This window comes from Pleurodeles waltl, chromosome 4_1, assembly GCF_031143425.1.
Source record: "Pleurodeles waltl isolate 20211129_DDA chromosome 4_1, aPleWal1.hap1.20221129, whole genome shotgun sequence".
In the NCBI taxonomy this organism is placed as follows: Eukaryota; Metazoa; Chordata; class Amphibia; order Caudata; family Salamandridae; genus Pleurodeles; species Pleurodeles waltl.
This window is the reverse complement of record NC_090442.1, coordinates 807,347,522-807,861,391: the sequence shown is the minus strand read 5'-3', so window position 1 is coordinate 807,861,391 and position 513,870 is coordinate 807,347,522. Positions and strand designations below refer to the sequence as shown.

The window sequence follows — 513,870 nt, the reverse complement described above, 5'->3', positions numbered from 1 at the left end:
CTTTTTGTGTTGTCTTCTCTCTCTTTATCTTCCCCATTTTGTTCTCCCTTCTCTCTTCCTCTTCTCTCTAAGCCTGTTTCCTCTCCCTTTAATCTGCACCCTACCCTTCTCCCCCACCCAATCACCATATAATCTCCCGATCCTCTGTCTCATTCCACCCTTTCTCCATCAACTTTATTTGAATATGCTTCTCTCTCACTCTAATTTTTCTCCTTGTCTCCGACCTCCTTGCTTGTTACCTCTCTGTCTTCCTATTCCCTTTTGTTTGTTTGTATCAGCACTGTTGTTACCGCCTTGGCCATCGACCCTGTTACATGGATAATTGCACGTTTGCTGATACGTTTGACTGTGAGCAAACTTCTTTTTCCTTTTGTGTCTCTCCTTAGCGCTCATGCTCATGGCAGCCATGGCACTTTGAATTGGCTTGCTTATCTCAACTGTTTTACTTTTAATTTTTAATTTATGTAGCAAGAAAAGTCTGATTAGGAATTTACAAAGTTATTAGCTTTAACTCGAGCAAGTGCAAGACCCATTTCATTGCAAATGCTTGTTCTCCTTTCCTATTAGTTTAGTTTTCGTTTTATGGATTTATAAAGCGCGTAGCTACCCTAGGGCATCCCAGCGCTAGATCCTGTACCTCTTCTTTGTTTGCATTCCCTGTTCCCTTGTTTTTTCTTCACTCTATTCTTCCATCTTTCTTTCCTTCCTGACATTCCTATCTCCTTTTCATGGTGGGTTGTTTGTATGCCAGTTTTGCTCCAGAACTTAATAACAGGAAGGAGTGATTATGCATGAGGCAGCATGTCACAAGGAAAATTATGGTGGTATTGCTGCAACATATTTTACTTCAGTTTGGCCTCCCTGAGCTTCAGATTTGGCAGAATGCAAGAACATTCGCTGTTTGGTCTGATATTTAATGAGTCAGGAAGTGCAGGGGTGCCATCTGCTATTCTGAATCCTTCATTCCGACAGCTCCGTTGCATATGTCCTGCAGTGTTGGTGTTGCACCTGTAAATCCTTGTGGGATACAAAGATAAGTCGGGCTCTTGTTCTGAGACTGTGGTTCCAGTCGGTGGTTGGGAGCAGACAGCAGGCCCTTGCAAGCATTGCCGGTTCCATAACTGCTCCCATTGTTTTGTATAGCCTGTCGGGTTTTTGCAGTTTGGTACCGCTTGTATACATTGCCCTCTTGAGACCGCTCAGTCCCGTAACGAGTATCCAAAGGGGATATTGGGTGCTCATGTATGCAGGTTTTTTGGATTCCAACATATTGTTTACTGTATGTGAGAACTTGTGAAGAGTTCCCTGGCAAATTTTACACTGTGTCCTTATTCGCAGAATTGAAGTTTCATGAAACTTGTTTACAAGCGGGACATGATCCTGATTCACTCTGTTAAAATTATACTTGTATGTTTAAAACATTCCTTGTGGAAACACATTCCATTATTTGTTTATTTTATGGGATGGGAAGACTGATAATAATTCCTATTGTTGCCTTATGTGATGTTGTTTGAGCTGTGAAACATAGCAAACAAATTTGGTCCAGACGTTATTGGGTAACCTTTCATTTGATGTATCTGGCATCAATGAAGATAGTTGAAGAAAGTTATGTAAGAATAGTTTATGCTAGGTTAAAAACTGAAATATACAGTTTTTGATGACACTGTGAATTGCACATGCACTGCACTGTTTACTTAAGGCACATGAGTACAGAGAGCATTAACCATTGAACATTATCTACATATGCAAATTACATTCTACACAGTGATTATTTGAGTTAGCATTTTCTTTTTGCAGAACTCCCTCCCTCCCTAGTCTACCTACCCTATATTACTCCCCTCCCCCCCCCCCATTTTGCCACTCTGCTCCTCTGGATGCTTATACACAGAGGTGGAGCTGCTGGAAGGTGGGACTCTGGGTGGTACTGTTCCTAAGGATCAGTAGTCCTGACACTCCTTTGTACATTTTCTCAAGCTGCCTCCTCTTTTTTAAATCTCTCTACTTCATATTCAATTCTCACTCACCTGTCCATATCCTTCCTTCTCCTTTCTTTTCCTCCTCCATGTCTGCACTCCTGAAGCCTGGCTCTGCTCGAGGTCCTGTTGGAACCTTAAGCTCATAATGAGTCAAGCTGGCATGGGGCTTCTACCTGGCATTCTCTCTCTAACCAGGATGTGGTGTTATGGCCAGAACCGCCAACTTTGAAACTGAGGAACCAGGTTTGAGTCTTGGCATCAGCCCAATATCCTGGGATTCTGGGCACATAACTTAAACTCCCTCTGCCTAAAAAATTAATGTGACTTTGTGTAATGTAACTGGTCCTCATTCATATAAAACACTCCAATATCTTTGAGTTCATGCTATACAAAAAATGCCCAAAGAGGTAAAAGCTAAATATTAATATAAAAAAGGAACAGCAAATCACTACCTACTTAGTGAATGTTTGCACAAAGTGGAACTAGAAAACCTTGATAAATTGTTGCTTCCCTGCTTTAATTGTGTGATCATAGCCAAATATTTTATTTTAGTAAACTACTTTTTCTTCATTATGGCGTATGAAAGTACTTTCAAATATGTGAGTTTAGAGTATTAGTAAAAAAAAAAAAACTATTGTGTTTGATTTAATAGACTATCATGTTGCTCTAATTATCTTGGTCACTACAGGGTTTACATGACAACTGTCCTGCCTCCTAGTCCACTAATCGTTCATGTTTAAAAACAATTACTCTTTGCTGAATTCAAGCTAGCCTGGCTGATAAGGGGTGATACCTGAAAACCAGTCCGAGGATGTTTGTTTCTGGTTCAGCGAGGACCTGGTTGGCAGTTCAGGCTGGACTATTCTCATGGGGAGCAGGGTCAAGACTGATTTCCATATGGCTCGGTCCAAACTTGGGTGATGTGGCGAGCAAAATAACAATGGATTAAGCCCAGATCTGTGACTGGGGGGGGGGGTGTTTGAAAAGGTTCAACATTCCGTGCGTTGTTTTATTTTGGTTTTGCTATGTGCACCCAGACGTGGGTCCCTTGCTTGCTGGCCACTAGATTCAAGCTAGCCTGACTGATGAGAGGTGATACCCCAAAACCGGTCCCAGGATGCTTATTTCTGGTCCAGGGAGGACCTGGCTTGGCACTTCGGGCTGAAGTATTCCCATGGGAGCAGGGTCCAGACTAATTTGCATATGGCTGGGTCCAAACTGGGGTGACATGGCAAGCAAAATAACAATGGATTAAACCCAGATCTGTGACTGGGGGTGAGTGTTTGAAAAGTTTCAACACTCCATCCATCATTTTATTTTGGTATTGCTATGTGCGCCCTAAGTGGCAAGGGTATGCCCAACCATGGGTCCCTTGCTTGCTGCGCCACAAAATTCAAGCTATTCTGGCTGAAGAGGGGTGATACTCTGAAACCAGTCCTAGGATGCTTGTTTGCAGGCTAGGGAGGACCTGGCCTGTCAGTTTGGGCTGGACTCTTCCCATGGAGAGCAGGGTCAAGACTGATTTGCATATGTCTGGGTCCAAACTGGGATAACATGCAAGCAAAATAATGATGGATTAAACCTAGATCTGTGATTGGGCATGAGTGTTTGAAAAGTTTCAACACTCAGTCCATCATTTTATTTTGGTTTTATTTTGTGTTCCCTAAGTGGCAAGGGTATGCCCAGATCTGGGTCCCTTGCTCTTGGCACCACTGGGATTCAAGCTTGCATAGCTGAAGCATCCTGGAGCAAGTCCCAGAATGTTTGTTACCGGTCCAGGGAGGAACTGGCTTGGCAGTTTGGGCTGGACTGCTCCATGGGGAGCAGGGTCAAGACTGATCTGCATATGATTGGGTCCAAACTGGGGTGACTTGGTGAGCAAAATAACAATGGATTCAACCCAGATCTGTGACCTCTGTTTAGTGTTTGAAAAGTTTCAACACTCCGTCCATCATTTTATTTTGGTTTTGCTATATTCAGTAGCAACCACCACTTGTGTTCAGCCCCACACGGATTCACATAACTCCAGTGACAGGACAGCATAATTCACCCAGAGGATGAGACTAACATATATTCCCACAACAAACAAACAACAATCATCCCAACTCCCATTCCCCAGGTCAAGTAGGCAAAGACCCGCCACCATCTAAACTCACAGGCAAGCTGCAAACACTCGCTGGAGACCCTACGCAAACTTGAAACAGTGTGGTGTTCTAGGGCATCCGACGAGGTCCCTACCACCCATTAAAAGATCACTAATAAGGTTATAGGTACTGGAGGTCATTATGATCTCCTCAGTATCCCCTCAGTCCCCCACATTACCATCTTCTCAATCAGTAGGTTAAATTCTCTCTGTATTACATTGGCTTTATATTATTCTGTCCAAAGTTCTAGGTGATACTTTAGGCAATTCTACAGCAGAGACCCCGGAAGAGCTGGATCCGTGATCGGAGTCTGAGTCTCGGGCATCGATAGTGACCATTGAGGATGTGTGGCTCACTCCACTGCTGTTCATCACTGCCACTACGCTCTTGTTGGACCTCTTCCCTGGAAAGGCCTATCCTGAGACAGCTGGTGGCTCCTGTTCCTCTTCATTTTTCTGCATGGGAGCCTTGCTTCCGAGTCTAAATGTGGGTGCAGGTTGATCCATTCCCATACCTCCTGTGGAGTTCTGAAAAACTGCATACCATTTGGGGTCCCCACATGGTGCCAAGCAGTAAACATTATGGCATATGACAGACCCATTTGGCAGAGAAGCTTCTTTGCCCCTAGGAATGTGGACCGCTGTCTTTGCACATCACTGGTAAAATCTGGGAAGATAATCACTTCATTGTTCCCCATTCTAAGTTCTCTTTGTTGCCAGGTCTGGTCCAAGACGTGGTCCTGACAGTCTGGCGACCACGGGTTGCTAGGGCGCTTCCAGCATTGGGGGTTTTGCCAGTACTCTGTGTGCCCTCTCCAGGCCATAAAATGGGGAAAAACCCTTTGGTGCCACTTCCTCTCTCAACTACCACTCAACGTATTCCACTATACTGTTTCTTTCAACACGCTCTGATAGGAAAATTACTCAGACGTTGTTACACCTTGATCTGTTTTGTGCATCCTCAGCTCTGATTTCCAACATGCACACTTTTCCCTCTAATTCAGCCAGTCGCTTTTTTGTGGACACCAGGTTGGAGGGGAGCTTTGCCAGTTCTCTTTCCGCCACTGTGACAAGTTCTACCTGGCAACAGTGGCCATCTTTCATGATTCCCATATCTGCCACTAAGATGGCTACCTTCGCTTCCAGGACCTCCCTGGTGTGGTTATGGCCTGTAAAATGTCTTGGAGGGTAGGGCCTTTAAGAAGACCCAACTTGAGATCAATGGTGCTTTCCTCAGGCACACAGTCACTACCTTCTGTCACGCGTGTGTCCCCCATGTCAGGGTCTTTTTTAAGGGAAACCTTCCTCATAGCTGCTTTTCTGTGGTCCAACTTGACAAGCACATATGGTTTTTGAAAGAGCAGAAAAGTTATACAGAGTCTGATGTTCAGCCACCTAGAGCCCTCGGCAAGCAACCCCCTGTACACTAGATGGAACTGTTCGTGATAGGCTTGCAGTGCTGCTTGACAGAAAGAGTACCCTCCAGAAAACTTCACTACTGCAAGGTTGGTGCTTGTAGGATAGAACTAAGGGCAGGAGGCCCCTCAAGGTTCGTAGTCATCTCCCAGCAAGGAAGCACAGGGTGGCATTTAATTTCAGGTGGAGTACTTCTAGTAGTTTTGAAGTTCTTGCGGAGCTCCCAAAAACATTCAGGGGTAAAAATTATGCAGCCACACAAATTTCCTGTGCTCAGGTAATCATGCCCAGTTATCTAGGGACCAACAGTGATCAGCACCCCATAAACCCATAGTATATGCCCCACAGGGGGTCCTTGGTTATGTGAGACTTATCTGAGGAGTATCTCCCAAATATGTGTGATGTTCACTGTCTAGTTGCTGTGGCAGAAGTAGGTGGTGGAGAGGCCTCTGCCTATCAGGTCTCTTTCTGTGATGCAGTCTGAGTACTGTGCTGGGAGCCATAGCAGCTCATTCTCCCGCCTGCATTGTCACAGGGATCAAAACCAGGGCAGAAGGCAAGCTGGTTCGTCAAGCAGTTGGACACTAATTCTGGAGGCAGGTCTGCCCCCTGTTAAGTACTTGAGCCTCAAGAGGTCCAGTGACTGAAAGAGGAGCTGCCTGGGCCCATTCAGCAATATTGCCTTGCAGGGCACATCTTCCACCTCCGTCGGCAGCCCCTGGGGTCTATTCCCAGTGCCAATGGGAAGGGGAGCTACTCACTAATGTTTCTGCCTGCGTGCGAACCTAGGTCGACATGGCCACTATGACAGGCCTGGCTGTTAAAGAAGGGGAGACCGGGCCGCATTGATGTTTGCACTAACTTCTGTCTGACGTCTCTGTGTTCTCTCTGGTGTGCCCCCACAGCTCATCAGCAATCAGGGCAGGTTAGTTCACAAAGCAGGGGCAGCCTGCCACTTCCTCCCCAATGCGCTGATTTCACACTGCCTAGCTGACACGCCACTGCATCACTCCATGACCCAGGGCCAGCCACATGCATCCACCAGCCCAGGGCTCCACACAATGCCTTACCAGTCTGGCAGGGGTCTCCGCTGTAAGGCATCAGCCTCTCAGTGCCTTACTGTGCCAGAGGTTCAGGGCTTATGTGGTCCGCTCTGCACCACAGAGAAGCACTGCCCTAATCCGCCATCTTAATAGCCACACATGCTTCAGAAGCAGTCAGCTACTCAGTACCTCAGCAGAGCTCAGATCAAATCAGTCTTGAATCTTGAGAAATTGTTCGTAGTATTGCTTTCATGTTGGTATTGCTGCTGATTCTAATTTTCTCTGCACAAGAGCTCTGTGAATATGAAATCAGGATACTACAGTTCACTATTGAGAAGCATAAGTTGCACCATATGTAGCAAATTCCACAGCACCCATTAAAGGAACCACACATATACTGAGTGACACACTTAAGTTATTACTACAGTCTGTGCATATATTTTTACAGGTGTTATTTATTTGGGGAGTATATCCTACTGTACATCCAGAATACATATTGTTTTTTAAGAAACAGGGATTCTCTTCAAATGATAGGCAAAGCATGTAATATGAAAGTTTAATAGACATTATTTCCAAAGACAGCCTACTCACAGTGGAAGATCCAATAACAGTAGGCTGGTCCAACCACTTCCTCATCCCTTTCTCACTTCACCTTTCTCGTGTTATAATTTTTGGCCAACCAAAAAGGGCAAATACCTGGTTTCACAAAACAAAGAACATTGAACTCTACATTCTCAGCAACACTGCTAAGAATATACTACCATACATCAGCCCCATTGATTACCTACTCACTGTGCCACCAGTCTATCTGACTTGTTAGACAATGTAGCTCCACTACAAAACAAAATGAAAAGGCCATGACCCTCTTCCTCATGGATCATTAAGTTCCTCTATGATGAAATAAAAGATCTGAGAATCAATGGAGACAATCCCTTTCTGTCAATCACTCATATCTCCGATATGCAAGATTGTGTTACCACAAACCTATCATTAGCAAAAAAATCTAATCACTTTAGAACCCTCTTTGACTCTGCCATACACAGACCAAAGAAACTCTTTGAGCTAATCAAAGCCACAAGAACCTCCCCATCTTCAACCATCGAATTTGAAAACCCACCCAAGAAAGCAGAAGAATTTGCACTATTCTTTGATGCAAAAGTTAAATCGCTCCTTGATCGTGAAACACATTCAACCCCACATGAGGTATGCAAATCCAAAGGCTCCTGGAACAGTTTTGATGTCATCACTAAGGATGCCCTTCTGAACTATATTGTGAAAACCAATCCTACACCCCATTCTCTAGACCCTATCCCAAGCGACAGCGCAATAGACATCTACATCTGCATGCTCCTCTACTGGATTAACCTGGTTAACCTCTTTATTTTAGCCAGGCATCCTTTACTGATGTCCTCAAAACTCGTCAGGTGAACCCAAAACAAAAAAAAACAAACTCAACTAATGTGAATGACCATAACAGCTTCTGCCCTATTACCAACCTTCCTTACCTTGCCAAACAATCTTCTAAATTAATTTCAATCCAGCTTCATTTAAGGCTGCAGCACTGAAACAGCATTGCTACAGGGTGTCGACAATGCCCTTCTAGTCCTAGATAGCTCCTGCCTCCTGATCCTTCTTAATTTTTCTTCAGCTTTTGATACTGTAAACCATCAAACACTTCTTAACACACTAAAACAAAGAATGACAATTGAAGCCGTAGTACGTAAGTGGTTTGAATCTTACCTCACAGGGAGATTGCAGATGATTAAAATTGAAAACTCTCAACTCCAAAAGCTGTGGTCCAAGGTGTCCCTCAAGGTCTATCCTTGCTCCAAACCTATTTAATATTTACATTGAGCTGTGAGAAGCCCTATTAAAAGGGGCTGGGATCCTTTATCACCTCTGTGCTGACGACACCCAAATATACCTCAAGGTGTTCTCCACACACGACATCACACTGCTTGCCACCATTCTCAACTCCATCCAAACATTAATGACATCTCATCACCTAAAACTGTATACCTCTAAAACCGAATTCCTTCTTATCTCTGTAGGAGGCTGGACTGGCTTATAGTGGGTACCTTGTGGTACTTACACCTTGTGCCAGGTCCAATTATCCCTTATTAGTAGATTAGAGGTGTTTTAGCAGATTAGGCTGATAGAGGTAGCTATAGCAGAGCAGCTTAGGCTGAACTAGGAGACATGCAAAGCTCCTACTATACCACTTATATCACTTAGCACTATATCATAAGAAAACACAATACTCAGAGTTACTAAAAATAAAGGTACTTTATTTTAGTGACAATATGCCAAAAGTATCTCAGAGGATATACTCCCTTTGGAGGTAAGTAAACTACACACACACAAACCAAATCAGGTAAGTAAACAGTTAGAAAAGTATTGCCAACACTGTAGAACACAATATAATGCAATAGGGAAGAATAGGCCTAGAGGCAACACAAACCAGATACTCCAAAAGTAGAATGCGAACCACAAATGGACCCCAGGCCTAGTGTAGTGTGTAGAGGGTCACTGGGAGTGTAAGAAAACACTAATGGTGTCCAAGATACCCCACTCCAAGACCCTGAAAAGTAGGAGTGAATTTACCCTACTACCCCAGGAAGACAGTAAAGTTGAGATAGGGGATTCTGCAAGGACAACAACTGACTGCAAAGCACTGAAGATGGATTCCTGGACCTGAGGACCTGTAAAGGAAGGGGACCAAGTCCAAGAGTCACGCAAGTGTCCGGGGGGGGCAGGAGCCCACTAAACCCCGGATGAAGGTGCAAAAGGGCTGCCTCTGAGTGGAAGAAGCCAAAGATTCTGCAACAACGGAAGATGCCAGGAACTTCTCCTTTAGTCAGAAGATGTCCCACGGCATGCTGGATGATGCAGAGTTAATCCCATGTAGAAAGACCACAAACAAGCCTTGCTAGCTGGAAGAGTTGTGGTTGAGGTTTTTTGGTGCTGTCACCCCTTGGAGGAGGAGACAGAGGGGGCACTCAGCAATACAGAGAGCCCACGCAGAAGCAGGCAGCACCCGCAGAAGCACCTGAACAGGCACTCAGAAGATCTGAGGATGACAGTCAACTCAGAACAACAAAGGAGGGTCCCACAACGTCGGAGTCCAACTCAGTGAGTTGGGCAATGCAGGACAGAGTGCTGGGGACCTGGGCTATGCTGTGCACAAAGGAAGTCTTGCAAAAGTGCACAGAAGTCTGAGCAGCTGCAGTTCACGCAGTACATAGGATTACTGTCTGGCGTGGGAAGGCAAGGACTTACCTCCCCCAAATTTGGACAGAAGGGCCACTGGACTGTCAGAGACACTTCGACCCAGCTCCTGTGTTCCAAGGACCACCCTCGTCAGGATGAGAGGGGACCCAGAGGACCAGTGATGCAGAAGTTTGGTGCCTGCGTTGGCAGGGGGAAGATTATGTCGACCCACAGGAGATTTCTTCTTGGCTTCCAGTGCAGGGTGAAGGCAGACAGCCCTCACAGCATGCACCACCAGGAAACAGTTGAGAAAGCCGGCAGGATGAGGCGCTACAATGTTGCTGGTAGTCTTCTTGCTACTTTGTTGCGGTTTTGCAGGCGCCCTGGAGCAGTCAGCAGTCGATCCTTGGCAGAAGTCGAAGAGGGAAGTGCAGAGGAACTCTGATGAGCTCTTGCATTCATTATCTGGTGAGATACCCACAGGAGAGACCCTAAATAGCCCACAGAGGAGGATTGGCTACAGAGAAAGGTAAGCACCTATCAGGGGATGTCTCTGACGTCACCTGCTGGCATTGGCCACTCAGAGCTGTCCATTGTTCCCTCACACCTCTGCAACCAAGATGGCAGAGGTCTGGGACACACTGGAGGAGCTCTGGCACCTCCCCTCGGAGGTGCAGGTAAGAGGAGTGGTCACTCCCCTTTCCTTTGTCCAGTTTCGCGCCAGAGCAGGGCTGGGGGGATTCCTGAACCGGTGTAGACTGGCTTATGCAAGGAGGGCACCATCTGTGCCCTTCAAAGCATTTCCAGAGGCAGGAGAGGCTACTCCTCCCAGGCCCTTCACACCTATTTCCAAAGGGAGAGGGTGTAACACACTCTCTCAGAGGAAATCCTTAGTTCTACCTTCCTGGGACCAGGCTGCCCAGGCCCCAGGGGGGCAGAAACCTGTCTGAGGGTTGGCAGCAGCGGTAGCTGCAGAGAAAACCCCAGGAAGTTAGTTTGGCAGTACCTGGGCTCTATGCTGGAGACCTGGGGATGCATGGAATTGTCCCCCCAATACCAGAATGGTATTGGGGGGACAATTCCATGATCCTAGACATGTTACATGGCCATGTTCGGAGTTACCATTGCGACGCTACATATAGGTATTGACCTATATGTAGTACATGTGTGTAATGGTGTCCCCGCACTCACAAAGTCTGGGGAATTTGCCCTGAACAATGTGGGGGCACCTTGGCTAGTGCCAGGGTGCACACACACTAAGTAACTTTGCACCTAACCTTCACCAAGTGAGGGTTAGACATATAGGTGACCTATAAGTTACTTAAGTACAGTGTAAAATGGCTGTGAAATAACGTGGACGTTATTTCACTCAGGCTGCAGTGGCAGTCCTGTTTTAGAATTGTCTGAGCTCCCTATGGGTGGCAAAAGAAATGTTGCAGCCCATAGGGATCTCCTGGAACCCCAATACCATAGGTACCTAGGTACCATATACTAGGGAATTATAAGGGTGTTCCAGCGTCCCAATGAGAATTGGTAAAACTAGTCACTAGCCTGCAGGGACAATTTTAAAAGCAGAGAGAGCATAAACACTGAGGTTCTGATTAGCAGAGCCTCAGTGATACAGTTAGGCACCACAGAGGGAACACATACAGGGCATACTTTATGAGCACTGGGGTCCTGGCTAGCAGGATCCCAGAGACACAGGCAAACACAAACATACATACATACAGTAAAAATGGGGGTAACATGCCAGGCAAGATGGTACTTTCCCACAATCTCTACTGCAAACTCTCCACTTCCTGTTCAATCATGGATGGGTAATCTGAACGTTCTTGACAGTAAATCTACCATTGTTGACAGTGTCAAATCCCTAGCTGTCCTTCTGGACAAAAGACTTAGGTGGTCATTACAACCCTGGCGGTACAGGACCGCCAGGGCTGAAATGACGGAAGCACCGACAACAGGCTGGCGGTGCTTCCCATGGTATTTCGACCGCAGCGGAAGCGCTGCAGTCGCACCGCCGGGGCCGGCGGTTTCCCTCCACAATGGCCCTGGCCTAGGGGATTACGAGTCCCCCTACCACCAGCCTTTTCCTGGTGGTTTGAACCGCCAGGAAAAGGCTGGTGGTACGGGGAGTCGCGGGGCCCCTGGGGGCTCCTGCACTGCCCATGCCAATGGCATGGGTAGTGCAGGGGCCCCCTGACAGGGCCCCATGCGGCTTTTCACTGTCTGCTATGCAGACAGTGAAAAGCGCGACGGGTGCAACTGCACCTGTCGCACGGCGGCAACACCGCCGGCTCCATTTGGAGCCGGCTCCCATGTTGCAGCCCACATCCCCGCCGGCCCAGCGGGGATGTCAAAATGGGCACCGCGGGAGTACGGCCGCATTGACGGACGCACAGCAGTTACAACTTGGCAGCCGGCGGTTGCCGCCCGCCAATGTTGTAATGAGGGCCTAAACCTCCAATCCCAAATCTACACCATGGCCGAGAATGCAAGCTTCCAACTGCTTCTTCTTTGGGGGGATCCACCGCTCCTTTTCTGAGCAAGAACTGAAAACTCTTGTACAATCTTTATTACCCTACAGACTGGACTACTGTAATTCTCTCTTTGCAGGTACCCCCAAGACCCACCTATCTCCTTTAAAATCCATCCTCCACTTGGCTGTGCCTTTCATCTATGGAGCCAAAAGAAATGACCATATGACACCTATGCTGATAACTTTTCATTGGTTTCTTATTGAAGATAGGACCATATAAAAGACTCCTTGCATCACCCATAAAGACATTCACATGTCCATCCCTTGCTACCTAGCTAACAAACTTAAGACATCAGGTGGCTCTAGACCTTAGGGAAATGATGAAAATCTGTTGCTCGAACCTCCAACTTTCAAAAGGGAAAGAATCATGGCGCAGCACAATCTTTCTCAGGTAATGTGACTAGAATTTGGAACTCGTTATCTCAAAACCTTTGCACCACCACCTCTTTCCGGAGCTTAAAACGCTTCTCTTCAAAAAACCTTTTTCTCAATAAAAACTCCTTGTCAAGATCCTCACCAGGCATATGCCCTCATACTCAATGTTGGGACCCCGACTGTTACACGTCACTCTCAATAGCTGTAATAAACTTTCTGCTTTAATTCTGTAAATATGGATTATGTATTGCTATAGCCTTAATTGAGTTAACTTTTCTTACATGTAATATGCAATTTGTGTATATGCAACTCTCACCATGAATAACCGTAACAGCTACAGATATTGTCACCTACCACCCTGTTACTCTGAATTTCTTCTGTAATGTTCTTCGTTCTTTTGTAAAGCGCTCTGACATTTCGGAGTAATGTCCATTCTATATAAAACACATAATAAATAATTAATCAATGTAACGTTTATGGATAGCAAATAATGTGTGCCCGGGTATAGGTGTCTGTTCTGAAATATGTTATGTTACATACATTAGGAAAGCTCATTTAAACCATCCGTATAGCGCAGAAGCACTTGTGGAATCCTTATTAGTGCCGAGGTGCTCGTGAGGAGGTAGTGTTCTGTGGACTTAGAACTTACATATTCTTTCTGTTGTTTCAAGGAAACATGTTGGATAGGTGAGCCAGGTAAGGATGAAGTAATAAATGCATTGTTTAACGAAGGATTGTTTTTCAGAGCGCTGGCTAGATCCTGTTATGTATTTCTGTAGGGTACTATGTGCATGGGGGGGGGGAATGAGGACCCTGCAGGTTATTTTATTGTGCAGGGGTGCGCGCATATGAAGTGTTGGTCATCGCTGCTGGCACCTGGTGTGAGCTGCAGAGCACAAGTTCGTAACGCACCTAAATTAAATATGGCTTTCATCTATCACAGGTCAGTGTGTTGAGTGTCATTTTATTGGGTAAGAGTAACACTTGCTAATTACATCATTTTGAAAACGAGGCGTCATAAGCAGTACTGTTAGAAACATATTGTAGAACAGATGTCCTGTTTCAAATAATTATTTCCAAACAGCCCCTTCTCATCCAAAGTTCTGAAGCACTCATTCTCAATAAACTTAGTATGTTTTCAGATAATGACTGTTTGTGTGACCACAACACATAGGCTAAGGATTATATTTGCCCCTGTGCTCCTTCGTTCGTCACTGCCCTTTCATCTTTTACCATCACATGTCCTTTAACTTTTTACTTTAACAGAGCAAATGTACAAACGCACCATACTTGAGCGAAAATAGGGATTTTCTGTTTCCGGTTCATTCATATTTCAAGGTATAGTACATATGAATGCAAAATCGGATCTACACAATATGATTTACTAATGATGTACTTATATTACGTGATGAGGATGGCGCTGGAAATACAATAAATTCTCTATGAGTCCTAACAGTGTGGCGGTGGCAGTAAGTGGCGACGTTCAGAGGGCCAGAGTCAGTGACAGCACGTCTGGTTATTTTTTTTTTTAACAAATTCTCCTCTGCAAATACACTGACAACAAGGACAAAACCCACAGTAAAACTGTTCTGGCTTTCTTTATGGTTTAAAACCAGAACACATTTTCAATCTGTGCTACGTACTCTTAGCCCCATCCCATCACCTCAACCTGCCCTCATGTCCGTTTTTACTCCCACATCCGATCGTCCCCTGTCCTTGTTCTCCCAAGATATTAACGATACGGGCAACAGCTGGAGTGAAAGCGTATGCCAGCCGGAGTGCGAAATGTAATTACTTTTTTCGCTGCCTCAGGAGATCTTTATTGTTCTCCTGAGGTTCGAAGTCATCTCCCGTGGTGTTAGTTCAGTGAGTAAAGTTTCCGTAAATTTGTGTACTGGACAGTCTCCTTTTATTCTTCTTTAAAGCGGCATTGATAAAGGTGTATTACTTTCTCCATATGCTGTTTTTTGTTTGACACCTCTTGTTTCTTGTTAGTCACATCTTGCTGACGTGCGAGGGCCATATGGATAGGCCCTTTCATGCTGTGGTTCAATGGCCTGTGCTTTATTTTCGACTGCAAAGGGACACACGCAGAGTGCGGTGCGACGGCCTGCTGTGTTTTTCATATGAGAGAGTACGAGGATGCAGTGCTTGTCCTGCAGGCATGGTCCATTTTTTTTTATTATTCTTTCTAAATTGCTTACTTGTTGTCAGCATATGTGTTTGCCCTCTATTTCTTCAGCTCTGAGGCCTTTCCCGGGGAATAGAGGAGGAATAGGAATCATCTTCATTATTTCTTTAGGTGGTCTCCTCATTGCCTTAAATGTTATATTTGTACTGGGATTGGTTCTTGTGAGGTGCATATTAGAATTTACTGTTTTATAGATTGGTCTTCATCTTACTTATTATTTTCATCCTTTTTAAGTCTCACAGACATTGGCAAAAGCAAATAGCTCTCGCATAGGCCAGACTTATTGGCTTTACCAATGCTTTTTTAGTTCTGGGTGCGCTCCTAGAGTGAATCTGGGCACTAGAAGCAGCAAAGCTACCTGCGCAGCCTAGAGGGAACATAGGTGCAGGGGGGAACAAAGCAATATCCCAACAATGTACTATTAAATAAAGTACAATGGCCATTCTAAGTTAAAATAAAAGTTAAAACTGTAATAAGAAAAATATAATAACAAAATGGCGAAGTGTTCAAAAAGTACGGATAACAAAAAAGGCTAATTATAATCGGTGAGAAAGGCCGTTACTTTTAAAATCAATGGAAAATAAACATAAATAGAGCTGCCTTGCACAAACATCAATGAAAACACGAAAACAGTGAAAAAGAAAAACTAGACTTCTGTCAAGCTGACTGCGAGGTACTTTCCAGTATCAGCTCGGGCAGGTTAAATAGCACGCATGCGTTACATGAGCCATAAAAAAAAAAATCCATAATGCTTTTTGTGCAACCTTCGATCAATAGAAGATTTCTGGTTCAACAAAACTTCTAAATGGGACGGACAAGTCCGATTTCAATTGGTTTATTTTCAGCAGGCTGGATATAATTTGAATGACAGGCAGACATTGTGTATCACCGTTTAATTCTATATCGTTCTTTCTGGACCACTACGAACAAAGTATATGAAGAGGGCAGAAGAGATTGGCCACTTTTCGTTTAAACATTCATCAACCAAAAGACATCAGTTCTAAAAGCTTTAAAGGCGCTAGATTTGAGCATTCTGAAGGGCAATAACTGGATGGATGTTTGCAGCCTTGATCTGAGAAACATCCTAATTTAAATTACGGCTCCCTGATTCAAAAAGAGAAATAATGCACACACAGTTGTCCATGTGTCCAATCTTTATAGCATATTGGTCTTTGCCATCCTGATGTGTGTTTCAAACCAACACGTGAATATGATCTTTGAAGGAAAACCTTGCAACTTTAGATTTCTTCCCTTTTGATTTTCCCTTTACATATTTTGGCTGGCAAGAGTGAGTAGAACGTGTGGGGGTGGGGGAAGGTGCATAAAATGTGGGAATAACCTGTGGAAACTGGTGGGCAAACTCTGATTTCTTAGCTAACTCAACATTCTTGAGGCAAAAACGTAATAGATACTAATGCAATGTAATTGTGGCTCTGTATGACTGCATTGATTTTCCCTCATACCTTGAGGGCCTGTGTTGAAAAGAAGAGAAATGTGTGAAGTGGATCAGAAATCCCCACTACCTTTTTTTTTGGCACATGGTGATATTTTAGTTTAGTATGTGGAAACGGTCTCTCACTATTACAAAGATATGAAAAGGAGTCCAAAATGGATGCCTTTTGTCAGTAGTTGGAAACTTAGGTTTTGCTCATGCCCTTTGCAGATAAATAGATTGAAATCTGGGAGAGAGAGGCCTCATTGCTGATTCGGGATGTGGCTAAAGTTGTACAAATTAGTGTAATTCACTTTCATGTCATTCTGCAAAAATTTGGAAAAATTATGCATAATTGTGTTTAAGTACATTAAATGCAAATTCTTCATGTAGTGCTATATTTTTTAACAAAATGCGTCCTTGTGTCAATTTCTGATGCAAGGAAAATTTTGCGCTAAAATAGCAATGATGCATTAACATATATTCATCTTCATCCCCTTGCTCTTGATAGGATGCCTTTCTTGTTTATCTAGCTCATTTCCAAGCTTCTTTTTTAGTAACTTTCCTCCCTGTCCTTTCTTTGCCCCAAGTGAGGAACTGGGCTATTGGTTGAAGAGGGTGTGAGTCTTTCGCAAGCAACAGCCACAATACTTGTCAGGGTGAACCACAAAAGCAGTCAGGCTCAACTTAGGGGCAAAGTGTAAAGTATGTATGCAGCAAACAGTGAAAAAACCCACAAAAATACACCACACAGGTTTAGGAAAATAGATAATATTCATCTGAATAAAATAAGGTTAAAACAACAAAAATCCAATAAGCACAAGTTGAAATATCACTTTTAAAAGGTGGGATGCGTCAAAAATAACAACACACAGACCGCAGAGGTAGTGATGTGTGAAAAAATAAGGTGTTGCGTCAGGTTTTCCGGGGCGGCACAGACGATGCGTCATTTCTTTTCACATTGCAAGGGTTTGTGTCATTTTTCAGCACGCACTCTTGGTTCCTCACGTCGATGCGAGGATATTTTGACATCCATGGATGATGCGTTGAAAATCCTCGATGTGCTGGAAGAAGGAGCAGGCACGTCGCTGATCTGGTAGGCTTTGCATAAAATTTTCTGTTACAAGGCAGGCGTTGTGTCAAATTTCCAGTCGGTGCTGCGTCGTTCTGTTCGGCTTTGGGGAGATTTCTCAACCCTGATGCAGGCTTTGCGTCGATTTCTGCAGGTGTTGTGTTGGTTTTCGACGAACAAGGAGTTTCTTGAAGAGGTGACGTCTTTGTTGGCCGTGAGACTTCAGAAACGGGAGGCAAGCTCAATCTAAGCCCTTTGAGAGCTCTTCAGGAGGAAGGCAGAGTTCTTCCAGCAGAGTCAAAGGCAAGCAGGGCAGCAGTCCTTCTCAGCAAAGCAGTCCAGATGAGTTATTTGGGCCGCCAGGCAGCTCCTCTGACAAAGTGCAAGCGTAGGTCCAGAAGTGTCTGATTTGGGGGAGTCAGAGACCCAGTTTATGTACCCCAAAATGCCTTTGAAATGGGGGGGAAACTTCAAAGAGTGGTTTTGAAGTGCACAAGTTCCCCTTTCAGCCCAGTTCTGTCTGCCAGGGTCCCTGTGTGGGGTTATCAGTCCTTTGTGTGAGGGCAGGCCACCGGTATATGAAATGTAAGTGTGAGCCCCTCCACCCTCCCTGCCCATGAAGACCCATTCAGTATTCAGATGTGACTGAGTGTCCTGTGTTTGAGTTTCTGGGTGGAATGCACAAGGAGAGCTGTCAACCAGCAGAGACCAGAGGTGGATTGGAGACAGGCTGTAAGGCACAGATGGCAGTAAGTGCAGAGAAATGCCTACTTTCTTAAAGTGGCTTATCTAAAACAGTAATATTAAATCCAACTTCACAGTGAGCAGGACGTTCTATTACCATTCTGCCAATACCAAACATCACAGGGCCACTTTTTCCAGATCAGAATCTACCACTCAAAAGTGCATGAGGGTATGGCTAATGCTAGTTTGTGAGAGGAGCAGGCCTCACAGTAGTGAAAAACAAATTTGATTTTTTCACTATCAGAACATGTAAAACACGTAAGTACATGTCCTGCCTTTAACCTACATAGCACCTTGCCCTATGGGCTACCTAGGACCTACCTTAGGGGTGACCTATATGTAGAAAAAGGGGAGTTTCAGGCTTGGCAAGTAGTTTTAAATGCCAAGTCGATGTGGCAGATGAAACCACCCATACAGGCCATGCAGTGTCAGGCCTGAGACATGGTTAAGGAGCTACTTATGGGGGTGGCACACTCAGTGCTGCAGGCCCACTAGTAGCATTCAATTTACAGGCCCTGGTAACATATAGTGCACTCTTACTAGGGACTTACAGGTAAATTAAATATGCCAATTGGGTAGGAACCAATGTTACCATGTTTAGGGGAGAGAGTATATGCACTCTAGCACTGGACAGCAGTGGTAAAGTGCGCAGATTCCTAAAACCAGCAAAACAGGGTCAGAAAAACAGAGAGAGGCAAGCAAAAAGTTGGGGGATGACCACCCTAAGGCTGTAAGGTCTAATAGGCACCTGTTGTAGATTCCTTCTCACTCTAGCAGAGGCCAGCATCAGGGCCAGTAGAGTCTGACCACTGGGCAGATACAGAACACGTCTGAGGAGCTTCTTCTGCTTAGGTAGCTCAGAACAGGAGGCCAGTCAGGTAGCCCTTAAAATCACTCTGGTGGTTCTGGGTTCAAGGACCAGGTCCAGTCTTCCTTCCATAAGCAGCAGAGCAATCCTTACAGCAGCTGAGCAACAGAGTAGCTCTGAGACTTCCCAGGGCCACAAATGATCTTAAGAGTGGGTATGATGGTCCTACTTTTACATTTGATTCTAGCTTTGGAATGGGAGAGGCGAATAGAGTCCTCCCCCACCCCCCACAGAGGTGTTTGGTATATTCTGCCTACCTCCCCTGATACCAGTCTGTCTGCAGCCACAATAGGCCAGTGTGAAGTTCTCTGTGTGAGAGCTGGGGCATTGTCTTTGAAGTGCAGATGTGAAAGGTGATAGCTCCGCCCCCTCATCAAGTTAGAATGACCTCTCCTGCCAGCACCCAGACCCTTTATTGTGATACTGCCTGGGAGGAACGTACAAGGTCCTAATCTCCAACTACACCTAGTCATTTGACACAGAAAAAGGCTGCAGGCTCCACATGGTTAGGACAAGAACATGACAACTTCACAATTGTGGCATTTTTAGAATTGTAACTTAATATCTGACTTTACTGTCAAAGATGATTTTATATTACAATTCTCCAGAAAACAAACATGGCATTCCTACTTACCTGCACACAAAAGATATCACCTATTAAATGTAATAAGGTAGCCTAATATTATCATGTGGGAGAGGTAGACTTGCAATAGTGAAAACAAATTTGAGAGCTGTTCACCAACAGGACATGTAAAACCTAAAAGTACATGCTCAATTTTTTAAATACAACACACTCTGCTTAATTAACTGTTTAGGGTCTACCGTACAGGTGACTTATATGTATTAAAGGTTTATGCCTGCCAAAAGGTTCATTTCGGCAGGTCAAAATGGGCATATAAAACTGCACAAACAGGCTCCAATGGCAGGCCAGAGACTTGTTAAGGAGCTACATAAGTGGGGTGCAGATCCACTAGCAGTATTTCATTTACAGACCCTGAGTATGTGTAGTACCACTGTAGTAGGGTTTTACAAGTTAATTAAACGTGCCAGTTGGGTGTCAGTCTATTTACACAAAGTTCAAAGGAAAGTGAACAAGCACTTTAGCACTGATTAGCAGTGGTAAAGTACACAGAGTCCTAGAAGCCAACACAAATGGGTTCAGAAAACAGGAGGGCTGAAGGCAAAATGTATGGAGGACTACACCTATCGGTGTCAGATTGAACATTTCTCCTCCCAGGTCGTCGTTCCACCATAAAGTCTATTCCCTGTAGTGGGACGGAGCACCTCAACAGTTTGGGAATCTTGTCCCTCATTTGCATGAGCCACCTAAGGGGCCTGTGGTCTGTCAGAACCCGGAAGTGAGTGCCAAACAGGTATGGTCTCAACTTCTTCAGGGCCTGGACCGCTGTAAAAGATTCCCTTTCTATGGCTTGCCACCTCTGTTTCCTGGGCAATACCCTTCTGCTGATAAAGACTACTTGTTGATCTGGGCCCTCCTCAGTGAGCTGTGAGAGTACGACCCCTATGCCATGCTCTGGGGCATATTTTTGGACTATAAATTTCTTAGAGAAGTTGGGCATCTTGAGCTTCCTGGGCTGCTTTTTAGAAGTAATCTCAGATAAGGATGTAACAATGGTGCCACAGCTCTTGACAAATTTCCTGTAAAAGCCAGTAAACCCAGGAAGACCCTCACCTCTGTCTGGGTCTTGGGGGGTTCCCAAGCCAGAATGATTTGACTTTTGGGTTGGAGCAGCTGCACCTTGCTCCCAGGAACTTAGTGACCAGGTAGACCACTGAACTCTGCCCTATCTGGCACTTACTGGCCTTGATAGTCAGACCTGCCTACCTTCTGCAGGGCCTGAAGCACTGCCCACAGGTGGTTCTCCCAGCTAAAACTTAAGAGTGCAATGTCGTTCAAGTAGGCGGCACTGAACTCCTTCAACCTAGCCAGGACTCGGTTGATCAACCTCTGGAAAGGGCATTCTTTAGTTCAAAGGGTATCACCCTGAACTGGAAGTGGCCCTCTGGGGTTGATAATTCAGACCTCTCCTTGACCCCTCAGTTAAGCCAATCTGTCAGTACCTCAATAACAAATCAAAGATATTCAAGAACTTGTTAGCTCTCAACTGATCAGAGAATGCATCAGCTCGGGGTGACTGCATCAGTCTTGGTGACTGAATTGAATCCTCTATAATCCACATAGAACAGGAGTTCTGGGGTGGTGCCAAGCGGGGCCGCTTTGCGTACTAGTATTATTGGGCTGCACCAACGGTTGTTGGAGTGCTCAATCACCCCTAGCTTCAGCATCTTGGACACTTCTTCCTTGATGCTGGCCATCACTTTCTCAGAGAATCTGTAGATTGTATTCTTCATAGGCATCCTATCCCTTGTATAAATGTCATGGGTACACCAATGGGTGAGCTCAGGGGTAAGTGAGAGCAGGAAAGAGATTGGCCCATATAGCTGTCAGCAGTCTCTCTCCTGTTGGGGTGTCAGAGAGAAGAAGAGGTTCTGTCCCTCTACTGATCCATGATGATCTTTTGAGGAGAGGAGATTCGGGAGAGGTTCATCCTCTTCCTCCTCGCCTCCATCTGTCACCAAGAGCATAATGACCTCGGACCTCTCAAAATGTGGCTTGAAGTGGTTAACATGCAGGACTCTGAAAAGGTTCCTGTGGGTCTGGAGGTCCACCAGGTAAGTTACCTCCCGCTTGTGTTCCTTTACCTCATATGGAACAGTCCACCGGTCCTGCATGGCCCGGGGCTCCACTAGCCCCATCAACCACACTTTCTAACTAGGTTGAAACTAAACCAGAAGGGCCTTCTGGTCATATCAGAGTTTCATGACTTTTTGGTGGTGGCTAAGTTCTCAGTGGTGGTCTTCCAGAAACGCTTCATCTGGGTTCTTATGGTTCAAATTTATTTTATTGCTTGTGGTCAAACAATGTTACGTATGGCAGGGTGCGCACAAGGCACTTCCCTCCCATGTAGCACCATATGGCAAGAATACAATACAAAGATTCCCAACTCCTCTCCCTGCGCTGTTGGTACTCACTCTGCTGTAACATGCCTAATCAGTGGGATGTATCAATTGCTTACCCCTGCGTCACTACTCCCTTATTTTGTGTTGCATCATCATTTTCTGTTAAAAGCCGTATGCAGAGGTATCTAGGCCACGTTAAATCATATTTTAATTGAAAGACATGGCCATAAGCCAGTATGTTTGGCAGGTGGGCCCCATCCGCTCTCTTGAGGCCGACCATAGGAAACCTGTCCAATTGCAACCCTGTGTCATCTTGTGTACCCAGTATCTGTGAGAAGAGGGCCTTCTGATAGGTCGCTATAATTTCCTGCTGCAGTTGCTCAATCTCCTCATCTCAGCCAGACACATGTACCTCAAGAGTAAATACCCTGTCGCACACATCCACTAGATCATGGTTGACTTCTTTGAGATTCTGGCCCAGATCCTTTACTGCTTGGATGTCCTGCGTAGAGATGCAAAGATTGCTTCCAGGAAGGATCTCAATAATGGGGCCACCTCCTCTACCCCTTCTGCCACTGTGGCTGGCATCTCAGTACCCTCCAGGGCCAGGGCTCCAGTCAACAGTGTGAGCATCTCCTCAAGCAAGTATTCCTTTTGCCTTCTGGTTGTTGACATGGTGGCTTCCAGCTATGAACATCCGCATGTAGCTCCCTGTCATCTTATTTCACCCACCAGGGCCCTCAGAATCTAGCACTGTGCAACTTTTGCCCTCTGCAGTCCCCCAGTATGCCCCCTGCTCCATCACAGGGTACATCCCTCATGCCTAGACTCATGGCTGGAGGACTGGACCCAAAATGCCAGTGTGGGCAAGGAGGTGCCACCACTGGAGAACAAGCTCTTGTGTCTGCCAGTGTCGTGGGAGGGGGGTCTTTGTAGCATTCAAAGGGCCCTCAAGTTGCATGCGGCATGCAGTGGAGATTACTGGCGTTCCAGATCTTAGTAGCGTGGTGTCCCCAAGAGCTCGGTTATAGGCTGCAGTTGCCCCCAGTCTGCCAACTAGTGGATAGACTAGATAGGTTCCTTCAGATTGCGACAAGGCAGTACTGCTGTTCCTCCTGCTGTCACCCCCCTTCACCAAACACACCATCCATACCATTTTTGTGGGGGAGTAGTGTAGTTCACTCTGGCCTTTTCCTCACAGATGGCATCTCACACCTGCCTTACTCCTCCCCTCATTTTTCTAGGGCAACTCTTCAGTGAATATGGGCCACAGCACTCCTTCCCTGTACAGTCTCTGGCCATTCTCTGGAACATTGATCCCTACAGTCACCAAGTGGATTCTTTCACACAGCCTCCATCATTCTACTGGGGTTTGCTGGAGGGCCTGGCTTCCAGTTTGCTCCCTGCATTACCGCTAGACCCCAATTGCATGCAGCAGCATGTCTCGCATTGGCCCCAGCCACCGCCATTCCTTCTGTGGCTCCCCACTGCTGCAGGCATAGCAGGTGCTGTGCCGCTCCAGAGACCTAGAGTGCTGTTCATACCATAGCTAAGACCGGATCCCTACCTCACTGCATGTGGCAATCATCATCTTGCCTCTAATCGATGCCTGTTCTCCATCAGCCAGGCCACCATGTGCCTCTCTGAGCCCTCAGCTGTCTCCCCCACACGGCCTCTGCATTTCAGCCCACTCTCCATGACCGGTGCGTCACTGTGTATGCTTTGTTCAGCAGCAGTCTGTCAAAGGAGTAGGACAATGCATCCTACCAATCCACCATCTTGGCCATGCTCCCTCATCTGGGTTCTTTGTGCCATCATGTGGCTGACTACATCCTCAAGGGGGTTATTTGGAGCTTGCTCCTACCCCTCCTTTACAAGGCTGAGAGTCCCTCTTACAAGATTGCCAAGCAGAATCTCAAAGGGGCTGAACCCAACAGCCTTCTGAAGGACCTCCCTGTAAGCAAATAACAGGCATGCAGGAGGACATCCCTCTTGCACCTCAAGGGCACTGATAGTCCTATTATCATGCCTAGAACAGTCCTGTTGAACCTCTCAATAAGCTCAGTGGTTTTAGGGTTATAGGGTGTGGAGAACATGTAGGTCACTCCACACTCATCCCACCTGGACTTTATGCAGGCAGACATGACGTTAGTGCCTTGGTCAGACACCACCTTCTTGTGGAAACATAGTTGGATAAATGTCCCCATCATTGCCCTGACCACAGTGGGTGCAGTCAATGTTCTCAGAGATTTGGCTTCCGGGAGCCAGGTGGTGTGGTCCACCAAGACCAGGATGAACTGGTTTCCCACAATGGTCTTGCAGTCCGAAAGCTCCATAATATCAATGCCCACCCTTTCAAAGGGGATGCCAACCATAGGGAGGGGAACCAAGGGAGTTGTTAGACCTGGCATCCTTGGCGTGGTCTCCCCTAATGTTTTACCTCTGCTTCCTAGGTTGTTGCTGTGTGCTGGACTCTGTTTTTGCTGTTTTTGTCACTGTGGGCACTTTACCACTGCTGACCAATGCTAAAGTGCAAATGCTCCTTATGTGAAACTAGATGTGTAATTGGCTTTCCAATAACTGGCATATTTGATTTACTAGTAAGTCCCTAGTAAAGTGCACTAGAGGTGCATGGGGCCTGTAAATCAAATGCTACTAGTGGGCCTGCAGCACTGATTCTGCCACCCGCATGAGTAGCCTTTTAAACATGGCTCAGACCTGCCACTGCGGTGTCTGTGTGTGCAGTTTTAAACTGCCAGTTCGACTTGGCCAGTGTACCCACTTGCCAAGCCTAAAACTTCCCTTTTTATGCACGGAAGGCACCCCTAGGATAGGCCCTAGGTATCCCCATGGGCAAGGTGAAGTGTATGTTGAAGGTGGGACATGTACTGGTGTGTTTTACATGTGCTAACAGGGAAATAATGCCAAATTCGGTTTTCACTGTTCCAAGGTCTATCTCTCTCATAGGTTAACATGGGGGCTGCCTTTAAATATCCTTGAAGTGCAGTTTCCCTTTGCAGCCAATGGAAATATGGAGTTTGAGGTCTCTGAACTCACAATTTAAAAATACATCTTTTAGTGAAGTTGGTTTTTAGATTGTTAGTTTGAAAATGCCAATTTTAGAAAGTAGGCATTTGTTTGCTTTAGCCATTCTGTGTCTCTGCTTGTTTGTGGATTCCCTGTCTGGGTCAGACTGACAGTTGGGCTGCTTGTGAATCTCCTGTAGACAGTGACACAAAGGGAGCTGGAGTGTAGCCTGCATATCCTGATGAGCCATCAGGGCTACAGTGGAGGGAGGAGTGGTCACTTACTCCTGAATGGCCTGTGCCTACCCTCATGCAATGCAGTCTCTAACCCCCTCGTGTGTGTCTGGGGCCTGGCCTGGGCAAGGCAGGATCTTGTAAACCACTGAAACGTTTTTGTTTAAGTTGGGCAATTTCAAAGGCAGAAAGGGGTATAAGTAGAGGACCCAAAACCCCAGACTTTAGATTTCTTCAAGATTTGCTTCTGGAACCAAGAGGAACCTCTGCCAAGGAGAAGAGCTGAGGAGAACTACTGCCCCTACCTCTAACTGTGTTTGTTGGGCTATCCTGCAGTTGCTGCTTCTGCCTGTGAAAGGGGACAAAGACTGGACTTTGTGGTATATTTCTGCTTGAGAATAATCTCCAAGGGCTTGGACTGAGCTTGCCCACGTTCTGAAGTCTCAGGGTCATCAAAGACTTCGTCTGCTACCACCTGCACTCTCTGCTGAGACTCCTACCCTGCCAAGTGGTGCCTAATTCAGTAACTGGACCCTTGAATGTAGAAGTTGGTGGAAAAACCAAGTGAACCAACTTCGGACGACTGCGGACTGACAAATCCCATGACGCCACCTGCAACCAAAGTGGTGGTCCTCGCTAGAGTGCGATGACCCTGATGGTTGATGGTGCTGCAGCCTCGCTGAAGTCTACAACACCGTGGAAGTCACTGCACCATGTCGTAAGTGCTAGCTATTGACCCTGCTGGAAGTGTGTGGATCCAACATTTCGCACCGACCCTGCCTCACTTTCACCACTCAGCAGCAAGGACCTGACGCCTCAGCTCCTTTGCTCTCCAGCACCAGAACAGATGCCGCCTCAGATCCAGCGACGCCATGATCCCCGACTCTGTGAACTGGCTTGTTTCCACATTTTGCTAAGGTACTCTACCAGGGGGTCTGTGTGACTCCGTAAATGGTGCCAGTGGCGTCGCATTGTGGGAAACGACTCCATCATGAAGCTGCTTAACATCAAATTGCAGCATTGGTGCTTCTAGGCACTATTTTTTTGTTTAATTTTTGAAAATTCATAACTTTGCTTGTGTATGCTGGATTTTTTTCATTTTTGGTCTTGCTTTGTTTAGATAAATATTGGCTATTTTTTTCTAATCTGGTGTTGAGTCATTTTGTAGTGTTTTCTCTATATCACTGTGTGTGTTGGTACAAATACTTTATACATTGTCTCTGGGTTAAGCCTTTTTGCTCGTGCCAAGCTACCAAGGGGGTGGGCAGGGGTTAACCAGGTGTGGTTTTCCTTTTCCCTAACTAAAGTGAGGGTCCTTGCTTGGACAGGTAGCAAACTGACTGCCAACCAAAGATCCCATTTCTAACAGGAGTCTTCTGCTTTTGTCTGTTCTTTGCACTGGCCTAGCAGGTAGGCAGGGCCTACAGAATGTACCTAAAGTAATTTCCATCGAGGTTGGTTAAAGTGGATGAGCAGCCTTTCAAAGGCCTTAGTCTGCCTCAGATGTCTTGCCAGGGGTACATCATGAACCAGTCCCAGTAGGAAGGCCCTGTAGCACTGGGGTATCACCAGCACCTGGGTTGCCCCAGGCTCAGGAACCTTAGATTCGCTGTACAGGAGATTATCCTTCCAGGTGACGAGGTGATTATAAGAGGTGTCTCCATTTGCCTGGGCTTTGGCCTGGCACCAAAAGCCATTGAACATGGGCATTCTTCTGCACTTGGCAGAATTCTGCCCATGAGGGGTCTTTTTCAGCTTGCCAGCCAGCCAGTTCAGATGGGTATCCCAGGGGACCAATGTATTCCCTTGTAGTTTCTTTTGGCATCTCCCTCAGGTTCTGCTTCCTCCAGGACCATGGGGATCTCTGGGGTGGGTTTCCTGCACCCTTTGACCCTCCTTTTCTTGGAAGGTGGCTGGGCCATTGTTCCAGGCTCCAGGACCTTGGGATTTTCCCCCCGGGAGGCCATGGTCCTGTCATCAGACGCACCCACTCAGGCAACCCCTGCATTTCCAAGTGTGACCAGAGCGCCACCTCCTTCCAGATGGTGTGCTCCACATCATTACCCAATAGACAATAGACTGATATGGCTGGACTCACAGCTACCTTCAAGGAACCGGAAACCCCTCATTCAAAGGGAACCAGAGTCATTGGGTAGTGACTCTTGTGGTTGTCAGAAGTAGCCACCTTGCAGACAAGATTGGGACGTACCTGCTCTGAGGAAACCAGATGGCACCTGACAGTAGTCCTACCAGCTCCTGTGTCTCTTAAAGCCTCCAACCTCTGCCTATTGAGAGTGATCCCCATGACCAATTCCTAGCTCATGTCCCAAGCAACAGGAGGAAGGTGGAAGGAGGTGAAATTCACCCCATTGTGTAACTTTCTGTACAGCCCTGGAACAAGAATGAATACAAATGAAGGTGAGAATGCCGGGTAATAGGTTACACCAAGCCAGAAGCCTCAACTCCATTCCCCAGTCCAGTGCAGCACAGGTGAGACCTGTTAGCAAGTACCATTCCTCCCATTTCCCCTTCACCTGGGTTAACTATTTACTCTGTAATTTGTTGTTGTGTCCTGGGGAAAATACAATTTAATATGTTTGTTTTTTTAATTTGGAAATCTGTGATTATTGCAGCAGGCTGGGTAAAAAGATCAGTTACTGCACAGGCAGTGCTCACTATTGGAGCACATGCACCACCATATACTGTCCACTATCAGATGCACTAGAAAGCTATTGCACGCACAGCAGCCTCATCTGTGGCAAAGCATGTGTAGGAAGAGAGCTGCAGCGTGTAATTGAATAGTAAACAAGCTAGATGCCATCCTGCAGCAGACCACCAGTGACAGACACTAATGGTTCATGGGTATGGGATGTACTCCTTTGCAAGTTAGTACTTGCTGCTTCCAGATATAGGGACATGTCACTGCCTGTGCTGACTCATAAGCTGCTCTACCAATGAGAGTTCTGGTGCAGTGTCTCTAAACTCTGCAAATCATTTAATGATATTCCAAATACTGGTTTACTTCAGGTTGAAAAATCTGGGAGGACACTTCCAAGCAAGCGATAACTAACACTCTGATCCAAAGCCCTGCTCTACATATTGTGTACTATGTTATTTTCTTTTATTCATTATATGAGTGTGGAGAAACTAAAAGCATCAAGAGGTGGTGTGGGGGTAAGGATAATCAAAAATAGAGAAAACAGTATGAAAGAGATGAGGTGGGATCAAGCAGCTGGATCAGCACTAGACAATAATGTAAAAGGTTTTTCACACCTACATCAGTGTGCATTGCAGGTTTAGATAATAACTCAATCTGAAGCAGGTGTGGAATACCCCAGGAATTGTAAGGACTGTTATAATGATGTTTTGTAATAATGGGTTGCAAGTATCTATTCTCTTTTGCTTCTTTGGTAGTTAGGTTGCATAGTATGAGATGACCAGGGGCAGAGGGCTATAAATTTCAGGGTTCAGCACCCTATCACAGTTCCATGCCTTTAGAAAGAGAGGCTGCAAACTGTGTTGGTGGGGCAGCCCACACACCCTTCCACAAACAGCTTATGGCACTGTGTGGAGTTATTTGATCTGCCATAGTTGTCATGTGCAAAATCTCTACAACATAACAGAATAACACATACAAACATAAAGGTATCCATAACTCAAAGAATTTAAAGATAACAATCAGCCCTTATGAGACCTTTTCTTAGGGTCATGGGCCAGTCAGGGGTAACACTGAATAGCCACGATCTTTAGTTAATGCCTTATTTCATAAAAGACAAAACTCTTCAATCAAGAAACTAAATAACAATGAAAATTGAGATGGGCAAAGAAACCATAGAGTGCTAGCACCTTCTCGAAAAAGATACAATCTATTTGCCCTGTAGGATGCGCACCTGTTTGCATGCACAGTCTATAGTTCCTCAGCACCCAGGGGCTACCTGTGACCACACAAGTCTTTTTTCTTACCAGGACAAAGATTTTAACAGGTGCTCATTTAAAAAAGTATTGAAGCAGCACAAAACTAGTCTCTTGATTAGTGTGTAGTAGTGTAGGGAAACATGTTTTAAAAAGGTGGGAGAGTGAAGGCTTTCTTCTCTGCTTTGTAATGCAGTGGCTTCTTCGCTTATTTGTAAAAAAAAAAAAAAAAAAAGTGGAGTCTTTGAGGTAGGTGGGGATTGGAATGGGGCAAGCTTTGATTCTGGGCCTCTGGAAGGGCATACTATGCTGGGAGCAGGCCCTACATTACCTGCTCCCATGGAGCTGCTTGTCACTTTGTGCTCCATGCCACCTTCTAAGAACTCAAGCCCCAGGAGAAAGCAAGCTGTGACATCTCCAGAAATATACGGTCTAAAATGTTGGTTCAAAGGGTTCTAGATTCAGGACAACTTCTCCCACCAGTAGAACCAGAGCTCACATTGGGGATCTGAAGCCCAACTATCTCCAGGACATTTTGTGGCACCCTTCAAGCAGATGATGGGTCATGGATGATGCAAGCTCTCTCTTCCAAATCTATAAAGGCAACAAAGCACATCAGATACTCTTTTTACTTCTTCTGATCAAATTAAAAAACAAGGACTGAAAATCTTGGCAAAGATGTAGCTTATAATGTGGGTCACGTGTAAAGATTATGCCTGGGAGTGGGTGTTTTCCATGTTGAGAGCAGCCAACAAATTGCCAGCATTTTCCTTCATTGGATCTATTAGTGACCTTGTTAGAGGTACACCTCTTTGGAGGCAACAATCCTGGACAGAAGCCAAGCTGCATTCAGCCGTTGTGCCAGACAAGGTTCCACAGCTCTATTAGGTCATGATCACAAGGCAGGGTTCCATACTCCTCAGCAAGGCACAGAAGTTAAGAATGTCACAAGAAACTAGAACTGGGAAAACAATCCAAGAAGGAGGGCATCACTCAAAACTACTTCTTTGCCCCGTGACTCCAGTAGGCACCTCTCGTCCTACTCGAGTTCACTTCTGATGAGATGAGAGGTCCCACTTGACATCCTACAAGAGTTTATGGTTGCCAGCCATCTTCGGCAGGTTCATGATGAAAAAGGCAGCAGAACAACTTGTCAAACTCTCTATTAGTGGCCTCCAGAAACTAAAGAAGTTTCACTTTGCCTCCAGTTGTCAGGGGTTCCTCTCTGCAGCAGAAGGCAGTATGGATGCAAACAATGATGAATCTGGTAACCTAGACAGTGAGGAGCCAAACAGCTTTGTGATCCAAGCATGAGGACACAAAGGTCTGGGATATCCCAGCAGCAGCACCTTAGAGTATAATTTTAGCAGATGCTGACCATTCCTTTGTCAATGTGATCAAATGCAAAGTGCTTTGCAAAGTGAGTTGTTTAACTGCACTGCGTCAGTCACGGGAAAGTGCAAAACTTTGCATAGTGAGGTGGCAGTGTGAAATGCATGAACCCAGAGAAACTGCATGAGCCCCAGAATGAATGGCACGAGCCCCCTGGGAGAGAAGAGTGTTAAAATATCCTTCTACTACCTGTACAGCACCCACAGTTATAGTGTGAACCATTATGTGCAATCAGCCAGTATTCAGCACTGGGAGTAAGAGACACTAAAACAATAGGTAAGAAAGAGATTGGTGTAGCAAGAGAGTATTTGAACATTGCGAGATATAGTATTGCATCACTATGTTCTCAATGTTTCTCTTTTAGATTTATGCTTCTTTGGAGGTAAATTATTCAATATTCATAGAAAGAAAACTAGGAAGAAGAGGGGTAAGTAGGAGTAACAAGAAGGACAATAAAGGCAGACAATTTAACTATGTATATACTATATTTATAATATATTTGCCCTGCCTGCTTTCTTAGCACCAACAGCAACTAGAACATTACCCATACAGCTGTAAGAATCCCTGTTGGCTGGCTCCCTACTGATTTGACTACAACTTGTTTCGCTCATGCCATTTTTCTTGTACTCACATGCTAGGAACTTGTGCATCCAGGGGGCAGGTGTGAAGGATTTTGGGACGATGTCTATAAATAATGTGCTGTTCATGTAGCCCCTGCAGTGGTAACAGTTATTCTGACTAGAGGCTCCAGCAACAAATGTTTGTTCTTATACTTGAGGCAATGGCATTTAAATTCTAGCTATACCATTTCTAGGACACACTATACACCAGATGTCCACACAAAGAGAAGGGTTACCTAGTTTCTCATCCAGGATGTTTATTTTAAAACGTCCATGAATTTAAGAAGCTGAAGTCCCAGTTCTATTGACATTAAACACCGGGCCTCATTATTAAAGCTATTTGAGTAGCTGAGTCAGATACACATCTTATGTTATGCTAGGTGGATTTGTAAAGCAGGCATATCACACGAAGGGTATTCAGGCACTGGAGTAGATGAAGAGGTCGATTGGGCTCCTAGTTGAACTGCTAGGTCTTTAGTTTCTTGTGGAACTCCAGTAAGGATAGAGAGGGCTTGATGTGATATGGAAGGTCATTCCAGTTACAGTGTTGTCCTGTTTCGCTTCTGTGGATGCTGGGTATCTGTGCAAGACAGTGTGACTGAGGGCAGTTGCCTGGTGGGTTGGTGGAAGATAAGACAGTGGTTGAGGTATGCAGGTTTGGCATTGTGGAGGGCTTTATATGCATGGGTGAGCAGTTTGAATTGGCAATGTTTCTGAATTGGTAGCCAGTGTAGGCCTGTGAGAAGGGGCGTGATGTGTACTCTGTGAGGGATACTGAGGATGAGTCTGGCGGTGGCTGTCTAGGTGATCTGGAGTCTTTGTATGAGTTGATTTATGATGCTGGTGTAAAGTATGTTGCTGTAGTCTAGTCTGCTGGTGATGAGGCCCTGGGTGACCATGCTTATTGTGTCAGTAGGGAGTCATTTCAATGTCTTGTGGAGAATACATAGGAGGAAGGAACTGACTGAGCAACATCATTCACCTTTTTGACCATTGTGAGTCTGTTGTTCAAGATGATGCTGAGGTTCTTAGCATGGTCAGTGGGGGTAGGCTGGGCCCGAGGTCAGATGGCCACCAGGATGAGTCCCATGGAGATCTCTTGTTCCAGAAGATCAGATTTGATCAGTGTTGAGTTCTAGGCAGTTCTGTTTCATCCAGTTTGTTATGTTTGTCCTGAGGGTGCTAAAATTGGTCCTGGAGGTGTGGTTGTTGTCTGTGAAGGAAAGGATGAGCTGAGCACCTGCGTGGGAGACAATGTTTATTCTGTGGCATCCTATGATGTGAGTGAGAGGTGCCATGTAGATGTTGAAGAGGGTGCGGCTCATCTATAATCCTTGAGAGACTCTGCACATGAGGGTCTTGGGTTTGGAAGTGTAGGGCGGGAGCCTGGCTCACTTGGTCCTTTTGGAGAGAAATGAGCAAACACTTTAATTTTCAAGTGCAAATGCAATTTATTCTAAAATCCCAAAAAGGTGGTGAGTCACTTGCAAATTTGTGGATTAATTATCAGTAATCGAAATTACTCAGAGTCCTGAGAGTGCATTTTACTACATTTTCAGACAGTGGAGAACAGCAGCCAAAAATGATGTGCTGTGATGTATGAGCGATATTCCACTCTCCTCCTTTCTCCGTAGTTCTGGCGTACAATTAGGCTGCCGAGCACCACCGAAAAAAGCTTTGCACCATAGTCTATAGGTATCTCCATGAATCTAGGATAGGTTTGTGTAGGAAGGGTACACTTCCAGAAAAAAATACTATGCTCACAGGAACACTCACATTGTCCCTACATTGTATGTGTGCTGTACAGTGCAGCATGCATGCAAAGTTGGAAACAAAATGAGAAATAAAAACATTTTTCCTTGTTATCACATATTTCAAATGGGTGTTATTTTTTATAGAAAACCCTGTCTACTTTTTTGGTAGATAGGATTTTGTGTCAACCATGGGTGGTTGCATGAGAACGCCAATGCTCCACCCTTTCAACACCCGCTTAGTGCTAAGTGGTGTAAAGCAGTGCTAGACGATACCTCCAAGTGAATTTCCAGTCCAAAACAAGTTTTGGACTGGAAAGTAAATTGGAAAAACGTTTTTGCTTCTACTTGCATAACTTTTGTGATGCAAACATGGCACAGAATCTTAGTTAATATACCCCCTATTCTTCCTCCTCCCATTCCTACCTAAGTGAGATCTGCCATGTCCCTTCAAAAAAATATACTTCTCCTAACCCAAAAAGTTACTTAAAACATACATTGATTCATAGGTACCTTGCTTCACCTTCAGTTATGACATAAGAAGGAACCAGGGAGAGTGCACATGCTGTACTATCAAGCAAACCCAATTGCCCCTCTAGCTGACACAAAAAAAAGGGCATGGAAGGAGACTGGACATCCACGACTGTGACGAGAAAGACTAGTAGTTACAGCTTTATTTTCTAAATCTAAGTCATTATAACTATACCAAAGCAGGAACACCATTCACCCACAGGTGCACAGAAGAAAACTCAGAGGGCAAGAGCTGCAGCAACCATGACTTTTAATGACAAAGGAAAAAGAATCAGTTGAACACAGATATGGAATCCAAAATACTTTGAAAAAGTCCCACTTACAGACAGACTCTAATGTTACACGAAGGTGTGGATACACCCAGGGGGCCTCAAAGCAAATATCACAGATGAATGCCATGAAAAACCCTACCAAGAGCCAGAAGTGCCTGGGTGGATCCACTCTGTCCTGGGCCATGGAGGGCCTGTCCAGCTGCCTAGTTGCCAAGAGAAGAAGATACCCATGGACCAAGGATGAATGTTTTACTTTTTTTTAGTTAAGATAGGTACCCTTGTATTCGGACAAACCTCATTTAATTAGAGAAAGGATGAGGAAGACTGACGAGGAGGTAATGTGTGAATGACATGGTTACTTCTGGGATAATAGATATCATGTGGGTGTGGAGTGGGTGTTCCATGGTCAAAACTCCATCAATGTATGTGCACACCCAATATCTTACATGATTGTGGGTTTTAGTTAATATTTGTCAAGCCAATCCCACCCTGGAAAAGATCAGAAATGTACTCATGTTAATGCCAGAAGAAAAGCTCCATTTCCAAAGGGATGAAAAATAAGCACCCACCAAAATTGTTAGGGATGCATGGGAATGGTGGTTGCCAGTAGGCAGTTATAGTTAGGACCATTTTCCATAGAAAGGGGGTGTCCCAAAATGTGTTTCCTACATTCATTTCCCCATAGGGATTTTGAACAGGACTACAGCCCAAACCACTGAATGGAATTGCACCAAATTTGGCAGAAAAATAGCTTTCATCCAGAAAACACACTTTTAGTGAATTGGTGTACATCTGTTCAGTGATTTAGGAGCTATTGAAGGGCAAAAAATACAGATATCTAGGGACAAGGATCCTCTGCAGGTCCAACTGTCCCTGTGCTGATATCTGATTGGCTGACAACACTTCAACAAGGAAGTATTTGCAGCAATGTTGGGACTTGGCTTCAGCTGAGTCCCAGGAAAAAAAGTTTAAAAAAACAAAAAAAAGGGGCTAGGGTAAGGACACCCTGAGCCCTTAGCTCTGGTGTGTGGGTCCAAAGGGACCCTGCCAGGGCTGAAAAGCATTTTTTTTTAACAAAAACCAGAAACAAAAATAAGCCCCAGGGACTACCACCTCTATAGGGCAAAACAGTGTTTTAATGCCTCCCCAGAGCCCCAGTGACCATCACCTCCCCTGGGGCTAACTAGTTTCCCGTATGGGGGGTGGAAGGAAGCCACCACCCCCCCCCCAACAGCCCCAGGGACCGCCACCTGCCCAAGGCTACATATATTAAGAATGCAGGGTGGCCAAGCCAGGGCTTAATTTAAATAATGAAGGGGGTCTTTCATGGACCCCTGGCCCTGGAGACCACCACCTTCCTTGGCTTTATACTTGGAGGGGGGCAGCGCTGCCTCCCTTGAGAAGCCATAGATGCCCCTGGGGATCACCATCCCCCAGGGCCAGCTCCTGCTATGTCCCAGAGTGCCCACCCCCGGGACATAGCTGTTTGCTCTGACTTGGCAGGAGCTGTGATAGCTCCCACCAAGTCAGAGCAAACACTCCAGTGGCCAAACGCTGTGTGCAGTATGGGGTTGGGTGGTTATGGGGGTTGGCCACAAGGACTGGCTTCAGGCCAGGCCCTGAGAACAACCCCACTGTGCATGGCAAAAGGCTCTGCATGGCACAGGGTTGGGTGGTTTTAGGGGGTTGCCATGCGTGTCAGTGGTTGAACTAACATATAGTAATGAAAATTACTTTACATTAAAAAAATACCCATAGAAATTCACTGAAAAAAAACCAAAGGTTAAAGGACATTGTAGTTCGGAAATAGAATTAAAAAAACATACAAATTCACTTAAAAAAACAAAGGTTACAGGGACATTACAATTAAGCTCACATTTTAAATGTACAAAACCATAGACATTTACCTCTTATAGTTAGTTATCTGAAGTAGGTAACTATAACTCATGTCCCTTGCCATGCACTGCTAATTATCCCACAAATTATGGCACTAATGACATCTCTGATAACATCATTGATAATATCGATGTAATATCTGCAGTAAAGTTTTTGATGAAAAAACTGTGCATGGAGGGGCGTGAGTTATAGTTACCTTAGTTACCTTAGGGCACGAGTTATAGTTATTTGAGATAACTCTGACCTGTGAATTCCTGTGGTTTTGTACTCATGTCCTAAGGTAACTCTATCTCGTGCTATGCACAGTTTTTTCTTCATTAATGTGACTGCTAATGCTTCATTTATATTTTTGATAATGTTATAGAAGTTGTCATGAGTGCTGTAATATCTGGGGTAATTAGCAGTGCATGGTGAAAGTGCAATTAAAAGTTACCCTAGGGTGCGAGTTATAGTTACTTGAAATAACTCTAACTATAACTGCTGAATTTCGGTGGTTTTGTGCGAGTAAATTCAGTACCTAACTATAACGTATTGTTTTTTTTTCAGTTAATTTCTATGGTTTTTTTTTAACATAATGTAACTGTAATTACTATACGTTAATCCAACCACAGCCACACATGGAGCTGAGGCCAAACTTCTATAACCACTCAACCCTGTGCCATGCACAGCCTTTGGCCCTGCGCAGCAGGGGGTGGCCACAGGGCTTGACCCGTGGATAGGCTCTGCAGCCAACCCATATAACCACCCAACCATGTGCAGCGGGGGTTGTCTGCAGTGCGTGGCCAGTGGTGAAGCCCCTTTAACCACCCAACCCTGCGTCACACCTGATCTTTGGCCGTGCATGGCAGGGGTTGTCTACAGGGCCTAACCTGCCGTCAGACCTCGTGACCAACCCCTATACCCACGCAACCCTAAGCTGCACCCACTGGGCAGCGGGGGTTACCTGCAGGGCATGCCCTGCTACCAGGCCCTATGGCCAAGCCCCTATAACCACCCCACCCCGTGCCATGAATGGCCTTCGGCCATGTGCAGCGGGCTTGACTGCAGAGGGTGAGAGAGAGGAAGAGAGAGGTTTTTTTAGGGTTTGATTAATGATGTATTTAGAATGAGATATTTTAGGACAAATGGAATGGAAGAAAAATGGATTTGACTATTAAAAAGAGTGAGATCATCTTTCAGTAAGTACCTTAAACATTTCAAGTTGAAAAGATATTAAATTAGGAAATCGACCAGAAGCACACTTAGACTAGAACCTTCAACATTCATTGTGAAGCTCAGAGACCTAACCACTAGTCTACAGGTGCCTTATTAGTGTGCACCATCCAGACAGAACCTTTTATGGTTTAAATTTAGATTACCATGGGGGGAGCCTAAGGGCCCCTGCGGTCCTGGCCGGCTCCCAACCACTGCAGGAGCCAGCATTGCTCCCGCAAGCAGGGAGCTGCTTGAAAAAGCAGCTGCCTGCTTATGGGAGCAATGTTTTCATTTGTTTCCCTGCACACATATGAAAACTCTGCTTTCTGCAAGCATGAGCTGATTGACAGCGTCCGCTTGCAAAAAGCGGATTTTGTTTGCTTTTGCTTGGTGGGAACTGTAAGCTCCCACCAAGCAAATGCAAACAGCTATGTCCCAGGGGTGGGCATCATTGGGACATAGTAGGAGTGGCACTGGGGGGTGGTGGTCACCAGAGCCATCATTGTCTCCTTGAGGGAGGCTCCCTCCAACCTGAAGCAACCCTGGGGAGGTGGTGGTCCCTGGGGCTGGGGGTCCAGAACAGACCCCCTCCCTTCTTTTAATTCAGCCGCAGGGAGGTGGTGATTCCTGGGGCTCTGCGGGTGGGTGAGCGCCCTTCCCCCCTTTAATTATGATTAAAGCCTCAGGGAGATGGTGGTACCTGGGGCTGTGGGGGTTGGCGGTTGCACTCCCTACTTGCATTCATTTTAATTAAAGCCTCTGGAAGGTGGCTGTCCCTGGTTTTGTGAGGGCATGCACACCCTGCACATATTTTGTTTAAAGCCCTAGGGAGGGGGTGGTGCCTGGGGCTTATATAAGCCCCAGTAGGGGGCCCCGTGTACTCTCCTCCTTTCTAAAGCCCCCAATGCCCCTAGGACCTGTCCAACCCGAGGGCATATTAAAAGAAAAGGGCAGAAGATCGCCACTTTTTTTAAATCTTGGTAAAATCCACAGATTTTTTTATTTTTCCAATGTTTGAAAATAAAAATGCTTTTTAGCCCTGGCGGGGTCCCTCTGGGACCCCAGCGGCAGAGCTAATGGGTCAGGGTGTCCCTACCCCATCCCCTTTTTACTGGTTTTTCTGGGACTCTGAAACTGAGTCCCAAGATGGCTGCCACTGCCAACACTTACATGTTGAAGTGTTGGCCGCCAATCAGATATCAGCACGGGGACAGTTGGCTCTGCAGAGGATTCGAGTTCCTTGATATCTATATTTTTTGTACTATAATATCTCCTAAACCACAGAACTGATTTACACCAAATCACAAAAAGTGTGCTTTCTGGACCAAGAGCTAGTTTTCTGCCAAATTTGGTGTAATTCCATCCAGCGGTCTAGGCTGTAGTTGTGTTCAAAATCCCTATGGGAAAATTAATGGAGGAAACCCTTTTTGGGACACCCCCTTTTTCTCAGCCCCCACTTGACAGATCACCCCGAAACTTTCAAGACAGCAGCTGAACTGATCAAAGTATAAGTTTAGAAAATTTGTGAAGATTCGTCAAGTGGCGCCAACGTTATTAGCAAAACAAAACACACTCTTCCTGTGGAAACTAGGTCGTAACTATTATTACCTACTGGCAGTCGCTGTTAAGTAAAATATTTGTATTCTCACATGTCAAACTACAGTTCCCAAAACTCTTCCAGAGTTGTGCCTGGAAAGCTGTAGCTGGTGGTTGTTTACAGGTGTAACCAGGAAGAGTTTTGTAATTCCTATGAAAAGTGAAACATAGATAAGTCTTAAACATCCAGATGCATGTGTACTCATTTCTTTTAGAATATTTTAGGATAATCGGTGAAAAAGCCTCATCCTTCGAAAACTAGTGCCCCACTGAAATTGTATTCATGAAGCAGTCCTAAGTGCACGCCGGTGTTGCACCTGTCAATAAAACGGACCACTCTTTTGTGATTTATTGATGGGAGAGGTAGAATAGTCCAGAATCCCGCTGCTGTTCCACAGGTATGGTTTAGGCGGCAGACGGTACTTAACTACATTTGGATACCCAGCTGTGCTGCTGAGGTGAGAGCCCTGCTGCGCATGCTCAAACTCAGTCAGGTTGACTGCATAAAAAAACTAATGAGGAGATAAGTGTGAGAAAGTTGATATACTTGTTAATCAATAAGAGCGTGTTCCTCGTTTAGAGGGAGTCGATGTGGTTGTTTCAGCTGCAAAACACCTCCATAATGGAGTTACAGATACATAACGCAGTCACTGACTGGCAACGTACAGGTGTGTCTTAAAGCAGCGTTCGGAAACGCATGTCTTTCATTTTGTTTCAGCTGCTTTCCTCTGGACCTCTCAAATTTCCCAGGGTCCTGCCTAAGTAACACATGCAGGCCAGGATCGCACGTTGCATTCTAGCCTTGTAATCAAGTAAGTACCCTTGTGAAATAAAGACTACAAATCCCAGCATACAAAGTAGCAACCTGAATTGGATGAGTGCCCTCGTGTGCAGACCCAGTCCCCTGCAGAGCTCATGCGTTCAGATGTAGTAAACAATATACGACCTGCAGCAGATGCTGGTTTAATGTATGGGCCAAGAGCAAGAACGAACTCGGGATGTGCAGGTGGTCCTAAAATGTCTATCCTCAATAAGCAAATCTCGTTACGTCCGCTCCACCACGAGAACTACCCTGGTCCTTCTGACGCCTACATTTGAATTTTTTACATCTCTCCTCCCACTTCTCTGGGCAGGCAGTAATAGCAACATCTAGTGTTGGAACGTTTGGAGGCAGACTGAAGCGCTGTGTTAAAGAGTTTTTGAGTTCTTTTTTCGACAAATGGTTTAATTCCTCATGGAAAACGATTCGTGAAGTGGGGCAAATCGAACAAAACGAATAAGCGGTTTACTGTGAGGTATGGTTTTGAAGCTGTTGTTTTGCAGTTCTTCCTTCGAAAGATTTGAATAAATGTCGTTTTAAAGGCTTTTGACCTAAAACAACTGCTAGGATAGGTGTCTTACGTATGGGTAGCAGCACTCCAAAGTGTGTAGAATTATTTTAAACCCTTTGCATTTTCTTTCCTCTTAACGCTTCTTTAAATATGGTTTAGAGAAAGCAGTTATTCTGTAGCGCAGGCTGGTAAAGCAAGAAGTATGCCATGCAGGGCAAATATGCATCCATTAAATTGGAGGACAGAATTTCTAGTCCTGGGCTTTCATGTTTAACTAACCCAATCAGTGGCGTAACAAAGGCTCCCTCAGCCCCCACGGTGCGGAGGTACCTCGGCCTGAGAGCTCCTGAGTGAGCTCAGAGTGGGACCCTCAGTGTACTTTGCAGCCCCATCCCCTCAAGTTTCGGTACACCACTGAAACCCCTCCTTTGTTCTTTTAATGTGTTAAGTGCGCTATTACCAAGAGTGGTATCCTGACGCCGAGCAGTCTCGCCTGGGATAGGTGGAGGACTATTCCAAGAGACCGGTCTTCGTTTTCCTGCAGCGTTCAATAAGTGATGAGAGGGCTCTGATGTGTAGTGACATGTAGTTCAATGCTTGAGGGTCAACCTAAGAGGAAACTCTACCTCCTAATTTGGTTTTCTATATTCGTGGAATGTGTGCCAGTTGACATTTGCCCGAGTGGATATATCTGGAGGGTTTGTGGAAGTAGATGCACTTGTTGACGTATGTGGGGCCTGAGTTATGTAGTGCTTTAAAGGTGTGAGTCAGGAATTTGAAGTATGCTTATTTGTTTGTGTAGCCAGTGTAGCTCATTTAGGTGAGGTGACATGCATGTGTGGCGTGGGATGTTGAGACTGATTTTGCCCACCATGTTCTGAATGGTAGGTAGTCTCCTGATGAGTTGCTTGTTGATCCCTATGCAGATTGTTGCAGAGTGAAGCTCAGGGTCTGTTAAGGGTTCAAAAGGGATTTTATACAGCTTATATGGACATCTTAATGTGTATGATTTTTCTACAGAAAAGTGAAGAAGTATGTAGTAGTGAATCGTATGTATTCTGGTGCGTGAGACTAACCACTGGTGCCAGCATATTTGTTAAAACCCATGAGGATTATATCAGCAGTAAAGGGCAAGCTGAGACTTGCAGTGCTCACCTTTTGCTGCAGAATGGAGTTTTTCACTGATGGTTACTTGAAGGTATGCATCAATTACATTTCTTGATGACAGTCGATATCAAATGCTCCTATTTGGAAGTGCTTTGTGTGACCCATCTGTTAATCGAAGCAGGTCCTAGATTACTCAGAACCTTTCAGTTACTTTATGTGCTATGAAGTTTATGGACTAAACTCCCCACCTACCCACTATTTCTGTGGGAAAGGTGTGATTACTCTCTTTCGTACAGCTGAAGCCGTTGTAGCACAGTCACTCTAACCTCCCTCCTTTGGGGTTGGAGTGATAGATTTTCCTATTGCAATAGATTAAAACGAAATACAACAAATTGCTTAAAACAACGTGGTCACTGATGTAGATATCGTTCAGTTCTCATTAAAGTATCACTGCACTCCTCCCACTTGCTATAACTTGACATCTCGTCATATTTAGGAGCACTGATTTTTCTGATACACTGGGCAGAGTGTTTTTTTTATTTTTTATTCCTCTGCTGGCATCTGGTGTGTTGCCTGTCTGGCTGTCCCACATTGCAGTTTTTAAACCCCTAGAAAGCTTACTGCTATCCTTAATCATACAGCGAATCAGAGAGATGCAAGAGAAAAAGTCGCCTTTGCTTGTGCCTACCTTAGTTTTCATCTTTGGGTGAACTGCTAATAAGTGATCTGAAGTATGTGCATGGTTGCTAATAGGTGAGATTGTATTTTGGTCCAAATGGAGAGTGTTTAATGTGTGAATGTGATGCTACAGATCTGTCTTGTGTCCACCCAGTAGCGGTGGAAGAGCAACCGAATGGAAAGCTTGGTTTCTCTTCATAAACAAGAGTGGATCATAAAGAAATATTAGAGAGGGGGGGCACGAAAGGGCATAGCTTCACAACCAGTAAGTGAGACAAGGGACTGTGCGGTTTGTGCAGGAATGGCATGGATGTGACTGCATAGAAGACTTAGCTTTCAAACCTTCAAAAGTTTTAGGAAATCCACCCCGGAATGACTGAAGGCAGCCTGATGTAGTGTTAGCTTCCAAAATATTATTACATATATTGATGGGAGTCTGTAGGGTCCACCCAGGAGAAGTGGAATATGTAACTTCCTCAGAAAGATGAACTTGCAAGTCACCAAGTAAGAGAAGGGTCTGAACGGTTCACTGTGGAGCAGTGGAGCTACTTTCAAGCCAGTAAGTGTAAATTGATTCTGAGGTTCAGGCAGTGGTGATGGAAGCATAACCCAATATGTGGTGAAGCTTCACAGCCTGAACAGAAACAATAACAGCACACTCAAGAGAAGAAAAGCTGCAAGATTTTGGGAGGTCAAATTAGGGCTTCTGTGAGAAATCGGATTGTTGGTTGAGTTTGGTGGAAACCCTGCTCAAGCAACAGTCACAATCCCTGTCAGGGTGAACCATGAAAGTCACTAAATTAACCTATGCTTAGTGCTCTGGCAGCTTGGCACAAAAGCAGCCAGGCTTCACTTACAGGTAATGTTTAGAGTATCTATGCAGCACCTAAATATAAATGTTTATTTATTGTTTCAATTGATTAAAACCATAACAATTTTGCCAAATTACATGGTATAACATTCTGAAGAAAAGAAGGAAAATTAACATTGTAACGCAAAGAGATTAAATATAGATTAAATAATTGTTTCAGTTGATTAAGACCATAACAATTTTGCCAAATTACATGGTAAAAACATTCTGAAGAAAAGAAAGAAATTAAGATTGTAATACAGAGAAATTAAATGAAGATTGAGGAGTTAAGAGTTAAAATAAATATATTGTTAAAAAATGACTTGGTTATAGTGGGGGATAAAAGATGTGCAGGCCAGGGATTCAAGATGTCATTAGATGGGAGAGATACGTTTGGAGCTAAACGCCCAAACATTTTTGTTACATAGCGTATTTAAAGAACTTGATAAACTTAGTTAGCTGGGGGTCGTGTGGGTTGAAGCAGGCTACTAGGACTCCCTGCAGGTCCTAATGGCTCCGTCGGTGAACAACCTCTTAAGAAATCTCTTTAGGAGATCTAACAGGCCCGGACAGATGCAGGTTATGTGCATTAGGTCTTCCTTTTGGCATGCACAGTGCCTGCACTGCTGCAAGGTAATGTCCTTCCAGGATGGAGCGTTGGGCAGGGTTGGCAGGTTGCCTAGTCGCATTGTCATTAGATTGTTTCATGTGCGGTGCAAACGTTGTGGAGAGATAGGCAGCTGGTTCAAGTTTGGCATAGTGTTTTATGGTCATCCATGTGTGTGCCCGAACACTGAATTTGGCTATACATTCTATGAACGAAAGGATTTTAGTGGCCTTGGTAGCCCCTCTAGAAAAATAATTGTATGTCGAGGCTGCCTCCCACAGATCCTTAAGTCGTAACTCGGCAATTGATGATCGAAGGTACTTATGGTAGGTTGAGTGCTGGTCATGCGCTAGGGCCTGTCAAAGAGCCTTGTTCAATTTGTCTGCAGAGTGACTGATTTTATACCAGGTTTTAACCTCCTCTGCTCTTGCGGCCAAGTCTTGCTGAACAAGTCCAAATTCAAGGCAGAGCTGCCCTGGAGAAGCAGAGTTTGGTAATTTGAGGACTCATCTAAATACTTTGAGCTGTGCTTTGTCTATCAGGGGCTCGTTTTGACCGTACATTGCCACTCTTACATAGGTTAGTGTGGGAAGCAGTTTGGATGAAATGACTGTTAGCAGAGGACAAAGTGATGGTCCGTGTAGCCGTTTGGCCAGTAGGGAGAAAGCGTAAATTAGTGCTGGGACTCTTTGTACAATGTATTTCATTCTGTTGACGGCAGGAACCCTAACCGTCTAAAATGACTCCAAGATATTTGTAATATGGCACCATCTCTATTGAAACATTGCTAAAGGCCATCCTTGATTTGAGGGTGTGCTTGCAGCCTACACCCATTATTTTTTATTTTTACACATTGATTTCCTGATTTCCTGCTGGTTGGATTGAACGTAGTCTGCAAGAATGTTTAGGGATCTTTGTAGGCCAACTTTAGTGCAGCTGAACAATACCATATTGTCCGCATAAAGTAGATGTGTCAGTGAGAGCCCTCCCAGGCGGGGAGGGAGGTGAACGTTTCCGGCATCCAAAGCTTAGGATTAGGTCTGCCATGAATACAGGGAGTGCAGAATTATTAGGCAAGTTGTATTTTTGAGGATTAATTTTATTATTGAACAACAACCATGTTCTCAATGAACCCAAAAAACTCATTAATATCAAAACTGAATATTTTTGGAAGTAGTTTTTAGTTTGTTTTTAGTTTTAGCTATGTTAGGGGGATATCTGTGTGTGCAGGTGACTATCACTGTGCATAATTATTAGGGAACTTAACAAAAAAAAATATATACCCATTTCAATTATTTATCATTACCAGTGAAACCAATATAACATCTCAACATTCACAAATATACATTTCTGACATTCAAAAACAAAACAAAAACAAATCAGTGACCAATATAGCCACCTTTCTTTGCAAGGACACTCAAAAGCCTGCCATCCATGGATTCTGTCAGTGTTTTGATCTGTTCACCATCAACAGTGCGTGCAGCAGCAACCACAGCCTCCCATACACTGTTCAGAGAGGTGTACTGTTTTCCCTCCTTGTAAATCTCACATTTGATGATGGACAACAGGTTCTCAATGGGGTTCAGATCAGGTGAACAAGGAGGCCATGTCATTAGATTTCCTTCTTTTATACCCTTTCTTGCCAGCCACGCTGTGGAGTACTTGGACGCGTGTGATGGAGCATTGTCCTGCATGAAAATCATGTTTTTCTTGAAGGATGCAGACTTCTTCCTGTACCACTGCTTGAAGAAGGTGTCTTCCAGGAACTGGCAGTAGGACTGGGAGTTGAGCTTGACTCCATCCTCAACCCGAAAAGGCCCCACAAGCTCATCTTTGATGATACCAGCCCAAACCAGTACTCCACCTCCACCTTGCTGGCGTCTGAGTCGGACTGGAGCTCTCTGCCCTTTACCAATCCAGCCACGGGCCCATCCATCTGGCCCATCAAGACTCACTCTCATTTCATCAGTCCATAAAACCTTAGAAAAATCAGTCTTGAGATATTTCTTGGCCCAGTCTTGACGTTTCAGCTTGTGTGTCTTGTTCAGTGGTGGTCGTCTTTTAGCCTTTCTTACCTTGGCCATGTCTCTGAGTATTGCACACCTTGTGCTTTTGGGCACTCCAGTGATGTTGCAGCTCTGAAATATGGCCAAACTGGTGGCAAGTGGCATCGTGGCAGCTGCACGCTTGACTTTTCTCAGTTCATGGGCAGTTATTTTGCGCCTTGGTTTTTCCACACGCTTCTTGCGACCCTGTTGACTATTTTGAATGAAACGCTTGATTGGTCGATGATCACGCTTCAGAAGCTTTGCAATTTTAAGAGTGCTGCATCCCTCTGCAAGATATCTCACTATTTTTGACTTTTCTGAGCCTGTCAAGTCCTTCTTTTGACCCATTTTGCCAAAGGAAAGGAAGTTGCCTAATAATTATGCACACCTGATATAGGGTGTTGATGTCATTAGACCACACCCCTTCTCATTACAGAGATGCACATCACATAATATGCTTAATTGGTAGTAGGCTTTCGAGCCTATACAGCTTGGAGTAAGACAACATGCATAAAGAGGATGATGTGGTCAAAATACTCATTTGCCTAATAATTCTGAACTCCCTGTAGGTTGAACAGATGCGGGGTGAGTACGCAGCTTTGTTTCAGGCCGAGGGTTGTGGAGATTTTCCTTGAGTCATCTCTGATCTTTGTGTACCCATGTGTCTGAGTATGAAGCAATTATTGCATTGAGGAGGGGTGCCGGAAGGCCCCCATTGTTTCAGCTTACTCCAGAGCAGGTGTCTATTCACTCGGTCAAAGGTGGCCTTGAAATCGATGAAGCCAAGATGTAGTTTCTTCTGCCACCGTTTACTGTGCTCTATCAGGAGAGAAGTTATTAAGATATTGGTTGTAGTACCCACTCCTTTTCTGAAGCCTGTTTGGTTGATTGGGACGATTTTATGTTTTTCAGACCATGTTCTTAGTTCAGCAAGGAGCAGGGAGGCGTAGTTCTTTGCCTCAACGTCAATAAGGGTAATTAACCTATAGTCGCCCGGATTGTCTCTATTGCCATCCTTGAAGATTGGATTGATTATAGAGTCCCGCCAGCTCTCAGGGATGCCTCCTGCTAAACTTGCTTCCTGGTATATGGAGATTAGCACTTCTGACCAGAAAACTGCTTCTTCTGTAAAAATAGCTTGTGGAAGGCCATTTGGCCTGGGTGCTCATTCCCGGTGAGCCTTTAGGAGTGCTCGTTATGTCCTATCGGTCAACTGGGTGAGTTTGGTCGTTTCCCCGTTGTCCAGCAAGATGTTTCCCATGATGGGTGTCCAGGCTGGCAGTTGTGGGGTGTTTCCAAGGGGTTGAACTTTGCTGTGAAGATTGTCTTGAGGTGACTCACCCAAGTCTTTTCCGGGATGTTTGAGTTGTTGATCGGGTTCCCTCACATATTTAGATCATTGATAATACCCCAGAATTCCCTGGATTTTTTTCCTTTTGCGGCATGTATTTTTTTTTTTTTTTTTTTTTAGCCAAAAGGAGCTAGGTTTTTTTGGCCTTCTCTTTACTTATTTGTCTTTTGCCTTCTTTCTTTGAATTTTTCAGTTCGTCCCAGAGTAGCAGATTGCCTGGGCAGGCCTTCAGAAGTCTTGCAAGCTTCCTTTGAGCTTTTTCTAGGCGTTGGACTTGTTTTGAAAGGTGGGCCGAAGGGACTCAACGAATTGGCCGTGATGGGTTGTGATGAGAATGTTGGTCCAGTATTTTCACTCGGAAGTCCTCCCAGACATCCATTATGTGTTCTTGGTTTTTAAGGCTCTCGAACGTCTGCAATTTTACAGATAAAGATAAGGCTCCTATTGTGGCAGATGACCAGCGTAGTGTCTTCAAGCTCGTTGCCTCGATTTGCTCCATTTGTGCCTGGGTAGGTTCATGGACAGGTAAGGAGGAACTTATGGTCAGTATTTGATACGAATGGTCACTGGAGGTGGTGTATTTTCTTTGAAATTGCTGTACCAAAGGGATGAAAGGTAATGTGACTAGGTGTTTTGCTTTCACTAATGACCAAGCTGAAAACAATCTATGGAATGCACTTCTTAGTTTAAAGAAGACATTTATTATTACTTCACCACAAGGTTCCTGAGAGAGGAGATTAGTAGGTTGGAGGCACACGTTTAAAAATTGTCACAGCAATGAAAGGAAAATATATCAAAGTTATTCTCAATTGCAATGTACACAGCAAATATATGTGATTATATTATAGCATAACTTCAAAGCAAAGAATAAAAGTCAAAATTCATCACCATAGGGCCTATCACTGCTCTTCATCTTTCTCATGCCTGCAAGTTGATGACTCCTGTTCAACTGCGAGAAAGAGATTTTCCACCCGTACGGGACAGGTCAGGCAGCTGACATCCACTCCTGACTGAAGTCTCGTAAAATTCCCCTCGCTGCTGCCCAGGGACACCTTTTATCCCTTCCCCCTAATATTCAAAACATGCTGGCTATTGTAGGTCAGAGTTTGAAGAAACAAGCGTTGAAGGTTGGCCAAGTCTTCATGGCCTGTTCCTCCCAAGGCTGACTAGAAAAAAACACAAAATATGCGCTTCCTTATCATGATTAGTGTTCGGTGAGAGAATCTACAAAAAACACAGCTTGTTTTACCATGTGTAAAAACACAGCTTATCTGCAATGTCTAACGCCACGATAAAGCCAATAGGCAGCTAAACTGAATACAAAATGTCTAATGCCATGTTAAAGCCAATAGGCAGCTAAACTGAATACAAAATGTAATGTGCTACTGGTGAACATTGAACAACTAATATGCACAGTGGTGAAACCCAGTCAGTGATCAAACATACTTATTTTCACTACACTAGGGTGTAGTCTAGAATGGACCATGAATTGGGCCGTAGAAGGTGTGGCTTGGGGGGTGGGAGAGGAGTCACCAGTGAATCTCCCGTTTAGTACCCATAGTTTGAGGTATTCCAGTGATGTCACCAACTGTGCTCCCTGCTGATCACGACGAGTAAAGGTCGATAACACCCGAGTCAGGACGTTCCAGTAGGAGTTGTCAGCACTTAGTATTTCGTCTGCCTCTTGAGCCTTAAATATATTCGATTTAAAGTCTCCTGTCAAAATGATGTCCCAATCAGGGTGGGTCTGGTGGTAGTACGTAATGATGATTGTTAGGCTTTTTATTGCAGCTCGTTTGCGAATGGAGCCGGGGTGTACGTAGGCGTTGACCAATAACACCAGAAGTCTATTGTAGGAGTTCCAGTTGCAGAGTTTGAGCACTTGGCAGTCTTTGTCTTCATGTGGCAGCTCTCCTATATACATTTTCAGGGTTAGTGAGAGGTAAACTGCTAGACCCCCACTTGGTCTTCCGTGCAGCTTGTGCTTAACAGTGTTTTTTTGAAACAACGTGAAACCCGATAGTGGGAAGACCTATTGTGACCAGGTTTCCTGAAGTGCGATTATATCCATGTTATGCTAGGCTTTTGGTGGAGAGCCTGTTTCCAACAATGATTGGGTACCTGCTATATTCCAGGTTAGCAGTCTTAGGTGCTTCTGGTCTGGACTTGCCCGTGATGGGTGTAATTCTCATGCAAGGCGAGGGGCACTGAGGGCTATGGGCAGCCGCTCCCAACTGGCTTCGGTGAGTGGATTTTGGGTTTGAGTCGGATGGTTTCTTTGATTACCGAAAGGCGTGGGAGAGACTCTTAGGGTCCCCCTCAAGACCGTTGTTGGTAGTTCGTCTGCTACCATGGGAGCGCTAGTGCTCAGAAGCGGATACAGGTATCTGACCGGTTCCGGCCTTAATACGGAAATCCCCCAGGTCTCAAAGCGCAAAGCAAACATCAGGATGTGATCTGCTGTTTCCCAAGTTGTTAGTATGGCTTCTGATCACTTGTTGTCTTTAGATGGTTGGAATTCTACAGTTGTTAGTTCTGCAGAGGAAAATATGTTGAGCTCTGGGATTACTTCTAGGGGCCTCATAATGTTCCCTCTATTCAGGATGTCGTGGTTCTCCTGAGAGGTTTAAAGTGGTTGTAACAGCAGCTTGAGGGGGAGTTCGTCTTGCATTGATGGCTGTGATTGTCTTGATGATGCATTATGTGCAAGTACCGTGCTTGATATTCTGTAGCACGCCTGATAGGACAGACTGCTGCAGTCCGGTGTGCTTGTGTCTTTGTCTGCCTTCTTTGAGACTACATTGATGGGTTGTTTAGCAAAAATGGGGTAATCTTTTTTACATGTCCGGTCGTTATGGTCAGATTGCTTCTTCCTGGCTTTCCTTAAGCTTTTTCTTTGTCTTTTCGTTAATTTTGGGTGGTCAGTTTCATTGCTGGTCCAAATTAGCCTTTCCGGTACTGTGTTGTTAAGGGATGGCTCAGAGGCGGGGTTGGTCTAAGCTGTGGGTAATTAAGAGTCTCAGATCAGCTCGTGTTGGCTGAGGTTCACATCCAGTTTTTGGGTGGGGCTTGCAGTAGGCAGTGTGAGTGTTATTTCCTGATTTCTGGCGGGCTGGTGCGATATTAATTTACTTGACGGAATGTCTGGAAGTACAATTAGTTTATTGATGACTGGGCCGCAGGCACATTACTCTCAGTTCTGTGTGGGGCCTGCTTGTGATTTCACTATTAGAGATGTGAGGGTTTCCATTTTTTGGTTTATTCCCGCAATTTGCTCAGCAATTAAGTTCATAATGTCGATCTGTGTGTTCAGTTCGTCCAACTGGAAATTTTAGACTTCGATAGATGATTACAGGGCTGTGAGTAGACAGTCCCACCACAACGGGATGGTTGGCTCTTGATTGACTACGTAATCAAGTGCTCGTGTTGGGTCTTTTCCTGTTGTTTGGATGTACTTCTGCAGAGGGGAAGAGGTTTGCTGAAGGACTGGTAGGCCCACGTCGTTACCATCCTGCCTAGCTGTGCCCTACTTTGGGTGGTAGACTGTGGGGGTCCTTATGTCGGGGGATGACGGTGTGGCCCTGGGCAGAGGCGTTTCCAGCATGTTATCCCTTTTGGTTGCGCCCAAGGATGACTGGATCATCTTAATTTTGCATGCGCTGTGAGATTGGAGCACCGGTTTATGGGTAATGTCAGATGGTGCCAGACTTCCTTGGTGGTTTGGGGAATGAACTTCCTCAATATGAACAGTTTTGACTTCTAATGCCTGTAGTAATTCATCGTTGTTTGAAAGGGAGAGAGAGCGGGCCCAAAGTTCGTCTGTGTGCAGGCTGTGCACAGGCTGCTTTGCTGGGTTCGCCACTGGAGGCCTGATTAATACGGAGGCCTGTGCCGGACCACGGATTGAGGAGAGTACATAAAGATTGTCATTTGTCATTGTGAAGGACTGGTGGATTTGAGCTACAGTTTGAGTTTTTGCAAAGACAGAGGTGCTGTGATTGGGTGGTGTGAAGTTTTGATCTTGCTTGGTGCTAGTAGGTTTGTAGGTTTCAACGGAGACATTAACGTTTGATGTGAGGCACATACACAACTTGTTTCTAGTGCAGTGCTCCTCTTGATTTGAATAATCGGACTGGGAAGGGCAGAGGCATCATCTGAGATTGTGACAAGGTTGTAGGTGTTGTCCAAGGAGGAGTCATTGTCATCTGAGAGCTGCTGGACAAAGTTCCGGTGAAGATTTCTACAGTCTTCTTTTTTTTTATTTATTTTTTTTTTTTTTTTTATAGAAGTCAAAAATCTGCAGCGGGAGGAAACTGCAAGCTGTAGCCAATGATGGCTTTATGATGCCTTAAACCCCTTCTGTGAAGGGCTGCTGAACAGGATTTGCTGCTGAGAAGAAGAACGTAGCAGAATCTTTAGTGAAGTCAGGCCAACCGGTGATGCACCTTGGGTGGATAGACAAACAGGTAGGTCTCAGTCTCCTCTGGGTTCTCACAGCACTTTTTTAGCCAGATATTTTCTAAGTCCACCGTTTTGGAATTTGACTAGCAGGGCACCTTCAGCACCACTTTCAATGATCCAGACAGGGGTGTTGCTCCAGGGGGGGTGTGGGGGGTGGGTATTTGGGGCAATATACCCCCTAAAAATGTATTCTGTAGTGCATAGTTGAGTACAAGTGTTTTCAGTCTGTTAATGCAAAGTGTCTTTCATCTGAGATTTTTACATGCTCACACTGTCAAAAACACACACCACACACACACACAGGCTCTCTCTTGTCTGTGTTTTTAAGGTCTTAAAAATTTTGATTATCACAAAAAATATTGTGTTTTAAGTACCCCTACTGTTAGAAATTGGCTCTAGTTGCCAGAGGTATGCACCCTGTCCAAGGAGGGACCAAGGTCCTAGTCAGGGTAAGTCACAACCCAATCAAAATTATCGTGTGCTCACCTTCTGGTAGCTTGGCACAGAGTAGGCAGGCTTAACTCAGAAGGCAATGTGTAAAGTATTTGTTGCAATAAATCATGCAGTAACACAGTGAAAACACTACAAAATGTGCTCCATGCCAGTTTAGAAAAATCTGCATTTATCTGATTAAAATAAAAATGACAACAATCTAATATGCACAAGTCGAGATATAACTTTTTAAAGGTTTAAATGATTCTCGATACTTAAGAATAAGTGGCTATATCCTTATAACACATAGTACCAGGGATGCGTCAAAAATAACGATGCCCGGGGACCGGAGAGGAGGAGATGCATTGGAAAAATAAGGTGCCTCATCCGGTTGTCCTGGCACAGCACAGATGATGAGTCATTTCTTTCCATGCTGCAAGGTGATGCATCAATTCACAGGAGTGCAGCCTTGGTTCCTCACTAGGATGCGAGGATACTTTGACGCCCAGGGATGATGCGTTGAAAATCCTTGACGGACTGCGTTATCCAGCCCATTTTGCCTTTTCTCAACCTTCTGAAAGACTACTGGTGTGCAAGCAACCATCTTGACCTACCTTTCTTTGTAAGAGCAGTGTGCACAACATGCTTTACTGCTCTGACTTCTAAAAAGGAGGAGCATTCCAAATCCTCTACTATTTGTTTTTTTGTTTTTTTTGCTACCAAAAATTGTAATCTGCTGCTGTACCAAAGAAAAACATGACCACATCCTGGACAATAGCTGCGTCTTGGCAATCAGGGGATTTGCCTTCCTTCTCTTCACGTGGGAGTGACCTCGTAACACAAAAGGCCTTGTTATGAGTAATTTTTGTAAGTGTATTCGAATTGTTAATGTACATACTGTAGCACATAATAAATGTATGGTCTATATTGTGCTGGTGGATTAGCCACTGTGTATGTATGAAATGTATTTGAGTTGACATCGAATGCAGGAAAATTGACCCACAAATAAAATAATAAGCAATAAGCTACAATATTGTGTATCGTGATCCATAGCCTTGGTAGAAAGTACTGATCATATTTGTCAAGCAAAGGCTAAACTGAACAAGAAGCATGTTCCCTGCTTTTCTAGAATAAAAGCAAACTGATAAAAATGTGTAAAAACCGTTTGCTAATAGCACTCACGCTAAAATGATTTGAGTGTGAATAAAAACATAAACTGTAAAACTAAGCTAAAACAGGGGTGACCAACCCAGGTCCTAAGGGTCCTCACAACAATGTAGTAATGCTGAATCAGACACTATCATGATACATATTAAATAGTATGTCATTATGCCAGTTAGCTAATTAGCTATCTTTTGTCTATTTTGTTGTACAACCTGGGAAGAGAGAACCTGCTGAACTGAATGTAACCCAGTCCAGTTCATGTGAAACCAACTGCTTCTCAGGTCAATAATCTATATTCCTTGGAAGTGTATGAGAATTGTTTGGTCAAATACCTTCAGACCATTCCTTACTGCCTTCCATTAGGTTATTTTTCTCCATGTTTCTGGTGTTTTACGTTTCTGTCAGGTTCATGAGAAAAGGACTGGAAATTAGTAAAGCCTGTGTAAGGAGAAGTAGTCTTTGATATGCTCCTGTTCAGGTGTTGCTCTTCAATGCGCCATATTCAGAGTTGGGCATTCTCTAGCTTGTCCTCATGGCTTGGGAGTGTTTCCCTCAGGCAGTGGGAAGCATAGAGTGCAAGCAGTGGTGGGCTTCTGGACTACCCAATGCACACATACTGTCAATATTGGACTTCTGATTCTTAGGATCATGAACTCCACAAATCTCTTGTGGAAGATGGAGCTTCGTATATAAAGTGTCTGATATAAGATGGTGTTATCTCGGCTTGAAATCATGTTAACATTACAATCCAAGATGAGGCAGAAGTTTCCTCTGAACTTGATTCCTGTTTTTAGCACATAAAATGCAGCACTTGAAAATGGTGGATGCAATACAAAGTATTTCATTCACGGATTTTTAATTCTCAGCAGCCCATCGCTATACATATTTCTCTGTTTTTTGTCAACAGATTGCGACCATTCCTTATGAAATTTCCCTTTTCAGTTGCCTAGTGTATCTTTGGCTATTTTTGTTGTTACTTTTCCTCTAAGCAGTTTTTTATCACGTTTCATCCTGATTAGCTGACTCTGTACCTTATACCCTGCTTTGCTCTTTTCTCCCAGCTGATGTCAGGGAGAGGTTGCTACCTCGCTGATTATCACAAACACAATCTATATCTTCAATCAGTATCTACACAAACTGTCCTAAGAGTTTTTTGTTCCCATGTGGGTTTTTATTCCTACCTTTAAACCTATAAAAGTGCCACCTCTCACATATATTATTCTGTGCCTTTGGCATCCTGGCTACTTGGAGGAGTTGCAAAGGAAACCGATACAGAAGCAATTCCCCTTTTTTTTTTTTTTTTTTTTTTTTTTTTGATGAAAGGACTCGCACCCACATTTTGTGGCATACTTCATCTGATCTTATCTCATCCTTGTAATATCGCTCCAGGATGGGCTCAACCTATTAAATGGTGATCGGGAAATCACAATTAGGGAGTTCAACAGATAGCAAGATCAAAAATGATCTAGAAATATCACCCTTCAATTACCAGGAAAAGGCCTGAATTTAGATTTACAAACATCATGGATCCTAAAAAGATATACCAACTGCAATTCTACAAATATAATATACTTGACAACAGGGATTAAATGATTAAATCCCCTGGACTATTTAAATAAAGCAGGGTAGAAAAGATTATCTCTCAATAAATATTCTTTTTCTAATCTATTTTTTTTTTAAAGCCTGTTTTTGTTATACATACCCCATTTGGTAAATTGACAAAGGGCAGAAACAAATAATATAATAAATTATACCCTTTCAATAGTTTAATAAGAAATGATATAAGATTGCTAACTCATTAGTTGTATAATGAGTGATTAATTGAGTACACCAAAATAATAGAGAAATATTGTTATGCCCTAATGTGATACATGGATAACTCAAGTAGAAGTAACACTATTTGAAGGCCGATGAGTGAGCCTACAAAAGAACTATGCGAAGATATTAAAGTTTTGAGTGGAAATTTATATCACACCCATCATGACATGTTTACTTCACTCGTATGCCGCCTGATACCAGGAAGGAAGGCTTGGCTCCTTAATAAAATCTGTGTTTCTGTCTTTCCCATCTATCTTAAGTGAGAAAGGAGGCACAAAGAGTGAAGCACCGGTCATTCTTTTATGAACTGAGCATGAAGAATAACCTTGCAGGGCGATTCCTCTAGAAAACTTTGGATCTTGCTATCTGCTCAATTCTCTACTTGTGATTTCAAGAGCTACATTTTAAAAAATTAGAAAGCCCATCCTGGACAGACATTAGGAGGATGACATAAGGCTCTATGATGAAACATGCCACAAAATGAGATTTATGGCCTCTATATCTAAGGAATGGGGTCCCCTCTGTAACTGAAATTCTGAGAATGTCTCTTTAGAAGGTTTGCAATACTATTTGTGTTGCAATAAATTCATGAGGAAGTTTACTTCTCTTTCCCTTTTTAATGTGTGAAATACTTGGAAGAGTCAACCTTTTTTTCAGACAGTGTTTTGCTCTGCTTCAGACTGAGAGGAACCAAAATACAAGGAATGCAAAGAATGCAGTACTCTGTCTGAGTAAAGCATTTATTAAGGCACTTCCCAAGTTCCATAAAGGAAAAGAATTACGTGAGCTTTTATTTCAAATGCAGCAACAGAAGTGCATCAGAGGCCACTATAGAGAGGTAGAAGCAAAAATCATATGGTGCAAATGCAAGCCTATAAATTCAGTGCAAATTCACGATGTGCAAGGGAGACCGTTCTACCAGTGGTTAGGGCATATCAAAGCATCAGACCCAAGACACAAAGATGAACATGAGTGGGGAGCTCAGGCCTAAGCACAGGATGGCTGTTGTGTTGAATGCATGGGGTCAATGCACATTCTCTATGGGCAAAGTGACTGTATCATGATCTTTCAGTAACTGAGTGTATCTTACATGATCAACTTCTGAGCTGATGGTTTGTACCATGGCTCCTACTCCGAGTTGGCTTGCTAAGGTGGTCCTGATATCTATTAATTTGTGCCATTTAATTGCTTGATTGTGGAGGTCATGCTTTGCCCTTTGGGCACTAGTTTATAGTTTTCTGGCAAGTTCTTATTTATAAGTTCATGAAAACTGGATGGCACAAGCATTTCTGGAGACTGGGGAGATTTTTCAGTTGTACATGATTGGCCAATGATTCAGGAGTGGATCTGAGTAGCCAGCACGTTGAATTTAGATTGCTATGTAGCCTTCCATTCCAATGTGCCTTTAGGGGAATGAGGCCAAATTTTAGATGCATTAGTTTTTGGTTTTGCTTCAACATGAGCGGGAGTCTAAAGTAATTTGGAGGATTTAGAGGATAGTACATTGTTCACACAATGTACTTGTGGGCTTTGTTAGTGAGATTGGCCGTGTCTTACACACTGGAAAGAACTTTAGCTTGCTTTTTATTAATTATACTAAATGCTTAGTTGGCAATCCCATTTTCCATATCTCTTTTTCTTTAAGCTTTATGAGAGTTGATTCAAAATAACTTCACCATGGCTATCATCTGCCATAGAAAACCTTTCAGCATTTTCACGTCTGTTTTTAGCTTTGTGCAATGCACTAAAATTCTAACACTCAGTGCTAAGTATTGTTTTAGTAAACTGAACTCCAGATATACCTAGGATTGTGTGATACATTCTCGTGGATGATTGTTAGAAATTTGGGTTTCTGGTTAGCAGAGTTATGCATCCTGTCCAAGCAGGAACCGCAATTCTAGTCAGGGTTAGTCAGATACACACCATAGTTTTAACCTGTTCTCACCCCATGGTAGCTTGGCTTAGAGCAGACAGGCTTAACTTGAGGGGCAATTTGTAAAGTATTTGTGCAACACACACATGAACACAGTTCAAACACCACAAAAAAATCCACACCAGTTTATAGTCGAGAATAAATGTAGTTGTAGTGCTTAGAAGCATAAAGCTCCAAATGGGGCCATCTGGTCATGCTAGATTGGGTCAAATCTGAAAAGTCAGGCTGCCTGTGATGTAGCACGGGTCAGATAAAGGGACTAGCCTTGGCTTGCTAAAACAGTGCCTTGGTTTGAAGCTGTGTCAACAACAAGATGCGAGGAACTTAGTAGGTGATGCGTTGGTATTGAAGCCCTTTGTGTGGGGTCAGGACGCAGCCTATTCAAGTTTGTGTCCGCTTCTATAACTGATCAGTCACACCTATGCTCCTTTTGTGTGTGGCTGCTAAGGGGAAATGCACAAAGTCCATATGCCATCCATCCCAGATGTGTATTGGAGACAGGCTACAGTCACACAGGGCTAAGAGCATGAAAATGCCAACTTTCTAAAACTGGGATTTTAAAAATCGTGACAATAAATTTAACTTTACCATTAAAAAGGATTTGTCCCTAAAGTTAAGCTACGAGTGGGGTAGGCCTCACAGTAGTGAAAAACAAATTTGTTCGTTTTTCACTGGCAGGACATGAAAAACGTAAAAGTATATGTCCTGCTCTTTTAGTTAAAGAGCACCCTGCCCTTATGGGCTACCTAGAGCCTACCTCAGGGGTGACTTATATGTAAAAAAAAAAAAAAAAAAAAAAAAAAAAGGTGGGGGGAGTTTTACACTTGGCAAGAGGTTTTAAATGCCAAGTCAAATGGCAAGCCTGAGGCATGTTTAAGGGCTACTTGAATGGATGGCACAAGCAATACTGCAGGCCCACTAGTAGCCTTTAACTTACAGACCAAGGGCACATGAAGTACACTGTATTAGGGAAGTAGAAATAAATTAAGTATGCCAATTGTGGATGTACTGATCAAACTATGTTATAGGGGAGAGAGTAGATGCACTTTAGCACTAGTCAGCAGTGGTGAAGTGCTTAGAGTCCTAAGGCCAATAAAAAGAAATCGGCAAACTATGAAGCAAGCAGGCAAAAGGTTTGGGAGAAGACCACCCTAAGGCTGACAGGTCTAACAATGATAAAGATAATGATGAATGCTACATTGAGTTCTATCAAGCCACTTAACAAGTTTCTTTTGGAATATTATTGTTCAGTAGGTAAGCTTTGGAATTAAATTGCAGCCTATGACTTTGAGTAAACAGTTGGTGTCAGGGCCAGGAAGGGTGTTCCAAAAGGTGGAAGAGGATGCTACTGAAAGCAGGAGCCTGTTTGAGTGCCTTGAGGTAGGGTGTTGTTCAATCTGCCTGACTCCTAGATATCTATAGGTTGATATCCATTCGATTTGTATCTTGCCTATTTGCCAGGCTCTGTTTTTGATAGTTTATTTGGAAAAGACAGTTATTTTGGACTACTCGTCATTTATTCTGGTGCTATTGATGATTTGGTATGAAATAATGCATCTAATAATCTTTGTAGGCCTAGGGACGTCTGTTTCAATACAGTTGTGTCCTCGGCATATTGTAGGGTGCTGATTATCTGCCCAGCAAGTTTCGGGGGATATCCGGATGTTGTTGTCTGTACTTTGTTGATGTCTGTTAGATATAAGTGATACACAATTTGGACTCGTACACATCTTGTTTTAAACCCTCATTTATGTAAATTTTGTCAGACATTACCCAGATATTCAAAAAACGTAATAGTGACTGTATATTTAGGGATAACATTGCTAGTTCATTGGAAAAGCATTCTTATTGCTAATAACTTTCACCCTGTTTGACAAATCTGCAAAATACTTTCCCAAAAAATGCATGTAAGATTTATGCTAAAAATATTTGTGCAAATTGGTTTAGTAGCAGGAAAGTAATTGGTGCAAAAAACAAATGGTTGCATTTACCCAAAATGTTGACCAAAAGGTAGCACTTAAGGTTAAAATCCTTTTCCGGTTCTGTAACAATCAGGGCATTCATACATTTACTGGTAACTTTATTTTGTATTTTATTTCAAATAGATGTGTAAGTTTGATCTGCAAGTCACAGTTTGAATGTTAATCTGACAAAAACGCTGGTTTTATAGCCCTAAGCAAATAGATCTGATTTAAAAGTTAGGCATGTAACCAGACTATGAAATGTAATTGACTGCAGATCTGAGTACACACAGAATTGGAGCATGACTCTCCTATTAATGGATGGGGCAGCCCTCATAGGGGTGTAAAATATTAATTTTGCTGCAAGAAATGTAAATCCAACTTTTGTGTTACAAACCATATCCACAAACTTACTGAAAAAGGATGGGATCAAGATGATGAGTAGGCCTAGGCAAAAATGTTAATTACGCCGGCATAATCTACTGTAATTTAAATAATTTTGCATTAGTCTTGTCATATGAGATTCTAAAAATTATGCCATGTCATGTAATTACACGCCACTTACAGTAACAATTTAGTACAAACACAGGGAAACCATGTAAAAGGAGAAGGGAAGGCCAGTGGCTTTTGTTTGAGGTACTTTTGTACATTTTTATTTTTTTATTTTTTGTGTGCGAAATTCATCCTGTTGTCCCTGGTGGCATTTCACGCTAAAATGCAGCAACAATGTCAGGTTTTCACTATGCATAAGTTTTAGGAAATTTCATATAACTGCAATTTTGTTCACCCCTAGTGAGAGACTGGTGAGTAATGGCTACTATGAGATAGTGGTTTAATAGTTTAGGTGCATTGGTGGTTTTAGAGCGAGTCTTGAAATAAATAATTTATAACCTACTCTTACTACTGGATCCTGGGCAGTAAACATTGGAGGTGTGTGAGTGGGGAGAAGCTGCAAATCAAAACATCAAATCTCTTCAGTTTCTCAATGACATCTTTTTGTATGAGTCCATGATGAGAGTTGGAAGAAGCTTTAATATTTTATTATCAATTTCTAGTATCTCATCTTTATTGACAGGAAAAGTATTTTATAATAAAGCAATAGAATCAAGGATAAACAGGACATTGCATAAAATGCGTTCCATGCATTTAAGTTCTCTAGTCTAATTTAAAGGATAGTTGTGTAAAGAAATTAATCAATTAATTAGGAAAACCCATAAAGTGTTCATAAATCAAAGATAACAGCATCTTTTTTTGTCTTGTAAATTGCTAATGTAGATAGAAAACAAAATACTACTATTAGTACTGGAACTCATGAAAGATTTGAGGATTTCTCCTCCTGCTGCTTTTATCCAGATCCAGCTGCCTATTGAGGAAATTCCCTAAGTAAAGCTTTGTACTGTGCTGATAGTTTCTAAACATTCTTGATCAAGTTTCTAAGTCAGAAATATTCTTTGCATAGTCTATAATTGTCTTACTCTTGTCTGGGATATAATTTTCAATCTTAAACATCTTGCAGACTCCACCTTTTTCTGAGAGTAAAATGTCTAAAGCATAGCAATTTTGAAGTGCCATTTGATCTAATCGCTACTAATTCTGTATTTTCAACTAATAAAGTTCCACATGTGCTAGTTGACAATTTGTTTACTACTGTTGAAAGATTCTAATCTTTTCTTCATTTAATACTACTCCTACTGCTGGTATAATAGCCCTAAATATGTCTCCAACTAATGGAGTACCCTCATTCACACTGCCTGAGTATCTGTGTACAGGTGTCATTGTTAGTGCGTCTAGACTCTGTACATTATATATCGTAGAAAAGGGTAAAACTAAATAGCAAATTCTTTCACAATCAACTGGCAGTGTAAAATAAACATTTTCTCCACAATTAAACTATATTCTAGGTATAGTTGGATCATCCTCATGTACAAATTGCCCTGTTCGTCCTGATAGCTCAAAAACATATTCACAATTACCATTCCCTATTGGTGTCCATTTCCTATGATATCTTCTTTTGAACACATCATTTCCCGGTGTCCCTTGTCTAGTTTCAATTTTAGAATAGGCATTTTCTTTCTAAAATCATCTTCTGTTTTACCCTCAATCTCTAAGACATCTTCCTTTCTATATGCATTTCGTGAAAACTGTGTGTTTCCTTTAACATTAACTTGAAGGTTTTTTCTAGTGGTTTCAATAAGCAAGTTAGGTGATTTTCTTGAGCTTTAAGAGTGTTTACAGGTAGAAATGGTCTAATGTAATACCAAACTGTTTAACCCCAGGCCAAAGTAGGGCCCAAATAGCATAGGCGCCTATGGAGAACAGGGGTGCTCCGGTCCAAGTCTGCTAGCAGGTAACTACCTGCGTCCTTGGGGAGCAGACCAGGAGGGTTTTGTAGAGCAGTGGGGGGCTCCCAAACAGGCACACAAAATACACCCTCAGCTGCACAGCAGCCGCCCGGTGCAGTGTGCAAAGTAGGTGTTGGTTGTAGATAGGAATCAATGGAGAGACCCCGTGGTCAATCTGGCAATGCAGGCAGGGCACAGGGGGGCTTCTCGGGCCAACCACCGACTGGACTAGGATTAGGGCTGCCTGCTGGTCACTCCTGCACCAGTAGCAGGTTCCTCTCAGCCCTGGGGGCTGCGGGTGCAGTGCTTCTTCCAGGTGTCGGGCTCCGTTGTTACCTGGTAGTCGCGGTCAGGGGGAGCCTCTTGATCCTCTCTGCAGGCGTCGCTGTGGGGGTGCATGGAGGTTGTCTCAGGGTATCCACATTGTTGGAGTCGCCTGGGGGTCCTCTCTGCGGTGTTGGTTTTTCTGGACACGAGCCGGGGGCATCTGGTGCAGAGTGTGGAGACTCCAGCTTTCGGAGTGAGGCTGGAGTCTCTTTAGAGATGGTTTCTTTGTTGCAGTTTTGGACAGAGCCCCTGTCCACGGGAGTTTCTTGGGCCTTTGGATGCAGGTCAGTCCTCTGAGTCCTCAGAGGTCATTGGTCCCGCTGGATACGTCGCTGTGCAGGTTCTCTGAGTCTGGAGACAGGCCGGTAGGGCTGGTACCAAGTCAGTTGTCGTCTCTGCGGGGCTTTCAGGTCAGCAGTCCTTCTTCTTGTTTCAGGTTGCAGGAATCTGGTTTCCTGGGTTCAGGGTCGCCCTTAAATACTCAATTTGGCTACTGTCCTTGAGGGGGGCTACACCCTCCTTTGTGCCTCCTCCCTGTGGGGAGGGGAGCACATCCCTAATCCTATTGGGGGGGGAAATCCTCCAAAACAAGATGGAGGATTTCCTAAGACAGGGGTCACCTCAGCTCGGCACACCTTTGTGGCTGTCCTGACTGGTGGGTGACTCCTCCTTGTTTTTCTCATTATCTCCTCCGGACTTGCCGCCAAAAGTGGGGGTTGTGTCTGGAGGGGCGGGCATCCCCAATAGATGGAGTGCCCGGCATCTCCTCCAGATGGAGTGCCCTGGGGCGCTTTAACACCAGGCCTGAGCCTTTGAGGCTCACCGCCAGGTGTTAGAGTTCCTGCAGGGAGAGGTGTGAAGCACCTCCACCCAGTTCAGGCTTTATTCCTGGCCACAGAGTGACAAAGGCACTCACCCCATGTGGCCAGAAACCCATCTGGATGTGGCAGACTGGCAGAAACTGGTCAGCCTAACACTAGTAGTTGGACTGGTATACAGGGGACATCTCTAAGATGCCCTCTGTGTGCATTTTTCAATAAGTACCACACTGGCATCAGTGTGGATTTATTGTCCGGAGACGTTTGATACCAAACTTCCCAGAATTCAGTGTAGCCATTAGGGAGCTGTGGAGTTCATGTTTGACAAACTCCCAGATCATATACTCTTTATGGTTACCCTGCACTTACAATGTCTACGATTTGGCTTAGACACTGTTGGGGCATAGTGCTCATGCAATTATGCCCTCACCTGTGGTATAGTGCACCCTGCCTTAGGGCTGTAAGGACTGCTAGAGGGGTGATTAATCTATGCCACATGCATTTGGTTGTGGGAATGGCACTCTGAGGGGAGTGCAATGTTGACTTAGTCATTTTCTCCCCACCAGCACACACAAGCTCTGAGGCAGTGTGCATGTGCTGAGTGAGGGGTCCCTAGGGTGGCATAATACATGCTGCAGCCCTTAGTGACCTTCTCTGGCCACTGGGCCCTGGGTACCAGGGGTACCACTTATAAGGGACTTATCTGTCAGCCAGGGCTGTGCCAATTGTGGAGACCAAGGTACAGTTTAGGGAAAGAACACTGGTGCTGGGGCCTAGTTAGCAGGGTCTGAGCCCACTTTCAATCATAACTAGCATCAACAAAAGGCAAAAAGTTAGGCGGTAACTGTAGGAAAGTAACATCTTGCCTAGCATGTTACCCCCATTTTTACTTGCATGTCAGTTTGTTTTTGCCTGTCTCACTGGGATCCTGCTAGCCAGGACCCCAGTGCTCATAGTCTGTGGCCTGAATGTATTCCCTGTGTGGTGCCCAACTGTGTCACTGAGGCTCTGCTAACCATAACCTCGGTGCTTATGCTCTCTGTCTTTAAAATTGTCACTGCAAGCTAGTGACCATTTTTACCAATTCTGATTGGCACAATGGAACACCCTTATAATTCCCTAGTATATGGTACCCAGGGTATTGGGGTTCCAGGAGATCCCTATGGGCTGCAGCATTTCTTTTGCCACCCATAGGGAGCTCAGACCTTTCTTACACAGGACTGCCACTGCAGCTTGAGTGAAATAACGTCCATGTTATTTCACAGCCATTTTACACAGCACTTAAGTAACTTATAAGTCACCTATATGTCTAACCCTCACTTGGTGAAGGTTAGGTGCAAAGTTACTAAGTGTGAGGGCACCCTGGCACTAGCCAAGGTGCCCCCACATAGTTCAGGGCAATTTCCCCGGACTTTGTGAGTGCTGGGACACCATTACACGCGTGCACTACATATAGGTCAATACCTATATGTAGCTTCACAATGGTAACTCCGAATATGGCCATGTAACATGTCTAAGATCATGGAATTGTCCCCCCAAACCAAATCTGGTATTGGGGTGCCAATCCCATGCATCCCCGGGGCTCCAGCATGGACCCCGGGTACTGCCAAACCAGCTGTCTGGGGTTTTCACGGCAGCTGCCGCTGCTGCCAACCCGCAGACCGGCTTCTGCCCTCCTGGGGTCTGGGCAGCCCAGTCCCGGGAAGGCAGAACACAGGATTTCCTCTGAGAGAGGGTGTTACACCCTCTCCCTTTGGAAATAGGTGTTAAGGGCTGGGGAGGAGTAGCCTCCCCCAGCCTCTGGAAATGCTTTGAAGGGCACGGTTGGTGCCCTCCTTGCATAAGCCAGTCTACACCGGTTCAGGGATCCCCCAGCCCCTGCTCTGGCGCGACACTGGACAAAAAAAGGGGAGTGACCACTCTCCTGTCCATCACCACCCCAGGGGTGGTGCCCAGAGCTCCTCCAGTGTGTCTCTGACCCCTGCCATCTTGAATGCAGAGGTGTGAGGGCACAATGGAGGCCTCTGAGTGGCCAGTGCCAGCAGGTGACATCAGAGACCCCTCCTGATAGGTGCTTACCTAACTAGGTGGCCAATCCTCCTCTGAGGGCTATTTAGGGTCTCTCCGGTGGGCTTCTCTTCAGATAACGAATGCAAGAGCTCACCGGAGTTCCTCTGCATCTCCCTCTTCAACTTCTGCCAAGGATCGACCGCTGACTGCTCCAGGACGCCTGCAAAACTGCAAATAAGTAGCAAGAAGACTACCAGCGACATTGTAGCGCCTAATCCTGCCAGATTTCTCGACTGTTTCCTGGTGGTGCCTGCTCTGGGGGCTGTCTGCTGTCACCCTGAACTGGAAGCCAAGAAGAAATCTCATGTGGGTCGATGGAATCTTCCCCCTGCTAGCGCAGGCACCAAACGTCTGCTTCACCGGTCCTCTGGATCCCCTCTTATCATGACGAGCGTGGTCCCTAGAACACAGGAGCTGGATCCAAGTAACCCCGACAGTCCAATGGTCCATCTGTCCAAATTTGGTGGAGGTAAGTCCTTGCCTCCCCACGCCAGACAGTAATCCTGTGTACTGCATGAACTGCAGCTGCTAGGGCTTCTGTGCACTTTTGCAAGGAATCCTTCATGCACAGCATAGCCCAGGTCCCCAGCTCTCTGTCCTGCATTGCTCAAATCACTGAGTTGACCACCGGCTTCGTGGGACCTTCCTTTGTAGTGAGACAACCACTGTGCTCAGTTCTCTTGAACCCGTGTTCAAGTGCTTCTGCAGGTGCTGCCTGCTTCTGCATGGGCTCTTTCTGTTGCTGAGTGCCCCCTCTGTCTCCTCCTCCAAGGGCGAGCTCCTGGTCCTTTCTAGGCCCGGGCAGAACCCATTTTCTTCACCCCCAACCTTTGCAGCTAGCAAGGCTTGTTTGTGGTCTTTCTGTGTGGAAACAACTCTGCATCCTCCAGCATGCCCTGGGACATCTTCTGTGCATAGGAGAAGTTCCTGGCACCTTCAGTTGTTGCAGAATCTTCAGCTTCTTCCACCCAGAGGCAGCCATTTTGCACCTTTATCTGGGGTTTAGTGGGCTCCTGCTCCCCCGGACACTTTCGTGACTCTTGGACTTGGTCCCCTTCCTTTACAGGTCCTCAGGGCCAGGAATCCATATTCAGTGCTTTGCAGTCAGTTGTTGTCTTTGCAGAATCTTCTGTCACAACTTTAGTGTGTTTCTGGGGAAGTATGGTAACTTTACTCCTACTTTTTCAGGGTCTTTGGGTGGGGTATCTTGGACACCCTTAGTGTTTTCTTACACTTCCAGCGACCCTCTACATACTACACTAGGTCTGGGGTCCCTAAGTGATTCGCATTCCACTTTCTTAGTACATGGTTTGTGTTGCCCCTAGGCCTATTGCATCCTATTGTATTCTACAGTGTTTGCACTACTTTTCTAACTGTTAACTTACTTGATTTTGGTTTGAGTGTATATTTTGTGTATTTTACTTGCCTCCTAAGGGAGTATATCCTCTGAGATATTTTTGGCACATTGTCACTAAAATAAAGTACCTTTATTTTTAGTAACTCTGAGTCTTGTGATTCTTATGATATAGTGCTATATGATAAAAGTGGTATAGTAGGAGCTTTGCATGCCTCCTAGTTCAGCCTAAGCTGCTCTGCTATAGCTACCTCTATCAGTCTAAGCTGCTAGAACACTACTAATCTACTAATAAGGGATAACTGGACCTGGCACACGGTGTAAGTACCATCAGGTACCCACTATAAGCCAGGCCAGCCTCTTACATTGGGGGCAGCGGTGGGATAAGTACTTTTAACTGCTTTACCACTTTGTCATTGGTGCTTTTCATAAGAAAAACATATACCAAATACTTGACAATATACACAGTTAACCTAAACAGTTTAACTTTCTTTTTATAAACTTTCTGGAAAAAATGTCAAACATTTTTTGAAAATTTTGAAACGTTTTTCTCTCTTCTTTAAAAGTTTCTAAAAAAAATTTTCTCTCTGTCCGAAACCCTTTCTAAACATGTCTGCAGTAGAACTTACTCCCAGAGTTGTCCAGGCAACCTATGGTAGTTTAAACTTTAAAAGTTTGAGGGGTCTTTGCATAGAAAGAGGTTTAAGCTTTGGTAAGAACCCTACCACAAATCTTCTCCTTAGCCTTCTCCTAGAAAGTGACCAGAACCAGTCTGGCCCATCCCAGGATCAGGAGGTAGAGGAGGGGGGCTCATAGCAAGAATCAGGGGAGAGCCCTGAGGACTCTGGGGAGGGTTCATCCAATGACCTGTCAGCTAACAGGCCTCCTAGTGACACTGGTAGTGGGAGGGGGGGGGGGTTATACACTAATAGGGCATCTTTCACTCCAAAGGGCCAGGTTACAAGAGTCCAGCCAGTTAGAGACAGGTACCATTTTGCCAATTCCCACATTTCCTCTATGTCTCAGAATTCCCAAGCCTCCCACCCTGAGGATAACACCATGGATAGGGAACTCGGAAAGCTAAGGTTGGAAGAGGCCAGACTGAAGATAAGACAGCAACAGTTGGCCTTAGACAGGGAATCTCTAGATGTAGAGAGGGAAAGGCAGAGGTTGGGGTTAGTTCCCCATGGTGGCAGCAGCAGTGCTTTTGATAGTAATCCTGTAAGAGAACAAGAGTCTAGAAACCTGCATAAGATAGTTCCCCCCCCCCCCCCTTACAAGGAGGGGGATGACATTAACAAGTGGTTTGCTGCACTTGAGAGGGCTTGTATGGTACAGTTGGTCCCTCAAAGGCAGTGGGCTGCTATCTTGTGGCTATCTTTCACTGGTAAGGGTATGGATAGGCTCCTTACTGTCAGAGAAAGTGATGCTAATAATTACAAAATTTTGAAGGATGCACTCTTAGATGGATTTGGCTTAACCACTGAACAATACAGGATAAAGTTCAGAGATACCAGAAAAGAGTCCTCTCAAGACTGGACAGACTTTGTAGACTGTTCAGTGAAGGCCTTGGAGGGTTGGTTACATGGCAGTAAGGTGACTGACTATGAAAGCCTGTATAATCTAATCCTGCGGAGCATATTTTGAATAATTGTGTGTCTGACTTGTTGCATCAGTACTTGGTAGACTCAGATCTGACCTCTCCCAAAGAATTGGGAAAGAAGGCAGACAAATGGGTCAGAACAAGAGTGAACAGAAAAGTTCATACAGGTGGTGACAAGGATGGCAAGAAGAAGGATGGTAAGTCTTCTGACAAGGGTGGGGACAAAGATAAAAATCATTCTGAGTCTTAATCAGGCCCACAAAAATCCTCAGGGGGTGGTGGGTCCACATCCTCTTCTCACAATCAGAAAAAGCCATGGTGTTATTTATGTAAAGTAAAAGGCCATTGGGCAAGTGATGCCACTTGTCCAAAGAAAAACACCAAGGCTCCCACTACCACAACCCCAACTGCGTCCTTTAGTGCCCCTAGTAATAGCAGTGGTGGTGGGAAGTCTACTACAAATAGCCAATCAAAGGGTGTAGCTGGACTCCCCATTAGTAGTGTAGTTGGGGTTGATCTTGTTAGGGAGACCACTGAGGCTGTTTTAGTCTCTGATGGTGGTATTGATTTGCCACCTTGGTTGCTTGTCCCCTTAATATGGGTAAGTGCAAGCAACTACCCCTAATAAATGGTGTTGAGGTTGAGGCCTACAGGTATACAGGAGCCAGTGTCACTATGGTGATTGAGAAACTGGTTCACCCTGATCAACACCTACTTGGTCAGCAGTACCAAGTGACTGATGCTCATAACTACATTCTTAGCCACCCCATGGCTGTTGTGAATCTCAACTGAGGGGGGGGGGGGAGCGGGGGGTACTGGTCTAAAGAAAGTTGTGGTAGCCACTGATTTACCTGTAGACTGCTTACTAAGCAATGATTTGGAGACATCGCTTATGCTGAAGTGGAGTTGGAGGCTCATGCAGCAATGCAGGGCATTCCTGGGCATATCTTTCTTTTGACAAGGGCTCAGGCCAAAAAGCAAAGACGACAGGGAAGCTTGGATCCTGGAACAATGGACCAAGTGATCCCAAAAGCTAGGGGTAGAAATGGTAAATCCTTGCCTACTATCCTTCCCTCTCAGAAGATTCCCCTTTTGAGGAAGAAGAATCCTCTCCCTGTGCAGAACCTAGACCAGATGAGCTGGCAGCAGACACTGCTGAGCTTTTTGGTGCAGGGGGCCTGCTAGGGAAGAGCTGAGTGTGGCACAGCAGACCTGTCCCACACTAGATGGTTTAAGACAGCAAGCTGTCAAACAGCAAAATGGGGATGTCACTGATAGCCATAAGGTCTATTGGGAAGACAACCTCCTTTATACTGAGTCAAGGGACCCTAAACCTGGAGCTGCCAGGAGATTGGTTATCCCTTTGCAGTATAGGAAGTTTCTTCTGACCTTGGCACGTGGCATTCCTTTGGCTGGGCATTTGGGCCAGAGCAAAACTTGGGACAGACTTGTTCCATTGTTTCACTGGCCCCACATGTCAGAGGACACTAAGGAGTTTTGTCGCTCCTGTGTGACCTGCCAAGCTAGTGGCAAGACTGGTGGCACACCTTAATTCCATTCCCAGTGGTTGGGGTGCCCTTTGAAAGGGTATTGGTTGACATAGTTGGCCCTCTTGACCCTCCAACAGCTTCAGGCAATAGGTTTATCCTTGTGGTAGTGGACCATGCCGCTAGGTATCCTGAAGCAATTCCCTTAAGGACCACTACAGTTCCTCCAGTGGCAAAGGCCCTCCTGGGAATCTTTTCCAGGGTGGGCTTCCCTAAGGAAGTGGTGTCAGACAGAGGCAGTAACTTCATGTCTGCGTACCTCAAAGCTATGTGGAAGGAGTGTGGTGTGACTTATAAATTCACTACTCCTTACCATCCACAGACAAATGATCTGGTTGAGAGGTTTAATAAAACTCTCAAAGGTATGATTATGGGACTCCCTGGAAAAACTCAGAAGGAGATGGGATGTCCTGTTGCCGTGCCTCCTTTTTGCTTACAAGGAGGTACCCCAAAAAGGAGTGGGGTTTAGCCCCATTGAACTCCTCTTTGGGCACCCTGTAAGAGGTCCCCTTGCACTTGTGAAGGAGGGTTGGGAACAACCTTTAAAAGCTCCTAAGCAAGACATTGTTGACTATGTACTTAGCCTTAGATCCAGAATGGCTGAGTACATGAAAAAGGCCATTAAAAACCTTCAGGCCAGCCAAGAGCTCCAAAAGCAATGGCATGACCAGAAGGCTGTCCTGACCCAGTACCACCCGGGACAGAAGGTGTGGGTATTGGAACCTGTGGCCCCAAGAGCAGTCCAGGACAAAGTTGGAGTGGACCCCATCTCATTGTTGAAAAGAAGGGTGAGGTTACCTATTTGGATTTGGTAGACCTGGGCACTGCCAGGAGTCCCCTTAGGGTGCTCCATGTCAACCGCCTAAAACCCTACTATGACAGGGCTGACTTAATCTTGCTCATGGCAACTGATGAGGGGCAGGAAGAAGAGTGACCCTCTCCCTGACCTCTTCTCCACCACTGAATCAGATGGCTTAGTGGAGGGAGTGGTGCTTGCAGATTGCCTTACTGCTGAGCAGAAGGACAACTGTATAAATCTCCTAGGCCAATTTTCTGACTTCTTCTCACTGATACCAGGTACCACTACCTGGTGTGAGCACACAAACCATACTGAAGACAGCTTACCTGTCAAAAGTAAGATTTATAGGCAGCCTGACCATGTCAGGGATTGCATGAAACAAGAGGTACAGAAAATGCTGGATTTAGGAGTGATTGAGCCTTCAGAAAGCTCGTGGGCTAGCCCAGTGGTGCTTGTCCCAAACGCTCACAGTAAGGATGGTAAAAAAGAAATGAGGTTTTGTGTTGACTACAGAGGACTCAATCAAGTAACCAAAACTGATGCTCACCCTATACCCAGGGCAGATTAGCTAATTGATAAACTGGCTTCTGCCAAGTATCTAAGCACTTTTGATTTAACTGCAGGGTATTGTCAGATTAAATTATCAGAAGATGCTAAACCTAAAACTGCATTTTCCACAATTGGAGGGCACTATCAGTTCACTGTGATGCCCTTTGGTTGGAAGAATGCACCTGCCACTTTTCAGAGGTTGGTGAACATAGTCCCGCAAGGTTTGGAAGCTTTTAGTGCAGCATATCTAGATGATATAGCTGTCCTAAGCTCCACGTGGGATAAGCACCTGGTCCACCTTTGGAACGTTTTGGGGGCCCGCAGAAGGCAGGCCTCACTATCAAGGCTTGAAAGTGCCAGTCGGGGCAAGGGAAAGTGGTTTATCTGGGCCACCTGGTAGGTGGTGAACAGATTGCACCACTGAAGGGGAAGATCCAGACCATTATGGAATGGGCTCCCCCTACAACTCAAACCCCGGTGATAGCCTTCTTATGCCTCACAGGGTATTATAGGAGGTTCATTAAGAACTATGGCTCCATTGCAGCTCCTCCTAATGACCTCACTAGTAAAAAGATGCCTAAAAAGGTATTGTGGACAGCTAGCTGTCAAAAGGCTTTTGATGAGCTAAAACAGGCCATGTGCTCTGCACCTGTCCTAAAAAGCCTTTGTTACTCCAACAAGTTCAGAGTCCAGACTGATGCTTCTGAATTAGGGGTGGGGGCAATGCTATCACAGTTTAACACTGAGGGCCAGGATCAACCTGTTGCTTTTATCAGCAGGAGGTTGACCCCCAGAGAAAAGCATTAGTCTGCCACAGAGAGGGAGGCCTTTGCTGTGGTCTGGGCACTGAATAAATTGAGGGCATACCTGTTTGGTACTCACTTTATTGTTAAGACAGACCACAAACCTCTATTATGCCTTAAACAAATGAAAGGTGAAAACCCTAAATTGTTGAGGTGGTCCATCTCCCTACAGGGAATGGACTATACAGTGGAACACAGACCTGGGAGTACCCACTCCAATGCTGATGGACTCTCCAGATATTTCCATTTAGACAATGAACACACATTTGGGCAAGGTTAGCCTTATTGTCCCTCGTTTGGGGGGGGGAGGGGGTGTAGAAAAGTACCATCTTGCCTGGCATGTTACCCTCATTTTTTCTTGTGTCTGTTTGTTTTTGCCTGTCTCACTGGGATCCTGCTAGCCAGGACCCCAGTGCTCATAGTTTGTGGCCTGAATGTGTTCCCTGTGTGGTGCCTAACTGTGTCACTGAGGCTCTGCTAACCAGAACCTCAGTTCTTATCCTCTCTCTGTCTTTAAAATTGTCACTGCAGGCTAGTGACCATTTTTACCAATTCTGATTGGCACACTGGAACACCCTTATAATTCCCTAGTATATGGTACCTAGGCACCCAGGGTATTGGGGTTCCAGGAGATCCCTATGGGCTGCAGCATTTCTTTTGCCACCCTTAGGGAGCTCAGACCATTCTTACACAGGACTGCCACTGCAGCCTGAGTGAAATAACGTCCACGTTATTTCACAGCCATTTTACACTGCACTTAAGTAACTTATAAGTCACCTATATGTCTAACCCTCACTTGGTGAAGGTTAGGTGCAAAGTTACTAAGTGTGAGGGCACCCTGGCACTAGCCAAGGTGCCCCCACATAGTTCAGGGCAATTTCCCCGGACTTTGTGAGTGCGGGGACACCATTACATGCGTGCACTACATATAGGGCAATACCTATATGCAGCTTTACAATGGTAACTCCGAATACGGCCATGTAACATGTCTATGACCATGGAATTGTCCCCCCATGCCAAATAAGGTACTGGGGTGCCAATCCCATGCATCCCCGGGGCTCCAGCATGGACCCTGGGTACTGCCAAACCAGCTCTCTGTGGTTTTCACAGCAGCTACCACTGCTGCCAACCCACAGACCGGCTTCTGCCCTCCTGGGGACTGGGCAGCCCAGTCCCAGGAAGGCAGAACAAAGGATTTCCTCTGAGAGAGGGTGTTACACCCTCTCCCTTTGGAAATAGCTGTTAAGGGCTGGGGAGGAGTAGCCTCCCCCAGCCTCTGGAAATGCTTTGAAGGGCACAGATGGTGCCCTCCTTGCATAAGCCAGTCTACACCAGTTCAGGGATCCCCCAAGCCCCTGCTCTGGCGTGAAACTGGACAAAGGAAAGGGGTGTGACCACTCCCCTGTCCATTACCACCCCAGGGGCTGTGCCCAGAGCTCCTCCAGTGTGTCCCAGACCCCTGCCATCTTGAATGCAGAGATGTGAGGGCACAATGGAGGCCTCTGAGTGGCCAGTGCCAGCAGGTGACGTCAGAGACCCCTCCTGATAGGTGCTTACCTGACTAGGTGGCCAATCCTCCTCTGAGGGCTATTTAGGGTCTCTCCTGTGGGCTTCTCTTCAGATAACGAATGCAAGAGCTCACCAGAGTTCCTCTGCATTTCCCTCTTCGACTTCTGCCAAGGATCGACTGCTAACTGCTCCAGGATGCCTGCAAACTGCAACAAAGTAGCAAGAAGACTATCAGCGACATTGTAGCGCCTAATCCTGCCGACTTTCTCGACTGTTTCCTGGTGGTGCATTCTCTGGGGGCTGTCTGCCTTCACCCTGCCCTGGAAGCCAAGAAGAAATCTCCTGTGGGTCAACAGAATCTTCCCCCTGCTAACGCAGGCACCAAACTTCTGCTTCACCTGTCCTCTGGGTCCCCTCTCATCGTAACAAGCGTGGTCCCTGGAACACAGGAGCTGGATCTAAGTGACCCCGACAGTCCAGTGGTCCTTCTGTCCAAATTTGGTGGAGGTAAGTCCTTGCTTCCCCACGCCAGACAGTAATCCTGTGTACTGTGTGAACTGTAGCTGCTAGGGCTTCTGTGCACTTTTGCAAGGAATCCTTCATGTACAGCATAGCCCAGGTCCCCAGCACTCCGTCCTGCATTGCCCAACTCACTGAGTTGACCACCGGCTTCGTGGGACCCTCCTTTGTAGTGTTGAGATGACAGCTGTGCTCAGTTCTCTTGAACCTGTGTTCAAGTGCATCTGCGGGTGCTGCCTGCTTCTGCGTGGGTTCTCTTTCTTGCTGAGTGCCCCCTCTGTCACCTCCTCCAAGGGGTGACCTCCTGCTCCTTCCTGAGCCCGGGCAACACCCATTTTCTTAAACCGCAGCCTTTGCAGCTAGCAAGGCTTGTTTGCGGTCTTTCTGCGTGGAAACAACTCTGCATCCTCCAGCACGCCCTGTGACATCTTCTGTGCAAAGGAGATGTTCCTGGCACCTTCAGTTGTTGAAGAATCTTCATCTTCTTCTATCCGGAGGCAGACATTTTGCACCTTTATCTGGGGTTTAGTGGGCTCCTGATTTCCTCCCCCCCCCCGCCCGGACAGTTTTGTGACTCTTGGACTTGGTCCCCTTCCTTTACAGGTCCTCAGGTCCAGGAATCTGTCTTCAGTGCTTTGCAGTCAGTTGTTGTCTTTGCAGAATCTCCTATCACGACTTTAGTGTGTGTTCTGGGGAAGTAGGGTAACTTTACTACTACTTTTAAGGGTCTTTGGGTGGGGTATCTTGGGCATCCTTAGTGTTTTCTTACACTCCCAGCGACCCTCTACACACTGCACTAGGCCTGGGGTCCCCAAGTGGTTTGCATTCCACTTTCTTAGTACATGGTTTGTGTTGCCCCTAGGCCTATTGCATCCTATTGTATTCTACGGTGTTTGCACTACTTTTTTAACTGTTTACTTACCTGATTAGGGTTTGTGTGTACATTTTGTGTATTTTACTTACCTCCTAAGGGAGTATATCCTCTGAGATATTTTTGGCACATTGTCACTTAAATAAAATTAGTAACTCTGAGGTATTGTGGTTCTTATGATATAGTGCTATATGATATAAGTGCTATAGTAGGAGCTTTGCATGTCTCCTGGTTCAGCCTAAGCTCCTCTACTATAGCTACCTCTATCAGCCTAAGCTGCTAGAACACTACTAATCTACTTTTAATTGATAACTGGACCTGGCACAAGGTGTAAGTACCATCAGGTACCCACTATAAGCCAGGCCAGCCTCCTACAGTAACCATGCCATTAGAGACATTTTCCTACACCCTTCATTAGTGGAATTATTGAAAGAACCATGTCAAAGCTAGAGAAATAGTATTCAAAGTCTTTGTCTAAACGAAGCAATATACTGCATGATATGGCATAAGAAAGAGACTATGATGATAAGATACTTGTTAGTCAGCTGAAGAAGGAATGTGTGCACATATATAACAGTACTCTATGTTAATGGCTTTCATATATTCTTGCACTAATCTAGACTAAACATTTGTTGAGTAATATTCCTTCATGTGATCTACAAAAGAAGTCTCCAGCTCATCATCATTGATATCTCGTCTAGATGTTGTGTTGTGAATATATCTGCAGATTTCTCTGTCTCTGTTGTAAAATGTATTAATAATATGACAACTGCCAACAAATCTATTAGTGTAAATACAATGCCTATAATAATCTTACATGTATTTCTGGTTCAGGGCATGTTTACCTAAAGTCAGATCTTATAAAGCGATATGAGTGTAACAGCAAAGTTGGTGACTTTATCTCAATCTGCAGATTTCTTGATTATGTTCTTTGTTAGTTTCCTGCAGCTTTATTTACAGCATTCTTTGTATAGTCATCCTTAAACCTACTCTGTGTTCTTTTAAAATGTTATACCTATTCTTCTGTTTCCTCAGGCCTAGGTACTCTTCTTTAAACAACTTTATTAAAGTTTCAATTTAAAAATTGTTTATTTAACGCACAATTCAATTGGTTCAGACAACTCCTTTTTCTAGACAAGCCTGACATTAGAGTTTTTACTATTTGGGTCACATAAAATGTCCATTGAGTTGCTGAATATCTTCAACAGGGTACTCTAGCTCTTTTGGATCTTATGTGTACTTGTTGACCTCCTTCAGTGTCACGTATACACCACTTGATTTCTGTTTTTTCATCAAGTGTGAGTGGTATGAATTAGATTGATATACTTGATTACAACTTCTTTTGATTGTAAGTCTATGGCCCCTGGCATTGTGGGCTTCTTTTATTGTCCTCGGTCTAGAACTTGTTTCTTCTCCTGGATCTTCTGTTGATCTTGTAGGTATTTCAACTATCACTTCAGCTTGAGTTTCTGTTTCTCCACTTGCCACACTGTGAGATATCCAACAATTGGATTTCTTCACCTGTCTGCAGATCTTGACACTTTCTTCTTGCTGGCTCTGATCAAACATTCTTCTTTTCACTATGCAAATCTGTACAACTTGAGGTGGTACATGTACCAGTGTTCTTGGTCTGGCTTATAGAAGACTATTTCTTCATAAGGAGTATGAAAAAATGTACCCAGTTTTGGTACTCCAGCACACTTGCAGCTGAATTCGCGAGCAGGATGACTTGAAAGGGGCCTTTCCACCTTGGCTACAGACAGGACTTTCTCATGTGCTTCTTGATATGGACCCAGTTGCCTGGACTAGGCCATGGCATTGCTCTTGATGTGGATTTACAGTGACATCTTCAACCTGTCGAGAGACCAAACACATCACATCAGCTAAGCCTTGGCAATAATCAAGTACCATGCAATCTGTTATGTTCACAAGTGCATTTGCAGGACCAGGACATAATCTTATTGCTCTCCCCATAGGTATCTCATGTGGGTATAAACTAGTCTTTGTACCAAGTGTACTTTGCATGCTCATCAATACTAGTGGTAAAACATGCATCATGCCATTTCAGTGAATTTGAAGCTCAGATTTTTGGCATTCTGGATTTAATGGTTAAATTGATCTGCTCAAAGATTCTGTATCATTCAGATCGAGACCAGCAATGTAACTTTTGTTCAATTTGCAGAGCAGCACACAACAGCTTGATGTTCTCACTGTTGAAGTGAGTTCTTCAATTTGATGACAAAGAAACAGTCATACCAACCTCAGTATTAATTCTCTCAACAGCAATTTGGTTACAGTCATTTCTCCTTGTTGGGTAGGCTTTCTCCCCTTTGCAAACCAGCATATCAATAAAGTCCATCTGCATTCTGTTGGAAGACCTCCTAACCTTCCGCCATGGTTCATTGTAACTGGTGTTCATTTTCCAACATTCATCTGTTGACATGTTACACATTGGTGACCTAGTTCTTCTGGATGGACTCTAAATCTGGGATGAAACCAATTATGTTTAAATGACCTAACCATAGATGGTGTAGGTCCATGTGTAGGAAAGTACTCTTTCTTGGCATGGTTACCCCCATTTTCTGCCTGTCAGTGTGGTTGACTATGTTCACTGGGATCCTGCTAACCAGGACCCCAGTGAATATGCTCTGTCTCCCAAAACTCTGTATTTCACCCACAATTTGCATACTGGTGCAACCTATAAGTCCCTAGTATATGGTACCTAGATACCCAGGGCATTGGGATTCCAGGGGATCTCTATGAGCTGCAGCATATATTTTGCCACCCATAGGGAGACTATGCAAAGGCATCTGCAGGACTGCCATTGCAGCCTGTGTGAAAATGTGCAATCACCCTTTCACTGCCATGTTCACTGCACCAGGTCACTTACAAGTCACCTCTATAGCAGGCCCTCCAGCCCTGAGGGCAGGGTGCAAAGTACCGGTGTGTGAGGGCACCCCTGCACTAGCAGAGGTGCACCCACAACCTCCAGGACCATTTTCCCGGACATCATGAGTGCGGAGAGCCATTTTATGCGTGTACTGGACATAGGTCTCTACCTATGTCCAGCTACATAATGGTAACTCAGATCATAGGCATGTTTGGTATCAAACATGTTGAAATCATATCCCAAGGCTTTTGCAAGCATTGGTTGTATGATTCCATGCACTCTGGGGACTCCTTAAAGGACCCCGAGAATTGCCATTTCCGCCTTCTGAGGTTTTCCAGACAGCCCCAGCTGCGGCCACCTCACAGACAGGTTTCGGCCCTCATGTTGCTTGAAAAGCTTGAGCCCAGGAAGGCAGAACAAAGGATTTCCTTTGGGAGAGTGGTGTTGCACACTTTCCCTTTGAAAATAGGTTTTACAGGCTTGGAGGGGTAGCCTCCCCAAGCCACTTGAAATGATTTGAAGGGCACATTTGGTGTCCTCCTTGTATAAACCAGTCTACAGCAGTTCAGGGACCCCCAGTCCCTGCTCTGGCATGAAACTGGACAAAGGAAAGGGGTATGACCACTCCCCTGTCCATCACCACCTCAGTGGTGGTGGTCAGAGCTCCTCCAGACGGTCCCTTGGTTTTTCCATCTTTGATTCAAGGTTGGTAGGTGCCAGCAGGTGACGTCGGACCCCTCCCCTGATAGATGCTTACCTGGTTAGGTGACCAATCCCCCTTTCAGGGCTATTTAGGGTCTTTCCTTTGGGTGGTTCTTCAGATTCGGATTGCAAGACTCCTGCAGGAATCCTCTGCATCCTCCACTCTGACCTCTCACTAAAGAAACTGTATCTGGACCCTCCAGGAACTCTACAAGCTGCAACAAAGAAGCGAGACTCCTTCTGCAACATTGTATCTCCAGCTCCTGCCAGCAACTGCACGAGTTTCCCAGTCGTGCATCCTCTGAGGACAGCGTATCTTCAGACTGCATCAGAAGAGTAAAGGAATCTCCCTTGGGGTGAAGGAGTCACTCCCCTTCTTCTGCAGGCACCAACTGCAATGACAACCGGCTGCGTGGATCCCATCTGCTGCTGAGCTGTATGGATCCTGCATCACGAGTGGTGGACTGAAGTGGTCCCAACGTCCCTCTCTTCCAGCTTTCCCACTTTGATGGAGGAAAGACCTTGCCTCCCCATGCAAGACAGGACTCCTGAGCAGAGCGTCTTTTGCAACTGCCAAGGCTTTTTGGCATTCTTCCTCTTTCATACATCATGTAGCTCCAGCACTCTATCCTGCGATGCACAGCTTCCGGAGTGGTTCTTCAGCAGCGTGGGAGCCTCTGTTGTAGTGCTGCATGGGCCTCTTCTGCAACTTACTTGTCCCTGTGCTGTGGAACTACTGTGCACACTGCATGGTATTCTGTGGGCTTTCTGAGTTACTGAAAGCCCCTTCTGACTCTTTCCCCCCCCCCCTCCCCTGGGTAGAGTCCACCTGGTCCTTCCAGATCCCGGGCAGCACCATTTTCAGCTAACCTCGAGCTTTGCGTGTACCAAGGCTTGTTGGCGACTCTGTCCGGCTTCAGACATCACTCGCATCCTCCAGGAACCCAACTTAGTCTTCTTGGGTGCAGTACTGACTTTTCTCCTCCACCGGTCATTCCCTTTGGCACCTTCATCCAGGTTAGCAGGGGCTCCTGTTCTTCCTGGACTCTTCTGTGCTTCTTGGACTTGGTCCCCTTCTTCCATAGGTCTTCTTGTCCAGGAATCCACTGTTGGTGTCTTGCAGTCTCTTCTGGGTTTTGCATAATTCTTCTTCTCGTTTCTGTGTGTGTTCAGGAAAGTTACTGTGATTTACTCCTGCTTTCCTGGTGTAATGATATTTGTGTTTTGACCACTGACTCCACGTTGCACTGAGGCTAAAAGCACACCGTCACATTAGTGATCACCAACTTCATTTTGCCTAATGACTTTATTTTAGCACTATCCACCGCCACGTTGAAAGCTGCAAGTAATTTTCCATGCTCACGTTATACAATGTGTTCATGTTTTTATTCTGCTTGTTTTCGTGTTCTTTCCCACCAAGGGCTTAGGCTGATAAGAATGTGCTAGGACGGCAGGGAAAGGTTTGGTTTTGAAGAGGCACCTTGGGATTTTGGCCAAGTCTCGACGTGTTCTTTTCAAAGCTGGCCTAAAGTAATCAGCATTTTTTGAATAATAAACTTCTGCAGTGAGAGGGAGTTTCTAGAATTTTCCTCTTGTTTGTTCAGAGTATAAGAGGCCAAAACCAGATGGACCGGGGTGTGAGTGATTCAGATCTCGTACATGCTCAGGACGCTAAGGAGAAATTCCTTTAAACCGTGAAGCTTGTATTATTTCTTGTATTGTACAGACAGCATAAGCTGCTCGCAGGGAAACTTCATTTGTTCTTAAACATGAGGCGTCAACAAATAATACATAATCAGGCCTAATTAAATGCTCATCTTTTATGTCTGGTCTTGGCTAGGTGCATAAATCTGTGCCATCAAGACGGTTATGTTCTAATTCATCAGATACATCACTTTCAGGTAGAGGGAGGAATGTACTAGGATTCACAACTTGACATTGTTTGAATGTTATATTGTTGGAAGCAAGGATCTACTACTCATATTTTGAAAATCTGGAATTGGTCATGCATTGGGTGGTGGTTCTGTGGAGCAACTCTTCTACTGAGTGATGGACCATAACATTGAAAGGATGACACATCACTATGCTTTCACATCTCTCGAGGCAAGCACTGACTGCTGCTAACGTTTTAAGACAAGGCAATGCAACTGCTGCAGGATCAAGTGTGACCACAAATTAAGCCACGGGTTTCTTTGTATCACCATGCATCTGTGCAAGCCCTGAGAGCACAGCCCTCTCTCACTGCAATATAATATGCAATTCTGTGAATAATCAGGAGTTCTTGGTGCCGGGGCATGACAGATTTTCTCTTGGCTCCAGGAAAGCTTTCATGCATTTGTTGTCTCAAGGAATCGGATCAGGTACATCTCTGTGCGTCAGCCTCAGTAAAGGCTTTGCCACTATGGAAAAGTTGAGTATCCACTGTCTATGGTAGCCAACCATTCCCAAAAACATTCTCTTTGCATTTTTGGAGGACCCACGTGCAAAATGGCTTCAAATCTCTCTTTTGAGACTTTGCTTGTTCCTTTCTCAATGATATGTCCCAAATATTGGACTTCTTTTTTACAGTATTGCAGCATGCTTGTGGACCCTTTCTGTCCATTCTCAGCCAAGTGATTCAATAAAGCAAAAGTGTCTTGTTTGCAGGAGTCTTGTCTCTGATGTCACTAATAGGTCATCCATGTAGTGGACTTAAACTGAGTTACAGGGCATGGTCAATGTTTTTGAGTTTTTCTTAAAATCCACTTGAAAATAGATGGACTTTCACCACATCCTTGTTGGACTCGACACCATGCTAATACCTTCTCTCAAAACATGAAGGATAATAAGTATTGGCTATCCTCATGTAACAAAATTGAGAAGAAAGCTTGGCAAAGCTCTACAACAATAAATCATTCTGCTGTACACCAAATCTAGTAAAGAATGATGACTGAATTTGGTACCACAGGACAACATGGGATTACAATATCATTAACCTTTCTCAGGTGTTTCACAATCCTAAACCTGCCATTTGGCTTTTGTAATCCCGTAATCAGTGACCAGCATGAACTCCTGACTATTTTCCTTTCTCGATCATGTCTTCTATTATTGATGCTATTCCTGCTATTACTTCTGGAGTCATTTGATAAAGTGGTTTTCTTGGAAAAATGATGTTCTGCCTGGCATTTATTTAGACTGGTTCTACACCTTTTATTAGTCCGATATCTATCTTTCCCTGTGAAATCCCATACTTCTGGATTCATTTTCTCTTTTAAATCTGTTGATAAATCTTCTACAGTCAATATTGGATAGAGCCCTACTGTTTCTTGTTTAGCCAATTTAAACTCGACATCCTCATCCTCAGTCTGAAACTCAACCCCATTTGGTGTGCAATAATATATGCAGTTTATTTTGCACAGTAGGTCCTTTCCCAATAGGTTTACAGACCTTGAGTCACAAACAGGGAATTGTTCTAACAGTGGATTGGATAGCTCCAGTGTCAATTAGTAATGACACTTGGTTGTCGTTTACTTCATCATCTACAAATGGTCCACTCCGGTCTACCTCTAAGACTGCACTAAGTACACAATCTGCCTCCCCTTCCAGGCACTGTCATTGTGACATGCTTGAATCCAAGCTCTCATCACTAAACATAGGAAACTGTTGAATCACATGTATTTGCATTATATGTCATTTCACTGTGGGTAATTGATTTTTATTTAATCTTGTGTTACCCACAATTTGCTGAAACATAAGGGCTTGTGGGACTGGCATCAACTGAACTTGATTTTGAATTTGGCATTTGCGCTTGCTGTGCAGGCACATTTTTCGTTTGATTTCTGCCCCATATTGATTAATGCTTATTTTATCAGGATTAAGCCTACATTTGTGCTTCCCATGGCACTCCTTGTTAAAAAGGTGACAAGATGTCATTTTGTTTAGTGTCGTCACATCCACATCTGTACTGGGATCAATCGGAGTTCCTTGACCGCTACCCTATGAAATAACCATACCTCCTTGAACATCTTGCATTCCTGCTTGAAATCCAACCCCTTGCACACCACCCTGCACTGGGCCACTGTTCTCTTGAAGCAACAGATTCTGAGAGCCTCTCTGCCAGCTTCACCTTAGTTAACATGAACATTTCTTTAATTTTCCTGCGTTTCAAGCCTGATTTAGAGTTGAGTGGAAGGGTTACTCCATCACAAATGTGACGGATATCCCATCCGCTGTATTACAAGTCCCAGAGGCTAAAATGTAATTTTAGTATGGCGAACAGGATATCCATCAAGCTTGTAATAGAGTAACCCCTCCACCAAACTCTAAATCAGGCCCTTAATTTTCCAACAAATCACATATCCCAGGTCTCAAACCAAGCACAAACTGTGAAATAAAGAATCCCTGTAGGGTCAATGTGGGTTTGACCTGTATGCTGCTGAAATGCTTGAAACAACATCTGATATTACTCATGCACTGACACCTTGACTTCCTGCTGAATTCAATTCAACCTCATGTAATTCAGACCCTTTGGGGGAACTCTGCCTTCTTTTAAGAATGTCATCTCCTCATTCTACTTAGTTATTACAAGAGGTGAGGGTACATTCATATGAGGATCTCTAATTGGCTCTGCATCTGGTCGCTGAACAGCAATCTTACATTCAGCCCTTAAATTATTTGTAACAACAATGTCAAAGAACATCTTCAGATATGTCCACAACACCTTTTGAAATCTTAACAAACCTTTCAATTTGTGTGTGCCACTTCATAGAATTCCCTCTCAATTTCGGAAAAGTGTTCTTAAATGATACCAGGTCACCTCTATTACAAGGTATCTGCACATACCTGGTACTTCTCTCAAAGAATAAGCTGTAGCTCCCTTATCATTTGGGGGATATGATGGTGCTTATTCGTTCTGTTGCCATTGCTGTTTATTCTTTCTTTTTGTCGTGGTTCCTTCCCCATTTATTTTCAAATTTATCAAATTCACTCCATCTGCAGACCCATTTCAATAATATGATAATGTTCATTTGCATTCCTGAAAAATACATGTTTTCAATTGACTCCTCATCTAAATGTATCCTGAAACTTTTCAGCAATGGAATGCTCTTTGACATATCAACATGTTTATTAGCCAATTCAGTTAATTTGTCATGTACTGTTGCTACTCTCCTTGTAATTTCTTTACACTTATAAATCAAATCTTTATCTTGATAAAGATTTACATAATGAGTTAAGGCATCCTCTAATTACTTCTTCTAATTCTGTTTTTAGCCTCTGGACATTTAATGGTCTTTCTGTTTATGAACTCGGGCTAATAGTTAAACCTGAACTAGTATTAGATCTTTCTAGATCTCCAACTTTTACACAATTACCAGCAGCTTCTTCATACCATGGGGGAAATCCCATCTTCTAAAAGATTAATTTTGCCTGGTGCTGTTTGTGATGTGAAGACAATTCGTCCTCCTTCTCCTAATGTTTGTGGTGTTGTCCACACTACAATCTGGGAATTTTGTGAAGTCAGAATCTATGCATTCACTGGATGTTTTGCTTTCACTAATGACCAAGCTGACAAAAATCTGTGGAATGCACTTCTCAGTTCAAAGAAGACATTTATTATTTCACCACAAGGTTCCTAAAAGGAGATTAGCATGTTGAAAGCATACGTTTAAAAATGGTCAGAGCAATGAAGGGAAAATATGGCAAAATGATTCTCCACTGCAATGTACACAGCAAATACATCTATTTATATTATACTATAATGCAAAGCAAATAATGAAGTAAAAATTCATCAATATAGGGTCTGCCAAGCTCTTCATCTTTCTCATGCCAGCAAGACGATGACCCCGTTCCACTGCGCGAAAGATCTCCACCCTCGCGGGACAGATATCAGGCATCCGACATCAAGAATCCTGATTGAGGCCACTCACTCACTCTCACTGTCACACTGGGTCTTTTTATATCTTAGAGAACCAAAAGGAGCTTTCTGGAAAACCCCCCTCATTTTGTAATTCAAACATGCTGGCTAGTTTAGATCAGGGTTGAAAGAAACTGGTTGGAACTGGCCAGTTTCCCAAGGCATCTCTTCCAAGACTAAGCCGTTCACTGCTGTACCATTCTTATCATGCTAACTGACTAACTCCTCCATATTACGTCCTAGCTCTTCGGTGAGAAAGAGCATGAAAACAAGCACAATTTAGGATGTGGAAAAATACAAACAGCTTTTAACATGGCAGTGTTTAATGCTACGATAAAGGCAATAGACAGCTAAACTGAATACAAAATGTAGTCTGCAACTGGTGAACACCAGACAGCTAATCCAGGTGCAAAGTGGTGCAACACAAAGTCAGTGGTCAAAAACACATATTTCAACCCATATTTCACTACACTGGAGCACCTCCAAATGCACCTTGAGCCATTTTATGTGGGGCACAAGCAGTCTGGGCAGGTATTGGCTGAGTTGTCGTCCTTCTGGTTATTTGTGCTCATGTCGTTATTACAGGAACAGTAACCCCATTAGGTATCACAGTTTGAGCAGTTCTTACTTGAGCTTGTGAATTATTGGGAATCACTTGTTGAACAACAGCCTGTGTTGTAACAGGCTGTTCCACAATTGGCTGGTTTATAACTGGCTATGCTATTGGTGTTGCTATCAACACAGGTTCTGTAACAACACGTTGTATTGCTAGGAATGGTCCAGTAATATCATATGCATTTAGATCAGCAGGAGCTGTAGCTATTGTTACATTATTATTTATTGTTATATCAGAAAGTACTTCACATCCCACATATGGTGTTTTTGGTTCAGTCTTTATTTCTGATTCCCCTTTAATATTTTTCCTTTCTTGTGTTTCTCCGACTGCTCATTTTTTTCCTTTTTCCAATGGCATGATGTAATCTATTTTCCTCTATGTTTTTTCTCTATCTCTGCTTATGTTCATCCCAAACTGCATCTTCATAATTTTGCATAGCTCTTCTTGGTCGTCTTTGACACTTATCTCAATCTCTTGCCATTTTCTCCCAAGCACTTAAGAATTCAAATTTTATGGGTCTGGGAGGTGGCTTCATTTCACAAAGAATTTCTCTTTGTCTATAATCCTCACATTAAATGACTTGCATTTAGGAAAACTCAATGGACCCTCTTTTTCAGTGATCTTGCACTATTGATGAAGCCTTGCACATGTGTATATCCCTTCCTCAAGCATCATATAACATGTCTCTTTGCCCTCCCAAACAGCAATAGTCAAATCATCTCTTATAAAATTTCCAATAGCTTTGAAAAATGTCATGATTTTGAATTACATTCAATAAATGACAAATAGAATACAAAGTCTCAATGTTTTGATTCTTTTACGTATATGTCAGATTCAGGAAAACTCTTCTTCCAATCTAAGTACTATTCAGTAATCTAATGATTTCCTGACTTCCTAAACATCCCAACCAATCTCAGCGCGGCCTTTACACCGACCGACCAATACCAGTGCACACAATATGATGCAACAACTCGCTCCTTGCAGCGGTTCACCTTCCTTTGCAATTTCTTAGGACACACACACACAGCTTCAATTCTACAGCTCTATGCAACATAAAATAACATTATTTATATGTTTCTTTAAGAGAAAACAAAATAACCAGAATTTTGCGGTTTTTACACCTTCCAACTTATCAATCCAAAAGAATTTTACACCCACAATGATGAAATCACGACTAACGGGAAATCAGCTAATCAATGTAGTGTCATCTTTGGGCATTAGGCTTCCCAAACACTGATCAATATTGGTATACCCATAAATTCTGTTGCTGTCAAATCATTAGCAGACAGGAATACCATTAATCAACTCTTATTTATCTTGTTATCTATCCCTGGATCTTGGACTAATTTGTAGCCTGAAAACCTCTTTATCTTCTTTAGCAAAAGTGCATTAGCTTCAGCAATGCAAATAACAGTATCAGCAAACAAGCAATTTTCAGGTCATGTCATAAATCACATTAATTATTAAAAGTATGACGCATAAACCTATTGATACTTGCGCCTGAAACTGGAATTCACCTTTCTGCAACCAGTACAGGGACCACATTGTCAATCTTCAAACTCAGGCTTTGGCCATTTGAGCATTTATCAACCCAAGCCTCTTTCCTGCTAGAGTAGAAGCTGCAAATCAAAACATCAAATCTCTCTTCAGTTTCACAATTACATTTTGTATGAGTCAAAGATGAGAGTTGAAAGAAGGTTATCAATTTTTAGTAACTCATCTTTATTAACAAGGAAAGTATATTATAATCAAAGATCAATAGAATCAACGATAAACAGAACAATGCATAAAGGTCATTCCATACAATTAGGTTCCCTAGTCTAATCTAAAGAGTGGTTTTATAAAGAGATTAATGAAATAATTTGGAAAAACACATAAAGAATTTGTAAATCGGAGATGTGAAAGCGTTAAGAGTCTCTGAAGCACAATAGGTTTCAGGCAAAAGAGTTTAAAATTAATCTGTGTCGAGCTTAAAGCAGCTCAATGCAAATCTGAGAAATATCTGAGTGTTTCTGTACAAGTGTCTAGGTGTCATATCTCCTACTCTAGGAACATTCATTACATAATAATTCAATATCCTAACTTGAAACTTCTTTCTTTGTGTCTGCCACCAATTCAGCCAATCACTTTTCGATGTCTTCACGGAAACAGGACAGCTTCCGCCAACTATTCTAACAAAGCCTCAATGAAACATTTTATTCATCATGTATTAACATTGCAACCAAACCTTCTACTGGATGCTAGTTCTCACAGTTGTAGATGATGGAAGAGAAAAAGTTAATGGTCAATAATATATTTGCATATCACATTTCCTTTTCCATATGCCTTTTCTAGCCAATTTACTTACGTAGAAACAGATTTTGTGATACCAAACTAAGCATTTTATTGATGCAATGAGCTTGTGAACGTGTGAAGGTAAAAAAGAATATACTGTCCTACATGGGCCTTTGTCAAATGTTTCAAGCAAATTTAACAGTTATTCATAATACATTTCTGACCTAGGTCTCTAGTGAATACCAAGTAAAATATGTGTTCATTAATGCATTCTTCAACTAAAATCTACAAATATTGTTGTTTTGACAGCATTTCTCTCTCATTTTCGGGCCTAAGCACTAGTTCTACAAGTTTGATTCTGCACCCAATATTATGTTAATTAAAAACGCCCTCCCAGTGTTAACCATAAGGAACTCTATTACTACTGTACTATGCCCAGCCAAAGGTTTAAGAAATTTAAACCTGAGCTCAGTCCTTGCTATCTACGGCACAGAGCAGACAGGCTTAATGTAAAGAAAATGCGTGAATAATTTAGAAGTACTAGACCAGTAAAAAAGTAAATGAAACAAAGCACAACAATAGAAAATCGGGCTCTATTTTATAAATAAAAAAAAGAGTGAAAAGGTGACTCCAAAATGACAAAATCCAATTCAGGCAACTGGGACTATGAGGTTTTTTATAATGTAAGTGAGAATAGCACCAAAACACCAATTGTGGTCAATATTTATGGTAGACCAGGACCTACGCATTTGAGGTTGATTGGGCTAGATCATGCCTCAGACACACCTAGTAGATTGGCTCTGCTAGGGCCTGGAAGTAGGTGTGTTTGAAAAAGTCCTGATCTAAAATGAGACTGTCATTTTTCTTAGGGAAAACTCTTCTCTACACAGGACAAACATTACTTTCAATTCATTCCAGCTTGTTTAATTCCCAAGATACTGCATGAGAATTTTATTCTGTACTAAGATTTTCTCCAGAGGGCAGCAAGGCCAATTTCTACATTTTGGAAGTGAAAGCGCATACACAGGGAACAGGGCAGCCCTCCACCCCGCGTTCAGAGTCTAAACAATAGTAATGAAAGCCATCAAAAAAATGGGGGTGATCACTCAAAAAGCACATTTTCTTACAATTATGAAGTTGCCTGCTGCTACCATGGCTCTAAGGCAACATACATGACTGGCAATGTTTAAATTTGATACGCTATTGGAGCAGATCATGAAATATACCTCTGATCCCCAAGCAGGAATGATCATCCTGGAAGCTCAATTTAAAATGTCATGCAATATGGTGTTGGTGGCAAGTGGTGGTTTAAAATGTGGTGTTTAGAGGACATAGACACCATAAATAACTAAATGATTGTTAACAGAGAGTTCCTTAAACTGACAAGGAGGACCAAGAGTAGTTTTGCTTTAAGGGGGGGTTTGCATTATTCCTTGCAGTATTCCTTGCATAAACAATCTGTTCTGGTGCTAGAAATCTTGGTTTGTAATGCCAAGTAGCTGGAAAATCCATCTTTTGTAGATTGTTTTAGCCCAATTATTTTTAGTATTTTTACAGGCGACCTGCCTGACTGATAGCCCTGGTAACTATGCTTTCCATTGTTGACTTCGGAGCCATCCAGAAAAAATGTTGCCTCACAGAAATGAGTTATTCCTACTAAAACTTGATCATGGCTTGTACATCGGACTTAGCAGTATTGCTACATTTGCATCATGGGTGAAAATATTTCATACAGTTGGTTTTGATTAGCCTGCTGATTTATTGGTAATGGGAGGTGACTTCAACTTGAGGGACTTCAACAAAATATGAGAACCTCTCCTGTAAAACTCTTCCATTCCTATGAATCATTTCCCCTTTTGTGAAATAATTAAAAAGAAAGGGTTGTGTGAGAATTTATGGGAAAACCAGTTTGTTGAGCTTAATGGTAGGTTGCTAGCTGACTATCAAGCAGAAGTTACATAAATGTATTCAACTGGGTAACTCCTATTTCCTACCTGAATGTCTCTCTGGATTTCTTTGCTCCTCATGAACTATGTTTAGGAGTCAAAAGGGAAAAAACAGACAATTTTGCTCTTATGGTATATGTTACTTTTTATCTCAATGTACCCTTTACTTATGTTCCAGAGTGTGCGATTGACTACCTTTAAAGGAATAGAAATTCACTATTGTCAAATAACATTAGCAACGTTTAACTAGTTTCCAATACCTTAAAAGAATAGGAATTCGCAATTATCAAATAACCAGGGGCGCTCCTCCGTTAGGGCAGAGGAGCGTCACCCACAACCCCCCCCCACCCGCCAGCAGGAGCTGCAACCTTTAGAAACCGACAATAAAAGCTGTTTATTGTTGTTTTGTTTCTAAAGGGGTGGGGCCATGGGGGTGACAAGCATGAGAGGAGTGCATTGAGCACAATCCTAAGTGCGCATGTATGTTTGGCCAGCTGTCTCTGATTTACACAGGGCAGGCTGGGAGCCTGTGTCTGGAGTGCGATGGCAGCAACACGGCGACGAGGTAGGTAAATTTATATATACATACATACGTGTATGTATACACACACACACATTTGTTTAAAAGCCACCATGCTGAGTCTCCAGCCGTGACTGCAAATTACATTAGCATAGTTGAAGCAGTTTTAATTGAAGGCTGGCTCTTCACCAAAATTGAGTGACTCCTGTATTTTTATTTGGTACAGATTCTTGGAATTGTTTTCCATTGCTGCCTCTCCAATCGGATAGTGAGCCCTTTTCCAGTGAGAACAAATTAGGTTATAAGTGATGGTAGATGGTTTGATACTGAATGCCTCAAAGATAGAAATGAACACAGCAACGTTTATATAAATTAATATGAAATAAGCAAACTGGAAAATTAAAAGAATGAAGGTAAAGTACAGATGGATGCTGCAAGAAATAAGATTGAAAGTAGCTTGTAAAACTTGTACGCAGTGCATAAGCTTAATATGAGAAAGTAAGAGGGTCTATCTTGGTTGATGGTAAATAAATAATACTTGCACTGTGTTGTGGCCTCTTTGTATCTTATGCATTCTCCCCACTACCTTAATGTTCCCTGCTGCTCATACAGTGAGTGAGGTCATTGTATGGTTGGAATGTTGACAGTGTTTGTGCTTGGATGAGTGGACAGTTGGAGTGAGAAGGGCTGAGCGGCAGGATGCTGCTTCTGGTGGGGCTTTATCCGTAACCTACAACTAAGTTAATAAACCTACTTCTTTTATAACTTATAAGCATCAATCATTGATCACAACACACTATCTTCTAACTAGCTAAAAATGTACCTTGCCCAATTCTGTCTAGTTATTTGTTATAAGCAGGCCCATATTTGCTAAATTTGACCAATGTTATCCGATCGACAAGCAACTCTAGATGTTTTAGTTACAAATGTGAAAAAAATGTCCATTTTATGAATCTGAGCCATGAAGAAAGAACAGATAATATCCGGGTTTCACTAACTGGGGAAACATGGTTCGATTTTGCAGCTTTGTCCTTTTTTGAAAGGTTATTGAAGCTGGTAGTGTTGTAGATACCTGGCTTAAAGTAATCACAAAACTTTTATTTTTTTATTTTTTTTAAAGGCTCAAGTGCATGTTCAATATGTCTTTCAATTTATCTTTGCAAAGGTGCAAACGTTTGGTTTTCTGCTCTCGGGATAGTATGCACTAAACAAGCAGGTTTCCAACCTAATTTTCTATTAAGTGCTCCTGGCTGACCCTTTCACTTTCAGGAACATAAGCTGGTGTTCAAGAGGTTTGTCTTCCTGGACTTCAGAGCTGCATTCGACTAAGCGGATAGAATGGTCACATGGAGAAATTGTGGAGTTGGCAGGTACCTCCCAGTTTACTATCAGTAATACAGTTAGTGCACATGGATAACTGGTCACAAGTGAAAATATAAAGAAATGGGATGTTAATGTAAAAGGTACATGTATGAAATGGGCGCAGGCAGTATTGTATGTTGGCATGAGCTCTCTTCTGCCACCTCCTTATCCAATTTTCCCTGGCTAATGAATTCTACTTGTTCTTTTCCATAAAGATGTGAATCAGCATTTTCTGGTTTATCTGCTGAATATCTTGTTTTGCTGGATCACACCAGTTTCTGGTTGCAGATAAAAGAAAACTGAGGCCCTCCATGATTGTTACATTAACAAAAACTAACAACTGAAGGCAAAAAAGAAAATGTTAGTCTTTGTTAAACTTATGGTGGCTTTTTGGTAACAAGCTGAAAGTAGTGGATCGGTATAGGCTATTAGGGGAGCCACTCAATGGTGGTGTATCATGGTCTGCCCAGTGAGTTGTTGTAAAATCAATGATTTTAAGTGGATTTTAACTTTTTGTGGAACTTACTCTTTGATATTGTTAATTTTCAGCGCATCATTTTATTAATGTGATCCATGGAAAGACTGAGTCGCTAACTCTGTATGGAAGCAAGCTTACATACTTGGTTTAGAACTAAATGTCTTAAAACGAGTATTACCTCACCCATCTTTGTTGGTAGCCACCGTGCAAAGCCTTAGGTTTGGTTTATATTACTGGTATTTTTAGGTTAAAAATGAATGGTATTAACCTATTGAGAGGACTCCATGAAAATATCTCTGATAAACTTTTCACAGTTTTCATAGAATTTGATTTCAACAGTAAATGATGCTTTGTGTGAAGTTAATATCAACACAAGACCTTCCAAAAGAGAAGAGTTGAGCCTTACTAAAAAAAAAAATGATTTCAGTAGCATCATTTCTCACAATTATTCAGATACTCTCATGATATGGTTGTGTTTCCTTATTGTTGTGGATAGCAAGCCAGACCTTCACCAAGAGATTTGGGGGTTTACCCTTCATACCCTCCACAATATTAGTTTGGAAACCTCTGGGACACTATACATTTTCAGTACAATTTCACTATGAATTGGCTAAAGATCAGTGAGTACTAAAGCATCTTGATGTTCAAGGACATGGTCTTTTATTTTTTAAATTGTGTATGATTTTCATTCACTTCTATATTTCAGTCTGGGAAAAATAAGGAATTAAACAGAACTCATCAGCTTCTAGAAATATATACATCAGAAACTATATATTTTTGGGTATAAATAAAACTAAATTATTCCATGCACAAGCATGTCTTTCGTGGAAAACAAATGTAACCACTGCTAATCCGTGCTAAAGTGATTGTGCTCTCTCTATAACACATGGTAAAACTGGCCTATATGTAACTGGCACATTTATTTACTAATACGTCCCTAGCACATGGTACTACTGTACCCAGGGCCTGTAAATTAAATGCCACTATTGAGTCTGCAGTATTCATTGCCCACTAAAGTAGCCTTCTAAAAGTAGTGATTGCATTGCAGTTTTAAACTGCTTATTCAACCTGACAAAATAAACTTTTCCCTGTCCTAAACCTTCCATTTCATTACATATAAGTGACTCCCAAGGTAGATCTTTGGTTAGGGTGCATTACGTTTAAGAAGTAGAAAATGTGCACTTACGTTTTACATGTCTTGGCAGTGAAAAACACCTAAAGTTGCTTTTTATGGGCTTTCCATTGACTACCTCTGAGTTGCTTTATTACATTTAATAACTGACAACTCTGGATTGGGAGCAAATAGAGGTATGTTGCTTACTGTCAAATGAATTGGAATTTAAAATCCTCTTTAATGGCAAGGTGGGATTTTATGACATAGTTCTGAAAATGCCACTTTTAGAAAGTTAGTGTTTTTTTGTTTTGTTCTAACCATTTGTCACTTCTGCCAGTGTCCAGGATCACATGACTGTGAATGTCTGTAATGTTGGGCTTTGTGTATTCCCCTTAGACAAGACAGTGAGACCAAAGGGGGCTGCCAGGATGGCTGGGGGTGTGGCTGGTCCCTGCCCAACTTACCCTTCAAAGGACTGCCTCCAGCACACATAAAAAAGTAACATGACAATAGCCTTTTGTCACCTCGGAGTTCTTGAAACCTTGGCAGGGGAAGAAACCAGATGTGAGGGTAGATTAGAAAATTACCCTACTTCAAAGGCTGGCAGAAGGTATAAGTATTGTACCCTCAGAACGTATCTTTAGTACACTACTGGAATTTTTGAGGACTTTGAAGGACTGTCCCGGAACCCCAGAAGCCTGCTCTGCTGTTTGAGGCTTGCCTTGCTCCTCAGAAGACCACTCTGCTGCTTAAGGCCTTGCTTGCTGCTTGAACCAATGACTATAGCAAAGTGACTCCAAGGGCTAGTTGCCTGGCCTCCTCATTGAGGGACATAACAAGCTCTAGAGACCTTGAACCCTACACCTGGCCTCTGCTGAGTCCTGACCACCCAAGTGGTACTCCTCTAGTCCTGGACACTTAAAAGTAGTGTTAGAGGTACTGCTCCTGCCTAACCCTAAAAGTTGTGACATAAAGATTTTAATAAAAATGTGGCAGAAGAAGTGACAGAAGACCGGGACATACCAGCTGATCACCCAAGCTGGTCAATATTTTCCTTTCCACAACAGCAAATCCTGTTCAGCTGGACCTCTCAGCAATGAGATATAGCCTCCTGGAGCCCTCTGCAGCTATAGCTTTGTTTCATCCTGCTGGAGGTTTTAAACGTACAAAAAGTTGTCAAAGTCAGAGGGTAAAAATCTTCAAAGGCAATAGGCTCCCTATCTATGAGGACAACCTCCTTGGCCTGGACATCCAGGTCATTCAGCTCAGATGTTTTTCCCACCATCATCGATGGCTTTGACGAGAACTCATCCAGCACTCCCTGGTGATGTTGACTCCTCCACAGCCTCCTGCCTTGTTCCAATTAACTCTATCATCTCCTGAAATGATCTTCAAAATTTCTTCTAAGTCCGGAGGTAAGCCAAGGCCAGGCCCACCCACCTCGAGTATCTGAACCATGCTTTATCACAGTTGGCATTAATTTTTGACTTTGCCCCAGTGTTACGTGACCATATGCAAACGGTTGGTGTTTTATTTAACTTTGGAGTTAATTCATTTAATAATATCTATCCTAATTTTCTAAATTGGTTTGGGACTTTCCTTCTGTTGTGTTGTCACCTCATTATTATTTGCGTGCCGAATAAATACTTTGCACAGTGCCTCTAACTTAAGCCTGACTGCTTTTGTGCAAAGCTTCCAGAGAGATCAACACAGGTTAATTTACTGACATTTGTGGTTCACCCCACACGGACTGTGGCTGTTGCTCGAGTAGGGATTCACCCTTCCTCAATCAATAGCCCAACTTTTTACACATACATACTGGAAGAAAGCAGTTGGTGTGGTTGTGCAACCTCATCAGGAACAAACTCACAAATCTGTCTTGGGTCCAGTCAGGCCGGTTTGCAAAACTGTAGCTCAACTCTGTGTTGCTCTGGCTCTGAACAGTCAAGCTTTCACAAATGCAAAGCATTTAGAAGTACCAAAACAGTTGAATAAGAAACAAAACATGAAATGAAGAAAATCCAACACAAATTTATGAAGATAGACCTTATTTGTATGAATTTGTAGACACCAAAATCTACTGGGAGGTAGGTTTTCCAGAGGTATTCATTATTTATCAGATAGTAAATATCTTCCTTTCATTCGCATCACAAACATGCTTTGGCAACTACCATGGTTAGCAGTTACTTTGAAAACTTTTATAAGGTTGTGTTTGGCTACTTCGGCCCACTTTGGGTGATCAACTCTGGCAGGGACTGAGTTACAGAGACCGACCAGGTGTGGTAGAACATTTACTCTGTAGTCAAATCAGTCTCCATCTCACTTCCAGATTCTGTGGGTAAACTGCCATAGACATCAATGAGGTGGTCCTCAGCAGAGGGATACAGGATGCTGATCTGGTAATGGGGTCTTCCTAGGGCTGCTTTTCGGTCCACGGTCAATGTGGACCAATTTTGGCCATAGTGGTTTATGTCCTTGAACGTCTGATCAAAGTTCAGCCAAAAAACAGTTACCAGTGGTCTCACTGGTCTCCGGTTACAGTGAAACCAGTGGTTCCCTTTAAATGAAGCTAGAAGCTAGTGCCCATCTTGTGTGACCAAACTGCACTGCAATGACTCTCTCAAGTCCAGCAGACACGGGTGCAACTTTAGAAGGGTTGGGGACTCTGTCTTCCAGGCTATACTTTGGCAGTTAGTGGCGGTCAAATGTTTGTGGCTTCCAATTTGCCAAGGCAGGCTTCTTTAGTTTTTTGTTCCGTAATTGTAACAGGAAGTCAGCAAACTGACTCTTCGAGTCACTCCTTCTATCTGGGTCTTGGTCTCAATGCTTCCTTGAGAAGAGCAACAAAGGCACAGTCCTCTATTTGCTAGCCCAGGAGCAGCAGGTGCAGTCTAGTCTTTGGTGGAGCGTCACTTTGCCAGTCCCAGGGAACAGCAGGGCACTCATTTTTCAATCCTCTCTCCAGTGGGTTTGGAGGTCTGGGTGCCAGAGGTGCCACTTTTATGCACAGAAATAGCCCTTGGGGAGTGCGGTGACTATTAACCAATTGGCTAACAGGTCCCCTCCTGCCTGATGACGATCCCAGAATGCAATATTCTTCCCACTTTCAAGATGGCATACACACAGTGTGTGGAGCTTGGTAGTCCTCCTTCAATGTGCAGCTACCTGATAGCTACATGCCCACAGAAAAACTGGTTTGGCAACAGGTTTCCTCTCTCTGTACCAAAAGAGCTGCCCCTCTTGTTCTGTCCATCATTTGCCCTTCAACGGTGTCTTCCCCTTTGAATCTCACCTTTTTGGCTCACATCTTGTTTGGCCTTCCTGACAGGGAGAGTTAACACCTCTTCCAGTGGCAGTCCATTTGTGTTACTTCCTGAGAGTTGTTCACACCTCCTCACCAGGAGGGCAGAAGGCTGTCTTTTGGTCAGCAACTGCAAATGGTAACTGGAAAACTTTCTAAAGTTGCCATTATCTTAAAAGTTATATTAAGCTCGATTTGGGCATCAAGTCAGATTTAATGCAATTCTAACCAAGACCGACCTAATGTCTTTGTCAAAGAGTCAGAACACCAATATATAAAAGTTTGGCTTATTGACTTTAGGAAGAAATCAGCCCCCAAACCTTATAAAGCACACCTGTTGGCTTTGTCAAAAGATCAGCCCAATAATTTATTCATATCCATATTGCAAAGTAACCCTTATAAATTCACTCATGGCAATGCATTATAATTATCACAAACATATTTAAATACAGAATTTCTATTCAAAATACCTATGAGTGTGTGTTTGATTCTTTCTTAAGCACTTTTCAGGCTGCAGAATGCAGCCATAGAACCAACCAAAAGGTATCTCCACACTACAGGCAAAGAAGATGCATCTCCAGTTCGGAGTGCTTAAAAAATAATGGTAAGCTGTCCTGGGGTCATGGATTTAATGACCCAGGACACTTAGGCCCTCATTACAACCCTGGCCGTAAATCCCGCTTACCGCCGGCTGCCAAGATACCGTGCCCGTGGTGGTAATCCACCACGGGTATTATGACCCTCACAGAGAATACCGCCACAATACAGACACCCACACAAGTCCACCACACCAAAGGTCAGTGATAAACTGGCGATAGCAAAACCCACACTGTCACGCCAACAGGAATACGCCCACAGTATCACGACCCATGAATCAGCGTGGCGGTCTTTCAACCGCGGTAAACCATTGGCGGTACACACAACTGCGCTCAAAATACACACACACACACACACACACACACACACACACAAAACTACACCACATTGGACAATTCAAAATACACACGCCTGACACACATACACACACCACACCCACACACCACAGCCACACACCACACCCACACCCACACACTCACACCACTATAAAACACACACCCACACTACCCACAACCCCTTACAACAACATAAATGATACCAAGCACAGAGATACAAGCAAAGGGCACACACTCAATCTGAGGCACAGAACACCACTCATACACCATCCACGCACATCACAGTATACACCCCAACACATCACTCCACACATCCTCCCTCATATCGCTCACACCACATCCATGGCACCCCAAAGACACCCTAGGTTTTCAGAGGAGGAGCTAAGGGTCATGGTGGAGGAAATCATCCGGGTAGAGCCACAGCTATTTGGATGACAGGTGCAGCAGACGTCCATTGCAAGGAAGATGGAGCTATGGCAGAGAATCATCGACCGGGTCAACACCGTGGGACAGCATCCAGGGATGACATCAGGAAGAGGTGGAACGACCTATGGGGGGGAAGGTGTGTTCCATGGTATCAAGACACCAGATTGCTGTACAGAGGACTGGTGGTGGACCCCCACCTCCTCCCCCACAACTAACATGGGAGGAGCAAGTCTTGGCAATCTTGCATCCTGAGGGCCTCGCAGGAGGACTGGACTCTGGTAAGTCGAATCTTTACCATTATATCCCCCACCTACCTGCATGCCATCACATACCCTCACCCCTACCCTCACTCCTATCACTCCATCACCCCACATATACCCCACCATCACAACCCACACATCCCATTACCAAGCCCTGCATTAAACAACAATGCATGGACATCCATCACAGCCCTGCATGGACACCCATCACCACAGCATGCCCAGTAGTGAGACTCACCCAGCCCACACAATCAGCAATCACACAAGGCCAAGGCGACTGGGAAAGCACAAGTATACAGGGAAACACACTCAGTGCACAAGATGGCACACACAGATACAATAACAATGCATTTGCATCCCAACAGGACCCTTACCCAACGTCACCGGAGAGGAGGTGCCACCAACATCCAGTCCCCCCAGAGAAGAGGCCCACAGTGATGACAGCAGCTGTGCACGGCTGGATCACGATGACCAACCTGGCCCATCAGGGACCTCTGAAAAGTCGGTTCCCCTGCCACAGTCCCAACCCACCACAGAGCCTCCTCCCTCAAGAAACACCAGCACAGCACCCATCCAGCGGGCCCATACCTCTGTCCCCAGGACACGTCAATCAGCAGTGTCCCCACCACTACAGGAACCCCAGGCAACCCCACTAACACAGGACAATCAGGGACCTGGGGGTCAGTGGCAGTGGGCATACGGTTCAGGGGACAGAGGCACAAGACAACAGGGAAGCTGGGAGGACTGTTGTGCGATAGGGGGAGGACAAGCCCAGGGAACCGACCCTCCATGAGGCACTCTCCAACATCATGGGAGCATACCACTATTCCCAGGAGACCATGGGCACGGTACTGGGCAAGTTACAGGAGACCCAGCGGCCTCAGGAGGGACAGTACCTGGGGATGAATCTACACCATCCTGGTCACCATAGCAGGGGTGCTGGCTGACATGGGCAAGACCATGAGAGAGGCAGTGGCACAACAAAGGGCCCCTGACATTAGCCAAACCGAGGAACAGCCTTCCACCTCCGCTGGCGCTAGTGGACAGAAGGCCCCGCCACAGGATCAACAGGCCACCGGCACCCCACCCCCTGCAGAAGGATAACCACCCGCAAACGGTCCCTGCGATCCAGGCAGAAGACAGAGAACATTGCTAAGACGCCCACCAGGAAATAAGACTCTCCTGATTGTCACCCTTCTGTCCCACTATGCCACCCTGTCCACCTTGAACTGCCATTACTCCCCTTCTTATGCCCCACTGGACAATGCACCTGTGATACCAAGAGACTGGACTCTACCATGGACCTTCTTCACCATCACCCCAGGCCCTTGCACGTACCCCCATACTATTTAGCACAAAAAATAAACTCCATTGAAATATAAACCATACTGGAGTAAGTGTAATGATTAGAAAGATGTATTCTTACATTCTCAAAACATTGCAACGTATATGTTCATTGAATTATACCAATGTATGACAGTTGGTGGGCAGCAGTACACATAGCAGGAGCCAGAATGGGGTACACAGACCTCAAAAAAGGGAATCCAAAGGGAACAGTCAGTGGACATAGACAGAGGGTAAGAGGCTGCCGTGTACAATGTTCAAAAGTATACTGAAATGTGAAGAGGAGTTACAGTCTCCTGCCTGTGTGTCACTGGAAGTACTGCTGTATAATGTTTGTTTGGTTGTCCACATCTTCTTCATCTGCCTCCTCTTCCTCACTGTCCACAGGCTCCACCGCTGCCACAAGACCATCACCAGGCTCATCCTCCAGCAGAAAAGGCACCTGGCATCTCAAGGCCAGGTTGTGCAACATACAGCAGGCTATGATGATCTGGCACACCTTCTTGGGTGAGTAGTACATGGATCCACCTGCCAGATGGAGGCACCGGAACCTGGCCTTCAGGAGGCCGAAGGTCCTCTCAATAATCCTCCTTGTTCACCCATGTGCCTCATTGTAACGTTCCTCTGCCCTTGTCCTGGGATTCCTCACAGGGGTCAGTAGCCATGAGAGGTTGGGGTGACCAGAGTCACCTGCAAATATCGAGGGACAACTGTTAGACACACACTAACCCTTAGGGACAACCCAATACCCAGACACCTACTTATACTGTGTGGGGACCTTGGGCTCACCTATTAGCCACACCCGGTGCCTCTGGAGTTGGCCCATCACATAAGAGATGCTGCTGTTCCTCAAGATATAGGCGTCATGCACTGAGCCTGGATATTTGGCATTCACATGGGAGATGTACTGGTCCGGCAAACACACCATTTGCACACTCATCGAATGATAGCGATTTCTATTCCTGTACACCTGTTCATTTCTGCAGGGGGTGGGGGGGACAAATGTCACTTGTGTACCATTAGTGGCACCAATGATGTTGGGGATATGTCCCAGGGCATAGAAGTCAGCTTTCACTGTGGCCAAATCCTCCACCTGGGGGAATACGATGTAGCTGCGCATGTGTTTCAGCAGGGCAGACAACACTCTGGTCAACACATTGGAGAACATTGGCTGAGACATCTCTGATGCCATGGCCACTGTTGTTTAAAAGGAGCCACTTGCCAGGAAATGGAGCACTGACAGGACCTGCACTAGAGGGGGTTTTCCTGTGGGCTGGCGGATAGTTGACATCAGGTCTAGCTCCAATTGGGCACACAGTTCTTGAATGGTGGCACGATCAAGTCTGTATGTGATGATAATGTGTCTGTCTTCCATTGTCGACTGGTCCACCAGGGGTCTGTACACCAGAGGATGCCGCCATCTCATCATCTGCCTCAGCGGTTGTAGCCTATGGAGGAGAACGGTGAGCAGAAGGTCATTTACCACATAGATAACACAACTGTGTTTGAATTAATGTCACGAAAGCAGTGTGTGAATTCGAGAGTCGGTATATGTGCCAATATGTGCTCTGATGCAGTTAGGTGCCATGCCATATGCCCCCCTGAAATGGCGGCTGCCTGACCTGTGAAGAGGGACAAGGGGAAGTGAGGTAACTGCGCTGGCATTGTGCTGTGTTGTGGTAGGCGGTCGATGACCGCCCTGGAACTCTGCATTGGTTATCATTGGGTCCTATGGGTCCCAGGAGCCAATGGCGATGTACGCTGGCGGTGACGGTACGCACCGCCGCGGACTTCACCGCCATTTTCTACCTATGCACTCACTTCCTACCTGACCATCAACAGGAGAGGACCGACACTGCAAAGTGCTGCTGTGACCGGAGTCTGGAAGCGACAATGGCTAGAGTGTCTGGGGAAAGAGCCCCCGCCTTCACTGCTGAGGAGTTTGAGAAACTGGCGGATGGGGTCCTCCCCCAGTACACGTTACTCTACGGTCCTCCAGACAAACAGATGAGTACACTGTGAGCATGATGCGTGGGCAATGCCTGTTTTGAGTGTTGTGGTGTAAGCCACATGTTGTGGGGTGGTACGGCATCATGGCCAGAATGCTGCATGAGATGTGGTCACTGTATGTGTGTCAGGCAATGGGTGGGAACTGGTGGGCAATGAATATGACTGTCCAGACGGGTGAGTAATTACATTTTCCGCTGTCTTTTCCCTCTAGGTCAGCGCCCACCAGAAAAAGGGTATTTGGCAACCCATCGCCAAGGAGGTGCGGACCCTGGGGATCTATCACAGGCAGAGCACCCACTGCCACAAGAGATGGGAGGACCTGCGCCGCTGGACCAAGAAGACCGCGGAGGCCCAACTAGGGCTGGCCTCCCAATGTGGAAGGGGTGCCCGTCGCACCATGACCCCCCTGATGTTCTGCATCCTGGCGGTGGCCTATCCGGAGTTGGATGGGTGCTTGAGGGCATCACAGAAGCCACAAGGGGGTGAGTACAGTTTCAGAAAGCTGACTTTGCGTGCTTTAGGAACTAGCTGTGTGGGGTATGTCGGCTGTGGGTGTCCCTAGGCCAGGGCGATCATGGCAGGTAGGTCCCTTGTTTGTAAGCTCTGAAGCACCCCTACCCCAATGGTACAAGTGGGCAACACCTACTGGACAGGGTCCTGTGGGTGTCAGGTGTGCAGATGCTGGCATTAGGCATTGTACCCCTTGGGCTGGTGACTACCTTAGTGAGTGGTTGGGCATGGCCTAGTGCATAGGGCAGCTCAGTGTGTGTTGTGTACGCCAACGGTAGTGTTGTTGCTGGCAGTGACCATGTGTATCTTCTGCCTATCCCCCCTTCTTGTTTTGTCACCCTGTCCTTGGGTGCATTAGCATCATCTGGCGGAGGAGCAGAGGCACCAGCGTCGGAGGGAGCTGCATCCCACATGGTCCATCAGGGCGAATCCACTGAGGGTGAAGGCACCAGTGGGACTTGTTGCGAGGGGAGCTCCATGACTGGGACAGGAGGGGACGACAGTGACTCCTCCTCTGATGCAAGCTCCCTGGCGGTGGCAGACACCTCTGTGCCCATCCCAACAACAGGTACAGCTGCCACCCCCCCACCAGCACCGCCCTCCCAGCAGTCCCTCAGCGTGTTTGCCATGCCCGCTCACCCAGGAGGGTGGGCATCTCCTTTGCCCCAGGCACCTCAGGCCCTGCCCCAGTCAGCCCTGCTGCCCTCAGTGAGGAGGCTATTGACCTCCTGAGATCCCTCACTGTTGGGCAGTCAACCATTCTGAATGCCATCCAGGGTGTCGAGAGGCATCTGCAACAAACAAATGCATACCTGGAGGGCATTCATTCTGGTGTGGCGGCCCAACAGAGAGCATTTCAGTCTCTGGCCTCAGCACTGATGGCAGCCATTGTTTCTGTGTCCAGCCTCCCCCCTCCAACTTCCACTACCCAGACCCAATCCCCTCTACCTGACCCTATCCCAAGCACACCTTCAGACCAGCATGCACACACATCAACACACAAGTGGCTCAGGAAAACATAAGCACCACACATCATCACACAGGCACTCACACAAGCACCATACCCAGGCACACATACCAACACCCACTTCCTCCACTGTGTCCCCTCCTCCTCTTCGTCCACCTCCCTCCCAGTAGCGTCTCCACTCACATCTGCATGCACTACATCATCAGCCACTGCCTCCAGCACGCCCATCACAGCACACCCCTCACAGCACACCCCTCACAAGCAATCACCACCCCACAACCATGCACACGTCCCCTCTGTCCCCAGTGTGTCTGTGAGCCCTCCTCCCAAAGTACACAAACGCAGGCACACACTCACTCAAAAGCCATCCACCTCACAACAGCCTCCAGACCCTGCACCTTCACCCAAACTCAGCAGACGTACACCTCCTACAACCACTACCTCTTCCTCCACTCCCACACCCCCTCCCTCTTCCCATCCCATTGTGTCAAAAAAACTTTTCCTGGCTAATGTTGACCTCTTGCCTACGCCTCCCCCCCCCCGTTCTTCCCCTAGGGCCAGGATGTATAGATCCCAGGCCAGCACCTCAGCCACCAAGTCGGCGTCCGCTGTGGTCCCTGGAAGTCCGAGAGGACCGAAGGGAGCACCCGTCAGGCTGGCAGTGTGCCACCTACCGATACTAAAGATCACCCAATTCTGCCACCTGCCAAGGTTAAGAAGGGGCCGGCATCCAGCACGGACAAGATGCACCACCCACCCAGCAAGGCCTCATCCAAAACAAAAGAGGACAGTGGCAAGGTCCCAGAAGCGTCTACCAAGGTGGGGAAGGGACACAAAAGCAAGGGCAAGTCACTTCAGGGCTCGGAGCCTCCTGGTGAGGGACTGGTGACCACCATTTGTCCTGACAGGCCAGCAACTTGTACCACATTAAGCACCACCTCAACGACCGCCACCTGCACCCCCCCCACCCACTGCCCCGCCGCTGCCACAATGACAGTCACCAGCATCATCCCAGTGGGCAGCCGTCCGAGGATGCTGGAGACGGCCTGGTGTCTCTCTCCACTACTACAGGCACCTGCACCATGGGCAGCACCGGCAGCATCTCCGCCGCAGGCCCCTGCCACCTGCACCACCATATGCACCGCCACATGCCCAGCCGGTTCTACTACATCGGACATCAGCAGCATCCCCAGTGGGCAGCCGTCCGAGGCTGCAGGTGACCTCCTGGACCCTGCACACACCACTTGAGGCACCAGCACTGGCACTGCCAGCAGTTTGCAGCCTAAGTCGCCGCAGGATGGAGTGTGGCTCTGCCTCCATGGAGTATCATGCTACCTGTTCCGTGCACATCTCGTGCCTCAGACACCCAGGTGAGGGAATGGGAACTGCCACACCCCAGGTGCAGCATCACTGGGCACAAGGCCCCCTCCAGAACCAGTGGAGAGATGGATCCACTTACCCAATCCTTAGCAGGATAAAGCAGACTGGGCACAAGGCCCCCTCCAGAAGCAGTGGAGAGATGCATCCACTCACCCAATCCTTGGCAGGATGAAGCACACTGGGCACTAAGCCCCCTCCAGAACCAGTGGAACATGTCATCTACTTTAGAGACTGTGGCTTTGCACTCCCCAGGACCAAGCAGTGGGCAAACCACCCACTTGAGAGACTGTGGCTTTGCACTCCCCAGGACATCGCTGTGGGCATGGAGCCCCCTCGAGGAGCAGTGGGGTAGTACCATCTTCTGGCTGAGGTGCCCCCCTCCCCTTCCCCCTGAGGTGCCTGTGTTTTTTCGACCTGATGCCCCTGCAGTGTTCTCTCCGTTTTGAGGCAAGCGTCAAGTGTGGGCCTCGCCCATGATTTTTGGGCCACTGGTCCACAGACATTTACAAAGGACAGTGTACGGCCTTCTGTACATTTTGTAAATATCTGTATATACTGTTTTTTTATATTTGTTAGCTATATCTGCATGTTCCAAAATATCACTGATTGAACTCAATTCCTTTTGTTCTTGTGTTCTTCCAGGGGGTAACTGGGTGTATCTGTAATGTTGTTGGATGTGTTTGTGTGTATGGTGTTGTGGGTGAGGGTGGGGGTGTTGCGTGTTGCGCGTGTGTGTCACTCTCTTTTTCCTCCCCCCCTCCCCTTTGTGCTAGGTGCAGTCTTCTTTCAAATTCTTGGTGTATTAGCAGTTACACCAGCATGTGGAGGACCTGCAGTTCGAGCTCCATGGTGTCCTAGTTCTTCGTTGAGTGTCGAAAGGTGAGTGGTTCTCCTTCGGTGTACTGTTTCTGCCGTGCTTTTGATGTCGTTGGTACCGCCCCGGAAAAGCTGGCGGAGTGGCATCATGTAATAGCGTGGGCGGTACATTGTCTTCCGCCTGTCTGTTGGCGGTGACCGCCAAGGTGTTTGTTGCTAACGCCCTGGCGGTCGGAGTGTTAAAGTGGCTGTCTGTGTTGGCGATTTCTGTTTCCATTTCTTTTTTTACCGCTGGCCTGTTGGCAGTATTACTGCCGCTTTAACACTGACCGCCAGGGTTGTAATGAGGGCCTTAGTGTTTTATTTTAGTGTTGCTGGGTGGCTGCTGTACTGCACCATGTTGAACGTCATTAACAATTTGCCATCACTTTAATAAACTTTGCAATATGTGAATTAATGAAATACATCTACGTATAATTATTGGTGATTTTCTTGACAAAAACAATAGGTCTGATTTATATATGTTGATAAGGTGTTCTAACCCTTGGAGAAAGTGAGTGAGTCTGCCTTACTTAAAATAACCCTTTATATTGTAACATTTCATAGTCTGCCTGGGGGGAGTTGATTGCAGGACTTGGCTGCTGATTAGGCCCTGCGCCCAACACTATGCTGTGTGTCCCCAAAGGCGCAGCCCGGCTGGGGGTTGGATGCCAGCAAGGGGTTGAGTGCAAGGCCTAGCCACAAACCAGGCCCTCCACCCAATCCTCTACCCCCCACAGTGATCGACATCTAACTTTTCATTAAAAACAAAAAAGAAAAGGAATCCACCGAAAAAACACAAAGCTTAAAGTGATGTTATAATTAGGAATTGCTATAGTGTGTTACTTCATATTTAAAAAAAAAAAAAAAAAAAAAAAAAACTTTAGCGATTCACTGAAAAAACAGAGGTTAAAGGGCTATTATAGTTAGGGAAAAATGTGAGTTTAAACATACCATTTTAAATGAACAAAGCCACTGAAATTCACCATTTAGATATAGCAAATAACTATAACTCATGCTCTAAAGTAACTATAATTTGCTCCCTCCCCATGCATTGCGAATTACCTCCCATCACTGATGTCCTCGATGTCATTTCAGATGTTGCAGTGATGTTAACACTATGCATGATCACGCGAGTGTTCTACTTACTTGAGATAGTTGTAAGCGGTGAAATTCAGTGGTGGTGTTAGGGTAAAATGGTATGTTTCAACTGACATTTTCATCTAATTATAATGCTCCCTTATTTTTTTTTTCTTCTTCAATGAATGTGTGTGTGTGTGTATGTGTGTGTGTCTATCTATATGTATGTATTTATTTATTTATTTATTACCCAGCAGCTGTCACCCACTGAGTAGTTATAGCTACGTCATTGTTTCCCTAGGAAATGCGTTTCTGTGTAGCTAATACCTTTGGCCCAATTTCCCAAATCTCAAAAAAGCTTTCTAAGACAGTGCTACTTTTGCACTAGTTTGTGCATGGAAAGATTCATGGTGATCTGGCAAGTGGGGGCCAAGAAAAAAGAGGGGTCTCAAACTTTAAAATCCCCATTCATTTTCCATAGACTTTTTTTAAGAAGCACTACTGCAAAAATTGGTTAACGGAAAATTTGCTGAACTAAATTTGTCAAGAAGTTAGATATTGGTATGGTATTTTGCTTCTTGTGATTTGATGTAAATCGGTTCTATAGTTTTTGAGAAATTAAGGTTCAAATATATTTGTATATCTGGAAAACCCTTGTATATTTGGATGTTTGAGTACGAGGGACTCTCGTGGGAGTCCCTCAAACCCAATTTTAAAAAATAGGGCATTGTGATTGTGCTAAGGAGCCTTTTTCCCCTTAGGCCATCTTGCTTCTGCTGGAGTCAGGAATGAGTGCTCTTAATGGCTGCCAGAAAAATGAGAAAAACGTTGTTGGAAGCCGTTACAAAACTTGGGGACTTCAAAAAAAAAAAAATATATATATCTCAGGATAGAGATGCCCTCCCCTTCTTTGCCTACGGGAGGGACACAGTCCCCCTCCCTGAGCCTTTAAAGGCCCTGGGATCCCCATTCCCCCAGACAGTCGTTTTTTAAAAAAGGGAGGGGGACCATGCAGCCCCCTTCCTGCGCCCAGGGGCTGGCTCACTTGCTGTGTCCTGGGGAGTCCACCATCCGAATTCATCAGTTTTCCTGCCCTCACCAATGCCGACATGGAAACATGTTTGCTCTCGTCTGTTAGGAGTATTTTTAATCTTCCACAAAATGGGAGCAAACACAAAGTCTACTCTCAGCAGGCGAGAGCTTTAGAAATGCTCCTGCCAGCTGGGAGAAGACTTGAGATCTGTTTAAAACAGATCAACAGATAGTTCCCACTCAAGGGGAGTGGCATAAATAGCTGCTCACTCGGGTGGGAGCAATGCTGACTCCTGCAGCACTTACATTTTTTTTTAAAAGTTTAAAACGTTATACTTTAAGTGACATTGTCACCTAACTATAATGTGATTTTTAACCTCTGTTTCTTTCCGTGAGGAAAATACAATGATATACACGGATGTGTGTATGTATTCTATTCATATGTGTGTGTGTGTGTGTGTGTATATATATATATATAATATATATATATATACTCACCCTGCCTTACATTATAAGGATATTGCAAGTCACCGAGGAGTTCCATATTCATATAGAGAAACAAGGACGTAGCTTGGAACTTTTAGAAACATGCAGAAAGATTCTAGCTTTTCTCAAGGTGTGCCTGGGATATAAAGTGTGTGGTTGCAATCAGAGTAGACACCATGATTAAAACCTTCACATGTCGAAATGGTTCTCTTGATATCATCAGTCTATGGCAATTGTTGAAGAAAGGTGTAACACAAATGCACAGTAAATACAACTTTTTTTCTTCATGGTTTCATGTGAAGGAGCCTTAATTGTTTGTACACTGCCTTAGCACAATCCCCTCTCTTCCGTGGTATACAAAACAGAAAACATGATTTTTTTTTGTGGGCTTGACCCCTATTTAGGCGCTTTGAGCCAAGCTGGACCCCTGTTTTGCTCTGCTCTTCCTGTGAAGTCTCAGGCTTGCCCACCTTTATACACAAATGTGTGCTTGTGATGCATGTGAATGTGCATGTAGTACTGGAGTCGTAAGCATGCATACTTTTCCAAATGCTTTATTAATATATTAGTATGTGGGGAGTTTAGTGGGATGTGTATTGTATTCAGTTAATGGTGTACATGTGTTCTGAATTTTTTGAATGTAAGGTAATTCGTTTAGATGAATTGTGAAAAGGATTTTTATTTGACGGGTAATAAAGGTAATTACCATGCTTATACATGGTCGCTTTTCCCGTTTTTCCCCCAAATATTTATTTGTTTAGACAGTACATGTTCTGGTCCATGAATATTTCCCAGAATATGACTGACCACCCTATGCATCTCTGAGCTATTGTAAAACTATATAAATCTTTACCTCCCGTCCTTTGGAAAATGTGGATATTTTTCCCCATTTTTGAAGGACATCCATCATTCCAGTGGGTTCTAAGTGCACATTAAATTTGATGCAGACAATTTTCAGTCATCTGTAGTGTATGTGTGAGGAGAATGCATAGCTAAGGTTCCAAAAAATTGTCTTAGACATGTTTGCAAACTATGAAATCCTACGTTGATGTTTTTAAAATTTCATATGTCGAGTAAAACTGATGTATGAAGTCCAAAATCTAGCCCTAATTTGGGTTGGCTTTGTATATCTATACACAGGTATTTATATAATGTAGACTCATTTGGGAAGTAACGGAGTGTTATGTTTAAAGAGATGCGTCTTAAAGTTCTATCTGAATTCCAGGCGGTCATTGTTCCAGGTCTTGTCTCTTTTTGACTAAGAAGCTCTACCTCCTGGTTTATTCCTTCCTGCATTTCTTTGTTTCTAGTCTGGTGATGTCATTTTCAGTATGAGTTGACTAGTTTATTGCCCTTGATATGTGAAAAATTGGAAAACATATGACTAAAACATGAACTTGAAATTTCCAATCCAAAGTGAAATATCAATAATGATTCTGACCTGATCACTGTAAAATGACAGTTGTTAAATGTTTAATTTTAGTATGGAAGACAATCTTTGGAGACTGTAATTGTAATCAGACCTGTGTGGTGGAACGATTTTAGTGCTAGCTGACGATACCAGTGAGGTATTGTGGTCCATGTTGAATGTATGATGAACTGAACCATCATAATAAAACTGGTAATTTTTTTTCTAAATAGAGGTCATTTAATAAACAATCTGATCAATTATTGACATTTGAATAACAGAATAACCACTGGATCTAGGCTGTTTACTAAATAGGTATACATTCTTTACTAGATCCAGTTATGCAGGATTTCCTCGGATTTGCGTCTGCTGGTGAAGATATTAAAATATGGGATTATGCTTCGATGGAGGTGGTAGAGTACTTTAATCCACATATTTCACCTAGTGGAATTGCTTCGCTGAGTTGGAGCACTGACAGTATCCTTTGCAACGACAGTTTTGAAATTGCTAAGTTTTTGAATGTCACAATAATGGAGGTATTCGTGTGTTCTTCACAGATTATGCTTGTCACATTATTCCTGTTTCATCATTTCATTTGGTTGCATGACAAAAGTAAATGTTTTTATTTAATTATTTCTACTGATGGCCCTTCTTCTCAAGTTACTTCTTTCAGAACTTAGCTTAGATTTGACTAAATGATTTAAATCCCTCAGTTTCATGTGAAAGGTTTTGTTTCCCATTTCTGTCTTCCTATGAATTAATTAGGATTTCTATGCCCATGGAGGACATGTTTGTGGGAATTTCAGAAACGATTTTTGGTGGGGTATTTTAGCTTAATTTGTTTCAATGTGTCCATTTTAGATGGGAGGACACATTACACAATAATAAAAACAAATCACAAAAACGCAAGTGCCACCATCAGTTCAGTTCTCATTGTGGTTGTTTGCGTTGCTCCTTTGCAGTCACCCTAAATGTTTGCAACGAGCAACACAAAATTATGCTGTGTGGCCTCATAGGTGATTTTGGGAATCTCGTATAACAAATTTAGCACAAAATTATGTGAGATGACTCTAACATAATGGAAATTTCCCCTGAGCCAATTTAGCATCACTTTAAAATGCTTCAGTGATTCTTAATTGGATACCTTACCTTCACACCTAAATATCCAGATCCGAAACCTCTTTAAATAGGGTTCTTGTCATACTGTTGCGAATACTGTTGCGTTTGAAGGGTAGGCTATTGGCATGAAAATCCCCTATTAATAGTGTATTGTCGATCTTGCACAGTCTGTGTGTTTACAGCATAGTGAAGTACCTTTTTATGACGAGTGGGAGATTTATTATGTGTACTCATGTTGGCTCCCCTGCAGAGTTCTAGGATCTGCTGGTCAGGGTTACGCTCAGTGTATCCCCCAACTATCATGTAGGGTTGTTGTTGCCCCCCCCTTAAAAGTCTTTTAGGAGACTGGTGTTAACAGATTCTTTTTTTTTTTTTTCAGAGATGAAGCCCTTTTATTTGTTCAAATGCATTGGTATTTACTGACCCTTGTAGTACATTTCAATAGTCTTCCTTAGCTGGTATCCTTCCATTGGATAGAAGTGTGTGCTGTGTGGCTGAATTATTACATTTGGTGTGCATGGGAACCACATGCTTGTGGACACATTGCATGTCACATAACTTTCTGTTTCATTTCACCAGGTCCAAAGGACATTTTAACATCCCCTACTATTGGAGAACCCTGCATTCTGATGATCTGGTAGCTTTTTCACCTTTGTTGATGAACATGAACATCTGCTAACATGCTTACTTGAATTAGGGGCACGTTTATTAGAAAGAAAAAACAAAGTCTATGGATCACAGAGTTGAATGATATAGGATCCCCCTACACCCACTGAGGATACAATACTGAAGCATATATGCTCATTAACAATTTTATAGGTTTTTATACACAGTTTTCCAATGGTGACCAAGTGGCTGAAACGGAAACAAAGATGGAGGACTTTGAGACTTTTATTAGGACGTTAGGCAACAAAAGTACATGAAAGATAGCTAGTATTATTTTTATAATTTTCATCCCAAAAACTCCAAATGTATTTTTCAACCAGAACCAAATATGTTACCTAATAATTTGAAATGTATGACTAATTGTCTGCAGTTCATTAACAGATTATAGATGGAATGTATACTTTTTGAAAGACTTGGACCCTAAAGGGCACTAAGTCCACATTCAGAAGCCCAGACAAATTCTAGAGCTGTTCTGTTTTGGAGGAGAATTGTTTTCTGGTCTTCTAGGTGATCAGATTTCACCTTAACAACATTGGCTATAGTATGATCTTTATGAATAGTTGGTCCATTCCTATACATAGGGAATAGGATGTGAAGAAACTAAAAGTCTTACCTTATCGCTTTCAATAGGGGATCTGTATAGGGGTGTGACATATGGCTGGAATGATGTAACCATCCGGCCACAAGACATAGGCTTCCTTGCCACAGACACCAGAACCAGGTTTTGTCCTGAAGCCACAATAGTAGTGAAGGAATCCAGAAGGAATACTAACTGAGGCTCATTAAGTTCAGAGTCATCATTTGCTTGAACAAACATGCCACAATCACTATAGCCCACATAAATACTACCATTTCACAATTAAATAATTTGTCAGTAGGCAATATCAGCAAGGTACGTAGCGAGGTGCTGGATTTTCTGATTTGGGAGATGGCATGGGAATAGTAGTGTTGGTATGGGAATAGTAGTGTTTTCAAAGAGTTCAGGGAATTTCCCTTGCAGGTGTCATTCAGTGCACAACTCTTCTTGATTCTAGAGAATGGGGACCAATGACAATTTCCCCTGAGCATCTATAGGCAGTTGGGTGCAAATCTAACAAGAGGAAAAGTTAGGTTTCTGTGGGTATTGCAGTGAAAGGTTCAAGAAGGTGTTCTCACTGAACAAAGAAATAAGATTCAGAGGGTGGGTCATAGGCAAGGTGCACCTGCTATCCAGCCTCCTCCAAATAGAACACTAGGGGGGAAGGCTTATAGCATAGAGGACTAGCTAGACTCAATGAGGTACCAAGTAGCTTGGGAGGGTTCGAACAACCTCGGCTGGAGTTGGTGTTCGTGGGAAGGAGAGGCTGCATTCCAGTGTGAGCAAGGATGAGTAGATTTGGCAGCCAGAATCGCTTCTCAGTTGGTGAGAATTTAGCATTTATTCTTGGAGAAGAATGCAAAGGGAGCAAGCAGGGTTGGTCGATTTTCTAGCCTTGTGCGGTTCCTTACAAGGACCCAGTATTCTGTGGCATTTTATGGCACTGATTGTGGTAAAGATGAAGAGACCAGGCCTAACATGGCTGGAGGCTAGATTTCTGTTGATGGACTTGCACATAGACCCAGTTGCCCCCTTCTGATTATGATGTCTCTGTTGGACAAAGAGGGAACTCGGCTCTGACCTGTGAATGGAAACCATCGAAACAGAAAATAAGTTGTTTACAATTTTGAAGTACTACATCATCATTTAGGTGCAAGTCAAGTCACGTTAGACTTGGGACAATGGAGGTTGTGAAAGAGGTAGCATGGTTCAACCCATAATGATTTCACAGAGACTGAGCTAAGTTTCCTGGGCTGGTGTAGCTCGAGTTGATCAAAATGTCAAGGTTAAGCTATTAGGTCACTTGACGGCAGTTTCAGAACATATTTTTGTTAGTTTGTTTTTCAATGTACAGTTGAAAGACTAAACTTTCCCTGAGGCCCAAGGTTGATCTGCAGAATGGAAGTCTTGTTGTAGCTCACAAAACATTACACAGCGCCTGAACTACTCAGGAAACAAAACTTAAACCTCTGTCACTGGATAGTCAAAGAGGGATCCCAAACTCTGATATAAAATAAATCACTGTGTTAGCATCTGCACAGGAGCAAGGATATACCTTAATCCATACTGAAAGAATGAAGGCCGTCACTAAAACATAAGAAATTGAATAGCATTTATACCTTTCAATTAAATCCATTTTTAAGTGAATGAAGAACTCCACATGGGGGTGGTTGGGCAGTGGGGATTATTGTGATCTTTTATCAGACATTATGGACCTGGCAAGTTGCACAGGAATAGCAAGACAAATGGGCAACCTAAGGGAAAAATGAAACAAACAAAGAGTACTTGCAGAATGCATCATGTTATATTTGCTGATGTGGTGCTGTCCCGCTATACTCCATCAGGTTTTGTTTTTTTGTTTTTTCATAATTCTGTTTCATCCATGCCTGTTTCCAGCTGACGGTTCACAACCCCACAATTCAGATGTTTTTAAGATTGGTACACGAGAGTCGGTAGTCTGAGACAACATTGCTTCAGAAGTTGGGTACAGAGCAACGTCCTTAGCCATCTCGATAGCTAAGTCATTAACCCTAGACACTTCATCTTGGGAAGGTTGTTGTGCAGCACATTCAAGTACAGTAATTTTAAGAGGCAACATAAGTACATCAAATAAGCCTTTAATTTACGTATCCATTTTACTGGGATTTGCTTCTGAGGGGAAAACACCCTATTGCATCCAGAGAAGGCCTAAATGCTGAGCTACTTCAAATGTTTATTTTGAGTCAGTCAATATGGTAAAGATCTTTTTGCAGCAATTATACAAGTTTGGGTAGAGTGTCAGATTTCAACAACTTGAAATATTGTACATGTGGCTTAACTGGCTACTAAGAAACAATCATTCTGAAGCATGAACCACCAACCTAATATACTAGATCATAGATAAGTAGTGGTGCTTCAGTAAGACTGATTACATGCCTTAGGTGGGCAATAACAACTAAGCATGGGGCTGCTCATCCTGGGGCTTGGGTAGTACATGTGTTGTGTTCACAACTGGGCAATGGACCACGGTAATGTGGGTGGTGGCGATTAGAGAATTTTTTACTGTAATACCCTCGCCACGGATACATTTTGGGTTCTAGTTGTAAGTAGGAGGGCATCTATGGCATGGAGCACAGCCATTATGAGGGTAGAACCAAGGGCAATAATTTCAGAATCCTGTATGTGAGTGGTAGCAGCTGCCACCCGTCTCAAACATAGTTCAAGCCATATGCGACTGCATCAAGAGTAGGAAAATTTTAGGCAACAGTTTTCATTTGACCTCTGTGATTCTTCACCAATATCCCAGAAACAAAACAACCAGATTCTTGTTGTGGCAGTACAAAGAAAATGATTTTGAGTAATCTGAGAATCCTAATGTAAGGACTGCTGAAAGAGCTTATTTGGATTGACAAAAGTTTGTTCTTCCTCCCTAGTCCAATGCAAAGGTTCTGGAGTGTCTTTGTTTGCGTGGTGAGGCATACATCATGATCCATTGCCCACAATAGTTCACAATTCCCAATAAAGGTAGTACCTGAGAATCTGTTACAGATTTTGGTAATTTAAAGATGGTTTCCATACTGTCTGTGGTCAAATATCTCTATCCTGCTCAGATGTCATTACTTAACTAATGAACACAGAATTATAATTTCTCCTTTGAAGCCTTATAACCCCTGTTAGCTAATTCAGTAAGGAGATACAGTGGGTCTTCCTTTTGGTGGTCTATTGAGTCAGATGTTCTTAACAAATCATCTACATATTAAACCAACTTATATCTTTGGGGAAGATGGAGAGGTTGTTAAGGTCCATCTTTCAAGTTTGAAAGAAGATAGATGGTGATTCATAAACCCTTTTGGAAGTTGCTAACACTTCTGTAGGCATCCAGAAAATGTTAAAACAAATGATCCTGGCTAGCCTTATGTATGGGGCTAGGGAAAACGGCAGAAGAAAGATCTACAAAAGTACACCTTTTGGCAGGACATGGCGATATGGTTGTGGGGTACTGCACAACAAAATGACTGGCAAATGCAACAGCATCAGTAGCTCTAAGATCATATACAAATCTATAGGTGTCCTTGTCAGGCTTTTTTACATGTGAAATGGGAGTATTAAACATAGTCACAGCAGTCTTTTTAAGGCCTATTTCTTTTTTTTTTTTAAGGTAGAGATAACAGGTCAAATTACCACTTTCCGGTACTGGTGAATGCCAGGCAATTTCTTCACGGGACTTATTTTAATCTTTACTTGCTTTTCCAACATGACATAGCCAACATCATTTGCATGTTTTGACCATAAAGTAGAAGGTACTAGATCAAGTATGTCTGAAATAGATTTAGGCACATCATCATTACGTTTCAAGTCCTCAATACAGATTATTTTCATGTAAAATAACTAAGACTTAATTTTCATTGACTTTCAGTACATTCAAGTACACACCATCTTTAGTGCAGTACACAGTGTAATTTAACTTAAATAGCAATTCCCTCCCCAACAATTTCATGGGGGAGATGAGGCTCAGCAAAAAGCCATGCTGGTTTGTGACGGAACATACTGTATAATAATTGAGAAGGGATTGGTAGTGTTGTGTGAGACTCTTGGTTGAAATGCCAACTGCCTTGACAGACAAGTCGGAGAGGAAGTTAAAGCAACTCTGAGGTTTTCAGGGCTGATCGGCTATCACTGGTATCAATAAGTATGTTTTCTTTTGTCTATGGCAGAGGTTCCCAGCCTGTGGTCCTGGGACCCTTGGGAGTCCACGAAGCCTCCTCAGGGGGTCTGCGACTGTTTGTAAAATTAAATATTAATAACATATTAGGTCCCCAGCTTTCAGTAGTGACTCAGTGGGGGGCCCCAGAATCCAATAATGGTTCAGTGGGAGTCCCAGGGTTCAAGTAATGATAAAGTGGGAGTCCACAGAAGTAGAGAAGTAGGGAAACACTGGTCTACGGGAATGGTGGTATTTATGGAGCAGTTGGCACCTCAGAGGCTGTCTTAAAAGGTGAAAGCTGGATGTCTGCCATCCAATTCAACTGGTCCAGAGCTGCTCCTCAAACCTGACAAACAGACCCTGAATAAAGGCAGCACCCACAGCTTCCTGCACTTTTGGCAGGCTGCCCAATGCCTCAGTTTTGTTCAACCACACCATTTAACAGATTAAAATAATCAACAGGTAATTCACCTTTTTTGTTTACAATTAGATATTTTAGTCTAATCAGTCTTGAGTGGACATACCTTAGTGAAATAATTTAGTAAAAAATAATTTGCAGCTGCATCATCACGGACTTGTCGAGCCAATTTAACTTTCTCCAGCAATCAATCCCTGATTCACTCAGCACAAGTTGCACCAGTTGATTGACAGTTCAGTTAGTTTCAACAGATCTGACTTTGACCTCCACGCAATAAAGGATGAAACACGCCTCAGTAGGTATATTAGGAATGTTCACTGATGAATACAACTCCTGATATCCCACAGCAGGGGTATCAAGCGAGTGCTCAAGAGAGAGGCAGTCGGCTACAATGTCCCTATTCAGTGCTGCTTCAGGCTTCTTCCAGATTGAGAGCCATAGCAGGGTAGCTGCTGTCTTTATGATCTCAATTAAAGACAGGCCTAGTTCGCTGTGGCAGATGGAGGCAGAAGTAGATTGAGGGGTCAAAAGCATATGCCTCAAAATATCATTCTCCATTGTTTTCCACTTTATCCACCCTTGAATGCCCCCAAATGCTTGCCCCATAGGTTGCAGCTGACACAGCTTTGTCACTATAAAAAGTGCAACTTTCTTTCAAGGGGCGTGAGCCTAGCCTAGCAGCAAACCTAGAGACTGCTCCAGAATTTGCAAGCAAGTGCTACAATTTAATGTTAATCTGGGGTGTCCAGCTACCCTTATCATCAAACAAAACACCAAGGTTGCCAAAAGTTGAGACTTGAATACTGACCTTGTAGATACATGCAATTTAAAATTTGAAACTTTTTTTTCTCAGTAGTTATAATAAAAGTTTTGTGGATATTTGTTATGTGATCTAGGTTTCCCATAAATTGAGTGAATATATTTAGGAGAGACTGCAATGCGTTTGGCATGCGGGCCATAAGAACAGCATCATCCCCAAACATCAGCACAGGAACTAACCTCTTGCTTATCTTTGGTATATCCGGTGAAAGGGGAGGGGTGAAGCAAAGCCTTTCCCAGGTTGCTTATATACAGTGAGAAGAGAAAAGGGGCCAAGGTGCAACCTTGTGTGACCCCCCCTAGCCCTACCCCCCCAACCGCACCGCAAAACGTTTGGTACATTCTCCACCTGGGCCGTTACAGACCCTAGAAAATGCGTTCGAATAGCTGTTGGACAGTAGATGTATAACTAAATGGTCAACACCCATTTAAACAAATATAGCCCAAAGTTTACTATTGTGAATGCAATCCAGTGCACTGCTAAGTTCCATGAACCCCAGGCAGAGAGCCCCTTGTTTGGCCCTGGTGTATTTTCCTATTATCAATTTCAGGTTAAAGCACTGTTCAAGAGTACCAATACCCTTACGAAAGTAATATTTTAAATCGGAAAGGATTGGATTGTCTATGGCCCATGTCTCAAGTCTTTGTAAAAGCATCCTAGCTAAGATTTTAATAGAGGACTCAAGCAATGGTTGTTGGCCGGTAACATGCAGGACTGGCCTTATTGCCCTTCCTAAATATTGGGACTTTGACAGCCTTGTCCAGTGACCTAGGGACAACTCCACTACAAGCCACTATTAAAAATATATTCACACTTGATTCATGAATCATATGGGAATTTGTTAAATTATATGATCATAACATTGAATCCAACATTTGCTGCCAAAAAGTTGCATTGCTCCTACCTTTACTGGCAGGGGTTGTTCGTCCACCATTGATTATATTGTGGTGTCTACGTCCCTTCTTTCTTGTATAACTTACTATGCTGTCATTCCTTCCAGCCATAGTGATCTTGATCTTGTGCCTATAGAGGTGTTGATAAGAGGCCAGTTAACTTCTACGGCTCTGTCCTTTAAAATATTCAGGCTCCCTGGCTGAAGGGAGTACTCCTAAAATGGTTAGGGATTGATCCAACTATATTGCTTCCATCATTGTTTAATCCTAACTTTGCGCTTTTCCAAATTCGTTTAACATAGGATGCTGCACCAAATACTGTTATTGCATCATTTGAAACAATCTGTGCACATGCCGACGCTTTAATAACAATCCCAGACCTGTGAAATCAAGACTTCCTAAAATATGGTTTTATGGGGCCTGTACTAACACTCACCTACCTTTAGATTTGACCTTCCATTCGGTTCCTAGGAGCCCAACTGCTATTTCCAGTTGTCGTACTATCTGTAAACAGATTTGGAAACAAAGTCAAGATACCATGAGAGAATAGGTATGGGAATATTTGCTCCAAGCTAGTGAGAGTAAAATCATTCGCCTATTTTGGGCCACTATTAATTTCTATTGTTGAGTCAGGCTGATCTGCCACTGTTACTGTCAAAGAGGAGTATTGGGTTGCCCACTATGGGATAATTTTTGCTTCAGCTCTGCTTCCTCTAATACTGAACTAGGATGGACAGGTATTTCTTGTTTGAAATTTCCTGCAGATTGGCCATCATGGATATCCAATCTGGTAGAGCTCCAGGTCAAGACAGAGTTCCAGCTGACCTTTTTTGTGCTGAGCCGTCTGTCTGGGGTCTGTTACTTGCTAATGCAATGAATCTTTTTGGCAGCAAACATTGAATTCATTGTTATGATCATATAATTTTATAAATTCCCATATGATTCATGAATCGAATGTGAATATGGTTCTCCCTTAAAATCTTTCAGACCACAAACATCTTTCCCAGACATGGGACACATAGCCATATTAAAATTAGAAGCCTTAATTAAGCCTGAATTCACTTTGAGGACAAGGGAAAGATTGTTCAAATAATTGTTCAAAACATACATTCAAAAGATCCACTAATAAAGCATTACTACCAGCTCCAAAGCAACTATTAATAAAATTAATTAATATGAACGACTGTCTATTCCTAAAATCAAGGCAATGAATTTGGTACAAAGTCGCAGTGGTTACAGAAGGATAAATCTTTGCTGTGACCATAGCAGATACAAGGACTGCAAGCCCTCCCTTACCTCTACCTGCTGGAGATGGAATTGTGAGCAGCACATCGAATTGGTACCCGTTCACAGCTAATGGCTCAATAATCCAGGTATCCTGGAGGCATAAGCCTGGCATTTGATTATAAAAGAATACCAGTCCGGGTCACCAAGTTTAGCCTTGATCCCCATCACATCCCAAGTTGCTCATATTAGCCTGTTTAATTGACTTTCTTGGGGTAGAAGAGAATGATTAAACCCAGTGGTGTGAGGTAGGCCCATTTCTTTGTGTGGGTGACCAAACAACTACCCTAGCTACTTAAAAAGTAGGACACTGGGTGACTGAAGTGGCAGAAACCAGCTTTTTTGCAGCCAATAAGTTACTACGTTATCAGTAATTGTAATGGATGAGGCCACTAAGCTGGTTCAACCAAAATCTAAGGCATAAGAGAGGATGCACATTCTACCAATTCAAAACACTATAATATACATTTATGTGAATTGTTACTTGAGTCTAATAAATTTTGCTTTAATGTGCCCTCTATGTTAAAAAAAAAAAAAAAAGAAATGCAAGATTAATTTGACTAGATATATGCGTACTATGTGCTTTGAAAATGTGCTACCTCTGCCTATTGCTCTGTACTTTCTTCTCTGGTTTGTGTTTATATGTTTGAGATTTCCTATTTCTTAAATCTGTAATTGCCATGAGTAAAATTATGTTCATTGAAACTTTGACCGCTTTAACTAAAACATTGAACAATGTGTCTCCACCCCCACTTTGCTGAACAGAAGCCCAATTAAAAACAACTTTACGTACATAGTAATAAGCATCTTTTACCCAGTGGTTTCCGGGTGTTTATCTTTAAGGTGACAGAACTACCACTGCATCCTTAGAGTTTGTGGAAGCTTCTTTAGCAACTTCCCTTTCTTCCTGAAGGCAGAAGGTGGTTAGCTAAATTTATAACTGCTGGAGTCGTCTTTGTGTATCCTACCGTTCCTGAGCTATTGTAGCTCAGTGGTAAGGCTGTACTCCATTCCTAAGCTAGGAAGCTGTTTTGTTTCTTGGGTGTGCCAATCATTCCAGTGGGTGCTTACAGATTGGGAGTCACTAACAATGGGGAAATTGAGAATGCAACCAGCCATTTGTAGATAAAGGAACTTGAATCCAAAGATACCAATGGGATCTAACCACAGGGTCCAGTGCAATTGTTAAGGGTTTCCTTGGTGGATAAATAGACTTCTGAACTGTGTCTGAGGAAACCTCTGTGCAGCACCTGGGCCCAAAATCCCGCTTCACTAAAAAATCTAATGACTGGAGACACTGTTTTCTCAATTTACCAGAATCGTCTGTCTAGTTTCGTTTTGAATACCCTGTTCCCTCTTGGTTGGTGGCTTGTTGAGTTTAGCATAGGTAGTGCAGTATTGTTTTAGGCCCACTCATCAGCATCCTTAAAATATATGTTGTTGCATTCTGTATTACACCTGTAGTCCATTGAATGAGGCAGTTGTATTCATAGTATTGTAAACTCGACCTTGAATGAGAACATTGACGCACTGTTGATTGTTCAACCACTCTCCCATTTAGACTGAATTATAATTATTTGACATCCAACTATCAGTGGAATAGTAGCAGTGCACCTCGGTCACCAGTGTAAAATGACAGTTCACTGCCAAAGAATTGCCTGGGAACCACTCTCGGTATCATAACAGGATGAGAATGCCCAAAATAGGACAATGGATTTCTCATTTCGATTTGAGGGCGTGGGTGGGATGAAGGGGATGACGGGAATCACTGTACTTCCAAAGACCCTACCCCAACTTCTTGGGCTAATCTGTGATTCAGATTACCTCCTTTCTTTAAGTTTCACTTTATAGCGGAATGGCTTTAAAAATGGAGCAATAGGGACATTAAAGCTAAAAATAAAAATAAAAAAAACACATCTTTTGAGTGTACTTAAAAGGATAGCACGTCTGGTACAATCTAATACTACCAGTGTTCTCAACCAATGTGTCTGTGGCAGGGCTGTGATTGTTAATGAGGTTTGGATATGAGGCATTCTAAGCCATTTTTATTTTGGGATTTTTGTAAAGCACTGCTAAACATTCAGCTGTATCCTCAATGCTCTTTGGTGGAATGGTCATATGAGTAGAAGTAGCAATTACATGCAGTGAAGAAGGGTGTCGGAGAAAGTATAGCAACCCAAGGAGGATCCCAATGGGTTGTCCAAGCATTGAAGTACAAGAGTCCAAAGACACAGGTGGGACAAACAAGCCAGTTTTAGGCCCTGGTAGGACTTACAGCACAGCTGACATGTATCAGGTTTGCTGATGGTCTACCTAAAGCCATAGTGAAAAGGTGAGTTTCCATGGACTTTCTGAGTTTATGGTAGTCATTTTCCACTTGCAGTGGAACATGCAGCATGTTCTTAGGGAAAAGCCTAGAAAGTGAAAGTATCAAAGACCAAGCCTTTCATATGTGAATGGCCAGACCAACAGTTATCCCCTTATTGAGAATCTAAGGGAAGGGGATTGTTTATAGGGAAGAATAGTTTATCAAGATAGCGTGGCATGGCGTATGCCATGTCGTGCTTTATAGACTTAACAGAGTTTTGAAGGACACTCATTCCATTACGAGGAGTCAGTCATTGGAGGAATTTGTGAGCAGGAGAGATTTCATCCTGCTGTTCCAAGCTGAACATTAGACTAACTGTATTGCTTTGAACTGTCTGGAGATTCATGAGTAAAGTGAGGAGGAGGCCAGAACTGAGGCTATTGCAATAGTCAACATGGGAGACCACCATACCGAGGATACCTGTGATTCCCTTGGAGAAACTTGTCAAGCACAGGACCTTTTTCACCAGTTGCAGATGGTGGAATACTGGTTTGGAGATTGGATTGATCTAGGGTATGACTGATAAATGAATATGAAAAATCATGCTAGGTTATGGGCCTTTTACTGCCAGGGTGGTGGGGTGCTAATGTCACTTGCCTATGGCAGGCAGAAGGGTACAGGATTCACCAAGCCTTTGGGGAGGATCTAATTCTTGTCACTGTTAGGGCAAAGCCAATTGTCCTGCATCCACCTTTAGAAAAGGGATAAGCAATGAGGAACAGTGGGACTGTTTCTCTGGTCATCTTCCAGCATTTTTGAGAACAGTGTCATCAGCATCTGTATGATATCCAAATTTGTAGGCATCCCCGGATAGCTGGGATGGATTTATAAGCATCAAATTGCATAGAAAACAATGCAGAGCATAGGGGAACACTACAGGTGATGTTGGTGGATCTCTAGAGAATGGGCTCTATTTCATTTAATGCATATTTTGTACAGGAAGAAATAGAGAATCATGCCAATGCTGATAAAGTCAATGTATCGACTGACACCTCGGGTTACTAGTGTCACAGTTAGCTCAGTGATCTAGTTGCAGTTCCTGACTGCAGAGAACGTGCAACCATTGGAGATGCCCACATGCCCTGGAGACTGCATTTTATTAATGTAGAGGTAAATAAATTAATAAATGCTTGTTAGAATTACAGAGCTGTTTGTTGCTTTTTTTTATTTTTAGGAGCAGACCTTTTGTAAAACGTATCGTAGAAGAGTGTTTTAATCAACAAATCCAATTAAAATTGCAGTATGAATAAGTTATTAGAGAGACTGCCACATAAGTATCATTGAAAGCTTCTTAGAAAGTTGAATTTCTACAGAAGACAACTGATGTCCTTGAAAGTCAGTTGTGCCAGATGAACCTCTGCTTCTCAGGTTTGCAGAAAAACTCAGAATTTGGAGGGTAATTGGTTGTTTACAAACTGAAGAAGGACTTTGAAGGAGATCTAAATGTAAAAAGGTTTTCACTCGTATTGAAGACAATCCTAAAACTAAAGAGAGACTTACCTCCACTGTGTGCTCAGGAGAATCAAAACTGAAGAGGGACTCCCTCCTTTCTTCAATGTTTGTTTGCAATGGCAACTGCCCTCATTCTTTAACTATCCTCAATGAATAGATACAAACCTTGTTTGCCCAGGCTAAATCCAAACATTAAATTCTGACTCCTCTCTGTCCCAATGCCGCATGCCCTAAATCCTGAACTCAGTTTCGGTTTTCATCCTACTGCCTAAATCCCTAAACATAGTTAAGATTGATGCCATCTTTTCAGCCATAACATCATGATTTCAAATCTGGGGGGGGGGGGAGGGGGGGTTTCATCTAGTGAACAGTGGCGGTTGGTGATACTTAAAGGGGGAGCACTATAAATAATGTGGATGGGTTCTACTTAGCGAGTGAGCCCGACTGACAAAAAGGGTGACGTGGGCAATTTACCCCAAATAAATCTTTGAAAACAGAGTGGTGAATTGTAGAGTGGCCGCTTCAGGCGCATTAAAATGTGTGCTTTCTCAGTGTCTTGCATTTGGCACAGCATAGACTGTGGGGAAAAAAGTGCTTTAGCCAGGCTCAAGGAAGCCCCCACAGCTGCTGGTTTCTAAGCAGTTATGTAGTTATATGTGTAGATAAGACTTCAAGTGCTGGGGGGATCTCTAACAAAGGCGTGGCATAAACATAAACATGTAAGCTACATTTCCGTAATTCCCATAGTGTGTGCCTTGACCAGAATTTCGGTTTCTCTCTGAACTTTGTTATTGCATTCACATGTATAACACAACAACCAACCTACACCTAATGCCAACAAGCACTATTGGTTTTTAGCTGTTGAGGATAAATGAGTAACAACAATGGATTTGTGGTAAACAATTAATATTGAAAATGTTTCAGTTTTGAAATTGAGACCGTAAATTTAGTATTACTGTGGCCTATGAAAAGAACATCGGTATTCAGAGAGACTTAATCACACCCGTTATGTGAACTCTGTTTGACATGTACATCCTTTTTTATCTAGTCCATCTGCATCCCTTATACCTCATTTCTTTCCTCTTTAAAACTCTCTTTTCATACTCTACTGAATCAACTCCCTTTCACCTTCTTCACTTCATCAACTCCCAAACACACAACACACACTTTGCCTCAACAATATTTTGACAAATTCTTTCATGCACACTTGCACTGAATCACAATTACAAATGGAACATGTGACCATTGCTCTGTGTGCTCTGCAGAGAGGCCAAGTATTTAATGCCATGTATTCTGAACACTTTTTTGACCCATTGACAGGCATTGTGAGTCTTTCAACGTCAACTTCAGAGCTCTCAATTGTGGCCCATCATAAACACCTGGAGGTGACTCATTTCAAAGTATGCATTGTACAAGAGTAATCTGCCACACCAAAAAATATAGAACCACAACATCTTGGAAACAACAAACACTCTTAGGGAATGCAAGATTAAGTGAACATGAAATATAAATAGGAACTAAATAGCTAAGGATTACCTTAATGTTTTTAAAATTCATTGTTCTGAAATCGTGCAGTATTATTGACCAGAAGATCTTCACTTGCAAAAACACTGCGTGATTTCTGAACAATAAGTGTTAAAAGCAACAAGGTTAAGGACGTGAAAGTAGGGCCAAATAGGAACCTACTTCAATGTCTGTTTTTAATTAAGTAAAATAAAAGGCACTACGCAGCCTAGCATCCAGGCAGGCAAAAGCATTAAAGCTTACCTTGATCGCTACAAGTAAAGGGTGGGGACAGGGAAGTCTTGTACTCAGTCCCAGACCTGGGCAGTCCAGTCCCAGCAGTTGGTGGTGCTGCCAGACGGGCGTACTGCACACAAGTCCAAATCCACATTTGAAAGCGCTCTAGCTGAAATGTGCTAAACAGATGCACAAGGCACAACAGAAGCATGTGTAATGTATCTGTTTACAGCATTCAGCAACTGACGTGATATCAGTCATGAATTGAATCCCATGACTCTGTTATGTCAGGTCACTCACGGACTGGCAAGCCATTTTGCAAAGGCAGCCTCCAGTAACCTCTCCCTTCCTAACTCATCACAAGGTTGGGTGGTGTCAGTTATGCTTGCTGATTAACTCCCACCCTGTAAAGGGTTGGGAATGGGTTTGGTGGAGAGGTAGCTTCAGTAAGATTGGTAAACAAACCCTGGAAGTACAGGGCTAATGCTGTACACTAGACACAGGTTATAAAAGAAATGCTGATGGTGATTTTTTCTGCAATTACCTTCCACATGGCTTCTAAAATTGGAAGGACAGAGTCCTTCCGCCCAGCATCAGGAGCCGCCCTTGGTGAAATATGCTTTGATATAAATATCAGAAGCACCCCTTAGTACTAGCATACATCCGATTCTTGGCAATAGCAATTTAATAGTCTTATTACCCTGCTCGTGCCCATACATTGAGCACCAGAAGACCATGTGAGGCACACTATCAAAATCTTGTATTGCCTCAAACTTAACTTATTGACGTCCTTCAGATTCAAAGTTGAAGTATCCAATAGCAACATTATGATGCAAGCCAGGGACACCAGCCTGTGAATGTTTGACATCCAATTCTCCAACCTGATTAACCTCAGAAACACCTAACAACCCCATAGCCCCTCCTCTGACGCTTTGCCTTTCCAACTCCAATCCAGGGTGTGACTCACTACTGCCTCTACCCACTTCCATGCCATCTGGCACCTGTCTTTCAATCCACTGCCACACCATTGTACCACATTGTCCCTACTACCATCCTTCATCCTAGTCCAACTACCCAGATGACTGATTTTTGCTAAATCCCTCCTTCACCTTTTAAGTCAAACCTCTTTTGCCCTCTTTACAACGTATGACATATAAGCGCACGTTTTGCTTTACACAAGAAAAGTGTATAAGCATCTCGCAACCTTACCATGCGGAACAGAAAATGATTAATTTCGACAACCACATGTCAATACCAGATTTATTACCCACTTCCATCTTTTATCAGACCCCAGACTTAGGTCTAATGTATACGTTTTCACACAAAAAAGAAATGTGTTCCTATGAAGACAGTGTCGAACCAATGTCTAGCAACCAAGTTGGTATGAGTGGCTTTCCTCTCTTCCCAAAGTTTTCTCTGTATAGGAGACTAACTCTGCCCTTCCAAATCACCAGAGTACTATCACCCTCCTTAATCCACAGATTCCGACAGCTGACTCATTTCTAGATCTGTCTGGGACTTTCTTGGACAATTTTCCTTCCTCTCTCAAGACTTACAGCAGTGAACACAGTGTTGGTCACCCCCTACCTTCCACACGTTCATTTCTGAATAAGTGTGGCAAAAGGTTAACCCTTGACAATCGTACCACCAGAACAGAAAGAGAGGGCTACGTCCAGCCTACAACACTCATCCACTCCACTGACTGGTAAACTGCTTCCCTCCTACTTCATGATCTAATGACTAAATCGTGAGAGGTGTTCCTGTGAAGGGCTGCTGTCATACAGAAACTCAATCCAATTTAGTTGTTTGAGTTAATAATCATTCCATGTTTGGATGTCTAGGAGTGAAACTCATCTCTGAAGACTGAAATCCAGTCAAGATTCATATTCTTTACCACCCGCCGGGAAGCAGCCAAGTCTTAATTAATTAATGGATCTCTTCCATGAACAACCTCTTGCCAACCAAGAATTCTTTAAGGAAACTTCAACTTCCATTGTGGGGGGATACTAGAGATTTGCATGTAGCAAAACTGAGTGTCTTTCTAAGTAACATTGATGTAACACTAATCTGTAGGAGTCCTACCCATATGAAAGGCTCAACTCTTGACTTTCTCATGTGACAACTACATCATCCTTTCCTACCTCACCTCTAAAAGCTTGTGAATCAAAGGCCAAGACTACAGACCAAAATGATGGATCTGAGGCAAAAAAATATATATATTTGCGAGAAACTTAGCGCACAAATCATGTTAAATCTTCAACCCACAGACTTGGAAAAATCAAAAGGGGCTTACTTGACCTTTCACTACATTGAAACCTCAGGTACTATACATATTACACATAAAAGTTATAATGGACCCAAAAAAACTACTTTTCTCCATGATAGAATAAGGATCTAAATGAAGTGAGAAAATAGCTTAGATCAGTGGAAAGAAGGAGGGGAAAAAAATCCCTCAACTCTGCACCTAAAAACTCTCCTAATGAAAAGAGAAGGTACAAAAGTAACATCTTTTAGTTGTAAGCCTCCTCAGTGCCAGGGAATTCCTTCTCTGGCACTGATAGGGTTCTTCCCCACCCATATTCCCCTCCCCAGAGTCCTCCTCCACCCTCCCGCCCCCCTCCCATATACACACACACACGCACATACATACACACCCATACAAACACGCATACACACATTCACCAATGCATGCATACATTCATACACACTCACAGCAACACTCACGAACATACATCCAGGCACACGCAATCAAACGACGCAACCTGCACGTACACACCCACTCATGCACACACGCATTACACCCACATGCACGCATTCAAACAGTCGCACACACCCACACACACACACACACACACACAACACCTACCCACCCTCCCACCCCTCCCATATCCGCACACACACACACACACACACACACACACATACACACGTTCACCCATGCATGCATACATTCATACACACTCACAGCAACACTCACGAACATACATCCAGGCACACATGCAATCACACGATACAACATGCACGTACACACCCACTCATGCACACATGCATTACACCCACATGCACGCATTCAAACACAGTCGCACACACCCCCACACGGAACACCCACCCACCCCCATCTCCTGTCGGAGAACCCAACTTACTTACTTGCAGGGGGTCCTCCTGCAGGAGACGGGAAGTGGCGCCAGCAAAACACCACCAGGCCGTATCATGGAAAATGATACGGTAGGCGGTGTTTTACTGGCGTGGCGCTGCTGCCGGCAGAAGCGCCACCTTACCGCCATCCTCCGCCATGACCATAGCCAGAATTCCGCCAGCCTCCATGGACGGTCGGTAGCTACGGCGACGGTATGTTGGCGGCATTTGCCGTCAATGTCATAATGAGGCCCATAATCTAGTCTTCCCCTAATTTTTCATCACACTCCCACAGTGCAACATTGCCAGTTTTTTTTTCTCAGCGTATAGGATCTTTCCCTGTGAATTATTCTCTTTGGACACCGATTATGAGCTGAACAAAACAGAATTTTGGTATGGATCACAAGTGGATTGGATTTAGTGAGTGCAAGATCACCAGACCCTATTTTACTGGCCAGAGATTCCATCCAGAAATATCACTGTGGCCTGGTCCCTTTTCCACCTCTGCCGAACCAACAGCCCTGCCAGGTGTCAGTCTCTCCTTCCCTTCACGACCTTTGTCAACACACTCATCCTTGCCCTCATTCCACACCAGACCGAGAGCTCACATTTACCCCTGCTTTGAACAAGGCTAAATGTGAGCATTAATCCCCATGAAACACGGATTACTGTTTTGAATTCTGCCCAGTAAAACCAGGTTAGCAAAGGTATTACACATTACTTGTGATCAACTCTTAATTGCAGTAGTTTCATGAGGACATTCCCGATGTTGACACTTCCAGCAGCCTGGAATTTTCTCATGGAAGTCTTCCAGTCAGGCTTCTTATCCTTTGCCTTGTTCAGCTTACTATTGTTCTTTTTACCTCAAGTAGCTTTTGATACACATGCTTGTGGATCCTCTGATTCTGGATATGTTATCCTGCTTGGTGTTTTTGACATCCACCAGTGTCAGAGGAAGTTTGAAGTCTTGCTGAGCACACCAATACAATTATAACTTCGATCAGGGTCTACATTGATTGCCAAAGGAGCTTTTTCATTTTTGTGTTTCTTTTAATCCTAGCTGTGACCCTCTAAGTGAGACACTGGTCACCTTTTAAATCTGATACTCTGTGTGGAGTGGCACCATGTCTACTGGAAAGTGTCACATTTTCCTCTGGCAATCTCAAAGGGCACACAACAGACCTACATTATTCATGGTCCTTGACAAGAACATTGGTTTTCAGCAGTTTGTGTCCTTGTATAGAGCTATAAGAAATGGATACCCCATCATATTAGCGGGCCTGTTAGTCTAGAGGTGAGCATGAAGAAGCTACCTCTTTGGGTGTGGAGATAGAAGTAAGTGCTGCTGTGTATCTTAGATTTCTGGTGAAAGTAATGGCTCATAATCACAGCCTTAAATTTTATTTTTCTCCTTCCTCTCAACTAAGATCCAGGATGGCAACTCCACATTTGAAAAAAATAGGCAACTTAAGAATTTTTGATTCCTCATCCTCCGACCTAGAAGAGCTTGCAAAGCAGCTTTCTACCCTCTGTTCCTGGATGAATGAGCAAGGAGAATGGCAGGGTATACATGAAGGTGCTATTGCACCGAAGGTTGGTTGGAAGAAAAGACTTTGAAGTTGTTCACAGACTTTGACTAAGGAAGAGCAGAGAGACTACTTAACTTGAAGGATTTGTTACGTTATGCAGATTTGTAGAGTGCACTATCGCCCCGGTGAGTATCCTGGCACTGAGCAGTCTACGCATACCTAGGACCTAGTGGGACTACTTGAAAAGCCAGGTGCTAAATTTCTTTTGAAATTCAAGGAGTAATAAGGAGTTCTTATGTATAGCAAAAGGTTGTTTCATGCTTAAGGAGCAAAGTAGGAATAGACTCAACCACTGGATTTGGTTTTCTGTATGCTTGGGATTTGTGCAACTAGGAACCTCGACAAGCGAAGGTGTCTGGAAGGTTTTTGAAAGCAGATGCGATTGTTGAGGTCTGCTGGGCCAGTGTTATGAGGTGCCTTGAAAGTAAAATGTGGGTTAGGAGTTCGAATTGTGTTTGTGTGCGAATGAGAGTGATTCTGACTGCTGAGTTCTGGATGGTCTGCAGCCTTCTGGTGAGTTTTTTGTTCATCCTGTCATATATGGTTTTTACTGTAGTCCAGCTTGCTTGTGGGGCATGAGTGACGGTTTTCAAGGTGCTAATTGGGAGCCATTAGAAAATCCTCCTAGCACCTTCAGGGAATGGAAGCATGAGACCATGAGGGCATGGACATTGGTGGTCATGTTGAGTTTGCTATCGATGATCATGAGGTTTTTTTTATGTTGTTGATCCTAGCAGTCTTGGCCACCAGGTGGAGTACCAGGAAGATGTGGTCTTCTTGAACATCACAATTTTGGTCATTTTACTGTTCAGCTTTAGACAGTTCATCTTCATCCTTTGGGCGATTTCAGTTATGCAGGCATTGAACTTCATCTGGGTACTGGGTGCCTTGTCTGTGAGGGAGAGAATGAGTTGCATGCTGTCTGCATAGGACAGGAGATTGATATTGTGAGAGTGTATGATGTTGGCTAGAGTTATCATGTATGCGCTGAAGAGAGTTGTACTCAGAGGGCATCATTGCAGAACTCCACAGATACTTCATGGGCATCTAAGGTGTATGGTGCCAGGTTGACTGACTGGGTTCTTCCAGTCAGGAAGGAGCAGATCCAACAGTCTGTGTGCTCCAATTCCAGTGTATTGTATGTGTTGGATGAGGATGGGGTGGAGGAATGTGTCAAATGCTGCAGAGAGGTTCAAGAGCTTGACTGCCATAGTTTCTCCTCTCTATCTGCGGCTTGTGTAGCAACAATGCAAAAACGTGAGGCACTTTGCATCCATTTATATTGTGAAACATCAGCGCCCACAACCATGAGCTTCTGGTGTCTGCAAGGCGAGTGCAAAAACTGAAAGATATTGCCAAGCTCAACAGAACCATTCTGCTTCCAAACTTGAAACATTTACAAATGAAAACAAGTTGGTCACCCTGAATAAGCTCACATGAACATTTCATTATAGCATGGTGCAACAAAGTCTTTGATGGTGTCAGTGAAGCTGATGAGAGTGCTATTTCGAGTGAAGTTGGCTGTGACATGGAGCTTGAATGACAGGCCTTTCATTTTGCAGGATGACCTATGCATGGATATGGTGTAGCTGATGGTCTTCTTGTGGATAATTGCAATTTCACCTCTGCTTGTGAAGCCTATCTTGCATTGCAATCTTGTAGCCAGGGGGGATGGCTGAGGTGATGTCAGGAGCCAATGCAGGATCCAGCCAGGTTTCCATGAGAAAATGTATGTCGGGGGCATTGTCGTGCAACAGGTTCCAGATGTCTCTGGTGTATTAGCTGGTGTTAAGGTGCATGCATGCAAGTGGGGAGTGTTGTGTGGGTGGTTGCTGGACTGTGTGAGTGTCAGACAATGGGTGTTGGGTAATGTGGATGTGAGGAGTGTTGTGTATGTGTAAGTGCATGAAAACGTGTAACAAGCACAGGAGAAAGCTCCCTTGGTGTTCTGTGGTGAAGCAGCAGTGTCTGGAGCAGCAGGCAGGGTTAAGGGCGGAGAGGATCGCAGCATGGCAACAGCAGCAAGACCACACTTTTCACTGGGATTAGTCCAGCCAACACTCAATTTGAATAATTGTGACCAAAATGCAACTATATGATATAAGCATCTATGAAGTTTCCAATTGGACAAAATACTCTGCATGTCTGTAAAGAAAATATGAAGCCACCTTTGTTGTTCTAGGTCATTTTGATATGGAATTTTATTGCAGAGTCTGATCTTGGGCTACCCAACAGCAAACCAACTTGAAAAACAAAAATTGAATGGAGAAGGAAATACTATGCCTTTTTCACATTTTTGTAAGCTATGCCTAATGTTTCTCCCTGGTGTGTATTTCCTCAGCTTCCAGCTCTCCACATGTAGGTAAAAAGTTGAGTGGTTCTACGAAACAACTTTGTTTTGCAGCTGATTTCATTGGATTTAAATATTTTGGGATTATATTTGTTTGATTTTTCAGAAATGTTCCATAGAAAAATCACTACTGCTATAAAACAAATCTGTTCATAGAACATTGTTTAAAGATTGACAATAGGAAACATTTCCTTGATAAGCAGACTGATAATTTTCCTTGCAGCCAGAAACATAGCTTTAAATTGATGATTTTTACCTATTGCTTTGTTGGTCTCAGAAATTAAATTTACAAACAAATATGAGAAGGGAGCTGCACTTTTTCCATCGATACCTAATTTAAGTATGGTAGGGGAATATGCCATCATGATGGACAGGACTAGGGACATTCAAGTGAGATACTCCTTGATAATTTCTGGTTCCACAGAGTTCTTAGGGTGCTGCCCGAGTAAAGAACTCAGTCTTTTTGAAGGAAAGTTTTTTTGTGATTCACTTGCAAAATGACTATCTTTTCTGTTCTCTAAAAAGGAAGAGGAACGAGTCCTATTGCAACCTCACAAACTTGAGAGCTCTACCAATCAAGGAGGCACACAAGAGGGAAGGTGAACAAGGAAAAGGTCCATGATTCCAACTGTACACTATAAAATCCAGGCCATCAGTAAGGTCAAACTCCAAGAGGTACCTTGGCCGAATTAAGGATGTTGATTTAGTTGAGGTGCATTTATCATGGGTGTGCAGGTTAATGTGGAGAAGGCTCAATCTCTTACTGTGGTTGTATTAGTGTAATGTAGTTTCTGGGACCTTGTAACTTCTTTTGTGGGGCTGGTTAATCTTCCCATCTTATTCTTTGCAGATCCTTCACTTACATTTTTACTTAATGTGTTTAGGATGTCTGAGTGAGCTTTGGGTTCCAGTATATACTAAGGAAAGCAAGTTACCCTAGATTCTTAGCCGATGTCCTTAGTGGGGAAACAACTGTTAAATGGGTCCCATCTTTTGAATCTTGTGTGTTAATCTCTTTGTCTCTGAGAGGTATTAACACACAAGCCTCAACAGATCCCATCTCTGGGAATTCTTCCACTTTCTGCTTCCATCTACGCTGTGTAAGGGAATGAGTAATGTAATGCATCTATTGGCTGCTGCTACTAATTTGCATAAAAGTAACCTTTTATCCATCCCATGAACTAAATAAGTAGGGGAATTATTAGCTCGGACTTTCATTTTGCCTAAAATAATGTTTACTTGTTGAGCACACATTGACTTATATTTATTTTTTTAATGTATGATTGGTAAAATAAAGGTGTTTTTGATAGGAAAAATTTCCTGACTCAGTTTAAGAATTAATTCATTAATGAAAATCCAGGATAGCAGGATCAAACTAATTTACTACATACTAGCACAATGTTGAAATGGATAAGAAAGTTAGTTCTCACACTTTCATTGAAAAGCTTGGTTGAGAAGCTCGACATTACTGTACTTTGCAGAATGGGCTATTGTTTAACAGATTGTAAAAAGGCTAAAAACTGTTCATCTTGAGAGATCCATCCGGGCAGATATATAGTCTTCCTCCACAGGGCCTGCAAATCTGTCATTCACTAGTATCAGTCGTACAGGTTCTCATGTTAGTGCAGAGAGTACTTGGATCAACAGGTACACACTGGCTATAATTTTCTTAACTAATTTGAGCCATTTTATTGACATTTCACATGCTAGGCCATGAAAGTCTTGTTTTTAAAAAATGTTGGGCAATCAAGGTGATATCATGATGCTCATTGATTGTAGACATCCTTGGAATAGCATGGACCACAAACTTTCATCAAGGCGAGTATGTCCTTTATTATCTTATGTTACGAATGAACCCATTAAACCTGGTTGGTTTATGTTTGACCAACAAAGCTATACCATCTAAGCCAGGACTAGTGGCAGTGGTAAAACTTGTGATGATAGTAAAATTACCAAACTAAATTACCTGAAACAATTTGGATTTCCAGAACTTTCACTGTGCATTGAAGTAATGCTGTGCACAAAGCTGTTTACTCAGTTCCCAATTATTGGCTGTAGCCGATATATGGGGGGCTCAGCAGATGAGGATTTCAAATATGTATATATAATCCAAGATAAAACTCAGTCAGACTCAGTGTATGTTTAGGGAGCACCTTGAATACTTGGGTGTGTCTGACAGAATGTATACATTTAGTTTATTGCACCTGCCCTGATGACCAGTCGTGGCTCCTCCATTGGAGCGGAGGATTGTCACCACACTTAAATGCCCTCCATAGCCCCAGAGATGAAAAATAAAAGGGTAATTTATTACCCTTTTATTTTTCATCATGCTATACTGAAACGAGTGTAATGATGGGGCATGGTCTTCTGAGTGGCAGCAGAGAGAAGTGGTGGGCAGAGGTCTCCCTGTGCATTGTTTAAAGTGTGCATGTCTCTTTGACTGGCCGTCTTGTGACGGTCGGCCTGACATGCACATTTAAACCTCTCAACCCAGCTATCATAAGACCGCTAGATTGAAAGCAAGTGCAAGCCTCCAGTGTGCTGTGGAGCGCTGAGAGAAGCTGCTCCCTCCAATCGGGGTGCCACTCACATGCTGGTTTACAGCATGTGAGTAGTGCAAGGACTGGTCATGGAAGTTTGCTTTGGCCCGCACACTGTGCTTCAGTCTCAGCAGAAGAAGTCCAGTGGGAGGAAGACATGATTCGTTAAGTGTTCTATAACTTATTTTTTATTATTTGCACAAGTGCACCCACATCCACCCATTTGTCCGCCCCCCACCTCATAGATGCCAGCTGCAACTGCTGACATCTCTCAGCAAGACACTCACAGGGATGGATGGACTGTTGGAATACTTAAATAAGATGTTTACAGTTATAATAAAGTAAAGAACCTTAGCTGTGAAAGATTGCTTTAAAATGTGGTTAAGACACACAAAGCATTATTGCAATACATATCCTGCTTGTGTTTTTTTATGTCTCAATGATAATTTGAAAAGATTGCAATGTTAAAGACCTAGAGTTCACTCCAGCTGGGGGATCATAGGGGTGGATGTGTTGTTATCCTCAACGGGTACGTCCGGGTGTTGGGAAGACAAACTTGCCATTCGCCATCTTCTACCTCACTGTTTGGATGGCTCCACCTAATATACACATGACCCCCCCAATATACTTCTATGATTTAGAATGTGAGGAGTATGGTCACTCTAGCTAAGCACTACAGTGTTTACACTTACCTCAAATAACACATACAGGCGGTGTAGCTCCAAGAAACTCACCTGCCCTATGGTGTGTCAATCTTAACTGTGTCTTGAATGTGTACCTAATCTGTTCAGTTTCTCCCCAAGCCCCCATCCACACACCCCCCCCACCAGCAGGAATGGCCTGCCATAGGACGTCTGCCCATATGTGGGGAACTGGCTATCCCACCATGGGATATGCAATGCTTGGCACCTTCAGCACTCAGAGGAGCACAAGTACTCTTTTTCCTTGCCAGATCATGGCATACATACCTGAATATACTTGTTTATTTGCAACAATCCCCTTGTCTCTGTGAGCCCTCGCACAGAATACCTTGCAAGCATGATCTCAGACCACTGCCCGCTCCTGCTCTCCCTGTGATGGAGCTGTGCCTGCCCCAGGATCCCGAACTAGTGGCTACAAACTCACTCCCTCCTTGATCCTCCATTTTGTGAGAACCTAGCAGAGCACTGGCAGAGTACTTAGAGCTTAAACCTGCGTCTGCTTCTGATCGAGCAACTGAATGGGATGCTCACAAGGCCGTGATAGGGGGGCATTGTATTGATATTATATGGGGCATCATGCACACGTTGCTTCTGGCTAAAGAGTGTGATGTGCATTGCTTAGAATTGGATCAATTGTGGTCCCCTTCTCAGCTTGCCTCTGTACTACTACTGCGTAGGGAACCATAGGGACTTGGAGCGATGACTGGGGAAGCTTGATTATAGTCAATACCTTGTCAGGTTAAATGGGGAGGACTACAGTGTGGATAGGATGTTAAAGTGGCTGACATGATGAGACCCCCCCCCACCAACAAGTGTTTTGCAAGCAGACAATGACATGATCCTTAACAGACAGGACAACCTTAATGCGTCATTTGTGAGTTTCTAAAGTTCACTTTATTCAGCTGTGCTAGGTCCTTCTGGATCAACCCCCCTGCAAGTATCTTCAAGGAATTCCACTCTCTTGGCTCAATGCTGCCCAGGTGGCCGATCACAACACTCCCTTTCATCTGGACGATCTGTGTCTGACTATCTCACAAATTGTGTCACACACCGGGTGCCGATGGTCTCCCGTTAGAATGTTATTTCACTTATGGAGCTATCCTGACACCCAAGCTTCTGGAAGTTTATACCTCAGCATATGACATGGGGCACTTCCTTCATACATTCCATGAAACTCTCATCATAGTTCTTCCTAAGCCAGACTGTGATCCCTTGGACGTACAGCCTTACAGGCTACTCTGTGTTGAATCAGGACTGTAAAATTCTGGGGAAGATTCTGGCCAATAGATTACCGCTACTCAGCACCTTAGTGCATGAGGCTCCGTCAGATTTTATACCGGAGAGATGAACCTTTCTCAACATCCGTCGATTGATACTGCTTATTTGGATGGATCTGGCCACCACTGGTGTTCTGGTGGCAAAGTCGCTTGATATTGAAAAAGTCTTAGACACCTTAGGGTGGGATTACCTACTTATACATCTCAGAACCCTGTATGGATACCCCCTACCTAGAGTCAAGACAGGCCAGAACATCTCTGATGCATTTAGTATTTGCAGGATCATCCCACAGGACTACTCACTGTCCCCTGTATTTTTCACCCTGACCATGGAGCAGATGACTTGCTGGCTGTTTATGCAGGTGGAGGAATGGGTAGTCAGAGCCCAAAGGAGAAGCCATATGATATTGCTGTACACAGATGATGCACTGTGGGACCTGGAGACCTGTGCTGCCAGGAGTTGTTAAATGTCTCATTTATTATAACCAGTGCTTGTTGATTATGCACATTGTATCCCACCTGCTAAACTCATGCCAACTGTAACTGCCAAAACATGTGCTCTTCACAATGTGATCTGTATTGAACATGTGCCACGATCAGGAGGATAATTGCTCATTTCCTTACCAAGCAATCAACTGCCAAAAAGCACATGTGCACATTTGATTATTTAAGGATGCTTACAAGTCTGAGGGCTTGCTTGGCTTCGTACCTTATGGTCCGCTCACCTGACTCCAGTGCAAGTCAGGTTCCTTGTCCTCCCACCTGCCTCCAGTCGAATTCCAGTGTTCATCATTCTCTGAACAGTTTCCAGTCGAGTTCCAGCATTTCTTGTCCTCTGGACAGCCTCCAGTTGAGTTCTGGTGATCTTCGTCCTCCAGTTGGCTTCCTGCGGAGTCCCAGCTCTCCTATTCCATCTTCTGCTAATAAACCCATATTTCCTGTAAAAGAGAGAAAACAAGAAAGGTGAAAATCTCCAGTTTGGGTTCTTCTCAAGTTTTCAAACAAATAACTTCACTTCAAGGTAAAGGAAGATTAAGCGCTCAATGCGAGCTGCACTAAAATGAATGAAACAAAGCAGAGCTCTGTCTTTTAAATATTTTAGCGTGATTTATCGTGTGAGTGGGAATCCAAGATACCGCTACACAGACATTAAGGAAAGAAGTATTTCATGTAACAAGCGCTCCCCTGAGAATTAGGCAATCAGAAATAGAGCAGGTTTATCAAAGATATTATTAGCAAGAGATTACGCTAGAACACAAAGAAGCCCTTTAGTCGAGTTGATTGTTTTTGAGTTTGAGACTGTGAAAGTATTGTAAAAAGAGGAAGAGACTTGTTCAGCCTCATAGAAACGTATGTAAAGAATGCACTATGTCAACAATAACTGACACTGTGCAATGTATAATTCTGCAATAGTTTATGCAAGTTCAATGTATTAATAAAGTAATTCTTTTGCAGCCCACAATCCTAAAAACCAAGGACCCAGTATTTTAAGAAGCCAGACGTTCCGATAACCAACACGACACACAGTCCAGGGTCCAGCAGTCTGATTCTGCAGTACACAGAGCAAAAGCTGGTATTTTCTCTTTTTCTCTTCCCAAACCCCCTTCCACTTGAGGACTAGCGAGAGGGCAATGTACTCTTCATCACAGTCACGTTAGTCACTCATTGGGATTGGGGAGTTGTCATCACCCCATCAGAACTCCTGAAATTAAATTGAGTGGCTTGCACAGAACTGGATGTTTCATGGAACTCTCATTTTCGTTTTCCTCAATTTAACTTATTACACCAAACATACCTCACACTCCACTGCTTATCGTGCACATTTCCTGCATTAAATTCAGTTTGCCCTTGGTGCTTGGTTATAGATGCAGGATTTTTTCAAATGGTTTTGGACTTCCCAGGGGTGAAGGGCATTTTGGAAGAGGTGGCAAGGAGTATCTCTGTCAAGTTGATACTACCGTCTTGCCCTCTCTAGATTCTTGCCTGCTGGTTATTCCTCCCAGAGCCAAAGGGGATAAATATCTCCACAGATTAATTGTCTTGGAATTTGTGCTGTGCAAGCACCAGATTGCAATGGCATGAAAATCACTGGCTATGCCAGATATATCCATTTGGCTTCGCACCTTGCTGTGCTGGGCGAAGGATGAGGCGGTGGTATTCTCTGATACCTGGATGGGTGTTGAACTGGGGATCATGACATGGAACATCTATTTACAAAAGCTGGTGGTGAAGTTGGAGGAGGCGAAGGACGACGCCAGGTCGCCATAGGTTGGGTGTGTTGTTGACAATTACTTAAGGATAATACATGCATTATGCAGGGATGTCATCCAAGAATTAATTGTGGAAGGTCTCATGACTGTTTTGAGTTACATTTGCTACTGTCATGTTTATTTTTATCTACGTATGTCCTGAAATTATCTATCTTGCACATCTGTCAGTGATAGGGCCTGAGTTGAGGTTAACTGTGTATGTGCAGCATTATGATGGGACATTTATGAAACACATGTTGCGGAAGCTCTTACACAAAGGCAGGTCTGTACTATGTTTACAAAATGCAAAAAAAAGACATAGAGATCACCACTCCTTTCAAAACATTAAATCCTCTGTTATTAAAGATGTACACAATTCTCAGTAAGGTTTACTTTTTCTCTCTAATCTAATGGTGTGTGACTGAGGAGGCTTTTAGCTTTCTTATCTGGATATTGGTTCCCAAATCATCCTTTGTGTTTTTCAGATACTACACTGCTCCACAACTGCTGGCCCATTCATCTGAGATTAACCTCTAAACTTTTATACTCCACTTAATAACTTCTCCCAAACCCTAAACTGACCAACTCTCTGCCCACCCTATATGAGTCCATCCCCCTCACCTTCCTCTCTCTGCTCCTTGTTCTATATGGAACGATATTTGCAGATTTTAGGGTCCACCTGCAGTGTGTTGAATGGTGTGAATTATTTGTGAGAATATACAGTGCACTTTATTTGCTGGTTGTTTGTGTTAGAGTTTCAATTTTTTTTAGAGAACTGTGGTAAGTCTTCCATCTTTTCTCTTTAATTTTTAGGAATCCAGATTTTAGGATGCCAGGAGATGATTGTGTTTTTATGAATGTGGGTAGGTAAGCTTGGAGCTTGTGTTAAACTAGTGGTTGCATTTGAAGAGGTCTGTCCTAATGTCTTGCAACTTAACGTCTGAGTTCTAAGAATAATTCGTATTAGGTGTTTGTATAAATGAGAAAAAAGATCATGGTTGGAATACTTGAATATGTTCTGGCAGTAATTCTGGGACCTGCAATCCACATCATCATTGTTTAATGTGTCACTACAGACAGAGATCACCTGTATGCCACTCTGTTTTGATCCTACCCCAATAAAGATAGCCCAGCTCGAACTCCTAGAACTGGAGATTTGTGACATGGAATTGAGTAATGTGCCTGCCATTATACATTGGAACATTTACATTAATGAAGCAGTCAACTGAAGAGAATGTATGTTCAATTTTTTTTCACTAAATTGGGACACAATGAATTTATGTGTATATTGATTCACCGCGCTGCTGAACTACCATCCAAAGCATTTACCCTGATTAAATCAGGGCTGCAGATCCTTAACTTTAAAATAGGACCACACCAACAAGTGTTTTTATACTTGGCTCATTTTCATGGAACGATCTAAGACCTTCCTGAAGCCATTAGATGACAAAGTAAAAAAGTGGTATTATTAACAACACACCAGGGCTACATGAGATGGAAGGCGAATTGGTATAGTTTTATTGTTAACACGACTAGGATGTGTCTGAGTACAATCAAACAGGGGTGCTTCCTATTTCAATATTCTGTCCTGATGATGATCCGCCTGAATTAATTACTTTGATTGGGGTCGAAACATCGACATTGTATTAGAAATTGAGGATTGACTTTTGAAAAAATTCCGCAGGCTCACAGTACCTATGGTTACATGTGCTTATTTGAGACCTCATGCTTTTTAACCACAGTTTGGTTTTAGTTTTCATGTAAATAGTTATACAGGAGCGCCTCAATTACTTTACTTTAAATTGTTGAATTTAAGTTTCTAATAAAAGTGATATATTACTCACAAACCTCATCGGTACAGAAAGTTCTTTATGGTACAACCACTGTCGGGGAGGTTAATTCATATCCTTCCCCCAGAGGGACCGAAACCTTTTTTGTTATATTAGTTACTTACCCAGGTCCCAGGGTACTGGGTTTCCCCATTTTTTCAAAATATATTGAATACCAGTCAGTGCTTTGGTTGATTCTGGGAATGGTGTGGTGAAGTTGATGGGAGTGGGCTGTCTTCAAATTCATGTTGGTACACACCCTTGCTGGGTATGAAAAATACATCCTTCTCGTTTGGGTACAGTTCTCGCTTTTGTGTCTGTCTGTCATTTTTGCGTTTGTCTTCACTTATTGGAGTTTTCTCTTCACTCATTGGAGTTTTCTCTCGGTCAAGGATTTGGTGCCTCATGGTAGCTGCTCCCACTGTACCGTACTGTACTGAGTGGTGGCTACTGCTTATCTGGACTGTCAGTTGTTCTTGTTCTTCCATTCATTGGAGAGATTTTGCTCTTTGTTCAATGTTGACCCTGTGTATTTCTGGAGCCCCGTATAATTTGATTATGTGCTGCTGTGTTTCATTAGTTTTTGATCAAGTGCAAACTTTTTAGTTGGCTTATTGTACAATTTCATGCCTCTCAATCCTGGTGGCAAAGAGAATTGTAGTAAAGTGGACACAAGTAGAATTTCCATATATATTTTATTGTCCAAGTAAGGCCTTGAGAACAATGCAGAGAAACATAGAAGAGCTTCATACAACTGGCTCCTTCACCTCAGTCTAACCTCTTCCCATCCCAACATTCTACCATTACATCATAATGTCATGTTCACTAAAGAATGATGTAATATCTACAGGGTGACCAGAAGGACAATTCTTTGTGACAATTAACACTGTGATATGTAAATATAACAGTACATTTCAACACATCCCTCTCTCTATAAAGGAACAAAAATAAAATTGTACTCTTGTACTGAGGGTGTAGAAACCACAAACAGAGGTAAGTGGAAATGTGGTTTATTAGGTACAAGCCCTACAACTAGAGCGTGGCTATCCCTCAGCCAGTAAGCTTCCAGCTGGCATCCCTGGAATGCAAGCTCCATACCTGAAGCACAGGGTACAACAGTGTTCTAAGTTCCAGGTACTAAATACAATTCACATCCCGTAGGCTTATAACATATCTCTCCCTCTTACAAATAATAAATGAAATAAACAATACTTAGAACAACATGACAAAAGTTTATCAATAAAGAAAACTTTAATGAGATAATATTATCCTCAATCCCACTCCGTAATATATTAACATTGATCGCGAACGTGAACAAATATCAGCAAGTGTAAATTATTAACTTGTGTAATCACCCAAGTATTAAGGTGGTTGGCTATTTCTTCTACTCCTTATAACCTACCCCAAACTCACATCTCCTCTGTTCCCTTCACACTCATGAAAGTTCCCATACCCCTGCAGGGGACAACACAAGTCCTTATCTGACATCAACATGTAAGTATTGCTTTCCAGCTTGTCTCTGTCCATGTTACACTGACCACCTCTTTGAGACAGGGATACCCTTCCATTATTCCGCTTCTCCCCATTGTCTAACACCACAGAGAAGTTATGGGTACTCATATGTTTGCATGGACCTTTAAACTTCATAAGACCTCTTCCCTTCTGGCCACACCAAATTTCCACCCAATTGCCTATTCTTATGCGTCCTTGAATCTCAGCTTTTCTTACAGAACTCTTCCTGTGATTCTCCCTTTGTAATTGCTCGAACACTTCTTTCATCCATGCTGGAACTAATTTGGTTCCTGGCAACCTTCCTCGCATCATCTCAAATAGGGTTTTACCAGTTGCTCCATGATCACTTGTTCTATATGCCAATTTAATTTCTGTGACCATCCTTTATACATCTTGTCAATCCAGCTATTGTTGCTCTGGTGGTGATTTCTCTCATATACCTAACTATCAAGCACGTAGTATAAATATCAATTACAACCATTGCATACCCCAACTCAGTTTTTACTTTCTTCGTGGGTCCAATGAAGTCCAAAGATAGAGTATTCCATGCTTTCCCAGGATCAGAAATGTGTCCCTTGTCTGCTTGATTTCCTACTCTTAGCCGTTCTCACCTTCCTTGCACAAACTACATTTCTCTACCCACTCATCCACCTGATTATCCATTCCAAGCTACCACCAATCTGCCCTCAACCTTTTCTTAGTCTTTGTTTGCCCAAAATTACCCTCATGCACTGTTCTTTTCAATGTAGTCCTCAAACCAGTGGGAGGAACAAATTTTGTTCCCCTCATAATCAACACATCATTACAAATCGAACATTTGTGTATCATCTTGACATAGGGCCTAACGGATAAAGCTACAGAGCTTTCTCTCCTGGCGCCCAACAAGATTAAATGTTTTATTTCTTATAAAGTGGAATCTGATTCCATTTCCTTTATCCGCTCTTGTTCAGTGATGGCACATGTTCCCTCAACACCTATTACATCCTGTACTGAAGCCACTGCCCCTTCTGTCTCTCTGGCTATAACAGCGGAATGATCCATCTCACCCCAATCTGAAGATAACCTAGATAAACCATTGGCCTGAAAGTTTCTTCAGCCTGGAGTGTGTTCCAATGTCCAGCAATATTCTTGTAGATGGGCTGGGCTGCAAGTCTGGCTAATCTTGCAGATCCTTTCCCAGACCCACCTGGAAGCAGAACCTTGACTAAAGGCCAGTAATCTGTTGGTAATATAAATTTGGTCCCCCATGTATAGGTTTGAAAATATTCCGCTCACCAGCCTGCCGCTAGCTCCTTCCTCTCAATGACTGAATAATTTCTTTTAGAGGTGGTTAATGTCCTGGAGGCAAATGCCACCATTTTTCCTGCTTACCTTGAATCTGTGAGAGAACTGCACCTACCTCTGTTGTACTGGCATCTACCGTAAGAATTATTTCAACGTAGTATTAAATGATTATAAGATACCTGCATTGCAGATCTTTCTTGCTATTTTCAAAACACTCCTGCTTTTCTTTTCTTCAAATAAAATGTGTTCCTTTCTTTAACAACATTCTCATACATTTTGTCAGAAAATCTTTGAACAAACTTTGAATATTATTCGATAAAACCTAAAAAAGATCTCAGATTATCCTTGTCTTTAGGTGCTGAGGCTAATCTTATTGCATCCAATATGTTTGCTTTCGGTTTCACACCACTCGCTGTAATGGTATAGCCTAAATACTCCACTTGATCTACCATAAACTTGCATTTATCATGCTGTAGGGACAATCCAGCCTCACTTAATCTATGAAGAGCTTGCTTCAGAACCAAGTAGTGCTGTTGTATGGAATCACCAAAAATCTAAATAACCTTTTGAAAGTACAGTATGTTGCTCATTTCTTTAAAGACCTCACTCATCATTCTTTGAAATACGCTTGCTGCTGAACACAAACTAAAGGGCATGTGAGTAAACTGAAACATACCCTCCATCATGATAAAAGCTGTTAGGGGTTTGGACTCTTCATGCAGACAGATTTGATGGTATGCATTTTTAGGTCATGTTTAGAAAAGTAATTCCCGCCCCACAAAGTTAGTATTAGATTGTTTATGTTTGGCAGCAGATATGTGTCTACGACCACACTCTGGTTCAATGACCTGAGGTCAAAACAAAACCTGTACTTTCTATCAGACTTTTCAGTAGTTACTACTGGTTATATCCACTTCGACATTTCCAATGGCTCAATCACTTCAGTAGAAATAATTTCCTCCAACATTTCCTTCAAAGTAGCACAAGCCACTAAACGAATCCTTCATAATTTGCTGAATGAGGTATGGCGCTGAGTTTCAACACTATATTATGTACATAACCTTTTAAGTATCCTAAATTCTCTCATCCTGTGCTTTTTTCTAAGATATCAGACAATGTAATTTCCTCCACTACCCTTGCATGATTCAGCGCCCTTGAATTTACCACAATGTTGAGGTCATACTCATACTGATGCATCCAACCCAATATAGGTAGACCATCTTCAGCTACGTATACGTTCCCACGTATTTTTCTCCCACCAAATTCTAATGTTGCTTCCATATATTCTACCAATTCAATTCTTTCTCCTTGATAGCCTCCTGGGTTAAGTTCCTTAGGCGATGACATAACATTTGACCAATATTTAACAAATATTTCTTTAGGAATGGTGGTTAATAGAACCTGAGTCTATCGTAAGTTCTACCATTTTGCCATTTATCACAAAGCTTGCCATTGGTCTTTTCTTTCATCCTTGCTCTATTCCTTTACTTTCCACACAAAGAATTATATCTGTTTGCTCCATTCCTGCAATTTCCTCATCTATTGTGGCTACTCTTTGCTCTGTTCTCTTGTTTACAAACAACCGCAAAATACCCCTTCCGTCCACACTTCCTGCAAATCTTATTAATAACTATACATTTTTGATATTCTGCTGTTTGAAAGTTGCTATCACATCGATAACACAACATCTGCAGTTTATATTTTCACGTTGTCTATGACCATCACTGCAACTTCTGAACTTGTCTTTCCTTCAATAGTAATTACCCCACTATTATTATTTTCCTTTTCCATCGCTCTCATACAGAGTTCAGATTGTACCACAAATTTAGCTATTTCAATGGCATCCTTAAGTGAGGGATATTTGGCTGCTAAGAGACGTTCCTGAATATTCTTGCTCTTACAATATGCAATCAGTTGGTCTCGAACCAATTCGTCAGTCATTGCTCCAAATTTACATTTTAAGGATAGTTCTCTCCATTTGGAGACAGTCATCAATGGTCTCACCCTCACTTTGCGAGTGAGTATAAAACTTATACTTGTTCATTACTATATTTATATCTTTAGCAGATCTAAGCTCTAGACATTTCTTGGCTTCCATATAAACATCTTCAATGAGATCACCATTAGGTGCGGTTGCCAATAGTAAGTATTTCAAAATATGTTGCCCTTCTTTACCTAATGCATTTAGGAGTAGAGCTTTCTTTCTTGATGCACTAAACTCTTGACCTCCTAAAGCTTCTATATAAGTTTTGAACATGCACACTCATTCTTCCCATTCTATGGAAAGCGATCCCAGTTGGATGAGAAATACCAGAGAAGCATTAATTCTTTTGAAGGATTGCATGTTAGCAATAGATACTATACAGGAAGACAAAACAGCAGATGATAGATGTATGTTACAGTGGTAGCAAGTGAGAATGTGTTTTACTGCCTTATATACTAATAAATAGCAGTAAGTTACCACATTAATTATTGCTTACAGCACTGTTTTGCTAGGTTTTACTGTGCTGTTCATTATTAAGTTATTGAGTTTGTGCGCATCGCCATTACCATTACATCAGCATTATGTTGCACAATAACGGTAGTGTGCATGTCACTGCTGTAGAGATGAAACACCAGATTAATTATTAAAATGATGCGCATCACTGTTCTTGCTAGGATGCGATGGTAACGTGATAGACCAAAACGGTTTAATAATCTGGTGTGCGCATCACCATTTTTCTGAAAATGCAGCAGTAACTTGATAAGCAAAATTTTGTTTATTAATTTGGTGTGCACATCACTGTTTTTCCTGTAGTGCAGTGGCAGCGTGATTAGTAAGTAATGAGGTGTGCGCTTCACCATCCAATGAGTTGATATGCCGGTGTGCATATCACGATGTGAGCCCAAAGCAATAAGGCACTCACGCATGGCGTAGTGACGTCTTCCCTGTCAATCACGGCTGGAGGCAGGTTTTCCTTGAGCCAGATCTGTCATCCGTCGTCTCCCTCTTCTCATGGAAATGGCTGTGCACTTCGTGGCCTATAATTAATTGCAGTTTAAAATAAATAAATAAATAAAACAGTACCAGTATAATGTCGGATGCTGCAACGTATAGAGTGCACACCAATGCTAACGTCCACGTCCTCATCGGCCTGACATTAGCTGGACTCTTCCTTGATACTGACAACGCTTCCTGGGTTCAGAGCCACTTCAAATGGTTGCAGGTACTGACTGGCCTTCCTTGTCGCTAAATGTTGCACCAAGGGTGTAGTAACTACAAGCAGAGGTAAGTGGAAATGCAGTTTATTTAGGTACGAGCCCTGCAACCAGAACGTAGCTATCCCTCAGCCAGTCAGATGCCAACTGGCATCCCTGGAATGCCAGCTCCGTACCTGGAACTCGGGGCACAACAATGTTTTAAGTTCCAGGTACCAAATACAATTCACAGCCTATAGGCTTACAACACTTAACTAATGTGGTATAAGAAACAAGTCACAAGGATATTGTTATCTTGTAAAGATCAAATACTTTTCACAAATATCCACCAAAAGTGATAATTAACAATTTGGTCATACAGAATATCATTCAGTATCATATCAAATGTGTAAATAGATCTTATAATTTAATTACCACATAAAGCAATTATTTACACACACAAGGCCTGATTTCAATTTTGGCGGAGGGGATTACTCTGTCACAAACATGACGGTTATTCCGCCCGCTGTATTACAAGTTCCATTATATCCTATGGAGCTTGTAATACAGTGGACAGTATATCAGTCAAGTTTGTGATGAAGTAATCCCCTCTGCAAAGGTCGTAATCATGACCATGGTCTGCGTTTCATGAGTTTAGAAATGTTCCTTCCCAATCTTACTCCATCCTTCTCATTTGAGGTAGAGGGTTGGTATCTCCACTTTGGTTCATTCTTTCTTCCCCGTTACCTCCAACTACCACACCTCTACTGCTACCACACTTTCTGATATCAGAAACTCATTATCTTGTTACAACTACTCAGACATTTTTTACTTTAATGTCCTCACTACCTAATTCAAACACTTTGCCGTCCCTTTTCTTCCATTTATATAATGATATGTGAATTGGATGCCATATTTTTCCAGCGCTTAATTGGACTGAATTGCCAGACACTCTTTCTGCTTTTAGAGGTTGTAAAAATCTTCCTTCACTTTTCTACATTCTCCAGGCCTTTTAACTCTCACACAATCATTTGCTTTAACACTAGTCTACTTAAAGTTATTTTTCTTATCAAGGTACCCTTTGTATTTCATTTGTGTTTTATGTAACTCTTTCTTCAGCTCTGAAGATTTCCACTCACTTTTCTGTGACTTAGACATCCACCCTACATTGTCTTTTATGAAAGGTGTCCTACCTTTCCTAATCTCAAATGGACTGAACCCAATGGCACTATTGGGTGTGACTATATAAACCCACACTGTTCACCAAAATCTCCTTGATCCAAACTAAATTTGCTTCTTTGGCCAATTGTAAGGTGTTTTTAAGCACTCAATTAAAGCACTCAACTGCCCCATTCCCTGCAGTGTGGTACAGAGTTTGTTTTGTGTAGTATGCTATTCCTTTTTAAATACGATTTAAATAATTCAGAAGTGAATTAGGGTCCATTTTCTGTTAGAATCACTTTGGGCTAACCTTCTCTTAAAAATATTTTATCAAAGAAATGTACTAGTGTTTGAGCATCCACTTTGGATACCACGTCAATTTCAGGCCATTTAGCAAAATGATCAACTAATACAATTAAGTACTTGGACTCACCATTACTTTGAATGGGATCCATAATAGCTAATCCCACTCTCTCCCAGGGCATTTCCAGACTTTTGATAGGACACAAAGGAGGTTTCAGTGTTACTAGAGTCTGCTCAGAGTTGTTGCACAAAACACTATTCCTTACCTTCCTTTCAAGCACCAAATCTAGACATGGCCACCAGTATAAATATTTGACTCTTTCCTTTTTTTCGTTATACCTAAATGCCCTTTGTAACATAGCTCTATCAATCTCTTTTCAACTTTCTGGGGGAATCATTCTACCCCTGCACAATACCTTCCCATTTTCAATTGAGAGTTCATTCCTTAGTTCCCAATGTACACACAATTTCTCTTCATTTCTTTTGCTAAGCCAACCTTCTTTAAACTTTGATTTTTTTTTTTAACACGTCATCTTTTCTCATAGCTTCTTTCCATTACTGCTCCTGTATACCTTCATCAGTCTTTGCCACACATCATCTTTCAGTTTCATCTTCTGGTCTAACCTTCATTGAAAGTGGCATTCTGCTTAAAAAATCAGCAATCCTATTCTTGACTCCTGGTACATAGGACACATCATTATTATAATTTATCAGTTTAATGGACATACAAGCTAAGTACGTGGATGCATTTGATAAACCCTTGTAGTTAGTACTTTGGTTAATAGTTTGTGAGCACTGCGAAGAATAACATGTGAGTCCCAAATATATGCTGTGTAATGCTCCCATCCCCACACACATTTTTTGATGACAGAATATTTCTTTTCCATGGGGGTGATTGAGCGTGATGCACATGCAATAATAAATAATTTCCATTTTCATCTATTTGTGTAAGTACTGAACCCAAACTTTTGCTGCTTGCATCTGTGGTAACCGCACATTTTAATTTGGAGTCAAGCCCTTGTAAGGCTGGTGCACCCCAAATATCATTTTTTTTCTATTCTGGAACACCTCCTGACACTCTTCTGATCAGATAAATTCTCATTTATTTTTTAAAAGCTGCCTGATAGGGAAAGTCTTACTTGCAATATTCATCACATATTTAGAATAACATTCTGCCATCCCTAAGAATGGTCTGACTTCATCCTTGTCGGATGGTGCAGGGGCATTCTTTATTGTCTCTACTAGGGATGCTTTAGATTCTACCCCTTTACCACTTATTTCATGCCATAAAGAAAGTTAGTGTACTTTTTGCAAACTTAGGTGGTCATTATGAACATGGCGGTCTAGACCACCACGCCAGGGATGGAGGTCATTACCGCCAACAGCATGGCGGTCCAGGCCGCCATATTCTGAACACAGTAGTGAATGTAAAGCAGCCAGTTCACTACCACCCACCGCCAGGCCAGTCTTCGACCGCCGGGCCGACTGTGAACACATTCGACCCGGCGGTGGAGGCTGGACAGGTGGTGGGATTATGATCCCATTTCCACCAGGGATTCCCTGGCGAGTTAGCCCGCCAGGTAATCCCTGGCAGAAAGCATACAGGGGTCAGGAATAATCATTCCTGTCACCTGTATGTGACACACCAGGTCCTTTTCCCCCCTTTCCACTATCCCTACCCACCCCCCCAAGCCCCTAGAACAGCCCCATCCCCCGAACCCTGAAAAACGACCCCCAACCCTTCACCCCCAAAACCCTATTTAGGTCCCCCCCAACCCGACCCTCACCATCCCCTACTCCTACATACAGGTCCCACCAAACCCCCACACCCACTCATTCACGTACATGCACACACGCATGCATGCACTCAGACACACATCCCCCCTTGCACTCACACACCCCTCCCCACTTCCCTCTCAGACAGCACTTACCTCTTCTGTCGCGCTGCTCTGGGAGGGAACGGGCTCCCTGGATTCTGCTCTGCCGCCATCTCTGCCTCTCCATACACTGCTGCGCTTATAACTGCTTCATAATAGGCATGGCGGTGCATGTAGTGACGTGGGGGTGAGGGTGGAGACGCATCCACTCCTGCCACCACCCGCCCGCATGTCAGCTCTCACCGCCATCAATGGCAGTAGGGCACCATGCATCATTATTTGGCTGGATGCCGGTCGCCAACACTGACGGTCTTTCATTGACCACCGTCACGGTTGGCGGCGGGGCATCCCGCCAAAAATATAATTACCCCCTTAGTTTTTAATCATGCTCTGCCTTTGTTCTTCCCATGACTAGAATGCCTTCCTGAAAAAATATTATATGTTTAACATCTTCAAACAACATGAACATCAATCTTTAAAACATTGCAGCAGCTGACGCCAAACTGAATGGTACCTGAACAAATTGGAAGCATCCAAATGGTGTAGTAAATACTGTCAGTCTGTGAATCCTTTTGGGTGCAAGGGTATTTGGTGGAATGCAGAAGTTAAATCTATGGTAGTAAACTACTTATCTCCCTTTGTAGCTGCTAACATTTAATTGATACTCAGGAGAGGAAATTGATTGACCAATATGGTTTTGTTCTAGTCTCTTAGGTCAACACATAATCTGAGTTTGCCATTTGCATGTCATACCACCACTTACTGAGAAACCCAGGCTATTTTGAAACTTCCTTCCTAATTGTCATGGGAATATTCCTTGCTTTGTTAGTACATGGCCCAGCTTCCTCTTTCAAAATGATTTTATGTTGTAACCCCTTAAGTTCTCCTACGCTATCAGAAAATACCTCTGGATAATCTTGTATCTTTTCCTGCAAAACTTCTTGAACTACTAGCATCGGATCAGTACTGTTGGGGTTCAAAATGATGCTAAGATCGTCCTGATCCCTCCATTCCAATACCGATGGACCTGCCTTAGTCATACAACGTACACTCAGCATGACGGTTCTTGAACTCAAATAACAATTTCCTGTAACCTAAAAAAACAATAGCCTCCCATCTAAAGCTTTTAGGAGAAATGTCAGGAGATTGTAAATTTTCTCCTTATTTTGGCTCAAATTTCTCCTTCCACACACTTTCATTAACTGTTGTATATTGTGATGCTGAATCAGTGGTAACCGTAATTGTTACTCCTCCATGGTTATTTGACACTTTGGTTTCTTTCTGTCACAGTGAACTTCCAACACCTTGGGAAAAGAATCTATACTTAACACCGACATTTTAGTGTCATAAGTTGTTGTGTTTGGTGAAATGGAATCGGAATCATGATCTAAATGTTTATTGCCTATTTTTTTCTTCCTTTACATCTGCAGACTTCTTGGAACTGCTCTATCATACCACAACTTGAACACTACTGATTGCGGGCTGGACATTTTTTATCATTTGCTAAATGCCCCACAAATCCACATCTGTAACACTTCCAATTATTACTATATTCAGATTTCTTTTAATTGAAATTAGCTTTCTGTTGACTATTCTTTTCTTGTGTGGAACTAGCCTTCTTACTTGATTTAGTTTTATTAACCATCCTTTCCTTTTTGTTTGTTGTCACTTTCTGATAATTTCTTGTTATCTGCTAATACTGTCATAACACATCTTCTTGACAATTCAGCTTGTTTTGCAATTTCAATAACTTCTTGAGGAGATGCCTCACAGTTAGCCTAAAGATTCTCTTGTATTGAAGGATTAAATGCATGCTTGACAATCTGGTCTCTAATTAATTTGTAATGTAATGAAGTAAAACGACATGTCAAAGTCAGGTTCTTTAAAGCAGAGACCTACTCCTCAACAGTTTCTTCCTTCAATGGCTTCCTATGGTAGAATTTATACCTGTATATGCCTACACATACCTTGGGAGCTTAATAAACATGCAAATCCTCCATTGCATTAACAAAAACATCTCCAACTCTAGGTTGTCTTGTTTTTTTTTTTTTTTCAATTCGATTATATACTCTTAACCCCATGGGCCCCAAAGAGTGTAAGATAATTTTTTTCTTTTGTTCTGGCATAAAATGACCATCTTCATCTAAAAAAAAATATTATTTCCACTCTTGCCACTTAAGGAGATGGCACAAAAGGTTGTGGTGGTATTAACTTAAATGTACTAGTTGAAGCCATGTTTATCTCATATTTATTCTGTTAATAACCTTCAGTAGTTGTTAATATGTAAACTGTTTTTAGTATAATATACAATATAATACACACACTCAGTGATAACTTGTACCATTGATGTGTGAAACCTAATGAGTTCTAGACCCAGACTCTGGTGTACAAGGTGGATTTTAAACTTTAAATACATGATGTGCACATCATCTGAATAATTCTGTATACCAGTACCATAGTAAAGACAGTTACTTCAGATGTTAATTTGGTGTGCGCATTGGACACAAACGTTTATTCCTTTCTACCAAAGCACAAAATCACTTTCCTCCAAGTCCCTTAAGTTTAACCCCTTCTGTGCCCAGGATGTAATGGTTACGTCCTGAGGCACAATGCTCGGGAAGCCCTTCCCCTTCCACCCCAATCCCCCCATGACATCAGCGTGTGATTCTATTTTAATTAGGCCGATCTGCCCCCAAGGGGGGCAGAAACAACTAGGCACCGAGGATTTTATTTTTGCGACAATGTCACGCAAAGGGAGCGACCCCGTAGGCAAGGGTCACTCCCCAGGGGGGGGGGGTTGGGGGAGCACATTTATTTTAGGCCATTTCTGTCCCCCCTGGGGGTAGATCGGCCTATTGTTATTAGGCCGATCTGCCCTCAGGGGGGACAGAAACCTCTAGGCACCAGGGCTAATTTTTTTGTTTGTGTTTTTTTTTGTTGTTTTTTTTTTTAGAGATTGGGAGCGACCCATTAGGCAAGGGTCGCTCCCCTGGGGGGCAAATTGTATTTAGACCATTTCTGCCCCCCTTGGGGCCAAATCGGCCGATTTTAGGTCAATCTGCCCCCAAGGGGGGCAGAAACAACTAGGCACCGGGGGATCTTTTTTTTTTTTTTTTGTGCCAATGTCACGCAGGGGGAGTGACCCCGTAGGCAAGGGTCGCTCCCCGGGGGGGACAAATTTATTTTAGGCCATTTCTGCACCCCCTGGGTCCGGCTGAGCTAGAGGCCAAAATCCACAGGTAGGCACTTTGTAAAAAAAACACCTCTGTTTCCTGTGAAAAAATGTGATGTGTCCACGTTGTGTTTTGGGCCATTTCCTTTCGTGGGCGGTAGGCCTACCCACACAAGTGAGGTACCATTTTTATCAGGAGACTTGGGGAAACACAGAATAGCAAAACAAGTGTTATTGCCCCTTGTCTTTCTCTACATTTTTTCCTTCCAAATGTAAGGCAGTGTGTAAAAAAGACATCTATTTGAGAAATGCCCTGTAATTCACATGCTAGTATGGGGCACCCCGGAATTCAGAGATGTGCAAACAACCACTGCTTCTCAACACCTTATCTTGTGGCCATTTTGGAAATACAAAGGTTTTCTTGATACCTATTTTTAACTTTTTATACTTCAGCAAAATAATTGCTGTATACTCGGTATAGAACAAAAAACCATTGCAAGGTGCAGCTCATTTATTGGCTCTGGGTACCAAGAGTTCTTGATGAACCTACAAGCCCTATATATCCCCGCAACCAGAAGAGTCCAGCTGACGTAACGGTATATTGCTTTCAAAAATCTGACATCGCAAGAAAAAGTGAGAGAGTAAAACGTGGAAAAAAATTGCTGTTTTTTCACCTCAATTTCAATATTTTTTTATTTCAGCTGTTATTTTCTGTAGGAAACACTTGTAGGATGTACACAAATGATCCCTTGCTGAATTCAGAAGTTTGTCTACTTTTCAGAAATGTTTAGCTTTCTGGGATCCAGCATTGGTTTCTCACCCATTTTGGTCACTAACTGGAAGGAGGCTGAAAGCACAATTTTTTTTAAAAATGGGGTATGTCCCAGTAAAATGTCAAATTGTATTGAAAAATTGGGTTTTCCAATTCAAGACTGCCTGTTCCTGAAAGCTGGGAAGATGGTGATCTTGGCACCGCAAACCCTTTGTTGATGCCATTTTCAGGGAAAAAAACACGAGCTGCCTTCTGCAGCCCTTTTTTCCCATTTTTTTGAAAAAAACAAAAATGTCACTGTATTTTAACTAATTTCTTGGTCTCCTTCAGGGGAACCCACAAAGTCTGGGTACCTCTAGAATCCCTAGGATGTTGGAAAAAAAGGACGCAAATTTGGCGTGGGTAAGCTTATGTGAACAAAAAGTTATGAGGGCCTAAGCGCAAACTGCCCCAAATAGCCAAAAAAAGGCTCAGCACAGGAGGGGGAAAAGGTCTGGCAGCGAAGGGGATAATAGCAAAAGATAATTACTTCAGTTGGTGTTCGGTGTGTACATCATCATATGCACAATGTGCACAAAAATGGGTGCTCCGTACGCGTGACATGAAGACTAGACAATAACTAGTTTTCCTTTCATGAGCCGGCGTTACTTCAAATATGGCTGCGATATGTTGTACATAACATGTTAGACTATCTTGGCACATGTCATATGTCAGCCTGACTATGCGCATGCTGTAGGAAAAGTGCCCCTTTTGGCATGGTTGCCCCCCACCCCCACCCCCACTTGTTGGCTGATATCTGATGCTAACTTGACTGACTGTGTGCTGGGATCCTGCTAGCCAGTCCTCAGCACCAGTGTTCTTCCCTAAAACTGTACCATTGCTTCCACAATTGGCACACCCTGGCACACAGCTAAGGGCTTTGCAAAATGTACCAGTGGTACTAAGGGTCCTGTGGTCAGGGAGGGTCTCTACGGGCTGCAGCATGTAATGTGCTACCCTAAGGGACCCCATACCAAACACATGCACACTGACACTACAGATTGTGTGTGTTGGTGGGGTAAAAAAAAGGTAAAGGTGACATGGAATCCCTCTATGGGTGCCATGCCCACAAACCACTGCCTGTGGCATAGGTACGTCATTCCTCTAGCAGGCCTTACAGCCCCAAGGACGGGTGCACTATACCACAAGGTGAGAGCATAGCTGCATGAGCAATATGCCCTTACAGTGTCTAAGTCCATTCTTAGACATTGCAAGTGCAGTGTAGCCATTTTGAGGATATGGGCTGGGAGTTTGTCATTACGAACTCCACAGCTCCTTGATTGCTTCACCCGAAGACTGGGAAGTTTAGTATCAAACTTCTCAGCTCAAAAAACCCACACTAATGTCAGTGTTGGATTTATTGAAAAATCTTAGAGATATCCCCTGTATTTCACCCAATCCTCTAGTGCAAGGCTGACAGGTCTTTGCCAGCCTGCCACTAACTGTCAAGTTTCTGACTCCATGGGGTGAAAGCCTTTGTGCTGTCTGGGGGTTAGGGACAAAGCCTGCTCTGGGTCGAGGTGCTTCACACCTCCCCCTCTGCAGGAACTGCAACACTTGGCGGAGAGCATGAAAGGCTCCTGCCTTTTGTTGCGCTACCCCAGGGCACTCCAGCTAGTAGAGATGCTCGTTCCCTCCCGGAGCAGGCCCACTTTTGACAGCAGATCCTGTGGGAAAATTAGTAAACACCAGGAGAAGTGTTCACCCCACTGGGGACCATAGTGGAGGTGAACCCCTCCTGGCAGAATCCTCCATCTTGCTTTGGAGGGTGTTAGCCAATAGGGTTAGGAGTGTGCCCCCCATCCTCCATGGGAGTGGGCAAAGGAAGAGTGTAGCCACCATCAGGGACAGTAGCCATTGACTACTGCCCACTGACTGCTGTAACACCCCTAAATCTAGTATTTAGAGGCACACCTGAATCTTGCTCTTTAGATTCCTGGAGACCTGAAAAGGAGGAGGACTGAAGAGCTGCACCAGCAGAGAAGGCTCCAGACGACAACTGCTTTGGCGCCAGCGCTACCACCCGCCTGCAGCATCAAGAGTCCAGCTACAAGAAGATGACTCATCCTGCAGGACAAGCGATCTCTACAAACCCCCAGAGGACTCCCTGCCTATTTAAGGACAAACAACTCCCAAGGACAGCAGCCCTTTTCACAAAGAAACCTCCAAGAAAGAATCCAGAACTGCCCCAAATCCGCTAGTCCTGCCCACTCTGCATCTGATGCCCATAGCCGGTGTTCAGGTGACCCACTGGTCCAGAGAAGGTCCCCAGGCGATTCTGACCTCAAGTCCACCCTAGGTTGACCCTTCCTGACCAACACAATGCCTGCAGCATAAATCTAGAGGACCCCCCCGACCCTGACTGAATCCGGTGAAGATTTCCTGATGCCTAAAGGTACCCCTGCACCCGCAGCCCCCTAGTCTTGGGGAGCCCAACCGAGGGTCCAGCAACATCCAGTGGAGACTCTACTTAACTGTCCAGCCGTTGGTTTTCTTCAGCCGACTCCCCGGACCAAGCATGCAGCATCGTTGTGACCCCCGGGGTTCCTCCATTGAAAAGCATTGGGCGCCCAATGTTGTGTTTGCACCCTGCACCCGGCCCCCCTGTGCCACTGAGGGTGTGTGTTTGGTGCTGACTTGTGGACCCCTGATGCTGACGTAAACCACCCAGATTTGTGCCCTGAAGTTGCGGGTATTTATCTCCAAGCTGTTTCTTTTAAAATGCCCCCAGTGTCCATAGGATTCCATTGGATGCCTGACACCAACTTTGACCTTTCTGGCCGGCCGGCCGGCCTGTGTTGCTGGTGGTGCACCCTCTGAGTCTTCCTAAATTTTTCCCTGTGGACACCTTAACCCCCAAAGACTGGGATCATAACTCCAGTACTTACCTGCAAATTGTTTTGTTACTTTGCTTTCTGTGAGACTTTGCACTGTCTACTTTTGAAATTGAAAAGTATTACTTAATTGTAAACTGTTTTACCTGTGGATTTGATACTTGAAAGTGATACATTCTTGAAACTGTACTTGCCTGCTCCAAAGATCTTTTTGGTTCTACAATAAAAGTAACAAAGCATATTGTTTGATACATAAAACATTGGCCTGTGGTTAGTCATAAAGTGTGTGCCTCATTTTTTGACTGATTTTGTACAGCAAATGCTTAGCACTACCCTCTGATAGTCTAACTGCTCGACCACACTACCAGAAAAGATAGTATTAGTATTATCTACTTTATCCTCTTTAAAGCCTCTGGGGATCCACTGGATCCTTGCACACTACCTTAGTTTGGTATAGCATACAGGGAGTGCAGAATTATTAGGCAAATGAGTATTTTGACCACATCATCCTCTTTATGCATGTTGTCTGACTCCAAGCTGTATAGGCTCGAAAGCCTACTACCAATTAAGCATATTAGGTGATGTGCATCTCTGTAATGAGAAGGGGTGTGGTCTAATGACATCAACACCCTATATCAGGTGTGCATAATTATTAGGCAACTTCCTTTCCTTTGGCAAAATGGGTCAAAAGAAGGACTTGACAGGCTCAGAAAAGTCAAAAATAGTGAGATATCTTGCAGAGGGATGCAGCACTCTTAAAATTGCAAAGCTTCTGAAGCGTGATCATCGAACAATCAAGCGTTTCATTCAAAATAGTCAACCGGGTCGCAAGAAGCGTGTGGAAAAACCAAGGCGCAAAATAACTGCCCATGAACTGAGAAAAGTCAAGCGTGCAGCTGCCACGATGCCACTTGCCACCAGTTTGGCCATATTTCAGAGCTGCAACATCACTGGAGTGCCCAAAAGCACAAGGTGTGCAATACTCAGAGACATGGCCAAGGTAAGAAAGGCTGAAAGACGACCACCACTGAACAAGACACACAAGCTGAAACGTCAAGACTGGGCCAAGAAATATCTCAAGACTGATTTTTCTAAGGTTTTATGGACTGATGAAATGAGAGTGAGTCTTGATGGGCCAGATGGATGGGCCCGTGGCTGGATTGGTAAAGGGCAGAGAGCTCCAGTCCGACTCAGACGCCAGCAAGGTGGAGGTGGAGTACTGGTTTGGGCTGGTATCATCAAAGATGAGCTTTTCGGGTTGAGGATGGAGTCAAGCTCAACTCCCAGTCCTACTGCCAGTTTCTGGAAGACACCTTCTTCAAGCAGTGGTACAGGAAGAAGTCTGCATCCTTCAAGAAAAACATGATTTTCATGCAGGACAATGCTCCATCACACGCGTCCAAGTACTCCACAGCGTGGCTGGCAAGAAAGGGTATAAAAGAAGGAAATCTAATGACATGGCCTCCTTGTTCACGTGATCTGAACCCCATTGAGAACCTGTGGTCCATCATCAAATGTGAGATTTACAAGGAGGGAAAACAGTACACCTCTCTGAACAGTGTCTGGGAGGCTGTGGTTGCTGCTGCACGCAATGTTGATGGTGAACAGATCAAAACACTGACAGAATCCATGGATGGCAGGCTTTTGAGTGTCCTTGCAAAGACAGGTGGCTATATTGGTCACTGATTTGTTTTTGTTTTGTTTTTGAATGTCAGAAATGTATATTTGTGAATGTTGAGATGTTATATTGGTTTCACTGGTAATAATAAATAATTGAAATGGGTATATATTTTTTTTTGTTAAGTTGCCTAATAATTATGCACAGTAATAGTCACCTGCACACACAGATATCCCCCTAACATAGCTAAAACTAAAAACAAACTAAAAACTACTTCCAAAAATATTCAGCTTTGATATTAATGAGTTTTTTGGGTTCATTGAGAACATGGTTGTTGTTCAATAATAAAATTAATCCTCAAAAATACAACTTGCCTAATAATTCTGCACTCCCTGTATACAGAGCCAGCTTCCTACACACGTGAGCTGGAGATGCACACAGGAATAATGCCTCTGGAAGTGCACATGTTGTTGCCTCAATGTTTGTGAGTTCAAATAGGACAATGGCAGTTAAGATTACTTGATGGAGCTGTAACATTAATTTAAAAATGTACAATCTTGAACTCGCTGTCATGTGGCATGTTATTATGTTCTGTGACATAGCGCAATATTTCTTTTGCTCTTTACTATTTATTTTCCTGTACTATTTACATTTGTATCTGGTAGACAGTTAGTATTCTGTGACTTCACTATGGAACCTTCCATGGGGGTTCTAGAGTTCTTGACCAACAGTGATTCTGACTCTGCTTGAGTGAGGACGCTTGTGCCTGCCGTGGACATGAAATAAAAGATTTGCCATTTTTAAACCCCAGAGTGTGAAGAGTACTTTATTGGATTGCGATCTCCTGAACCTACGATTTCTCTTACTACACTCGCCCACCCGCTCAAAGTAGCTATCTGATAATGTTCTCCACTCACTGGGCTACAATTAGTAGTGCGGCACTGTCTGTGATGTACAGTAGTGTAAAACAGTTCTTCAAATTTCTCTCGTCAATGTAGGTCCTTGCACTAGGGCCATTCATCGTCAAATTTGTAGTAAAGTAGACACAAGTAGAATTTCCAAGTATATTTTATTGTCCAAGTAAGGCCCCAGCACATGGCTGAGAAACACAGAAGAGCTGCATACAACTGGCTCCTTCATCTCAGTCTCACTGCTTTCCATCCCAACATTCTACCATCACATCACAATGCCATGGTCACTTGGGAATGATCTAATAACTAAAGGGTGAGAAGAGGGACAATTCTTTAGGACAATTAATACTGTGATATGTAAATATTATAATTAATCACAACAAGAATAGCTGCTAATCGCAGAATATATTGGCGACATGGCCCCCTTAGGCTACCTCATATTTTTCCATTTTCCCACTTGTTTTAATAATTCTTCTACATTTATGGAAATCCAATAAATGTATATTTTATACAATCTGTTAATTTTTAAAATTCCAAAAATGTGCTTCTTTAGAGGTAAAGTTTATTGTAGCTTCATTGTGTTTTAACTTTAATTCTTGCATGACAATTCACTACACTACTATTAATCAGCAGGTCTTGCCATACATGGAGGTAGTTTTTACTGATGCCTTGATGCACATTTGCATACGAACCCTTGTTTCCATCGTACTTCATCCTAAACCCTGCATCCTTTCCTTCTTGTTTTGGATTAGTTCCACAGACAGTGCTTTTGCTTCTTTCACCTAGTACTGTGAACAGTCTGGTTTAACTCCCATTTTCAATGCATTAGGACGGGCAAAAATGTACACTTACCTGCTTCGCAGAACAGCTCTATTTTTTTATAGCAAGTCCTAAATTCCTGATGATTTTTGTTCAGTTGCGAATGGTTCCACGAAGATACTTTCATGTTTTGCTTTTAGAACAGAATATTTTCAGTAGTGCAGGTTGGTGAAGAATATATTTTTCTTCTCATATATATTTTTATTTAAGAGAGGTAAAAAAATGCAAACGTTATACATACTGGAGAAATCAGCTTTAATTACAAAGCTATAAAAAATATGTCATTTCAATATTGTCTATAACTGGAAGGGTGGAAAAATTACTTTTCCAGTATAGGTAGTGTACAGCATACTTAGGGGCAACAGAAAAAAGCAAATGAAATAGATCAAAGGAGGAAAGGATAGTTATACAGAAAGGAGGGTGACCAGGTTATGTAAACATATAAAGCAGCATGCTAAAGGAGGGGTATAGAGGCATTTTATTTTGGCTATACGTAGTCTAAGTGTCTGGCTAATAAGAACAGGATTTGATGGTGAATACCGTAAGGTCACCTGGGGGGGGGGGGGGGGAGATGGTGAGGGCAATTAAGTCTTTCAGGGAGGAGGTATAAATGATAAACTGTGCAGTATTTCCAAAAATCTCACTCTTCCTATTGCTCAGTGTCTTAATTATCAGTTGATGTGACATTTGTTAACTTAATGAGACCAGCCAAAGCTACCTCAGAACGTCATTCTTCTGAGTAGGATGAAATGACTGCCATTAGGTTCAGTGATAGAAGCATCTGTTACCAATTAGCTGCACATATCTGATATAAAATTATTAGGATGCAAATGTTATTATTTCAATTACTGTCATAGTCTATGGAGAATGTCTTGTGTTGTCTTCAATAACTTGCAATCCAGATGACTTTCTAGCCAGTGCAGCTTGCAGTGGTGATAAAATAGTAATTTCAGCCTGGCACTCAAGTGCTGTTCCCCTTTTTGAGCTTGCAGAAGGAGTAAGTATAATTGTTTGGGATTTTGTGGGTTGATAAATGTATATATTACAAGTTTGGGTGCTTTTCTAGAGCAAAATGTAGCATTATAAAATCTCCTAATTCAGAAGGACCTACAAATAATTTCCATATTTTGCAGAAGGGGTATCATGATGACAGTCACTGCAGGTTTACACCATTGCAAAAATTGTTTAGTTAGTAAAATAAGCTTAAAAAATCTCTGGGCTTCAGCAGGGGTGTAGGTTTGCGGTGGGGATGCTCCACCCTCCTTTTAAATGAATTTTCTGATAAATAGTTGGGTACAGATGCTTTCAGTTGGGTATGATGAGATGTCTGCTGGATTTCACCAGGCATTTTTAAATACGTTCAGACAAAAACGCACACACTCGCCCTCTCAGTTTTTAAAGCTGTGAAAAATATTAGTAATTTTACAAAATATTGTGTTTTCCCTCACTTAGCACTGTACTAATCCCCAATCCTTCACCTTTCCACTGCCCCTTTCTGGTGAATCCAATTTCGTTTTTATTTGCACTCAGGAGATTAGCTGAGCCCTGTGGCTTGTAGGCCTGTGCCCCGTCACTTAGTGACTTTTAGCCTACTTAGCTTGTCTGTTTTAGCCCATTTATTTTATTATTTATTTTAAAATGGCTGTAACTGTTTATAGTTATTGAAATGTTTTAATTTGCATTATCAATGCCACTCTGTGAAAGCGCCATTGTCAGCGTCATGATCAGGGATGTACATAGGTATTAACATAATTTCCCTTTCTCACTTATGTGTGATAGGAACATAATGTACACTTGTTGGGGATTTTTTATGTAATTGCCGCAACAAGGCTGCCTCCTTATCAGTTGTTTAGGAACATACCTGAGTCGGGAATACTACATGATCTGTATAAATACATCTCACACAAAGTCAATAGAGGGGTTCTTTTCACATGCCATCTGTGCTGCACGTCAACTTGCTGCAAAATTAGCTCTCATTAGGTTAGAGATTAGGTTCTCTTGGCTAGGAATTTTATATCTCATGTTCATTGTAAGATAGTGGGTTTTTTTTTATTCACAACTCTCATCATCACAATGCTGCTTCTTTTACTGTTCATTATCTTAATCCTTGCAGCTCATGCATTTTATCTTAGATTTCAGTATTTCCAATAAATTTATTGAAAACTCTCCTTCATTGCCTGTGTGTGACTGAGCCTTGTTGCTAACGAGAAAGAAGGGTAACTTTTGTTCCATTACGACTTCCCAGAGAGGTCTTATCTAGAGTCCATGCATAGGCTGCCAGAAATCACATTGGCTTTCTGAGTTTTGGTGAGGTGCTGCTTGTGACCTGGGAGGGTTGGGCCAACAATTGTGACTTGTTGTAGGGGTGGCTTAGTCACCTACAAACAAAAGTGCTGTCTTCCATAAACCCGCAGTCTCATATAGGAGTGAGAGTCCAACTATGTCATATTGCAGCGTACACCCAAAGGGAGATCATTTATGAATCCAGGGGATCCAGGACTAGGAGTATCAAGAACTGGAATGCAATAGAGCATCTGGAACAAGGAATGGTTGCAGTGCATCTAGAGCTTTGTAGTATCTGGGGCTGGAGAAATTAAGCACAGAGGGACATCCATTGGTGTTTGGCATCCAGGGCAGCAAATATTTTGAGGCTATGTGGCATCTAAGATTCTATCTGGGTCTATAAAACACTGAAGTTCTGAAAGACCAACAGGACAGTGCCACTTCTGTGGCTGGGGGTATAGAGGTTAAAGAGGAATATGGTAGGGGTTGTGGGTATTTGTAGGGGACTCTGGGGGATGGGATATGAGGGACTTGGAAGATGTGCAAAGAAATAGGAGTTTGCACAGTAGGTGATCTCTGTCTTGCCTGGGAGACAGTAGACCATCCAGAGATTGCGGCATTCACCATTCGGGGTGGGTTTACATGGTTATGGAATAATTCAGAACATGAGGTTTTCAGCCCTGGGGCAGCAGGACAGAGAAGTATCCTGGATTTAGGGGGGATTATGACTGGTCTTCAATATTTCTATGAAGAATTATGGCAGAGGAAAATGGTGGCAATGGGAATGAGTGACTCATTTTTTAATTATTCCGTTTATCCAGTGTTTACAATCTACAGCTTTCAAAGTGTCCATATGTTTATACTCTGTATGCAGACAGTAAAAAAAAAGAGGTTGACCACCTGTTAACTCTACAAAAATGTAATGAATTACTACTATAAAGTAGCTATCAAAATTTGCCCTGCCCACCTTGGAAAACTCAGAAGAAGGAAATTATTTGGTAAAGTGCTTGTTGTTAAAGAAAGTGGTTCCAATAAGGTTGAAGATTTCTTGTGAAAGCTCTACAAAACAGCATGGGCTTAGTTTGGATTTCTGAAGCCTAAGAGAACATACAACACTCCAAAACTCTTCTAATTAAATGTCACAATACCTTTGACCTAAAAGAGTTTTGTAGCTAATTTAATTTTTAATTTTGATGGGTGCCAAACATCAATTATATTAACAAAATAATGAAATTAAAACAAGGCTTTTAGCTATAGGGGCAGCTTGCACATAGATGACTTTGACAGGAAGCCCCATCGACACAGACAGAGATTGAGGAGAAGGAAACTACCAAGCTAGTCTGCTGATCACCCACTGTGATTCTGGTAGAAGAAGTGCAACATAGCACCATGAGCTATTATGAGCGTTAAGTTCAGTCCGAGGATTCACCTTCTTTTCTCAAGTCAGACTACAGAGATTCACCCAGTGAGAGGAAGCAGAAGTTATTGTTGTTGCAGAAATACCTGACCTCACCTCTCATGCTACCTTTTATGCCCTACAGTCCACAACTCACTCTTTGTAGGTGCAGGACATCCTCACTGCTCAAGAGGCAGAGTACTGTAGGTTTAAATTGTCTGTCTCCAGAGTCTGAGACCTAGGAAGGCCTAGCACCGGGTTGTTTGGCACTGCAGGCCCCAAGCGCCTTCTTCCCAGCAACCACCTGGACTGAAACAGGGACTGTAGTGTAGCGAAAACCATCAAAGCAACCAGAGCCAGAAGCCAGGATCCCCATCACTGCTGGGTAGGTAACTGAAGAGGGGGCAACAGGGCCTGAGGGATGCATATATATCTGTGTGAATGTGAGTTATTGTCTGTGTGTGAGTACCCTGGCAAGAGAGTGTATGTGTATCTATGTATGTGTAAAACTTTTGGAGATGATATGGAGGGGCAGCTGACATGTCCTTGGCATGTTGTTGGCCAGGCATATTGCACCAGTTTGGCTATCCCTGAATTATTGGTCCATTCTTAATATCCCTTTATGGCATTCTTGAAAACACTTTGGCTATGACTAGCTTACTAGTGGCTCATCCTTAATTTAAGAATATTATTGGCATGACGTTGGCTATTCTTGGCATAACAGTGGACCATCCTTAATCTTAAATATCCTTGACAAATGCCTGGTTATTTCTGGAAAAATAGTGGTTAATAGCTTTTGAGGAACTGAGCTTCTTTGTCTAAAACTTACTTTGCTCACTGGGTGCAACTCGGGGAAGGTGTTTTTGCGCCACTACATCTAAAGTTCACCTGCTGCCACAAACTTTTTGATGGTTAGATATCATTGTGTTGGCATAAGCATGGCATTGAATAAATACGTTGGGCTAGTTCCAGGTAAATACGTTATTAATACTGTGGCCCACACAGCTCTTTTGAGGGTTGATGCCTTGATTACTTACAAGTAAACTACTATTCCCACCTTCTTGACAGGTGTGTCTTGAAGGAGGTTTGCTTAGTGTGTGGATGACACATAAAGATTGTTCTCATAGTGTACTGTCTGAAAGTAGGATTCACCTTTATAAGTAATGATTTTGGTGAAGAAGAGGAAGGTGCAGGTAACAACATACACATCCTGTTGCACCAATAAAAATGCATACTAACCTTAAAAAAAATAGCATCTTTGATGCCTGTGGGACAGAACCAACTCCGTTATTGAAGGAGTCTTTAGAGAGTCTGTTCGTTATCTTTAATCTGAGGCACCACTTTAGTGTATTTGGAGTTTTGTATAGTATGTGACAACCCAGGTGAAGGTGTCCTGGTGCTAAGACAACGTGGACCCACCACACATTCCAGTCGGACAGTGTGTGGTAAGGGATCATCCTTTAATTTATTCTTAAATACTACATAATGTCTATTGTTCCTTTCCTAAAGCTGCTTATTCCAAAGAACAGGCTTCATTAGAGAAAGAGCAACCTCTGCCTCTAACCCTAGAAATCTTATGGATGGTCAGAAGATTATCAGCCAAAGAACGCAGAGTACGGACTGAAACATAAGCCTTGAAGCTTAGTTACGACAGGAGGGGTCAGTGCCATGTTGGAAAACATAGGGGAGAAAGAATACATTTTCAGATAAACCAATGACGTGAACATGACAAACTGCAGTTTTTTTCTTTAAATAGATGTGAGGGGTGACCTTAGCACCCTTGTACTCCTGTATTATATAAGTGACTAGTGGAACGAAGAGCACTTTCGTGAGTGGTTTCTGGGCTCCCAAATCCTCAAGAGAATGAAGAAACCATATCCTTCACAACAAGTTCGGGCCGATGATGGTATTAAAGTATAGTGAATGTAACCCAAGTAATCTATAATGTTTTTGTTCTTTAGGAAAACCAGACCATTTTACATTTCGATAAAAAATCTCAATATCTTGTGAGTGGAGGAGTTCAAAATATTGTCAATATCTGGGAGCTAACAACTAGAACACTTTATCGTTCCCATCAGGTAAGGAATTAAACTTCCTGTTTAAGGCTATGATGAGGTAGTTGCATCCTGCATGTAGTGAAACGTGATGTGCCTCTTTTAAGAGCCCATCTTACCTTTCATCTCACCGTGGACTTCTTGCTTGCAGAAGCACAAGGGTGCCGTCACCTGTGTAAAGTTTAATGGCAGCGGTCGCTGCATCGCATCTGGATCAACAAGTGGTGAAATTATTATACACGAAGTCGCTACAAACTTATTCAGCACACCATTTGGCAATGGTTGGAAACAGGTACAGTATTATGTTTGAAACAGAGGTGTCTTTGACACAATCACAATGTAATTTGTTTACAACATTTTAGAGGTATGTCCTTATGATTCAACCATTCACATTTGTTTACGTGTTTTTCTTTTAGTGACCTATAAGTCTTGTTATCCATTTAAAGGATGCTTTGAATATTACAATATCGATCTACATGTGTGAACTTCATGTTGCAAAAAGTATAGTTTTTTTGCTGCACAAAGAGCATGCAAACGATGTTCACCAGCAAACGATGTTAAACAGCTACATACATAATCGTTGGTTTTCTAGACGGCATGAGAGAGAAAGCTTCCCTTGGCAAAAGCGTGTTAGTACTTTTTAGGTCGAACGTTAGCATTTGACGTGTTGTATACATTTAAGTATACTTATACTGTGGGTTCAAGTGATTTCATTTGTTGGTTCCATCGTCCTTTAAAAATCCTTGCTTGCTAGTGGTTAGTTCTGCCTATTTGCCCTGCCTTTTTCCCTTTGAGAGCAGCACCAGGTACGGTATAATTAAGCTATGTCCTGTTTATCTCTTCTGTAAGGGACTTTTTTTCAGTATTTGCATGCTTGTCTTACACTGTGGGTGCTTGTTCAGTCCCTCCTCCCCAGCAGCTCCCTCTGCAAACATAAAACCAAAATTAGAGAGTGGCCTTTCCAGGGCCAGCTCGCCCTCGTTTTAACTTTGTTTCCTGCTCATGTCCAGGAAAGCTTCCCTTTTCATTTGGAGAGGATTGTTGCTCTGAGTTTAGCTTTGCTGTAAACAAGGTGTCAGAGTTGCCAGATCCTCTGGGTCTGCGCACGTTCCCAACACGTCCACCACTGAACAGCTCCAAGACTCTGATAGATAAAGCACAGAGGCTAAGAGAGTTCAAGAGGGGAAGAGGGGATTAGGAAGGGAAACAGCTGGGAAGGAGACCTGTAGTAAGAAAAAGGTTAGAACACACAATATGAAAATTATATCTCCTGAAATCAATACTAGATTATGATTCTAAGCATAGTCATTCTGAAAACATGAACAATCTAAGAATTAAGTTTAAATTGACTAAGTTTCAAGATGACCGGATACCTGTAAGGGAATCAAGATGGATTAAATGAAAACTTTCTTATTCAAGTACTTTCCTTTACATGAGAATCAGAAAAACATTCTGACTAAATTTTAAACCAGTCATATAAATCCTTTTTTGAGAATGCATACTAGGACCATACAATATTGCATCTAGAAACTCTGATCTTCTGTGTACTCTTAAAATGTTTCAATACAAATTGCGCATATTGTAGATTTATATATATATATTTATAGTGAACACCATAAAAGGATTGTGCACCATGAATAACACAATATGGATTCAGAAAAACAAATCACATAACTTGTCAACTCGAATATTACATGATAAATATATTAGAATAGTGGCATACAATAAACAACATGAATTAAACTCGAGGAGAGAATCGCGCGTCTTGCCGATTTGTAAACCACAATGTAAATGCCAAGAAATAACAGCTCACAATGAATAACAAGATCAAAGTACAATGAAACGAATCACGCGTCTTTTGCGGATTCTTAAGCCACCATGTAAATGTCAAGAAATGGTAGCGCGCAATGAACAAAAAAGTTAAAACACCATAAAACGAATTGCGCGTCTTGCCGATTCTTAAGCCACCATGTAAATGTCAAGAAATGGTAGCATGCAATGAATAACAAGATTAAATTATCATGAAACGAATCGCGCGTCTTGCCGATTCGCAAGTCACCCTGCAAATGTCACAAACACTCAAGCCCATATTTCACAAGCGCAAAGTACTCTGTCAAATCATAAAAGAATTAGGCCCAAGAACATGAGAGTTCTCGATAACTGCATCGGGAGGCCAGTCCAACCACCGTCTTACCGCCCAGAGCAAGGATCTCCAAATGAAGAATGAAAGTCAGATGTCTGGAAGATCAAATAGGCCACCGGGACAGGAGCTCAGGAAGTAGCTGCTGGTCTGCACCGGGACCTCTGAATAGTGAGCACTTGGAGCTGGGCTGGCTCTTTTTTTATAGAGTCTTGGCCCAGCCCACAACCACACCCAGGCATGTTGCAGGGAAAGTCTCTAGAAGGCCCTGGATAGGGACCACACCCTAACACACTCTGAAAGCCTGCAGCAATACATTGCAAATGAACAGCATTTGCAAGCACATTAAAATTAAGTCTTCAGGATTGAACTCTGCAATGCAAAAGGTTAAACAACAACATATCAGCACAATGCATAAATTACGTTGTTTTGAGAGTGCTTGGATTTTGCACTCTAGTCGCCAATAGAGCGCGCACTGCCCTGGTGTTGACACAAGGTTATAAATCAGGTTATCTTACTCACTTTTGCTCTTCGAGCCCCCTGTGCCTGACTGCAGTCCCTGGTGGTAGGAACGAGGGCGAAGGCCTGCTTGTTTGTGGTGGGGAGCAGCTAAAATCTGGTTTATTGACATTTCACTTACAGTCCGTGTTGTCACCAGCATTGGAAGCTGCATGTCTGCAGAGCAGTCTGCGGCTTGTGTCCACTCAAGAAGCCAGGCCGGAAAGCCCACAGCTGCCTTTGTTTGGAGATTGAAACATCCACCCCTGACTTGACTTTTATTCATTTCGGTGAGATGAATCTTTGTGTGGAAAGATCGTGATTTTACTGCCACTGAAAAGCCCAAATATCCGATGTCACAAACAGTGCTTCTGTTCACTTGACTCATGTAAAATGTTTACAAACCAGCACACGTTGCCTATGTCCTGCTTTGGGTGGTTACATCATGCTTACATATCTCCTTTTTTACTTATCTCCAGTACACAATAGTCGACAGGTAGGATTAAGGATTTGTTAAAACGTCTCAATATTCCGATCCACTTGTAAACAATGGTTGAATGCATAAACGCATCGCACTGTTGAAAGCATTTTTTAAAAGAAAGTTTACTTTTGCTCAGGGAGAGCTTTGACATGTGATGTGCAATTACTATGGAATGCTTGAAAATTGAGTTGAAATTCGAGCTTTAATGCAAGTTTTTTTTGTTTTTGTTTTTTGTTTCTTGTACATCAGCCTTCTTGTATGAAATTTGTAATGTCCTGATTGTGTTACAGTAGATTTTGCGATTATAGAGTTTTTGGGGCAACAGTTATATTTTGCAGTTTTTGTTTTTTGTGTGTTTTAACAACAAACCCTGTTATAGGCTCAGTCAGTGGCTAGGACATGCACCAGATAGCTCGCTTTCCAGGGCAAAAAAAAATGAAACGCCCGTTGTTCAAGGTAAGTGTTGAACGTTTTTGCTTATGCAGGGTCATCCCCAATCTTTTTGCCTCCTGCCTCCTAATTTTTTCTGACCTGTTGCTGTTGGTTTTTGAACTCTGAGCACTTTACCACTGCTAACCAGTGCTAAAGTGCATATGCTCTCTGTGTAAATTGTACTGTTGATCGGTTCATCCATGATTGGCATATTTGATTTACTAGTAAGTCCCTAGTAAAGTGCACTGGAGGTGCCAGGGCGTGTAAATCAAATGCTACTAGTGGGCCTGCAGCACTGGTTGTGCCACCCACATGAGTAGCTCTGTAATCATGTCTCAGACCTGCCACTGCAGTGTCTGTGTGTGCAGTTTTAACTGTAAATTCGACTTGGCAAGTGTATTCACTTGCCAGGCCCAAACCTTCCCTTTTCTTACATGGAGGGCACCCCTAAGGTAGGCCCTAGGTAGCCCCAAGGGTAGGGTGCGGTGTATGGTTAAGGTAGGACATATAGTAATGTGCTTTATATGTCCTGACAGTGAAATATTGCTAAATTCGTTTTTCACTGTTGCAAGGCCTGTCCCTCTCATAGGTTAACATGGGGGCTACCTTTAAATCTGATTAAAGTGTAGATTCCCTTTGGGAGCGGATGGACATGTGGCGTTTGGGGTATCTGAGCTCACAATTTAAAAATACATCTTTTAGTAAAGTTGATTTTAAGATTGTGCGTTTGAAAATGCCACTTTTATAAAGTGAGCATTTTCCTGCTTATACCATGTTAAAAATGGGGTTTCTGGTTGGCTAGAGTATGCACCTCAGCCAGGCAGAACTTACCCACTCTAGTCAGGGCAAGGGAGTTACACGTCGAAGATAACCCCTGCTCACCCCCTTGGTAGCTTGGCACGAGCAGTTAGGCTTAACCCAGAGGCAATGTGTAAAGCGTTTGCACAACACACACAACACACGTGACGCAATATCCCCACCACAAAGGAAACACAACACCAGATTATATGAAAATATACTATATAGTACACAAGGCAATTATCAGACCAAACATCACATATCAGTACTATCCTGCTACCTTAGCAGTTGTCAGAACGTTACACATTAGTTACTCTGCAACCTAGCAGTAGTCACACATAATACACAGGTTACTCAGTATTCTGCAACATAAGCAGTAGTCAGGAAAACACGTTATTACATCACAGCACTTGTCATAAGAATATCATAAAATGCCCATAGTAGGAACATTAGAAAACATATGGCAAGTTAGAAAAACATATTAGCAAGCATGTCCATAAAAGGAACATTTGCATACACATATGTAAAAACATCAAACGCAGGTAGGTAATATATGAATCAAACAAAAGTCTGTAAAAAGAACTTTGGATTACAACTATATTGGTCCTTTAAACAGTACCTGGTTGGATGAAGGCACCTCCAGTGCCTAGAAGGCGAACAATGGGGCCCCCGGCGCTCCTATGCGCAAAACGGGGGCCTCCCTTATACTCTGGGTTCAGAGGAGGGCGACATGCACCTCCTCTCTTTTATAGACAGGCCCCTCTGGGGACCGTGATTACTGGGGGGCCCCCAGGGCCTCAACCGGCCCTCACGCGGGGGGCCAAAGCCAGCAAAAACAACTTAGGGCAGGAGGGGGGCACCACGCACCCCCTCCGGTTTAATGACAGGCCCCTCCTGGGACCTGCGATCTCTGGGGGGCCCCCCCGGGCCTCCACTGGCCCTTCCACCAAGTGGGGGGGGCCCACAATAATGCCCATTTTACCTAACAGCAGAAAAGGAGCGTCCTGCACCTAACGCAGAGGCCAGGGGGAAGGGGTCACTCCCCGCGCCTTCCCCTGGTCCTGCCGTGAAGCCACAAGAAGATCGGACCCCTCCTGGGGCCCGAGCAGACACTCGTCTGCACCCGATGCGGTGCGCGAGTGTTCTTCCAGCTTCCCGGGCCGCTGCGGTGATCTTATTTAAAGGGGCACAATGCAGCCAGGAGCCTACGAGCTCCCAAGGCTCCATAAGCACGCTGCAATCAGCGCTATGGCAGCCGCAATCACTGAGAAGCACCCCTCGTGAAGAAATGGATGCAGGGGTCAGGGGCCACAGCACCCTGCCCCTGGGGAGCAGAATCTTAAGACAAGGTCTTCAGGTGGAGGGCCCAGCTACAGGCCAGCACAAGGGAAAGGCAGCAAGTGGCAAGTCCATCACAGTGAACAAACAGGTCACAGGTCAGCACAGCAGCAGCAGTCCATGGCGGTTCCTGGTGAGTCCTTTCAGCCTTTGGTGTCCAGTTCCAAGATGATTCCAAGAGTCTCAAAATTGTGGGGAAAGTTCCCCTGTACTTATAGTCAGTTCTTACAGTGTTTTACAATGGTAGGGAGAGGAGGTTCCAGCCAGTTACAACTGGTTCTGGGAGTGCCCTCTCTCCTTTCAGCACAGGCTCCAAACATCAGTGTGAGGCCAGGGCACAGCCTTTACAAATGCAGGTGTGCCCGCCTCTCCCTTCTCTCAGCCCAGGAAGACTATTCAGTATGCAGATGCACCTCTGTGACACCTCCACCCTCCCTGTGTACAGGCTGTCTGAAAAGTATGCACAAAGCCCCAACTGTCACTCTGCCCAGACGTGGATTGGAGTCAAGCTGCAAAACACCAAAGTCATAAGCACAGATAAATGCGCACTTTCTAGAAGTGGCATTTCTGTGATAGTAATAAAAAATACACCCACACCAGTAAGCAGCATTTATTATCACCATCACAACCATACCAAACACGCCTACGCTACCCCTCATAAATCCGACAATACCCCTTACACATAAGGCAGGGCATTTCTAATGCAATCCTATGAGAAGGCAGCACTCACAGCAGTGAGACACCAAGTTAGGCTGTTTGTCACTACTAGGACAGGCCATGCAATATGGCACATGTCCTGCCTTTCTACATACATGGCACCCTGCCCATAGGGCCAGCTAGGGCGTACCTTAGGGGTGACTTACATTTAGTAAAAGGGGAGTTCTGGGCCTGGCAAGTAAGTTTAGATGCCAGGTCCCTGTGGCAGAAACTGTGCACACAGGCCCTGCGCTAGCAGGCCTGAGGCAGGTTTGAAAGTCTACTTCAGTGGGTGGCGCAAGCAGCGCTGCAGGCCCACTAGTTGTATTTAATTTACAGGCCCTGGGTGTAGAGATACCACTGTACAAGGGACTTCTAGGTAAATTAAATATGCCAATTAGGTATTAGCCAATCATACCAACTTTAGATGGGAGAGCACCTGCACTTTAGCACTGGTCAGCAGTGATAAAGTGCTCAGAGTCCTAGAGCCAACAGCGAGAGGTCAGAAAAACCAGGAGGAAGGAGGCAAAAAGACTGGGGATGACCCTGCGTAAGGCCAAAAGTCCAACATACCATTTCTGTGACTCTGCCTGTTTGTGGATTCCCTGTCTGGGTCAGTTTGACAGTTGGGCTGATTGCACCTCACACTAGACAGTGACACAAAAGGAGCTGGGGTGTAGTCTGCATTGCCTGATGAGCCATCTGTGTTAGGAGGGAGGGGAGGAGTGGTCACTTACACTTGAAAGGGCTGTGCCTGTCCTCACACAATGCAGTCTCCGACCCCCTGGTGAGTGTCTGGGGCCTGGCCTGGGCAAGGCAGGATTTCACATTCAAAAGAGACTTTACTTTGAAGTAGGCCTACTTCAAAGGAGAAATTGGGTATTAAGAAGGGCACCCAGGACCACAGACTTTAGCTCACTTCTGGACATCAAGAGGAACCTCTGCCTGGAGAAGAGCTGAAGAGTTGAGGAGAAGTGCTACCCTGCCTGTGACTGTACTTTGTGGAGCTATCCCGCAGTTGCTGCTTCTGCCAGAGTAATAGGGCAAAGACTGGACTTTGTGTGCCTTCCATCTTGTGAAGAAATCTCCAAGGGCTTGATTTAGAGCTTGCCTCCTGTTGTTTGAAGTCTCAGGGACAGCAAAGACTTCTCTATGCCAGCACCTGGAGTTTTTGGAGAGACTCCAGCTCTGACAAGTGGTGCCCTATCCAGTCCCTGGGCCCTTGAAAGGAAAGCTGGTGGAAATCCAGGGAAATCGACTTCGGACGACTTCGGACCGACGCCGCTGCTGAATCCGGTGACGCCTCCTGCAACCGACTCCATGATCTTCGCTGGAACGCGACGACCTTCGCAGGCCCGAAGCCGCTGCAGCCCCGCTAAAGTCCGCGACTCCGTGGAAGTCGCCGCACCACGTCATGACCGACACCGCTCGAAGTGCGCGGACTCAACATTTCGCACAGACGCCGCGATCCCCAACTTCGCACATCGACTTGTTTTCACTCTTCACCAAAGGTACTGTACATGGTGGTCTACGCGACTCCGTGTCCGGCGCCGCTGGTGTCAGCTTGTTGGGAACGACTCAGTCATGACGCCGTGTTAACACCTCATCAAAGCATTTTGTGTTTTTAAGTGCTATTTTTGAGTTAAATCTTTAAAAATTCTAAACTTGACTTGTGTATGTCCGATTTTTGCTTTGGTCTTGTTTTGTTTAGATAAATATTTCCTATTTTTCTAAACTGGTGTTGTCATTTCGTAGTGTTTTCATTAAGTTACTGTGTGTGTTGGTACAAATACTTTACACCTAGCACTCTGAAGTTAAGCCTACTGCTCTGCCAAGCTACCAAGGGGGTAAGCAGGGGTTAGCTGAGGGTGATTCTCTTTTACTCTGACTAGAGTGAGGGTCCTTGCTTGAACAGGGGTTAACCTGACTGTCAACCAAAGACCCCATTTCTAACAGTAAGCTGGACCTTGCTTCCAATTTAGATACTCTCCACATTTGGAAGACTGACTGGGCAGATGGCGTTTGATGTTGCGCCTGCCTGTTTATTATTTGCAGTACTATAACCATTCAGAATGTCGGGATACTGTGTAGTGTTAGCAAAATACTCTTTCAACGATGGACGTTGACTAGCAAAAACCAAATGCCAGCACCGGATCCCTATCATACATTGTCTCATTTTAAAATCAGGTGTCATTTGTGATAGATGTTATTCAGTCACAAATGGAAGCCACAGAATGTGTTGGTGTTTCAAGGATCAGAATTTTGAATCGCGTATTGGTAGTGTGAGCTTCTGATAGGAGAATTCTCTGTGAAGCACAGTTCAAAGTTACACTTGCTGAGAAGAACATGCCATACCTCTGACTTTCCACACAGTATGCAGCTGAGTTTGCAGTTAATGAGCACATGGATGGATGTCTGTGTATAAAGTGCATGATATTTAATGTATAAGAGTGGAAGGATTAAGGCTGATGGATGGATGAGTGACGGATAGCTGGATGGGTGGATGGATGAATGGATGGATGGATTGATTGATTTGTGGGATCAAGTTGAAGGACAGGCTAGATGGTTGCATAGATGAATGGATAAACAGATGCGTGAGCATGTTGGTATATGAGTTGGTAAGTAGGTTTACTGCCTGGGCAGACAGAGAGAACCAGTGAGTGAAAGGTACCTGTAACATTTACACTCACACAGGTGGAGTGGTGTCTCCCTCACACCATCGCTTCTCAAGTAGGTATATATTTGAATGAACAATGTGCAGAGCTTCATTTGAATCAGTTTCTCTTCCACCTTTCTGCTCTTTTGGTTGGACGTGTGACAGTTGCTTCCAAAGAGTGGGAGGCTCGGTTGGGTACCGGCTATGTTATAAACAGTGGCATGTAGCAGCAGGGTAGATATTTTATGTAAGGGAGATTCCTTTACATTACAGTGGGACGCTAAGCATGCAGGTTTGTCTGTCCTCACAAGGTTGAACCACTGAAGGGTCTCTTGAACGCATGGCTTTTCTCTTTAGTTTATTAATTTCTAGTGTGTACCAGGAGAGTTCAGGATCTGTTGTCCCCACTGTCAGATTATTTTTGTAAATCCAAACACAGCTTCAGTGTTTTCACAAGTCTCAAGCAGATACAAGCCTCGAGCGCAGGACGCAGACTGAGCTCGTGGCATAGGTTCTGAAAAGTGCTGCTTTGAACGTAGCTATGCAGGCTATGAACAGTGGTGGTCTGTGCTCAAGGTTTCACACCTTGGGCAGCGGTGGACTAGACCCAAAGTTTCACATCACCTTGAACTGTGGTGGTATGGGCTGAAACTTTCACACCCTTTGCAGCGGTGTTCTAGGCTCAAAGTTTCACACCTTAAACACTGGTGCTTCTTAGCCAGGGTGCTTTGTGCACAGTGACAGGTTCTGCACAGTGGTGTTCTGTTCCTAGTGCTGTAGGTCCTGAAAGTGGTGCTCCGAGCACAATAGTGTTCTGCATGGTTATGCATTTAACCCAGAGGTGTAGGTCCTGGACAGTAGTGCTGTGATCCAAGTAGTGAAGGTCTGTGCTGAGCTCAGTGGTACAGGACCAAAGCAGTGGTGCTCTGAACTCAGAGGCCCAGGTGCAGTGCAGTGGAGCAATGAGCCCAGCAGTGTAGGGCTTAAATAGTTGTGCACCGAATTTAGTAGTACAGGTCTTAAACAGTGGTGCCCTGAGCTCAGCGGCTCAGGTCCTGTGCAGCGGTGCTCTGAGCTGAGTGGCACGGATCCTGAGCAGTGGTGTACTGAGCTCAGTAGAGCAGGTCTTAAATAGTGTTGCACTGAGCTCATCGGTGCAGTTTCTAAACAGTGGTGCTTAAAACTCAGGGGTGCAGTGGTTTTGAGATGGTAAACTGAGTTTAATGGTGCACGTCCTTTGCCAGGTGCACATACAATGCTGTGGTGCACTGAGCTTGGTAGGTACAGTAAGCCCTGAACAGTGGTGCTCTCAACATCTGCACTTTGGAGTTTTGTATTCGGTACTGCAGGTCTTGTACACTCTGCTGTTCCAGTACTGGGACCTTGCGTGCAGCTCCATCAATGCATATCGGCTCACACACACTCCAAGCCCCTCAGCTATGCCAGAACCCCACACACGCTATCTGCCAGAGCAAGTTGCTTGTCGGGACCCGAAGCGCCAATGAGGTTTTCTCATTCTGTGTCTGTGGGAACTGTCAGTACATACATGCCCTAGTTCTTTCACTGCTTGTGTCTCTCACCATTTCTCTTTTTTTCCCTAATATTAATTTTTCTTTCTTTTCACACTCTTTCATTATTGTTTCCTCTTTATCTTTAATTCGCTAGCCTCCTTTCCTTTTTTTCTTTTGTCTCACACGTTTGCTCTATATCTTCTCTTAGTTGTGTTTTTATTATCTTGCGCTTTCTTGCCCTTGGTTCTTTTATTTGTTTGCAACACCTTCTCTTTCTTCCTTTTGCCTATAGTATTCCTTTTGCTTCTCTTTTCTACTCCATCCGCTTTCTCGCCTGAGGCCTAGTTATCAATGGGGCAACAGGCGCAGCGGCACCGGGGCACACAGACCTTTGGTCCTCACTCATCTCTAATTACTTCTGTATTTTCCTACCGAAATTACAGTCAACCATTTTCCTTTCTCACTCCAGGGCCCTTGACACCATTACTACGTCACTTGTCCTCTCCATCTTTACTCATGACTCCCTCTTTCCTTTCACCCTCCAATCCGTCCCAAATTATATTTTTGTTTTGTTTTGAGCATTACACCCTTATGCCAAAAGTTTATTTCTGATAAAGGTTTACATGATAACTGTACATGTTTTAAGCTAGAGGAAGAAGGTAAATGGAAGTGCTTTAGGTAAATGCTGTGCCACTTGAATTCTATGGCAGGAAAAGATGCAATTATGAGGCAGGGTTGACCAATTTATGTGGCAAGAAAAGTCCAATTATGAATTTACAATGCCTATAGCTCTAACTCAAGGAAGGCGAGACCTATTGCATTACAAATGTTTGTTTATACTTAGGGCACTTCATGCATAAGCCACCATATTTATTTCCACAAAAGGTATACAGGCCGAACTTTTGCATTTTTCCCCACGTGTTTGGGGTTTATTGTTTTTGTAGATTTCCGTGGAGGAGACAAAGAAATTATGCAAACTATTGTAATGTGATTTTTCTTATTTTGGGAAAAATAGCTGTGCGAGGACGTGTAGAGTTTTTTTTTTCTTCTTCTAAAAATAACACCAACAAAAGGTTTGCTTTGCTAGGATACCTCCGCTTCCCAGCTTTCATGAAAAGTAGTTGTTTGCATTTGTCCAAGTGGGAGCCGATTTATTTTATTTTTTTCTATTTTTTGTGTTTTCTATCAACTTGTAGTTTGTAGTGGAAATAGCTGTGAAATCAATTTTTTAACTTAGAGAGCTATACATATCTGAAAAGTTAATAAACTTTGGAATTCAGCCAGGGGTAATTTAAATCAAAAACTAAATATTAGACTTGACATCCTTTGTGTGGGCTTCTTCTAAGCTTTTTGCCTTCACCACTCCTGTTTTCTGAATTTGTTGGCATTCTGACTCTGGCACTTCACCACTGCTAACCAGTGCTAAAGTCCTTGTGCTCACTCCCTAAAACATGATAAAATTGTCATATGCTTGATTGGCACATTTATTTACTTATGAGTCCCTACTGTATCGTACCACATGGTACCCAGGGCCTGTAAATTTAATGCTACTAGCAGCACTCATTGTGCCACCCACTAAAGCAGCACTTTAAAACTTATCACAGGCCTACCACTGCAGCCTGTAATGCAGTTTTAGTCATTTTGATGTGGCAAAATAAACTTTTTGCCAGGCCTTCTCCTACCTCTTTTATACATATGTCAGCCCTAGGGTAAGCTCTAAAGGCTGTAGGACAGGGTGCATTGCATTGCATTTAAGAAGTAGGACATGTGGGTTTAAGCTCCTTGTAGTGAACACCCCCTAAATTCGATTTTCACAGCTGTATGCCTATCACTTCCATTGGATTACTTGGGGTTACCTTACTACATTAATAGGTTCTAACATTTGAATGTGTATATACATGCAACAAGGACAATCCTAATTGCCCACAAGGACTAGGATAAATGTATTATTAAGCAACAAATGTCCTGTGGGATTCATTTCACAGGGGAACCTCATATGTATATGTGGTAACCTATTCAATTGTCCAATTCAGTCCTGATTTCATAATGAAAACAATTGGTTACAAGACCCTATTTTTTTCCGTCTTGTCAATTTACTACTGCGCCTTATCCAGAGCAAGGGGAAAAATGTTCAATGTGATCACAGTGCAGACTACACAGTGCTCAATTTGTGTGAGCATATTTACAAAACACATATAATGAGGGAAAACAGCCTTAGCCATGCAGCACGAACCACGCTGTGCATTTACACTGAGGCTCAAACCACAAATGTGTCTTTACAACTCATTCCTTAACCACACAAGTCATTACAAGGACTTGTATTGGGGAAAACATTGTTGGACTGATGTTGGACTTTAAGTCCAGCACTTTGCCTACTGTGGTCAGACTGGAGTTGGAATAGCAAATTATACTGTTCCAAAGTCGGGCACTTTCCCCAAGGCAAGTCGTAATAACTTACGTGGTAAAGGAAATGCATTCGTGGTTCAGGACTCATTGTTAAGGTGGGGTGATAAATGCTTACGTTGTTCCGACTTACAAGTATGACAATACACTGTACAAGCCCCAATGGTTGAACAATAAACTAACATTTAAAACTGAGATAGTGATATTATGTCACTATCTCATGACAATAAATAGTTGTTAAGCAACCAAAAGTGTGAGTTTGTGTTCTTTTCAACTCAGAATGACTATTAGTTTATCCTCAAGACATTGTCACCTGTTAAGTTCACATACATAGACAAAAGAGAAAAAATCCTTAGTCCTTGTACTTAAAAGGTACCGAATCTGCCAAATAATTCCTGCTGAATCATTCTACTTTCCATCTAGTTTGTGAGTGTTGGGATACTTTCTGACGTCACCACCTGAAAGTCCCAACAGCTGTGATAAGACCAAAATGATCAATTACCAGACAGTACACCAGTAGTATTATGAGCCACCTTCATGATTAGGCGTGCACCCCAAAATGAGCTCATACAATCTGCTTTGGTCAATTAAGAACCACCAAGGTTTCAAGTGTATGGGGAATGCCACAAACACTTGTGTCTCTTCAACCTCATGCAAAATACAGGACTTGGGTGTACCTCATTCTTCAAGTGCCTCACTTAACAAAGTACCTCACTCGGATACCGCAGATAACTAAACAGCGCAGATTGTATCCAGAAACTCAATAATTTGGTCAAAAAAGAAAGTATGAACTCGTGCTTAAGCAATGTACTTTTGAATTCTTGTTCTAAAGATGCCTCCTATGGTCAGCCAGAACAGCACGTTCAGCAGCTCAGATCTAAAAAAACACAAAAATAGCATATATCAAACTCGGGTGACCAAAGCTGCGCGTAGCCCTTTGTCATTTGGTCAACTAGGCCACCCATATTAACCCGACACGTACTGTCTCTGTATTTAAAACAACGTATCCTCTCTCCATTGCCACCATCGCTCTGTAAGTCAAGAGAGGCATGGCAGATACTCCCAGTTTATCATCCTAGGTATCATAAAAGACAAGAATGCAAACTTGGTAGGCAATAATGGTGGTAGGTATAATCAATGCAGAGGACTTTGGATAACAAAATCATCTAAATCACCCAAATCACTGTCAATAAAAAGCAACCATAGAAGGGCTAGCAATCTTGAGCACTTAATGGATCTTCATATTTGACTGGATGTGCTCATTAATCCAAGTGAAGTGGGTAAGCTTTAAGTTCTTGTCTAACAGCTTGCCCTGTTGCACCACAGTCAAAACGAAAAACTCTCTACTCCAAGGTAATCAAATCAACAAGCCTACGAACCTAACACTATGCCATGTGGTAAGCATAAATCAGATAAGCGATGACCATCAAGTGTAATGCGCCCAAGATGCAACCTAATTAGAAGACCTATTCAATACAGGGAGTGCAGAATTATTAGGCAAGTTGTATTTTTGAGGATTAATTTTATTATTGAACAACAACCATGTTCTCAATGAACCCCAAAAACTCATTAATATCAAAACTGAATATTTTTGGAAGTAGTTTTTAGTTTGTTTTTAGTTTTAGCTATGTTAGGGGGATATCTGTGTGTGCAGGTGACTATCACTGTGCATAATTATTAGGCAACTTAACAAAAAAAAATATATACCCATTTCAATTATTTATCATTACCAGTGAAACCAATATAACATCTCAACATTCACAAATATACATTTCTGACATTCAAAAACAAAACAAAAACAAATCAGTGACCAATATAGCCACCTTTCTTTGCAAGGACACTCAAAAGCCTGCCATCCATGGATTCTGTCAGTGTTTTGATCTGTTCACCATCAACATTGCGTGCAGCAGCAACCACAGCCTCCCAGACACTGTTCAGAGAGGTGTACTGTTTTCCCTCCTTGTAAATCTCACATTTGATGATGGACCACAGGTTCTCAATGGGGTTCAGATCAGGTGAACAAGGAGGCCATGTCATTAGATTTCCTTCTTTTATACCCTTTCTTGCCAGCCACACTGTGGAGTACTTGGACGCGTGTGATGGAGCATTGTCCTGCATGAAAATCATGTTTTTCTTGAAGGATGCAGACTTCTTCCTGTACCACTGCTTGAAGAAGGTGTCTTCCAGGAACTGGCAGTAGGACTGGGAGTTGAGCTTGACTCCATCCTCAACCCGAAAAGGCCCCACAAGCTCATCTTTGATGATACCAGCCCAAACCAGTACTCCACCTCAACCTTGCTGGCGTCTGAGTCGGACTGGTGCTCTCTGCCCTTTACCAATCCAGCCACGGGCCCATCCATCTGGCCCATCAAGACTCACTCTCATTTCATCAGTCCATAAAACCTTAGAAAAATCAGTCTTGAGATATTTCTTGACCCAGTCTTGACGTTTCAGCTTGTGTGTCTTGTTCAGTGGTGGTCGTCTTTCAGCCTTTCTTACCTTGGCCATGTCTCTGAGTATTGCACACCTTGTGCTTTTGGGCACTCCAGTGATGTTGCAGCTCTGAAATATGGCCAAACTGGTGGCAAGTGGCATTGTGGCAGCTGCACGCTTGACTTTTCTCAGTTCATGGGCAGTTATTTTGCGCCTTGGTTTTTCCACACGCTTCTTGCGACCCTGTTGACTATTTTGAATGAAACGCTTGATTGTTCGATGATCACGCTTCAGAAGCTTTGCAATTTTAAGAGTGCTGCATCCCTCTGCAAGATATCTCACTATTTTTGACTTTTCTGAGCCTGTCAAGTCCTTCTTTTTACCCATTTTGCCAAAGGAAAGGAAGTTGCCTAATAATTATGCACACCTGATATAGGGTGTTGATGTCATTAGACCACACCCCTTCTCATTACAGAGATGCACATCACCTAATATGCTTAATTGGTAGTAGGCTTTCGAGCCTATACAGCTTGGAGTAAGACAACATGCATAAAGAGGATGATGTGGTCAAAATACTCATTTGCCTAATAATTCTGCACTCCCTGTAGTTCGCCCTTGCCATATATAATTCCTACAAAAGTAATAACACCTACTTAATATGATTACCTAAAAATGGTCAGTGTACTTTATTTCTACATATTTTTCATTTCCATAGAGACCCAATTCACGACCAGTGCACTGAAAACAGGGAACCTATATGGATGTACAGTATTCTCTGTGTAAACAGAACAGAGTCAGTTAAACCGATCATGTCCCCATATGTCACATTGTTCCATGAATCTACTGGACTCAAAACATTTTTCTCAGTGATGCAGAACTGACAACCTATGCAGATCATTCAGTTCACTTGCATTCCAGAAAGTCCATCCATTTGTGCTCTCTCATCTCTAGTAGGGTGGAGATATCACCACAACTGTCGTTCAAGGTCATAACCTCCAAACCTTACGGAAGATGTTGTTCTCTGTGTGTCCAGGTTTCACTAAGTGCCAGATCATCCGGGTACCTTCAACCTTGCACTTGATCTGGCTCCTACTTTGGCCAATGAGCTGTTTAAACATCTGTGTTGTCTCACCTACATTTAGTCTATCAGACAGATGGCTAATCACACAAACCACATTCCAAGCATTAGAGTTCAAGAATGATCTCACACTAAAAGTTCTGATTGTAGTGGTTACTGTTTTGGTATCCATGGTAAATTACAGACAATACAGCCCCCAAACTTGTAATGTCCCTGTTCATCAGGTAGGCTCAACATAGCCCTGATGTCACTGCTATACTTTGTTTTTTTATGAGCTACTGCCACAAAATCTTTCACATTCTCATTTCTCTTGAACAAAAACAGTGGTGCTTCCACGAGTGTATGTCGTAATAGTGGCCATTGCTTTTTAATAATTTACTTTGTCATTGCTAGCTGTTAAGAGTATAATTGCCATACCCATTCTTTCTAGTGATTTAGCGCTCGTTCTAGAGTCAGTAAACTCTTCCTGGAGCAAAACCATGCTCTTTTGAGTGCATTGAAAATATTCTTTTAGGATATACCCCTTCCCTAAATGCTTGAGTAACTCCACTTCCCTGATGTAATCCTCCTTCATGTAACAACCCCTGCGTAATTGCTGTAAGTGTCCGAACTGTGAACTTCAAGTCCAAACTCTAGTTATTGAAACGTGTGATAATTTCTTCATCTTCGCCCCAAGCAATAAAAGGAATATGTTATCAATGTATTGTTTCCAACTGATCATTTCCCGAAAGGGGGTTGGTTGTATCATATATTTTGCTCATCTCAAATTCACTCAATACATTTTCGAGCGAAACAAGCCCCCAACCCCACTAATTTTATTTTATTTGTTCAAAAAACCTTTCTTAATCGTAAAGTAATTTCATTTGAGGGAGATGTTGGTTAATCTGACAATCTGACAATAAATGTACGGAGTACAGTATCTCCTCCCTCCATTCTCATACAACTCTCAATCACCTCTTCTGCTTCATCTTCAGGGATATTGGTGTATAATGATTCTAGGTAATTTGTGACAACAATGTTAGATACCTCATCAGGGCTCACTCCTCTGGCATTAATACATTGCATAGTGCCCCTGATATAGGATTGGATCTACAGTACCTCATCCTTAATGTAATGAACTATAAATATACGTATTGGCTCCAATACAGAACCCCCAACCTAATACAATGTGTTGTCCGAATGGATTTTCAGAATTGTTGTGTTTTAGGGAATGTATAAATGACTGGTATCCTGTGGTGGTTTTTATTGAGGAAGTCATATTCCTTAACAGTGCCTTCCACTAATGCCCTAAAAGTGATGATGTTAATATCTTCCTGCATTGTTTTTCATTGGGTCTGCCTCTAGTCTTTCGTAATGTCTCTCATCTCTCAATTATCTATATATTTATTTTTCATGTTCCTTTGTGTTCTAAATGATAACAGCACCCCCTTTTTCTGCTGGCTTAATAGTTAGATCATTGTTGGAAGACAGTGTGACTGTTTATTTTTAAATTTCTGGAAATATTGTAGAAAATGATTCTTTCAATTTTCCAGTTCCTTAACATGCTTGAAAACAATGTTCTTAAATGCAATAATTTCCCCACCCATCTGATATGTAGGAAGATCAAATAGAGAAGGCATTCATAACCCTGAGCCCACGTTAGACTGGTAGTAAGTAGAGTCCCTAAAAACGTTTTGGAATCGTATCGATCAGAAAAAACACTATAATTCACCTGGAATTTTTAAAAGTTCTTGTTTATCCATGATTACAAATCCTATTCCTTTACTCAAAACGCTATGTTTGTCACGTTTAAGAACATATTTGAATATGGTGATAATGGGTGACTTTTGTGTATTGGGGGCAGTTACCAGCTGTAACACAGGTTCCGTGTTTGTCTCACCTCAGGTTGGTAGTTGTTACCTTGATTATAATGTTTGGCCTCAAATGAATTGTAATTTAAAAGCCCCTTTCATGGTAAAGTCAGATTTTAGGTCACAATTCAGAAAATGGCACTTTTAGAAAGTGTGCATTTTCATGTCCTTAACCATTTGGTGCCTGCTACCAGTGTCCTTTTTTTTAAATGAGTGTGAATGGGTCTGTTGTTGGGTTTTGTGCTTTCCTGACATATAGTGAGACAAAAGACACTAGGTGCAGGCAAGATGTGCCCTTATGCCAGTATCGCTGGGAGCGGAGCTGTTCCCTGCTAAACTTATATTTCAAAGGGCCTTACATCCAGCAAACACAAAGGAACCTGACACCAGTCTTTTATCACTCCCGACTTCTTGGAGCCTAGATAGTGGAAGGGTAGAACTTTGCAGAACCAGATATGAGGGTAGTTAGAGGGAAGGCCCCCCCTCCACTTCAAAGGCTGGCTATTGGAGTCTCAGAACACCTCTTCAGTACACTCCTGGACCTGTGGAAGAATTCAGGAAAACTGCCAGTGCCCCAGAGGAATGCTGTGCTGCAATCAAAGAACTGCCCTGCTGCTTGAAGGCCTGCCTTATTGCTTGAAGAAGAACTGGGACTTCTCCTTTTACCCAGGATCACAATAAGTGACTCCAAGGGCTATTTGGCTGGTTACCTGTGTGAGCTACAGGGACATAATAAGCTTCTGGGGCCTTGAACCCTGCACTTGGCAGCCGCTGGAGTGAGTCCTAACCCCGCAATTGGTAAACCCCCCTCCCACCCCACCTCCCCAGTTCTTGGGCCCTTTGTTGAGGTGTTAGTGGTGCTTCTCCAAAAACCTGGGACTTAGAAATAGTTTTCACCAAAATGCCGCCTGAGGTTGGCCTTGTGATCTTTTAGGTTCTATATTACACGAAATTGTTTTTAAATTCATAACTCCAGTTCTACTCATTACATTTTTTGTCATTTTCTTCATTAACATTTGCTCTATTTTTCTATTCTATATTTCTTGAAATGTGTTCCACTTTATTAGTGTTTGTGCGCTGCATAAATACTTTACACATTGCTTCTAAGTTAAGTTTTATATCTTTTGTGCCAAGCTACTAGATGGTTAAGTACAGGTTAATTTTCCTGCTTTTGTGGTTGTGATCATGCCTGAGTGGGGCTTCCATCCCTCTCAAAAAATAACCCAAGTTCTCGCACTAATGAAAGTAAACACAAAAATATAGAAATAAATGACAATGGTTTCATCTGTACTTTTTTGCCACAAAGGCCCATTTGAATTTATACAAGTAATGTAAAATTACGTTAACCAGAATCCTTCTGCTTGCACACACAAATGGTGTTATTAGTTGTCTGAAAGCACAGGTTACCCAGAACCAACAACTAGTCAGCAGCTCATGATTCTTCATTATGTAATGACCCTGCATCAGTTCAAAAAGGTAGAATCTAAAGAATGAAAAATTGGTATGAAGGAAATCTATACTTATTTTTAATGTGCTCAAGAAACTCAGTTTAGGAATAGTGGTTATTTGTACAACTCTGAATTTAGCTTTACATATACTTAGTTGTAATTCCAAGGGCATTTTGCAGAATGTGCTTTTCTTTCACACTGGCTTTGGAAGCAAAAATGGAGTGAAATTCAGTGGATAGTAACAAATGTACAACTGTTTTTGTTACCACAATTTTCTCAATATGAATGACTCATCTCGTGTGGGTTGGCCTATTACTTGTGACAGAAAGGTCTGTAAAATGCAACATGGAGAGGTGAAGATTTTGTCTTAATAATTGACCAATTTGGGCAATGAGGTAGCTGCAGTATTTAGGACCAGCCTTGGCTGACACCCAAGGACCCTTTCCTACAGGGACATTTCTGAAAACTAGATGTCTGGGTGAATCCGAGGTCATGTGAATAGTATGTTCCCCATTATATTTTCTCAAATACAGTGCCTTGCAAATTCAAACGTTGGTGAAATTCAAGTATTTTCCCCACATTTCTGTGAGGAAAAGTCCACTTGAGTTGCCGGGCCTATCACCAGTGTCGGCAACCAGTCAAAATGTTGACCTTGTGACATCTGTTTCAAGAACGTGCTTTAGGGCCACCCGTAAGTTGGAGAGGCAAAAGTATAGGAATGCAAGGCTGTAAGACTTTGGCCATTGGACTGTAGTGCTCTGTCACATTAATATGGGGCAAATATCAGTTTTGTCACCCATACCTTGTGATCGCCGGACACTCAGTATAACAATACCTGCAGGGATCCACACAAGTTACATCTCCCTGGATTCTCCAAGGTCTCTAGGTTTTCAGAAATGCAAGGGTTGATAGGGGTTCCCTGCTTTCCAGTTGACCAAGAGCCTGAATAGTGCTTCCATTCACTGTAGCAAGGTAAATTGAGATTTACCCCCTCCATGCAAGCCCATATGCTCAAAAGAATCCAAATTTCCTCTGGACGTGCCTTAGGATGGGGAAGAAAGACTGTTGGGGACATATACAGGTCAGGGTAAGGCATGATGCCTGGGTGAGTCCCCCACACTGCATTTGTTTGGTAAAAATAAATACATACATAAACAATCCCTGATGTCTCCTGGGCTTTCTGCCCCCAAAGGTGTGGGGTGCACAAAAATACTATTATGCGATTTAAGGGTGGCGATCAAACCAGATGCCTGGTTATGAACTCTTTTTTTTCCTTGTTGTAAATAGACTGTACAAAGGAATTTATGCTAGTTAGGTCACTTTACCGAACCTGGTTGCCCATTGGAGAGGCCACAGTGATCTTGGTGTTCCGTGATCCTCCCCCTCCCACCTACTTACCAACCTCTCTCCTTCCACTACTCCATGTTATCTGAGTCCATGCTCACCTTTACCTGGAGACTTGTTTTGCAAACGGTCAGGTTTTTGTTTGATTCTTTCAATAGTGTTGGATGTGGGCTATATACTAAAGGCATGCCTGTATGTTTGTGTTTATGCTTGCTGTAATTATATTGTTGCAGGAGTTTGATGCTGTTTATTTTCTCACTCCATTCCCTCCTACACACTGCAGTGCTCCTTGTGATCTTGGTTTTCCTTTCTCCTAGCCCTCTAATCAACCCCTCAACCTCTCTCATGTTACTAGGTCATGCTTTGTAGCTCTTTCACTTTCTCCTTGAGCCTTTATAACTCTCTTACCCTGGGCATTAAGGCTAGACATGTTGGTAAAATGCAGGGAGTCTAAGGGTGTCTTCCTGTGGTGTCTTTGTGTTTTGGCCTCTTTGGTTCAGTGCTGTTAGCCAGCATCCCTGCCCATTTTCTCCCATTGTTATTTAATATCCTGTCCCCACCCTTGACTAAATACTGTTAACAAGCTACTTTCCACAGTTCACTCATAAGTACTCACACGTACAGGGTGTACTACTACTATCCAGGGTTAATCTCGCTTCCACTCTTTCCTGGATGAAGAAGACCCCTGTGGTGGTTTAATAATGCCATCAAAATATTACTCCTTTGACACTTCCAGACTGACTCCATAGAATATCGGGTGATGTTCTAGGTCCTGTACCAATAGCTGGATTTCTGGTGTTCCCTGCATTAACAACCTATAGTGTTTCAGCAGTACCACTAATGCCCAATGTATGTGTAGACTCAGATGGACCTTTCATGACAGCTTGCATGGTCACTTCATATAATTATGTGATCAAGACACAAGTGCATGTACAGCCACCTCAATGACCACTTGAGTGACAGATTGTGCAACCTCATTAGAACCTATTGCAGATGATGTCATGATTAACCTTCATATACCAGCTTGCATGACACTTTGCATGACAATAGTCTTACATATGGTAGGACAACTGAGTGATAAATAGCATCTCAAACTTAAATTCAGTATGCCAGATATAGGAAATTGAGTCACTGGATGAAGGGGGTGTGAAATCATGCTGATATAACAACCACAGTTCTTGGCAGGGTGAAACACAAGAAACCTCCAAATTAACATGTGCCTAAATCTCTTTTAGCGTCCCCAAAGCAGTCATGCTTAACTTGAAGGCAATGTGCAGAATATTTATGCAGCACTTCAAACACTAATAAATTGAAAACACAAGGCAAATCCCACATCAATTTTAAAAAAAATAGAGTAAATTTAACAAATTATTTTATGCAAAAGGTTGAACCAGAGATATGTGATTTTAAAGGTTTTGTAGCAAACAATTGCTAAGAAGCAAAAATTGCCGTTTGGTCATGGTAGACTGGGTCCAAGTCACAACTTCAGGTCAACCATGATGGAATGCAGCCCGGGTACAGTTCACTGAAAACTACCTTTCCACAAGCTGCATGGGTGGGAGTTGAGGTGTCAGCGAGGAGCTGTGATGAGAAGTTGGCATTGAGATGTGCTGGACCTAGCCATTTTTTTGCAGGGTCATCCCCAAACTTTTTGCTTCATTCCTCCTATTCGTTCTGACCAGTTTTTGTTGGCTTTTAGACTCTGGGCACTTTACCACTGCTAACCGGTGCTAAACCGCATATGCTCTTGGTGTAAATTGTATTGGTGATTGGCTTTTCCATGATTGGCATATTTGGCTTACTAGTAACTCCCTAGTAAAGTGCACTAGAGGTGCACAGGGCCTGTAATTCAAATGCTACAAGTGGGCTTGCAGCACTGATTGTCCCACCCACATAAGTAGCCCTGTAAGTATGGTTCAGACCTGCCACTGCAGTGTCTGTGTGTGGGGTTTTAACTTGCCAATTCGAACTGGCAGATGAACCCACTTGCCAGGCCCAATCCTTCCCTTCTTATACATGTAAGGCACCCCTAAGGTAGGCCCTGTGTAGCCCCATGGGTAGGGTGCAGTGTATGTTAAAGATAGAACATGTAAAACACATCAGGACATGTCTTAACACTGAAATACTGCCAAATCCATTTTTCACTGTTGCAAGGCCTATCTCTCTCATAGGTTAATATGGGGGGCTGCTTTTAAATATCTTTTCAGTGCAGTTTCTCTTTAAGAGCAGATAGAGAGTTGATGTTTGGGGTCTCTGAACTCACATTTTAAAAATAGATCTTTTGGTAAAGTTGGTTTTTAAATTGTTTGAAAATGCCACCTTTAGAAAGTGGGCTTGCTTAAACCATTATGTGACTCTGCCTGCTTGTGTATTCCCTGTCTGGGTCATACTGACAGTTGGGCTGTTTGTGAATCACCACTAGACAGTGAGAGAAAGGGAGAGAAAGGGAGCTGGGGTATAGCCTACATATCCGTATGGGCCATTTGCAGTGGAGGAAAGAGCTGACACTTGCACCTAAATGGGCTGTGCCTGCTCTCACACAATGCAGTCTCCAACCCCCTGGTGTGAGTCTGGAGCCAGGCCTGGGCAAGGCAGGATCTTGTGAACAACAGAGACTTTCTTTCGAAGTTTGCCTACTTCAAAGGCAGAAAGGTGGGTAAAAGTAGTGGACCCAAAACCCCAGATTTTTAGATTTACTTCTGGAACCAAGAGGAACCTCTGCCAAGGAGAAAAGCTGAGACAAAACGATGCCCCTGCCTGTGACTGTGCTTTGTTGGGCTATCTTGCAGTTGCTGCTTCTGCCTGAGGAAGGGGACAAAGACTGGACTTTGTGGTATATTCCTGCTTGTGAATTGTCTCCAAGGGCTTGGATTAAGTTTGACTCCTGTTTTAAGTCTCAGGACCATCAAAGATTTCCTCTGCCACCACTTGGACTCTCCGCTGAGACTCCTGCCCTGCCAAGTGGTGCCCTTTTCAGTCCCTGGGTACTTGAAAGGTGAAGCTGGTAGAACAAAGACTGAAATCTGTGCACAGGGAGCTGTGTGGGGAAAATCGACACATCACCTGCATCACGGCTGGAGAAACAACGCAACACCCGCTTATGGCTGCTGAAAACAATGCAAACCCCACGCAGAACAGTTTTCCATCACGTGCAGCCGGATTTTTCACGCAACATCGTTGGGCGCCATACATCATGAACTTGTGCTGATCTGAGGTGTCCATAAATCGATGCATCGTTTACTTGTGGGAGAGAAAAAACACACATGCCTACCCGACCGGAGAAGAAATGATGCACAGCGTCACCTGCGAGTAAGGAATCAACGCATTGCTGAGTTTTCCAGTGCACGCCAGCCTGTGCGGCTTTATTTTGATGTAAACCAGATACTTTGTTTAAAAACGACGTTTCCATTGTTTTCTATGGAGTAACTTTTTACTTTAAAGATTCATATCTTGACTTGTGTATGTTGGATTTTTCTTGTTTTGGTTTTGTTTGATTTAGATAACCATTGCCTATTTTTCTAAACTGGTGTGGTGTCTATTTTGTAGTGTTTTCACTGTATCACTGCGTGTTGGTATAAATACTTTACAGATTGTCTTAGAGATAAGCCTGACTGCATGTGCCAAGATAGTGATTAGGAGTTACCTAAGTGTGTATCTCCATTACCCTGACTAGAGTGAGGGTCCCTGCTTCGACAGAGTGCAAACTGACTGCCAACCAGAGACCCCATTTCTAACAAGATGTGTCACATACCAGCAGAGTTGACGACCATTGAACAGCTGCAATGTGAAGTCCATGACCAAGATGCATCGCACAGTGGCAAATTTGGGGAGCCAGCAAAAGTAGCTTGCAATGCAATGTCCTGTGTTATCACTATGGAAGCCGAGGGCTTGCAGAGATTTGTGGTGTATCGTGCAGGGAGTGAGAAGTGTCACTCTAAGCCGGTGTCGGCATTGGGCTCCATTGGCATTGAAGAAGATTTTGGGGCTCACAAGGACTTGTGCTGAAATGCGTCGGCATCGAGGATGAGCATTGTTGCGCTTGGCCAGAGTCTATGGCCGTCTGCATCGCTCTGTGTTGAGATGTGTGGAGATGCAACGGTGTCAAGGAAGCCACTCATGTCTCTGTGGCTTTAATAGAGGGCTAGCAGACTGACCCTTGAAGATTCCTAGGAGTCTAGGGTCCACACAGGAAGGCTGAATTCAGCAGGGTGCTCATAGTAGTAGAAGAGTTCTGGTGCAGCAATGGAAGGCCTTGAGCAGCAAAGCAGTCCTTGGTCAATAAGCAGGTCAGCATGGCAGACTTCACAACTGGGCAGTCTTTCTCCCTGGCAAAGTTCACAGCTCCAGAAGTGATATGAGAGTCCAATATTTATATCTGGTGCCTAATTTGAAGTGTGAAAAGCTGATGTCTGGAGTTTCCTTCCTCCTTGCCCTGGGTGCACAAGAGACTAGAGTAAAACCCTTTGGGAGTGTGCGGCGGCTGAGTATTTGGGATGTTCAAGTGTAGTCGATGACTGCTCCTCATCCAGACAGAGAAGGCCCTTCTTGGCAACACCTATTCCCTCCTTTCTCTTACTATCTGGGAGTAATAAACAAAGACCAACTACCAGCAACACCAAGTCATGTGACCCAGGATACAGACACCAAATGGTCCTGACTAGAAAATGCCAACTTTCTACAAGTATGCAAAAAGTACACAAAAAAGTGATGTATGGAATGCTTGAATTAATCTCAGCCACTGGTGATGACTCTGGCCACATCACACTCCATTGTTATGTCACACACCATGTCACCTCAGTTTAGACCCAGCTATATGTAAATCAGTCTTGACCCTGCTGCTATCGGAACAGCCCAGTCAGACTGCCAAGCCAGGTCCTCTCTGGCCCAGAACACAAACAACCCAGGACCAGTTTTGCCCTAGTTATGGGCTCATCAGTGACACAGTGTGCACAGACCCATGTCTGGGCATCCACTTCCCACTTACGGCGATGCACTAAAGTATACAAAAAAGTGATGGATTGAATTCTTGAAATAATCTCAGCCACTGGTAACTACTCAGGAGTGTTAGAAATTGGGTTTCTGTGCGAGTATGCACTCTGTACAGGCAGGAACCATAGTCCTAGTCCGTGTAAGTAAGATACGCACTGACAAATAACCTGTGCTCACCCTCTGGTAACTTGGCACATAGTAGTTGGGCTTCTCTAAACAGGCAATGTGTAAAGTTTTTGTGCAACACACACTCACAGTAACATAATGAAAACACCACAAAAGAAAAATAGACCATAATTTAATAAATAAATCAAGACCAAAACAACAAAAATCCAATAAGTAGAGGTTGAGATGTGAATTTTAGAAGAATAAAAGAGTTCTAGCTTTTAGAAGCAAATAGTTCTTTAGGGGTTACTTAAGGTCATGTTAGACAATGACAAAGTCAAAAGTTCAGGCTGCTCACAATAGAGTGCAGGCCAGCTACAGGACCCACGCAGGCCCACTAAGCAAAGTACGTTAGTCCTGGTCACAGTTACAAGATGTGCCTATTCTGCTCACGCAGTGCTACTGATGCGTCTGTTCCAAAGCTGATGTTATGGGTTTCTCCACACTGAAGGGATGCATTGACCTTCCTTCAGGAGTTGTGGCTATGCAGTGGTTCCTATGCGATGATGATGCGTTTGTTCCAAAGCTAATGAGCAGGGTTTCTCCACACAGTAAAGGGTGTGCTGATCTTCCTTCAGCAGTAGCAGTGATGTGGTGGTTCTGATGTGCCAATGATGCGCTGGTGAAGCATTGATTCTGAATGCGATGTGCCAGTTCTGCACCCACAACAGCTTTGATTATACCTCTTGCAGTAGGCGATGCATCGGTTCTTGCTGGAGCAGGTGCCTGCATCCACATCCAGTAAAGCAGGCATAGGGGTACATGCTTTGATATCTTTAGTCTCTAGCAACAGGATGCAAGCCAGCAAACCCTTGGAGATTACTTTGGGGTGCAAGATCAGAGAGCAGCAGGACAGCACAGCATAAAAGCAGTCCTTCCAGGTCAGCAGTCGAGCAGAGTAACAGTCCTTAGTGCAACAAATCAGTTCTTCTGACATACTCCAGTTATAGGTCCAGAAGTGTCTGATTTGGTGGGGTCAGAAACCCAGTACTTACACCCAAAAGTGCCTTTGAATTGGGGGTGACTGAAGTGCACAAGTCTCCTTTCTTCCTCAGCCATGGCTCCAGACTATCAAAAGGGGGTAATCAGCCCGTTGTGTGGTGACAGACGCTGCCTATTCAGGTGTAAGTGTTATCCCTTCCCATCCAGGAAGCAGATGAGCACTCGAACACACCTAACATTACTGTGTTTGTGCCTGTCTTGAGGGAATGCACAACGTGTAGCTGTTACCCACCCCAGGTGTGTATTGGAGACAGCCTGCAGGCACACAGAGCTGTAAGAGCAGAGAAATGCCCACTTTCTAAAAGTGGCATTTCTAAAATAGGAATGTTAAATCCAACTTTGCTCGTAAAGAGGATTTATCACTACCATTCCAATGATATCAAACATTAATTACACCTTAGAAGTACATTAAGGATTTTCCAGTGTTAACCTATGAGAGGAGTAGGCCTCACAGTAGTGAACAACAGCGTTGGGGCTATTTTTACTACCAGGACATGTAAAACCTAAACATACTTGTCCTAACTTTTGTTACATAGCACCCTGCCCTGTGGGCTACCTAGGGCCTACTTAGGGGTGGCTTCTATGCAATAAAAGGGAAGCTGAAGGCTTGGCAAGGGATTTTAAATGCCAAGTTGAAGTGGCAGTCAAACGTCACACACAGGCACTGCAGTGATAGGCCTGAGATGTTTATAGAGCTACTTAAGTGGGTGATAAAATCAGTGATGCAGGCATTTAATTTACAGGCCCTGGGTATACGGCATACCACTTTACAAGGCAGTTACAAGTAAATTAAATATGCCAATTGTGTATATATCACTGTTACAATGTTTAGGGGAGAAGCACCTGCACTTTAGCACTGCTCAGAGTCCTAAGGCCCACACAAGGAATCCGCAAACCTCTGAGGCATGCAGGCAAACGTTTTGGGGGAAGACCACACTAAGGCTGACAGGTCTAACTGGGACACATCCCAATCTATTGTTTAGTTTGCATGCCATGTCACCTCAGTTTGGACCCAGCTGTATGCAAGTCAGTCTTGACCCTGCCTCAGTCTGAACAGTCCAGCCTGAACTGCAGAGACAGTTCCTCCGTGAACCAGAAAACAAGCAACCCAGGACTGGTTTTGCTCTAGTTATTGGCAGATCAGCTGGGTAGAACGTGACACAGTGAGCACAGAACCCATGTCTGGGCACACACGTCCCACTTACAGAGACACACTAACCTGGCAGGGTCAAGATAGATTTGCATATTGCTGGGCCCAAATCGAGGTGGCATGGTGTGCAAAATAACAATGGATTGGGATGCAGCCTGGGTAATTACCAGTGGCTGAGATTAATTCAAGCATTCTACCCATCACTTTTTTGTATACTTTGTGTCGCCGTAAATGGGATGGATATGCCTAGACCTGGATCCTATGGACACAGTGTCACAGGAACCAAGCTGTACCCATCTGATGAGCCCATAAGTAGGGAGAAACTGTTTTTGTGTTGCTTGAGTTCTGGTTCAGGGAGGACCTGATTTTAGCTCTACTTTTTGAGGAATGTCCATCATTTCCATACTCGACCTCTCCAACTGAGCCAATATAGTAGTATGACCAGATTCTGCATTGCACTGTACCTTTTTAAAACCAGGATTTGTTAGCTGCTAAATTTAAAGACTAGGGTCAGATGTTAATGAAACAACCCTTACTAACTGCTCTATACTATGATTAGTTTTTAGTATGTTTTCTATTTTAGACTAGCTATACATCTTACTTTGGGTGAGGAATTTCTGATTTGCAACCAGGTCCCTAAAAGCAAAGCTTACCACCGCTTTTTAATATGTGAAAGCGATTTGTGAATTTTAACCTAACTTTTTACGAGATGATTAGTATATTGTAAATAATTTTGTAATGATTTTTTATTAATCAACAAATAAAGGTTTTATTCCTTCCTTTATTTCCATAATTGGCTTCACTCTTAAGCCAGGCATGAACGTAAATTCACCAAAATGCCAGGGGTAGCAGAAGTGATGTCACACCCATTTTAACCTTCAATTCCACTCTCACACACATGCTTACACACACACACCTTCACACTAACACACACTCACTCGTCTAAACACACATACCCTCAAGCATGTACACAGCATACATTTAAAATCAATTATTTGCTTACATCAGCTGTGAGAAAGGGTCAAATCCAGCTAAGTGTACCCCTTTTATTATTGCACTAATAGTGAATATTTAAACATTATTCACTAGTAGTGTAATAAAAATATGAGCGAAAGCAAAGAGAAAGGATCCCCAACCAACGTCCATAACTGCGTTCTGTCACTGTGTTTATGGCACTGCTTTTGTCACCTCTGAAGCTAGGGGTCTCAAAGACAGTGCCAGAGATCACAAGGGGCAAACCAGGGGTCACAGCTGCGACCCCTGGGGACCCCTAAATTACGTCCATAATGCAAAGTGCTCTCCCGAACTGAGGGGTGCTTCTGGCCAACAGGGCCTAGTGGCAGTTCTTGGGACTTTGCATCTGCTGTACACTGTTCTCCCAAATGAGAACTGCCATGGCAACAATGCCCGGCCTCCATCCATAGAAATAGAGGTTCTATCTGAGTACTGGTTCTTGTAATAATTTTGACCGCAGCTTTCCTACAAATAGGTCAGGAAGTTTGCTGTGGGGAGTATGAGTGTGGTCAGGCAACACTCACCCACCAGATGTAAAAAAAAATTAGAACAACAATTTACTTTACCCCTCGGGTGCCCTGGACGTAATGGTTACGTCCTTGTTTGCAGTGCTCGGGTGCCGAGGATGCAACCGTTACGTCCAGCTACCAGCCCTCGGGGAAGTGCTAGCGATCCCCCTGAGTGCATGGCACCCTCTTCCCCTGGGCAGGGATGGAAGGGGAATTGCTTCCCCTTCCACCCTCACCCCTGACCCCATGTGGCATCTGTTGACAAATGCAAAAGCATTTCTCCTCCGATCATGAGGAGAGGGCAAGAGAGGCATGAAAAGAAAGGAAAGGCATTTCCTTTCTTTTCATGTCTCACTCTACGCCCACTAGACACTAGGGCAAGGGCCGCTCCCCGGGAGGGGGGGAAATTATTTTTAGGCCTTTTCTGCTCCTCCCGGGGGGAGGTTGGCCTATTATAATTAGGCCGATCTGCCCCTCGGGTGGGGCAGAGACCACTAGACACCAGGGATATTTTTTTTATGGCAGTTTCATGTGAGGGGAGCAACCCCTTAGGCAAGGGTCACTCCCCAAGGGGTGCAAATTTGTTTTAGACCATTTCTGCCCCTCTTGGGGGCAGAAACCACTAGGCCCGGGGATTATTTTTTTGCACCAATTTCACACAAGGGGAGCAACCCCTCAGATAAGGGTTGCTCCCCTGGGGGGGCAAATTTATTTTAGGCCATTTCTGCCCCCCTTGGGGGCAGATCAGTCTATTTCTATTAGGCCTATCTGCCCCTAGGGGGGAGAGCAAAAACCACTGAGGCACCAGGGATTGGTGTGTGTGTGTTTTGTTTGGGGGGGGCAAGGGTCGCTCCCCATGGGGCACATTGCTGTTGGCCATATCTGCCCCCTTGGGTGCAGATCAGTCCATTTTTGGAAGGACCATGGGTAGAAAGCCCACCAGAAACCAGGGAAGATTTTTTTTCTTCAAAATAAGAGGGTGGGGGTATGGTCATACCCCCACCCCAAATAAATGGGGCCAAAGTTGTTCTGCCCACCGGTGGACAGATGGGGCAATCACCTCCGATCCACACCCTGGGGGGCAGAAAGCCTACTAGATGCCAGGGAAATAAAAAAAAAAAAATATATATATATATAGTGAGGTGATGGCTACCAACCAGTATGGGCATGGTTATACCCCCACCCCTACTGAAGGGGGTAACAGTCTTTCAGCTCTCCCCGCACACTAAAATATCTTATCCCACTGCAAGCAAGAGGACATTTGGTTATTTTGGGTTTTGATTTTACATTTGGGCCATGAGAGCTTGGCTAACTCTCAAAATCGTCCCACTTGGAATGGTGAGTGGTGCACTTTTTGGACTTTGGGACGCTGCCATGTAGAAAAATCCACAAGACCTAGACACATCTGAAAACTAAACATCTGGGTGAGTCCAGGGTGGTGTGCTTCACATGCACCCTGCACCATTTTCTTTCCCACAATGCCCTGCAAACCTCCAACTTTGCTGGAAATCACCCATTTTTCCCACATTTTTGTGATGGAACCTTCTGGAATCTGCAGGAATCCACAAAATTCCTACCACCCAGCACTGTCTCATCTATACTGATAAAGATTCTGCCCCACTTGTCAGCCTAAAAAATGTTTTTTTTCAACTTCCCTTTTGGACCCACTTTGGTTCTCCTCAATTTCGACATGTGTTTGGCTCTTCCCTGTTACAGGCACTTGGCCCACCTACACAAGTGAGGTATCATTTTTACCGGGAGACTGAGGGGAACGTTGAGTGGTAGGAAATTTGTCCTGAAATATGAGGAAAAAGTGTTTTTTTTAAAAAGTTTTGTTTTTTTGGGGCCAAATTTTGAGGTTTGCAGATGATTCGGGGTAACAGAACTTGGCGAGAGCCCCACAAGTCACCCCATCTTGGATTCCCCTGGGTGTCTAGTTTTCATAAATACACAGGTTTTGTAGGTTTTCCTAAGTGCTGGCCGAGCTAGAGATCAAAAGCCACAGCTAGGCACTTTGCAAAAAACACATTTGTTTTCAATGTACAAATTTGATGTGTCCATGTTGCATTTCCTGTCGCGGGCATTAGGTCTACCCACGCAAGTGAGTTACCATTTTTATTGGGAGACTTAAGGGAACACAGAATAGTAAAACAAGTGTTATTTCCCCTTCTCTTTCTCTATATTTTTTCCTTCCAAATGTAAGCCAGTGTATGAAAAAGTCGTCTATTTGAGAAATGCCCTGTAATTCACATGCCAGTATGGGGATCCCAGAATTCAGAGATGTGAAAATAACCACTTCTTCTCAACACCTTATCTTGTGCCCATTTTAGAAATACAATGGTTTTCGTGATATCTATTTTTCACTCTTTATATTTCACCAAATGAATTGCTGTATACCCGGTTTAGAATGAAAACCCATTGCAAGGTGCAGCTCATTTATTGGCTCTGGGTACCTAGGGTTCTTGATGAACCTACAAGCCCTATATATCCCCACAACCAAAAGAGTCCACCAGATGTAACAGTATATTGTTTTAAAAAATCTGACATAGCAGGAAAAAGTTACGGAGTAAAACGTCAAGAAAAATGGCTGTCTTTTTCACCTCAACTTCAATATTTTTTTTTATTTCAGCTGTTATTTTCTGTAGGAAAACCTTGTAGGATCTACCAAATGACCCCTTGCTAAATTTAGAATTTTGTCTATTTTTTGGCTATGTTTAGCTTTCCGGGATCCAGCATTGGTTTCATACACATTTCTGTCACTAACTGGAAGGAGGCTAAAAGCACAAAAAATAGTAAAAACGGGGTATGTCCCAGGAAAATGCCAAATTGTGTTGAAAATGTGGTTTTCTGATTCAAGTCTGCCTGTTACTGAAAGCTGGGAAGATTATGATTTTAGCACCGCAAACCCTTTGTTGATGCTATTTTGAGGGAAAAAACACAAGCCTTCTCCTGCAGCCCTTATTTTTTTTTATAAACATTTTTGCTGTATTTTGGCTAATGTCTTGGTCTCCTCCAGGGGAACTCACAAACTCTGGGTACCTCTAGAATCCCTAGGATGTTGGAAAAAAGGATGCAAATTTGACTTGGGTAGCTTATGTGGACAAAACTTATGAGAGCCTAAGCGCGAACTGCCACAAATAGCCAAAAAACGGCCTGCCATCTGAAGGGGGGAAAGGCCTGGCTGCGAAGGGGTAAAAAAATGGCTGTAGTGTAGGCCATTCAGGTGGATCTCGGTTTTCTTTCTCCTTCCTGGACCTGAACGTTTTACAGAATGGTTTTCCTAAGTGCTGACCCTGCACAGCATTTGAATTGAAAGTTTCCAGTTATCCCCACAAACTGAACATGGGGCTTGCAGATTTACTTACAGCAGCTAGCTAATAGAACCTGAGCATGCCTTAGCTCTCATTTGTTCTTCTTCATTCTCCCTATTTTCAATCTCCGGTGTTCCGACCTTACTTTTAATCCCGCAGTGGCAGCAACTGTCTGACAGGTCCAAGGCCTTACGTGCATTTGTGCCAATACATGATTATTCGTGCATAACACAAAAGCCGAGCTTGTTGTTAATGCTGTTTTTTCACGACTGTCTTGATCTATGTGTGAACAGTTATTTATTTAATTAACACAAAAGTATATGTGCACTAAATATAAAAGTTGTCTCCTTTCAGCCCATTCGACGTCTAAACTTCTCTTTGAGAAAGAAAGAGTTGCTTGCCTGTATATCTGATATTGCAACTGTAAATTTGTGGGACGTGTGTAAACAGAAGTGTTATCACATGTTCAATGCGGAGCACACATCACCAGCCACAGAAATATGTGCTTGTCCACTGAATGACTGGTTACTTGTCAGCGTTGGCTTGGATCAAAAACTAATTCTATATGACGCTGCAGAAAAAAAGTAAGTATTTTTTCATGTTCTTTCTCGGCAGTTAACTAATTCTGAACACAAAGCGATTTGGCACATCAGAGCAAGATCCCCAAGTACCAACGTTCATTTTAATCAATTGATTTAAATTGTGTTTCATGACTTATACTTAGTGTGTGTATGTTTGTGTGTATATATATATATATATATAAAGCGCTAAATCCTTATGTAGATCAAAAGAAAGAAACTTCGTTATGAATTTTCAGTTCATCTGGTAAAGTCCTAGTTCTTTCTTATAACTGTATTTATCACAACTTTTGAACAACTTATTTTTTTTTTACAAATTTACACATTTTATCTAATGTTTTAGGTATAGGGTGAGAAAGTACTTTAGTGCGTGAGTTTTATATTTTGGGACTAGGTCGTGGTGGAATTTACTATTGCAAGGATCTTAACGCAGTTTTTTTCTTTTGCCTGTTTTATGATGAATTTCTGGTACTATGTATGTATATGCTGTGCTTTTATGGCACTTGTTGCCGAAATAAAGCTAATTGAAATGAAGTGACCAATTCTGAACATGTACTTTCAAGCTGTGACTGCTCTTTACCGGAGGAACACAATTAACCTACCAATAAAACTCCTGTATGTTAATTTTAGACATTTTTGTTCTCAGATTCCCCTTGTGACCCAAATTTACAATCATTTAGTTAATTTGGAGAAATCATATGTGCACCTCTGAATAGATATCCATCTATCAGAATCCGTTCCTCTTTCACATTCCTGTAACCTCTAACAGCTTCAAGAACATCTTTGATGCTTGGCCACCCACTTACTACATACTTAGACATTGTACTTAACTCCTCATCACAGTTTGGCACATACCATATCTCCCCTAGCAATTACCTTTTTCCTTCACTAATGCCGCAGGTGTAACAAGATCACTCACTTCCCAACAGTATTCAATGGCCAAGCTAGACAGGCAGTTACACACATAATTTTGCCTCCCAGGGAAATATTCCATTTAAAGTTGTAGTCCATTAAACCTTCAATACATCTCCTGATTCTTGGTGTTAAATGGCATCCCATCTACACGCAAACATCTGTATAGGAGGACAATAGTCTGATCTTACCACAAGCAGTAAACCCCACAGATTAATTTTGAAATATTGTATTGCTCAAGCCATGGCTAATGCTTTCAGCTCTCACGGAATACTGGTCCTCTGCTTCCCTCGGAGAACACTAAGCAAATTTTATCACATTCCTCTCCCCATCACAATTTCATATAAAAGTGATACCAAACCCTTAAGCCAGTCATCAGTAGTTAGAATAGTTGATTTGCAGGTGTGAAAGAGGCCCAAGGTTGGAAATTTATCAATGGACAATTTGCATCATATTTTTGTCCACTTGAAAATTGACCCCTTCTTAAGGAGGTTTCATAATGATTGGACAAAACTGGCAAAAGTGGCAATGAAATTTAAACAAAACTCTGCCAATCCTAAAAATGGCCTTGCACTTGATCACAATCACTAAGCATTTGAACATCGGTAATGCTTTTGGCTTGTTACAATTTTGTGCTTATGCCTTCACAAGAAATAGTGTGTCCAAAGTATGTGACAGTAGTAACACCAAAATTGCATTTGTTACTCTTCAAAGTGAAGCAAGTAGATTGTAATTTTGTAATTTATTTTTTAAGTACACTCCAGAATTCTGTCATCATCATCTTTGTTCTTTTCATACACCGATATGTCGTCTTAGAAGAAGAGAACCTGAATATCCCTTCCAAGATCCTTTTCATCACCTTTTGAAAACACATGATCACTGAAGCTGGAATTCTTAAAAACTGTAGGAACTCAAAGGTGTTAAAAACAAAGTGCGATGCCTAGATTCAGCATGAAGTTGTATGTTGAAGCCAAGTCCATGATACTACACAACTTAGCTCCTTTAAGTGCTGTTAGGGTTTCACTAATATTGAGAAGTTTTGGTGATCCACCATATTTTTTATTGAGACCTCTAAGGTCCACATACATTTTAAGCTTGGGCTACAATCCTTGGGCACAGCAATCACCTGAGTCAACCACTGTGAGGACTTGATCTTTTCAATGATCCTCAAACCTAATAGCCACTGGATTTCAGCCTTAACAGCCTCAATAATCATCATTCTGTACTTTCTTTACCTTAAACATACACAACACTGCATTCCTCAAGAACGCAATCTTATCTTCAAATTCATGCATCAATTGTAATTCTTTCTCATGCTGTTATGGAAACTTGTGAACACTCACATTGTTGGAAACCAATAAAATGGGTACTGGAGAGTTTGAGAGCTATGCACATATTCCTTTGGTGTCGCCAACCCAGTAAATTGTCCCCATGCTTGGCAACAAAGACCTTGTCAACATTTTCTCTATCTTTATATTGAATCTTCATTATTGTGTAACCCAAAATATTAATCCTAGTTCCACCATACCTCTCTGGAATAATTTGATGTTGTCCCTGCCAAAACACCTGTTCCAGTGTTGATCTCCAACCACGGTGTATGGCAGACCTGAACCCATCAAAACTGTAACCATTATTATTTTATTTTGAGGCATTGTCAAAGGAGGACTGTCAATTCCTTCATTCTCTTCCACAGTCACATGCTTCTTCCTTAAATTGTCAGTTGAGCTGCCCTACACATCATCTATTGCATGTACTTTTCTATTTCATACTCTGACATAATGGATCCTGTAGGGAAATGCCTCCTTGGCATGGTTACCCCCTGACTTTTTGCCTTTGCTGATGCCAAGTTATGATTTGAAAGTGTGCTGAGGCCTGCTAACCAGGCCCCAGCGCTCTTTCCCTAACCTGTACCTTTGTTTCCACAATTGGCATACCCTGGCATCCAGGTACATCCCTTATAACTGGTACCCCTGGTACCAAGGGCCCTGATGCCAGGGAAGGTCTTTAAGGGCTGCAGCATGTCTTATGCCACCCTGGGGACCTCTCACTCAGCACAGACACACTGCTTGCCAGCTTGTGTGCGCTGGTGGGGAGAAAATGACTAAGTCAACATGGCACTCCCCTCAGGGTGCCATGCCAACCTCACACTGCCTATGGCATAGGTAAGTCACCCCTCTAGCAGGCCTTACGGCCCTAAGGCAGGGTGCACTATACCATAGGTGAGGGCATAGGTGCATGAGCCCTATGCCCCTACAGTGTCTAAGCAAAACGTTAGACATTGTAAGTGCAGGGCAGCCATAAGAGTATATGGTCTGGGAGTCTGTCAAACACGAACTCCACAGCACCATAATGGCTACACTGAAAACTGTGAAGTTTGGTATCAAACTTCTCAGCACAATAAATGCACACTGATGCCAGTGTACATTTTATTGTGAAATACATCCCAGAGAGCATCTTAGAGAGGCCCCCTGAAAACATACCCGACTTCCAGTGTGGGCTGACTAGTTTTGCCAGCCTGCCACACACCAGACATGTTGCTGGCCACATGGGGAGAGTGCCTTTGTCACTCTGTGGCTAGTAACAAAGCCTGTACTGGGTGGAGGTGCTTCTCACCGCCCCCTGCAGGAACTGTAACACCTGGCGGTGAGCCTCAAAGGCTCACCCCCTTTGTTACAGCGCCCCAGGGCACTCCAGCTAGTGGAGATGCCCGCCCCCTCCGGCCACGGCCCCCACTTTTGGCAGCAAGGCCGGAGGAGATAATGAGAAAAACAAGGAGTCACTGGCCAGTCAGGACAGCCCCTAAGGTGTCCTGCGCTGAGGTGACTCTGACTTTTAGAAATCCTCCATCTTGCAGATGGAGGATTCCCCCAATAGGATTAGGGATGTGCCCCCCTCCCCTCAGGTAGGAGGCACAAAGAGGGTGTAGCCACCCTCAGGGCTAGTAGCCATTGGCTACTAACCACCCAGACCTAAACACCCCTAAATTGAGTATTTAGGGGCTCCCAGAACCTAGCAAGATAGATTCCTGCAACCTGAAGATGAAGAAGGACTGCTGACCTGAAAGACCTGCAGAGAAGACGGAGACACCAACTGCTTTGGCCCCAGCCCTACCGGCCTGTCTCCCCACTTCAAGAAAAACTGCAACAGCGACGCGTTCCACAGGGTCCAGCGACTTCTGAAGCCTCAGAGAACTACCCTGCATCTAAAAGGACCAAAAACTCCAGAGGACAGCGGCTCTGTTCCAAAGAAGAAACATCTTTGCAACAAAAAAGCAACTTTTAAAGACAACACGTTTCCCGCCAGAAGCGTGAGACTTTCCACTCTGCACCAGACGCCCCAGGCTCGACCTGCAGAGAAACAACACTACAGGGAGGACTACCCGGCGACTGCGATCCTGTTAGTAACCAGAGTTGACCCCCCTGAGCCCCCCCAACGACGCCTGCAGAGGGAATCCAGAGGCTCTCCCTGACTGCCTGTTTCTAAGAACCCGACGCCTGGTGAAGACACTGCACCCGCAGCCCCCAGGACCTGAAGGATCCAACCTCCAGTGCAGAAGCGATCCCCAGGTGGCCCTCTCCCTTGCCCAGGTGGTAGCTACCCCGAGGAGCCTCCCCCCTTGCCTGCCTGCTTCGCTGAAGAGACCCCTGGGTCTCCCATTGAACTCCATTGCAAACCAGACGCCTGTTTGCACTCTGCACCCGGCCGCCCCCGTGCCGCTGAGGGTGTACTTCTTGTGCTAACTTGTGTGTCCCCCGGTGCCCTACAAAACCCTCTCGTCTGCCCTCCGAAGACGCGGGTACTTACCTGCTGGCAGACTGGAACCGGGGCACCCCCTTCTCCATTGAAGCCTATGCGTTTTGGGCACCACTTTGACGTCTGCACCTGACCGGCACTGAGCTGATGGTGTGGTAACTTTGGGGTTGCCCTGAACCCCCAATGGTGGGCTACCTTGGACCCCACTTTGAACCCTGTAGGTGGTTTACTTACCTGCAAAACTAACAAACACTTCCCTCCCCCAGGAACTGTTGAAAATTGCACTGTCTAGCTTATTGCCATTTTTGTGAAAACTGTATATGCTATTTTGCTAATTCAAAGTTCCTAAAGTACCTAAGTGAAATACCTTTCATTTGAAGTATTACTTGTAAATCCTGAACCTGTGGTTCTTAAAATAAACTAAGAAAATATATTTTTCTATACAAAAACCTATTGGCCTGGAATTTGTCCTTGAGTGTGTGTTCCTCATTTATTGCCTGTGTGTGTAGAACAAATGCTTAACACTACCCTCTGATGAGCCTACTGCTCGACCACACTACCACAAAATAGAGCATTAGAATGATCTCTTTTTGCCACTATCTTACCTGTAAGGGGAACCCTTGGACTCTGTGCATGCTATTTCTCACTTTGAAATAGTACATACAGAGCCAGCTTCCTACAGATCCTTTTTCCGCATTTCTTACAAATGGCATTTCTGGCATAGCACCCCCGGTTATTTGAGAGATGCCCATTGCTAAGACATCTGCCTATTGCTTAGGCAATTTAATTTTCCATTTTGACTATCACCATTCCCCAGTGCAAACTGTCACGTTCTTTAACTTCCTAACCGTCTGTCAGATTCATCCTTCATCCCATCAATTTAGTTAACAGTGTCCGCAGTTTGACTGTCATAAAAATTCTGAACTCACATGGGCATGTTATCCATAGATTCTGTTATGCCAATTACCTCCTTCAGACTATGGGCCTGATTTAGAGTTTGAAGGACGGGTTACTCCATCACAAACGTGACCAATATCCCTTCCGTCATATTATAATCCCCATAGAATATAATGTAATCGTAAAATGGCAGATGGGATATCGGTCACGTTTGTGATAGAGGAACCCCATCTGCCAAACTCTAAATCAGGCCCTATGTCTTTGCTAAGAGTTTTTCCTGCACTTTTTGATTGTTGGTATTTCTCAGTAATTGGTCTCTGATGAGAGAAACAATGAGTGCACCAACATCAAATATGATATGTGAGCTAGAGCAAAATAGTTACTACTTTCTCAGTTTTACTTTGCATTGCAGAGAAAAACGTGTGCCATTCAAGAGCAACATTTATCTTGTACCAAAATGTTTTTCCAGTATCATCACCGACATTCCATTAACCTCTCTACGTTCCCATCCAGTGCCTATGGTCAGTTCCTCCAAACCATCATATATATTTCTTCCTTCCAATCCTAACTTATGTAACAAAACTGCTTGTTTTCTAGTTGCCAGCCATTTATCACCATCTATAGCTACTAAATATGAATCACGTAATTTTTCCATTGATCCCATGAGAGCAGAGGATCACCTTTTCCAGACAAGAAAAAATGTGGCTGAGACATGTTTGCCACTGCCATGATGGACTGACAACATAGGTAAATATTAACAATGCAGCGGAAATAGATGAACTGAAGAACAAGTATTAAAGCAAAGTTGCAGCTAAAGTTCAGTTGATTTGAACAATGACAATGAAGATCATAACAAGTAGGACAGAACTGGAACGGAAAAAGACCAAGAATTATATTAATATCAATGTTAATAATAGTTTCTAGAAAAATAAAACTGTTCCTTTAAAAAATATATTTTAATTGAAATTGTTATAGAGTTGAAAAATGATCACCAGACAGCATGCAACACAAATAACATTGCCAAAGTAGCATCCAACAGCAAAGAAAACAGAGATATCTGGTGAAAAATACATAGAGAATCGTACCTGGGATGAAAACGAGTAAAGAAAAATTAAATGGCAAAAGAAGTCTCAGAAGTCAGATAAATCTGCAAATCTGAAATAATAGCCCAAATATGTTTGATGCGCTCAAGGCCCTTTGCCCTCATTGCCCTAGAGGAAGCCAATTCCAGTACAAAGATCTAGCAAAATAAAATCCAATGCTCAGAGAACATAAGTGCTATGGGGAAATCCAAGATCTTGCAATGCATAGTCAAGCAGTAGTAATGACCATTGATAAGACAGTGGTATATCTGGGGCCACAGTTCGGTTTATATGCCAGCATACTCTCTTTGACAGACCGTTGAAAATCAAGCCCCATACAGGAAAAAAAGACGCTGGCTCACACTGGACCAAAATTCCTGAAGCGTGGGACAACTAGCAAACATGTGGACGATGTCGGCTGAATATACACTACATTTGGGGCAAAAGGTCTGATCATAAGAGTGATTTCTAACCCACTTGAAGAGTCTCTCCTCTCTGGAGTATAATATAACATGCACAATGTTTTAAACTGTTGCAGCTTAAAACTGACTGTGAGAACTGAATGATTAATTATGTCAAAAGAAATAGTAATCTCTTCAGGAGAGATATCCAACTGAAACCCATCACTCCACTTAGAGACCAGTGTGGACAAATCATCTCCTCTATGGGCAGAAAGAATCTAATACTGTGCCCGATTGATAATTTACCAACACTGGTAAAATTATATGACAAGAAATCTGGATCAGCGCCCACCGTGAAAAATATGACTCGTTATACAAGAAAAAATTGCAGATCTGCAAGAATTAAAAAAAAAAAAAAAGACTTCTGAGTAAGATTATGCAACAATCTTAGAGTATAAAAAGAACAAAGACCATTATAATAAAAATCTGCCCAACAGTGTTAAGGTCCTTGTTATGTCAAAGATTGGCTCCCAGAATTTGGAATATAAACAGAAGATTTGGATAGAGGTGTATGGCAGGAAGAGAATATCTGGAACATATCTCGTCTCAAATTGGGACAATGTCCTTAATAATCTTGAACCCAACCCACTAAACGTAGATGGCATCTGAGTGCCTGTTTAAGAAAAATCAGGGCCCAGAGCCATTTTTCTTATGGGTACAGAAAAGGATCCTGATCGATCAGTAGTTTCCTTATATGTTCTCCGAAAGCTGCCCAGAAATAAAGCTTGAAGTCTGTCAGCTGGAGATCCTTTATTATACAGGCGCTGAAAAAAAAAACAGCCCGTCTGGCACACTTATAACCCCAGATGAATAGCACCCTCATGACATTTGAGAAATGAATCCAGAACATGAAAAGATATGAGCAAAAAAGATATAAAAACTTTGGAAGAATATTTCAAGTTACATCAGCCAATGATACTTACCGGGAGTCGATTCCAAGACCAGATATTGTCTGAGTGATTGCAACAAAGGCTCATAATTAAGTTGGACAATTAGATGCACACTAGTAGACACCCCGATCCTGAGATAGGTGGCCACTGGCACAGTCCCTGGAAGTGGGCTCTCGGCCTGAAAGTTTAGCAGAACAAGAGTTTTAGTGAGTTTGAGCTTGTAATCAGAGACCGCCTCGAACCTCATTCAATCAATCAGTTCATTTGCAGAGCACACACTGTCACCCCTAATGGTCTCTGGGCACTTAGGTGTCTTTTCTCTTGTCAAAAAGCCAGGTCTTGAGTTTTTTCTGGAACTCTGTCAGGGAGGGTGCTGTTTGGAGATGTATCAATAGGGTGTTCCAGGTCTTGGTGGCGGTGTAGGAAAATGAGAGGCCTCTGGGGCAGTTATGACAGATGCGGGTGGCGTGTGCGAGTGAGACAGAGCACAGGTGTCTTCTGGGCTGTTAGAAGTTCAGATGGGGGTTGATGTAAGATGGTCCTAGATTGTGGCCTCATTGGACATATATTATGGCTGACATGTAGTCCGAGGTATAGACAACACCATCATTTGCATAGGCACTTACTTTCAGCTTTATTCCATTAAAAGTGACTGGGTGGATCCATGAGTTGGCGAGAAGCAACCTAAGGTAGGGCTCGAAATATAAGGTGAACAACAATGGGGACAATGGACAGCCCTGATGAGTACCCCTACTTATATTAAAAAATGAAGTACAATGTCCATCCAAAACCACCCTAGCATTGGGATTTCTGTAAAGGCTCTAGACACAAGGAATGTCTGTCCAACATCAAAAGCGACCATTGTCGCTCACATAAAGTCCATCACGATCCGTTCAAAAGCCTTCTCTTCATCTAATTGTACCATACCGTCCTTTTCGCCTATACGTTTTGCAACATCCAAAACAGCAGCTGCTGTGTTAGTGTGACTGGTGGTATCCCTGACTAGTATGAAACCATGTTGTTGGGGTGAGACCAACTGCTGTGAAAAAAGGGGCAAGCAGTGAGGTTAATATTTTGGCATAGATTTTGACATCTGCATTAATCAGAGATGGGGCAATATGACCCTCTCTCTTCTGGAGGTTTCCTCTTACTTCAAGAAGATCGCTATATTAGTACAGCTCCAGGAGGTGGGAATCTCACCCTCTTCACACAATATGCCTTACCAGTTTCATGAATTCTGGGTGAAGTATATCACTAAACTGACAGATTCTGAGATCATACAGCGGGAGGAAAATCTGTTTTTGTAGATGGGTACTGGCTGCACACAGGCGACTCACTAAAGTCAGCAGCGTCAATCTGCAGTTTAACAAGTGCAGGGGGTTGTTTTGGCCTTGGAGCAACAATGCAGGAGTTTACTAGCCCCCACCTCAGTAGACAGCAGTTTAACTATCAGTCAGACGATATGGGTCAGAGATCACCTCCCTGCCTTGGTTAGCAAACAGTACCTTGAAACTGCTCCCTCTCCAGAGGAGACAGAAGCTGCAGGGCGTGCACTCTACCCCCTGCGGGGCGTGCTTGGCTCTGTGGGAGCTTGACAGGAGAAATATCCAGGAATGAAGGCAGAATCCAAAGACTGGTCCGCCAAGGACTGGCAAGACCGCCTAAAAGAATCCAGGGACAGGGCTGCCTCATTAGCGAAGCAGCTAGGCCACCGAAGGAAAAGGCAAATGCTCAACTGAGATCCAAGAGCGGTTAGAGGGTAACCGGACAGAACACTGGGGGAGGGCAAGGTCAGCCCACTGCAGTCCTTCTCCAAAACTGCATTCCTTCTGCACCCAAAAAAATAAACATTGTCACAGTAACAAGAATCTTTAATGGTAAAGATCAGTGTTCCTATACTTATAGACCACTGAAAACCGAAAGGAGCCCACTGGGAACTGAAGTAAGCCACAGCACTGATGGGAAAAGGTCATCAATAGTATTTACTATGAGTTAACCTGATCTAATACGGTGCCCAACATATCCCGTGATACCATGATAATGTTGACGCTTGATGACACAGGATACAATGACGTGTCCGGATTGGAGCTCCTCCTTGAACAAGACGGAACAGGAGGTCACCAAACTGCACTCACGGCTGATCCATTGGAGAATACAGTGTTCGAAAGAATAAAATCTAATTTTTCATGCCGCTGGTAAGCAAGTGCAATCTACATATTCATCATAGATGAAACAGAGTCTGGAGCGAAGTCCAGTTTCCAAAAGTAAACTATGCATACTCCAACCATAGCTCCTCCAATACATATTTCCAAAAGGGCAAGCAGTGTACACTCTAAACGTTATTACTCATGATGCTGGTAACTAAAATAACATTATGTTGATGCTAAAACAAAGTTTGTAATACTGGTAATTTATAAATTCAGTTGCAACATAAAGTGTGGATCCAATCCGATAATTTTGACCATGTAATTACTCGGAGAGGTGAACTGCTGCAAAATACATAGCAGCCTTCTTGTGACTTCTGAGGTGATTGTCAGCACCTAAATGGCAGGTTGCGATCATTGCCACTGTTAAGTCCCATGAATCCAATAAACTCCAGTATATCGTGTAGGTTTCTTCAAGCTTTTTATTTTATGGAGAAGCAGAGTACAAGAGTATCAACCAGACACCAGGGCAGCCATGTCTCAACTGATCTAGTTTACAAAACATCATAGCGACATCTCAGTGGATTCTACTTCCAATATGTAGCCTCAAACAGTGTAAGCAGTTCTGTAAGCAACAACATAATCTTAAGTCGTCATATGTTATGAACCAATGAAACATTCTTGTTTACTCAGTAGCACGTGCGTAGATGGTGGTGTGGTGTCTGTGGTGCGTGCGTGCGTGCGTGCGTGCATGTATTTCTAGCCTATAACAACGTGTGTGTTCGTGGTATTAAAAAGAAGATACTCAATGGAAACGATTGTAAGCTACATCTTTGTTCATCCGTCAGCTCTGTCCTTGCACAAGTGTGTGTATTTGTGCTTGTTTGTATCCATGCATATTTGGAGTTCGGGGGTAAAGAATACTGAGCATCTCAATTTGTTTTGCAGATTTCTGCACACTTAAACTCTTAGATTCTGGTTGGTACCTATACTACTTGGGTAAAACGTGCTGGAAGTCACCTTTTGCCACCACCCTACTTAAAGGGATTGCAAGATAACAGTTCACTGCTTACATTTAGTGGAGTCTGCAGATTATGATATTGAACTGGACCCTTTCACCTTCTAAGAATGATGCATACCAGTTCTGATTTTTAGATAATGCAATATTTATGCAAAGAACATAACCCCACGGTTTTTGATCCATTGACAATGCTGCAGCGCCTCGGAATCCTAGCTATTCTTTACCATAAATAGTGGATCTTTGTGCTTAAGGACGATGGATCAAAGTGACCTAGATTTGAGGGGATGTCATCAATGAGTGGGGTGATCATCAACAATAAACAATTAATAACAACTATACTCAATGACCACACCATTTTATTAAGTAGTATTCTGAATTTATTTCCCTATATTAACAATGCTAATGTCAAGAATATGACTCTTAAACACAAATGGTAAACATATAGGATCAATAAGGGCTGGTTATATCTTCTCTCGAATCTCAATCTGATTAAGACAATCAAGCAAATTATTTCCAAAAGGATCACACTTATTAATCGTGTAAAGATTGGTAATAATGGCAATGTATACATTAGTTCAGCATTCAAATGATCTCAAACATGTCATAAGCATTTCAAATTAGTCTCTCACTAGCCACAGATTAGCATTAACATGTTGGACTTCATGTGAAAAGAATTTAGTAACACAAAATTTTGGAAAGACTCTTATTCTAGGTTGACGTAAAAATCAATATTATATTGTGCAGCAGTTAATATCACATATTGCAGCTGGTACCTGAAAACAAAATAAGACACATAACATAACAATATTATACTTTACACAATTATTAAAAACATTCAACATGCAGTCTACTTCAGCCAGTGGACACCATCAGTTACAGCTAAACCCTCCTCAGATGCTGGAACACTTGTTCTTCTGACTATTGTCATCGATTGCTCTCTGCAAACTTCTAATCTCCTGCTCTCCTAACTTAAACATCAGCAACTCTGCAACTCTCTCTTCTACTCCCCGACTTGTTATACTAAATTCTAAAAAACTTCTGATTGGTCAATCCTTGGGGTGTTTATTCTCTAGCCCAGGGTTCTGCAAGGTCTGTCCTGGAGAGCCGGGTCCATGCCAGATTTTTTGCATATCCACATTTAGAAACAAGATGTTTCAGAAATCTACATTTTTCTAAATGTGGATATGCAAAAAATCTGGCATGGACCCGGCTCTCCAGGACCGACTTTGCAGAACCCTGCTCTAGCCAATCAACAACTAAATTGATGACCTAAAATACAACAATTCAACATTAGCTGAAATATTTTCCTCATCTCAAATCTCTTCCTTTTGCGAGTCGTCTGAGGCTCCATTGTCTCATCTCCGTTAAGTCACCGCTTCTCAGGAAGAAACTTTTTCTGTTATCATCCTACTTCCATCCTCGAGGAAAGACCAGATATTAGTAACATTCTCAAACAATAGGACATTTCAACTTATGCAATGCTCGGTTAAAGCATGACCTTGTAAGACATAATGCAGCAACCCACTAGGGGTAGCTGTGGCCACATCTACAGAAGTTTCAAAAACACTCTTATAGAAGGTATGAGTTATGGAAAATAACCACATCATTAATTGAGATTTTGCTTCCTTAACATTATACGTTCTTTCATGTAATACATCACAAGTGTTAGTATAAAATTATTAATAAACATATTAGAAAAGTTTACACACTCACAACAAATATTTGCGAGCATTACATTTTTAATTTAGTTTCAGAGCCACACCTTTTGCTGAAATAACTTTCTGCAATTATTTGTACTTTACTAAGCAAATGCTGTGTGGTGTTTGACACATGATAAATGTGGCAACAGAAAATTGCTGACACACATTCCCTAGATTTTCAAGTTAGTGAAATGTTTCTGATATGAATGAAATTAAGCCTCCGGTACATTTATGATGTCAGGAACGTTATGTAGAGCTCATGCATTTTAGTTCATAATGCAGAACTCAACGTGTAAAGCTGAAGCGCCATGAGAAAAATGGAAGCGTGACTTTCATCCTTCCAATATAGGCAAAAGCAGCACCATTCAGTTTGGTTGAAATTAGAAGTTTACTTCATTATTAAAGTTATGACTCGGACGTTTGGGTGTGGTCTGCACTTAAATATCTACAGGGGCAGATGAGTCTTTCATCCGTTGATGATAGTTGCACCAGCTGATCACAGTTTGTAGAAACAAGAAAACTAATTTTATGAGGCTCATTAGAAATGCTTCTTATTTGGGTTAATACCAGGTGTTACCGATGTATTTTGAGGTAATTTGTTACATGAGCTGACCAAGTAGTTATATTCTAATAAATGCAAGAGCTTTGACTCTGTGTACCTCTTCCCTGTGTCCAGTTTGTCCCTGTTTGCTGTTTTTTTTTAAATTAAGGCGTTCGCCTTTTTCATTCACACCACAGTCCCTTAATTTTGTAGAGAACACGTGTGACCTTCTTTCAGACACCCACTTTGACTACATCCTCCTAAACATTGGGCAGGTATAACTGTTAGATTCTGATGAGAAACCGCACCACCTACTCTTCCCTTTAGTGAAATATACAATAGCAAAAGAGGAGCAGGAGAAAGTAGGTTCAGCTCAAATGTCTATTTCATCTCAGCCAGGACAGTGGAAATTCAAATAACTGGCTGCACTTAGAAACTAATATTAGCACGGGTAAATGCCATTCCCGCATAAGTAGTTTTTTTTTGTTATATACAAGTTCAGTCTAACTGCCTCTTGAGATGAGCTATCACAATCTCCAGAATGGAGACTATTGGGATATTATCCTGGGTGACACTTTACAAATATTCTGAAGCGACCCCAGTAGGGTTTGTCTCCTTTTAACATTGCCTGTATTGACATCATGCTATATGCCTCGATCTTCATTTGTTATCAAATAACAGCCCCAACATTCCAGGTCTGAACTGCTGTCGGCTTCACAGCTGTCTTTACCATGAATCTATTTACATTTATGGGCCATCACATGGCTGTAAGTGAACCAATGGTAACTTATGCTAGCAGGTTGGACTTCTTCGAATTCATGAATACATTAAGGCACCAAAGAGGTAGGCCTACATTGGGATCTTGTACACAGAAAGTGGAGTCCGACACTGAGTGTGCAGATTAACAGATCAACTTTCAGCAGGGATAACAAGTGGGCTTGGATTTCAGCTACTATATGTGCTTCGAATCACCTAATATTGTAATGTCAGTCTGTAGTTTTTGGAATTACCCATCTTAAAAACAATCCTGTATTGCAGGACAAGCGGTGGAGTGCACCTGCGTTGTGCTCATTGCATCCTGTGCAGGGCCATCCATAGGGGAGATACTCTTGTACTCATTTAATCAATACAAACTTTATTTCGGCAAAACATGCCACAAAAAGTCAAACAATACAATAAGCTCAAACAAAAAGAAGAAAATCTGAATCCAGCATACAATCATTAAACATAATTAAAATCAATAAATTGTTTAAAGTTTTCCAAATTCATATAATAAAAAGCAGGTTAAAAACGACGTGCAACACAACAAATTTATAGATCATTTCCCAACCTTTTTCTTGGCTTTCACAGCCGACCAGATAAAACGATACACAGAAGCACACCCCCACATCAGTTTGCAATAGCTGTAAATATAATATTGCTTCCTTGTAGGTGTTACTATTTAATAACCTAAGTAATGGAATTAAAATAGCCCTTCTCTGATCTCTATATAAATCACAAAATAGGACCATATGCAATTGTGTTTGTGAAGCCTGTGAATCACATGGGCAAGGAATTAAATCCCTGGCAGTGTATGCCTTCGAAGGGTAAGTCACCAAAAAGTGAGCTATAACCAACAGAAAGCTCATCAAATAAAATCTGTAATGTCATGGAACATTTAAAAGATATGGCTCAGTTTTCAGGGTAGTACATAAAGGAAGATATGCTGCCACCATACTTTTACTTAAATTACTACTCCACCTATCCTCAGAGATTTTTGCAAGTAGCTCACTCTTGATCGATTGGACAGTCTGCTTAGTTATAGACCCTGGATTAATGTACAGGGCAGATCTCTTACTGCTGCCCAATATTTCCTGAATACACACAAATCACTTGCACTTATGGACCCCTTTCAATTTCAAGCAGTCCAAAATAAATGACTTGGTAAGGGCTGCTTCTGGTCTGCTACATAGGGACAGCCACAAGAGTACTGGGGCTATCTTAACCACGTCGTCTATAAAGGGAAGACCAAGTTCTTCATGCACAATAATAGCAGGTATGCTAGTAGGAAGTGAAAAGAGACTCCTCAAAAATGTATTTTTACTTATTTGTGAAGGTAGTGCACCCATATACCCCCAAACACCTGTATCATATGTAGCAATAGGTTTAGGCCTCGCTTTATAGACTGTAATAATAAGTTTGAGTGGTGCACAATCCAGTTTAGAAATAAATTTACGCAAGATGTCACTGTCTGATTGTATTGCATGACTTTAACTTCTTTAAGGTGATTCCATTTACATTCACTATCACATGGAATTCCCAGCTAAGGAAATGTAGTTACACATTGCAGACTTGTATCTTCAATATAAAAAGGGGTGCCCTACTTCTGGGACGTCCACACACCATAGTATATGATTTAGCTTTATTTGTTGACAGGCCCAACAATGTCATGAAATAAACAAATTTATCTAATAGCTTTTTAAGCCCCCTCCCTGGTCTCATCATAATGAGGCAATCATCAGCGTACTTTAGGACTGGTTGGGGCTGAGCACCAATCTCTTGGGAGTCCGCCTTTATCTCTACTAAGGCTTCTCAAGATCATTAATGTAAAAAGAGAAACCGAAGGGAGCCAGAACACACCCTTGTCTGACCCCCTTCCTAACCTTGAAGAAACTAGAATATTCCCCATTCAGCACATACCTAACCCTTGCAATCTTGGGATTAGCCACCTGTTTGACCAACATTGCCCATAACTTACCTGCAACAACATTATAAAATGCTACACTTAAGTCGATTAAAAAAGCCAGGTGTAGACAACCCTGCCTGGCACCTACATACTTTTCTCATTACATATGAAGGTTCAGACATTGATCAGCTGTCCCCAGTGCCCTCCTAAAACCATAAAGGCGATAGAATATTGTTGTCAGATGCCCAAGGTTCCAGATGATCTAAAAGACTCCTGCCAATTTTTTTATTAATGTAGCAGTGATCAATGTTATAGGTCAATAGCATATCGGTTCATTGCAATCACCTTTGTTAAATATTGGAATGATGGTAGCTTTTGACCATGCTAAGGGAGGAATAGTACTTGCACAGATCTAAAAACTTTAGCCATGATTGGTGCCCAGAGTTCCACATAGTCCTTAAAACGGTCAACTGGGACACCGTCTGGGCATGGGGCCTCATTTGGAAGTGATCTATTAATTGCCAATACTACGTTGCTAGGATGTATAACCAGTTCCCCACTATTTGAAATCTCTAGTCCCTCTGCCACATATTTCACACAGTCATGTAATGGTGAATCCAGCTTTGTTCCTGAATGAAAACCTCTATCCACTTATTCGAATTTGGAGCACAAAAAGGGGTATTAACTACTTTCCAAAACTGTGCTCCATCATTCACAGCTTTGGCATTCACTAACTTCTCCCATGCCTCCTCCCTAATCACCTTTTTTTCTTAGTGCAGTTGGCTCTTTGTAATATGCTCTGCATTTCCTGACTTCAGACTGGCTCTTTGGAATAGACTTAAGAGCCCGTATAAGTTCAGCATGGGTTCAAGATTTATCATACCATTTTACTGGCTTATTTGGAACAGGCCGATGTGATGAAGTTAAGTAGGCGTTGCCAGATACACAGATATGTGCAAAAGCTCCCAGCAGCTGCTTTGGTGAGGATTTGATATATAAGTACTGTTCAAGATTTGCCATATTACTACCAACCACATGGAACAGGAAAGACTTAGGATCAACATTTTGCCAAGTACATTGTGCCCCTTTATTCCTGATATACAGAATGGAACGCCCAACTCCTGCTCACACAATCTCATTCATGATTTATGGAAAATGAAAGCCAGCGAATTATGATCACTTAGTCCACTAGCAATAGCCGGAAAAATTGCCACTTTGCTGAATCAGGGCTTATATATAATTATGTGGTCAATCACTGAGCCTCGCCCATGTCCAGTAAAAGTTATGCAAGGGGCATTATACCTTGGTGAAAAATTATTTGCCAGCACTACGTCATAAACCCTCATAAGATTATTTAATTTGTCCCCACATGGATTCTGCGTGAAGTGGGAATAATTTATGGAATCACTACAAGATCCTCCCCACACACCTTATCACCCTCAATGGAGCAAAGGCTAGCATTGAAATCCCCACCCCACTCAGTAATTTTCCAAGAATGAAACCATTACCTCAATACTGTTAGCAAGGGAATGTATGATTTGAGAATTGGTTTTAGAGAAGTTATTATGGTAAAAAAAGAACAAGTAACAGCGTGGGTCTCCCTTTCATAGACAACTTTACTAGTTGATAATAAGGGGAATCAGTCAGGGTATTGAGCACTGTAGCCCCCAAAGAGATATTAATCAGGGTCATCAGACCCCTACTGCTGCGTCCCGCAGGGGCCTGCTTCACCAAGGATGAAATAGATTGAACATCATTAATGTGGATATGCAAACTGGCCCATGTTTCCTGAAGGCAAACTACCTGCTGGCTTTTTATCATGGAGAACCAGTTATATTTTGTGACTTTATCCCAAATTCCCACCACATTGCAAAAGAGTATACTCAAGTCACAGACAAATCTCCCTCCATCCCCCACATCATTTATAATGCCTTCTGTCCTAAGAGTATTAAGGCTACCATCCATTCTTCCAATAACTGCGGCATAAACCATTCCTCTCCGCCTTCTTGCCCTCTACAGTACTAGTAAGCTGGATGCTAGTTAAAATACTACTCTTACATGCATCCTGTTTGGCATTATGGGTGTAACTCAAAATTCTAGAGCTAGTTGAGGCGAGGGGCTCATCTCTCCCCAACAAGTCAGTCTACCTCTTCCAGGGGGGCATATTGGTTCTGGGTTGTCACAGCAAAACAGAAATCTTGTGGCAATCGGGGCCTAGCAACACATTTAAGCTGATAAAAAAATACTCCAAAGTTACAGCTTGTATAGTTTGGCAAGCTCCTGCTGGGCTCCAAGCTGATTCAAAATTCATCCTGCCTGATGAGAGCTTCTAAGATTTACTACCACACAATCACTACATAGCTGCTTCTTCAAATAGCCTAACCACTAGACCCGGCTCACACCAATTATACCTCTTCAAAGAGGCTCTGTCGTTGTGCTTATCAGTGAGCTAGAAAACCATTGGGCCACCTTATTTTTCAATTGCTAATTGTTAGAAATGGGGTATCTAGTTGGCAGAGGAGTACACCCGTGTCCAAGTAGAGGCCACAATCCTAGTCAGGGTAAGTCACACACAATACAAATTATCCTGTGCCCACCCTCTGGTAGCTTGGCACTGAGCAGTCAGGCCTAACTTAGAAAGCAATGTCTGTGCAATAAATCATTCAATAACACAGAGAATAAATTAAGGCCAAAAAATCAAGATTTGATAAGTACAAGTTGAAATATCACTTTTGTAATAAAAAGAGTCTTAAGTCTTTAAAAAGTGTCTCTTGCAAGAACAAAGTAGCTGGTATGTGTCAAAATTACACACACGGAGACTGCAGAGGAGGAGATGGGTGGAAAATGAAGGGTGTGCGTCGGGTTTCTGGGTGCACACAGACAATGCGTTGATTATTTTCCACGCAGCAAGGGCTTGCCGTCGAATTCCGGCACACAGGCTTGGTTCCTCTTTGCGATGCAGGGTCTTTTGATGCCCAGGGATGATGCAGGGAAATCCTGGGCATGCAGACAAAGTCACAGGTGCTATGTTGATCCGGTGGGCGATGCGTCGGAGTTTGTCACACAGCAGGTGTTGCATCGTTTCCTCCCGCAGGAAGTCGGGCTGCGTTGTTCCAGCTCAGCAATGCGGCAATCCGGGGGCTGTGCATCGAAGTTCCAGTCACAATGCTGGCGCTGCATCGATCTCCACTCGGGGAGCTGGGCTGCATCATTTGGGTTCAGCGATGCAGTGATTCTTTCACTGCTAAGCAGGCTGTGCATCGATTCTTGCAGGCTGTGCTTCGATTTTCGCGGCCAAAGGAGTTCCTTTTGCAGAGATGAAGTCTTTTTGGTCCTGAGACTTCAGGAAATGGGATGCAAGCTCAATCCAAGCCCTTTGAGAGCACTTCTCAGCAGAGCCAGAGCCCAGCAAGGCAGCAGGGCAACAGCAAGGCAGCAGTCCTTTTCAGCAAAGCAGTCCGGATGAGTCCTTTGGGCAGCCAGGCAGCTCCCCTTGGTAGGTTGCAGGATCTGGTTCACAGTATCGGTCCCAGGAAGTATCTAAGTTGGTAGGGTCAGGGACCCAGTTTATATACTCAAAAGTGCCTTTGAACTGTGGGAGACTTCAAAGAGTGGTTTTGAAGTGCACATGGTCCCCTTTTAGTACAACTCTGTCTGCCAGGGACCCGGTAGGGGGTTTGGCAGTCCATTGTGTGAGGGCAGGCCACTGTCCTTTGAAATGTAAGTGTCAGGCCCTCCACCTTTCCAGCCCAGGAAGGACCCATTTAGTATAGTATGCAGATGTGTGCAGGTGTGACTGAGCATCCTGTGTTTGTGGTTTCTTGGGTGAAATGCACAAGGGAGCCTGGATTGGAGACAGGCTGTAAGGCACAGAAGGATTTTAAGTGCAGAGAAATGCTCACTTTCTAAATGTGTCATTTCTAAAATAGTAATCTAAAATCCAACCTCACCTGTCGTGGTTGGACTCTTACTGCAGGCAGGACTGCTGGTTTAAGAATGACAGTATTTGTTTGTAGGCGACTATACCAATCCTACAACAAAATGCAACTGTCGTCCCAACGCTTCCGGCTCACAAGCAGTACCTCACCAAATACCACAAACAGTCAAAGGTGATTTGTGGCAGCCTTTACGCATGGACTCAAAAGCGTGACATCTCAGGGAGCGTTGTGGTTAAACGGAGATTACCCCTTTCTCACATTAACAACATGTCTCAATCACACACAGGCAATGAAGAAGATGCAATAACGTTTCAACAAGGTTTATTTTAGTAAAACTGCAATCTGCAATAGGTTGCATGGGTTGCAATGATTAAGATAATGGACAATGCAAGAAACAGAATAGTAAAGACGAGTAATTAATACAAAGACCCCCACCATCTTGCAATATCGCAAAATAACGTGGAGTGTGCGATATGTAATATTCTAGCATGTAGGCCTAACCCCTTTACCTAGAAGAGAGCTAGGTATGCTAAACCTCAATCTGCCAATGCCAACCCTTGTTACCTTGGAATGAGGTCTCTAGCTCAGACTCTGCAGGAACTCGAAGACTGGGTCAGTGTCAAGGTGATGTGCTGCATCGATAGCAGCGGTGGCATCTCGTCGAAATCCCTCCGACTATCTGATAAAGTGAGGAGTATATATACAGATGTGCTTGAACCCCTGACATGGGTTTGTTCCCAAACAATAGATAACAAGGTTTGCTTGGGACGGTAATTAGTATAAACAATTCCCTTTAAAGCGGGAAGAGGGAAATTACCTAACGCGAACACCTCTAGTTTGTATTTGATGCCTGTTCTTGATGCCTTAGCGCGGTGGCACTGATAAGGAAAATCGAAACATGGGCCTAAGTCAAAACAAGGCAGTCATCTTAAAAGAATTAATTACATAAATGCACCAAAACAGAGCAAGCTAAGTAGGGTAAAAGTCAATGGGTGATGGGGGCATGAGTCTGCAAGCCACAGGCTAAGCTAACTCCTGTATCCCAATAAAACAAACTAGGATTCACTACACACCAGTCAGCAGGATTTTGTATTACCATTCTCGCCATACTAAATAATATGACCTGTCTACCCCTTTCTGATCAGAACCTACCACTCAAACAGTATTTGAGGGTAACCCTAATGTTAGCCCATGAAAGGAGCAGGTCTCACAGTAGTGGAAAACGAATTTAGGAGTTTTCCACTACCAGGACATATAAAACACACAGGCATATGTCCTGCCTTTTACCTACATAGCACCCTGCACTGGAGGTTATCCAGGGCCTACCTTAGGGGTGGCTAATATGTGGAAAAAGGAGTGTTTCCGGCTTGGCAAGTACTTTTAAATGCCAAGTCGAAGTGGCAGTGAAACTTCACACACAGGCCCAGTAATGGCAGGCCTGAGACATGGTTAATAGGCTACTTATGTGGGTGGCACAATCAGTGCCTCAGGCCTACTAGTAACATTTAATTTAAAGACCCTGGCCAGATGCAGTGCATGTTACTAGGGACATGCAAGTAAATTACATATGCCAATTGGGTGTGAGCCAATTTTACCATGTTTTAAGTGAGAGAGCATATGCACTTTAGCACTGGTTAGCAGTGGTAAAGTGTGCAGAGTCCTAAAACCAGCAAAAACAGTGGCAAAAAGTGGAGGGAGGCAGGCAAACATTTTTGGGTGACCACTCTATGGCTCTCAGGTCTAACAGTAATCCTGCTTCCTAGCCATGGTAAAACAGGAATATATTTCAACACAACAACATATGGGTTGCATTGAGGTGTAAGCTGCAAAACATGCAAATTACTGTCAGAGTTTAAGCCAGAATCAGATATATTGGCCGCTGGGATGTCCAGACCCTCAGACTCCCCAGTGGTTCATCCGGTGTCTTCCCATGGACCACAGTGTCACTAGCTGGCTGAACCATAATAGTATCCCTCACCTGGGTTGACACTCCGGGTTGATCGTTCCTGTTTAATAAATCACTGACAATCTCCCTTAACAAGCAGTGAGGAGTATTCTCTTGTACCCCTTCTGCACCTTGGATGGGTGAGGTATTAGATTTCACAAATACAAGCAGTTTCTATAGAGCAGAGTCAGTACTTTTTAAAACGTCAACCAAAGGTCTGAGCGATTTCTCCACTACAGCCTCCACCACTCCCCTATCCAAAAACTTGCAATCCGAGAGCAGAGATCCCAATAGGCCCAATGAATGAGACTGTTACTTAATCTGCAAATGGCCAACCTAGGAAATAAACTTAACAGGCCTTTCAGGCTTATTACCATTCATCTTAATAGTACCCAACCACCGACGGTCCAGTTTCTTTCGCTTATTAGGTGGAGAGGCACTTTCGTCTGAGTGCGCATTATTTTCAATAATGATCACAAGATCACAACCAGTTGATTTTCGTAGCTTCTCCCAAAGGACGCAACAGTTTTGGGCACCCTGAGTTTTGGTTTCACACCTATCCTCCATTCCCTCCTGAGCACTACCACCTGTGCCCCCTTTTGGAACCCCTTGACAAAGGGACTTCACGGCCATTTGGGGAGCAGAGGAAAGTGACTTCCTGGCAACCCCCAGTCTCTCCTCAACTGACTCGATTTCAGTATTTAGTGCAGACATTGCAGTGGTAAGAAACGATGCAATGGAGACTGTAGATTTTGTCTCCTTCGTGTTGGCAGTGCTAACCGTTATCTTTCTTTTGCCCATAGCGTTGATATAATTCTCACTACAGCAGCCACCAGGTAACTCCTTTGCCACAGAAACCCGAGCCAAGAGGGGGGGTCCCAGCCCAGCCTCGTCCAGGTGTGGACAGTTGCAGACAGGCCTGCTCTTGGCATGGTCTTTACTTGGGCATGCACCTGGGAGCACCCTACGAAGCGGGGAGAGGGACATGAGTTTATGGGCCTCCAGGCATAAGAACAGTATTGAGGCGGCCCCCCTGCCGCTATGTGGACTGGGAAATGGAGTTTCAGGCTCTCCCCAGTCCACTGATCCTGGCATTCTGCACAGTGGGCGAGGGAGATGAGATTATGCTCCTACAGGTGCAAGAACAGTAGCGAGGTGACTCTTCTGCCACTATGAGGACTATGAAATGGAGTTTCAGGCTCCCCCCAGCCCCACTGATCCAGGTCCTGGCATACTCATTTATGTATAAAACATGCAATTTTTTTGATTTTGTTAATATTGCAAAAACTCATGCTTTCTGCGTGTGTGTAGGGGGTTATGCTCAAATTGTCTGCGTAATGTCGCATTGCATCCAATGCAGATGCAGAACATGGGTAATATGAATCTAGCTATTCTAGCTGCTTCTACATTAGGTCAGGGAGACCACTATAATCTTTTTACCTAGAATGGGACTGGTATGTTCTTTAAAATGCCAGTTTTCACTGCCATGAGCCTTTAACTGTCAGTGAACAGCTACTCAAAAAACAACAAAGTGAAATATGGAATTTGAGCCACTGGTGATCACTCGGGTGGGATCGCAATCCATCATTTATTTGCCCGCTATGGCACCTCAGTTTGGACCCAGACATATGCAAATCAGTCTTTACCCTGCTCCTCATGCGAATAGTCCAACCCAAACTGCCACGCCCAGTCCTCCCTGAACTTGAACACAAGCAACTTAGGACCAGTTTTGCCCTAGTTAGGGCTTTTCAGCTGGGTATAGCAGCTAAAAATAATTAAATTTATAAACTATTGTGGCAGTCCATCCCTTTTTGTAGATCACGTGTGACCTGAAGCGCTACGAACAACTCTAATGACTAGGTTTTATTTATTGTCCCTTTTATAAATTTTGTTTTCAACATGTCTGTCTGTAAACAGGGCTAAATGATTATAGGTATATCAGTCCAGTTTTTCTCTGAAAACCTGGGTGTAACTAGATCATATAACTGCTGTACCCTCACATCATAATGCAAACTATATGCCCTTTCAAAGTTCAAAAGCCTTTTGATGACTTACAATGAAACAGTATGGTGGTGAAATTCTGTACAAACTTTTCAGCCAATCTCTTGGCCCCACTATGTAACTTAAGTCTCAGAAAGATTACAATCAGGAAAGAAATATGTGACTTTGGAAAGCTTTTTTGGCAGGAATGGTTGTGATTCAATCTGCCCTTTATAAATATTCATGAATGTTTGTCATTGAAGTGTCAATTAGGTATGAAAGTGTCTTGGAATCCTTTTCTGGGAGTTTCTTTATTTTGGATGAAAAAAGATCAGAACTGTTTTTATAGCCTTCCGGCAACCATGTGCAAGACCATTGTATACCATCAAATATTGTGCTTAAGGTGCTATATTTTGTCTAAAAACCATTAAACTATGTCTAGAATCACATATTACCGTTTACGTAAGAAACACATCATGTACTGTTTCTATCTTCGCTGAATGTGAAAATATGTGTATGACCAAACACCTGTAGTAGTAGACTATATGAATTGTTCAGTCTGAGCACTGGGAAAAGAGGGTAATTCATTGGCATCTTACAATTTACTGTCACTCACTGTTGTACCTTTACATTACACTTGGTTTATGTTCTCGTATTAATTGGTATTGCCCTTTTGCAGTTCAGACCAAAGAGGAATCAAATTGATTTGAGCCTCCCCTCCAGTTTGATTCTTACATATTACAGAGGCTTCTTCTAGACCCACTCAGGTGCATATTTGTGCATATTTGTTCGTGATGTCCTCAGGCACTACAGTAGAGAATTCTTTAACTTTTATGTTCTCCCCATAGGCTGCATCCCTTACAAACAACAGAGGCCAATCATCCTTTCCTGGTGTGATTTCGTAGCTCTTAAATAAATGTGACTGCAAAACCCCTTTGTGGTTGTAATATATAACTTTTCTATTGAATATCTGCTTTGTAAACTTAGTTGAGGGGTGTTCCATGTCCATACTGTTTTTATCTGAATGAATTCATTGGTCAGAGTTTTAGCCAGATGCTTCTGGAGAGTCTGGTATACAACTGTGGTCTTGGCTAAACTAGCATTTCCTGTACCACAAAAAGACTTCCATGTTATGGGGCATGCCGTTTTTCTTTAGTGATCAATACTCTTATTTAATTCTTCTTCGAGTGAGCTTTACAGTCTGAAACATTTTACTCTCTATTACCCCTTTGATCAGAGTCCTGTTGTTGGGGCTGCCATTTATCAGCTTTCTCCCAGAGTACACCACAATTCCTATTCACCCTTCTTGTTCTTAAAGTCTTACTGTTTATCTTGCAGTGATCCTTCTCACCTTTACTAGAGTTTGTGGAGCCTATAATTTCATGCCAGAGATAGAAGGCTGCAAACTGAGAGTACGGGTACAAGGGAGTAGGACACCAACCTACGACCACCACCACTGTTCATGCACTGTGAGCAGTTACCAAATTGTTCTCAGCAGTGCAAACCTTCCTTACCACAGAACAGGTCCCAAATGAATATATATATGTGTTTATGTATGTGTGTGTGTGTGTGTGTGTGTGTGTGTATATATATATATATATATATATATGTTTATTTGTGTGCTAGTAATACCTTAAGGTCAGGTGGTGCTTTAAAGATCCTTTTTTTATCTCTAGGGAGTTGCTGGAGCCTCAAGGTCCTCTTGCAACATTTGTCCAATCGTCATTCATGGTCTGCTTTGAAGTTTGATTTGTTACCAGTTCTACTTTATCTGGCCTTCTGCTGATGATGTATTCTGGAGGGTTTCCAGTCTGCTAACAATAGCACAAAGTCTACAGCATCTCCAGCCAGTGACATTCAGGAACAATTGACTTTTCCTGGACCTATCACAGTAGGACAACTGAAGTCATCTAAAGCCCTCGGAAAGAACTATCCATTCACCTGCATGCTTGGATGCTGCATGTAGGATATAAGAGCATCTGTCAGTGCAATGTATCCTCTCTCAGACATGTCATTGATCACTGATCCTGGCTGTGGACAGTATGATGGATTGGAATGCGATGCAGAGTATTTCCCATTGGCCTAAATTAGGTTAGCAATGCCACCCATCACTTTGTAGCTATTTGCTTGCATTCTGATGCATGGCATGTTTGAGTGACAGCCCAGAGCATGGCTTACGGCATATGTAGCATGGTAATTGTTTTGCAAACATACCTACATGTTACAGGTGACAGGGAAAGTTTGTTGCAGTGGCTGATAACACTTTTGGACACATCAAAGCACTGGAGGGAAGGTAAACCTGCTTCATATAAGGGCAAAGAACACTGTTAACCATGCTCGTTGTTGAAAAACAGGGTTGCGTGCCTTTGAATGTCCTAAGGGGGCCTCTAACTCAACCCTGAAAATGTCTGCTGTACAATGTGCCTTCATTTCAGATTCCCCAACATACCTGTATTTTTTGTATATCCAGATGCTACCTTATCAGAAAAAGGAGGCACCTAAAAAAAATAAGATCTTAGAACCATGAGAACGTCCCAGGGAATTGGTGGCATCCCTAAGTCTGAGAACATTAGTGTTAGTTTTGAAACTATATGCTCCAATGTTCAGTGTTAAGGAAATTGGTCATTGCAAATTATAACAACGGACTCAACAGTAAATACTTCTACATTTGTTTGTTTTGAAACACACGGCTGCTACCTAATCAGAACATCTTAGCATGGCACAATTCTTCTTCTTCCGCCACTTCATTTCAATAAACATGTACATGTAATTAAATGTTCAGAGAGGATGGAGGTGCCACACTGTTGTAAGTAATCTGAAGGAGAAGAGGAGAGAACTCACTTCAGATAACGATTACATTCCCAGTCATGATGAACCACAACAATGGTAGCTTGGCACAAAAGCAGCCACACTTAACTTGTAGACAATGTGCAAAGCATCTGTGCAGTACTCAAGCAGCAATAAAGTGAAAATCCAACATAAAAAAAAGTCTCAAACTAATTTGGAAAATAGAATAAGTTTCAATAACTCAAGTGACATGATAACAACAAAAATCCAACAAATAAAACTACAGTTTTCTGGAGCTTGGATTCTTCCAGCAGGGCAAAGCTTCAGGCTGTAGCCGAAGAGAGCTCCACAAGACCGGAATCATTCTCTGAAGTCCACCTGAATCTTGTTCGCTCCTGAGGAGAAGAAAATTGTGGGAGCAACCTGAATCTTTTGCACAGTCACAATGCAACTTCGTTGGATTTAAATCATGGGTTGGTCCCTTCTCCCTTTGGTTCTCAGAGCAAAAAGTTGGCAAAAAAGTCCAAGGTTTTAGGAAATTTTAGTAGTAGTATACTTTGACACCACCTGAGGGTCTAGCACCTTGGGTATCGCAGTTGGAGGTCAGGACTCACTTAAGCAGAGACTAGCAGCCAAGTCCAGGCAAAGTCCAGTTGGACCCAGTCAGCTAGGCAATTTGAGGGAAGGCCACTAGAAGCTTGTTGTGCCCCTATAGCTCAAATAGGATGTCAGCCAACTGACCCTTGGAGTCACTTCTGGGGTCCTGGGTTCAAGGAAAGTAGGTTTAGTCTTCCTTCAATTTCTTCAGAGAGTGGGATAGTCCTTTTGATTCTTCACAGGTCCAGGAGGGTTCTGAAGAAGGTACTGGGGGAGCCACATTTATGCATACTGCCAGCCTGTGAGTGGGGGAAATTCATGGCCGCTCCCTAGGCAATGGGGTAGAAGTTCACAGGGGTGACCCTCCCCACTTTTGCTGCGCTTCCTGCATTTTCTCTGTTAAGCTATCCTACAGTACCCCTCTCTACCTATAACCAAAATGGCAGAGCCTTTCTTCCCCTGGTCAGAGTTCCCTTTGTCCAGACAGAGGTGTGGCTAGAATAATGGAAAAACCCTCATTTGGGGTCAGTCAAGACCAGTTCTGGGGCAGCTCCCAACTCCCACTAGGTTTGGAGCCAAGCTACCTATGATAACAGAGTGCAGGCCTGCCTGTAACAGGTTAGGAACCTTGAAAGCTAAGTAAGGGGGTGGGCATAACCCACTGTTGGAAAATGGATTATTGGTAAGGGCAGGTAAGTACCTACACTTAGAAATAGGCCACTAACCTCCACTTAGATCCAGTTAGGTCTCAATAAATTAAACCCAGCTCAACTCTTGGTAGCTTGGCAAGAGCGATAAGCTTAAGTTAGGAGACAAATGTGTAAAGCATTTAAAAATCGCAAAACAGTAAGTAAGCAAAACACAATAAAAATCCAACACCAATTTATAAAAATAGATTAAATTTTTCTTTAAAATGACACCAAAATGATTAAAATCGGATAAGCGGAACCCGGAGACATGAATTTAAAAGTATCAATGCTTTCTAGCGCATAGAAGCAACTATCACTCAAAGGGTTAAAGAAAAAAAGTCACACTGGAAAGGAACAAAGTCCAGAGTTCAGGCATCCCACTAGGTAACACTATCACACTTAATTTCAGAAGTGTTTCTAGATTCAGGAAAGTGGTCCACAGCACCAGCCAAGGGTTCAAAGGCTCTGGTCTGCCTCTTGGGATCTGGGACTACAACTACCACAATGCACCTCTTCAACTTATGGAGTTGCTCCAAACTTCTGGATCTTCTTCCAGTGGTCCTTTTTGGGTCGGTGAAGGGTCCACAACTTGATCCAAGGTACTAGGAGCTCTGAGTTTTTCCTTAGGAGTTTGGTCTACAATTCCCATAATGCACCTGGTAAGAATCCTCAAATGGCCACTGGACGTTGGTCAGCTGGGCTCTGCTTGCAGGACTTAATGCAGGGACTCTGGGCAGCTCCTTTGCACCTGTAACAAACATGGAGTCCCTTCTTGAAGCAGTAGAAGACAGAGAAAGTCCTTTTAATGGTGAAGCCCACGTTTGCAGGTGGTGCAGTCCTTCAAAGTGCAGTGTCCAGGTGCAGGTCAGGGGTCCAGCAGGGCAGTCCTTCTGGCGTTCTTCCTTCTTGGGACCCGGTAGGAAACTGCAGTGTGGGTGCAGGTCTGCCAGTTTTATCCTTGCTCTTGGGTGAAAAACAGGGGGGTCCTGGTTCTTCAATCAGGTGCAGGGTCCTTCCCCCTTTGATGACCACTTCCTAGGAAGTGTGGCAAAAATCAATCCCAGGGAGCAACATTCCTCAAAAATCCATCATGGCTGAAAATGATTTCTGTAGGTTATATCTGGCTGAGCCCACCCACTAGTGTGGCTAAAAATCCTAAACACACCCCTCTCCTGCCCTCTCCTAATCTAATCAAGGACCTAATTGCCTGGGTTTGCAGGATGTACTGGAGGTGCTGGGTTTCTCCAAATGTCCTCCCCTGCTTTGAAGACCAGTTTGGCAGCCCTCCCCTTTCTACCTGTCCATCTGCTGAGGGAAGTTCTCCTCCCCCAGGCACATCTTTGTGTTCAGCCAGGTCACTTCACACCTCATCAAGGCAGCCTGGCCAGGCTGCCAGAGGCTGGCCTATCAGAGCAAAGCACTACAGGGCTGAAGGTGGCAACTTTTTAGGTAAAGTTTAAAACTGTTTACCTGAACAAGTTATATTAAATATAACAATTGTAAGTTGTGGGATTTATTATAACAATTAATTTGATACCAAACTTGATGTATCTGACAGTTAAGGGGACTTTATAAATTAAAATAAAGGCTCCCCTTTCTTGCCTATGGAGGCCATTCACTACAATGAGGGAAAAAATAAATTAGGCTGTTTTACCTCACCAGGGCTTATAAAACTATTTGTATAAGGTCCCTGCTTATAATTACATGGCACCAAGCCCTAGGGGTACGTAGGGCACCTCTTAGGGGTGACTTATATGTAAAAAATAAGGTAGTTTAAGACATTGGAAGTACTTTTAATCCCAAAGTCGAATTTGCATGTAACTTTTATTTAAAAGCAGCCAGCAAGGCAGGCCTGCCTTTAACCCCTTCAATGCGGGCTTCGGCCACTGGCCGACGGGCGCACTACCTCCCTGGTGCGGGTCACGACCAGTGGCCGACACTAGGGAAGGGGGTCTGACGTAACAAAGTTGATTTCCCCATCGGAGCAGGAAGCAGCCTTGTGGCCGCTTCCTGCTCCAATGGGGAAAACGGCCTTCCCCACGTTCGAGAAGGCCTCGTAAGAAAGGGGAGAGTCTCCCCTTTCTTACGAGGCCTTCCTGAAAGTGGTTCCTGGCCCCCGATCGCAGCCCTGCTGTTCATGAATGCCTAGTTTCAGCAGTTTCAGGAAGGCCTCGTAAGAAAGGGGAGAGTCTCCCCTTTCTTACGAGGCCTTCTTAAAGTGTTTCCTGGCCCTGCGATCAGGGGCCAGGAAACACCACTATACGCCAGGGATTTCACTTGGGGGGGTCGGCCCCCTCGGAACCCTCCATCCCCCCCCCCCCCCCCCAGGCAACATTGTTTTTTTTTTTTTTCAAATAAAAAAATATATATAATATGTACATGGATATCTATAGCTAAATATAGATAGATAGATATATATATATACATATATCACTTTTGTCAATATGTGTGTGGTTTCCCTGGGGGCTGCGATCGGCCCCCAGGAAAACCAGACCCACATATAAAAGTGATATACATATATATATATAGATTTGCCACCAGTTGTCTTGCAGTTGCAGCTTGCGTCTTCAAAGCAATGCACATACTTCAACTGACGCTTTTCAACTGTAGCTTCTTTTAGGCAGCAAGAAAAAAGTCAAGTATTGTGACTATGTTTCTGCTACAAAAGGGTCAGACTTGTCTAGTGGCAGTTTTAGTGCCATAAAGAAGCGCAGAAGGTTTATATGCCTACTGCAAAGAGCAAATCTGTATTTTATGTAAATAGCTGAGTACATTAGTAAAGTCAGCCATTACCTGCGCTATAATACAAATGAAATGTATGTGCGGGGTGGAGGGCGGCTATGGAGAGATGAAGGGCACTTTTGCTGGGTGGTAATGAGGGAATCCGAGGAGGAGGGAGTGGGAGCACCAATAATGATTGCTGGACTGGGCGCAGGAGGTGCTAAAGACTGTGACAAATGGTATGTGACAAGGTGTTTTTTGAGTGTCTTGAAAGAACGTGCTGATTGAGGGAAGAAGCGCAGGTAAGGTGGTCTCTACTGTTGCACGCATCTCACACACACCATCGATTTTGTGACTGTCTACGTAGGCTAGTGTTTTAGAGCAACAGTTTAGCCAATAGCAGAGATGGCATCTTGATGGATGACTGCTGCTGGCACTCGGGTTATAGAGGACAGCTCTGACATAGGATCAGAGACTGAGACATCAGATACTGAGACAGCATCTGAGGGATAGGACAATGGCGCAGACTCTGGGAGTGATTTTTCAGTCGTCGGAGTCCCATTCGATAACTCCTCTTCCAGTACATTATGAGGGAGGTGATGAGGACAGTCCTGCTGTCCCTTCGCAAGCAGTCTGTGCAACTGGGTAATAGTGGGTTAGCCCAACCCAGAGAGCAGGTGAATGCGGCAGAAAGCAGAGAGAGAGAGTGCTCTCTTGGGAGCTCCCCAATTTAGTTCAGCCCCAAATTCCACCGCCCAAATAGTATTGTGGAGACATCAAAATTATCTATCGCAAAACAAACTGGTTTTGTAAGGCAGGCACCTGTGTTTTTGGTCATGGGTTCGGCGGCCATATAGAGAAACACACTAAACCCAAACATTTCTGGAAACTAGACATTCGGGGGAGTCCACAGAGGTGTGACTTGTGTGGATTCCCCAAAGTTTTCTTACCCAGAATGCCCTGCAAAGCTGAAATGTTGAATAAAAACTCAATTTTTCTCGCATTTCTGTCACACAAACTACAGGAATATGCTGGGATCCACAAAATTCCTACCACCCAGGGATTTCTCACCTGTCCTGATAAAAACACTACCCCACTTGAGTGCCTACACCTAGTGCCTGCGTCCGGAATGGATCACCCCAGAGTCAACAGCTGCCTCATGTAAGGACCAACATTGACCGTTGTGTGATCTATTCCTGTTGCGGGCACCAGGCCTACCAACACAAGTGAGGTACCATTTTTATCGGGAGACTTTGGGGAATGGTGGGTGGAAGGAAATTTGTGGCTGCTCTCAGATTCCAGAACTTTCTGTCACCGAAATGAGAGGAAAAAGTGTTTTTTTGGCAAAATTTTGATGTTTGCAAAGGATTCTGGGTAACAGAACCTGGTCAGAGCCTAACAAGTCACCCCATCTTGGATTCCCCTGGGTTTCTAGTTTTCAAAAATGCACTGGTTTGCTAGGTTTCCCCAGGTGCCGACTGAGCTAGAGGCCAAAATCCACAGATAGGGACTGTTTTCTATGAAAAAATGTGATGTGTCCACGTTGTGTTATGGGGCATTTCCTGTCGCGGGCGCTAAGCCTACCCACACAAGTGAGGTATAATTTTTATCAGGAGACTTGGGAGAACATAGAATAGCTAAACAAGTGTTATTGCCCCTTATCTTTCTCTAAATTTTTTCCTTCCAAATATAAGATAGTGTGTAAAAAAGACGTCTATTTGAGAAATGCCCTGCAATTCACATGCTAGTATGGGCACCCCGGAATTCAGAGATGTGCAAATAACCACTGCTCCTCAAAACCTTATCTTGAGCCCATTTTGGAAATGCAAAGGTTTTCTTGATACCTATTTTTCACTCTTCATATTTCAGCAAATGAATTGCTGTATACCCTGTATAGAATGAAAACCAACTGCAGGGTGCAGCTCATTTATTGGCTCTGGGTACCTAGGGTTCTTGATGAACCTACAAGCCCTTTATATCCCTGCAACCAGAAGAGTCCAGCAGACATAACGGTATATTGCTTTAAAAAATCTGTCATCGCAGGAAAAAGTTACAGAGTAAAACATCAAGAAAAATGGCTGTTGTTTTCAGCTCAATTTCAATATTCTTTTTATTTCAGCTGTTATTTTCTGTAGGAAAACCTTGAAGGATCTACACAAATGACCCCTTTGCTGAATTCAGAATTTTGTCTAGTTTTCAGAAATGTTTAGCTTTCCGGGATCCAGCATTGGTTTCACACCCATTCCTGTCAGTAACTGGAAGGAGGCTGAAAGCACAAAAATTCGTAAAAATGGGGTTTGTCCCAGTAAAATGCCAAATTTGTGTTGAAAATTGTGGTTTTCTGATTCAAGTCTGCCTGTTCCTGAAAGGTGGGAAGATGGTGAATTTAGCACCTGAAACCCTTTGTTGATGGCATTTTCAAGGAAAAAACCACAAGCCTTCTTCAGCAGCCCTTTTTTCCCATTTTTTTGGAAAAAACGAAATTTTCACTATATTTTGGCTAATTTCTTCGTCTCCTGCAGGGTAAACCACAAACTCTGGGTACCATTAGAATCCCTAGGATGTTGGGAAAAAAGGACGCAAATTTGGCGTGGATAGCTTATGTGGACAAAAAGTTATGGAGGCCTAAGCGCGAACCACCCCAAATAGCCAAAAAAGAGCTCAGCTCTGGGGGGGGAGGGGAAAGGCCCAGCAGCTAAGAGGTTAAAATGACACTGGGTACCTCAGCAGTGCACCTATGGGCGCACTACCTATGCTGGGGTCCCTAAACCTACCTGCCCTACCATATACCAGGGACTTATAGGTAGGTTGACATCGCCATTTATAATTAGCCTAATTTGCATACTGATTTTGCACAGAGCACAGGCCCTGGGACTCGTTAGCAATACCCAGGGCACCATCAGAGTAAGGAAAACACCAGCAAAAAGGGAAAAATGGGGGCAAAAAGTCAGGGGGCCTCTGCAATCAGCCTGGTTTTCTCACACCCATCATACGATCCTCAAAAAGAAAAAATACCTCTCCACACCCAAACCTTTTGCCCACTGTCTGGACGTAATGCACATGTCACCACAAGGGAGCCATTGACCAGTCAGGTGACAATGGGCACAGGCAGAATGGCACCTTTGGCTTATCTAGGAAAATCATTTTCTAAAAGTATAATTTTCAAAATAGTAATATAAAATCTGACTTTACCATTAAGTGCCATTTTAAATTACTATTGAGTCCTTGAATACCCTTTCTAGCTGCTTGCAAAGAGGAATTCATCTATTGAGAGCCAGTCTTGCGAACGTGAAAACGACTTTGGAGGTTTTTCACAGCTAGGACATTTAATACTTTTATATTTAAAGTCTTAAGTTGTTTTAAATACTGTGCACCCTGCCATATGGGGCTTAAGGTCCTACCTTAACGGTGATATTTAGGATTTTTTTTTTTTTTTTTTTTAAAGTATGGTGTAGACATGGCAGAGTTTTTTTTTTTCCCCTGGTAGAAATGGCAGTTGAACCTGCCCACCCAGGCGGCAATGACAGACCTTTAGACATGGTTTACAGTGCGACTTTAGTGGGTGGCTGTTGGACCTGGCTTTTTGACAGGGACATCCCCAAACTTTTTGCCTCCTTCCTCCTATTTTTTCTGACCTGTTGTTGTTGGCTTTTGACCTCTGGGCACTTTACCACTGCTAACCAGTGCTAAAGTGCATATGCTCCCTGGGTAAATTGTACTACTGATTGGTTTATCCATGATTGACTATTTAATTTACTTGTAAGTCCCTGGTAGAGTGCACTACATGTGCCTAGGGCAGGTAGATTAAATGCTACTAGTGGGCCTGCAGCACTGGATGTGCCACTCACCTCAGTAGCCCCTTAACCCTGTCTCAGGCCTGCCATTGCAAGGCCTGTGTGTGCAGTTTCACTGCCACTTCGACTTGGCATTTAAAAGTACTTGCCAAGCCTAGAACTCCCCTTTTACTACATATAAGTCATCCCTAATGTGTGCCCTAGGTAACCCCTAGAGCAGGGTGCTGTGTAGGTAAAAGGCAGGACATGTACCTGTGTAGTTATATGTCCTGGTAGTGTAAAACTCCTAAATTCGTTTTTACACTACTGTGAGGCCTGCTCCTTTCATAGGCTAACATTGGGGCTGCCCTCATACACTGTTGAAGTGGCAGCTGCTGATCTGAAAGGAGCAGGAAGGTCATATTTAGTATGGCCAGAATGGTAATACAAAATCCTGCTGACTGGTGAAGTCGGATTTAATATTACTATTCTAGAAATGCCACTTTTAGAAAGTGAGCATTTCTTTGCACTAAAATCTTGTTGTGCCCTTCAATCCACGTCTGGCTAGGTTTAGTTGACAGCTCCTTGTGCTTTCACTCAGACACACCCCAAACACAGGGTACTCAGCCTCACTTGCATACATCTGCATTTTGAATGGGTCTTCCTGGGCTGGGGGGGTGGAGGGCCTGCCCTCACACAAAGGACTGCCACACCCCCTACTGGGACTCTGGCAGACAGGATTGAACTGAAAAGGGGCTTGGTGCATTTCTTAGAGACTCTTTGAAGTCACCCCCACTTCAAAGGCACAACTTAGTATAAAACAGGGCCTCTGCCCTACCTCATCAGACACTTGCTGGAGAAGAAACCTGAACCAGAAACTACTGCCTGGCTGCTCAAAGGACTCACCTGTCTGCTTTTCTACAAAGGACTGCTGCCTTGCTGTTGGCCTGCTGCCTTGCTGAACTCTTGCCTGGCTGTAAAAATGCTCTCCAAGGGCTTGGATAGAGCTTGCCTTCTGTTCCCTGAAGTCTCAGGACCAAAAAGACTTCACTCTTCCTCTTGGACGCTCCGTGTGCCGAACTTTTCGACACACAGCTTGTTCTGCGGCAAGAAAAACTCCGCACACCGACGCTGATCAACGCGACGTCTTCGGGACGACCGAAACTTTGACGCATGGCCTCGCAAGGACAACGCCGCCCGACTCCGCAGGAGAAATCGACGCAACGCCTGCCGTGAGATCAAAACTTTGACGCTCGGCCTCGCAAGGACAACGCCGCCCGACTTTCCAGGAGAAATCGACGCGACGCCTGCCGTGAGATCGAAACTTTGACGCACGGCCTCGCAAAGACAACGCCGCCCGACTCCGCTGGAGAAATCAACGCGACGCCTGCCGTGAGATCGAAAATTCAACGCGCAGCCCCGCAGAACGACGCGCAGCCGGAAAACAAGCAGGAAAATCCACGCACAGACCCGGGACATCTGGTACTCCACGCAAACCACAGTAAGAGACTGTCCGCGCGCCGGAAGACGACGCCCGACTCCCCGCGTGGAAAATAACGACGCAAGTCCGTGTGTGCTGAGGAGAAATCGACGCACACACCAGTTTTCCACGCACCTCTTCTCCTGTGGCCCTCTGAGGAGATTTTCCACTAGAAACCAGGTATTTTGTGTTTGAAAGAGACTGTTTACTTTCTAAAGACTTAAGACACTTTATATCACTTTTCAGTGATATCTTTACAAATTCATATTGCAACTTTGATCGTTTTGACCTGAAGATACCCAGATAAATATTATATATTTTTCTAAACTCTGTGTGGTGTATTTTTGTGGTGTTATGCTATGGTGTTGTATGCTTTATTGCACAAATGCTTTACACATTGCCTTCTAAGTTAAGCCTGACTGCTCGTGCCAAGCTACCGGAGGGGGAGCACAGGCTGATTTTGGATTGTGTGTGACTTACCCTGACTAGAGTGAGGGTTCTTGCTTGGACAGAGGGCAACCTGACTGCCAACCAAAAACCCCATTTCTAACATTGATGATCAGCGGTGAGGATAGGACTGGTGTTTGTGCAGTGACATACAGTAGCTAAGTATTTCACTACCTACCCACAGTTGAAGGTCAACTTGATTTTTCATCTTTTTTGGCTTTTGGTTCTCTGATGTCCTCCTGGATATACTATTGATATTTTGGACTTTGGATTTTGGTTTTTGCTGATAAGATCTTATCAGAATGGGATTGCTTACCTACTCATTCTTTGTTCGTACTGACCACCTCACTAAGGCTGACCTAAGGGAGCTTTGCAGAAAATGGGGCCTTCCTGTCGCAAGGAGATCTACTAAGGCGGAGATGTTCCATCACTACATAGTCTGGGGGGAGGAAAGATGGGCAGAGAGAGAGGCAGCAAGAAACCAAATGACTAAGTACCCCTCAGATGAGGAGGAGGACTACGCACATGAGGAGGAAGACTGCTCACATGAGGAGGAAGACTACTCAGAGTTGGACAGTGACCCAGAAATAGATGAATGGCTCCGAGGTCAAAGGCGACAGGAGCAACAATTAGAGGAGTATCTTGCAGAGGTTGAGGCAAAAAGACTCTTAGCCCTGGAAGAAGAAAAGATTGCAGCTCAAGAGCTGAGCTGTAAAGAGCTGAAACTGGAGGCCGGAAGGGCTGAGTCCAGTTCAGATGGTGGCAGCAAAAATCTTGCATCTAGTACTGCTGAAGAAGGGCACAAGCCCAGAGATGTGGTGCCCAACTTGAAGAAGGGAGTTGACACACCCCAGGCGGTTCAAGGGTATGAGGTAGTTCCCGTTATGCACAGGGTCCCTGAGAAGGATTGGGGAACTGGCACAGGGAGTCATATTCCTACTGGGGGGAGGGACACTTTAATGACTCTAGCAGAGAGTGACAGAGAAAAGGGTTCCCCCCTGGTGGACGTCCTGGATATAGAGTTTAGAGACATCCCAGAAGAGTATGGGTTGAGTGTCAGGGACAGACAGATACTGTCTCACCAGTCTCAGGAGGGTGAAGTAGAGTGCTTTTCCAAGGTTGAGTTACTGGGTGGTTGGGGGAAGGGTACTGTGGTTAATACATGTGAAGGGCAGAGTGATGTAATTGCTGGAGAGCATATGTCTGGTCCTTATTTTCCAGAGCTACGCCAACACCAGGTGGAGTGTAAGTTCTCTGACCCCAGGGAACTTACAATGGAGGCAGACTTCTGGGTGAGTACCAGAGAGTCTGAAGAGGCATTTGGGGGTGCTCCTGAAGGGAGTGGTCTAGGTGGTTCCCAACCGAGTGTGGTGGGAAAGGATTGTAGTGTCCCAGGTAGGTCCCAGGTCCTAGAGGGTTCCATGAGGGAACACCAGGAGGGAAGCCTAGCCTGTACCGTAGGACCACCTTTTGAGGGAAGCCCCGCAGTGTCAGAAGAACTTGGGGGGGTGACTGTAGCCAGCATCCCAATAGTTCTGGTGTCTGGCAGTACCCCTCCTAGTGAGGGGGTGCAGAAGTCCATACATAGGGTTGAGAGGGAGTTGCAGACCCCAGTGGAGGACCTTGAGAGTCAGGGGACAGCTCTGAGAGCAGAGCCCCCCAGGAATGACCCAGGTGAAACAGTTTCTGGTTTGGGGGAAACCCAGACTCTGCCGGATGGGCAGTAGTAGGGAGACCTGCGCCAACCAGACTCTTGTGTGGCCCTTGGGGACGGTGTGTCCCTTGTGGGGGGTGAGAGTGCCCCCCAGGAAGTCCTGGCATGCCAGGCAAAGATTCAACCTCAGGGTGGTGACTCTGGATTGGATACCCAGGTTCAGAGGTTAAACTCTGACCTGGTGGGGGGTAGATGTGCCACCCAAGAAGTCCTGCTGTGCCAGGCAATTGTCCAACCTCAGGGTGTTGACTCTGGGTTGGATGACCAGGTTCAGAGGTTAAACTCTGACCTGGTGGGGGGTAGGTGTGCCCCCCAGAAAGTCCTGGCGTGCCAGGCAATTGCCCAACCTCAGGGTGGTGACCCTGGGTTGGGGAACCAAGCTCAGAGGTTAAACTCTGACCTGGTGGGAGGTAGATGTGCCTCCCAAGAAGTCCTGCTGTGCCAGGCAATTGTCCAACCTCAGGGTGTTGACTCTGGGTTGGATGACCAGGTTCAGAGGTTAAACTCTGACCTGGTGGGGGGTAGGTGTGCCCCCCAGCAAGTCCTGGCGTGCCAGGCAATTGCCCAACCTCAGGGTGGTGACTCTGGGTTGGGGAACCAGGCTCAGAGGTTAAACTCTGACCTGGTGGGAGGTAGGTGTGCCTCCCTGGAAGTCCTGGCCTGCCAGGCAATGGTTCAACCTCAGGGTGGTGACTCTGGGTTGGCTAACCAGGTTCAGGGGATAAACTCTGACCTGTTGGGGGGTAGGTGTGCCCCCCAGAAAGTCCTGGTGTACCAGGCAGTGGTCCAACCTCAGAGTGCTGACTCTGGGTTGGATAACCGGGTTCAGAGGTTAAACTCTGACCTGGTGGGGGGTATGTGTGCCCCCCAGAAAGTCCTGGCGTGCCAGGCAATTGTTCAACCTCAGGGTGTTGACTCTGGGTTGGATGACCAGGTTCAGAGGTTAAACTCTGACCTGGTGGGGGGTAGGTGTACCCCCCAGAAAGTCCTGGCGTGCCAGGCAATTGCCCAACCTCAGGGTGGTGACCCTGGGTTGGGGAACCGGGCTCAGAGGTTAAACTCTGACCTGGTGGGAGGTAGGTGTGCCTCCAAGAAAGTCCTGGTGCGCCAGGCAATTGTTCAACTTCAGGGTGGTGACTCTGAGTTGAATGGCCAAGTTCAGAGGTTAAACTCTGACCTGGTGGAGGGTCAGTGTGCCCTCCAGGAAGTCCTGGCGTGCCAGGCAATTGTTCAACTTCAGGGTGGTGACTCTGAGTTGAATGGCCAAGTTCAGAGGTTAAACTCTGACCTGGTGGAGGGTCAGTGTGCCCTCCAGGAAGTCCTGGCGTGCCAGGCAATTGTTCAACTTCAGGGTGGTGACTCTGAGTTGAATGGTCAGGTGCAGAGGTTAAACTCTGACCTGGTGGGGGGTAGGTGTGCCTCCCAGGAAGTCCTGGTTTGCCAGGCAGTGATCCAGTCTGAGGGTACAGACCCTGGGCTGGAAGACCAGGTTCAGGGTGTCCCCCCCGGACCTGGAAGGAGGGGCTACTGACAACAGTGCCCCTACCATGTTGTCTTCTGAGGAGGCCACTCCTAGTTGGAGGGTGCTGGACCCCAGAAGGGAGGGCAGGGGGAGGGAAGCCTCACCCCGGGCCCTAGTCCAACCTGAAGGTACAGGCCCCAGGTTGGAGGGACAGTTGCAGGTTAACAGCCCTGCACTGGTGGAGGAATGGTACAGGGCGACTTCTGTAAGCACCCTGACCATGTTGGACTCTGGGGGTACCGCTCCAGGAGGGAGGGTACAGAGCCCCAGAGGGGAGGACCAGGTTCAGGCTGTCATCCCTGACCTGGTGGAAGGGAGAGTGGTTAAAGGGTGCCCAGCACCTGGGGCTACCGCCCCCAACTCTCCACAGCCACAGTGGTTGGAGAGCTTTGAGAGGCCTGGGGCCTGGCTCTCATCCCTGGCAGCTGTCCGTAATCACTGTGGCTTGCTGTCCGGGTGGACAGAGTTATCCCTGGGGAGGGGACAAGTGTCACACCCCGGGGGTAGAGTGGGCAACACCACTGTGTTGGTCATGGTGGTACTATCCTGCTCCTGGGATACATCTGTGAGCAAAGTAAGGTTAGGTGCTGCACAGATGGGATCCGCAGGTAAGGAGAAAGGTTCCCCATGGGTTGGCTTAGTGGGCCCTGAGAGTATGGACAGAGTGATCCAATTGGAGTCAGGAAGGCGAAGAACTGGAGCATGCCCCTGCTGTTGTGGGCCTGGGTCCTTCTTCTGTCGCCTCAAACAGGGAAGTACATCAGGATAGTGATTGTTCTCCCCTGGCTTTAGGCTGGTAGGGGGTCATGTTGGACCTGGCTTTTTGACAGGGACATCCCCAAACTTTTTGCCTCCTTCCTCCTATTTTTTCTGACCTGTTGTTGGCTTTTGACCTCTGGGCACTTTACCACTGCTAACCAGTGCTAAAGTGCATATGCTCTCTGGGTAAATTGTACTACTGATTGGTTTATCCATGATTGACTATTTAATTTACTTGTAAGTCCCTGGTAGAGTGCACTACATGTGCCTAGGGCAGGTAGATTAAATGCTACTAGTGGGCCTGCAGCACTGGTTGTGCCACCCACCTCAGTAGCCCCTTAACCCTGTCTCAGGCCTGCCATTGCAAGGCCTGTGTGTGTAGTTTCACTGCCACTTCGACTTGGCATTTAAAAGTACTTGCCAAGCCTAGAACTCCCCTTTTACTACATATAAGTCATCCCTAATGTGTGCCCTAGGTAACCCCTAGAGCAGGGTGCTGTGTAGGTAAAAGGCAGGACAACTACACAGGTACATATATGTCCTGGTAGTGTAAAACTCCTAAATTCGTTTTTACACTACTGTGAGGCCTGCTCCTTTCATAGGCTAACATTGGGGCTGCCCTCATACACTGTTGAAGTGGCAGCTGCTGATCTGAAAGGAGCAGGAAGGTCATATTTAGTATGGCCAGAATGGTAATACAAAATCCTGCTGACTGGTGAAGTCGGATTGAATATTACTATTCTAGAAATGCCACTTTTAGAAAGTGAGCATTTCTTTGCACTAAAATCTTGTTGTGCCCTTCAATCCACGTCTGGCTAGGTTTAGTTGACAGCTCCTTGTGCATTCACTCAGACACACCCCAAACACAGGGTACTCAGCCTCACTTGCATACATCTGCATTTTGAATGGGTCTTCCTGGGCTGGGAGGGTGGAGGGCCTGCCCTCACACAAAGGACTGCCACACCCCCTACTGGGACTCTGGCAGACAGGATTGAACTGAAAGGGGGCTTGGTGCATTTCTTAGAGACTCTTTGAAGTCACCCCCACTTCAAAGGCACAACTTAGTATAAAACAGGGCCTCTGCCCTACCTCATCAGACACTTGCTGGAGAAGAAACCTGAACCAGAAACTACATCCTGCCAAGAAGAACTGCCTGGCTGCTCAAAGGACTCACCTGTCTGCTTTTCTACAAAGGACTGCTGCCTTGCTGTTGGCCTGCTGCCTTGCTGAACTCTTGCCTGGCTGTAAAAGTGCTCTCCAAGGGCTTGAAAAGAGCTTGCCTCCTGTTCCCTGAAGTCTCAGGACCAAAAAGACTTCACTCTTCCTCTTGGACGCTCCGTGCGCCGAACTTTTCGACGCACAGCTTGTTCCGCGGCAAGAAAAACGCCGCACACCGATGCTGATCAACGCGACGTCTTCGGGACGACCGAAACTTTGACGCACGGCCTCGCAAGGACAACGCCGCCCGACTCCGCCGGAGAAATCGACGCGACGCCTGCCGTGAGATCGAAACTTCGACGCGCAGCCGGAAAACAAGCAGGAAAATCCACGCACAGACCCGGGACATCTGGTACTCCCCGCAAACCACAGTAAGAGACTGTCCGCGCGCCGGAAGACGATGCCCGACTCCCCGCGTGGAAAATAACGACGCAAGTCCGTGTGTGCTGAGGAGAAATCGACGCACAGACCAGTTTTCCACGCACCTCTTCTCCTGTGGCCCTCTGAGGAGATTTTCCACCAGAAACCAGGTACTTTGTGTTTGAAAGAGACTCTGTTTACTTTCTAAAGACTTAAGACACTTTATATCACTTTTCAGTGATATCTTTACAAATTCATATTGCAACTTTGATCGTTTTGACCTGAAGATACCCAGATAAATATTATATATTTTTCTAAACACTGTGTGGTGTATTTTTGTGGTGTTATGCTATGGTGTTGTATGCTTTATTGCACAAATGCTTTACACATTGCCTTCTAAGTTAAGCCTGACTGCTCGTGCCAAGCTACCGGAGGGTGAGCACAGGCTGATTTTGGATTGTGTGTGACTTACCCTGACTAGAGTGAGGGTTCTTGCTTGGACAGAGGGCAACCTGACTGCCAACCAAAAACCCCATTTCTAACAGTGGCACAATGAGTGATGCAGTCCACTAGTAGCATTTCATTACAGTTCCTGGGGAATTAAAGTAAATTCATTGTACCAATAGGGTATATGCCAGTTTTATGTTTAAAAAGGACACCACATGCACTTCACCACTGGTTAGCAGGATAAAATTATATAGAGTTTTGTGGCCAACAAAAATGGATTTTGCTAGATAGGGCAAACATCTGGTGGAATACCACTCAAAAGATGGTATTTTCCAACACAAATGCTGAATTTATTTTTGGAACATTGTATCCTTGGAGGGTTTGCCATGAGTTCTGCTATGCAGGTTGAAAGACAATGAGCCCTGATTGCTTTAGGGACTACAGAAGTAGGTGAAATAGATGGGACCCTAGAACCACTACATCTAGTCTAGTGCAAGGAATAATCATCAGTGTCATTTAGTGGCACCACCTACTACTAGTTAGTAAAATAAGAAGCACCAAAACCTATTTTTGAGCGTAACATCACTTACAATGCGGCAAATGCAATGCAGTGCATTTACCACAATGTCTTTACCACACGTGTTTACCACGCACTTCTTTAACACACATGGCTTTACCACAAATATACCTTTACCACGCATGCCTTTAACACTTGCCTTTCCAATGAAATTTGTTGCAAAGGTGTATGCCTGGTAAAGATTATAAAGGTAAATACAGCTAAGGATTAAGTGGGTTGAGTGATATATATATATATATATATATATACACACACACACACACACACACACACACACACACACACACACATATACATATATAGCTATGTGTGTGTCTGCTTGGTGTTTAGGGTGGGTAATGGTTATTGGTGGTAAAGGCATTTTATAGGTTTTAAGGTGGGTATGGAATTTGGGGTGGGAAGGACTTTTAGGTTTTAGGGTGTGTATGGGTTTTAGGGTAGTAAGGGCATATTTAGGTTTTAGGGTGGGTATGGGTTTTGGGTTGCTAAGGGCATTTTTAGATATTAGGGTGGATATGGGGTTTTGGGGTGATAAGGGCATTTTTAGGTTTGGTATGGGTTTTGGGGTAGTAAGGGCATTTTTAGGGCCGGTATGGGTTTTGGGGTGTTAAGGGCATTTTTAGGATTTAAGATGGGTATGGGATTTAGGGTGTTAAGGGCATTTTTAGGTTTTAGGGTGGGTATGGGTTTTTTGGGTGGAATAGGCATTGTTAGGTTTTAGGGTGGGTATGGGATTTGGGGCGGTAAGGGCATTTTTAGGTTTTAGGGTGGGTATGGGTTTTGGGGTGGTAAGGGCCTTTTTAGGTTTTTGAGTGGGAATGGGTTTTGGGGTTGTAAGGGTTTTTTAAGTTTTAGGGTGGGTATGAGATTTTGGGTGGTAAGGGTATTTTTAGGGTTTAGGGTGAGCATGTGTTTTGATATGGTAAGGGGTATCTAGGTTTTAGTGTGGGTTGGTAAGGTAATTTGTGGTGTTTAGGGGAGGTAGGGTTTTTGGGTGGAAAGGTGTGTGTGTTTATATATGTGTATATATGTGTGTGTGTGTGTATATATATATGTGTATGTATTTATATCTATGTTTATATGTGGATATATATGTATGTGTATATGTGTGTGTGTGTATATATCTGTACATGTATGTGTGTGTATATATATATATGTGTATATGTGTGGATATATATAATTGTGTGCGTGTGTGTATATATGTATGTATATGTATTTATATGTATGTGTCTATATGTGTATATATGTATGTGTTAGTGTGTGTGTGTATGTATATATATATATATATATATATATATATATACATACATGTATATTATGTTATACTTACCTCTACTTTTCACCATGCATATGCCTTTACCAACCATGCCTTTGCTATGAAATTTCGTGGTAAAGACATGCATGGTAAAAGCATATTTGTGGTAAAACATTTTGTGGTAAGTGCATGTTTGGTAATGACCATGCACTTACCACAATGTAAAGGCATGCATGGAAAGTGAACGCGTTGTTCTGTCATACATCCTTTTTTGCTTTTGTATGGTGTGTTGCTGAAACACCGCTATTGATGGCTTTCTCTTTTTCTCCCATTGAATACCATATTCTGTTCCACTTTGACTGTCCACAGTGTGCAGCACACTCCACACTTAGGCCCTCATTATGACAGTGGTGGTAAGTCCCGCTTACTGCCATGCCGCCAACATACCACCGCCGCAGCGGTTTACCTCTACCCATATTATGACACACACATAGCAATCATCACTATACAGACACACACATAAGTCCACCAGCCCAAAGGTCAGTGATAAACTGGTGGTAGCAAAACCCACACCGTTATGCCAACAGAACTACGACCACAGCATTAAGACCCACAAATCACTGCAGCGGACATTCAACCGTGGTAAACCATTGGCAGTACATACTGCTGCGCTAATAATACACACACATACAAAACTACACCACATTGGACAATTCAAACTGCACACACCTGACACTCTTACACCACACACACACACACAACTATAAAACACACACCCACACTACCCACAACCCTTTACGACTAACAAAAATTGCCACTAGAGAGAGATACAGCAAGAGCACCCACACAACCAGAGCCACAGAACACCATCACCCATCCAGGCACCTCACCGCACACACACCACCCACTCTACACCCATGGCACCACAAAGACACCCCCGGTTTTCAAAGGAGGAGCTAAGAGTCATGGTGGAGGAAATCATCCGGGTTAAGCCACAGCTATTTGGATCACAGGTGTAGCAGACATCCATTGCTAGGAAGATGGAGCAATGGCAGAGAATCGTAGACAGGGTCAACGCCGTGGAACAGCACCCCTGAACAAGGGATGACATCAGGAAGAGGTGGAATGACCTACGGGGGAAGGTGCGTTCCGTGGCAGCAAGACACCAAATAGCTGTACAGAGGACTGGCAGTGGACTCCCATCTCCTCCCCCACAACTAACAACATGGGAGGAGCAAGTCTTGGCAATCATGCATCCTGAGGACCTGGCAGGAGTAGCAGGAGGACTGGACTCTGGTAAGTCAAATATCTATTACTATCACCCCCTCACATACACCCCAGCAACACAACCCACCCCTCCCAAGCCCTGCATGCAACACCAATGCATGGACACAACTCACAGACCTGCATGGACACCCATTACCAAAGCATGCATTCTTGAGACAATCACCTATCCAACCAAATCACCACTCACACAAGCCTAAGCTGCCAGGGCAATCACAACAATACAGTGAAACACACCCATGCACAAGATTTCACATGCAGAAACAATAACACTGCATTTACATCCCCACAGGTCCCCCACACAACTTCACTGGAGAGGAGGTGCCAGCAACATCCAGTCCCCCCACAGAAGAGGGCCCACAGTGATGAGAGCTGCTTTGGACGCCTGGATATGGATGACCAACCTGGCCCATCAGGGACCTCCGGACAGTTGGTTACCCAGGCACAGTCCCATACCACCACAGAGCCTACCCTCTCAGGAAACAGCACCCACCCACCCAGAGGGCCCATACCTCTATCCCCAGGACACATCAATCAGCAGTGTTCCCACCACTACAGGGACCCAGGCAGCCCCACAAACACAGGACGATCAGGGACCTGGGGTCAGTGGCAGTGGGCAAACGGTTCAGCGGACAGAGGGACAAGACAAAAGGGAAGATGGGAGGACTGCTGTGTGATAGGGGAAGGACAGGCCCCGGGAACCGACTCTTCAAGAGGCACTCACCAACATCCTGGGAGCATACCACCATTCCCAGGAGACGATGGGCCAGATACTGGCTAAGTTGCAGGAGACCCAGTGGCTGCAGGAGGGACAGTACCTGGGGATCAGGGAGGACCTGAGGGACATCCACACCACCCTGGTCACCATTGCAGGGGTGCTGCGAGAATGGCCAACACCATGAGGGAGGTAGTGGCACCCAACGGGCCCCTGACACTTGGCAGACACCAATGAACACCCCTCCACCTCTGCTGACGCTAGTGGGCAGGAACAACAGGCAACCAGCACCCCACCCCTTGCAGAAGGAGAACCACCCCACAAACAGTCCCGGCGATACAGGCAGAAGCCAGAGAACATTGCAAAGACCCCCACCAGGAAAAAAAGACTCATGATTGTCACCCTGGTGTCCCACTCTGTCACCCTGTCCACCTTGAACTGCCATTGCTCCACTTCCTATGCCCCCTTGGACAATGCACCTGTGATACAAATAGACTGGAACTCTTACCTGGACTCTCCTCCACCACCCCCCCCCCATCCCCCCAGCCTATAGCAATACCCCATCCACTTACTAGCACATAAATAAACATCCTTGTAAAAAAATAAGAGTATTGAGTCTGTCAAGTGATTGAACTATGTATTCATTTAACAATCTGTAGACATTGCAATTCAACTGTACAGTAATGTATACATAGGTATGACCTGTAGTTTGCTTCAGTCAATACACCAAGAGCCAGAGTGGGGCACATATATCTGTAAATAGACATGTCAAAGGGTACAGTAAGAGGCCATAGTAGTTGGAATATCAGCCTGCCAGTGACACTTGCCAATACAAAACTGCAATGGAAGGTAAAGTTACAGTGTCTTACCTGTTTGTCACTGAAAGTACTGTCGTATGATTGATGTTCTATTGTCCTCATCCTCTGCCTCCTCTTCGTCACAGTCAACAGGCTCCACTGTTGCCACACGCTCCAGCCTCATCGTCCTGCAGAAACTGCACCTGGCGACGTAAGGCAAGGTTGTGCAACATGCAACATGCCACCATGATCTGGCAGACCTTCTTGGGTGAGTAGCATAGGGAACAACGTGTTAGATGGAGGCACCGAAACCCAGCCTCCAGGAGGCTGAAGGTTCGCTCTATAGTTCTTCTTGTTCGCCCATGTGCCTCATTGTAATGTTCCTCTGCCCTTGTCCTGGGATTCCTCAGCAATGACAGGCTGGGGTAACCAGAGTCACTTGCACATATCAAGGGATACCTGTTTGCCAGACACTAACCCTTAGGGCCAACCCCAAACCCATACACTGTCCCATATACAGAGTGGGGACCATTGGCTCACCTATTAGCCACACCCGGTGCCTCTGGAGTTGTACCATCACATATGGAATGCTGCTATTCCTCAGGATAAAGGCATCATGCACAGACCCAGGATACTTTGCATTGACATGGGAGATTTACTGGTCCGCCAGGCACACTATCTGCACATTCATGGAGTAAAAGCTCTTTCAATTTCTGAACACCTGTTCATTTCTCCGGGGGGGGGCAATAAACGCAATATGTCTACCATCAATTGCCCCAATGATGTTGGGGGTATGTCCGCTTTCACTGTGGCCAAATCCTCCACCTGGGGGAAAACAATGTAGCTGCGCATGTGTTTCAACAGGGCAGAGAACACTCTTGTTAGCACTATTGAGAACATTGGCTGCGACATTCCTGCTGCCAAGCCCACTGTCACTTGGAAAGAATGAGTTGCCAAGAAATGGAGCACAGATAGGACTTGCACATGAGGGGGGATCCCAGTGGGGAGACGGATAGCAGAGATCAGGTCTGGCTCCAATTGGGCACACAGGTCTTGGATTGTGGCCCTGTCAAATCTGTAGATGAGGATAATGTGCCTGTCCTCCATTGTTGCCAAGTCCACCAGGGGCCTGTACACTGGGGGATGTCTCCATCTCCTATTCATCCTCAGCGGTTGTAATCCAGGGGGCAAAACGATGAGCATCTGGTCAGTATTCAACATTTCCAAAATGTACAGTGCACTGCATGTTGTGACTGAAACAGTATTTTGTTGCATAGGCCCAAATGGTGCCTATGTGTGCTGTGATGCAGTTAGGTGCCATGGCCTGCCACCCCTGAAATGGCATCCACCTGTCATGTGTGAATGGACATGAGGAAATGAAGTAATGCCGCTGACGTTGTGCGCCGTTGCGGGAGGCGGTCGAGTACCGCCATGCAACTCCTCATTGGTTGTCAGTGGGCCCTATGGGTTATAGTAGCTTATGGTGATGTACGATGGCAGTGACGGTACACACGGTCATGGACGTGACCACCATTTTCTATCTGTTCACTCACTTGCTACTTGACCATCAACAGGAGAGGACCCACACTGTATGTGCTGCTGTGACCTGTGTCTGGATTCGACCATGGCTCATGTCACTGGGGAAAGGACCCCTGCCTTCACCGCTGCGGAATAGGAGAGACTGGCAGATGGGGTCCTACCCCAGTACCGAATGCTGTATGAGCCTCCAGACCAACAGGTGAGTACACTGTGAGCACGATGCATTGAGTGCTGTATGTGAGGGCCTTGTGTAAGGGGGGGTGGTTAAGGGGTCCTGGGCAGTGTGCTGCATGTATGGTGGGCAATGTATGTGCGTAAGGGGATGGGAGGGATATGGTGGGCAATTAGTGTAACAAGGGTATGACTGATACCTTTTTTCTATGTGTAGTTCTCTGCAGGTCAGCGCCCATCAGAAAAAGGGTATATGGCGTGCCATCGCCAAGGATGTGCGACCCTGGAGGTCTACTGCAGGAAGAGCACCCACTGTCGCAAACGGTGGGAGGACCTGAGACACTGGGCAAGGAAGACTGCAGAGGTCCTGCTGGGGATGGCCTCCCAACGAGGAAGGGGTGCCTGTTGAACCCTGACCCCCCGATGTTCCGCGTACTGGTGGTGGCCTATCCGGAGCTGGATGGGCGCTTGCAGGCATCACTAAATCCACAAGGGGGGTGAGTACAGTTTCATATTATACCACTCGTGCGTGGTGGAGTGGCCTTCGGGTGGGGGATGTGGGCCTGTTGATGCTCCTAGTCCAGGCTGGACATTGCAGGGTAGGTTCCCTGTTGGGCAGAGGCTGATGAACTCCACCTCCAACAAGCAAGTGGGCATCCACTACTGGGCAGGGCTCTGTGGGTCTCAGGTATGCTGCAATTGGTGTTAGGTATTACTGTCCATAGCATGGTGACTAGCATTGTGACTGGTAGTACATTGCCTACTGCGTAGGGAGGTTACCTGTGTGTGTGTGTTGTGTACGCCAACGGTGGTGTTGTTGCTGTCATTAACCAAGTGTATCCTTTGTCTCATCCCCCCATTTTTGTTTTGTCATCCTGTCCTTATGTGTATTAGCATCATCTGGCAGAGGAGCAGAGGCACCAGTGACGGAGGGAGCTGCATCCCACAGGGCCCATGAGGCCGAATCCACCGATGGTGAGGGCACCAGTGGGACGGAGGGTGAGGGGAGCACCACAGCGGAGACAGGCGGGGATAGTTCGGAAAGTGAAACCTTCTCCGATGGAAGCTCCCTAGTGGTGGCGGACAGGCCTGTGCCCACCCCAACTACAGGTACAGCCACCAACCCTGTACCAGCACTGCCCTCCCAGCAGCCCCTCACTGAGTTTCCTGTGCCCGCTCACCCAGGAGGGTGGGCATCTCCTTCGCCCCAGGCACCTCAGGCCCTGCCCCAGTTAACCCTGCTTCCCTGAGTGAGGAGGCTGTTGACCTCCTGCCATCCATCTCTGTTGGGCAGTCAACCATAGTGAATGCTATCCTGGGGCTGGCAGGGTATTTGCAACAAACGCATTACTGGAGGGCATCACTCTGGCATGGCGGCCCAACAGAGATCAATACAGGCTCTGGCCTCCTCTCTGATGGCAGCCATTGTATCTGTCTCTAGCCTCCCCCCTCCAACTTCCTCTAGCCAGTCCCATTCCCCTCAACCCTGACCTATTCCAAGCACACATTCAGACCAGCATGCACCCAAGACAACACACAGGAGTGGCTCAGGCAAACACATGCACCACACATCATCCCACAGGCACTCACACAAATACCATCCAGATGCAGACACACCAACATCCACTGCCTCCACTGTGTCTCCCTCCCCCTCCTCCTCGTCCACCTCTCTCCCAGTAGTGTCTCCACTCACACGTGCATGCACTACATCCACATCCACTGCCTCCATCACCATCACGCCTATCACTACACGCCCCTCACTGGCAGTCACCACGCCCACATCCATGCACAAGTCCCCTGTGTCCTCTCCCACTGTGTCTGTGCCCCCTCCTCCCAAAGTACACAAATGCAAGCACCCACCCACCCAACAGCCATCCACCTCACAACAGCATCCAGCCCATGCACCTGCACCCAAACACAGCAGACACCTCCAACAACCACTCCCTCTTCCTCCACTCCCAAACCTTCACCCTCTTCCCACCCTAGTGTCCCTAAGAAGCTTTTCCTCGCCGCCGTTGACCTCTTCCTTACCCCTCCCCCCCCGTTCTTCACATTGGGCCAGGGTGGTCAGAACCCAGGCTAGCACCTCAGCCACCCAGCCCACGGGCACATTAGTTTCGGTAGCTACTGCAGGTGAGAGAGGCTCCAAGGAAACACCCATTAGCACTGGCAGTGTGCCTGCACCAGCTGCAAAGGGGAAAGGCAAGGAGGCACCACCAGCTGGCAAGGGCAAGGAGGCACCACCAGCTGGCAAGGGCAAGGAGGCACCACCAGCTTACAAGGGGAAGGGCAAGGAGGCACCACCAGCTTACAAGGGGAAGGGCAAGGAGGCACCACCAGATGGCAAGGGTAAGGAGGCACCAAGGGCAAGGGCAAAGGGACTGATTCTGTGCCCCCAACACCAACCATGGTGCTTCAGCCATCCGAGGCTGCAGGGGGAGGGCTGGAGCTCCCCCCCACCACTTGCAGACCTGACACCTGCACCACCACCGGCACTGCCGCCAGCAGCAGCAGCCCCAGTGGGCAGTCGTCCAAAGCTGCAGGGGAAGGGCTGGAGCCTCTCCCCACCACTGGCAGCACCACCAGCAGCACCGCCACCTGCACCAGCACTGCCGCCAGCAACAGCAGCCCCAGTGGGCAGCCATCCGTGGCTGCAGGGGAAGGCTGGAGCCTCCCCCCACTACTGGCAGCACCAACACCGGCACTCCCACCACTGAGCACCCGTTGCCGCCGGCGGGCAGTGTGTAGTCCTGCCTCCATACACTGTAATGCATCCTGACCACTGCAAATCGTGTGGGTCTGACACCCAGGTGAGTGACTGTGACCTTGCACTCCCCAAGATCTGCATCACAGGGCACAAAGCCCCCCCCCCCCAGAACCAGTGGAAGAAGGCATCCACTCACCCCCTCTTTACCAGGATGAAGTACACTGGGCACAAAGCCCCCTCCAGAACCAGTGGAAGAAGCAATCCACTCGCCCCCTCCTTGCCAGGATGAAGCACACTGGGCACAAATCTTCCTCCAGAACCAGTGGAAGAAGGCATCCACTTAACCCCTCCTTGCCAGGATGAAGCACACTGGGCACAAAGCAAAAATGGAGAAGTCACCCACTAGAGAGACTGTGGCTTTGCACTCCCCAGGACCAAGCAGTGGGCAAACCACCCACTAGAGAGACTGTGGCTTTGCACTCCCCAGGCCCAAGCAGTGGGCAAACCACCCACTTGACAGACTGTGGCTTTGCACTCCCCAGGACCAAGCACAGGGCATGTTGCCGCCTCCAGGACAAGTGGTGTTGTACCATCTTCAGGCTGAGGTGCCCCCCCCCCCGTTCCCCATCCCCTTGAGGTGCCTGTGTAGTTTTTCACCTGATGCCCCTGCAGTGCTCGCTCTGTGTTGATGCAGGAGTCAAGTGGAGCCTTGGCCTACAAACATTATGGACTGGGCAGTGTCCCTCTTTTTGTATATATGTAAATACTGTTTTGATTTTTGAGGACGTATCTCTAATATTCTATCTTATTACACTCACTTCAATCACTTCCTTTTGTCCTTGCATCATTCCTGAGGGGTTCAGGGTGGATGTTTAATGTTGTTGCATCTGTTTGTGTTATGGTGTTGGGGTGGGGGTGTTGCGTGTGTGTCACTCTCTTTTTCCTCCCCCCCTGTGCTTGGCAGAAGTAGTCACAGTGGTTGTCTTCACCGGCGTTGGTATTCCTGGTGTAGGAGGAGGTAGACCACCATGGGGAACACCTGCAGTTCAGGTTTCATTGCGGCGTGGTTCTTCCCTGAGTGCCCAGAGGTGAGTCCTTTCACTTCTGTGTTCTGTTTCCACCGTGCTTTTGATGTCGGTTTTATCGCCCTGGAAAAGGTGGCGGATAGGCCTCTTGTAATACTGTGGGCGCTACATTGTCTTCCGCCTGGCTGTTGGCGGTTACCGCCGCAGTGCTTGTTGCTACTGCCGTGGCGGTCAGTGTGTTAAAGTGACTGTCTGTGTGGGCAGTTTCCGCCGTGGTCATAATTCCATTTTTTTTACCGCTGGCTTGGTGGTGGTATTACCGCCGCTTTATCACCCACCGCCAGGGTTGTAATTGTGTCAGGTATTTTTTTTTTTTTTATGAAGCTGGACAGTAGGGCTACCAGCAGGTCTGTTAGCTACTACAGGAAATAGTTTTTCCATTTTGGGTACTTCAGTGAAAAGAAGCAGAAGGAATATGTGGTGTGAGCTACTGCAGGATTTAAAACACTCAATACGTTTTACAATCGGTTTTGCAATTTTCTGCAGCTGGTGACAGGAGGCCTATGAAGACCCAGACTTGAAGGGACCTGAAATCCTTTTTGTAAAAAAAAAAAAAAAAAAAATTAAACAACAAAAAAAAGAAAGGTTTGTGTGTTTGTTTCTTATGGTCTTAGCTTCACTGGGTGCTAGGCCTTAGTTCCTTGTATCTGCTGAATCCTCTCCATCGTTCAGTGGGATATGATATACTTGTTCAATTTATTGTGCTTCCTTTTGTGCGTGTTCACTTAAATCTCCTTGGACTGGATTTATTCACAATGCAGGAGTAACCAAAGAACTATGTTATGAGCATCTTACTGGTCTCTTTAGCTTTGCCCCTCTCTCTGTTTTTTTGGAAAGCTGTACCTAAAGTTTTTCTGCTTCTTCTTTTGCCTTTTAACTGTCTGCCTTCTTATGCAATTTATGTTTTTTGCCCTTTGTTCACTTTTTAGGTTGAACCTAGGCAGCGTGCATGCGCTGTCTGCAAGACCTGCTGTATTCAGTAAAAGAACTTTGATCCCAACTGCTGCAACCATAGGTTGACTTCAGTGTTGCTGTTCTTTGCTTCCTCCTAAATGGTTCATGCAGCCTATACATCACTTCTGTTCCTAGCTGAGGAGCATTGACCAAGTACAGATTTATTCCTCTTGATTAGTGCCTGGGGGCTGTGTGGCAGGTACTATTTCTTCTACCCCCTCCTATTCCCCCTTCTTTTGCCAAGATGTGTATTTTTAATAGAGTGTTTACGCTCAGCTTGCACAGCCAACTGGAGAATGTAGTATCTTGCTTTGAGCAAACACTCGTCCCCTGCTTATGTATCCTCCATTGTGTTTCATATACTCCTTTAAGTGTGTATTTTCATTTATAAATGCATCTGGCATTTAATATTAATGGCAGCAGCTTGTGAGGTGGCAGCAGCTGGGGCTTCAGTGAAAACCTCAGAAGACTGGTATGACATTACTGGGTTTCCATTGTGAAGCCCCTGGGGTGCGTGGAATTGTCCCCCAAATACCAGAATCAGATTGGGGGTATAATTTCTCAATCCTAGGCACCTCATGTGGCCATATTCGGAGTTTCCATTGTGAAGCTCCTTATGTGTTGACCTATATGTAGTGCACACTTATAATGATGTCCCCGCACTCACGAGGTCTGGGAAAATGGGCCTGGACGATGTAGGGGCACCTCTGCTAGTGCAGGGGTGCTCTCACACACAGGTACTATACACCTATCCTTCAGGGTCTGAAGGTTAGATATATAGGTGACTTTTAAGTGACCTGGTGCAGTGAAAATGGCTGTGAAATAGTGCTTACACTATTTCACTCAGGCTGCAATGGCAGTCCTGAGAAAGTGTTTTTGTGGTCTCCCTATGGGTGGCAAAATAAATGCTGCAGCCCATAAGGATCTCCTGGAACCCCAATGCCCTGGGTACCTAGGTACCATATACTCAGGACTTATAAGGTGGGTCCAGTATGCCAATTTAGAATACTGGGCTACCAGTATGCATGTACAAATTTGGAATCAGAGGGAGCATAACCACAGGAGTTCTGGTTAGCAGGACTCCAGTGAGACAGTCAAGCATACTGACATGTAGACCACAAGCTATGAGCACGGGGGTCCTGACTAGCAGGAACCCAGGGAGAAAGTAAAAACACACTGACAAACAGGCCAAAAATGGGGTAACTATGCTAGAAAGAGGTTACTTTCTTACAGAGGGTCTTTCACAAAATCTTCCCCCTAGCAAACCATCTAGTGTAGCTGACAGTGGGAGGGGTTCACATACAGGTAGATCTCCCTTCATATCTAGAGGTCAGGTCACTAGGGTTACCAAAGCTAAGGAAAATCTGCCCCTGCACATTCCCATGTCACCTCAGTCTCTGAGGGGTCCCACACATCCAGTCCAGGGGATAACACCCTAGACAGGGAACTCAGAAAGCTGAGACTGGAGGAGGCTAGACTGAGGCTGCAACAGCAACAGTTGACCCTAGATAGGGAAGCCTTAGCTGTGGAAAGGGAAATGCGGGGTTGAGGTTAGTTCCCCATGGTGGCAGCAGCAACAGCAGTTTTAGGAGTTATGGTGTTAGGGAGAATACCTTTAATTCAAGGAACTTGCACACAATTGTTCCCCCTTACAAGGAAGAGGATGATATCTACAAGTGGTTTGCTGTACTTGAGGGGGCTGTAAAGTAGAGAGGGTTCCTCAGATGCAGTGGGCTGCTATTCTGTGGTTGTCCTTTTCTCGCAGAGGGAGAGATAGACTTTTCACTGTCAGGGAGGAAGATTCAGATAACTACAATGTTTTGAAGACAGCACTCTTGGATGGATTTGGCTTAACCACTGAACAATACAGAATTAGGTTCAGAGAACCCAGAAAAGAGTCTTCACAAGATTGGATAGTCTTTGTGGAATGTTCAGTGAAGGCTTTACAAGGTTGGTTACATGGCAGCAAAGTGTCTGACTATGAGGGTCTATATAATCCGATTTTGAGAGAGCATATTCTTAACAACTGTGTCTCTGACTTGTTGCACCACTACTGGGAAGACTCGGATCTGACCTCTCCCCAAGAACTGGGAAAGAAGGCAGGCAAATGGGTCAGAACAAGGGTGACAAGGACAAGAACAAGGATGGTAAGTCACATGATAAGGGTGGGGACAAAGATAAAAAGTCAGTCTTTATCAGGCCCACAAAAATCCTCTGGGGGTGGACACAAGTCCTCTTCCAACCAATAGAAAAATCCTTGGTGTAACATGTGTAAAAGCAAAGGTCATTGGGCAAGTGACCCCACTTCTCCCAAGAGGAACACCAAACCTCCCACCACCACCCCCCCACTGCTTCCACTAGTGCCCCTAGTAATAGCAGTGGTAGTAGGAAAAACACTACAAATAACCAGTCAAAGGGAGTTGCTGGGCTCACTTTGGGTATTTTAGTGGGGGTTGGTTTAGTTAGGGAGACCACTGAGGCTGTTTTAGTCTCAGATGGTGGCATTGACCTTGCCACCTTTGTTCCCTGTCCCCTTAAAATGGATAAGTACAAGCAACAACCCATACTCAATGGTGTTTGGTACCTGTGTCCCTGTAGGCCAGAACCTAATGTCACAATAATGATGGAGAAACTGGTACCCCCTGAACAACACCTACTTGGTCATTAGTACCAAGTGACTGATGCCCATAATAACACGGTTAGCCACCCCATTGCTATTGTGAATTTCAACTTGGGGGGTGGGGGGAGGGGAGGGTTACTGGTCCTAAGAAAGTTGTTGTATCCACTGACCTATCTGTACATTGTATACTGGGCAATGATTTTGAAACTTCAGCTTGGGCTGAGGTGGAATTGGAGGTTCATGCAGCAATGCTGGGCAGTCCAGGGCACATCTTTGCTCTTACCAGGGCTCAAGCCAAGAAGCTAAGAGGACAGGGACCAATGAACCAAGTGCTCCCAAAAACTAGGGGTAGAAAGGGCAAACCCTTGTCAACTATCCCTCTCTCTCCTGAAGATTCCCCTTTTGAGGATGAGTCTACTCCCTGTGCAGAACCTACACCAGAGGAGCTCCGAGCTGTCACAGCTGAGCTTTTGGGTGCAGGGGGTCCGGCCAGGGAGGAATTGAGTGTGGCACAGCAGACCTGTCCCACACTAGAGGGTTTGAGACAGCAAGCTGTCAAAACAAGAAGCAGGGGATGTCAGTGACTCTCACAGGGTTTACTGGGAGAACAATCTCCTTTGTACAGAGGCAAGGACCCAAAACCTGGTGCTGCCAGGAGACTGGTCATTCCCATTCAATATAGGGAATTCCTCCTAACACTGGCACATGACAGTCCCCTTGCTGGAGATTTGGGGCAAAGCAAAACGTGAGACAGACTGGTCCTTCACTTTCACTGGCCTCATATGTCAGAGGACACAAGAGTTGTGTTGCTCTTGTGTCTCTTGCCAGGCCAGTGGCAAGACTGGTGGCACTCCAAAGGCCCCCTTGATCTCACTGCCTGTGGTTGGGGTGCCCTTTGAGAGGGTTCGGGTTGACATAGTTGCCCCCCTTGACCCTCCTACTGCTTCTGGCAATAGATCATCTTGGTGGTAGTGGACCATGCCACTAGATATCCAGAAGCCATACCTCTAAGGGCCACGACAGCTCCTGCAGTGGCAAAGACCCTCCTGGGAAGATTTTCCAGGGTGGGCCTCCCTAAAGAGGTAGTATCAGACAGGGGTAGTAACATCATGTCTACACACTTGAAGGCAATGTGGAAGGAATGTGGTGTAACATACAAATTCACCACACCTAACCACCCTCAAACAAATTATTTGTTTGAGAGGTTTAACAAAACTCTCAAAGGTATGACCATGGGACTATCTGAAAGGCTCAGAAGGAGATTGGATGTCCTATTGCCATGTCTCCTTTTTGCATACTGGGAAGTACCCCAGAAAGGAGTGGGCTACAGCCCATTTGAACTCATTTTTGATCATCCTGTTAGCAGTCCACTTGCACTTGTAAAGGAGGGGTGGGAGCAGCCCTTGAAGCCCCCCAAAGAAGACATTGTGGATTATGTACTTGGCCTAAGATCAAGAGTGGCTGAGTACATGAAAAAGGCCACTAAAAACCTTCACGCAAGCCAAGAGTTACAGAAACAATGGCATGAACAGAAGGCTGTCCTGACAGATTACCACCTAGGACAGAAGGTGAGGGTATTGGAGCCTGTAGCACCAAAAGCACTTCTGGGCAAATGGAGTGGTCCACATCTGATAGTGGACAAGAAGGGTGAGGTCACTTATTTAGGGGACCTAGGCACTCCCAAAAGTCATCTAAGAGTACTTTATGTGAACCGCCTGAAAACCTTACTATGATAGGGCAGACTTAACCCTACTCATGGCAATTGATGAGGGGCAGAAGGAAGAGTGACCCTATCCCTGACCTCTTCTCCACCATTGCAGCTGATGGCTCAGTGGAAGAAGTTGGCCCCTCCTATGTCAATTTTCTGAGCTGTGTTCTCTGACATCTGGTCAGACCACTTGGTGTGAACACACCATAGATACCGGAGACAGTTTTCCTGTCAAAAGTAAGATTTACAGACAGCCTGACCATGTCAAGGACTGCATTAAATCAGAAGTTCAGAAGATGTTGGACTTAGGAGTGATTGAGCACTCAGCCCCCGGGCCAGCCCAGTAGTGGTAGTACAAAAGCCTCATTCTCAAAATGTGAAAAGGGAGATGAGGTTTTGTGTTGATTATCAAGGGCTCAATACAGTCACCAAGACTGATACCCTATACCCAGGGCAGATGAGCTGATAGATACACTGACATCTGCCAAGTATCTGCATTATGGACAGCCAGCTGTCAAAAAGCTTTTGTGGAGCTTAAGCAGGATAGGGATACTGCACCTATCCTGAAAAGCCCAAACTATTCTAAGAAGTTTATTATCCAGAAAGATGGGTCCGAGGCAGGGGTTGAGGCAGTGGTATCACAACAAAAGTCAGAGGGTCAGGATCAACCTGTTGCTTTTATTAGTAGAAGGTTGACCCCTAGGGAAAGGTGTTGGTCAGCCATAGAGAGGGATGCCTTTGCTGTGGTCTGGGCCCTGAAGAAGCTAAGACCCTACTTAGTTGGGACTCACTTCATAGTTTAGACAGACCACAAACCTCTCTTATGATTAAAACAAATGAAAGGTGAAAAACCTAAATTGTTGAGGTGGTCCATTTCCCTAGAGAAGATGGACTATACAGTGGACCATAGACCTGGGAATAACCACTCCAATGCAGATGGACTCTACAGATATTTCCACTTAGACGATGATTAGCCTTATTGTCCCTCGTTTGGGGGGGGGGGGGTTGTGTAGGAAAGTACCCTCTTTTTAGCATGTTACCCCTAATTTCTGCCTGATGTCAGTGTGTTGTGACTGTCAATGGCAACTTGGTAGCCAGGACCCCAGAACTTATGGTTTTTGGCTGTTTGTCAGTATGTTTCACTGTTTTTGAAAGTATGCTTGATTGTGTCACTGGAATTCTGCTAACCAGAACCCCAGTGTGTATGCTCTCTCTGTTTCTAAATTGATCACTACATACTGGTAACCCAGTATTTCATCCCAAATTGGCATACTGGTCACCCTTTATAAGTCCCTAGTGTATGGCACTGTGACAGGGTTGCGGTATCCCTGTCTCCAAAGGACATGACAGGGCCATTGTTGTCATACCCTGGGGGTCCCACAGAAAGAATGATCGACCAGCCCAAAAAAACAGATATCCGGATTAAGGTGTCTCAAGAACAAGCTGGAAGACGCAACATGGACGAGGGGGAACAGGGGAAAACAAAAAAACAATGACGAAAGACACGAGGAGAGAGGAGACAGAAGAACAGGAAACAACCCTGAAGGGGTTGGACACTGCAACTCAAGGAAACGAAGCAGGAGACGTACCACCACTGGCCTGTCGAGACGTCGGGGAGAAGAGAGAATCGGAGCCGCACATCCAACCAAAACCATCCGGAGAACCCAGCCACATCCTTGGAGTGACGTGGCTTATGCAGGTGCATGCTCGCATCCCCAGTACCGGGGGGCTTTGGTGGAACTGGGGAGGCAGGAGAAGGGACGAGGAACAACAGGATGGGGGCTCACGAGAGACAACGGGGAGTAGCGAGGAAAAGGGGAAGATCAAAAACACAGGGGGGAGGAAGGGTGAACTATAAAGGATCGGTTTGCACCGATGTCGGGAACGATCGTATATCCAGTCTTCTCCCTACAAACACAGGACATAACTTTCAGTTTCAACACCTTCCTATTCCCCTCTGATGCCCTCCTCCGACCAACCCTTCCTTCTCCCTGCAGTATAACTAAAATATCCCCAATATGAAACAAACCACTTACCTTTCTTTCCCACGATTTTTCTTTCTCCCACCAAGCGACAACGAATCATCTGGGACGAGACCTCAAAGACAGGATACCTAAAACAAGAAAAAAAGAAAGTATAATTAAAGAGAAGGCACACTCAGGAGAACATAACGGACAGAAGAAGATAATAGAGAATACAATCAGACTTAATAAGAATACCAGAGAGGAACAAAAGAAAACGGGGAAAAAAAGAAAGAGAAAAAGGAGGAGATAAAGAGAAGTTGAGAAAAACAGAAAGGAAGAACGAAGGACATAAATATGTTTTTGTTTTCTCCTGTTTACTAAAATTTTAGAAATTAAGGAAATAAAGAGATTTGAAAAGAGTTGTTAACCCACTCTGTCTTCAATTTAAACAAACATCCCCTCTGTTCCCCAGGGAACCCTCCACAGGTACTTGGGTATCCAGGGCATTGGGGTTCCAGGGGATCCCTATGGGCTGCAGCATTACTTTTTCCACCCATAGGGAGCCCAAGTAAAGGCTTCTGCAGGACTGCCATTGCAGCCTGTGTGAAATGGTGCATGCACACCTTCACAGCCATTTTCACTGCACCAGGTCACCTATGAGTCAGGCCTTCCAACCCTGAAGGCTGGGTGCAAAGTACCTGTGTGTGAGGGCGTCCCTGCACTAGCAGAGGTGCCCCCACATCGTCCAGGACCATTTTCCGAGACTTCGTAAGTGTGGGGATGACATTTTATGTGTGCACTGGACATAGGTCAATACCTAGGTCCAGCTTTACAATGGTAACCCCGAATATGGCCATGTAAGGTGTCTAACAACTGGGAATTGTACCCCAAAACTGATTCCAGTATTGGTTGCACAATCCCATGCACTTTAGTGGCTCAGTGGACCCCCAGTTCTACCATACCAGCCTTCTGAGGTTTTCCAGGCAGCCCCAGCTGCTGCCACCTTACAGGCAGGTTTCTGTCCTCCTTTTGCTTGAGCAGCTCAAGCCCAGGAAGGCAGAACAAAGGATTTCCTTTAAGAGAGGGGAGGTACACCCTCTCCCTTTGGAAATAGGTGTTACAGGCTTGGGAGGGGTAGCCCTCCTTGCATAATCCAGTCTACACTGGTTCAGGGACCCTCAGTCCCTGCTCTGGCATGAAACTGGACAAAGGGGGGTGACCACTTCCCTGTCCACCACCCCAGGGGTTGTGCCTAGAGCTCCTCCAGAGTGTCTCTGGGTTTTGCCATCTTTGATTCCAAGGTGGTAGGGCACTCTGGGAGCATCTGAGTGGCCACTGCCAGCTGGTGACGTCTGAGCCCTCCCCTGATAGGTGCTTAGCTGGTTAGGTGACCAATCTCCCTTTCAGAGCTATTTAGGGTCTCTCCTCTGGGTATTTCTTCAGATTCGGATTGCAAGACTCCAGCAAGAATCCTCTGCATCCTTTACTTCTTCTACCAATGGAACCGCAGCTGAACCCTCCAGGAACTCTACAAACTGCAACAAAGAAGCAAAGATGACTTCTGCAACATTGTATCTTCAACTCCTGCCTGCAACTGTTTTCAGGTCGTGCATCCTCCGACGACTGCCTCTCTTCAGCCTGCACCAGAAGAACCGAAGGAATCTCAAGTGGAGTGGTAGAGTCACTTTCCTGCTTCAGTAGGCACCTCTCTACAATGATGACCGGTGGCGTGGGTCCCCTCTTCAGGAGACAAGCATGGATCCAGCAACACAGATGGTGGACTAAAGTGACCCAGACCGTCCTAAGGTCCAGCTGTCCAACTTTGGTGGAAGTAAGAGCTTGCCTCCCCAAGCAAGACAGTACTCTGTGCTCCGTGTGGCTTGCAGTTGCCAAGGCTTATATGCGACCTTCCAATAAGTTCTTCATGCACAGCACAACTTATGACCCCAGCACTCCATCCTGAGATGTACAGCTTCCTTAGTGGTTCTCTGGCGGTTTGGAATCCCTTTGTGTCATGCTGCGTGGACCTCCATTTGTACCTTCTTTGTCCCCATGCTGTGGGACCCCTGTGCATGCTGCCTGGTCCTCTGAGGGATCTCTGAGTTGCTGAGAGTCCCCTCTGTCTCCCCCTCTTGGGTAGAGGCCACCAGGTCCCACCTGGTCCCAGGCAGCTCAATCTTCTGGTAACCATGAGTTTTGCATGTGTCAAGTATTGTTGGCAGAATCCAGGGACGCAAACCAGAATGCAATCATCCATCTGACGTGGGACATCTTCTGCACCAACCAGGAATCCGCATCTGTTTTCTTGGGTGCATAACTGACTTTGTCTTCTCACTGGTAGTGGTTCTTTTGCACCTTCACCCGGGTTAGCAGGGGCCCCTGTTCTCCCTGTACTCTTCAGTGCTTATTGGACTTGGTCCCCTTCTTCCACAGGTCTTCAAATCCAGGTATCTATTGTTAATGTCTTGCAGTCTCTTCTGGTTCTTGCATAATCATCTATCGCAACTTCTTGTGTGTTTCAGGAAACTTACTGTGATTTACTCCTGTTTCCTGTGCCCTGAGGTGGGTTCTATTACCTACCTTTGGTGTTTTCACTCCCAACACCCCTCTACACAATACACTTGCCTAGGTTGGAAACCAACTTTCGCATTCCACTATTTTAGAATATGGATTGTGTTCCCCTAGGCCCATTGCAACCTATTGTGATTTTCAGTATTTGCACTCTTTTCTGACAGTTTACTTACCTGTTTTTGGATACTAGTGTATATTACTTACCTCCTAATATGCTAATTCTTGCATTTTGTTTATATACAGTGAGTCCTGCCCTGTTAATCACAAAGCGTATTTAAACTTGGTATACACATGTATTTGGCAGCGAGGATCATATCAGCTCACTTGGAAATGGCACAAGCGAGATAGAGAGATTGAGAATGGCTTTCTTAAAGTACAGTACCCAAGGGGCTGTTGTTCTGCTGAGGTATGCGGGCTACAGGCCACCTCAAAGAAGTTATATGGACACTTTTGGTGCTAAGAGAGCTTAGCTAAGGCTAGAAGGGAGGGGTTGATCAACAAAAGGCTAGTTCCATAATTGAATACAATGAACTTCAGAAACCCCATCACAGCGTTGTGATTCTCTTTAATATTTTGTTCATTAATTGATTTCATTACCACTATATTGTTCAAATTCATAGTTAGATTTATACATGTTAGCTACACTAGACTAGGCTGATGATTTTAGTTGAGTCTTGAAATATACCTATAGTGTGTTGTCGTGGGTGTGTCTATTCATGGTGAAAGTAGTTCAGAACTCAATAACAAACAAATAATCCTGCAAGTCTTAGAGGACTGATAGTTGCCTAGTATACTCCATCTTTATGTAATGTGCCGGTGGTTTGTGGGTTACAGTTCACCAGGTTTCCTGTCTCATGTTTGTAAGTTGACAATGAGTCTGTACTTACCCCAAGGTTCTAGAAGATCTAAAATGGGGCAGTAGTTTGCTGAAGAATGCATATCCAAAATCAATCAATAGAAAGTTTTATTCGATTTCATATTAAAATCACGAAAGCCACGAATCACACAGTCCAAAACAAGTTAAAAACATGCATCAAAATTGTTATATACTTCAGTGAAAATAAGAATAAAAACATAGTAAGCAATCGAGAATACATTCTTGCGTTTAGACACTGCCTACAAGTGCTTCACCCAAACAATAGCAGATATGTATATTTGATAGAAAATGTAAAAATAAATAGGGGGGTCAACGCTGTCGAAAACCATAAATAGGTCAAATCCAAAGCTTCCTTAGGTCCTCATAACATTTACAAAATAAAACACAGTAAATAGTACTCTGTTCTGAGATGTGATCACACGGGCATTTAATGAAATTCCTGGACCATTCTTTAGTCAGCTGACTAGATGATGAAATATATCAATCTTAAAGAGGATTAGAAAAAATCTGTGTTGGACATTGGGTATATATTATAAATAGGGTTGCAATTCATAGATGGCCAAGGTTGTTACGTGCCTGCGGACAGTAGGCTTCATCACCTGACAAGTCAACCTTTGGTCTTCACATAAGGCCAAACAATCTGTTCTGAGCTGCTTCCTGCTCGTGAAGATTAAGTGTTTGGTTGGTCAAAATATTCCTGGAACCCTAGGCCACTCGAGAAAATGTTTGACCTACTTTAGCCAAGAAAGCTGAAAGGCTGCTTCTGACTTTAGGCAGTCCGAGATAATGTCTCGGTTTAGGGCTGTTTGCTCAGTAGTACAAATCTTGTGCCATAATAAGATGGGAACCACATGTATCTGATGACAGAGTGTCCCCATACGCCAGCCCCATAACGTACTGTAGACACACTGCGTTATAAATAGCTAATAGCTCCTTCACAGGTTTTCTCCCCAGTTTTCAACTAAGATTACATAATGCAGTGATGGATTTACTATAATGAAGCTTCTTGGTGTTAACAGACTGCTTCCTACTACCCTTCTGATCAGATTATACCCAAGTACATGACGGTTTTTGTAAACTCGATACGGGTGCTTTCAATAAACGGGTTACTATATTTTACTGGCCTTCTGCCACACCTCATGACAAAAGTTTTATCCAAAATCAAAAAATGAATAGTGCTTCATCTCATGACTGTTCCTTCCTAAAACTGATGTGCTCCTCATGCGTTCCCAACTCTTTCCCATGCCTTCTCCATGCTTCATAAAAAGTAAGTTAAAAGTACAGCATGTGAGTTTAGGGCCAACATACCCACTCGCACATGTTCGCTTACTCTCTCTCTCTGTCTAACTATATTTAGGTCTCACCTTCAGGTGCTAGACAAACTAGATTGAATACCTTAATATGCAGTTAAAGTGGGTTTTGATTCAGTCTTCTTTAAATCACTGGCTTTTTACCCTTTTAATCTAACAGTGATTAGCTTGGGCCATTGTCAATAATTTCTTAGGTCAGCCCTCAGAAAATTGGCTCTTTGATCTCAATCTCTCTTGGGTTTCTGTGTCCTTGCATTCTATTGCAGTAGAGGCAATTTTTTCTTCTCTGCTTAATGCTGATCCCACTGCCTCGCCTGTGCTCTTGCTCCCTGGTTGAAATGCTCTTCCCTCTCACTGCTACCCTGCACAATCTCTCCTCAGTTTACCTGCCACAAACTTTCCCGGTGCTCTCCCAACTATCCTCTTGCCTTCTCCTCACTTCCCATGAATCCCTCTCTACCGATGAATCCGTCTCTACCTCACCAGTCCCCTCATGCCAATACTGGCTTTGCCTTTGATTGTATAATTGCATCGGCGAAGCCAGTATTGTCAGGCTGCAATCTTTGAATAGTACTTTAAAAAAAAAAAAAATGTTTTAAAGCAACTCCGATATTTCTGTGCCATGGAAAACACAGGCAACCATTTTTTAACGCTTTATGACAAAAACTATGTTTTCTATGGGAATGCATATTTTTTATTTCATATTGCTTTTCTTCCTTTAAACTCCAGTCAGTCATCTTCTCAGCAGCTCTTTTTTTTTTTACTTAATATAATTCATAATTTATACCAAATTGTTATGCAAAAACATTCAATACGGTTTACGTTGCCATAGATGTGTTGAAGAATTCACTACTTGTGCACTTCACACAAGAGAGTAACTCTTCTGAGATTGTAAGGTTATGGCGCAACTGAACAAGCATATTGCTTCAATGTAATGTGTTGTCATTTAATGTTAATGGCTAGTCAATGGGTCACAGGTTTAAAATAATGAATTTGTGAATAATGTATTTTGGTGTGTCTCTTAAAGCTAATTTTACTTCTAAGTGAGACAAACAATGTTCCAAGAACGTATTTTATCTAGATTAATGCTTGTTTTGTGAATTAGTTATTAATTAATATTTTTTTAATTTAAAGTTCAATCAAAGTTGTGACTACTGAGTCCCCTCTGACAACTGCAGATTTTATGCCTGATGGACACACACTGATGGTTGGATCTTCATGTGGAAGGATTTACCAATTTGATTTGAGAACGCTTCCGTCCACCGTCCCAGTAAAAACAGTTCAGGCTCACAAATCCTCAATACAGAGCATTCAGTTCCAAAACCACAGCTTCTTTGCAAAGGTGAGTATCTGATCTCTCCTCTGATGAGACTTGTGAAATATTGTATACAATTGAAGTCCTTAAGTACAATGTGAAAAGATGGAATACAAAATACTCAAAAATATAAAATCCCCAAAAACTTAACATTACATAACTATCTCAATACCAAGATTTTGACCAGTTGTCATCTGTGGAGCATTAGCTTACAAATCTTCGAGGACTGGAGTATGAATAATAAATTAACTCGGTCATAAACTAAGTGATTAATGACCGTGACTGGATTTAGGAATTAAATGAAGATCACAATTCATGATGAGGTATGGCTATCCAAGGTAGAGATTTTGGCACTTTGTTTTGGAGTCGTGTATGACTTTATAAATTATGCTTCTGCTGCACATCCTAATTGTAACCCTGGTTTCTGCTTGTTTGTGTCTGTGGCATTATCAATAGTTTTTCAAGTTTCTGATTTGCTATTTTTTTAAAATCTTGAATTTGTTTTCCCATTAAATGGATTGTTTATTGTGCATGTTTTTTTTTTTATTGAATAATGCAACCCCTTCAGTTCCAATAGGCCCTTTGATCCCCTTTTTCTCTGTAAACTTAGTCCTTTGGTTGCTCTATAAAAGCGTACTTGCCCTGGATTTAGAAAAGGGGAGGTTTCTTTGTTTTTACCAAACAATATTTGAGTTTTTCTGTCTATTATCCCGCTGTCCCAGAGATGAGTACAGACATCGTGGGATTGTGAGTCGGAAGGCTATATGGAAGATATACATCGGATGAAAACAGCCATTTAAATATCGATTAAAGATGAAGGTGACCTCCCACAGATGTCTCTTTATGTAATCCTCCGAGAGAGACATTTGTCTCAGGTCAGGTGATATTGTTAATCAGAACGTGACTGTGCCAGGGAATTGCACTGCTCTAGCCTGTACTTTCATATGGGGGTGCATCCACCTCAAATCATTTCCCTCTTGTTGCTAATGATTCACCAGATGAATAAGGAGCTAAAGGAGAGTAAACGTATTTTATCACAGGTACCTTGCCCTGGAGATCTGATGTGGCATATTGCATATTGAGAACACTATACCCAACAATGATCAAAAAGCTGTTTTTGCTCTGTAGTTAAAGCTGGATTTTCCTGTAACAAGCCTAGATAGGAACAAAATCACTTTCCCGTATGTAAGCATGGGAAAATGCATGAGAGATGTTTAATCAGTATTTTACACTTAGTGTCAGATTGTGACTGCAGGTTTTAGATAACTTTGGTGGAGAAGTAACTTTAAGAAAGTGTACTTTGTGCTGAAGAAGAGTAAACCAGTTTTGAACTGTTTTACCTCTCAGCCCTTCTGTAGAGTCCCAGTGTACCTCCTTGACTGACTTATTAGTGCCCCTGCTTCTGGAATTCAATGGTTTGGCCTTTGAGCAAGGGAAAGAAGGGGTTTTGTGAGCAAGGAGTCAAAAAGGATTAGTGATCAGGAAGAGGGGAAAATGAGCTAGCAGAACAAAGGCCATCTTGCGCAGATCTTTGCCTTGGAAATGCCAAACGTGGCTGCTACAGTTGAGTCCCAGAGGAAGCCTAGATTTTTTCACTCCATCCACAGCCAGAAGGAAAATCAGTTTTAGCCAAGACAGAGGGTATGATGCCTCATCCCTATATGGAAGTGGCTAAAGGAAGGACTAGAGATCTTCTAGGTAAAGGATAGCCAGATACACCTTGATTCAGGGATACTGAGAAGGTTTGAAATAAACCAAGAGAGTAATGGTGAAAAATAAGATGGAGATATTAAAAGAAAATATTCAAGATTGGATACAGGAAATTCTCCAATCAATAGTTAGTTCACAAGATAAGACAGGCCCCAAACAACCACCACCTCAGACCATCCCTGGATGTAGGAAGGTAAAATCTTGCAAGAAGACTGTGCCTGAAAACTGGAAAAAAGAAGAACCAAAATCTCTAGACTTCTGCTGGCACTTAGGGACTGGAACTGCTCTCCAAGTGACAACTGGCTGCCCTTCTCTTACCTTCTTCAGGTACATAAAAACTTAAGGACTCCTGACTCTCAAAAGGCTCAGATAAAAAGGAGGACTGGACACTGCAAGTGTCCTAGCTAGGGAGTAAGAGGCGAGACGTTTGGTGATTGAAGTCTGCCATAAGGACTTGAAAGTTGTAGGAGTGACCCAGAGAACTTCACTAGCAGCAGTTGCAGAAAAGTATAACACAGCATTTTTTTTCACTTCCAGAGAAACAAGACATGGTGCTAAGGCTTCCAAAACAAGGATGCACTGTTGGTCTACAAGGAAACCTGGTTTGTCCCTTTCAGATATTTTTACCCCTATCAATGTGACCTTGTAATAAATGTATCTAGCCTCCTGGAGACATGCTCAGCTACAGCTTCTTGCCTTTTTTCTGCTGGTGGATTTCAGGAAGCAAACAAATTGACTCAGTCTGACAGTAAGAGCTTGGACTACAGTGAGGTTGCAAATCTATCACAGTGGCAAAGATATGGAATTCAATATTTTCAGCCTAGTGCTGTTTGCACCATCATGCTTTAGCTGATTTTAACCAACAGCAACAAATTGAAAACACAACACAAGAAAAATACCACACTAATTTACAAACATGGAGTACATTTCAATTCATTTGACTTCAAAATTTCAAAACACCAGTCAGTAGAACCAGAGATATGTAATTTTAAAGATTTAAAGTTATTATAGCGCCTAAAGCACAAAGCACCACTCATGCTTATTTAGTCATGCAAGACCAGGTAAAAGTCACATGTTACGGATACCTGTGATGGAGTGCAGGCTAGATTACAGGGACCAAGCTAGTCATGCCGAAATAAGAACCTTTTAAAGTCTAGCCAGAAGAGTCCAGTTTGTGGTAGAGAAGGCCACGATGAGTGTGGAGAGTGTTGTGGATGGTATCTTAGTAGCAAGAAGAGTAGGCTGGGCATTGCAGACGGTTGTCAAGGTAGCTCAAAAATCCTGGGGGGGCGTCACGGACAGTAATTCCTGGAGGTTTGCACTGGCGGTTCCTGCAGGTAATTGATGCTGTATCCCAAAATGCAGATCTCGTGTTGCTGGTCATCACAGGAGGTCAATGTATCACGTAGAGTCAAGTTCACTGGAGCTTTACACTGGCGATAAATGCAGGAGGCAAGATATTGGTGTGAATTGGCCTGTCTGTGGTTGCAAAGAGAACAAGACGTCAGGATTGCTCCTTGTCTTCTAGGAGGAGCCCAGCTGATGCCACACCAAGGGTCTACAACCATAAAGTCACCACTTGGTGATCAGGAACTCACTCCAGCAGAAGTCCAGCCAGGCCCAGTGCAGCAGGTCATTTGCAGGGAGTTGTCTGAAGCTTATTCTGACCCTATAGCTCAGACAGGAGGTCAGCCAGCTGACCCATCAAGTAATTCATGTAGCCTGGGATGAAGAGAGAATGTCTAGTCTTCCTTTTCAGAGAGCAGGGCAGACCTCAAGCAGCAGGGCAGCCCTCTGAGGGAGCCAGGCAGGCTCCAAGTTGCCAGGCAGTCCTCAGGGGAGCAAGGCATTCCTTCTTATGTAGTGTCCAGTGGTTCAGGAGTGTACTGAAGAGTGGCACTGGATGCCCAATATTTATACCTGGTAGGCTAGTTTCATGTCTGGTTCTAGAAAGTTCTTCCATTCCCTTGATAAGATTCCTCGATACCTGGGGTGGCAAAAAGTTGGTGTTCTGTTCCTCTGTGCTGGAGGCAAGCCATTTAAAGTGTAAGTAGGGCAGGAAAGAGCTTCATCCCCAGCCATTTAGGCAGGATGGCATATCCTGCCTACACCCAGTCACCTTTGTCTCACTGTCTGTCAGGAATACACAAACCCCAGCAGTAGAAACATGCACAGTCATGTAACCGAGGACACAGGCAGAAGGCACCAAATGGTTAGGGCAAGAAAAATAGCAACTTTCTAAAAGTGCCATTTTCAAAATAGTGACTTAAAATCTGACTTTACTATTTAAGAAGATTTGAAATTACAATTAATTTGAGCCCAACATTATATTTCAAGCTGCTCCTAAACAAACATTAGCACTTATTAAATATAATAAGGCAACCCAATGCTATCCAATGAGAGAGGTAGGCTGTACAATAGTGAAAAACAACTTTAGAAGGTTTATACTACAAGGAACACGTAAAAGTTAAACCCACATGTCCTACTTTTACAAAGCTCTGTAATATTTAGGGCCTCATCTAGAGGTGACATATGTAAAAAATAAAAAATAAAATAAAAAGGCTTAGGCCTGGCAAATTGGCAGTTTAAAACTGCACTACAGACTGCAGTGGCAGGCCTGATAAATGATTTTAAAAGTTACTTTAACAGGTGGCAAAAGGAGGGCTGCGGGCCTAATAGTACCATTTATTCTACAGGTCATGAGTACATTCGGTACAGTGTTACTAGGGACTTACAGGTACATTAAATGTGCCAATTAGGTGTAGCCCAATTTTACTATGTGTTAAGAAGAGAGCACAAGCATGTTAGCACTGGTTAGCAGTGGAAAAAGTGCACAAAGTCCTAATGCCAACAAAAATGGGTTCAGCATCAGAAGGCAAACATCTGGGAGAGAGCCTGAAAAATGGACAGGTTCAACAAGGCTGAAGCAGTTTTTTATTAAATATTAAAAATACATTTTGAATTAACTGTAACATTTTCTTATCCTGGTGTGTGAAAGATGGAACCGTTAAATGCTGTGTGCACTTTAGAGTATAAATGAAATGGCAAACATGATTTAATCCCTTCATGATCATAATTGCTACTTTGCCTGAAATTGACACAAGATCTCTTATTCAGCTGGGTAGATATAACTACTCTGATTACCGATGAAGTCATCAGCGATTGTAATCCAGGGGTGGTGACTAAAGAATTGTTGGTATTTATCTGAAGGACCCCAGTCCAACAACGTCTCACTTGTGCAAATGCACAGGTGTGATTTTTGATGTATCCATTAGACTATTCTCATGCAGACAATACAGCCAGTGGTCAAAGTATGAGATCAAAAATACATCATTTGGTTGGATGATCACTTCTCCTAAGGCACAAAATCAGTAGAAAGAAAGCCAATTGTTCTATGCTCTTTCAATTTGTGAACATTATTGAACCCACCATAGCTGTAGAATTGTTGAGCACATCTTCCTTGGGTGATATTGCTAAGCAGAGTTTGACTGCCCCAGGTAAGTGCATTGTTCTAGCCTACACCTTCGTCCTGGGATGCAGCCACCTCAGATAATTTCCCTCTTGTTCCTAATGCTGTACCTGGGATTCTGGTGGTGTCGGTTTTTAAAATCTGTTTTGCAACATTCTTTGGCTCTGCAGTTCACATTGAGCACAGGTCAAGCTCTGGCCAGGCATAGTGAGACACTGTTTTAGGGAACGGAGATGGCACAGCACTATATCATGAGCTCTGAAATATATAAATACTCACCTTCCTTACTTCAAGCATTTCATCTTCTCATTTTCCATACTGGGAAGGGGCAAAGCAATATAGTAACTTGCAAATAAATTAGCTATGAGTATATCCCAAACTAACATGGTTGCTGCAAATCTGATGTTTACTCTTTCCAGTGTCATGCCATTTAAGTAGGCTTAATGCCAAGGAATCTGTGCTGCAATGCATCTGGCTCAATTTTTCACTGGGAACATTGCCTGCTTGACTGTTTCTTTTAGTACTCGCCCACTGTTATCCTTGATTTATTTTTTTATGCAGAATTTTTTTAAGTGCTTTGTTTGAGCATTGTCCTATGCTGCCATGCTTGCCATCTGGAGTAGTACCTGGAATATTCTATATCCTTGCTTCAGTTATTCATGTCAGACTACTCTATATTGTGCTGCATTTATATGTTTCTGTGTAAAGGGTTATGGGACATAGAGGGATAATATTTATTAAGTGCTGTATGACTGATCAGTGATCGCCACAGTAACCCATTTGCAAGGGGATCTTTACTCCAACGAGGGATTCCCCTTTGTCCACGTAGCACCTCAGAATTCTCTCTTACTCCTAAAAGTAGAACTGCATTCCTTTTATCTCAGGAGAAGGCTGTCAGTTGTGGTGGTGTGTTAGTGGGTGCATTGCCAAAGAGACTTATTTCTCTTGACTCTCATCTTCCCATAGGAAATTATCATCTCCTGTAGGGGTCGACTCTAAGCATAATCCAAGGAAAATGTGCTGCAATTCATGCCACAAAACGTAATGTCCCCAAATCAAGGCAAAATAAAAGAACCCTTGAACAGCCCAATGGATGATTGTTTTCTTTCAGAAAAGAAGACTGAGACAACTGTTTTCCATCTTTCTTCAACTTGGTCGGGAAGAGAGAAAGATCAGGAAACAAAAAGAGCCATAACTCTGAAGGAGAAGGGGGAGTATACCTAGAGACCCAGTGCTCCATATTTTGGAACTCCTTTAATCTCTCACCCATCTTGAAGAAAAACAGCCAAGGTCTTTGTCAGACCCTGCTCAGGGCGGGGGGAGGGGTCATCACACAGAAGTGTCTTCTTGACCACAACTGTTGTGGTTGTGGTTGAGGTTGTGTGCCAATGGTATGGGTTCACTAAGCAATTACCTAAATGGCAATTGATAGTTTAGCTCAAAGAGTTCTAGGGCCAAATAATCTATACTGACAATAGATAAATGTTTTAGTGGCAGGATTATCCTTGTGCATTCAAGGCTCAGTCTCACAAACTTTCCAGATCAGTCTTTGTCTTACCTGCCCAGCGCAGACTTGTCTGTTGTGCTGCTGGATGGTGCACCCATCAGGATTGAACTGACGATGTCTTCTCTAATGTCAAGCCACTACTGATGGTAGCCTCACTCGGACCAATGATCTCATCAGCATGACAGACCTGATCGGTGAGTGCTCCTCTTCAGCAGTTGCAACCTTTTGGTAATAGAGCGGGGTCTTCTGCTTCAATGGAAAGGGTGGCTCTTTGCAGGGTATGCTATATGTTGGGCAGCAGCAGCACCAGTCCTTTAGGCATGCTGCAGTGGGGCAGGATGACAAGCTGTTATTATGGTTTCAGTTCTGTCTGTTGGACGCATGAGCTCTGTTTTCTAAAAACTAATGAATGACCACTCTTAACAAGGGTCAGTACCTGGGTGTTCCACATGCCTGGAACATGGCTGGGTTTTTACTCCTAAGCAGTCTCTCTTTCTGCAGGCCAGGTATTTTCCCTTCCCTCTATGAGCAGTCCCATAGGCTTGTAGGTGCTAGGCAGATGAACAGCCTCTCAAGCAAGTTGTGCAGAGCTCCACATGTCTTTCTAACTTGCTGTTGTGCAGACTCTAACCACAGACTCACAACAGCTCTTCAAGTAAGCTTCAGAGCACTCTCTTCATTGGTCAAGAAGCTAGGCTTGGAACAATGTGGGGTGGTTTTGTTTACATTTGTATGATCTCTCTCTCTGTACCGGGAATGTGTATCTTATGTGAAAGGACTTGGAAACTGTTATGGGTGGTGTCCTTCCAACTATTATTTTCTGGCTTTAGTGCAGACACAAACCGTGCAATGTGATGGCTCTCAGAGCAGGCAGAGGTGATTCTGGATGCAGCTTGAGTATCCAAATCATGAGTACAATGAAGTGGAAAAACACTGCACCTGTGTCTTGGCAGCCTTTCTTCAGTAGCAGTCCGGGGCAGAGAAAAGGGATGGTCATGCCTAAAAACCTTCTGAACCTTATCAACAGACTCTGCTGACACTCTCTTTTACTAATGTCCACCAAATAGCAGTTCTCGGCAAAATCTAAACAATCCCTTGCTAAAATAAACCCATGCAGACTACATAATGAAGAAAATAAATTTAATTTGTAACAGTCCATTGATAAAGTTCCTTGTGCAGGTTGACAGACATGCAAGGCAAATTGGAATGCCTTGTGGTATAAGTAGAAGGATCAAAAAAATCTGAAATTTCGTTTTGTTTACTTCACTGAAACACAATATGTCTTGGATTGTAACTTTTAGTGAATGTTCTATCTGAACAGTACTTATTGGCAATACATGTTTCAGTGGCTATTTTCAGTTGTAGAATGCCAGTCTTTCATGGGTGGAACATCCTGTGACTGGAGAATAGCATATCTCTGTGGACTTCTAAAGGTCAAACTATCTCTTCAGATGCCCCTATTCCAAGCATTTAACAGCAGAACAGTCCATCACGTTACAAAGAAGCTGCTACAAACTGAAGCTTCATGCTGTAAAGTTATCCTAACCGTTGAAAGGGATCTACACCCATGTAAAACAGTGCAGCCCTTGCATCACATCATTAGATTAGTAGGATCCTCACCCACTAGTACCACCACTGGCATGCTTTATCATTGGATCTTCACCCACTGCACCCTTTGTGAGCGGGTGGACTCAACGCAGTTTGGAAGTGGAGTTCTCACTAAAATCTAAGTGCAAGTTTAAAGCCTTCAGGATCCTAGTTCTTGTTTATTATTAAAGTCCCTTAGCTGGGATACAAACAGTGTGATGTATAAAGGGTGCAATGACCCCTAACATCTATAATTCAATGAGGTTGACATGTTTCAGCCTACCTCAAGTGCCACTCAGGGTCAGCAGGCTTTCTTCAGGACAGACTACATCCATAGAAATTCTACAGATTATAATAAGTACCAGTTCCTAATGCTGGTCTACACAGTGTGCTAAACAGGAAGCATGCAATCATACAGACCATATAGGACCTTTTTAGCTGTTAATGGTCTCTGAAATGGAGAAACACAAAATTGTATTGTTAAGGGGTAATTACTGCCCATGTTCATGTAGTTGTCTCGTGCTTATGCACACTGTAATTATTGTTTGCAAAACAAAGTTTGCAGTCATGTGAGTTTCCCCACAAGATGGATTCAACATATATATGCTCATAAACACACATGAAAAAGTAACACATATGAAAAAAAATCAATAGCCAATATTGTTAAGCATGCACATGTTAGTGTAAATCAAAACATTAGTCTAATCTATAACACCTACATAACTCTTAAGAATTCAGGCCCCATGAGGTAGTGGCTGTGGATCAATCCCTGTAGTCACACTCTATAGAGGTAGAAAATATAATAATTAACTAATTATTCCAAGAGGGAGGAACTTAAATGTCATGGTACCCCTGCACTTACTGCACCAATAAATATCATCATCCTAATCACTTCTTCACTCCCCATACTCCTCCGGCACTGACCTGCCCAGAGTCGGCTGTCTTTTAAGCAGCATGCTCAAGTCACCTGATTGAGGTCACATGATCCTAGTAAGAAGATTGCATTTCCCACTGGCTACTGGGGGTCACATGGGAAAGGAAAACTGGGAAATGAGGTCTTAGCTGGGAAATGTAGTACCCTATCCAAGTACAAGGGAATTACTATATGTGGGGCAAAAACCAATAGAACCAAAAAGAGCCCCATTTTAGAGGGTTTTTTTATATGAATAAATACTATGAAAAAATAAAATATAAAAAAAAGTATTCGAAAAATTAAAATAAAAAAGAGACTATTTCTAGATGCAGTGAAATGTGTGATATTGTGAAGCTATGCATGTGTTGCCCACACTTAGTGGTAAACAGCAGTCCATATTCAATAATGTAAGCTCTAGGGCAGTGAGCTAATGGTCTTATTGTCTGTTTTTTGTTACTGTAGCACATTCCACCACGGGATATCATCATTCAGTCCCTTCTTCTGCGTGGATAATTATAAATCTATAGCTGCTCCTTCTGAAATACAATTTTCTCCAGATTACGTGTCTCTGCTGTGACATGTTCCCGGATCACCCATTTAAGGTCTACAACAGTGTGTCCACTGGTGATGTAGCGTTCTGCCATTTTGGTGGTGGTGTGTCTACATCTAATGTTTCTCCTGTGTTTGCAGATTCTTGTGCTGGCTTTTTGGGTCGCCAATGCTACATACCTAAGGTTGCAAGGACAAGTTATTGGATATATTACTTGTTAGGTGTTGCAATTAGTGTGGCGTCGTCATTGCCATGGAGTATATAAACCTAGGTCAATTTCATTTGTAGGTGTGGTCAAATGGCAGACGCTGCAATAACCACACAAGTAGTGACCTGTTACTTCTGGGTGGCCTAGTGTCCTGTTAAGACCAGTGATTTAGAAACTCTTATAAAATCTAGAGTTTGCTAGCTTGGACGGTTCCCTCTCTTCTGTAAAGGATGGTAATACTAAAGGAAAGCGGAGGGTGGTCCCTTATTCATTTCTTCTTTCTCCCTCCTGTGTTCTTGTATCCTATAGTGTGTACAGACTTGTAAAACCATTCTTTATTTTATAGACTCTGGCCTCAAATAAGTGCCATATGTTGCATTGATTACTCAGGGTCAGGTAGGAAAGGTATTCCATATTGCACAGATTTCACAGGTTAAGAAGTCAAACAGTAGAGGTATATCTTTGGATATTCTCATATTGCATGGTTCGGCTCCTGTCAAATGCCCAGGTCACACTGATCTCAGGCACTCAAAGCTTGTGACACAACAACTATCTCTCAGGTAACACAGATCTTAAGGAGTCAGGCATTTATCTAGATCCATTATATACAATGGAGGAATTGAGAGTTAAACTGTGCTGATGACACATACAGTTGTACTTTGAAACTAAGCGGGTCATTACAACATTTCCGCCGGCCTGTTGGCGGTTTTACTGCCGCTTTAACACCTACCCCAGGGTTGTAATGACCACCTAAGTCTCCCCAGGCCTTCCACTCCCTCATTATCTGCGAATCCCGTGTAATTTCATAGATCCACAATTGTCTCCTTACTGGGTACCAAGTACCCCTTTTGTAGCACTTGACCCCCTCAGTAGCAAAGTTGAGCAGTCCGAGGCCATCTCTGGGGTGGTCATGTAGGCTACTAATCTCCATTGACTGTCATGTATCACTAACAGGTTATTGTCCAGTCAGGGCTGCAGTTACATTCAAATCAGATTTGACCCCTAGTTTCTCATGAGTCCCATAATCACAGTACCACCCAACACCCACCTATACTAGATGCTGCATCACAATATAAATGATTGGCATTTTATAAATGCAGGCCTATTGGGTTTGTCAAGGAGTCACCTTTTCAATATATAATGCAAGCCTATACGCTTTGTTGAATGTTAATCATATCAATATATCAACCTAGAAAGCCAGCATTTTGGCTTTGTCAACGGATCACCAGAATAATAAGCACATGTTAGTTCAACCATTAAAACCAATGGAAACAAATGCATTCATTATTAATAAAGATATTACAATTTTTTTTTCAATAACCATTGCCAATAAAGCGCTGTCAATACAACATTTTGAAAAAAACATTGCAAATCAAAGTAACATGTGTCAAAGTCTTTTCTTACAGTTATTAGGCCACATAATGCAACCACAGGATCCACCACTAAGGGTCACTGTGCTGCCCAGCTGAAGAGTAAAGGTACCTGCTCTCTGAATGCTTAAATAGACATAAAACTTTCTTGGGGGTCATAAACTTTGGATCACAGTAGACATGGGACAAGTTAGAAAATCCCTTGGTGGGTGGGAGGGCTGCTGTACTCTGTTCAACCCCCACAAGAATGAATAATTACATTGTGGTGCCCCTACTTTTTCATATTTAAAAGGGAAGATTGTCTGTCAAAATGCCTAATTTTGACATGTCGAATTTCAAGTTTAAAATTGGCACATACATGGTACCTGTTTGCTTCTACCAAGCTATGCACACCAATAGTCTTGTAAGTTCTGCCTGCATATATGCACATACGTATGTTCACACTATTTCACACTGATGCATGTATAACTAGCCCAACGTCCCCTACTCTAGCTGCACCACACTTAGCTTAAAAGGCAGTATACACATGCAATTACCATGAAATTGCTGTGAGCGAGAGTTGGTTAGTGAAACTCACCCACAGTAAATGTCCAAAAATAAGGTGATCAAAATAAAAAAAAACTGGAGGACTAAAGGGGCAGAACCCATTTGCCTCAACTTTACCTAACCATCCCATTTTAGCCCTCTTTAGAGTCTCCCATCACCTGCTGTACTTCTCTTGCCTTTTCTTCCTTGACCTGGTGGTCCCCCAATTTTCCCCTACATCTCCCACCGCTTCACACCCCTTTTTCTCTCTCTCTCTCCCAGAGCCTCTACCTGCACCCGTTCCTCATCCCCTTTTTCATCACCCCTGCTTCCTGAAAATTATCTACCTAGCTGCCCAACTGGCCCCTCTCCTCCTTCTTGTATCTTCCACCTCTCTCTACACCTCGCCTCCTCCACCTAGTTCACCTCTGCTGATCATTACCACTTTCCCCTGCCTTTTTCAGCATCCATCCCCTCCTCCCCACCTTTCTCACTCTCTCATGAGCCTCAGCTCCTGCCCCTCTCTCCTTCTTGCCATCTCTCCTTCACCCAATTTCTTTTCTTCCCTTACACTGTTGCCCCCTTTCTCCCATCCCCTGTGAGCCCCTCCCCCATCTAGTCCACCCCACTGGTTTCCCTGTCTCTCACTTACTACTTCTCCTCCCCTTTACTTTACCCTTGTCTCCCTCTCTCCTCCCTGATCACCTGCTCATCTCTTTACCTGCTTCTCTGTTTCCTCTTTCTTATCCTAAGTTATATTGGTTCTTTTGTGTTAGTATCTTCTTGTCAGTTTCTGTCCTTACTCACATAACTTAAAACTTGCTCTCACTGGTTTTGTTCCTATCTATGGTGCATTGTAATCACAGGGTAGAGTAGCTCTATAAAAAAAAAAAAAATTAAAAAAAAATATTACACACATCTTACAGACTCAGGACTGCAGCAGCAGAGATATAAAGTTATACAGATCCTAGATGGTCAAGCCAATTACCACAGAGCAAAGAAATCTCACAGGGTGGCTAACTAGCGGAAGCTATCCCACAGGGTAAACTGAACTTACAGGCTCCTGCTTCCGGCAATAGAACTAACCCTGCTGAGATCTTACATCCTCCAGCTTCAGAGCAAAGATTTCTTCCAGGTTACATAGGGCCTTTAGGTGTTGATGGTAATAGTCCCACCATTGGTTTTCTGACTAAAAACCCTTCCGCTGCCATGGCAGCCCACCTGCCAGATTTAGATGTTGGTTTAACCCACTCTAGTTCGGCCACCTCTGCCCAGGATTCCCATCCCCGCAACAGCACCATAGGAAAGAGTGACTGTCCGCGGGACTCCAGCCACACTTAATGCCATGCAGATTTGGATGTGCCTGACCACCAAGTAAAAAGTGGCGATCCAACCTCCACTTCTGATTTGGCGAATGGGGAAGGAGTGGTGAAAACTCATCTTTTCACACGATTTCACTTCTACTCCTGGCTGGACACAACTTGACATACTGTTTGTCGCTGTTGCCACTGGACCACAGGGAAAACATGACCCTCCCATCACTGGACACGAAGGTAGGTAACCACCATTGGCTGTTATGTTGGGGGGGGGGGTCACTGCATGTGGGCTCAGGGCCACTGCAGAGATGTACATGCCACCATAATTTTTAAAAATTACTTTGACATGCGAATGTCGGGAACACGAGTGAGTCAGGTTCAGATGAGGACACACTAGTACAAAACACATATTGCACACATACATAACTGTCATTTTGGCCTCCGTATTCATTGGCAAATCAATGACAGTACAATCATACTTGTCAACTGTGTCCATGTGTACAAATTGCAAGGGGATCTGTACCTGTCGTCATGTGCATCGAGTTGTGTGTGTGAGTCAGTATGCGTATGTGCGATGCGATTGGCTGGTTGAGGTGGAGCGAGGTTTAGTGGGTGATGTGGTTTTGTCAGTATCTGTGCCACTTTCATATGGCGTGGCTATTGTTGTGTTTTGTTGCTTCGTGCATCAGTCAGGTGAGTGTTGTGTGGTTGTTGTGATGTGCTTGTGTGTTTGTGTTGGAGTGTGTAGTTGTGTGTGGGTGCAGAGTCAATAGTGTGTGTATGTTGTCATGGATGGATGTCAAAATGTGTTTGCGGCATGTTCCTGTTGAGGTGGGATGGCAGTGGATAATGGTGTGTTGTCATGTGTGATGCAGGGGGACACACATACAGTCTGTGTGTTTGATTTACCTGTATTCCACAGCCACTGCCATAGTTACCTGTCCATTGGATCCAACAATGTCCCTCTCTGTCAGCAAACCGCCAGCAGAACACCCCCTCCGGGTCTGCAACATCTAAATACTCTGGTGTAACACCGTCCACTTGAAGGTCTTCTCGAGTCATCCGCCACACAGGTTAGGCGGTAACATCAGCAACATCAAAATCAGGCCCATAATCCTCAAGGCTTGGGTCTCATTTTGCACAGATATTGCAAACTGTAATATTGAATAGCAAACCTCTCTTTCAAGTCAGAGTTTATCAGATAAAATCTCAGCGCAATTATTCTGAAAGTTACACAATACCCAGTCTCGAATTTACACCACTAAAGCTAAAACTTAGTTCACCGTATGTTAAAAGCAATTTAAATGTTTTTAGTTCAGCTGGAGGCATTCCTCAAGTAATACCAGTAATCCAGACTCTAGCTATATGCTGAAATAGTGTAAGGTGTTAAACTCACACCGAAATACTGTACAAACCAAGTTACGCTGACTGCGACTTTGGACTGCAACTTAATACTAATTCGTCCAGGCTCAGGCTTTGGAATTAAAGCTATTTCTTGGATAAAAAATATCTTATTGCCTCTGGAATCTAACTTTCCAGTTAGAAAAAACTTATATGTTCAGACTTCAGACAGCAAACACAATGCTTAAAATATTTGGTCCAGATCTGACGGCATAATAGAAGAAAATCAGTTGTCAAAATGTTTCTAAAACGTACAGCTACCCTTTTGAAAAAGGAAAAGCTGAGGTTATTTCAACTGCCTATATGTCACCGTGCAATATTTCAAACATTTTTCATGTACATTGAATAGACAGAGCACAGGGAACAGTAGTAAAAGCATAGCTCAACAAACCGCCATGGTATGGTCAGTATCAGTGCATCCTTTGCTGAGACTTACAACAAAGACATTGAAATATGAAGTAGCTAAATAGTAGTAGATATAGCCCATGCACATGTGCTTGCCACTAAATTGTCCTTTAGCTTTACCTATAATATTTCCAATACATGAAGCAGTGGGCCATATAATAACGTTTCCTATTTTAGTGATAAAGTCAAGCTTCAGTTTTGTTGGTGTCAGGTATACGCCAAGTAGCCCCTCCAATTACTCAGAAGTAAGATTATATGTTTTATTAAACTGCCCATTATTGGAGGTATTCTTTGTTTTTAAATTAGATTCTGTATACATTGCACTGCCTTGGTATTCTTGGAGGCCCAACCCTTCACAATTAAAGGACTTGGAGAACTGCTGTGAGGAGGATGGAGTATTACAAGAAAGTGATTTAAGTAGTTGAAGGGAGATTTTGCAGCAGAAAGGAGGATGGGGTTCATTTCTCTGGTCCACTTCCAAAATGAAATGGGCGTGCCACTGAGGGAAAAATGAAATGGTCTTGCTTCTGAGGACAGTTTGGGGAATGCTTGTTCTTTGGTGTCTTAATGCACACAAACTGCTATATCATGTTTTTTATATATATATATTTCAGTCTTGTGGTAGGCGTTCTTCACGTAGATCATCTTTGTTTTCTGGGAACAAGAGAGAATCTCTTAAAAAGAGCATCACATCAGGAGGAAGCCGGACTTCAAATATGGGTAAGGTTTGCAATGTATTTTACGTGTCTGAAACCAATGGATTTTTACTTGCTGTTTACATTTAACAAAGGACATGCTATTTTTGATCTTTCTTTAGCTCAATGTAACCCTTTTACTGGTGTTAATGTGTTCTCTGGCCAGTGTTTTTCTGTGTCTGTGTATTTGTCTCACTTTCTGAGTGCATGACTTCCAGAGTGAATATGGAAGTCGAACTGTCTCAAATGCTGGCCATCTTTTCCAAGTGTATATCTTTGTCTCAAGGTTATGTATCCCCTTGTCTTCATCTCAGCTTGTTCCCTTTGTATGTGTTAGTGTATGCTCTAGCTTTTTCATGTTTCACTGTCAGACTGTATACGTTTTCGTGTCCTAATACCTGATTCTTTCCAGTCATGCGAGTGCAGTATACACCCCAAACCCAGTGCATGCGCCTCTTTGTCAAAATGTTGTGTATTTCCTTTTCTCAGTGTCTATGTATTGCCTGTGCTGTCTGTATGCCTCTCTATGGTAGCTCTAGTGTCTTCTCATCATGTATTGTCTCAAAACCTCTAAGGAAACAAAATGAAAGCTTCTCAAGTGTTTCTCTAAAAATAAATAGTTAGAAAAGGACACTTCCCATACTGTTCCCAAACTATATTGAAGTAAAGACGGTGTGGTTAAAGGGTTAGGGGTTTAGGGTTAAGGGTATATGGTATTGGGGTAAAGGAGTATGGGTGTAGGGTATTTGGTTTGGGATTACGCCTATTGGTGTGGGGTGTAGCGTTCTGGATTTGAGGGATATTGGATTGGCACTAAGATCTTAGGGGTTAAATGTTAGGACTTTAAGATTACAGATGTAGTTTCAGGATACAGCTGTAAACAGTGGTTAGGATTTAAGGGCATGGGGGTTAAAGGTAGGTTTAAAGCCTTGGGGTATAGGGTTAATGGTTTTGGATATAATGGTAAAGGGAATAGGTGTCAAGGACATACATTAATGGTGTGAGATAAATGATTAATGGTTTGAATGTTTATGAGTAAATACTATGGGGTTAGGGAACAGTGTGAGGGATTTGGCTTGCAGTATTGCACTTTAAACTGTATGGGGTTAAAGGTACTGTGGTCAAGAGTTTGTGATTTAGGACTGAGTAATGGTGAGTAGTTGTCTTTAAGGGTAGTCGATTTGGGGTATAAAGTCTAATAGTCCAAGTTATGTGTTTAAATTATAGGGCTGAAATTATTGGTTAAAGATTAATGGTATAGGGACAAAGGTTAAGAATATAGGGTTAAGGGGTATACAGCTAATGGTTAAGTTAAAGGTTGGAGGGTTAAGGGTTTAGAGTGTTGGATTAAGGTTTTGGAGTATTGGTTTTAGATGTATCTGTTAAAGGGTTAACAGTTGAATGTTTAGGGTAAAGAGTGTGCATTAACAGTATAGGGCTCATGGTTAAAGGTTAAGGAAATGCAGTGTAGGGTTGTTTTTGTTAGGTGGCCTATATTAGAAAAAGATGCAAGCAATGGCTCTAGGAAAACTTGCATCTAGAATACAAAGAAGATAACGAAGTGCAAAAATTAAAAAACAAAGCTACAGCCCTTCTCTATCAATGTGCTTAGGATCTGGGAATATGTCATTGTAGCCATCAGGACTGTTACAAGCCTGCTCCAGTTTAGGAAATAACTCATGATTCACCGCTTCAAGAACCACTAAATCTTAATACACTAAGGGCCAGATGTACGAAAGGATTTTACCCATTCTGTGTCTATGGGAAAAAGCTTTCGTACATATGGCCCTAAGAGTCCACAATCAAGCTACCTCTCCTCTCACACATTGGCTGTGTCTTTGCGGTTGACCCCATACAGTGCTCCTTGGCCTTTCTGCTAAGTTCTCTTGATAAAATATCACAAACATACATTGAAGTCAGAAAGTCCCCACAACTACAAGACTTTCTTCCAATCCTTTGATGTTTCCTTCTAGGGCTGCCATAGAGGCATAGATTTAGAGAGTGCAAAGAACAAACTGGCGAAAAACTCAAAATCTTTTTTTTTTAAATTTAGAAACAGAGCTTGTGTGCTGAAAAATATACAAGCTTTTGAAATTAATGCATTAATGAACTGGATGCCAGTGGGTATTTATGAGATAAAAGGAGATAGTCTACATGTTTTATTACAGCCAAGTAATTAGGAAAAATCTGAACATTTTGAAACACATGTAGCAGATTGAGAATTTCTGTGGTTACTTTACTTGAGGTGTAGATAAAATCAGTTGCCTGTTTCCTTGTCACACACTCCTCTGGTTCCAACCGTGGTGACTATGCTGGAAAACAAATCCCTCCTGAGGCAGGGACTGAACAAAGGTAAAGTCAACCCTCATTCACCCACTGCTTCCAGGGGAAAGAGGGAATGGGATAAAAAAAGAAAATAAAGTTGTGTCAACGGGGGGGAACTGCTCAACTGTCTTGTGCACTGCTTAGGATCGGGACTCCCAGAACCTTGTTATGCTTATACAGGTGTGTAGCACTGGAAACAACAATAACCAATGTTAACCACCTGTTCTTAACTCAAACTATTTTAGCAATTGTTTACACAATAATGTACACTTAGACTTCATCATAAATATTACATGAGAGAAAGCAAGAATAAACTGGAGTTTTCTGGCACTCTATAACATACAAAGTTCAGATTCAAACTCGGATACAACTTCATGCTCTAGAAGTTTCTCCAAAAATACCAGATACAACTTGCCTAGAAACACAGGAGCAAGCTTTCAGTTTGAGTACAATACAATTCACACCGCTGCAATGAAAGGACCCCGGAGTGCTGGGCCTTAAGGGTTTTATACTTCAACAATGTCCAATATCCAAAAAACATGCTCACAACTTCATGAAAATCAGTCTTGGAATGATGTACTAAACTATTGATTAGTGTGCACTAACCTGAGGGTGAAGTATTTAGCCTTGTCTAGCTCTTTAGTTGTATACCGAAGAAGACAGGAGGCTGTGGTGCAAGGAGCTCAAGAGGAGACAGCACCATAGATTATGAATGAAGACACTCAAAACCTCGCAGAAGCCAGGATCACAGACTTATAAGAAAGGCTTGGAAGTTTAGACCCAGGAGGTGAGTGCAGGGATAATGCTTGCGCAGGCCTGGAAAGAGGCCAAGCGCAGATGCAGGTTTAGAGGGGCTATTTATGCTGGAAGAAGAAATTGTTCCAGAAGGCACATGTCCCACGTAGAAGCATGGAATATTCCAATGAACATGGGGAAAAATCACTTGTTACATACAACATATATGAAGCCTAGTAGGTACAAATGGCATTTGGAAACAATTAACAGGTATAATGGAACCCCAAGTGCATGATGGTACAGTTAAGCAGGTCACAGTGGATAACGTAAGTTGTCCAAAAGACACATGATAAACCTGCAGATGCAAGAACTGACTAAACTTGCTAAGCAATAGAGGTTCAGTGGTTCAACCTTCCTGGGAGGGGGACCATTGAGTGCTCGTGACAGGGTATCGCCACAAGGGAGGTATGATACGCAACCTGCGAGCAAACCCACAGCATATAGGGTACAAGATGGAGTCGCAAGAGTCTCCCCTGCAAGGAGCAACATACTGGGATTGGTTTGTCAGGATCCCATGAAATGAATGAACCAGGTGAGGGGCATTCATATTACTAGGTGGTTCCCAAGAGTGTTCCTCAGGCTCATACCCTTTCCATGCAAATAAGTAAACAAACCACTCTTAACTCGCTGTGAATCTAGAATCCTTTGAGCTTCAAACTCTAGGTGACCATCCAGGGTTACAAGTGGAAGAGGAGGAATGGGGCGGGTTTGGGCACGATTTGGTTTGAGGAAAGAAATATGGAACATATGGTAAACAGGCAAATCATCTGGCATTTGGAGTTTGACTGCTAGGCTGTCAATCTTTACAATTGCAAAAGGACCAATAAATGGAGGTTGCAGTTTTTGAGGAGGTATGTTTTTTGTGGCAAGCCAAACCTCATAGCCGCTTTTCTAATCCGGTGGTTTCTGGTGATTTTTGTTAGCATGTAGCCTGTTGTAAGTGTCATAACACCTCTTGTTGGGGTTCAGAGAGGTTCCTTACAAAGTTTTGTATTGCAGGTAAACTTTCAGATCATTTTACAATATTTTCTGGTAACATTTGTGGATTAGTGCCTGTAACACAATAGAAGGGGGATATGCCAGTAGAGGAATGTTGTGAATTGTTTTATGGAAAATCCACAAATGGTAACAAGGACTCCCACTCTTTAGGAGCAGATGTTAAGACATTGCAGTGTCTGTTCCAATACCTGATTTATTCACTATGTTGGCCATTCGGTTTATGGATAAGCAGACAAGTGTCTAGTGCCGATCTCCAGTGATGTGAAAAGACTGCACCAAAAACAGGAAATTAACTGTGGGTCTCTATCAGAAATAAGGACAGAGTCAAGACCATGTAACAGCAGGATATGCTGCACAAACAAGGTGGAAGGTGTCTTGGCATTGGGTATTTGTTTTAGACAGTGAAGTGCACCAGATTAGAAAACAGATCAACAACTACCCAAATAGTATTGTAACTGTTGGAGTTGGGCAACTCTGTGATAAAATCCATACTTATAGAATGCCAGGGATGTGGGGGGCAGGCAATGTTCTTAACAAACCTGCAGGGGCGGGTGGGAAAAGTCTTTCTCTGAGAACAGATGGGACAGGTCTGGATGTATTCATGCACATCCTTTGACAACACTGTTGGCCACCAAAACCACCACTGACAATTAGCTAGAGTCTTGTGACTTCCAGAATGACCAGCCAGAGGAGTGTCATGACATCAAACCAATGCTTTCTGTCTTAAATTCTTAGTGGGAATAAATATAGTGGTTCCATGGTACAGAAGATAATTTTTCTGATCCATGGTAATGCCTTTCAGGGATTGAAAATATCCCAGGAATTCAACAGATTGAGTGTGAAATGTAAATTTGTCCAGTTTAACAAAAAGGAGTCAGTCTTTAAAGCACCTTCCTGACGTGCTCTATGTGTTCTGTCATGTCTTGGGAGTAAATGAAGATGTCATTGATGTATACTACTATGCAAATGTCCAGTAGTTCTTGCAAAACTTCATTTATAAAATACTGCAACACTGGGGGAATTACATAGCCCAAAAGGCATGATGTTATACTTAAATAACCCAAATTTGGTCTGGAAGTCTGTTTTCCACTTATCGCCTCCTTTTACACAAATGAGGTGGCATGCTTCTTGCTGATCTAGTTTAGTGTACACGGTGGACTTCCAAACCTGATCGAGCAAGACTTGAGTCAGGGGGAATGGATATCTGTCTAATCTGTAACCTTATTCAGGGCTCTATAGTCTATGCATACCCTTAGCACACCATTCTATTTTGGATCAAAAAAGAGTGGCAAAGATGAAGAGGAGCTGGAGTGATGGTTGAATCCCAGGACTAATAGCTCATCCAGGTATTTTTTCAGGTATCTTCCCTCAGGTTCCGAGAGAATTTGGTCGTGTCTGCAGGGAAGTGCTGTGCCCAGAATTAAATCAATGCGCAATCATATTCCCTATGGGGAGGTAAGTGCTTAACATTTTGTCCATTAAAAACATTTAAAAAAAATCCAGATATTGTACACAAACGTGTGTTGTACATTGTTAATTTAGTGAAGTGCACCTCAATGGAGACAAAACCTCCTGTGGTTCCATATAACAATGGTTTCAACAAAATTGGGGACCCATGGTGACAAGGCCATGGGCACAATCAGTGAGTTTATTTTGAAGCTGGAGCCAAGGGAGCCCTAATATAGCACCAAAGGTAGGTGAAGTGATGATTTCAAAGGTCAAGGTCTCCATATTCCTAAACTCACATACTAGAGGAATAGGAACAGTTTCATATGGAATCATTTCAGAAGAGAGCTCAGAGCTATCCATAGCTCTAACTGGTTCCAGTTCTCTTTTCTTAATACATGGTACATGCAAGGAACTGGCCAAGGTTACATCTGAAAAGTTCTCTGTAGCCCCAGAGTCTAGGTGTGTAGGTGATACCTTATGCAGTTGAGGTGAAAGAACTAAGGTGACTACTATAGTATAATGTTGTGGAACTTTGTGTTGGCAAAAAACTAGAAGGTTTGTATTAGAAACTTACCCAACTGGTTGACCTCTGCGTCAGCCGGATGTCTAGTTTTCCTGCATTGAACTGGACATTATAGCAACAGTCTTCGAATCCCTTTTGGTTTGACAATACATTCACAAGCGAAGTGCCCTGCCTTACCATAATTTTAACCTTTTTCTTGGATCTTTTTCCTCTGTAGTCAAAGGACCACACAAGACCCCTATTTGCATAGGTTCTACATTATCCTGACTCTTGTGCTCAGTCTCTCTATGCTTTTGAGTACCACCAATAGTTTAGGTTCCCCTCTAGGGCATTCTTCCTCACATTCAATTAACCTGTGGTCTAACCAAATATCTAAATTAGTCAACTCAGAACAGTGCGATTGGAGATTCATATTGTGTATTAAAGAGGGAGGAACTCTTCCTGCCATTGGGTTTCAGTAACCATTCTACAATAGGTTGTAATATAAGCCAGAAGATCCTTATTATGGTGATGTAAGTCCAATAACTCATTATCACTAGCCTCACTAAAGAAGTATTTAGCATGGAGATGACACATCACATCTTTAAATCTTCTAAAATCGTGTAAGACTTGGTCATTATTTTCAATGAGTGGAACTGCCTAGTTAGCAGCTGTGCTCCTAAGATAGGATAAATTAAAGGCTATCTTAGATGCGTTGGGAGGAAAGGCTCCAGGTTTAACGAGAAACTGACACAGACTTCAAAATGCATCAAATTTATTACTATCACCAAAGAACCTTTCCAGTGGGGCAGGAGGTACAAGGGTTGGAGCGGTTTCCGTGACATGCACAGGATTAACATTTAAAATGAAGGATGGACTGGTGGAATTTTTTGTTTCGCCAAAGTGTGCAAGTTGTAGAACAGGCCATGTGTCTTTAGGAGTCTCCCTGGCCCCTGCATCAGTTAATCAGGGTGAATGGCACTGGTGATATCGGACTAACTCATCTTTAAGGAACAGATTTTCCTGCCGCAAGGATTGAACCTTGAACATTAGATAGTGCCTGAACTAAATGGTCAACATGTAATAAAATCTCCACATCGTTTGAGCTGTGGAAAGTGTGGGGCTTGGCCTTCTGTCACGCACTATTCTGGTTCCGACCGCAGAGACGATGCTGGACCTCCAGTCCCTCCGGAGGCAAAGACTGAACAAAGCTAAAGTTAACCATCATTCACCCACTGCCTCAGGGGAAAGGAAGGATGGGATGAAAAAGAATAGGTGAACTTGTGTCACTTAGGGGGAAGTGCTGAGCTGTCTTGCACACTGCTTAGTAGGATCGGGACTCCCTGGATCTTATTATCCTAAGCAGGTGCAGAACACTAGAAACAACAATAAGCAATGCTACCCACCATTCCTCAACTAAGAATATTTTAGCAGTTGTTTACATGATAATGTACAATTACAGACTTCATCATAAATATTGCATGAGAGAGAGCAGGAAATATTCCAAGATTAAACTGGAGTTTTCTGGCACTCCATAACATACAAAGCTCAGATTCAAACCCTGATAAAACTTAACACTCTAAATATTTCTCCAAAATACTAGATACAACTTTTCAAGAAACAGAGTAGCAAACTTTCAGTTTGGATCCAGTAAAGTTCAGAGCACTGTAATGAAGATTCTGGAGCGCTAGGCCTTGAGGGGTTATACTACAACAATGTCCAATATTCAAAAACATGCTTAGGCTTCTTGAAAATCAGTCTTGGAACTATCTACTAAACTATGGATTAGTGCACACTAACCTGAGGGTAAAGTATTTAGCCTTGTCTTGAACTTTGACTGGAAACTGAAGAAGGTGGGAGGCTGTGGTGCAAGTAGCTCAAGAGGAGACAGTATCATAGATCATGAATAAAGACACTTGAAGCATCGCAGAAGCCAGGATCACAGAATCTTCAGGAAGGCTGGAAGACTAGAGCACTTGAAGTTTCAGTTAATTCAGGAAATGAGTGCAGGGATGATGCTGGCGCAGGACTGGAATGAGGCCAAGTGGCGATGCAGGTTCAGAGGGCATATTTATACGTGAAGAAGAGATTGTTCCAAAAGGCACGTGTCCTACGTGGAACATTTCAGGGAACCTGGAGAAAATCATGTGTTACATACAATAGATATGAGGCCTTGAAAGTGGCAGGTGCAAATGTTAGTTGGAAAACATTAACATGTATGATGGAACTCCAAGTGCATGATGGTACAGTTCAAAAGGCCACCATGGATAACATAACTTGTCCAAAAGACACTTGATAAACCTGCAGGTGCAGGAACAGACTTAACTTGCTTAGCCACAGAACAGGAGGTTCAATGGTTCAAGCTTCCTGGGGGGATCATAGAATTCTTGGGACAGGAAGGTGCTACAAGAGAAGGATGAAATGAGCCCAGCGAGTAAAACTCACAGCACTGGGGCACAAGATGGCTTTGTAACGCTCCCCAATAACATTTTCTATTAAAGGTTGGGGCATCCCGTAGCAAGAAATAGTAGATTGGCAGGCTGAACCCTCCAGTTATTATTGATAGTTGCTCGGTAGCACTGAGGACAGTAAAGGGGTGACACGTTCACACAGGACACCGGCAGATGGGCAAAGCCACAGAGGATGCAAGTGGAGATGGGGCTAGTTAGGAAATTCTGTGCTTCATGCTCTGAGTCAGGTGTGGTGTGGAAAGCTGCTGAGCAGTACCAGTCCAGCACTTCAAATGAGCATCCTCTGTAGGCAGTGGTAAAAGTATACCTTTGCCACAAAGGGCTGCCGGCCATTGTCCCTCAATTATTCTAAAACAGTGGGACTATATGCACTTTGCATAGCTTTCTGTTGCTTAAAAACAGACTATGTGAAGCTCACACACCCTAATTTAGAGTCTCATATTTCTATTTACATAATGACTCTGGCAGTGATATTCTGATAAATTACCTTTCTAAGTACTTCTTCATCTCCTATACTAGTGTCTGTGTACTGCATGTACTAACGTCAGTGTGTCTCCTATTTCAGTGTCTGTGTAGTCCCCTGTCCCATCATTTCCACTCAGCTAGTTTCAATATATGGACTGAAAAGTGTCCATTTAATTCCTCTTTCAGTTTCTGTGTGTTCTCTGTCCAAGAGTCAGTGTCTTGTTTACCCTGTGACCATGTGCAAAGCTTGTATAGACTTTTGGCACAAATCTATCTCCTAAAGTGTCTGTGCATTAGTTTCTCAGTGTCCGTGTTTTCTGTCTCTTTGCATGTCCCTCCCTGAGCCAGCTAAACTCCTGACCATAGAAAAAGCATGCAATCCTAGTCTGGCTAAAACGTTTGTGTCACTTTGGGCAACTTCACAATGAAATCTACCTGGGCAGCAATATAGGCAGATGGTACAGTAGTTTCATTGGCCTGGGGTGAGTAGGCATTGAAAAAGTAACCAGCTGTGTTGCAAGTGTATCAATTTTGCTAGTGACAAGTACATTGCTGTACAGCATCTGATGGAGGACTGGCAACATCACTTTACCTTTCCTTATGACCATCTGTCACAGTGTTGAAGAAAGCCTTTAGCACATGTGCCCATTATGTAAAACAGCATTTGAACAGCCCATCTGGTTTATAATTGTTGTTATTCCTAATGCACGATGATCGGACATCTTGTCTTTTTTAAGCTTAATCATTTGTGAATATTCTGCTTATATGAGGAAGAAGGTGCCCATACTATCATGTTCAGGAGGTAACAAAATTCAAGTTATTTAGATAAAAAGTTGACCATCATGTAATCTCTACTAGGTTCAAAAGAAACTCCAGAAGTACCGCGTGGTGATAAATGCCCTTATTGACAAAATCTTTCAAGCATATCTGGGAGACTGGCTATGGAATGTTGGTATAGTCCTTTAACGTCCATAGTTACCAGCCGTGGTGTCTCTCATTCAAAAGATATGTACCCTTCAATATACTTGACATCCATTGTGCACTCAATGTATGATTTAATTTCTTCCACATTAAGTTAGTTCCTTAAATGGAAGTGCTTATGTTTGGGTATTTGAAAAGCTGCATGCTCAGTTCATCCTTAAGCGCAAAGGAAATAATCATAAAATAATGACAACAATTAAAATGTTTGCACTATTTGTCTATAGTAGTAGAATTAGTGGCAGTATAAAGGAGAATCATAATTAAATAGTTTCTCTGTTTAGAAAATGTTATGCCAGAGAATCAAGTCATTCTTACAGTCTAATTCCAGAAGAGTATTCAAAATGTTCATGAAATCTGCAATACAGTAAAACATCCCTGTTAGAAATGGGGTCTTTGGTTGTCAGTCAGGTTACCCCCTGTTCAAGCAAGGACCCTCACTCTAGTCAGGGTAAAAGAGAATCACCCTCGGCTAACCCCTGCTTACCCTCTTGGTAGCTTGGCAGAGCAGTAGGCTTAACTTCAGAGTGCTAGGTGTACCAACACACACAGTAACTTAATGAAAACACTACAAAATGGCACAACACCAGTTTAGAAAAATAGGAAATATTTATCTAAACAAAACAAGACAAAAATCCGACATACACAAGTCAAGTTATGAATTTTTAAAGATTAAACTCAAAAATAGTGCTTAGAAACACAGAATGCTTCGATGAGGTGTTAACACAGTGTTGTGACAAAGTCGTTCCCAACAAGCCGACACCAGCGGCACCGGACACGGAGTTGCATAGAACCCCAAGTACAGTACCTTTGGTGAAGAGTGAAAACAAGTCGATGCGCGAAGTCGGGGATCGCGGCGTCTGTGTGAAATGTTGAATCCGCGCACTTCGAGCGGCGTCAGTCACGACGTGGTGCAGCGACTTCCATGGAGTCGTGGACTTCAGCGGGGCTGCAGCGGCGCCAGGCCTCCGAAGGTCGTTGCGTTCCAGTGAAGATCCCAGAGTCGGTTGCAGGCGGCATCACCGGATTCAGCAGCGGTGTCGGTCCGAAGTTGATTTCCTTGGATTGCCACCAGCTTTCCTTTCAAGGGCCCAGGGACTGGATAGGGCACCACTTGTCAGAGTAGGAGTCTCTCCTGAGACTCCAGGTGCTGGCACAGAGAAGTCTTTGCTGTCCCTGAGACTTCAAACAACAGGAGGCAAGCTCTAAATCAAGCCCTTGGAGATTTCTTCACAAGATGGAAGGCACACAAAGACAAGTCTTTGCCCTCTTACTCTGGCAGAAGTAGCAACTGCAGGATAGCTCCACAAAGCACAGGCACAGGCAGGGCAGCACTTCTCTTCAGCTCTTCTCCAGGAAGAGGTCCCTCTTGATGTACAGAAGTGATCTAAATCTGTGGTTTTGGGTGCCCTTCTTACACCCAATTTCTCCTTTGAAGTAGGCCTACTTCAAAGTAAAGTCTCTTTTGAATGTGAAATCCTGCCTTTCCCAGGCCAGGCCCCAGACACTCACCAGGGGGTCGGAGACGGCATTATGTGAGAACAGGCACAGCCCTTTCAGGTGTGAGTGACCACTCCTTCCCTCCCTCCTAGCACAGATGGCTCATCACGAAATGCAGACTACACCCCAGCTTTCCTTTGTGTCACTGTCTAGTGTGGGGTGCAACCGGCCCAACTGTCAAACTGACCCAGACAGGGAATCCACAAACAGGCAGAGTCACAGAAATGGTATGAGCAAGAAAATGCTCACTTTCTAAAAGTGGCATTTTCAAACACACAATCTTAAAATCAACTTCACTAAAAGATGTATTTTTAAATTGTGAGCTCAGGGACCCCAAACTCCACATGTCCATCCGCTCCCAAAGGAAATCTACACTTTAATCAGATTTAAAGGTAGCTCCCATGTTAGCCTATGAGAGGGACAGGCCTTGCAACAGTGAAAAACAAAGTTAGCAATATTTCACTGTCAGGACATATAAAACACATTACTATATGTCCTACCTTAACCATACACTGCACCCTGCCCTCGGGGCTACCTAGGGCCTACCTTAGGGGTGCCTTACATGTAAGAAAACTGAAGGTTTAGGCCTGGCAAGTGAGTACACTTGCCAAGTCAAATTTACAGTTAAAACTGCACACACAGACACTGCAGTGGCAGGTCTGAGACATGATTGCAGAGCTACTTACGTGGGTGGCACAACCAGTGCTGCAGGCCCACTAGTAGCATTTGATTTATAGGCCCTGGCACCTCTAGTGCACTTTACTAGGGACTTACTTATAAATCAAATATACCAATCATGGATAAACCAATTACATACAATTTACACAGAGAGCATATGCACTTTAGCACTGGTTAGCAGTGGTAAATTGCGCAGAGTTCAAAAGCCAACAGCAACACGTCAGAAAAAATAGGAGGCAAGAGGCAAAAAGATTGGGGATGACCCTGCATAAGCAAAAAAGTCCAACAATCCAAATATTATCTAATGCCTGCCTACATTAGAGTCACTCACAACCATTTTTTCAGTAAACCAGAGTATGCAGAATAGAATAAAATGAAATGGGAAATTGACGCCAAAGTATCGTTCCAGTGATAAGGCAGGTAAGATGATGGGTATTTCCCACACCATCCCGTTGTCACCAAAGAAACTGCAGGATTGTGTGACTGAAATTAATGTTTTGTGCTTACCTTTCACAACAAATCTGCCTATTTCAAATGCATTTGAGTGTCTCAATGTTTTCATGGTTATACAGCATCTTGCATCAGAACAGTCAGAAGCATTTCTCTTTTTCACAGGGATCGCTTTTGGTGATATTGAACTGTAGTTCAACCAAAGGTCAGAGCAACACAAGTTAATTGAAGTGGAGTGGCATATGCCTAGCTCAAGGGCGTGGGAGTAAAACTGTTCCCAAATATTCAGGACATCCTAAAATTCAGAGCACCTCAAACATTTACCTCAGATGGTTCTCCCACTGAGTGTAATGCACAAAAGGCACCCTCTCTCACAGCAATGTAGCAGAGTAACAGAAATAAGTAATTAGGACCACTCAATAATTGCTCAGAGAACAGTCAAAGGGTTTTACTACAACAATTCAAAAATAATAAGTTCAGAGTCAAACCTAAGAAGGCACCAATGCAGAGCTATACAGAGTATTCAGAAACAGAAATAAATCTAAGTCCTATATTAGCAGCAAAATCAATAGGACATTGTACAGAATCTCTAGTAAACAGGAAAGTCTTAAAAAATCAAATCCGGCTCACCCCCAAAAGCTATTTTTTTTCTACACAATTCTTGCATATAAATGTAGTAAAATGGCAAAATCATCATGGCATGGCCGAAGTAACAACTGTTTGGCAAATCAGAAGTGACTTTAACACATAAGCACTATACCATTTGAAGAAAGCATTCAGCATCTTAATGCCACTGCCATCCAGAGATGTTCGAACAAATTCTGAAGTATTTCAACAATGACATTTCACGCGGATGAATAAGACCACCCCTAGCAATGGAACTACAGCGGAAGAACCTTGAAGTCGCAACAAGGTAGGAACACAAAATAATCATGGAAAGATTTGTATTCACAGCACTAGAAATCAGTGGCGGCCGGTAATTTTAGGGGGGAGGGGGACAGGTAGGAAGCATACTCACATTCACACATGCATGCACGCACATCCACTCACAACACTCATCAACATTCAAACATACACGCAGGCACCACACATTCATTTCAAAAACACACATACATACACACACACACACACTTACCTTCAGCTCGGAGGGCCCAGGAGGGTTGGGACTGCTGCCTTAGGTCAGACAATAAGGGAAGGCAGCAGTCCCAACTTCGTAACAGAGTGGGGCGGGGTCAGTTAGACTGCTGACCCCACCCCACTCTGTGACGAGGTGTCACTGATTGACACTCGCTTTGGGTGCTTCAGGGCTTAAAGCTGAAGCACCCAGGTCGAAGTCAATTGGTCACGCTTCCCTTCCTCACCGAGGGGGAGTGCCACGAGGCACCTTTGCTGAGCCGAGGAGGTCACGCCCATAGGAGCTGTAACCTCTCTAGCCTAGCAAGGTTCAGCTCAGGCAGCCAGGAGTCTGCGCAAATCGTGCATGTCTCACTCCTGGCTGTCTGAGCTGAACTTGAAGAGTGTCTGTCAGGCTGACCTTTGCTCAGCTTAACAGACACTCTTCATGAGGGGAAAAAGGTGGGTGGGCATGGCCCCCCCACCCTAAGGGACGGGCCGCGGCTGCTAGAAATAAACCATTGCATCAGCTTAATTTCCCTCTCAAGTTAGGAACACAGAATATGCATGGAAATATTTTTATTCACAACAATAATAATACACCATTACATCAGCTTGACTTTGTGCTGCAGAATTTTTGGGCTGAGAAGATCCACAGGGGTACAGGATGGGAGGGGGTGAATACTGGAGTGAATTACAGAAACAGCATCCGTTATATCCAAAGTAGCGTTTTCCCATAAATGTGGCACAAGTAAATTACATTAATATACCCACTTCCATTCAGCTTATTAAACTTGTTTAAACTGTAATCATATTAGCTCATCATATGCTTACTGGATCGAAATAAACATCATTATTATTATTATTATTTATTGTATAAAAATATAAACTTGCAAATAAATTCTCACAAAAAGGCTGTTTTATAGTGCACATATATCCTTGAGCTCCGAAGTTTGATCTTGTAGATCAGTGGATTAAGGGAAATTGTGAGCAAAATAGAATTATAACACAAGTCCATTTAGTCTTGCAAAAGAGGCGCAATCCTTAGGACGACTTAAAGGCTGTTTTAGAAAGTAGATTTCCGTAGTAACTAGTGTTGCCCAATACCTTTTGTCCCAGAGTTCAGCCCCATGTGTAAGTGCATATATTACCTGAAATGGCTTGAGCATAAAATGCAGAGTTGATGACATCCCTGTGTGAAAGTATATCCATGCCCTTGGCCAATTATCTGTGCCATTAATGTCATCTCTGGAGTAGAATAGAAATCTAATTTTGGGACCCATGGAAAAAAAACAAGATCAATGAAGATATTCGGCTTGAAAGACGTATGTAGTTTATTTGCTTTATTGTTTTTTTTTTATTAGTAACAGTACGCTTTGCTAAAGGGCAGTTTTGTGAAGTTTGAAAGCTTGCAGGAACAGGTTGATGCTCTTTGCCGCAATGTTTCTATACAGTGCAGCAGCTGTATCAGAATTGTTTGACGAAATCCCGAGAAGCAGCACCACTTCCTGCAGCAACAAGTTCATTTGCTCTATCACAATAGAGAATTTTTGCTGGCTCCAAAGATGCAATTACGTGACTTAATATATCCGTTGGTAGTGGAGACTCACTGTTTCACTTGCCCTTATTGTCTCTGATTGGTAAAGTTCTAGAGTTCTCAAAGCACATATTCTGGTCAAAATATGCATGCAATGATATAAATTATTTTGCAATATCTCAATTAAAGGGAAGAGCTACCAAAAAGAATTCAGGATTTGAGACTGGATTCCGTAAAACAGCTATTGTGCACTATAATTCATAAGGCATACAGGCTAATTAAGAATATTCCAGGTTCACCAACAGTACCTCCTGGTATTTTCTCACACCCACACTGTGTAGTATTAGATCGCCTGGCTCCTCAGTTCCTGAGTCCATCATAGAAGCAGTCCGTACCAAGGCAATGTGCAAGGGATCGGCCTATCCCAAGGGACTAAATGCTGGTGAGGGAAACCACGGGGGAGAAGGGCCTAGAATACGCATATCTAGATAATAACATCCTCTAAAAATCTGTACTGGTCTTAGTCCTGAAAAATACAATGTGCCCTTTCTAAGGACACCCAGAGCTCTGAAGCAAATTAACATTTTGACTATTGTGTTTTATTAATGTTAACATTTGTATGAGAAATAAGTACATGGTTGTTTGTATGCAGCTTGGATGTACAAAATTTGATAAACATGTCTGTCAAAACTGGTGCTTATATAGAGGATATGAATGTTAAGCATGAATGTTGTGGGATAGTTTTAACAAATGCAAATATGCATTATCTTTTGTGAAGAATGTAATAATAAATACTAAATAGTATTTTTAGTCTTCTATATCCACAGCTTTCATTGTTAGCTTAAATTATTATGATCATAGGTCATAGATTAAGTAATTCACATTGTCAATATTTTTTGTTGACGTTTTTGATAGGGAAAGTACAGTGTTCTCACAAGACCAGTCCTAAAACATTGAATTTCAAGTTGCATTAAGACCAGGAACTTTCCAAGCAAAACAGTATGTGGATTTTGGACTGCATAAAAAAATCAAGCTAGCCTGGCTGATAAGGGGTGATACCCTGAAACTGGTCCCAGGTTGCTTGTTTCCTGTCCAGGGAGGAACTGACCTAGCTGCTCGGGCTGGACTGTTCCTATGGGCAAAAGGGTCAAGACTGATTTGCATATGGCTGGGTCCAAACGGGGGTGACGTGGAGAGCAAAATAACCCTGGACTAAACCCAGATCTGTGACTCGGAGTGAGAGTTTGAAAAGTTTCAACACTCTGTCCATCATTTTATTTTGTGTTGGGATGTTGCCTTGTGCACCCTAAGTCACTAGGGTTTGCCCAGATGTGGGTCCCTTGCTCGCTGTGCCACTGGATTTAAGCTAGCCTAGCTGATGAAGGGTGATAACCTGAAATCAGTCTCAGGACGCTTGTTTTCTGTCCAGGGAGGGCCTGGCCTGGCAGTTTGGGCTGGACTGTTCCCATGGGGAGCAGGGTCATGACTGATTTGCATATGGCGGGGTCTGAACTGGGGCAACATGATGAGCCACATAACAATTGATTTAACCCAGATCTGTGACTGGTGGTGAGTGTTTGAAAAGTTTCAACACTCCATCCATCTTTTTATGTGGGGTTGTAAAATATTTACCAGTCTGGTTCTTAGCGAGGTGACCACATACATTTTAGTACAGACAAAGGGTACCTCAGCCCATTAAGCCAATATGCTGTTTGAGTACATTTGTAAAACAGTAACATGGACATCCTATAAGTTCACAAGACACTTTTGCATGATAATTGACATGGTAAGTAGGACAGACAATCCCCAAGAATATCTGAAAAGAAAGCTCTGGCCCCAGTCCCCCACTCTTGTACTCTATTAGAAGTTCATCAAAACGGAATAAGAGAAGACTCATGACATTTTAGGTGAGAGGTCTGGAATATCTTGTATGTGAATATATGAAAGATATTGCTGGATAATCACAATTGCCTCTAAAGGATTTAGTTCATGCAATCCGTAGACTCAATTTGAATAAAACTTTAACTTTGGCTTTAAAATTATTAATTTTCTCCCTAAATAGTCTATCTCCTCACTTACTTTGTTACAGGTACAACTTGCAGAACAAGCCTGGAAGGAAAGTCTTCAAATGAAAAGGATTTCGAAAAATATGTCGAGTCGCAGTTTAAAGATATTCACAGGAGGAATAGTTTATGTGACATGTTCTCTCCAGTCACAAATGGTACATTTTATACGTACATATATATGATGGTTTGATTTTTTTTTTACTGCATTTAGAACGGTTATTTATGCACAACTTGCCATCAAATGTTTTTGTTAAAATGCAGCAAAATTATATTGACTCAATAGTTGGCTGTTGATATATAATAGTGTGTTCATATCCGGCTTTGTTCTGTGTTTGTGGACTACAGGCATTGGTGCATAGTCACTGAGAAACTGCACATTGATTTAATTCAAAGAGGACATGCTCTATTTTTACTCCTATTTTGTCACAAATGTTGAAGAGAAGAGAAAAAAATCAAAACAGGCTAGGTTCAGACATGTTAATCCATTTATATGGTATGTTGTTATCCACTTTCCCACTCACCCCACCCAGCCCCCATAATGTTTTGCACCAACTGTGGTTAAGGTTCAAGTTCTTTACCAAAATGAAATTGAGAAGCCTGTGAACATACCTGAACTGGTCTTGGCTGCTGTCACTTCATTGCTTGACCATCCTCTGTCCTTCTTTCTGCTTAGATAATGACTTCAATTCTGTGGCACCTCTTACGGGTCCCAGGGGTGTAGCTAAAAGAGGGGGTGTTTGGAGTGTTCCCTAATAAATGCATTTTGTGACAATTATTTGGGTGCAAGTGCTTTTAGTTAGGTATGGTAAGGTGTCTGTCAGATTTTACCAGCAATTTTTACACACACAGAAAAAAGCAAACACACACTCTGCCTCTCTGTGTTTGGAAAGACTTGAAAAATGTTGGTTATTTCACTAAATAATGCACTTTCTCTCACTTAGAACACCTACCAATACACATTCCTCTCCCTTTACACTGTCCCTTAAGCACCCTGATTGTTGTATAATGTATTTTAACATCATGTCCCAGCCTGATTGGTGGGAAGTCTGAAGCTAACACCCCACCAATCATACTGACCAAGCAAAACCCCTGTCTGGATCCCTGGATCACCTACCATTTTACTTCTCTTCCTTATGTCCTTTATTCCTCTGGATTTGAATTGTGGTTGTTACTCACTGTCACTCCCTGTTTAGTATGGGCTTCAGCGGTAGTTAACAATTGGTTAGAACATTGAAGTAAATGTCTTAATCGCTACAAGTTATGTTAAGGCGCTGCAGCCATGTAATGTTCAAGTGTTTTAATGCAAGGAAGCAATGGGTAGTTAAATCCTTTTTTTTACAGACTTCCTTTCTAATTGACATTTTTTCCAAACAAAACTTTGACTAGTGAATGGTATTTGCCTTAACTGCATTTCTACCACAAATCCTAAGAGAAGTTGCCCACGGCACTTGTGGCCTGTCAGTGAACAATGGTCGTTCGGTGTTTTTACAATCTAACGTTAGGTTGGACCCTGTGTAACTTGGTGCCAAAAGTCTTCGGGTCTGATTACGGCCTTGGTGGAGGGGATTACTCTGTCACAAATGTGACAGATATCCCACCTGCAGTTTTACAAGTTTCATTATATCCTATGGAACTTGTCATATGGTGGACGGGATATGCATCACGTTACTGATGGAGTCGTCCCCACCGGCAAGGTAGTAATCGGGCCCTTAGATCCCAATGTAATTCCAATTCTAACCTTCTTACAATTATTTACTTCAGTGTGTGGTGGTATATTTTTTTACTTGTAGGTATTTCTACACCACAGACCTAGCAACAATTTCAAAAGCACACTTTACAGTAATAATAATGTAACATGACATTGTTGCTAACAGTAAGAGTAATAAAGCTACATCATTTTGAAGTTTTGAGGGCTTCCTTAAATTGAATTCAGTCAGGTTTGGGATCCATCTTTTTTTCAAAAAAAGACCTGGAACTGCTCCTCTTATCTTTTTTGACAGGTGTAATACCCTCATGAATTTCACCATCTTTGTTACAAACCCTTTCTCATGAAGATTACACTTTAAAGCTTTTCTGCCAAACTTGCTGTTCTGCTGTATCATGTTTTTGTGTATTTTAATGAAGCAGTTCCAAGTTTTAAAATTTTAAAAGAGATACAGTCCTTGGATAACTCTTCCTCAATAGAGATACATGAATGAATTGTGCTTATGCCAGTAGGTCGACCTCCTTGCACTTTTCTAGAAAAATTGGTGTGCACCCTTGTCTTAACATAGCAGTGAGTAGATGTCTGCCTGATTTGTCATAGAGTAGGCCCATAGATCCCTAAGAGAAACCACTTCAAGTGCTTGCCCATGCTTTAATAGCACAATTCTGCAACTACAGGGACAGAGACAGAGTATTGAAAAGGGCACACAATCCAGTTTGATTTCTCTTACTTTGGGTTTTTTTGTTAATTGTACTGGGAAAGTCCAAGAAGGAAAGAAAATCCTTTGATGAAGTCAAGACACAAAGGGCCAATGTAACTAGAATGCATGCTTTTCCTTTCCCTGCTTAAAGCAATAATTTTTTTTTTTTTTGAAGAAAACTGCATTTCATAATACTCTGAAATCACCCTGGTACAGGGTGACAAACTGTAAGGACTTATGATGTTCACTGAAAGATGACCAGCAGGGACTAGGAGCCCGACCACCTGCACCTTCTGAGGAAAACCCAAATGGGAAAGGAAATGCTATAGAAGCAAAAACAGTGATCGGAACACTGACCAGGACCAAGAACCATCAACTGCTTAAGATAGCAACCCCTCCAATAGAAGAGGAAGATCTTGCTGATGTTCCTTCCCATCTAAACATATTTGTTTGCAGACTGTTCATATTCATATATTTCTTACAGAAGGAAAAATGCATAGTGGCTCCTGTTGTTAAATGTCCTGAAAACGTTTTGAGGACACTAAATGGTATTTTTAGATTTTTAGTAATTCTTTAGGGGGCTGGGTGATGGATGACACACCTTTTCTACATTGGGGCATTAAGCGGTTGGAAACCTGTGGTATGGAAAAGTGGTTTGAGAGCGATTCAGCCCTCATTTGGCTTTTTATTCTCAGTTAAAGCACGTTTTGATGTTTTTAAGGTAAAAAGTATGACATATAGGACAGGACAAAGGTCTGTGATTAATTATACCACCCATATCGCCTCTTACCACAAGACTGTGCTAGGTGAAGTAGACTGAAACATCACTTGGCTGAGCATGGAATCCCAAGTAGCAGTCATCATTCTGACTTGAAGCATAAATGAACTGAGCAACAAGACAAGGAGGATTAGTAAGCCAGTTATTGTAGTGACCCATATCGCACAGAGTAGACCTACTACTCCTAGAAGAACGATGTGGTGGCAGTGGACATTGGCAGATTGTACCAGAGCCACTGATTTTCCCGTGCCATGAACAAACTTTTCATTGTTGTTACTTAAAATTCTCTGAGGTGCACAGAACATGCCCTAGATAAGACTATTTCTTTGTCTCGATGGTTGTGTCACTAAAGGACGTGTACTATATCTGATCATTTTACCATGACACATCACAGTCGGAAAGAGGGCAATTTTAGGCAACAACATGTGGTTATTAAATGCATGGGAACTGAGAAACAATGTAACCGTTTGGGCCATACTATACAACATAGCAGATAATCTGGGATCTCGTCTAATTCACTGTGACTTTGTAGGAGCTGTACAAAGGCTTAGGAAGAGAAAAGAGCGAGACTTTAGGGAATATTGTCTCTAGACGAACAGTGACAGAAAAGAATGTGAACAACTCGTCAACTGAATTCGAGATGTGAAAACTGGTGCTAATATGAGAGAAGTATCACAATTAGCATATTACTGGAGCACACAAAGTGGTGGATGATCCCTAGCATGGTTGAGCAGGAGGGAAGATTAGGTTAAGTGGGTTGCAAGGTCCTTAACAAAGAGTTAGCAAAGGATACTGTTGGTGCCGAGATCACCTGAATATTCCTAGACTGCTATGTGGGGCTGTACCAGGTCAGAAAGACACTGGGACAGTGAGGCACCAGACATTCCGGTTAATTTACCCATTCCACAACTAGAAACAGCGACAACAGATGATTCAGCACTAGGTAAGTTGATAGATGCATTAAACCACTTTCAAAATGTGAAAACCCTGGCACCCATGGGCTTTCCTGAGAAATTTGTTACGCTGGGTCATACCGACTCAACCTATTCAGTGAGGCTAAGCTGACACAAGACCTCAGACATGCAGTCATTACAGTGATACATATAGAGGGAAATCCTAGCAGCTGCTCAACCTACTATTGCATTTCACGTGTCCGTATAGAGAGAAAGTATGAGCCAAAGCACTAGCTAATAGTTTATTGAAAATTATTATCACCCTGATAAGTCAGGTTTTATCCTTCAAAGACAACCAGGTTAAACCTCCACAGATTTTATAGATGGTTAGGCAGCCAATGGATAGGGAGAACCACTTGTAATCCTCTCCTTTGATGCTAAAAATGCTTTTGGTTTATTTAATTGGTGCTACCTGTCTTTAACCCCTTCGCTGCCAGGCCTTTTCCCCCTCCTGTGCCAAGCCTTTTTTTGGCTATTTCGGGAAGTTCGCGCTTAGGCCCTCATAACTTTTTGTCCACATACGCTAGCCAAGCCAAATTTGTGTCCTTTTTTCCAACATCCTAGGGATTCTAGAGGTACCCAGACTTTGCGGGTTCCCCAGAAGGAGGCCAAGAAATTAGCCAAAATACAGTGAAAATTTAGTTTTTTTCAAAAAAATGGGAAAAAGGGGCTGCAGAAGAAGGCTTGTGGTTTTTCCCTGAAAAGGGCATTAACAAAGGGTTTGCAGTGCTAAAATCACCAGCTTCCCAGCTTTTAGGAACAGGCAGACTTGAATCAGAAAACCCAATTTTTCAACACAATTTTGGCATTTTACTGGGACATACCCCATTTTTACGATTTTTTGTGCTTTCAGCCTCCTTCCAGTCAGTGCCAGAAATGGGCATGAAACCAACACTGCATCCCAGAAACCGCAACATTTCTGATAAGTAGACAAAATTCTGAATTCAGCAAGGGGTAATTTGTGTAGATCCTACAAGGGTTTCCTACAGAAAATAACAACTGAAAAAGAAAAATATTGAAATTGAGGTGAAAAAAATATCAATTTTCCTCTACGTTTTACTCTTACTTTTTCCTGCAATGTCAGATTTTCGAAAGCAATATACTGTTACGTCTGCTGGACTCTTCTGGTTGCGGGGATATATAGGGTTTGTAGGTTCATCAAGAACTCTAGGTATCCAGAGCCAATAAATGACCTGCACCCTGCAGTGGGTTTTCATTCTATACCGGGTATACAGCAATTCATTTGCTGAAATATAAAGAGTAAAAAATAGCTATCAAGAAAACCTTTGTATTTCCAAAATTGGCACAAGATAAGGTGTTGAGAAGCAGTGGTTATTTGCACATCTCTGAATTCCGGGGTGCCCATACTAGCATGCGAATTACAGGGCATTTCTCAAATAGACGTCTTTTTTACACACTGTCTTACATTTGGAAGGGAAAAATGTAGAGAAAGACAAGGGGCAATAACACTTGTTTTGCTATTCTATGTTCCCCCAAGTCTCCTGATAAAAATGATACCTCACTTGTGTGGGTAGACCTAGCGCCTGCGACAGGATATGCCCCAAAACACAACGTGGACACATCACAGAAAACAGAGCTGTTTTTTGCAAAGTGCCTACCTGTAGATTTTGGCCTCTAGCTCAGCCGGCACCTAGGGAAACCTGCCAAACCTGTGCATTTTTTTAAAACTAGAGACCTAGGGGAATCCAAGATGGGGTGACTTGTGGGGCTCTGACCAGGTTCTGTTACCCAGAATCCTTTGCAAACCTCAGAATTTGGCTAAAAAACATATTTTCCTCACATTTCGGTGACAGAAAGTTCTGGAATCTGAGAGGAGCCACAAATTTCCTTCCCCCCCAGCGTTCCCCCAAGTCTCCCGATAAAAATGGTACCTCACTTGTGTGGGTAGGCCTAGCGCCCGCGACAGGATATGCCCCAAAACACAACGTGGACACATCACAGAAAACAGAGCTATTTTTTGCAAAGTGCCTACTTGTAGATTTTGGCCTCTAGCTCAGCCGGCACCTAGGGAAACCTACCAAACCTGTGCATTTTTGTAAACTAGAGACCTAGGGGAATCCAAGATGGGGTGACTTGTGGGGCTCTGACCAGGTTCTGTTACCCAGAATCCTTTGCAAACCTCAGAATGTGGCTAAAAAACATATTTTCCTCACATTTCGGTGACAGAAAGTTCTGGAATCTGAGAGGAGCCACAAATTTCCTTCCACCCAGCGTTCCCCCAAGTCTCCCGATAAAAATGATACCTCACTTGTGTGGGTAGGCCTAGCAGCCGCAACAGGAGACGCCCGAAAACACAACGTGGACACATCCCATTTTTTGAAAGAAAACAGAGCTGTTTTTTGCAAAGTGCCTACCTGTAGATTTTGGCCTCTAGCTCAGCCGGCACCTAGGGAAACCTACCAAACCTGTGCATTTTTGAAAACTAGAGACCTAGGTGAATCCAAGATGGGGTGACTTGTGGGGCTCTGACCAGGGTCTGTTACCCAGAATCCTTTGCAAACCTCAAATTTTGGCTAACAAAAACACATTTTCCTCACATTTCGGTGACAGAAAGTTCTGCAGTCTGAGAGGAGCCACAAATTTCCTTCCACCCAGCGTTCCCCCAAGTCTCCCGATAAAAATGATACCTCACTTGTGTGGGTAGGCCTAGTGGCCGCAACAGGAGACACCCCAGAACACAACGTGGACACATCCCATTTTTTGAAAGAAAACAGAGCTGTTTTTTGCAAAGTGCCTACCTGTAGATTTTGGCCTCTAGCTCAGCCGGCACCTAGAGAAACCTACCAAACCTGTGCATTTTTTAAAACTAGAGACCTAGGGGAATCCAAGATGGGGTGACTTGTGGGGCTCTGACCAGGGTCTGTTACCCAGAATCCTTTGCAAACCTCACATTTTGGCAAAAAAAACACATTTTCCTCACATTTCGGTGACAGAAAGTTCTGGAATCTGAGAGGAGCCACGAATTTCCTTCCATCTAGCGTTCCCCCAAGTCTACCGATAAAAATGATACCTCACTTGTGTGGGTAGGCCTAGCGCCCGCGACAGGAAATGGCCCAAAACACAACGTGGACACATCACATTTATTCATAGAAAACAGTGCCTACCTGTGGATTTTGGCCTCTAGCTCAGCCGGCACCGGGGGAAACCTAGCAGACCAGTACATTTTTTAAAACTAGAGACGCAGGGGAATCCAAGATGGGGTGAATTGTGGGGCTCTGACCAGGTTCTGTTACCCAGAATCCTTTGCAAACCTCAAAATTTGGCTAAAAAAACATAATTTCCTCACATTTCGGTGACAGAAAGTTCTGGAATCTGAGAGGAGCCACAAATTTCCTTCCCCCCAGCGTTCCCCCAAGTCTCCCGATAAAAATGGTACCTCACTTGTGTGGGTAGGCCTAGCGCCCGCGACAGGATATGCCCCAAAACACAACGTGGACACATCACAGAAAATGTAGTTTTTTTCAAAAAAATGGGAAAAAGGGGCTGCAGAAGAAGGCTTGTGGTTTTTTCTCTGAAAAGGGCATCAACAAACGGTTTGCAGTGCTAAAATCACCAGGTTCCCAGCTTTTAGGAACAGGCAGACTTGAATCAGAAAACCCAATTTTACAACACAATTTTGGCATTTTACTGGGACATACCCCATTTTTACGATTTTTTTGTGCTTTCAGCCTCCTTCCAGTCAGTGACAGAAATGGGCATGAAACCAACACTGCATCCCAGAAACCGCAACATTTCTGATAAGTAGACAAAATTCTGAATTCAGCAAGGGGTAATTTGTGTAGATCCTACAAGGGTTTCCTACAGAAAATAACAACTGAAAAAGAAAAATATTGAAATTGAGGTGAAAAAAACATAAATCTTTTTCTACGTTTTACTCTGTTGCTTTTTCCTGCAATGTCAGATTTTCGAAAGCAATATACTGTTACGTCTGCTGGACTCATCTGGTTGCGGGGATATATAGGGTTTGTAGGTTCATCAAGAACTCTAGGTACCCAGAGCCAATAAATGACCTGCACCCTGCAGTGGGTTTTCATTCTATACCGGGTATACAGCAATTCATTTGCTGAAATATAAAGAGTAAAAAATAGCTATCAAGAAAACCTTTGTATTTCCAAAATTGGCACACGATAAGGTGTTGAGAAGCAGTGGTTATTTGCACATCTCTGAATTCCGGGGTGCCCATACTAGCATGCGAATTACAGGGCATTTCTCAAATAGACGTCTTTTTTACACACTGTCTTACATTTGGAAGGGAAAAATGTAGAGAAAGACAAGGGGCAATAACACTTGTTTTGCTATTCTATGTTCCCCCAAGTCTCCTGATAAAAATGATACCTCACTTGTGTGGGTAGGCCTACCGCCCGCGACAGGATATGCCCCAAAACACAACGTGGACACATCACAGAAAACAGAGCTATTTTTTGCAAAGTGCCTACCTGTAGATTTTGGCCTCTAGCTCAGCCGGCACCTAGGGAAACCTACCAAACCTGTGCATTGTTGAAAACTAGAGACCTAGGGGAATCCAAGATGGGGTGACTTGTGGGGCTCTGACCAGGTTCTGTTACCCAGAATCCTTTGCAAACCTCAAAATGTGGCTAAAAAAAACATATTTTCCTCACATTTCGGTGACAGAAAGTTCTGGAATCTGAGAGGAGCCACAAATTTCCTTCCACCCAGCGTTCCCCCAAGTCTCCCGATAAAAATGATACCTCACTTGTGTGGGTAGGCCTAGCAGCCGCAACAGGAGACGCCCCAAAACACAATGTGGACACATCCCATTTTTTGAAAGAAAACAGAGCTGTTTTTTGCAAAGTGCCTACCTGTAGATTTTGGCCTCTAGCTCAGCCGGCACCTAGGGAAACCTACCAAACCTGTGCATTTTTGAAAACTAGAGACCTAGGGGAATCCAAGATGGGGTGACTTGTGGGGCTCTGACCAGGGTCTGTTACCCAGAATCCTTTGCAAACCTCACATTTTGGCTAAAAAAACACATTTTCTTTACATTTCGGTGACAGAAAGTTCTGGAATCTGAGAGGAGCCACGAATTTCCTTCCATCTAGCGTTCCCCGAAGTCTCCCGACAAAAATGATACCTCACTTGTGTGGGTAGGCCTAGCGCCCGCGACAGGAAATGGCCCAAAACACAACGTGGACACATCACATTTATTCATTGAAAACAGTGCCTACCTGTGGATTTTGGCCTCTAGCTCAGCCGGCACCGGGGGAAACCTAGCAAACCAGTACATTTTTTAAAACTAGAGACGCAGGGGAATCCAAGATGGGGTGAATTGTGGGGCTCTGACCAGGTTCTGTTACCCAGAGTCCTTTGCAAACCTCAAAATTTGGCTAAAAAAACATATTTTCCTCACATTTCGGTGACAGAAAGTTCTGGAATCTGAGAGGAGTCACAAATTTCCTTCCCCCCAGCGTTCCCCCAAGTCTCCCGATAAAAATGGTACCTCACTTGTGTGGGTAGGCCTAGTGCCCGCGACAGGATATGCCCCAAAACACAACGTGGACACATCACATTTATTCATAGAAAACAGTGCCTACCTGTGGATTTTGGCCTCTAGCTCAGCCGGCACCGGGGGAAACCTAGCAAACCAGTACATTTTTTAAAACTAGAGACGCAGGGGAATCCAAGATGGGGTGAATTGTGGGGCTCTGACCAGGTTCTGTTACCCAGAATCCTTTGCAAACCTCAAAATTTGGCTAAAAAAACATAATTTCCTCACATTTCGGTGACAGAAAGTTCTGGAATCTGAGAGGAGCCACAAATTTCCTTCCCCCCAGCGTTCCCCCAAGTCTCCCGATAAAAATGGTACCTCACTTGTGTGGGTAGGCCTAGCGCCCGCGACAGGATATGCCCCAAAACACAACGTGGACACATCACATTTTTTCATAGAAAACAGTGCCTACCTGTGGATTTTGGCCTCTAGCCCAGCTCTTGCCTACAAGGTCGCTCCCCTTGCCTGACGGCGCAAAAAAAAGATCCCTGCTGCCTAGTGGTTTCTGCCCCCCTTGGGGGCAGATTGACCTACAATCGGCAAATCTGCCCCCAAGGGGGGCAGAAATGGTCTAAATACAATTTGCCCCCCAGGGGAGCGACCCTTGCCTGATGGGTCGCTCCCCATCTCTACAAAAACAAAAAAACTATTAAAAAAACACAAAAAAACTATTTGCCCTGGCGCCTAGAGGTTTCTGCCTCCCCTGGGGGCAGATCGGCCTAATACCAATAGGCAAATCTGCCCCCAGGGGGGTCAGAAATGGCCTAAAATAAATTTGCCTCCCACCCCCCCTGGGGGGCGACTCTTGCCTACAAGGTCGCTCCCCTTGCGTGACGGCGCAAAAAAAAGATCCCTGGTGCCTAGTGGTTTCTGCCCCCCTTTGGGGGAAGATTGACCTACAATCGGCCGGTCTAAATACAATTTGCCCCCCAGGGGAGCGACCCTTGCCTGATGGGTCGCTCCCCATCTCCACAAAAACAAAAAACAATAAAAAAAACACAAAAAAACTATTTGCCCTGGAGCCTAGATGTTTCTGACCCCCCTGGGGGCAGATCGGCCTAATACCAATAGGCCGATCTGCCCCCAGGGGGGTCAGAAATGGCCTAAAATAAATTTGCCCCCCCCCGGGGAGCGACCCTTGCCTACAAGGTCGCTCCCCTTGCGTGCGGCGCAAAAAAAAGATCCCTGGTGCCTAATGGTTTCTGCCTCCCTTGGGGGCAGATTGACCTAAAATCGGCCGATCTGCCCCCAAAGCGGGCAGAATTGGCCTAAATACAATTTGCCCCTCCAGGGGAGCGACCCTTGTCCAAGGAGTCGCTCCCCATCTGTAAAACAAAAAAACAAAAATAAATCCCTGGTGCCTAGCGGTTTCTGCCCCTCTTGGGGGCAGATCAGCCTAATCAAAATAGGCTGATCTACCCCCCAAGGGGGCAGAAATGGCCTAAATATAATTTGCCCCCTAGGAGAGCGACCCTTGCCTAAGGGGTCGCTCCACACCTTAAAAAAAAAAAAGAAAATATTACAAAAAGACAAAAAAAAAGATCCCTGGTGCCTAGAGGTTTCTGCAGATCAGCCTAATAATAGGCAGATCTGCTCCCAGGGGGGGCAGAAAAGGCCTTCCCCAAAAAATGCCCCCCCTGGGAGAGACCCTTGCCCAAGGGGTCGCTCCCTTTTGTCAGCTTCAGTAAAAAAAAAAAAATCCCTGGTGTCTAGTGGGGTTTCAAAAGCCGTATTGCAAGCAATCCGGCTTTTGAAACCCTGGGAGAGACTTCAAAGGGAAGGAAATACATTTCCTTCCCTTTGAAGCCCCTCCGGGCCTCCGCCACGGGATTGAAAGAGAAATGCTTTGCATTTCTCTTTCAATCGCGCTGGAAGCAGAGCGCGCTGACGTCACAGGGGGGTTTGGGGGTGTCGGGGGTGGAAGGGGAAGGGCTTCCCCTTCCATCCCTGACTTGGGGGGTGAGAGGGAACCCCACAGAGGGAGCGCTAGCGCTCCCTCTGGCCTCTGTGACCAGGACATAATGGTTACGTCCTGGGCACAGCAGCACTGTGCCCAGGACGTAATGGTTACGTCCTGGGCACAGCAGCACTGTGCCTCAGGACGTAACCATTACGTCCTGGGCATAGAACAGGTTAATATTCTTCATGGTTGTCTGGGCCTTCTAGGCAAGGGTCACCCTCCTAATGCCACTGCAGTGTTGAATGCCTCTGCGAAGCTCTGCTATTTCTTCAAATTTGAAAGGGATATGAGGAAGTAGAGTCCCTGGCATGTTGGATCTAATCAATGGCTAGGGCCACAGACTTTAGATCAAGGGCTGGCATAGAAGCTCATTTCTTTTAAAAAAATTGTGATGATACTGTTCAATATGCTACACACTTCTTACACTCAATAAAAAAGTTGTTCTCTACCTCCTGCAAATATTGGCAACACTTCTGGCCTAAATGTGCAATCCTTCAAATCAACTCCTGGACCACAGAAAGATTAGAGTTCCATCAATTCCTTGGAATCTTAGACAGCTTTAGGTAATTGGGGATAGAGATCACTAAGTGGAGAGTGGGCTTCTTTAACCATTACCTGGAAGGAGTAGTAGTGCGCTTTAGACTAGATGGAAAATGATGGTACAAACTTCCTACTTCTATGGTGTGGAGAGCAGCAATCTTTAAAATTATAATTCTCTCTAAATTGCTGTATGGACTGCATAATGCTCCATATGTGTTCCCAGAGGTAGAGTTTGAATTTGGTTTGTGCTCTTTAAAATGGAGTGGCCGGTCTCTGGCAGTTAATTAGACCTACTACTGGACCTCCCAGGTCTGTTCTAAACAATTAGGCATGTGCTCTGAGAGGTGAACCCACAATAAGCCTGGATAGATTAACTATGAGCACAACCTTATATTTTCACTATTTTTATTGTTGGAAAAGAGTGAGCACACTTCCGTTAGCCACACGATCAACCACACCGGCATGGCACACAGTTTGCTCTCTTGTACCTGGGCAAAACTATGCTGCTCTAATAAGAGAACAAACATGTATCAGGGGTTTGAATGGTATTTTAGCAGTCCTTAGCTGTAATACTATGCCTAAAAAATATCAAAAGACTTTGTTACCTTCTAGCTTGGCATGGATGGCACTGGTCTAATCATATGCTTAAAAACTCTACCATAAAAAAACAGACATATGAGGTGAGCATATTGGGAGTGTTGGTGGTGTTGTAGAGTGCACTGGATAAAGGTACAGCATTCATATTATGGCATCATCATTCCTCACTCCTTATCCCTACTTCACCAGAGTCCTCTCTACTTCTCTTCCTTATTCTTTCATTATTCCTACTTCTCATCCCTACTTATAATCCATCACATCATCCGACCTTCTAATCCTCCCGCTTCTCATCCATCATCCCCACTTCTCATCCATCATCTCCATTTTTCAAGCATCATACCTGCTTTTTGTCCCTCATCCCTACTTCTCTTCCATCATCCCTACTTCTCATACTTGATTCTCATCTCTACTTTTCATTCATCATCCCTACGTCTCATCAACATCGTCCTTAAAGCTCTGATGGTTTGTGGAAGACAAGGGGGCTCTCAGCTTGGGCCATAAATCAACACTTCGAGACAGGGGCATCAGAAACCTTGCCTGGGTTCATCTTAATATGGATTTATGAAAATGTTCAAAATCCACTCTTGAAAACAGGCTAATACAGTGCACCAGAAGCCTTTTCTGGTTTCAGATGTATTTGTAACAAAGAAAATGTGTTACTATATCTTTATCTCTACGAGCTGTTTTTGTTCTTTCCTTGCAGTTTGCAGATTTCAGGGGCTGGGCTTCAGTTGTTTGAGAAACCAGGAAAAGCAAGTGTTAGACAGACTTGTTACATATGAAGTGAAACTAGAAATTCTGACTAGGAGCAGACTTTTGATCAGTTTTCCTGCCAACACTGATGCAGGGAGGGAAACAGATCAGAATATGTAAATGACAACATACATTTTCTTACCAAAAACAAAAAAAACACAGAAATTCAACAGTTAGCAGAACCCCACAACCATGCCCTTATGACCTCACATATTGTGCCACTGATGGATGACATGTTCTAGGACATCATTTATGACATCACTGAAATCTCAGATTACAACATTGATGACATCACTGATAACATAATCCAAACTTCTTTTGCAAATTTTACTCCATATGCTAGTATGGCATGCGAGGTCTGAAAGGAGGTACAAATTAGCTCAGAACAATATGAAGCATCATTAATGCAATGGCAGCTACAACTCTTAGATGTATGCATGTGTTGTGTAACATTGACCCTATACCATTCACTTCACAGGTAGTCAAGTTTGCATTCACAATCAACCATAGATATATGGGAAACCCTCATTGCACATGGTGATCAATATGTATGCAACTTGTCACGGAAAGCCAGGTTACTCAAGATACTCATTGACTTCCAAAATTAATGTCCTACTGTGGGCAGATTATACCTGTGTCATACCCCTCAGTCACCAAACCTACATTGAGAAATGAAGCTGACATGAGGAGAAAAGTGTGTACTGTAAAAAGTGTTTAGTCTATGGAATGTTTTATTCTTTACCACACTGTTTGTAGACAGGGAAACTCCATGCAACATATGTCAAAAAATACACTATTTGCTTAACATAATCAAGTTCTGACGATGCTAAAGATTATTCTTCCTGCAGTCTTCATAATGTAGTGAAATCTCTATAGTTAACCCTTACTGTAAAGCAAAAGAAGCAAATGCACACAAGTTAGTACCTGGTGAATACAGTCTTCTATGTCATGTAGAAACTGACATGATGTGACAATTCTGTCTAATAACTCAAGGCTGATTCCAATACTTAGTATGGAAACTTGTGTGGAACATGCTAACCACAAGTCATCAACTGTCACTTGCACACTCTTCAATGCAAAGATTTATAACGTGTTCACTACCTCTGCACACCTATGATGCATTAGGAGCGCATGTGTTTTGTAAACACACCCATGAGCTGGACACAAGCTGTACGAAATTAGGTAGAAAACTATTATGGTCGCTACTCGTCACTATGTGAACTCTAAACCAAGTTAAAACATTCATTGGATGATATCGTCAGTGATGTCATCAATTGTCATTTGAGATGTCATAAATGATGTCACAGAACATGTCATGTATGATGTGATATGTGATGTCATAAGCAGAGGATGGCGGGCGCAAGTTATAGTAAGGTCTGCTAACTATAACAGGTTAAGTTCTGTTTTTTTTGTGTTTTTTTTTGTTGTTCAAAATGTTAATATTGTCACTGACCTCTTCACCTAACTATAACTTCACTAACATATTCACCTAGCAATACATTTACCTTAATAAGTATTATATATATACTCCAAGGAGCAAAGTGTGACTTCTTTTTTCGCTCCTTGGAGTTCATGCAAACAAAGAGAGACATCAAAAGACACTAAGAGAACTCCATATGTCCTACATGAACGAGATGCTGTACTCGTATAGACCAGTGAAAGGGGAGTATGTGAGAGTAAAGGATGCCCCCAGATGTTTGTCAAAATATATGGCTCTTGGGGAAGCTACTGGGGATTGAATAACACAGTCATTAGGAAAATTCCAGGATGGGCAAGTTGAATGAAGCAGCTATAGGCGATAGCCTACTATGTGTAAGTGTTAGAAATGGAGACTCTAGTAGGCAGTCAGTTTGCACTCTGTCCAAGCGGGCAACCAATTCTAGTCAGGGCAGTGGAGATACATACTTAAGATAACCTATGGTCACTCCCTTGGTAGCTTGGCACAAGCAGTCATTCATATCTCAAAGGCAATGTGTAAAGTATTGGTACCAACACGCACAGTAAAACAGTGAAAACACTACAAAAATGGATACCACGCCAGTTTAGAAACATAGCCAATGTCTATCTAAATCAAACAAGACCAATATGACAAAAATCCAACATGCACAAGTCAAGATATGAATTTTCAAACAGAATAAGAGTCTTACTCCATATAAAACAATGGAAACGTTGTTGTTACACAAAGCATCTGGTTTGGTTCGAAAATAAAGCTACATGGGTGAGCATACGTCGAAAAAGTCATTGATGTGTCGATTTCTCACTCGCAAGCGAGACTGTGCGTTGTTTCTTCTCTGATCAGGTAGGCGCTGTTGCTTTTCTGTCCCACAAGAGAGCGATATGTCGATTTCCAGACTGGCACCTCAGATCCGCACAGGCTTGCGTTGGTTTTGTGACGCCCAGCAATGATGCTCGAGAAATCCGGGCGCAGTGTGTTGGAAAACCGCACTGCGTGGGGTTTACGTCGTTATCAACAGCCACAAGCAGGTTTTGTGTCATTTCTCTAGACGTGATGCTTCAATCTCCCAGCCGCAATGCAGGTGGAGCTTCGATTTTAGCAGCGAAACAGGCGGCTCATCAGCCGCGTTGCAGGTGGTGCATCAAAAGTTTCCCCTTGGCAGGGCAGGAGTCTCAGCCAAGAGTCCAGGTGCTGGCAGAGGAAGTCTTTGATGGCCCTGAGACTTCAAAACAATAGGCAAAGCTCAATCCAAGGAGATTCTTCACAAGCAGGAACATACCACAAAGTCCAGTATTTGTCCTCTGTCAGGCAGAAGCAGGAACTGCAGGCCAACCCAGCAAAGCACATTGACAGGCAAACGGGCAGTACTTCTACAGCTCTTCAGCTCTTCTCCTTGGCAGAGGTTCCTCTTGAATCCAGAAGTAATCTAAAAATATGGGGGTTTGGGTCCCCTTCTGTAACCATGTGGGTGTGGAGGAACCACTCCAGACTGTGTTATAGGCTTAAAACGAAGGATTTTTATTGAAGATATGGTATATGGTGGAATACAGGTAGGTTTGATTCAGTCTTTGCAAAGCTGGGCTTTAATTGGTGGGATGTTCTTGAGGTCCGTTCCTTACACGTCTCTCTCTCTCTCTCTCTCTCTCTGGTGTTCACAGGTCTTTCCCCCGGGAAGCGCATGTGGAGAGAAAAGAATGATAGCTGTAAGTGATCTTTTAATGATATCTCTTTTCTTATACAATGTCGTTATGATTCCTGTCTTTCTGTTCTTGGCAATATTACGTTGCTCTCTTTATCTCAGGTTAGCCCGTACTTGTCTTCTGTTTTCGTTCTATTCTGATTCCTAATCTTTCTTGTCTTTCCTTTAGAATTCAGCCATTTCTGTGTTTGGGGTCGGCTGGCCCTTTAAAGGTAATGGTGGTCTATGGTGCCTGTCGGTAAGTTTTCGTGTGTCTCCCTGCTCCTCGTTTGTTTTCCCTCTTTTCCCTTCCTGTTTCCCTAGTGCTCGTGCCTTTCCGTTTCCTCTGTGATTGTCTATTTTCTCCCCCTTCCCTTATTCCCGTGTTACCCTTTTCACTCCACTCCTTTCTCTCTCTTATATACAGTCACTCAGGGACATAGTCCCACGCACCTGAATGGCCACGCTTCTCCTGGAGCGTGGCGGGATGCTGCATTACGTCCTCCCGGTCGCCTGGAACAGGGTCTTCTCGGAATCGCCTCCCAGTTTCCCTTCCGATACCCGGACGGTACCTTCGGTGCTGGTTCACAGTCGAACTCTGCTCCTCGTCTCTCTCCTTCCCTCCTCTGCACTCTGAAAGTGCTAACAATGGTACATTTGACCGGCTGGCGTCCCGCCGCTGCGGAACGATCGACCAATCACAGGCAGCATGACCAGGAAGCGTCGGAGCAACAGGGGCAGAGTCAGCACAAGTGACATCCATGTGCGGGCGCGCAGGCTCTAGCCCGTCACACCTTCTTATACCCCTTTCTGCCTTTGAAATAGGCAAACTTTCAAGGAAAGTCTCTGTTGTTCACAAGATCCTGCCTTGGCCAGGCCTGGCTCCTGACTAACACCAAGGGGTTGGAGACTGCATTGTGTGAGGGCAGGCACAGCCGATTCAGGTGTAAGTGACCACTCCTCCCTCCACTCCAGCTCAGATGACCCATCAGGATATGCAGGCTACCCCCCAGTTACCTTTGTGTCACTGTCTAGAGGGGATTCAGAAACAGCCCAACTGTCAGTATGATCTAAAAAGAGAATACACAAACAGGCAGAGTCACTGAATGGTTGAAGCAAGAAAATGCCCACTTTTTAAAAGTGGCATTTTTCAGACTTACAATTTAAAAACCAACCTTACCTAAAGATGTATTTTTAAACTTGTGAGTCCAGAGACACAAACTGCATAATTCTGTCTACTCCCAAAGGGAAACTGCACCTAAAAGATATTTAGAGGCAGCCCCCATGTTAACCTATGAGAGAGATAGGCCTTGCGACATTAAAACCCAAATTTGGGAGTATTTCACTGTTAGGACATATAAAACACACCAGTACATATCCCACCTTTAACATACACTGCACCTTGCCTATGATGCTACCTAGGGCCTACCTTAGGGGTGACTTACATGTATAAATAGGGAAGGTTTGGGCCTGGCAAGTCGAATTACCAGTTTAAAAACTGCACACGCAAACACTGCATTGGCAGGTCTGAGCCATGTTTACAGGGCTACTCATGTGGGTGGCACAACCAGTGCTGCAGGCCCACTAGTAGCATTTGATTTTCAGGCACTGGGCACATCTAGTGCTCTTTACTAGGGACTTACTAGTAAATCAAATGTGCGAATCATGGAAAAGCCAATTACACATAAAATGTACACACTGTTCAGCAGTAGTAAAGTGCCCAGAGTACAAAAACAGTAAAAACAGAGTCCAGCACACAGTCAAAACATGGGAAGCAGAGACAAAAGAGACAGGGGAGACCCCGCCAAGGATGCCAGGACTAACTGTAAGCTAAAGTCTAATATGAGAATCATCTAGAAGACGTGTACTTAGTTTATATTGTTTCTAGATGGATTGAAATGTGTGCAACGTGGCCAATACTGTCATATAATCGAATGTGCTCTTTCCTGTTTTTGATAAGTTCAAATATTCCTTGCATTGAAAATAAAAATAAATAATAAAATGGAATGTCTTTGTTTCTTAGATGTGTAAGTGTTTTTAGATCTTTCAAACTCGTCCCATTTGTTTACTCCTCATTTTTTCCAAAAACTGTCAAAAAGAGAGAATCTATATGAAAGTCACACATGTTCTCCTAAATTGTCTGCTCATAAATGGAGTGGCAGAACCCTCCACATTCCACATAATTTAGTGATTGGAAGCTCTTTCTCCTCTCTCATCAGACACCCTAGCTGTACAGGATGCAGCCTTCTACATATCTTATACAGGCTGATCAACCCTAAAGTGGGAGGTGTGTGCATGCCATAGAGTGCCCCATGGCCATCCTTGGTTTAAATTTCATAGTTTCTTTGCTTTGTTCCATAATCATGAATCAGTTTTGATCTATTTTCTTTGCTTCCCCTGTGATGGAATGATGGTATGCTTTCAATTTCAAATGATTGTCCTTAGGTTATTCATTAATGTAACTACATGGCTTCCCCTAAGCACAGTCCACATAATGAGAAGTGGGTGTCTCTGCTTCTTCGTCATCCATTTTTTTTGCTTTCTTTGTAAGCAAGGAGGAAACGCATAGTCTTGGTGTGGAACTGCACTCTCTACCATTGATTCCTGCATTTCATGTTTCACTCATGCTATGCTCCTAATAGATGATTGATTGGTTGCTTAGGTTCTCTGTGCGATGTATTTCACCAGACCAGGGTGTTGTTTTAGTTACAACTCACAATATCAGGTGTAAACTTTGTGAAACATTAGCCAGAATTAGTGAAATGGGCTAAACAGGCCTTGCAGACAATGAGTTTCTTCAGCACAGTGGACAAGCAGGTGCAAAAGACTGCCCTTAGGCCTTGGAGTGAGAAGGACAAGACCTACATCTCTGCAATCCAGAACCCAGAGTGACCTCTTTTCTGAAGTTTCAGGAACACAAAAGACTTCAACTCACCGTGCTGTAGCTCCTGGAGTTTGCGTGCTGCAAGTCTTGCCCTGCCAAGTGATCCCAGCCCAGCCCAGTCCTGGGCTCTTGGATGTGGGAATAAAGTGCTGCTTCAACGAGCACCCATGCATCCTCATCATTCCAGCACGTCTTCACCTTTGCGAATGGGTTATTTTGCCATGTTGACATGGCAGTGTAAAACTGCACATACAGGCTCTGCATTTGCCGGCCTGAGACCTGGTTAGAGGGCTATGTCAGTGGGTGGAACAATGAGTGCTCCAGGCCCACAAGTAGCATTTAATTTACATGCCCTGGGCACATATAGTGTACTTTACTAGGGACCTATCAGGAAATTAAATATGTAAATTGAGGTTACACTAGTGTTACCATGTTCTAAGCAGGGAGCACATGCACTTTATCACTGGTTAGCAGTGATAAAGTATCAACAGTCTTAAAGCCAACAAAAACAAAGTTAGAAAATAGGAGTAGGAAGGCAAAAAGATTAGGCTGTCCCAGGAGAAAGGGACATTTCCAATATTCAGTAAGTCAATAACAATTTGGTGGTGGATATTGTCTGTCGATGGGCTCTACTACATGCCATTGGGACCAGGGAATTAAAAGACACAATCTGATTTACCCTATCTGCAAGAGAGAGGAAGCAACATACACTGCAAGTGAGACCTGAAGCAAAGTTTGTCAGTTCTCAAGAACCTAATTGAGTGATCCTGTGAAGACTGGATTTTACCTGACAACATAACACCTCATTGTCATATTGTCTTTGCACCTCTCACTAGTGAGAGGATCATTTAGAGTTTAGTGGAGCTCAATGTCCACAGTAATCAGTGTTGCTCCTGTCCAACCAGACTCCCTGGTTCCCCTGTCCCCACTTTAAATCTGGAAGAAATACAGGATTATTGACAATGAACCTTAGCTGCATATGCTGCCAGAAATGTCCGACCTGATGGCCTGGGTGGCACAGGGCTGTCATGTCATAGCAACAGTCAACTTGCCTGTTACATGTTTTCTCTACCGTGGATGGCAAGGCATGACTGCCCTGGGTGGAGAAAACTCAAAATGACACCAATGTGCTGGGGAAAAAGACTCCTTGCATGGCAGAGTCATTTTTTCTGTTCTGAAGAAAGAAACTCCCTTTTTGGGAGCTTGTTTCTTGAAGCTTTTGGAGTTTGTGTTTTGAAAACAAAATACCTTTGCTGAATGAGTGCATCAAAAATTGGACTCACTCAGCAAAGCTTCACTCTCTTACCTATGACAACAGTGGAGGCAACCTCCGACGACCTGACGAGTTGGTGAGTTGCTCCCATTTCCTAAATGAGACCTACCTTTTTAGGGTTGATCGCACGCAAGCACTCTGGCCCCTGTTGTAATCTCTCTGTGGGCTTTTAACAATGCCCATGTCATGCCCGTCCCTTTCATTGGTTCCTGGGCTTGCCTTTTAAAATCCTCTTGATTTCATTAGTGAAAGGCATGCATACGTCATGCCTTCTCAGGTGTTTAGCCCTCCTCGAGCGCACCGGCCAACTACTGAAAACATAAGAGGCTCCATGTGATCAGCATGGCTTCTGGACTACATTTTCTTTTTAATTCTTACACAATGTGATCTAGCGGGGTTTTACACAGCGCAATTGCGCTCATTTAAAAAAAATATATTTTTGTGTAAAAATCCCCATCCCCATCTATAGTGTCCTGTGACGGTCTAGTTGTTCGGAGACCGACCGCGGGACGCTGACCGGGAAGGGGGGGTTTGAGTTCCAGGGGAAGCAGAAGGGTATAAATAATAAAGCGGAGCGCAGGAGTTCCAGTTTTTCTCCCTGCGACTGCAGATTGCATGCGATCATTGTGTGAGTGTCTTTGATTTACCATGCTGTGCAAGGCCAGGAGTGAGCCACAGAACACTGGCGACGAGGGTGATCTCTACCCCATGTTGTCAACACGCGCTGGACGCGTGATAATAATTGTGGACCGGGGAAAGGCCGGACCACACACGAGGGCACTTGCTGCTGCTGGTTGGGCTACCTATTGTGAGCCAGCTGCCCAGACAAGTATCCAAATAGGACGCAGGTCACTCAGGTGGGGGACCATGTGCTGCGCATAAATGACTGCCGGGAAGGAGCAGAAGAGCATGTCAAGCGCCACATCAGTGTGACACAGCGACATCAAATCCAGGAGGGAGAGGCAAAGTAGACATCGTACTCCTGCTCCTGCACACTCCAAGGTGACACTGCACCCCCAGGAAATGCCAACAGTCTGTGCCAGACCACAACGTGAGTGCAGAAGGGGTCTGAGAGGTGAGCCTGAGACAACTAGCACAAATAATACGATCATTATGGCAGATGAACCAGCGCCAGCCACCCATCATCCACCACAGCACACAATGCCAGATGCACTCACCATTCAGTGAGCTTGCGGATCCCGCTACAGCGTCACCTAGATGGAAGGTATCAGTCGGGCACCTGGAGAAATACTTTGTGGCCCCCCGTGAGGATGGCGCAGTCATGGGGTCGTTACCCCTACATTTTGTGGGTGCTGAAATATACAAACTCTTCAGACACCTACCAAGCACAGGGGCCCATGACAACTGTGAAGCGGCAGTGAGGGCCCTGTATGCACATTTCGATCCGCAGCCGAACCCGGATTTTGAAATATTCAAACTACGACAGGCGAGACAGAGAGGAGGAGAGTCCATCGACCTCCTGGAACTGGCAAGTACATGCTCAGACGATGATCAACAGAGAGAGGTAAGGGCACAAATCATACAGGGCTGCAGAAATAAGACACTGAAAGGACTAATACTGAGACAACCAAACATCACTCTGGATGAGACATTAATCATGGCAAGGTCCCATGACCTATCGGCGGCTAGAGCAGCTGAGATGGACATGGCAATGTCACACACGCCAGAGAGGACCCTTGTGGTCAAAACAGAATGTGCAGACGCGGTACAGTTGTCACAAATGAGGAGGAAACGTAGGTCGTATGCCCCCACCAAGTCAGGAGGACAGTGTTAGTGCTGTGGGAGAGATGAAAAGAACCCAAGAGACTGTCCAGCGCAAGGGAGGACATGTTCCAACTGCAGAAAACTATCACTTCACAGACGTCTGCAAAGGAGTAAGAGGGAGGCACCCACCCACCAGGGCGGTCAAACAACTATCACTAGATGACCATATGACATGAGGGGCAAACTACCCATTGTCACGTCATACCTTAGAGGACTCCCAGAAAAGGGGAAGAAGTATTTCTAATATCATTTACAAATGACCTGAAGAGGCACCGGCGGCCTTAGCCCACTTGCATGATTGAAGTAGCAGGGTCCCCTGTCAAGGCCCTCATAGACACAGGAGCCTCAGTAAATGTGATGGGTGTGCAACAATATCGCCGCCTCCAGCCCCGTCCACCATTGACCCCCTCAAACACCAAAATATTTACATACAGAAGTCGCACGCCTTTGCTGCTAAAGGGACGCCTGGCAGTGACAGTGCAGGTAGAGGGAAGAATGATAAACACTACGCTCCATGTAGTCGACAGGGAGGTGGACACTCTGCTTGGGAGTCAAGCGGCAGAGGAGTTGAGTCTGGTGATCTTTGCCAAAAGCATACAATCTTGCCAAATTGATGAGGTGCTAAAAGAATTCCCAGAACTGTTCACAGGCCTTGGCTACTTCAAAGCTCCCCCGATCAAGCTGAAAATGGATAAGGCCATGAAGCCGGTTGCATTACGGCACCGGCGAATACCATTTCGCTTAAGACCGCTAATGGAACAAGATCTGGCCAGTCTCGAAGAACAGGGAGTCATCGAAAGAGTATCCAGACCCACTCCCTGGGTATCGCCTATGGTGATCAGGGAGAAGCCGAAGCAACCTGGAAAAATTTGCCTCTGCATTGACATGAGGTTGCCCAACCAGGTCATCAAGTGAGAGCGGCACATTACACCAACCATAGATGATATCATAGCTGACTTAAACTGATCCAAGTGGTTTTTCCAAATTAGACTTAAAGACCGGAATTCACCAATTTAGGCTGGCGGAGGAAAGCAGATATATCACCACATTCTCGACACACCTCGGGCTGAGAAGGTACAAGTGCCTGAGTTACGGCGGCGGAGATATTCCAGGACGCCATTCGACAAACCCTATCAGGATTACAAGGCGTTATGAACGTAAGCGACAACACTAATATACTCCTCAATGGCCGAAGATCACCATCGGCAAGTGAGAGACACCCTCCAAAGGCTGTCAGAGCATGGACTTACCCTCCATAGAGACAAGTAGGTTTTCTTTCAGACAGAAATTGAATTCTTCGGATATGTATTCAAACAGGAAGGTATCCAAGTCGACCCCCGAAAATCCAGTGCCATCAGGAAAGCCCCCACCCCGAGAACTGTGACTGAAGTGAGGAGTTTCCTGGGAATGGCAACATATTGTGGCAGATTTATCCCAAGACTGGCCACGTGTCAGAGCCGCTCTGAGCCCTCACGAAAACAAATGCACTGTGGGTATGGGGAGCCGAGAAGAAGCAGCATTGGAAGAACTCAAGAAGGCTCTTTTGTGTGACACTACAATGGCATACTTTGACCCAATGAGAAAGACCGAATTGACAGTTGACGCGAGCCCAGTAGGCCTTGGGCAGTGTTGGCCCACGAAAACGAGCCAGGCCAGTGGGCTTTCTTAGCATATACCAGTAAGGCTTTAACGCCAACCAAGCAACGCTACTCCCAGACCGAGAGGGAGGCCCTGGCAATCAAGTGGGCATGCGGGCATTTCCACCTGCACCTCCAAAGGAAACCTTTCCGGGTGGTCACAGACCATCAACCACTTGTCCCCCTTTTCAAGGGGAGTGCACCACATCCACCTCCACGGATCGAAACCTGGGCAATTCAGCTGCAACACTATTGCATGGAGGTAGTGTACCAACCGGGGGCAAAGAACCCCACGGACTTACTGTCTAGACACCCTCTGACACACTCTTGTCCCCAATCAAGACAGAGCAGACACTGAGGTGCATGTGCACGCACTCGCCCAGGGGAGTTGTCCCAAAACACTCAACACGAAGGAGATCTCGGAAGCGATCCTGGAAGATGAGGTGCTACTGCATGTGAAGCAAGCGCTGGAAGGAGGCTCATGGCACCATTTCCTCCGGAATACGGACAACTGGACCATAGCTGAGCAGGAGCGCTTAACAAAACTATGGAGAGTCCAGACTGAGCTAAGCTCTACATCTGATGGTCTTCTTCTCCGGGGGCAACGGCTAGTAATACCACGAGTGATTCTGTTAGCACATGGAGGGCATCAAGGAATGACGAAAACGAAAGCACGCATGAGAGAAAAGTTGTGGTTCCTTTAACTTGAAGAGGGAGTAGACCAATGCATGCGACAATGCCCAGCCTGTCAGCTAACAGCTACCCCGGAAGTACCGGCCCCAATGCTGACAGAAGAAGCTTGTACGAAACCTTAGGTGCAAATCAGCCTAGACTTTGGAAGCTTTCCGGACGGCAGGACCACCCTGGCGCTCATAGATGGGTACTCTAGGTATCCAATTGTCGAGGTCATTGCATCCACAGCTTTCACACAGGTGGGTGCAGTTCTTGAAAGGATCTTTGCCATGTTTGGTCTCCCAGAGGAGATCAAGACGGATAATGGACCACCATTCCAAGGGAATGATTTTCAGGAGATGATGAGGCATTTGGGCATCAGACACAGAAGAGTCACGCCACTATGGTCTCAAGCCAAAGGAGAGGAGGAGCGATTCATGCACACAATTAACAAGGCCCTTAGAATCGCTGGATTAGAAACCATTGACCCGGAACTCGGCCTTCACCGATTTTTACGAGAATACAGAGCAACCCCTCACTGTATAACTGGCCAGACTCTTTGGTCACTGATGTTTGCCGAACCGAGGCGAGATACCATCCCCACAGTCCCCGGATGGAAACCCACCCCCTATCACCGGAAGCAGACACAAGCCAAGAGGAAAGAAGTCAATGATCAAATGAGCAGAAGAAGGTGGGCCAGAATAAAATACATCTGCATCGGCGACCAGGTGATCATCAAAGATCGGAAACCTGGATAGAAATTCCGCACACCCTATGAAGCTGGAGTGTGGACAGCGACTGGGGTGTCCGAGACCATGGTGACGACAGAAAAGGGGAGTGATCGGGTGACACGAAACATCTTGTGGTTTAAGAAAGCAACGTTTGTGGAACGTTCTGGAGATCAGGAAGCAGAGTATCAATTCCCTGACTGGTCGACCACCGAGAGTCCTGAACAAGATCATGAGAGTGAATGGCCAATGGCAGCTGGACCAGGCTGTTTGAGACAACCGGTGAGCGCCGCCCCAGCGACTCAGTGCAGTGAGGCCAGATCCCAGACGGGGAGCTACAGTGTGAGACCCAATCCTCCACCCAGCCAAAAGCTGAAGGACTTTGTGTGCATAATAACTTTTGATCCAGCTGCAGAGGGATGTAGTGTCCCATGACGGTATAGTTGTTCGGAGACCGATCACAGGATTCTGATCCGGAAGGGGGGGATTGAACTCCGGGGGAAGTCGGAGGGTATAAATAATGAAGCAGAGCACGGGAGTTCCAGTTTTTCTCCCTGCGACTCCAGTTTGCATGTGATCATCGTGTGGGTGTCTTTGATTTACCGTGCTGCGCAAAGCCAGGAGCGGGTGACAGAACACCATCCACACATATGCCCGCCCTCCCCTTGACATTTCCCGAGGCCACTGTTTCACAAATGCATTATAACGCGTCCTCTAGTTTGGAAAGCAGCTGTATTGGTGTTGTGACTTTGCAGCTGCAGCACATTGTCAACCACTTCATTAAAAAAAAAAAAAAACATTTGGCAGCTTCCAAAGTAGCTACAGGGGTCTGCGGCGTAACACTATTTAGGAACAATGTTTAAGGCTGATTCATGGGCTTGGCTCCACCGATAAAAAAACTGCAGCGACCACTCCATAACCGCCAGCTGCAATTATCAGGTACTTTTAGGCTGTAGGTTTACTAATGCAGGCGAACTCCTCGTTGAAAGTCAGCTTTTTACGGGATTGGACCGGATCAACTGCCAGCAGCAGCTATGTAGTTAGTGCACAGGGCAAGGTTGCAGTACAGAGCAGCCCATGCTATCGTCATTATACGGCAGCGGACACAGTTAAGTATTTTTATTGCATAGCAAAGGCCTACGTTTCTTTACAATAAACAAATCACACTAAATGCATAAAATCTGTTCTAAAACAAGCAGCCAATCGCGTATTAAATAAAGCAATTTAGATCCTACAATTATAATGGGATAAAAGGCTAAACCTAAATACGTTATCGTTTTGCTGATAAAGCCACGATTCAGTCATTGAAAACCAATATTTAATGGCATGAATAATTTTTCTTATGTTGGCTTTGGCGACTTTGATCTTTAGGTATGTTTTGCGTATATCAAAAAGGCATGACTGAATGAAGTAAGTGTGAAATCTAGTCATCCTTGTACCCAAACAAACTAAGACATTTGGACTTTAAAAACTGAAGATAAAAAAAACTAATAGTGGGACACATAATAGACGGAACCCCGGGAACTTTAATTTTTATTTTAACAAGCAGGCTCCGGAGAAGACGGTGGAATTACAGTAATTTCAGCAGGGCACTCAGAGTACACCACGTTGTTAGATTACACCACTCTTGTGTCTTTTGCTCGCAGTAAATGCTTGAGGCACAAGAAAAATAAAGCACTGCTTTTGTGACTTGGAAATATGCATGTGAGTAAAACTTAAAAAATGCAGCTCTTACGCAGTGCAATGTTCGGTTGTGTGTTCAGCGGCATATGAATGAGAAGAACTTGTTTAAAGAAGGGGTGCAAGCATTACAGAGCTGAGACTTAAGAAGTTATACGTGAAACCTGACATATGACTACTTTTTTTTTTTTCTTGAATAACCATTTTGAATGCGAGAAAGAAGAATACCCTGGCTGCTCGTTATGTCCTTTCATTGTTCTGGCCTACAACATAGGCATTCAACATTTAGCAGATGGTGACTGCCAAACCACGCGCCATGCAGGTTTGTTTAGAAACAAATCACTGCCACCCTGCATACAATGGGAAGAGAAGGTGGTTACTGTCCTAAAACGGGTTTTACGCATGTTGGACTATGAACAGCATGACCAACTGACCTCGAGTAGATGAACAAAACGAATAAAAACTCCTTGTTGTCGGAAAGACATTAAATGAACAAAACCAACAATTTACCCAACGTATGCCCGCTCCCCCAGCGAGCCCTGTGAACAATCCGTGCAGAAATGTTGAATTCTTATCACCCAACAAGTAGCACATATTGTTGATGGACAAGTAAAAGAAGGCTTCATAATTCTTAAATTCACTAGACAAATAGTCCCTGCCTCTACAGCACAAACCCTTTGGCTGCCTGTATACAGTACTTCTGTTATACATCTGTAAAAGAGCATTGCCTGCAACTAAAGTGTGATTGGTATCCATGTTTATAACCCGTTCCAACGTGCCTATATGGTTCAATAAAGCAAAGTCTTTATTATGGTGAGTGATCATGAAATGCAATGAGCTATGGACTCGGCTTTGCAGTGCTGTCCGAATGTTCCCCAATACAGGCAAATATATGCTAAAGCTTGAATGCAAGATTGGTGATTGCTTGAAAATGCAACTTAAAAAATCTTGGGCTAAAATATTGTGCAATTATAGGTGCCATTTCTTGAAGTAAAACATGTTTGATGCATGCCTGTATTTACAAAAAAAGATTAAGATCAAAGAGGTAAAACCAATTTAGAAACTATTGAAGGTTTCCAAAGCACTCCAAAGTTTTAACATAGCTTTAAACCTGTTATGACTTTCAGATGTGCTGGATGTACAGAAAAGTCAATTGGGGCCCCAAGCTAAGTCACTGAAGTGCATCCTTGTTTTTTAGGGTCGCGCGTGCAAGTGCTCTAGCCTGCTGTAATCTCTCTGTTGGCCTTAACCACTCCCACTCTTGCTATTCATTCTTTGTTGGGCATGTCTTAAATGCTTTATTTTTAATGGTGCATTTTGTGAAATGTCCCTCCTTTGTGTGCTGAGTTCACTCCTCAGGCAATTTAACTAAATGAACGTTTCTGTAGGCAATCACACTACGTAACACTTTCTCCTGTTACAGCGTGTGATGGCCCCTCCTCCGGTTTCAGTTTGCCTTTAATCCCAGCCGCAATCCTTTCTAGACATTCATTCAGGGAGCCAACAACTCTCACGCTCATGGCAGCCATGGCGCTTTGAATTGATTTGTTTTTGTCAACAGTTTTACTTTTCATTTTTAATTTATGTGGCAAGAAAAGTCCAGTTAGGAATTTACAATGCTAATAGCTTTACCTCGAGCAAACACGAGACCCATTGCATTTGCTTGTAATCTTTATAAGAATAGAAAGGATGAGGGACTGTTTGACCCTACCTTGTGGCCAGAGCAAAGGAACGGAAACAAAAGTTGAGACGGTGGTGAATGAGACCCTTTTAGTTGAATGTTTTTTTAAATATATATATATATGTTAGAAATGGGGTCTTTGGTTGACAGTCAGGTTACCCCCCTGTTCAAGCAAGGACCCTCACTCTAGTCATGGAAAAAGAGAATCACCCTCATCTAAACCCTGCTTACCCCCTTGGTAGCTTGGCAGAGCAGCAGGCTTAACTTCAGAGCGCTAGGTGTAAAGTATTTGTACCAACACACACAGTAACTTAATCAAAACACTACAAAATGACTCAACACCAGTTTAGAAAAATAGGAAATATTTATCTAAACAAAACAAAACAACAAAAATCCACAATATACAAGTCAAGTTATCAATAAAAATGCAAAAAGTGTCTTTAAGTAGTTTTAAACACACACTAATGCTGTCAGGGTGAAAAAGTACCTTGGGCGCTTCAAAAATAACACAGGCACGGGCGAGTGCGCGTCAAAAAGGGCTTGCGATGCGTTGATTCCACTCAAGAGCGGGACTGTGCGTCATTTCTCCTTTCACCGGGTCGGGGCGCGTCATTTCTGCTCTCCGCAGGAGAGCGATGCGTTGATCCGGTCAGCGCTCTGGTCCGGGCAAGCCTTGCGTTGTTTTTCCACACACAACAGTACTTGAGTCGGAAATCCAGCTGCACGAGGATCCGAAAACCCTGCAGCGCGGGTTGTGATCTCCCAGCCTCCGTCAGCGATGCTGCACGCCATTTCTCCTGCTCCGTGCGTCAATTCTTCGGTCTCATTTCCTTCAAGTGTCGTTTCCCAGCTGCGGAGCCGGCGGCGCGTCATTTCTTCAGCCGCAGATCGGAGTTGCGTCGATCTTTTCCCCGCACGGCGCTCTGTGCATGGATTTCTTCCTCTTAGGCTGACAGCTTCTCCTTTCAGGGTCCCAGGAACTGGATGGGCACCACAGGGCAGAGTAGGAGTCTCTCCAGAGACTCCAGGTGCTGGCAGAGAGAAGTCTATGCTGTCCCTGAGACTTCAAACAAAAGGAGCAAGCTCTAAATCAAGCCCTTGGAAAGTTCTTCTCAAGATGGAAGGCACACAAAGTCCACTCTTTGCCCTTCTACTCTGGCAGAAGCAGCAACTGCAGGATAGCTCCACAAAGCACAGTCACAGGCAGGGCAGCTCTTCTTCCTCAGCTCTTCATCTCTTCTCCAGGCAGAGGTTCCTTTTGCTCCCAGGAATGTTCTAAAGTCTGTGGTTTTGGGTGCCCTTCTTATGCCCAATTTCTCCTTTGAAGTAGGCCTACTTCAAAGAAGTGTCTCTTTTGAATGTGAAATCCTGTCTTGCCCAGGCCAGGCCCCAGACACTCACCAGGGGGTTGGAGACTGCATTGTCTGAGGGCAGGCACAGCCCTTTCAGGTGTGAGTGACCACTCCTCCCCTCCCTCCTAGCACAGATGGCTCATCAGGATATGCAGGCTACACCCCAGCCCCCTTTGTGTCACTGTCTAGTGTGAGGTGCAACCGGCCCAACTGTCAAACTGACCCAGACAGGGAATCCACAAACAGGCAGAGTCACAGAAATGGTATAAGTAAGAAAATGCCCACTTTCTAAAAGTAGCATTTTCAAACACACAATCTTAAAATCAACTTTAATAAAAGATGTATTTTTAAATTGTGAGCTCAGAGACCCCAAATTCCACATGTCCATATGCTCCCAAAGGGAATCTACACTTAGATCAGATTTAAAGGTAGTCCCCATGTTTACCTATGAGAGGGAAAGGCCTTGCAACAGTGAAAAACGAATTTAGCAATATTTCACTGTCAGGACATATAGCACACATTACTATATGTCCAACCTTAACCATACACTGCACCCTGCCCTTGGGGCTACCTAGGGCCTACCTTAGGGGTGTCTGACATGTAAGAAAAGGGAAGGTTTAGGCCTGGCAAGTGAGTGCACTTGCCAAGTCGAATCTACAGTTAAAACTGCACACATAGACACTGCAGTGGCAGGTCTGAGACATGATTACAGAGCTACTTATGTGGGTGGCACAACCAGTGCTGCAGTCCCACTAGTAGCACTTGATTTACAGGTCCTGGGCACCTCTAGTGCACTGTACTAGGGACTTACTAATAAATCAAATATGCCAATCATGGATAAGCCAATTACATACACGTTGTAAAGGAGCACTTGCACTTTAGCACTGGTTAGCAGTGGTTAAGTGCCCAGAGTAACAAAAACAGTAAAATCAGAGTCAACCACACATTAACAACCTGGGGAACAGAGGCAAAATGTTAAAGGAGACCACGCCAAGGATGAAAAGTCTATATATATATATATATATATATATCAAACCAGATAATACAGTCAAATTTTTTGTTATTGTCTATCACTATTACCAACCATAATTAACAGTTTCCTCTTGCAATAAAACATGTCAGTCTGTTATTGTTCCCAAGGAAGATGTTTTAAAACTTTGACCTTTAAGGTCAGTGTCTGCTGGGTTATATTGCAGCAGTGGTGTGTCTGAAGAAAGAGGATGGTTGAAATGATAAAAACATATGTAACCTTACAACAGCAAGAGTTTTGACTTCAATATGTTCCAATGTCAATCCTTTAGTTTTCACTGTTCATTTCTGCCTTTCTAATGCTAAGTTTACAACATACACTCTCACAATAGTTGATCTGCTTACCTATTTCATTATAGGTGCATCTTGCGGAGCCAGCCTAGACGAAAAGTCTTCTAACACAAAGGATTACATAAAATGTATGGATTCCAAATTCAAAGATTTGCAAAGGAGAAGTGGTTTATGTGATATGTTCTTTCCATTTGAAAATGGTAAAATAAATTAAGGCTGCTTTTGGTTTTCATTTATATAACTGTTATTATATGCATCCAGTAATATGATATAATTTTGATAGGATGTCATGAAATAGAAATCAGCCAGGTGCAAGTTGTATAAGATACAAATGAATACAGTTTATAATGAATTTCGGAATTCACTCTTAGTTAATCTTTTTAACAAATGTTATCAGTCCATAAGCAGTGTTCCATGAAAAGTTATTTTTTTTTCTTCAGAATTGGCACAATAGAAAACATGTCTATGAGAATACATCAAGTGCAGCCACCATGTGTTTCATCTGAAAGAAACACTTTTCCAGGTCACTAGTTCATTAGGAACAGGAACACAGTCTTGACATAGCACAAAGTGTGATGAAGATGCTAGAGACTGTAAACCTTTCCAATGATGAAAGAAATAGAGGATCTACTAAATTTCAAGGTGGAAGCAAAAATGTTATTCTCACTCCCCAAAAAATCAAGCTTAAACTGATTCCGCAGACTTCTGCGTCCAAGAACGTCTGAACATCTCTCAAAGAATATATTGTTATGTTCTGGTAACTCCAGTCACTTGGTCTGTGGAGACAAGTGTAGTAGTTAGCACCTGCTAACAAAAAGTCCAGTAACTCTTGAGAGTTTAATGAAAAGCATGTATGTGTAACTGGCGTGTCCAGTACTAGAAGATAGTGTCCAAAAGCTTCCATCTTCCCAGGTAGATGGAGTAATCTTCACAATTAATTTAAAATCAATTGCATAATTCAAGCACCTCTGCTTGCATACATTCAGTAATATTAACAAAATAAGCAAGGACTCATTGAAGAGGAACATCAACAAATCCATCTTTATTGGACACCACAGGTCTGTGGGGCTCATTATGAAATGTTAGGGCTAAGTATTACAGCTTGAGATCAGCCTGCCACGAATGATTCAAGACAGGTCAGCACGGTCAATAAAACTACATTCATCCAGCCTCATATACAGCTTTGTATGAATGACAATGTCAAATGCTGCTGACAGGTTTAAAAAAATCAGGACTCATTCATCTGCATTCATATGCAGGTCATCCAAAATTGCTGTATTGGCAACTTGAGTGCTACGTGTAGGGCATAAACCAACTTGACAATCATCAATTGTATTGTATTGAATATTAGCCTGTGAAGAGTTGAAAGGAGCCTAATGCCATAGAGTCTGATGTGCATGGTACAGTAGTTTCCTCGTGTGCCTGTTGTTCACAAGACTTTGGAAGTCTTTTTGGAACTGAGGCGTGGCCGCTATTTTGAGATCCATGCATGATTTGCAGAGGATGTCTGGGATGTGAACGGAGCTGCCGCAGCTCCTTTCACAGTACTGAAGGTTTGGTGAGCAGGCACAATATTTAAAGCAGCTGCCCTGCAAATATTTTTATTTAGAGGAAAGAAACTCCTAAAACAGGAGTCTTTTTTTCTCTAAATAAAAAACACAATTAATTGTGAAGGAATTTTTCTTCCTGTGTATAAAGACCATTCTGTATTCTCCATGCCATTGTCTGACATGCTTCATAACTAGGACACTAGAAGGGAAAGCGAGTGACCGTTACTCCATGGTCAGGAGAGCAGGGCGACCATCAGTGTGACCTGGCACCACCTGGTCAGGCAGGCCACTCAGTCAGAGGATTGCATTGGAGCCAGTGGGGGCTTCAGTGGTGCATTTCACAACTATGGAGTTGGGAAATCAAGAGTGAGGCGGGGTGAAATTCTGCTGTTTTACAGTGGTGTTCCCTCTGTCAAAATAGGGTCCTTGCACATGAGAGCTCTGAAATGACCTGCATATGTTTTAACCAGATACATAAACCTCCTTTGTGAGGCTGGCTGCGTTGAGCATAACAGGAGACATCATTTGCAATTTTCTCCTACAATGTAGGATAATGGCCTTCTCCAACCTTAGTGGGAACTGGTAGGCTTGCCCTGTGTGTTGATGACTGTCCCTACATTAATCGAAGTCATTCCCTATTGGTATTGTGGATTTGCTTCATGATTTCATGAGGTATAGGATTATGTCACTCTTGCATTCTGTGTCAGAAACTAACCCATTGGGTGCTAAGGAGTCTCTGTTCAGGATATCTACCTACTTCATTACTAGCAAAAGCTTATTAGCAAACACAAGTTCCCTAAGAAGAGGTACATTCAAAAATATTTCCACACCATGACCCACATGTGCAGGAAGACCCACATGGGGATTTCGATGAATCTACGAGAATGGATATGTGCTTCCACCATGTGAGTTTACAATTAGCTTTACAGACCTCAAAATTTCACATTGAGGGTGAGTTTTCAAAAGCTGTAAAAAAAAAAATATATATATATATTGGTAACAAATGCTCTTCTTGATTTGGCCTCCAGCTCCTGTTGTGCCTTCTACTCGCTTTCTAATCTCCCATGGTTCAACCAGCGGTTTCTGCTTGGGAACTGAAGCACTTCTTCCTCTAGTTTGATCAGCATCTTTCTGCTGCAGAGGTGGTCCAGAACAGAAATCTAAAAGAATTCAAAAAGGCAGGTATTCTTTGCAGAATGCTTTTGTGTTCCATGTCCCAAGAGAGTTGTTTTAATATATACTAATATCCTTTTTATGTCTGAGGTACAAATGTCCTGAAGAACTGGAACGGAAAATTAACTGGTAAACGTTCTTAGCCCTTTTTGCCCAGCATCTTCACAGGTTATATTTTATTTTGCTCAGTGAGGGAGAGCAAAATGATTGTTGTCACCCCATAACTTATCACAGTTATGAGATATTTCTTAGTAAAGCTTTCCAGTTTAGACTCTACAATTTCAAAAAAATATATATTTTTTTTTTTTACAAGCATCCAGATTAAGACTATTTGAGCCATACCAGAATTGGCCATTATAAGGCGGCATTACTGATTACCTAAGGTTACATTAGTAATACAGCTGTCAAGCAAGTTGTTCTTCGCGTATTCTTGACTCTTTTCACTGTTCCATTTCCTTCTTCATAGTATTCATCAACTCCCTCCCCTAAGTTTGTTGGGGAGTACATTCCTTACCCTTTTGGCTGTTTTTTGAGTTATCAGAGTTTCTCTGCATTGCCTCAGTAACTGGAGCAATTTAGGTTTGAGTGAGGAGCAGCTAGAGTTTTTGTCTTCCTAAAGTTCCTTATTTCTGGCAGTTTGTACAGATAAGTCCCTCCATTTATTCTTTATTATGACAGGCTTTATTTTGTGCTTCTTTAATTACATCTTGGCATGCATTTCTCACAGAACTAAATTTTCGAAGGGGCCTTGCTTCACATTGAGATCTCGTAGGTTTCAGATCCATCATTGGACAAGAACCACTGGATCTGCTTCTGTGCGCTCCCTGCTCGCTTGGCATGGCTAAATCTTTGATTGCTCATGCCACCAGCAGGTTATTTAATTACTACAGACGTGCCATTTAGCTTATTTTATGAGTGTGTTTCCCTTTTTCAGGCAAAGGCAATGCCTGTTGTGATTTCATATGTGGCCATCTCTCTTGTGATCTTTGGTGTATAACATCGTTATGTTACCATCTATTATTGAAACAGCACCATGATGAGACGTACATGTTGAGTCTATTGTCACATATTTCCTCCTCGTTACTAGACGTAAAAAAAAGTTGCATATTTTATATTTTTGTCATTGTCTTTAGGCATGTTCAACAATTTGATCTTTTGCCTTTTTCCAGCTGTTAATTTTCCTACTATAGTTGACATGTGACCCAAAATGGAGGCTCAATATAAACCCAAAGAGTACTGTTAAGAAGGCTATCTATGAATTGGTTTTTAGAGCTTCTGCCCCTCAAAATAATTTACCTGAACAGTCTTTTGAACAGTCCCTTTTCCTCCCTCCTTGGCTAGGAGTGCTGGATTATGGAGAGATTACTTTGGGCCAAATCCCCTGCACATCAAAAATTAACTTATTTTTCTTCACTTCTCAATCGGTTCTAAAGTGGTACACAGATGAGTGTTAACCCATGATCATGCCACATGCTGTTCCTTGTCTGTCTGTGATCTATACTATCATGTTATTTGCTTTCTATTATTGCCTCTTATACATTCCTCAGTGACCATATGTAATGGTTGAGCTCCTTTTCGAGTCTGTGGAATGGAATGGTTGCAGTTTAAAATGCCTGTTTCTCAAGTCTACTCCATTGTAACACATTGATGTGCACACACAGTCCTGTGTCAAGCAGCATAGAGTCCTGGACTGCTACAACTGCTAATAGATTGCTCTTAGCTGTGCTTGCTAAGCAATAATTCTTCCCTGTAAATTGCATAGCCTTGGTGGATCTCTTTCTTTGGTTTCTACAACCCTTGTTTCTCCTGCACTATGTTCCTTTTAGAGATTTTTAGAGATTTGATCATCGCTACAACATCCTGGAATTGGAAAACAACTTCCGTTCTTCTCCAAGTATTTCGTACACAAGTTATTTGAAGCTCCAATTGTACCACGTACGGATATATTTTATGTGGAAAAAAAAAACAGGAAGGCGGTGTAGGCCTCTCAGCCAACTCTCTAGGATGTTCTTGTTTTTGTCACTCATCTTGTGTGTAACCAAAACTAAAGGTTTACAAACTAAGGAGGGGACGAATACCCTTCCAGACTTGCACTTTCAACGTGTTGACGTAATCAATCACATTTGCATCTGGGAACTCCAATTGGTAAGATGTGTAAATCATTTTTACTTCTAGATGTGGAGAGAACATTCCTTTCTGTGAATAGATTTTCCCCTGCTATTGTTGCCCTCAAGTTCAGAGACCAGATGTTTAGGATAATTTTAGAGACTTCTGATGACCCAGCAGCATTTGCCAGGCCCATGTTCTGGAATTGTCAAGGAAATTCAAGTGTCTCGTGTTTTTCGGTAGTGGGGATAGAGTGTTATCTTTCGTATTAACAGCATGGTCATATGTAACACCAAATCTACAACTGGTGGACTGACTTGATTGATGATTAACTGTTTTTAATACAGGCCTTTCACAGAAACACAACAAATTTCTATTGGGAGCTATGAAACTATACACCTGGACGCTGAATATGAATACCAAGAACTCTGAAACCAATTCAATACAGACTGGGCCTAATTATAAATCACCACAGCTCCACTCAAACTAACCTCACTGTCTACTGAGTTATGGTCAGTGAAACATAGAGGAAAGGGAGTAGAAAGAGGAAAAACACTGCTATGCTGGTGATGTCTTTCTTTATATATCTTAACTGGCTTCCGAGAATGGTACTTCAATAGTCATCCAAACTACAAGAAGAAGCTTATACTTGGTATGTAAATAATCAATAAACATCAAAACTCCGGAATACTAAATCTTACCAACTCTTGTAAAGAAATCAAATTACATTTATTTCAATAGTTTATGTGGGGTTGGAAGTAGACACAAGATCAGATGGTTTTGTAAGAGTGTCCTTTATCTGAGAACAAGTAAAATAGTATTTAATGTATATCCTAACTTCCTTACTAATAGTTGACCATTTGAAATGCCTTGAAACAAGAAGCTTGGTCTTCCTTTCTCCAAAATGACCTACCACAGGGGCATCATGAGACCAAAAGAACCTTGTTTCTGGGATGTAAACTTTTCAGATAACATAAACTTAGTATTCCCAATCAATTCTCTTGTGAGGATTATCTTTAATATGTTGCTGAACTTTATAATATTTCAAGACTTTCAGCTGGATCAAAATCATTTATATAAAAGGAAACTACTGTCTAAATAATTGGAAATATCCAAAATATTTTGGAATATATAATTTACCAAATTTCAAAACGTCACCGTGGCATTACATGGATAAAAGGATATTACTAAATACTAATTCTTAACCTATCATTTATCAAAGACTGCCTTTCACTTATCACAAGCTCTCATTCTTACCAAAGTATAGGCCTCACAATGGTCATACTTAGTAAAGAGTTTTGAGTACTGATTCTGTGGACTGAGATTAAAATTTGATTTCAAATTTATTTCAAATTTATAATCAATGCAGGGACAAGGATCACCCTTAATTTTGGTTATAAAAAGAGGGGAAGCCACAGCTGTCAATGTAGAGTGCTTAAATAAAAATGTTCTCAATCAAACTTGAGGTAAACTATTTTATAGAGCAAATATACATTTGAGTTCCACGAAAATAAAATATATAAATAATTTGATATTACAATTGTTATATTAGTGGTAGGCTGCCATATTTATTCTGTACTTGTGAGAAAAATTAGAAAAATGTAATCATTGGACAACCTTTGTTATTGTTGTACCATAAATTGTATGTATGATAAGGATTAAGGAATTGCTATTTATTTCATACATATTAGATACGTTATACTCGAAAATATATACTCGCATGTAAAAATGATAGAACATGTTTTTAGAACAAATTAATGTATGTTTTTATATTTTTTAAATAGCTTTGATAAAGTGAAATTCGTCACAGGACATCAGTCGTTCTCGTGATAAGAATAATGTTGAAAATAAAATAACAAATTACTTATAATTGAAATTAAAGATACCTTTAAAAATGTGTAACTTTGACTAGGACCTGGCTCTGTTTGAGAAAGGATAATAGTGCTATGGCTGCTGGAAGGTGTGGTAGGAGACGCAACTCTATTCCCTAACCCCAAGGATAATTGATCAAGTTCATCCCATAAATAGAACTTTTCATTGAGAGCTGTTTTTAGATTTTGAATATCAGTTATGGCCTGAACCATAGCTTGTAAAGGGTTCCGATCAGAACGCATGTCTCAATTTCGGTAGCAAACTGCCATGAACTCAAACTCCTATTAAATACTAGCTGAGTCTGATAATTCACTCTTGCTCCACTTGTTACTCGCCTCTTAGTCTGGTGAATATGAAAACTGACAAAATGTCAGTAAAAACCAGGAAGAAGGCAAAACAACATCTCTATTCTGGTGACTTTTCTCATGGTGAGCCCTAAATTGAATTGAAATTTGTCATCTGTCAACAGTGGTTCCTAAACCTTTTCATAACATATCAATACATAGGTTCTAGTGAAGCAAAACTGGCTGCATGGTATGTGGATATATTTGGATGGCCTTAACTCTGTCTACTTCCTGATCAAGATTCAGTACACCACTTCTGCAGACCATTGCAGTGATCTCATACAGGTTTCTGTGAGTGCTTGGCCACATTATGAGGCAATCCTGTGTCTTAAGCCTCCAGGCAACACATGCTTTTTCTTAAACATCAAGAAAGCTGACTGTGCAGATGTCTACCAGCTTTTTGCGTGGTTCAATCAGCAAAGCTGTGCTGACAATGCAATACGAAAGGTAGTACTAAAATAAAGGTTTTTCTTGGAATACATGGCTCTTGCAGATGACATGCATGTCAAGGACATTCCTAGGACACTGATGCAGGCTTTGTAGATGCATTAAAAATTTGAAAGTGACCACTAAATCTGAATTAGCAGTGATTCCCTGAGACGTTTGAAATCCAAAATGCATGTAAGCCTTAAGCCTTAAGCTTTTAACCGAAAATTAAGCCAACAGCTGGGAGCTTAAATAAAGCTAAAAGTTGAAACGACTTTGGATGAAATGGTCGGATCTATTATGTAGGCAACACATATTCTTGCATTGGAGCGTGGTGCTAAAAACCCAGGTATGCTCGAGGGTTGTTTTTGGTGGAGTGGGTCTTCTGTGTTATGATTTTATGATTTGTTCCAAACACCACCGATCATAACACAAATCTAATGCCCTTTTGCAAGTAGATAGGAGGGAGCACTATATAGGCACTATAGAGCATGGAAGCAGTCTAATAACTTAGTGCACTGAATTTACATTGCTTATTTATCAACCCATCAGCAAAAGAGGCAATTTTGATATTTAAATGCGGAATTCCATGATGTTCTGGAACTGTTATAGTTGTTTGTCATGCATGCATTTTGATACAAACCAAAGAAAAGTAGAGATTGCAAATGTGTCCAAATAAAAGGTAAAATGTACATATAGTGACAATAAGATCTACGTTTTAAAACATTGCATTTTGAAGACCACAGTGTAGTTTGTTTTAAAGGTCATGCTTGTGAAGCAAAAGAACAGATTCGAAGAGTAGACAGGTTTTCACTTTATGATGCTACAGTAATGTCCATGTTAATTGTCAGAAGCTATTGTCAATATTCACTGCTGTCTTTCGAATATTAACATTGCAAACAACATTCTCAAAAATAGTTGATCTGCTCACTTATTTGTTTACAGAGACAACTTGTGGAGCCAGCACATGTGGAAAGCATCCAAATAGCAAAGTGTTCACAAAATATGTAGATTCACAAATCAAAGAAGTACACAGAAGAAGCAGTTTGTGTGACATGTTCTCTCCAGTCAGGAATGGTAAGTTTTGTATTGATGGTTTTGTTTATATGTGTTGTTGCTGAGAAGGTCCACATTAGTGTGAGTTGTATTCCAAAAGGATTACAGGTGATGTTTGTAAAATAGATATGTCAGCAGACCATCACTGGGATTTAGTACCAAAGACTATTGTCATCAGTACCAAGCAAAGAGGGATAGAAAGAATGTAATATTCAGACATGCTGATGTATCTTATTGTTAGTGTTCAGCCTCTTTTTGCTAAGAAATCCAGTTTCCACTGGCCTGTCTGAAAATATCCCAAAATCTCAAACATATAATCCTCACACTCTACGCAGAGACTCTGGTAGGCACAAATACCCTAGCCTCAGATTGGACACATTTCAAACTGATCTCCACTCTTCTGTGCAACAACACACTGCAACTTGTTCTGTTATGAATAAATCCAATATATCCTATGGAATTAAACTGACCACCATGGAGTTTCAAACGTGTGATGAGAGTTGATAATTAACCATGTTATAATGGAACGTCATGTGTCATATTTCTGCTATCAGTTTCCACACTTCCAATACAGTGATTGATACCTTGAAGGCCCTATTACAGGTGTTAATACGCAGTCCTAATATTCTACCTCCTTGAATCCCTCCATCTCTGCCCTCGCAGATAATTAACCTCCCATGATGCATGCAGAATTACTGCAGAGAATGTTTTAACTCAAGTGAAACTAGCCATTTAGCAAATGAAACAACTCTGCACTGAGAATGATTCCAATGTGACTGCACCTACAAACACTACCCACACAGTTACAGCTCCACTATACAGCCTTCCTCTGCTAATCAACTTTGTGATCCGACGATATAACACCACGGCATCAGCACATAGACTGAAATATTCCAGAATATACTCCATTGTTCCTTTATTCCACTCCTGGAGAGTTGTATCATGGGGGTACAGGCTCTTTCCACTGGCTAATCTAATACTTTCATGGTAAATTCCCACAGTGAAATTGATTACATCAAATTAAAGCTTGATCAGTTCAGCTTTTGAACTGATTAAAGGACACCCATCAGCTCTCTTATAAACAGTGTACTTATGAAATCTATCACAAAATCCTCCTGTAGCCATCATGCCAAACATGATTCAGGGATGTGGCTTTACCCCTATCGCTCATCATGCACTCCACATAACCAAAGACTCTGGGTTCTCTGACACTATTACACATCTCATTTACATAATTTACAGAACTTGACAGACTATATACAATCCAAGAGCAGCCTGGTCAAAATATCTCATGACAATTGCCCTGTCCCAACGCCATGCTAACCCATGGAACACTTTAACAGTGCCCTCTTTAACTGTAAATCTGCAATCTCTAAAGGTGCTTTTATATCCTCTCATCCAATAGAACCTTGATGCTCTCATGCTCACAAAAAATGTGCTTTAGAACCTCTATCAAATGATTATTTGTTTAAATACTACTACCATTATACAGAATTGTGCATCTGAACAGAGCCAATATGTTTGTTTGCGGCCAACGCCAAACATTCCCTTACCTACAAGGATTGCCTCAAATACAATTAGTTAAACACAGATTGCCAGCATAACAACTAATCATGAGAGTTAAACATCCTCTACCAGTCACCTGGCAATAGATATATTTTCATAAAGTATTTAATTGAAAAAAGTACTAACCAGCACTTGTATTTTTGCCCTCTGATTTTCAATAGCGTTTTAACGTCCACTGCAAAAAGGATGAAGACATTTATGCATGTCTTCTCAAATCCTTTATACAGAACTATAACTTACTACAATATGCTCCTTCCCCACAAGCACTAGCGTGTCTACACTTGACCGGATTATTTCCAAGATCACTTACTAATCTCCAATATAACATTTGTTTGTCATACTACATTCATAAACTCTTAAACATTTTCAAAACATTTTCTACATGCTAAACCAGAAGTTGTCATTGTAATCTTCAATGAAATCACATGCATTACCAACATGATTTTAAATTTCATAGTCCACTGTATGAAACTCGGATGACCACTACACTGTACTACAGTAATATAGCAGGATGACAAGAAACATTGAGCAACACTGCCACCACCACAAATCGTAAAACATCTTAAAATTTGCCAGATGGTTGAATAATGACAAAAGATTTGGAAAACCATATGAGCATAAGGGAGGAGATGGAGAAAAAATATCTAAATTCTCCAACCTCTTCTCCCCCAAAAAATGAAATAGAAAGTCAAATACAAAAACTTTTTACCATACAAAATCTTCCTACCTCAAAGCAATGTTACAGTTAACACCTAGCTGTTGGTTGCTATTCCAGATTCGCCAGAGCCAATCAATGAAGTCCACACAGCTACCTTGTTGGAACTGGCCCTTTATGCAGGGTTTCTCCCGAAGTTTGGCCTGCTGTTGCCAAACATGTCTTTGTTGGTCGGGCACTGTGCACTTTTTCCCTGCTAACCAGTGTTGACGTGCTAGTGCTCTACCCCTAAAACATGGTACAATTGGCATCTACCTGATTATCAGGTAAATGAATTACATTTAATTTACTTGTAATTCCCAAGTATATGGTACTACAGGTAACCAGGGTCTATAAGATAAATGCTAGTAGTAGGGTGCAGCACTTAGTTTTCCACCCACTAAAGTAGCAGTTTAAAACATCTCGGGCCTGCCACTACAGCCTGTAGTTCAGTTCTAAACTGCCATTTCCACCTAGACTAAAACCTTTTACCCATCCTAAACCCTCCTAAAGTTTGGCTGTGTGGACCATTGAGTGTGGCCATTCTGCTACCAGAGGATTGCCCTGCTGCTTTCAATCCCGCTTTGCTGCTTGAAGGAGAACTGAGCAACCTTCTTGAACCCAGGACCACCAGAGGTGACTCCAAGGGCTAGTTGGCTAGCCCCCTATGTGAGCTGCGGGGAACATAAAAAGCTCTGGAGTCCTTGAACCCAAAACGTGGCCCTGGCATGAGTGAATCCTGTCCCCCCTAAGTGATGCCCTCTCCCCCAAACCTCAGACCCTTGGAAGTGGTGTTAGAGGTGCTGATCCTTCTGAAACTTGGGACTTAAAATATTTTTCACCTAAAACTGTCCTCAGAACCAATAGATGACTAGGACCTACCTGCCAGCTGATCTGACCAAAGTGCATCGCCCGTCGGCCTTATTTTGTGGTAGTTCCTACTACATTCTCCTCAGCACCAAATCCTGTTCTGCAGGACCTCTTGGTAGAGGTATCTGGCTTGAAGCCCTCGTCCGCTACATCTTGCAGCTTCATCCCGCTGGAAATCTTCAACTTCCAAATAAGTGACTAAGTCCGAAGGTAAAAATCCTCATGTGTCCATCAGCTCTCCGACAACAACATCTCCTCGTTGGACACCATCAGCTTCTTTGCCCTACTGAACTCTACCTGTTCAAGAACTTTTCTCAGAAATGTATTCTAAGTCCAGAGGTGAGCAGGGCCTGGGCCCAATCTACCTCATGTATTTGACCATGCTCCTTTGGGTTTGGCCTTAACTTTTGACGTGGTCCCAGGTCTTGCGCATCCAGATACCCACCGTTGACACTTTGATCTTTTAAGTGCTATTTTGCACTAAAATCATCAACAACAAAAAAAATGCTCCAGATCTACTGATTGGATTTAATTCTTTTTGGTGCCATTTTATTCATAAAGGCTTATTCTCTTTTTCTAAATTGGCCTGGGATTTTTCTTGTGTTTTTACTTGTGTTTTTACTTTTACTACTGTTTTTGTGCTGCAAAAATATTTTACACATTGCCAGTAAGTTAAATCCGACTGCTTTTGTACCATGCTACCACAGGGTTAAGCACACATTTATTTAGTGACTTTTGTGGTACACCATAACAAGGATTGAGGTTGTTGCTTTAGTTGGGTTTTCACCACCCTCAACCAATAACCTAATTTTTTACAACATTTATAAAAGTAAGGTCCATTGAGTTAGAATTGCACTTCCAACATGGTCACGTCAATCAGAGACAATGAAGTCAAACATAACCCCTCCTTCGATATGGAGAGAAAAAATATCACTCCCAAAAAAGATACGTTAGAATCATGGGCTGAATTAATCCCAATAACCATTGGTATAATTTCTAATATTAAGGCATCCATTTTATCAAAGGACCCCTTGCCCAGATTTTGCTAAAGGCTATGTCAGAGTCCTTTTGCTACTATTGATACAAGTATCCCTCAACTATGACTCAGTTGCTGACAGTTGGATTTAGACATGACCCTGAAGTGCTGGATAGCAATAGAACCATCACAGGTTTCACATTCCTCAATAAGGCCTCATGTAAAAAAAAAAAAAAGAAAGTTTGGCATTGCAAACCATTTGAATCACAAAAACACATTTTACAGCAGCAACAAATGTATTTTGTTATGCACAAAATTCCTTTATATAAGCCAGAAGTGTCTTACTGAGGGGAGGTGAGGGTGGGAGGGACTGATGTGTTCCCCTTCCTTTTGGGAGTCATAATAGAAAGTATCAGTAGCATTCAACCAAAATGGTGATCTGGTGTAATCTTGTTGTTCCTCGTATGTATATGAGAATTCTAGAGAAGTGGCCGCCATCAATTTGTGATTTTAAAGAATGTGTTCTTCAAATAGCTGCAGATTGGTCACTTTTTTCTCAGACAACATCAGAGTGGATGATGGACTTTGCCCTATGTGCAGGGTCATCCCCAAACTGTTTTTGCCATCACTCTATTTGCTGAACCTATTTTTGTTGGTTTTTAGGACTATGCTCTTTTTACTACTGCTAACCAGTACTAAAATGCTAATGCAGTCTACTTTAAGCATGGTGATATTGGCTTACACTCAATTGGCAGATTTATTTTACTTGTAAGTTCCTAGTATAGTGATACTACATGTACCCGTTGACTTACATGACATATGTGTTACGAGTGGGCTTGCAACCCTACCGGTGCCACCCATTTAAAAAGTCTTTTAAACATGTCTCAGGCCTGCCATTGCAGCCTGTGTGTGCAGTTTAGAACTTCCATGTCAACCTGGCGCAATAAACCTTTTGCTAGGTTCAAACCTTCATTTTTAATAGATATGTCACCCTTAGGGTGGGCCCTATGCAGCCCAGAGGGTAGGATGTGCAGTATATCTAAAAAGGTGGACACATACCTTTAAGTTTACATGTCCCAGTAGTGATAAACTCCTAAATGCATTCTCAAAACTATGAGGCCAACATCTCCCATAGGATTGTGTTCCTTTGTTGCATTTAATAAGCAGTAATTTCCAGTTGGAATCGGGTAGGAATGCCATGTTTGTTATTTGAGAAATTCTAATTCAAAATAGGATTTCAAGTTACAATTTTGAAAATTCCACTTTTTAAAGAGTTGGTAATTTTCCTGTCCTAACTATTTGGTACTTGCAGCCTTTTCCTGGGTCACATGACTGAGTGTAGTTCGCAGTTGGACTTTGTTTATTCTTCCCAGATAGCCACACAATGTATAGATTAGGTGTGCCTGGGTGGGAACATCAACTGGCAAGATGTGGGGGGCTAAGCTGAACACAGCCCCACTTGCAACTGAATAGTCTGTCACACAAAAGACTAGTCACCTCTGTATCATTCATGCAGTCATCTTAAAGCCAAGACAGGGGAGGCAGGAAACGTTCAGTACTTGAAAGGGAATTCTCTAGAACGTCTCCTACTTTGATAGTGGGTACCAGGTATTAATAATGGACCCTCGGACCCCACTCTTCAGTACTCTTTTGGACCTGTCGAAACTATGGAAGGACTACTGTGCTTCTCTGATGCCAGAATGACTGCCAAACAGCTTCTCTGCTGCCCTGCTTGTTGAGAAGGAAGATTGGACCCACACCCTTCATCCCAGGCTGAAGTGATTCCAGGGGCCAGCTGACAGAACTCTTTTACTGAGCTACAGGGCCATAAAAAGCTCCAGCAACTACCAAACTGACCTTCTGCCCAGACTTTAAACTGGTCCTACCTGAGCCCCGCTGGCCTCTATTGAAGTGACTTCCTGACCCAGAGAGGTGCCCTTCAGGTTCTGGACCCATGGTGTTGTTGAGACGGAGACACGCACCTGAAAAGCAGGATCCCTGCAGAGGCGATGGTATGCCACCGACCTCCTGGAACACCTCTCAGCACTTACTGGTGGACACAGAAACCCAGGCAGGTGTCCCAAAAGGAAAAGGAAAAGGGGAGTGGAAGAGACAAATCACTGCCACATCTTGCCGGTCCAGCAAGGCACCCTATATCTTCGGAGGCGCAGGTCATTGTTGACAGAGTGATAGTGGAGTTAGTGCACTCAGCTTCCTTGAAACTGAATCTCTCTTTCTGATATGGGCACAGGAGCGGTAGAAGAACACCGGGATGTTCCAGCACTTCTCTTGGATAATAATAACTGTTGGCACAATTGCAAACACTGCATTACCAAAAACCCAAACTGAGTACCATAACAAAAAATACTGCAACATTAGGGCTGGCTTCACAGAGATTCACTGTTGCACACTACAATTAGAATTGTGGTTGCACTTATCATGCACAAGAAAGACAAACAAGGGCATTAATTATATCACGTATAACTTTCCTGCATGCATATGGTTAAACCAAAAGGAACAAAAACAATCCAAGAAATACAAATGTCCACTCTGGGTTTAAACCGTTAGGGTGGCACAGTTTGGTTTCACTGTGTGTGTGAAAAACTCTTCAAAAGCTAATTCCTCAAACCTGAAACACAGGCAAGAATGACACAATTTAAATCCAAGAGTTATGCTATTAGAGAAAGAAAAGTCACATAAATGCTCTTTTAAAATTGCACTGTCACTTTCTGTAGTACTTGAGCTCAAGCAGATTTCCTGAAGCACATTTAGGCAAGTAACTACAATAATAATGTAGAATGTTCAGAAATTGATTTGTCTCTTCAAGATCAGCACTCTGCCAAAATATGAGGTCTAAAATACACCAGCTGTTCTAGGAAAGCGCGGCGCCCAAAGAACAAACTCCCTGGAGAATACTAGTCACTTAGCTGCAGTCTTTTCCAGAGTGCTGGAGGAATGCCTGGTGTCAGCTAGTACAGGAACGAACGAAAGAATCGCCTCAAAAGTCCTGAATACGAGGATGACAGCAGGGGCTGGACTGGCAAATCAGATGCTGAGATCAGGAAGCAAAACAAAGCCAAGCAGGGAGGCATGCTTCACTCTGCTTTTTATAGCCAATCAGGAAAGCAGTTGAGTTTCCACATGTGGATGAGTCACCACACCCAATTAGAAGCACATGTCTACACCACACCCAATTAGAAGCACATGTCTACCCCTGCTCACATTAGCAAACAAGCATCGGTAAAACCAGCATTGATAAAACCAATTGTGTAACACAGCACATTATGTTTACTTAGAAACATGAAGGTTTAACCAAGAACAGAGATATGATTCAATCCTAATCCCTGGGGATGTTGACAGATAACTCAGGATGCACCTGGGGTATTTCTGATAGGTGTGGCTTCAGTTGAGCTCTCTCTTCAAAGCAAGGGGAAATCCTGAAGTTTTGGGCTTTTTCGTGACCCCAAACAGACCTGTTTGCACAAATATCTTTCTATCCACCAACACGAAGCACTGGTAAACCTAGGTTATTGCGCCACAGCTGCACTTAGCAGCATGAGATCTGAAGTTCTCGCTACATTATCAGCAGCCCAGAGAGACTGCCAAATTGAAACTACAGTGACGACCATCTGCAGTGCCTCCCAGGATCTTTGTGCTGCATCTATGACTGTCCACGACACCGAGCCTGCTCTTCAGGCTACATTGACGACCATCTGCAATGTACTCCCAGCTCCTCATGGCCACTTTCACCATGAACGGCACCCTTCACATTGGACTTCTGAAGGTTATTCTTTCAGCGGGACTAACCTGGTCCCTGTATGCGACCTGTGCTCCATCATGGTCGGCCTGAACGTTTGACTTTTGCATTGTCTCACATGACCAGATAGCTACGAGTGGCGCTTTGTGCTCTTAGGCCCTTTTTTACCTTGAATTATTAAAATTGCATATCTCCAGTTCTACTGATTAGATTTTTGTCATTTTTACCTCAAATAGTTTTTGTCTTGTGTTTTTTACTTTGTTACTGTTTGAAGTGCTGCAGAAATACTTTACACATCGCCTCTAAGTTAAGCTTGTGTGCCAAGCTACCAGAGGCTTAAGCACAGGTTAATTTGCAGTTTTTTTGTGTTTCACTATGACAGGAATTGTGGTTGCAACTTGAGTACAGTTTCACCCCCTCCGCTAGTAGCCCAATTTTCAACAGTGGACCAATCCAATATTCATAATTATTTTGTTTAAAATATCTGATATTGGTACGATGTTAAATATTTTCCATCCAGTCCATGAACAGTGATATTCAAAGGCCTGGCAATAAAGCCGTCTGAATCAGAACCAAGAAGTTATATCACTAAAACAATTATACATGGAATGGTTTCTTCTACAAGAATCTCAGGGTATTGGCTTCAGCACTATGAAAAACTTCAACTTTGTTAAGAACAGTGCATCAGTGAAGAAGATGAAAGTATACATTTGTCCAAAATATATGATTTCTGGACTGATGTTTTCAATGTCTTCGGGAAATGTTGAAATCAATCACTTCAGTCAGGTAGAACAAGTATTATAATAGTGTTTAAAGATGAAAGCAATTCATTGATTTTCTTGATGATGATGGTGACCAGATTTATATATCAATGCTGTGGAAAAATATGAAGTAAGGCTTTCATTTTCTTGGTGATGATGGTGATCAAATTTATCTAGCAAGGCTGTGGGAAAATAATATACCTCCAAAATGCAGGGCAATTCACAAGGAACATTTTAGATCTATTATTTCAAACACTCTCTGACACTAAAAATGGGTTTAATCCTTTATGTTGAGAGTTCAAGACAGAATATAAAGCCATTAGAGACAACATATCTTCAAACGATTTACTCAGTTTGCTCGAAGTATTGGATAATTGGAAGGTAGATAAAAGTGTGGACAAACAGAATTTGGGAGATATGATGGCCAACAGTTGCTTAATTGTAACTTGGAAATGGACTGATATGTCTGTCAGTGCTACACCATGTCTGACCCATCCGTTAACAAGTAAGATTTAACTGTGTATTGACCTCCTAAAATTAAACAAGTTGTACATGTTCTTAATGTCACGACTCTGCATTAGCAGGCTGCTCTAACTTCAGCGAAGTCCTGATTCCCTATGATAAATACCTGAATAAAGTAATACATTTCTTATGCAGTCTTTCAAGGTTTTCCCAAAGACTACAATGTACACCCCAGAAACTATGCAAAATATACAAGAGAACACACAAATGTAACAAAACACTAAAGGTTTTTTTTTTTTTGGCCCTCATTCACCCTAGGCCTTATGTAAACCTCCTTTTCTTTTCAACCAGAACGCAGGAAGTTTTCCTCGGCCAGGGGTTGCCTATTCCTCTCAAACAATCCTCAGACTGTCCCAGTTCTATGAGGATTTCAGAGCAGGGTGTAAAATCATTGGAAAAATATCACAAATACTTTTCCATTCCAGCATTTACACAAACATCTATTCATCAATCTCCTGATTTCCAGTTCATTAATGACACCCAAAAATTCCCCCGCATCCTATCCTTTCCCCCCATCCTTCGATCCAATTCTGCTGTACAAAAAACATCCCTAAGCCATTCTGAGTGGCTTGGAGGGGTCTTTAGAAGTCCACTTTCTGCATATTTCTCGGCTCCCCAACAATATTGCATAAAATACAAACTTCTTATCTGCAATAGTGTCCCGACCTGGCCGCCCCTGCTGATCTTGAAATTGCCCAAAAATTATTAACTGGAGAGAGGGTTCAATTCCCCGATTCAATATACCTGAGATTGTTTCACATACTCCTTCCCAAAAGTGTTGAATATCAGGACATTCCCAAAACATGTGAATATCAGTTGCTTGAGTTAGACCACACTTTGGACATCTCACCTCCTTCCCTCCTTTCATTTTAGATAGCTTTTCAGGGGAAATATAAACTCTATGTATCGTAAAATAATGGTTTTTCCTAAGAGTGGCAGGTTTCAAAATACAAAAAAGCATTTTTAATTACTCTTCCCACCACCTATTAGCTGGCTCTTCTGGAAAACATTTCCTCTACAAATCGCTGGGTAGTACGAACTCGCCATCCACCCCTTCCAGGATCCCCCAATACTAGGCAGATACTCCGGGGGAACCTCCTAGTGGGCTCGGGGTGATCTCACTCAATGGGTTGAACATGCCAACACCTTCCTTAATACCCTGAGCCCATTTTTTTATTTGTAAAAATGTCCACCTGGACAAAGAACCACCCGTCTTCGACTGCAGTTCCTCCCAAGAGAGAAAAATCCCTTCTGAAAACAAGTCTCCCCAATGTTCTAATCCTGCTTGTCTTATCGGTAACGCCAAAACATCTCAAACATTCTGGGGTTCCCGGGGAATCCCAGATAGGTGCGTCAATGTTGTAGTAGGTGAGTTTCGCAGATTGCCTGATATGATACCAACTTTCTGCTAGCCCTCGCATAATTTTCAACCTTATCTTTTTGAAAAATTTAGGGTCCCCAAATTTAAACATAAAGTTAGTTGAAGCACCTTTGATACTAGAAGCCATTATCTTAAGCATTAAACCCGTTGTCGTGGAGTCTGAAGCAAGAGACAAGAGTCTAAAATTTTTCAGAAGAAAGGCCCATGCATAATATTGCAACTCAGGTAGTGCCAAACCGCCCTGAACCTTACGCCGACGTAACTTCTTCTGAGAGATTCTAACACCCTTAGATCTCCCCAAAAAATCGCATATAAGACGCTGCATTTTTTCTGTATATATTTCCTGCATAGGAAGTGGGGAGGTAGAAAACAAAAAGTTCCACTTCGGAAGGATAGCCATTTTTACCAGATTTACTCTGCCTATTATTGTTAAGGGAAGATGAATCCAACCTTGTAGTAAACTCTTCCATTCCGCCAACAATTTTAACTGGTTCCTCTCCGCTAGCTGATTGACATTTTGAGGTATCAAAATTCCCAAATATCTAATTTCCTTTTTACAATAAACAGATTTATACTCCATATTCCAAGCCATGATCTCTGTTTTTTCCACATTCATTTGATAGCCAGACACCTTACCAAACTCCTCGGCCAGTTTAAGGATCTCGGGGAATGCAGTTACTAAATTATCTGTATATAGCAAAAGATCGTCAGCATACAGAGCAAGCTTCATCTCCCAGCCCTGACAACTAAAAGGAGAGATCATCATATTCCGCCGAATTTTCCTCGCAAACGGTTCCATATATAAGTTGAATAGTACAAGGTATAGCGGACAACCCTGTCTAGTGCCCCTAGATATAGCTATCGGCCCAGTAAGGTTCCCATTCACTAATATTCTAGCTATAGGAGCCCTATATATCTGATCCACTACCCCACAGAGGTTGTTTCCCAGTTAAGCTTTTTTTAGCAGAAGTTTCAAGTAGACCCAGTTTACCTGGTCAAAAGCTTTGGCAGCATCTACCGTAATAACCCCCAAGGGGGAATCCAACGATACTGCCATATCTATAGCCCTGATTAATTCGTATGTCAACTCATGCAGATACCTCCCCTTCGCAAAGCCCTTCTGGTCGGGGTGAATTAAGCTATTTGCTACCTTATTTAATCTATCCGCCACTATTTTAGTAAACAGCTTATAGTCACTATTCAGTAATGAGATAGGTCTATAAGAAGAGCAATGAGTTGGATTTTTCCCGGGTTTCGGAATCAGTGTAATGACTGCTTCATTCCACGAAGCAGGCATACTTATCTCATTAAAAAAAACCTTGCCAAATAACTCAACCAAGATCGGGGTAATTACATCACCTAATGCTTTATACAACTCCACCGAAATGCCATCAGGGCCCGGGGCTTTCCCTTCCTTACCCTTAGCTAAGGCCGCCCTCACTTCCTCAACCGTAATAGGGCCGTTAAGAAATTCCTGATTCTGCTGCGAGATTTCTGGTAACACATCCTGGGCTAGCCAATCCTCCACCATTTCTTCTCGCACCTCTACCTGCTCCGTATACAAAGATGTGAAAAAGTCTTGAAACCCTTGTTCAATATCTTCCGTATGAAACAGTTTAACACCAGTATCTTCAGCCGCTATTTCCTTAATATGGCCCCTAACTTGATCTGTTTTAGCTTTCCAGGCGAGCAGTTTCCCTGAACTCTCCCCATATTCAAAATGTTTTAGTTTGCTAACCTCCCATCTCTTAACCATACGTGCCTGTAAAATATTTGCTATTCGTGTTCTAAGCTCAGCCAATTCCGCTCTTCCTGCTTCCTCCTGGGCCCCTTCCCCTTTACCAACCAATTTCTCACCTTTTATTAACATTTCCTGCTCTAACATGTTTATTTCATCTCTAAATACTTTACGTTTATGATATGAGATACTCTTAATTTCCCCTCGTATTACAGCCTTAAAGGAGTCCCAAACCGTTGATAACGATGCTGAGCCTATATTAACCTTGAAAAAACCTTCAGTCTCTCTGCGTAATTGCACCGAAACATCCTCCTCCAACAATAGTGCGCGCTCCAATGTCCACCTCTTAAACATTCTTCTCTGTGGGAGCGTCAAATGCAACATTACCGCTGCATGGTCTGATAAATGCGGGGGTAAATATTCAATACTATCAACATTTTCCAACAACCTATCATCCACTAAAAAATAATCAATACGTGAAGCATGGCTATATTTCTTGTTACAAAAAGAGAAGACTCTAGCTCCCCCTTCCCTCTTCCGCCAAATATCACACAGACCGTAATCCTTCATCATTCTCCTTAAATAATGTTGTGATTTTGGCGTGCCTAAGGATCTACAAGTATCCGTTCTATCCAATCTATTATCCAGCACCACGTTAAAATCCCCCGTCATAAAACCCGAATCTGAGAAATCGATTAGCTGAGAAAAAACCCTTTTAAGAGGTTCAATATCATCACAGTTCGGGCCATAGAATCCAACCAATACCAGAGTTATCTCACCAATCTGAATTCTTACTATGACCCAGCGACCAGCTTGATCTGCCCTTGTTTCTAAAATTTCCAGTCTAGCTTGTAGTCCCTGTTTAACCAAAATAACTATTCCCCTTGTGTGAAAATTGTTGGTGGTGCAAAAACACATTTGCACCCATTTTTGGGCCTTGAATAACTCCCTACACTCATCTACAGTCAAATGAGTTTCCTGTAAAATAAAAATTTGTGCCGGAGAATCTTTTAAGTATTGTAAGACTTTATTCCGTCTTATTTCGTCCTTAAACCATTAATATTCCAGGAAAGTAATTTAATCGTAGACTTCCCCTCCCCCTGACCTTTATTCAATCTGACCATTCCAAACTAACCCGCCTTCCCTCTGCCTCGGTGAATGAGGAACTATTTCCACGCAAAACTCAAAATCAAAAAACCCAAAGAGAAAAGAAAAAAAAAAAACACCTAATATCTTCCCCTCCCATCACCCTCCCATGGGGGACCCCCCCACTATATCAGCCAGCATGGGCCTTGTTTTAGAGCACCCCGCCTACCTGGGAGCTTTTTAAGATTTCAAGAAAACTTATTTTGCATGATCGGTCTGTTCCTTTTTTATAAGCTCATCCGCCCTGACTGTCTCCCTTATATTATACATTTTATTGTTATACATTACCTGCAAAAATGCTGGGAACTCCAACTGTGCCGTAATTCCTAACTTTTTAAATTCATCCAACCTTTTCCCCAATTCCCACTGCCTGTCTATTGTAATCTTAGATAAATCGGATCTAATCTCGAATGTCACATTTTCAACTTTTAATGATTTCTGTTTCAATGCACTACTCACATTTTTTTCCTTTAAATGATAAGTTAGGAAATTAACCAAGATTTTCCTTGGTCTAGTGCTGTTTGGCCGCCTTGTGAAAGGGTCACGGTGAACTCTCTGAATATCCTTTTCAATCTCTTCTCGACTCTCTTCGAATTCGCACACAGATTTAATAAGGGAAACCACATATGACTTCAGATTTGCTCCTTCTGCTCCTTCCGGGACTTTTAACAGCTTTATGTTATTTCTACGTGAATAATTCTCCAATTGCTAAATTTTTACTTGTAATCCTTGTTCTTTTTCATTTAAGTCTCGAATCTCATCCTTCTGGTGTTTTAACTCCTCCTTCATCCCTCCTACCATCTCCTCCAATGACTGAATCCTCTCCATTAAGTTATCAAACTTTCTTTCCAGTACCTCACAGGCCTCTCTAATTTCCCCTTGATTGCTCTCCGAGCTTGCAAAGCCTTTTTTTAAGTCCTCCGAAATGGCGAGAATCATCTCCTCCATGGAAAGGCTATATCTTGGGTCGGGGGCCAGGGCCTGAGGAAGGGGGGGCTGGTGGCTACTTCTGCCGCAACTCCTACCTCCTGTAAATTACCACCTTGACTCAATAAAGCCTCAAAACCGGCTTGTATATTTTCCTGGTGAGCCAAATTGTTAGTTAAAGGGGGAGGGTTACTTACACCCCCCTCACCGGAGTCTGCATTATTTCTGGTGTGCTTAGTCATATAGGTATCCATTTTTCCTTGTCCCGGTACCAGCACAATGTCTTCTGGCCTAGCCTTAAAATAAGCTCTTAATGTGGGCGCAAATCTGTGCTTATTTTTTTTTGGTCTTCCCTCACTTCCTTTTTTCATTATTTTGAGTAAACAGTTCGCTAGGTCCGAAGTTTTGCCTTTAGTCTTACCCTGTCTGCCAGTAACTTCCTTATCTCTTTTTTTCTCCCCCAGACCCAGCCCCCCCACCTGCAGGGTATTAACAGGGCAGAGGTGAGGGAGGACTCTTATCTGCAGTGTCTCTGGCCCCCACAACACCCACCACCTTACTTATTTTTTCTGTGTTCAACAGGGATGAAGAAAGGCGCGTTACCGCGCTGTCAGGCTCCCGGGACTCCTTACCAGGAGCCTTGCCGGTGCTGACTGCCTGGATTCCCCCAAAGGGGGAATCCTCGCTGAGCCTCTTCGCACCCAGCGGAGCTCCAGCGCGGCACGGCCCCAGTGCCGGAGCCTCTCGCCGGGTGCCTCACCCGGAGCCTGGAACAGCTGGGTCTCCGAAGTTCGTGTAGTCGAGCGGCACGTTCAGCCGATCACTGCATACGCGTGCCACGCCCCCAGGAACAGCAGGAGGTGCGTCTAGCGAGCTGCGGCCGCTACGCAACCCGCCATGTCCACCACCACTCTTGGTAGTTGCTCAAAACACTAAAGGTTGTTTGAAATGCCAAATGTTCAATTTAGAGAAGCCAGTATCGTACAGTACCTCATATAAAAAATAATGTAGTCTAGGACTTGGAGGTTTACTAAAGCTTAATGGACGTTCAAAAGATGAAAAGATACAGTTTGAGTAATGAGGGAGACAGTGTGGCTTTGGGCAGAAGCCTAACAGTGACGTTTCAAAGGCACATTTCTATTGACCTGAACTTCAAGGCTGCAACACTGGCTAATTGCTATCCTCTCCCGTCAAACACTTTTAGAGGTTTAAGCTTGCCCAACCTTCAGACAAATATATTCCTATACTGCTGAGAAGGATTTTATCTCTATCATCAGATGTCTCTGTATTAGGTGAATTGGGCACCTTGGGCACACAAGAGAAAACTACACAGAAGACCCATTAAATAAATATCTGACCTTAGTACATTGGTGGCACCATGTTAAATGGGTCCTACTAAGATAAGACTGCGCACTTCAGATAGTAGAACTTCAGAATGTGGGACACTAAGTCTGGCCACACCATCTGAAATGGCTCAGTTCCTGGCAAGCTCACAGTGCCTCACCTAAACCCCTAAACCTACTGGGTTGGAAAGTGTTTATGGCACTTTGACTTCCCAGGAAAGTCGTGGAAACGGGTCTCTCCCTTTCATTGTATTACTCATGCATGCCCAGGCGAAGGGACAAAAGATATACAAACTGAGTTATCAATATGTTTATTGAAATCAAACGTATTCTTGCATAAATCAAATGAGCTGTGATAATTAGGTATATGAAACCAAGCAAAGTAAAAAGCACGATAAACATGTTGAAGACAATGAATAATCCAAACATGATAAATGTGTTCTAGAGGTTTTAGAGGTTCCAACCTAACCCTAAGACTTTGCTGAAAGCATTGCGGCTGTGCCCTTCTGCCTGTCTCGATCTAAGTGATTAGCCTCAGCCCCATACCTAAAGACAGAGTCAGGAACCAGCCTGTGGTGTAAATGGCAATCCTCTTGGGAGCTGCTAGATTAGCACCAGCAGAGTTGCAAGTCGAGCACAGCATTCATCCCAGAATGGTCATGGCTGAAGTGCCCTCCACCCCTTCCGGTCAGTGCACCCTTTATATAATAAACCCATACTGTGTTGGAAGCACAGCTCTGATGCAATCCTGTGTCTAGGTGTTATAAGCTGTCTCCTAAACTGGCAACACAAGAACTAGGATATTGTGTGCAGCGTTCCTTGCCTTGAACAGAAAGTACTGATTACATGTTGTGTAAAGGCTAACTATAGATGCAACTCATACCACATATTCCTAGAAGAATTTCATGCAAAAAATGAGGGTAAAATGTCATTGCTAAAAGCAGTGCAGTGAAAATGCATAAAATTTGAAATATAAAATAATGCTAAAAACTGGGGGAATCAACTCTGGTCCGAAAGGTCTTCACAACAGTACTGCAAGTGTCACCCAAAGTAATGTTTTGTGAGGCAATGTTAAAGCACAACTTTGACTAATCCTGTTTAAGCCAGATATTAACTTGTTACCTCATTACAAAGCTTTTATCATGGGATGAGAGGATCTCACAATCATGAAAGAGAAAAGGTCTGAGGATGCACAAGGCTTAATATTGGCTATTGAGAAGAAGCTTTAGAGAAAGCTGAGCAGGTAGTTAGTGAGGGCTATTTTGTGGCAATTTATTCTAGCTGTAAGTTATGTGATAATGTCACATTTTGTGGTATTGTCTAAAAGGTATGAGATTGTACATCAACCCTCATGCACAATCCGTGTACTCTGTTTCCTAATGCTTCAAATCTTGATACCAGGGTGTCACCAGAACATAAACTCCAACATTGGTCCTTGCTATGGGAAATAACAAAAATGTCAGGCTCTGTCCAATGGACATGTAAGACTATCTTCTCCATTACTTAAACGAATGCAAGTTTCAAGGTTCATTCAATTTGTCTGTATTAATACTCTTCCATTTAATTATTCATTTTTTAAAATAATTCATGAAAATAAAGTGTTCTCAATAATGTGAAACACAATGTGGAAAGCTTCATCAGCCTCAAGCAGTTTGTCACCGACCCTACCCACGTAGCAGAACACACACCCCACCCCATCTTCACCTCCAGCAACAGAGTCGGGTACATCCACACCACACCATTCACCTGGCCTGACCCCCACAGTTTACACTTACCATCTCAGGACCCACCTACCCTGGCACCATGCCCCCCAGATCCACATGAAGAAACTGGAAAAAGGTATCAGAAGACAAGTGGAATAACACTGTCTGCTCCCACCGCCCAGACTCTACTGACGACCCTGATCAAGCAGCAAAGAACTTCTCCCAATGGATCATAGAATGTGCTGATGCCATAACCCCGATAAGACGGTCAAGGACAAGGAACAAAGCAAAAGAGCAAGCTTGGTTCACTGTGGCACTGCACCCCTCCAAATGCAACTGCCGGCATCTTGAAAGGAAGTGGCTCACCAGCACAAAAACAGAAGAAGGCACCGCCTTCAGGACTGCCCTCAAGCAGTACCTCCTGAAAGAAACCTAGAAGAACTCACTAGCAGACAGCATCAAAGAAAGCACAAACCACAGCAAAGAATTATTTGCCATCGTGAAGGAGTTACCGCAGCCACAGAACACCATCACTCCCTCCCAGGAACCGTGACACAACCTCAAAGACTTCTTCCAGGACAAGATCTCAACCATCTCTGAAAACTTCGAATGCCAACCCTTCACCGCAGACAGCATCAACAACCTCACACACTCCAAACACATTCTCACCTACTGGGAACTCCTCACCATGCAAGACACTACCTCCATCATGAACTCCATGCACTCAGGATCTCCCATGGACCCTTGCCACCACCACGACATCAACCTGGGAAGCAAGACAATCGGTTACAAGCTTAGGAAGGTCCTGAATACCTCCATCACTTCAGCCTCCTTCCCTCAGGTCTGTAAACACACTGAAGGGAGGCCCCTCTTGAAAAAACATACCCGATTCAACCGAATTGAAGAACTATCGGCCCAGCTCGCTCCCACTGACCACTGCCTGCTCTTAAAATTAGAGAAAATGAAAAAAAAATTAAGCACATCCCATTTTCTTTGAAGGAAAACAGCCTGCATTTAAAAAAAATAATAATAATTGCTTTATTGAAAAGCAGTCATAGACATGATGGTCTGCTGACCTCCAGCAGGACACAAATCCTGTGATTTTTGGGATTCCCAGTGGGTTGCAAAGCAAGACCTACCACATAAATAATAATGTGGTAGGTCTATTTTCCACCCACTGGGAATCGCAAATGAAACTTGTTAGAAGTGAGGTCTTTGGTTGACAGTCAGGTTACCCCCTGTTCAAGCAAGGACCCTCACTCTAGTCAGGGTAAAAGAGAATCACCCTCAGCTAACCCCTGCTTGCCCCCTTGGTAGCTTGGCAGAGCAGTAGACTTAACTTCAGGGTGCTAGGTGTAAAGTATTTGTACCAACACACACAGTAACTTAATGAAAACACTACAAAATGGCACAACACCAGTTTAGAAAAATAGGAAATATTTATCTAAACAAAACAAGACCAAAATGACAAAAATCCACAATACATAAGTCAAGTTATTACTTAAAAATCAAAAAGAGTCTTTAAGTAGTATTAAACATACACTAAGGCTGTCAGCGTACAAATGTACCTTGGGCACGTCAAAAATAACCACGCAAGGGCGAGTGCGCATCAAAAAGGGCTTGCGAGGCGTTGATTCCACTCACAGGCGGGACTGTGCATCATTTTTCCTTTTGCCGGGTCGGGCGCGTAGTTTCTTTTCACTGCAGGAGAGTGATGCGTCACTCTCGGGTCCGGGCAGTCCTTGCGTTGTTTTTCCATGCACAGCGGTACCTGAGTCGGAAATCCAGCCGCACGATGATCAGAAAACCCCGCAGCGTGGGTTGTAATCTCACTACCTCCGTCTGCGATGCTGCACGTCGTTTCTCCTGCTCCATACTTTGATTCTTCGGTCGCGTTTCCTGCGAGCGTCGTTTCTCAGCTGCGGAGCCGGCAGCGCGTCGTATCTTCATCCGCAGATCGGAGTCGCGTCTATCTTTTCCCCGCACAGCGCTCTGTGCGTGGATTTCCTTGTCTTAAGGCTGTCAGCTTCTCCTTTCAGGGTCCCAGGAACTGGATGGGCACCACAGGGCAGAGTAGGAGTCTCTCCAGAGACTCCAGGTGCTGGTAGAGAGAACTCTTTGCTGTCCCTGAGACTTCAAACAACAGGAGGCAAGCTCTAAATCAAGCCCTTGGAGAGTTCTTCTCAAGATGGAAGGCACACAAAGTCCAGTCTTTGCCCTCTTACCCTGGCAGAAGCAGCAACTGCAGGATAGCTCCACAAAGCACAGTCACAGGCAGGGCAGCTCTTCTTCCTCAGCTCTTCAGCTCTTCTCCAGGCAGAGGTTCCTCTTGTTTCCAGAACGGTTTCTAAAGTCTGTGGTTTTGGGTGCTCTTCTTATACCCAATTTCTCCTTTGAAGTAGGGCTACTTCAAAGTAAAGTCTCTCTTGAATGTGAAATACTGCCTTGCCAAGGTCAGGCCCCAGACACTCCCCAGGGGAGACTGCATTGTGTGAGGGCAGGCACAGCCCTTTCAGGTGTGAGTGACCCCTCCTCCCCTCCCTCCTAGCACAGATGGCTCATCAGGATATGCAGGCTACACCCCAGCTTCCTTTGTGTCACTGTCTGGTGTGAGGTGCAACCAGTCCAACTGCCAAACTGACCCAGACAGGGAATCCACAAACAGGCAGAGTCACAGAAATGGTATAAGTAAAGAAAATGCCCACTTTCTAAAAGTGGCATTTTGAAACACACAAACTTAAAATCAACTTTACTAAAATATGTATTTTTAAATTGTGAGTTCAGAGACCCCAAACTCCACATGTCCATCCGCTCCCAAAGGGAATCTACACTTTAATCAGATTTAAAGGTAGCCCCCATGTTAACCTATGAGAGGGACAGGCCTTGCAACAGTGAAAAACGAATTTAGCAATATTTCACTGTCAGGACATATAAAACACATTACTATATGTCCTACCTTAACCATACACTGCACCCTGCCCCTGGGGCTACCTGGGGCCTACCTTTAGGGGTGTCTGACATGTAAGAAAAGGGAAGGTTTAGGTGTGGCAAGTGGGTGCACTTGCCAAGTTGAATTTACAGTTAGAACTGCACACACAGACACTGCAATGGCAGGTCTGAGACATGATTACAGAGCTATGTATGTGGGTGGCACAATCAGTGCTGCAGGCCCACTAATAGCATTTGATTTACAGGCACTGGGCACCTCTAGTGCACTATACCAGGGACTTACTAATAAATCCAATATGCCAGTCATGGATAAGCCAATTACATACACATTTTGTAAAGGAGCACTTGCACTTTAGCACTGGTTAACAGTGATAACGTGCCCAGAGTAACAAAAACAGTAAAACCAGAGTCCCGCACACATCAACAACCTGGGGAACAGAGGCAAAAAGTTAAGGGAGACTACACCAAGGATGAAAAGTCTAACAAAACCCAATAGAGGTTTGTACATTTGAAACTGTGATTTCATAATTGCTATTCACATGGAATTGCAATTAGGAAATCCCAATTTCTAAGTATGCAGATGTGGCAAAGTCCCTTTTCTCTCAAAATGTGTCTGATTGATTCATCTCTAGAACCCTCTTTTCCAAACCTGAGCCATTTTTTATCTACATTAGTTTCCTGTTTTTTTGTTGTTCTAATGACTACTTATCCCATGTTCCCTTTCTACTAAACTTGGTCACCATCAGGTCTTCAATAAATATTCCTTTTTGAAAAATGGTCTCTCCGGCCTTGCATCTTTCCACTGTTTATCTCCTTTAACACTAACACTGGGGACAGTCCTTGAAAAGAATTGCTTTAATCATTGGTTAAATTTTAAAGAGCTTTAAAAATATTGGGAGCGGTTTCTCACAAAAAACGGACCAAAACAGGTGGGTGAACAGTTGTACTGTCAAAGTTTGTATTACTCGTTTGTCTTTTGTCCTATTCAGACTCCTGATTTTATCCATTTCCATTAAGTGTCACTTTAAATATTTCTTTTAGTGGTTCTAGTTTGCAGCATTCATTATACTTGATAATTATATTGAAATATAACTAATAAATATGCAATAACAAACATATTTAGCCTAGATACGATGGCATTAGAAAACCATGTAAAGTGATGCAAATTTGCAGTAAAAATCATTTCTTTTAAAAACACCAGGTTGCCTTTTGAATTTTCCAAGCAGCTTTTAACAATATTATAAAGCATATTCTACAAGCAAAAGTATAGTTAAATAGCATAAGGCCAAAGCATATTTTTGCCACTATGCTACAGTTTATGAATACAAGTATTCACTATTTCTCACGCAGATGATATTGAAGGCAGACAGTCAAGGAGTAGTGCCTTCTATATTTTTTCAGTTACAAAATATTTTCCAAATCAGTTTCCTTTTTGGTCACTCAGTATGAAGTTGATCTACTTGAGAAGTCCCTGCAAAAAGAAAAATCTAAAAGGTATCGGCTCTGCAGAGGCGTTTTTTTTAAAGTTGAGTTCCATGCCACGATCAACCTTTGAGTTAAGGTATTTACACAATCTGGAATCCTATTGCTGCAACACCCAATAATTGATTCATCCTTTATTCCCTGTGGCACATTTTCATAATATATTCTCCTTGTGCATACATTTGGGATTAGTGCAGTGGTATTTTGAGCCAAAGATTTTTTAATATGCACTAAATAGGGCAACTTAGCCCGTATATTTTCATTTTCTCTAGTTATCACCTGTTAACATATAGATGTTTCTTACTGCAGCCTTAACCAGACCAGTACTGGTTCAACCAAATGGTACTAGCCAGCAAAACTATATTTGCCACAACCTGTAGTTTACTGATATTACCTTGGCCCCTCAACTTTCTCCCATACGTAGCAGAACAAATTTGTTTACCATCATATACCTCTTTAAAAATTGCCATGTAGTGGAAACTCTGCTGACTCTTAAATCATTTAGTGACATGGGCAATCTGTGTAATATAAGCAACAATTTATTTTTCAAACTGTAGCAACAAGATCCAGCAGTCGTTCAACCAGATAATCAAATGGTGTTCGTTTATCCAGTTGCTACCCATTCCCCACATAAAAACTTCCTTGGTTTCTCCTAAATGTCCCCATACATCATTTATGTGTCCTTATTACAGTTGATGCCTTATCGCTTGAAGAGTTGATGTCTTGCCAATTTTGTATTAGTAGTCAGAACAACATCATAGGCAAATGATTTTATCAAGACATTACTTAATTTAGGATAATCTAATTACCTAATTACAGATTTAAGAAGAAGGGCTACAAGCCATTCAAGAATAGACTGAAAAGGATGGGCGACTCTATCCTCCACCTTTCCTAATATACTGTAACTAGGGTAAGGTAAAAGAGATTGTATCTGTGTAAAAATGTTTAAGACAACGGCTTAAACCAGGTTGCGTTCCTTCGCTTATCACTACATCCCACAACTTTGTATGGTGCTTGAATTCAAATACTGATTTTCAGATAATTAAAGACCAACAATAAAGATGTCTTTCTCATGGTTAGATATTTAAGATAGTTTAAAGTGACATAATGCAATAGCCAACAGTAACAACACCTTCATGAGAACCCATCTAACAATCCGTATTGCAAAGTATCCCTGTATTTGTTTCAGCAAGAGCCCATCTAATAACTTGTCAGTTGGATCCAAAAGACATACAGCATGATTATTTGGGCCTTTCCTCCTTTTACATGGAGGGGTAGCATTCCTCTACAAGGTGAGTATTTCCACTACTTTTCACCAATTTATTCTTTTGTCTTCACAAGTTTGGTGTCTACGCTCTACATTGTTTGATAAAGGTATCTGATGGTATAGAACCTGAGTAAGGAGTCTGAGTCTCATCTAGGCTAAAGTTAGCCTTAATGATCAACTCTGCATCTGCCTCCTTTGCGTCAGGCTTGCCCCTAATTTTTCACTACTTCAAATACAAAGGTTGCTCAACCATGACCTGGAATGCATACAGCCAATGAAGTAGCCTTGTTGTCATTGTTATCCACTAAGATTTCTCAAAATCATTTATTGTTGTTAGTTCTGATACCTCAAGTACATTTTCAAAGTCATCCAAGTGTGCCTTTCCACACTTTCTATCAGCATCTTGTATTCACACTTTGCCTTTTCAAAAACTCAACTTTTGCTTCACCAACACCATCCTATTAGACCGGTTTCTTCAGTTGTCTTTGGTTGCCATGCATACATGGTCATGTTTATGGTGTGTGGGTTCCTCTCTCTTGGTACAGGTGTTTTTTCCAGGCTTGCAGTTAAAAGGGCAATTTTCTATGAATATCAGACGGTATCTTCTCATCTTTTTCAGCTTTTCTACAGGAACATACTGCAATTATTGTTTAACGTTGAGGAGTCTTATATTCATAATGTTGGGAATTGCAGTTTCCTTGTCCTGTTTGGACATCCATGCTTGTCTATATTAGAATGATATGCATTTAGCAGGTGAATTCTCCTTTCCACAAAACAAATGTACAAAATGTGGTTGCTATCCATCTGCATTTTGACAGTACAGCCATCATAGCTATTAGCCATCCAGAATGATAAGGCTGACTGCCCTTCCCTTGGAGCTTTCTCACTATTGATATTGTAAGCACTAAAGCTATCACTTGGAGTCCCAAGTAGGAATAGGAAACATTTTAAGAGATATGCAAAATGGTGTCACATCTGTGCAGAGAACTTACCAAAGTCAATCCACATGCAGAGGGCACCTATGTGTGTACTTAAGTGGCATGTTGCTGGACAGTATACTCAGCACCTTTCCTGTGTCCACATTGTTTAGCCCACACAGTCCGGTCACCCAGAAGAATCGTCTGTGATTTGCAGGAAGCATTGGTCAGGAAATATGGCGTTGGAGCCCAGGAGCCCAGCAGAGGCCAAAAAGGAATTTACTTGAGCTGTTTCTTTGCATGACATGCTGAGAACTTGATAATGAGAAAAGGGACATGGTCAGTCCTATGAAAGGCCCTTTTCAAGATGGTAATATGTCTAAACTCTACCTGAGGTTTCCAATTGAAGATGAAGGTCCAACCTTAATGTGTTGCCCATTTATATCTGAATGTAAAGGAGGTAAACATGAAAGGAAGATGCATAGTAATAGTTCCTATATTACATCACATTCTATTTTTCTCTCTGTTTTGCTTTTGGATTCCCTTTAGATGTTCTTGTGAATGACATGGTTTGAGTCTTTTCTCCGTCCTGATGTCAGGGTGAGTTGTGTGCCTGGCTTGTCTGTTCTTCCACTGTTGAGTCAACAGTTTTTTCTTGTTTTTAGATTAGCCAATACCCAGCAGCTTTCCAAACAATAAAGTTTGGTAAAAAGTGTGACAAAGCAATACAAGAATTACCAAAAGGCTGGCGGCCAACACCAGACCTACTGGCTGTGCCAATGCTTGTTGATTACTGGTGCTTATTTTTCCTCTAACCAAACATTGACTCAGACCAAGAGTGATAAAACACAAAAGGGGGTAAAACAAAATACAAAGATGGAAAAACAGTGACAAAGAAAGAAAGCAAGGATGAAAACCTAAGAGTGACCTGAAGGGTCAGAATGGTGAATGAGAGATATGACGTTGTATCAAGAATATTCAGCCTTAGTATTGACACCCTAGACATTTGATAGCGCCATCCACAGGCTTTTTCTAAGCATTAAAGCAGGCTCCTTCAAAGCATTAACTACTGACGGTAATAAACCGTGTCATGAGCGTTACTCATCAAATTAATACATGTATCTTTCTCATTGTACGTTGTGCGCCTTATCCTGCGAAGCAATTAAAGTGGCAGAGTGAAGAAGCATGCTTTTTAGGTCTTCCATTACTAAAATAATATGCATCATCTAATTACATAAAGGGACTTTCAGTCAGTTCTCTTCATCCATTAGTCGGTCGTTGTCATTCACATTTTGTTTCCTCCCACTACAGCATAAAGCAAGGGGCAATGGGTCAGCCTATTTGAGCAGCTGGTTAATGTCACTTCAAGTAACTGCATTTTGCCTTTTCACAATGAGCACATGACTGCCAGTGGCAGAGTTTTGTTTTTGCTGTATTACTTTAGTGTTTCTTTCGTGATAGCAGGATGCTTTTTACTTGCTCTTAATGTGACCACACGGTGCATTTCGGCATTATTAGTCCCTGTCTCCTGCCAATGCTGTTGTAGATTTCTTTGGAAATGGGCTTTATTTATCTGATTGCTGCTGTTTCATAGACTAACGCATTGTGTTCCTAGACTCATTTTGACCAGTGGTTCTTTAATAAACTTTGGCCAAGAAGAAAACCATACTTCATGATGTTTAATTTGCATTACAATTGTAACACTTTCATTTAAACGTAGGTGGGGTCTAATTTGGGTTTTAGAGCCAATCTTTTATACTGTGAACCCTCTCTCCTTCCTTCTTTCCATCTTCTTTCTTTTTCCTTTTTTCCATTTTCTTTGTTTCTTTCTTTTTTGCTTTCTTTTGGTGGTACTTTCTTTCCTACTTTTTGCCTTCCTTCCTTTTTGTTTCCTCCTGTCCTTTTCTTTCTTCCTTTCTTCCTTTTTTCCTTTCCTTCTTTTCCTTTCTTTCCTTCTGTTCTTTTCTTCCTTTCTTCCTTTCTTTCTTTCTTTCTTTCTTTTTTACCGTTTTACCTTATATTATTCTTTCTATTTTGTCTTCTTTCTTTCTTTGATTCCTTCTTTGTCTTCTTTCATTTTTTTCTTTCCTTCTTTGTTGTATTTTCCTTATTTCATTTTCTTTCATGTTTTGTCTTTATTTACTTCTTTCTTAACTTTTTGCCTTTTTCCTTTTTTCTTGCCATCTTTCCCCTTCTTTTCTCCTTTCTTGCCATCTTTCCTTTTTCTTTCCTTCTTTTCCTGCTATTACTTAGTTCTTTTTTTACTTTCCCTTTTCTGTTATTTCTTTTTTTACGTCTTTCTTACTTTCTCTACTTTTATCTTGCCTTCTTTGTTTTTGCCTCTTTTGTTTTTGCACTCTTCTTTCTTTCTTTTTTTACTTCTCACCTCATCTTGTGCCTTTATTCTTACTTTCCTTTGTTTGTGCATTAATTCCTGCTTTCTTTGTTGCCTTCCTTTCCTTCTTTCTTTCCATTCTTTTGTTTGCCTTCTTTTTTCTTTCCTTTTTCCTTCTTTTTTCCTTCTTTCTTCCCTTCTTAACTTTTCCTCCATTCATTATTCCTGTTTTATGTTCCTTTCATTCTTCCTTTGCACCTACCTTTCATCATTTCTTACCTTCAGACCTACCTTCCTTTTTTGCTTTATTCCCTTCTTTTTTGCCTCCTTTTCACCCTTTTTAAAATCTTTTTTCCTTTCTTCTATGCTTTTCTTCCTTCACTTTTTGCCTGCATATCTTCCTTCCTTCAATTCCTCCCTTCTCACTTGCCTTTTTTTTCTTTCTTGCCTCCTTTCTCAAAGGAAAGAGGCTGGCAGCCAATACCAAAATGACTGGCTTTTTTAGGTCTGTCTTAGCCAAGACCTTTTCATTTTACTTAAAATATGTTTATCTTGGTGACATATTCAACCAGACTTAATCCCTTAGTCTATGATGCTGTGATTCATATTTTTCTTCCACCCACTTCAGCATGCATCAAGGAGCAATGCGTTACCCAAGTTCACTATGAGTTATGGTATGCTACTCTTTCAGGAGGAGCACATCCACACACTAATTAGTTCCCTTTAGTGTCAGGGCTTACTATGGAAATGTGTACCTTTTGAGGTAAAAAATATATATATCTGCCATTAGCCATTTTTGTAAAATTATTTTTCTTTTTAGATTTGATGAGGGCCTGGCACCTTCCCAAACACTAATGCTTTGCAAAAACCATGACAAAACAAATCGAGAATTACTGAAAGGATGGCGACCAATGCCAGACCAATTGGGTTCGGCAATGCTTGTATAGCATGGTGTTTACTTCCGAGATATGTGAAGTTTTTACTAGAATACATTTTAGCAATAGTGTTGTTCTCCAGAATAATTCTGAGGCTTCACCCCGCCCCACAAAAAAAAACAATAAACCATTTGTCATTCTTTCAGTTGTGCGCAACATTTTGCTGCAAATCAGCATTTTCGGAACACAATGTTAGTCCTTAATGAAGAGTTTTTAAACCTTTACTGGGAAGTATGTATGAAAGCGAATACTTTGGTTATCTCTGTTACTGATCCATTTTCAGAGTCAATATTGTGTTCTCAGTTTGTTACTCTGTAAAAGTGATTTATCTTTGAAAAATATTAAATAGATCAATTTGTTTAGAGATATGATTGTATATCTAAACAAATCAATGCATTTAAGTCTGGGCTGTCTGTCCCAGGCTGCCTGCCCTGCCTTGCTTTGAAGCACGAGACGGAAGTCAGGCACTAAATCAACTTTCTACACTGTGACCCCTGACGCAGTGCTGACTGCTCTAAAGCCCTTCATTTCCATTGTGGTCTATGGCAGTATCCACTATAGGCCAGTGACGGTTATAGCGTTATGATTTTGGGCATCTGAGTCTTCATCCCTGCATGAAGGCAGCCATCTGTCATTCACAGGCATAGATCCCACCTTTTCCCCATTTGTCACGCAGTACGAGTGGATGCAAGCATCTGTGACTTGGTGCCTTGTCTTCGGTAATGATAAGTGTTATAAATCTAATCTTGTGTTATTTTTGTTGTACTGAGACACTTTGTCACGCTAACCTGCTGTTGGAAAATGGGTTATTGGTAAGGGTAGGTAGGTACCTACACCTAGCAATAGGCCACTAACCTCCACTAAGGTCCAGTTAGGTCTCAGTAAATTAACCCCAGCTCAACCCTTGGTAGCTTGGCAACGAGCGTCAAGGCTTAACTTAGGAGACAGAGTGTAAAGCATTCAAATATCACAAAACAGTATTCAAATAAAACACAGGAAACAGTTTAAAAATCCAAAACCAATTTATAAAAATAGATTATATTTTTATCTTTAAAATGACACCAAAACGAATAAATTCGGATAAGGGGAACCGGAGATATGAATTTTTAAAGAATTATTATTTTTTAGCACCTAGAAACAAAAAGTGCCAATCGGGTCATCTGGTTGCACCTCGACCGGGGCAAAGTCACAGTTTAAGGCCAACCGCGATGGAGCCCTGTTCGGCTACAGGCCGCGGGAGGCCTCGGTTAAAAGTTTACCTTCACACTTAGTCTTTTTTTCGAAGATGTTCTTCAGCGGGACGAACCTGCCAGTCCAATCCGACCTCCTGGAGCCCTTCTCCAGATACGCGATGCTGGAATCCTCGGTGGAGATTTTTACCTTCGGACTTAGTCGTTTTTTCAAGGTGAAAATCCTTCGACCGGGGTAAACCTGGATCTTGGTCCGACGTCCATGGAGCCCTCCTCGGATACGCTGGCTGGGAGGTCCCGGTCAACTTTTTACCTTCGGACTTAGTCTCTTTTTCAGAGATTTTCTTCACCGGGATGAACCAGCAAATCAGGCCGGGTCGCGGTTGAGGCAAGCCAGCTAGAGTTGCCGCGGCAGGTCGGTCCCTCTATGGAGCTTTTTTACAAAAGTTGTCCAAACTTCTCCAAACTTCTGGGGCTTCTCCCAGATGTCCTTTTAAGGTTCTTTTGGGGTCCACAGCTCACCCCAAGGGTCCAGAAGTTCCGAGATGGTCCTTGGGGGGTGCGAACTAAAACTCCCAGAATGCACCTGGCGCAAACTCCTTTTTGGCCACTGGACAGTGGTCAGCTGGTCGCTTTCTTCAGGAGTTGGTGCAGGGGACTCTGGATAGCAATTGTTCACCTGTAGCAAACAGGGAGTCCCTCCTTGAACCAGTCGAAGCCAGGCAAAGTCCTTCTTGTGGTGAAGCCCAAGTGTGCAGCTGGTGCAGTCCTTCTGAGTGCAGGTTCCAGGTGCAGGCCAGGGGTCCAGCAGGGCAGTCCTTCTTCTCCTTTGGTTCTTCCTTGTTGGAATCTGATGGGGATCTGAGGTGTGGGTGCAGGTCTGCCAGTTTTATCCTTGCTCCTGGGTGAAAAGCAGGGGGGTCCTGGTTCTCCAATCAGGTGCAGGGTCCTTCCCCCTGTGATGACCACTTCCTGGGAAGTGTGGCAAAAATCAATCCCAGGAGGCAACATTCTCTAAAAATCCATCATGGCTGAATCTGATTTTTGGAGGTTACATCTGGCTGAGCCCACCCACTGGTGTGGCTAAAAATCATAAACACACCCCTCTCCTGCCCTCTCCTAATCTAATCAAGGGGGCACCTAGTTGTCTGGGGTTGCAGGATGTGGGGGTGTTGCTGGTTGCTCCAAATCTCCTTCTCTGCCTTTGAAGACCAGTTTGGCAGCCCTCCCCCTTCCTGCCTCACCATCTGCTGAGGGGAGATTCCCTCCCACAGGCACATTCCTTTGTGTGAAGCCAGGCCACTTCACACCTCATCAAGGCAGCTTGGTCAAGCTGCTCAAGGCTGGCCAATCAGAGCACAGCAGCAAAAACAATGCAGGGCTGAAATTGGCAACTTTTCAGGTAAAGTTTAAAACTCTTTACCTGAACAAGTTATATTAAATCCAACAACTGGAAGTTGTGGGATTTATTACAACAATTAATTTGATACCAAACTCTTGGTATGCATCATTTAAGGAGACTTTAAAAATTAAAATAAAGTCTCCCCATTCTAGCCTCTGAAGGCCATTTACTACAATGAGGGAAAAACAAATTTGGCTGTTTTTACCTCACCGGGGCTTATAAAACTATTTTTATAAGGTCCCTGCTTATAGTTACATGGCACCCAGCCCTAGGGGCACATAGGGCACACCTTAGGGGTGACTTATATGTAAAAATAAGGTAGTTTAACACTTTGGAACTACTTTTAATTCCAAAGTCAAATTTGCATATAACTTTAATTTAAAAGCAGCCAGCAAGGCAGGCCTGCCTTTGAAATGACACTGGGCACCTAAGCAGTGCACCTATGGGTGCACTACCTATGCTGTGGTCCCTAAACCTACATGCCCTACAATATACTAGGGACTTATAGGTAGGTTAACTTAGCCAATTATAATTAGCCTAATTTGCATATTGATTTTACACAGAGCACAGGCCCTGGGACTGGTTAGCAGTACCCAGGGCACCATCAGAGTCAGGAAAACACCAGCAAAAAGTGGAAAATGGGGGCAAAAAGTTAGGGGGCCTCTGCAATCAGCCCTGTTTTCTCACACCTCCCCCATGTGATACCCCAGGCCCTAGCTGCAGGTCATTGGCTCCTTTAGAAATGGAACTACTGTATTTGTTGTTCATGCAGTTGTTCCAAAAGACGAGCAAGGTTCTTGTTCCCTTGCAAAATTTATCTGAATAACAGAGTTAAGCTCAAGGGGAGAAATACGTGATTACAGTAAAGGCAGTTATCTGCTGTATGGCGTTAAAACTGGCCCTAACTTCATGCCCTTAACATTAATGGCAAAAAAATGGGTTTGATATTTGAACAGTGAATGTTAAAATGTGTGTCTTTGATTTAGTTCCTCTTATTTCACATGTTTTACTTAATGTTGCATTCCCCAAGAGAGTTAGCTATTTCTTCACGCTGTGTTTCTGTGCAATGTATTATTCTTGCATAGTGCATACTTTGACTCGTGCAAGGCATTTGAGGGGCTTTGATTGAAAGCCCTGGTGCTGAGGGTGGAGACAAATCAAAGTGCCTGTTAGTGGGTTGGTCTTTCTGCAGAGCATACAGAACAATGTTCATGTATTCCAGTTGCAAATGAAATTCGGTGTAAATGCGTGTGAAGGGGTGTGCAGAGATCAAAATATTTAGAAAGCAAAATGAAATAAAGTGCTTAGTGTTTGGGGTGGTAAAATGAGGGAGATGTGAGGAAGTGCAATCGGGAGAGTGAAAAAATTGTGCTGAAGAGCAAAGCGAGAAGGTTGAAAATGTGCAGATGAATGAGATGTGAAGAGAAAAAGGACAGACATGTCCAACATAAAGCACACTTAACTGACGGCCATACTCCTACCATAGGCCTCAATAATATTTAATTTTCAATTTCAGAATTGAAACATTTCCCATGTTAATTATTTATAACTAATCATTATTGTTACTCATTTATCTGAAACAGTTATCAACCATTGACAAAGCCAATAGTACTGACAGGTTTTAGGTTTTTCTCAATTGTTGTGTTACATTTCTAGGTGTGGTAACATCTCAGAGAAAAACCAAAATACAGGCCGGGTGGCACACTATAGGAGTCTCATAAATGTATTTTACATGTTCCCTGTTAGAGAGCCCCACTTTTTCATCCCACTTAAAGACCTCTCTGTACATATTTATGTATGACTGATTGCAGCCAGCAGCTGTGGGTGCTTCCTGATGCCTGATTAGAGCATTTTCTTCCAAAGTTGATGCCACATACAGTGGAAGATAGTGGACAAGCACACACTTTAAAGGGCCTGAAGTTGTCATGCTGTACAATTTGCACATTAAAGTAACTGTTGAACATATTAATGCAGTAAGATTTGGGGCCGTTTTCAACATGTTTAAGATTTCACGACTATACATTCCCACTGCTTCATAAACCTTGTTTTCTCACCAAATTCTTTTGCTTTCGCTAATGTGCCATGTGCCAATGTTTTTTCAATATTTTCTTGGGAGGAGGACCCATCAATTACCCTGAAGAACATTAGGAATCCTAAATCTAATCTTCTGTTCAATAGATTAGGAAAATAACAATAATAAAAATAATAACAAAAAAAAGTATAAACCAAAAAAGCCTGACTTGTCAGCATTGCACAAGCTGGATTTGCTCTTATTTAGTGCCTGAATTTTAATTGAGCATGGAGTATGCTTACTGTTTCCCCATGGTAAAATACTTTGAAACCCATATAGTGAAACGGATGTGTTTTTAAAAGTACATTTTAAATGTTAAAAAAAACCTAAACATATTAACAATGTACATAAAGTGTGATTCAACCATTTTCCCCTCCTTCATACAACTCAGGTAATTTATTAACTCATCCTCCTCTACCCTTGCTAAGGTCTTCTTTTAGGTTTTACTTAAAATGACTATAAAATAAAACCCACACAAGGCTCTTAGTCCTTTGTTAATTTTTTTGTTCTAATAAATCCACCATTCTGGATCTAGCCAAGGCTTGTCTCCATTGGGCACCAATAGGCTTTGCATGGGCAGAGCTCAGGGCCCTCCCACAATTGTAGCAGGCCCAGTTTAAGCTTGCTGGGATAGCGTAGAGGCCATAGTACAACCTGAATATAGGAATCTTGGTCAAAGCAGTCCTTTCATTGTCCTATTGACGGCTACCACTCAACCCCAGTATGTCAGAGCAGTGAGAGGGTTAGCAGGAGTAAGGAGGGAAGGCAGATCTACCAAATTCCCTGAGCAGGTGTCTCTGGAAATGGAAATGTGGGTAAAATGACTTCCTGCTTCAAACATTGTTTTGTTTTAGATCAGTCTTTTATTTGCCATTAATTCAGCAGTATTGTTTTCTAATTCAAAACTCAAGCATAAGATTTTAAACTAAACAAATCTCAGAGCAGACCTGCTCAGCAATACTAACCTGACACCATTCAAACACTCAAGTGCGATAAGAGGGTGAGAACATGACTTGCAGTTGTCATTTGTTTCACTAAATAATGTTAAAATGAGGCTCTGGCTAAAACACCTCACCTTACATTTAAAAAAACAAACAAACAGAAATTCACTTTTATTTTATTATTTTCCTTCATCTCAAACCCACAAGAGTCAGACTGCAAGATTGAGTGCTTTGATTAGCTGCCAGCAACATGAAAAAATCAACAAAAAATGCTGCAATCCTGTGAGACTCTTCCAGGATTGGAAACAAAACCCAAAATGGTGGTCAGCCTGCATTTAATATCTTATGCACTGGTTTTGTATGGCCTGAGCCTTCAAAGGCTGCGGGGAGCTCACCCTTGAAGTTGAAATTAGCTTATATGAAGAGGGAGACCACCCCGAGAGCAACATGACTATTTATTTATTTATTTATTTTGATCCTCATTTACCTTCCGTGGCTTTACTTCAAAGAGAGGGGTGGGAGAAGAAAATCATCTTACCAGCTGCTTGCAGCCCATCTCCCAAAATATTGCTCCTGTCTAGGAACTTATACTGCCTACATTGAGGTATGAAGTATGGCGGCCACCCAGGAAGTATTCATAATCATAGGATCGTACTGAACCTTCCATATCCGTACCTTCGCCAATCCCCAACCATCGTTTCAAGGGGTTCCAAAACCTCCTATTCTTACAATCCCTACCTGCATCTAACTTAAAATTAAATATTAAGGACTCTCTCCAATCTGCAAAAGTAGGGGAAACGGTACTAATCAATTTTCTGCATATCTCCCTTCTTGCCACCAAAATCATATAAAATAGCAGCTTAGATCCATCACCGTTCATCTTCTGTGAGTCATAACTACATCTAAATCTCACTACCAAGAAGCTTACCTTAGGACTTGTGGAACGTATTTAATTGATTGCTTCACCCACCTCTTGCCAAAACTTACTAAGCTGGGGGCATTCTACAAACATATGTAGATCATCTGCTGATGCTAGTCCACACTTCTTGCATCTAGCTTTATTCTCCTGATTCAGCCTGGAAAGCTTTGCAGGTGTCCAAAAAGCTCTGTGGATAGCGAACAGATGATTTCTTCTTAACGCAACAGGTTTAACAGTTTTATATAAAAGTGTAGTAGATACTTGCCAAAGGTCTTTTTGACGAGGCTCTGGCAAGCACTCTTTCCATAATTCTTCCGGAAGGGTAAATTCTCCGTCGACAAAGTCCAAAATCAGCCAGTACCATCTAGCCACTTCTTTCTTCAATGGAATGTCCAGATGTAGCTGATCCTCCACATTATTAGTACCCCCAAGTTCCTCAGTTAAATTCCTTGCCCAACTTTGTATCTGGAGATATTTAAATTTAGACAGCCTTCCCCCTACCTCTGCATTATAACAAAGTTGTCCCCACTGCAGTAGACCTGCCTCTTTCAATGGGGTTGCCAAAGCATCCTAAGTCCTTTCCGGCGAACCAGGCGAATCCCAAACTGGAGCATACTCGCTGTAGTAGAGCAAACTTGTGGCCCTCCTAACCACATATCAAAGTTTCGTTAGGTCCTGCAACACCTTAAACCAAATTTTCTTGAAGAACTTGGGGTCCCCAAACTTATACAAAAAACTTTTCTGCAACCTCATCCCCCCCATCATAACTGACAATGTCTGCCCCAGCTCAGAAAGATCTGGTTGTTTAAAAATCTCCCTTACGTTTTTCAACAGAAAAGCCCATGCATAATATTGCCGCCAAACCTCCTTTTTCTTTCCTCCTCCTCAATTTTTTCCATGATATACGCACACCTTTAGATGCCCAAATAAAACTACTAATTTTCCCTTGAAGTTTCCTTAAAGAGACCTTGTTGTGCATTAATGGCAACAAATTAAAAATAAATGTACGTTCGGGTACAATCACCATATTAATTATATTAACCTGACCTATAATGGTTACTGGGAGATTTGACCATTTCTTCATTAACTGATCTACCTCTCTCATTACCCTGCTAAGATTTGCTTCTGCTATTTTGCGTATATCATGCATTATAGTAATGCCTAAATAATTAACCTCCTCCTTTTTACTTGTAAAACAGTTTACTTCCATATTTCACACCATGATCTCAGTCTTTTGATTAACTGCATAACCTGAGATTCCCCCAAATTCTACCATCAGATCTTCGAAAACTGGTTTAGCCTGACTTAAATTAGAGTTGTAAATCATTAAATCGTCTGCATATAAACAGACTTTCCTAACTAACTTCCCACACACAAATGGGGGAATTCTCATATCGCCTCTAAGTCTACTAGCCAATGGCTCAATATAGAGAGCAAACAGTAATGGAGACAACGGGCACCCCTGTCTCATTCCTCTTTCAATCTTAAAAGGAAGAGTAAGGGAGCCATTAACCAGAATTCTTGCGCTAGGTTCACTGTAGATTTCATGTAATGTTCTAATAAAATACCCTCCAAGATTATAAAGTTCACATACCCTAGTTAAATAGCACCAGTTAACTCTATCAAATGCCTTTGTCGCACCACCATTACCACTGCTAAGGGGGTTTGCAAAGTGGTGGCTAAATCAATCGATCCTATTAAGCCATGTACAAGCTCATGCATGTATCTCCCTTTTCTGATCCGTATGTATTAGTTTCCCCATAACTCCCCCTAATCTGACTGCCAAAAGTGTTGCAAAAATGTTATAATCACAATTTAAAAGTGATATTGGGTGATACGATTCACAATTCCTGGGGACTTTACCCTGCTTTAAGATTGAAGTAATGATAGCTTCTTACCAAGAGAGGGGGAGGCTCTGATAACCCTCCATAATATTATTACACAGCTCTCTTAGAAATTCGATGATACTGCTTCCCAGTACTTTATAACTTTCAATGGGTAATCTGTCTGGTCCTGGTGCTTTCCCCAATTTACCTGACTGAATGGCCTGCTCTATTTCTATCCCCTCTATTGGCCCATTAACCCCCTTATTTTCATTGTCACTTAAAATAGCCAGGTCTAATCCCACAAACCACTTCTTCATTGATTCCGAAGGAACTTCTAACTCCTCTGTATACAGTTCCTTAACCAGTCGGGTGCCTTGGATGAGGTGACCTCATCCAAGGCACCGGTTCCCGTGTGCCTTGGACTAGGTGACCTCGTCCAAGGCACGGGAACTGGGGGGAGCGCTAGCGCTCCCCCCCCCCTCCGGTGCTCATGGCAGGGATGGAAGGGGAAGCCCATCCCCTTCCACCCCCAACCCCCCCACCCCCCCTGTGACATCAGCGCGCGCTGATTTGTCACAGGGCCTGCCCCATCGCGCTGTAAGCTCAGCTTCCAGCGTGATCGAAAGAGAAATGCTGAGCATTTCTCTTTCGATCACGTGGGGGAGGCCCGGAGAGGCTTCAAAGGGAAGGAAATGTATTTCCTTCCCTTTGAAGTCTCTCCGAGCGTTTCAAAAGCCGGATTGCTTGCAATCCGCCTTTTGAAACGCCCACTAGAAACCAGAGATTTTTTTTTTGTGTGGAAACTGGCATAAGGGAGCGACCCCTTGGGCAAGGGTCGCTCCCAATGGGGGGCATTTTTTGGAAGGCCTTTTCTGCCCCCAGGGGAGGAAGAAACCTCTAGGCACCAGGGATCTTTTTTTTTTTTTTTTTTTTTTTTAGGTGGGGAGCGACCCCTAGGGGGCAAATTATATTTAGGCCATTTCTGCCCCCCTTGGGGGCAGATTGGCCTATTTTGATGAGGCCAATTTGCCCCCAAGGGGGGCAGAAACCACTAGACACCAGGGAGTTTTTTTGGTTTTTGTGAATTTCACGCAAGGGGAGCGACCCCTTAGGCAAGGGTCGCTCCCCTGGGGGGAGGGAAATTATTTTAGGCCATTTCTGTCCCCCTGGGGGGTAGATCAGCCTATTTTGATTAGGCCGATCTGCCCCCAAAGGGGGCAGAAACCACTAGGCACCGGGGATTTTTTTGTTTTACAGATGGGGAGCGACCCCTTGGACAAGGGTCGCTCCTGTGGAGGGGAAAATTGTATGTAGGCCATTTCTGCCCCCTTTGGGGGCAGATCGGCCCATTTTTGCTATGCCAATCTGCCCCCAAGGGGGGCAGAAACCCCTAGGCACCAGGGATTTTTTTTTGGGCGCCAATGTCACGCAGGAGGAGCGACCCCGTAGGCAAGGGTCGCTCCCAGGTGGGGTTGGGGGGGCAAATTTATTTTAGGCCATTTCTGCCCCCCTGCTACTCACTGAAAAGCACTTCAACGCCTCATCAGGAGTAGTAAGCACTATATAGGTACATTTACAATTACAATTTATTAGGAGTGGGCCACAAGCCACTTCAAGCCTTGAGTGGTCTTGGCAAGCCCACCCCAGGGGGCAACCTTTAAGAAAATGGGGAGGGGGGGCCATAAAGCCCCCTCCCCAAGCCTAGAGAGGCCCCAGGGAGTCCACTCCCAGGGCCAACTACTTTAAGGGAGGGCACTGCATGCCACAGAAGCCTTAAAACTGCCCATTCCTTTCCCCCCAGTGACAGTACGTTGGGTGGGTAGGCAACTGGGCATACACCTTTCACTCTGCCGGGACCCACTCCCCCTAAGAGTTATGCCAGATCCCGGGGGATAAAATTGGGCTGCGGAGGGGTGCCACGTCTACCTTCCCCCTAGACATAGTCAGGTCCTAGGAGGTGGAGCCCCAAGGCTCAAAATGGCCCAGGAAGGAGGGCTAGCATGCCCCTTCCCCCTAAAAATAACACCAGGCCCTTGGGGATGGGGTTCCTGGGGTTGAAATTGGCTTAGGGAGGAGGGGCCATGTGCCCCTCTCCCACTAAACATAGCGACCGGCCCCGGGCGAATGGGTCTCTTGGTCCAACAGTGGACCTGGTAGGGGGAACAGGTGACTCTCCCCTGAAAATACCAGTGTGCCCCTCTCCCTTTTAGTCAAGAGTGGCCCTGGAGGATGGGGATTTCATGTATGTGTGGTAATTAAGTATTACTAAAACACAAGACTAGAAGCTCACTGAAAAAAACAAAGGTTAAAGTAACATTATAGATGGGTGTAATAAAAAAATAAAACCTTAGAAATTCACTGTATGAAAAAGGTTAGATTAACAAAATAGTTAAGTGAATGTCAGTGATCACATTAACATTGAAATGTTAATGTTAAAAAAAAAAAAAGCACTGAAATTCACCAGCAATATTTAACAGTGCTAACGATAACTTGTGCCCCTGCCAAACACTGCTTATAACCTCACACATTACATCACTCATGGCATGTTTTATGACATTTATGACAGCACTAATGACATCTCAAATGACATCATTGTGCACATCGCTGATATCATCCAAGCTTCTTTTGTACATATTGGTGCCTAAACGGGTAAAGCATTAGAGCTCTGAAACTAAGTACAAATTAGTTCAGAAGAATATGGGGCATTATTAATGCCATCACAGAAACAACTCCCTTAGGTGTAGAAAGCACTCTTTATCTGCCAGATTGACTCTATACCAAATAGTTCATGGGTAGTGTAGTTCACATTAACAATGAACCACAGATGTATGGAAAACCCTTATTGAATATGGTGTTCATCAGTTCAGGAAAAGCTAAGTTTCTAAAAATACTGAACCTCTGTTCCAAAAGGAATGTCCAAGTTCCTAAAAATACCGAACATCTGTTCCAAAAGGAATGCCCTACTATGAAGAGCTTTTCTGTGGCGAACCCCTGACATTCACCGAACCGATAATGACAAATGAAGTTTTGAGTAGAATAGTTGGTACTGTAAAGAGTGTTCACTCTATGAAGATAGTTTACTCAGCACCACACTGTTTGCAGACAGTACAGTAAAACTACAGAGTATTAAAAAGTACCTACTCAGAAAAGTGGATGCTCTAATGCAACACTTGGCAAGGAAGACATTATTCGCTTTAAAAAAAGCAACATTTAAGGTTCTAAAGGTTATACTACCTGTAGCCTTCATAGTGTGGTAAAAACTTTACAGATACACCATCTTCCGAGTGCAAAACAAGCACATGTACATACTTTAGTACCTAGTTTTCTATGGTACATAAAACTTGTCATGCTGAGACAATTCTGACTAATAACGCAAGGCTGCTTGCAACACTTTGTATATTGTTTGTAGACTCTTTGCCCTGTTGCAAACTTTGTTTAAGAAAATTTAAAAAAATTGTCAAACTTCACCTGCAAACATTTATAACATGTTCAATACCTACGATGTATTAGGAACATGTGTTTTGTAAACATTTAAACTCATTAGTTTGGCACAGACTCTACAAAATTAGATAAAGAAGTACTATGGTAGTTGCATGCCACTATGTAAACATATAAATCAAACTGGATGATCTCATCTGTGATGTCATTTGAAATGTCATGAGTGATGTCGTAAGTGTCATCATGTTCTAACATGAGGTCATAGGCAGTGCATGGTGGTGGCATAAGTCATAGTTAGCGTTGCTTATTATAACAGGTGAATTTCTGTGTTTATTTGTTAAAAAATGTGAATGTTAACACTGCCATTTTCACCTATGTATAAAATTCCTTTAACCTTGGGTATTTTCAGTAAATAGTCTGTTTGCACCCTGTCCAAGTAGGGAACCTTATTCTAGTCAGGATAAGGGAGATACCCACTCAGATAACCCCTGCTCACCCCCTGGTAGCTTAGCACAAGCAGTCAGGCTTATCTCAGATGCAATGTGTAAAGCACTTGCACATAAAACACAGTAACACAGTGGAAACACTAAAAGAGGACACCACACCAGTTTTAGAAAAATAGCCAATATTTATCTGTGTAAAACAAGACCAAAACAATAAAAATCCAACATACTGTGCTAAAGATATGAATTCTGTAATATTTATCTTAAAAATACAGTTCCTTGATGTTGATAGCTCCACCTGGGGCTATCACGGCGTCATGATCAACAAAACCAATGGTTCAGGCCAGCCGCGGCATTGCGGGCCAGCTATGGTGTCGGGAAGACCCGCAAAACAGTACCTTTGGAATTGCAGGGCGTTGTGATCCTCGCTGTGAGCTCCGGAGAGCGGCGTTGCTGGCGCTGCGGTTCAGGAGTCAGTACGGGGGTCATCAGACCCTTGAAGTCACACACGTGCGGATCAAACTATGGGCTGATGAAGTCTGGAGCGCAGGCATGTATGGCGTTGAGGCTACGGTCTGAAGCGGGATGATGCGATGTGTGGTGCCCACAGTTAACGGTGCAGGCAACAGCTCGGTGATGGTGTCCAGCGGAGTTGGAGAGACCTGGACTGCTGTGTGAAGCGGGGTGGTGCGATGTGCGGTGTCACCACGTCACGGTGCAGGCAGCGGTGTCCTCGTTGCTTAAGCGCTGTTGTCAGTAGGCCTAAGCCGATGGGACGGTGCTTTGTGACCCTCACAAGCGGTGTCTACAGGCCAAAGTGCAGGCAGGGATGCCTGGTGACAAACCTGGAGTCAATAGTGTTGGCGTAGGAGGACCGGGGCTGCGGTGCTGTGCGGGACGGTACAGTGCTTCGTGTACCTCATGAGCAGTGTCCACAGGCCACGGTGCAGGCAGCGGCGCCGGTGTCAGCAGGAGCGTTGTCATCCGGGATGCCCAGGCTGCGGTGTGAGCAGGCGATGGTGGAGTGCAGGACCCACAGGTTGCGGTGCAAGCAGCGGCTCGGTGAAGTCGTCCAATGATGGCATCAGTGAGACCAGGGTGGTGGTCAGGAGCAGGGCAGTGCGGCTCCGTGCAGCTTCGACAGGTCACAGTGCAGGCCAGCGGCTTTGTTGGCAGCGGTGTGGTGGTTTCTCCTCTTGAACAGCACAAAACACACAGTTGCCAGTGCTGCAGGTCGAGGAAACTGAAGTCTTTGGTGTCCCTGAGACTTCCAATAGAAGGCAAGCTCTACTCCAAGCCCTTGGAGAACTTTCTCAAGTAGGACACCCAGCAAAGTTCACCCTTTGCACTCTTTTCAGGCAGAAGCCGCACCTGCAGGCCCAGTCCAACAGAGCAATCCAGCAAAGGGACAGTATTCTCTCTTCAGCTCCTCTCTTGGGCAGAGGTTCCTCTTGATTCCAGAAATATGCTAAAAGTCTTGGGGGTTTGGGCCTTCTTCTTATACCCTGTTTTGCCTTTGAAGTTGGCAAACTTCAAAGCAAAGTCTCAAGTGTTCACAAGATACTTCCTTGGCCAGGCCAGGCCCCATACACTCACCTCATTGTGTGAGGGCAGGCACAGTCCTTTCAGGTGCAAGTGACCACTCCTCCCTCCACAGTATCTCGGATGGCTCATCAAGATATGCAGGCTACACCCCAGCTCCCTTTGTGTCACTGTCTAGAGGAGAGGTGTGAACAGCCCAACTGTCCGACCCAGACGGGGAATCCACAAACAGGCAGGGTCACAGAATGGATTAAACAAGAAAATGCCTACTTTCTAAAAGTGGCATTTTGAAACTGACAATTTAAAAAACAACTTCACTAAAAGATGCATTTTTAAATTGTGAGTTCAGAGACCCTAAACTCCACATTTAAATTTGCTCTCAAAGGGAATCTGCGCTTTAAGGATAGTTAAAGGCAGCCCCCAAGTTAACCTACGAGAGAGATAGGCCTTGCACAGTGAAAACCGAATTTGGGAGTATTTTACTGTTAGGACATATAAAACACACTAGTATATCTCCTACCTTAAACATACACTACACCCTGCCCATGGGGCTACCTAGGGCCTACCTTAGGCGTGCCTTACATGTAGTTAAAGGGACGGTTTAGGCCTAGAAAGTGGGTACACTTGCCAAGTCGAATTGGCAGTTTAAAACTGCACACAGAGACTGCAGTGGCAGGTCTGAGCCGTGATCACAGGGCTACCAATGTGGGTGGCACAACCAGTGCTGCAGGCCCACTAGTGGCATTTGATTTACAGGTCCTGGGCACCTCTAGTGCATTTCACTAGGGACTTATTAATAAATCAAATATGTCAATTATGGACAAACTAATCCACAGTACAATTTATATGGGGAGCACTTGCACTTTACCACTGATGAGCATTGGTAAGGTGCTCAGAGACAATAAACCAGCAAAAACGGAGTCTAGTACACAATAAAACCAGGAGGTCAGAAGGCAAAAAGACAGGGGAGACATGTCTAAAAGCTGCCAGGTCTAACACATATATATATATATATATATATTTTGTTTGTGGATTATTAAAAATATTCAGTATTTTACAGAGTGGTTTCATTCAAGAATATTCAAAAGAGTGTTAATTGAGCCAAAAATACATTAAAGAAAGGACACTTCACACTTTGAGAGGCATACAGCTTCTCTCAGGCTGTATTACGTATTTTTCAAACCAAAGACCATCCCCTTAACTACTGTTTTAAAGTGTTTAACTGACTTTACCTTCCAACAGCAGCTATGTATCAAATATATATTCTAATTATTCCTATTGTTTTCTCAATTTAGATTTGGAGGCATTCAGAGCAAATTATGACAATACAGCAAAAGGAGAAGGTATGAAAATCCATGTGTACAACTAAATTTGTATTTTTGAAAGAAGTGTTAATCAAAACTAATCTAATACCAAATCGAAAAATAAATGGATATTTGAGCATTACTCATTATGAACGTATTCACCTTTGTCACATGCTTATGACTAAACCTTACTGAGCATGGTAGTGATAGATGCAGGCTTGCAACAAATCAGCTGTGGGCTGATGTGCGCAGTGAGTGCTGGCCACAAGGCCTGACCTACTGCCAGTACCCGCAACCAACCCACAATGGCAATTAACCCCTGCTGTGCTGAAAACTTGGTCCGGCAGAGCGTGGGCTAGCCACTGGATTGCCGATTAATTTGCATTGCAGCTATCCCACTGTAGGTGGCCTTGCATTTATGGAGTGTTAGAAATTGGGTTGTTTGTTAATTTTGTGGTGTGAACTTTAGTCAAATAGCAACCACATCCGTAGTCAGGGTAAGTGCCAGACAATCCTAAATTAACCTTGGCTCAACCTCTGGTAGCTTAGCAGAGAGCAGTCAGGCTTAATTTAGAGGCAGTGTGTAAAGTATTTGTGCAACATTTCAAACAGTAAAATAGTAAAAGGACCCCTCAAAAATATACCACACCAAGTAAAAAAAATAAAAAAAAAGTTCTGACTGTAATAAAAAAAAAAAGATAACGACCTAAACGTCAAAAATTCAATAAGTGGAACTTGAGATCTTGATTTTTAAAGTTCTTAAGTAGAAATAACACTATGAAGCTTAAAGCGCTAAAATGGGATATCTAGTTGTGGCAGGTGTGGGTTTAGGGCCTGATTACGACTTCGGCAGAAGGGATTACTCCCTCCCAAATGTGACGGATATCCCGCCCGTCGAATTACAAGTTCCATAGGATATAATGGACTCATAATTCGGCGGGTGGGATATCTGTCACATTTGGGACAGAGTAATCCCCTCCGCCGAAGTTGTAATCAGGCCCTTAGTCAAAAATTAAGCGCCTACCGCAAAGGAGTGCTGAAGGACCCAATTAGGTTTGCTGAACAAAAGTACCTTAATCCAAGGTTGCAGAGCGTTGTATGGATTCGGGTTGAAGATGCGCTACACAGTTGCTTGGCTGGAGAGAGCCTGCACAAGCTCCCAGTCTGCCTGGGAGCACCCTGGCTGGGCGCTCCGAGCCAATCCTGACACTGCTCTGAGTTGCAGGGCAGTCTGGGAGCCTGTGCCTGCAGCAAGAAGACAGAGGAGCAGAGCAGCACGACGGTGAGGAGGTGTTTTTTTCCTTAAATTCAATTTTATCCCCTCCCTCCCCCACATACCGCCCAGCCCCTTCTGCGCACTGCCAATGATTACTCATGGTATTTTGCATAATGATCTTCTGCCACTTGATTACCAGTCTTGAGATTCTTTTCTTCCCCTCCCCCACCCTGGATGTTGGCTTTGCATTTTACTGCGTGGAAGGCAAAGATGATAAAATGTGGATTATTTCCATCCACTTCTTGCAGCACATGTTTCAGCATATTCAAGGCATGTCCAATTCCTGGTGCCTTGTTTCATTCTCTATTGTTTCCTTTCACTTCTGTAGGAACATCCCAAAGTCCTTGAACCTGTGAACATGAAACTCATATGTGCACATAGGTCCACCTGCAGGTTTTTCGACCAAAGCTCGGCAAGGGACAGACAAAACATGTTAAGAAATATGGGGGGTTCCTACAGAAAAGAAATAAGTATGACAGGCATTAGACACACCCCATTATGTGCTGCAGATATTCTTCAAAGTGTTCTGGGTATTTGTATTTTCTTGAAGCCAATATAGCAAATTTGGAGTCCGAGGTGGAGTCCCAGGATGCCTTACAAGCACTATTCTCGATCCTTTGGACACAACTAGATTGATATTGTGGGACACAGAGGGGTGACGGTTCTTTTTGCTCTTTACAGCACTCATGTGTGTGCCTATAGCAACTTCCTGCATGCACCAACAGCAGTCGACCTCCCAGTGTCAGGTCCAATGCTGAGTCTAAGAGGCAGGACAGGTGGCCAAGCATTAGAGAGCCTCTTGGCCAGCATAAATCAGACAAATGGAAGAAGCCATCAAACCTTTGCCATTTTAGGCATTCCAGAGGCCCAGGTGGTGCAGACTGAGTGTGTTTTTTACCCCCTAAATTGGAGTTGTAACCAGGTCTGGGAACGATCTGTGGACGGTTTGCTTGGCTGGACAGGCTATGCCCTTGCCATCGCATGTTTACAAGAATCAGATTAGTGATGGATATTTTGCCACAGTAAGGTACTAGCTTACAGGACCACAAGTCCACCCTCTGCCAAAGAAAGATGTACCAACTGTTAGTAATTCTTCCTGCTGACACATTTGGGCATTTGTACAAATCTTACTTCAGTGCTTAAGGCATTTTAGGCATAATTGTAGTTGAGCAGAAGAAGAAAGAACATCGGCTTAAGTGACCTCTAGGAGCATCCCATCAGTGACGCCATTACCTTGTGCTGTACAATGCCTCCTCTCAGCTCTTTGTGAATTCATTATGGCGTGCTTTGTGTGCAAATGGGAAGGACGAAAGTCTGAGTTTACCCTGCTACAATGTGGATCTCTCTTATTTCTGCATGCTGTACACAGGTGTCAATAGTGTACACTTAACCCACTGAATCTTCTTACTGGCTCTTTAAAGTAACTTTATATTTGGCTCATGGAAAACCGGATGGGAAGCAGTGTTTTTTTCAAGGACATGAAGGTAATATAGAAAATGTATTCATTATCAAGAGATTGGTGAGTGTATGCATGTTGCATGCATAATTGCTGTTCGAACCAATAGTGAGCCTGTTGTGTGACGGTGCATGTCTTTCATAAGATGCCCAGTTTGTTTTCTGTAGGTAGTATGGCTGCAAGACACTGCCTGTAAGAGGTGTTATAGTCGAAAGCTATCCACTAGAATATACAGGATCGATGCATGGAATTGCTGGTGTGACAAGAATGCAATCTGATTGGATAGCTGAATGGGGCGTGTACCTGAGAATGCCTCAATTAACAGTCCTGATTTCAAAACTACTGAAGAATCAACACACCTCCATTGGAACGCACCAGAAGGTCTATGTTGTGAAGAGACAGGCTCAAAAGTGGATTAAAGAGTAGGGTAGGGAGCAGTAGGCATTACTGAGTCACTTTTCCTCTTGTCAATGGACATTTTTTAAACTGGGAAACATGAACAACTATAACTGGTTAATATGCAGTGGAGAACCAGTGTTACCTACAACACTGATCTAAACTTTCAAGTAAGCCAAACCTGCTGTATTCAAACTCCAAAGAGGGTAGAAAAGAATTATATTAATAACTCTTGACAATACAACGTGGTTAGGCACATGGGCGCTATTATCTGTTGACTTCTAAATCTCAACTGGAGTGAAGGTTTTCTAGCAAAGGACAATGTTCCATTGCATAACTAAGATTAATACAATTAACTACTTGAAAGTGACAAGCTTCTGAGAACTATTGTAGCTGTGTTCATAAAATTTGGTTTTGGCTGTAGAAGACACGTTTCGCTGCCAGCTAGGTGATGCAAAGGGAGTGAAGAAAGCACGAAACCAGGCTAGAAGTGACATATTTACAAACGCAACAACATGAAGTACAGACAACATTTACATCTTGAGAAAGCGCCAAAATCTCCCGTCTTGAAGCAAACCATTTGTTGGCTACATTTACCACCTCTACAAGTCGTGTGTGTGTGGGCTGGTTGGTGGGGGGGGGGGGGGGTAGAGTAGTATTACGGGTTTAAAAACACCTCTTTCCCTTTTAGAGAAATCCAGAAAAACAATAGATGTTTCTGTGCCTCTGCTTCTTTAGTGTCCTTTGGTGCCAAAGCCGTACATGTGCAGCCACTTCCTGCAAGCGCCTTTCTGTGATGGATGCTTTCTCTATGATCAACCCTGGCTATGGTAACCCATTTAATATGCCCCTGCGATCATCCACAGGGCCCCTAGATCCCTAATAGCCTTTTTCCACCCCCATTTTGACAGGAGTGTTCATCTCATAAGGCTTTGGCTCTCACTGTATGTGGATGTGCTTTGGCCAGCAGGTTTTCAGCTAACCTCTGAGGAGGGTCTTAGTCCAGAATTGGGGGTATCACCCTCCTTTACTGAAAGTAGTGTGGCGCACTGCTTTGTAAAAGCTCATGCATCAGGATTGTGTCAACAAAGAAAACAGTGCAGAGATACCTCTATAGTAAATTTCCTCCCAAAAAACACCATACATGACTGTTCTGAGTTTTATATTTTGATGGTCTGGAAAGCATGCATAGAGGAGGCACATGGCCGTTTACAGAAGGATTCGTGTCCCTACCACAAACATAGCCTTGAAAGGGTGAATGACCCAGTCTTTCTGAAACTGTGCTGCCTACATTGAATGGATTAACTGAGTAAATCTATGAATTATTGTATGAGCTAAACACAAAACAGTTCAGAAATAATAAGAGGCAACCTCTACCCCATGTTTCCTAGCAAGTGCTTTAACAGCCAGTCAGCGACCGGAGCCATTCCGAGTCTGCACAGTGACATAGAACACATTCATGATACAGCCAAATCATCATCAGCTTTAATTCCTCCTGCCACCATGTCAAAATGAAACTTCGAATTTACAGTGTCAAATTAATGCTTAACACCTAGCACATCGAAATAGATGTCCAGTGCCAGTACTCCCACTGCGTTGTACTGTGTTCTAATTGTGGCAATCTCTTTTGCCTAGCATATGCAAGGTTAAAAGAGGTATGGTAATGAGAGAATGTGCCAGTGATTGTATTACTGTCTTCAAATACCTAGTTGTTACCCAACCTTGCATATGTTTGACTTTAAAAATAAAGGAACCAGGGCATACCTACCATAATGTATTTTAATTGAAATTACAGTACCCGTAATTTTCAACACACCAAAACATCTCCAAGCACTCTGGGTGAGCCTGTCTAGCACCAGGATGGTGTTGATGGACCTAAAGCATGCCACCCAGTTTAGGTGAGGGATTACAACCTTTTTACAAAAAATGTTTCTACTGCCAACACTCCGTAGACAACAGATTATGTGTACTGGCACAGAATATCCAGTGATAAGGGAATCTTAAATTGCTTTTCCCTCGCCAGACCCTATTTACCTATGTAAACAAATATTTAAAAGAATCGTCTGCCAGAATGATGGATTAGATAGATGAGGCAGCATTTTCTGGCAAACAATTATTTTAAAGACTAGTTTAATTTGTTTAAATAAGGAAACTTTTTTTTATGATGCATAGGTTTTGAATTTGATTACATTTGTTCATTACAATCTGACACAAAAAGCATATTTCACAATCGTGTATGCAATAATAAATATGCAACTATTTAAAACTTTAAAAACAAATAGCAATCCTCACAGTCGGTAAATCAACAATATTCATAATTAGCACTACATAATGTAATCTGTGAAACGGAACTAAAAGATAGAATGGAGCGGTTTCCATTGGTTGAATAACACTGTCAGAGAATAGACATGTGGAGAGAGGCCTCTTTTTGACATGGTTAACCCCCACTTTTTGCCTGATGTATGATGTAGCCTAGAAATTGTATTGCCCAGGGCCCCTGTTAGTCAGGTTCCCTGGGCCAGAGCTCTTTCCCTAAAACTATTGTGATGCCTGGCACAATTAGACACCCCTTTTAGCAACCACTATACGTCCCTAGTAAATGGTGCTTAGGTGCCCAGGGCATGGGGTACTAAGGGTAGGCCCCTGAGGGAAACAGCACTGATTGTGTCAACCTCTATGGCCAAGCTGTCCAGTACACCCAGCACTGCCATTGCAGAATGAGTACCCTGATGCATATCTAAAAAGTAAAGTTGACATGGCACACTGCCTGTGTGCCTTGCCAACTACACACTACACACTGCCTACAATATGGGTAAGCCACCCCTTTGGTAGGCCTTCCAGCCTTAAGGCAGGCTGCACCATACTGTATGGGAAGGAATAGCTACATAAGCAACATACCCTCACTTTGTCCTTAACAAACCTTGAGCATAGTGAGTGGATAGAGTAGCCATTTTAATACAAGTGCTGGAAACTGGTCAACACGAGTTTCATAGCTACATGATGGCCACTCTGAACCCTGGTTTGTTTGGTATCAAACAACTCAGAATGATAAATCCAAGCTGGTATTAGTATTGGATTTATTACTAAATTTACCCAGGGGTCACCTTGGAGGTGCCCCCTGCAAAAGCTAACTACCCTGGTGTGGTTGCTGACTGATTCTAAACAGGCTTCCACCTCAAGTCTACAACCTTGGTGTTTGAGATTCTGCTCTCTGGGTTGCAGACAAAGGGGATCATTCCAACATTGGTGGTTAATGCCGCTTACCGCTGTGCAGAAGACCGCCAACACACCGCCGCGGCTGCGGAATTCCACCACAGCTATCACAACCCACAGCTCGGAATCCGCCAAAATCCAGACACCCACACAAGTCCGCCACACCAAAGGTCAGTGATAAACTGGCGATAACAAAACCTCCACCCTCACGCCAACAGGAATATGCCCACACTATCACGAACCACAAATCCACGCGATACACACACATTTACAAAACACTACCACATTGGACAATTCGAAATACACACACCTGATACACATACACACACCATACCCAATACAATATGAAATACACACCCACATTACCCACAAACCCTTACTACCAAAAATTTTGATGAAGGCCAGAGAGACAGCACAGCAAAGACAACACCATCATACAGAGGCACACAACACCATCACACATACACATCCACGCAAAAAACACCACACACCCCTAAACATCACCCCACACATCACAACACAGACCACCTCACACATCCCCCACACCACCCCATGGCACCGCAAAGACACCCCAAGTTTTCAGAGGAGGAGCTCAGTATCATGGTGGAGGAAATCATCCGGGTAGAGCCACAGCGATTCGGATCACAGGTGCAGCACACCACCATAGCTAGGAAGATGGAGCTATGGTGCAGAATCGTGGACAGGGTCAACGCAGTGGGACAGCACCCAAGAACACGGGATGACATCAGGAAGAGGTGGAACGACCTACGGGGGAAGGTGCGTTCCGTGGTCTCAAGACACCACATTGCGGTTCAGAGGACTGGTGGCGGACCCCCGCCTCCTCCCCCACAACTAACAACATGGGAGGAGCAGGTCTTGGCTATACTGCATCCTGAGGGCCTCGCAGGAGTAGCTGGAGGAATGGACTCTGGTAAGTCAAATCTTAACTAATACATCCCCCACCCTACCTGCATGCTATCACATACCCCCACCCTCGCCCTCACCCCCATCACTCCAACTCCTCACATATGTCCCACTATCACAAACCACATATCCCCACACCAAGTCCTGCATGCAACAACAAAGCATGGACACCCATCACCAAAGCATGGCCACTACACATACCCACACAGACCCCTAAACAATTAGCACACAAGGTCCTACACAGGAATGCAAGCACTGGGGTACCGGGTCACCCACCCATTGCACACCATGGCACACACAGATGCAATAATCATGCCTTTACACCCCTGCAGGTCCCCTACCCAACGTCACCGGACAGGAGGGTCCAGACATGTCCACTCCACCCACAGAAGAGGCCCTCAGTGATGACAGCAGCTCTGTCCAACTGGATCTAGATGACCAGCCCGGCCCATCTGGGACCTCGGGACAGTCGGTTCCCCTCACACTGGCACAAGCCACAACAGAGCCTCCCCCCTCTGGAAACACCAGCACAGCACCCACCCAGCGGGCCCATACCTCTGTCCCCAGGACACGTCAAGCAGCAGTGTGTCCACCACTACAGGGAACCCAGGCTAATCCACCACCCCAACAACAGCAGGGACCTGGGGGCAGTGGTAGTGGGCACACGGTTCAAGGGACAGAGGCCCAGGAACACAGGGGAACTGGGAGGGTTGGGGTGCGACAGGGGGAGGACATGCCAAGGGAACTCACTCTCCACGAGGCCCTCTCCAACATCATGAGAGCCTACCACCATTCCCAGGAGACGATGGCAACGGTACTTGCCAAGTTTCGGGAGACCCAGCGGCTGAAGGAGGAACAGTATTTGGGGTTAAGGGAGAAACTCAAATCCATCAATACCACCCTGGGCACCATTGTAGGGGTGCTGAAGGAACTCGTGAACACCAGGAGGGACACTGTGGCACAACAAGGGGCCCCTGACACTAGCCTGGACGATGAACTGCCCACCACCTCTGCTGGCGCAAGTGGACAGGAGGCACAACCACAGGACCACGACACCAGCACCCCACCCCCTGCAGATGGAGAACCACCCCACAATCGGTCCCTGAGATCCAGGACAAAGACAGAGAACAATGCCAAGACCCCCGCCAAGAAATGAGACCGCCCTGATTGTCATCCTTCTGTCCCACTTTGTCACCCTGTCCATCCTTAAACTGCCCCAGATCCACTTCCTATGCCCCTTTGGACAATGCACCTGTGAGACTAATAGACTGGACTCTGTCATGGATATTCCTCCACCATCTCACCCCTGACCATTTTACAACCCCCTCCACTATTTAGCACTTAAATAAACACCCTTAAATCACAAAAAAAATCTGGAGTCAGTCTGTGCTTTCACAAATGTGTATTTGCAATAACTGAGGGAAATAGCAATGTCCATTGTATTGTCAACATACCTATGTCACACAGCTCTAGTCCATGAGGTAACATAGCAGACCCACATCTGTGAAATCGAAAGGCAAAGTGACAAATCATGGTCCATACACTGGGTGAAAGTGACAGACAGATGAGAGGTAGAATAAGTGTATCAGATGTAGGAGGCAGTGATGTCTTCTTACCTGTGTCTCATTGGAAGTATTGATGAATCACGGTGTTTCTGTTGTCTATGTCCTCTTCTTCACTGTCCACAGGCTTCACAGCAGCCACACCACCTCCTCCAGGACCATCCTCCTGCAGAAAAGGCACCTGTTGTCGCAAAGCCAAGTTGTGCAGCATACAGCAGGCCACGATGATCTGGCACACCTTCTTTGGTGAGTAGAATAGGGAATTCCTGTCATATGGAGGCACCTGAACCTGGCCTTCAGGAGGCCGAAGGTCCTCTCTATAACCCTCCTAGTTCGCCCATGTGCCTCATTGTAGCGTTCCTCTGCCCTTGTCCTGGGATTCCTCACTGGGGTCAGTAGCCATGACAGGTTGGGGTAGCCAGAGTCACCTGCAAATGTCGAGGGACAACTGTTCGACACACACTAACCCTTAGGGACAACCCCAGACCCAGAAAAATATTCACACTGTATAGGGTCCATGTCCTCACCTAATAGCCACACATGGTGCCTCATCACATAAGGGATGCTGCTATTCCTCAGAATGTAAGCGTCATGCACTGAGCCAGGAAACTTGTGTCCCATCAATGGCACCCATGATGTTGGGGATATGTCCCAAAGCATAGAAGTCACATTTCACTGTAGGCAAATCCTCCACCTGAGGGAAAACGATGTAGCTGCGCATGTGTTTCAGCAGGGCAGACAACACTCTGGACAACACGTTGGAGAACATAGGCTGGGACATCCCTGATGCTATGGCCACTGTAGTTTGAAAAGACCTACTTGCCAGGAAATGGAGTACTGACAGGACCTGCACTCGAGGGGGGATACCTGTGGGATGGTGGATAGCTGACATCAGGTCTGGCTCCAACTGGGCACACAGTTCATGGATTGTGGCACGGTCAAGTCTGTAGGTGACAATTACATGTCGCTCTTCCATTGTCGACAGGTCCACCAGCAGGCTGTACACCGGAGGATGCCGCCATCTCCTCACCTGCTCCAGCGGACGTGCTCTATGGATGAGAACAGCGAGCTGAGGGTGAGCCTACACTGAGGTATGAAATAAGCAACTTTATTCCACACATTTGTCAATCCGCTATGTGCCTGTCTCAGTGTGTATGCAAGGCCTAGATATGTGTGACGCAGTTATTATAATGCCATGTGGCCTACTGAAATGGCGGCTGCCTGACCTGTAAGGTGGGACAAGGGGATATGAGGTAACTGCGCTGGCGTTGTACACGGTCGTGGTAGGCGGTTGAAAACCGTGGCGCAATCCTACATTGGTTAACATTGGACCCTATGGGTCCCAGGAGCCAATGACGATGTATGCCGGCGGTGACGGTACGCACCGCCGAGGACGTGACTGCCATTTTTTCTCTGTTCACTCACTTGATACCTGAACTTCGATAGGAGAGGACCTACACTGCAAGTGCTGCTGTGACCTCAGTCTGGAAGCGACAATGGCTCAAGTGTCTGGGGGAAGGGCCCCTGCCTTCACATCGGAGGAGTTGGACAAACTAGTGGATGGGGTCCTCTCCCAGTACACGCTACTCTACGGTCCTCCAGACAAACAGGTGAGTACACTGTGAGCATGCTGTATGGGCAATGCCTGTTTGGAGTGGTGTGGATGAGAGATTGAGGTGTGCATGAAACAACGGTGAGTGTATGTGCGTCATGGCAATGGTAGGAACGTGGGCCAATGACTGTGACGGTCCGGACGGTTAAATCTTCTCCTTTTCCCCTGTACTATTCCTGTAGGTCAGCGCCCACCAGAAGAAGGATATTTGCCGTGCCATTCACAAGGAAGTCCGGACCCTGGGGGTCCACCACAGACGGAGCACCCACTGCCGGAAAAAATGGGAGGACATTTGCCGCTGGAGCAAGAAGACGGCGGAGGCCCAGCTGGGGATGGCCTCCCAACGTGGGAGGGGTGCCAATCGCACCATGACCCCCCTGATGTTCCGGATCCTGGCGGTGGCGTATCCGGAGTTGGATGAGCGCTTGATGTCATCACAGCAGCCACAAGGGGATGAGTACAGTTAAATTAATCTGATTCAGCACACATGGGAGGTGTCTGGGTGGGGGAGGTGGGCTGTGGGTACCCCTAGGCCAGGGCGAGTTTTGTAGGCAAGGTCCTTTCATAAGGCAGGCCATGTGGCACCCCACCCCACCAGTGTTCAGAGCCGTCTACCCCTAGTCAGGCTCCTGTGACTTCCATGTGTGCAGCAATCGGGCATAGGCCTTGTACCCCATGGCCCTGTGATTAATTAGGAAACTCTAAGTGCATGGCGTAGTGGAGAGGGCTGCTGTGTCTGCAGTGTCCACCAACAGTAGAGGTATTGCATGCACTGAACAGGTCTTTCTACTTTCTTCCCCCCCCCCCTTTTTGTGGTCTCCCTGTTCATGTGTACATTAGCATCATCAAGCGGAGGAGCAGTGCCACCAGAGCAGGAGGGAACTGCATCCCACATGACCCTTGAGGGCGACACTACGGACTCCGAATTCACCAGTGGGACAGAGGGCGAGGGGAGCTCCACGGCGGGGACAGGAGCTGAGACCAGCGACACCGACTCCTCCTCTGATGGGAGCTCCCTTGCTGTGGCAGGCCCCTCTGTGGCCATTGCATTTACAGGTACAGCTGCCCCCCCCCCACCAGCACCGCCCTCCCAGCAGCCCCTCAGCGCGTGCCCCGTGGCCGCTCACCCAGGAGGGTGGGCATCTCCTTCGCCCCAGGCACCTCAGCCCCTGCCCCTGTCAGCCCTGCTGCCCTCAGTGAGGAGGCCATTGACCTCCTCAGATCCCTCACTGTTCGGCAGTCTACCATTCTGAATGCCATCCAGGGTGTAGGGAGGAAGTTGCAACAGACAAATGCATACCTGGAGGGCATTCATTCTGGTCAGGCAGCCCAACAGCGAGCTTTTCAGAGACTGGCCTCAGCACTGATGGCAGCCATTGTCCTGGTGTCCAGCCTCCCCCCCTCCAACTTCCTCCACCCAGCCCCAATCCCCAGTACCTCAGCCTATCCCAAGCACACCATCAGACCAGCATGCACACACCTCAACACACAAGGGTAGCTCTGGCAAACATAAGCACCACACATCCCACAGGCACTCAAACAAGCATCATACCCATGCACACATACCAACATCCACTGCCTGCACTGTGTCCCCCTCCTCCTCGTCTCCCTCCTCCCTCCCTGTCACGTCTCCACTCACACCTGCATGCAGTACATCTTCAGCCACTACGTCCATCACCAGCACGCCCATCACCACACACCGCTCATGTGCACTCACCACCCCACTACCATTCACACATCCCCTGTGTCCTCTACCAGTGTGTCTGTGAGCCCACCTCCCGCACTACACAAACGCAGTCACACACCAACCCAACAGCCATCCACCTCATGACAGCCTACAGCCCATGCACCTTTACCCAAAGTCAGCAAACGAACACTTCCTACAACCACTACCTCTTCCTCCACTCCCAAACCCCCTCCATCTACCCGTCCCAGTGTGTCAAAAAAACTTTTCCTCTTAAATGTTGACCTCTTCCCTACACCTCCCCCAACCCTACCGTCCCCTAGGGCACGCCTTTCCAGGTCCCAACCCAGCACCTCAGCCACCACATCACCGGGAACAGTGGTGCCAGCAGTAACCGGCTTCTGGAGTGCGCCAAGCAGCAGGGCAGCCAGTGTGCCAAGGAGCCGGGCCAAGGACAGTCCCCCACCTCAGAAACCTAAGAAGTTGGCCACAGCCCGGAGGGAGAAGGGCAAAACACCTGCCACCAAGGGCTCTCCCAGTACTACAGTTGGGAGAGGCAAGGCAGCTGCGCCACCATCCAAGGTGAGGAAGGGGCAGAGAAAGAAAGGGAAGTCGCCGCCAACCTGCACGGCGGACAAGACTGCCACCGGAACAGCCACATGCACCGCCGCCACCAGCACCGCTGCCCAGGACACCGCCGCCACCAGCACCACTGCCCAGGACTCCGCCGCCAGCAGCACGCTCACTGAGCCACCCACCAGCACCCACCGCCGCTACTGAGGCTGCCGCAAGCACCGCCAGCAGCCATGCCATATCATGTGCCAGTGGCACCACCACAGACATGGCTGCCATCCCCAGTGGTCGGTCGTACGAAGCTGGTGGACAGTTCCAGGGGCCTGGACACCTTCCATGTAGGCCCACCATCAGTGGAGTGTCACATCTGCTACCTCAGTCCGTGGCAGGATGAGGCACTCTGGGAACAAAGCCCCCTCCAGAACCAGTGGAGTAATACATCCACTACCTCAGTCCTTGGCAGGATGAAGCACTCTGGGCACCAAGCCCCCTCCAGAACCAGTGGAGTAATACATCCACTACCTCAGTCCTTGGCAGGATGAAGCACTCTGGGCACAAAGCCCCCTCCAGAACCAGTGGAGTATCACATCCACTACCTCAGTCCTTGGCAGGATGAAGCACTCTGGGCACCAAGCCCCCTCCAGAACCAGTGGAGAAAGGCATCCACTACCTCAGTCCTTGGCAGGATGAAGCACTCTGGGCACCAAGCCCCCTCCAGAACCAGTGGAGAACTGTTATCCACTTGAGAGACTGTGGCTTTGCACAACCCACCCACTGGAGAGACTTGAGAGACTGTGGCTTTGCACTCCCCAGGATGCAGCAGTGGGCAACCCACCCACTGGAGAGACTTGTGAGACTGTGGCTTTGCACTCCCCAGGATGCAGCAGTGGGCAACCCACCCACTGGAGAGACTTGTGAGCCTGTGGCTTTGTACTCCCCAGGATGCAGCAATGGGCAAACCACCCACTGGACTTGAGAGACTGTGGCTTTGCACTCCCCAGGAGAAAGCAGTGGGCAAACCACCCACTGTAAAGGCTTGAGAGACTGTGGCTTTGCACTCCCCAGGATGCAGCAGTGGGCAACCCACCCACTGGAGAGACTTGAGAGACTGTGGCTTTGCACTCCCCAGGATCAAGCAGTGGGCACCCCACCCACTGGAGAGACTTGAGAGACTGTGGCTTTGCACTTCCCAGGATACATCAATGGGCATGGTGCCCCCTCGTGGAGCTGGCGTCGTGCATTAATCCGGATGAGGTGCCCCTCTTCCCTTCCCCCTGAGGTGCCTGTTTTATTTCGATCTGATGCCCCTGCAGTGTTCTCTCCATTTTGATCGGGTATCTTGTGTGGGCCTCGCCCATGCATTTTGGGCCCAGTGGTCCACGGACTATGTAGGTGCAGTACATGGACATGAATTCTTGGTGTATATATATATTTTTGAGTAATGGATTTTTATTGATTACAATCGTTCAACTCATTTCCTTTTGTCCTTGCGTTCTTCCAGGGGAGGTTGGGGGTGGGGGGTGTAAATGTAATAGATCAACATGCATTAGGGTGTATGTTGTTGTGGGTGAGGGTGGGGGTGTTGCGTGTGTGTGTCACTCTTTTCCCTCCCCCCTCCCTTGTGTCGTAGGTGCAGTACTCACCGTGGTCGTCGCCGCCGACGTTCATGCTCCTGGTAGAGGAGCAGGAAGACAATGGCAGGTATAATTTAGAGTTCTGGCTCCATGGCGTTCTGGTTCCTCGTGGGGTGTGTAGAGGTGAGCGTTTTCCCTTCCAAGTCCTGTTTCCACCGTGTTTTTGTTCGCGGTGAATCCACCCCGGAAAAGGTGGCGGATTGGCCAGTCATGATACTGTGGGCGGTACATTGTCTTCCGCCTGTCTGTTGGCGGTGACCGCCACGCTGTTTGTTTGTACCCCCGTGGTGATCGGAGTTTTAAAGTGGCTGTCTATGTTGGCAGTTTCTGCCACGGTCGTGATTCCAGTTTTTTTTACCGCTGGCCTGTTGGCGGTTTTACCGCCGCTTTAACACCGACCACCAGGGTTGTAATGAGGGCCAAAGTTTTTCCTGGGTGGAGGTGCTAACACCCCATCCCTCAGAAATGTGCGCACACCTGGTGGCGAGCTTCAAAGGTCCTACTACATTTCAAAACTCGACCCCCGGGCCTGCTAGGGGGCCACCCTGTTGCAAACCCTACTTTTGGCGGGAGCAATGGCGGGAAATTCAAACCTAGGACAGGGGGAGCGGCCCTAACTAGCATGCACCACCCCCAAGGTGTTGCATAAGAGATGGTCACTCCATTTAATTTTCCTCCATCTTAGATGGAAGGAAAATAACCAATCAGGTGTAGGGATGTGACCTCTGCCCACCGGAAGTGATCACTTAGTGGGTGTAGCCACCCTAAGGTAAATGACCCACTGGTCACTACAGGGTTTTTTATAAAACACCCACTAAATACAGTAATTAGTGGGCATCCCTAGACCAGGAAATCAGATTTAATGGACAAATGAAGACCAACAACAAGACGATCCAAAGCATCAGAACTGTAGACCTGCTGCATCAAAGAAAAGGTACCAAGACCTGCCTGCTGCACCCAGGACCCGACAATCGCTGCTGAGGAGCTGCTGGACAACTCCACAAAAACCCCAGAGGACCTCCAGGCTTGGCCAGTTGCCAGATAACTCACTTCAGAGTGGCGGTATCATTCCAAAACTTCAAGTAACCAGCAAGCCAGTGAGGGTCACTGACCAGCCACTAGCTCCTGAACCAGATGTTGCAGCTGGCCCAAGCTATAACCCTACAACCAAGAGGACAAACCCTACCAGTGTGCTAGGTTTGGTGGCACTGCTCCCTCCAGTAGCCAATCTGTGCTAGTACCCTGGGTATTGGTCAGCCAACATCAGGCACCAAGAAAAACAGACTGCCCGGGGTTGCAAAAGGACCAGGAGGAAGCCCCAGTCGAGGGACTTAAAGAACAGCCCAGACCTCACACCAGAGTGCCCCCGTTGTCCTGCAAATGACCCTTGAACCAACTTACCTCCTGCTCGTGAGGGCATCCTTGCACACAGCTCCTGGCTCACCAATTTGCTCTGCACTTGGCTGCCCTGTGCCTTGCACAGAAGAACCTGCTGTGCCCTAAGGATCCCCGACCCATTGCAACCTTGACACTCCAAGGGGACTCCAAAGAACCATCTTTTAAACTTAGCTGTACAGCGCTTTTCCAAGTGGTCCCCAGCAGTGGCCCTGTACCAGCTCCAGAGACCTTCTTCCACACCCAAACTTCTCCAGCTGGCACCATGTGTGAACTGACGACCTCAACCAAACCTGCAAAAGAAGAACTTGGTAAACCATCTGTGCAATTTTATATGTATTTTTAAAGGTGACCTTTCATTGATTCCTGTGGTGCATAATTACACATAAAAATACAATTTTTTTATTAAACTTCTAAAATTTATATCTCAAAAAGTACTTAGCCAATCCTGACGATCGTGGTCCTAAAATTTATATAAAAACTTGAAGTATTATAAATTGGTCTGAAGTTATTCCTTTGAGTGTGTGAGTTGCAAGATTGATGCTGTGAGTGTAACAAATGATTTGCACTTCTCCAGGACTGGAATAACTGCTCGACCAAGCTACCATAAAGATTACAGCATTAGATGATCTAGTATTTAGCCCTGTAAACCAACGTGTGGTTGCCTGGACCCCCTCCACGGTGTGACTAGCTTTGCACACTACATAGAGGGCCAACCTCCTGCAACATGTACTTGGTGTGAGTGAAGTGTCAGCACAATAGTACATTGACTCAGGTCTAAGCTGTAGAATACCTTCCAGTGACTGCCTAGGCAATCTTGGATACAACTCGACACTGCCATATAGATCAAGTGATTGTTCATTCTAAAGCAAAGTGCACATGCTTTAGTACAAGTTACAATCAAGAACTGCTTAAACAGTGGCACAAGTAATTTGGAGCGAAGGTGCTTCATTATGTGCAAGACAGGCTCAAGTGCATTACTGTCTGCTGCCCTCCAAACTTGCAGTCATAGGTGAAGTGTATTCCCCCAGCTGGTACCCGCTGAGTAACTAAGAGCTGTGAACCCAGTTTTGTTCCTCTGCGCTCAGAGATCCTATTCAGACAATTACATCACACAGTGATACGTAGCCCTCAGGAAGTCAGAAAGGTTTCAGTCTAAATCAGGCAAGACACTATGGCCCTCATTATGACATTGACGGTAAACTCCACTTACTGCCATGCTGACTGCCGCCAACATACCGCAACAATGGCGGATATCCGTTCACCATATTATGACACACACCCACCAATCCGTCACTATTCAGCCACAGACACAAGTCCACCACACCAAAGGTCAGTGATAAACTGTTGGTATCCAAACCCACACTGTTAGGCCAAAATAACAACGTCCATCACATTATGACCCACGAATCATGACGGCTGACATTCAACAGCGGTAAACCATTGACGGTACATACCGCCGCGCTCAAAATACACACACACATACAAAACAACACTAAATTGACAATTTAAATAACACACACCCGATACCCATACACACACCATACCCACACACTCACACCACTATAAAACACCCACCCACATTACCCACAACCCTTAAAGACTACAAATAATTGCCACCAGAGAGAGACAGCAAGACCACTCGCACAACCAGAGCTACTTACCTCTCACACCTATACACCACTCACACACCCCACATTACACACCTCAACACATTACCCTGCACACCCTCACCTACGCACCTTACACAACAATCATGGCACCACAAAGACACCCCCGATTCTCAGAGGACCTAAGGGTCATGGTGGAGGAAATCATCAGGGTTGAGCCTCAGCTATTTGGAGCACAGGTGCAGCAGATATCTATAGCTAGGAAGATGGTGCTATGGCGGACAATCGTGGACAGGGTCAACGCCATGGGACAGCACCCAAGAACCAGGAATGACATCAGGAAGAGGTGGAACGACCTACGGGGCGTTGCATTTTCAGCAAGACACCAACTCGCTGTATAGAGGACTGGCGGTGGACACCCACCTCCTCCCCCACAATTAACAACATGGGAGGAGCAACTCTTGGCAATCATGCATCCTGAGGGCCTGGCTGGAGTAGGAGGAGGACTGGACTCTGGTAAGTCAACTCTCTACTACTACTACCCCCCTGCCTGCATGCCATCACACACCCCCACCCTCACCCTCACTCCTATCACTCCACCACCTCCCACACTCCCCCACCATCCCATCTCACTCATCCCAATGGCAAGCCCTGCATGCCATACCAATGCATTGACACCACTCACAGCCCTGCATGGACACCTATCACTAAAGCATGCACACTAGAGAGAATCAGCTAGCACACCACATACCAACTTACACAAGTAAAAGCTGCCAGGGCAAAATCAACCAAAGAGGGCAACCCACTGATGCACAATATGTCACACACAGAAACAATAACACTTCATTTACATCCCACAGGTATCCCAGCCAATGTTACCGGAGAAGAGGTGCCAGCACTATCCAGTACCCCAACTGAAGAGGCCCACAGTGATGATAGCAACTCTGGTCGCCTGGATCTGGATGACCAACCTGGCCCATCAGGGACCTCTGGACAGTCGGTTACCCAGGCACAGTCACACACCACCACAGAGCCTCCCCCATCTAGAAACACCACCCACCCAGCCTACCCACACATCTGCCCCCAGGACATGTCAATCAGCTGTGTGTCCACCTCATACCCAAGACAATCAGGGACCTGGGGTCAGTGGCAGTGGGCACACGGTTCAGGGGACAGAGGCACAGGACAATAGGGAAACTGGGAGGAGTGCAGTGCGCCAGGGGGAGGATAGGCCCAAGGAACCAACTTTCCAGGAGGAACTCACCGAGATTCTGCGAGCATACCAATGAAATGTGAAGAAACAGTGTCTTGCCTGTGTGTCATTAGAAGTATTGTCGTATTACTGCTGTTCTGTTGCCCTCATCCTCTGCCTCCTCATCACTATCCACAGGGTCCACTGCTGCCACCCGGCCATCTCCAGCCTCCTCCTCCTCCTGCAGAAAAGGCACATGGCATCTCAAGACAAGGTTGTGCAACATGCAGCATGCCACGATTATCTTGCAGACCTTCTTGGGAGTTCAGCACAGGGATGTTAGATGGTTCCCATGCCACTGGATTCAAGCTAGCCTGGCTGATGAGGGGTGAAACCCCGAAACCGGTCCCAGGATGCTTGTTTCCAGTCCAGGGAAGACCTGGCTTGGCAGTTCGGGCTGGACTGTTCCCATAGGGAACAGGGTCAAGACTGATTTGCATATGGCTGGGTCCAAACTGGAATGGCATGGGCAGCAAAAAAACGATGGATTAAACCCAGATCTGTGACTGGGGGTGAGTGTTTGCATTGTCAGCACTCCGTCCATCATCATTTTGTTTTGCTAATGTCACCCTAAGTGGGAAGGGTATGCCCAGACGTGGGTCCCGTGCTTCCCATGCCACTGGATTCAAGCTAGCCTGGCTGATGAGGGGTGAAACCCCGAAACCGGTCCCAGGATGCTTGTTTCCAGTCCAGGGAAGACCTGGCTTGGCAGTTCGGGCTGGACTGTTCCCATAGGGAACAGGGTCAAGACTGATTTGCATATGGCTGGGTCCAAACTGGAATGGCATGGGCAGCAAAAAAACGATGGATTAAACCCAGATCTGTGACTGGGGGTGAGTGTTTGCATTGTCAGCACTCCGTCCATCATCATTTTGTTTTGCTAATGTCACCCTAAGTGGGAAGGGTATGCCCAGACGTGGGTCCCGTGCTTCCCATGCCACTGGATTCAAGCTAGCCTGGCTGATGAGGGGTGAAACCCCGAAACCGGTCCCAGGATGCTTGTTTCCAGTCCAGGGAAGACCTGGCTTGGCAGTTCGGGCTGGACTGTTCCCATAGGGAACAGGGTCAAGACTGATTTGCATATGGCTGGGTCCAAACTGGAATGGCATGGGCAGCAAAAAAACGATGGATTAAACCCAGATCTGTGACTGGGGGTGAGTGTTTGCATTGTCAGCACTCCGTCCATCATCATTTTGTTTTGCTAATGTCACCCTAAGTGGGAAGGGTATGCCCAGACGTGGGTCCCGTGCTTCCCATGTCACTGGATTCAAGCTAGCCTGGCTGATGAGGGGTGAAACCCCGAAACCGGTCCCAGGATGCTTGTTTCCAGTCCAGGGAAGACCTGGCTTGGCAGTTCGGGCTGGACTGTTCCCATAGGGAACAGGGTCAAGACTGATTTGCATATGGCTGGGTCCAAACTGGAATGGCATGGGCAGCAAAAAAACGATGGATTAAACCCAGATCTGTGACTGGGGGTGAGTGTTTGCATTGTCAGCACTCCGTCCATCATCATTTTGTTTTGCTAATGTCACCCTAAGTGGGAAGGGTATGCCCAGACGTGGGTCCCGTGCTTCCCATGCCACTGGATTCAAGCTAGCCTGGCTGATGAGGGGTGAAACCCCGAAACCGGTCCCAGGATGCTTGTTTCCAGTCCAGGGAAGACCTGGCTTGGCAGTTCGGGCTGGACTGTTCCCATAGGGAACAGGGTCAAGACTGATTTGCATATGGCTGGGTCCAAACTGGAATGGCATGGGCAGCAAAAAAACGATGGATTAAACCCAGATCTGTGACTGGGGGTGAGTGTTTGCATTGTCAGCACTCCGTCCATCATCATTTTGTTTTGCTAATGTCACCCTAAGTGGGAAGGGTATGCCCAGACGTGGGTCCCGTGCTTCCCATGCCACTGGATTCAAGCTAGCCTGGCTGATGAGGGGTGAAACCCCATAACCGGTCCCAGGATGCTTGTTTCCAGTCCAGGGAAGACCTGGCTTGGCAGTTCGGGCTGGACTGTTCCCATAGGGAACAGGGTCAAGACTGATTTGCATATGGCTGGGTCCAAACTGGAATGGCATGGGCAGCAAAAAAACGATGGATTAAACCCAGATCTGTGACTGGGGGTGAGTGTTTGCATTGTCAGCACTCCGTCCATCATCATTTTGTTTTGCTAATGTCACCCTAAGTGGGAAGGGTATGCCCAGACGTGGGTCCCGTGCTTCCCATGCCACTGGATTCAAGCTAGCCTGGCTGATGAGGGGTGAAACCCCGAAACCGGTCCCAGGATGCTTGTTTCCAGTCCAGGGAAGACCTGGCTTGGCAGTTCGGGCTGGACTGTTCCCATAGGGAACAGGGTCAAGACTGATTTGCATATGGCTGGGTCCAAACTGGAATGGCATGGGCAGCAAAAAAACGATGGATTAAACCCAGATCTGTGACTGGGGGTGAGTGTTTGCATTGTCAGCACTCCGTCCATCATCATTTTGTTTTGCTAATGTCACCCTAAGTGGGAAGGGTATGCCCAGACGTGGGTCCCGTGCTTCCCATGCCACTGGATTCAAGCTAGCCTGGCTGATGAGGGGTGAAACCCCGAAACCGGTCCCAGGATGCTTGTTTCCAGTCCAGGGAAGACCTAGCTTGGCAGTTCGGGCTGGACTGTTCCCATAGGGAACAGGGTCAAGACTGATTTGCATATGGCTGGGTCCAAACTGGAATGGCATGGGCAGCAAAAAAACGATGGATTAAACCCAGATCTGTGACTGGGGGTGAGTGTTTGCATTGTCAGCACTCCGTCCATCATCATTTTGTTTTGCTAATGTCACCCTAAGTGGGAAGGGTATGCCCAGACGTGGGTCCCGTGCTTCCCATGCCACTGGATTCAAGCTAGCCTGGCTGATGAGGGGTGAAACCCCGAAACCGGTCCCAGGATGCTTGTTTCCAGTCCAGGGAAGACCTGGCTTGGCAGTTCGGGCTGGACTGTTCCCATAGGGAACAGGGTCAAGACTGATTTGCATATGGCTGGGTCCAAACTGGAATGGCATGGGCAGCAAAAAAACGATGGATTAAACCCAGATCTGTGACTGGGGGTGAGTGTTTGCATTGTCAGCACTCCGTCCATCATCATTTTGTTTTGCTAATGTCACCCTAAGTGGGAAGGGTATGCCCAGACGTGGGTCCCGTGCTTCCCATGCCACTGGATTCAAGCTAGCCTGGCTGATGAGGGGTGAAACCCCGAAACCGGTCCCAGGATGCTTGTTTCCAGTCCAGGGAAGACCTGGCTTGGCAGTTCGGGCTGGATTGTTCCCATAGGGAACAGGGTCAAGACTGATTTGCATATGGCTGGGTCCAAACTGGAATGGCATGGGCAGCAAAAAAACGATGGATTAAACCCAGATCTGTGACTGGGGGTGAGTGTTTGCATTGTCAGCACTCCGTCCATCATCATTTTGTTTTGCTAATGTTAGATGGAGGGAACTGAACCTGGCCTTCAGGAGGCCAAAGGTTCTTTCAATTATCCATCTTGTTCGCCCATGTGCCTCATTGTAACGTTCTTCTGCCCTTGTCCTGGAGTTCCTCACAGGGGTCAGTAGCCACGATAGGTTGGGGTAACCAGAGTCGCCTGCAAATATTGAGGGACAACATTTAGCCGCACACTATCCCATATTGCCAACACCATACCTTTACACCAACACCTACTGGGTGGTAACCAGGGCTCACCTATTAGCCACACCCAGTGCCTCTGTAGTTGGCCCATCACATTTGGGATGCTGCTATTCCTCAGGATAAAGACATCATGCACCGACTCAGGATACTTAGTATTGACATGGGAGATGTACTGGTCCGCAAGCACACCATCTGTACATTCATGGAGTGAAAACTCTTACAATTTCGGTACACTTGTTCATTGTGACAGGGTCACAAATGCAATATGAGTTCCATCAATTGCTCCAATTATGTTGGGGATATGTCTCATTGCATAGATGTCAGCCTTCACTGTGGCCAAATCCTCCACCTGGGGCAATACAGTGTAGCTGCACATGTGTTTAATCAGGGCAGACAACACTCTGGTCAGCACTATTGAGAACATTGGCTGTGACATTCCTGCTGCCAAGCCCACTGTCACTTGGAAAGAACTAGTTGCCAGCATATGGAGCACTGATAGAACTTGCACAAGAGGGGGGATCCCAGTGGGGTGATGGATAGCAGATATCAGGTCAGGCTCCAATTGGGCACACAGCTCTGTGATTGTGGCCTTGTCCAGTACATAGGTGAGTATGATGTGCCTGTCCTCCAATGTTAAGTCCACCAGGGGTCTGTACATGGGGGTATGTCTCCATCTCCTTTTCATCCACAGCGGTAGCAATCTAAGGGACAAAGGAGTGAGGAGCCGGTCACAAACTGAACAATGGATCCACAACAGGACAATGCATGATGTCAATTTGTATTGGGTAAGTGGGATTGTTCCTGTATATCCAAATTTTAACTGTGGCGCATTTATTATCGAGGGCCTGCCCCCCCCTCCCCAAAATGGCGTCTGCCTGTCCTTATGGAGGGACAGATGGAAGTGAGGTAATTCCTCTGACGTTGTGCGCCGTTAGGGGAGGTGGTCGGGAACCACCGTGCAACTCCTCATTGGTTAACATTGGGCCCTATGGGGTACAGTGGCCAATGGTGATGTACGCCGGCGGTGACTGTATGCACCGCCACAGACGTGACCACTATTTTCTATCTGATTCCTCACTTGCTACCTGACCTACACTGCATGTGCTGCTGTGACCTGTGTCTGGAACCTACCATGGCCCGTGTGACTGGGTAAAGGGCCCCTGCCGTCACCTTGGCGGAAAGGTGGATGTGGTCCTACCCCAGTACGGACTGCTGTATGGGCCTCCAGACCAACAGGTGAGTACACTGTGAGCATGATGCATGTGGCATGAATGCATGGAGTGGTGTGTGTGAAGGCCTCATGTAAGGAGGGTGGGTGGATGTCCTCTGGGTGACGTATTGGTTGTGTGCTGGGCCATGTGTGTGTGCAAATGGTGATGTGAAGGGGTATGGTGGGCCATAAGTGTAACAGGCAGGACTGTCTGACTGATACTACTTTCCTGTATGTATTCCCTCTGCAGGTCAGCACCCATCAAAAGAAGGGTATATGGCATGGCCTCACCAAGGACATGCGGACCCTGGGGGTCTACGGCAGGCAGAGCACCCACTGTTGGAAACAGTGGGAGGACCTGAGACGCTGGGCACGGAAGACGGCAGAGGCCCAGCTGGGGATGGCCTCCCAATGAGGAAGGGGTTCCTGTCGAACCATGATCCCCCTGATGGCCCGCATACTGGCGGTGGCCTATCCTAAGCTGATGGGCCCTTGAGGGCATTGCCGCAGCCACAAGGGGGTGAGTACAGTGCCCATCATTACAACTTACGCATGGAAGGGTGGTATCCGGGTGGTGGATGTGTCAGTAGGTGCCCGTAGCCCAGGCCTAACATTGCAGAGTTGGTCCCATGTTGGTAAGGGTCCTGAAGGGATAATCATGCCACCTAGCTCGAAGGCATCCACAACTGGTCAGGGCTGCGTGGGTCCCAGGTGTGCGGCATTTGACGGTGTGCTCCTCCGCATGCCTTTGTGGCTAGCAAAATAACTGGTAGTGCAATGCATAGCGCATAGGGCTGTTCCTTGTGTGTGAGAGTGGTGTGTACGTCAATGGTGGTGTTGGTGTAGCCATTGACCAGGTGTACTCTTTGTCTATTTCCCCCCCTTTTTGTTTTGTCACCCTGTCCTTATGTGCATTAGCACATCTGGCAGAGGAGAAGAGGCACCAGCGACGGAGGGAGCTGCACCCCACAGGACCAAGGAAGCAGAGTCCACCGACGTGAGGGCACCAGCGGGACGGAGGGCGAGGGGAGCACCACCGAGGAGACTGGAGGGGACAGTTGATGGGGGCAGACACCTCTGTGACCACCCGAGCTACAGGTATAGCCGCCACCCCCATTCCAGCACTGCCCTCCCAGCAGCCCCTCAGCGAGTTGCCCATGCCCGCTCACCCAGGAGGGAGGGCATCTCCTTCACCCCAGGCACCTCATGCCCTGCCCCAGTTAGCCCTGCTGTCGTGAGTTAGGAGGCTATTGATCTCCTGAGATCCATCTCTGTGGGGAAGTCAACCACTGTGAATTCAATCCAGGGGTTAGCTGCCCAAATGCAACAAACTAATGCATTTCTGGAGGGCATTCACACTGGCTTGATGGCCCAACAGAGATCGATCCAGGCTCTGGCCTCCTCTCTAATGGCAGCCATTGTCCCTGTTTCCTCCCTCCCCCCTCCAACTTCCTCTTTCCAATCCCATTCCCCTCAACCCCAACCTATCCCAAGCACACAGGCAGACGAGCATGCACACAAAACAACACACAGGAGAGGCACAGGCAAATACAAGCACCACACATCATCCCACAGGCACTCACACAAACACCATCCAGATGCAGACATACCAACATCCACAATTTCCACTGTCTCCCCTCCTCCTCCTCCTCCACCTCCCTCCCAGTTGCGTCCACACTCACACCTGCATGCACTACACCATCATCCACTACCAGCATCACCACCACACCTAGCAGAACACAAACCTCACTGGCAGACACCTCCACAACAGCCATGCACACGTCCCCTGTGTCCTCTCCCACTGTGTCTATCCCCCTCCTAAAGTACACAAACGAAGCACTCAGACACCCAACAGCCATCCACCTCACAACAGCATCCAGCCCATGCACCTGAACCCAAACTCAGTAGACAGACACCTCCTACAACCCCATCCTTCACGACTGGCCAGGGTGGCAAAAACCCAGGCAAGCACCTCAGCCACCTAGTCCATGGGCCCAGTAGTCTCCACATACACTCATGGTGGGAAAGGATTCAGGGCACCTGTGCAGAGGGTGAAGGAGCCTGCACCAGGCAGCCTCAAGGAAAGGGTGCCTGCCCCAGCTGCTGCCGGGAAGGGCAAGGAGCCAGCCCCAGCTACTGCCAGGAAGGGCATGGACCCAGCCCCAGCTTCTGCCAGGAAGGGCAAGGAGCTACCACCAGCTGCTGCCAGGAAGGGCAAGGAGCTACCACCAGCTGCTGCCAGGAAGGGCAAGGAGCCAGGGGCAGGGACTCAGACGGAGCCCCCACCACCAACCATGGTTGTGCAGCCGTCCAAGGCTGCAGGGGATTGGCTGGAGCTCCCCCCCCCCCCACCACCACCACCACCAGTGGGCAGCCATATGAGATTGCAGGGGGAGGGCTGGAGCTTCCCTCCCCCCCCCCCCCCCCCCCCACTGGCAGCAGCACCACCACCAGTGGGCAGCCATCTGAGGCTGCAGGGGATGGGCTGGAGCTTCCCCACCGCCGGCGGACGGTATGTAATCCTGCCTCAATGGGCTGCTGTGCGACCTGCCTCCTGCAGATCCAGTGGGTATGACACCCACCTGAGAGACTGTGACCTTGCACTCCCCAGGATCAAGAGCACAGGGCACGATGCCCCCTCCAGAACCAGTGGGTGAGACATCCACCGACCCCAGTCTCCCCAGGATCAAGAGCACAGGGCACAATGCCCCCTCCAGAACAAGTGGGCAAGTCACCCACCTGAGAGACTGTGGCCTTGCACTCCCCAGGACCAAGCACAGGGCATATTGCCCCCTCCAAAGCATGTGGGCGAGTCACCCATCTGAGAGACTGTGGCCTTGCTCTCCCCAGGTCCAAGCACAGGGCATCTTGCCCCCTCCAGAACCAGTGGTCTTGTTCCATCTGCTGGCTGAGGTGCCCTCCCATTCCCCGCCCCCCTGAAGTGCCTGCCTATTTTCCAACTGATGACAAGTGGGGCCTTAGACTTTGGCCTGTGGCCCACACACTGAGGACTGGGCAGTGTCCCTTGAACTGTACATTTGTATGTACCAGTTACATTGCATATTTCTTATTTCTACTATGTTGATCTTATTGCAATCACTTTGGTAAATTCATGTTGTCCTTGCATTTTTCATCCGAGGTATGGGGTACAAATGTTTTGGTAATGCAGCTGATTGTGTGTATGGTGTTGGGTGTGGAGGGGGTGTGTTGTGTGTGTGTGTCACTCTTTTTCCTCTCCCCCCCCCCCCCCCCCTTTGTGTGCTAGGCGTCTGTACTCACCATTGTTGTCTTCACTGTTGCTGGTGTTTTTGGTGGAGCAGCACGTAGAAGAGCATTGGGAAGACATGCAGCTCGGGCTCCATGGCAGTGTGGTTGTTCCCTGTGTCTCCAATGGTGAGTCCTTTTACTTATGTGCAGTGTTTCTGCCAGGCTTTTGATGTCGTTGGTACCGCCCTAGAAAAGGTGGCGGACTGCAGGGTCTTAATGCGGTGGGCGAAACATTGGCTTCCGCCTGGCTGTAGGCGGCTACCGCCATGGTGCCTGTTGTTTCTGCCCTGGCTGTCGGTGTGGTAAAGTGGCTGTCTATCTGAGTTCTCACTGCCATGGTCATAATTTGACGGTAATTACCACCAGCCTGTTGGCGGTATTTCCGGCACTTTATCACCAACCGCCAGGGTTGTAATGAGGGCCTATGTGGGAGATCTACAAACATTCTGTGTTGGGTTAGCATCACAAATATGACACCAACCAGCACAAAATATTTTTCCTAATTTACTTTTGAGTGCAAAACTTGTTTTGCGCCGGAAAGTACCCTAAAGGTAACGAAAAGCAGCGCAAAGCCCTCCTGTGCATTACGTAGCTCCAAGGGAGTATTACATGGGTGGTACATGGCCGTTCCCATGCAACTACCCTTGACTTTTGATGCAAAACTCTATCTACTAATATTAGTAGACAGTTTTGTGCCAAAAATTAACAACGTTTATAAGTAGGCATTAAAAGGGGTAATGTTTTCATTTCTCCTTCCTTTTCTGCCTTTGCATGCTTTCTGCACAGCGTAGCACACATACAATGTGGAAAATATTTTAAAGTGTGTATCAACATTGTATTTTGCTCTGGAAGAGTACCCTTCCAGTGTAAACCCATGTGCTAGACTCACACACACACTCCCTTGCACCATGGCACAAAGGTGTGTGCGTGGTGCACAGCAGCTAAAATCAGCACCTGTGCTAGGACAGAGCTATCTCTCTGTAGGTATAGTGTTCTCCTGTGCTCTCCTTCTCATGCATGGCAGTATTTTCCACTGCTGCACTGTGCTGTGTGACTAGATATCTCCCTCTATTAAATGAACAATTTCAAATTTTTAGAAATCATGATGCAGACACAAGTATCTACATTTATAGAGAAGCATGCACAAATAAACCGCTTCAATTAATCTTCTTGGAGCTTTGATCTGTTGACACGATCTGGCTACTGAAAGCTGTAAATGATCAGCTTTAATGTGGGAGATCGCCAATGATGGTAACAAATCAGCAACACCCACTGAGTTTTTAGAATCCGTCCTTTCACCATCTTGAGTTGAAGACCAACGAAACACAGGCCTGAAGTGAGAAGAGTCTCTGGCCAAGGACTTCCCATGTCGTTGGGCAGTTATCATGTGTCCTTTGGTAGACACTCCTTGAAGAGGTTCAGCATCGTAAGGAGCATCAGATTTTTTCCCCATAACTGTTAAGCGATCACCAATTCTCCTTTCGGAATGAGGGATCTTTCACAAGTCATCTCTTATCTACATATACTTTTATTTTCTGTTTTTGAACCAAGTCCCTAGTCTGAATCCAGTTTTCATTACAATTTATTTCTGTGATCCATTGGGGTATCTTGGCTGCCATTGCTCTCTTGAACATCAAAGTCACAGGTCTTTTACCTGTGGCTGAGTGGGCTGTGTTACGATATGCTCGTAAAGTCGGTTTCAGTGATGTTTTTAGACTGAACTTCTCAAGGGTAGCACACTGCACTGCTTACTTTAGCATACTCCCAAACCACTCAACAAGTCCATTGGCCTAGGCCCAAAAGGGTGTGATCTTTTGATGCTTTATGTTTAGATGCTCCAGAAATTCTTTCAATTATTTGCTGTTGAAGAGTGGACCATTGCCATACTTCACAATGGCTGGCAAACCCCAGGTTGAAAGATGCTATCAGGTTGTTTGGCTGCTCGTTCATGTGTAGTGAATGAGAGATCTTCAACCAAAGGAAAATGTGAATATTCATCTACAATCACCATTATATTATGTCCATTGTCTAGGGGACCAAAGCAATTAATAGAGATTCTCTACCAAGCATGCTTAGGGAGTACTGATAAGTTCAGAGTATGTTGAGTAACATTGGTTGAGAGGTAATTGTGTATGTGACAGGCTTTAGGTTCCTTTTCAACTCTTTCATCTAGATATGGAAATCAAACTTGGTTTCGGAGAGTTCTCTTTGTAGCAACAATACCACAATGTCCTTTGTAAGCTGCTTCTGTCACCTTTTGTCACTGACTCTCCAGAATCAGAATCCTCAATCCTCATAGTATAACTCCTTCCTGAGTTCGTCTTTGACATTCTTGTACTTTTGATATTCTTCATCATTACTGAGAGATCAAACATGTTTATTCCACAAGTTATGTGCAATTATGTCTTTTAACTTTAGCAGGCCACTATCAGCAGTGACAATCTGGACTGAATGATTCATCAGCTCATGTACTTGACTTGACAATGAAATTAATGTAGGCCTCAGCTGTTTTGGATAGAGTAACATAAACTTGAATAGTCACTCTCAAAAGGTAGTCAGTAGGATTTTGATCATTTTGAGATTGATGCACAAGTTGTATTCTTGCAATCGTAGTACCCATTGTTGAATTTAAGGCGGTATCTTGGCTTTTGGATTGCCAAAGATGGTCATCAAAGCTTGAAGAACAGCCAGCAGCATAAAAGGTTTTCCATACATGAAAACATGGAACTATTCACAAGCCTATACCACAGCTAAACTTTCCTTTTTAAGGCTATGAATTAGCGCATACTGTTTGAGACATACTTCTGCTAGCATAGGTCGCTAAATGTCGTTTTGCATTTGGACGTTCACTATGCTCTGCACCTATAGTGCCTAACCCAATGGGGCTAGCATCAACCACAATCCCATTTTGTAGCTTTGGATTGAAGTATGGCATTTCCTTAGCATTGCCGATGGCCGGTTTGATGTTCTTAAAACTCATAACATTCTCTTGACCATTTAACAGAAAAAACATTCTTTGTTAACTCTTGTAATGGAGCACTGAGAGTAGCAAAGTCTTTCATTGTGAGCAGTAGCTGGCCATTCCAAGAAAAGAACGTACCATTGAAACTTCTTGTGGGGTCCAGCATTAGTCAAAGCTTGGACTTTTGCAGGATCAGGCATGATGCCCTCATCAGAAAAGATGTGGCAAAAGAATTTCAGTTTTGTCTTATTGAACGCACACCTATTTGCATTTAAAGTTAAACCTGCATCTTTGAGCAATTGACACAAGTGTTGTTCTCGTTCAATTTCTTTGTTCGCCTGGCGTATGTCGACGCATATACGCACAGATCCTTCATAGTCACTTTTAGGCACTACCACTATTAGAGAAACCCATGGTGTTGGACCATTGGAACGTTGTCATGCTTGAGTAATGATTCAAGTTCTTTTTCAACAGCTTCTTATAAATGGAGAGTAAATTATCTATGTCTCTTAGCAACAGGATGCACATCATCATTAATATGCAGCTTTACTTTCACAGTCTTTAACTTTCCTGAACCATGAAGTAATTAAGGAAATTGACTTACTATCTCATGATGAGCATTCTTGTTGTAAATTACTGAAATCTGTCCCATGTCAGCAGCCGTGTTGAAACTGAGCAAACAAGCACTTGACGCTATACCTTGAAGCACATGGATGAGTGGTTCTACCTTTGTTTTAGGTGTAGACATCACTTTGTGTCCTTCAGTCTTTTGTTTCTAATTACTTTTTACACTCATGACTGACTTTGGGCAACTACAGCCTCCATGTAGCCAGCTTGTCACTCAGCACGTTGCTCAATTCTGGCAGTCATCTACACTTGCCTCAAACTAAGATTTTTACTACGCATTCATAGACTGAATGAGTCAACAAGCATTCTTCAATTACTCTAAGCCTCATGGCTTCTTCATCATTAAATTAATGAAACTTAGTGTTTGAGTTTGTAGAGTCTTTCCACAAATTCATTTATTGTTTCACAAACTCTTTGACCTTCTTAACTGAAAACATATTGTTCATTATCAACATTTGGTACCGGATATACTTAAGATTCAACGCATTCTTATCTGACAGTATGTGATTTCTTCATCAGTTCTTGGTATTTTCTTTGACATATTTCACACTATCTCCAGCAAGATTCTGAGATATTTGAAAGTCTTCCTGCTATCAGTCTCTTCAAGTGCATCAATAACATCTTCTTCAAATGTGTCTATCCATGCAGTCCATCTATCGCTAATATTTTGCTTTTTGGCAGTGTTGAATGGTGGTGGTGGTTTGAGCAAGGCAGCACTGTAAACCAGTGTTGAACTTAGTGACTTTGAGAGTAGTGCTTTCCCTGGGTTCTCTGCCTGGAATCTGGATCAGTTCCATTCGTGGTTCGGCTCTGGCCCTGCAATAGACCAGCCTTGGGGTTGTCCTTCATGTGCTCCATCTGCAGATTGGCCTTTTGCTATGTTTCTGGCCTCGATCAATATGGACCGGCCTTTAACACAACCTCAGGCATTACTCTTGAGGCCACCAACAACTGGAGTAGGATGATTCTATCGGGCTCTTTAAATTATCCATTTATCCTTTTACACTTCACTTTGCCTTCTAACACCTCCTCCTTGAGTGTTTGTTTTTATCGTTATTTGATAAAAGATAATTGTCCTCATCTGTGCTTTAGAATGTTGCAGCGTTATTTGATAAATAATTGTTCTTAACTGTGCTTTAGAAACCTGGTTGAATCCACCTTCAGCATTTACACTCAATACTTTGTATAACTTTATTTGGCGTGGTAGTGCGGTACCTTTTTGCATGATCTTGGTCGTAGTTTTTTGACCCATGATGCGCAAACTTTACCATGAAGCTCTCTTTTTATTCACGTGCTTCACACCTAATGGAGATCCGCTTTGACTCAACATATGCCAGCTATCGACTCAGCACTTCATTGAAGGCACACTTGGCAACCATGAGCAGTTTGCTTGCATTAAGGGAAAAACTAGAGCAGAACAATTTCTTCTTCGGGTTACTTACCCCCCCTGTCTTGTCACCAGTTGTAGTGTCTTCCCCAGCCTGGTACCCACTGAATAACTAGGCTACACCGACCTGTAAATTACACATATTTATTCTTCTGAATGTACCTGCGGTCTCCAACATTCTAAACCAAACGCTCATAGATTCTATTATATTGATTACATAACACAGTGATATGGAGTCCTCTGGTGATCAGAAAGGTTCTTTCTAAAGCATGCAGGACACTGCAACAAAAATCAGTTACAGAACAGTTAACTGCAAACTTGTTAGCACATCGGACCTGTTAACGCGTCCCTTTATGATAATTTATTACACATCAGGACTTGTTTTAGGCCAATGAATCTTTTGACCCAGTTAAGAGACACCTTAGGACGAGATAGCTAACCAATATGTCAATCAATACGTCAATAATGTCATCAATATTTATCGCAACAATACATTTCACTTTAGTCAAAGGCATTAATCAATTTCAAGACACTACCATGACCTTGCAGTCATGAATAACCACACCAGTTTAGTAGAATTTTATGAGTTGTATTCCCTATTAGTTACAATTCTAAAAGCAGATGCGTTAATCTCAAAACCAAGAAACACAATAGCATAGTCACGATATGGCAACTTTGATAAGATTTCATTAAGGCGAGAATCACAAACATCAGAACATAACACGACATGAACATAGATCAGTTTACCAAAGTGTCAATAACGCGTCAGTTTAACAAAGCATAGTTTCGGTAGTTTGTCTATTTGCGTCAGTTTAGTGAACGCCTGTCCTAACCACTGATTAGCATTAGCATGTTGGGCTTCATGCAAAACGATTTAGAACACCAATTTGGAAAACATCTAACTATGGTCTCTGTCAAAAGTAAGCAGTTGGTACCTAGAAAGAAAAAGCAAACAGACAAATCACAAATGCATTGTCATAATTACCCTCCAAAGTTTAGGTCAGCGCACAGGTTCAGTCTTCGTCTTCAGGACATCAGTCAAATCGCCATCAGTCAGAACTCAGCTCCGGGGCAAAAAGGGGCACTTCCCTCATAAGAAGGCAAAGTATAAAATGGGCAAATCTAAGGACGAGGATGGTTCTAAGCGAACCAATAAATCACCAAACAGAGTGACAAAGTTTCTGGATAAAATCAATAGCATTCCCTAACCCATCTAAATGGCTCCCCGTGTCATGGGTTTTTATCCCTTTTTCGTTTTACATTCCCCCAAAATTCTATTGGACATTTGTTATACCCCACTGTCTTTAACCTATCAGAAAATACATTAGGTAATTTATCTTTCACCCCATATTATTTACAAGTCTCTCATTGGTTCTCCTGTTCGATGTCTTCAGAGGTGGCACGTCCGGTATGATTTCATCTTTCTGTAATTCTTTGCACATCTTTTGGTCAGTAACTCCATTGTCTTCACCGGTTTGAATGACCTTGTAAATTACATTAATCTACACTGTTGCGTTTTGTTTTAATATCACTCTCCAAGCAATGAAGAATGCATGAGAACAGATCTAGCATGGTTACATTTGGCTTCTAGTTTGAAGAAAACAAGAGGTCATGTCCTTTGCGAGTCAGCTCACTGCAAGATAGGAAAAATACATTTAATATGAGAGAGCCAAGCAGCTAAGCTTCGGCTCATGCTAACTTAAGGCCTTCAAGGATTTCAGCACAAATTCAATAACACAATGATTAATAATTAGTATAGAACCAATTCAATATAACATTTTATAAACATTTAGTCATCATTATTAGTCCACGTATACATTGGCGGCCACTCCCCGTGGTCACATTTCAAGTGCGTGTTTAAGCAAAATCACTACATCTATTTCTATACGGCATTATCACACATTAATTCATAAACATTTCATGTTAATATAGATTATATAAGCTACACTCTCTCAGTCCCTCCTCTGATGACGGTCGTCATCACACAAACCTTTCCCTTTGACCTTTCACTTAATTTTTCACCTTGCGCATAATGCGCATTTCAGCATCTTGTCCTTTGTGTGAACTCTCCCAAATTTCATTAAACATTTTCTCCCTTTCACCTTCTTCATTCTTCTTATTCCTCTTTATCCAATTTCTTTTAATTTTGTCATTAATTTTGCATGCTCCCCACAAACCTAATAAACAGGCCAGAACAATTAATAGACCCCCTAGTATTTTTGCAAGAACCCCATTCCAAATGTTGCTAAACCAGCTCCCTACTCTGGCAATTCCTTTTCCCACTTTCTCCCATATTCCAGGTTCCTTCAAATCCTTCAAATCTGCACTATCTTTAGTTAGGTTAGTAAGCATACCTCTAATCTTTTTACTATTATCGGGTATATATGAGCAACAATGACGCTCGTTGAGCATCTTGCAGACTCCGCCGCTCTTTGCTAAAAGTATGTCTAAAGCAAGCCGATTTTGAAGAGTCATAGCTCTTTCCGTAGCAAGTCCAGTATCCATCAGGAGTATAGCCCCTGTAAAATTTGTCAACATGTTATCCACAATAGTAGACAACTTTTGAATCTTTATGGAGTTCAAGATAACCCCTACTGAAGGAATTATGGCTCCAAATATGTCACCAACGACAGCAGCCGCTGTCTCTGATTTTTGTCTAGCATGTTGTAATTCAGACGTTTTATGTATTTGCTTTAAGTCATTAATCTGGTAAATCTTTGGGAAAACTATTCCCAAATAACATGTCCCATACCATCCCTTAGGGAGACGGTAATAAGCATTAAGTCCACAGATATAATAGATCCCAGGGATCGCTGGATCCTGTCCATTTAACATGAATGTCCATTTACTCTGAAACAAAAACACATGCCTGCATTCACTCGTTCCCACAAATAAAGTGTCATGTTCAGATTTCGGCCTATATATACAAAGTCTTCCTACATGTAATGCATCTATAGCTAATTTGCCTTGCGTCTTTATTGCAGTGTAAGCATAATCATTTGCATATGTGTGTTTCTCTAGCCCCTTTTCTAGCCGCTCTTTTAATGCTTTGCGTCTATCATCAGTGTGATCTAAGAAGCTTTTCTCTACAGGTGTCAATAAGCAAGTCGGATTATTGCGGTGTGCATAAGCTGTCCCAAATGTAAGCGTTGGTTCAAAGAAACCTCTAACTATTTTTATATTATGCTCCTTAGCCAATTTGTTCAGGAACTCAATCACAGGCACAAAGGAAAACACCACATCCAAATTTGAATAAAAGTATTGCACATGCTCCTGGTCATAGAATCTTGTTAGTAGTAAGCTACAGCTTATCCCGTAAGTTAGTGGCAAACTATGGTAGGTGACCCCTTCTTGCACTGATGAAGGAATCTTTGTACACACATAACAATTTCTCACATCTATGGTTTCAACATACTCATACAGCAAGCGATAGAAGACATTAGTGGAAAGTTCCCCCTTTGAATTAGTCCCCTCATGCAAGAGTTTTGTATCTTGCTCAAACCTTTCCCACGGTGTTAGTGTTGTAGTTTCAGGTTTTGAAGCATTGCTAGTTGCTTTCTTATCCAACCACGGCATTCCCACAATCACACCTACAATTATTATTGCACACACAATACCTAATATAAGACTTAACCAACTACACACCTTACCCTTTTTGTTACTACCTCTATTATAAGCCATGTCTGTAAAGAATCAGATAGCAGAACAAAAATCGACTTGAGGACGAAAAAGAAAACTTTTTTATTTTTTATTTATTTTTTATGCAAAGTCTCTTTCTTTCTGCGTGTATTTACAGCGTTTCACTCACTCCAGGACCCCTTTTGTCAATCAGGTTAGCAGCTTGTCATAATCGGGTTTCAAAGTCAATTCAGGTTATCAGTGTCACATCTGGTAATTTATGAGTCTTTTTCTCAGCTTTTCAGCTTTCAATTTCAATTTCAGTTTTAACACAGTCTTTCTCTGATTGATTTCAGGTACGTAGTATTGGCCTGGTACTTCTCGATCAAAACAGAACGCTAAGAATTCTTGTTGCCATTCAGATGTTGTTGCATATGCCCATTCAGGACCTGCGTACCTTCTATTTGCGGTTCTTTTTCTTTTCAACCTGCGTTCGCCTTGCGATTCTCCTTCACTTAGATCCTCTACTCGGGATGTATCAGTTTCTTCTGTTATTGTTTCACCTGGTACGACCTTTTCTTTTGCAGCCTGCTTCTCTGGCCAGTTATCTCCCTTATGCGTCTTCTTCCTGCTTGTCCTTTCAGGACGCTGAACAGCACCCTCCTCTTGCGCTATGGTGTTTTCTCTTGATGGACCTGCAACTGGCTCAGGGGATGCCGGTGTGCTTTGATCTCTCTGTACTATTTCCCCTTCTTCTTCTTCTGGATCTGTAACATGTTCAAGCTCTAACCCGTATCCCTCTACTTCTGGGAGAGCCTCTCCTTGATTTAGTTGTCCTGCTGCCTCTACTGAGATAGGCACACTGTCACCTCTCTCGAACTCGTTTACTGTTTGAGGGACTAGGCTGTTCTCAGTGGGCTCTCTTACAGTCTCAGTTCCCCCTTGGCTATTTTCTGGCCCTGAGACTTCCTTCTCCGGACTTGCTGAGTTGGAGACTTCAAGTTCCTCATCAGTCGGACACGTTACCTTCTAAGTGTGACTGGCATGTATCCAGTTTGGAACGCCTGCACATTTCACAGCAGCGGTTGTTGTCAGTATTACTTGGTATGGCCCCTTCCAGCACGGCTCCAAACACGACTTTCTCACGTGCTTCTTGACAACCACCCAGTCACCGGTTTGCAGGGTGTGACCTGGATCACTGATCAGTGGCAATGTGTTGGCTTCCACCTGGTAGGAAAAAGAGCGAACCACATCAGCCAAACCTTTGCAGTAGTCCAACACCATATCATCCGTGATATTCACAAGAGCATTTGCAGGTACTGCGGGCAGCCTCATAGCTCTGTCCATAAGGATCTCATGGGGTGATAGTCCTGTCTTCTTATCAGGTGTGTTCCTCATCGACATCAGCACTAAGGGCAATGCATCTGGCCATTTCATATTGGTAGCTGCGCACATCTTTGCCATTCTCGACTTCAAGGTACCATTAATTTGTTCTACTAGTCCTGATGCTTCAGGGCGGTAGCTAAAATGCAGCTTCTGTTCAATGTCTAATGCAGCACACAAGGGCTTAATCACCTCCACAAACAGGCATCTCAATGAAATCCATTTGCATCTTGCTAAATGGACCGCCAGCTCTCCATATGTGGCTCAAAGTTACCACAGTCCCTTTTCCTGCTTTCATCTGTTGACAGATGATGCACCTGTGACAAGTAACCTCTGCGGCTTGTCTGAATTTCGGGTTAAACCAGTCAATCTTGAATTACCTGATCATTGTATCTCTCCCAAGATGTGCCTGTCCATGATATAGTCTTGCAAATTGTGACAGAAGACTGTTTGGCAAAACCAGCTTCCCCTCCTCTGAGACCCACAAGTCGTCAGCTCTTTGTACACATTGCATTCTCTGCCAGGAGCGTTTCTCCTCTCTGCTAGCACGACCCTGTAGTGTTTTTAGCTCATCTAGGGCCATATGTACCAAAGCTTTTTCCCATAGACACAGAATGGGTAAAATCCTTTGGTACATCTGGCCCTTAGTGTATCAACCACCCTTAATGCAAAGTTCAAGCATGTTTCATTTTCAGTTTGCTGTAACAATTCCCACTGATCCTTGAACGATATACAGTTCAATGCGCAAAACCTCGCAACTCGATCTGCATAGCCGTTTCCCATGGACACAAAGTCTTGTGACTTAACATGAGCATTGCATTTCACCACGGCAATTTCAAGAGGTAACTGAATCGCATGTAACAAGTCCTTAATGTGTTGGCCGTTTTTCACTGGAGAACCAGGAGAGGTCATGAAACCTCTCTGTGACCACAATTGGCCAACATCATGTACAATTCCAAATCCATATCTGCTGTCAGTATAGATAGTGACTCTCAGATTTTCAGCTGCGTGGCATGCCTTAGTAAGGGCAATTGATCCTGCCACTTGTGCAGAATACACTCTCTCAAGCCAGGAAGCTTCAATGATACCGGCTATGGTACACACAGCATAACCAGCTCCCAGCATTCAGACTGAGTCTCTCAAACAGGATCCGTCAACAAACATAATGCAGTCATTTTCTTTTAACTGCGTATCTTGAATGTCAGGTCGGGGCTTGGTACATGGTTCTGTTACCTCAAGACAATCATGTTCCACTTCCTCTTCATTATTAATCTCGGTACTCTCAACAGGAAGTAGAGTTGCCGGGTTCAATACAGTACATCGCTTCAATGAGACATTAGGCAACCCCAAAATGATTGTCTCATATCGGGTAAGTCGGGCATTTGTCATGTGCTGGGTTTTAGTTCGAGTCAACAGAATTTCAACTGAATGTGGAACCATTACTGTCAAGGGATGTCCCATCACTATGCCTTCACACTGCGTGAGGCATTGACCAACTTCTGCAACTGCGCGCAAACAACACAGTAAGGCTGCTGCGACGGGGTCCAAGGTAGCTGAAAAATACACTACAGGGCGGTTTGCACCTCCATGGACCTGTGTCAAGACAGACAAAGAACAAGCATCACATTCATGACAAAACAGTAGAAAAGGTTTTGTGTAATCAGGCATACCCAAAGCTGGTGCCCTGCACATGCACTCTCTTAATTCCATGAATGACTCAAGCTCTTCTTTACATAGAGTTATGGTATCCGGTTCATCCTTAGCCTCTTTGCCTGTCAGCTTTATCAATGGTATAGAGATAATCGAAAAGTTGGGTATCCACTGGCAACAGTAGCCCACCATTCCCAAAAACATCCTGACATCTCTCTTTGTTGTCGGGGGTTCATTTGCAAAATGGCTTTCACCCTTTCCTTTGATATTCTCCTGGACCCTCTCTCAATCAAGTGTCCTAAGTATTGTACCTCTTTCTGACAGTACTGCAGCTTCTTTGGCGACACTTTGTCCCTTCTTTCCCAAATGATTCAGTAAAGCAATTGTGTCATACTTACAGTCATCTTTTGTCCTGGACGCAATCAGCAAGTCGTCAATGTACTGTACTAGAAACAAACTGAAAGGCAGTACTAAGGATTCTAAGTCCTTTTTCAATATCTGATTGAAAATGGACGGTGACTCAGAAAACCCTTGAGGAATTCTGCACCAACTGTACACTTTGTCCAGGAATTTGAAACTGAATAAAAACTGGCTGTCCTCATGAAGAGGCACCGAAAAGAATGCTTGTGATAAGTCAACAACGGTGAACCATTCTGCATCACACGGAACCTGAAACATGATCACTGTTGGATTTGGCACTATGGGGCAACATTTTACCACAATCTCGTTTATTTTTCCTGCACAATTCGAACCTTCCCACAAGGCTTTTTCAGACCCATTATTGGTGAATTACATGAGCTGCTCAACACCTCTTTCAGAACTCCTTGCTTTACAAAGTCCGCAATTATTTGCGACACCTGAACAAGGACATCTTGTGCCATGTGGTACTGCGGCACCTGGGGAAACACCGCATTTGGCTTCACTTGTACTTTAACTGGTTCCACTCCTTTTATCAGTCCCACTTCCTTTCCTGTCAAGTCACACACTTTCTCTGTCACCGTTCCGTGTAACTCGGCTGGCAAATCAGTCACTGTAAGCATCGGGAATAATGTTATCAAAGGGTAATCCTCATTTGTGGTTTCTGTGTCTAACTCTGAGAACTGACCATCATCCCCTTCATCCTCATTGTTTGTCTGCACCTCAATTCTATCATTGGAATAGGTAATCGAACATTTTGTTTTGCACAGTAAGTCTCTTCCCAGTAGGGACACAGGACTTGAATCGCAGACCACAAACCTATGCAGTCCCTGAAAGTTGCCAATCTCAACTTGCACCGGATCTGTAATCAGATTTGTCAAGTACTGGTTTGCTACTCCGACCACTCTTATGGGACGCCCTGAAAGTGGTAATTTTGGAACCTCTGCACTTCTGACTGTAGAGCGTGTAGCTCTGGTATCAACCAAAAATGAAACCTTGTGACCCATTACCTTTCCCTCTACATAGGGTCCCCTCTGATCTACTTCTAGGGACGCTGCAAGCCTGCACTCTTCACTGTCTGAACTGTCATCCTACCATTCCTCATTCATTCAATCTTCACCACGCAATGGGAATTGCTGTACTGTATTATTTTGGCTCATCACTTGACCTGTGACCTGTTGCTGTCCCATTGGAGCTAATGGTAATTGCATTTGCTGTCTAGGTACCATGGCAACCTGCTGTTGTACTTGCTGCAATTTCGCTGGTTGAACACGCGACATTTGCATTTGCTGCATGGGCTGTAGCCCTTGTATCTGAACCATGTTATTTTGGAAGTTCGGATTTTGACTTCTCAATTTTGGACCTCTGACATTTTGTAATGTACGGACATTAGTGCTTTGTTGAACGACACCAACCCGTACCACATTTGGGCATTCCCGCTTCCAATGCCCCACGCCCCCGCACGCGTGACATGGTGCCATTATTTTCATCCCTTGCGCATCATTTTGAACCACCACAGTATTCAAATCTGGACCGCGATTCACAAAACCTCGACCGCCTGAAACACAACATTCCCTTGTGGCTGCTGCTGAATCATTTGCTGGATTCCATTTCCCTGCATACCTGCCTGCTCTGCCCTTATCTGCATCACCATTACTTTCTCCTTCAGTTTTCTCTGCTTTAGCTCAATCTCATCACTACAGTATTTCACATACTGCAACACCTCATCAATTGGCTTCGCTTGCCAACAGATCAAATGATTCCTAATCATCTGGCTAACCTCTGGTCGCAACCCTTCAACAAATTTGAACACGAGATGGTTCATGTTTTTCGGCTCAATAGTTTCAGTACCACTGTAATGTTTGAACACTTTTAGCAACCTCTCATAGTAGGCATGTATCGATCCTTTAACCTCCTGTGAGGTCCGATTGATTTTCTGCCAATCAGTCACTTTCGGCGACACTTTCTGCTTCAAAAACTCAATCACTTTGTGATAATACTTCATCACCTCCTCAGAGGGTGCTCCGGTCACCTGATCCCTTGCCGGCTCCTGTGTCGGCCAGTCTACACCTCTCTTGCACTCAAGCCATAAATCGGGCGGAACAATGATCTCAAACAAGGTATTCAAGTCTTCCCAGAGACACTTTGTAAGCTTCACAAACCTATCTGTTTGCTGATACCACTCTAACGGCTTTTCCCTCAACCTGGAATAATCATTCATGAATGACAGTATGTCTCTCCTAGTCCACGGTACATGGATTAGAACCCCACCAGCTGTTTCTCTCATGGGTAACATCTTTACTGATTCCGTATCTGGTGAAGCTTTAGCTAGACTTGATCCCAGACTGCCACTTTTCTCCTTGTCTCTTTTCTTTGCCCATCTGCCTTCCCACTTTTCTAAGGCTCCCCAGATCTGAGCACTTTGCAGTATTTCCTTTAGATGTGCTTTCATTCCGGCAGACCTTATGTGCTCGAAGTCCTTTGAGTCAAAGTCTAACCTGTAGCTTCTTTTCGAATGTTTGGTATTCCCAATATCAATATTGTATTTGTCCGCCAGGTTCGCTAATCTTTGATCTACCTTACCTACTTCTTTAGTGATTTTAGGGCACAGATATCTCAATTCTGCTTCTGTGTATGACTCTAATCTGTTTACCCCCATTGTTCCTTCCACCAATTCAGCAGCCTCCACACCCAGTCTCACAAAGTTCAGGTATTCATCTTTCTCAGACTTTTCTAACCTCTCTACAGTTTTAGCAGCTTTTGGAGCGTAAGTTTTCTCTAACCACTCATTCACTTGTTGCACCATAAAACCTTGCAGTGAAATATTTCCTGCATGCATCATTGCCTCCAACGGTGCTTCAACCGGGCTAAGGTCTAGCAAAGACCTCGGTTTTTCGACTGCTTGCCCTCCCGGAGCCATTAACTGGGGAGTTCCTATGGACCCTCCTCTTATTGTATCCTGGGTCATTACTCCCTGATCACACATACCAGGCTTATCTTGTGTATATAATGGCACCGGTGGACCAACAGTAATTGGTAACGATATGGCAGCAGGTGTCTGACCTGGTCCAAAGCTCCGTGGAGCAGCAACTCCAAAGGTTTGATTCTCTGAAGCCGGGGCAGGTACTAATGGAGGTCCTGCTGCTGGATTATACCCTGGTATCAGCTGTTGCTGGGGCAGCAATTGTGGAGTTGGCTCCATCTGCACTAACCTCGATTTTGTATATATCGGGTCTGGCGGCACTATCAGATTTGTAGTAGTCTCTAGTACTCGGACGTCTGGCTAGATTCTCTGTATCTGCGGTGGAGGTTCCAACTGTATCTGCATGTCTGGCACAGTGGGTACACTGACACTATTCTGTATCAAACCCGTATCACTAGTCTGTGCTGTATCAGTAACTCCCTTCTTCTGCGTCTGGACCCGCACTAGTGCTTGGGACATTGTCGCTTACCGCATAAGGTGGCGGGCGATCATGCAATATCCGATTTAGGAACTCTTCCTTGTCTGAATCATCTTCGTCTATCAAGGACCTCTTATTCTCTTTAGGCTTACTAGTGTCTTTGTCTGTTTTACATGTGGCTTTCTTCCCCTGTGTCTCGTCTCCCTGTGCTATTGCTGGGAATAATTTGAGTCCGTCAACTATTCCCCGTCTCCACATTTTGCTCTCATTATCCCATCTGGCTTCCGCTAAAGTCTTTTCTGCCCTTTTTATTCTCCTTTGAAATTTGTTTTGTCTCTGTTTAATAGCCATTAAATCCCAAATTGCTAAAACCTCATACTGAGCTGGCCTTGGAGGTGGCTTCTGTACACTTAACATCCACTTCAAATTCTCTAGAACTCTCGTATTGAACGTTCCGTGTTCCGGAAACGCCAAACATCCCTCCTTTTCCATCAATTTGTGCCACTGTTTCATCCATAAACAAGGCGCTACACCTTTTTCCTCCATGACTATATAAGCTGGAGTACCCTCAGGCGGTGTAGGCTCTCCTTCACTCGCCATAATATATGCGTCTCCTTTCAGAGCGCTCTTAAAAGCTTTGATAAAACTCATCTTTGCGTCTTTTCTTTTGTTGTATTTAATCAGAAAGTGACTTTAATTCCCAGGACACTCTTCACCCACCTTTTTCTCAACCTATTGCCTCTCACGGACGGCAGCCAATCCGTGTGCGACCCCTCTCGGCAACTGACCTATCTCAGCGCGGCACCACTGAAGTCACACTCACAAACTGCAGCTGACAAAGTCTTGCGGCTTGTCCGCCCCTCATTAGATTCACACCAAACTAATACAAAATTATTGCGAGCTCTTTTAACAACAACTCAAATTTGTCGGTTTACTACAGGAAGGGTACACATTCGCTTCAGAACTGTACAGAGATTTCACTTGAAGCCTCGGCCGCTACTCTCTCCTTCTCAGTTCCCGCACCCGCAAGCAGAATTCGACCCGCAAATCCTACTCTCGACATGTCAGTGGTTTGCTCTAGTGCACTTTAGAACTTGCCAAATCTCCATCGAAGGTTTCACACATGCAATTGACTCAAACTCGACTTGTCAACCACGCCCGATTGACCTAATTAAAATGCACAAATTACAACATAAACCCAAGTGTCTCCCACACTTGTCAATATACTCCGGAGTCTTAGACCACGACGGGTCCGTACATGAACAACCAACCACGTAGATAATTTTGAGCACAAAGCGCCACACTCATTTGAAGTACGCCGACTTCCCTACTCTCATACTGTGGAGTACGCCCACTCCTACTAAAACAACATTTACCTTACCTAAATACACACAAGCTTCACAAACCACCTGCAAAATGCATAAGCTGAGCAAGCGCAAATCCTACACCACACATACTAAAACGCCGAGAACATCCCCAACTCAATTAGGCAGGCTCCGAGATCCCAGGAAAGTCACGGTGAATTTAGAAACGCATCATACCTCCAATTTGCATTATCTCAGAAAAACAACCTAAACAGTAATTCTCCGTCCTAGGGCCCCAAAGGGCCAAACCGTCGCTCTGCTAACAGAACTGTTAACGCGTCCCTTTATGATAATTTATTACACATCAGGACTCGTTTTAGGCCAATGAATCTTTTGACCCAGTTGAAAGACACCTTAGGACGAGATAGCTAATCAATATGTCAATCAATACGTCAATAATGTCATCAATATTTATCGCAACAATACATTTCACTTTAGTCAAAGGCATTAATCAATTTCAAGACACTACCATGACCTTGCAGTCATGAATAACCACACCAGTTTAGTAGAATTTTAATTAGTTTTATTCCCTGTTAGTTAGAATTCTAAAAGCAGATGCGTTAATCTCAAAACCAAGAAACACAATAGCATAGTCACGATATGGCAACTTTGATAAGATTTAATTAAGGCGAGAATCACAAACAGAACATAACACGGCGTGAACATAGATCAGTTTAGCAAAGTGTCAATAACGCATCAGTTCAACAAAGCATAGTTTTGGTCGTTTGTCTATTTGCATCAGTTTAGTGAACACCTGTCCTAACCACTGATTAGCATTAGCATGTTGGGCTTCATGTAAAACGATTTAGAACACCAATTTGGAAAACATCTAACTATGGTCTCTGTCAAAAGTAAGCAGTTGGTACCTAAAAAGGAAAAGTAAACAGACAAATCACAAATGCATTGTCATAATTACCCTCCAAAGTTTAGGTCAGCGCACAGGTTCAGTCTTCGTCTTCAGGACATCAGTCAAATCGCCATCAGTCAGAACTCAGCTCCGGGGCAAAAAGGGGCACTTCCCTCACAAGGAGGCAAAGTGTAAAATGGGCAAATCTAAGGACGAGGATGGTTCTAAGCAAACCAAACAGAGTGACAAAGTTCCTGGATAAAATCAATAGCATTACCTAACCCACCTAAATGGCTCCCCATGTCATGGGTTTTTATCCCTTTTTCGTTGTACATTCCCCCAAAATTCTATTGGACATTTGTTATACCCCACTGTCTTTAACCTATCAGAAAATACATTAGGTCATTTATCTTTCACCCCATATTATTTTACAAGTCTCTCATTGGTTCTCCTGTTCGATGTCTTCAGAGGTGGCATGTCCGGTATGATTTCATCTTTCTGTAATTCTTTGCACATCTTTTGGTCAGTAACTCCATTGTCTTCACCGGTTTGAATTACCTTGTACATTACATTAATCTACACTGTTGCGTTTTGTTTTAATATCCCCCTCCAAGCAATGAAAAATGCATGAGAACGGATCTAGCATGGTTACATTCGGCTTCTATTTTGAAGAAAACAAGAAGTCATGTCCTTTTGCGAGTCAGCTCACTGCAAGATAGAAAAAATAGATTGAATATGAGAGCCAAGCAGCTAAGCTTCGGCTCATGCTAACTTAAGGCCTACAAGGATTTCAGCACAAATTCAATAACACAATGATTAATAATTAGTTTAGAACCTATTCAATATAACATTTTATAAACATTTAGTCATCATTATTAGTCCACGTATACATTGACGGCCACTCCCTGTGGTCACATTTCAAGTGCGCGTTTAAGCAAAATCACTACAGCTATTTCTATACGGCATTATCACACATTAATTCATAAACATTTCATGTTAATATAGATTATATAAGCTACACTCTCTCTGACCTTAATAAGTAAACTTACAAGGGGACACGAATAGGTCGATGAATCTTTTGACTCTTAAGATGTTCTTGCCGTAGCTCCACCACATGAACAAATAATTAATTCACAATAATCAACAATCATTAGTAATCAATAAACAATGGATTTAGTAAGTCACGCACCATGACCTGTCAGCCATGAATAGCCACACCTTTAGTTAAAGTTTAGTATTTTTTTCCCTTATATTAACAAGGCTAAAGTCATGTAGCTTAATCTCAAAATCAAATAAAACACATATAAGAACATTACTGGTTGTTCAAAGCGGCGGAAGAAACGCAATCTAATCAAAGCTTGAATCACAACACATTCTAGGGTTACGGTGCAGATCAATAGCAGAGTCAGTTGCAATGAAGTAATCACATACATAGAATTCAGCAAGATAACTCGTCAACCATTAGTCCCTGTAATTCGTCAGTTAAATCTGAGTGCCCTCAACTAATGTCAGATTAGCATCAGTATGTTGGACTTCATGCAAAACAATTTAGGACACAAATTTAGGAAAACATCTAGCTAAGGAACTATCAAAAACAGGGCAGTTGGTACCTAGAAAGAAAAGGCATAAAATGCATAACCCTCACATTGTCATATCTACCTATCCACGGTATAGGTCCGCAAGCAGAATCAGTCTTCGTCCTCAGGTCATCAAATCGATCAGCAAAGCATCAGGCTCTCAGTCCGAGAGCATGAGCCGAATGACAGGATCTCAAATCTCGTTTCTAAAGTCTCTTCTCTCCCAGAGTCTCAAAATCTCTTGTCTTGAATCTAAAATCTGAATAATTCTCCTCTGTTGCATTGTTATATCAAAGTCACTTAAACTATCCCCTAATTCCCTATTGGTCAGTTAATCGTGCGTTTATACTCTACCCAATAATATTTCTATACCAAATCTATGAATTCTAATATTTCGCTCTTCACACAAAGTTAATTGGTCCACTTTACGATGTCCTCATCATACGGCCCGTCGGGTAACAATTTTGTTGCCTCTTCAGCTCCAGTCAGTGTCTTCATTGTTCGCGTCCTGGGAAAGTACATCTCACACACATTACACACAATTTGTTACATTGCTAGGAACATCATCTCCTGTCCGTTGGTTCCCACAGAAAGCTTTGGTTAAACACTTTTAACAAGACAATGGACATTTCACAGTTTAGTTCACTCTGTCAGCATTTTTTATTTACCGGTAAGAAATACAGCTTCTGCATGTGGCCTGGCAAAACTAGTCCAAGACACTTGCTAAGTTAAGGCCTACAATTAATAAGCTGAAACATACTTCATAACCCTTAAAATAACATATTACTACATTAATCTAATACATTTTCAACATTTCATAAGTATCAATCATCAATTAGTACATTTCGTGAACAGTAGTGGCCATTCTTCGCGGTCTCATTTTCAAACGCATGCGTTATTTTTCTAAGTTATTCATTTTCTGCATAATTCAATTATTCAAAATACATAAACAATCTGTAATTATTTCTAGTTAAAACATCTGCTTTAGCAAACTCGACCAGCTACACTTTAGTAGACATAATATCAAGACTAATTTTTTAAAACAGAGTACAGCTTGTATCTGGGACAATTTCATTCAAATATTTTTTAATGCCGAAAGCCTGCTTTGTTGCATAGAATTAACATTCAGGTGTGAGGAATGGGCCTGTCCAATACGAAGCTTCAATTTCCAGTTCCTTAAGATGTCTATTACCAAGCCCACCGTTGTGCGATGTATAAGAGCTAGACTGAGCCACAGATGACAAAAACCAGGTTAGATCAGATACCTTTTAATATTGTCTATCCAGGGATTATACTGGAAAGTTCATGGTGTCTATGCTTCCATAACCACTCTCAGATATGACACTTGGTACTGATGGCAATTTAGATAAAGGCAGTATAGCACTGGTGCTAGGGCGATTGTATTAGCGATAGGCACCAAACCCAGTTCCAAACATAACTGAAGTAGTGTCCTGCCAGAACCCAAATTTTAAAAGGGATTGCAAGAATGAGTTCAGGTTTTTTGCAATCGCTTTCAGTCCCTTTATCCACATAGTTCAGTGGCATACGTTGCTGCTGCCACTACTTTTTGTCTATAAAATTGTAAAACGATGGTCACGGCGCGCGGCAACCAATTTTATGTTTAACCCCGAGGATGGAGTTTGCTTGGCGCTGCAGGGTATTGGCTGTCTTTTCAGGGGATAGAAACCTACAGGCACAGACCAGCAATGTGAGGTAACCTATATCCACAGTGAGAAATGCTGTTACTGAAGGGCCTATTGCTAACATGATGCATAAGAATTCCTTTGGAGATTTATCCCATACGACCAGGTAAAGCTGATATAGATCCAGATTATACAATAATTATAATGTTTAGTAGCCAAGCCCCTTTTTGGAATCTCGAGCCAAAGATTGAGGCATGGGGATGGTCCATATCCTAAGAGAAAATCTTAATTCAGCCAATCTTTGTCATTTATATGTCTCCGTTCGTACACGTCCTTCATATGAGGTGGGATCAAACACTGGAAAGAGAATATTGAGTGCTGGGAAATAGGTCCAGCTTGGAGGGAAGGGACATAATGAAATGTTATTTGAAAGAGCAAAATCAGGTACAAGAAAATTAGCTAGGAGCAGGACAGAAGGACATAGAGAAGATATTAAACAACTGTCCCGCTTCCTGGAGGACAACATACTCAACGTCTCCCAGTCTGGATTCCGCAAAAACTACAGCACCGAGACCGCCCTCATCGCCTGCACAGATGACATCAGGACCAGACTGGACAAGGGTGAAACCGTTGCCCTCGTACTTCTAGACCTCTCCTCAGCATTTGACACCGTATGCAACCAAACCCTTCGCACACGCCTCTTCGACGCCGGAATTCACCACAAAGCCCTGGCCTGGCTCACCTCCGTCCCCTCCGAAAGAACCCAAAGAGTTTGCCTCCCTCCATTCTGGTCTAAAGCCACCAAGACCACTTGTGGAGTTCCCCAAGGATCCTCACTCAGCCCCACCCTCTTCAATATCTACATGGCTCTGCTCGTCAGCATCGTCCACCCCCACGGCCTCAACATCATTTCATACGCCGACGACACCCAGCTCATCCTCTCCCTCACGAGGAACCCATCTACCTCCAAGACCAACCTACACACTGGACTCCTCCCCATCGCTAGCTGGATGACAGCAAGCCACCTCAAACTGAACACAGGAAAAACCGAGATCATCATCTTCAGACCCAACAAGACAGCATGGAACAACTCTTGGTGGCCTGCCACCCTAGGACCACCCCCAACACCCACCACCCAAGCACGCAATCTCGGCATCATACTAGACTCGTCTCTCTCCATGACTCAGCAAATCAACGCCATATCATCCTTGTGCTTCAACACCCTCCGCATGCTACGCAAGACCTTCAAGTGGATTCCAATAGAAACCAGAAGAACGGTCACTCACGCCCTCATCAGCAGCAGGCTGGACTACGGCAACGCCCTCTACACAGGGATCACAGCCAAGCTTCAGAGAAAATTACAGCGCATCGAGAACGCCACTGCACGCCTCATCCTCAACCTCTCTCGCCACAAGCACATCTCCGCCCACCTCAAATCCCTACACTGGCTGCCCATCAACAAAAGGATCGTCTTCAAAATCCGAATCCACGTTTACGAAGCCCTCCACGACACAGGACCGGCCTACCTCAACAACTAATCAACTTCCACATCCCAACCCGCCAGCTCCGCTCCGCCAACCTCGCCCTCGGAACAGTCCCCACATCTTGGTTTTTTTTGTATTTATTTTTTATTTTTACAGAACTAAAACGACTAACTCCTGATAACCACTGATGCTCACAATTTAGGGGAAAAAAACTGGAAGAGAGTGGAAAAAACAACCAAAGCACAATAGATACAAGCAGACAAAAGAAAAGTCTATAATAAAAATACTGGATACACATTTGGGTTGTATGCTTTTCCTGTTACCTTACAACTAGTGCTTTAATGTGATCTATAAACATATGAATGAAGGCAAATTCTTATGTTTGTTAGAGAGTTGTTTAAAAAGATGTCATACTTCATTGTCTGTAAGGAATGCAACTGGTTGTCCTTATTTTGGAATTCTTACAACAGTTTGACGAATGTTTGTTTGAAAAGTTATCTCAGCGTTAGTCCAGGATGTCCATGTTAAAGGGAAAAAGAAAAATGCCTTTCCTGTGGGAAGATTGTAACCCTAAGTATGCAGCTGATAGACATATTCCCTATTGCATTGTAGCATTTTCTACTGGTAAGGAAATGGTTCACAGAGTTTATGAAGTCAAGAAAAAGCAGCACGCCTTTCCATCTGTGCTCCCAGGATGTGGAATAACACATGTATATTCATCTGGAGCATCCCAACGCTGCTACATTTGAGGAGAGGGTTGAAGACTCACCACCTTAATGTACGCTACACCATAATGCATCAAAACTCCACAAACCAGCAGCCTCTACTTCCACTGATTGACTTTGATTGTATTTGACTCTAAACGACGCGCCTCTACCTTTTGGGTAGGTTTGCACTATAGAAATACCACATGTATAAATACAGAAGCACTTTATTACACTGTGAATAGACGGTCACAATCTCTAAAGTGTTTCATAAACTCTTAAGAATGATTCAGGCTAGAACTGTGTGCATACTTTCAAAAGTCCTGTCAGCGTGTACGCCGCACTGCTCTTAGCTAGAAGCTGTAGGAGGCTGGCCTGGTTTATAGTGGGTACCTTGGGCACTTACACCAGGTCCAGTTATCCCTTGTTAATGAATGTAGTAGTGTTCTAGCAGCTAAGGCTGATAGAGGTAGCTATAGCAGAGCAGCTTAGGCTGAACTAGGAGACACTCAAAGCTCATGCAATACCACTTATAGTTACACAGTACTTATGTACAAGTAAAGACAATACTCAGTGTTACCAAAAATAAAGGTATTTATTTGGGTGACACAGTACCAAAAATATCTTAGAGACAATACTCCTTCTGGAGGTAAATATTATACACAATAAATGCACTAGACACCAAAATTAGACAAGTAAATAGTCATAGAACAATGCAAAAAGTAGGAAATCCTATAGAATGCAATGGTAGAAAATAGGTTTGGGGCAACACAAACCATATACTAAAAAAGTGGAATCTGAATCACAAATTCCCCCCTAGACAAGTATAGTGTGTGCAGAATTGCTGGGAGAGTAAGAATACAGTAAAGGTAAGTAAATTACCCCACCCCAGAGCCCAGAAAAGCAGGCGTAAAGTACTGCAAGTTTCCTTAGGACACACTACACCTTGTTTTGGGGATTTTGCAGCACCCAACCAAGTCTGCAAAGAACAATTGCTGGATTATTGAACCTAAAGACCTGCAAAGGAAGGGGACCAAGTCCAGAACTCGAACGAAGTTCCAGGAAGGACAGGAGCCCCTGCCAACCCAGAAGAGGGTGCAAAAGAAGAGTCCCTGGTTAGTAGAAGACTGCGGAAATGCACCCTAGTAAGATGCCAGCGGGTTCCTGCATGATGCAGAAGATGTCTCATGGCATGAAGATCGTTGCAGATGAGATTTCGTGTTGGAAGGCACCAACAAGCCTTGGCTATGACAAAAGTGTGCTTTTCATCAAAACTGCGCTGTATGGACCGATGAGGGACCTGGGGGCCTCAACTCTGTGTGAGGAAAAAGAGGGGGCTCTCAGTACTTTAGGAAGCCCTCAGGATGACAGCCAACTCCCCCAGAAGCCCCAGGATCTGGGTTCAAAGGAGGTGCAAAACACAGTTGATGCAGAACAACAAAAGAAGATACCACGCCACCGGAGAACAACTCAGCGAGTTGAGCATCACCGGGTGGAGTGCTGGGGACCTGGGCCAGGCTGTGCACGAAGGAATTTTGCAAAGAGTGCACAGAGGCCTCAGGAGGCGAAGAAGACACAATACAGAGGGGTACTGTTGTTCTCAGGGAAGGCAAGGTCTTACCTCCTCCAAATTGCATCAGCAGGACCTCAAGACAGTCTATGTCAATGATATCCACCCTTTTGTGTCCTTAGGAGCACACTCGTCAATGTGAGAGGAGTCCCAGGGTACCAGTCGTCACCTTGGAAGATGCCTGCTTGGAGCAGGGGAGTGACTCTGTCACTCCACGGGAGATTTCTTCGGTCCTTCTGGTGCAGGATGAAGACAGGGAGTCTCTTGAGCATGCACACCATGAAAACTGTTGCAGTTGCTGACATGGAGCTGAGGTTGCTGAAGAAAAGTGTCTCTTGTAGACACTTTGTTGCAGTTACAGCGTTTCTTGGAGCAGGCTGTGGTTGATCCGAGGTCATAAGATTCTGAAGTTGTTGCAGAGGATTCCTGAAGGAAACTTGCAAGCAAATTCTGAAGAGAACCCACAGGAGAGACCCAAAATTGCCCTGAGAGGGGGATTGGCTACGTTATCAACTAAGGACCTATCAGGAGGGGTCCCTGACGTCACCTGCTGGCACTGGCCACTCAGAGGCCTCCAGAGTTCTCCCACACCTTGCAAAGCAAGATGGCTGAAGTCTGGGACACACTGGAGGAGCTCTGAGCACCACCCTTGGGGTGGTGATGGACAGGGGAGTGATCACTCCCCTTTCCTTTGTCCAGTTTCCCGCCAGAGCAGAGGAGAAGGGGTCCCTGAACCGGTGTAGACTGGGTTATGCAAGGAGGGCACCATCTGTGCCCTTCAAAGCATTTCCAGAGACTGGGGGAGGCTACCCCTCCTCAGCCTGTAACACATTTCCAAAGGGAGAGGGTGTAACACCCTGCTCTCAGAGGAAATGCTTTGTTCTGCCTTCTGGGACTGGGTTGCCCAGACCCCAGGAGGGCAGAACCCTGACTGTGAGGTGGCAGCAGCTGTAGCTGCAGTACAAGCCTCAGAGAGCTGGTTTGGCAGTACTAGGGGTCCATGGCGGAGCCCCCAGGATGCATGGAATTTGCTTCCCAATACCAGATTTGGAATGGGGGGACAATTCCATGATCTTAGACATGTTACATGGCCATATTCGGAGTTACCATTGTGAAGCTACATATAGGTATTGACCTATATGTAGTGCACGCGTGTAATGGTGTCCCTGCACTCCCAAAGTCTGGGGAAATGGCCCTGAACCATGTGGGGGCACCTTTGCTAGTGCAAGGGTGCCCTCACACTTAGTAACTTTGCACCTAACCTTCAGCCAATGAAGGTTAGACATATAGGTGATTTATAAGTTATTTAAGTGCAGTGAAAATGGCTGTGAAATAACGTGTGCGTTATTTCACGCAGGCTACAATGGCAGTCCTGTGTAAGGGTTTGTCTGAGTTCCATATGGGAGGCAAAAGAAATGCTGCAGCCAATATGGATCTCCTGGAACACCAATGCCCTGGGGACCTAGGTACCATAGACTAGGGACTTATAAGGGAGGTCCAGTGTGCCAATTGAAATTGGTAAATGAAGTCACTGGCCTACAGTGACAAATTTAAAAGCAGAGAGTGCATAAGCAATGAGGTTCTGATTAGCAGAGCCTCAGAGACACAGTTAGGCACTACACAGGCATACACATTAGGCCACAAACTATGAGCACTGAGGTCCTGGCTAGCAGGATCCCAGTGACACAGTAAAAACACACTGACACACACTCACAAACAGGCTGGAAGTGGGGGTAACCATGCTAGAAAGAGGCTACTTTCTCACAGAAGCTAACTAAACAACTAGCTTTGAAAGCTCCCCGACCTTCTGCACAAAGATAATCCCTTTTCACTGGACCTGCCTTCATTTACAAATTTTCCAATTTAATGTTGATGTGCACTTTTACCAAATATTGGGTGTATTCCATTTCCACAGTGATGCATAGTTTTGCACAGTCTTACAGAATGATTTGAAAAATGCTTTCTTTCTTCAGAGAATCTTCTTATTCCTACCGCAAGGGAGAATAAAAAGTCAAGAGCATGTCTACAAGTCATCAGTTCCCAGTAGCTGGTTAGCTGCTCCTGGCAATACACCACATCACCCAGGCACAACTTACCAAAGGGAGCTAGTTTCCTATCCCAGTGTATCGCCATCCTGCGATTGGCTAGGAGGAGAAGCATGGCAGTCAAGTGGTGCTACGTCTTGGGAATGTCTTTGACATATCCCAGCAGGCCTACCAAGGGGATAATGAGCGGGGAATGATCAGTTATATTTTGAATGGTTTGAGGCAGAGCCAGGCCAGGTGAAGGAAGGAAGCTGGGTCATAATGGCAGCACTGGGGCTCAAATCTGAGTCGGACCCATTTATAAAGCTGAAGAGGGGTGCAATATAGTCAGTGTATGAATTTAAATTTAATTAAGTGAAGTCTATAATTTGGGGAAAGGTGTTCAAGTTGGGTGCAGCAGAAGGATCACTGTGCATCAGTAAGGGGTGGCTTTAAGTCTTTCTCCCATCATGCCCCGGCTCACAACGGTGCCACCAAGGGTGAGTTTAGTGTGAGGGTGTAGAGCTGAATGATTAGTTTGCACGGTTGTGGGAATGTGAGTATATGCTCCAGTGCCGGAAGTGTTGGCGGGGAGATGGAAAGATGCTGTGTAGTGTGCGGCACGTGGAATAGAGTTGTTGATGGAGTGTATCTGAAAAAGTGATGGGCGTGAGCTCTGTTCCCCTAAGTTGGGAGCGGGATTGGTTATTAGGATATAAATCTGAAAAATGGTGGAGACCAAGTATCCAGACACATTTTCGCTCCACTTTCCAATAGCGGCAGTGTCATGGGGTTGTCAGTGATAGGGATTGATGGGGCATACAGCAGTGTTAGGCCTGCTTTTTTGTGTCAACCAGCCCGTGCCCAGTGTACGCGTTTGACTGTGTTACGTTCAGCTCTGGCAGCCCTGTAGGGTGCGTTTAGTGCTGCTGAGAAGAGGGGACAAGAAGATGCTTTGTCTGTTTCCATTGCTACATGAGACTGGAACGGTGTTGGTGTATCCAGAAATGTACAAATTGGTCCTGTGCACAGGTGGCGTATAGTGTCATGTCTGGTGTTCCCAGGCGACCCTGAGAAGGCACTAGGGTAAGGACCTCCCAGGATGTTGGAAAATTGATTATTGGTAAGGGCAGGTAAGTACTTACACTTGGCAATAGGCCACTAGCATCCTCTTAGGTCCAGTTAGGTCTCAATAAATTAAACCCAGCTCAACCCTTGGTAGTTTGGCAATGAGTGACAAGTCCAGAGTTCAGGCCACCCGTGAGGTAACACTGTCACACTTACTTTCAGAAGTATTTCTTGATTCAGGAAAGTGGTACACAGCACCTGCCAAGGGTTCAGAGGCTCTGGTTGGCCTCTTGGGGTCTGGGACTACAACTCCCACAATGCACCTTTTCAATTTATGGAATTGCTCCAAACGTCTCCAGACTTCTGGATATTCTTCCAGAGGTCCTTTTTGGGTCCTTGAAGTGTCCACCACTTGATTAAAGGTTTCAGAAGCTCTGAGTTGTTCCTTAGGAGTTGGGACTACAAGTCTCAGAATGCCCCTAGTCAGAATACTCAAATGGTCTCTGGACGCTGGTCAGCTGGGCACTACTTGCAGGATTTGATGCAGGGGACTCTGGGCAGCTCCTTTGTACCTGTAGCAAACAGGGAGTCTCTCCTTAAACCAGTTGAAGCCAGGCAATGTCCTGTTATGCAGAAGGTGCAGCCCTTCAGAGTGAGTGTCCAGGTCAGGGGTCCAACAGGGCAGGCCTCCTTCTGATGATCTTCCTTGTAGGGATCTGGTAGGGATCTGAGGTGTGCGTGCAGGTCTGCCATTTTTATCCTTGTTCCTGGGTGAAAAACAGTGGGGTCCTGGTTCTCTGATCAGGTGCAGGGTCCTTCCCCCTGTGATGACCACTTCCTGGGAGGTGTGGCAAAAATCAATCCCAGGGAGCAACATTCCTCAAAAATCCATCATGGCTGAAACTGATTTTTGGAGGATACATCTGGCTAAAAATCTTAAACACACCTTTCTCCTGCCCTCTCCTAATCTCATCAAGAGGGCACCTAATTTTCTTGGAAATGTGAGGGAGGTGCTGGGCTACTCCAGAAGTCCTTCCATTCCTTTGAAGACCAGTTTGGCAGCCCCTCCCACGTCCTGCTTCTCCATCTGCTGAGGGAAGTTCTCCTCCCCCAGGCACATTCCTTTGTGTTCAGCCCAGGCTACTTCACACCACATCAAGGGAGCCTGGTCAGGATGCCAGAGGTTGGCCAATGAGAGCATACCACTACAGGACTGAATTTGGCAACTTTTTATGTAGAGTTTAAAACTCTTTACCTGAACTAGTTATATTAAATCCAACAATTGTAAATGGTGGGATTTATTATAACAATTTATTTGATACCAAACTTGAGTAATCTGACACTTAAGGGGACTTTATAAATTAACCCCTTCGCTGCCAGGCCTTTTCCCCCTCCTGTGCCAGGCCTTTTTTTGCCTATTTGGGGCAGTTCGCGCTTAGGCCCTCATAACTTTTTGTCCACATAAGCTAACCAAGCCAAATTTGCGTCCTTTTTTTCCAACATCCTAGGGATTCTAAAGGTACCCAGACTTTGTGGGTTCCCCTGAAGGAGGCCAAGAAATTGGCCAAAATACAGTGAAAATTTCGTTTTTTTCAAAAAAATTGGAAAAAGGGGCTGCAGAAGAAGGCTTGTGGTTTTTCCCCTGAAAATGGCATCAACAAAGGGTCTGCGGTGCTAAACTCAGCAGCTTCCCAGCTTTCAGGAACAGGCAGACTTGAATCCGAAAACCCAATTTTTCAACACAATTTTGGCATTTTACTGGGGCATACCCCATTTGTGCAATTTGTTGTGCTTTCAGCCTCCTTCCAGTCAGTGACAGGAATGGTCATGAAACCAATGCTGGATCCCAGAAACCTAAACATTTCTGAAAAGTAGACAAAATTCTGAATTCAGCAAGGGGTCATTTGTGTAGATCCTACAAGGGTTTCCTACAGAAAATAACAGCTGAAAAAGAAAAATATTGAAATTGAGGTGAAAAAAACATCAATTTTTCTCTACTTTTTACTCTGTAACTTTTCCCTGCAATGTCAGATTATCGAAAGCAATATACCGTTACGTCTGCTGGACTCCTCTGGTTGCGGGGATATATAGGGTTTGTAGGTTCATCAAGAACCCGAGGAACCCAGAGCCAATAAATGAGCTGCACCCTGCAGTGCGTTTTCATTCTATACCGGGTATACAGTAATTCATTTGCTGAAATATAAGGAGTAAAAAATAGCTATCAAGAAAACCTTTGCATTTCCAAAAAGGGCACAAGATAAGGTGTTGAGGAGCAGTGGTTATTTGCACATCTCTGAATTCCGGGGTGACCATAGTAGCACGTGAATTACATGGAATTTCTCAAATAGATGTCTTTTTTACACACACCCCTATATTTGGAAGGAATAAATGTAGAGAAAGACAAGGGGCAATAACACTTGTTTTGCTATTCTATGTTCCCCCAAGTCTCCCGATAAAAATGATACCTCACTTGTGTGGGTAGGCCTAGCGCCCGCGACAGGATATGCCCCAAAACACAACGTGGACATATCACAGAAAACAGAGCTGTTTTTAGCAAAGTGACTACCTGTAGATTTTGGCCTCTAGCTCAGCAGCCACCTAGGGAAACCTACCAAACCTATGCATTTCTGAAAACTAGAGACCTAGGGGAATCCAAGGAGGGGTGACTTGTGTGGCTCGGACCAGGTTCTGTTACCCAGAATCCTTTGCAAACCTCAAAATTTGGCTAAAAAAACACATGTTCCTCACATTTCTGTGGCAGAAAGTTCTGGAATCTGAGAGGAGCCACAAATGTCCTTCCACCCAGCGTTCCCCCACGTCTCCCGATAAAAATGATACCTCACTTGTGTGGGTAGGCCTAGCGCCCGCGACAGGATATGCCCCAAAACACAACGTGGACATATCACAGAAAACAGAGCTGTTTTTAGCAAAGTGACTACCTGTAGATTTTGGCCTCTAGCTCAGCCGCCACCTAGGGAAACCTACCAAACCTATGCATTTCTGAAAACTAGAGACCTAGGGGAATCCAAGGAGGGGTGACTTGTGTGGCTCGGACCAGGTTCGGTTACCCAGAATCCTTTGCAAACCTCAAAATTTGGCTAAAAAAACACATGTTCCTCACATTTCTGTGGCAGAAAGTTCTGGAATCTGAGAGGAGCCACAAATTTCCTTCCACCCAGCGTTCCCCCACGTCTCCCGATAAAAATGATACCTCACTTGTGTGGGTAGGCCTAGCGCCCGCGACAGGATATGCCCCAAAACACAACGTGGACATATCACAGAAAACAGAGCTGTTTTTAGCAAAGTGACTACCTGTAGATTTTGGCCTCTAGCTCAGCCGACACCTAGGGAAACCTACCAAACCTGTGCATTTCTGAAAACTAGAGACCTAGGGGAATCCAAGGAGGGGTGACTTGTGTGGCTCGGACCAGGTTCTGTTACCCAGAATCCTTTGCAAACCTCAAAATTTGGCTAAAAAAACACATGTTCCTCACATTTCTGTGGCAGAAAGTTCTGGAATCTGAGAGGAGACACAAATTTCCTTCCACCCAGCGTTCCCCCACGTCTCCCGATAAAAATGATACCTCACTTGTGTGGGTAGGCCTAGCGCCCGCGACAGGATATGCCCCAAAACACAACGTGGACATATCACAGAAAACAGAGCTGTTTTTAGCAAAGTGACTACCTGTAGATTTTGGCCTCTAGCTCAGCCGCCACCTAGGGAAACCTACCAAACCTGTGCATTTCTGAAAACTAGAGACCTAGGGGAATCCAAGGAGGGGTGACTTGTGTGGCTCGGACTAGGTTCTGTTACCCAGAATCCTTTGCAAACCTCAAAATTTGGCTAAAAAAACACATGTTCCTCACATTTCTGTGGCAGAAAGTTCTGGAATCTGAGAGGAGCCACAAATTTCCTTCCACCCAGCGTTCCCCCACGTCTCCCGATAAAAATGATACCTCACTTGTGTGGGTAGGCCTAGCGCCCGCGACAGGATATGCCCCAAAACACAACGTGGACATATCACAGAAAACAGAGCTGTTTTTAGCAAAGTGACTACCTGTAGATTTTGGCCTCTAGCTCAGCCGCCACCTAGGGAAACCTACCAAACCTGTGCATTTCTGAAAACTAGAGACCTAGGGGAATCCAAGGAGGGGTGACTTGTGTGGCTCGGACCAGGTTCTGTTACCCAGAATCCTTTGCAAACCTTAAAATTTGGCTAAAAAAACACATGTTCCTCACATTTCTGTGGCAGAAAGTTCTGGAATCTGAGAGGAGCCACAAATTTCTTTCCACCCAGCGTTCCCCCACGTCTCCCGATAAAAATGATACCTCACTTGTGTGGGTAGGCCTAGCGCCCGCGACAGGATATGCCCCAAAACACAACGTGGACATATCACAGAAAACAGAGCTGTTTTTAGCAAAGTGACTACCTGTAGATTTTGGCCTCTAGCTCAGCCGCCACCTAGGGAAACCTACCAAACCTATGCATTTCTGAAAACTAGAGACCTAGGGGAATCCAAGGAGGGGTGACTTGCGGGGCTCGGACCAGGTTCTGTTACCCAGAATCCTTTGCAAACCTCAAAATTTTGCTAAAAAAACACATGTTCCTCACATTTCTGTGGCAGAAAGTTCTGGAATCTGAGAGGAGCCACAAATTTCCTTCCACCCAGCGTTCCCCCACGTCTCCCGATAAAAATGATACCTCACTTGCGTGGGTAGGCCTAGCGCCCGCGACAGGAAACGCCCCCAAAGCGCAACGTGGACACAACCAAAATTTTGGAAGAAAACAGTGCCTACCTGTGGATTTTGGCCTGTAGCTCAGCGGGCACCTAGGGAAACCTACCAAACCTGTGCATTTCTGAAAACTAGAGACCTAGGGGAATCCAAGGAGGGGTGACTTGCGGGGCTCGGACCAGGTTCTGTTACCCAGAATCCTTTGCAAACCTCAAAATTTGGCCAAAAAAACACTTTTTCCTCTCATTTCTGTGGCAGAAAGTTCTGGAATCTGAGAGGAGCCACAAATTTCCTTCCACCCAGCATTCCCCCAAGTCTCCCGATAAAAATGATACCTCACTTGTGTGGGTGGGCCAGGTGCCTGCAACAGAATAAGGCCCAAAACCTGAAGAGATAGAAGGGATAGGTATTTTTGCAATATATCATTTTGATGTGTGCACATACGTCCGTGATGTGCCAAACACTAAAATAGTGAAAAGAAACACTTAGGTTATGTGAAGAAGACCCCTCACCCACCAACCAAGTTGGTGGCATGCTTCATCATCGGGGTCCCACCCGAGGCACCTAGCGTGTCACAGGTGTGCTGCGACGCCTGATTACAGCGGAGCAGGTTTTGTCATTTTTTACAACACATACTGGTTGGATTTGGCACGAGGGTGAGTGATGGTTCAGTGGATCAAATTTTATTAACAAGAGATTTCACAAAAATGAAATGCACTGCTAATAACTGAAAGGCAAAAAAGTGAACCAATGACTCACAGCTCGTGAGCTGTAAAGCCGCGACAAGGCACCAACCGCTTTACAGTCCATTCACACACCTTTCATACATGACACGCACAAGACCATTCACACCGCCAGCCACGGGCCCAGCACATTACAACACTCACATCGACAGACCACGCCACTCAAGGGCCCATCACTTACATACGCCACATGCCTGATACAAGAATCACACCAGCTGATGGGAGTGTGGACTGGCGTTTGGCTGGCACTGCCAGCCAAGCGCCACCCCACGCACACCGCCAGCCAAGCGCCACCCCACGCACACCGCAATCACTTTTTTTTTATTTATAAACAACAAATAAACTACTAATTATAAAATAGGCACAAAACTACAAACACAAAACCTCAAACTAAATACACGACAGATGCCAACCGTGAAACATATGAAAATATAAAACAGACAGCTTACGCTCACGGTATTTCCCAAAAGTTTTTCCTTGTGTGGTAACTTCTAAAACAGCTGGGCACACACAGCCCAGGCTTTGAAGGGCATTCGGGGCAGTGCATCCGGCTCTCCCTCCGGATTGATCTCCGGGCACATACTCTACATTTCTTTGTGGGCATGTCTTTTTTGGGAGTGGGAGGAATGTGATCTGGAAAGTGCCGATCTTTCAATCTAGCCACATCCTCCACCACTTCTACTCTAGGAACTCTTGCCGGTTCCACCACAATAAGGCTTTCTATCACCGACTCCTGAAATTTAACAAAAGTCATCCTTGACTCAGGTGAACAATCCTTGTATACAATAAAGGCATTAAAAGTTGCCAAATGAAATAAATGTAGGGCCAACTTTTTATACCACACATACGACTTACGAAGAGCAGTGTAAGGTTCCAACCTCTGATCTACTCTATCAACACCACCCATGTGCCTATTGTAGTCCAAAATGCACGCAGGTTTGCGCACTTCCGCAACCTGACCCCAAACAGCCACAGGGGAAGTACTCTCATCATGGATGGTCGATAGCATGTACACATCCCTCCTGTCTGAAAATTTCATAGCTAACAGCTCATTATTCCGCAAGGCACTGCACTGTCCCCTCTCAAGTTTTTTACAGACAAGCTCCCTTGGATAGCCTTTGCGGTTAGAACGGATTGTGCCACAAGCAACAGTGTCCACCCTAAACAACTCCTTGAACAACTGCACTCCAGTGTAGAAATTATCTACGTACAAATGGTGACCTTTGTTAAACAGCCGTCTAGCAAGTTCCCACACAATTTTTTCGCTAACTCCAAAAGTGGCCGGACAACCAGGAGGGTCAATACTGGAATCCCTACCAGTGTAGACCCGGAAATTATAAACATATCCTGTACTGCTTTCTGACAGCAGATACAATTTAATCCCATACCGTGCCCTCTTACTAGGGATGTACTGCTTAAAAACTAAACGCCCCTTGAAAAGGACCAAAGACACGTCCACACTTATCTCTTTGCCTGGAACATAGACCTCTGAAAACCGATCCACAAAATGATCAAGGACAGGCCTAATCTTAAAAAGGCGGTCACAATCAGGGTGATCTCGTGGCAAGGCTAAAGCATTGTCTACAAAATGCAGCATACGAAGAAGAAGCAAATACCGATTACGTGTCATAGTTGCAGGAAATATAGCAGTTGCCATCAAGGGACTAGTAGACCAATAAGAAGCCAGTGACGGCTTCCTGATCAACCCCATCAAAAAAGACAAACCTAAAAACCTTTTCATCTCTTCCAGATATGTGGGTACCCAATGAGTAGCTCTAGACTGAGGCTTAAGTCTGGCAGCGTTGTCCCGCAAATATTGCTCTGCATACACATTTGTCTGCTCCACAATCTCTTCCAAAAATACATCGTCCATAAACAAGTGAAAGAAATGGACAGGCAGAAAGTTTTCCGTATTAACTCTACACCCTGGGAGACTAGTAAATGCAGGTAACTGTGGCTGCTCCATGTTTGGGGCAATCCAGGTGTCAGGTCTTCTAATGGGAAACCCTTCAGCCCCAGGCTGCTGCACTCTTGGCACATTAATGTCCTCCTCTAACTCAGGCCCTTCATCTGCACTGAGAGTAGCTTCCTCATCAGAAGAATACTCTTGGACAGAAAACTCACTTCCAGAATCTCCTGCTTCCTCCTCTGCCTCAGATGCAGAGTCAGTGTCGTAATCATGGTCTGAAGACGACTCAAAGAGCATGCGAACAACCTGCTGAGCGGTCACTTTGCGGCTAGCCATGATCCTAACAACAAATGGATTGCCAACAACAACTAGCACTAAAATAAGTAATAAACAAAGTGTAGCTTTATCACAAAGAGTTATGTACTACAAAAAACTATACCACTCAGTTGCCTGAAATAGCTACTCACCAAGCAACTACTCTGCACAGACACAGCAATCACCAATGATATCCCACTAAAAAGAAAAAAGAAAATTAGACATATGACAACACAAACATCACTGTGCTCAAATCTAAGGACAATGTCAAACACACAATACTGCATTTAGTACACCACCTACAAACATGTCATTCATGCATGTCAACAATACTCCTTTGGAGTAAATTGCTTTCACTTACCTAAAACATGCAGCTATGCAAACCACTGGACAACTACTGCCAAAACCGCTAAGATCCACAGCAAAGGAAGCAAAAGCGTTGAACTAGAAGAAAAAGAAGAAATAAATTGTTATAATCACAAATACAAATACTTTGCCTGTTGACAAACACCCCACCACCAAGAACTTAGAAGTTGTCCCTGGTACCTAAGTGGATCCTGCCCCCCCTCGGGGGTAGATGGGCGTAAAAAAATTAGCCGAAATGGGCAACACCTCTGTGCCCCCTTTTAGGGGGCAACCCTTCCCAAAGGGGGCACCCCCAGCACAAAACAAAAAAATCCCTGCCGTATTGGTGGTTTCTGCCCTCCTTGGGGGCAGATGGGCCTACAAAATTACACACACACCACACAATCCCTGGCGCCTAGTGTGCTTCCACCCCCCCGGGGCCAGATCGTCCAAAAAATGACTGGTCTGCCATCGGGGGGCCGAAACAGAAAAAAAAAACTCCCCAGGGGAGAGACCCTTGCCCAAGGGGTTGCCCTCAAAATAAACAACAAAAACAAAATCCCTGGTGTCTAGTGGATTTTGCCCCCCCGCCCCCCCCCCCCCCGGCGGCAGATCAGCCCAAAAATTGGCAATCTGCCCCCGGGGGGGGTGGGGGGGGGGCAAATACTAAAAAATGTGTCCCCCAGTGGGACGCCCCTTGCCCAAAGGGTCGCCCCCCAAAAAAAACTTTACAATAAAAATAAATCCCTGGTGTCTAGTGGTTTTCAACCCCCCTCGGGGGCAGATCTGCCAAAAAATCAGCGGATCTGCCCCCCGGGGGGGGGGGGGGGCTAAATACAAATAAAAATTCCCCGGGGGGGCCACCCTGGCCCAAGGGGTCGCCCCCAAAATATACACAAAATATAAAATCCCTGGTGTCTAGTGGTTTTCGCCCCCCCCGGGGGCAGATCCGCCGAAAATTCGGCGGATCTGCCCCAGGGGGGGGGCGAAATACAAAAAAAAATTGCCCCCGGGTGGGGCGACCCTTGCCCAAGGGGGTCGTCCCCAAAATAAACATAAAATACTATATCCCTGGTGTCTAGTGGTTTTCGCCCCCCCCTGGGGGCAGATCCGCCGAAAAATCGGCAGATCTGCCCCCAGGGGGGGGCGAAATACAATAAAAAAATGCCCCCGGGGGAGGGCGACCCTTGCCCAAGGGGTCGCCCCCAAAATAATAAATATAATACATTTTCCCTGGTGTCTAGTGGTTTTCGCCCCCCCCTGGGGGCAGATCCGCCGAAAAATCGGCAGATCTGCCCCCGGGGGGGGGCGAAATACAAAAAAAAATTGCCCCCGGGGGGGGCGAGCCTTGCCCAAGGGGTCGCCCCCAAAATTATGGCAAAATAACACTATCCCTGGTGTCTAGTGGTTTTCGCCCCCCCCCCCCTGAGGGCAGATCCGCCGAAAAAACGGCGGATCTGCCCCCAGGGGAGGGCGAAATACTAAAAATAATTGCCCCCGGGGGGGGGCGACCCTTGCCCAAGGGGTCGCCCCCAAAATATTGAAAAAAATAAATCCCTGGTGGCTAGTGGAGATTCCTGCTCCACGATCGCGGGCTCTGCCCGCGATCGTGGAGCAGGAATCTAATGAAAACAGGCACCGGGGGAAAGGAAAAACCCTTTCCTTTCCCCCCCGTGTCTGTTTCCACCACCCCCGACCCCCAAAAACGAAGAGGACTCACCTTTTGGGTCCTCCTCGGTAGACGCGCTAGAAGCAAATGGCTTCCAGCGCGCCCGGCAACACTAGATGACGTCAGCGCGCTGTGCGCGCGCTGACGTCCTCGGATTGCCGTGGGGGGGGCGGGGGTGGAAGGGGAAGGTCTTCCCCTTCCATCCCTGCCTGGGGGGGGGAGGGGGGTGCACGGGGGGCGCGCTAGCGCGCCCCCAAGTTCCCCTGTGCCTAGGACGAGATGATCTCGTCCAAGGCACAGGGGAACTGTAGCCTTGGACGAGATCATCTCGTCCAAGGCACAGAAGAGGTTAAAATAAAGTCTCCCCATTCTAGCCTATGGAGGTCATTCACTACAATGAGGGAAAAACAAATGTGGTTGTTTTACCTCACCAGGGTTATAAAACTGTTTTTATAAGGTCCCTGCTTATAGTACATGGCACCCAACCCTAGGGGCATAAAGAGCACACCTTAGCGGTGACTTACATGTACAAATAAGGTAGTTTAAGACTTAGGAAGTACTTTTAATTCCAAAGTTGAATATGCATAGACACTTAATTTAAAAGCAGACAGCAAGGCAGGCCTGCCTTTAAAATGACCCTGGGTACCTCTGTAGTGCACCTATGGGTGCACTATTATGCTGGGGTCCCTAAACCTACATGCCCTACCATATACTAGGGACTTATAGTTAGGATGTTATAGCCAAATATAATAGCCTAATCTGCATACTTATTTTATACAGAGCACAGGCCCAGGGACTGGTTAGCAGTACCCAAGGCACCATCAGAGTCACGAAAACACCAGCAAAACGTGAAAAATGCCAGCGAAAAGTTAGGGGGCCTCTGCAATCTGCCTGTTTTCTCACACAGGAGATCTGGGGATGGCTTCCCACCCAGGTCAAGGCCACCAGACTCACCCTCAGATGTTTGGGGAATGAAGCAGTAAGGGGTAGGGGAATGTTTACAAACAGGTAGAGGAACTTTGGCTGCACAATCATCTTGGCAATCTCAGTGCGTTCGGCTAGGGATAAGGGTAACTAGGACAAGATTGTCACTCTCTCCTCAAGCCAGGACATAGCGCAACCATAGTTAGCCCAGCGGAGTTCCTTAGGGTCACGGCTTAGCAGCATTCCTAGATAGTTGGTCTGCTCATCTGTCCATTTCATAGGCTAGTCAGTAGGGAATGGAAGTGTGCTGACCCTGAGGGGAAAGATTAACAACTTGGACCATTTAATCTGGATGCCGGAGTAACCTCCAAACTTAATCACCAGCTTTTCTTTGGGGTTGCATATAAGAAGGGTAAGATTGTCAGAGTACATTGAGACATCTAGGCCTCTGGTGGTGAATCCTATACTCCTATTTGCGTGACGATGATGGAGCCTTGCGGCCAGAGGTTCCATTGCGATAGCGAAGAAAAATGGGGAAAGTGGGCATCCCTGTCTAGTTCCCTGAGTCACGGGGAATGGGTCAGAAGTAAGTCCATTGAGTTGCATTCAGCCCGTTGGTGATGTGTAAAGGAGTTGTATTTGCTTAATACATTGTGGACGTAGGACAATTCATGCCAGCAAGGAGAAGAGGTATGCCCATTCCAGAGTGCCAAACGCTTTAGATGGGTCTAGCAGAGCTGCCACGATTTGGGGATTTGGGGTGGTGCATGATCGCAAAACAAATTTTGGAGGTTGTGTGAAGTGGCCCCGCCAGGGACAAAACCTGACTGGTCAGGCAGTACTATCTTGGGGATGAAGGGTAGGTGGTGGTTTGCCAGCACCTTAGCGTATTTTTTTTTGTCAACGTATATTAATGAGAGCAGTCTGCATGAATCGCGGCGGTCCTCCGGCTTATCCAGCTTAAGGAGTGTGATGATTACCACTTCCTGCAATGATGGCAGGAAGGTGCCAGTGTGTAATGACTCCTGATAAATTTCTAGGAGATGTGGGGGCAGGAGTGAGGCGTATTCTTTATAGAACACCATTGGGAGCCCATCAAGGCAGGGGCCCTTATCCCCAGAAATGCCCATAATAACATGAGTAACTTTTTCTGTGGTGATGGGACGTCTAGGTAGGTTTGGTGAGTGCTGTTGAGCCAGATCAGCGGTATGGCATCAAAATATTTGGCAAGTTCAGCCACTTGAGGATGAGGTGCCCTTATTTAGTTGGGCATAGAAGGATGTCATGACTGTTAGTATGTCGGAGGGAGCTGTCACAAGATTCAAGTTAGGGCCTTGAAGTTGCATATTATAGCTGGACGAGCGTGGAGGGTGGAGTAGCCTTGCCAGTGTTTTACCCGGCCTATTCCCTTCTCCGTATTGATTATATGGCCTGTGTCTCCCTTTGCAGATGGCGAGTTTCCTGGAGGGCTTCTTCTTGCAATTCAGATAGTTTGCCACAGATGCTAGCTAGAGTGGTATCCTCTTCGGATTGATAGTGGATCGTTTCGAGGTTGCAAATCTCTTGTTTCAATCTGGAAAGAGATTCTTAGATCACCTTCAGTACCCCAGATTGATTGGCAATGCAAACTCCTGGAATCAACACCTTGAAGGCTTCCCAAAATGTGGAGGGTGATTTGACGGAGTCTTTACTGAGCACAAAGTAGGTGTTTTTTCAGTTCAGATTGCAAACCAAAAACAGTGTCCCTCAGCGCAGCCGGCGGCAGTCACCAAGTGAACGCTCAAGGCAGCGCTAGTGGCATCTGGACCTCCAGTAGTACCAGAGCATAGTCTGATAGCCTGTGTGGCAAATGGGACACACAGGTGGTCCAGGTTTGTATCACTTTAGGAATTAACCAGAAGCCTATTCTCGACCACGCTTAGTGAGCCATTGAGAGGCAGGTGCCTTCTCTTGCATGGGGATGGAGAAGTCACCAAATGTCTTTCAAGGAATTGTTGCGCATGATGGCATTAAGCGTCAAGGTGGAGCGGGGATGCAGGCTTCTTGATGACCCGAATCCGTCTGCCTGAACGTTCAGCACTTCATTGAAATCACAGCCCCAGAGAACAGCACATGGTTCCTGCCTGGCAATCTTTCACCATAAGGTGGTGAAAAACCTCAGGGTCATTGGCATTGGGGCCATACACTGCTATCAGGTCTATTGAGTATCTGTGGGAGTACCGGCCAGTATGATGTAGCATCCTTCTGAGTCAATGAGGGTTTGGAGAGCTGCCAAGGGAGACCTCTGCAGAGCACTATTGAGACCCCCCTCCGGGTGTAGTTAGAATAGGTGGTGGAGTATGTGTCACTGCACCATTTGACTCACAGGCCAGGGGCATGTGGGCATTGTATGTGGGTTTCCTAAAGGAAGCATATGTCTACGCTATGCCTGGTTAGTTAGGAATGTAGGAGGCACGCTTTGTGGTGGTCGTTTAGGCTGCAGGTGTTCCAGGTTAAGCATCTTAAGCAAGGAGCAGTCATGTTGGCAGGTAGGTGATTGCTACTCGGGTTGTGGTGCACTGGGGCGAGTAAGAGGGGCTATGTCCAGTGGTGAGAGTAGATCCAGAAAACAACAAAGCAGTAACAGACCATCAGCAACAGCAAAAACCCATACCATCCCCCACCATCTCCAACACCCCAATCAGGTTGAGAAAAGCTTATCCGCCACATTCCATAATTCCCACAACCCATTATAGAGAATTGCCAGGATACATCCCATGGGGTGACAGAAGTCCCGGCATCAATCCTGCCTTGCACGGTCAGGGTGGCTGAACGGAATATCAAGAGAACAATCCCTGGATTGAACAGTAATGAGCGAGCTCGGGATATGGGCAAGTGTGTGCATCCCGACATGGAAACAGTGTCCCCTGGGGTGGCGGGATCAGGGAGGAGCACACCAGAACTGTTGGAAGGCAGGTACAGTTGTACAAAAGGGGAAGGTGCTACAGTTTGTCAATCGTTCTCTTTTAGTGGGGGCTCCAGCACAGTAGTTGGTGAGCTCTGGGAGAATCAGCATTATTTTGAAGCTTTCTTGGTGAATTTGAGGGCTGCGTTTACATCTGTGAAGAAGTGAGTTTTGCCCCCATGAGATATTTAGAGTTTAGCTGGGTAGAGGAGAGGACGTAGGAGATCCCTGCTGTCTGAAGGATTTTTTTTAACAGATGCCAAGTCCTGGCACGCCACCTGCACTGCCAGTGTGAAATCAGGGTAGGAGATATTCTGCCCTGGTATTGCAGTGCTCCTCGCAGGTTGCAAGGCTGTGTACCGGTCACAGTAATTCAGTAGTTTAGCAATTATGGGGTGGGCCGGCAAGCCAGGGGGAGGGGGAGGACCCAGTGAGCAAGCTCCACGATTAGAACTGGTGACAAGCTCGCCCCGAAAAACTCTTCCAATAGTGTTTCAACAAAGTCCTCCATCCTGGAGATAGCAATTGATTCTTGCACGCTTGTAATGCAAAGGCTGTTGCACCTAGATCTTGTCTCTAGGTCCTAGGATTTTTTGCTTGATCAGCTTGAGAACTTTATCCATTCAGAACAAATGTTCTTTGGAATCGAATTGAAGGTCCTCTGCATCCGAGACACAGGTTTGCAATTGGTCTAGTCTGATGTCATGTTTGTCCATCCTGTTATTTATCTGGTGCAGGTGAGTGGTAAGTAGCTCCAGCTTGGCATTGATATTTTTCAGGCTTGTTTTATCATCCAGGCGATTTCCTTCAGGTTGAACTTTTGGGGTTCATTGTCCTCTGAGACGTTTGCCGCAGGCCTGTAGCCTCCCCTGTGCTTCGCCTGTCAAATAGGTGTTTTTTTCTCCAAGGTCAATTTGGTCTGCCTAGACTCATGCTTCCCTATGGTGCGGCTGTTGTAGGTGTATGTTTAGGAGCCGCTAGGGCAGCGCACCCACGCTGTAGGCTAACAGACCATGCAGCTGACAGGAGTGATCAGCTATGCTGCCACACCACCAGTGAGCACGGGGTGAGGGGTCTATCTCTGGGCCAGAGCTGGTGGGCCTCCGCAGCACCCTGGCGGAGCGGCCAGGCCAGGCCTAAGGCAGCAGTGTTGCAGTCACATGGGAAGTCTCCTGCTCGACAGGTGAGTCTGCAGCTGTTCTGTATGTGTGGGAGCAGACAATCCCAGTGGGGTATTCCAGGGTGATGCTATGTGGGAGCCTACTCCAATGTCCCCCATGCCAGGGCCCAAGAGGGCCTCGTGAGATGTCAAATTTCACAGGTGTGCACCAGTTGGGAAGTGCGCTGGAGAGCCTGGGACAAGGTGGTGGCCCCACTGTCGTTGTCATCCAAGCTCTGGTTCTAAGGGGAGGCAGGAAGCCAAGCAGGGAGGACACTCACGATGGTCCAAAGTGCGTGTCCCTCCCCACCAAGGCAGAGTTTTTGGGAGGTTGCACACGGTCAAGTCAATGGCGCCTGTGGATGGCCAGATCGGGGGCCGGATCAGCAGTAGGGACGCGTGCCATCTCTGGAGGGTTGCGGTGCCACAGGCAAGCCCATCTCACCAAAGTTGTTGGTAATGCCGATCCTCACCCTCCTCTGCACTCCCACAGAGTCGCCACCATGGATGGGGGCACGTTGTCACAGCAGGTAGGGCGGGCCTCCTTGTAGCCTGTGCAGGCCACAATCGTCTGCCGTGCCTAGCCATGGTCCGGCAACCTGTGGCTTGATCAAGGGCTGCCGGGCACGTCCTATGGAGAACACTACGCGACTGGGAAATGCGTCTGCCAGGCCAATCATGGGCCTCCTCCTTCCAAGCCGGCAGGTTAATTTTCTTTCGGTTGCCATGTGGTCGCAGCGTGGGTTACAGTGGGCCTGTGTTCCCACGTGTCTAGAAGGCGTGCTTAGGGCGTTCATCCTGTGGCAGATAAATGTTGGATGGTGCGTTCAGCTGGCAGAGCCCTCTATTGATCTGCTATCTTGCTCCCCGGCGTAGTCAAGCCACTCGTACTTCCTTAAGTTTATATAACTTTTAACAGCTGTCAACGCAGGGGATGTCTGCTTCTGAGGCATGAGGCATATCTGAGCAGACACGGAGGGATGCTTTAGTGCCTGTGTTTTATAAAAAAATAAAAAATAAAAGATGGAGGTTTAGTCTTAAGCCCAAGGGATGTTATTGATTCTGATCCCCTTTGAGTCAGGCATGTGAAGCTAAAGGCATTTTTCGTCTGTGGCCTGCTTAGCTGTTGTACTTCGCAAAGGGTCCAAGCAGTGAGTGAATGGAGGAAATAATTACATGTAAAAACGAAAATAAAAAGCCGCAGTTAGGTTGAAAATTGTAACCGCGAACGGCAGTGCTTGAGGAATATTTTAATGGAACCAATTTTAAAGAGATTGATAGTACAATGTAAGTGAACAGTTTTTATTCCTTTTGTTAAACTATTGTAGGTGTTAAGTCTGAATTTGAAATGAACGCTGACATTACATTTTCCAACAAAAACTGTACGAGAGTTTTTTTCTGCCACACTTTGATAATTACGTTTGTAATATTCCGTGTAGACATGTTTCATCGGTGGGGGACCTCAAAAAGGTATGTTGTTCTATTGCACATAAAATTCTAGTCAAAGGTACTGTTAAAAAACAGCTATTGTTAATTTTGAGTAATTTTCCTTTTTGCGTGATCACTCATCTTAACATTCTTGTTGTTTCTTAAAGGTCCACCGTTAGCCACTTCGATGACTAAAGAAGTTGACAATTCAGTATCCGAAAAATATGCAGATACCATTGAAACCGATAATGGAAGCCCACCGTTGACAGCCACGCAGATTAATATGATAAAAGACATGATTCAGGATGCAGCGGAAGATGTCAGGTAATACAGAAAGTGTGACTCCTTATAAGGTCACACAAACGAGAATACACAAAATGAACTTCGTCCAGGGCGGAAGAAAAGAACATCACTCGTATAAAGGAATCTCTCTGCTAGTAAGCAGCCCCCGGAACCTGGTAGACCGACATACAAAGTTGGCAAAGGCGTCCAAGGATTCAGGCTTCTGTAGTAGGAGGGATGTTTATGGGCTTCACGGCGAGAAGCACAGGACATTCACGCAGACAAGCACACGTATGCTAGCAGCTATGTGCAAATATGTGTTGTGAGTTTTTGGAGGTGTTAAGAATTTCGTCAGGGGAATAATCAGGTTACGGTAATGTACTTAACGGAGTTGAGGATTCCAATAGAGACTTGGCATTATTTCACCACCTACTTATACTCTCTGGCATTCAGGTAATTTTTCCATGTTTGCTTTGGTTCCACAATCCGATATTAACTGCACGAGAAGCTCCCTCCTGCCCAGAAACAAAACCCAGCAAATAAGACAAAAGATCATTCAGAGAGACTGCTCTTGTAAGCGTCTACCTCATCTACCACTGCTGGCACTACTATGAGCAGCAGAAGTGCTAGCAGCATGAAGGCTGGCAGCAGCTCAATCATTACACTAGCAGCACCCTGACACTTGCATAGAACCAGCTTGTGCATCTGTAGCTCCTGCAGGTGATGCATGATATTCAGAGGAGTACTCTAAACTCTGACAAATACCTGCAGTATCACCAAAGCCATCATCAGCTGCAGTGTCACAGCAGTTAGACTGACACCTGAATGCTATGTCCAATGGCAGTACAGTTGCGTTGTCCTTATTATCACCTCCAGTGCGCCCATTATACATGTTGGCAGCAATAACGTCCTTCAGTCAATAACAAGGATGGGGCTTTACGCTGCTGCTGCCCGTTGTCCATGATTATGCATAAGTGGCAAATCCACAGCAGTAAGTGGGAGACCCGCAACCTGTGGGTTACAATGATGAAACAAGATAATGCTGAAGAGGAGCTCACCAGAACTGAGAGCTGATGCATTCTCCTTCTCAGCAACACAGCACTATGAAAATCTTTATAAATATTTTGGAGTTTCTAAAACACTTTTGTCATGCTTCATGCAAGTTGCAACCTAAAAAAAATGACAGACCTTCCTGGGTGTTCCGTGAGAGGTTTTCAGTGTCTGGATAAATATATTCAGCAGCTGTGCAAGCAGGTTGACTTTTTTTTAAATTGATTTGTAACATATTACATTCAAGAGTTAATATATAAAAAGCACAGCTTCCAAAAATGGAGTACATACTTATTGCAAAATGGAGATCTTAAATTATACTTATGTTTTAGAAATTATATTACACATTAGCCTGCTGGGTCAATGTGTGGCCTGCTGACAGGCTCATTGAAGAAAGGCAGTCAACGGCTATAGAGATACATTTAAATTCCTCTCATCAGCTTCTTTAAAAGCCGCACTTCAATGGCAGAAATGTCTGTTCACATGCAGTATGGTCAATCTCATGTGGGAACTTATAATTTTTCACTAGTGTGATACCAGTTTTGATATTCACAAAATGATTTTATGCTGTTAAGAGTTCCAGCATGAGAATGCCCTGAAAGTTTGTGTGCATTTACAAATATTTTTGTTTGTAAGTGCACACAAACGTTCAGGACATTTCTTCAAATGGGTATTAACAAATCTTCTCACAGTCCATTGCCACCGTGAAAACAGTTGGAGATTTACTCCAGTTCAGTGCAGAAGTAAAACTCATTCCAATGTGAAATTGGTTGGGGCTTAGAGGAAGCTGTTTGTTCAAAGGAAAACCTATTTCACTATGTAGAAAACAGTGCAATTTCACTAATTGAAAGGCATTTTTGCATATTCAATTGCATCCCTTGATTGAACGAGCAAACAAAATGTGATGGACTACGACCCACTTTTGAAGGAGTATTATTGAATAACAAATAGGATCGTCACAGATGAACATGCTTAAAATATAAGATCATTCTTGCTGTGCCACTGCAGTTGGTATTACACTGACTTATGTGCCCATTGACTCTGGAAGAATGCCCATGAGAACAGAGGATTTATTGAAACACAGATGGGAAGAAAGAGCTCCAGCCACCTGACAGATGCCCTGCATCATATGAGGGAATTTTTTTTAGCTTATGGGGTTTTTAATGCTCCATGAGTTTCAAAGGGAAAATATTTTTCATAAACGTTGCGTGGCGAAAAAGGGACTGCACTTTTTGTGGTGGTGCCACCAAGGTTTATTTGGAATAATTCTAAGCACTAGTAGAGAAATTCAAGTCTCATTGGTACCTGAAGAAATAAAGCCCTCACTTCACCAGTGGACAATGTCGTTCACATCTGTTTTTAGCGATAAACTCAGCAAATTATAGGTAGCAAACACAAAATCCACATCAAGGAATGATTTCGATTTTAATGCACTGAAAAACGAAATTGTATCAGCCAAAGTGCTTGCACATTTTGCTCCTACTAAAGAATACATAATTACAGTTGATTCAAATAACAGTGATTTGGGAGGCAAAATATCGCAAAAAAGCAATGACAGTGAAAGAACTGTAGGTTTAATTTCAAGGGGACCAATGATGGTCTGTAGAATGGTATAACTGTTTTTTGTGTAGCAGAAATTTCCCTCTCATGACTGATCACAAACCACTTGTAAATATTGTAGATGGTTGCCTGATGACAGGTCACACCCCCAGGATTATGGGGCTGTGCTCAAAATTACTACAGTGCAGATTTGAGGGACCTCACAGTGATTGCTGCAATTAAGTTTGAGTAATAGAGGGCGAAAATGTGTTGTTTGTTCAGAAATGTGTCCTGGAAGGTTTACCAAAATGAAAAGTCACTGCACAAAAATACAGCCTTATTTTGAGGCAGCTGTCGAATTGTCTCTAAAAAAGAAACAATATGTTAGTGAGAGGAAAAAAAAATTGTTCACCCAACTGTTTTAAGAGACAAGATTATTTGGACGTGTCAAGAATGACATCTGGGTCAAGCTAGTAGTAAGAGGGGAAAATGCATTCAGTGTTTTGGTTGCATAGCACGGATGCAGATATCACCCAAGCAGCAACATCTTGTTTAATTTACTCCAGCAGTGACAAGAGCCTAAACTCTGGGTCCTCTCCACTCCAGCCAGCAGACCTACCATTAAGGACTGTGGGCAAGCTGTACCCTATATTTTTACACCGCAAAAACACACCCTTGGATTTGGTGGATCGGAGGATGTGTTAAACTCAATTTCACAAGGCAAAGTGTCCCAAGTTAACGTACAAATCAGCACATCAAAAATTAAAGTCAAACAAGGAAGGACAAACTCACTAATGGCCGATTTAGATATTGGCGGACTGGATATTGGCAGACTAGTCACAATGGTGGCGTATATCCTGTCTGCCGAAATCTAAATCCCATAGGAAACAATAGGATTTAGATTTCGTCGGACGGGATATCCATCACTGTTGTGATGGAGTAACCCCTCCACCTAAATCTAAATCAGGCCTTAGTGAGTTCTAGGGTTGAATTAGCTAGTTATGAAGATTTACTGCAGAAAGGTATAAGATACAAGATATGATTGATATGTACCTGCTGAAACCGCTGACTTACATCAAAATCAATTGCCATTAATGCCACCAGTACTGAAAAGCGACAAAAACTGACAGAAAAGCTAAGTCCCATATGTACAGCAGAATCAGTTGGACATTGGACCGCATTCCTAGTAGAACCAATAATCATCTAACCCACTCCCCAAATTAAGTGCTTATATAGGAAATGTTCACAAGAGCAGCATGGAGATCACAGAATCACCCATGGTGTGAGCAAAGAAATATATTTTCAATCAATCAGAATACAGACTCTAAAATCGTCATACTGCCTTACCACCGAAGCACCAAGCCAGTACATGAATATTGATTCAGCCCAGTACGACCTAATATTATCCTGAAGTGGTCAGAACAATCTAGGCACATAAACAACAGTGAACCATTGTGAATGAACGCAACACTTTATGCATGTACAAGGTCCTTGTAGAAATGTTAAAATACTGAGCCCATGCTAGAGAGTCTTCTTCGATAACAATGTCATTCGTAAATAAACAAACATGACTTGCTTGACTTCATGGAGCCTTCTTCCTCCAAAAGACACATCTCCCTTCACTATCTGGTGTAAGTGGCATTCCGCCATCGTTTCATGGAGTACAGTTCTGAAAACGAGTACTTTTTTGCCTAGGAAGAAACTGTTTCTTTCTCCGCCCTTGTCACATTCCTTTGTTAATCCGAGGAAAATAAGCTGAAGGTCATGCAGTGAAGAAACATGAGGGTAACTATTTAGATATTTTCCTTGCGGCTGCTATTATCGCTCTGCAGTAATGCACTGCAAATTAGGATAGTAAACTACTGACTCCATCTTCAAATACAATAGTAAGATTCATTTACTGATGCATCTAGACAATATTTGTATTCTGTCTCTTTGCGTTTTCATTGATAGCCACTCGCCAAGAAGCTTTTACTTCTTACAACAATTAATGCAAGATATTCTCTTTTTGAAACTGAACTACAGAAAGATGCGTCCCTAAGGAAATTATTTGGATTCATATTTGTGATTTTTACATTCCTACTTAAGTCTTAAAACATCTTTAGGCTGGAATAAACCTTTCCTTCGTTATGGGTGATGTATTTTCAACAAATAAATACTCGGATAAAGAGAATACATTAAAGGAAAGCTATATTGTTATTTCATAACAAAGTATACAATAATTCAGTTGCATCCTTTACTTAGTTAACTACACCGTGTGGGTGAAACAGACAAAAGCGCTTGAAATTATGTACAAAAATCAGAGAGAACATTACAATAATAAATGGTCATCAAATGCCACTTTACTATTCAATCCTCAAATATAAAGGTAAAATTTGATTAAAACTTGATTTCTGTTTAAGATTTTTTTACAATCTTTATGCTTTTTCTAGTAAGTCACAGATTATGACAAGTCATTATCACAGCTGTAACTCATACACATGCATCGTGTCTGATAAATATAATCTGTGCTCATTACTTTTTCCATTTCGCATGAGTATTTGTAACCGCCACACCTTCTATTAAGTCCATGTTCCTATCTCATCTCATCATATCGCATCTCCTGCCCACTATGCTTGCCTCAGTTCCTTTACAGTCGGTCACTCTCAGTTGCCTGAAGAATCTTCATCGTATCTCCCCCCACATAATAATTCCCAATATGCATCTGGCTTTTATCTTTCCTGTGGGGAGTTATCTACCACCATCTATCACTGCCAGTCTGTTAATAATTTATGCCTAGTGTGTCAAAACTCCTTATCACCCTCATCTGTCTTAACTTTTCTCATTACGGATTTTTCAGCAAGTGTCTATTCCATCATATCTTTTTCCCAGACAGTCTTAGGGGTCTCTTGGGAGATAGCCAATGTATTGCTATGCAATGTTTAACTAGCAGTAGGCCCAGTACTGCAAATTCATATATTTTATTTTATTTTTGTTTGTTTAGATGTAATACTTAGTAGGCTGTGTCTTATTGTTACCTCTGTATTGATGCTTGTCATCAGTCGATGTTTTTGTACTTTTCCCCAGTAGTAACATATTGTTCTACATGTACAAGTCATATGGAGGGGAGTGTAGCTTCTTTGTGTCTGCAAGCTGGGCAGTCTAACGACCTATTAGAGAATATCTTGTGTAGGTTGGAGGGAGTCAAATGGGCATCCTGTAGATCTCTCTAATGTGTCATTTTAAATCTGCCAGTGCTTGCAATTCCTTGTACTTGTGCACCGGGTTTCTCCCATTCTGCATTTATTAGAGGTTCCTGCAAGGCAACATCCCATGCTTACCTTAATTTTAATAGGCCTGTCTATTGGCTTTCAGAGCTTTATGTATATGCAAGACCAGTCCGTGACTCTGCCACATCTCCAGCAGGGTCTCGATTGCCATGAAAACCGCTTGTGTAGCTTTGAAGTGCACCCAGATCGCACTTACTGTTCGGGTCAATTTAGTGAATTGAAGGAACTGCCTGGACCCAACTCCAACTGTCTCTGTGGCCTTCTCAAAAGTTATGAACTTGTCCCTGGAAAACAGACCACAATCTTTTGACATCTGTCCTCTCTACAGTAGTCATTAACATAGAAATAAATATTTGTCTAAATGGTTGTAACCATCATATTTGGAGTGATCTCCAAAACGAAGGTCTCTTCAGAGCCCTTCTGACCTCAGTTTCCCACACTATTGCTTCCTGTAGCACAACATGTAGGGTGTCTGCTGGTAGGCTCCCTCCCCTCATCAAGCAAATTGGGAGCTTTCCTATCTACTGAGCCCCTAAGCAGTGTTTTTTCCCAGTTTTCACCTTCGGTGCTAAGAGTAAGAGTTGTGCAGTTTTGATCTAGTAGGCCAAGCTGTCCCTCTTCTCTATCAAGCTCTAAAGTATCAACTTGGACTTGTTTTCTTTTCCCTTCCCCCACTTGTGACACAAGGAGGCTGTCTAGGTCCATGAACGTGAATCTACCAATTAGACACATGGGGCCTGATTCTTACCTTGGCGGTCGGCGGAGAGGCGGCGGTTGGACCGCGAACAGACCGGCGGTCCAAAAAATGGCATTCTGACCGCGGCGGTCACCGCCGCGATCGACCGCCACTTCCCCACTCCGACCGCCACGGCGGTCATGACCGACGGGCTGGAGTTCGCACACTCCGGCCCGGCGGTCGACCCAAGACCGCCAACCGTATCATGACCCTGCTTACCGCCGCGGTTTTTGGCGGTCGGGAACCGCCATGCGAACCATGGCGGTAGGCACTATCGGGGCCAGGGAATTCCTTCCCTGGCACTGATAGGGGTCTCCCCCACCCCCCACTGCCCCCCACGAGTCCTCCCCCCACACCCTCCACCCCCCTGCCACCCCCTAGAGGTGGTACGAACCCCCTGCCCCCCCACCCCGACATGCACATACACGCACCCCGACATGCACGCACCCCCAACATGCACATATGCACACCCCCTACACACACACATACACAACGGGGGCACATACCCGCACACATACATGCCGACATGCGCACCCGCCGAACTACACACATTGCCCAAAGGCACAGCAGCACCCCCCGCCCGCATGCACGCACTCACACACCCCCTCTACACACCCCCATGCACGCACACATCACACAACACCCCCCCACCCCCTCCCCTCACGGACGATCAACTTACCTTGTGCGTTGGTCCTCCGGGAGGCGACGGGAGCCATAGGGACGTGACCGCCAACAGAAGACCGCCAACAGAAGACCGCCACACAGAAATGTGGGTCGTAATTCTGGGGGCGGTGTTCTGCTGGCGTGGCGGTGGAGGTTGACCAGTCTCCACTTTCCCGCCGACCGCCAGTGTGGCTGCTGGCGGTATTCCGGCGGAACGCTCCCAGCGGTCGGAATACGCGCAGCGGCATACCGCCGCGGTCGGCGGTCTTTGCCGCGGCGGTAACTCGGCGGTCTTGCGAAAAGACCGCCAAGGTCAGAATCAGGCCCATGGTGTTTTGGGATGTATATAGGCTGCGGGGGAGTGACAACTTTTAACAATAGCCACTCTTTCCATAATGGAGAGCGGGAGCATGTTCCAGAACTAAATTGAGGCCCTGAGACCCTTAAGTCCTCTTCTCGTGTTATAGCCATATTGTTGTTGCATATTGTTGTTGCCAAACAAGTCGCTTAATCCCCTGATAGCAGATCATACCCATCTGTCATTGTATGCCTGCTGTCAGGAGCCCCATACGGTTTCCCTCACCAGACTTGCCAAAAGGGACAGGACCATTTTATTCATGTTAATGCACAGGCATGGGGCATCCACAAAGTTGTCTAATTCTTGTAGGAGCTGGGTGACCGAGACCTGTTGCCGACCTACAGTAGCGTATCGTCAGTACATTGACACTGTTTGTTGTGTCTCCTGCTCTGACTCCCCATGGTCCCATTGCTTCGCTTAGCTGGATGACCACGGGTACAATTGCTAGGGCAAACAGTATTGAACATAGGGGACAACCCAGCCTGGTGCCCCTTTCTATATTCTGTCTGTCCGAAGTCAGGCCTCCAGATCTGACCTGTGGCGTGGGCTCCTGATTTAGATGTTTAACCTAATCCAAGTAGTTAGGTGCAAAGCCCATTCAGATTTCTATTCCCAGCTGAAAGTATCAAACGACTTTTCAATATCAAGAGCCACTAGGGCGCTCTCCATTTTTGCCTTCACTGTACTTTATATTGCTAATGTGTCTCATAAGTGTACTATGGCCTGGAATAAATATGCACTGGCCTTCCTGCACTGTGATCCTAATTACTCATAGAAGTATGTTTGCTAGTATTTTGGCCAACACTTTAGTACCCACAGTGATCATGGATAACAACCTTTATTTTCTCGGGTCCTTATCTGATTAGAGCGAGATGACTATTACAGCCTCCCTCATGGTCACTGGTTGTCTCGCTCTTTGCTTGGCTCCTACATAGACTTCCAGGAGTCATGGTCATGAATATATGATAAAACACCAGTGGGAGTACGTCTGCTCTCAAATTGTTCTTTAGGTATAGTTTGTGTGTGGCAGACATGAGCTTGTCTCTCTGGAGAGCCGAATCCAATTCACCCATGCGATTCTCGACAAGCTTTTAGAGTTTACCCTTTTCTACGAACTTCATCATAGCTGATATTCAATTTGGCACCACCTTGTTATGTGTTAGAGCTGTGCAGCTTTGGACTGGTATGCTAATCTCTCCCAGTTCTCTATCTAGCTTTAAAGTATCAAGCTGAACTCCGTTTCTTTTCCCAGCCTACACCTGTGACACCAGGAGGCTGTCTAGTTCTCTTGTAGAGATTTGTTAAGTACATGTGAAGGGGTGTCATTGATGCTCGCTTGGGTTACCACTACTGTTCTGTCAGGTTTAGTAAGGGCCTTAATAAAGGAGGAGGCATTTTTCTTTTCAACATCCAGGCCAAAAGTCTCCCTATTTTCTCTCCTTCTTAATGCAGTTTATGCCTACATTTTGTCAGGGTAAGCCTGTCAATCTTTAGGTTCCATTTAGCTTGTAGTAGTTCCCCTGCATGTTCTGGGTCCCTCGATTTCTGTGCCTGTAGTCATGCTTGATTGACTGACCTATGCACCTGTTAAATATATCTCTTGGAGAAAGGTGATTCCCATATCTTGTCTTGTAAGGTAAGTGTGAGCACTATACCTCTCCACAAAGCTATTGAGGCTCCGTACATTCCACATGGCAATTTTTACCTTTCCTGCTGTCCGTCAGTATGGGAGTAAGTATGAGATGCACAGTGATCTGTATGCTAGTACAGTCCCACACCATGAAACCATATGCTTGAAACAATCACCCCTCTTCCAAAACTCTATAAACCAGCCAGCTGATGTTTCTCTATTCTGTCCTACAACAGTAAGCCTCTCAATTATTCAAAACTTTTATGCTGGTTAACTCATACTTAAAGTGCATTATTCCTGTGCTTTCTAGGGTATAACATGTGGAAAATGAGACTCCCCAGAGGCACCCAGGCCTGCAGTGCCAGGCCACCTAAACCAGCCCCTTGACTGCCCTAAGCTAAAGTCCTGCCCTCTTGAGCCTAACCATCATCTTGTTGTATCCTCCTGTCTGTCTTGTGATCAAGAGGTTCCTCCCCTGATTTGCAACCATCCCTCTTCCTGTGGTTATGAATACCCCTTAGGTGCCTCCCCCTATTTTCCATTTTACATATCTGTAACTCCAACCTGTGTTCTCTCTTCTTATCACCTTTACTTCTTTTGTAACATTTTATAATTAATGCATCACGGTTAGATCTATTTATTGGCCCTCCTTATCTGATGCAAGACCTCCACTGAGTCCATGCACTGTACGAATGTGATAGATGCCTCTTCGGTCAGTTGTTAGCTCTCTGCTAGGTTTTACATCCTCCTGATAGGGCTTTTGTCTAGTATGACATCCAGCTCTCTTTTTCCAGTCTGGTTCTCTCCACCCAAGCACTATTTGCTCCTCGCTTGCAAGTGATCTGTTTCTTCCCCTGGCGGATGTTCAACTGCAGTGAATGTTTTTGTGAGGTCTTCCTGCTCTGCTGTGAGATATTCTTGCTAAGCTTTGGTGAACATTGAAACTCCTGTTCTACAGTTCATTTTATGACTCGTTCAGCAGCAAAATTATTTCATATGCAGAAGACACACAGTTGTTGTTCTCATACAAAGGAACATCGATGGACGAGAATATGGTTTTCACAGCTTATATAAAAGCAGTCATGGGCTGGGTCAGTGAAAACAACCTTCAGAGCAATTCTGTCAGAATGAAATTCTGCTGTTTGGCCCTGTCCCCTATCTGGATGGTTGGGCTGCTGGCCTGCAGACTGCGAACCCCACTCCGCCCTCGATGAACTTAACCAAGCACTTGGGGTACTATTTGAGGTCGACCTGACTATGAAGAGGGAAATTAACTTTGTAGTCAAGTCGGGTCTTTGGATCGTAAGTACACTGAAAAAATCCTGTTATTTTTACCTTGGGAGGTGCAGAAATCTTTAGTTCGTGCTTTGATTTTAACTCATCTGGACTACACCAAAGCTCTTAATCTCTGCCTTCCTGATTACTTCACACACGTCTCCAAGTGATCCAAAATCCAGCTGTTCGACTATTGTTCAAATTCTCTAAACGATCGCCAGTAACAGTCTTTTGCAAGCAACTGCACTGGCTCGCTGTTATTAAGAGTCATCTTCAAAGCTTTAACCATCGCTCATCGAGTGCTTCGTGTTACTGTTCGAAATACCTGAATTTAAGGATCAGCGAGTACTGTCCCTCGAGATTGCTTCTCTCAATTAATGCTCTTTAAGAAAAAGGGGTAAGGGGGCTATTCCCTCTCCTCTCTTGTAGCCTGTTTTTGGAATCAGCTCCCACTCCAATTAAGAAATGCTATGAATTAGACTGCTTCTAGGAAACTGCAAAAAACTAATTTATATAGTGATTAATGATTCCCTATTTCTGATTTGCGGTGTCAGCGCCAGGACACTCTTAAGTAGTCGTGTGTCCTTGAAGTGCTTGCATTCGTTGATTGATTTTGAGCCATTACCAAACACTGTTGATCTTAAAAACCATGACTTTTCATTGTGTGTGATCCTTAGTATGATAGCGAGCAAAAACATATACTTCAAGTCAATGGCTTTGAGTGTACATTTTACAACAACAGAAGATGTATGGAGCCTTCTGTGCTTCTGTGAATCTTCTGTGTCTAGTCGAGGAATAGTTGTCTTGTTTGTGCTTCGTATTCTGGGTCCCCTTTGCTCCTAAACGTTCAAGGGATAGCGTCCCTATGCACTATGTAAGAAACTATTGAAATTATGGGATGATGCCCCTCAGGGTGCCCTGAGGAGTGCACCAGACAGCATCTTGAACTCCAGTGAGAGTTTCAATTGTTTTATTACTGCCAGGCTTTGCAACCGATTTTGGCCCAAGGGTGTCAGTGGATCACAGCCATCTCTGTGCTCTCCTTTGCTTTATGTCCTTTTCAGCTGCCAACGTATTGATCCATCTGCATTTGTTATGACGTTTACAAGACAACCTCCTGGACGCTTTACATGTAGGCCAAAAATCCCTCTCCCCAGGAACGCCAGAAGCCCTTAGTTGTCTGCCTCCATTTCTGTGTTTGGCTGCGCCTCTCACAATCAGCATTCTTCAGTGCTGCTACTGTCTTTGTTCAGTGAACAAATGCCTGTTTTATGAGCCTCATGGTATCAGGGGGTCCCTCCTTCCTGGTCAGAAAAACGTGGAAACTTGCAGAGGATTGTGGCACTCAGAGTCACTTCCACAGGTAACTTTAGAAGTTGTGCCCGTATCTCTCTTCTTCTAAATCTCATGTGGTGCTTGCTTGTCATTGATGCTAGGGCACCTCAGTGCCAATCACCACGTGTGCCATTTGGTACCTTTCAAACAGGACTCGTGGAGGTATAGGAAATACAAGGATCAGCATGCCCAGCACTTGTAGGTGCTTATCTCCATGTGCTGGACCCACTGAGTCAAGGCTGCTCCCAGGCCGAGAGTGGTGCCCTCTCACTAGCACCACTGGGGATCCAACCTGCAACACTGGTGGCTCCTTCTCTCCACCACCCACGGTCAAAGACTCACCTCCTCCAGCATGTTCATTTCACACAGAAGTAGCATGGAATGGCTCCGCCATTGCCAGCTCCTCTCCCAAGGTGCACTCAGCAACTTTCAGGGTGGAGCAGTAGTGCGGTCATCAGGCTTTTGTCCACCTCACTCAATGCCAGGATCTGGTCTGGCAGCAGCAGGGACCTTGCTCTTGACTCTGTGTCTGACTATGAAGGCAGGTGCAGAAGTGGTTGGCATCCTCTCGCCCATCTGGATCATCTTTGATCCTTGGCTCTGCTGATGGGTCATTGGGGCAGAGCTGCTGTCACTTGTATCATGTTTGGGACCTCTGTCCTCACAGGACTCTTAGTGTTCCCCATCAATTCAAGGGAATCAAGGGAGTGTTCCACCTGTCTGGGTGCAGATGGCTATGGGTTATTTTGGAGGGCCTGGGAGTTCAGGCTCAAGGTGCACAGGCCGAGCCCCAAGTTTTGAAGCAAGTAAATTCCAGTTTAACTCTCACACATTTGTGTTCTAACTGCACTGGCTGCTACGAACAGTCATCAAGACAGAAAAAGGGTATGCCCTCATTTGTCTTTAGGGTGAAACTATTGCAATGGACTTAAAGTAGTGGACAGCTGATAGAGGGCCTGGCTGATGCTGTGTGCCAGTTGCTGTGCATTCTGGTACAGACCTAGTGGGGGCAGTGTGCAAACCTTTCTCACACTACTTAAACTGCCTTGGAAAGGAAGCATTCCCTGCATGGTGATGGATGTGCACCATGGACATCTGGACCTCTGCTAGTGAATTTTGGTCTTGGACAAACATGGATTATGCATGTGCACCATTACACAGACCTGCCTCATGGTGATGAGTTCTTGTTATACGAGGAAGGGACCTCAAGGGCTTCCATAGTAGTTGTTGAGGTCAACAGTCCTTGCCAGGAGTGACACTAGATTGGTGGGACAGCAAACCAGTTTCAGTAATCAGTAGTGTGAACAGGCCTTGCTACCTGTGCCCCGGGAGTGGTTCATACAGGTATACTAATGATATGTTCTGCTGCTCTGTACTCAATTCACTCTTCGGCTACATGATGTCTGTGAGTAGCATTGTGCTGTGCTTGTTGATTGCATTTGTGTGCTGGGTTATGTGTGTGTGCCTATGGATGGCATATGCAGGCCTGCGGGCTCCATTTTGTGAGTGCTGAGCCTGGAAAGGTTAGTTAGAGATGAAGACTTCACCCGCAGCTTCCCCAGACATGAGATATGGATTGCTGACATTTCTGAGGGCTGGGGTAGGAACACACACTCTGGAGGAACGGTATCGGAGCTTCCTCTGTGCACATCAAAGGTCTAGGATTCAAGGATGAGTTAGTGATCAGTGGAGGATGGGCTCTTTGTCAGATGAGGTGGTGGGTCTGATAAGGATGTTTCTGTAGACCAGGGAATCACAACAGACTGGGGAGGGGTAGGCCTTTGAACCTTTGTGAAGCATTTTTCAATAGAGGCTGACAGCCAGGTGTGATCCTGGCTACTCCCTTGGCCTGTTTGATGGGTTCATCAGAACAGTGAGCAGTGACAGCCTGTCCCTTTGACAAAGGAAAGGACAGAGAGGGCACTTCAAAGTAGTCAACAACCACAACAGGATTTGCAATGGACCGGACACTAAATCACATCTGTCTCTGGATTTGGAATATAAAGGCGAGAACGCAAGTCCTACAAGTTGTTCAACAGCCATGTGTTCCAGTGTGGAAAGATCAGTAAGACTTATAGCTGCTATAACCAAGACTAGAGACCAATGTCTGCTAGTTCACTGTTGAGATAAGAGCCATTACCCAGGAAGTCAAGACCACATTTCCCTGAGCGTGGAGCACCAGCCTTCTGCCTGGCCGCCAAGGCCAGCAGACCCTGTGAGGAGGAGGAGGAGGAGAAGGAGGAGGACGTGGAGGAGGAGAGGTCATGGAGAGAGTGAGGCCCAGCTATGTTCCACTTGAATGGATGTAAGATGTGCAATGTAGTCAGGACCATCACAAGTGTACAGGCCACCCTCCCACCTCATGGAAGTCAGCAAATATCCAGACCCCCTCTTGTTCCCTCTGTGCTGTAGGTTTTACACACTGGGCTCATGTAACCCTCCCCCTGTGGCTCTTCTGTGTCTTGTGTAGCCCATGGTTCCCCTCCCAGAGTTTCTGAACCTTTGCACCTCCTGTACTGTTGTTCACTTTCTCTTACACCTGCAAAAGAACCACATGTCTCCTGAGCTATTAACTGTATCCGCCCTGACCTGTTCGCTTTTACCATAATTCTCTTGTGGTCTGTTAATCATGATTAATTATTTCCAGCTGCCACTTGCACCCCCGAAGGGGTCATCTGCAGTTTTTGTAACACATGCCTTTCTCTAGATTTTTTGGAACTTTCCGCTCTTCCACATGAGACAAATGCTTTTCTGGAACAGTCTCTCAAATCTTGCATAAACACCCCATCTGAACCTGAATTATTCCTGTCCTGTGCAAGCATCTTCCCTGCACTCCCCTCTGAGTCACCCAGAACCTCAAGCATTCTAGTCTTTCAAGCCTTTCTGTGTATCCCATGATCTGGTCTCTTGTGAAGTTTCCTGTGTCTTCGGTCCAGTTCTACGATTCTGCTTTCACTTGGGCTTCTTGCACCACAGACTCCTGTCTTCCTTCAAAATCCATTTTAAGAATTATGAAAAGACTAAGTATTTGATCCTCAGGTTAGTGCATACCACTTCATATATAAGTCTTTAGCTAAGCCAAGACTGAGTTTATTGAAGGCATGAGCATGTCTTGGAAATCAGACATACTCTGACTCTGTAAGGCCCAAAAGGCCAAGCGCTCCAGACTCCTTTCTTGGGGGCAGTCTGAACTTTAATTACATCTGAACCAGAGGTTTTCTACAGTATTCCTTGATTAGGTTTGTATCAAGTTATTTGGAGAAACTTTGGAGTGCACAAACTTGCATTGGAGTTTGAACTAAACATTGTACATTGTGACTTTCTTGGGAGTGCCAGAAAACTCCAGTTTATTTTGAATTGTCCCTGTTCTCTCAAACAATATTTCTGATGAAGCCTGTTAGTATCCATTATTTGTAAAACAATTTCTAAAACATTATGAACTGTTGGTAAACAATGCTTCTTGTTGAGGTGCTCTGCACCTGCATCAAAACTAATGAGGTCCAGGGAGTACAGAACCTGCTAGGCAGTGTTGCAAGGTAGCTGTGCAGACCCAGTGGTGCAAGCCCATCTTTACTTGTTTTGTCCCATCCCCCCTTTCCATCGGGGGCAGTTTGTGAAATTAGGTTGTTGTGGCTTGTTTCATCCTGCTGCCCCAGCTGGGATTGGAGGTCTAGCATTGCCCAGCATTGTCTCCGCAGTTGAAACCAGGTGAGTGTGTGACACCAACCCCCTTATTTTAGGTGGAAATCATCATGAAGTTAGGGCCATCACCCTTGTTATGTTAAGTCAAGGACCCACATATGCCAAGTGGGTTCACCTTACAGTTAGGGCTTTCGCCCTTGCTATGTGAAGTCAGCAACCCCCTGTGTGCCATGTGTTGACTACTGTGATGTCATAGCCATTGCATTGGAACGTCAGATCAAGTGGGTCCCAGCCGGGGGATCAGCCACAAGGAATAAGCCCTAGAGAATTACTGCTTGGTAACAAATATAGCCAAGGGAGCTGTGGAGAAGACATCTGAAATGGGCCATCCTGAGACTGTGACGACTGCCCTGTCATTGGGAAATTACTGCAAAAGTTCAATGGGCTGGAGCGCGTGAAGAGACACCTTGATTGTCCGACACTCGCCCGCTGCAATTGGGTCAATTAAGACAGTTCCAGGTCACTAGGCCTGCTGGGGACCTAAGTTAACTATGTGGGTAGCGCTTCTGTATTTGACTCAGGCTTTGCTGTGTGGTGATAGCGTGGGCCATATCTGAAATCTGAAAGGCATCGTCATTATTGAATGGGCAATAACCAGCCCCACTAGAAGGGAAAAGGAGAGTCTGGGATAACATCCAGGATGGCACTAATGTGCCATCCTTAAGAGACTGTGGATATTATTCAGTAAATGGCTTTTATGTTTTGAGTGTTTACATTAAGTACTATTTTTGTTTCACAAATGCCAGTGTTAAACTTTCTTCCTCCTCCTATTATTTGCTGAATATGTTGTTGTTGGCATAACAACTCTGCACACTTTACAACTCTCTCTTTAAAATATGTTGATTTGGCTGATACCCACTTGGCATATTTAATTTACTTGTAAGTCCCTAGTAGAGTGGTACCACATGTGCCCAGGGCCTGTAAATTAAATGCCACTAGTGAGTCTGCAGCACTGATTGTGCCACCCACCTAAGTGGCCCTTTAAACATGCCCCAAGCCTGTCATTGCAGCCTGTGTGTGTGCAGTTTAATCCGCCATTTCGACCTGGGGAAAATAAACCTTTTCCCACACCCAAACCTTGTTTCTTAATACATATAAGTAAACCCTAGGGTAGGCCCTGGAAAGCCCAGAGGGCAAGGTGCAAAGATTTTAAAAAGTAGGACATGTGTGTTTAAGGTTTACATGCCCTGGTAGTGAAAAACTCTTAGATTCATTTTTCTTTACTGCAAGGTGTATCTCTCTCATAGAATGACATTGGAGTGGACTTAAAACATTTTTTGTAAGTGTCTTACCAAACAGGAAGATATAACCAGTTAATGTTTGGTGTCTCTGGAATCACAATTTAAAATCCTAACTTTTGGTAAAGTCAGATTTTAAATTGCAATTCTGAAAATGCCACTTTACGAAAGTTAGCATTTTCTTGCCTTATCCATTTAGTGCCTCTATCCTGACCCTGGTCACATGACTGGGTGTAGCTGACAGTTGGGCTTTGTGTATTCCCTCCTAGACAACCACACACAATGGGGAACTTAGTTGTGCCTGGATGGGCCATCACTGGCAGGATAGGAGGGAGGAGCTGAGCACTTACACCTGAATAGGCTTTGTCCTGCCTCCACACAAAGGGCTGCATAGCTCCTGTAATTAGTCTGGAGCCATTACAGGGAAGGCAGAATGCCGGGGGACTTTGAAAGCAAACCTCTAGAAGCGTCTACCCCACTTCAAAGGCTATAATACTGGGTATGAATACTGGACGTCAGACGTCACCACTTCAGTACACTTCTGGACCTGTAAATACTATGCCAGGAAGAAGAACTGTTGTGCTGCTGAAGAGCTGCCACTCTGTCAGGCTACACTCTGCAGGACTACTATCTTGCTCGGCTGCTGCTTTGCTTGACCAACCTCCTGCCCTTCTTCCTGGGTAAGAAGGAATGGAACCTGCATCTCTTGAGCCCAGAACGACTCAGAGTTAGTTGGCTGGCCCCCTGATCTGAAGCCTCAGGGACATAACAGGCTTCCAACAACTTGCACCTGCTTCTGGACTCTCTAAGTCTACCCTGCCAAGTGGTGCTATCCCACTCCTGGACCCTTGGAAGTGGGCTTACAGTGCTTACCAGTCTCTGTGGAGTGTGTGGAACTGACACATCTCCTCTGCTGTGTGGCTCAAACCTTAGCAGAACTGACGCATTGCTGCTGCTGCCTGGATTGAACCCTTTTCAAATACCTGGATTGTAGCCGTTTGGAACCTCTGCATTGCCCAACTCTGTGACACATCTTTGCTGCAGGCCCTAGCATCCCTCCTCAACAGCAGCCTCGACAAGAGATTCCGCATCGCAGCTCTGCAGCTCTTCAAAACCGGTGCATTGCCCAGACAGTGTGCTGCATCTTCAATGCAAGACTACACAGCACAAGCCCCCTGTTGACAGGAACCTTGATGACGACGCAGGCCCTCATCGCAGTGTCGCCGCATCTCAGAATGGATGCATTGCTTCAGTGGCGCACCGCATCTTTGACATGGATCCTCACAATGCCCAGCAAACCAGGATTTAAGATACTTTGTCCAGCGGGCCTAAATGGGTCACTCTTGCGGCACTCCATTGCGGTCAGCTTGAACTTGTTACTTTGTCCCCGTGTGGAGAGACCAGATGTCCACAGTAGGCGCTTTACGCCTTTTGGCTCTATTTCTACTAAAAGCTTTACAATGGAATATTTGCGGCTCTACTAATTGGATTTTTGTCATTCTGGTCTTCTTTTATTAATGAAAAATTACTCTGTTTTTTTAACTCCATTGTTGGCTCCTTTTTAGGTTGAGCGTTAGTGTTCAACGTGTAGTATACTTAAGCATACTTATACTGTGAAGAAAAGCTATTTGATTTGTTAGTTGCAGTGTCCTTCAAAAATCCTTGCTTGCCAGTGGTCAGTTCTGCCTCTTTGTCCTGCCTTTTTTCACTTTGGGAGCAACATAAAGTAGTGTGTAATTACGTTATGTCCTGTTTATCTCTTCTGTAAGGGACGTTTTTTGGCATTTGCCTGTTTCAACTCAACAGTGTGGGTGCTTGTTCAGTCCCTCCTCCCCACCAGCACTCTTTGCAAACATAATAAAAACAGAGGGGAGCTTTTCCAGGGCCAGCTCACTCTCACTCTTCCTCTTGTTATTTTCAGTCTGTCTGGCAATAAAAGCCCAGTCAGTAATTTACAACGCTAAGAGCTCTCACTCGAGCAAACACGACACCATTGCATTCCAAATGCTTGTTATTTTGTGCCCTCACAGCCGAACAGTTTTTCCAACAGGAACAGTAAACACTTCTCCTCTTTCCCACCCCCCCCCCCCACTCACCACGTTCCCACTGCCACCCTTGCCCCTGCCCCCTTGCTTTAACCATTTTCTTAGTAAGCGCTCATATTTCTGAGCTCTGACGGCACATTTAATCTTTTTTGTTATCCTAGTGTTTTCAGTCTCCGGGCTCCGACGGCCATGTATATCGTTTATTTTCATTCCTACATAATGTGCTGTGCTGTCTATGGTGGCCTCACAATACGATCTCTCTGTGGAAATATAAAGTTGTTAAAACCAGGTTCCAATAAAGGCACTGTGAAATTAGCGATGAAGAAAGGTTGTTAAGCCAATTGCCAAATTGTGAACAAATCCTGCAAATCATTCTGAGTTTAAGCGTGCTTGAACATTATCTGCCTTGTGTCAAAACGTTCACGCACATCTAGTTCAAGGGGAAAAAAAACATCTGTTATGGCAACATAGGAAAAAAAACTTTAGACACAAAAGTAAACTTGTAAGGAAAGTTTTATTCAAAACAGGCTGATTTCGAAAAAAATATTTGCTTTGACAACTGCACTACAGGGACTCTTCACAAACTAAATAAAGGTCGACATTCAAAACCTTTGCAAATCTTTGGAGAGGAAGAAAAAGCTTTGAACAACACTAGCTCTGCATCATAGGAAATTATTTTTTCAGGATTTCTCTGTCTGCCAGTATTACTACCTACAATGAACAATGTCGTCGAGATTGTAGAACAGACTCTTGGCTTGACAGCTCTTCGACTCCTATCGTTGTTGCAGTGAGAGCGTTTTTATTCAGGTGGAAAGTACTGTTTTTTTGCACCTATTGTGCCACGTTTGATAATGTGTGTTCACTTTATTGTCAGGTTTGTTATTGCTTTGTTTCTTCAGCTGCTGCAGCATACCTCGCTTTACTTACAATTTGATTTCTTGTGTTGTCACCTCTGTTCCTTAGGCATGTGATAACAAACGTATTACCTCTTCTCTCTTTTGAATTAACTATGTGTATGGGCCTAACAATTCATCAACACTAGATATTTCAAAATACTTGAGTAGCATGCCTGACAGGCGTTTTCTTTATTTGTTCAAATTTGTATAAAAACAAGCAGGGCCGGACTGGAACTAAAAAAAAAATAGGTTTATGCACATAAATAACAAGCATTTTCAATGCAACTGGTCTCGCATTTGCTCGAATTAGAGCTATTAGCTTTGTAAACTTCTAACCGGACTTTTGTTGGTACACAAATGAAAAAAACAAAAACGCAGCGCAATCGCGCTATGTAAAACCCAGCGCGAACGCACTGCGTTTTTATTCTTTTCATTTGTGTACCAACAAAAGTCCGGTTAGGAGTTTACAACGCTAATAGCTCTAACTCGAGCAAATACGAGACCCGTTGCATTGAAAATGCTTGTTGTGGTATGTTGTCACAATATTACTGTTAGAAGTGTTGCACAAATAGTTCATCCATTGCCTCTGAGTTAAGCCTGACTGCTCTGTGCCAAGCTACCTGAGGGGTGAGCACAGGTTAGTTTAGGGTTTGATTGTGACTTCGCCCTGAGAAGAATCGTGGTTGTAGCTTGGAAAGCGCTTCACCCCCCTCAACCAGTAACCTAATATCTTACAGACAGTATTTAAAAAGATAATCAGTTATTGTGGTTCCAGCATGTATTTTGAATCTTGTACCTGTGTATATCTTACACCTACCTCTCCATGAAGAGCCTTGAACTGCTCAACTGCCCTCCCACTGAGAGTCGATTGCTGGAGGAGTAGCAGTTGCCTGCTAGGTAGGTTCCCTGGACATCAGGAGTTAAAAGACCCCCCCCCCCCTCGGTTGGGCCTAGGAACTTGCATTTGCTCCATGACCCTCTGAAAGAGGTTTTGACAGGTTGACTTTAATTTGACGTTCACAATTTCAGGAAGGGAAAGGACATGTATTTTGACTTTGCAATTATGATTGCAGAATTGACCCCTTCAAGGAGCCTGCTTACCACTGACTCTGTATAGTTACTTATTACGACCTTCAGATTAGGATCCTCAAGGTTACAGGGCCACAACTTAGTTTTTCGCTTTATTCTTTATTCTTGTCCATCTGGTGCCAAGTTCTAAACCGAACAAGGTCTTGCATTATTCATGCCTAGAAATGATGCACTACATCCCTCTGTGCCAGGTCACACATCCTGAACGTGAAGCAGGATCCCACTCCAACCCTTCTCACCTGCTGAGTTTGGCAGACGTAAGTTTCTGAACGTGCTGCCTAGTTAGTGCTTGCACCTCAGATATGATTTCTGGAAGATCCTCGGGGCTCTTTCCAGAGAAATGTCGGAACATAATTCAAGATCCTCAGTCACGTCACATACAGGGTGTGGATTTTCATTAATTTACCAAGGAACCATGGTTTGATTAAAAATCTAGGGCCAGATGTAGCAAAAGAAAAATTTGCGAGTTGCAAATTGCGAGTCCATGCGACTCGCAATTTGCAACTCGCAAATTGGTATGCAGTACGGTGTCTCAGACACCGTCTGCGACTCGCTATGGGGTCGCAATGACCCACCTCATTAATATTCATGAGGTGGGTCGCTAATTGCGGCTTCATAGCGAGTCTAGGCACTCGCAAACATGGAGGCCTGCTGTTGTCAGCAGACCTCCATGTTCGTGACTGCTTTAAATAAAGCAGTTTTTTTTTTTTTTTTTTTTTTTTAAGTGTAGCTCGTTTTCCTCAAAGGAAAACGAGCTGCACTTAAAAAAAAATCCGAAACCTTTAGTTTCGTTTTTTTTCAGGGCAGGTTAGTGGTCCCTTGGACCACTACCTACCCTGAAAAAATATTTGTGGGTCCATTCACAAAGTGGAAGGGGTCCCATGGGGACCCCTTCCAATTTGCGAGTGGGTTACCATCCACTTGAAGTGGATGGTAACTGCAACACCATTTGCGACCGCATATGCGGTCGCAAATGGTATTGCATACCACTCAGAATCGCAAATAGGAAGGGAACACCCCTTCCTATTTGCGATTCTGAAATGCATATTGCGAGTCGGTACCGATTTCTGCATTGGAAACACGCATTTGCGAGTCGCAAACGGCAGATATATAAAAGATTATGACTATAAGGAACATTGGTTTATTCTCGGGGTGGATTCTGCTTTGGCGTGCAATATATATATATTTTTTATTTACCGTGGATTCTGGTATTTCCTTATTTTAAAAAAACTGAGATTTTATTGTGTTTGGAAGTCGGTGATTACCTAATCCTCAACGGTTTTCAGATAATATTTTGACTTTTTTTTCTTGAGAAATAAAGTCACTAAAAGAGTGTTAACATTTTTTATACTTCTTTCATATGCATTTACAGGGAATAGCCTCATTTGAATTAGAGCCGATGTAATCGGCAGCCTCTTTCCTGATTCTGTATTGATAGATGGAGATGCATTAGCTTAGTATTTGACAATGTATTTTAATACGTTTTGTGATATGTGTTTGACTAATGTGTCATCTCTTTTTCTTTCAGGGAATCATGCCACCGAGAGATAATTAATCTTCAAGTGGAGATGATAAAACAGTTTCACATGCAGCTGGTATGTATCGAAAATATGTAATGATGGTTCATATAATATTTATTTCAAACGAATGTATATTTTTAACCTCTAGTCACTTTTTTTTTTCATGAAACTCTCACTAAATTGGCGTGACCCAGTAGCCAAAACGTCAACTTTGAAAACGCGTGACAAGGTTTCTAATTCAGTCTTGCTGGCTTGAGTACCAAACTTAACTCATTTACATTCACGTTGCATCTCTTTGTCTCTTAAGAAATGGCAATGCGCTTTAAATAGGTTGAACGCTAAAAGTAACTGTTACAGGAAAAGCCGGCAACTCACCTGAGCTAAGGGATGGCCAAACGTCTCGCACTCAATCTTTTTGATAGCGTTGTATTTATGTAATTTCATACACTAGTAGTGGTAAGCCTTAATTCTACTTCAGTTACATGGCAATGTCTTTGATATTTCTTCGTGACAGGCGCATCAAATACATTATTAGGTCAGTTGATTTACATCGTTTATTTAAGAGGATTATGCGAACAAAGCCACTAGGAGTGCTAGAGTACCTCACAATATTTACACTCGTTTCAGATGAGAAAAACGTTCGAGGGGTGTGAACCATTCGGAGAACGGCTGAGGAGTTTTCCAGAAGGTAGCATTCCAGGAAGATATTGAATTAATTGATAGGGTTAACTTGTCTCATGGATATTTGTTTTAGATAACTCATCACCATGGGCCGACCAGGTCTAAGAAAGCGTTGTATCTGAAAGCAACAATTTGCTTTGTTTCCAATCATGCAAGAGCCCCTGAAGAAGGTTAGTTTATTTAAAAGGTATTTTGGAGTATAAAGTCATTGAGCCTTGTGAGTTAAACAAGTGGTTTTGTGGATGCATCTTGCCGCAAACAGGAACCGTTTTAAAGGAAGGAAGACAAGTGTGATGTTGTTACATTTAAATTAGCTGCGCAGCAGCATGGAGGCCAGTTTCAGATGGGCTAGGCTGTGTTCGGATAGACTTGAGAGAATGCCGTGCCGTAATGTAAGCATGTTTTAGGTCCTCAGTTTCTTAGAAGGATTTATAATTACAAGGTAATCTAAGATGTAAAAATACCCCTTTGACAGATTTGTGATGTGTGTTTTCAAGATTGTTTTTTCTGCTATTGACCCTAGGACAGAGGTCTCCAAACTTGTTAATGCCGCGCCCCCCCAGTTGAAAATAAAAATCATTGGGCCCCCCTCAGAATTGTTCACAATTATTCAATAAACATGGCAATGTTTAAATATGTCTAAACCTATTTAAACATTGCAGTTAAGTACTGTTACCTTTTTAAAACTGCAGAGTCTGGGGCCCCTCATGGGATCACTTCAGGCCCCCCTAGGGGGGCCCGCCCCCCAGTTTGAAGACCTCTGCCCTAGGAACTTCATTGATTGTTTCCAGCCTCAAATTGCACAATCTGGTTGAATTGGGTTTGTCCTGTTCTCATCGAACTAGAAATTTGTATTTAGTGACAGAAATAGACATTCAGTTTTAGGTTCGGTAAATTTTAGGTGCGGATTTTTCAGCCGTTCTTATACTTTGGTTAGACATTAGGACAGAATTGTGCAATCTGAGTTTGAGATAACTTTGTTGTGTAACACTATATAATTTGCATACTTTATGATTACGTATCACAAGTTCTGGGACTGGGGATCTAAAGTATTTGTAGAAAAATGAGGGGGCAAATATTGATCCTTGAGGAACACCACAAGTTTGAGGGACAGATTTTCGATTTTGAAACATTGAAATAAGTCTGGTAGCATTTAAACTACCGTGGGGCATCTTTCACTTGATGAATGCAGACTTTCTAGATCCATACAAGAAGGATAAGTGGAATAGAAGTGCACATTATCCTAAAAAACGTTTAATGTCCACTACCATAATCACCACATACGATTTGTTACAGCCCGAGCGGGAACCTGATTGGAAGTCTCTAAGGATATTGTTTACTGCAAAAAAATCCATATTTTTCTAAAGTTTCATGTCAGACAGTAGTCCTTTCACATTTTTATGGTATGGCTTGACAGTGCAGCTGTAGCCAGAAAATTATGTGAGCATCACTAGAGAGGGGTTTTGGTTTCACACATATGTTAGGAGCCAGGAGTACATGTTTTAATTGGACACAAGTTATGTGCTTCTGCAAAAAAGTGCTTGCCCTCCACACAGCTGTGATCATTGTGTTTATTTATCCAGCAGAGTTAGCTTGAACTCTCAATGGCACACACATGAAATTGTAATACCAATAAAGTGTCTTAGATATCTAGATAATTTGTGGTGTTTTTCTTTGGCAGCAGCACAGATGGGAGGAGGTCTATCCTTAACCTACATGGATGTTTAGATCTGGCTTGCTTGTGCAACTGTCACATAACCATTCAACCTACACCAATTGATTCTACAATTCTATGCCTCAACACAAATACATACCCATTACCATCCTATCTGCTTGTAATGCTTCACATTGTCATACAATATTCCTTTAAAGCCAGACTTATTGGGTTTGCTAATGCTTGTTTTGAATAGGCGTTTGACATGCCAAATTTTAAGGGGCTGTAAACAGTAGTGTGTTCAACGGATGATTTGATGAGTTTTGGACAGCTGATTGTTAGTGTAAATCTGCTTTTAGCAAAAGTAGATGGAATTGGGAACCTTCGATGTGGGAGGGTTTTGTTATTTTAAAACATTCTTGGAGTGAATCTTATATTTTATTGAGAAAAGTCTGTGAGGTATCTATATTCTTGACTGTAGGGATGATGGAGTTTCTCATTGTGGGTAAATGATGAATTCACCACATTTGTGTCTCTTGAGCTCATGTTTGTTCTGGTTAGTGCATGACTATTTCAATTTATGGAATGATTCATTGCTTTTAAAGATATTTAATAACCTATTTTGAATGTAAGAAGAAACAATATTTTTTTAAATTCAAAATGGAGAATCAAATATGTTATAATTAAATAATAAATGTGTTCTATTTTTATATTTATATTTTTATTTTTTTTAACATCAATTAATATTTTGAGCTATTTTAAATAATTACATTTAATTAATATTATTTCAAAGGGTTTTTTATTTTAAGTACCTACCTTCATTAGTTTCCATGTAAGGTTGTACCAGTGGTTGACCATGGGTAGCGTTGGACTTATTACAGAGGTTTAAGTTACTACAGAAGTGCCAGTTCTACAAAAATGCAGTTTGTGAGGACAGAAAAGTAGTAACCTTACTCAAAATTGCAGTTTGTGAATCAGGCTTTAGTGCAAAGGCCCACTCTCAATTGTCTGAAGCCACTTCTTATTCAAAAATGGAAAAGACCGGGCATGCTTTCTTCTTTCTGACAAGACTCTAATTGGTTTAAGTAGATCCAATCTCCTTAAATGGTACAGTAGGAATACATTTATCTCCCATGGCTCATTCTTCTGAAAAACAAGACCTGCTGCTTGGGCTGATGCTTTTTTCATGTAAGGCTGATGAAGCCTTACAAGCAGTTTAATGCTGCCGTACAGTCCTTTTTATTGTACTTACTTTTTTAAAACCTAGTTTTGGTGTGAAAATTGATAACAAATAGAAATCCATGCACCAATAGATTCTTCTTGTGTTCAGTATTACAGTGGCAATGATAAGCGATCCTGCCTAAACACGAAAGGTAATGCTGCCTTCTCTGATTGGCAGGTACAAGATGGTACTGTTAAGAGATGAGGACATGTGTGAATGTGGATTTGAGCTGGCCTAACTGGGCTCATTATCTCAACCTGAGAGTAAGTCCAGCTCAATTCATTTTCTGGATATTTCACATTATGTTGTCAGTTAGTGGGGAAGTATTAATCTACAATGACACCACAGCACACATCCCTTTCGATTTAATTTCACATAGTTCCCTGATCATAAAGCAGCTGATGGTCATATTCACATATAGCTGCAAGTAAAAGCCTTGGAATACTCATTTGTTTACCTCCAAGCCTCTTTGAGGCCAATGACTGGCAGGGCATAGCCCCTGTAGGAGGGCTGATAGATTCAGTCACCCTGCAATGATCATTTAGTAGTGGAAGCAAAACAGACAGATTGCTAATTTGATTTTCCTGCTGGAGCGAATTCTCCACGTAAACTTTTAATGGCCATCTGGACATTCCCACTTGACTATAACTTTTCCCTGGACCAAGTACCACCGGCCCTAAGGAAGGAAAATTTATTTTGGAAACAAATACTCCTTACAGCTCTATGCTCACACAGTCAGATACTTTGCAGTTCTTTGACTGGACAAAGAAACCATGTTTCTATGAAGAAACATTCTCTTTTGGAGAGACTTTTACATTGCAACTGCCACTAAAGCACCTTCCCCTCAATAGATAAAAAACAAAACCATTCTGTGTATTGTACAAAAGTCTTGAAAGGAATAATGCACTTGCTTGGGGCCCTAACACACCTGTTCCCTTACAAGCAGTAGTGCAAAGCCTGCTGCATAAAAGCGTTCAAGTTCCATCTTCATGTGGTCCAGTAAATGTTTTTTTTTTCTGCTAGACATTTGCTTACACATTAAAGACTGATATCACATTTAGGAAAAATCGATACAAACACCCTACAGAAAGCAAAACACATTGCCGCTAGTTACTTATGCGATTGCCATTGTCAACATGGGATTCTTGACTACAGATATCATTGGTTTTAAGATACGTGGGCGCATGAGTGATAATCTGGATTTCATCTTTGACAGCAAGGTTTGAAGACGATCTTTGTCAATTGGAAAGAGAGATTAATAAGATTCCTATCCAAAGGTGCTACTTTGCTGTCTGTACTTCTAAAGGAAATGCTTACTTTATTATAATTTATTTACAAAGTAGCCATTTAACCTGCCATACTCTTGTGCGGAGACGATTTTCTGGGTTACTCTATTTGGAGCCAAAAGCTCGTCCATCACTTTAAATATATATTTCTGCCAGGCAATGGGCCTCCAAGATTTCGTTAGCGTAGTAATGAGTCTCTGTGTCAGTTTAGTTTTATATTAAGCCATTCCTTTTTGGCACTGTTCTTATTTTCTTCAGAGTAATCTCTGTCATTGTTTAGATCACCAGTGACATTTTAATTTTGCCTCTTTTAATTCCTAGGAAAACTAGAAAACTGGCTTTGCCAGGTTGATTACTCTTTCTTTTTCCTAATCAACTATATTGACTCGTGGCTGAGACAAGGCATTGGGAAAATTATTTTTCAGTGATTTACACTTGATGGCTTAATGTGAGAGCCATGTCAGAGGGAGTTTTCTGCATATTTTCTTTAGTTATAAGATCCAGTTTACAAGAGGATTTAGTAAAAGTTTGATAGGAAAAACCTAATTTTGCATGTTCACCCTCACATTTTTTGACTGATGCTGCTGTTGTTTTGACTCAGTGTGCAATGAAGCCTGCTAACCAGACCTCAGTGCCACTGTGTTCATCCCATACAAATTACATGTTGACTTCTAAGTCCCTTGTGTAGGAAAATGCCAATGTTGGCATGGTCACCCCCACGTTTTGCCTAGTGTTGATGACAGCTTTGGTTGGAAGTGTGCTGGGACCCTGCTAACCAGGCCCCAGCACCAGTGTTCTTTCCCTAAAACTGTACCTTTGCTTCCACAATTGGCACAGCCCTGGCACATAGTAAAGTCCTTTGTAAAAGATACACCTGGTACCAAGGGCCCTGTGGCCAGGGAAAATCCCTAAGGGCTGCAGCATGTATTATGCCACCCTCAAGGACCCCTCACTCAGGTCATTCACACTGCTTTGCAGCTTGTGTGCGCTGGTGTGGAGAAAAGACAAAGTCGACATGGTACTCCCCTCAGAGTGTCACACCCACAAACCACTGCCTGTGGCATAGGTAAGTCAACCCTCTAGCAGGCCTTACAGCCCTAAGGCAGGGTGCACTGTAGCACCGGTGAGGGCATAGCTGTAGGAGCACTATGCCCCTACATTGTAAGTGCAGGGTAGCCATACTGAGTATATGGTCTGGGAGTTTGTCAATATGAACTCCACAGCACCATATTGGCTACACTGAACACTGGGAAGTTTGGTATCAAACTTCTGAGCACAATAAACCCACACTGATGCTAGTGTGAGATTTATTGAGAAATGCACACAGAGGGCATCTTAGAGATGCCCTTGTATGTTAGCCCAACTGCTAGTGCAAGGCTGACCGGTCTGTGCCAGCCTGCCACTTCCAGGCGAGTTTATGACCACATGGGGTGAGTGCCTTTGTGCACTCTGTGGTCAGAAACAAAGCCTGTCCTGGGTGGAGGTGCTGCTCACCTCCCCCTGCAGGAACTGTAACACCTGGCGGTTAGCCTCAAAGGCTTCAGTCTGGTGTTAAAATGCCCCAGGGTACTCCAGCTAGTGAAGCTGCCCATCCCCCCCAGACGAACCCCCACTTTTGGCGGCAAGTCCAGAAGGATAATGAGAAAAACAAGGACGAGTCACTCCCTCAGCCAGGTCCACCCCTACGGTGACCAGAGCTGAAGTGACCCCCTCCTTGAGAAATCCTCCATCTTGCTTTGGAGGATTAGGACCAATAGGGATAGGGATGTGCTCCCTTCCCTAGAGGGAGTGGGCACAAGGAGGGTGTAGCCACCCTCAGGGACAGTAGCCATTGGCTACTGCCCTCTGACCCTAACACACCCCTAAATTTAGTATTTAGGGGCGACCCTGAACCCAGCTCTTCAGATACCTGATGACCTCATAAGAAGGGCTGCTGAGCTGAAAACCCTACAGAGAACAAAAGGAGACAATTGACTTGTTCCCAGCCCTACAGGCCTGTCTCCTGCTTCTAAGACCCTGCAAATGAGAAGAAACACGTTCTGCAGGACCAGCAACCCCTGAAAAGCCTCCAGGGGACTGCCTGCATCACTGAGGATCAAGAACTCCAGTGGGCAGCGTCTCTGCCCTACAACAACAAGAAGACATCCATCTTTAAAGGGATTCCCACCTCACTCCAGAAGCGCGAGTCCCCAACACTCTGCACCCGATGCCCCCGGGCAGTGTCCAGTGCAACCAACTATCCAGAGAGGACCCCCAGGTGACTCCGACGACATGTCCACGCTTGGGCTGACCTCCCTGCACCCGCACAATGACGCCTGCAGAGGGAATCCCGAGGAGCCCCTGACCGCGACTGCCCGGGACGAAGATATCCGATACCTGGAAGAACCACTGCACCTGCAGCCCCCGGGCTTGTGAAAACCTGACCACCGGTGCAGCAATGACCAGCAGGTGGCCCTCGCCCTTGCCCAGTCAGCGGCTTGCCCGAGAGGCCCCCCCTGTGCCTTGCCTGCAGCACCTAAGTGAGGGTGTGGTTTGTGTGCCTACTTGGGGCCCTCCAGTTCTCCTCCAAACCCCCTGGTCTGACCTCCGAGAACGCAGCTACTTACCTGCCAGCAGACTGGAACCGTAAGACCCCCTATCTCCATAGGTGCCCACGTTAATTTGGCTTCTGTTTGAACTCTGCACCTGACCAGTCCTGTGTTGCTGGTGCTGGGTGTTTGGGGTTACCTTGAATCCCCAATAGTGGACTACCTAAACCCTGGAGATTGAAACCGTAAGTGTGGTACTTACCTCTGAAACTGTACTGTACTTACCTCCCCCAGGTACTGTTGAAAATTGCACTGTGTCCACTTTTAAAATAGGTTTTTGCCATTTTAATGAAAACTGTGTACAATATTGAAACTATTCAAAGTCTCAACTATTACTATGCAAAGTACCTTTCATTTAATGTATTTACCTGCTAAGTGAACCTTGTGGTTCTAAAAATTAAATTAACAAAATAATGTTTTTCTATATAAAAACCTATTGGCCTGGAGATAAGTAATTGGGTGTGTGTTTTCACTTATTGCTTTTGTGCGTACAACAAATGCTTAACACGACCCTCTGATAAGCCTAACTGCTCGACCACACTACCACAATTAGAGCATTAGCATTATCTATTCTTACCTCTGTCAAGCCTCTTAAGGAACCCCTGGACTCTGTGCATGCTATATCTCATTTTGATATAATATATATAGAGCCAGCTTCCTATACCTAGTATATGGTACCCAGGACATGTAAGACAGTATCCACTCAGGGCTGAATCACTATTTGTGCCACCTTTCATGTGACAACGTAGAAAATGGCTCCTACTGTCACAAAAGACTGGAAGGGCATTGCTTGTCGTGCTAGTTTGACTTTGCCATTTAAACCTATGGCAAAGCCACCCTATCTCTTAACGTTATATGTAAGACTCCCCTAAGGAAGGCCTATTGAGTCATATAGCAGGAAGCCATATCTTGCTAAGTAACACATATGTTTTATGATATGCAGCAGCACCTCCAAATGGTTGTTTTGCTGCTGGTAAAGTTGGTAGCCTCATTGGATAATATAGGGTTCTCGTGTGGCATTCCCACCCGGCTAACTTTGGTTTAGGATTACCAAACTGGTTCATGTGAGGTATGAAATTAATCATGGTATTAAGTGTGACCTGGTGCCCATGTCGAAATTAATGTCACTATTAATGCTGGGCAGCTTTTAGAAAGTTGCCCCTCTGTGCTCTGATTGCCCAGCAACCTCACAAAGGCATACACACTCAGACAGGTTTCTGATCGCCTGGGGAGGCGTGTGAATGACTCGAAGGCTCAGGAACAAAGGGCAATGCTGCAGCAACAAGGTGTCCCCTCCTCTGCCTGAATGGTGACTCATGGGATTAGCCCAGAAGCAACCTTCAAAGGGGAAGCTGCCTCTGTGGGGCCACCTGTCCCAATACTCCCTACCAGGATTTTGTTCCTGTAGATACAATGGAGACCGGGGCAGAGAAGGGAAACTTGCCCCGAGTCTGATTTTATAATGGGTGTGTTGCAGTGAGCTCGCCACACCACTAGGGTGGGCTACCTTGCTCCTCACGACCTAGAAAGGGTTGTGCCATCTTGAAAGGGGCAAGAATGTGGCATTCTGGGATATTTGAGATGATCAAATGGGGGAGTGAGAAGCAGATTTGGAAAGGTTCACTCAACAACCCAAATTGTACTGGTAAATATCCTAGAGTGAACCACCACTATTCTTGAGACCAAACTCTCCCAAAAATTATATTGTGACCCTCAACAGCTGGTTTCTATCAGCAGTATGTTTTTATCTACTGATGCACTAATAGCTGGAAACCTCATCATTTGGTCTTACCTCCAACAGGAGGAAGAGTCTCTTGATTTAGAGGCATGGTGGGACTGCAAACACACAAGGTGTGTGGGGTGGTATAAGAGAGAACAGGTCTCTTGGGGCCTGTTCAAAATGCACTGGTTGAGCGCGTAATAAAAGAGGATATGTGAGTGTGATGGTTGGCTAGACATTTGAGGGAGTTCCATTTACAGACTAGGTGGTCTCACACACATTATAGTGTCATGCTTGATCATATAACCTCCTAGCCCCACCCAGGTAAGATGGTACTACCTGGGTGGACTCAAACTCGTTGTGAAAAGAACTGCAGAGGGAGTGCTGAGATTGAATCTTGATGGATAATACAAGGGATCCAGATAAGGGTAGTGAATAATAAAATTACATTACAAATCGCCTGTTTTGCTAAGAAGTTTTTAATGTAGGTGTTCGTAGGTAAGAGTAAAAACGGGGATGGAGACTCCTTTCAGTATGATGACTTAAGGGGTCTAAAAACTGGGGACCAACATGTTCTGCCCACACTAAGAGCCAAAAGGTCTGGGGCATTCATCAGGGTCGTGGATCCCTAAGATTGAGGAGCACAATTATATGCTCATTAGGAAGATAAGTGTTAAACAAAAATAGGCCTACCTAGGGAAATTCAGGGGGTAAGGCCTAAAGGAGAAATAAGATAACAAGTAAATGGTCGTGAGATATCTGTGCCACTTCACTCCAAACCACAGCACACTAAAGGGATCTGAAACATGCCGTGGAAAAAACACACATACACATGCAAGAGAGATAAGTCTTGGAGTGGGGAAAGCCTATTAGTATGGTCTTACCACGCGCAAAAAGGCAGTAAGCCTCTGGTCTGGGATCTAATGGTGGGGGGTTGCCCCTTGTAGTCACACTCTATGGGGGAGACACAGGATAAAAATTGAAAATAAAAATAAAAGTAGACACGAGGCTAAGGAGGACGGGCTGCCACTTGCTGGTAGGTTAGTAGTAGGAAGTGTATAATTATATAAAAAGTGCTACTAAGTAATCATTATCTTAGTCTGATACGGAAGAATCACTGCGTGGTACATATAGTAATCAGAACTCCTGGTGGAGAACAAACACACATCATAGACACACAAACTTGGATACTTATCTCAGGTAGATGAGAAGAAGCCAAGAAGAATCAAAGGGGGCCCACTGGGGGAGTTATTTGGCTTACTACTCCAAAGGCAGCAACATGTTCGTGCACCTAAATGGTCCGTGTCCCAGCCGCTCGTATGCCAAGTTCCGAATGTGGCGGGGTTTAAAAAGACGGGCTAATCAGTGTGGATTAAGCACACGTGTGCCTCGGCTGAGGTGTAAATTCTACACGGCTTCCAGCCGCCTGTCTATCCAGGCCCCAGAGTGCTGGGAGATGTAGTCCCTGCACTCCAGGGCTCGTGTGCCAGGCAGTTGCTATAGCAATCGAAGGCCCGGGCAAGAGCTCCATGTGACAGGTGCTCCGCTAGGAGCAATAGAAGTTACTGAGCTGAAGCCCATATTTAGACCAAAATTCTGAACAACAATTCAATAGGGCCAACTTGCAAATTTCTGTTCCGAATGAAAACCGTGTCTAGCACTGGTTGATGTATCAAATGAGGAAGATTTGTGCAACAGCTCTAGAGGTGATCACCAGTATGTGACCTCCTGCAATCAACGTTATTAGATTTAAAAAAGATTTGCTTGACTGAGTACGTGGATTTATGTTTATCCGAAAGAGTATTGTGTGAAGAACATCAGGTCGGTGCTTCTACTGTCCTTTTGACTAAAGTAGTAGTAATTTTCGAGTGTAAATATGTTTGCGCTCAATATAAAGGACTTAGGATTCACCGTTATTTCCTATTTTAGGATGCCACTAAGGAGCATTGGGATTCAGCTAGCACGTTTTGCTCGGTAGATGCCGGTGACTGCGTACGTGAAGCATCGTGCAAAGGTTTTAAACAGCCCATTTCAACAGGATGGCAAGAAGAGGAGTGAAATGCTTGCAGTTGCTTATGATCCTTGCATTTTGTTGGTTTAGGACCATAGTCTGCTGTCTGACAGCCATAATTTGTGTGCATGACTGGATGTTCTGTGTAGGTGCATGGTACCTGGGGTGTTCGGGTGGCAGGAAGAGGATAGTGCAACTGAGCATAAAGCCACCCAAACTGTCTCTTTAGTGAAAGGCCTAGGGCGGTCCCCACAAACCTTTTTATTTTTCCGAGTATGGTGTTCAGATATTTACAATTTGGAGAGTCTACAGGGCCAGGACCTACTGGATATCAAGGCCTAAAGTTGCAAGATATTAGGAGTGGAGTGATCATGGTCTCTAGTATTAGGCTGAACGTGCCTATGGGCACCCTGCCCCATGTTAGGGCTAGTGCAATGGTTTTATTTCTAATACCGATACCATGTAATTTATTAATTTATTTTTTAATAGATGTTGTATAGATTTATATTTTTGGGTCGAATTGCTTATTTGTTGATTAAGTATAGATTTAGCTAGTTTTGTCCGTATATTTTTTAATGGATTGTCTTAATGTAATGTTATCTGTTCAACTTAAAGGGTTTATAATATAGAAGGTGAGAGTAGTGGCACAGTCTCTCCTTCATTTGCTTTCTTATCCTGCTAACATTTTTAATAATGTGTGCTCCATCTTCGCTGCCAGTGCCTGAAGGACAGAGTGGGGAAGATTAACAGCATAATGCAACAAGAGTCATTCCTGTTGTTGTTAGTGCAACACTGGTAGTCACGTCTTCAGCCTCTCTTGATTGTTGCAAAGACTGGGTTTATAGAAAACATGCCGCTCTTTTATGTTTTTGGGGGTTCCTGGCTCAGCATCCTGTAATCCGGCAGCTGCTGGAAGTATGGCAGGTGGGAACTATTTCACTGATGATCACAGGATGGAAAAGTCAAATGGACCCTGGTGGATAGTGGAAAAAGGATACAGGAAATTAGACGGGTGGCCTATGTGCACCCTAGGCCCAGCGGGGTGGTCTGACCAGGAGTCAGTGCCAAGATGTGGTTCCAGACGTGCTAAGAGTATGAAGAATTTGAGTGCAGGGAGGAGGTGGCCATTGAGCAAGTGTGCAGTGGGAGCTGTGAAAGCTAGTAGACTAGCGATATAGATAGATGCAAGACTGCTGCTGCATTCTTCCGGGCAATAGGCATCCACCCCAGTTCGGAGGATCCATGCATTCGAAGTATCACCTGGTCCAGCCAGATTCCGCATTAAGGCAATGACGGTGCTTTTGCATGGCTCTCCTTAGGGCTGGCATTATAAAGACTGAGAAACAGTGGAGGAGGGTTAGGGAAGTGTTGATCTTAGCTGGTGGAAGGGTTAACCTGGAAGAGGAATCATGGTGATGAAGGATGAGCTGTAGTCTGGCCCGGGTTGGTGAAGGCCAACTCCACCTACTAATCAGTGGTATGCTGAAGATAAGAGACAGAGGACGAGGGAAACACTGAGCTGGTCTGGCACAAAATTCTGTCTAGCAGAGGGATCAGGCTGAAGAAGGAAGGTATAGTGGCTTGACTGCAGTCTGGTCGGGCTTGAGAAAGCCCACTCAATTGCGAATGGGGAGTGGTTTTCTTAGCACTACTAATGTAATATTTGTGGTATTCAGCTGCAGGTTATTGCTGAATGTGTCCTGTGAAGTCTTCATTCAAGTCGAATTGCATTGTAGACACCCTGACTAATGCAAGAGCAAATGATGACGTTGTTGTAGACTTGGCTATCATTACCTTTGATCAAACTCACACGTTATTGAGTTGAATATTTTAATTATAATACTAATATTTTTTTTCTTTCAGAATGAAATACACGCTCTAATTGGCGCATATTTTGTAAATGATGAGTTGATGCGTGAAACAGAGAAGCTTCGAGAAGAGAACAAAAGATTACGAAAACTTTGCTTTAAACATGTTTGATTAAGAAAACTAGTTACACCTGTTAAATTAATAAACTATTTCACTAAGCACATACATTTAATCGCACTTTATTATGTGATATGAGTGAACAAGCATTCATTGGTGTGCAATAAGTTCCCACCACGTATCTACTCCTCTACTAGAAGTGTTTGTAAATATGAAACAATCTTGGGCTGTCGAATTGTAAACGGAGCATCTGCCAGAAGACGCCTGCTTGTGAGTTGAGGGTTCCAGAGGGTCAGGACGAAAGTTCCCCCCTTTTTTATTTATTTTATTGATGTGTAAAGTGTTGGCTTGTGGCATGTGACCACTTCGTAGCATTAGCATTTTCATAGTCCGCTGGGCTTTTCTATTGAACCAGGTGGTGGAGTGTGACAGAAAGCTCTATTCTGCTATTCTGTTCTAAGGTGCTTTAAAATTTAAAAAGATACCAAGTTTGATATCTGAAGTCTGGACAAAGTTAGCCCCAGAGGCATGCGCCCAGACTCCCAATTGTGAGATTGACAGATGAGTTAAGACAAATAACTTCCAATGACCTTAAACAATTCTGTTTCTAAAGCTTTTACTAGTAATTATTGAGAGTAACATTAAACTTCCTGTCTCCCTCATGGTGCAGAGCAGAATTTTGTTGAGTGTAATTATGTGTTTTTGAGTTGTGTGGGTAGATGTGGAGTATAATTATGTGGTGTGAAGTGTAATTATGTAGGTTGAAGTGGAATCGTGTAGTGGAGTTATCTGGAGTTGGACTGTGTTGCATGGAGTTCATTTGGGGAATTGGAGTGGTGAGATTATGTTGTGTGGAGTGGCAATATGTGAAGTAGAATTATGTGGCATGGAGCGGAATGATGTGGAGTGGAATTGTGTGGAGTTGAATTGTGTAGCATGGAATTGTGAAATATTGAAGTGTGTCGTATGTAATGGAATTATGCAATGTGGATTTGTGTGTTTTGAAACTGCGTAGCATTTGTGAAGCATTGTGTTGAATTATGTGGAAGTGAATTATGTGGTATGGAGTGGGGTTGAATTATGTGTAGTGCTATTGTGTGGCACGGAGTGACATTATGTGGAGTGGACAGGGACAGGGTGGTTCAAGAAGAAATAGGGGTGGAATAGGAGGGGATGGATTCAAATGTAACCTTCCCGATGCCAAAACAAATACCAGCAGCAGCATTAACATTCTTACCTGATATCTGCATGCAAGCAGGGTGAGACAAAAAAAAGCAAATTACCGACTTTCCATTCACGCAGACGTGTACAGCGTTTGCCATCAAAGCGTCTTTTGTACTTGTCTTGATAGGTTATTACCTTTTTGGACAGAGCAGGTTCTCTTCCTCTATTTTTGGCACATCCACAACGGGTTCAGTTTAGATCCAGCCACACTCCCCTTTAAGGATTGGAAAGAAAAGATCCCATTATGCTATTAGGTGCATTCCTATGTTCCCACAATTTTTCTCGTAAAACAACTTTAAGTGGCACATCACTAGTTGATTAATTTTCTCTACTAAGCCACTGTCCTGGGAGCATCAAGAGCTGTGCAGATGTGAACAATAGACCGATCATCCAAAAAGTCTCATTTCCTGCGAGAGAAACTGAACCCCATTGTCAGTCACAATAGTTTTACAGACTCCCTCACTAGCAAACACTTCCTTAAAGTCCACTACACTTCTTGTGGTGACTGAATGTACACAACAAGCTGTGGCCCATTTGAAAGTGTAATCTACTAACACAAGGACACATCTTTTGCTGGGCAGCAGCAATTCAAATGGTTCCACCCGATCAAGGCTTAATTTGAACCAAGGTGCATCCAGAACCGGAATCAGGGAAAAAGGAGCAGTTCTGACCACTTTATTTTTGCCTTTACATGCACATGCAAACAATTGTTCATCACACCCTCAACCTGTCTGTCTAGACCTGGCCACCAATAACATTCTCTCACACTGTCCTTAGTAAGATTTCTGCCCAGATGTCCTTGCTAGGTTGATGGTTCTCTCAAACAAACCAGCTAGGGGAATCAATCTATCCCCTCTGCATGGCTCACCACCCATTATGCTAGTTTCCTCTCTAACACCCCAGTGTGCCTTAGCATTGTCTGGAACTTTACTCACTCTAGGCCCCCCTCAACTACATATTCAGACACCAGCTTATAAACAATATTCTTCTCAGCCTCCACTCCCCCACTCTACCTTATTCACAGCTGATTCTCTGGCCCATAACACAGGTATATCTGTCTCTGATGTATCACTCCCTTCCAGGGGCAATCTGGAATGGCAATCTGCCAGAACATTTATTTTGCCTGGTGAATACTTAAATTTGAAGTTAAATTAAATAAGACTCTCAACCCATCTCATTATGTGGGGCGTAGTATTCACAACATTCCTGCATACAAACATCTGGATAAGGGGTTTCTGATCACTCCTCACAACAAAAGGCAAACCCATGAATAAAACTTAAAATGAATAATGGCCCATCCACAAGGGAGCGCCTCAAGTCCACAACAGAATATCGCTCCTCAGCTCTTTTAAGAGAACGTGATGCAAATGCTACAACTCTGTCCTCTCCTTCCAACTACATGGGATAGCACAGCACCTAGACCTCTCATGCTTGCATCAGTTGTGAGTAAGGTTTTACACCTCACATTAAATGTCTCAATGAAGGCATCTTACACTTAACTTCCCTAAAGGCCCTCTCACATTCTGGAGATCATTCTTTCTTCAAAGGTGACCTGAAATGTTGCACAACATTTTCAAAGTTGGGCACAAACTTTTGAATAAAATTTCTTGAGTCCAAAAAATGATATCACTTGATCCTTGTCACCTGGCATAAGTGCAACTGTGATAGAATTTGCCAATTCCAACTTTGATTTAAACCCATCTCCTGAAATTGTCTCCCAAATTTACATTCCTCTCTTTTCAAAGTCAGGCCACAGCACTTCAGCCTTTTGAGAACCTCCCTCGGAGTGGCATCATGTTTCACTGTGTCCTCTCCATACACAAGGATCTCATCCTGGAATAACATTATGGATTCGATACCCTTCAGTTCCTCCTTCATCACCCTTTGGGACAAGCAGCAGCTGAAGCCAATCCAAATGGCATCCCGATAAACCTGAAGGTCCCCAAAGGTGTAACAAAAGAGGCAAGAGTCCTAGAATCTTAGTGGAGTAATACCTGGAGGTAGGCAGCTGACAGATCCATAACAGTAAAAACCTTTGCCCCTGTTAGCATGCTCAAAGTCTCAGTGATATTTGGTAAGGGCTGACAGTCCACCCAAATACATTGGTTTAGTTCCCTTAAGTCCACACACATCCAAATTTTTGTGCCATTATCTTTTGGAGCTAAAACTGTGGGGGCTAACAACTCAGAGGCTTCAATTACCTCCATCACGTCTAGTTGTAGCAGTTTATCTAAATCTTCTTGCAGGTGTTTTATCGTGAGATGAGGAACCTTCCTGGCTTTTTTTTAAAATGATCTTTATTTGGTTTTGTACAGAGATCATCAAGGAGAATGCAATATGGTAAGACATGAACAGATACATCAGGCAGTCCACCAATAAGATCATATCAACATGTTTAACTCCCTATCCCACCTAGCTCTTGTGTAAGGCATTCTGTTCAGCAGCAGTCAGAAACAGTATATATAATAATAAAGGCTATTACATAGTTATTCACCACCTTGTGTATGTGTGCTATTAGTTCATTGTTAAGCAGTCTCATCTGGGGGAGGTTCCTTAAGATGGCTAGCATAGTTGCCCAAGCTCAAAGATCGTCTTCTAATTTATCATCAGTGCGGGCATGCTTCATTTGGATTTCTTTTGCTGAGACCCATTCTGTAACTTCCCTGAGCCACTCACTATATCCAACGGGATGGTGGTCAACCATTTTATGGCATTGGTGCATTTTGGCAGTGTAAGTCCCAGGAGAACAAACTTTCTACTACGTTTTTTACCAGAGGGGGAAGGGATGAGGCGCAATAGTACTTGTTGAGTCTATAGTGGTATAGCCCAACCAGAGTCTCTATTAAGATTGTCAAATATTTGTCACCAGTATGAAGAGAGAGCCAAACAGTTCTGGGTCATGTGTATGAAATCTGCCATTGGACTTCGGCACCGGGGACACATGTCAGTTCATGTGGGGTAAATTGTATGTAAGGTGGTGGGGGAGAGGTAGGTTCGATGAATAATGTACTATGTAAACTTAAATCTAGCATTGGATCAAACACTGTGGACCACTTCATGTATGTGTTCCCACTTAATTGTAGTCCCTCTCATTTAGTTTGAATCAGGAAAGGTCATTTCAGGAGGTCATCACGCAGAACTCTGAATAGATGTGACACTAATTGGTGACCCCCAGCCATCTCCAGTAGTGAGGTGAGAGTGACAGAGCTGGGTGGGGTGTCAGGAAATGTGGGCCACATTTCGTGCACCATAGCTGAGAGCTTTTTGTATTGCAAGAATTGACCCAGACCCAGGCTAAAGATTGTACCACCTCGACATATGGTATGAAGTGTCCTCCTGGATAAAGGTCCCCCAGTGAAAGACAACCACCATCTTTCCAACGTTGGAGTGACATGGACTCAACTATCCTACTGAAGGGTTGTAGTATCCAGAGTGGCAGGTCTGGAGCATAAGGAGCCCTTTGTATTACCCTTTTCACTGCTTCCTTCCATATCCCCGCTACTTAGTGTATCAGGTGAGGTGTATGAGGGGGGACTCGAGAGCCAGTCATCAACCATGCAGGGAGTGTCCCCTCCACAGGAGAGCCCTCCAATAGCATTTTGTTTTCCCAGTAGTTCTCCTCAGCTAGCCGATAGATGGCATGTTGTAGGTGTGCTGCCATGTAGCATAGTTCTAAGTTGGGAAACTTGATAACACAATGGGACCAATGTCTCCTCAATGTGGAGATGCTCACCCATCCGCACCTGTCAGCCCACCGTAAGTCGACCAATAGGCTGTCAATTATTTTAAAGTATTAGCGAGTGATCATTAAAAACGTACCATGAAGGGCATACAAAAATTGGAGTAGTACTATAATTTTTGGCAATAGCTAGTTTCCCCATAAGTGAGATAGGTAGTTCTCTCCAAAAATGTACTGAGGCTTTAAACTTCAGAACTACCCTTCCAGTATTCAAATCCAAAAACTCCTCCTCAGTAGGTGCTAGACAGGTTCCCAAGTAGCGGACATCTTGTAATTCCCAGAGGAGGTCTTCAAGGGAGGTTCCCATCAAGGAGCCCATAGTCAGGATTTATATGGGTTGAAACCTTCCTGACTTTATGTACAACTGGCCTAGCACAAGCTTTCAGATCAATCTTATGGTTAAAGTTTTTAATTGGTCCAAGATTTACGACAAATACTTCCATAACGTCTGCTACAACATGTGCATCATCACTAATTTATTACACCAAAAGTACCTGATCAGGAGAATTTGGGTTCAACATGACACCAGGGTCTCCCTGGTGACACCATTGAGAGAGATTAACACACCTTTCTGGCCACATAGCCACGGTTTCTCAGCCCTTTAATCTGAATGTCAACACCACATAATCAAACAACTCAATTTGCTGTCCTCCACAGCCTCCTGTGTTTATATCTGGTGGCATGAGCTCTATTTTCCCCCACCAAATGTCTACTCCCAGTTCATGTCTTCAATTAACGTGAAAGGTGAGCCTGAGTCGGAAAGGACTGGAACTACCTTCCCACCAATTTCAGTATAGCATTTAGGCAGGACTAAATTAGCCTCAACCACTTCATCTACTTGTTGAATTTCACCATCTGTGGTGGTGATGTGTAATACCATGTGTTGTCACATTGAAGGTTCTCCCACATTGTTCATTTTGGGGCTCCAGCTGACTCTGGCCAAATTAAATTTCTTGCCACAATTCCTGTAAGTAGAATTACGGGCAAAACAGCTTGCCCTTTTTTAGGTTTAAAACATTTAGCCTTAGAGTGCTTCTGCACATCCCCACTCACTTTCAAATGTTCAGACACTTTTTGCACAAGGCCCAGCTCCTCCTTGTTGTCAGATACTGCAGCAGTTACTTTGAAAAGGGTGAAATCCGAGGTGTTCCACGTTCCCTTGACCCAACTCTTGCATGCTTCATATTTTCAACAATGATTATGGGATCTTTCAAAATAGGGTTCTTCGCTAGTAGTTTTTCCTGCACTCTTGGGTCATTCGTGTAATGCACTAGTTGATCCCTAATTAAACATTCTGTAAGGTCCACAAACTCACATGTTTGCACCAGAGTCTTCAAAGAAGCAATGTAGTTTCCTAATCTCTCATCCTTAGCCTGGGCTTTCATAAAAAAAACATTTGCTTTTCCATTACAACATTTATATGAGGCCCGAAATGTTTCTGTAGCATCATCAACATCGCATGTATACCTCTTGGTTCCACCCTCACCATTTCCAACTCATATTGGATCAAGACTCATAAATATTTCTCCCTTCAATGCCCAAGTTGTGGAGAAATCCTCGCTTCCTTGCAGGTGAAACTTTTTCTCCCCCTATGGGAACCAGATACAAGTAAAATAAATGTATCAGCTTCCTCCACAGCAATATAGGTTCACCATGCTCAGATAAAAATTGTGGTGGTTGAGTCATGCTGTGTGGTGGTGTAAACGTGTCCCAATCTAGATAATTTACTCACTCTGGGACTCGTTTTAGGCCTATTAATCTTTTGACCCTGATTGAAGTCTCCTTAAGACGAGATAACTAGTCAATATGTCAATCAAAAATCAATAACCTCATCAATAATCACAATAGCAAATCAATCAAAGTAATCAGTAACATCAATAAACTTGAAACACACCATGACCTTTCAGTCATGAATACCCACACAGAATTTAGTACGATTTATTACATTTATTCCCTATTGAGTACACTCTACTAGCAAGTTTTAGTCTCAAAACCAAGAAGCACATCAACATTGTCACAATATGGCAACTCAAATAAGATTTCATCAAAGCAAAGATCATGAATATTAGCACATAACACGTCGTCAATATGGGTTAACTTTAGCAGAGTATCATTAGCGCATTATTCAACAAAGCACAGATTCAGTCATTTGTCTATTTGCGTCCGTTTAGTAAACTCCTTAACTATCCTCGTATTAGCATTGGCATGTTGGGCTTCATGCAAAACAATTTAGCAACATCAATTTAGAAAACATCTGTCTATGGTCTCTATCAAAGAAGCAGTTGGTACCTAGAAAGAAAAGGCAAATAGACAATTACAATTTCATCTTCATATAGTTACCCTCCGTAATGGGTCAGCATACAGAGTCAGTCTTCGTCCTCAGGACATCAGTTGATTCGCCATCAGCCAGAATACACAGCAAAGTTCAGCAAGACTGGGCAAAAGGGAATACCTCCCTCATAAGGAGGAAAAGTATGAATCGGGCAAGGCAAAGTAAGTGAGGATGGTTTGCAAAGTTCAAGCAGCAAAATCTCTGGGCAGAGTAACAAAGGGGCCGGGCAAAAAGGCACGCAATGGCATATAACACCTCGGAATGGCTTGTAATGGCTGGTAAGCCTCCTTTCTCCTTGTATCCAAGAATTGTATATTAATCTTGTACAGTCCCCCAATTTCCAATTGGGCAAGTTTTAGCGCACCATCATCTCCATCCAATAGTCCATCGGTCACCACATTACGATTGTCACCCCATAACAGTTCTCACGTAGTTTATTGGCTCCTGTAATTGACGTCTTCAACGTGTAGAATGTCAGGTGAGGAATAAGTGACATTTGTTACTCAAGTCACTAGTCCCATTGTTTTCCCTAGTCTAAGTGACCTTGTACCTGTTGCAAATTACACTGTTGCATTCGGCAAGAATGTCTCCTTGGGCAAGTCGAATCTCATGAGAAAGTTTTTACTACAGTTACACTAATCTTCCAGCTTCTGGAAAAGTACGACTACATGTCCTTCAGCAAGACAGCACACTGCATGTTAGAAAAACACATTTAATATGAAACCGGGCATCTAGGCCCCGACTCATGCTAACTAAGGCCTAGTGATTAATTAGCAATTTTTAATACATATAACTTAATACTAATACAAATCATACATTAGTACATTAATATTTCATTATTAGTCAATTTCATTAATCATCGAATACATTGGTGGCCACTCCCCGTGGGCACATTTCATACATGTGTTAACGTTAACATTTTCTATGCGATTTCACTACATTATATTGCAAGCTTCTCATGCTAATTATTAGATTTTAATCACACTCCATCAGTGGTTGAAACATGCTGAGAGTGACCTGTAAGTAACCTAAAAATACAAACTAATACAAAAGACTCAAATAACAAGTTATCATTAGAAACAAAAGAGTTTAAAATGAGACCTAGAATAAGCACTCCCTTCAGTCCTTTTTCCTGAAACACTAGACTGTTAAATTGCTAATAACTAGTGTTTCACCTCACTGGTATCAGCGGTTCTTGCAACAAATTCCTTTATGGAGAAATATGTCATCTTGCTTCCAAGTTTGAAGTCACCAAAGGCAGACCTTTCCAGTGCAAAAATAAATAACGTCAGCATTCGAGCTGGGAACTCTGCCTTCTGGGACTTCAAACACAGAAGCAAGATCTGCAGACTGATACCTGCAAGCATGCCAGGGGAGAGGATATTTCACAACCCCAAAGCTACTCACTTTGGAGTTGAGAAAGCAGTTTCAAGTTTCAGCACTGGCTCAACGTCCTCTGACTCTGGGCCAATCGCCTTCCCTTCCCGTGCTTACATAAAATAAATGTGTCCTTGTGTAAAGCACTCCAACACCTAGTCCAGTTTGCGCTATATAGAAGCTGCAACAAAAACAAAAGTCATGGGATGGGACAAATGCATCTGGCCTCACGGCTCATCTATTTAGCTGCGTGGGGGATGGCAATGGAAGGGAGGGGTAACAAGCAAACAGAGCCAACTACAAAATGTTCACTCTATAGAGTGGCTCAACAAAAAGGAAAAGAAGATCCCTTAAGCACGAGCAATGTAAGGAGACAAGTTCAAGGGCCGTGCTCCAGAAAAGGGTTACATGTAAGAAAAGGGAAGTGGCCATCACAGAGCTGAACAGCAGGAAGCAAGCAACTGAGAGTGGCTTTGAAACCATTCATTGGTAAGTAATGAGTGGCCTCCAAGCCCACTAACAGTAAACAACATGTCTTGAACACAAAACCTAATAAAGTAATGGCACAGCATGGAATGGAACCAGGCTGAAATAGGACAGTGTGTGGAATTTCTAACCAACATTGATAGATAAAGTACATACGTAAGAAAGGGAATTAGCAGAGGGACTGCAGTTTAGTGTTGAGGTATGCAACAATAATCATCTGTTACACTCCACAGTCTTATGCAAGCTCAGCTAACCCAGCTAATAGTGTTAATATTCTTCATTTAGAGCAATGTACTCTGTTGTTGACTGAGGGGTCTCATTGATATCAGTGGTTCCCTGTCCACAGTCACGCTCATTTGCTGGCCTTCATTCCTGGCACTGGGGTGGGATTGACCACTTTCTCCAGTTTACACCTAGGGCAAAGGCAGGGCCTAAGGACTTTCAGCGCGCTCTTTAGCACAGGCCTCATCCGGCAGTGCGGGCCTCACTGGTATCAGCGGTTCCCTGCCTGCCTTCCCGCACGCGTGCCAGACATCATTCCTGACTGGGGTGGGACTATGTCCCCCAGTTTACGCAGAGGCTGGGCTTAAGGACTTTCAGCACATTATTGAGCACAGGCTGCATCCCCCAGCATGTGATGCATGTGGGACACACCAAGATGTGCACCCATATGAAGACCGTGCCAAGACACGCCTGGAAGAGGCTGGGCTGGGCCACCCCTCTTTCATCTTCTTTTATAAGGTACTGTTGTTTCAACCTTTTTGTATTTGGGGGGTTATTAAAGGATTCTCAGTTCTTTGCCATGAGTAAACAAAGCCATTCCCCAAGTGTCAACATCTGGCTCCACCTTTGATGGCTTTCTGCAGCAAGCAGTGGGGGTGATCAGTTAGGAGATCGCTCTGGCGGAGCAGCGCCACTTTGTAAATTTGGCGCTGTGATTATGGCCTTGTTGGACCACAGCATAAGAAAAATGATGCTAATGTGGTGCATAGAGATGCTAAGGGCTCTTAAATCTGCCCCTTGGTGCTTTGAACACTTCGACTGGTTCTAGCAGTTCTAATGCCATTGTAGCTTCTGACCCTACTGGCTACACTGAGGGGTGACAACCACAAGTTTAAACATGTGCTAATGAGGGCAGAGCAAAGATGCGATGTGGGGAGAAAGAGAGTGGGGGTGGGGGGGGTTAGGGACTCAAATCCAAGAGACTGTCGCGTGGGCTCTCATTATTCTAAATGAGACTACTGGATTTCTAGGTAACAGGATCTATAACGGTGTGGGGGACTGAGTCTGACCCACGTGTAAAGAACTCTGTCACCCTAAATCCGGTTTTTGCTCCGGCTAACTAGCAGTGCCTCATTTCTCCCATGTGGAAGGAATGATTTGGCAGCCGAGCGCATGACATCTTGGGAACTTCTCAGGGAAGTCGTGGTTACTCAGATCCAAACCAACTCTCTTATTTCCAATATGATCTCATATACAAATGACAAAGACAGTATAAGTTTTATATAATGTTTTAATAAAACGACTGTATTTTAGATATTAAGGCGTGAGCCGCAATAACCAGAACGATACAACACAGTAGGATTGTAATAGTTACCAGGAGAGTAAAACATAAAAACAAAGCGATCATATTGTCAAACAGTTTCTACTCTCCCTCTGCTTGTTCTATTTAGAGCACAGCATGTTAAGCTTCTAGCTTGCCTATTAGAATCACTGTGGAGACATCAGCCCTCATACCTGAGCAAAGACCTGTGATCTTGGTTCAGCATCTGCAACGAGGCAGTCAGCGTCAAGTTGTGGTTCCCTGGTCGGAATCTCCCTCTTACGTGTATTGGGACAAGGAAGTGATTTTATAACTAACATGTCATCGTGATCACAAAATGTCCCTACGCAGGAATGCCAAGTCTAAACTCTCACCACGTCTATCGGCAATGTACCAGACTGTATCCTTGACTGAAGCACAGAGTAAATATGTTATGGAGAACTCCAGTGCTGAAGTAGGCAAAACAGTGTGATATGAATAAAAAACAACACCGTAGAACTGGCTATTTGAAAAATAACAGTACGAAGCCTAATAAAAAGCATGTAGAGCAAAGTACACAGAGGCTCTAAGCTGTCCGCAAATGAATAAAATATATTCAGGGCAAAGTGCACAAAGGCCTAAAGCCTGAAGCTAAAGCGCAATGAATACGTAAAACTAACCACACTACACCCTCCCCTTGTCGGTAGCAAGTGGTTCCAATAATATAAAAGGATGCCCTAAATATAAACAATACCTAAAAAAAAATATTTCGACAAGGTGAGAAGACAACAAAGTCATAAATTTTGGTAACATGTGACCATAAAGCCAAATTCAATAGTGTCAATTTCGTAAAAAATCCAATCGTCAGATAGAAGCAATAGAACGCAGGAGTTCCTCCACTTCGATATATGTCAATATCGGAAGATCCACACCACAAAGTACCATGGAGCAGGTGTGATCCAAAGCCCCAAAACCATTCAGGGCGGCACCCCGTGCAGGGCCTATGATAGAGACAATACCATCTTCCTCCAGGAAGGGAATCTCATAAACTGCCTCACGAAGCAAACGTATCCGTAGTGCACAAGTCTGGGAATGAGCCCTAATCGGGAACATCAACAGATCAGTATCGACCATTGGAGGGCGCTGCAATGAGAGACAGAGAGCCAGTGCATGTTCAAACGAGCACCAAAGGCATCGAAACACGGGTTGCACACAATCCAAAACCGGTCTGAATGACAGAGACCAGTCGCACTCCAAATGTCCCAGGAGTGTCGCTCCAAGATGCTGCATCATGCGTTCACGACACAGCTGCGCTGATGGGAGCAGCAATACAGGATCTCGTCGTGACGGGACAGCCATTGCGAAAAAATAGCAACAACAGCAAGACTCCAGCCAATAAAGCCAAAGTAATCGGGAAACCCCCAAAAATGCTTCCGAAAATAGAATGTATAGCCGAAGGTATCAAACCGAATATGGAAGAGAAGGTATGAGCAAAACCAACACCAACGACTTTGAAAAAATGTGCAATACCAGCAGTGCTGGATGCATTAAATATACGTCCCACAAGTTCACCGAAGTGATTTGGAAAGTTTGTATTCAAAAGGGACTGTATCTCCGCCGATGACCTTGCCACCTGAAGTGCGTAGGTTTCGCTAGCAGATGTAAGGGCCACATGCTTTTGAAACAATAAAGCTTTTAGCCGACTCAACTTGTCGAAATCAACCTTGGAAGTAGCAATATGAGGCCAGATGTCCGCTACCTCCCTAAATTGAGTGGGGGGAAACAACACATTCCCGCAGCACGTAACGGCCTTGTTGACAACGACGATGTAAACTATTCTGGCACGCATGCCACAGCAGCGTTCGCTGTTAAGAATAATGTAACTGCCGTTAGAAAGCACCTGGAAAGTGTTTTTAATAACCGGGACTGGAACTCCCTTCAGATAACAAGCTAAGTTAGCAATCGAAGCGTTACACGCCCCGTGCAAGGACAGCTGTTTACAAACCATTGAATGGCTGACAGAAGCTTCGCATTCGCTGCCGCTAAGAAAAACCTCCTTCAAACCATTAACACATCTGTACTGAAAGGGAAGGTCCCACACCTCGTGTATGTAACTGTCTCCCAATAGTTCATATCTACCCACCGGAATGTGCTTCAAACACGAAGTAAATTGCAAAGTAGAGATAGGCAAATTAATAACCCCATGGATCAACCATTCAGCTGACGGAATCTCAGCTACCGTGAAAGGCAGTTTCTCTAATTTCTCAATATTTAACATAACATATGTCGCTTCCTTTTTAGCCATCAGTTGTTGTTGACGAGTCAAATTAAAAGAGATAAAGATCTCTCTGGCACGAACGTGCTGCCATGGAACGCAACCCGCCTTCAAGGTCTGAAGAGTCCAACCCAGCTGCATGATGGACCACGTCTGACTCTGCCCATGATATAAAGAAGACATGTCCGATTTAATAATGTCAATGGCAGAGGAAACAATGCTGTCAATCGTGTAAACACGTTCAGAAAGGGTATGCATGCCATTATCAACAACAGACAAAGTCTGCATCAGATTTTCTTGATCAATCTGCCTCAACCGGGCTGCAGCCTCTTGTTGTGAAAGCTTCCAAATCTCATTATAAACCTCATATAAGAACCTTTTCTTCCGTGGTACTTTGGGACCTGACAAAAAATCTTGTAAATCAGTATTATTAGACAGTAACATGAGATGTGACTTAACTGCATCCAGCGTGGATGACTTCAACCATTGCTGACAAAGCTTCCCCACACTGTATGTAGTTATAATATCATCATGTTCTGGTGAAACGTAACGAGGGTCTGCCCTACTAGTCCTGAACCCCCCTGAAGAGGTGACAAAACGTTGATGACACATATTAGTGTCTACAGGCCATAATAACCACCCGCCTGGATGTAACGATGAAGTGTTAAGCGTACCATTCTGGACCCAATGTGTAAAGTCACTGAAAGTAGCATTCACATAGTGCTGCCAATTTTTTTATTTAGAAGGGACAGGTATACTAGGCAAAGTCAACTCCCTAATCGTCGCCAAGACCAAACAGCTAGTCTGTTGTACTGTGTCGTTGAGGAAAATCATCTGCACAGGGATAATACATGCTCTAAATAACGTGACCCTGCCTTGCATTTGCCAATTTTTCGTACCCCAAACACTTTTCAAGTCAACAGTTTTGAACCAGTATTCATATCCATCGACCGACAGTTTAGATACAAACAAATTGGAATACAGTAATTTAGTATCGGTCAATAACATTTGCTTATTAGAATACGGTGTAACTTTAAAATAGTAGGACCTAGCATTACGTGGATCATGCCCAGCAAAATATGCAAATTTTTCATAATACGTTTTTGAACTCCCTTGTGGAGGAGTCGAGCAATGTTCCCATTGCACATAATTAAACATGGGCTTAGGGCTACTAGCTTTATGAATAAAGTGGTGTCCATAATAGTTGTAACAAAACATGTCACCAGGATTATCTCTAAACTGGTAAGCATCTTCATCGTCATAGACAGTATAATATTGCAAATCCGTTAGCATAGAATCTACTGTCTTCACATCCCAATCATCAGAAACAATGCCAGGTATAACAATATCATTCATTGATAATTTGAGGACATACGGTATTTGAATCAATTCAGTGGGACCATATATATCAAACATTACTTTATCCCACACAATTCCATCCGGAACTGGTATAGCAGAAATGTTCACTGTGGACAAGTCTCTTCGAACCATATGAGACGAAAAATGCGGTTTTAACACAGTCTCCACGTGCTCAATGTCAGATCGATCAGGAAGAAAATGACCATGTATTATCAGAAAAAAAGTAACCACAAATCCCAACCATAATAAAATAGTCATCACGGCCAAAAACAGCCAAAAATAGTTCCAAGGAAAAACAAAATATGTTCGTTTAAGCCATCCCAGCAGCCGTCGTGGACCGTGGACAGAAGACATCGAGGACGAGGAGCCGGACCCATCAATATCAGCGTTGTTGAAGCAGCCAGAAGCAGTTCTAGCAAAAGGTGCAACTGTGAACGAAGAAGCAGATGGAGGCTCTCGCCGTGGCACGCTATAAACCACATGTTCAGAAACGTCAGTAGAACGTACAGCAATTTGATCACAAGATTCCATATTAATCGCCGTCGGTGGAACAATCGCAAGATCATCATCCACCCTCCCCAAGCTCGGAGAGGAAACAGTGTCGGTGAAAATCACCTGCAGCGGGACCTCTTCCCCAGTAGTGAGAGGGATTCCGGAACTACTGGGTGTCCCTCTTGGTCTGCTGTGCAGAATCGGCCACATGCTGTAACTTGACATTATCAATGGAAACAAAGCGATTTCCTTTGGCCCCTCGCAGCGGCGGTAAAATCACAGTTCTCGTGCCGCTTACCCCTAACACAGGGACAGGTTCTCGATAAGAAGGACCAAATTCTTTTTTAACTGCGACCTTTTCACGCACTAGATCCCCAATCCTGGGTATCCAACCAGTAGGTGTTACTGGCTCATCCTTAATTCCTGAGGAGGCAGCACTGGCAGAAGAGTTATCTTCACGGAATTGTTGTAAATCCTGCAAAACAGTGACACGATCATTTATGTCAAAGGGCGTATCTGCCGCCTCCACACCAGGACCATCTAGATCAGGAACATACATTCGTGTTCCAAACAGGCACTCATATGAAGTACGACCCCCCAATGACCTTCTAGGCAAGTTACTAAGTGCTCTCTGTACTCCATATAGGTGGGCTAGCCAACCACGACCCGTACCTATAACTCTGGCCGTTAAGGACTGCTTTAAATCACGATTTAAACGCTCCACGACAGAATTTCCCTCGGGATGAAATGGAGACGAGAATTGGAGTTGGACCCCCAACGAAGCCATAGTGTCCCTGAATGCCTTAGAGGCAAAAGCAGGGCCCTGGTCCGAATGAAAAGCCGCAACTGCAAATATATCGACAAAGATGCGCAAATCTTTAATAACAGTGCGAGCGTCAGCCGAGCGTTGTGGCCATACCCATACAAATCTGGAGCACGAATCTACAGCAACCAATATATATTTGTATGCACTATCTGGCGTCAGCGGACCACAATGATCCAAGTACACACACTGTAATGGTTTATTTGAAATCAGAAGGGGCGTCTGCTGCGGGCGTCTAGCCGACGACGCTTTAATTTGTTGACAAACGTCACAACAAAGGACATATTGCTTCGTCTCTTTATAGAGACCAGGCCACCAGTAACGAGCCTGTAAAAGTGAAATCGTGGCAGCCACCCCAGCATGTGCAGAAGCCACCCCCTCATGTGCTGCAGAAATCAATCGAGGTCTCTCAATTTTATTGGGAATTTCACGTACACCAATGCCTGGAATTGTAACAGTAGCATTTAGCGCACCATTCAAGCAGTAACTATATTTTGAAGGAAATCCTTTAGGAAAGGGCGTGCCATCAGCCGTAGCCTTTATGGCAGCTGAAATTTCTGTGTCTGGTTTGGAACTCGAACGAGTCACTGCGGCCACAGTGGCGACAGCCACTGCCGATTTCGCGGCTTCATCAGCCAAAGTATTCTCCGCAACGTGTATTCCAACGCGCTGGTGTCCAAGTGTATGCATAACATGGACTTTAGGAAGCGTTTCCTTCAGATCCGCAACCTTACCCCACAACATTTTATGCTTAATGGTGTTGCCTTTAGTATCTCTGAACCCATTCATCTTCCAATAGTATAAATATTTGTTGAAAGACTGCACACAGTAGTAGGAGTCACAGACCAGCAAGGTTAAAAGTGCCGGATCCGCGTGCCCCAACGCTAACAATAGAGCTTTGAGCTCAGCCAGCTGTGCCGTGCAATCTCCCAAGGTTTTAGTATAAGTATGTCGGGGGCAGAACACTTCCCCCTCCATAGTGCCGCTCACCACCGCACATGCAGCAGAATACTGTTGTTTAGTCCCAACCGCTGGTTGCGCAGAGCCATCAGTATACATGACCACTTCATATTGGTCAATAGGCAATGTACCAGCAGGAACAGGGTATTCTATTTCGTATTGAAGAAATTCTTGAGTCTGCAGTTTAGGGTCAAATACATAATCCACATCAGTGGCTGTCAAAGACGTAGCCCATTGTATCCATCGCGGATGTAAAGCTTTCGAATTAGGAACACTCGCTTTTGTAACAGCCTCTAAGGCCGGAACCGGGGAAACGACAACTATGCGTTGACCCTGGGCCAGCGGTCTTTCTTTAATAACAGCCATCTGTACTGCAGTGAGAATTTTCTCAGTTTGTGCAAAACGTTGCTCTGCAGCAGAATACAAGTGAGACTTGTATGCAATCGGGACTGTCTCCCCTTCATTAAAGGTGACATAAGTAAACCCAACAGCCCTAGGTATCACCCTGATCACTAAATGTCTTATTGTCCTGTGTGTGTAAGTGTTTAACTGCTAAGAGATCACTCTGTAATTCTCGCAGTATGTGTGTATGTTCAATCGTTAAAAATGTACTCGAAAAATTTGGGCGAATCAACTCGTATAAGGGTTTTAAACGCGTTGCATAATCGGGAATGTAAGTTCTGCCAAAATTCAGAAACCCCAACAATGACTGGAGCTTCCGAACCGTATTAGGAGGCTGCAATAAAGCACATTTCTCCCAAAAATGTGGCGCTAGGCTCTTGCCCTCACTCGACAACTCATATCCCAGGAAAATGACGCTGAGGAAGGCAATCTTTGATTTCTTAAAATTAAACTTATAGCCAATATCAGCAAACCCCACAACAATGCGCGATACACGCCTTAGATGTTGCAGAATCTCATCATCTGTCAGATATATGTCATCAACATATGATAATGCTTCAGGGTCGAACTCATGCAGCATTTCAGTTACACGAGCCGAAAACAGTCCTGGGCTATTCTTATACCCCTGAGGCAAACGGCAAAAAAAATTCTGAGAGCCAAACGCACTGAAACAGGTATAGTCCCGACTCTCGGGCGCTATATTCTGGCAAAAAAATCCATTCGAGATATCCAATGTTGTTTTGTATTTTTTAAACACTATATTATTCATAAGCGCTGCGCTATGTGAATTCTGTATTGCATATGTGCGTGTATGACTATTCAAATGTCGATAATCCACCACTATCCTATATGAATGGTCCGGTTTAGCAACCGGAAATAAGGGATTATTCATCGGCAAGACACAGGGCTCAATTACACCCTGGTACTCCAATTGTGTAAGAATTTTCCTAACCGATGCCTTTGCTTCAAATTTAATAGGATACTGCGGTTGTGGCTGAGGTTCGCTCTTTATCGGAATTACATGATAAGGTGATTGTCTGTCCCACCCCACGTTATTTCTATACAAGGCGGGAGCCTGTGCTAGAGCCCATGATCTACTATAGGACTCCGCGAGTTCTCTCGGAACAAGTGGTGAGAAGGAAGGTGTAATAACCTCCTCCCCAACTGGACAGTCGCGAACAAAGTCAGGTGGCCAATCTTGTTCGGCCAACAGAACATCATATGATTTTACCACATGGTCCCAAAAAATGGCGTTTATAACACGGTCAATGTCCCCTTCCAATCGCAGAGTCACTTCATATACTCTATCAGGATCAGAGACACGCATATCCGCCGTCTCGACTTGTATGAAGTCATCAGTTGCTTTCACCTCCAGATGCTCTAGAAGACTCCGGCGAACTATTGTGACCTCTGCCGCGCTGTCTAACAGTGCTAATGCCCATGTCTTGTTCGTCAAGAGAACTCTCTTCTTGAGTGGCATGTCTAACTGAGACAGCTGCCACTTTCTTCTTTTTAAATTGCTGTTTCTGTTGCAGCGGTTTCTCTTTCTGTTTAATAGAAACCTCCGCTGAGCGTTGTGAATCCTGTCTCGGTTTCACGTACTCCGTCCTCCGCTCTGACCGCCCACCTCTCTCACTTCTCTTTTCCGAGGAGTCCTGAAAGGAATGAGATTGGCGTGTATCAGTATATTGATATCTATCGGGCGTCTTCAAAGTATCCCTATTCCTGAGATTATACTTATTCTGTTGGGTCTCCGGTTGCGGAGACTGCCCACCATCTTTCTTCGGTGTTTGCTGTTTCTTTTCCCAGCGCTTTTTCGAACCCTCAGGTTGTTGCTGTTTAGCATTTTCTTTATTATTTTTACCCTGTAACTGGGGTTTTTGTGGTCTAGCCCCTAGGCTATCACGACCAATACTAGAATATGTTTCCGCTATTATTCTCGGAAGCTCCCGCTCCTGATTAAGCAGCGGTACATCCCGAAGACGCATACGCACTGCTAGTGCTACTGCCTCTCCTTTGAGATTACTCAAAATAATAGAAGAAACTGTGGCAAAATTGCCCAGCAACTGCATGCCCAAATCCAAGGCAGGGGCAGCCCCATATTCATCCTGAATCTGTTTAAGTACGTCCGGTAAATTAGCTAATGTTGGTGTACCGTGTGCCGTAGTGTAGAGCGCGGCAAACACCGTGCCCCAGGTATTACAAAGGTCCACCGGAGGAACCATCCCGTACGGCAAACACATCGTCAAAATTCTATGTTTATCCTGAGGTCCTGTATGGGGAAATACTGCTTCCAGCGTATTAATTTTTTGCGCCAGCCAAAACGGAGTCTCCTCTCGTTTAGCCGGTACCTTACCCATAACTGAGTGTACAGTGGCCGGATTAAGACCCAGAACCACAGCCTGTGGGTGCGCTGGAGCAGCACGCGCTGCATTCGTATTTAATGTCTGCATCACAAACTGAACTAATCGTCTATATGTAGCTGTTAATTCCGTATATAAACGACGAACATCAACCACTGCCAATTGAGCAACCGCAGGATGTGGTGTATATGTAGCCAATAAAGGCCAGGTAGGACCATCATTACTCAGTGGACCTAACCTTACTTGTGCTATTGTGTGTGGGAGGGCGCTATCAAGCCAATTATGGTGTTCTTGATAAGATAGAGGTATTTCTAAATAAGCGTAAGCCCTGTATTGTCCAGGGACATTCGCAACTGTGTATTCGTGAAAAATATTTGTTCCCCCATCCACTGCTGGAAATGCGACCCAAGAATAAAAAAGTTCCGTTCTATAGGCTGCATGGGCGTCCACCACAAAAGTGACTGGACCCCCCTGGACTGTCAGTCCATGTGTCATCAGATGTCCCGTGAGCGGATGTCGCATATTAATTGCTATGTTCACTACATTAGGATTCGCCATTTTATAAAAAACGGCTTCAGGTCAGAGAAGGCACACCAATATCGGGGTCTTTCCTTTCAAAGTTCAAGCTTGAACAACCAACCACTAAGCAATAGGAAGCACCTATGCCGTGGCGGCAGAAACCCTCAGCCCCACGGACGTCTCCGTATACGGAACCAAGGAGTCAAAATATATATGAGACCAAGAGAGTCAGTCAGACCTAATCATTAGAGCCAGACCAAACGTTGGCGGCGCCATGTCGCGTGGGCTCTCATTATTCTAAATGAGACTACTGGATTTCTAGGTAACAGGATCTATAACGGTGTGGGGGACTGAGTCTGACCCACGTGTAAAGAACTCTGTCACCCTAAATCCGGTTTTTGCTCCGGCTAACTAGCAGTGCCTCATTTCTCCCATGTGGAAGGAATGATTTGGCAGCCGAGCGCATGACATCTTGGGAACTTCTCAGGGAAGTCGTGGTTACTCAGATCCAAACCAACTCTCTTATTTCCAATATGATCTCATATACAAATGACAAAGACAGTATACGTTTTATATCATGTTTTAATAAAACGACTGTATTTTAGATATTAAGGCGTGAGCCGCAATAACCAGAACGATACAACACAGTAGGATTGTAATAGTTACCAGGAGAGTAAAACATAAAAACAAAGCGATCATATTGTCAAACAGTTTCTACTCTCCCTCTGCTTGTTCTATTTAGAGCACAGCATGTTAAGCTTCTAGCTTGCCTATTAGAATCACTGTGGATACATCAGCCCTCATACCTGAGCAAAGACCTGTGATCTTGGTTCAGCATCTGCAACGAGGCAGTCAGCGTCAAGTTGTGGTTCCCTGGTCGGAATCTCCCTCTTACGTGTATTGGGACAAGGAAGTGATTTTATAACTAACATGTCATCATGATCACAAAATGTCCCTACGCAGGAATGCCAAGTCTAAACTCTTACCACGTCTATCGGCAATGTACCAGACTGATTCCTTGACTGAAGCACAGAGTAAATATGTTATGGAGAACTCCAGTGCTGAAGTAGGCAAAACAGTGTGATATGAATAAAAAACAACACCGTAGAACTGGCTATTTGAAAAATAACAGTACAAAGCCTAATAAAAAGCATGTAGAGCAAAGTACACAGAGGCTCTAAGCTGTCAGCAAATGAATAAAATATATTCAGGGCAAAGTGCACAAAGGCCTAAAGCCTGAAGCTAAAGCGCAATGAATACGTAAAACTAACCACACTACAAGACCATGTCCCAGACCCATAACTTCATCGCACAGCCCAAGACTGGGTCATAATAGCATCAGCGCAAGCCAAGCAGGAGAGAAACCTTCTGATCTAGTCGGGGAGATCAGTGTGTGCTAATATCTATATCAGCTTTGAGGTTGATCCTGGTCCATCTGAATCAAATTGACGAAGCACTGACAAACTTAAATCTTGCCTTTAAGGAACTTTGCTTTGCAGGGCTACCTCTTCCTGGCTCTGGGCGCTCCTCTTACCCCCTACTTTTGGTATCATCAACCATGTCATATGTATTGTCAGAACTGGCTAATACTGCCATTGGTTGGGTCAACAAGATTAAAGGGGCCAGGTGCGAATCTTCTGTGAAAGGGCTCAGATCACAAAGCAGATAGGTGAACAGTGGGGCACAAGAGCAAACCAATGATCCTTGTGGTTTGACAGCCAATGGCTCTGATCGTCCCTTCCCACATTACAACTACTGCTCCAAGACACCCCCTTTGTCCTGATCCTGAAAGGTGTCTCCCCACCCCCCTCCAAAGTATGATACACGGGAGAACCATGATCAACTGGAGATTAAGGTGGTGCATTGTGTCATTGGAAGGCTGGGGGTGTGCAGCGCTATTCCACAGCCAGATCAACCTTTTTCGGAGAGTTTCAGGGGCCAGAAACTCTACGAAGCCTGACAATAATGACTTTGTTGTCATTAACTTTAAGAATCGAATGGTGACGAAAGATGTATTGACTAGGCTCGGTTTCACTGAGTCTACCTCTTCGTCAGTTGAAGCACTTCCACTACGCTTCTTCTACAGGTCAACGGGTAGAATGCATCCGTTTCCATAAAGTCTCCTTATCGTGTTACTGTTTCCAACAGGTTCTTGCCTATTTCCCAGGCGGACCAACTAGACTGACTTTTTGCAGAAGCAACCAAATGATGGCTAGAGGGCAGCATGGTCCATAGCAGTTTTCTCTTCTCTCCACTAGCAATTACAACACCTTGGGCACTGGTTCTGGCTGTTTTCTAAATAAATTGATATGGATAGACTCCTGGAATGTGGCCTGCTTGTCAAATGAGCTGAACAATTAGATTTTCACAAATGTATTTAGTGATACAAAGTTCTCTGCTTACAGGACACCTGGTTAACCAACACTGTATTTTTTTATGGCTTTGCTACCTTTTACACTCTGGTGATTCCAGGCTCTTCGGGCAGGATGAAGGGTAGTCTTATTACTCTTATTTCTCATGCACTTTTGGCTCAAGTTACATGGATGACCCGGTGTTCCGGCCACTACCAACTTATTTTGCTAGTGTCTAACCAAGCAGTAGTTACTGATTAATATCTATAACTATGTTTTTGAGTCAAGTAATGTTAAAATGGCAAGATCACTGTACAAAGACTTTGATAGCTGTCTAAGCGGTGTGATTGTGTTTTGGGGAGATTTTAAAATGAAGCACTGACAACTATCTTCAACTAAGTCTTGCGGGCTGGTGGATGATGTTGGAGATTCTATTACCCATTTTGCCCACAGCTCATTTCATGATGAACTCAATCTGGTGCCCATGAAATATAACTTAGTTTTTACTTTTGATTCTTTGAGCACCGACCCAGTCTTCTCACCCACTTGTATCTCGCAGCCACAGCCTAAATGACTTTATTATATTTTCGGAGTGGTAAGATACTGGGTAGCGGACTATACATTTGTAGATTCTCCCCTCAGTGACTACAGGTTTCTGGCTTTGTCAATCTGTAACAGTCTTTTTGCCAAGAGGCAGTTGAAGGCCAATCCATTTCCACTGCTTTATTCTAAAAACAAAGAGGTTGAAAAAGAGATGGACAATAGTGGATGAAGATTCCTTTCTGTCTGCTCTGTTGGGCTCAACTCTCCCTGATGTCTGATCTATTTAGACAATAACACCAACTCTAAGGGACAGTTTGAGCTATTAGATGTGTTTTGATAGAATCTGTGATACAGCTCACAATATGTTCAGGATCCATCACAACACAATAAGAGAAGGCAGCCGACATGGTTTGAAATCAAATATACTAAGGTACACAATCAGCTGTTGGCTGCACTTGCAGGACTGTGTATAGAAAGGTTTTAAGGACCAGGAAGAAAACCATCATTGAGAAAGCCTACCACTTTCTAGTACAGGCTAGTTATTTAAAAGACAGTAAGTAAATTGTAACTATTTTGTGGAAACCTAGGATCTGGTCTTGACACTGGTTTCCGTGGAAAACTGGGTTGCCCATTTCACCCATCTTTATTTGGATCCTATCCCCAAGGAGGGTTTAGCCTCCACAGATGCTGATACAATTTCTACTCGAGCATCTCAAAGCCAAGGCCTGTCCTCTTCATCATTGTCCTCTGCTTCCCCGTTCTCTCATTTGAAGTTGAAAAAGAGTGAAGCAATAGCAGCAATAATTAGATGCCCTGAGGGGAAAGCTCCCGGGCCAGTATCCCATCTTTTTAAGGCTTATATCTTGCTGTGGGCTCCTCTCTTGACAAATCTCTTTAAGACCATATTAACAACATGCCCACCGAAAGCGTGGTCACATGTGACCATATTCCCTATTTTCAAGAAAGGCCAACATAATGGGAATAGTTTTGCTGCAGTGCCTACAGACCTGGGCAAATGAGCACAACGTGTTATTGGAAGTCCAGTGGCTTTTGCCCTAGTGTACGGACAGTTGAGCAGTGCCTAAATCCGTATCTTCCAATAAATAAGTATACTATGGATAGGATGGGCAAGCTGTATCTAGCTTTCATTGATCTAAGCACAGCTTTTGATTCTGTAAACAGAACCAAGCAGTGGCGTAACAAAACTTGAGGCAACCCCCCTTCAATGTACATAGAGGACCCCATCCCCTTCCGGACTCACTCAGGAGCTATAAGGCCAGGGTACTGTGCTGAGGGGCGGGGGTCCCCTGGAGCTCAGTCCCCCCACCCCACCCCAACACACACACACACACACGCACTGCGGGCCTTTGTTACACCACTGGAACCATGCTGTGGAGCATTATACTATATCTTGGGGCAGAGCCAAAAATTGTACATTCCTAGGAGATCTTCACACACAGGTGACTGACAGTGTGAGGGATGGCCCGGGGTGAGAAAAGCAAACCTTTCATAATTACTAGAGGTGTCTGCCACGGCTGATTGTCCGCAAATAGGCAATCAAAGTGTCCCAGCACCAATTTATGTTGACACCACAGTTCTAATGGCCAGGACAGCAATCGGCCTGCAGCGGCTGCTTGACCGATTCTGCTCAGTTTGGATCTTGTGGTCAACCAGGCAAAAACTCTTATACTGAAATTTGAATGTAGCAAAAAAGGAAAGTGCAGCCTTCAGAGTTAACAGCACTGTTCCTATCTTTTCTTATTTGGAGATACCATTTGATGTGAAACTCACTTAATGTCCACTGAAGAGTCTGAGGGTCACTTCCCTCATAAAAACTATAGAGGCGGTTTTCAGTTTTGCTTTCAGACAAGGAAAGAAATCCATCAGAGAGCTTACCTCCATGTACAAAGCAAAATGCTGTACAACCGGGGCTGATGTTTTGGGCCACAGTGACCAAACTGTTTTGGAGTGGGCCGAGAACGGCTTCATTAGGAGGTTTATTGGCTTTCCCAAAATCCACCAACTTCTACACTATTATCTGCACTAATAGTGGTACTGACCCTTGCCTTACCTGGGTCAGTAACTTGCACCATAGATTCCTGCTAGTGAGGTTAAGACTGAACATTGTACATTTTCTTTTGGCCTATCCTGTGCAGAGAAGTTACATCTCCAAATTACCCCATGTCCTTGTGATGGCTGCTCAGAACAATGCATTTTGCACTTTGTTTTTTGTAAATATTATGAATCATTGGGAAAACTGCACATTTCACCTTTCTTGAAACAGGCTAACATTAGGTATCGTAGGGCCGCCTTAGCTGTTTCACAGTCACTGCTGATGCGAGGATCTGGTTTCTGACTGCAACATACATTCAACGTGCTATGGCGCAGAGGGCAAGTGCCTTATTGTGAGGAATCATTGTATTGCTTGTCCTTTATACTAAATATCTTTAAGGTTTTGCATTGGTTTTATGATTGCGAGGATCTGCTTTTAACTGCAAATTCAATGTGCTACATGGCCGAGGACAAGTGTTTTATTGTGAGGAATTCCCATTTACGTATGTATTTTATACTGAATCTTTTTAAAATGCTGTACTAGTTTTATGATTCTTTTATGATCACATGTTGATTGAATAAAGGTATTGATTGACTGACTGACTGAGGTGGGCTCCTGCCTATCACAAACAGTAAGCGCAAGCATTTCTCCCTCTGCCAGTGCAGGTCTTTTAGTTTTACCAGTACGGTTTTTTTATTTTTTATTTTTGCTGATGCTAAACAGCATTAGCAAAAAGAAAAAAAGTGGTTGCCAATGTGGAACAACATCAGCAAAAATAATGCAATCATGTATACAAGTGCATGTTTCATCATGTATTCACACGAATGCGTCTTCATGCTCCGTTGGCCCCAGTATGGCGACAGGTGCATGGACAATTACAAGAAAATAAATGAGCTACAATTAGATGCTGGACATTCCAAAAAAGAAATAATTAATGGAACAAGGAGGGGGAGGAAGGAAACATCAGTATGAAGTGGGAGCAGCAGAGGAGCTTAGTGGGGAGGGTTTTTAAATAAAATATGAAAGCTGAGTGGGGTAGGGATGGGTCGGAGAAGCAACAAAGAAGCATGGAGGGAGGAACATGGAGAGCATGGGGGTCCTTTATAAGCCTGGGAAGCAACACACCGGAGAGAGCCGGAAACCACACCACTACCATGGAGTGCTGAAATGAAAATGAATGAGTGATTCCCTGGTGTGGAGACGAGGAAAGATGAAAATTCATGTAATCAAAGTAGTAAAAATATTATGCTCCAGCGGAGGGACTAATACACAAGAGGAAGGACAGCCATAGAATAAGATGCAAGCGAATTAGATTGGCAAAAAAGGTAACTAGTGATAAACAGCGGACTAACCCAAAGCATGTATTGGTGTTGTCCACAAAGGGTCTTGAACAACAGAGAATAAAAAGCGGTCCATGAACAAGATCTAAAAATTTGGGTGCTCTTTGTTGATCACTTGTTGCTCCATTAGCACTCTGTGTGGCATTGTCTCATTTCCATCTTATGCAATAAATTCTTCCCAGTACCTTTTGATATATGTACACTTTTGGGCTATATTTTCTGGAGATTATCGTTTGCTTGACATTCCTCAGATTCAGGTAATCCCTTCGTCACAATGTCAACAACGTCACATATTTCTGCTAAGGCCTGGAACATATTCCAGGCAATGCATCTGTTATACCTGCTTCGCTTATTATTGGCGTTAGAGTGAGAACATTTAATGTGCATGATCAGTAATCTTTGCAGTTTAAAGATATCAAGTGATGAAATAAACATTTCATATTAGCATTGTGTTGATTTCTATAATTGAACCTAGTTGCAATACTCAGAATCTTTCACATTATTAAAGTCTGTGTATTAGGTTCTGTAAATAAATTGTTGCAAAACTATTTTTTTATGTTGAAAGCACAGTTTATTCCCAATACATTCAGCAGTTTGCAAATTGAATGGTGCATGTCATCTCCTAAATACTTAGGGCCTGATCCACAAAGTTATACTTACACTTTGAGTGTAAACTTCTATAAACTGTATGCAGTGTTTTACTGCTCTGCAAGTCCTATTTTTATAATGTGTGGAGATCTCTGAATATTTAGGTGTGCGGAGACTCAGCATTCGGGCAGAAATCTCATCACATAAAAAGATAGGACATGTAGAGTTGTAAAACTCTGCATGTGGGGGCTTATTTACAAGCCCCTGTGTGCCGCCAGAACATCAGTTTTATGATGGAATGGCGGCACACACTGCAGTACCATATCTACAAGACAAAATAAAGCTGTCCTGCATGGCTTATCATGGCCTTGTAGATATGGAGTAAGGCCACGCAGCGCAAGTCACTGCGTTGCCTCACACAGTGATAGGGAGACCTGCCATGGGCGTTACGGTGGGTGTTTCCATGAAACATCCATGGCATTTGACACATTCCCAGATTTACAAGATTTTGTCAACTTGGGAATGCATCAAAAACCTAAGCCTCCTCAGGGGAGGCATAAGGGAGGCCCAACGAGGATAAATAACTTTATTTTTCCTCTTTTCTTCCTCTTTTTATGTGTGCTCTATTCTGCAGCACACATAAAAAGAGGAAAAAGCCTCCATTGATTGGTTTTTGGGCAGGAAGGCGTCCCTTCCTGCAAAAAAAGCAATCATCCCTACAGCGCAGAAACCCTTTCACCATGGTTTAAGGGTGCCTGCGCTGACCAGTCCAGTGTACACCAGAGCAAGGGGAACGGACAGGTATGTGCAGTATCTCATAGATAACATCGCATTTCTGCTCTTTCCTTTTGATGCAGGGAAGCACAGCAAGAATCCTTGCAATGATGCTCTGCGCCAGAACCTTGTGTATGAGGCCCATGGTTTTTTAATTTCACTTAAAGTGTGAGCGTATACAAAGTGCAAATCTACCTTTGTGAATCAGTCTCCTAGTGTTTTTTCACAAGTACTGAAAGACCTACTATGTTATTAAAAACTAAAAATCCTCTGTGTAGTAATGGATTCATGAAACATGTTTTTCAATTATGTAAATATATTTAGTCAAATTTAAGCACTAAAAGGGCATAGCTTATCAGACTTAATATTCATTTGCTCCTTTAAGCTGAAATTCCAAATTCCTTTTGCAATTGATCCAGCGCTGGGCCAATCTCCTACAATTGGTTATCTGATGGATCTTTTCTTTGTCAAGATGAGAGATGAAGGGAATTGGCGTTATGCAAACAATTCTAATTAAAAGTACAACCTGTTTGGCTATTCAATTAGGACTAAGAATCCGAAATAAAGTTAAGGAGTTTTATTACAAGTTGATAGTCAGGTTAATATACATACATCTCAAAAACATGCTGTAAAGATACAAGATAACAGGATAATCAAACCTCCTCAAGATGTTTAGGCGAATCAGTATTAGGCAAATCAGAAGTTCAGTTACAGCAACACAGAAAATTAGCAGTAACATCTAGTGCTCAGAGAAGAGTTACACTCCTCTCTCCTAAACAATAGTAATGTCTGAGGTCATCTAATTCAGAAACTAAATTCATAAAAAGTAATTAAATCTTCAAAAGGTCTCAAAGTCGAGGAAATGCAGAAAAAGAACAAAAATACAAACACATGCTTATATAGGAAAGGTGTCAGGATTTCAGGAGCTCAGTCAAGAGGTTTCTAGAGAGTAAAGAATTAGCCTAAGCCACACTCAGCAAAGGGAAAAAAGGGGGAAAGCATAGAGGTATGCACCTCTCAAAGTCCAAAGGGTTAGTGGCACACAACCTGTAAGAACACTAGTTAATACCAAACGAATCTTCAAAGCTACACCCCTCGTTCACACCATCAGGTGTTCCCATTGTCCTTTCCATTCTCATGTTGTAAGCTGCAACATTTGCAGATTCCCCCAGACCAATCCTGAGAACGATGTTAACATTAGGTACCTGCAACTCCTTGATACATCAGTTAACGCTCTGGCTCGCCATGTTCTTTGTTAAGGTCCTCTTCTCAGAGTTTCTATCGCTAGAACAGTATTACATCTATTACCACACTAACAATCCATGTGAA

The 513,870-nt window shown here is 44.0% G+C and overlaps 1 protein-coding gene across 2 annotated transcripts; it reads left to right on the top strand.

The window, feature by feature from the left end:
• Positions 1-39,301: 39,301 nt before the first annotated feature.
• LOC138288186 (protein NEDD1-like) lies at positions 39,302-485,101 on the top strand. Of its 2 annotated transcripts, XM_069229527.1 has the most exons (16): positions 39,302-39,710; positions 50,674-50,853; positions 107,387-107,530; positions 158,625-158,719; positions 163,363-163,479; positions 163,607-163,747; positions 197,056-197,285; positions 262,991-263,198; positions 278,747-278,852; positions 296,179-296,310; positions 327,883-328,014; positions 336,231-336,362; positions 378,678-378,725; positions 449,472-449,628; positions 471,940-472,006; positions 484,957-485,101. In XM_069229527.1, exons 3-16 carry the CDS (start codon positions 107,395-107,397, stop codon positions 485,071-485,073), a joined length of 1,818 nt encoding a protein of 605 aa, XP_069085628.1. In that variant the 5' UTR covers positions 39,302-39,710; positions 50,674-50,853; positions 107,387-107,394; the 3' UTR covers positions 485,074-485,101. The 2 variants fall into 2 exon arrangements, with proteins under 2 accessions (XP_069085628.1, XP_069085629.1); XM_069229528.1 differs by lacking the exon at positions 50,674-50,853.
• Positions 485,102-513,870: the final 28,769 nt, after the last annotated feature.

What these genes read in the sequence shown, in the direction of transcription:
- LOC138288186 (XM_069229528.1), top strand. Translation starts at nt 107,395, where the DNA reads ATGCAGGATTTCCTCGGATTTGCGTCTGCTGGTGAAGATATTAAAATA. An exon ending in GCTGAGTTGGAGCACTGACA is followed by an intron (nt 107,531 to 158,624) that starts GTATCCTTTGCA and finishes CTTGCAATCCAG; the next exon opens with ATGACTTTCTAGCCAGTGCA. An exon ending in TTTTTGAGCTTGCAGAAGGA is followed by an intron (nt 158,720 to 163,362) that starts GTAAGTATAATT and finishes TTTGTTCTTTAG; the next exon opens with GAAAACCAGACCATTTTACA.